The 576,716-nt window shown below is 40.3% G+C and overlaps 5 protein-coding genes, 2 long non-coding RNA genes, 1 other non-coding gene and 1 pseudogene across 11 annotated transcripts; 4 read left to right on the top strand and 5 right to left on the bottom strand.

Moving 5' to 3' along the window:
- Positions 1-54,090: 54,090 nt before the first annotated feature.
- On the bottom strand, positions 54,091-96,785 carry CD38 (CD38 molecule). The gene is made up of 8 exons (XM_012737552.3): positions 96,284-96,785; positions 68,982-69,111; positions 66,866-67,001; positions 61,870-61,955; positions 59,611-59,684; positions 58,003-58,095; positions 57,570-57,655; positions 54,091-54,404 (listed from the first exon to the last, which is right to left on the bottom strand). The coding sequence occupies exons 1-8, from the start codon at positions 96,493-96,495 to the stop codon at positions 54,379-54,381; spliced, it is 843 nt and encodes a 280-aa protein (XP_012593006.2). The 5' UTR covers positions 96,496-96,785; the 3' UTR covers positions 54,091-54,378.
- Positions 96,786-111,559: 14,774 nt separating this feature from the next.
- LOC109730615 (geranylgeranyl transferase type-2 subunit beta-like) lies at positions 111,560-112,716 on the top strand (annotated as a pseudogene).
- A 20,840-nt stretch (positions 112,717-133,556) lies between these two features.
- On the bottom strand, positions 133,557-163,054 carry BST1 (bone marrow stromal cell antigen 1). The gene is made up of 9 exons (XM_012737555.3): positions 162,813-163,054; positions 160,747-160,873; positions 158,768-158,903; positions 153,950-154,032; positions 150,747-150,823; positions 150,313-150,405; positions 144,496-144,582; positions 140,712-140,771; positions 133,557-134,196 (listed from the first exon to the last, which is right to left on the bottom strand). The coding sequence occupies exons 1-9, from the start codon at positions 163,004-163,006 to the stop codon at positions 134,085-134,087; spliced, it is 969 nt and encodes a 322-aa protein (XP_012593009.1). The 5' UTR covers positions 163,007-163,054; the 3' UTR covers positions 133,557-134,084.
- Positions 163,055-174,890: 11,836 nt separating this feature from the next.
- LOC105856081 (uncharacterized) lies at positions 174,891-183,160 on the bottom strand. Its single transcript, XR_012918636.1, has 2 exons — positions 182,906-183,160; positions 174,891-177,777 (listed from the first exon to the last, which is right to left on the bottom strand). It is a non-coding gene; the product is annotated as an uncharacterized LOC105856081 (transcript).
- A 32-nt stretch (positions 183,161-183,192) lies between these two features.
- On the top strand, positions 183,193-199,366 carry LOC142870080 (uncharacterized). The gene is made up of 3 exons (XR_012918637.1): positions 183,193-183,456; positions 190,336-190,432; positions 197,774-199,366. It is a non-coding gene; the product is annotated as an uncharacterized LOC142870080 (long non-coding RNA).
- A 14,190-nt stretch (positions 199,367-213,556) lies between these two features.
- FBXL5 (F-box and leucine rich repeat protein 5) lies at positions 213,557-267,137 on the top strand. Its single transcript, XM_012737560.2, has 11 exons — positions 213,557-213,734; positions 224,813-225,028; positions 229,339-229,434; positions 230,679-230,865; positions 233,618-233,800; positions 235,926-236,051; positions 239,412-239,560; positions 240,152-240,234; positions 241,470-242,195; positions 258,602-258,750; positions 266,336-267,137. The coding sequence occupies exons 1-11, from the start codon at positions 213,651-213,653 to the stop codon at positions 266,410-266,412; spliced, it is 2,076 nt and encodes a 691-aa protein (XP_012593014.1). The 5' UTR covers positions 213,557-213,650; the 3' UTR covers positions 266,413-267,137.
- Positions 267,138-273,607: 6,470 nt separating this feature from the next.
- Positions 273,608-384,073, bottom strand: CC2D2A (coiled-coil and C2 domain containing 2A). Of its 3 annotated transcripts, XM_012737565.3 has the most exons (37): positions 383,879-384,073; positions 377,880-377,940; positions 375,339-375,422; positions 373,322-373,445; positions 362,378-362,466; positions 361,949-362,050; positions 354,531-354,632; positions 353,390-353,557; positions 349,935-350,097; positions 349,515-349,651; positions 348,561-348,692; positions 340,673-340,882; positions 339,598-339,704; positions 335,559-335,699; positions 330,604-330,760; positions 329,625-329,863; positions 327,167-327,344; positions 317,683-317,839; positions 313,673-313,820; positions 312,352-312,490; positions 310,153-310,356; positions 307,850-307,942; positions 306,806-306,897; positions 303,611-303,778; positions 301,011-301,116; positions 300,699-300,808; positions 299,314-299,410; positions 297,305-297,403; positions 293,502-293,678; positions 288,025-288,228; positions 283,410-283,499; positions 282,061-282,174; positions 280,035-280,169; positions 278,408-278,530; positions 277,124-277,182; positions 275,353-275,530; positions 273,608-273,938 (listed from the first exon to the last, which is right to left on the bottom strand). In XM_012737565.3, the coding sequence occupies exons 2-37, from the start codon at positions 377,916-377,918 to the stop codon at positions 273,750-273,752; spliced, it is 4,854 nt and encodes a 1,617-aa protein (XP_012593019.2). In that variant the 5' UTR covers positions 377,919-377,940; positions 383,879-384,073; the 3' UTR covers positions 273,608-273,749. The 3 variants fall into 3 exon arrangements, with proteins under 3 accessions (XP_012593019.2, XP_075857217.1, XP_075857216.1); XM_076001102.1 differs by lacking the exon at positions 383,879-384,073 and having other exon boundaries at positions 375,339-375,456; XM_076001101.1 differs by lacking the exons at positions 375,339-375,422; positions 377,880-377,940; positions 383,879-384,073 and adding an exon at positions 374,865-375,133.
- Positions 384,074-384,121: 48 nt separating this feature from the next.
- On the top strand, positions 384,122-394,461 carry LOC142870079 (uncharacterized). Its single transcript, XR_012918635.1, has 3 exons — positions 384,122-384,144; positions 384,246-384,436; positions 394,129-394,461. It is a non-coding gene; the product is annotated as an uncharacterized LOC142870079 (long non-coding RNA).
- Positions 394,462-413,668: 19,207 nt separating this feature from the next.
- On the bottom strand, positions 413,669-526,148 carry C1QTNF7 (C1q and TNF related 7). Of its 2 annotated transcripts, none has more exons than XM_012737569.3 (3): positions 525,640-526,148; positions 420,399-420,644; positions 413,669-414,656 (listed from the first exon to the last, which is right to left on the bottom strand). In XM_012737569.3, the coding sequence occupies exons 1-3, from the start codon at positions 525,650-525,652 to the stop codon at positions 414,025-414,027; spliced, it is 891 nt and encodes a 296-aa protein (XP_012593023.1). In that variant the 5' UTR covers positions 525,653-526,148; the 3' UTR covers positions 413,669-414,024. The 2 variants fall into 2 exon arrangements, with proteins under 2 accessions (XP_012593023.1, XP_012593024.1); XM_012737570.3 differs by lacking the exon at positions 525,640-526,148 and adding an exon at positions 425,632-425,735.
- Positions 526,149-576,716: the final 50,568 nt, after the last annotated feature.

The raw sequence follows: 576,716 nt of genomic DNA, 5'->3' as shown, positions 1-576,716 counted from the left end.
AAAGAGGTAAAGAGAAACTCAATGTTGTTTTCATTCAATCCATCACCTCTAACACTTAGAAAATTGTGTGCAGACCCATGGTGGCTGGTGGCCAGTGGGAGTTTGTAGTACAAGCATCTTCACTGATGACCAGAGGTCCTTAGGAACTAGAGCTCAGACCGAGCAAGTCCTTCCTTGGGGGAGGTTGAGTGATCTGTCCCCTGGAACCTGCTCTTCTGCCACTGTCCTTGGCTTGTGGGGGCCTCTTCTCCCTGGGTCCTCACATGGCCTTGCCACTGGTGTATCTGCGTCCCAATCTCCTCTTCTTAGAAGGTCATCGGTCACACTGGATCAGGGTCCACCCTAATGCCATCATTTTAATTATTTACCTCTTCAAAGGCCCTATTACTAAATACAATCACCTCCTTAGGACTTCAACATAGGAAACTTTGGGGAACACAATTTAGCCTGTAACACACAGTTAGACAATTCCAGCAGACCAAAACATATAAAATAAAAATGGAAAGCATTTTTTTGTCTTTCCCCTAGCCTTCCACACAAGGAACCACTATCAATAGTTTCCTGGGATTCTTCCCTCCACCCACTTAATTTATATGCATAGACCAGCATATCCACCCCCTCCCACATTAAAATCACTTAGAGAAATGGGATTATAACATTTACAGAGTTCTGCATCTGGCTTTGGGCACTTAATAACATATCTTGGTTATCTTTTCAGAGCAACATATGAATCTGCCTCACTCTTCACAGGCTCCAGAGCATTCCAGCACAGAGAGGTACCTACTTTATTTAATTTAGTTTCTGGGGATGAATAGTTGGGTCATTTCCCGTATTTTTACTATCATACAGAAGGCAGCAGTGAACATGATTCTATGTTTATCTCAGCAAATTTTTGCAAGTAAATCCATAGATAAATTTCTCTCCAGTGGAATGCAGGGTCAAGGGATACCTGCAGCCTTTATTTTGGTGGTTGTGTCAAATCTCCACCTTTGAAAACGGTCCCAGGTTACGCTTCCGCCAGGAGTGGATGAGAGAGCCCTCCCTTCCCTAGACCAACCTCAACATGGTGTATAATGAACTTTACCCCAATTTGATGGGTGTTAATTCATCTTAAACACATAATTTCAAACTCTTTGTGGTACCTCTGCTGACTCCTGACTCCTCCTGGTGGATTGGACAGTTCCTCCTTTCTGGGTCCCCTGACGGGTCTTCTGTCTCTGTGGTGGTTGCCATGACAATTCCCTGAATGCACTGATTTAGCTATGAGGTCCTTAAGGGCAGAGCAATGTCTGCTTTACCTCCATATGCCCAATGCCTGGATCATAGCAGGTGCTCTGTAAAGTTTATTGAAGTCAGTCTTCTTAAAATCCAGTGAATCTATAATGGAGATCGTGTTTTATTCACCTGTGTCTCCCTAGGACTGAACACGACACCTGGCACAGATAGGGTATTTGGAAAGGTTCTGAATGGAGCGTGCTCCCAGAGGAAGAACTGACTCCACCTGTTTTTGTAGCTGTCCCCTCTGATGAGAGGGAGAGAGAGAGAGAGAGAGAGAGAGAGAGAGAGAGAGAGAGAGAGAGCGAGAGAGCGAGAGCATTCTAGTACGGCAGAGAAGGCAGGTGAGGCACTATGGTCCAATGGCAGAGGGACTTCCTGTTCTGGGGAAGCTGCTCAGCCAAGTGCCAGGGCATCTTGGCAGAGGTCTGAGCCTGCCAGTCAGAGGGTGGTGATGAAATATATGAGGTTCACTGTGACAGGGTGGTATCCTTGTCTGGGACCTCAGATGGGGAGATGGTACCTCTCTGATGTCTCACCATCCACCAAAAGTAGAGATGGCTCCCCTCACTTGGCAAGCCAGGACTTTGATTTTTTTTTTATTATAAAAATTAAAAACTTCAGGATACCAGTGCAGGTACCTACTGTGCCTTTCTTTCCCATCAAATCCATTGCCAGGTAACATTCAGCTCTTACCTGTGCTGCTTCCAGCCTTGCACTGAAAGTGATGTTCTTGGAAATTTGGAGAAGTCCTGGGCTCTGAGCTATCAGGAAGTCATATTTTGCTATGGCTCCTGGCCAAGCTCTGTGGGATAAAATAAGTGACTGTTCTATAGGGTGATGGTCAGGAAGAAAGTGGATTTCCTGTTGTTACTTTCCTTAAGCAGAAAATGCCTGTCTGTAGTGCAATACAATAATGATTCTCTTACTTTATTCAAGGAGAAATTTTTGTTAAATCCTCTACTAAAACCCTGTAAGAAAACAAGCCAGTGTTCTCTAAACAGGTTTTGAGCAAGTGCTGATGGGATGTCAATGTGCATTTTCCTCCCCCCTAGGTATAGAGTAAGAGGTATCTTCTGGGGACACCTGGACCTTGGTGTAAATTTGTTTAAGGACAACAGACCATGGTCTCAAGTCATCAGTTAGTAAGGCTGTACAGGGTCTGTCTGGAAAGTATCCAGCCATTGTTAATACAAGGAGAACTGTTTGCCCAACATCAATGTAACCTGGCAGTCAGGGAGAGTGGACTGGGATTCACATATGTGAACAATGATGACTTCACTGTTCTAGTCAGTAGGGTGCTAAATGCCATTGAGTGAACATGTGTACTGTGCGGCTGTTGCATTCAAAATGCAAACCCTTGGCTGTGGCCCCTTCCCCTGTCTTCAAAGCCAGCATCACTGCCTTTCTCTGACCATTCCTCCATAGTCATATTACCCTCTGACCCCAGCCGGGAAGGGTCCCCTTCTGACTAGCTCAGCCCTGTCTGGATAATCCAGGATACTCTCCCCATTTCAATACTCCTAACCTAATCTCATCTGCAAATTCCCTTTTCTGTGCAAAGTAACATATTCACAGGTTCCAGAAATTAGGATGTGGACATCTTGAAATTAGGGGCATTAGTCTGCCTACCACAGGCAGGGACCCCTCTTGTCCCAGTATATGGTCAGTTTTATACATGCACAGATGGCAACAATGATTGTGTTTGGGCATATAATATTATGGGCATGCACAATTTTCTGATTTTATGTGTAGTTGGGAAGATACTCAATTGGAATAAGAAAAAAATTTTTTCAATGCCCTCATTTTGTTTGGGTTATAGAGCTATCCATTTTATTGCTTGACATCTAAAACACTTGCAATCTTTATCTAGAACAATCAGCACAAAGCAGAAATGGTTGGTGGAAAATGAATTTAAAATGGAAAGCAAACAAGACAAGACAAAGCAGAGCAAGGCCAGAAATTCCAAAACCAGCCAGCTGTTTTTACTGTATTCTAGGGACTTCTGGGAAGTCCCTGAGGACTTTCAGGGGCTCCCGAAGTCATAACTATTGTCCTAATATATTAAAATGTTATTTGCCTCTTTCATTCTCTCTCCCTCAGGAGTGAACAGTGGAGTTTTCCAGAAGCTACAGAGGTATCATGACAGATTGAATGCAGAATCCTTGGGAGAAACAAATGGCTTCCAGAAAGCTCAATACTAAAGAGATTTGCAAAATGTAAAAAACATCACTCTTCTAATTATGTTTGGTTTTGGAAAATATAGTTATTTTTCATAAAATTGTATCCGTGACTATGTCGTGGATTTATTATTGTTTTAAAATAATGGTTTTCAATTTTCTGTTTTAATTTCTAATACAGTAAATATGAGTAGCCATAACTCACAGCAAGAAAAGCTTTTGGGGGTTCTCACTCATTTTTAAGACTGTAAAAGGTCTTGGGGGCTAAATGTTTGAGACCACTGAGCCAGGCAGTCAAGAGGCAGGGTCACATCTCACTGCCAGGGGGCTGGAGAGGACTGGACCAGCCTGGCTTGGTCAGAGCTGCAGGTGGCCAAGAGCCCACTCCTTCTGTGCTGCCTGGAGAGGCCTGAAGAGGGTGGGCAGGGAGGTCTCCCTCCTAAATTTCTGACTTGGGGATTCAGTGACATTAGAAATTCAAGACCAGCAGGTTTGGAAGGTGAGCAGGAAATATGGTTTTCAGGCAGGTGGAGGTTGATGACTGCGTGAACTCCTTGCCACCACTTACAATGCAGAAAATTGCTTTAAAGTCCCCAAGCAAATCTGGGATAAATAAGAAGATGCTTATTCATGGCAATGTATAGTCCTTAAAAGAAAAAAAAAAAAAACAGTAGAGGATAGCAGTGGTTCGGTCCCTTGCAAGGCAAAGGTCTGTGGATGGGAAGACTGGCTTTGCCATTTACTGACTGTGGAGGGTGGACAGGTCCTAACCTCTCCGAGCCTCCCTTCCCTTTTCTATAAAGCAAGAATTAAAACGGCCCTTACTCCTCAGGGTCGTGGTGAGAACGCAGCGAGCCAGAGCGTGGAAAGTACCCACGCAGGGCCTGGTACTTGGCAGGCAGCTCCTAAATCGCCCTTTCCTTTCCACGCTCCCTTCCAAGGTGCCAATCTCTGGGTCGGGATGCCTTTATCATTCTTCAAATTCACTTTCTCCCTCACTCTTCCACTCCACCCCCCAGGGCAGACTTAGTCACCCACTTGGCAGCGGCCGGGGCTTGGTTACTCATGAACACTTGCCTAATCACACCTGGGGAAGGAAAGGAACTAGGGCAAGGCAGGACGCACCCAGCGTAGCTCTGGCGCCCGAGGCCAGAGGCCCCCCTCCCGCCCCTCCCGCCGCCTGCGCTCCGCCCCACCGCCCGATGTCGCCCCATGCGCGCGGGGCCAATCAGCGGGGCCGCCGCCCTCGGCAGGTAAGAGCTGGCACCGGTGCCGGAGCGGGCGGGCGGGTCCCGGAGCGCGCGCCTCCGCCTCGGGCGCCACCTGCGCTGCCAGCCCCGGCACACAGAGCAAGCCTGTCCCAGCCTTGTCACCATCCCGCCCTTCCCGTTCCTCCTGAGGGCCCCCTCCCCTTAAAAGTAGGGTACCTTACTTCCTAAGGATGGATGGGGGAGGGAGTGGAAGGCATTTTTATAAAAAAAAAGGTTCGCCCTGAACCACTTTATTTTTTTTTTCCCAAGACTCAAACTGGCTTTTTCCGCTTCGCTGGCAAAGGTTGTCACAGGGAGGCAACTACACAGAATAGGAAAGGGAAGGGGGTGTCCTGGCCAAGGTCCCAAAGAGGTGACCGCCAGACCACCCCCACGCACTTACGCCATGAGTTTCCTTAGAGCAGGACCTTCAACTGACTCGAGTCCCCCCTTCTAAGATGCACATCCCAGGGGAAGATGTGATGCCTCTGCTAAATCACGTTAATAATTAGCTGAGACCTATATTAAGTACTTATAAAATGGCAGGCACAGTGCTAAAATGCTTTACATTGATATCTTATTCAGTATCCTCAGGGAGGTTGGCATCATTGCCCCCCATTTGCAGATGAAGAAATTGAGGTCCAGAAAGGGTGGTTTACACTGGCGAGAGACAACTAAGGAAGCCAAGCCCTAGGTACAACCACCCTGCATTTCTGTCTCTCTTAATCCTTAATGGATAAGCTCATTTCAACTGAGAGTCAGAATAGGACACGCCAGTTTCCTAGGAAGAGGGCATGAAAACAGGATGAGGGAAAATACCCACTTGACGGTGACATCCAGACTACTTTGCCTCCTCCATGTCCCCTTTTCAGAAAATCCCATGATTTGTTTACTCATTCATTCAACAAACAGGTGTTGAGGCAGGCAGTGTTCTCAGGCAATGCAACGATCAGACTAAAAGCCCTTCTTTCATGGAGCTGATGTAATGGAAGGAGGAAGAGTGGCAGTGAACAATAAATGAAAGAAAATCATTTAATTATGTAGTAAAATAAGAGCTATGAGAAAAAGCAGAGCATAAGCAGGGGGACTGAGAGTATAGGGGAGGTGGGAGCAGGTTGTGGTTTTAAATGGGGGTTTTCAGGGTCTGATTCATTGACAGCCAAGGCATGAACTGACTGATGTCTTGGGAAAGAGTTTTTCAGGAAGAGGGAATGGCCAGTGCAATGATTCTGAGGCTGGAGTGTGCCTGGAGGCTAGTTGAGCTAGAGGGAAGGGAGAGGGGGTGAAGGGGAAAGAATGATAGGAGATGAGGCTGGGAGAGAGTGGAGGGCAGGTCGTGACCTCTAGCATCTTGTAGGTCATCACAAAGACTGACTTTCACTCTGGATGCCCAGGGATGCCATTGGAAGAGAGGCATTATTGGACTTTCATTTCAATAGGATCACTTTATTGCTATGCTGAGGATAGGATGCAGGGCATTATGGGTGGAACAGAAGAACAGGTAAGAGGCATTCTCAGCAATCCAGCTGAGAGATGATGGTGGCAGGGACCAAGGCGGGAGGAGTGAAGGTGGAGAGAGGACTTCAATTTGAGATCCATCCTGAAGCTGGAGTTAATCAGATTTGGTTCAGATTTGAACTGGCAAGGGTTAGGAACAAGAGCGAGCAAAGGAGGTTGGAAGGTTTTATCAAACTGAGAGAATGCAGTTGACATCACCTGAGACAGGAAATAATGTGGAAGGAGTTGGTGATGGGGATTAGGAGTTCATTGCTGTTTCCCAGCAATTATGCAAGCAACTGATAAGGCACTGCCACATTTGGTGTGGGAGCTTTGCCCACACTCCAGCACCCTGTTCCACCATGTTAATCGGACTTTCACACCTGCGTTGTACCCTGACTTCTGTGGGCCAGTATGCCCCCAGCTTCCTTTCTACTATCACTGCCAGGTCAATTTCTACTTATCTTTAAAATCTTAGGCCAATGGCATCCTTCTATGAATCCTCCAATGACATTCAGGGTCTAGTGTCAGGCCTTGCTCTCACGAACAATATCGGTCCCTCTAGTCTACATCACCCAACATGGCATTTAATTATATGCAATCATTTGTGGTTCGCTCATTCTGTGGGGTTTGCTAGCTATCTTTCTTGAAAGGTAGATGATTACACTTTATCACTGGCATAGCTTGGCTCATAATAAGACTTACTGATTGAACTGATTTTATACCTTTGGTGATTGGCCATTGCCACTTCTGATGGGAGTCACAGATCTGGAATCATGAAGACAGCATTTCTCTACTTCAAAAGACTTTTCGTCAGATGAGAAACTTGAGTTCCAGAGAGGGAAATAACTTGTCCAAGGTCTTTTAGGGAATCAGAGAGCCAGAACTAGGAGATAGAACCAGATTTTTAGACTGGTGCTCTTTTCCCTACACTCAAAAAGCTTGAGGCTGGGTGTGGTGGCTCATGCCTTTAATCCTAGCACTCTAGGAGGCCTAGGCTGGAGGATTATTTGAGCTCAGGAGTTCGAGACCAGCCTGAGCAAGAGCGAGAACTCATCTCTACTAAAACAACAACAACAACAACAAAAAAAAAACATAGTAAGAAATTAGCTGGACAACTAAAAATACATAAAAAATTAGCTAGGCATGGTGGTGCATGCCTGTAGTCCCAGCAACTCAGGAGGCTGAGGCAGAAGGATTGCTTGAGCCCAGGAGTTTGAGGTTGCTGTGAGCTAGGCTGACGCCACGGCACTCTAGCCTAGGCAACAGAGTGAGACTCTGTCTCAAAAAAAAAAAAAAAAAAGCTTGAGCCCTGGGCAAGTGGCACTTCCAGAAACAGACTCTGATTTGAGACTCTAATTGCTTAAGAGTGGGTACAAAAGAGGGTGTTTTGAAACAGGCACTGTCATATTCTGTTGGTAGTAGTATAATTGCCACAACCTCTTCAGAAAGCAATTTGGCAAGATCTAATCAAACTTTTAAATGAGGAAACCGTCTAACTCAGCAAATCCATTTCTAGATATTTGCCTTAAAATAAACTCAGACATGTGGGAAATGACATCTATGCAAGATTAGTTCTTACAGCAGTGGTTTGTAATAGCAAAATCTGGAAACAACCTAAAAGAACATTAGGAGGGAAGTGCAAAGATAAATCATCGTCTTGCATCTCAGGTTTGCAATCATGAAAAGGAAGGCAGATTTTATGTGCTGATATGAAATCAGATCCCAAAGGAAAAGGCAAAAATACAGAACAGTGTGTGTTGAAGATGATCTCATTTGTATAAGAAAAATATGGATATGTCTATATAAATATGTTTGCGTATACATATATATTTCTGCAAGGATACACAAGAATTGATAAGAGTAACTATTTTGAAGAGAACTGGCGAGGAAGGTTTATCTTTTTACTTCATACACATTTGTATTTTATTCAATGTTTTTCATGTTCGCGCATTACCTTTTTAATTAAAAATTAGTTAACAAAATGCATTCATGTAAATTAAATACTAAATGTTGTAAAAAAAAAAAAAAAGTGGCAAATAGGTCTCGATGTCCCTTTTCTTTGCATTTGAGCAGGGTGAGTAAATCTATCATCCCTGAGGAAGGAAATCTGTCAGTAACCACTTCCCTGAGGAAGTTCTCCCATTTGAGTATCACCTGCATGTTCGCTCCTGCTGGTGATTTTTGATAAATTGGGAAATGACTCTACTTGGTAGGTGTCTGTAAAAGGCCAAACTTCAGAAGGAGATCAAAAACAGAAGCCTCTACCTGTTATCTCTGACCCAGTTCCTTCAGGGCCAGGCCCCAGGCTTTTGCACATGTGAATCACCCACTTCTGAACGTGGGATACAGTAGCCGGGCCTGATGGAATGAATCAGAATGTCTGGGGTGAGGCTCTGGCAGCTACAACTTTTATCCCCTCCCTGCTGCATCGCTACAGTGTGGTAGTTCAGGCCACAGCTCTGCTAACTGCTCCCCTCTCGAGTTTGCATTTATACTCCCTGAAACTTAGCATCACTAAAAGCTGACAGCTTCTTCTCGGACTTCTTGACATGACAACTCACAATGTATCGCTTATGAAGTTGTGGGAGGCAGAATAGTAACCCTGCTCCCCACAAATGGCCATGTTCTAATTCCTGGAACCTGTGGATATGTCATCTTCTATGGCAAAAGGATCCCAGGCTAAGGTGAGAAACTTGAGATGGACTTCCTGAATACCTAGGTGGGCCCAATCCAATCACAGGAACCCCTTGCTAACTAAAAGGAAATTAACAAGGTTTATACTTTGGAAAAAGGAGAGTGTTTTTTTCTCGGAAAGGGTAGCAGCCTGTTGGACAGCTATTCCAACGGGCTGGAAAGCAGAGCCCTGGCCAGAAGCCAGGCACACATGCTTCAAAAGACAGAACGAGATGTTTATAGTGAGTAGAGTGGTCAAATATACATATTCAACAAGCTATGGAAGGAATCATGAATATTTATGAAGGGAAATCATGCATTTGTACTTGTGCTTTCTCTCTCCTATCCTGTCCTGGCTGGCATTTCAGTTTTAAGGTGTTCCTGGGGTCCCCTTGGCTGAGAGGCATCCATTCAGTTAGCAGAGAGCTTAGGATTTTATTTTTAGTTCATACCTTAAAAGGGGAGACCCTTTCCCAGCTGTGGTCGGAGGGAAGTGTAACTATGGAATAATGGTCAGAAAGAGGCAGTGATGCCAGCTTTGAGGATAAAGTAAGGGACACAGGCGAGGAGTGTGCGCAGCCTCCAAAAGATGAAAAAGTCAGGAAACAAATTGTCCTCTGGAACTTCCAGAACGGAATGCAGGCCTGCTGATTTTAGCTCAGTGAGACCTGTGTAGGACTTCTAACGTCCAGAACTGTAAGATAATAAATGCCTGTCACTGTAGGCCACTCAATTTGTGATAATGGGTTACAGCGCCAATAGGAAACTAATATGTAAATATTTAGGGAGAAAGTGTTTGATGTGAAACTAGGATTGCAGGGAATATAGGGGCCAAAGAAACAATTTAAATGACACCAAGAGGAAACAACCTGACAAACTAAGAATGTAGCATGTTCTTGAAGACAAGCATGTTAGATTATTCACAAAACAATGTTAAGGATACAAAATCCAAGAGACACTGCTTTGGTTTAAAACAGATAAAGGAGAAATAATCAAAAACAATGTGTGTTATTAATACTTGATTAGATCCTGGGTGGAATAGCCTTAAAAGACTTTTTTTTTGAGATAGATGGAGAGATTCAAATATAGTCCCTGTATTAGATTATGTTATAGCATTACTATTAATATTCTTAGGTATGACAATGTGGTTAGTAGGAGAATATTATTATTCCTGGGAATACTGGCTGGAATATTTACAGATAAAGTATCATAGTGTCTGCAGCTTATGGGAAAAAAAGAAAAAAAAAGAAAGGAAAGAGGAAAAGGGAGGAGTGAAGAGGGAGAAATAGAGAATGAAGAAAAAGAAAGAAATAAAATACATATGGCAACATGTTGACTCCTATTCAATCAGACTAGAGAAGTTTTTGGGAGTTCATTGTATATTCTTTCAATTTTTCGTATATTCAATATGAATTTACTATTCCAGGAAACCTCTGCCCAGGAAGAGAAAAAGACTTTATTGTTCCTTTTTCAGAAACTTCCTGAGAAACTGATTTAAACGAACATGAGACTATTCAGTATTTCAATAGATAAATGACTGTTCATACCCCAGGACTCTTCTAAACCTTCTCCTGGGAACCCTTAACTTGCTGTGAACTCCAACCCTACGCAATTTTATCGTGATCCTTACCCAGTCCTAATCAAGCCTGTGGTTAGAAAGACCCACCTTGAAACAAATGCCCAACTCCCATAAATATCTAAACATGCTAACTGTGTCCTCTCCACCTGGGACTTTGCTGAGACTGTCAGGGTGGCAGTAACTTCAGATTGGCTGACTAACTGGTTGTTTCAGTGGGATTTTTAGGGAATCAGCATTTGATAGTAAAAACAAGTAACTAGCCCTGGCTCTGGGCTCTGGGAGAGTGTGTTTGGGTGTGAACGTGAGTGTCTACGTGCACGTGCATGCCGTCAGGGACTTTCTGAAGAAAGTGACATCAAAGTGGAGTCTGTATTGAGCCAGGTGGATTTAACATCCTTTTTAACCTGCATTTGCCTGACCTGCCCTCCTTGGACTCCGTCTCTTGGGCCATCACTAAAGCTTGATAACTATGACAGTTTCTATAATTGCAAAGGCCACGTGGTATAGTGAGCACACTTGGAACCCCAACTGACTTCTTGCCCTGCCGCTTACTAAATGCAATGGCTTAGGGGATGTCACTTAACATTTGAGCTTCAGCTTTAATATATAGGTAACCTGTGAATTACCTTTCTCAAAACAAACAAACAAACAGAAAACCAGAACCAACAGGATGTGGGGGAGAGAGAGATCTTAAGGAAGTGGCTCACACAATTGCAGAGGCTTTGCAGGTACAAAATTTGGGGAGGGTGAGGTGGCTTAGCAGGCTGGAATTCCAGGGAAGAGTTATAGTTCTAATCCAAAGAAGCCTGCTGGCAGAATTCCCTCTCCCTCAGGGAATATCAGTCTTTTCCTTAAGGCCTTCGACTGATTGGATGAGGCCCAACGCACTGTGGAAGACAATCTACTTTATTCAAACTCTGACTTAAATATTTATCTCATCTAAAAAGCTACCTTTACGGAAACATCTGGAGTAATGTTTTGCCAAATATCTGAGTACCATGGTCTAACCAAATTCACACATAACATTAATCATCACACAACACCAGACTTTGTTTTTATTAATAACAGCAATAACAAGAAATCTAACTTGATCTTATGTAGTTTTTCCCAACCCCAAATATTACCATTTTCTCCTTTTCTAAAATTATCAATTATTAGTTACTATTGCTATTTTTCTTTAAATTGACTCAATTTCGAATTTAAATTTATTTTAAATGGAAGGTTTGTTTCATTTTATTTTTACATTAAAAGCTAGTGTAATTTTATATGTATAGGAAATAATTATAAACATCAGTAATATGGGAAGAAATTTAAGTTACTGCAGTCTAGCTAGAAACTGCTGCCTCATCTAGACCCTGAGCCTAAGTCTTGCTCTCACTTTGGAGAAAGAAAGTAAAGAGGAAGAGAGGAAAGGAAGAAAGTAAAAAGAAGAGAAAGAAAAGAAATGGTGGGCATAGGAAAAAAAAAAGAGACATTATAGCAGCAAACTGAAGTCACTCTCTTTGATATAATCAGAAACATTAAGAAAAGAAATTTAGAGAAAGTTTTTTTAACACAAGATTTGATACTATGCTGTTTCTGAGAATGATCTAAAATTATTAGATGTACCATCAAAAACTATCTCTTATGGATACATATTTTACTTCTTAGCAAATATAGACTCCTGAGGGCCAGGCTCTGTTTTTGAAGAGAGTGATCAGTGTCTAAAGCTACAAAAAAAGAGAGAGAGAGAGAGAGAGAGAGAGACTGAGGAGAGGGGTGCATGCTTGATTGAGTTCTGAGGATGAAATGCTACATGCTCGGCAAAGCAAAACTTTTTTTCTGTTTTCCCGAAAACTCTCTCAGTAAAATCTACTTTGGATGTTATACAAAGTAAAAAAGTGCTGAGTCGTGCTTCAAAGTTGCTACTTGGCAAAAACAAAATCAGTCAGACACCAACATGTGGGTTATAGATGTGACTTTGTTCAACAAGCAGTGATTGACACCTGTTAGGTCCAGGCACTGGGAACGCAGACACGAAGCAGACCCTGTCCCTCCCTCTGTGACGCTCATACTATTGGAAGGCATGTGGTGTGGTACATCGTCTCTCACAGAACAAAAGCATTTTCACAGGGTTACACACAGAATTCCCCCATCCTGTCACATTTTAGAGTAAGCAAAGAATTTAAAAATATGGTTGTATCTTAAAACAATGGTCGTGCATGAGTTTCACTAGCAGGTGAAACTCAACCAATCCGGACTGAAATTGGAGAGATCAAGCTGGCAGCCCCGTCTGGGGGTTACAGATTCAAGGTCTCCTCTTCCTATTAATATTTCAGTCAGCTATCAGAGCAGTGCTTCTTAAGTCTGGCCCACAGAACCTTCTGTCAATGCTTCTGAGTCTAGAGCCAACCAGTGAATTATTGTTTAATAATTCACAGGGCTCTGACATTTAAAGATGAATCAGATGACCCATGGGTGGCCTATTTGTTCTACAGAAGATTTTGGGATCATAAGAGCCTCCCTGGTTGGGAAATCTGGAGGGAAATACCAAGCAATCAGGCTTGTATTGAACGAGTTGGAGCCTGAAGGTAGCTGAAAGGACACCAAATCTCTCTACCTACCAGTCCTTCAGGACAGGGTTCAAACAAAGTCTCATTGAAGCTGGTCGTGAATCATCTGCTTTAATCAGTTTCCTCATGTCCTCCTGAGTAACTGCTATGATTAAAGGAAGTCAGTTTTGCATAAGCTGGGAACATCTGTTAATATCCTTTCAACAATGGAACTGAACAGAGTGAAGAATGCATCAGTATGAGTGAAGAGTGTATCAGTATGCTTTCCAGAACCAACTCTTTGCTTAAGCCAGTTGAGAAAAAAGGAGACATAGAAGAATATTTTATCACAATCATCATCGTTATTAAAAATTCCTCTTGGATAAATCTCAAAGTTTGCTCTCATTTCCAAATATCCCATGCTAATGCATTCATTTGTTCATTAATTTAAAAAATTTTTCTTTGAAACAGGGTCTTACTCTGTTGCCCAGGCTAGAGTACAGTAGCATCATCATGGCTCACAGCAACCTCAAACTCCTGGGCTCAAGTGATCCTTCTGCCTCAGCCTCCCAAGTAGCTGGGACTACAGGCATGCACCACCACACCTGGCTAATTTTTCTATTTATTTATTTATTTATTTTTGTAGAGAGGCTCTCTCACTATGTTGCTCAAGCTGGTTTAGAACTCCTGGCCTTGGCCAAAAGTGCTAAGATTACAGGCATGAGCCACCATGCCCGGCTATTTAGTAATTCGTTCAATATTTACTGTTCATATGTTATGACAATCACATAAATCACCTTTACCCTTGAAGACCTGGTGGATGTTAATGAGCATATTGGCCATTTTGGCACATTATGAGCAGCTAAGTCATGAAGGGAAGGAGAGGCTTCCTGGAAAAGACGATGTTTAGGCTGAGTCCTCGGGGTTGAACATGTGAGTCAGGTAGTGATATCAGGGAACGGGGATCCAACGAGAGAGAACAGCACACAGGAAGAACCAAATCTGGGAAAAGAGCAGAAACAGCACATGCTCAGTATGACTTGAGTGAAGGGACCTAGGGGGTTGGTGGGAGAAAAGTTTATAGAGTTTTAGCCCAATCCAGAAACGGGAGAGTTGATTAAGGAATTTAAATTAACTTGGTTCCTGAAGTACTACAGTAGTAGTAGCAGCAGCATCACTGACAGTAAGAGCCATCTCACACAAATCTAAATAAAAGGAAATCTAAACCCACAGTGGAGCATCTCCTCACGCCCGCCAGACTGTCTGAAATGGAGGTGATGAACAACATCAAGTCTTGGCAAGGATGTGGAGCAACCAGACTCCCATACACTGGGAGAGTGTCTATTGTGACAACCACTTGGGAAAATTTTATTGGTAGTACTTACTAATGCTGAACATATGCATAACCTATGACTCAGCAATCCACTCCATACACATGCATAATAGAAATATGCAATAGGTTTACCAAGAGGCACCTATGAGAAAATAGCAGCATTATTCTCATTAACCCCAAACTGGAAATTATCAAAGATCTGTCAATAGTAGCATAAAGAAATTATGATATACTCACACAATAAAATACTATATGGTTACAAGAACGAGGAAATTATAACACGCAACAACAGGAATGAGTCTTGCAAGCATAATGCTGAAGAAGCCAAACACAAAAGAGTATATACTACATGGTTTCATTTATATAACCTTCAAAAGAAGGAAAAATACTTTGTAGTGTTAGAAGATAGGATGTGGGCTGGGCGTGGTGGCTCACGCCTGTAATCCTAGCACTCTGGGAGGCCAAGGCGGGCGGATTGCTCGAGGTCAGGAGTTTGAAACCAGCCTGAGCAAGAGCGAGACCCCGTCTCTACTATAAATAGAAAGAAATTAATTGGCCAACTAATACATACAGAAAAAATCAGCCGGGCATGGTGGTGCATGTCTGTAGTCCCAGATACTCGGGAGGCTGAGGCAGAAGGATCGCTTGAGCCCAGGAGTTTGAGGTTGCTGTGAGCTAGGCTGACGCCATGGCATTCACTCTAGCCTGGACAACAAAGTGAGACTCTGTCTCAAAAAAAAAAGGGAAGATAGGATGTGGTTACCCTTGGTGGGGGTAATTACTGCAAAAGATATGAGGGAAGTTTTGCAGTGGTGAAAATGTTTCTTGACCGGGGTGCTTGTCGCATGCGTGTGTTTATGTGTGTTCTTTTGTGTACATGGGGAGAGAGACATCAAGCTCTTGGAGATCTCTTTGTATAAGGCCATTAGTCCTTTCAGATCCGGGTCCCACCTTTATGACCTCATTTAACCCTTATTACTTTCTTAGAGACCCCACCTTCAAATACAGTCACACTGGGGGCCAAGCCTTCAACATATGAACATGGGGTGGACACAAACATTCATTCCATAGCAGCAGCTGCAAACACTGTGTCCATTTTTATTTTTACTTTTATTTATTTATTTATTTTGAGACAGAGTCTCACTCTCTTGCCTGGGCTATAGTGCCGTGGTGTCAGCCCAGCTCACAGCAACCTCAAACTCCTGGGCTCAAGCGATCCTCCTGCCTCAGCCTCCCGGGTAGCTGGGACTACAGGCATGCGCCACCATGCCCGGCTAATTTTTTCTATTTTTAGTTGTTTGGCTAATTTATTTCTGTTTTTATAGTAGAGACTGGGTCTCACTCTTGCTCAGGCTGGTCTCGAACTCTTGAACTCAAGCAATCCTCCCGCCTTGGCCTCCCAGAGTGCTAGGATTACAGGCGTGAGCCACCGCCCCGGCCTGTGTCCATTTGTAATTTGCCACACAGAGGATGTTTAGGTTACTCAAGGGCAAGAAATGCAGCAGAGACCAACAGGGAATGGAAGCTGGATGTTGGAAAGCCTTTGAAGCTGAGGCTGCCTCTCCCTCCTTGGTCTCTCTCAGGGTGTGTGTTCCATTCTCTTCTCTCTCAGTTGGATGTCTCTGTCTGTTGTTTGTTGGGGTATTCCTGACCCTAGACCTTGAACTCTTAGTTTCCATGACCATCACCAAATGCCATTATTCTCTGGTCTCCTGGTTCAAATTACAGATGCATAGAGGGAAAATCTGACCGACTCAGCCCAGGGAATGCATCCTTCCCCACCTCAGCCTTCAATCAGGTTGCCGTTAGCTGTTTCAGGAAATGTTTTATGTGATATCTAGGGCTGCCCTTTCCAGAAGCTGAGGAACTAGCAGAACTGTTTCCAGTATGAGTCCTTATAGGTTTAAAACAGGTTATTGTGGAAAAGTTTAAAAATCCAAATCCTTTAGTCTGCACTTTGAGGTTTCCCAAACAGTTCAGTGCCAAGCCCCCCATACCCAAAAAGAATGCCTTCAGCTGCAAGTAACAGAAGAGCCCCAAGTAACAAGAAATGAGAGTCTAAACAAATAAGAGGTTGTTTTTAACACATGGAAAGATGTTTAGAGCTGGATAACTTCTGCCTTTGGTTCAGTGGCTTGATGTGCCAAGTCTCTGATATGTTCTAGACCCTTCTCTCATGCTTGTCACCCATAGTCCCAAGACAGGTGCTGCAACCTCCAGGCATCACATCCACTAGTGTCATATGTCTTCCTTTTCCTAAAAATAAACTTTAATTACAGTTCCCAGCAAACTTTCACAGGAATATCATTGGCTAGAATTATGTCATATGACTACCCCAAGCTTCAGAAGAATCTGGGAAAGATATGTCTATTTAAATTTTTCTGGACTTTGAAATAAAAGGCAGCAAAGGTGACTAAAAAGCAGGAAATGTACAACTGTATTAACTCCTTCAAGAAGAGAAGAAAAAAAAAAGTAAAAAAATAATAAAGAAAAGGAAATTAATTTAATTAAAAAAATTATTTTAAGTAAAAAATTATAAAAAAAAAAATAAAGCGGGAAATGGCCATAGGTGTAGCGAAACAGAAATGTGCACTGCATATTTTCGAACAGTTTATTTCAGGACCTGAATTAATTCAGAATTCTTGTCTCTATGGGCTCAAGTGACATTTATTAATTACACACAAAAAATAAAATGTCAGGAAACAAAGAAACAGACACATGAAAAAATAATGGTCCTTTTATTCCCCGCCAAACGCAGCACCAAGTGCTATCTGTGTATTGCCTGCACTGCTCCATCCTCTGCCTGATGGGCTGTGGAAGGATCCAGAAGCCCAGAACTGGCTCCTCCACTGTGTGAGGGAAGGGAGCACCCACATCCTGTCACAGTGTCTCTGCCAGCATGACTGGGTGACTGTCCCAAAGAACACAAAGTGTGGAGCCGGGGTGACCTACCTCTTACCTTGTGTGGGAAATGCTCAGCTGAGCCATCCAAATACATTTTTCTTACATCCTTGGAAAATCTGAAGGGCAAAGTCTTTTTCCTCTTGTTGAATACAAACAGTTAAAAACAAGAAAGCATAATTTTTATACAAAGAAGCACTTCGGAGGGCGAGTGTGCACACTTTACATGTTTTCTTCCTCTTTTTGTCTTCTAGAAAGGGATCTTTGCAGTAATGTGCTTGGGAACAATAGCCAATAATCGCACTTTGATATTTCCATTTGTTCCCTCGGAAAGGAAAATTCATCATAAAATGATGCCACAGGGTCTCTGGGGGACCCAAGGGATTTTCCAAAGAGGGCCCTAGGATGCTTCAGTTCAGCCGGATTGGCCTTCTTGTTAGCCACACTTTGCTTGTTTGTGCTGCTAAACACTTGCCTGGACCCTTCCCTCGCCTAGAATACCCTCCCCCCCCCACCTATCGAAGTCATCTCCTTCCGTAAAAACTATAGCGGTTAGGATTGTCTCTCACTGCGTGAAAACAGTAGTTTGCACAGGTAAACAGGTTTCTGCTCCTTATGTAACAAGGATCCTAGAAGCAGAGAGTCCAGGGCTGGATCAGCAGCTCCTCAATGCTATCAAGGACCCAGACTCCATCTATCTTTCTGCCCAGACATCCTCAGTGCTATGGTTTGAATGTTATTGTCCCCTCCAAATTCATGTGTTGGAAGCTTAAGCCCCAGTGCAACAGTGTTGCTCAAAAGGGCTTTGTGGGAGTGGGTTTGCTCTCTCCTGCTCTTCTGCCATGTGAGGAATAGCGTTCCTCCCCTCCGGAGGATGCAGCGTTCAAGGCACCATCTTGGAAGAGGAGACTGAGCCCTTAGAAGACACCAAACCTGCCAGCGCCTTGTTCTTGGACTTCCCAGCCTCCAGAACTGTGAGAAAATAAATTTCTGTTCTTTATAAATTACCCATTCTCAGGAGTTTTGTTACAGCAGCACAGCATGGACAGAGATACTTAACTGACAGCGTTCATCCTCATGCCTGTTGTTTTGCGATTGCCAGTTGGCTATTCCACTTCCAGCATCTTATTTACCTTGCATATGGCAAGGAAGGGAGGGATAAAGGACCAAATGAGAGCTTGGGCCAGCTCATCTAGCCCTTGTCAAGAGCTTTCCTGGAAGATTCCCATGGAGAATTGTGTTTATGCATCACTCCTAGACTTACAGTGAGTCTGAGATGGGGTATACAATTTTTCTGTGTGTTTGTCAGTTTTTGTGTATGTAGATGATAATCTTGTAGCCCTAAACAAAAGTCAAGGTTATACTGAAAGGAAAAAGAGGACATAGATTTTAGTGGGTAACCAGCAGTGTCTGCCACAAGGACCCATCTCAATTTCTGTCTCCTTAGTGAAGGTTTAGCCAATTTCCCAGCAACAGAGGCCCCTGTCCTCAGAGCTCCTCCATGGCACTCAGGTCTGTATTGTGTGTTCCTAGCAATCTTTTCATGCGTGTCCACCTAATATGTTCTTTGAGAACAGAGTTCATCACTTGTACATCTTTTGTATATTCAGATAATCCAGTACATTTCTTTGAACACTGCAGATAATTAGTGACTGAATACTTTAAAGGATAATAAATATACAAGTTCTCATAACTTTTGTGTAGACAACAAAACCAGTCTTTTTTGTCTGTTTGTTTTTTACTTAAAAGTTTTTAATTTAAATTTCTATGCATTTTATAGAGACAAGTTCAAAACATACCTAAGATGCCTAGTATAGTGCCTGCTAAAATGTAATGCCTACACAATAAGCATATTCAATAAACAATAGTGATTTAAATAGTAAACTATGTTATCTGCAAGCACCATAATCTTTATGAGTTAGGAAAAATTCCTAAAGTATCTTTTAAAGTGGATATTTATTTGCTTAGTATGATTTCATGTTCTGATCTGACAAAACTTTTGCAAGTAGACTTGCCTGCAAGCAGAATATATTCCTGAGTCTTAAAACTTTCATTCCACTTAACATGTTTGAATTCTTTAAAAAAATCTAATTATGTTAATATAATTTAAAAATTAATTATTGATATAATTCATTTATACCCATGTGTTGGCCAGACTTCATCAACTCCTTTCAGCTTCCAATTGCAGTACTAAAGATCTGAGTTTTCAAAGCCCTTTAGGCACTACTTGTGGAGCTGGAATGAGGATGACACTTCTCATTTTTACAATATAGTCTGGATGATATGAAATTTTGTGTGAGAAATTTTTCACTTACTATTTCTTGGTCTTTCTCATGGGACCCTCAAGGACTCTTTAGAATAAAAATAAATCCTGGAATAAAAGTAAACCCTGGTTTGGGGATGAGAGTTTGATGAAGAAATGACACTTGGCAAAAAGCTGCTCTTCAAAGTAGTGACCCCAGTGGATTGACTGTTAGCAATTTTATTTTGAAAATACTGTTTTTCCTAACTCCTAAAGATTATGGTACTTGCAGATGATATAGTTTACTGTTTAGATTGCTATTGTTTATTGAATATGTTTATTGTGTATGCATTACATTTTAACAGACACCATACTAGGCATCTTATGTATGTTATCTCATTCAATCTATGCAGCAACTATGTGAGGCCAAAATTTTTATTCTAATTTTTCAGATGGGAAAATAAACTCAGGGTGGCTAAACATGCCCAATGTTACATAACTAGGGAACAGAGGAGGCAGGACTTAAAACTGGGGATGTCACCTGCAGAGTCTACCCTCTAAACCACATGCTGCCCTATTCCATCCTAAGGCCATGGTTTCATGGTCCCTTACAAAGGAAGAAGGCAGTAATGGATAGCAATAATGGATACTTTTGTATGGACTCCTGGTACCCTGATGTTTAAACTATAGAGGACAAAACCAGGATTGAGGGACCCAAAAGTCTCATTATGGATGCCGATCAAATCAACAAACAGAACACAAATCAATTTCACACGTAACCCACCCCAAATGATGTGAGTTAAAGTAAGAATGGGCATTTGCTCCTCATACCTGGAACTATATTATAGATTATTTTCCTGCATTAAAAAAAATCTATAGGCCGGGCGCTGTGGCTCACGCCTGTAATCCTAGCTCTTGGGAGGCCGAGGCGGGCGGATTGCTCAAGGTCAGGAGTTCAAAACCAGCCTGAGCAAGAGCGAGACCCCGTCTCTACTATAAATAGAAAGAAATTAATTGGCCAACTGATATATACATAAAAAATTAGCCGGGCATGGTGGCGCATGCCTGTAGTCCCAGCTACTCGGGAGGCTGAGGCAGAAGGATCACTCAAGCCCAGGAGTTTGAGGTTGCTGTGAGCTAGGCTGACGCCATGGCACTCACTCTAGCCTGGGCAACAAAGTGAGACTCTGTCTCAAAAAAAAAAAAAAAAAAAAATCTATATCCTAGAAAAAGAAAGTATAATTTTTTAAATAATAGAAATGTTATTTCTAATAAATGGATAGTATGGTAGTTTATATCACATTATAAGAGTCTGACATATAATGCATTGTGACTATGAGGACATGATTTAAAGTCACAAGAAAAATTTAAATACTAGTTCTCCTACTTATTAGCTGTGGGATACTGGGCAATCCTGTGACTTCCTTGAACCTTAGTTGGCTCATCTGTAAAACGGAGATTTATGACCCCTATTTTACACACTCCACCAGATCATAGTGATTCAGAGGACAGTGTGTGTTCAAATTTCCTCTACTGTTTACTATTCCTAAGGCCAGGAGCAAGTTATTTAATTCCATGATGCCTTCAGTTTTCTCAACTAAGTGAGACATAATAACCGTATCTTCCTCATAGAATCACTTTGAGGATTAAGTGGATTTAAAGAAATAAAACTCTTAAATCAGTGCTTGGCACAAGGTATGCCCTGGAGGAGCATTTGCTGTTATTACCAGTGGTGGCATGTGTCTGTGTCGGGTGGAAGCTGCATGGTTGCTGTTATGAATAAGAGGTAGCCCATTAGAGAGGGACTTTTCATCTGCATACAGTGATGTCACTGGTGTCAGTGGGACAGGTCACCTGGCAGACACAGTCCAGGGCAGTGCCAGTCTGAGGAATGAGATCCAACACAAACAAATATTTTGAGAACTAAGAGATTAGTCTAGAAGAATCCAAACCTCAGTGTAGGTGAGCAATCCACATTCGACTATCAGTTAATTAGCCATATAAAAACAAATAACCAATTATACTAGATGAGTTATTCATGTTACATCATGAATAACTGATCTCTTAATGGGTTGTTGTCTACAGCTAATTTTTTCTCATCAACTGCATGACCTCCTTACAAACAAAATCCTTCCTTGACTGTACTTTAAAATGCTTTCTAAAGTGATTTACCTTTTTTCTTTTCTTTTTTAGCCTTAAAGAAATTTATTTAAAGAGAAATGCTCTCCCATCCATTACTGGGAAGAATGCAAAAGGATGCCATCTGTGTAGAGGGGGATTTCATGGTATCTGCCAAGGTTACAGATGCATTTTCCCTTTGATCCAACAGTTGTCCTCCTAAGACTTTATCCTACAGCAGGCTTATAAGAAATGTAATGCATGCAAGGCAATTCACTGCGGATGTGTCTGAAAACCCAAGAATGGAAACAACCCTAATGTCTAGCAATAGGGGACTGGTTGAATAAGCTGTGGAACAGATACACAATGAAATATTATACAGCCATTAAAAATAACAAGGATTATCTGTATTGATATGAAGAAGTCTCCGAAATGAATACATTGTTCAATGAAAAAAGCAAAATGTTTAACTGTATATAGTATGTTATCTTTTCCATAAGAAAGAAAGAAATCACTATACACACACATATTACATACATACATGTATAAAGGGGTGTGGGTGTTCATATATAGAAATAAATAAACCAGAGAGTAATAAAAATGCTTTACCTGTAGGGGACAGGAGGGAAGAAGAGGGAGGGAACAGAGCAGAAACAAGGCTCTCCTGTGTGTAGCTTTCTAAATAGTTTTGACTTTTGGATCATGTAACAGTCTTGCCTATTCCAAGGGGGAAAAAGTTCATCACTCAACAACAAAATAAATTTTACAAAAAATTAAAAAGAAGTCCTATATTATTATCATAAATGAATATATCACTTGTTATAAATAGATGACAGCCATAACAAATAAGTAAGCACTAAAATCTCTCTCTCACTCACACATTTGTATACACACCTCTCTGTGTACCCCCTTTGGAAAACATTCCTTTAAACACTGGCTTAGTTCTCTTTTTGCGCTCTTCCTTTTGCTGTCCCGTTGCTGTGACAGTGGACGGTGGGTGCAGTCATCATCTGTGGCGTATGTAAACCTATATCTTGCTCTTGCTCATAATCCTATCTTTCTCTCCTTGGTAAACCTCATTTTCCTGCTTGCCTAACTTTGGCGTATCTGGTCATTCTTCAGCCATGAGCGCACCAAGAACTGACATTTCAGACTAAAACCTGACAGGAACACTAGCACGAGATCAGAATAACAGAGGACAGAAAGTTGGAGTTTTTTATTTATCTGACTCCCTTTCTGTGGGTTGATTCTGGCTAATTCATCAAAGGAGACCTTTCCTTCAAATTCCAGTAATGACTCTTTCCTCTCTCCTTCATGCCTGGGGGTAGTGACCACTCTATTGCCAGTAGGCCTGGGGTATTGCTGATTTGCATTCTGGGATCTACCAACATTTTGTCTTTGTCATCATTTGTGGGGAGAGGGTCCTAGAATACTAAGAGCAAAGATTTGTGAGTCACACTGCCTGAGTACAAATCATAGTTTGGTCACTTACTAGCTATGTGCTTTGAGCAACTTCTGAACTTTTCTACTGTGCCTCAGTTTCCTCATGTAGAATATTAATGTCTACTTCATAGGGTTACTTTTAGGATCAAGCGAGATAGTACATAGAAAGCACTTCTGATACTCCCTGGACCTCAGCAAGTCAACCTCTGGGTGCTAAAGGGAAAAGTACAGGTACATTGGCGATGAGTAGACTAGGATTCAAATCTGGACTCCAATACTTACTTCCTCCTGGGAGTACATCTCACACCATGAGCTGTTGGCTTCACTGATCCACTCACCCAAGGATTACAAAGCACTTACTTCATGTTCTGTCCTGCTCTGGAAGTCGGGGTACATTAGTGAAATAAACAAGAGACCACTGCCTTTGAAGAGCTTATATTCCAGTGGGGGGAAGGGGCTAACAAAAAAAATAGTCATAAATAATAAGACAATTATATTATCCTAACAAATATATTTAAAAAAATAAAGCACTGAGCAGGGTAAAGGAGTTGAGGACTTGAGCGGTAATTTGAAATAGAGATTTCAGGGCAGGCCTCACTGGGAGGGGAACATTTGAGAAAAGACATGAATGAAGGAAAGGGAGGGACTTTACTGGGGAAGGAAATTTCAGGCAGAGAGAAGAGCGGTGCCAAAGTGCTCAAAAAAGTGGCCCGGTGTGTTCAAGGAATAGTAAGGAGCTCAGGGAGGCTAGAGAAGGGAGCAGGGTGGAGGGAAAGTAGGAGATGGGGTCCTAGACATTGTTAGGGGCTTGAGACACATGATAAGGATTTCAGCTTTTACTTGAGAGTGATGGGGGACCACTGGAGAGTTTTGAGTAGAGGCGTGTTCTACTCCAATTCATGTTTTAAGAGAACAACTATAGCTGCTTTGTGGAGAATGCATGACAAGGTGCAAGTACAGAAACAGAGACCAGGAAGGAGACAGTTGTCATACTCCAGACAGGAAGCAGCTTGGATCATGGGACAACAGAAGTGCCGATACATGTGCAAATGATTGTAAAGTGCAACTGATGGGACTCCCTGATGTGGAGTGTGATATATAAAAGAAAACAAGAGTTTTGACCTCACCAACTAGAAAGATGAAATTGTCAACAACTGAGATATGTAAAACTTGAGAACTAAGGAGGATTTGGGGTGGAGCGGAAAGGGGTGGGTGGGGTTTAGTCCATTTAGGACATGTTAAATTTGAAATAGCTCTTAAATAGCTAAGTGGAGATATCAAGAAATAGTTGAATATTTGAGTCTAGAGTTCAGGAGAGAGGTTTAGAAAGGAGATATAATTTGGAAAGGCATCAGTATATGGATGGTACATAAAGCAATGAGATTAGAGGCAAGGAAGGGAAGAGTGTAGATCAAGTCCAGGGACTGAGACCTGGGTCTCCAGCACAAAGAGAGCTAGGGGAAAAATAGAAAGTAGCAAAATGGAGACAAAGGAACAGGCAATAATATAGGATATAAACCAAGAGAGTATGGCACCCTGGAAGGCCAGTGAAGAACTGGTAGGGGTGCAATGACCAACTGTGTCAAATACCAAAGTGAACACTGATAAAGGACCCATGGAGTTAGCAACATGGATGTCTTTATGACTTTGGCAAGAGCTCTCTTAGTAGAGTGGTGAGACGAAAGGCAGAGGGAATGAGTTGAAGAATGGATGGGAAGAGAAGAATAGGAGTCAACCAGCTCTTCCATGGAATTTTTTTTTTTTTTTTTTTTTTTGAGACAGAGTCTCGCTTTGTTGCCCAGGCTAGAGTGAGTGCCGTGGCGTCAGCCTGGCTCACAGCAACCTCAAACTCCTGGGCTCGAGTGATCCTTCTGCCTCAGCCTCCCGGGTAGCTGGGACTACAGGCATGCGCCACCATGCCCGGCTAATTTTTTCTATATATATCAGTTGGCCAATTAATTTCTTTCTATTTGTAATAGAGACGGGGTCTCGCTCTTGCTCAGGCTGGTTTTGAACTCCTGACCTTGAGCAATCCGCCCGCCTCGGCCTCCCAAGAGCTAGGATTACAGGCGTGAGCCACAGCGCCCGGCCTCTTCCATGGAATTTTGCTGTGAAAGGGAGCTAAGAAATGAGACCACAAATGCTATAGTCCAGAAATAAGTGCTTTTCTGTTTGTATGTCTGTGTTCTCTTTGTTGTTAAATAGGAGAATTAACTGAATGTTTGCATGCTGATGAGAATAACCTAGCGAAAAGTAATAATAATAATAATAATAATAATGATATAGAGAACCAAGGGGACTTTCTGGAAAATGTTCTTACAAAAGTAACAGGAGTAAAAATTAGTCTACAAGCGATTGGCTTTACATATCACCTACAGTGGTAACTGAGAAGGAACTGCATGAGTATAGATACTGGTGGATGGAAAACCTTCTGGGTCTCAATTTTCTTATCTGTAACTGAGGCTTATAGTGCCCATCTCACATAGATCTTGTGGACACTAAGATATAGGAGAATGTCTGGTTCCAAGAAGTACTCAAACAATGCAACCCCTGACTTGTCAAATTGTCCCTAAATCACAATTTCTATATCTGGAAACCTCTCATGGAGAGGTTGTGTGTCTATTAGAGAAATTGTAGAAGCTAGCGAGATTGAGTTTCTCCATAAATAACTCGCCAGATTTTTAAAACATTTCACTTTTAATAAAATGCCTCAAGACACTACATAAAATGCCTCTTGTTAAAATATTAAATCAGAGGCAATAACAAAATTTGACAGAGTATCATATTTCATATCTTTAGTATCCTGTCTGCATAGGCGAGTTCCAAACTTAAGATTTATTTAAATGTTCCATAGCTTTCAAGACAAAATTGAGGTACAATATCTGCTTCTGGCTGTGGGTAAAAATCTGTGAGAAGCCCCCTCCTACTATACTTGCTTTCCTAGAATGGATCAACCAGATGGCTGAGCCACGAGTTAGAAGTCAGCCAAGTTGCATTGATTAACTCTGCTGGAATTGAGGTGAAGGAGAATTGCCCAGGACTCAGGAACTCGGAGCTCTAGCCTTGAGGTTAAATTGTCCTATCCACCATTGGAAAGACCTTTAACTTTCTGGGTCTCTGTTTTTTTTTTTAATCTATGAAACAAAAGGCTTGAACCTGATAACAACACTCCAGCTTTCAGGGTCTGTCTTGAGAGTTTAAGATTCACTCATGGTCTGTGGGCAGTAGGAGACTGATTAGAGGCCACCACTATCCTTCTATGGAATTTGGGCAGATTATCCAAGTTTTTCGAATCTCAATTTCTTACTCTTTCATCTGTATTGTTAAAGCCAAATATAATCCTATGAGAAAACCCCTTCATTAAGAGAACCCTGCCATTCCAGGTTGGGGGCTAAAGCGGCTGCAGGCAACCAGGAGAGGCCAGCATGCATCAGAATCAACCTGTGGGCAGATTCAAAGCACATGTGTCTCCCCCAACCCCTCATAAGCTGAGCCGGGAGGTAAATAGGTTTCTTCTCATTTGCAAACTATCGGATCGGTAATGGTTGCCTAGATTTTTGTGTTGAGAAGCATGCTAAGAACATAAATGGACTGCATTAGGGAGTTTTGCAGTTGATTAATGCTGTCTCCCATGGATACAGGATTAGGGAGACGTAGCTGAGGCTGCACGTTTGCAATCCTGGGTTTAAAAGCGTACACGTCTGTCAGAATTATTTTTTCAGTTCCATTCCATTCCTTTTTCTTTCATTATCCCTTTTCTCTCCCTTCAAGACCCCAACAGTTCCCTAGATAAGCCTTGAGTGCTCTTGAATTTTTAACTTCTGCAAACACTGAGAGAAAACAAATCGGTAGGAGAGTGCCACAGCGATGACCTTGATGGCCTTCTTCGTTGGATTCTGTGGAAGATGGTCTGCAAAGATGGCCGCCGCGCTCCTCTTCCCATCTGGAGCTGGCGTCTGTCTCCCCGACCCTCCAGTCGGGCTGGGCTTGTGACCTGGGCTTGTGAACAATAAAATGCGACTGACGTGATGTTCTGGAACTTCTGGGCTTGGACCCTAAAGAAGCCATGTATGTTGTGCCTTCACTCAGAAGGGATCCAGCCGACCACGGAGAGAGGCTACACGGAGGAGAATGTAGGTTCCAGACTTAGGGGTGAGTCCAGCCAACACCGCAAGCAGCGAGGCCTGGCCGCCCCAGCCAGTCCCCAGCTGTTCAAGCCTCTTCAGGTAAGGGACAAGCCTTGTAAGGGAGACCATCCGGAATCCTCCAGTCCCAGGTGAGCCACTCCAGCTGAGACCACCAGGGGGCAGAGAAGATCTGTCCCCGTGGGACCCTGCTCAGACTCCAGCCCATGGAACATGCACAATGAAAAGGTTGTTCTAAGCCACCAAACTGTGGGGTCATTTGTCACGTGGCAACAGACAGTTGAAACAGTTTGCAGCAGGGTTTTATTAGTTTATTGGAGCACAGAGGTTTGTGAGTAAAGAATATTTGAATGTTAGAGCTATCAGGGTCTTATAAATCATGTCACCCAAACAGCCGTGAGAAAACCAAGGATCAGATGAGTTCATTGCTTGACCCAAAGACACAAAAAGAGTGAACGGCAGAGCTGAGATTAGGACACAGGTCTCCTGGTCTCCCAGGTTGATGATGGAGTCTTGTTCTTCCTTCTCACACTCCATTCTAGTTGCATGAAGAACTTGAATTTTAAGAGTTTAATTATAGACCATAAAGCTTCAAAGGGCGCACAAGTTTGGTTGGCACCACACAATCCAGCTCTCAATGCTATGCTGACTTGCTCTGCTCTCTAATTACTCTTGATCAGGAATATTTCAAGTTGTAAATTAAAATTTCTCAAAAAAATTGGCAAAAGGGAATGTGCTTCATGATGGTATTTTGAGGTATATTCATTAGATTTGTTATATATAGATAGGCCTTGCTTTTCACAACAGAACCAGTCTATTAAAAGTTTTATGTAAACAAAACCTGCATAAATCAAATCCAATTTTAATGAAACAGAAATTTCCATTTAAAGAAAATCAGTGGTGAACTTTTTGTAGAGCTTGAATCATTTTTAAAATGATGAATCATTACAGGGTCACATTCTGTCCTGGAAGCTGAGATTTCTGTGCTAGATTTTCTTAAATTGGGGTATAATTTTTTTTAAATTGGGGTATAGTTTTAAAAGATGAGATATACACAGTGCATAGAATAGTCCATGACTCAAAGTGAGGGCTAGGGGGAAAACAGGCAACTGTTATATGCATATCATAGGTTGAATTATGTCCCCCAAAAGATATATTGAAATCCTAACCCCCCGTATCTGTGAATCTGACCTTATTTTGAAATAGGGGCTTTGCAGATATAGTTAAGATGAGATCATTAAGCCCAAATTTAATATGACTGGTGGCCTTATAAGGAAAGAAAAACACCATGTAATGACAGAGGCAGAGATCCGGGAACTGCAGCTGCAAGCCGAGGGTCAGCAGCCACCATTGGCAGCTGGGAGGAGGCAGGGGACAATTCTACCCAGAGTCGGGGGGAGGGGGGGTTGGCCCTGCCGCACCTTGATCGTGAACTTGTAGCCTCCAGAACGGTTAGGGAATCAATTTCTGTTGCTTTATTACACCTAGTTTGTGGTCATTTGTTAAGTGGCCCTAAGAAGCTAACACCACCCACAACATTGTTTTCTTTTATTTAGAAGGAAAAATTGGAGGAAGATAAATTAAGAAATAGCAGAGAACAATATTTTTTTGGCCAAATCCATGGACATTCCCAATTCCTTTTTCCTATGCCACTGTTACTCTAAAAGCTAGGAAAAAAAATTAAATATTTTACATGTGTGGGGCACGTGGGAGTGCTTTTTACATGCGTAGACTGTGTAATGATGAAGTCAGGGTAATTGGGATAGCCATCACATTGAGTATTTATCATTTCTACATGTTGGTAACATTTCAAGTCCTTTATTTCTAGCTATTTTAGAATATATAATATATCGTTGCTACCTACAGTCACCTCAGTCAGAGTTTATTTCTTCTATCTAAACTGCTAGGCTCCAAAAGCATGATGCCCAGTTATGACAGTGCCCGTCATCCAAGTGAGGCTGACCCCACACCTGTTACCTCTTCTTCGCACTCTTTCACCTCAGTGGAGTTAGAGATGGCAGCAGTGGGCAGGGAGAAGTGAGTGAGGAATAGAGAGGAAGCAACTGCCCACACCACTCCCTGCAGGCAGTAGCCTTGGCTGGGGAGGTGGGCAAACCAACTTTGGAGTCAAGACTCTGGGTTTGGATTTTCTAAAGTTGGAATGGTTCTTGTGTTTCACAACTTAAAGTGACAGTGACCAGGGGCAGTCATTTTCCAAGAGTGGCCAAAAAAATCATGGGCCCTGCCTGAATTTTCATCTAGGAAAAAAAAAAAGAGCTGCCTCGTGTGCACGTTTGAAGGAGCAGTGAGAAACCAACATCAAGTTGCTTTGCAACCACTTCCTACAAGCCATGATTGTTTGAAAAAGCTGCGACAGCTACGAATGTTTCAAGGGTTAATTTACAAAACTAAATAACATAATCAAATTCCTTCCCCAGGTGGGGAGCCAGTGGCTCACGTCTGTAATCCTAGCACTCTGGGAGGCTGAGGCAGGCGGATCTCTCAAGGTCAGGAGTTTGAGACCAGCCTGAGCAAGAGTGAGACCCTGGCTCTACTAAAAAATAGAAAGAAATTAGAAGAACAACTAAAAATATATTTTAAAAAATTAGCCGGGCATGGTGACACATGTCTGTAGTCCCAGCTACTTGGGAGGCTGAGGCAGGAGAATCACTTGAGCCCAGGAGTTGGAGGTTGCTGTGAGCTAGGCTGACACCATGGCACTCTAGGGCAACAGAGTGAGACTCTGTCAAAAAAAAAAATTCCTTCCCCAGATTGGAACAAGAGGTCACAGTGGTTCTCTGCACAGGAGGGATAGTGGCAAGTGTTTAGTCCCAGCAGACAATCCAGAAAGCCAGGGAATGTGATTCTGCAGGAGGGACAATGGCCTACAGGGTGCTATTCTCCAGGGATTGGGAGTTCAGGAGGAGGCTAATGAATTAGCTTTAAAATACACTGAGTTTGGTGAGTTTTCTTTTTGTACTAAGAAACTGCAAGGCCTCTCTGTGGCTCAGTTCCCAAATTCATAAAATGCAATGTTTGAATCAGATGATCTTTAATATTTATTGGTCTAAAAATATCTGAATAGTGTATACCTAACTAGAAAAAGAAAAGCATAAAAGCATCTCTTTAAATTAGAAGATTGTATTAATCCATGTTAATCCACGTTAGCCTGTTTTTTTTTTCCCTACTACAGATGGTTAATATTATATAAAATAAATCACAACTTTAAAAATGTTCTCGGTAGGGCCAGGCATGGTGGCTCACACCTAGAATCCCAGCACTTTGGGAGGCCAAGTGGGAAGATTACCTGAGCCCAGGCATTTAAGACCAGCCTGAGCAATGTAGCAAGACCCTGTGTCTCTATAATTTTTTTTTAAATTAGCCAGGCATGACGGCACATACCTGTAGTACCAGGTAGCCTACCAGGGGAGGCTGAGGCAGGAGGATCAGTGGAGCCCAGAAGCTGAGATTGCAGTGAGCTGTGATGATGCTACTGCACTCTAGTCTGGTGACAGAGTGAGACCCTATTTTAAAAATAAATAAATAAATAAATAAAGATAAAAATAAAAGTGCTTTGGGTAAATTCTATTGCAGGGTAGCTTGGTTTATTGGCATAAGAAGTTCCAAGAACAAAAATAAAACAAAACAAAGCATCAACAAGAAAAAGAGCCCTGGAGATAGGGGAAGAGCCTGTTCTTTTTATTCTGTCAGATATTTAGGTGAAGTGGCTGCCTGGAACTCGGCTTTCTGCAACAACGAACAAAGTGAGACCCATTCTCTCTCAGCTGAAAAAGAGCCCGGATTTGAAGACTGGGTTGTTCCTAAACAAAATAGTGAGGAAGGTCAAGTTTCTCTCCTCCTCCCATTTTATTTTGTTTTTCTCATATTCTGCTTTGCTCTCTTTCTTTCTGAAAATTTATTCCCTTCTAATTCTTGATCTCTTTTATGTAACCTACTTTTTTTTTTGATCATGTTGTTCCCTGAACTCTAAAATTTCACAATGCTGCATCATGGTGAAGGCCTATTTTCATCTCTGTTTTGGATACTTGGTATCCTCTTCCAATTTTGAAATTCAAGTCCTTCCATTCAGGAAATTATTCTGGATATTTTTAGTTCTCATTTTCCTCTTGCACTATTTCTTTTTGTTCCTTATTTCTGGAATTCTTATTAACAGGGTGCTAACTTTTTGTTCTGGTTCTCTCACTTGCTTTTCTTATTTTCAAACCCTTTTTCTTTCTAAGTTTTTGGTAGCTCTCTTCAAAACTATCTTCCAATCCTTCCACTGAAATTTTCATTCCTTCTATAGTATTCTTAATTTCCAAGAGCTACTCCTCCTCTAAATATTCCTTTTTTTCTTTCTAAAAAATAGTATCCTGTTATTTTTTGATTCTCATATCTCTGAATATATTTATGACAGCTCCTGCATAGTCTCTTTTCCTCCAGATTGTTTTCCTGTTTGTCTGAGTATCTAGTTTTCATACTCGAGACTTTCCTCAGATGCCTGGTGATCCTTAGCTGTCTTTTTATCCGTCAGGATAATTTGATCACGCTGCAGTCACAGGCTAGAACTTTCAAGAGCATAAAATAACCATGTTCATTGTCTGCTCATGGCATGTGTCCTTCCTGGATCGGGAAGGGAATGTTCCTCCACATCGTCCCTGAAGGCCTCAGGTTGCAGCAGGTTCCAAGCCATCTCATGTCTGTTCGCTGTAAGAGGCAGGGAAGGAAGAGAGAGCGTGCACCAGCTCTCAAAGCTTCTTCCCTGAAGAGACACACATCACTTCCCTTCACATCTACATCAGCCGGAGCATGTCACAAAGCCATGCCTGAGTGACCCTCGGAGGGTATTATGCTCCTCCCTCAGGAAGGGGCACAGAGTATTTGCGAGCAGTGCCACAGTCTACCACATCTGCTCATATTCCAGAACGAGGCACTGAAACACCGACTGGAAGTTAGCAGGAGGGGCGGGAGTGAGGGTGCTGACTGCAGGTGGGCTTCACTGCGCGTGACCTGACTGGGCAGTTTCATCAAGGAAACCCCTCATGTCTTGTCTTGGGCTGGTCAAATTCACTAGAGAGGACTTTCCAACCCTTTCCCGGAGATTTCAGTATTCTGAAACCCATGCTTCCATATTCTGGAGACTGAGTGAGGAAAGAAGGCGGGGAGCGATTTCTCAGCATCCTGAAAAAGTTTCGTTTTGGTTTTGTCTTGAACGCTGCTCTCTCCCCTACTGCTGCTCCTGTCTACAGACCCTCCCTCTAATATCCTGTCAAGAAAATGAACCACCAATCATCTCTGTGGGGACTTCGGCCAATTCTCAGACAGACCTTGAGCACCCTCTGGTCCCACACGCCACTCTCCTTTCACTTCCAGAAGTGCCATTTCTGTTGACTCTTTTTAAGAGTGTTAGTTCGCTAGAGCTACTATGACAAAGTATCACAGCCTAGGCAGCAAAAACAACAGAAATTTGTTTGCTTATAATTCTGGAGGTTAGAGTCCAAGATCAAGATGTTGGTACAATTGGTTTCTTCCGAGGGCTCTCTCCTTGGCTTGCTTTTTGTGAGTTTTTTTGTTTGTTTGTTTGTTTGTTTTGGTTTTTTTAAGGGCATGATAGTTTATATTTAAAAATTGTACCACACCGATCATGATCACCAACATACACAGGATAATGGCTTTTTCTCTTGGGTGTTAACATTGCAGCATTTGTGTATACTGAAATATTTCAATAGGACCGAGTATGTTAGAGAATAAAGATTTTAGATGAACACCAATAATTCGGTATCCTTCCCTGTAGAATTAATTTAAAGCTGTTATGAATCAGTGGCGTGGTAACGTTATGCAGTTGTGAAGAATGAAAGTTCTGATAGAAGTAGGCAACTTGAACATTGGCTTCGTTGGCACGTTGATGGCTTCTCCCAGTGTCTTCACGTGGTCTTTCCTCTGTGGGAATCTGTGTCTTAATCTCCTCTTCTTGTAAGGATACCAGTCACATTGGATGAAGGCCTACCCTAATGACCTCATTTTAATTAATCTCCTCTTCAAAGGTCCTGTCTCCAAATACAGTCGTGTTCTGAGGTACAGGTTGTGGAGGGGCGTGGGGAGAGGTGTAAATGTATGAGTTTGAGGGGATGCGATTCAGTCCATAGCAAGCAGCATAAAATCAGGTTGTTTTCAGCTCCCTCTGTACTAGTTTAGATTTAGCTTTCTGGATTTACATCCACTCAACCAACTCTTTCTACCTTCCAAAATGTAGCTGCATTAACACTCCGCCTAAAATCTTAATCCTGAGAGTTTTATGCCTTTATTTATATGGTTTGTTTATTCTCGCTCTGGTGTTGTTTTGAAAGTCAACAAAAGTAAGTGCTTTGTTTTATCCACCATTTCTCATCAGATATCTCTAATCTATTTTATATCTCTTAAGGCAAAGAAAGGGAAAGAAAGAATGAATGTGAGAAAGTGAAAGAAAAAAGTAATCTAAGAATTTTCCAAATTATTGGGAACTCTTCCTAAAGCTAATTTTTTTGGCTGTATAACTTAATCTTCTAAGGGTAGAAGAAGCATTTCATGCTCTATTTATCTACTTGACCTATGCTTGTATTTCTAAGTTTTCAATAAAAATAACACTACTGTAAACATCTGAATCAAAAGTACCAACTCTTGAGGACTTTCTTGTTACATACCTCAATTTATAAATCTAAGACATCATCCATTGTAAAACACAGCAAAAGGATTGAGAAGTTTGTTTCTGGAGAGGAGGAAGGTGGGGATTGGAGAGGTAAAGAAACCTTGGTTTTTCCCAAGTTTTTCAAAAGAATTTGATTCTATATGCGTCTATGAAATCTGATAAAAATAAAAACTGAGGGGGTAAACAAATCAAGCCATAAAATTGTGTTTACAATATGATCTTAATTACTTAAAACCAATAAAAATGTTCATAGAAGAAAATGCTAAGGATCAACAGGAATATCTTTACAAGGTGAGTTTTATATTCATTATTATGTACTTCTGGATATTTCAAAATATTTTGTGGTAAGCATCTAGTTTATAAAAAAGAGAAAGGTTTACTTGTTTGTTTTACTTTATTCTAAAAAGAAAAATGATCAGAAGAAAATATACTAAACTATGGTATTTGGGTGATGAAACTATGAATACTATTTCTTCTTCAGGCTTTGACAGAGTTTCCAGATTTCCTTTAATAAACATGTTTTGGGGGTTTTAGAAGACCTAGAAATAGCACCCTGGTTGAGAGAAGTAGACAAAGAAGTAAGGCAGATGGAGAATAAAATATCAGCCTTATAACTGGTAAACACTAGGTTGGAGAGTTTGCTTAAAAATCAAATTTCTTTGCTGGCTAGCTAATTAATCAAATTAACTGGAAACCTACCAAATGTATGTTCTACTTTGTGCTATGAGGACCATCCAAATGTGCACTTGGAATGAGTTACTGAGGTATGACACAGACTTTGGGATCTTTTATTGCCCTAAATATCCAGAGAGTCGCCAAGAAAATGTCAGTTATTTCCATTAGTGTTATCAAAAGGCAGTTATATTTCTGTTGCTAAGTGACAACTCACAATATTTAGCATTGGGACAAACAGGAATGGAAAATGGAAAATCTTGCTAAAGTGACTGATTAGTAAGTTTCATAAATTATTGTTAAAGTGTCAGAGTGAAAATGAAATTAAGAATTTAAAATGTAAATGTGTGCAAAGGAAACCTGGGAAATTTCCGCAGCACACTCTGAGGGGAACTAGAATTTTCTCAAGGCTTCTGGAAATCATGTCTTGCTTGTCATTCCAGGATTATGTAATTGGTGGGTGTGTGAAGATGAGTGCTTTGATTACGAAAAGAAAAAAGGATCCTCTGCTTGCATCAGGGCTAAAGGAGAGGCCTTTCAACCTTCAGCAGGTCTCTGCCTTCGAAATCATTCTCTTCATAGTTATCAAGCCATGAAGACCTCCTCATTAAACTGAGTTTCCTTTAAACTTAATTGTTTTCCCTGAATTGCTCGAGCCCAGGAGTTTGAGGCTGCAGTGAGCCATGATCACACCACTGCACTCTAGCCTGGGTGATACCGTGAGACCTTGTCTCTTAAAAAAAAAAAAAAATGTTTTCCCTTAACATACTTCTATTTAATATTTACCAAGACAAAATCTAAATATAAAGACAATAGTGGAAAAACAAAAGCAAATACTTGGTAACCTTTGGAACCAAGCAGCCTTGGATGGGTGGGACCCAAATAGTGTTCATCTTATCCGAGGTTGGTAAAATGTATGCAGGTTCTCACATTTATCTATTTAAATTATGACTATTCATCGAAAGCAAGTAAAGTGACTATAGGACCCTAGGAACAATGCACACTTGTGTCAAGGATACTTTATAAAACTTAGAAAGATTTTTAGAAGTTCTCTCGTAGAATTTCACTGTGATTCAGATTTTTGCCCATTAGAGCCAGCCATTTATATTCTTTTAGAATCATGCCTCATTTTTCTGTTTGTTTGAGCCTATTGTGATCCCTTTCTTCGTCAGCAAACTGGGAGTGAAACAACTTACAAAACCCAAGTTCACAGAGGATAGTTAAAGAATGAGTCAGTAGCATTTGAACTACAGCCACAAACGGAAGGCAACAAAGCCTACAACTTGAAGGGAAAAAAAGGTACTAACCAATTCACACCCACTTGCTGGCATATATTGACAGAATCCAAAGCGTATTCATGAATAGAGGGTCAGAAGAAATAAAAGCTAAGCTTGACACACAGCAGCGCCTGGCATGTGTGATCCGGCACAGCAGACGCTGCAGAGGGCTGCTCAGATGCCCCTGCAGGCCTGACACATCTGTTTCTCGTTCTCTCAGTAGCAGGGAGTGCTGGCAACTAATGGTTCTCAGCTGAGTCCTCTCCAGAAGTTGCTGTGGGCTGAGGAGATGCACTTCTCTGAAAGTTCTGCTTTCTCCTGGGTCTACATCTAATGACTGGTCAATGTTCCAGCCCTTACTTCTAAGAGACGTCTCAGATGGGCCATCCCAGCTCCCCTTGGGACTAGCTGGGACCTTTGTTGAAAATAAGTAGCTGTCCACTTTCTCCCTTTGCCCAATTCTGATTCTTTTGCCTTCATCCCCAAATTATTGATCCCAAGAGTATCCCAACAAATTTTCTGTTCTCAGAGCTCCTTCTCAGAGTCTGTTTTCCAGAGAACCTAACCTAAAACATACTTTAGGCTGGTTCAAAGGAGATGAACACCATATTGTTTTAAGTTGTGGAAATATTTCCAAAGGCACTGTTTTGAAAGAAAAAACCCATTTTGGCTTGTTATTATGAGGTATATGTTAAAAAGCAGGTTATAAAACAGTTTACATACTATGATTGCAATTTAAAAATATGTATAAATACATAAATGTCATAATAATAAAGACTTGAGAACCTAGTCAATGAACAAATACTTTTTGAGTTCCTACTCTTTGCCAGACTTTAGCATTACACCAGAAATACAAAAATCCTGATTAGCTCTGGGGTGGTGGAGTCAGAAGTGATTTTCATTTCTTCTTTTTGTTTTTAGACTATTTCTCATATTTTGTTTTTTAATTAGATACAAAGTTATAAGAATTTTTTTATAAATCAACCTTGCATAAATGAAGTTTCATGACATCAGGCATATCAATGAACACTTTCTGTAATTTTTATGTCACATGAATCCCCAAAGTCTTCTCTCCACCCTCTGAAAAGCCCAAGATCTACAAAAATAAGACGTGTCATTTCAGCAGAAGAGGAAGAGCAAGTTTTGAATGTTTCAGGATTTGGGATATGCAGAGTTGTCAGTAATTCTTTAGTGCTGAAAGTAAATAGCCTGAGTTTTTTATGAATCATTTGCATTTTGAAGCTGATGAAAGGGGACTCATAGGTACTTCCCACTGACCTCAGATTGCATAAGAGAAGGAACATAAAAGTTTCCCAGCATTGAGTCTTTGACAAGAACACTGCACACATTAAGAAGTGAAAGATTGGACTTGAAAGTTTGTAACCAACCCCACAAACATCCTGACATTTTTTATCAGCCCAATCAAGAATCTGTCACCCAAAGATTATATTCATTTATTCTTCTTTGCCACATGTTTATTTAGAATATATTCTTAACTGACCATTTGGTTTTCAATTCAGAGAGAAAATTTGATATATCACTATTCTAATGCTAAAAGGACAAAATATTTTAGGGTATTATCCCTTCTCCAAAGACATATCTGTTTTGACTTTTTTTTTTTCTGTACGCCCAAATAAATATATTTTATTACATCTCTCTGACAAAAACTTTTGACTGAATTCAAACAAGGTTATCCTGAAGGTTAATTGAAATGTGGACACTTTTATGGAACTACTTCTGGTTGCTAATGAATTTCTGCCAAGCCAAGATAGAGTGGATTCTAAAGATAAATTGATGCCTTCCAAATTCCGAGTTGGGCCCTTATGGTGGTCCCATGCCAAGCACATCCCGGGTGGCACTGTCTGATCTAATTGAACATGGTGTAACTAAGAAGAACAGAAACAGGAACTCAGGAGAGTTGACCCCTTTTGACAGTTTTCCCAACTTTCTCTGGTCTTGGGCCAAGCAAAAGTATAGCAAAGACTCCTGGGAAATAGCAATATTCATTATTTTCAAGGATATCATAGGTATTCATTAGAGAATTGCTTGAGTTAGGCCAACTTTATTAGGGAGGGTGGTTAGCATTGCTGTGAATTGCTAGAAGCTAACAGGGTATCACACAGCATGTGGTGAGAAACGAGGAGGTACTTTGGTCCTTTGATTGTGCACACAAGGAGAAGCCTCCTTCCTTAACTCTAATATGCACCCACCTGGTTCTCTCTTTCCCAGGGCCTGCCAGATCTCACTGTGCCAGGTATTGTCTCTTCCACCTCTTTAGGAGAAGATGTTTGAAGCTTTAGGCATCTTTGCTTGGAGGCAGAGAAGTGGAGATTCCCTTGAGGAAGGCATTGGTTTGTCCCACAAGCTACTGCAAGATTACTCTCTTTAACACCCCATTTCCTTTCTACAGGTATTCACTGATGGACAATTTGTTGATTCTATTTTTGGGGGATCATAAAATTTTAGAACAAAAAGGATCTTAGAAATCATCTTGTCCAGCTTCCTCATTAGATGAGAAAATTGAATCCTGGAGAAATAAAGTGACTTGCCCAGCCAAGGCCACACAGCAAGTTCCTTCCACCTTAAACCAATGCAGAGTCCATTTAATGGCCACTCATTTGAGCTAAGTACTTTACTGCTGCATTTGCTTCATCTTGGCGTTCTTTTTTTTTTTTTGAGACAGAGTCTCGCTTTGTTGCCCAGGCTAGAGTGAGTGCCGTGGCGTCAGCCTAGCTCACAGCAACCTCAAACTCCTGGGCTCAAGCAATCCTTCTGCCTCAGCCTCCCAACTAGCTGGGACTACAGGCATGCGCCACCATGCCCAGCTAATTTTTTCTATATATATATTAGTTGGCCAATTAATTTCTTTCTATTTATGGTAGAGACGGGGTCTTGCTCTTGCTCAGGCTGGTTTTGAACTCCTGACCTTGAGCAATCCGCCCTCCTCGGCCTCCCAGAGTGCTAGGATTACAGGCGTGAGCCACCGCGCCCGGCCTATCTTGGCGTTCTTAACCCTCTGATAGAGGCATGTTAAGCGGAGTATTTGATAGATCAAAAGCCTGACATGCACGGACGGTGTAGCCTGCCCACATCGCACTAGTAAACAGCAGAGTCTCCGGCAGCTGCCTCCTCTTCTCATCTCCTCACCCCTTGGCGCCCACCAGCGCACTTTCCCTGGTTGAGGCTTAGCAAGGACTCACCTTTTCAGTGCATATGTGCCTTGACCTCCTGGCAGATTCTGGTGCTGTGCTCCGCTCTCCCTTTGTAGAAAGAGCTATCTCCACATTTGGTTTCCTCAGCACTGCACTCTCCAGGTCACCTCCTCCGCCCCCACTGTCTCTTTCCTGACCTCTCGGTTGGTTCATTCAAGAATACCTACTGGCCTAGCACTCTGGGAGGCCGAGGCGGGAGGATCGTTTGAGCTCAGGAGTTCGAGACCAGCCTGAGCAAGAGCGAGACCCCGTCTCTACTAAAAATAGAAAGAAATTAGCTGGACAACTAAAAATATATAGAAAAAATTAGCCAGGCATGGTGGTGCATGTCTGTGGCCCCAGCTACTCGGTAGGCTGAGGCAGGAGGATTGCTTGAGCCCAAGAGTTTGAGGTTGCTGTGAGCTAGGCTGACGCCATGGCACTCTAGCCTGGGTGACAGAGCAAGACCCTGTCTCCAAAACAAAACAAGAATACATACTGGGGCCAGCCCTAGGCCAAGTTCTCTTCTGCATCCCCAGGTTTTAGCATCAAACAAGACAGATAGTCTCCCTCATGGACTTTATATGCTATTCATTATATTTATTAATTCATTCAGCAAATGTTTACTGAACCCCTAATACCTGCTAGGGCTTGTCTAGGTACTAGGAATACAGCAAATAATAAAACAGACAAAAGCCCCTGTCCACTGAGAGCTTACATTCTAATGAGGGGACACAGAAAATAAACAAGAACATGCCTAAATAATTGCCATGAGGTCCTAAGTGCCACGGGGGAGCAGAACATGTAGAGTTAGAAGCGGGGAGTTCACAGCTGAGCCCCTGGGTTTGAAGCCAGGCCCTAGTCGACACTAGCTCCGGAACATTGATCAAGATACATAACTGGCTGGGCGCGGTGGCTCAAGCCTGTAATCCTAGCACTCTGGAGGCCAAGGCGGGAGGATCAATCAGGGTCAGGAGTTCAAAACCAGCCTGAGCAAGAGCGAGACCCCGTCTCTACTAAAAATAGAAAGAAATTAATTGGCCAACTAAAAATATATAGAAAAACTTAGCCGGGCATGGTGGTGCATGCCTGTAGTCCCAGCTACTAGGGAAGCTGAGGCAGAAGGATCGCTTAAGCCCAGGAGTTTGAGGTTGCTGTGAGCTAGGCTGATGCCACAGCACTCTAGCCTGGGCAACAGAGTGAGACTCTGTCTTAAAAAAATAGTAATAAAAAAAAGACACATAACTGTCCTGTGCTCTTGTTTACTTGTCTGTAAAATGCAAACAGTAAGGCCCACCTCACGGGGATTTTTGTGAGAATTAAATGAGATATTTGGGAAGTGCTCACAACAGTACCTAGCCCATAGGAAGCACCGTGCATGTTTTAGATTAATAAATATGGAGAAAAACAACACAGAGAAGGGGCAGAGGGCTGTGGAGGGGCTTGATGTACCAGGGCGGTCAGAGAGGACTTCACGGAAAGGGAGACCTTTAAGCCAAGACATTAGGAGGGATGGGAGCCTGCCATGGGGATATCTGGGAAGTGCTCCAGCCGGAGGGAATAGGCTGTGGAAGGGCCAGAGTGCGGAAGGAGGGGGGCTCAAGAGGACAACAGTGTGGCTAGCGTTCTAGATGGGCAAAGGAGAGAGGGGAGGATGAAGGCAGTGGGGTAGGGACCAGGGGAGTGGAGAAGAACCTCACAGGGCTCTGTAATCCGAGATGTTGGCTTTCGCTCTTGGTGCACTGGGAAGCTCTTTCTTAAAGGGCATTGTTCGGGGAGCGCAGGGGCTGCTTTGTGTTCCAAAAGGCCACTCTGGCTGCTCTGGGAAGAAGATACAGCAACGGAGGGTGGAAGCAGGAAACTAGTCAAGGAGGATTTTGCAAGAGTCTGGGGGAGGAAATTAGGAGCTTGACCAAGGTGGTGTGTCATGGTCAGATGTCAGGTATATTTTGAAGGTTGAGCTGATGGGGTCTTCTGTTGGGTTGGGTGTGGGGTTGAGAGAGGGGTCAAGGGGCATAAGAAAGGAGAAGTGCTGAGTGCTCTGAAGTCACAAAGGCCTTGCGGGAGGAGACAGGGGAAGGCAGAAAGTGGGGGAGACCCCCAGTGCAGGAATTAGTAAGGAAGAGCCGCTGAAATGTGCCATCTGGGACGGCCATCGTGAATAAACAGCGTCCCTCAAACCCATGTGTTCCATCCATTGAATTCCAAGAGCACACAGAGCAAGGACCAAAGCCAAGCCCGTGGGTGCTCCGCCGTCTGTAGGCGGTGACTCTGCAAGTCCACGCTGGGTAGGCAGGAAAACGCTCCTCCACCACTGTGATCTCCTGTCTCCCTCTGCTGGGCCTTGCATTCCAGACTGCCCATTGCAGTATTGGCTAAGGATTCTGACATTTTACTTACCTTGAATATTTGCCATAGCTTTCCTTTAGATACTCCGTTTTCATAAGGGCATTTTAAATAGAGTCAGATTTATAAAAATGTGGTTTTGCCCTAAATTCCAAAAAGATAATTGAAGAGTCATAATATCTTCATCATCATCACCACCATCACACCAATAATCCACTTTTGCCCCACATTTTCCCCCACATTTTCTCCTGCACTATTTCCTTGGATCTCATGTCTCTTCTGTGGGAGTAAGTAGGGGACTTATTCCCATTTTTTATAAGAAAAAACTGAGGTTCAGAAAGGGTGGTGCAACTTGTCAGCTCTAGGACTCAGAATGTTTTGCCATAAATACAATCCTCTTGTCACCAGAAAATGTGCCCTATATGATTAGGAACATTTTATAACATGAAAACCAAACTAGAGAGCACCATAACCTTTCTTTAAGTCTTACATAATATTTTCCTAATATCCCTTAATAGTAAAGACTATTTATTGTGTTTCACTCCCACACCGGGCACTGCATTAATTGGCCATTTAATATCCTCCACATCTCTATGAACCAGTGTCATTATTAACTCCATCTTATATGTGAACTCTCTTGAGGTATAGACAGGAAATTACTTGCCCATGTTTCCTGACCTATTAAGAAAATTCCAGAGCCGGGATTTGAAGTGAGGTCCAGAATCCTCAACCCTTTTCTCCCACCACTCTCACCCGTGGCTTTCTCTTCCTGTCTAGACATCGGAGCCCACAACCACCCTGATCTCTAGAGAACATCGCTGGAGGCATTTCCCTCTCAGGAAGGTCTTGCTCCTCCTCCTTCCAAACAGATTTCAACTCTGAGAACTTCAACTGCCAGTTGAACATGATCTTTTGCATTGACTTACTGGGCTTTCTGTTTTTAGTGCCTACCCCGTGGTCTGAGATGACTTGCAGGGCTTTCTGTTTTTAGTGCCTACCCCGTGGTCTGGGATGTATTATATTTGTTAGGTAAGTAAATAGGTAGGTACTGCCCTCAACTTACAGGTGAGGCATCTGAAGCCTGGGTTACTGCTGGCTGGGAAATCTCCCTTCATTAAACATGGGAAGACTCACGTTTAAGATCTAGACTTTGTTTACTTCTGTGTGACCTTAGGCAGGTTGTTCTACATCACTGGGCCTCTGGTTTCTCATCCATAAAATACAAACCCTCATTCTAGTCACATTCTAGTCCCTTTGCTTCTGAGAACCAAAGGGCACCTTGCACATAAAAGCCCCGTTGGTTGTTGGATCTGGGAATGGGTATTTTCTTTAGTTTTGTGAATATTTGAATGTTTTAATAATAAAATGGCTTTTTAAAAAATTTTTTAAAAATTTAAAAAAAATAAAGCCCGTTGTTTGACTACAAAGTGTTACACACACATTCATTGGCTCTTATTTGTCGACTCTTCTGTGATTTAGGATTAGGATGTAGAAACAGACTCTCTGGATTCAAATCCAAGTGCCACCAGTTCACATTCAAGTCCTTGGGCACTTTCTTTAATCTGTCTAAACCTTGTTTCTCCTTCGGTCCATTTAAAAAGGGAATCATAATAGCAGCCACCTCACAGGAGTATGGTGAAGATTAAGGGACATAATTAGTATATCAAAGTGGTCGGCCCAGGACCTGGCACCTGGCTTTTGACAAATACCTGTTCTTGTTGTTGCAATTATTATAATTAATAATACCATTATTTTTTTTATTCTTCAAGGCCCCGAGTTGGACTATATGAAAAGACATATTTCTTGAGAGGTTTCATAACTTTCAGAAGAGAGAGAGAAAAGTGGCTGGATTTGAAAGAGAAGGGAAGGGAGCTAGTGTGTTTTGAGTACACATTCTGTGACATTGCTGTGCCACATGCTTTTAACTCAGAATAACGAAACAGGGAAATCTTACATTAATTGCTAAGTTTTCAAAGTTCACATTTCCATTTGCCATTAAGGAAGTTTCTAAGTCATCCAGGAAAGTCATGTTCGGGAGAAGCAGGTGCTGTGGATAAACATCTTGTTCAGATGTTTATCTGAACATCTTACAGATCTGGGTGAGCCGTCTTTGAGTAGGGGAAGTCAACGCTACAAACAGGTAATGGATTTGACCCATTTCACACATCACCACCCAGGAGACGCAGAAGGACTAAGTGGAAAACGTTCTTGTGATCTGCAAGCCTGGTGCAAGTTCATGGCCCCAACATGGCATCTTTCCTAAAGCTGATTACTATCTGCTATATTATTTTCTTTTACCAAGCTATATAAGTTTTGTTTTTCCTTCACGTGGAGGTGATGGACTTTTAAAACCACTGAGCTTTTTCTTAACTTTCTTAACTTGGATACAAGTGGGAAGCAGTAGGATATCAGAATTTAGAATAACATCTTAGCACTATGGGAGGCCGAGGCAGGAGGATCACTAAAGCTCATGAGTTTGAAACCAGCCTGAGCAAGAGTGAGACCTCGTCTCTACTAAAAATAGAAAGAAATTAATTGGCCAAGTAAAAATATATAGAAAAAATTAGCCAGGCATGGTGGCGCATGCCTGTAGTCTCAGCTACTTAGGAGGCTGAGGCAGAAGGATTGCTCGAGCCCAGGAGTTCGAGGTTGCTGTGAGCTAGGCTGATGCCACAGCACTCTAGCCTGGGCAACAGAGCGAGACTCTGTCTCAAAAAAAAAAAAATTAGAATAACATATTTCTTCTGCTGTAAATGATCATTAACGGTTAGAGGTATGGTCAATAAACAACAGTTTTTTGGAAGAAAAAGAAACACAGAAAATAAACATCATTTGTAAGATACTCCCAATTTTTGAAATGTGATAATATGAAATGAATTCGCTTCCTAGATTTGAAAAAAATAGGGTAAGAGCTTTCCTTTGTTTGACATTCTTAACTTTCCAGGATGTTCTGATATACCCAGCCCCTATCTGCTTGGTTCACCCACTTAGCAACACTTGTTCTCTCATCTTGTGGGTTTTCATCCACTTGCTTTTGCTAAAAAAACCAATCATTAGTCTTCAGCAAAGAAATGAAACGGAAACAGAACACACATACAGAAAAGCTGACCAACTTCCCTTCTACATCAATTCTTGATATTTGGACCAGGTCCAGTAACCAGTTGCTGGGTCACAAGTCTTTAACGCCCGGTGTGCACCCCGGTCAGTGCCTTTCATGACTCAGAAAATGGAAAAGCCCCGATCCCCTTCTCAAGTTGAAACTTGGCCTTCCTTCTCCTGACTTTCTTGAAAATCAGGTGACACCCGTGTTGTAACTCAAAAGCATGGTTTTCTGCAAATGAATTTAAACATCTATCACTTGTCTTACAAATCTCCCTGATATGACACTGAATACTTTAAAGATTCAAAGATATCTGACAGCCTCACGACCAAACGCAGGATACATATGCCAGCATAATCAGATGTCAGGCCTCAGGCTGGGTAACAACAAATTCTTAACCAAGGCTCAGAATTTTCTTTTCTTAAATAGAGGAAAAGAGGGTGACGAGTATCTGAGAGATGGAGGATCCCATCTTGCTGAGTGGCAGAGCATCTCAGTCTCCATGAGTGATTACTGCCCTGACACCAGAAGCCGACGATAAATGTAGGTTTAACCAGGAGTTCCCCTGCTCCTGTCGAGTCCCAGACAAAGTTTTCACGTGGGATCTTCACAGCAGGCCTGGGAGAGATTTCCACTGTTTCTGTTTTATGCACGAGGAAACAAACTCCGAGAAATGAAGTGATGTGCTCGAAGTCTCACAACTAGTTAATGACAAAGTTGGGACTCTGACTCTAAATTCGGATGACCAATCATCCCACTTGCCTGAAACTGAGAGGGTTCCCCAGACGTGGCACTTTCAGTGCAAAAACTGGGACGTTCCTGGGCAAACCGGGACAGGTCAGCCACCCCATGTTCACGGCCAATGCTCCTTCTACCAGACAGCTCTAGTTAAAGGGTTACGTGGGCTGCTGTGAGTTGGTCTGGTCATCCAACCACTGTTTATAGCATGGGAATTTCAAACAGCTGTAACCCACTGGGATTACAGGTTTCCCGTCACTTGAAGGTAAACCTGATCTTGACTATGTCTTACTCAGCCTCACAGCAATGCAACAAAGGAAATCGATGTTATTATCCCCATTTTGCAGATGAGGAAGCTAAAGCACACAAGAGCCTACAGCCAAAGGATGAGAGGGCTGGGATCACAGAGTCTGGTCTAGAGCTGGCGCCCCCTGGAGGCTCCGTGCCGCCCCAGCGCCTTCTGTTCTCTTCCTCTTCCTCTCTCACATTGGGACTACACAAGGCAGAGCAAGCTGTAGGAAATAATAATAATAATAGCAGCCATTTATTGAATCCTTATGGCAAGCTGGGCGCTCACTATTGTTTTCTTTTCTTCATTTCAAAATATTAAGGGAGCACAAATGTTTTTGTTACGTGGATAGTCTTTATAATGCTTAACTTGGAGCTTTAAGTGTGCCCATCGCCCGAATAGTGTTCAAAACTTACCTGATAGGTAAATGTTTACTCCTCGCCCCTCACCTCTTTTTGATTTCCAATGACATTTACATCTATTTGGCACTTATTATTTTATGCTTAAGGAATCTGAGAAGCAGGGACATTAAGGATGTTGGTCAAGGTCACACAACTCATAAAAGGTGCAGCAGAATGCAAGCCCAGTGATCCAGCCCAGAGCCTTTCAAACACCGAATTTTATTGCCAGACAAGAGTGTGCCAGGCAGAAGGCAGCGTGTGCTGAGCGTGGCAGAGGAGTGAGCCTGAGGAATCGAAAGGGCTAGGGCGGAGGCCAGGGGGAGGGTGGCGAGAGAATGGGCTACAAAGACCAGCAGGGCTGCAAGTCTCCCCAGCTCTCACCTCTGATCTTTAGTTACCTTTCTTCTCATTGCTCGAGGATAAAAACGGGGAATTTCTTATTCAAAAATGGCTCCCCGAGTGAAACATGACCTTTCTTCCAGTTCCCTAATCTTCAGTGGGGTCTGTTTGCCCAGCCTGTTCTGGTCACCTGCCCACAGCAGCCCACAGCCACTGCGAGGAATTTGCAACACAAACCTGCCTCTGTTGAGAGGAATCAGCATTGTCATTGATTCTTGCATCTCCCAGGTCTCTGTGTGTAGACTGAGAGCATTCTGAAGTCCTTTAATTCATTAAACCTCCCGTAAATTCCTCAACCACCTCCAACTCCTCCAACTCTTAGAGTATTCCAGAAAGAATGCCATCAACCTCCATGTTGCCAGTTATAAGAGCTTGTTTTCTGCCCAAGGTTGTCTGTATCATTTCTGATATTTCAATCATCTTTGAGCCTTTCCCCTCCTCTTATCTTTCTTAAATGGCTTTCTTCTACCCCACTGGCTGCCCCTCTCCGTTTCTTACTACTCATCTTTCCTTAGATACCCACTACCCCATAGGGTCTTGGCAAGAGCTTCTTGATGGGTTTTCTACATTAGTGAAGCTGCTTTGCCATTTATTTTCCATAGAGTCTCCAAAGTGATGTGTTTTTTGTTTTGTTTTGAGACAGAGTCTCGCTTTGTTGCCTAGGCTAGAGTGAGTGGCTAGCTCATAGCAACCTCAAACTCCTGGGCTCAAGCAATCCTGCCGCCTCAGCCTCCTGAGTAGCTGGGACTACAGGCATGCACCACCATGCCCGGCTATTTTTTTCTATATATATTAGTTGGCCAATTAATTTATTTCTATTTATAGTAGAGACAGGGTCTCACTCTTGCTCAGGCTGGTTTCGAACTCCTGACCTCGAACAATCCACCTGCCTTGGCCTCCCAGAGTGCTAGGATTACAGGCGTGAGCCACTGCACCCAGCCCAGGGTGATGTTCTATAATGCAGATCTCATCCTGTCTCTCCCCTGCACTCCAATGGCATATAAGAGTTTCCTTTTCTCTGCATCCTTGCAGCATCTGTTATTCTTGGTCTTTTTAATAATAGCCATTCTAACTGGGGTCAGATTGTGCTTTCAATTTGCATTTCCCTGAGAGTTAATGACGTTGAGCATATTTTCATATAACCGTTGGTTATTTGTGTGTCTTCTTTTGAGAATTGTCTATTCATGTCCTTTGCCCACTTTTTAATGGCATTTTTTTAAACTGCTGAGCTGTTTGGTTCCTTGTATATTCTGGATATTAGTCCCTTGTCAGATGAATGGTTTCCAAATATTTTCTCCTATTCAACATGTTTTCTCTTCACTCTGTTGATTGTTTCCAGGCCACAGGTGGTTAATCAAACTAGCAGTTGTTGTGCTGTGATCTTTCCCTTCAAAGGAGCAATTATGTGCTGTGAGTTGTCGCTTTTTTTTCTGCTGGACAGTTTATTTTTTTCTGTTAGATAGTTTATTAAAAAGGTCATCCTATCAGAAACATCTATTTTTTCACTTTTATCATGAAAAAATATTTGACATGTGAATGGTCACCAGCAACACTTAAAAATATAGGCTGGGTGAGGAGGCTCATGCCAGTAATCCTAGCACTCTGGGAGGCCAAGGCAGGTGGACTGCTCAAGATCAGGAGTTCAAAACCAACCTGAGCAAGAGCGAGACCCATCTCCACTAAAAACAGAAAGAAATTAATTGGCCAACTAAAAATATATAGAAAAAATCAGCTAGGCATGGTGGCGCATGCCTGTAGTCCCAGCTAGTCGGGAGGCTGAGGCAGGAGGATTGCTTAAGCCCAGGAGTTTGAGGTTGCTGTGAGCCAGGCTGATGCCACGGCACTCACTCTAGCCTGGGCAACAAAGTGAGACTCTGTCTCAAAAAAAAAAAAAAAAAAAAAAGCATATTTTCTAAATAATCCCCTCTGATAGCACAGATTCAATGACTCACTCATGTTCTAACAGCCTGACTGCAGGAGAGACACCTGACAAGCGCCCATGGAGCTTCCTTCCTACCGGGCCAAGAACGTTGTGCTTGGAGAAGCTCGTGACTTCTATGGCCTAGTGCCAAGGTCATAAAATTCTGAACAAGTAAGAAGGATCTGGGACTTAGTAGTTCCCAAAGGGGCTTCTTTCCCTCCAACAGTCAACTTGTAGCTGATTATTCTACCCATTGCAGGAAAATTCCCTGTAAGGCAACTCTGGGAAAACTAAACTGATTGTTACGCATTATTCACAGGGGTAGATTTGTTCTTCTTGTATGGAAGTTCAGGGTTAGCTGCCCCATTTCTTCTTAGCGCTTACCCTTTCCCAGTGTCCTTTCAGTTTGCTGATTTTACACAGGGAGGGCATTTTTACTTCTAGCACCTCTTGTCCTCTGACCTCACTCCACCAAGGCAAGCTGGAGAGCAGGGGCTTGGATTGACAATGCCAAAGTAGGCTATTGTATTCACAGCACCCTTGAAGGATGAAAAGGACAAATGTTAAATTCTTAGACTTGAGAACAGCAGGGCTCTGTTGCTACCTTTTGTCAACATCCAACTTGGGTTGGGAGTCAGCTGTTAGTGAAAGATCTTAGCAGAATACCTGGCCCGTTTCTCCCTCTGGTGGAAAGTTCTAACCTTCTAGGATGATTCAAAGCTTGTGAGACATTGCAGGCAATCCTGTGGGTCGGCACGAGGGCCATTTCCTCCCCTCTTCTCCACTGCCCTCATGGTTCAGGGTCTCAGCTTCTAAACCACGTAGGCTTTTCAGGGAATTTCCTCCAGAATAAAAACAGGCTCCAACGTTTTATTGTAATTTTAACAGCTAACACTGATAAAGTTCTTCATATATGTTAAATACTATTCTAAGAATTTTGCATATATTGTTTTGCTTAATGTTCAAAACAACCTAAAATGTAGACACTATTATCACTCCCATTGTATGGACAGAGAAACTGAGCTCTGTTCTAATCATTTTACCTGTAGCAGATGCTACATGTCAGACAGATCTGTGCAACCATGAACCTGAGGCTGGCAAGCAGGAACCATGCACCACCTGCCATCCACTTTGGTCACTTCTATTCCCAGAAACTGTGTGGCTGTGTCTGGCAGTGACAAAAAGACAGCCAAGTGTCTCCAGGGCAAGCAGCAACCAGTCAGTGGCGTAATTTGGGGTGTTGTTCTGGGCTAGGTGGCTTCCAAAATATTTTCTTGCCCTCCTAGAAAAGCTATAAGCTCTTGGTGTTCTTTAGAAAATTTATTTCAAAGCAGAGTTGTATTCTGCTGTCGCAGCTGAGATCACTGGCTGATATAATATGTGAAGTGCCTGGTACGATAAATGTTAGTCTTCTCTTCTCTGCAGGCCTACATTCTGCATCAGGTCTTTAAGTATTGTTTCACATTTATGCCACTTATTAAGAACCACACATTTTGCTATGCCATTACATTAGATCCTGAGAGATCTCAAGGTGAGTTTTCTTAATAGAGAACAACGATGTGTCATCATGTGATTTTCAAACCTGAGGATCTTACCAGAAAGCAAACAACACTCTTCTTTGTTTGATGTATCAAAGGATTAAGAGGAGTGGGGACTTTCAGGTCTTCACAGACCACAGCATCAGACTCTTCCTGGGATCTATTTCCACCTCCCTTACCCATGAGCCACACCCAGGAAGGAGACCCATCCTCTCTCCAGCTGCCCAACTCACTCAATGTGGGGGGGGGGGTGAGGGCAGGAGGTCCTGTTGCCTTTGGCAATGTATTACTCACTTAATATGTCCCTCAATTCTTCTTCCAAGCCCCGAGACAACTATTTTTAAGAGAATGATTCTGCAAAGTCCTCTATTACAGTTTTATTGTTTGTCGAATTCATTTTGTTTGTTACAAATATGTTGCAAACTAAAGATTCACAGAGTTTAATGCACCTGCCTCTTAATTCCATGGTTTTCACTACCTTGTACTACTTGCATTCTGATCAGAGAATAAGAATGGCAACATGTACCTATGTGAATCAAGTTCAAGGATAAACGCCCTGTCAGGGAGTAGTTCAGTGCTGCTGTGCTTTGTGTGTGTGAGGCCCAGCTAACCACTGCCTGTCATGGCAGCACCTAGCTACTGTGGATTATTTAAAAAATATATATATTACAATGATGACTCTTAGTAGTTAAGGAAATTAATTGCTTCATTATTTTTTTTAATTTGGAGACTGTCTAGGCTAACACTGCATTTGTAAGATGCCTTTTAAAGTTAGCACTGTAGGTGTACTTTAACATTTTACTTTATACAATTTTTATTTCTCATACATAAAAAGTGTGCAGTGCATATAACTACTTGACTTTTAAAAACTCACAAAAACAAAGTTCTTCTGTGCAGTATGGAAGCTTCCTGAGAAACATCAGTTACAGGTTTAGGAATTATTTTAAGGAGAAATGGGACACCAAAAAGTTAGTCCATGCTGCTGCTTCACGTCCTTTGCATCAAGAGTGTGCAGACATGGTCTTAGCTTGTTTGAAACAAGAGCTAAGAAAAGCACAAAAGCTGCCAAGACAAAGCAAAAGAAACAATGTGTTTTGCCAAAATATTTGATGGCATTCTCTGCCAACTATATAATAGAGATGGATACAAAACTAAACAGGTCGACACAAACTGTGACTCAGGGCTAAAGAAGGGCCCACTAAATGCCCTATATGCTGTGGATTGAGAGACACTGTCTTTGGAACAGAAGCGTATATACAGTCATGTGCCACATGAGAGCATTTTGGTCAAGCCGGACCACATATATTACAGTGGTTGTATTATAAGATTATAAGATCGTATTTTTACTGTACCTTTTCTACCTTAAGATATGTTTAGATACACAAATACCATTGTGCTACAGTTGTCTGCAGTATTCAGTACAGTAACATACCATACAGATTGGTAGCCTGGGAGCAATAGGCTACGCCATATATCCTAGGTGTGTAGTAGGCTATACCATCTAGGTTTGTGTAAATACACTCTATGATGTTCACACAATGATGAAATTGCCTAATGATGCATTTCTCAGAATGTATCCCCATCATTAAGTGATGTATGACTATATACATATATCCACACACACACACATGCACTTACTTATGTGTATGTGTGGTGTGTTTTCAGTATTCAACCCAAAATCTCAGTACTTTATTTGAAAGTGTCTTTCAAACCTTACAAGGTGAAGAACCATTACAACCAGGAAAATAGTGAGCCTTAGGAAGTTAGAAAAGGGGCATTAGGGCATAGGTCATTCCCACAGTCTTTGGGTAAGTATGATGGTGGGTGAAAGTTGGGATGGTAAGAAAATGTTGTAGAGCAAACAAGAACAGAGTGGGAAAAGGGGGAGTAGCAGATTTATGAGTAAAACATGAGATTTATGAGTAATCAATAATCCAGACGAGAAGTCACTTAGAAGGAATATGGGGGGTGGGGTTCTATTTATATATGTAGGTCAAAAAGTCCTTAGGGCCAGAAATGGCTGCACAGTCAATGGAAGAGATACCCAAAGTTGGAACTACAGAGAGAAAGGAGGCAGGGATGGGGCATCATGGTAATGAAAACATACAAGGACCCCAGACCCAGACCCTTCTATGGCTCCGGAGGCCACTACAACATGGTGCAAAAACCTTGGGACCAGCCTGCCCTAAGGTCTCCACTGGCTCTGAACTTGAACCCTCAAATGAGTCTTCTTGGGGGAAGTCTCACAAACTGATTTCTAATATATCCATTTCAAGTTTAGAAGGGGACGTGAAGAACACATTTTTCCAGCTCAGGCAGCCACTTCAAGGGGTACCCTGGTGAACAAGGACATTAGTGAATGCAGAAATCAGTGACCAAGCTTAAAAGAATCTTGAGGGGAAAACAACCAGGTCACCCAGTAGGTTTCAGGGACCTGTTTCTGAAGACATTCTGCAGACAGAGCTAACTCGGGCAAGTCTGCATCTCAGTTAGAACTGATCCCAAACACCCATCCTCATGTCCAGCCAAGACTAAAGTCCCACGAAGACATGCCTAAGTGAAGAAGGGGCTAGTGAAGAACCCTGGGACTGACTGCAGTGGTGATGGCTACAGAACTCCTAAAGGAAACCAGATCGTCAACCAGGGAAGGCAGAAAGGAACCAATGTTGGCCGAGTGCTTGCTTATATGCAAAGCTCTGTGCTAGATTCAATTTTTCTTGTCTTCTTCAGTACTCACTACATTTTAATGGTGGCAAATTTATGATCTTTATTTGAATGGAAAGATAGCCGAAGTTCGGAAAGGTTAGGCATTTTGTTCAAGATCACAGAGTGATGCCAAAATATGAATCCAGAAATGCCTGACTCTAACATTTATGCAATTTTCAACAAATTAAGCAAATTCCCTGAATAAGTCTCAAGTTAGTTTATTAATTCTTTATTCAACACATATGTTTTTTAAAAACTAGATAACCTCCGGGTGTTGAAAATGAAGCAACACATTCCAAAATAACAATGAAATTTTAAAGTATTTTAACTGAATGACAATGAAAAGAGACATATCAAAACTTAAGGGCTGCAGCTAAAGCAGGGCTCAGAGGAAAATTTATAGTACTGAAATGTACATATAAAAAAAGAAAACAGCCTAAAAAATCAACAATCTAAACTTTCATCTTGAGAAGTTAAGTAAATATACCCAAAGAAATTAGAAACAATTTCTATAATAATAATAAAGAGAAGAGCAAAAACCAATTAAACAGAAGGAAAAAAATCATCAACACTAAAGATTAGTTCTTCAAAAAAGTAATAAAATTGGCCAGGTGCAGTGGCTCCCGCCTGTAATCCTAGCATTGTGGGAGGACGAGGAGGGAGGATTGGTTGAGGTCAGGAGTTTGAGACCAGCCTGAGCAAGAGTGAGACCCCATCTCTACTGAAAATAGAAAAAATTAGCTGGGTTACTAAAGATAGAAAAAAATTAGCTGGGTGTAGTGGCATGTGCCCGTAGTCCCAGCTACTTGGAAGGCTGAGGCAGGAGGATTGCTCGAGCCCAGAGTTTGAGGTTGCTGTGAACTAGGCTGATGCCACGGCACTCTAGCCCAGGTGACAGCAAGACTCTGTCTCAAAGAAAAAATAAAAAGAAACAAAAAGTAATAAGATTGGTCAATCCCAAGCAGGAGTAATCTAAGGGAAAAAAGGAGAAAACATAAATTATCAATATCAGGAACAAATACATTTTAACTGCTATTACATACATAAGACACTATATAATGAGGAGAAAGAAGAGGAGGAGGAAAAAAACAGTGCATCCGTTTTGAAGCCATCCAAAAAAGTCACATTCCAGGTTACATTGTATTCAAGTTACTCCAACATGGATTTGTTGGTAGAGAACATAAGCTACTGTCAGGTTGGTATTATAGGCCTAAAGAGAGCACATATACTTTGGAGCTGGACAGAGCTCAGTTCAAATCCAGCCTCTACCTTGATACTAAATGTATGACATCTGGGCAAATTATATAACCCCTCTGAGCTTCCATTTTATCATATAAGAAATGGAAGACAATAATACCAACCTCACAGCACTATTGGAAAGGCTAGAGGTACAGCACCAAGTATCCTATGGAATACTTTTCCCCTACATGTCCCATGGCCATGGAGCTTGCAATGAAACTATCTGTATAGGAAGGGTACAAAAATATATCATAAGACTAAGCCATTCATTTGGAAATGTAATGTTTTCTGAAAAGCCTGGGCATTTACGGTTTTTTTTACTTGCCTATTCTAACAGGAGAGGGTTGGTATGGTCATTTTTCAATAGAAAGCATATTACCAGCATAAAAACAACATTAAAAATCACATGAAAATGAAATAATAGGAAATTTTCATTTTAATTTTATACAACAATTTTTTTTTCTTAAATCTTAATAGATCACAATAAAAGCTATGCTGCTAACATAAGTTATTTTAAGGCTTTGGGGGAAAAGGATTCCATCTCTAATGCTGACAGTAAGACAGAGGACCCTCCCAAATCTTCGGCTCCCCACCAGTGAGTCTGCTGAGTCACACGTGTTGATGGATACACAAGGGGTCAAAAGGCTGAAACAACCGTGACAGTTGGCTCAGATCATAGAGCTGCAAGGCGAACGCTCAGGATTTGTCATATCCTTAATGAATGTGGCAGTCCTGTAACAAGACAGAAAAAAAAAAAATACAGAGATGAAAAGGCCACATGATACACTTGTGGTTCAATTCACTAATGAAAGAAATGAAATTATGCACGGGACCACTTAGCATCCGCATAAACACTTCTCCTGTAGGGACGACACTGAGAAAGTTCTAGTCCAGGAGGGAAAGATGTGAAGTATGGCCCACTTTAGTTTCATTTTTCTTGTAAAACTATAGAAATAAATACTGAGAAGGGTTTTTGATGGCAATATGTGGAGATGAGAACCAATGTCTGGCTCTAACATGTCACAGCTATGTGCTATCAGTGTCAGCTGATGGTCACAACACAGCAGAAGCAGCAGCCAAGACCAGGCATCCCCAGAGCGTCTGCAGATAATTTGCTTTTCTCTCTTCAGAAGCTTCCTGAGGGAAGGTTGGACCAAAGGGCCAAAGGCAGCACAGGGGTCACAGACGCTCTGGGAGAAGGCTAGAGGCCTCAGCAAGAGGACCACCCTTCCTTTGCACAGAACAAGCCTTAGATAAGTATCTAACAGGTGGATGACTATTATTTTGATAAAAATGAGATAGCAAAGCAACAGGATCCAATGGAGTGGCTGGCACATGGGGGCGGGTGGCAGGGAGAGTGGTTCATTAAACTGCAGCTAAATCTGATCCTGCTAAATGTGAGTCAAGCAAGAGAGAAATCCTCAGAACCAGCTGCCAGCACCCCTGGGCTCTGAAAGGGAGAGATGTCAGATGACCCTTGTGAGGGGTCATCTCAGGCTGGCTCATCTCTAGCCAACTGTCATGACCAGTGGGTGCAGCAGCTCTAAGTACAGGGTCACGACGTGCTCACCAATATGGTAACCTGGGGACCCCCCATGATTATATATGTTCTAGGGTAAAAAAAGATCCTCTTCTTTAAGGAAATACTGCTATAAAAAAGGGAATCTTTGTAAGACTATTTAAGATTTTTGAAGCTACCATTGTTTTATATTAAATTGAGGAGAATATGAATATGTTTCTTAATGATAATTTCTAATTGGAGATTCAGTTTTGGAAAAGAAATAGCAATTATGCCATCAAGATCATATCTCTCCATATATATGGAAGCATTTGTATCCAATGTTCCAATAAAATGGACACACCTTGCATATGTTGGATAACATTTTGAAGTATAGAGACAAGACAGTATTTTGAAGTAACCGGGAGATTAAAGCACCCTTTAGTGGTTTTTTTTTTTACATGCCAATAGAGGGACTAACCTGCTAAGCATGCAGACCATTTGCTTTTTTTATGGTAATCCAAACAAGTATTGTTACCTTCTGTTCCTTCCACTGATTAAAATATATATTAGGAATTTTATCAGAACATTTTATCAGAACTATGAGTGAGTATATGAAAAAAAAAAAAAAAAGGAAAAGTCTTGAAGGATATACATGTTAATAGAATTTGTCTCTGAGTAGTGGGATTTATTGAGAGGGTAACGCTAGAATCATTAGGAAGCCTAAGCCACATAAATGTAATTACACTTCTGTTTGCTTATTAAATAATCACTCCAAAATAGCCAAACAGGAATTTGCTAAGATCAGAATGTATGTTTGGAATGGAGGGACTTAAACTAGAGTCTGTGTCTATATTCATGACATTCACTTTGGACTCCCCTAGAGAAAAATAGCTGTCCTTCAAAATCATGCAGTTCTTAGATACATCATAGGGCCCTGTGAGTGCAGTGATTCAGAGGGTCATGCTGAATATGGTTGGAGAAGATAAACGGTGATTTCAAATTCGATCCCCCAAGTTTAAGGTCACATGATCTGTTGCTGTGAATGACAAGTGTTGGCTCACAAATGACCTGCTTTTTCCCTGGGCCACTGTCTGTACAAGTCCAGATGGAAGCTACATCTGTATAATCTTTCCGGATGGAGAATGAATGAGCTCACCTGGAGCCTGGAGTAGACACAATTGAGGGTAGTTGATGGGATTGAATATAAACAACTTCTGACTATTAATGAGAAAAAGGTTAGTGTTTAATATGAGGGGAAAGATAAAAGAGTGTTGCAGGGAAGACCGTCTTCATTCCCCAATCTTCTCCGAGGTTTCCAGTAGTCTATTTTCTCCACGCAAAATATCTTTGAATAACTCAGACTGGTCAGATGTCTGCAAGGTTTCTTTCATGGTTGATTCTTCATTCTGTTTTCCCATCTAACTGCTGCAGAATGCTTATGTGATTTTTCTGGCAGTTTCCAGATAACAGCCAGCTGAGTGATAGGGAATTCAGGTCATTTGGGCAAGAAGAGCCATCGGTGAGAGTCCCTTGTATCTATCCTCCTGCCTTTGGTTGGTGGCAGAGAGTGGTGACATGAAGGAGGCAGAAGAAATATTCTAGGCATTTTAGCTTCTGCATTCTTTGAAAAGCTTTTTCTTCCTGCATCAGTCTTGGTCTAAGTTATCACACATGGGAGACTCCCCACAGATGCTTCTAGCAACAAGTCTCTACCTACATCATTGGCCAAAACTACTTAAAAATGAGTAGGGGTTGGCGGTCTCAGTTTTGAAAATATAATTACAGGTGATGTAAAAATATATATATACTGATCTTTAATTTTAAACTTTTCTCCAATAAACATGGATTACTAGTAAATTTTTTTTTAAAGATTTTATATTTTTTTTAATCTAAAAAAGATAAATCTTGATGGACTGCCATATGGCATCGTACCAAGTTCGGCATCTACACCCAGATTTAACGAAGGAAACTTCACATGCAAAACTGTGCCAACTAACAAGGATTGGACAACTGAGAGAAAGGTATTAGCAAAACACAATTCTGCCTCCCTGGAACCTTGCAGTCCCCTAAGCCCTTGGATTCAGCCACTCATACTGGGAAGCAGGAAAAATATATCCTCAAAGTCTGGGTCAGCTTCAGAGACAAGTCCTGCTTGGGGCCAGCAGGGAAGAAACAGGAGGATGGGGGGAAGGTGGCCAAGTGAAAGCCACTGGCCAGGAAAACCCTCTGGGCTAGGCTGGTGAGGAAAGACAGAGATCACCACAGGGCACCATCTGAGATCACCATCAAGGCCCAGCAGAGATTCACTCAGCCGTCCCGGCTCAGAGGAGGCCAAGGAAGAGGGAAATACCTACAAATTGCAAGGCAGCCCTTTTTTCCCCAAGAAAATCAATTACCTGCATTATGCCGGCACCTAAATGCAATTTTCCTTTGGCTTGTAATCGATTTCAGCTTATTTATGGAGGAAGTCATGCATGGGTCACTGAGGAAAAAAGAAGAAAGTATTAAAATTATAAGATCTCACAACATTTCTTGAGTCTCTTAGTTTCTTTTTTGTAGCAAACCCTGTGCAAGGCCCTATCATAAAGAGGGTGAGGCAGATGTCCAACCTCTAAGATGTCCAACCAGGTGAGCAGAGGAGCTGCAGTGGGAAGCAGTTAGACACCCATTATGGAGATAAAATCAAGAGACTATTGGGATGGGCAAAAGGTAGCGGAAGGCTCCATTCATTCCCTGACCCAGTTTGTTCCCAATGCATTCCTGTGATTGTGTCTTCTTTTGTGGATTGATTCATAAAACAACCCTTTCATACAAAGTGGTAAGACTCACCTGGGAACTCCTCCGACATCATGTATCACCCAGGCATGTAGTGCCTGAACCTTTTCTGGACGCAAATTATTGATTTCCACACTTCCAAAAGTGCTAAATTAGAAGAGACAAAGAACATTGTCAACCCCAAACTAAAGCATCCATATCCTCTGTTAAAAACCAGTAGGCAAGACACCACTGGTTAGAACCTACTCTTTGAAACTGACCCATGATTTGCATTAGAAACAGTCACTTTTTCTCATTCGATGTGACCCTCAATTACCAGATTCTCAAAATAAGATTCTTAATTTGTACATTGATATTGATTCATTAAATACTTGCTATTCAAAGAGTAGTCCTTAGACCAACATAATGAGCAACACCTGGGATCTAGTTAGATCTGCAGCGTCTCACCCACCACCACCTGCTGAATTAATCTGCAGTTGAACAATCCCAGGTGATTCTCATGCCCAGTGAAGTTTGAGAAGCACTGTTTTGAAAGACCCTGGTGGCCTGCCCCAATCACATTCCTAAACTCTTCCCTGTCAGTCTCTGACAGCTGTCACTCCTATTGCAAATAGTTAGAGCCCTAATATCAGATAATAAATTTCTGGGATGTTAATGCATTCACCCAAAATGCTGGGATCAGAAGAAGACAAAAGAACAGATGCTTCTCTGTGGAATTAAATATTAAAACACGAGAGAAGAAAAATTAATTTGGGGTAGCTAGTGTTCCCAGGACAAAATAATATATGCTCCCTCCTCGCAGGCAGCCCTGGGCAGAGAAAGACTAAAGAACAAAGGCCAAAAAGGCAATGAATGCGGTGAAAACTGTAAGTCTAGAAGGAAATGAGACAAGGAAGACATGGGCATGGCCAGATTCAGTGGTGAGGATGAAATGAGAGAATAAGAGCTGATACTCATTGAGAACTTTCTCTGTGGTTAGGCACACAGCTCAGCATTTCTCATACATGATCTCAGTTAATCTTCATATCACCGTGACCACTTCAGGGACATATATAGGAGATCACACAGGTTAGATGCCCTGCCTAAGGTCACAGAGGTAATATGTAATGACCTCTGCAAGCCTCGCTTTTAACCACTCCAGTACATTGCTGAAAATGCCTGCGCAGGGTAATAAAGACCAGAGCCCAGTGCAGTTCCTGATGTTCCAACAGTAGTTTTACTGCTGAACTGGGATTCGCATGCTTCACGAAGAAGAGAGGAGTCGGGCCAGATCTTCGTGGATGGTGTGGACTAGGACAGGCAGAAGAGAGCAGGTGAAGCAGGTCACGCGGGGGAACCGTGTGAACAAAGGTGGCGAGTGGGCAGGGCGGAGTGTAATGGGAGAGAACGCTGAGAAAATTACACCAGGCCTGGAAAACTCCAGAGCAGGGGCTGGACGCAGGGCAAGGGCCACCGGGACTGCTAGCGGATTTTAGGCAAAGGAGAAATCAGACAAAAGCATTGACTTAGATGAAGGTCTCCAGAAAATACAAAATGTTTACTTTTCTTAGCTCAAATTTTCAGAACTGACTTGAAACATGATAAGCATATTCTTGCTAGGGGTGAAATATCCAACAGGAGCCTATGATAACCCTTGGAAATAGGATGCAAAGGAATGAGTACCTGTTTTCGTCAAAGGGGTTACTGATGGAGCCATTGAGTATGACATAGACCACACCACAGGCAGCATCTGCAAACTTAAAAAACAAATGGCCACCATTCTTTAGCATGAAAATATAATCCCCATGCCCCAGCAGTTCCATTCAAAACAGGGCTTAGCAATAGTTAGTCAAGGAGGGAATATCCTATATGGTTCTCGGACAGGAATGTCAGATTATATAATTTTCATTCCAAGCCATTGGAGGGATTATGCTTCATGTCACTTTTCTTGAAGCATTTGATCCAATCTGTAAGTGTTCGAACAGCGAAGTTTAGTGTCATTGTTCACAGGGCTACTAAATTCAGTGGTTTAGAAGTCAGAAGTCCCCTTCATTTAATGGGAACAGGGTGGACGATTCAGGGGTAAAGGAAATGGAAACATCACAAACAAGGAAACTGAGGAGAAAAAAAAGGTGAGCTTGAGTCATGGAAAGGTACAAAGAGAAAAGGGAGATTGAAGGAATGAACAAAGAAAGGAGTATGCTTGAGCAAGGAGTTTTATTTCTTCATGCAACAAACTTTCAGCAGGAATCTTTGCTAGCACAGGAGAAAACAAAATGGACAAAATAAAGCAATCTACATGCTCCCTGCAAGCCCTGGGACTAGCTCAGGTCCCCTTCTCCGAACCCGGACAGTATCCCATTCACATTATCAAACTGGATTGCGTTGTAACGATGAGCTGGTTGTCTGTTTAGCCTTCGGCACTAAGAGCTCCGGGAGAGCCGCGAGCCTGGCCTTCCTGGATGCTCGTACTGGTACGTGGCACGGAACAGGTGCCCAGTAAACATCTGTGGAAGGAAAAGGAGAGAGGGAGGAGGGAAAGCGGAAGCAAAGAGTCCAATACTCTGTGGCAGAGATTGGAAAAGCACAGGACAAGTGTCATGGAAGGCACGAAAGCCAAGCCCTAAAGGACGGACAGGATTTCACCAGGTAAAGCTGAGGCAGCTGTGACAGGAAAAGCCTAGGGTGTAAGAGAACAGTGGTGTGCTTGTGCGCAAACTTCAGCGGATGGGGACGTTGGCTAGATAAGGCAGTTCACGGAGGGCTGTGAATCTGGACTGGATTCTGCAGGCGATAGGAACACCACTACAGATTTGGCACTGAATCCAGTGCTGCCTCTGTCTTTCCTCTGAGGGTGGTGAGCAGAGGGGCAGAGCCCAGTTGTTATTATTAATCAGAGTGCTAACTCAAGTCTGCTTCAAGGGTGCCAAGTATGGTCCCAGCGAGATATAATTCTCCAGAGCCTCCACGAAGTAAGTATTGGGTCAGTTTGCCTTAAGGTCACATGAGTTGGAAGCATTGAATGGAGGTGGAGATTCACACCATCAAGAAACACTGCCAGGCTGGGTGTGGTGGCTCATGCCTGTAATCCTAGCACTCTGGGAGGCTGAGGCAGGCGGATTGCTCGAGGTCAGGAGTTTGAAACCAGCCTGAGCAAGAGCAAGACCCCATCTCTACTATAAATAGAAAGAAATTAATTGGCCAACTAATATATATAGAAAAAATTAGCTAGTCCCAGCTACTTGGGAGGCTGAGGCAGAAGGATTGCTTGAGCCCAGGAGATTGAGGTTGCTATGAGGTAGGCTGACACCACAGCACTCACTCTAGCCTGGGCAACAAAGCAAGACTCTGTCTCAAAAAAAAAAAAAAAAAAAGGAACACTGCCTTTATTGTCAGAAAAAGAAAGAGATCGGTCTGACAAAAGAAGGGCATCTGCATACATTGTTGAGTGACTGGCAAACAGAGGCACAGGTAGCTCACAAGGACAGGATACCTTCCATCACCTGTGCCTCCTAGTGTCAAGGGCTGAGTGAGGAACATAAGTAGGTGCTTGATACATACAAAATGTGACTTGGCTTTAAAAGTTTTTAGCAACAGCACTGCCCTAAACATTTCATAGAGTAATGAAATAAATATTAAGACTGTTGCAGGAGTATAAGATCGACCAACACTCGGCCCAGAGGATTAAACCAAAGCCAAAGCATGGGTAAGAGCAGAGATTCTTCATCTGGAGCCCACACACCCATTGTGAACGCTCTAAAATTATATGTGAAAATCTTCTGAAATGTCTTCCCAACCTTTTTTTCAGGAAAGTATCCTATCCTACACTTTCATTCCTAAAAGAGTTTATGATCCAAAAAGTGTTAAAGCCCACCACTGACTGGATGAGTTCTTAGGTTCTTTGGTCTCCAAAGTTCTAGAATTTCACTACTTGCTACTTACCCTCCGGGAAGCCATTTTCCAGAATACCGAAACAGGATTATTAGGGCAGTCTTTCTTCCAGTGTGGACAAGATCGGTAGTTCATTTCTAAAATACATGGTTTATAGAAAATTATTACAGTGGCAAAGAGAGAGCATAAATAACCTCCATTCTTCCCTGGCTGTTCAATCACAGGGGAGCCATTTTCTAGCGGCATCACTGCCAAGATGGAGGGTGGAGAATGGACACATTTAGACCCAATTTAACTAAGTGTCCCCTGAATCCCATCCAAGTCCTTACCTTACCTTCCAAACCCCAGACAGGAACACAGTGACAAGTTTTAAGTCATCATTCTGGGAAGCAGCAGCAAAAGTTCAACCAACAGAGACAAGCCCTCAACATTATCATCAAATCCAGGAAGAATCAGAGGTAAAACCAGGCCCTCAGAGGTCACTCTTGCCGACCACTTCTCTGCTTCCTGACAACTCTCTCTGGTTGAGTGTTTCCTCCCCCCACCTCCGTAAGTCCCCATACTTTTAGGCTCAGACGGGCTCAGAGTCTTCCTACACTCACCGCTATCAAAACAGTCTTGGTCCTCAGTGAAGTACAATAGACATAGAGCATCAATGCACGGTTTCTGTGTCATTTCTCCCAAGGATATCTGCCTTAATTCGTAAATATTTATTAGGTCTTGGGGATAGAGAGATAAATTAGATGAGAGTCCTGTCTTTAGAGATGGAATGCAATCTACCAAAGAAAAAATCAACTTGGATTGGGGGATTGTGCAGCGTCATCAGGGAAAGTTGACGGTGAACTTGGTCTTGAAGGATGAATAGGAATCTTCAGACAAAGGAGACAGAGGAGGGTGCTCCACGCAGAGAGAATATGTGCAAAGGCACAGAGCTGTGGGCCAGCCTAATAGGTTTAGATTAGTACTTCCAGAACTTAAGGGGTGAGGAAGGGAATGATGAAAGATGAGGTATGTGAAAGACAAGAGGCCAGGTCATACCAAGGAATTTAGACTTTACCCTAGCGGTGAAAGAGAGCTACTTAAGTTTTAGGGAGGAGATGAATACAATCATATTTTTGCTTTAGGAAGAACACTGTGATTGCAAGATGACCCAAAGGGGTAAGAAGTGAGCAATAAGAATTCTTCAAAAGTCCCAGCAAGAAAAGAGAGTATGTTACCAAGCTGGACTCAAGCAGTGGTAACAAGATAGAAAGAAATGATGACTTACCAGGCAAATAGATTAGGTTGGCAATTTATTGGCTATAAGGAGGGTAAAAAGAGGGGCGATCACCACAAAAAAATGGTAACTATGTAAAGAGATACGCTAATTAGCTTGACTGTAATAGCCAGTTCACTATGTATATCAAAACATCACACCACACATCTTAAAGACATATGATTTCAATTAAGAAACTTTCAAAAACATGACCCAAGGTTGTGTCTAAGAACTATATGATGTAAAATGAAATAGTTAATAAAGGGTTAGGGGCCCAGTCCCTGCATGAAGGAAAAAAAAGAATGGGGGGTGGGAGGGAGGGAGGAGGCAGAATCTGGAAATATCCTACGTCAACTTTGCGTTATCAAGCAGGTAGAGAAGGTGTATGGAGAGAGGCTCTAGAACCTTCTCTTGTGTCCCAGAAGTCTGAGAGCGTGGCAACTGCCTGTTTCCTCTCTGTGTATGTGTAGAGCTTACCCTAAGAAAACACCACTATTTTACTTCCACCTTCTTATGGGTTCTATCCTCCCAAAAGACGTGTTGCATCCTAATCCCTGGTACCTGTGAATGGGACCTTATTTGGAAAGAGGGTCTTTGTAGATGTAATCAAATTAAGATGCGATCAATAGGGTGGGTCTCCAATATAACTACTGTTCTTACAAGAAGGGGAAATTTGGACACAGAGACAGACATGCACAGAGGTAAGATGACATGAAGACACACAGGGAGAAGATGACCATGTGATAACAGTGGCAAAGGTTGGAGTAATGCATCTACAAGCCCAGGAACACCAGTGATAATTGGCAACAACCCAAAAAGCTGGAAGAGACTAGGAAAGATTTTCCCCTAGAGAGTTCAGAGAAAGCATGGCCCAGCAGACACCATGACTTTGGACTTTTTTTAAGATTTATTGCACCATGTGGTGAATATAGTTAATAATAGTGTGCTATACATTCCAAAATTTCTAAGAGTAAATTTCAAATGTTCTCACTATAAAAAATAAGTATTTGAGGTGATGGATATGTAAATAAGCTTGATTTAATTATCCCACATTATATTTATAAATCATAACATCACTTTGTACCTCATAAATATATACAATTAAAAATTGTCTATTTACAATAAAAAAGATATAAATAAATATAAATCAGACTATAGAGACTATAAAACAGGGAGAAAGGTGAAAATTAACAAAAATTGAGGACAAAGAAGAAGAAAGCAGATAAATAAAATTACATATACAGGATTCAATTTTAAAGAAAGCAAAAATAAAGAACTCTGAAATGTAAATCAATTTTTAAAAATAGATTATTTCATTTTCTCTATCTCCACTTCATTCCAAGAAAAAACTGAAGTGGTGAGTTGAAAAATAAAACCAAAGGAGAAGAGTTTATTGGAAATAAATTTAAAAGCTAAAAATGTTAAATCAATGACCAAGAAAAAAGTTAAATTGCTAAAATGGAAATTTAAAAAGAAAAACAGGGAACATAGCAAAAACTATAAAACTTAACCAAAAAATAAAAATAGCGAGAGAAACATTTATATATCTTATTCTGGGAGGGAAGACTCAGAATACATATAAATTTAAATATTATAAAAGTAAAATTAGTGTATAAAAATATAGACGAATGCTTCCCTAATCTCAAGGTAAGGAAAATCTTTCTAAGCAAAGATACCATACCCAGGAGCCATAGCAAAGGTCTTCTGCATTTCTGTGTGGCAAAACACAGACTATAAACAGTATAAAAAGGAAAGTCCAAACTAAAAAAAAATAGAGGTGCCACCTTCAGCCAGAAAACAGACAGAACAACATAGCAGTTAAGAGCACAGTTTCTCAAGTCAGTCTTTCTGGGTTTGCTCTCAGCTCTGCCACTTACCGAGTGACAAGTTACTTAACTCTGTGCCTCAGACTTCTCATCTGTAAAATGGGACCACCATCAGGCCTCATGGGGCTGTGTAAAATGGCATGAGTGAATACTCATGAAGCATGTAGATCATAGGCACTCTAAATGCCCAATACTATTAATTTATAAAGAACTTCTATTAATAAGAAAATAATAGATAACCCAATAAAGATGGTTAAAATATATGAACTAACAGTTTATAGAAGAAATAGAAATATCTGCCATTAATATATATACATATGCTCAAACTCACCATCAAAGAAATTAAAAATAAATTGAAGTATTTTTTTCTTTATCAAATTGGTCCAAAATTTTTGAAGTATTAATATCTAGTGTTGGTGAAGATCTAGGTAGATAGACAACCACATATATGCTCTTGATGAGGGTACGAAATTGTTACCACCCTTTTTTTGTTGTTGTTGAGACAGAGTCTCACTTTGTTGCCCAGGCTAGAGTGAGTGCCTTGGCGTCAGCCTAGCTCACAGCAACCTCAAACTCCTGGGCTCAAGCAATCCTACTGCCTCAGCCTCCCGAGTAACTGAGACTACAGGCATGTGCCACCATGCCTGGCTAATTTTTTTCTATATATATTGGTTGGCCAATTAATTTCTTTCTATTTATAGTAGAGACGGGGGGTCTCACTCTTGCTCAGGCTGGTTTCGAACTCCTGACCTTGAGCAATCCGCCCGCCTCGGCCTCCCAGAGTGCTAGGATTATAGGCGTGAGCCACCGTACACGGTCTGTTACCACCTTGTAAATGACATTTTCAGTTTACATCACAATTTATCTTTTAACATTGAAATTCCATTTATAGACAATTACCTTTCTGTAATTCTTCAAACATGCAGACGTGTGTGTGTGCGTGCGTGTGTGTATGAAGTGTCTCTTGCAACAGTGGTTATGATAGCAACAAAAACTGAAAACAACCTAAATGTCCATTAATAGCACTGATTAATGATAAATCATTTAAAAAGAATATGAGTATCTTTATACCTATTAACTTTAAGTGAATAAAGCAAGTTGCAGAACTGTATGCATACATTTTTTTAATATAAGCTTATATAGACATAATGAAAAAAGGTCTGGAAGGACATGTCCCAAATTGTTGACAACAGTTACCCTTTGAGAAGTGCTGCAGAGGTTGTGGGTGGAAGAAGGATGCAGGGTCACCTTCACTTTTTACTTTTATGCATTTCTATGATATGCAAGTATTTTTTCAAATAAGCATGCTTCATTTTTGTAACTGAAATAATGCAAACCTGGGATAAAGAAGCTATGATAAGACAAGCTTTTTCAAACAAATAGTCAAAAGCAATAAAAATAAGGATACAACAATATAAAGGAAAAATATCCAGCACATAAATAAAAAGGGAAAGAAAAAAAAAAGAAGTAAAATCTGGCTCAATAGGGTTTTCTGAGTAGAAAACACCTTCCCCCAGTGAGGTGTTCTCAGTCTTTCTGAGCAGGAAGAGGCTACATCTGGAAAAGGATGACAAAGCCCAGCCCAGGCTACTGTGGTGGTTCTGTGGGACAAGACTTTGGCCTAAGTCCTTCTGAGACCTCATCCTGCCCTAGAACTCTCTAGTCCTGAATGATGCCTTTACGGAAATCAAAACACCAAGAATTCAGAAGCAGGCTACAGGAGCACCAAGGACTCGGGGAGCACAGGCAATCCCAAACTCTGAAGTCAATTTTGCAGGAAAACAGGAATCGGCATAGGGAATGCTGTAATCTTTTACATCAGCCTGATTTGTCATGAAGGGTATAGATGACCTCAGGGTGGGTGTCTGTGGCTCCTTCCTCCACACTAGCCTCTCAGAGCCCCTGGCAGTGCCTGCCCGTTCACACTGCACGTCCCTGGGCAAGCCCTGGGGGACCAGGCCCTCACCAGAAGTGCCGGTGTCTCCACACCACGTGAGGCCGTCAGCCAGGTAGCCCAGCAGTGTGTCCTCCAGGGTGAACATCTCCCGGTCCCCCCGCGTGTACTCGTGTGCCGTCTCTTTCGCTTTGCTCCAAAGGACAGTCTGGGGGAAAAATAAACACAACCTATCATTGAGATCAATTTAGTGGGTCAAAAAAAGAAATCCACATTTTTGTAAATGAAAGACACAGAATCGCTCTCTGTGTGTGAGAGAATCCGGGCGGGGGAGAAAGAGATTGAAGAGAAGGGGGAAGGGCAGGGGACAGGAGAGAGAGAGGACAGAGAGAAAGAGAGAGCATGTGTTCTGGGTCACAATGTAAAAGGAATTTATTATTCTGGGTTGCAGTCAGAAAAGGCTGAAAAGCCACTGATCAAAACCTTGTAACTAACACAGGATCTGTCCGCATCCAGAGGACGCATCAGGGAGTTCCAATTTTCCTAAAGTTACCTGCAAAAAATTTCTGTCTATCTCCTATTTTCTGGAAGAAATGCTTTTTGATTCTTAAAGAGCTACATAACCTTTTCCACTTTCCCCAAATCTTCCCTACCTCCACCAAAAAAAAACCCCACATAGATAGTATGTTTTTAGGATCCCTCTTAAAGGTCAGATTTCAGAATAATATTGTTCCATGAATCTATTCATTCTTTTTTTTTTTTTTTTTTTTTTTTTTTGAGACAGAGTCTCGCTTTGTTGCCCAGGCTAGAGTGAGTGCCGTGGCGTCAGCCTAGCTCACAGCAACCTCAAACTCCTGGGCTCGAGCGATCCTTCTGCCTCAGCCTCCCTGGTAGCTGGGACTACAGGCATGTGCCACTATGCCCGGCTAATTTTTTATATATATATCAGTTGGCCAATTGATTTCTTTCTATTTATAGTAGAGACGGGGTCTCGCTCTTGCTCAGGCTGGTTTTGAACTCCTGACCTTGAGCAATCCGCCCGCCTCGGCCTCCCAAGAGCTAGGATTACAGGCGTGAGCCACAGCGCCCGGCCAATGAATCTATTCATTCTTAAAGGGAGACAGTGGCGGGCCGTGGGTCAAAGCAGGGGCCCTGGAGTCTCTCTTCTTACTGGGCCCATCATCACCACTACTAACTGTTTGACCCTCTTGACCTTGGGCAACCAAAGCATCACCAAGCCTCACACGTGTAAAATGGCAATGATAATGAGTATAACAAACTCATGGGATGCTGGGGAGATTAAATAAGACAACACAAGTAAATTTCTTAGCACAGTGTCTGTCGCACAGTCACTTATTCGACAAATGTCAGCCTGGGTTATTATTTGCCAAGCATCTCCTCCACCTAGGGAATAGTCCCTGGTACACCAAAGAGAAGAGGTACCATAACACCAGCTCACTACCAATGGGATGAGAGGCTGTGATTTGTGGGTAGATTTAAGGGCTTCACAAAGACAATGTTGTGGCTTGAAACACTGAATTTTTGCCTTAAACACTGACTTTAGAAAAGATACACTCCATGATAGACCTTTTCCAATATAATCAATATATGAAAACCCAGGCCTCTCTGGCTCCAAGTCTTGCGCCATTCACATTTCAACTGTCACTTTCAACCTGTCAAACTTGGGCAATCACAGGTCACCTAAACTCACCAAGCCTCGGTTATCTCACTGGTAAAACGGGGACACTGGCACCCAACCTGCCCATTCCACAAAATGGCTGTGAAACACTAGGAGGAAAAGGATTAGGAGTCCTTTGTAAGCAGAAAAGCACTATGCACATGTCAATTGACATTACTTACTATTATATTATTATTATTATAATTATTATCAGAGGTCAAGGGAAAGTTTTGGAATTGTATAAGGTTTGGTTATTTTTGTTTGTTTGAGTTGAGTTTGGTGTTAGGTTTCTTTTGCCTGATTTTTGGCCAATTCTCCTTTCCTCTTTCCATGTCCCCATTTCTCTCTTACCTCTCTTCCCCAAATGTCCTAAATCCTGATGATATCATGGTCCCCCCCATGGCCCCACACCAAAGTCTGGATTTTTCCTCTTCTATTCAAATGTGGTCCTGTGAGATCTTCCCTCTAGCTTTTATTCTAGTTTTAAAACTACTAACTTGCCCAAATTACCTTGCCGCAAGGTATAGTCTGAGTTGTCAACTTCACCAGTGGCTGATAGTCTTCTTCTGTAATGTTACAAGGATTCTTTGAAATAGACGAGCTTTTGAATGCTTCCTGTATCTTTTGGCAGTCTACATTTCTGTGAGATGAAACATGAAAAATAAAATAAAACACGAATAATTTGATCTTTAAAATATTTGGGGGACATAAATTTCATTTAGGAAGCATCTACTGAGTGCCAGGTAGTCCATACATATCATCCCATCTAAGCTGGACAACATTTTCATGAGACGGCCACTACCCTCCCTGTTTCACAGATGAAATAGAAGCTTGGTGGGTTTGAAATGACCTTTCCTAGTTCACTCAGATGGCAAAGTAGTAGCTCCAAGATTCAGATCTGTGTCCTTCTGATGCCAGGGCAAAACAGTCTGGTCATTAATGATGACTTGCCTAAGTGTGAAACAAAACTGAGAAGAACATACAAAGGCAACTAGTTTTCTCTATCTTATATTACACACTGTAAAAAAAAAAAAAATTAAGGATTCCAGCTGCCTTCAGAAAGTCCAAATTCCTTATTGGACTCTTCTTGAATTTTCCCACCTCTTAGCAGCCACGGCCCGGGATGCTTTCTTCCCCATGTCTGCCGATTGAAATCTTATCCACACTTTGCATCCACACCCTGGAGCCAGTAGAGCCAGGGGAAGTAAGTCTGCCCTTCCCCGCGATTGGGAGGTCTCCTGACCCAATGTGTGTATGAGCTTCTCCAGCAATGAGTGATAAATGATAGTGAGGCTACCTCACTCTATTAAGAACAGAATCTATTAAGAACAGATTTAGGGCTTCTTAAGTTGTAACCCAACTAAAAAGCTTCCACAGGGAAACCTCTCTTCCTCTAAGGAAGAGCAAATCTGCTCCCTTACATTTGCCCAAATGCATCCTGCCTCAAAGGAAAGTTAGCTGGAAACAGGGCTATTTGCCTAATATGCAGAGCACTGAGGCCAGAAACTGTATCTGGTTCATCCACCCATCCCTCTAATACTAGATTCAAAATAATGTTTATAGACTGAGTGGAAGATTGAAAGTGAGCTATATAAGATTCAAAATGTAAGTATGATTAAAGAAGAAAGATACCACTTCTAGAATAAAGAAGTAAGGAACGCCAAAATTCTGCTTCTCCATAAAAGCAATGGGAACACTGGCAAGAATTATCAATACCAACTTTAGAGAACCCTGGAAATTAACTAAAGCTTAAAACAATCCAAAAAGTGTTATTCCAAAAAAATGGTTAAACCTTGGTTAGAACAGTCACCCTTGTGGCATTTTAACTTGCCTTAATTCCATCTCCCTCTCCCTGCTCTATGGAAGCCTTAAAATCCAACAGCTCCACAATGATGATAGATGTGAAAAACCATCAGCCTTCCAGCCACCAGACAGTGTGGAGTGGGTTTGGATCTTTCCAAATATGCCCCTATCCCCCAGAGAACTGTGTATTTGACTTGTCTGGAAGCTTACTGAAAAGCTCACCGCTCAGGACTTGTCTTTATTTGACATGACTCAGAGTTCACTTTATGTGAACAACCCTACCCACAAAGCATTTGTGAAAACAATCAGTGACAATTATATAACACTGCAGGTGTATGAGGTTGTTTTTCTTTTTTTTAACCTGTTGGAGCTAACAAGGGACAAAAAACTTAAAAAGAAAAACTGGAGAATCAAATATCTATAGAAAATGAAAGGAAAGTACAAGAATGATGTCTTACCAAATAAGAACATCAATTATTAGATAGAAGTTGTTTTTCTAAAAAATTAAAGAGAAATTCTGGAGTTAAGTAAAACAGCTGAAATGAAAATTTCACTGGAGGGGCTCAATAACAAATTTGAACTGCGAAAGAAAGAATTACTGAACTTGGGATCAAGTATACGGACATATGCATAATGGGAGGAGAGGAAAGAGGCAGAAAAAAAATTTTTTAGAGAAATAATGCCCCAAAACTTCTCAAATTTGATGAATATTAACCTACCATTTCAAGAAACTCAACAAACTCCAAGTAGGATAAAATGAAAGACCCACACCTAAATATACTGTAGTCAAATTATTAAAAGACAAACAGAGAATCTTGAAAGCAGCAAAAGAGAAGTGACTCATTAACTGGATGAGAAAAGTCAATAAGGAAAGGGAAGACTTGAACCACACTATAATCCATTTAGACCTAATAGACATTTAGAGCACTTGACCCAGCAACAGCAGAATAACAACACATTGTTCCCAAATGCACATGGAGCATTCCTACAATAGACCATACATAGGCCATAAAAAAAGTCTTAATAAATTCAAAGAGTTTGAAATTTAATAAAAGAAATAAAATAGGCAAATTATTATTCATAATAAAAAAGATTAAAATCATGTGTAGTATCTTTTCTGATCACAATGGAATGAAACTACAAATCAATAACAGAGGGGAAAACTAAAAATTCTCCAGTAATTGAAGATTAACACTGCACTCTTAAATAAACAATGGATTCAAGAAGAAATCACAAGGGAAATTAAAGCAAATACAATCAAACACACATGTATCAAAACTTCTGGGATATAGTAAAAACAGTGCTAAGAGAGAAATTTGTAGATATATTGAAAGAAAAAAATCTCAAGTCAATATCCTAACTCTACACCTTGAGGAATTAGAAAAACAAGAGCAAAGTTAACCCAAGGCAAGCAGAAGAAAGGAAATAATAAAGACTATGGTAGAAATAAATAAAATACAGAATAGAAAAATAATAGAGAAAATCAATACCACCCAAAGTTTGTTCTTTGAAAAGATCAACAAAATCTAAATCTAAAGATTGACACATCTTTAGCTAGACTGACAAGAAGAAAAGAAGACTTAAAGTAATAAAATCAAGAATTAAATAAGGAACATCACTGCTTTCCTTACAGGGAAAAAAATTTCTAGGGGATACTATGAACAATTATACATAAACAGATTCTATAACCTAGATAAAAATGGACAGATTCCTAGAAAGACATAAACTACTAAAACTGATTCAGGACCAAATAGAAAATCTAAATAGACCTATAACAAGAAAAGCAAGTAAAATAATAATTAAAATATTGCCATAAAAGAAAATTCAGGCCTAGCTGGCTTCACTGGTGAATTCTACTAAACATTTAAAGAATCATTAACACCAATCCTTCATAAATTCTTCCAAAATATAGAATAGGAGTGAACGCATTCCAACCCATTCCATGAGTTCAGTGTTACCCTGATACCAAAGCCAGATAAAGACATCATAAGAAAGAAAACTAAAGACCAATATCCCTTATGAATATAGACACAAAAATCCTCATAAAAATACTAGCAAGCAGAATTCAGCAACAAATAATTAGCTTGATTTAATTATTCCACATTGTATTCATAGCATCACTCTGTACCCCATAAATATATACAACTATAATTTGTCAATTTATAATTAACAAATAAAAAAATTTTAAAACATTTAATTACAAATAAAAGCAATTATATACCGTGATCAAGTGAGATTTATTCCAGGAATGCAAGGTTAGTTTAACATATGCTAATCAATCAATGTAATGCACTATATTAATAGAATAAAGGACAAAACAAACCATACAATCATTTCAATAGACACAGAAAAATCATACAACAAAATCCAATATTCTTTCATAATAATAATAATAATAAACACTGAGCAAATTATGAAAAGAAGGGAATTTCCTAAACCTGATAAATGTCATTGATTAAAAACTTGCAGCTAACATCATACTTAATGGTGAATGACTAAGATCAAGTACCATACAAGGATGTCTGCTTTCACCACTTCTTTTTCTTTTTTTTTTGAGACAAAGTCTCACTCTGTTGCCCTGGCTACAGTACCATGGTGTCAGCCTAGCTCACAGCAACCTCAAACTCCTGGGCTCAGGTGATCCTCCTGCCTCAGCCTCCTGAGTAGCTGGGACTACAGGCATGTGCCACCATGCCCGGCTAATTTTTTTTCTATATATTTTTAGTTGTCCAATTAATTTCTTTCTATTTTTAGTAGAGACAAGATCTTGCTCTTGCTCAGGCTAGTTTCAAACTCCTGACCTTGAGCACTCCTCCTGCCTTGGCCTCCCAGAGAGCTAGGATTACAGGTGTGAGCCACCACGCCCAGCCACATCACTTCTATTCTACATTGTACTACAGATCTAGCCAGGGAAATTAGGCAAGAAAGAGAAATAAAAGGCATCCAGATTAGAAAAGAAAAAGCAAACTTGGCCCTTTCACAGATGACATGATAGTATATAGAGAAAATTCTAAGAAATTCACAAAAAGGAAACTATTAGAACTAATAAACATGGTCAGCAAGGTTTCAGGATACAAGATAAACATACAAAAAACAACTGTATTTCTATATATTAGTGATGAAAAATATGAAATTGAAATTTTTTTAAATATCCCTTATAATTGCATCAAAACAATTAGTATACTTGGGAATAAATACAACCAAAGAATTTCAAGGTTAGTCTACTGAAAACTACAAAACATTGTTAAAAATGAAAGAAGATCTGAATAAATGAAAAGCATTCTATATTCATGGGTCAGAAGGCCTAATATTGTTAAGATGTCAGTATTTCCCAAACTGATTTACAGCTTCAATGCAATCTCTACAGAAACCCCAACTCCTTCTTTTGCAGAAATTGACAGTTTATCTTAAAATTACTATGGAAATGCAAAGTGACATAGAAGAGCCAAAAAAAATCTTGAAAAAGAACAAAGTTGAAAGACGTACACTTTCTGATTTCAAAACTTACTACAATGCTACAGTAATTAAGACAATTTGGTACTGGCATAATGATAGAAATATAGACCAATGGAATAGAATTAAGAGTCCAAAAATAAAGTCTTACATTTATCATCTATTGATTTTAGAGAAGAGTGCCAAGACCATTCAATGAATAAAACGTTCGTTGGTCTTTTCAACAAAAGGTGCAAGAAAAGATGGATATCCACATGCAAAAACATGTTTTTGGACCCATCCTTCACACCATGGACAAAAGTCAACTCAAAATGAATAAAAGACTTAAATGTAAGAGGTAAAATTATAAAACTCTTAGGTTCAAACATAAAAGAAAAAAATCATAATAACCTTAGCTTGGACAATGATTTCTTAAATACGACACCAAAAGCACAGCAACAAAAGAAAAATTAGATAAATTATATTTCATCAGAATTTAAAACTCATATGCTTCAAAGGATACCATCAAGAAAGTGAAAGGAAAATTCAGAAAATGGGTTAAAATATTTGCAAGCATTATTTCAGTTTCAGGACTTACATCTGGAATGAGAAAGAGTTCTTAGAACTTAATATTAATAATAAAAAGATTACCCAATTAACAAATGGGCAAGCCTTTAATACAAATTTTGGCATAAAATATATAAAAATGGCCAATACGCACTGTAAAAGTACTTAACATTATTAGTCGCTATGGAAATGGAAATCAAAACCACTACATACCACTTCACACTCACTAGGATGGCGTTATGAGTTGAATTGCATTCCCCTTAAAATTCATATGAAGTCCCATCCCTCAGAACCTTAGAATGTGACCTTATTCAGAAATAGGGCCACTGCAGATGTAATTAGTTAATATAGGGTAGGGCCCAACAATCCATATTCTAAGAATCCCTACAGGCAATTCTGGTGCAAGGTTAGGTTTGAGAATCACTGGATTATGTGTGAAAATGTGAAGAGTTCAACATCAGTTTCTTTCCAATGTCTCTGTAGAACATTTCATCCACACTTGCCTTTGAAAGCTATGCCAGGAAATCATTATTGAACTGGCTTTCTCCATACATTCATTATATATTTAAGGAAAAAAAGTTATTACATTATGTACTTCAATGTCAATCAAGCTTTATGAGGTACCATCATGAGCAGTCTAGAGAAACAGTGTTTGGCAGCTATTTCACTTTAGGAGATTGTTTTAATTCCATTAATTAATGCAGTGGCCGTCTCAGGAACTTCCTGTTCCAGGATCCAACTTCCCCATAAAACCCTTCTACCTCTTTCCTTAGCAGCATCTTCAGGACTTGCGATAGACAAAGATGAAAGAATAAGAGAATTTTCCACTACCAAAGATTTAGCAGAAAAGAGAAATGAACATGCACTGAGCTCCTACGTGTACCAGATGCTTTCATGCGTGTGCTCTTATTTAATCGCCAAAAACTCTATTGAGTCTCATACAGAACTCACAAACCTTCAGAATTATTTTTAAGCTTCTTAGGTACATAGACCCCACTTCAAGAAACCTTACCTTCAGGGTTCAAGAAACACAGGTTAAAAATTTAACAAAGCTCCTTCTTTAGAAGGAGCAGAACCATAGAACATAAAACGTTAGAGTTCAAGCAGACCTAGAACGAATTAGGGCTTCAGTAGACAGAGACGGAAGCAGATATTTCTGACTAAAGAAGCAGCAATGAAGGATTTAAGAACCATTTCTGAAAGTTCAATATTATTTTTCCTTCAAAGATTCTTCTGTCCCAAAATTGGAAGGCTTACTCGTGAGAGCTAAGGGTGCCTGCTGCTTGGGACAAGGAGACATTGCAGTAGCCATTGTCAACCCAGCAGCTGTTTCTACCTGCACCAGACCTGCTGTTGGAAGTCACCTGGTCCAGTGGTTCTCAGCTCTGGCCACCTGGAAAGCTTTGGAGAACAACAGAGGAGTCAGAACGGGGAAAGTGAAAAAGAGAATGGACTTCGGCTCAGAACATGCCCCTGCAGAAGCAGCCTGACCACTTGGCTATGAACTTCGAGGTAGGCCAGGCTCTGAGGAAATGAACAGAATGTGATGCTTTCAAAAAGCAAACAGGCAACCACATGTACTCATCAGCGAATTGGTATTAATGGATCAACACCTAAGTGGACATATAGGAAAAACATTTATTGAGTGTTGGGCAGGTGGGAGGGGGAGGAGGGGATGGGTATATACAAATACAACGAGTGAGATGTCCAACGTTTAGGGGATGGTCACGCTGGAAGGTCTGACTCGAGGGGGGAGGGGGGCATGGGCAATATACGTAACCTTAACAGTTGTACCCCCATAATATGCTGAAATAAAAAAACAAATCAAAAAGGCAGAAAGGAAGGAGCCGATGAAAGAGAGACGACCCTGGAATTTTAAAAAAAGCTCTCCCAGATGATTCTAATAATCAGTTAGGAGCGGGGACAAGTGTTCTAACTAAACTCTTCCATTCTCAAATGAGGACCAGGAAGTTCAGAGAGGGAGAGAGACTAGCCTAAGGTCTGAGCACTTAAACTCAGGCAGAACCAGAACTTGCCAGTGTCTTTTGACTCCCCCCACCCTACTCTTATCACTACCACTTCTTTGATGTATTTTCATTTGCTTACAGCTAGTTAGCCACAAACAATGACTCATCATTATAAGAATTATAACAGCCTTATTGGTTGTGGTTTAAAAAAAAAAAAAGGAATTTGGGCCAGGCGAGGTGGCTTATGCCTATAATCCTAGAACTCTGGGAGGCCAAGGCGGGCGGATTGCTCCAGGTCAGGAGTTCAAAACCAGCCTGAGCGAGACCCCGTCTCTACTAAAAATAGAAAGAAATTAATTGACCAACTAAAAAATATATATACAAAAAATTAGCCAGGCATGGTGGCGCATGCCTGTAGTCCCAGCTACTCCGGAGGCTGAGGCAGTAGGATAGCTTGAGCCCAGGAGTTTGAGGTTGCTGTGAGCTAGGCTGATGCCATGGCACTCACTCTAGCCTGGGCAACAAAGTGAGACTCTGTCTCAAAAAAAAAAAAAGAATTAGAACAACCACAACAATTAACACTAACTGTGGGCTTTTTTCACATAACCATCTTGCTAAGTGTTTTACAGTCATCTCCTTGAATCTTTATTCACACAAACCTATTATATTATTATTATTATTATCTCCATTTTACCCCAAAACTCAGAAGGCCAACTGATTTGCCTAAGACTCCATAACTGGAGTATCCCAGCCAGAATTTGCACCATGTACTGTCCAAGTCCAGACTCCGTGCCCTTAACTGCTTCATCAGATGGCCTCCCGTAAGGCTGTCCCAAACATTGCTTCCAACAACAGAAGTGAGCTCCCCTCTGATATTTTTAGAGGAAAAAAAGGTTTCCTTCAAATAGCTCTTTTTCAGAGCCACCTGACTCAGCCCCCAGAATGGAATTGAACAGTTACCAGGAGTCCCAGGCAGGGGTAAATCAACCAAGCAAACCAATCTGAAGGTAATTCATAATATCGTTTTGAACTGTTCAAGTATAATCCCTCCATTGTAAGATCTTAAAACATGAGCATCCTCAAGAATTTTCTTTCCATAAGAAAAGTTGTTTCCTGCTGGTTTCCCTGATAAGCATGGTCCCCTCACTCTTGTTATGAATAACAGTGCCCCCAGCTGGCTGTGAAAGTGGACTTCCGATCATGGAATGCCTTTAAGAAAACCCGGGCTTTCCTAATGTAAGGTTTCTTGTTCTTAAGTGTTTTTGCGAATGAAGAAGTGAGAACATGGCATCCGTTGTTTCTGTTTTCAAGAGTCTGTAATTTGAAGACATGGAATGAAAACAACACCAGCCTAAGCACAACAGAAAAAAATTTTTTTTATCCCTCCACCTATTATTTCTTACAATTTCAATTGTGGTAAAATACAAATAACAAAATCTACCATCCTTACTAACTGTTCGACACTAAGGTGCTCACATGGTAGTAATATTCACTGGGTGCCAGTCAGTTGTAGGGGAGTAAACTCAAAACTAACGGAGAAGGAGCACACTGTATGGGGGAAGGGAACGCTTCTAGCCCTGGTTTGGGCAAGACAAAGGCATACATGTAACCAAAATATTTGTAGCCTCATAATATTCTGAAATTTTCTAAAAAAAATCTACCATCTTGACCATTTCTAAGTGTACATTTCAGTGGTGTTAAGTACATTTACATTGTCTTGCAAGCAATCTGCAGAACTCTTTTCATCTTATGGTAAATAACTCCCCATCCCTCTGCCTCACAGCCCCTGCCAACCAGCATTCTACTTTCTGTCTCTACGAATTTGACTAAGTACCTCATATAAGTGGAGTCCTACAGTATTTGTCTTTTTGTGACTGGCTTAGTACAATGTCTTCAAGCTTCACCCATGGTATGGCATATGTCAGAATTTCCTTCTTTTTGAAAGCTGAATAATATTGCATTAAAATAAAATACCATATTTTGTTTGTATATTCATCAGCCAATGGATACTTGGGTTGTTCTTTCCACCCATTCTTTCATTCCATAGATACTTACCAAGCCGGGACTGTAAAGATAAACACATGTCATTTCTACCCTCTCCGGTCACTCTATCGCAGTAGAGAGCACAGGAAAAAAACAACTCATTGTAACTAGGGCACTGGTGACTTGCCACAGCACTAAAACTTAAAAACACAATAAATAGTAACTGGACATTTTCTACTACAGAGGCTAGAAACAGGATTTTTAAAAGCTTGATTAAATGTTGATCGCATCCTCATTTTGGAAATGATCTTTCTTTGTTTGCTCCCCAAGTGTATTCCAATACATTGACAACCACTGTGGGGTTTTATTCAGCCATTTTCTGGCTTTGCTTCTTTTGGTGAATTCCAGAGTGGTTAGGGTGCGTAGCCAATGGAAAGGGGTTGGTCTTTTCGGGTACCTCTGCTCAGTGGAGTTTAAAGCAGCAGCCTTTGGACAATGTATTTATACAGACTTTGGAATAGCTTGGGAAATGCTTGTTTTACGTTAAGTTTAAAAAGTAGGCCTAAACTTACAAAAAAATAGAAAAAGGATGTGTCCCCAACTGTTGATTGGGATTGCATTTGGGAAAAGGAATGTCAGGGTTGATTTTTGAGAGATGTTGCCCCAGTTCTTTGTTTCCTGGTTTGAAGGAATTACAAGCCAGGCAGGTGCTAGGGAGAGATGACAGGCACTAGGTTTTCGACACAAGCAGCTTTTATTGCAGGCCTTTCAGCATAGAATAGAAATCGAAAGTGCAGTTCCTAAGGAGAAATGGGTCTATCTCCCGGAAGACCCTGGGGTATTACACACTTCTACTTTTATGTCTACTCCTTATGATAATGCTAAATGGCGAGTAGAATATTCATTACTGTCCAGGGAAAAGGGTGGAGAGTTATTAGAACTCAGGGCACTTCCCAATTTTATCCTTATAGGGTAACTTCCAGGGGTTGCCATGACAATTGTAAACTGTCATGGCGCTGGTAGGTGTGATTTTTACTATGTTAATATATGTTAATAGGGAAAAGGTCACCTTTAGACAAGAGCTCCTAGTTTCTGTGCATGCTCCTGGCGGGGAATGTCCCTAACCACACGTTCCTGCCATTGTGGGTTAGGTTCTAAATGCTCACTGGTCTCTTCCTTTTTGCCCCCCTCCTCTTTTCCTGTGGGTAAAGCTGCTCACCCGCACCTGTCCCTAACAGGAATAAAGAGGAACTTCAGTTTTACTCTGTTTTTCTATATTGTTTGTTTACAGAAAAAAAAAAGGATTCATATTATTCAAGTAATCTAAGAAAGTGGTGCTTAAATTTTTTAAAAATTAAAAATATAATCTGATCACAACCAATTTAAAAAACTAGGGGTAAAAACCCCACACTAATCAAACCATGATTTAAGAATAGTTATTTCTGGGTAGTAGGAGTATAAGGGTTGTTTTTGACCTTCTTTTCTCTTCCTTATATTTTCGATTTTTCTATGATAAGCAAATATTACAATGCAGGACATAGCAAAACTTTTATTTTCTTCTTAAGTTGCCTGAGCAATTAGACCAAATGTGTGAGAATTTTAGGTCTTAGAAAATGACAACATCCCAGATCCAAGCCCACCTGTTATTTTTGTGTCCTCTCCCATGATGCTTGGCTACATGTGTTTTATCTCATCCTTTGTTCCATTAAAGACCACACCATGGGCCGGGCGCGGTGGCTCACGCCTATAATCCTAGCACTCTGGGAGGCCCAGGCGGGCGGATTGCTCAAGGTCAGGAGTTCGAAATCAGCCTGAGCAAAAGCAAGATGCCATCTCTACTGTAAATAGAAAGAAATTAATTGGCCAACTAATATATAGAGAGAAAATTAGCCAGACATGGTGGCGCATGCCTGTAGTCCCAGCTACTTGGGAGGCTGAGGCAGCAGGATTGCTCGAGCCCAGGAGTTTGAGGTTGCTGTGAGCTAGGCTGATGCCACGGCACTCACTCTAGCCTGGGCAACAAAGCAAGACTCTGTCTCAAAAAAAAAAAAAAGGGAAATTATTAAAAAAAAAAAAAAAAGACCACACCATGTACCCAGGTAAGAATTAGTGTCGGTGCCTCAGGCCCACGTCCCGAGGTCTAATGCTGTGAAATATGGGGTGGAAGGCCACGACCTCTTCCAGTGGAGCTTTCTCTCCAAAGACTTCCTTGCATCCTTAAGAAAGATTGGACTTGTCAAGTCACACATGAATGACAGATTGTACCCCAAATCAACCTTGACAAATAGTGACAAGGAGACAGGCAATGGAGAGGCTCAGACAAAGTGAAGAAAGGATGGCACATCCTGCAAACCCTCCTCCCCCAGCCGGGTCCTGCCCTTCCTCCTGCATGGGACACAAGCTTTCTGGCCCGGAATAATGGATACGCTCACTAAATCAGGTTTTGTGGGATTCCTCACGCAGCCAGAAGGATTTAGGTGATCAAGCATCTCCATTTTATTCCACAGGGAGCTCCACAGCTCACATGATTCTCCGGGGAGTCATGCCTCACATATTCTGAACTTATTTTCTAGATATAACCCCTTTAATCAAGGGCATCGTACAGAGGACATTCTAGGAATGCGTCTCTCCCTTCTAGCATATCTTGTCAGTCTAACCAGTGGACTAGGAGATTAGACTAGCTCACCTGCCTTCCTCTCTTTCAACTTGAGTAAAGCGATCACAGGCCAGCTCCTTCCTCCCTGGGACCTCAAGTGCACGGGTTTGTGTGGGTGGTGACGTTGGTAATGAAAAAGAAGCACAGCCGCTGACACTCACCCACAGCTAGGTCTTGGTGTTCTTCAACTGAATTTAAACAGCGCCACAGGACACCAACATCAGACAAAGCCACTTGTCTTATCACCTCGATGTTGTCTTATCACCTCGATAAACCATAATGCGAACGCAGACAAAAACAATGTCCAAATCACAAACAAATGACTAAATATCATTTTATCAGAGCTGATAGGAGTGACTGCTACTTCTTTGCCAGTTACGGCTTCAGCCTTCTCATTCTTCCAGCCTGATAGATAAAATCATATTAAGACATCCTGTCGTAGCCTTCCCCCCATTCCCCCTGCTTCCTGGCAGCATCCAGGCAAAGCCAGCCTCCTGAACCTTCCCCCAGCTCTCCTAAAACAAGCCCAAATCCTCAGGAAGACCTGTCTAACATCCTCAGGTGAAACCTCTCCCCCCTCCCCCCTGTGCACCTGTCCTGACTGTTGTCTCTTTTGCAGAGAGCAGTAACACACCTGGTTCAATTGCAGCATGCTTCCTTGGTCCTGGTTAGGGGCATAGACACTAATGAACAACCTTGAACAGGATATTAAAGAATAGAATGCTTATGACAACCAAGATGCCATGATCAGGTTTATGCTTGGCAGAAGCTCCATGATCAGCTTCTACACAAGACTTTTGACCTGTTAATAATAAATTTTTCACGGAGGGCTGGAGAAGCCTTAGTCAGATAACAGTTTTCTGCTTCCCTTCTGGAGTGGTGACCTGGAGGCTCAGGGCAGTGTAAGGTGGGCACAAAGGTCAGGATTTGAGGTCAACAGCGTGCCCTCCCTCCCCTTTCCTCCCGTTCTGCTCCTGCCAACAGACTCCAGACCCCTCGTTTGCCCCATGAGTCATTTCGCTGGTCACCTCTCCTCCTCTCTCCCTCTGAGCAGGTTGACTCCAGGTGCCCAGAGGCAGGAGGTGAATTAGGGGGAGGAAGGGAAAGCTGTGATCACAACAGAGTGCCCACATGCCAGACACTGCGTGAGTACCTAACTCACATTTTTTAATTTTTGAGACAGAGTCTCACTCTGTTGCCTGGGCTAGAGTGCGGTGGCGTCAGCCTAGCTCACAGCAACCTCAAACTCCTGGGCTCAAGCAATCCTACTGCCTCAGCCTCCCGAGTAGCTGGGACTACAGGCATGCGCCACCATGCCTGGCTAATTTTTTCTATATATTTTTAGTTGGCCAATTAATTTCTTTCTATCTTTAGTAGAGACGGGGTCTCAATCTTGCTCAGACCGATTTTGAACTCCTGACCTTGACCGATCCTCCCACCTCAGTCTCCCAGAGTGCTAGGATTACAGGCGTGAGCCACCTCGCCCAGCCACCCTAACTTACATTTAATCTCACACTGGTCCCTGGGCCTGGTGTTATCTTTATCCCTGTTTTAGAGGTGAAGAGACTGAAGCTCAGAGCAGCTTAGTATCTTGCCTGAGGTCAAATAGCCAGTGGCAGAGCTGCTTTACATGATCAACTTTGTTCTTTTTGCTAAACAATGCTGCCTCCCACAGGAAATTTAAAATCATGCACCTACCTGCAGAACAGAGTTGGTTCTAACAGAAATGAGAGTCTGAGACCCCAAGAGGAGTTTCCCTACATCTCATGAGAGGTTCAACCCAGAACAAAGCTGTTGCCAGATGCTGGGACAAAGTGAGTGGGGTGAGAGGAGATGGGGCAGGAAGAGGAGATGGGCAGGAAGAGGTGAAAAAGCAGATATATTTGGTGGTTAAATCCAGTTTTTCTGTTGTCAGCCCACTTTAGGCGTCATAGCTCTGTGCTGTCACCTCTCTCCAAACCCACAAATTACAACTATATTTCAAAGTCCCTGTCAATTAAGCAGCATGACCTTTATAAATGTGTCACTCCCAAAGGAAAGCTCTCACACCCTAAATCCTCTTCCCTGAAAGCACTTAGATCTTGAGGGGTAATTACACTCATCTTATGAATTTTACAGCTGTCAAGTCCTGCACAGCAGGCTGTCAGGGTTCAAAGAAAACAAGCAGGTTAACCCACCTTTTGATTCTTAACTTGGAGGCTACTGCTGCCCGTATTTAAGGTAAAGGCTGCCATCTTGTGGAAGAAGTGAGTGATTGGCGAGATCTATTGAGGCAATTAGCAATTTCAAAGTAGGGTCTTAAAATCTGAAAACTTTTGAGACTGAAGGAAAGCTTAGAAATCATCAATTCATTAATCCAGCAAATAGTTGTTGAGCATATGGTATGTGCAAAGAATATTTATGAGCACATAGGACCAACCAGTGAACAAAACAAAGGTCCCTAACCTTGTAGGAGTGTACATTCTACCATACCAAGACTGACAATAATGAATATGTAAGTTATAGAGCATGCTAGAAATGTATAAGTTCTACAGAAAAAAAGGGGAAATAGAGTATAATTAGTGTCAGGAGTGATGGAGGAGGAGGTGGACTCAAATAGGGTGGACAGGCTGGGCGTGGTGGCTCACACCTGTAATCCTAGCACTCTGGGAAGCCAAGGCGAGCAGATTGCTCAAGGTCAGGAGTTCGAAACTAGCCTGAGCAGCAAGAGGGAGACTCTGTCTCTACTAAAAAGATAGAAAGAAATTAATTGGCCAACTAAAAATATATACAAAAAATTAACCGGGCATGGTGGCACATGCCTGTAGTCCCAGCTACTGGGACTGAGCTATTGGGAGGCTGAGGCAGAAGGATTGCTTGAGCCCGGGAATTTGAGGTTGCTGTGAGCTAGGCTGATGCCATGGCACTCTAGCCCAGATGACAGAGTGAGACTTTGTCTCAAAAAAACAAAACAAAACAAAACAGGGTGGACAGTAGATGACATTTGAGCAAAGAATTGAAGGAAGTGAGCGACTTGGCCCTACAAAGATCCAAAACACCAGCATTCTGGGCAGAAGGAACAAGCAGCACAAAGGCCCTGATGTCTTATATGTTCAAGAAACAGCAAGGCAGTCAGTGGAGCAGAGGAGCAAGGAGTCAATGGAAATAAGATCAGAAAGGAAAAGGGGTCACACTAAGTAGGTCATAAGCCATTATTATGATTTGGCTTCTATTTGGGGTGACAAGAGGACCTATAGAGGATTTTGAGCACAAGAAGTATATAATATTATTTAAATTTCAAAGGATGTCCCTGGCTGCTTTGTTAAGTATAGTCTGAAAGACGAAAAAGGCACAGGTAGGTAGATCAGTGCATCTGGGCAAGTGCAGACGGTGATTTGGACCAGAAGAAGCAACAGATTCTGAATTCATTGTGAACCTCCTCATGGGTTGGATGTGCGTGTTAGAGAAAATAGAGTCAATGATGATTCCAAAACTTGAGACCCAAGACACTGGAAAGATGGAGTTGTTGCCATCAACCAGCATGGAGAAGGCTTTGGGTGGAGGTGGTATCAATCAGGAGTTCAGATTTGGACACATTGAGCTTAAAATGTCTACTGGACATCCAATATGGAAGAAACAGATGGGTATATAAAGCTGTGGAATAAAAAGGTGGGTATATGTCTCTGAAGTTCGGGAGAAAGCCATGAGACTATATGAGATCAGCATCCAAAACACAGGAAAAGCAGATGATCAAGGATTGAGGCTTCAAATCTGACACTAAGACATTGAGAGAAGAAACTTAGAAAGACTTAGGGATTTAGACAAAAAGCAGAAGACTAGGCTGTGCTGGAAGCCGAATGAAGAAAGTATATTAAGCAGGAAGAAGTGATCAACTGTATTAGATGCTCCTGATTGGTAAAAAAAAAAAAAAAAAGATGAGGACTGAGAATATATCATTTTAATTATTAGTAAGGGCAGGGTGTGGTGGCTCATGCCTGTAATACCTGTGCTTTGAGAGGCTGAAGTAGGAGGATCACTTGAGCCCAGGAGTTCGAGACCAGCCTGGGCAACTCAGAAAGACCCATTTTCTACAAAAACTCAATTACCAGGTGTGGTGGAGCACACCTCTAGTCCTAGCTACTGGGGATGCTGAGGTGGGAGGATCTCTGGAACCCAGGCCTTCAAGGCTGTAGTAAGCTATGATCAAGCTACTGCACTTCAGCCCAGGCAACAGAGCAAGACCCCATCTTTAAAAGTAATAATAACAATAACAATTAATAAGGAAGTCACGTGAAAAGCTGTTTTAACAGCCAAATGCAATGGGGGGGGGGAGGAATGTGCCTGTCTTTTGTTATTGATTCTTAGTTTTCTTCCATTTATTTCAAATAATATGTTTTATAAATTTATTTTGAGGAAGATCTTGGGAAAGACTGCCTGTATTTGAACATATTATAAATTTATCATTCAGAAAGCAATGGCCCTGAATTTATCCCCCACCTTTCATCCCTATTTCAAGACTGAGTATGTCTTCTGCTAGGACATAGGATTAAGCAAGCCAGTTCATTACCAATCATGTATTTAAATGAAAACTTTTCTGAAACTATAAAGCAAAATAAATTCACAAAAGAAATTTTATATTGAGGTTTAAATCATTCTGTGACAGTCATTTGTAATCCCTTACCTCAAATTCTCATACTCATTAAAACCTACCTAGCATTTTTCTCATTATTATAATATTCAAAAGTTATAAATATGAATTTATAAAATACATTTCTATTAATAAAATACAACTTTATCTATTTATATTTTCATTATTTTGTTCAATAAACACAGAGTACTTATTATGTGCCAGGCAAAGTATTAGGTACTCTAAGGATACAAGGTTAACAAGACACACACAACCCTCACCCTCCAAAGTTTTTGTTCCATAAGGAATTACAGATATTGAATAGGAGATTACAATAAAATGAATTGAGTGGTTGCTAAGGGAACGTATCACACTGAGATCTGCTCTAGTGTAAGGTTGGATAATTTTGGAATTATGTGTAGGAAAAACGTGTAAATGTCTGTACCTTGATGACTACATGGTCCCTGGCTGCCTATAGCCTCAAATTATTTTCCTCTGCTCTTCACCTGCTATGTTCCGAAACTGTCATTTCAATGTCTCAAACACATCAAGATTATTTCTGTCTAAAACTTTTAGATCAAGATCAATATTCAAAACTTATAACATTCCTATTCACCAGCAACAAACAAATAGAAAACATGAAGTTATATATATAGTAAGCGAAACCCTACATGTGTATTGTCATATAGATAAATAGATATGTACTAATATATATCCTACTTAGATATGATAGCAATGAAACTATAGGAATACACAAATAGGTGATATTGAGCCATAAATTTAACAAACTATTAATATATGCAAAACCTATACTCTGAAAATAAAACATTGCTAAGAGAAATTTAAAAACACCTAAAGGTACAGAGATGTATACCATTTTCATGGTTTGGAAGGTACAATATTAAGATTATAAATATAACCCCAATGTATCTATAGATTTAACAGATTCCAAATCAAAATTTCAATATGCTCTGTTAAAAGATATTTACAAGCTCATTCTAAAATTTATGTGAAAATACAAATAACCTAGCTAAAGCAATTAAAAGAAAAATAACCTAGAGTACCTACACAACTTATCTTTAATATTTATTAAAGGGCTTCAGTGATCTAGACGATATGTTAGTGATGAAAGAATTGATACAAATCAAGAAAAGAGAATAGAAAGTTTAGAAAGCAAGCCACACTTACATGTGATATTCAACAAAAGTGTCAAAGAAATTCAATGGTGAAAGGAAAGTCTTTTCAATAAATGATACTAGAACAAATAGAATTTTATATGTGACCAAAAAATGAAATCAGGCATAACACTATAAGAATTCTAGAAGAAAATGTTGGAAAAACTCTTACAGACATTGGCCTAGGCAAAGAATTTATGAAGAAGACCCCAAAAGCAATCACAGCAACAACAAAAATAAATAAATGGGACCTGATCAAAGTAAAAAGTTTCTGGGCCGGGCGCTGTGGCTCACGCCTGTAATCCTAGCTCTTGGGAGGCCGAGGCGGGCGGATTGCTCAAGGTCAGGAGTTCAAAACCAGCCTGAGCAAGAGCGAGACCCCGTCTCTAATATAAATAGAAAGAAATTAATTGGCCAACTGATATATATATAAAAAATTAGCCGGGCATGGTGGCGCATGCCTGTAGTCCCAGCTACTCGGGAGGCTGAGGCAGGAGGATCGCTTGAGCCCAGGAGTTTGAGGTTGCTGTGAGCTAGGCTGACGCCATGGCACTCACTCTAGCCTGGACAACAAAGCGAGACTCTGTCTCAAAAAAAAAAAAAAAAAAAAGTTTCTGCACAGCCAAAAAAACTATCGCTAGACCAAATAGAAAACCTAAAGCATGGAAGAAGGTATTTGCATGCCATACATCTGATAAAGGGCTGATAACAAGAATCTATAAATAACTCAAGCAAATGATCAAGAAAAAAATCTAACGACCCCATTAAAAAGTGGGCAAAAGACATAAACAAACACTTTCTAAAAGAAGATAGACTAATGGCCAACAAACATGTAAAAAATGCTCAACGTCTCTAACCATCAGGGAGATGCAAATCAAAACCACAATGAGATATCACTTAACTCCAGTGAGAATGGCTTTTATCAAAAAGTCCAAAACAATAAATGCTGGCATGGATGTGGAGAGATAGGAACACTCATACGCTGTCGGTGGGCCTATGAACTAGTACAACGTCTATGGAAAGGAGTATGTAGATACCTCAAAGAACTAAAAGTAGAACTATCATTTGATCCAGCAATCCCACTACTAGATATTTACCCAAAGGAAAAAAAGACATTTTACAAAAAAGACAACTGCACTCAAATGTTTATAGCAGCACAATTCACTATTGCAAAGATGTGGAAACAACCCACGTGCCCATCAACAACCCACGTTAATCCATGAGTGGATTAACAAATGTGGTATATGTATACCATGGAGTACTACTTAGCTATAAAAAATGGTGAACTAATACTTCTTGTATTGACCTGGATGGAATTAGAGACCATTCTTCTAAGTGAGGTATCACAAGAATGGAAAAACAAACACCACATGTACTCACTATTAAATTGGAACTAATCGACCAACACTTACATGCACATATGGAAATAATATTCAATGGAAATCAAGCAGGACGTAGGGAGAGGAGGGGATAGGTAAATTCTCACCTAACAGGTACAATGCACACTATCTGAGGGATGGGCACCCTTATAACTTTTACTTAAATGATACAAAAGCAATTTATGTAACCGAAACATTTGTACCCTCATAATATTCCGAAATAAAATTGAAAAGCAAATAAAAATTTTTAAAAAATGAAATCTATTTTTAGTTTAAACCATACACAAAAAATTAACTAGAAATGTATAGAGACCTAAAGCACAAGCCAGATAAAAAAAAAAGTAACAAATTGGGCCTCATTAAGATTAAAGTCTCCATTAAAGAAAATAAAGAGGTAAATCACAAAATTAAAGAAAATAGTTTTAGTACACATTTGACAAAATGTGTTTTGTCACATTTTGTGACAAATACATGTTTCTGAATACTTGTTTCTGAATACATAAACCTCCTACAAGTCAATAATAAGAGCAAAGTCTAATTTTTATTAACATTATTTTTAATTACCATATAATAATTATACATATCTATGGGGTAGAAAGTGATATCTTGATACATGTATACAGTGCATAATGATCAAATCAGGGTAATTGATGTATCCATCACCTCAAATGTTTGTCATTTTTTGTGTTGGAAAGACTCAAAATTTTCTCTTCTAGCTCTTTGAAAATATACGATAAATTATTGTTAACTATTGGTTATACCCTATAGTGCCATAGAACACTAAAACTTATTCCTCCTTTCTAGCTGTAATTTTTTATTAATTAGCCACTCTCTTCCTATTTTTCTTAGCCCTTACTCTTCCTAGCTCTAGTAACCACTAATTTACTCTCTACTTTTATGAGATCAACTTTTTTAGTTTCCACATATGAATGAGAACATGAGGTATTTATCTTTCTAAGCCTGGCCTGTTTCACTTAACATAATGACCTCAGTTCCACCCATGGTGCTGCAAATGACAGGATTTTATTCTTTTTCATTGCTGAATAGTATTCCATTGTGTATAGATACCACATTTTCTTTATCCATTCATCTGTTGAGGGACACTTAGGCTGAATCCCTATCTTGGCTATTATAAGTAGTGCAGCAATAAACAGGGGAGTGCAGTTATGTCTCGAGCATACTGATTTCATTTTCTTTGGATATATACCCAGTAGTGACATTGCTAGATTATTACGTGGTACTTCTATTTTAGTTTTTTGAGGAACTTCCATATTGTTTTCCATAATGGTTGTATTAATTTACATTTCCACCAACAGTGTACAACACTTGCTTTTCCATGCATCCTCACTAGCTTTGTTATTTTTTGTCGTTTTCATAATAGCCATTCTAACTGGGGTGAAATGATATCTCACTGTAGTTTTGATTTGCATTTTCCTGATGATTAGTGACGTTGAGCATTTTTCAAATTCTGGTTGGCCTTTTTTATATCTTCTTTTGAGGAATGTATATCCACATCAATTGCCCATTTTTAATCAAATTATTTGTCTCTGTGTTGAGTTCCTTGCATATTCTGAATATTGACCCCTTGTCAATGGAATAGCTTGCAAATATTTTCTCTCATTATGCAGGTTGTCTCTTCACTCTGTTGATTGCTTCTTAGTTTGACATGATCCTATTTGTCTATTTTTGCTTTTGTTGCCTATATTTTTGAGATTTTCATCATAAAATCTTTGCCCAGATCAACGTCCTGAAACATTTCCCCTATGTTTTCTTCTAATGGCTTAGTTTGGGGTCTTATATTTAAGTCTTTAATTCACTTTTAGTTGAGTTTTGTGTGTGGTGAGAGGTGGAGGTCTAGTTTCATTCTTTTGCATAGGAGATCCAGTTTCTCCAGCACCATTTATTGAAGAGATAGCCCTTTCCCCAGTATATGTTCTTAGCATCATTGTCATTTAAGTAGGTATATAGTTTTCTTTTGCAGATCTCTTTAAGTTTTTCTTTTTTAATTGTGGTATTAAAAGTGGTATTCTCCACTATTTAGAATTCTACTTTAGGAGTTAAGTGATTTTATATTGTTCTCTATATTTTTGTATTTTTTCTAAATGTTCTACAATGGGCATGTTTTACTTTTATAATTAGAAAAAAATAAAAGTAATTGAAGGGAAAAAGGATGTTAGTCTCTTGTTTCATTTATTCTCCAAATTTCTGACCTCAGTTTTCACTTTCTTTTTTGTCTTAGAGAACAAGATTCTTATCATGCCCTCCTTCCAGTGTAGATATTTACTGTTAATATTTTGCTGAAAAAGATAATCTCCTACTCCCCATCCAGATCAAGTACAAAAATCTGTGAATATAATCATTCTTCCACTTTTAACTCCTTAGTACTTGAAACACACATACAGGAAACCAATTCTTGGTTTCATTTATAATTCAGTTTCTTGTTTTTTTCTCAGCATCTCACATCCATTTTTTCCACCACCCCTTATTTAAGAAATCTTTGTCTTTGTGGTTTTCTGACCTGGTCTATTTTTAAGGGGTTCCTATGCTGGCAAGAATAATGCCTGGCCAACTCTAAATTCATTTATTGAAAAAAAAAATCTCTTAACTGATCCCTACTTAACTGACTCACTGTGCTAACCAACACTATTCATTCTTTCCATAAAACAAGTTGCCCGCTTTCTATACAGATAATAAGCTATTCTCTGGGACACCCAAGAACTTTTGTTTCTATCCACTTGGTTACTTGTTTACCTATTTATAGACATGTTTATGGTTATTGTTTCTTTTTTAATTATATAATTTAATTGTGCATAAAATTGGATAAGCAGAAAAAGAAGAAAACTTTTTTATACTAAGTTTCATGTTCTAGTAAAAATGATCATAGATGAGGGAGTCACTCTAAAAATGTTACTGAATTTGACATTGGCAGGCTGATTGTAAATGACCATAGGAAACTATAGAAATCTAGAAGTATTCTTCACTTGGATGGTTTTTCAGCCCACTTTAAAGAAGTTGCCTTTCAAACAAGCCCCAATTTCTTCTACCTTGAATACTTCCTTATCCATCCAGCCACTACCCCATTTCTGTTCTCCTGGATAGCAAAACTCCTTGCAAGAATTGTCTACGTGCACAGTCTCTAGTTCCTCTCTCGTTCTGTTTTGTTTTCTTGAACTCATTCCAGATAGGTTTTCATCACTATCACTCCTCCAAAACTGATATTGTCAAGGTCATCAATCCACTGGTCAATTTCTAGTCTTCATCTTACTTGATCAATCAGAATGGCTTGAACAAGCTGACTACACCCCCTCCTCTAAAACATTTTCTTCCCTTGCTGTTGACTTCCGAATTTTTATCTCCAGCCCAGACGTCTCTCCAGTACCCCCAGAATCTATGAACCAACTTAGGGTTTAATATCTCCACTCATACAGTAATCCTCCCTTACCTATATATTCCCATACCCCCAATGGATGCCTGAAACTGTGGATAGTACTATACCCCATATATATGGACTATGTTTTTTCAATCTCATAACTGAGATGGTTACTAACCAACAACAGGTGGGAACATATACAACGTGGATATGCTGGACAAAGGGATGATTCACGTGCTGGGCAGAACAGGGCATGGTGGCATGAGATTTCATCAGCTACTCAGAATGACACAATTTAAAACTTACGAATTGTTTATTTCTGGAATTTTCCATTTGATATTTTCAGACCATGGTTGACTGTGGATAACTGACACTTAGGAAAGTAAAACCATGGATAAACGGGGACTATTGAATGTACAAAACCAAACTACCTACGCCTTTCCTAACTTGCTTCACTGCGACCTTTCTCTTTTTGATAAAATGGCAATTCATTTTTTCTAGTAGGTCAGCCCAAAACTCTTGGAGTCAGTGTTGTTTCTTCTTTTTCTCTCATATCTCATCTATAAGCCCATAATAAATCATATGGAATCTACTTTCAAGATATATCCAGAATCCATCCACTTCTTATCACCGTCCATCAATCGCCATCCAAGCCACAGCCATCTCTCATCTGAATTACTACAATAACCTCCAAATGGCTTCTAGGCCTATTATGCCCTTGTCTTGCTGCCATCCACTCTCAGTGTCTGAATGATCCTTTAATCAAGGTGTCAGACATGGGTACATAGTATACTGACTATACATCACCAGTGGGATGTATTCTGTACCCCAAGAACCAAAAAATAAATAAAGAAAGAAAGAAAGAAAACTTACATCATCCAATAGATATTTTCTTAGTAATAATAATAAATAGAAGGTCCAGGTTGTGGACAGGCCAACATGAGGTCTAGACTCTCTCACCAGTGGGATCCTCCCCAAAGTCTTAACACCTTTAAAGATATTTAGTCAATCAATTGCCTCATTTTCCCTCATAGTAGCATCTTATCTGTCCTTGGGGCTGCTCTCAACAGGGTAGCACACACTGTTCAGAGCACCCCCTTGTTGAAATTCTATCTTAAAAGGAAGACCTCCAATGTTACTTCTTTCATGAAGTCCTTCCTTCCTGCCTCTGCCCCACCAGGGAGGTGATGTCCACGTCTGTATCTCTGTGGCATTGTGCTGGCACTTGGCTCACATATTCAGCAATTCCCATTTTCTTCTTGTTTGATAGGTGCCTGGGTACATCCTACACACCCCTGAAGAATTTAGTGCAAGGCTAGCAGTGCAGTAGCAATGGCTCCCTCCTCAGTGCACCTCATGGCTATGTACAAATATCTCTGTCACTACAGATCACAAGGTCCTGCACTGCTCTCGTCCTCTCCCCCTCTTCCTGCTGCAGGATCTTAGAGCTCAAAACTGTATTTTCTTCCTCTGTGAATCTCCATGATTAGCCCCAGCACCAGACATTTAGTTAAGTCTTTACAAAGTGCTTGTTTAAATTTGCTATTTTGTACAGTTTGTACCAATGACTTTTACTGTGTATGTGTGTGAATATTACTGAAAACATATAAGAACTCCCATAAAAACAAATAAATAAACAACTCAATAGAAATTAGGAAGGATAACTATGATTAGGAAAATCATAGAAAAAATATAAATGGCCAATAAACACATGCAAGATGCTCAGACTCACTGATAATCAAAGAATAATTAGATGCTATTTTTTTATAATTAAAAAAGTTGAAAATATTCAGCAATGAAGAGACTGTGGGAAAGCATGCCCTCTGATAGAGAGATAGTGGGAGAGAAAAATGACACAGCTATAATATTTTGGAGGGAATTTGGAAATACATGGAATTTGGAATAATCAATACTTAAAATATACATAATTCTCCCTTGGACCCAGAAATTCCACCAATGGAAGTCTATCCTACAAAACACTCTCATATGCACACAAAAGTATATGTATGAAGATGGGCATTACATCATGTTTCTCCCAACCAGGATGAAAGCTTTGTGAGAGTGGGAACATTGTCATTCACTCCTGGCTAGATTGCTGCCTGGAACATAGTAGATGTTCCATGCATAATTGTTGAATGAAATGAATGCAATTGAAAAATTGGAAACAAACTCATTTCCTATGAATAGAAAATGGTTACATCTACTCTATGAAATACTGTGAGCTGGTAATAGGGATGAGATAGATCTACATGTACTGATATTTAAAAATCCCCCAGATCAAGTGTTAAGTTAGAAAAAGAATAATAGTAAAAAAATTAGAAACAACATAAATTTTACCACTGAAGGACTGATTTATTGTATTTGGATTTAAATAAATAACACTAGCCATCCATTTTAAATGGTTGTCCTGGATCTATATTTATTATCACGTGAAGGCATCTGTGACGCTGATTTCCAAAAAAAGAAATTCTTACGTGACAAGATTATTCCTCTTAATCCTGGCAATTTCCCTATTTGCGAAGTACTACCTTTAATATTTCCATTTTACAGTTGAGAATACTGTGGCACAGAGAAATTAAGTAACTGGCCCTACTTCACACTGTGACACAGCCAAGACTTAAACCCAACCAGTGTGACTCCAAAGGTCATGCTCCTAAAGCACCCAAGGATATGGTGACCATATTTTCTGGTTTAAGCCTATGACTCAGCACACTTTCAATAGCATTTTCTATTGTCTTTCCTATGTCAAAAGTCCACAGACTCGAGCATTAAATTTTATAGTCATTCTACCTATAGGCATAGAGCACACCTAAGCAGGGTAGTTTGATGGCTAAGACTTCAGTGTCTGGAGCCAAATTTTGGACAATTCACCCTACTCTCTACCTCAGCTTATCTATAAAATGGGGATTCCAATAGTAAATACACCATAGGATTGTTAAAGGACTAAATGATTTGATGTTTGTTCAGTGCCTGGCACATAGTAAGCACCATATTATTACTAATTCATTTATATAAAACATGTCTCCATGTGTGTGTACATGTGTGTATACAGTGTGAGATGTGTAGAAGGATGCTCAAATATTAACAGGCTACATCGTGTTAATTTTTAACTGAATTATGATTTACATAAATATCAATTTTTTACTAATATTTTGTTGAATATGTATGTATACACATATATGTTGAACAAATGTATACATGCATATGTATACCACATGTGTGTTTAATACTGAGCATGCATCCTGACAAACACCAAAGCCACGTAGTTTCTGTGGTGCATCTTCCTTGCTTTATCAATGTGCTAATCTAACCAATAGTGTGAATTTACCAAAGGTGATTGAACAACAACCAAAAAAACTATTTTTAACTGGTTTTTTTTGAGACAGAGTCTCACTCTATTGCCCAGGCTACAGTGCCGTGGCATCAGCCTAGCTCACAGCAACCTCAGACTCCTGGGCTCAAGCGATCCTTCTGCCTCAGCCTCCTCCCAAGTACCTGGGACTACAGGCATGCACCACCATGCCCGGGTAATTTTTTCTATATATTTTTAGTTGGCCAATTAATTTCTTTTTATTTTTAGTAGAGACGGGGTCTGGCTCTTGCTCAGTCTGGTTTCCAACTCCTGACCTTGAGCGATCCTCCCGCCTCTGCCTCAATATTTTTAACTTTTGAATTAAGATGAAAACAAAAATGAGATTTTTTTTATCATTACCATTTCAGATTGAATTTCACTTGATTTAATTGATACTTTAAAGTGCAGCCTCAATTTCTAGTTTTTCTTTCCATTAAGTATTTAATTATCTGTAAACAAAATGCATAGAGTCCCTGGGAACCATTGGACATTAATGATTTGCAAACAGAACCACTGAGCTTGCCTGGGGAGGTGAGGAAGGTCTTTTCACTCACCTGGGATTGGGGGTGTTTGGAATGCAGGATTTTGCAGTCTCAAGCAGAGAACCTAAATTCACAGCTTCCTCCTCCCCACCTCCCACTCCCTCCAATGACTTCCCAGCTTGTTCTGTTTTATGGACAAAAAAATGAATTCTCAGGGTAAAAGCAAGCCGTGGGAATATAATTCAAAAAAGAAGTTCCCCGTGTGGGAGATTAGTAGCTGGGAAGGGGTATAGAAGGGTTGCATAGACTTACGGGGTTGGTGTTTTCTGGCGTCTGTACAGATTCACCTAGCTGAATGCATATTACCGTTTAAATAACACCTCGATTTTAAAAGTTGATATTGTTTTGTTTTGTTAATGATTTCTCTGGTCACATGCATTTCAGGGAACGCAAGAAGAATCGGCGTGCTGATTTCGTTCATTTATCTAAATGATTTCATTCATTTATAGAAATGAATGAAACTAATTTCTGTGGCTTGGCCCTGCTACCCGCTCCTCCCCTGCAGCAGACTTTGCAAGTCACACAACCAGGGACCGAAACTCCTTGCAAAGTTGAAAATGTCAACACCCCAGCCCACCCTGCCCTGCGTCTTTGAGTTATTTTCTGTCCCTGCAGAGGGGCTGTGAGCGCCAAGGCTGGGCCGCGGCCCGGCAAGGGACTGGGCTCCAGGCACCATGCCCAGAAGGCGGGCGTCTCTGCCGAGTGTCTCCCGCTGAGCCGGGAGAGCCAGCGAGCAGCGCGCCCTCCCTTCGCCGGCACGCTCGGGCCACGCCAGCAGCTCCTGCGAGTGGCGCGCGGAGCCGGCACCGTGAGTCCCGTGGGTCCCCGACTCCCTGCTCAGCACTGCCCGGCGGGCTCTCAGCCGATCCGCCATAGAAGATGCTTTGTCTTGGGAAATCCAGACGACTCCCCCGCGCGGTGCCGGGCTGCGCGCCACCGAGCCCTGCCCGTCCAGCCGTGCGCCCCGCGTGCCAACTCACCTCAGCGCGGGCTGCAACATCTGAGTGTAGACGTTGCATCGCTCCAGGACCATGCCAGCAAAGTTGTCTGTGGTCCCTCGCCCGTTCCACTTGGGCCGCTGGAGCCACTTCAGGACTCCGACGACGGCCAACACGGCGACTGCCACCAGGAGCCCGACTGCAAGACAGATCTGGACTTTCTTAGAGATCCGGCAGCAGCGTTCGTCAGCCATAGGGCCCAATGCGGGGTCCACCAGGCGAAGCTGAAGGACAGGTGGTCGGAGGCTAGGCAGGAAGAGAGCGCTCGCCTGCTTCTGAAACTGCACCTCCCCCTTCTCTTTCACTTGCCTTTTCTCTGTTTCCCTTCCCACCCCCAAGTCCCTGCCTCAAAGTGCCCTGGTCGCGGTCAGCTGGACCAATAAGGGCTTAAAGGACTTAAAAAGACGTCAACAATCGCTACAGCCACTCACTTCCAGACTCCTGTAGAGAGGGACCCAGACTCGGCATCTCCCGGGAGAATCAGCCACCTTAACCCTCTGTGGATCTCCAAATGACAGACACTCCTTTTATCAACTGTGCACTTTATCAACCAAATGACAGACACCACTCCCTTTATCCTCAACTGTGCACTTTACACCCCAGCCACACTTGCTTTCTGGAAAGTGCGAAGGCTGATACCCACTTCTATACCCGTGTACACACAATGCCTTCTACCTGGAAAGGAATGCCCTACCTCTACTTCTTAGTTTTAACAAATGCCCACCACCTTTAAGGGCTCAGCTGAAGTCTGACTCCTTCTCTCAAGTGGCGTCCTAAGCTAGTGGCCACCTTTGAGCTGTAGGTTCAAACCCAGCTCTGGCTGTGTGAAACGGGGCAAGTTACTCACCCTCCCTTACATCTGTGCTTCAGATGTATGTCAGGGATAGCAGCAGTACCTACCTCATGGTAGGTTATGAGAAGTGAGTTAATATTGACAACGTGTTTAGCACAATGACAGGCACATGGTAAGCACTCAGTAAATGTAAATTATGGCTACCAGCTCTGTGGGGCTGTTGAGAAGATGCAATTTTATAATTCATGGCATGTATTTGGAACAGTGTCTGAAAGACAGTGATATTGCACTCTAACTGGGATCTCAATAAATAATAAGAGTGGCTTTCCCTGCCCCTCCTTTCTCAAGAGAACATCTGTGCCATTTGAGCAGAGACCTAAATAATATGAAGGATCCAGCCACAGGACTCCCTGGGGCAAATGTTTTCCAGGCAAAGGAAATAGCAAGAGCAAAGGCTTTGGGGCAGAAAAGCTCTTGGCCTGCTGGAAGAACAGCAGGGACGCCATTGCAGCTAGACTAGAAGGATCCCAGGCACCCATGAGGGCATGGGTAGAAGCTCTGCCGCCTCACAGATGAAAGGCAGAAAATACAGCTTTCAGGGTTGGGAGGTTAGTGGTGACAGTGACATACAGACAGTGTCGTCTGATAGCTTCTCAGTGAAATGAGAAGGGTCATCTTCTGAGAGTGGGTGGGGCACTGGTAGACCTCAAAGGAGACCAGACAGCAAATGGACTGGCGAGACGAAGGAGAACTCTCAGCCTGTCATCAAGGGGACAGGAATTTAAAATTAGCAGGTTGTGGTCTTTTGCCCAGACTCTCCCTGCTGCTTAAACAAAAGGGTGAAAGGGTTTGGGGGATGGACATACTTGAAGCTCTTACTCGAGGAGGGAGGGGGGCATGGGCAATATATGTAACACTTGTACCCCCATAATATGCTAAAATTTAAAAAAGGGTGAAAGGATGCACTCCGTCTCAAACTGAACTGTTCATCTTTCTCCTATAAAAGGCTTGGCTCCTTTTTTGATGTTTTGCATTTCAGTAAAAAGAGCCAACATCTCCACCACCCCTGCCAGCCCCTTGTTTCAGTTTCTCAAGCTAGAAACTTCCAAGTTTTCTTTGACTCTTCCCTCTCTCTCATCCCACATAGCTACATGGAACTTGGTTCCTATTGCCTACAAATTATTCATTAAATATCCATTTTCTTCATCTCCACAACCAGCAGCTTAGTCCAAGAGACAGTCCACTACCCTCTTTCCCACCTAGAAAGAGCTTCCCAATCATTCTCCCCAAATGCCCTCTCCCCAACTTCTTCCATCCATTCTCTGCACTACAGCCAGGTGGGTGGGTTTTTTTCAAGGCACTGTTTTTTGTTGTCATTGTGGTCATTTTGTTGTTTGTTTGTTTGTGACATGATCTTGCTCTGTTGCCCTGGGTTGAGTGCAGTGTCATCATCATAGCTCATTGCAACCTCAAATCCCTGGGCTCAAGAGATCCTCCTGTCCAGGCCTCCTGAGTATCTGGGACTACAGGTGCACACCACCACGCCTGGCTAATTTTTTCTAATTTTGTAGAGACAGGGTCTCACTTTTGCTCGGGCTGGTCTCAAACTCTCAACCTCAAACAATCCTCCTCCCTTGGCCTCCCAGAGTGCTAGGGCCCAGCCAAGGCATCATTTTTAAAGTCATAACTCTTAAAACACAACTCTGATACCCTCACCTTGGCCTTGCTCTGGACACAGCCAGCAGCATCTTGGCCCCTGTTGGCTTCTTCAGCCTCCACGGACATCTCTGTCCCCAACCTCATGACGCTCCTGGCCTGCTGGCCTTCTCTCTGTCCCCAAACAGCCCAAGCTCTCTGCTGTCTCTGGGCATGCACAGATGCCATGCTCCCACCCGGCTAACTCCTCAGCTTCAGTGCTAAATTCTCAGGAAGCATTTCCTGACCCCATTTAGCTGCCAAACTGTGTTAGATATCCAAGTCATACACTCTCCTAATTGAACAACCTAGTTGCCAGATCTAGTGGGCAATACAGATCTTAGAGACTCTGGTCTGGACCACCCAGCCCAGGAAGCCACACTCTGAGAATTTCTTCTAGGTGTCCCCTCCTCATAAGACCAGGAGTTTGCTCAGAGCTAAGTTGGCAGCAACTGAAGTTTTGTTCTCTTAGTACCCTAGAACTCAACTTTAGGTCCATAAATACTTGTTGAACCAAACAACCAAGAAACACTAGTTTTGTCTCTGGATACATTTCCATAATTTCCCAACCTCGTTGTGTTCCGGTCTACCCTCATCGGCCCCCTTGTCCTTGGCCTGTCATTTCTTTCATGCTGCTTATATTGCAAGGTTCAAAATCAGTTACTGTGTAACAGGAGTTGTCACTTGTTCCTTATTGAACTGAACCATTGGGTATTATAGTTTTCTGGCTTGTAAAACGAAACATCTAAGACCTGCCACACACACACACACACACACACACACACACACACACACACACACACACACACACACACGCATGCACAAACACTCCTTTTTAAAAGATATTTGTTTTGGGCAATAAATATGAGAAATATACATGGAGTAAAAATCAAATGGTATCACCAAAATGATAGATGTAGAAAATGATTCTCCTTCCTTAAATTCCCCTCTTTCCATATTAATAAGCAAGCAGCATATGTACACATACATATATAGAGGCAGCTCATCGTTGTTTCATAAAAATTATAGCCTAGAGCACATCCTATTGTGCTCCTGGCTTTCTTTGCATAGTTATATATATTGAAGACATTCTATATCAGCATGTATTGCTGTACCTAACTCTTTTAAGTGGCCCCTAGTATTCCATTGTGTGGTGTACCATAGTTTACCTAACTAAACGCAAATTAATAGGCACTTAAGTTTTCTAGTCTTTTGTTACTACATTAAACACTACAATAAATATTACTATGTGGGCATATTTTTTTCCACATCCAAAAGGCAATACACCCTAAAATAGACTTCCTAGATCAAAAGGCACAAGCATTTAAAATTCAGAAAGATATTGCCAACCAAAGAGATCTTACCAATTGGTCCTCACACTCATGGTGCTTGAGAATGGGTTTTTCAACACTTACACGGTTAAAATTTCATATTTGCTATGTCTTCATTTCTGATTATATAAATCAGCAGTGGGGACATGGAGAAACTTCATATTTTAGTTTATCTTTCTGTTAGATGCAATGAACACTTGAGAAAATAAAACGTAAAGGAACCCTGTAATCCTTCTGCTAAGTCACGTGGTTTGTGATCATTCTCATTTTGCAAACATCTTCACATTCTGATATGTTTGGGGGGAGGAAGATTACAATTGCATAAGAAAGAACCCACATCCTCTTACCACACCATATTGGTGTGGTATGATTCGAGGCAAGTTACCTATATTTTTTGAATTTTCATTTTCTCATCTGTAAAATGGATATAGTGCAAGGTCTCCTGATAAGGTTGAAGTGGAGATTAATTGAGATTACAATACACATACAGTTAGAACTGGCTAGACACCCAACATACGGTAATACTGTTATTGTGGACTTATTTGTACATAGTTAACAATGCAATGAGGCTCAAAAAATTGGATTTTCTGGTAATTGTTCATTTCACAAATATTAAGGACCCACTCACTACATGCCAGGAACTATGCTAGGCACTGAGGGCTGAGAAAAAAACTGGCCTTGAGGAATCCCTGTGTAGCACAACAGTTCAGAGCACTTTGTGGTCAGATAGAACTGGGTGGGCTAGCCTACTTGAGCAAATAACAAAACTTCTCTGAAAGGCAAGTTCCTCGTCTGTAGAATGGGCTTAAAAATATCTACGGGCATCATGGAAATCTTTGGAGAATTGAATCACATAATGTATATGGAGAACTTAGCTGAGTATCTGGCCCCTAGCAAGTATTCAATGAATAATTACTAACTACTATTACAGTGGCTATGTGGCAGGCAGGGGTGATCACAATGAGTCAGAGTAGTTTTTAGGAAGGCCAGAGACACTACAGCAGGCTGTTGAAGGGCCATGAAGGTTTGCAAAAAGAGGGGACAGGCATTTAAACAGACCTGTAGGGAGGACAACAATTGATTTGCGGGTATTTGGGAGACTATAGGAGTGACCCTTTCCAGGCCATGCAGCTAGTTAGTGGAAACATTGGTCCTAAAATGAGACTTTCAAGATCTCATCTTTCTTTGGTCAACTTTCTTAGTCATTTAAAAATTATTCAGGTAATATAATCACATTTTAAAAAGCGGAAATATAGAAGAGAAGAAAAATGCCACCCCTTGTTCTAAAACCAACTATCATTAACGTTTTGATATCTTTCCTTCCAGTTTTTTTCCTAATCTTTGATAGCTTTAAAAGTGGTTATGAGATATTATATAATATCATATATGTTTTTTAAATTTTGCTCTTTCCACTTCACTGTGCATACGTGGTCCCTGCCAGGCCACGATCCTCTCTAAATCCCCAGAGCCCTGGCTCAAGTACCAACTCTCCATACCTTGGGAGCTCTCTGAGCTTCAGCATCTTATGCAATCTCATTGTGTCTCAGGCTTGCTACAAGAATATGTGGGTGTAGATATAAAACAAAGAGCAGCCAATTTCCCTGGTAAAACCTCTAGAAATGGGCGTACCTCCTACCTTTAGATCTTCCACTGGAAGGTCAGCTTCATGGCAGCAGGTCCATTGCCTGACCTTGTTCACCAGAAATCCCAAGCTCAGTGCGTCCCTAGCACCAGAACAATGTCCGGTATGTGGTTGGCACTCAAGCAATGCCTGCAGAATAAACAACTTTCTCTCCCACAGTTCAAGCTCACTGGCAACTGTGTGAGCATGTACCAATAGATCCAAGGTCCTCATCAGAGTCACCAGCTAAAATTCTTCTATCAACAAGCATCTGTCGCTCATTTGCTGAGGAATAAAGTGCAGTGTTCAAGGAAGAAGAGGGAGATGCTTCAATTAATCACATTATTCTTCTTTTCCTCCTTCCACAATAATTGCTAACATCTTTGAGTGACAAGTACTTTGTGAACAATACCCTCACAACTCTGCCATCATGCAAACCTTTTATGATTCCCATACTATAGATGAGGAATCGAAGGCTTAGAGTTGACAGACTCAGTCTCTTCTCAGGGAGGATTTATGGTCCCAAGTGAGAACATCTGGAAACATGTTCTTAGGTATAGGCCTGTGACAGCTGTCAGAAACTTTGAGTGTCATCAAGAATTTCAGGGGTGACCTGTTTCCCTTGGGATGTCTTTGTCTCCCCAGCATGTTTTGTGCCTCTCAAATCAGGGTCCCACCACCAGAAGGAGAGCAAACAGATGCTGAATATCAGAAAAAACAGAAAAGCACGCCCATTGGTGTCAAACAGCTCACAGCCTGTGACCTGTTTTATTCTAGCAGATTCATGCATAGGAGAGCTATGCAATTTCTCCTCCCACATCCTAAAACAAAGCAAGGCCAAATATTTTATTTACTATTTTTTTTTCTGTATTGTTGATGGAACATGAATAAATAGGAGTTGTCAGAATGGCTCCAGATACCTTTAATTCACTTGAGCTGCCTGCTGTTCCATGTAGGCTTACTTGTTTAAGCCTTAGTTGTTTAAGGTGAGTTCAAGAGAGGTCAACTTCTCAGCTACTTCCTCAGTTAGGGCTAATCTCAGCTTAACAGATTCAGTAACTTCTCAGCTCTCCCACTGCTCAGTTACATCCTCTTCCTGAACCTTCAGGTGACAGCTTAGATACCCCACCTCTGGGACGTCGTTTACAAGCCTCCACATCTGCGTGACAAGCTTCTAATCATAGGTTCTCATATGCACCCCATACTTCCTGATTGTTTTGGACACTTGCCCCACCCCCACCTCCATCTTGCACTAAGCTGTAGATGGGTACCAAAACAGTCTTTGTCGCAAGTACGTCCCTAGCAAGTCCTGGTACCTACAGCACATTGCACAACTGTTTGCTGATGAACATCACACTTCAGTGCACATCTTTTTACTTTCATTCATTTATTCATCCATTCATACATAAATATTACTGAGCACCTCCTGTGTTCCATGGACTGTTTTAAGTGCTGTGCATATAGCAGTTTAAAAAAAAATTCCATCTTATGAAACTTTTATTCTAACAGGGGGCAGACATATAATAGGCAAGATAAATAAGTAAATCACAGCGCACATGTCAGGAAGTGATGAGAGTTAAGAAACACACTAAGCAGGGGATGGGGTAAGTACTGAGGGGGAGGGTTGCGACTTTGGATAAAAGACCAAGGAAGGTCTCACTCAGAAGGTGGCAATTTAGGTAAAGAAATGAAGAAGGTGAAGTAACCACAAGGCATCTAGGGAAGGAAGAAGGAAGGTAGAAGGAAGAAAAGAGCAAGCGCAAAGACCCTAAGGCAGAAGCAATCCTGGTGTGTTCAAAGAACAGAAAAGGTCACATAATAGGTGCCTGGTGCAGGAAAAGCACGTGCATGAAGGAAAGAAGTAGAGATGAGGATAGAGATGTAATTGCATGTATGCTGGGGGGCGGGGCAATAGGTGGGCACCTGTGCAGAACAGTGACACCCTTATCAGGCCCACTTTGGCTGCTGCTTGCTGAGAATAAATGCAAGTGGGGACAGAAGCAGCAAAACCATGTAGGAAGCTACAGTGCCTTAATCCAGACAGGAGTTGACGGTGGCTTGAGCTCAGTTGGCATCAGCAGATGCAACTGAATTCTGGATGTATTTTAAAGGTAGAACAGATGGGATTTGCAGATAGAGTAAAGAAACAAAGAGAGCGGTCAAAGACAGCTCCAAAGATTTTGGCTAGAGCAACTGGAAAGATGGAGTTGTCATTGACTGAGCTAAGACAGACTGTGAAAGGAGAATTCATGTGGGGCATGTTAAGGGTGAGATTCCCATCACATATCCAAGTGAAAATGTTGAGAAGACAAACACCGCGCCAGCCTTTATACATTAACTCATTCAACCCTCATAGCGACCCCATGAGGTAGGTTGTATTTGTGGTCCCATCTTAGAGGGAGGAGACCGAGGCCCAGAAAGGAAGAGTGACCTGCCCCAGGTCACCTAGCTGGTTAGTGGTGGAATGGGGGAACTGAGGCTCAAATCCAAGCAACTGGCCCCGGAATGCATGCTCTTCTACACTATGCTGCATCTTGGCTGAGCAAAACACACACACACACACACACACACACACATCACCTCATTCCAGTCACTTAAGAAAATCCTTGCCACTAGCTCAGATCGAGTGCATTTTTGCAATTGCTGCAGCCAGAGCCTGGAGTGCCCAGATTAGAGCAGGTCTGAGTCAGGCACTGCAGCCTGATCTTGGGGGTACAGCCCCGCATGGGCTGAGAGTGAAGCAAGGGGAGGTTCCTCCAAGGAAAATTAGGGAATCCTCACCAGAAAAAGGGTGAAGATAGATGCTGAATATCAAAAACAACCAAAAAACGCACTCTGATTTCAAATTTAGCCCCCTCATAGCACATGGACAAAGTTTACATATTAGTCATTCTGCATATGCATTTCAGACCAGCCCAGAACACCAATTTGTGCCAAAAATTTTCTCAACAGATTTTCTTATAAAATGTTTACTTGATTCCCTGGGGCAATTACACTTTCCATTCTTACATTCTAAGACAAAGAGGCTGAAGGTCAAATATCCCAGCTGAGAGGAGGAATACATTCTTGACAATGGAAGAGACAGAACTGTGCCATGCTTTTTTCTCAACCCAGCATTTTCCCAAGCAAGTTAAAAAAAAAAAAACAAAACAAAGAAACAAAAAATTGAAAAGAAAGCTTCAAACAGAACTTATTAGTAAAATTCTGCTTATTTTACTAAATAGTAATCAAAGGAAAGTTCAAATTTATATTTCAGAAAGATATTCCTTCTTGAAAAATAATAAGCACTACAAAATTTTTTTAAGTTGTAATAGTGATTTTGTACTCATATGTAATTTTGAAAAATAAAAGTAAAAAGAAAAAATAAAATTCTTCATAACTTCATCACTCAAAAATAAATAGCATTTACTATTAACATTTTGATGTATTATATTAATATATATTTATGATTTTCCCAGAATTTATATCCTATAATTTTAATATTATGTAATAGACATTTTACCTTGCCTTGAAATATTCTTCCCAAACAGCATTATTAATAATGTATAAGCCCGGGCTCGGTGGCTGACGCCTGTAATCCTAGCACTCTGGGAGGCCAAGGCGGGAGGATTGCTCGAGGTCAGGAGTTCAAAACCAGCCTGAGCAAGAGTGAGACATGTCTGTACTATAAATAGAAAGAAATTAATTGGCCAGCTAAAAATATATATAGAAAAAAATTAGCCAGGGATGGTGGCGCATGCCTGCAGTCCTAGCTACTCGGGAGGCCGAGCAGGAGGATTGCTTGAGCCCAGGAGTTTGAGGTTGCTATGAGCTAGGCTGACGCCACGGCACTCACTCTAGCCTGGATAACAAAGTGAGACTCTGTCTCAAAAAAAGAAAAAAAATGTATAATCCTCCATAGTATTGTCATACTATAGTTTATTTAATCATTATCCCATTTTCATATATTTCCAATATTTTGTTACGCTGTGTTAACATCTTAAAGACACTCCCTGTGAATATTCCTTATGATTTTCTTACAACAAATTTCTGGAATATGAATGAAAATATTACTCTCGATGTTAGAAGAAAAAGGACAAATATCAAAAGAAACTGAGGATGAAAGCATATTCTAAAGTTGTAATCATTAAAACTCAACCAGGAAAAAAAAGTAGCTCAACTCTTTAAGTTACAATAATTATCAAAAACATCATTAAGAATCTTGAAATTTTACACTTTTTTCTTTTTAAAAATTATATATATATATATAGACATATATACATAGCAAAATAATGGGAAGATAACCCCCATGTTCATGGCAGCACCATTCACAATATCCAAGGTATGGAAACAACCTAAGTGTCCATCAATGGATGCATAGATAAAGAAATTGTGGTGCATAAATATAATATAGTATTATTCAGCCATAAAAAGGGAATGAAATCCTGCCATTTGTGACAACATGGATAAACCTGGAGGATGTTATACTAAGTGAAATAAACCAGATCCAAAAAGACAAATACTGTATGATCACACTTATAGGTGGGAGTTAAAAAAATCAAACTCATAGAAGCTGAGAGTAGAATGTTGGCTGACAGGGGGTAGAGGGTGGGGGAAATGGGAAATGTTGGTCAAAAGATACAAATTGTCAGTTGTAAGATGAATAAGTTCTAAGGATCTAAGGTATAGCATAAGTGGCAATAGATGTGTTAATTTGATTGTGGTAGTCACTACACAATGCATGCCTATATCAAGTCATCACCTTATGCACTAAATATATTCAATCTTATTTGTCAATTAAATATTTTAAAATAAAATAAACTTTAAATATAATAAGAAAATATACAAAATTACAAATAAGAGAGTAAAAACCACTCATAATCACAGTACCAAAAAAAAAAAAAAACCAAACATGTTTGTACTTATGCTTTCAATTCTGTGTATATAGTAATATATATTATATTGTCTGTATAGTATACACACACATATAAATGCATGGTTTGGAAGTAAGTTCTTAATACAGTCCACAAAAGAGAAAATAGAAAATAGCATATATGCACCAAAATCATGTCATAAAAGCTCACTCATTTCTTCACTTACATACTCAAAAACTGTGTTGAGCCTCTGCTATGTGTCTGGCTGTAAGTTAAATTCCAAGAATACAAAGACCTTCAAGACAAGGTGTCTTCCTTGTGCATGTCTCTATTCCATTCAAAAGAAGGAATTTGTATTACATAAAGATAATTGATTGCTATGCACACCATTGTACAAGCTCATCCACGGATATGTAGTGACAAGAGTGAGAAAATGGTGAATAAACTAAAATTATAACTTCATCTAGGTCCTCATTCATCCATTATTTTCTCATTTTTTGTGTATAGTCCTAAAACTTTGTTTTTCAGCCACAAAGTTAGCGACAGACTAGAAGATAAGAATAAAGAAACTACATTCCTTTGCTTTAGCACTTTAATGTGTGCCTGTATCATTCTATCCATGTGTTCTCATATAGTTTTACCTCATTTAAACTTTATGCTCAGTTAATTTCTTTTCCTTTTAGAGTGAGAGGGTGGCACACCAGGACACAAAAAGACCTCTTTTTCAATAATTGCACAAGCCAGAGTCGAATTTCAAAATCCAATTTTTTTTTTAATAATACAACACATTTTAACATAAAAACAAATGATCAATTTTAGAGCAAGGGCTTGCTGCGTATTTCCACAACAGTTCAGCATTACAGATTGAAAACAATTGTTCAAAAACAGCTGAACTTCCAGATAAAGTTGACTTCTACTTGATTGCAGAATTCAAGATTTCTCAGATGTTAATACAGAGTCAAAAGCAGTGGCTAGGCTGGGCGCAGTGGCTCACACCTGTAATCCTAGCACTCAGCGAGGCCAAGGCGGGTGGATCGCTCAAGGTCAGGAGTTTGAAACCAGCCTGAGCAAGAGTGAGACCCCGTCTCTACTAAAAATAGAAAGAAATTAATTGGCCAGCTAAAAATATATAGAAAAAATTAGCCGGGCATGGTGGCCACATGCCTGTAGTCCCAGCTACTCGGGAGGCTGAGGCAGGAGTATCACTTGAGCCCAGGAGTTTGAGGTTGCTGTGAGCTAGGCTGACGCCACAGCACTCACTCTAGCCTGGGCAACAAAGCGAGACTCTGTCTCAAAAATAAATAAATAAATAAAAGACATAAAAAAAAAAAAAACTGTATGCCACATGTAATGTTCAAACAAAAATATTTTTATGCATGTTTACATATTTAAGGAAAATATATCTTCAACAGACAACTATTAACTCATTTACTTAATAAATATTTGGCCAAGTGAGATGGCTCACTCCTGTAATCCCAGTATTTTGAAAGGCTGAGGCGGGAGGATGGCTTGAGGCCAGGGGTTCACGACTAGCCTGGGCAACATGGCCAGATCCTGTCTCTACAAAAAAAAAAAAAAGTTTAATTAGCCAGGCAGGGTGGCTCATGCCTGTAGTCCAAGCTATTTCGGAGGCTGAAGCAGGAGGATTGCTTGACCCCAGGAGTTGGAGGTATCTGCACCCCAGCCTGGGCAACAGAGCAAGACTCTTTCTCCAAAAAAGAAAAAAATAATATTTGTAAGTTTCCTGTAAGTCAGCACTGTGTCAGCAGTAAACAAACCAGATGAAAATTCCTGCCTTCAGCAATTTTGGAAAACAGTCTTGCACTTCCTCAAAATGTTACTCAGAGTTAATGTGACCCAGAAATTTCACTCCTAGGTATCTACCCAAGAAATACGGAAATATACGCCCACAAAAAATGTACATGAATGTTCATAGCAGCATTATTGTAATAATCAAAGAGCAGCAACAACCCAAATGTTCATCAATTGATGACTGGATAAACAAGATGTAACATACCCATACAATGAAATATTATTCAGTCAGAAAGAGGAATGAAGTACTAACAAATGCTACAACATGGATGAACCTTGAGAACGTTATGCTAAGTGTAAGAAGCCAGCCACAAAAAATATATTGTATAAATCCATTTACATAAAAAATACAGATTAGGCAGATCTATAGAAACAGAAAGATTAGCAGTTGCCTAGGACTGGAGGGTGGGGGGAATGGGGTGTGTCTGCCAGTAGGTATGGGGTTTCTTTTTAGGTTGATAAAAGTGTTCTAAACTTAGATCGTGTAATAGTTACAAAACTGTGGATGTATTAAAAAACATTGAATCACACATTTTCAGGGTGAATTTTATGTGTGAATTATATCTCAAGAAAGACGTTAAACAAAATTCCTTCCCTCCTGAGGTTTATATTCTCTAGTGCAACTCCCTTCCATTTTTCCTGGATCTGATATGAAAACAGCCCATTTCAGATTTGATGCCACTGGGTAAATACCAGGGGGAGAAAAAAGAAAGGGAGACAGAGGTGTATTTCGCATTTAGTAGTTGATGGTACCATCCAACTAAACAGCAGCTCTTTGGCACCATACCTGGCCCCAGAAACAAGGGAAATTATTTCCATTGGCAGAACTGTTCATATGCTGTCTCTTATCAACTCTTAGGGAAGAAAGACAGAATGAGGAGGAAGAGGAGGACAAGGAAGAAGAAAAAAGAAAGAGAAGTGAAGAAGGGAGAAAAGAAGGAAGAGGAAGGAGAAAGAATAAGAGGAAGAGGAGAAAAAGAAAAAGAAGGAGAAGTGAGTGAAGGTAGAAGAAAATGAAGGAGGAAGAAATGAAGAGGGAACATTAACTGAGCATTTGCTATATGCCAAACAGTATACTGAGCTCTTTATATACAGTGTGTTATTAAATCTTCAAAATAACCCTGTGAGGTAGGTACTATTACTTACTGAGAGGGGGGAAAAATACCAAAACTTTTTAATCTAAGGAATATAAGCCCCTTTAAATTATCAGGCTCAGAGAGGCATTTAAAATATGATTCCCCCCTTGAGCTAAATAATTATCTCTTGAAGCCACTTGCTATGTGCATTCTAGAGTAACTGAGACCAAGCAGTCATAAAATGAGACATGCTGGACACCATAATTCATACCTATAATTCAATGTTGTACAACCAACATCATTTCTGGAAACCAGTGAGAATTCCCGTCAGACAACTTTTTATTAGCCCACTTCTTGCCCCTTTTGCCTTTAAAAACCTGCTTGTAACAAAGGCCAAACAAAGCACTCCCCAAAACAACTTGGAAGCATGTTCTGGGATACATCCTTGACCCAAATAAATTCTCTATATTAATTTTGCCTCAGTTTCTTTCTTTGGGTCAACATTACTATACCTATTTTACAGATATGGAAACTGAGTGTGGCACACACAGCACTCTCAGAGGGAGTACAGGTAGGGGCTCTACCAACGGCATGTCCATGGCATGGGTTTCAGTTCCTTTGCCCAGAAATCTGGGCTATGGGCTCACTGGACCAATGGTAAAATTCAGGTATTATTCCTGGCTCTTTCTTTCTTTCTTTCTTTCTTTCTTTCTTTTTTTTTTTGACAGAGTCTTACTCTGTTGCCTGGGCTAGAGTGCCGTGGCGTCAGCCTAGCTCACAGCAACCTCAAACTCCTGGGCTCAAGCCATCCTTCTGCCTCAGCCTCCCGAGTAGCTGGGACTACAGGCATGCGCCACCATGCCCGGCTAATTTTTTCTGTATATTTTTAGCTGTCCAATGAACTTCTTTCCATTTTTGGTAGAGACGGGGTCTCGCTCTTGCTCAGGCTGGTTTTAAACTCCTAACCTTGAGTGATCCTCCTGCCTCGGCCTCCCAGAGTGGTAGGATTACAGGCGTGAGCCACCACGCCCGGCCTTGGCTCTTTCTTAATTCCTTCATCTCCCAGAGATTCTGGAGCTTCCTAATATCCTGCAATGTGCTCCTGGAAGATGGTTCTGTTGTATGTAACTAAGAATTTTGCCTGTGGCAGAAAGAGGTCAAGTAACTTAACCAAGACACACAGGTAGCATGCGGTAGATATAGGATTTCATCCCTGTCCACCTAACTCCAGGCATCGACGCTGAGCCATGACACCCTGCAAAAGGCATGGAGCTGTGTAGGCCATAGCCCCACGACACCACTGACAGTGAAGAGGGCACCAACCAGCAAGCAAGTTGTGGCTCAGGAGGGAAACATTTTGCTCTGTTTCATTTCGTTGGAATACAGAGACATTGGCACTGAATACTGCACACATATTAAAACTTCACTAATTGATCTCAAATAACACTGCTTATTCTCACTTATATGTGGAATCTAAAACAAACTCACAGAATCAGAGGGTAGAATGGCAGTTATAGAGGCTGGTGGATAGGGGAAATGGGGAGATGATGGTCAAGGGTATAAAATCCGAGAAAGAATATGGGCTTTTTTTCTTTTTTCTTTTTTGAGTTCTATTGCCCAGAATGATGGATATAGTTAATAATAGAGTGTTTGTACATTTCAAAATTGCTAAGAGAATACATTTCAAATTTCTCACCACAAAAAGTGTTAAGTATTTGAGATGATGGTTGTGTTAACTAAATTGATTTAGTTATTCCACATAGTATTAATATTTTATAGCATCACTTTATACCCCATAAATTTATACAATGATAAATTGTCAATTTATAATACAAATATTATTAAGCAAAATACAGATGTTCTAGGTTTTTTAAAAATTGAACATTTAATCTTTACAAAACTCCCTATAAATGAGAGGAGGTTAGGTGGAGGAGGAGTTATTTTCTTTAGCAGGAGGACCACTGTTTACAATAATGCTGGAGGTGTGTGTGTTTGTTCTCTTTTACAGATGGAAGAAGCATCATCATTCTGTGCAGCCAGGGTCACAAGACTAAGACAAGTCCTTTCGTTTGTAGAGATGGGCACACCACAGAAGGATGTTATTATCAAGTCAGATGCACCCGACACCCTATTATTGGAGAAACATGCAGATTATATGGTGTCCATGGCTCAGAGAAAGATGATTATGAATACTGCATGTCTGAGTATTTGAGAATGAGTGGTATCTATTGGGGTCTGACAGTAATGGATCTCATGGGACAACTTCATCGCATGAATAGAGAAGAAATTCTGACATTTATTAAGTCATGCCAACATGAGTGTGGTGGAATACGTGGTAGTATTGGACATGATCCTCATCTTTTATACACTCTTAGCGCTGTCCAGATTCTTACTCTGTATGATAGTATTAATGTTATTGATGTAAACAAAGTTGTGGAATATGCTCGAAGCCTACAGAAAGAAGATGGTTCTTTTGCTGGAGACATTTGGGGTCCCACTAAACAGCTGGTCTAACTGGAGTTAATGGTCTGCTGGAAGTTCCAGCATGCACTGTGGTAGTTATGTCAGCATTCAAGAGCACTGGAACATAGGGGGCCAGATAAGGAGAAATTGATACAAGACTCTCTTTCTGTGCAGTGGCAACTTTGGCTCTATTGGAGAAGCTTGATGCCATTAATGTGGAAAAGGCAATTGAATTTGTTTTATCCTATATGAACTTTGATGGTGGGTTTGGTTGCAGACCAGATTCTGAATCTCATGCTGGGTAGATTTATTGTTGCACAGGATTCCTGGCTATTACCAGTCAGCTGCATCAAGTAAATTCTGATTTACTTGGTTGGTGGCTTTGTGAATGACAGTTACCCTCAGGTGGACTTAATGGAAGGCCAGAGAAGTTACCAGATGTATGTTATTCATGGTGGGTGTTGGCTTCCCTAAAGATAATTGGAAGGCTACATTGGATTGACAGAGAGAAATTGCATAGTTTCATCTTAGCATGTCAAGATGAAACGGAGTTGATTTGCAGACAGGCCAGCAGACATGGTGGGTCTTTTTCATACATTATTTGGAATTACTGAATTGTCACTTTTGGTAGAAGAACAGATTAAACCTGTTAGTCCTGTTTTTTGCATGCCTGAAGAAGTGCTTCTGAGGATGAATGTTCAGCCTGAGCTAGTGAGCTAGATTCATTGAATTTGAGCTAGATTCAAAAGTTGAATAGTGTAGTTTTGCCATCTCAACATTTCTGTTTGAAGTGCTTATCAAACTTAAAAACTGCTATTAATACTTTGTATATTGATTGTGTTAAATTAATTTCAATAAATCATATAATTATATATATTGTAAAATAAAGACCTGTATTTTATTTTCAAAAAAAAAAAAAAAAAAACAAGACTAAGACAGTGGAACTGTGTTTGACCTTGGACCTACAAAGATACAGTGAAGACTGTTCTGGGAAGGAAAAAATAGCTTCCCTCCACTCTCCTAGGTTGTTCGGCTGGGCTATGAATTAAATTGACATAAAACAGATTAGCAAGAGAAAATTCATGTTCAACACATATGCACAGAAGTCCCAGGAAAATTATGGGGCTGAAAAAGTGTCAGATTATCCAAAGCTTATATTGTACCCTGAGCTACAGAAAGGAATAGGGGATTCTGGAGGGTGACAAAGACAAGTTATGGAAGGGTGAGGAAAGGAAACTATGGTGAATAAATGTATGGGGAAATGCATGGTGTATTGTTATGCAGACAATCTTTCAGGCAATAAAAATTGTCTAGGAGCAGACCTCTTCCTGATACAGGTACTTTTACTAATGTGGATTTCCTTTATAGATGCAAACTTCTTTTACAAAAAGGGAGCTCTTCATAGCTACTCCTGTGTCTGCAGCTTCTCAGAATATCCACCTTGAAATATGCCAGGAACCATACATGGTTTCCCACAGTCATATTTTGGGGTGATGGATCCTGAGCCCCAATAAATGAGCCTCACAGAAAGAAACCTGGCTGGCCATGGCACAGCCAGGCAGCACGCAGGAAAACTGAGAGCACCCCAAACCTCACCTCCCAAAGCCACTAGCAGGAAGCACAGCTGTTCACATCCCAACACACTTGTAGGATGTTACAATAACCCAAGTCCATGGTGATGGCCTGATTCATCCAGAGAAGACGCTCGTTCCATTCAAGGTGATATAGAAAAGTGGACCCCAGAACTGGAGTCTGGCTTTAGGCCGAGTGGGTTCTTGGCCTCCCATGAGAAAAATTTCAAGAGCCGGCCAATAGAGTAAAGCAAAAGCAAGTTTTTTGAGATACAAAGAAAAGAAAAGACTATTGGCTGCCCCATAGACAGAGCAGCACATGTGTGCTGCTGGCCGCCTGTTGTTATGGTTATCTCTTGGCTGCCTGTCAAACAAAGACGATTGTCTGTGGGTTTCTTGGGAGAGGCGGGGTCCTCACACTTTTTAAACAGGGGGCCTGTTCACTGTCCCTCAGACCGTTGGAGAATGTGGCACACATTCCACACATGCGCACTGTGGGCCTGGGATGAGTTGGCTGCTAAGCAGGACAGGCAGTGGTGGCAAAAACACTCGGTGGGCCGGATAAATGTCCTCGGGTGTGGCCCTCGGGCCATAGTTTGAGGACTCCTGGACTGTAGACAGTCTTCAGAGCAGGGGTCCCCCTACCATTTAAATCATATAAGGCAATTTCTGGGAATTGCCATGGCATTTGTAAACTGTCAAGGTGCTGGTGGGAGTTTGTTTAAGCACACTGATGCATTACAACTAGGGCACATAGGGCAGTGAGGGTAACCTGAGGTTGTTTTCAGCACTACCTGGGCTCCAACTGATTTGGGCCAGTTTCTCCAACATCTCCTATTTTATCAGAGACCTTGGCTGGGGCCTTAGGACTCTCTATTGAATAAGGCCTGCCGGTTCCCTATCTCAAAGGCACCGTCTTCCCAAGGCTGAGTATATGTAACACATTCTACATCGAAATGTTTCTCAGCCTTTGTTATCCCATCCAATGCATTCTCAGCTCACAGCTTAAGAAAATATATTAGAGTTGAGTGTCACTTCCTGAGTGTGGCTTGTACTGCAAAATACAAACTTAATATGCTTTTTAAAACACATCCCACTCCCAGACCTGCCATTGCAATGCAAATCTTAGCCACAAACCAAATTATTGAAGATGAGAAAGAAAAACTCCCCACTAGCTGGGTGTTTCAGAGGACTAGATCCATTCTCTTATACGGGTCATTGATAGCTCAGTTTCCCTGCACAATCTGTTTTCATGACCTGTTAAAAGGCCAGCTCTTCTAGTGTTTTTCTGTTGTGAGAAGAGCTTACTCAAACCCATTCGGCTGTCCTTTAGCAAAAATACCACTTGTTTTGTTTTGTTGTTGCTGTCAGTGGTGTATTTTGTTTGATTTTGTTTTTATTTTTTTCAATTTTTGTGGTTCTTTTCAAAATAAAGATCTATTTTACCGTATAATTTTGAAAGTCATGGTTATGTTGCAAAGAATGGGAGGATTTTTTAAGATGCTGCTTTGGAACCTTACAGTCTATCAGTTTACATGGTAGTTATCCTGATGGAGGGATTCTGAATTCTCAGATTGCCTTACCTTTGCTACTGAGAATTTTGCACCACTGGAATTATTATTATTACCAAAAGCTCGGTACTTGTCCTCAAGTCTGCATCAGAAAAACAAGAACAAGTGTTTGATAGAAGGACACAGAAATTTATTACTTTGTTGGCAAAGGAGGAAATTCCTGTCCATAAGCATAAATACAGAGCTTTTAAAGGAAGGGCCCTAGTTCCAAGCTATTGTCACTAACAATTCTAATATCTCATCTCTGCCAGAAAACAAAGCCTTTGACCTCCACCTACCCAGGCCCACTTGGAGGTTAGTACCTGGCTGGAATGGCTAAGCTATCTCCTAAAGCACAAAGAACAAAAGACATTCCCTTGCCCGTCCTGACCACCTGCCCCAGACAGGGATGCATGCAGGCCTCAGTTTCCAAAAAGAGTGGGGGAAGTCTTAAAGAGACAGAAAAAAATTTTTTCCATTTTTCCCCTCAGGGCACTCCCTCTGTTACATTATTATAAGCTGGAGTAAGAAACTAGTTTCTTTGGAAGTGGGGTGAGGTGTTTATCTATGATAATAGCCAGGTAGGTAGATTTTTTTTTTCCAGATTGAGTTTTCAGAGTACACATGTGAGGACATACTCACACACACATAAACACTCAGAGACATCACTAGTGGTAATCAGCACTCTACAATGACTGAAGGTTACATCTGGACTCAACATTTATTTTTCTCTTTGGAAATTTTCACCCACAAATAATATGCAGGTATGCAATTCATTGCTAGACTACAAAGATGTAGTAAAGAATCAATACATCAATATTACAAATGCATTTATTCTTTGACTCACTGACCCTATTTCTAGGAATTCACCTTACCAATATCTCTGCTCACAAAAGAAATGATGACTATACAGATTACTCATTGCAGCATTTTTTTTATAAGAGAAACTAATTGCTAACAACCCAAATGATCTTCCTAATGGGGGAGAGGTTAAATAAATTACAGAACATCTCTCCCATGGACTATTCTGCAGCTATAAAAAAGGTAAGGAGTCTCTATATGTATTGATACAGAATAATTTCTAGGATAAATTAATAAGTGAAAATAAACAAGGTACAAAGTATTGGGCAGTGAATGCTTCTTTTTGTGTAAGGAAAGAGACTAATAATATATTAATATACTCATGTGTCCTTGTATTTTCACAAAGAAACCTTAGCTGGATCTACGTGAGTCTTTAAACAAGTGATCATCTGAGTGACAAGTGGGGGACGGAACAGGGGACAGGGGTGGAAATGAGGGATTTTATAGTGTTTTGGTTTTTAATCATGTACATATATCACCTTTTCAGAAATGACATAAAAGTCCCCAAATATAATCTAAAACAAATCTGCGTACTAAAATTATAAAAACGGACCGTGGGAAATAGCTTGTTTTTTCCATCTTATCAGCCTTGTTTATCAAATCATTGACCAATTGAGGAATCAGCAACATAAAGTGTGTGTGCAGCTGTATCAGATGTTGTTTCTTCCTTTCATTCAAAACCGCACAGAGCTGATGACAACATCCTTCCTCTCAGTATTCCTGCTTTTGCTACCACCGAGGTAGCCTGAGGACAGAGCCAATGGCCAGAAGGTATAGAATCTTTGTATACAGCCCGTGGGGACAGTAATAGACACATGCATGCTTCAGAGAGGAACATCTGGAAATTCTGAAATGTTTCTAAACTACAGATGCCCCTGTTTCCCTTGGTCCCTTTAGGCCAGAATTCACAATGGGGTCACACTAACCCCAACAACCTCTATTTTAGTAGCTCTTGAAGCTCCACTTGTTTTGCGGAACATCAGCCCCTTTCAAAGAGCCTCTCCCTTAATATCTCCGGGATTTTTCAAGGGGAGCGTTTTGTCTGTGCTCACAAAGGCTGCCCATTAGGGTTTTCCTTTCCTCCTTCATCCCCACTGGGGACGTATACTGAAGAGGCTATGGCTACACGTCTCCCATTTGGCTCTCAGGACCCTCCAGCCTTCTCCCTTTGGCTCCCTGCCCCAGATCCGGCCCCAGCAGCCTCTCCCAGAGGAAGGAAGGAAGATGAGATCTGGATAGTCATTCTCCCAGCTGCCTTCCTCCCTGCAGGGTTGCCGCAGGCCACTGGGTTCCTTGACAAGGTCACTACTCTTGCCTTTTCCTGGCACTCTCTCCTTCCAGTTCCCCACAATCACTCTGTTCCCTCACCCCTTTAGGACTTGGTGCATCTCTGCACACTGTCAATACTGTTGAAAACAGTTCTTTATTGAACCTTCCCAAGCTCAGCCTGGCAAACAGAGACCTGAGAGACGGAAATCTGAGACTGAGGCTGACAGACCCCATAGTTCCTAAGAGCAAGATGGATGGGAAGTTGATAGGCTATTGCTTGACCTTTACAGTCAAAAGTGACCAAGGGCAAGTGAGCCAAAGGTGGACAATATCAGCTATCATAATGGAAGATCACAACCCATCACCCAGTTCTCAGACTGGCATCTAGAATCTCAGACCAAGATCCAATCATTTAAGGAAGAGGAAGAGCCTTGTAAGCCACAGCAAGCATGCACAATAATGATGCTCCCTCAGCTTCCAGAACTATAGAAGTGGAAAAAAGAAGAAGAATAAGAAGAATATTATATATTTAAAAAGAGAAAAAAAAATAGTGATGCTCCCAACTCTTCCCCACAGGGACCCATGGCCATTTAATGGAGTACCACACACTGGAGGAATGGAAACACGTAGACCTTCTGATAACTTGCTTACAGAATCTGAGCTGTCACTGCTACAATGCTCAAAACACAATCACAGCCCCCTCAGTTACTGTGTTTCCTCAAAATAGGACAGGGTCTTATACTTATTTTTCCTCAAGAAGACTCCCTAGGGCTTATTTTCAGGGGATATGTTATTTTCCCCTCAAAACCTCAGCTTGCAGCACACTTAGGATGGCTGGGACCTGACTAGGGGGAGCCGACCTTGTTGGTGGGGCTGCCCGCACCTTTCCGGTCACCTCTGGGATAGTAGCTGTCATGATGGGGCAGATGACAAGGGCTGCTCGTCTTCTTTACCTCTCCATGAGGAAATGCATGGGTGCAGATATGCTGCGTAGCCACGTCCATCACTAGGTCTTATTTTCAGGGTAGGGCTTATATTGTGCAAATGCTTAGAAATCCTACTAGGGCTTATTTTATGGGTAGGTCTTATTTTCGAGGAAACATGGTAAATAAGGATTTATTGAGGCCAGATGCCAAGTGATCTCCTGGCCTAAGTTTATCTCAGTGGGTCTCAGTTTCCAGGGAACCATCCTGTGGTCACTTCCCTAGCTCCCTCTCAGATTGGTTCCTTGACTTGTGGAGTAAGAGTCATTACGGTGGGAAAGATCAAGTGATTGCCCCTGAAACTGATCTCTTTCCAGAAGCCATACCACATCCCAGGCTGCTATGGTTTTAACGTTCCCTCCAAAACTCATGTTGAGATTTAATTTCCATTGAAACAGTATTAAGAGGTATTCTAAGGCCAGGGTGTGGTGGCTCATGCCTGTAATCCTAGCACTCTGGGAGGCTGAGGCAGGTGGATCACTCAAGGTCAGAAGTTCAAAACCAGCCTGAGCAAGAGCAAGATCCTGTCTCTAAGAAAAATAGAAAGAAATTAGCTGGTCAACTAAAAACATATAGAAAAAATTAGCCAAGCGTGATGGCACATGCCTCTAGTCCCAGCTACTCGGGTGGCTGAGGCAGTAGGATCACTTGAGCCCAAGAGTTTGAAGTTGCTGTGAGCTAGGCTGATGCCACGGCACTCACTCTAGTCCGGGCAACAAAGCAAGACTCTGTGTCAAAAAACAAAAAAAGAGGTATTGCAACAGTATGAAGGGGCTTAAAAAGTGATTAGGTCATAAGGGCTCTGCCCTCATGAAGGGATTAACGCTAGTATTGCAGGAGCTGATTATCTGTAAAAGAATGAGTTTGGCCCATGTTTCTTTCTCTGTGTCATACTGGTGTTTCCTCACCGTGTGATTTCTTCTGCCATGGAAGGACCCTCACCAGGTACCAGTGACACGCCATGCTCTTGAACTTACCAGCCTCCAGAACTATGAGAAATAAGTTTCTTTTCTATATAAATTACCCAGTCTGTGATATTTCATCATAACAACAGGAAACAAACTAAGACACAAGTACAATGCAAGGGCTTAGAACCATCCTTAAGGCCGGGCAGTGGCTCACACCTGTAATCCTAGCACTCTGGGAGGCTGAGATGGGCAGATTGCTTGAGGTCAGGAGTTCAAAACCAGCTCTGAGCAAGAGCAAGACCCTGTCTCTACTATAAATAGAAAGAAATTAATTGGTCAACTATTATATATAGATAAAATTAGCCGGGCATGCCTGTAGTCCCAGCTACTAGGGAGGCTGAGGCAGTAGCCTCAGATTGCTTGAGCCCAGGAGTTTGAGGTTGCTGTGAGCGAGGCTGATGCCAAGGCACTCACTCTAGCCTGGGCAACAAAGTGAGACTCTATTTAAAAAAAAAAAAAAAAAGAACCATCCTTAAAGACAACAAACAAACAAAAACAACAATAAAAAAAGCAGAGTGGTGATTCTATCTATCCTCCTTTAATTCATCAATTTAGTCCTGAAAAAACCAAACACTAAATGGACTACGTCAGATGACAGTAGGCTATTATAAATTGAACCAAGTGGTAGGCTCAATTTGTAGTTGCAGTGCCAAGTGGTGGCATCTTTATGACAGGAAATCATTGTGGCCTTTGGCACTTGCTATGCCACAAATATTTAATCTTATTTTCAATATTTTTTGGGAAGAAAAATCAGAAGCATTTCACATTCACCTGGGCTACACAAGTGCCTCACCATCTTGCCCAAAAGCTATGTTATTTCCACTCTTCTCTGTTCCTGTGTGGTCCAAAAGGACTTTGATGTTTGTCCAAACACTCTGCATAACATCAGTTTGCTCCCTTATATTGATGATATTGTGTTAATTAAAACGAGTATTCATGAAGTGGCAAGTCTTCTAGATGCCCTGGTAAAGTGCATGCAGGCTGGAGGGTGGGAGATAAAGCCCTCAAAGATTCAGGACTGAGGTTATAGTAAGCCAGTGGTCTAGGGGCATGCCAGAACATCCCCTCCGAAATAAAGAACGTGTTATTTCACCTTGCAACGCCTATCACTATGAAAGAAGAACAGCTCTTGGAAAGCTTTTCTGGATTTTAGAGACAACACAGATCATGTTTGGGAATATGATTCTGATCCATTAATCCTGTAACTCAGAAGGACCTTGATTTTGACTGGTTCCAAAAACAAGAGAGGGCTCTGCAGAGAGTCCAGGACCTGGATCTTATTGCCATGTCAGCCATAGCATGTAGAAGAAACCATGGTTCAAAAGACAGGGCCGGCTACATCATTGTGGGAGCCATGCAAAATGAACATGTGGAACACTTTGTTCAAAAAGCAGAAGAAAATGTATAGCTAGACTAAAGATACTAAAACACAATGCACTTTCCTTAAAAAATATTATATTACTTATAAAATATAATTAGGATAGTGTAGAGCCAGATTGCTGAATAGAAACCTCCAGCAATTATCCCTTTGCATGAACACCAAATTCAACAACTACCCACCCAAGCAAACACCTTCAGAAGAACAAAAAATCAGGTGATTAATCATACTAGCTGTTTTTAATGGCATATCAAGGGAAGAAGCACTGAAGAGGGTAAAAAAGACATTCTTACATTGCCATACCTTCCCTCTCCCCCAGTCATGCTGAGCCAAGTGGAGAGAGAATCTGTGTGCCTGGAGGAAGGAAAGTGAAGCGATCTGGGGGCTTCACATTGAGACTCAGGGCTGCCCTGGCACAGGGGAACACAGCACAGGGCAGAATTCTGCCAGTGCCCACAGAGAGAGCATTTTGACCAGCCCCGACAGAGGGAAATCCTCTGTCATAAAACCTGAGTTCTGGCTAGCCCCACCACTGGCTGACAAAAAGCAGCCTGGGGCCTGGACTAAAGTCATAAGGAAGTTAGGGGACATGTGTGTCAGGATGGCCAGGCAGACTAAGGCGCTGTGCTCTGGAAGTTAGGGGACAAAGACTGCAGTCCTTGGGCAATACCTGTGGCTGTGTTGGCTCAGAGCCAGCAGACTTGGTGTGCACATGACTCAGTGGGATGTCAGCGGTAGTGGCAGGCCAATGTTTGTGTCATACCTCCCTCAATTCCAGGCAGCACAGCTCGGGGAGAGAAGCTTGATCCACTTGGGGAAAGGAAGGGGAAGAATTCAGTGGACAATGTTTTGCAACTTGGGTACCAGCTCAGCCACAGTAAAATAAAGTACCAAGCAGACTCCTGATGCCCCTGAGTCCAGGCCTTAGTTCCTGGATGGCATTTCTGGACCCACCAGGGCCAGAAGGAAAGATGCCACCGTGAAGGGAATGATACAGTCCTGGCAGGATTCACCACCTGCTGACCAAAGACCTCTTTGACTTTCAATAAACATTAGAAGTAGCCAGGCAGCAGTCACTGCTGGCTTGGGTGAGACTTGGCTGGCTAAGGTGGGACCTGGCACTGGTAGCCAAGAGGGAGTGCCCATGTCACTTCTCCCCCAACTCCTGCAGCCCAGCCCAGAGAGTGACAGAAGAGAGTAAGAGATTTGCATGGTAATCCGGGGAATTCTCCTGTATCTTACCCAAGTCCACCAAGGTGGTATCACCAGAATTCTGCAAGAGTCACAGTATTACTGGGCTTAGGGCACCCACAGTGCTGTTATGCCTGCAATGACCAAAGACTTAGACCACAACACTCAATTTCCTTTGAATATTTCCAAAGCCTTCTCAAGAAGTGCAGATTAAACCAAGCCCAGACTGTGAAGATTAAAATAACTATCCAACTCTTCTATGGCTAGACATCAGCAAACATCCAAAACCATCAGGAACATCCAGGAAAACATAACCTCACCAAATGAATTAAATAAGATACTAATGACCAATCCTGGAATGATGGAGATAGGGGAACTTTCAGACAAAGAATTCAAAACAGCTGTTCTGAAGAAGCTCAATGAACTTTAAGACAACACAGAGAAGAAATTCAGAAACCTATCAGAGAAATTTAACAAAGATAATGAAATAATAATAATAATAATTTTAAAAAGCTCAACCAGAAATTCTGGAGCTGAAGAATTCAATTGGCAAACTGAGACATGCATTACAGTCTCTCAATAGCAAAATTGACCAAGCAGAAAAAAAGAATTAATGAGCTTGAAGATAGACTATTTGAAAATACACAATCAAAACAGAAAAAAGAAAAAAGAATAAAAAAGAATGAAGGATGCCTGCAAGATCTAGCAAATAGCCTCAAAAGGACAAATCTAGGAGTTATTGGGGCTGGGCACAGTGGCTCATGCCTATAATCTTAGCACTCTGGGAGGCCAAGGAGGGAGGATTGCTTGAGCTCAGGAGTTCAAGGCTAGCCTGAACAAGAGTGAAACCTGATCTGTACAAAAGATAGAAAACTTAGGCAGGTGTGGTGGCACACGCCTATAGTCCCAGCCACTCAGGAGGCTGAGAAAGGAGGATCACTTGAGCCAATCTCAGGTTGCAGTGAGCTGTGATGATGCCACTGCACTGTACCCTGGGTGAGAGAGCAAGACCCTGTCTCAAAAAAAAAATAAGAAAAACAAAGTAAGATTTATTGGCCTTAAAAAGGAGGTGGAGAGAGACTGGGGTAGAAAGTTTATTCAAAGAAATAATAACAGAAAACTTTCCAAACCCACAGAAAGATATTAATATTCAGTTACAAGAAGATCATACATATCACACCAAGCAGATTTAACCAAAACCAGGCTACCTCAAAGCATTTAATGATAAAACTCCCAAAGGTCATGGATAAAGAATTGGTCCCAAGAAAAGCAAGAAAAAAACATAACATATAAGGGAGCTCCAATACTTCTGGCAGCAGACTTCTTGAGAGACTGACATGACATAGTCAAAGTGATGAAGCAAAAAACCTTAAGCCTAGAATATTATATCCTCTAAAAATATACTTCAAATATGAAGGAGAAATAAAGATTTCCCCAGACAAACAAAAGCTGAGGGATTTAATCAATACCAGACCTGTCCTATAAGAAAAGCTAAAAGGAGTCCTTCAATCTGAAAGAAAAGGATGTTAATGAACAACAATAATAAATCATCTGAAGATATACAACTCACTGGTAACAGTAACCACACAAATAGAGAATTCTCTATTGCTCTAATTGCAGTGTATAAACCACTTACACCTTGAGTGGGAAGAGTAAAAGACATGTCCCCTCGTCATGTAACATGAAAAACAAACAAACAAAAAGAATAAAAGACAAACCTATCAAAAATAACAACAAGTTTTTGAAAGATGGATAGTGTAAAAAGATGTGGTTGGACTGGATGAAACTGGAGACCACTCTTCTAAGTGAATTATCACAAGAATTGAAAATTAGACACCATGGGAACTCACAATTAAATTGGAACCAATTGGCCAGGCGAGGTGGCTCACGCCTGTATCCTAGCACTCTGGAAGGCCAAGGCGGGCGGGTTGCTCGAGGCCAGGAGTTCAAAACCAGCCTGAGTAAGAGTGAGACCCCGTTTCTACTATAAATAGAAAGAAATTAATTGGTCAACTAATATATATAGAAAAAATTAGCCAGGCATGGTGGCGCATGCCTGTAGTCCCAGCTACTCGGGAGGCTGAGGCAGCAGGGTTGCTTGAGCCCAGGAGTCTGAGGTTGCTGTGAGCTAGGCTGACACCATGGCACTCACTCTAGCCTGGGGAACAAAGCGAAACTCTGTCTCAAAAATAAATAAATAAATAAATAAATAAATAAATTGGAACCAATTGATCAACACTCATGTGCATAAATGGTAGTAAAACTTAATGGAAATCAAGTAGGTGGTGGGGAGGGGATGGGTAAATTCACACCTAACAGGTACAATGCATGCTATCTGGGTAATGGACACACATATAACTTTGGCTCAAGCTGTACAAAAGCAATTCATGTAAACAAAATGTTTATACCCCTACAGTATTCTGAAATAGAGCCATTGACACATAGTCCCAATAATGCTGTTAATTACAGCTTTCACCCCACACTACATTTGTTGAAGGGTGGGAGATCCCAGCACCTCTCACTGTGATTTTTCATGAAGGGTATGGAGGGTGTGGATAGAATGGTTCAGTACTTCCCCCCATCTATCTGTACCAGGTTTCCTCTCTCCACTCTTCCTTCCCCATTAGGAAGAGCTTGCTCCTAGCAGGATTGCTAAGGGCAAGGAATATTTTGCTCCTGGGCAAAATTATCATTCCACAAGTCTGATGTCCCCCCTGAACTACTCACCCCAGCTATAAGCCTGATGACCCACCTGTTAAATAGCTGATCTCCAGTCTGTGATTTTACTTGTCTACAGCAGCCTTGTTTAGCAACTCCATTGGAGGAGTGAGCAGCAGGGCCAAAATCAAATAGTCTTGTGTCCCTGGATATAATATTACCAAGAACCTGCCACTACTCCTCCCAAGAAAATCAGTAAATATTTGTTGAGTTGAATAAATTTTTTAAATAAATAAATTGCAAACACTTAAACTCGGTAGTTGAGAACATAAACCTTTGTATTAAATATATATTAGTCTCCCTACCTGAAAATACTTCTAACCCACCCTGTTACACCCCCACCTCTCATCTGCCTAAATACTAAACTAGGTTAAGCTCCCCCAATGTGCTATCCCAAAGCACCCTGAGTCATCTTCATCTCACATATAAAAATAGACAGTAATCACTAGTTATCAGACAGTGAGGGCCAGGACAGCAAGACAGTCTCTTTCTCTCTTCCCCCTTATCTCCCCACTCCCAAATTTTATTGATAACAGCAGTGGTAAAGAATAATTTCATTCTGATTATAATTCTGTACAGATCACTGTATCATACCAAATTCAAACACGTTTAGTAAGTTTGTGTTCTTCTGAGAGCTTTCACAAGCACCATCTTAGAGTTATTATGTCATATTTTCTATAGAAAAACCATTCAGGTGCAACTGGTTCAAGCCAAATTAAACCTGGTCTCCTTCTGCATAAGGAAGAAACAAACACACACTTCATTTGGCTTTTCGGCACGCATTTATCTCAAATAAATAAGTCATTTCAGTGAAGAGTTTGGGTAACTTTGACAGCTACCCTTTAATAGCTACATGATAAAAGAACTTCCAGGCCAGGTGCGGTGGCTCACACCTATAATCCTAGCACTCTGGGAGGCCAAGGCGGACGGATTGCTCAAGGTCAGGAATTCGAAACCAGCCTGAGCAAGAGTGAGACCCCCGTCTCTACTATAAATAGAAAGAAATTAATTAGTCAACTAATATACATAGAAAAAATTAGCCAGGCATGGTGGTGCGTTCCTGTAGTCTAGCTACTTGGGAGGCTGAGGCAGCAGGGTTGCTTGAGCCCAGGAGTTTGAGGTTGCTGTGAGCTGGGCTGACGCCATGGCACTCACTCTAGCCTGGGCAACAAAGCTAGACTCTGTCTAAAAAAAAAAAAAAACTTCCAAAGGACCAAATCACACAACAGTGAATAAACATGCTTTAGAGAACCTGCTGCATTCGACATCTTTTGGGGAACAAAAAAAACCCCTATATTCCTAAAATGCTAAGTAAACTGACTTAATATACCCACATTTCTTAATTCTGGGACATCTTTTAAGTAGACTCTACCAAGAAAATACAAATACATAAAGCTTTAAGTAATGAATAATTGTGGTGAAATTAGCATAGTTCAGATTCTACAACCTGCTTCGTTGGTTATTAATGTGGGTATTTGGAATCCTCGACGGGTCTTAAAAAAGCAGCTTCCCAGTCTCAACAATAGTTGTGCCCTGCTTGCCAGCATAGTCTTTCAGTTTGCCCTTTTCTTTGGTGCCAAAAGTCTCCTGAGAAGAGTAAGGCTGAGTTCTGGGTTTCAAAAGCTTGTTACTTAAGTTCCAGCAACTGCAGTCTTTGACGACCATTCATTTCCATGAGTTTCACAGTCCTGCCACAGGAATTTCAGCAAGACTAAATAAATGGGAATAAGCATTAAGAGCTAGTTCGGCTTGCTCTGGGCTGTCCCATGTGGAGTAAGACCATGATTACTTTTCAAAATGACACTCTCGATTCACCCACATCTACTCGCCAGCCTTTGCAAATTTCAATTTTCACAGAAGAAGCAATTAAAAAAGCTAGTGTTCATTTTAGCACACGTCTGTTTCCAGACTTTACTTTGGAAATATTCATTGTTGTATGTGTTTGCTAGGGCTGCCATAACAAAATACAAGTTTGAGGGAACACTCTTCAGTTGGTAACAGCTGTGTTCAAGGTGAACCTCAAAAGGCTAGGTAACCTCTCAGCTGGCCAAGATGCGATCACTCCCACTTCACATTTTTGAAGATCACAGAAGGTCATCATGTTTTTGGTCAAAGTCCTGTGCCTTCCAATATATTTTTTAAATCAACCAGTATTCAGGAATGATTTTAGAATTTTTTTTCTCACTTTTTTTCCTGCTTTATTTACCAACTTTACCAAAGTCCTCGGAATCCAAGTCCTCCCTGTTTAACATCTGTATTCTCCAGTCTTTGTGAGCATCTCTCTACTACCTTAAGATACGCACGAGACAGATCAGAGATCTTATCAAGGAAAGGTTTATAGACGTTGTTATACTTTCTCTCCAGGGTCTGAAATTTCTTTTCAAATTGGGGTCCCATTTTTTTTTAATAGAGTATTTTTAGAGCAGTTTCAGGTTCAGAGAAGAATTGAGCAGAAGGAACAGAGATTTCCCACATACTCCCTATCCCAAGACATGCACGATCTCCCCTATTGTCAACATGCCCCCACCAGAGTGGTGCATTTGTCACAGTTGATGAACCTACATTGACATGTCATTATCACCCAGCGTCCATAGTTTACATGAGGGTTCATTCTTCGCATTGCACATTCTATAGGTCTGGACAAATGTATAATGACTCACATCCACCATTATAGTATCATACCCAGTATTTTCACTGCCCTGAAAATTTGGGCTTCTATTTTATCCTATTGCTGCTGAATCTTCCGGAGGGCATTGATATAAACCAAAGCAGGCTAGGCAGGCTTGCAATTGAGTCAAATTTTGCCAGAGTCCTCGGAGATTTTGGCCTCCTCTCTGCGGGAGTTGAAGGCATTTGCATCTTTGGACTCACTGAACAATGAGTATCTTCACCATCATAGTTGCCATGGTGTTCTCTTCAGGTCCTGAAAATCCCTTGTTAGCAAGTCTGTTGTGCTAGAAGGAAAACGGCCACGTTTATTGTGGCAACCATGGGAACGAGCAAGTTTAAGGTGGCTGCTCAGTGCCTGGAGCAGGAGAGGAAAGACCAGCTCGGTTCTCCCATGAGCCCACACGGTACTTGTGTCTGGGGCCTTCCACGAGCATTTATTTCTCTTTTGGTCAAAAGCTTATCATTTGTTCATTCATTCAGCAGAAAAGTATTAAGTACCCACTGTGTGCCAGGCATGGTGCTGGTGCTGGGACCTGCCTGTTAAAGACATGCAGGACTGGTTTTCTCAGCTGCCCTTGCTACCCAGACCACTGGGGAAGCGCGGCCAAGGCAAGTGACCTTGGCCAAGTCAGGAAAGCGCTTTATGTCTATGTTTTCTCATCTGTAAAACAGGGTAATAATAGAACTGATTGCACAGCGTTGGGTGAGGATTAAAAGGGGGTGTGTATGAAAATATTAATACTTAGCTCCTGACCTGCAGAGAGTGCTGTATTGGCAGAGGGTGTTTAGACAGCTGGCCAACAACTCTAGTAGTGATAACAATAATACTAGCAACCAACACTCACACAGTGCTAATTTACTACATGCCTGGCACCGTTCTGCGTTTTTCATGCACATTAACTCACTGCATCATGAGCAGTTACGACTCCTACATGAACACAAGGTGATGCAACCCAGACAAGGTAAGTGGCTTGCCCAGGGCCACACAGCCAGCAAGTGCAAAAGGCAAGACTCAGGCCAGCCTGTGGCCCCAGAATCCATGCTCTTGGCCACAGGTTTGGGCTGGCCCCATTGCCCTTGCTTATTTCCCCAAAGCTGAGGATCTTGTTCAATTTGATCAGATGCTCAATGGGTCATGGCTGGTCAGAGTACAGCCCTGTGACAGGCACAAAGACAAATGGATAAAGTCACTGTGCTCGAGAGAGACATAACAACAAATGTATCTGAAACTGGAACAAAGCAAGGCCTCAAGAAGACGTGAGCGAAGGTACAGGATCCAAAAGCTTTGTTGAGAATGGGGAAATGAGAGAAGGTGCGTGGAGAGGGTGAAGGGGTCCCTTGGGACATAGGACTGGTCAGGTAGTTTGGGGCAAAAGTTAAAAATTGTGACTCGTAGATTGAAAAAACATGGATTTTATGTTGCCAGTGGTAGGAAGCCATTGACGGTTTTGAGTGAGAAGGCGAGGCTCTCAGGATGGCTTAGGATGATTGCTTGGGCAGCAGTGCAGAATTTAGGCTGGAGGTGGAAACAGCAGAAGCAGCAAGTCCAGTTAGGAGGCAATGTTATGTTTAAAACCAGCAACTGAGGCCAGGCACGGTGGCTCACACCTGTAATCTTAGCACTCTGGGAGGCCGAGGCAGGTGGATTGCTCAAGGTCAGGAGTTTGAAACCAGCCTGAGCAAGAGTGAGACCCCGTCTCTACTAAAAATACAAAGAAATTAATTGGCCAACTAAAATATATAGAAAAAATTAGCTGGGCATGGTGGCACATGCCTGTAATCCCAGCTACTCTGGAGGCTGAGGCAGGAGGATTGCTTGAGCCCAGGAGTTTGAGGTTGGTGTGAGCTAGGCTGATGCCATGGCACTCACTCTAGCCCGGGCAACAGAGTGAGACTCTGTCTCAAAAACAAAACAAAACAAAAAAAAAACCAGCAACTGAAATTATAAACAGGCTAGAAACTGTGGTTAAGTAGTTCTGCTCTGAGTTGCAGTCCTGAAGTCACACATAGCCCTAATGTGTTTAAAAATACCAACATGTACATAAATATGCCTAGAAAAAAGTCTGATTTTCTGCATGTAGTGTGACAGATGATATTTATTGCTTTCTTAATTTTTTTGCCTTGTGTAAATTTTGTTTCAAGGAAGCAGGTATTATTACTTTTATATTCAGAAAAAAAAGTAGAGTTATTTTTATTTTTAAAAAATAAAGCCTCTTCTTTTCCACAGAACTCAAGATGGCATCACCGAATTGAGTCACAGGTCCCTGTGCTGCAAGTGGTTGCATGAGTCTCCTCGTAACCCAGGCAACCCAAAGGCAGTGGACACCGTGTTCTCCAAGCCTGACCCGAGAGCCGGATGGCCCCGAGACAAAATGCCAATTGGAAGCTGGTTGAATCCTTTTCCTTTCCTGGCACCCCAAAGTCTTATACCACTTTCATCTTCCTTCTCTTCTCCCCTCGCACACACTAGTAATATTACACAGTGCAAGTGTTCTATGGAAGTATAATATAAATACAGAAAAGTATGGCACACGATTCTTCTGATCTTCTCTTGAACCCTTCTTGACCTCGTCTAACAAAAGACAATTAAAGACTCAACCCGCCCTGTATTTTCTTCTCTGAAACTGAGTTCATTCCCATATGGAATGTCCATTCTACCCAGGCAGGGCTGGGCCAGGGCTACAAAGATGGGTACATCTTCAGAGAAGCTGAAGTTCCAGAATAAAGTCAGGGAGGGACTCAAACAATGATGAGACTGTGGCGATGGACTGTGTCAGGGGAATTCCTTGCTTCTTTGCTGGGGAAGGGCAACAGAAGGATCCAGTGAGGAGGTTATGCTGAAAGTTAGTCTTAGAGTCTGCCAAGAGGATGGCAGAGCAGGAAGGGAAACACGGCAGAGAGGCCATCATCTTCAAAGACCCTGAGGAGGGAGAAAGTAGGGCACAGCTGGGTTATCGCAAGCAACTGAGTTTGATGGTGCCCGGCTAGGTATAGCTTCTCTAGGAAGCTGATACCACTTTCACTTTCACGATACAGCACAGTGACCACACCAAAGGAACATTCTACCACATGCCAGGTCTTCATGGATTTCATTCCTCTGCAGTCTCATTTCCTATAGTCTTGTTTTCTTAACCGTTGTGACCCTGACCTGGTTCCCAACCCCTGCTCCACCCCTGTGCAGGCAGTTGTCCTATCACTCCCATCCCAGGGCATCTTGTTTGGAGGGAGGAATCCACTGTTCTGCCAGGTGCCTAGGCTTGTGCTGGGGAAGGAAACCAGAAGGCGTGACAACTATAACTCAATAGGCCGGGTGCCATGGCTTACGCCTGTAATCCTAGCACTCTGGGAGGCCGAGGAGGGCGGATTGCTCTAGGTCAGGAGTTCGAAACCAGCCTGAGCAAGAGCGAGACCCCTGTCTCTACTATAAATACAAAGAAATTAATTGGCCAACTAATATATATATAGAAAAAATTAGCCGGGCATGGTGGTGCATGCCTGTAGTCCCAGCTACTCGGGAGGCTGAGGCAGTAGGATTGCTTGAGCCCAGGAGTTTGAGGTTGCTGTGAGCTAGGCTGACGCCACGGCATTCACTCTAGCCTGGGCAACAAAGTGAGACTCTGTCTCAAAAAAAAAAACTCAATAAATTCTGGCCATGGCCATGGTAGTAGTGATGATGATGAAGGTGATCAATCGCGATGGTTAAGTAGCCTCTCCTGCCAGCGCCGAGACAATCCCTGGGCTGAGCACCATGGGCTAGGCAGACCCCGTGTGTAGACACCACCGGAAGGACTTATAGTGGGAGATGAGGAGGAACCGGAATAGATAAAAACAGAAGGCAGAGGGAACTCGTTAGGAAGTGGCTGTATCATTTCCAATGAGAGAGACCAAGGCCTGCCCGGGGCAGTGTCTGAGATGACCTCTAGATATTCACAAAGTTGAGTTGCAAATATATACAATGAAAGCTGCACAGTTTCGCAATTTTACAGTAAACATTCGATCAAATGTCCACAAGAATCTGAGTAGTTGCGCTGGGAAGAGGGCCTCACCAGAGATAGGGATCGTCTGGTACAGAAGAGCTCCGGCCGGGCACAGTGGCCTGCACCTGTAGTCCCAGAAACTCAGCAGGCTGACGGAGGATCGCTTGAGCCCAGCATTCAAGACTAGCCTGGGCAACATAGTGAGACTCCATCTCAAGAAGATAAATAGAAAGAGCTCCTCTCTCAGAACCGCAGGTGTGAGTAGCACTGCCTCAGGCTGCCTGGGCCATTCTCTTTTCCTCTACAGAGATTATAGGGACCCACAGGAAGGTAAAGCACTCCCACTGCCACTTGCTAGCCCTGGGGCATCAAAAGCAGTGGGCTGTCCTGCCTGACAACCCACACTTGCTTTAGGATACACAAGAAATAAATTCTCACCAAGATTTATTGTTAAAAAAAAAAAAAAAAAAAAAACAAGAAATAAAGAGACCAGTCTGTGTCAAGCTTTTGGTGTTGTTTTTCTCTTCTGGAAATGTTTTGTGTTGGGCCAAGTTGCTACACATATATGGTGTATAATTTTCTGATTATAGAAGTAGTGCATGCTCATTGGAGGGAAAATTTGGAAAATGCAAAAAAGTCAAAATTCACAAATAGGATCATTGGCTGGAAGTGGTGGCTCACACCTGTACTCCTAGCTCTCTGGGAGGCTGAGGCAAGAGGATCACTCAAGGTCAGGAGTTCGAAACCAGCCTGAGCAAGAGCAAGGCTCCATCTCTACTAAAAATAGAAAGAAATTACTTGGCCAACTAAAAATATATAGAAAAAATTAGCCAGGCATGGTGGCGCATGTTTGTAGTCCCAGCTACTTGGGAGGCTGAGGCAGGAGGATTGCTTGAGCCCAGGAGTTTGAGGTTGCTGTGAGCTAGGCTGACACCACGGCACTCACTCTAGCCTGGGCAACAAAGCGAGACTCTGTCTCAAAAAAAATAGGATCATTGATAAGACCACTATCTAGAGATACTTGCTCTGCCTTTTGATTTATTTCCTTTCCTTTCATTCATTTACAATATATGTATAACATACAAACACACATTCATAATATAATTTCTTATATTTGTATTTTATTTTAGAAATTTGGATCATACGATAAACAGTTTTATATCTTATCTATTACATGTATCATTGACATTTTCCTATGTATAAATGTTTTTTGAAAACATATCTTTTTAATTTACATACAATGAGATTTACTCTTTTTGATGTACAGGCTCACAAGTGTTGACAAACACATAGATTCAGGTAACCACCACCACAATCAAGATGCAGAACAGTTTCCTCACTCCCCAAAATTCCCTCTCACTGCCCTCTGTAGTTAGCCCTGCCCCTAGTCCTAACAGTCCCCCAACCACTGATCTGTTCTCCATTCTTACAATGTTGCCTTTTCCAGAAGGTCATCTAAATAGAATCACATGGTATGCTGCCTTTTGGACTGGCTTCTCTTACTTGGCATAATGCATTTGAGTTTCATCCATGTTGTTGCCTTTATCAATGATAGTTACTTTTTATTGCTCAGTAGTATTCCATGGTATAGATTTACTACAGTTAGTTTATCCTTTCACTAGTTGAAGGACACTTGAGTTGGCAAACATGATTTTTACTTCTTGAATGATATTCCATGCTACAAACATACTAAGCCTTACATTAACAGTTCCAAACAGTTTCAGTAAATATGTAAATATTATTGGACATTTTGAGTTTTCCCTCAATAACCATTAAATGAAGATCTTTATACATAAATCTTTGCATATCAAATATATATGTGTACATTTATATAATGTTCCAAATATCTTAACCTGTCAAGAAGCATGGAGCGTGCCCTCCTGGGAAATAGGAAAATCTAGACGATATATAGTTCTATTAGAATTTTCTAAAAATGTTTGTTTATATAACAAGCAGTCTGGATTTCAATGATTTGCGCCAGTATAAAAATAAAAAAATAATTAACTTCTTTAATTCTTTTTTTTTTTTTCAGACAAGGTCTTGCTCTGTTGCCCAGGCTAGAGTGCAGTGACAACCTTCAACTCCTGGGCTCAAGTGATCCTTCTGCCTTAGTCTCTCAAGTAGCTGGGACTACACACAGGTGCATGCCTCCATGCCCAGCTAATCTTTTCTTTCTTTCCTTTCTTTCCTCCCTCCCTCCCTCCCTCCCTCCCTCCCTCCCTCCCTCCCTCCCTCCCTCCCTCCCTCCCTCCCTCCTTTCTTTCTTTCTTTCTTTCTTTCTTTCTTTCTTTCTTTCTTTCTTTCTTTCTTTCTTTCTTTCTTTCTCTTTTTTTGTAGAGACAGGTTCTCACTCTTGCTCAGGCTAGTCTTCACCTCCTGGGCTTAAGCAATCCTCCTGCCTCAGCCTCCCAAACTGCTAGGCTTACAGGCGTAAGCCACCATGCTCAGCCAACTTCTTTAATTCTAATGCAGAAGTGTTTTTGTTGTTGTTTTCCTGAGACAGAGTCTCGCTTTGTTGCCCAGGCTAGAGTGAGTGCCATGGCATCCCTAGCTCATAGCAACCTCAAACTCCTGGGCTCAGGCGATCCTCCTGCCTCAGCCTCCCAAGTAGCTGGGACTACAGGCATGCGTCACCATGCCCGGCTAACTTTTTCTATATATATTAGTTGGCCAATTAATTTCTTTCTACTTATAGTAGAGACGGGGTCTCACTCTTGCTCAGGCTGTTTCGAACTCCTGACCTCAAGCAATCCTCCCGCCTCAGCCTCCCAGAGTGCTAGGATTACAGGCTTGAGCCACCGCGCCTGGCCTAATGCAGAAGTTTTAACCTGCTAAATAGGAATAGATTAATTTCGTGTTTCTGAAATACCATGTCAGGACACTGTTTTCACAGAAATAAAGCTTTTTGGGCAACGGGATTACTTGGTATATACAGAACAGAAATGACAACTGGGCAAAGGCAGTTTGCGGGGCAGGAGGCTAGTTAGATCAACACAGCTGAGTTCATAGTTTCATTTGCGTTCCTGAAGCTAGAGCCAGTAAGAGGGGAATGATATGGCTCACACTTTGTTTTGCATAATAAGATGGAGCTTCTCTGTGAGTAGACACCGCTGCCCTGTAAATTAAAAAGGAAATAGAGAAAATGTCAGTATTGGTGAATGGCACCTACATTCAAGAAAATATACATGCACACTGGAGAGATCTACATACTAAAGAAAGTTGGAAAGAGGAAAGTCTTTTAGTCTCCCCATTCACACTTTCCTTAGGGAATCATCTTCGGTGGTTTGAATTGGCCTTCCAGGAATGTGATACACACATGCACATACCCTTTTATCTAAGCACAAGTGGAACCTGCAGCTTGCTGTTTTCACCTAACACCATCTCTCGGACATACTTCCATATTACTACACATGAAGGTAATTCATTCTTCCTCATGGATGAATTCTTATTGTGTGGGTGTACCGCAGCGTTAGCCAAGTTCTCTATTGATGTATATTACATCACCAGAGTTTAACTGGTGAAGAAAATCTGTCCTGACATAAAGACAATGAGAGAGGGCCTGGCCAAATTATGGACCCGGTTCATAGCAAATAGTGTCTGACCCCTGGATTTTTAAAACAGAAATTACTGAATTCTTTTAAATTAACCAAAAGATGAATTTTTAAAATTATGAAACCATCTAATATTGGCTTGGAAATATACTCCAGGGCTCTGGACTAGTGGTGGGGTCCTTAAAAGTTCCTGGCTCTATTGGAAGGCTGGTCACCCTTTCTTTTTTGCTTCAGGATCTCATCCACAAGCTTGTGTTTGGGCTCCTCCTGCTGGACATTTTCTATAATTGCACTTCTTTTTCTTTTTTTTTTTTTTAGACAGTCTCGCTCTGTTTCCAGGGCTAGAGTGCCATGGTGCCAGCCTAGCTCACAGCAACCTCAAACTCCTGGGCTCAAGCAATGCTCCTGCCTCAGCCTGCCGAGTAGCTGGGACTACAGGCACGCGCCACCATGCCCGGCTAACTTTTTCTATATATTTTTAGTTGTCTGATTAATTTCTTTCTATTTTTGGTAGAGATGGGGCCTCGCTCTCACTCAGGCTGGTCTAGAACTCCTGAGCTCAAACGATCCTCCCGCCTTGGCCTCCCAGAGTGCTAGGATTACAGGCGTGAGCCACAATGCCCAGCCTACAACTGAACTTCTGATGTAGTTAATGTCTCAGACTTGATTCATTCAAAATTAAAAATTATCTTTGCTTTTAAATAATTACCTAATTAATATAAAGATACATTTATTTTTATTTTTAAGAAAATAAAATAACACAGAACTACATACAAAGTCTCCCTTTATCTTTTTCCAGTTCCTACTCTCTTTCCTAGAAGAAACCACAGTTAACAGTTTGGAGTTTATCTTCTCAGACCTATTTCTATCATTTTCATCCATTATCATGCACAAATAGAAACATGCTGTTTTGTTTTCCTTTGCTTAATAATTCTGGGTTCATCTTCTCTGTATTGGTTTGCCACATTTTAGCTTAACAAGCTTTTCTTGTCAATGCGAGGCTGTATGTGAGGGCAATTTTTATGTACTACTTGCAGTTACTTTGGTTTTAATAAAAAAAAAAAAACCCTAATTTTCCTATATACTCCTCTACTTAATTTATGAATCATATTGTTCTATTTAAAACTTTAGTGCCTAGCACTCTGGGAGGCCGAGGAGGGAGGATTGCTCGAGGTCAGGAGTTCGAAACCAGCCTGAGCAAGAGTGAGACCCCGTCTCTACTAAAAATAGAATGAAATTAATTGACCAACTAAAAAGATATAGAAAAAATTAGCCGGGCATGGTGGCACGTGCCTGTAGTCCCAGCTACTCGGGAAGCTGAGGCAGAGGAATCACTTGAGCCCAGGAGTTGGAGGTTGCTGTGAGCTAGGCTGATGCCACGGCACTCTAGCCCGGGCAATAGAGTGAGAATCTGTCTCAAAAAAAAAAAAAAAAAAAAAAAAAAGAACTACAAACCCCTTACTTGCTGCTATGATGTGGACCCCAGCAACATTTTGAGGCCATGTGACATGGAAAGGAAGAACGGGACTCTACACACAGACAAACCTGGCGTTATTTCTGGCTCTAACCACTCCTAAGTGACTTTGAGTGATTGTTTAATCTCTCTGCACCTCAGCATCAATGAGGAGGATCAACCTGCCCACCTTCTGGGCATGTGGTTGGAATGACTCCAGAGTGCTGGCTGGAAGTCTGAGAATAGGTGAGGTGAGCCACCCTCATTCACTTTACTCTTTCTCCAGCAGGGGCACTAAACTGAGGTGCTGGTGCCAGGGTGACACCATTTGCCTATTTGGGGAATGGTGGTGTAGGGTGCAATGAGGTTTACAAAAAGGAATTTTATATGATCTGTGCCTGTATACGTGTACAGTTTAGTTAATGAGACAAGGAGTCAAACCTTACAGACCTAAGTAACACTGTGACACCACAGATGTTTCCCTATCCCGGCCTTATGAAAGTCCAGGCTCATTAGAAAGTCTATCTCATTAAATCCTCTTAACATCCTTATTCCCCTTTTTCACACCTATAAGTGAGCCACAGTTGGTTTACTTCTCTTGCAATCAAAATCTGGAACTTATGCATATGCTTCCACTGTGCACTTCTCTGAGGTTCTTGTAGGACAGCTGTCATTCCTTCTAGCTGCCCAGCACCTTTGAAAATGATTCATCTTAAATCTATGCCTCCCAGGGTAGAAGCGAGTCATTTGTTCCTTCATTTATCCATTCCTAAGTGTCTACCAGGTTTCAAGCTTCACTCTAGGTTTTCAGAATGCATCTATCAGTGGACAAAACAAGTCAAAGGCCCTGCCCTCCTGGAGCTCATGTTCTAACAGATGGGAGACAGGCAATTAAGAATTAACTTCATAAGTCAGTCCAAAGATGATAAACACCATAAAAGAGAAAAACAGAGCATCATGAGGGGTTTTTGGAGAGCCAGAGTTGTACAATGGAGGCAGTCATTTTAAATATTGAGGTCAAGGTAGCCTCATGAAAGCTCTGTAGATAAGAAAACTGCCAATTTCAGGTCATATGACCTCAACTGCAGAGCTCTTGCCCTTGAAAAAAGGTGAATGTCCACAAGCTTATGGGCAGAAAAGCATACAACATCTTTAGGGAAGGAGATCAAAACTGGCCTGAAATGAACGTTCCCAGTGAGAAGCAGCGGGTGATGTGTTTGGAAAGAGTAAGAAGAACATGGAAGGCCAGGCCAGAAGTCTGAACTTGTTGGTAGGGAAACTTGAAGGTTTTTGAGCAGCAGGGATGTAAAGGTGGACTTCATTTTCAGGTGAGGAAAGGAAATATCCACACCTATATTCTTTATCTTCTGTCAGAGGACTCATAAAAATGCATGCCAAATTCACAGGGAATGAATGGCAGAGTGTGGAAAGAGGACTTAAATCCAACACTGAACCCTGGGGTGCTGGCTCCTAGTACACATGCTAGAGATAATGGGGTCTGTTGTCTCGATTTCCAGCAAAAAGAGCATAACACCTGCTGAAGTGAATTCTGATAACCTCACAAGCTCCTTAAGGTTCTGGTTCTGCCTACACTACCTAGATGGTCTTGGTTGAGTCCTTGATTAATTTCTCTGAGCCAGAGTTTCTTTGCCACTGAAAGGAAGATAATAGAATCTACTCACACTAGTTCAGAGACAGGTTTGGCTCCTGTCAAAATGTCCCCAAACCATAGTGGCTTAGAAAAGATAGATATTTATTTCTCTCTCTGTAACTGTCCAAGGCTTACAGAATGACTCCTTGGTATGGAGAACCCGACCTCCTTCTATTGTGTTGCTCTGCTATGCCCAGTTGGAGATGGCTCACCTCCATGTCTTCTGGGTAGGAAAGGGGGAGGGGATGCATCTCTCTTCCTTTCAAGTGATTAGGCCAGAAGTTGCACGTATCACTTGGCCACAGCGGGAAGGGAGGCCAGACAGTGCATTCACTATTGTTGGTGGCCATGAACTTGGCTAAAATTCAAGTGTTCTATTACTAAATGGAGAAGGGAAGTAGAGCTATCTGGGGAAGAGGAGCCAACAAGCCAGCACACGTTATTTCTCTCTCCTCTCTCTCTCAAATGGACTAGTTAAAAGGATGAACAAAATATTCTGTGTAGTGCCAACAGCATAATGCCTGGCATACAGTTGATGTCCTGCATTTATGGAGCACCTACTGTGTGCATCTGTTATGAGAGATACTAAGAGAAATATAAAGAGGAAGTTGATGCAATCTCCAGATTGAGCGAGGCAGACAGATGCTGCAGAATGAGCTATAACATGGCTAGGAAGAGGAAAGCGCTGTAATCAAATTGTGTACAAAGTCCTTGGAAGAAAAGAGAAGGGAGTTCCTCAAGCCACCTGAAGAAATGTGAAAGCCTTACAGAGGAAGGCACATCTGGCATTGGGTCCTCAAGGATAAGTATGATTTCAGCAAATAGGAAAGGAAAGAGAAGTCATTTCAGGTGATAGGATCAGAAATCTTACAACACAAATCAAAACAACAATAAAGCATCATGCTTTACTGATAAGACTAGCTAAAATTACAGATATAGGGACAGGTACAGATACAGATATGAATATAAACGATACTTAGTGTTGGTGAAGGACTGGAGAAAGGGGCACCCCACCATATACCGTTGGTGGAAGTGTGCACTGGTGCAGCCTCTTCAAAACATATCAAAATTTAAAATACACACATTCTATGACCTAGCAACTCCATTTCTGGTAACTTATCTTACATAAATACTTGCACAAGAGTTCAAGGTAGGCCTGACACGGTGGCTCATGCCTGTAATCCTAGCACTTTGGGAGCCGAGGCAGGAGGATTGCTCGAGGTCAGGAATTCAAAACCAGCCTGGGCAAGAGCGAGATCCTGTCTCTACTATAAATAGAAAGAAATTAATTGGCCAACTAATATATATAGAAAAAATTAGCCGGGCATGCCTACTGCATGCCTGTAGTCCCAGCTACTCGGGAGGCTGAGGCAGTAGGATCACCTGAGCACAGGAGTTTGAGGTTGCTGTGAGCTAGGCTGACGTCAAGGCACTCACTGTAGCCTGGGCAACAAAAGCAAGACTCTGTCTCAAAAAAAAAAAAAAAAAAAAAAGTTCAAGGTATATAATCAAGGATTGTATTTCAGCATTATTTATAATAACAAAACAAATACCACAGTAGCCTACAACTAAGCCAGCCTCTGAGTGGGAAAGGATTACATAAACCGTGCTGTGGCCATCCTGCAGAATGCTCTGCAGCCACTCACACACTGGGACAGAAGGAATGAACAGACTTAGGAGAGTGGCACTGTTACACTGTTAAGTGAAGGAAACCCACAACTCGACACTATGTGTAGCACGATTGCTTTTTGTGCAAAGCCAAAGACAAACATAAGTGAAAATTAGGCCAAGCCAAAAACAAATGAACACACAGCTGTGTCTGGTAACGTGTGTATATCTTCATGCACTGAAAGCTTCTGGGAGGAGATGGACCAAAATGTCAAAAGAAATTACGTGGAGGAAATGGGAGTTGAGAGAAAAGAAATCCTCTTGGTCATTGTTGCTACAGTTAAATATTGGAAACAATCTAAACGTCCACCTGTGGGCAATGGGGTTAAACAAATCATGATACTTGCACAAAGTAGATTACATTAGAGCTGTTAAAAAGAATGAGGTGGCCAAGCGCAGTGGCTCACGCCTGTAATCCTAGCACTCAGAAAGAAAAAAATTAATTGGCCAACTGAAAATATATAGAAAAAATTAGCCGGGCATGGTGGTACGTGCCTGTAGTCCCAGTTCTCCGGAGGCTGAGGCAGAAGGATTGCTTGAGCCCAGGAGTTTGAGGTTGCTGTAAGCAAGGCTGACACCAAGGCACTCTAACCCCAGTGACAGACACTCTGTCTCAAAAAAGAAGAAAGAAAGAAAGAAGAAAGAAAGAAAGAAAGAAAGAAAGAAAGAAAGAAAGAAAGAAAGAAAGAAAGAAAGAAAGAAAGAAAAAAGGAGGCAGCTTTATCTACAAACATGGAAACAGCTCCCAGACATATTGTTAAGTGAAAAAAGCAAGGTCCAGAATCCCATGTATCTCATCACTTATATGAATAGGATGACAGAAATATGCCTCTGTGTGTGTGTGTGTGTGTGTGTGTGTGTGTGTGTTGTTACAGGCACACAGTACTCTAGAAGGATCATAAGAAACTGGAAAGAGTGGTCACCTCTGGGTAGGGGCATTGACTTAGGAATAGAGTAAGAAAGAGTCACTTTCTCTACCATTATAATTTTGAATGCTGTCCCATGCATATGTATATTCTTTTTAAACATTTTAATAAAAATTTAAGTTAAGATTAAGAAATAAATGTTATAAAGGTCTTCCTCTGCCCCACTCCTCCATGGCACACAGTGAGAATTTGACTCATCCCAGCAGGTGCCTGCCAAATCTGCACCAGCATAGTAACCAGCAGTGCAGAAATATAAACCCTACCCTGAAGTGGGGCCTTTGAGGGGATGCATGTCAAATCATATTGCAATTCATTAGTGTACTATAATACCATGGACTGTCTTGGGAAAGAAAGGAGATTTGGATTAAGACTTTTACTTACGAATTTAAGGCACAATCAGGATGAGTGCTGTGGTCCACACACTGTAACAGCTTCACTGGTCTATAGAAAGAAAGTAACATTTAAGGGAGGGATTATTTAAATAACTTTCATTCATCAAACATTTGTGATGTGCCTGCAAAATCCTGGAGATACAAAGTCTCTGATCTTGAAGAACACACACACTATTGCTTTTAAAAATATTAGCCAGCATATTTTTGTATCGAGCACTGTGTCCCAAGACATTTGATCATACATTTTATATAGACCACGTCATTTAATCCTCACAACAACCAAATGGAACAGGTACTTTTATCATCTCAAATTTATAGTTGAGAAAGCTGACCAGAGTAAGTTGCCCAAGTTCTCATAGCAGCAAGTTGAAGAGCTGAACTTGAACCCTGCAGGCTGACCCCAGAGCCCAAGCTTGTAATCACTTCTGTATGCATGCACAACTTTGGAAAAAACTCTTGATAAGTACTTTGGGCAGAAGGTTGGACTTGAAGCACATGGGTAATGGCCAGTGCTCAGGCTTCAGGGAAGAAGCTAAATTGCTCTGCACAGCAGAGGGAGGAGATGTGACATTCCAGGGCTGAGGGGAGGGAAGGAAGCAATGAAGACAGGAGCCAGATAACAGTGGCACACAAGGTAGTAGGTACAAGGCAGGCCAAGATGGGATCTCTATGCCAGGATGATTGGAGGGGACTTCAGAAAAACAGAATTGTTCGCTCTATAGCATGCTATGGGATCTCTCCTTGGACTCACCTACTGAAAAGTAAAGTCTACTCAATGCATTCACATTTTATGAGAGTTTGCTGTTGTTGTTTTATATCCCAAAAAGGCATTGAGTTTTACTGAATTTGATTCAACATGGTCTAACAGAAACCAACCAGGAGGTAAGGGAGGCTATGAAAAGATAAGACACCCCCCCAAAATGGGCAAGAATATCAGCAAGAACTTCCAACTGACATGGTGACAGCAGACAATGTCACCTGAACTGTGAAGGGCAGGAGGCTCTCTCTTACATCTGGGTTGGAGTTGGATTTGTCAGCCTTTGTCACTTTCCCATGTTATACCTTTCCTTATACCTTCTCTGTTCCCCAGAAGCAATACCAAAACCCCACCTTAACACAGAAAGAGCCTGTGGGTAGTAAAGAAATGGGTGTGCCTACACTTCTTTACTGAGTCAAACTTGGGAGAGAAGAGCTCTGAGGCCAGCTGAACTGGGGACACTGCTGGAAAGGAGGGAAGCATCCTGAGACCAGGATGCTGTGAGGGGAGAGGAGACCTAGGGCTCTGGCCTGGCTACCACAACTGAGCCTTGTGACTTCAAAGCAAACTGCCTTCTCAGACAGTCCCTGTACCAAAGCAACGTGGTTGTGAATGTGGAGTGTTTAGCTACAATTTTCTCCATCATTGAGCTGTTGATTTTGTTTTGTGTGTGGTTTATTTTTTTTAAGTTGAGATCTCGCTGTGTTGCCCAGACTGGAGTGCAGTGGCTATTCACTGGTGCGATCATGGCTCACTGCAGCCTCAAATTCCTGGGCTCGAGTGATTCTCCTGCCTCAGCCTCCCAAGTAGCTGGGACTACAGGTGAGGACCACCACACCTGGCTAATGAGTTGTTTGAAAGTAAGAATTGTCTTTTATAAATTTACTAAAATCTGGTGCTTTGAGTAAGGAAGGAGGAGCATGGCAGTAGGAGAAAGAGCATGCTTGAAGGCCATACAAAGGTGGTTGAAAACTCAGCTCCATATCTGCTTAGCTCTCACCTGAAAAAAAAGAAAAAAAAGAAAACTCAGCTCCGTCCCTGAGTGTTGACTTTGGGCAATTTATTTAATCTCTCTGATTCATCTATAAAAAGGGAATTTATTCATTTATAAAGAGAGAATATTTATAAAAAGCTTAAAGACAGACAATTCATCAGTGACATTATAAATCTGGAAAGTTACTATGGGGATGGAGGGTGGTGACCAAAAGGGAGGCCAAGGGCAGACTGTGGTGCTGGTTATGTCCTCTTTTATTATTATTTATTTTATATTATTTATTTATTTATTTGAGACAGAGTGTCACTCTGTTGCCTGTGCTAGAGTGCCGTGGTGTCAGCCTAGCTCACAGCAACCTTAAAGTACTGGGCTCAAGTGATCCTCCTGCCTCAGCCTCCCAAGTAGCTGGGACTACAGGCACGCGCCACCATGCCTGGCTAATTTTATATATATATTTTAGTTGTCCAGATAATTTCTTTCTATTTGTAGTAGAGACGGAGTCCCCACTCTTGCTCAGGCTGTTCCCAAACTCCTGATCTTGAGCGATCCTCCAGCCTCGGCCTCCTAGAGTGCTAGGATTACAGGCATGAGCCACCACGACCAGCCGTCTCCTGTCTCTTGATCTCAGTGCTGGCTGCATGTACACCTTGAACTTGTGAACATTCATCCAACTGTATACTCATGGTTTGCACATCCTTCTGTAGATAGGCTATGGGCTTTGGTTTGTCTTTAAAAGGGGGAGATAGGCCAGGCACGGTGGCTCATGCCTGTAATATTAGCACTCTGGGAGCCCGAGGCGGGTGGATTGCTCGAGGTCAGGAGTTCGAAACCAGCCTGAGCAAGAGCGAGACCCCATTTCTATAAATAGAAAGAAATTAATTGGCTAACTAATATACATAGAAAAAATTAGGCGGGCATGGTGGCGCATGCCTGTAGTCCCAGCCACTCGGGAGGCTGAGGCAGGAGGATTGCTTGAGCCCAGGAGTTTGAGGTTGCTGTAAGCTAGGCTGACGCCATGGCACTCACTCTAGCCTGGGCAACAAAGCGAGACTGTGTCTCAAAAAAAAGGGTGGGGGGAGATAAACAACACCCAACTTTTGAGTTTCCTGAGAGCATTAGCAGTAATATATGAGAAAAATGGTAAAGATAACGGAGCAGCTTTGAGATGATCTCTCTCTTGAGGCATGAAATGAATGGGAGAGAGTGGTTCACACCTCTAGTGGGCTTTGCTCATCCAGCCTGCAAAGCTTTTGGAAAGGCAGAGGGTACTAGAGCAGTAGGATGAACGTGGGTGTCAGACAGGGCGACCACTAATCTAAATTCCACCCTGCCACATGCAGAAATGTTCAAGAAAGTCACTAAATTTTTGCAATTTGGACTCTGGCCCCCTGTAGAACCAGGAGGCCCACACACTTGGGCTGAGGCAGAGAGAGGCCAGAGACAGGAATTCTGAGTAAAGAGGGGGCTTACTTACAACTGCCTGAGGATTTGAGCCAAGTTTCTTACATTTCCAAGCAGGAAGACCCTCAAATAATATCTGATTATAAGCATATAAAGTGTCTGGCCCATAATACACTGAACAAATGGTAGCTATTATATTTTCCTATTGGTCTACAGTCAAAATGTAAGTGTCTGTAAACATCTCAAACTAACTCCCACCATGGCACCTATCATGGACAAGGATCCCACAGGGTCCTCAGCCGTAGGAGCCACAATCCCTGTTCTCTGGCTACTCACCACACCGTAAGCAAAGTGAGAGGAAAACTGGACATGGGCAAATGAGAAAGCGCTCCTCCGTACGTCCTTTAACTGCCATTAAGATGGACTCTGGACAGAAGCGGGTGGGACCCAGGCAGAACCCAGGCCAGAAGGTGCTCCCAGCCACCACGTGCAAAGGCAACCCAGAAGACACCACCCCGTGGCCTTCGGAGCTGACTCCCAGCAAAGCTCTTTCCGAAGCCCACCCCACCCAAAACCACCCTCCGCCTCTGAGCATGCGCACTGACCACGCAGTCCGCCTACCGGTAATCATCAACACAGCTGTACTGGAACCCCATTTCCTTCAGCCTCGCTTCCAGGATTTTCACGCTGCCTTCTCCACAGGATTCCCTAAAATGTATAAAAAAACATGTATTTAAGAACTAAAACGAGAAGAAGATGAGGAAGAGGAGGAAGCTGCTGTTTCTGGGTTAACTAAACTTTCTTTTGACCACGTGCTCCCCGCTGCTTCCCGCAATGCATGAGGACCCGGATGCTGAGGACCAAGGCCGGGTGGCCACGCCCATGGGCGGGGCCAGAGCTGGCGCATGCGAGTGGCATCTGCACCACCTGCGCCTCCCCCCCCATTCCTGAACCCACACAGTAACATGAGTCTGCCACGTGCCCTAGGGGCCTGGCACAATACTCATTAACAACTGTTCAACCTACAGTGCATTTACTAAAGTTGAAGTAACCACGAAAACATACTGACTTAAAAATGTCAGAAAATGCAAATAAAAGAAAAAAATTACCCCAAATCTCACATCCCTAGATACAGATACTACTAACATTTTGGTATATAGTGGTGATTTATTCCCACAGGTCTTTGTATTTATTGTTTATTTATTTATTTATTTTTTGAGACATAGTCTCGCTTTGTTGCCCAGGCTAAAGGGAGTGCCGTGGCGTCAGCCTAGCTTACAGCAACCTCAAACTCCTGGACTGAAGCAATCCTCCTGCCTCAGCCTCCAGAGTAGCTGGGACTACAGGCATGTGCCACTGTGCCCGGCTAATTTTTTCCATATATATTAGTTGGCCAATTAATTTATTTCTATTTATAGTAGAAACGGGTCTCGCTGTACCTCAGGCTAGTTTCAAACTCCTGACCTCGAGCAATCCACCCGCCTCGACCTCCCAGAGTGCTAGGCTACAGGTCTTTTTAAATATAGCAATGGGACTCTGCTATCCAGTGTGGTTTGTATTCTGCTTTAGCCTATGTGTGTGTGTGTGTGTGTGTGTGTGTGTGTGTGTGTGTATGTATACTTTTCTACCATTATTTTTAATTCCTGCATGGTCTCCCTTAGGTAAACAGACCATAACATATAGAACCAGTCCTCTCTTGTTGAAGGCCTAGGTTGATTCCTATATTTCAATGCCATTTATACTACAACAAACCTTGTTAAAATTTCATTTCCATACACATTCTTGGTTTTTTTTGTTTTTTGTTTTTTTTGAGACAGAGTCTCACTCTGTTGCCCAGGCTAGAGTGCTGTGGCATCAGCCTATCTCACAGCATCCTGGGCTCAAGCAATCCTTCTGCCTCAGCCTCCTGAGTAGCTGGGACTACAGGCATGCGCCACCATGCCCGGCTGATTTTTTCTATATGTTTTTAGTTGGCCAATTAATTTCTATTTTTAGTAGAGATGGAGTCTCGCTCTTGCTCAGGCTGGTTTCAAACTCCTGACCTTGAGTGATCCACCCACTTCGACCTCTAGGATTACAGGCGTGAGCCACCTCACCTGGCCCTGGCCGCCATTCTTAATTATTTGTTTTCCTTAGCATAAATTCCTGAAAGTAGGTTTCATGGCACCAAAGTTTTGAATCAATTTTAAGGCTCTTCATATGCACTGCCAAAGTACACCTTGGTCCATTTCTCATACTCTCACCAACAGTGATTCTTCCCTACTTAACTGATGGTCACAATTGAGCAGGGAGAATTTATATAGTCAAACAGAGGTAGATAGAACACTGCCAACTATGGTTAGAAGGCCATGGTGTTCTTATGGCGGGCAGGACCCTGCCTGAGTTTATGTGGAATGGGAAGGTAGACAGCCTCCCTAGAGAGGGATTGTACAGGAAAGAAATGAGCGATGGAAGGTGGAAGGAAATTTTCACAGAAGTGGAATTCCAGGCATTACAGGAATGAAGAGGGCGAAGTGTTGAGTGACATCATTTCTTAGAACCTTGCCAAAATATGGGACAGTGCCCTTCTCTGGGTCAGGCTCACTACTTAGAACTTTTTTAGTAAGCAATGACATTTAGGCTCCAGGACACTTGGACACAGAGGCAAGTCAATGGGTTGTTTTACTGTTGCTTTGAATAAAGACAGCCAAAGCCATGCTAAACACAATTAGGCATTAGCCACATTGTGTTTAGCTCTCTGCTTATGAGTTTTGTTTCACTTTTTTCTATTAAGCTTTATTGTGTATGTTTGAGGTTTACAACATGTCATTGGATACATATGGATAGTAAAAAGGTTACTATAGAGAAAGCAGATTAACATATCTATCATCTCTCATACTTACTTTTTTGTGACAAGAGCAGCTAAAATCTACTTATTTAACAATAATCCCTAACACAATAAAATTTTATTAACTATCGTCCTCAGGTGTTTTCTCTAAAATCTGAGCCAAGGTCCCCATTTCCCTAGCCAACAACTCACAACTCTACCCTGCGGCTCAAACAACCAAGTGTACTGAGTACAACCAGGTGTTCTAGCCCCTTTTGTAATTTCTCCTGCAGCAAAAATGATGGGTTATGACAACAATGAATGGTCTTTCCTTATCTCGTTACGGTAGCTTCAAAGGACAAACCTTCTCTGATAGAGACATTAAACCAATAAGCAAACATAGTTCTAGACAAAGAGCAACTTCTCACAAAAATAAGAAAAACAATACACGTTCTTCATGCAATAATAAGTATAAAGCAAACATAGTTCTAGACAAAGAGCAACTTCTCACAAAAATAAGAAAAACAATACACTTTTTCATGCAATAATAAGTATAATTCATCTTCTGGGAAGGGAAATGCATATCTTGGTATAACTTATGTAATTAAGTAGTTTGTAAATTTATTGCAATCTACTGCCCAGTGAATAGGAAAAAATATCACCCATTATATGGTGAGTCTTACAGGGTCCTAAGGGCCAGAAACAGGGGATTTGCTGAGGTTTTCCTAGAACACACTTTTAATGGCAAATCACTCCTTGGGACTGGCAATACATTCCTCCATGTAGCATCTGAAGAACAAGGCCCCAGCTTGCCTCTGAAGCAGGCGTCCTCAAACTATGGCCCGCGGGCAACATGCGGGTGTTTTTGCCCATTTGTTTTTTTACTTCAAAATAAGATATGTGCAGTGTGCATTGGAATTTGTTCATAGTGGTTTTTTTTAAACTATAGTCCGGCCCTCCAACGGTCTGAGGGACGGTGATGAAGTAGATAGACTAAAGATGGCTCCTGTAGATCTAAAATGGAGTCAGTCTTGCTCTAACTATTAGTAAAAGGTCTTGACCGTCTAAGAAAGTTCCCAAAGGAAGTTCCCAGAGGAGGGAGAAGGGAATTGAGGAGGCCTGTTCTCAAAAAGAATAGAGAGGTCCTGTTCCAGAAAAGTCCCTTGTCCCTTAGCGTACCTTTCCATTGTTCACTTAACTAAGGGCTAATTGCAAAGTTCTGCTTCTGTGATTTTCTGTGATTCCTTGCTTGCATAGCTGCCAGCCCCCAGGGTATAAAAAAAAAACGCAAAGGCCTTTTTCAGGGCTGCTTCTCCCTCCTTGCATGGAGTGGTGACAGCCCCTGTGCAAATAAAAATAACTAATTTGGCTGATTGGATTCTGTTGTCCAAGTCCCCTTGATCTGCTGGTTTACAACAGTGAACTGGTCCCCTGTTTAAAAAGTTTGAGGACCCCTGCTCTGAAGATCCATGATGGCTGCCCAGCTTTAATTAGGCTGTGGCTTTGCTGGCTTGTGTCTGAACCAAATGGGTTTTACTTTTTTTTTTTTTTTTGAGACAGAGTCTCGCTTTGTTGCACAGGCTAGAGTGAGTGCCGTGGCGTCAGCCTAGCTCACAGCAACCTCAAATTCCTGGGCTCAAGCAATCCTTCTGCCTCAGCCTCCCGAGTAGCTGGGACTACAGGCATGTGCCACCACGCCCGGCTAATTTTATATATATATATTAGTTCGCCAATTAATTTCTTTCTATTTATAGTAGAGACGGGGTCTTGCTCTTGCTCAGGCTGGTTTCGAACTCCTGACCTTGAGCAATCCGCCCGCCTCGGCCTCCCAGAGTGCTAGGATTACAAGCTTGAGCCACCGCGCCCGGCTGGTTTTACTTTTTTATCTGGAATTTGTGCCAGCAGTGCCCTTCATTGCTGAAGAGGATGAGTTCAGTTTGCATGTATATAAACTCAAGTGGTTGTCCAGAAAATATGGACCATAAAAGTTTCCTTGATTAGTAAATAAGACCTGTTGAGGGTCAGGGTTGAGACATGAGAACCCCAGGAGTAGGACGGGACTTTGCCAAAGAGCAACCTGTGGACATGTCCGTTCACTGAGCAAAAGCTGCTCGACCTTGAGGGGGACATTCCACCAATCTGCAAACAGACCCCACCTTGAAGCCTGAGAGCTACAGCCTGGATGTCTGAAAACAGACCCAGGCTTGTAATCGAAGGTAGAGAGAATGATGAAAGGATGTCAGCCCAGGCCGGGTGTGGTAGCTCACGCCGGTAACCCTAGCACTCTGGGAGGCCAAGGCAGATGGATCACTCAAGGTCAGGAGTTCGAAACCAGACTGAGCAAGAGTGAGACCCTGTCTCTACTAAAAATAGATAGAAAGAAATTAATTGGCCAACTAAAAATAAATAGAAAAAATTAGCCGGGCATGGTGGTGCATGCCTGTAGTCCCAGCTACTCGGAAGGCTGAGGCAGGAGGATCACTTAAACCCATGAGTTTGAGGTTGCTGTGAGCTAGGCTGATGCCACGGCACTCCTATCTCTCTCCTGAGTTCATGTCTCAGTATAATGAGGAACTAGATAAAGTAGAAAGAAGTACGTGGTCTCTTTTGTTCCCTTTTAGGTTATATGCTTTATTGATAACCCACCAGCTTTTCACATGAAATCTTTGTACTCTATAATGTGAAAAAGAGAATAAAAAACGGGTGCTAGACTTCAGTCAGTACCACCTGGCTCACCGGAATGCTGGTGGTCCCCTGACCTCCCCACAAGTTTTCACCTTACTTTTTGTGTCTGTATTTTTGTCTCTCACATCTCTTGTAATGCACAATGTCCAGGGACCAGTTATATTGGGGCTGTCGGGAACCCCTGATAAAGACCCAGTTGTAGGCTAGGCACGGTGGCCTGTAATCCTAGCACTCTGGGAGGCCGAGGTGGGAGGATTGCTTGAGCTCAGGAGTTCAAGACCAGCCTGAGCAAGAGCGAGACCCCGTCTCTATTATAAATAGAAAGAAATTAGCCAAACAACTAAAAATAGAAAAAAATTAGCCGGGCACAGTGGCACATGCCTGTAGTCCCAGCTACCCTAGAGGCTGAGGCAGGAGGATCGCTTGAGCCCAGGAGTTTGAGTGCTGTGAGCTAGGCTGATGCCACTTCTAGCCTGGGCAACAGAGTGAGACTCTGTCTCAAAAAAAAAAAAAAAAGACCCAGTTGTAAAGTAAAGCTGGCTGTTCTCTGAGAATAATATCTTCATTACAGAGTCCCACATTCTGAGAACCCTTGGTAATGACTGTTGGGCTTCAAATGACCAAAAAGAGAAACTGGCTCTGACCCTCACAAATACATAAGGAACTCACCTATTCAAAGTTGCTCAAGCCACTCAGAAAGGAACACCATTTTCTCTGGCTAAGAGAAGTATCCTGGATAAAGAAGGTTTTCTCTCCCAGAAATAGCTAGTGGTATACCCAGAGAGTCAAGCCTTTGTCCTTTTTTACCAACCACATTATAAACGAAGAAGACTGTCATTTCTCCAGAACTGAAAATATAAAATCAAGTCATATAAAATATGGCTTGACCATATCATATTCAAGAAAAGCAAATTTGCACAATGACCACCATCAATATGGTAACTTACACATTGGGTCTCCCGATGTCATGCATAACCCAGATCTCAATTCGTGTGATTTTATCCTTCTGAAAGTATGGAACTTCATAATCTGCAAAAAAGCTGAGAAACAAGCAGAACATTTCTGAAAGTTCTAAAGCAATATGATACTTTTTCCATTTTAGTCGTTAGTTGATGCACACGTTATTTTTTAAAGTTTTTTAGGGGATTTTAGGTTTTATTTTTAGGTTACTTATTTTATTCATGTATTTATCAGCTATTAATGGTTTAACTCTACAGATGTGGTTCTGGTCACCAAATCATTCTACTGTTTTGCTTTACCTGGATTTATAAAAGCAAACATTACATTGGGGATTAGGGCAATTCTCCTTATCCTCCATTCAAAACAACTACATAAACATTTTGTTATTCTCTGCTGTGATTGTTGGTGCTAGTGTTCTTACCCATTGATGGGATAGGCTCCTTCGGGCTCTGAACCATTCAGCATGACATAGATCACCCCAGAACTATCTGTTGAATACTGTGAGAAGAACCAAGAATTTTTAGCAAATGAAGGCATCATTATTCTACAATGAAATAAGCATTTTAAAAAATTGACAGTTCTCAATATTGGCAAGGATGTGATAAATTTGGTATTTCATATAGCTGGTAGGAATACAAGCTGGCTTATTTTGGAAAGAAAATTGCCTTAAAATGTTGAAAACGCACAGATTCAGTAATTCCATGTCTGGAAATCCACTCTAAGAAAATGATATGAAATACACAGTACCCTATCAGCTGGAATAAACTAGGCTATGCTGCCATAACAAACAGCCTCAAAATTGCAGTGGTTTAAACAACAAAGATTTATTTAGCTTTCATGCTACATGTTTATCACAAGCCTATTGTGGTTTTGTTCCACATACTCTTACTGTGGGACACATCTGCGAAGTTGCTGATTGTCAGAGAAGCAAAACAAGGAAAAGTGACAAATCACAAAGCAGTTCCACCCAGAAGTCACACATGTCACTAACACATCTCATTGGCCAGTGTAAGCCACATGTAAATAACTTCAAGAAGGAAGAAAGTGCAAACTGTGAGCTCAGAAGACAAGCCAGAAATATTTGGCAAACAGCATTAAGAACTACTACCAGCACTGTGCACAAAGGTGGGCAGTGAGCATTCCTTGTAATATAGAAATATTTTAACCAATATAAAATAAACAGCAAGGAAATGGTAATTAATCCATGGTACTTATATGTCTGAAATATTAACCAGTCATTTGTAAAAGTCTACAAAGCATTTGCAGTAGCAAAAGAAGTGTTTATATTCAAAGCAAAATGTGAGATTAGGTGAGCAGAGCATGAGCTCTACTATGTTAAAACTAAATGGGCAGGCCAGGTACGGTGGCTCAAGCCTGTTATCCCACACTCTGGGAGGCCAAGATGGACGGATTGCTCAAGGTTAGGAGTTCGAAACCAGCCTGAGCAAGAGCGAGACCCTGTCTCTAAGAAAAATAGAATGAAATTAATTGGCCAACTAAAAATGTATAGAAAAAATTAGCCGGGCATAGTGGTGCATGTCTGTAGTCCCAGCTACTCAGGAGGCTGAGGCAGTAGGATTGCTTAAGCCCAGGAGTTTGAGGTTGCTGTGAGCTAGGCTGAAGCCATGGCACTCTAGCAGAGCAACAGAGTGAGACTCTGACTCAAAAAAAAAAAGAAAAAAAAAAAACAACTAAATGGGCAGAGGTCTAAGAATTCCCATGGGAGAGATATATCCAGAGCCATTCCCAAATTTCCAGCTCAGAATACCACTGGATCATATCGTTTCACTCATAAAGTATTTACACTAGAATGAAGACGGGGTAGAGGTGAATCATGTGGCACTGAGATGTACACAGCTGGGTTTGCTCTCTAGCAAAGTAACACCCAATATCGTCTGCACCAAAACAACAACACTCTATACCATCCTTGCCTCAGATTGCTTCCAAATAGTGTCAACAGTCATATTAAATCCTTAAATGCCAAGGCCTGATGATCATTATGCTAAAGGGATTGCCCTTAGGTGGTAGGAATAAGGATGATTAATTTTCTCATTTGCATTTTCTGTAATCATTCTTGAGCAGCTATCAGTCATGAGCAGCTATTACATTGACAATAAGAAAAAATTAATTTAAAAAATGCATGCAGATACAATGAGGCTGTATAATGAAGTGGCTGAGAGTTTGGGCTCTGGAGCCAGGCTGCCTGTCTCGGAATTGTGGCTCCACACTTATTAAGTCCATAACCCTAGTAGAGTTTCATGACCTTACTGTACCTCACTTTACCCATCTGTAAAATAAGGGTATTCAGAGAGTCTACCTCATAGGATTGTTATAAAGATTAAAACATTTAAAAAATGATGACCATTAAGATTTCTCAAATACTTACCTGCTAAGGTTCAAACTCTCTCTACAGCACTATACTATACCACATCTCCTCATGCTTTGACTACTCAGTATATTCTAAGGGCTCAAAAGGTGTGGACACTATTATAATAGACATTCCCATTATAGAATTGAGGAATTATAAGGTGGTGGTGGTTTGGAGCACATGCTTAAAATCTGGCAGATCCACTGGGTAGAATATATGGTTTCCATCACATGTAATGTTGACATCTCCCCTGAGTTACTGTTTCAATCCCCCACCTGTGTCAGGTGATGTCACATCCGTAGCCTCCCAATTCTCAGTGAGAGGTGCTGGCAGCCACTGCCAACTGACTGGAGCCTGCACTCAAGATGAAACCTAGGGACAGTGAGAGCAAATGGTGCTGCCACTGCAGGTGGCAGAAGAGCACAGTAATAAGCTGGATGTCTTTTGCTCCAAACTGCAGCCATGGTGGAGGGTTTGGCCAAAGTCCCTCTCACCCTAACAATGGACACCTGGGGATCCAGAGTAGATGATGCAACCGAAAGAGACATGGATAGCCCATGGTTGGCAGTGGTGAGGAAGTGCCCCGACATCTGCCTAGTCAATACAGCTAACATTCAATAGTCGACAGCACTTTGCCAGGCACTGAGCGCTAAGAACCTAACACTTTTATTTCTAATTTTTATTCTAAGCCTGGTGACAGAAAACATAAGCAGTAGTCACTGGCATTTTGTAGCTACTGATAGCCATCATCAATCTGGTGACAATATACTGTAAGAACAGACCTACCTTAAGGAGATATTTCTGTGTCTCCCACTTATCCTCAGTCTCCTATCATCTATCTGTTCTCCCATTAATATCAGTCTGTGAACATTTCTTGCTCCCACAGATAGATCTCAGGGGTTCCAGGGTCTTCCATAAAGCATGAATTACCCCATTGTATTATATATATCAATCAAAATTACATTGATTTGAAATACTAATAACAACCATGACATAATAGAAATAATAATGACTACTTAATATCCTCATCTGCAGCTAACATTTATAGAATGTTTTCTCTGTGCCAGGCATTGCATTGAATATTTTATCTCCTTAAATCCTTACAACTTTATGGAGCAGAGAGCATGAATCCGGATGTTACAAAAGTGGAAAGTGTGGGTAAGTAATGACCCAGGGTCCTAGTCTCTAACCTCCTCCCTTCCATGTTCAAGGGCCCTACACATGTTCAGAGACTCAGTCACCCATCTCCAGATCACCTGCATGGATGCCCTTTTCCAAAAGGAGTCCACAGGGTTGTTTTCACAATCTTCTGATGTAGGGCAAGATTGGTAATCGAGTCCTAAGGAGAAAGCAGACAAACACATTTCCTTTCAAAGATTTTATCAGGAAAGGATTAATTCAGAATATTTGCCGGCTCCACAAAATATACTTAGCCTGCATTCTGTACAATGTGTACAAGTTTAACATTCATAGTCTGCCCAATCAATCCACAAGGAGCCTGGTGAGTGACCACTTAGGCCACGATACAAAGATATTTGTCACTTTGCTTGGCATGAATGTAGGAAGGGGGAGAACTAAGCAGTTGGCTAATGAGTCCACCTAGCTGACCACTGAGCTCTAGAGCAGTGATGTAAAAACAAACAGGAAACAAAAAAAAACTTTGCTTTATTGAGAGAAGTGCCTCCTCCAAAAATTCAGTTATTAGCCCTTCTCTTAGAGGTACATACAAGAAAAAAGATCAAGGATGTGATAATCCTTAGCCAGAAAATAGAAATTTTATAACATTTTGAAATTCATAAAATGCTAAAATATATTACATTTTAAAAATGTTGGGCCAGGCACAGTGAGTGGCTCACACCTGTAATCCTAGCACTCTGGGAGGCTGAGACAGGAGGATCGCTTGAGGTCAGAAGTTCAACACCAGCCTAAGCAAGAGTGAGACCCTGTCTCTACCAAAATATACAAAAACTAACTGCCTTGGCAGTGTGCGCCCGTAGTCCCAGCTATTCAGGAGGCTGAGACAGGAGGATCGCTTGAGTCCAGGAGTTTGAGGTTACCGTGAGATATGATGACGCCACTGCATTCTAGCTCCGGTGACAGAGCAAGACCCTGTCTCAAAAAAAATTCTTTTCTAAGGATATAAGTCAGCAGATCTATGGAACGTGGGATGTGCTTGCCATTTATAAAGAAAGGAGAAATTCCTAACTGATAAGTGTTTCAGGGAGTATCCCAAACAGGGCAAAATGTGTACTGCCTGCAGGGATATGCTGTGTTACAGGGTCAGTGCAAATTTGATGGTTTATGATGTTTTCAAGGAGTAGTCCTCTGAGGCCAAGTTTATTTAAAAAGAGAAGACCATTACTTAATCATTGCTTAATAGAGTGGTAGTGACTTCCTTGAATTATACACTTGAGGTTGGAAAATATTTCAAGCTATCTATTATCTCTGCAGGCCAATGTCCCAAATTTTCAGAGATCTTTGAGGCTCCATGAGAGGTTCCATGGCTGGTCTGTGATACAGAGGACTGGAATTTAAGTTTCCAGTTTCCCAGTGTTTCTTCCACCATTTCCAACAGCCAGGGCTTAAGGTGGTATTTGTCCAAACAGTAATTTCTGTATTTGCCTATTTTATACTTTCTTGGTTTTAGACTGTGAACAACTGGTGAGTATGATTATCATTTACTTACTTGAAATATTCTTTTCTTTAAAAATATTTTATTCTCATAAATAATATATCTAAATTACAAAAAAATAGTAAATATGAGATATGAAAAAATTATGACATCATATTTGCAGCAAAAACTGCTATTAATGGCACTATTCATAATAGCCAAGATATGGAATCAAGCTGTGTCCATCATCTGATGAACAGATAAAAGAAAATGTGGTATACATACACAATGGAATACTATTCAGCCATAAAAAAGGATGAAATTCTGTCATTTGTGACAACATGGATGAACCTAGAGGACATTATGTCAAGTGAAATAAACCAGGCATAGAAAGACAAATATTACATGATTTCACCCATATGTAGAATCTAAAAAAGCCAATCTCATAAAAGTTGAGAGTAGGCCGGGCGTGGTGGCTCATGCCTGTAATCCTAGCACTCTGGGAGGCCGAGGCGGGTGGATCCCTCAAGGTCAGGAGTTCAAAATGAGCGTGAGCAAGAGGGAGACCCCGTCTCTACGATAAATAGAAAAAAATTAATTGGCCAACTAATATATATATATAGAGAGAGAAAAAATTAGCCGGGCATGGTGGTGCATGCCTGTAGTCCCAGCTACACGAGAGGCTGAGGCAGAAGGATCGCTTGAGCCCAGGAGTTTGAGGTTGCTGTGAGCTAGGCTGATGCCACTTCTAGCCTGGGCAACTGAGTGAGACTCTGTCTCAAAAAAAAAAAAAAAAGTTGAGAGTAGAATAGAATTTATCAGAGGCTGGGGATGGGGGATGGGCAATGGGGAAAGGTTGGTCAACAGGTACAATGGTATAGTTAGACAGGTGTTCTAATGCACAGTAGGGTGACTATAGTCAACCATAATGCATTGTGTAATTTAAACTAGCTAGGAGAGGATTTTGAATTACTTACTACAAAGAAATGATAAACGTTTAAGGTGATGGATGTGTTAATTACCTTGATTTAATCATTACACAATGTATACATGTATCAAAACATCACAATGTACCCCATAAATATGTATAATTATTATATGTCAATCAAAAGTAAAATAAAAGTTAAAATTTTTTTAAAAAGAACTACTGTTAACAGTTTGGGTTTGCCATCTTCTTGACTTTTTTCTATGTGTATATTTTCACTGAGGTATAATTTTTTTAATTTAAATAGCATCCTACCAATCACAGTATTATATAACCTGATTTCTCACTTAAAAATATGACCTAAACATATGACCTAAAAATATGACCTAAACATCTTTTTAGGTCAATAAATACAAACTTCCATTATCATTGCTGGTGGCCCCACAGGATTCCATGATATAAACATACCATTACTTAGCTGACCCAAACCGACGGACTTCACTTCCTCCTTTAACAAAGCCTTTATAGGAGGGCATAGATAGAAATGGGATAGAAATGGGGGGAAAGAGGCAATGTGGTTTTCTGGAAAACTCTCCCTTTCTTTATACTTTTTCCATCACCCCATCCCCATTCTTCCTACCCTCTGCAGGAGAACCACACTAAAGCTTCCTGGTCATTCTCGAACTCCTGACCTTGGCGATCCTCCCACCTCGGCCTCCCAGAGTGCTAGGATTATAGGCGTGAGCCACCTCGCCCGGCCTGGTCACTCTCCATTGGAAGAATGGTCATGCCCCTTTGACCTGTGCCCTGCAATGCATCTCATCTCACAGTGAAAGCCAGAGCCCTCACAGTGTCCTCTGCCATCTGGTCCCCTTTTATCCCTCTTGCCTCATAGCCCACCACTTTCCTCTTCACTCCCTGCCCTCCTTGCTAACCCTTACATATGCCAAATAGGACCTTTGCACTTGCTGTTCTCCCTGCCAGAAAATGCTCTTTCTCATCTCCTTCGGGTCTTTGCTCAAATATCAGCTACGCAGTGAGGTTTTCCCTGGGCATCTGTGTAAAACTGCAACACTTTCCTCTCCCTCCTTCCCCTAGCCTTTTCTATCCTCTTTCCCTGTTTTGTTTTTCTGTGTAGCCCTGATAACCTTAGGGCAGACTATATATTTTACTTGCCTGTTTATTGTCTTATCTCCCCCATCAATAATCTAAGGACAGGGTTATTTTTTATTTTTTTTATTTTCCTGTTTTGTTCTCTGCTGTTCCTAGTGCCTAGAAGAGAAAGGCCTGGCACATAACAGGCATTCCATGAATTTTAGTTGGATGGACAAATGAATGGGGGAGAACTAAGCAGAACTGACATTAGGTTAACTCTTAAAGTGACTCTGATAGCCAGGGAGGGAGAATTTCCAGTCCTGGCGATGGGAACACCCCACCACCCCGCCCGACCTCCTCTCCTGCTAGCTTCCCTCCTCAAGCTTCCTTGATGCCCTGGCCGAGGGTAGTGTCTCCCTCTGCCACTCCTTAGCTCATAGTCCTTCCTGCATCAGAGTACACTCCAGCAAATGCCCCCCACGAGGCTATATGCTCCCTGAAGGCAGGGGCTGCTGTATCTCTAGCTCCCACCGGCCGTAGTTGGAGGAATGAAGAGACTTTTCAGTACCATCAGGCCAGCTCTTGTGACTCTAACTTTCCTTGTGATTTTAATGTCAAAATATCTGCTGGCTTCAGAATCTGTCAAAACAGGGGTTGAGTCCCAGCCTTACCACTTCTAGTCATTTAACCTCCCAAAGCCTCCATTTCCCTTTCTGAAAAATAAGGATGGTAGGCCGGGTGCGGTGGCTCACACCTGTAATCTTAGCATTCTGGGAGGCCAAGACAGGTAGATCGCTCAAGGTCAGGAGTTCGAAACCAGCCTGAGCGAGACCCCGCCTCTACTAAAAATAGAAAGAAACTAATTGACCAACTAAATATATATATACAAAAAATTAGCCAGGCATGGTGGTGCATGCCTGTAGTCCCAGCTGCTCCGGAGGCTGAGGCAGTAAGATTGCTTAAGCCCAGGAGTCTGAGGTTGCTGTGAGCTAGGCTGATGCCACGTCACTCACTCTAGCCTGAGCAACAAAGTGAGACTCTGTCTCAAAAAAAAAAAAAAAAAAGAAAGAAAACAAGGATGGTAAAGCAGAGTTGTGCACAGTTGGGAGTACGGGCTCTGGAGTCATGGTCTGACTCTGCTGCTTACTAGCTATGCACCCCTGAGCAAGTTTCTTAAACTTGCTGTGCCTCAGTTTCCTCATTTCTCAAAATAGGAATGATGATAAGATTCCATGGACCTACTGTGGGGATTAAATGAATTAATACATGTAAAGTGCTAGACCAGTACCTAGCAAAAGATAAGTACTCTCTATTATTGCTATCATTAATTATTATTGAGAAGGATAGAATGAGATAAATGCATATGAAAGCATTTGGCCCAAATGGCAAATGTATAGTAACCAGGAGCTCTTACACATCTTGTGATTTGTGCAGGAGTCTTACCGGAGGCATTTTTCTGTCGACACCAGCTCAAGAAATCTCCAACCCTGCCATACAGAACATCGCACACGGGCATAAAGCGACGGGTGTTCTCCGCATAGCTAGTAACAAGGAGGTGGTTATTTTCCCAGAACAGGGACTAAGGAAAAACAAACAAAAAATTAAAATACAAAACAGATTATTTCTGGCACCATATCATCAAAACAAATCAGGCAACCCATTTTCCATTTAACTCTGACTTGCTTCATAACAACTGAACTTTGTTTTTCTTTGTCTTTATTTACCTGTTCAAAGAGTGCTACCAGTTATCCTTCCTTTATTCCAAAGGGATCATGTAAATGATAAAGAAATATTTTCCCAGTAATACAAAATACATACACATGTGGTAAGATCCCTGCATTAAAAATGACCAAGGGACATAGGTTTGAATCCTGATTCTGTCATATGCTAAATGTGTAATCTTGACCAAGACATGTAATCTCCCAGTGCCTCGGTTTCTACATCTGGAAAATGTGAAGCACGAGCCCTTCCTCTGCTTCTACATCTGTGGTTAGGATAGCATGCAATCACAAAAAGCACTTCTTAAAGTGTAAAATGCCTCAAAAACACATTACCTTTACATTATACTTTATAGTTTCCACTATAAATAGTGTTTTCATATGGCAATAATACAAATCTCCCACTCTTTGTGTATCTAATCCTCAGCAGTCCAATCAGACTATATCTAGACTGAAAGGTCCCCAAGGATGAGGGCTGTTTTTCACTGTTGCATGCTGAATCCTTAGCACAATTCCTGGCACACAGAAGTATTTACTGAATTGATCAACTAGCACCAAATCTATGAGAGAGGAGAGCAAAAACTGTGATTCTCCTCTTTGCTGACATGCAGGCAGCAAGGTTCAAAATACAACATATGCTTAAAAATCATATTTTTAGTCTATTATATCTCTGAACCTCATAGTTCCATTAACTTGCCTTTACAAATAACACTAATGGAAAAATGAGGTTAACAATGATTATGTCAGGCTGGGCGCGGTGGCTCACACCTGTAATCCTAGCACTCTGGGAGGCCGAGGCGGGAGGATTGCTCAAGGTCAGGAGTTCAAAACCAGCCTGAGCAAGAGTGAGACCCTGTCTCTATTAGAAATAGAAAGAAATTAATTGGCTAACTAACATATACAGAAAAAATTAGCCAGGCATGGTGGCACATGCCTGTAGTCTCAGCTACTTGGGAGGCTGAGACAGAAGGATTGCTTGAGCCCAGGAGTTTGAGGTTGCTGAGAGCTAGGCTGACGCCACGGCAACACTCACTCTAGCCTGGACAACAAAGCGAGAGACACTGACTCAAAAAAAAAAAAAAAAAAAAAAAAAAGGAATGATTATGTCAGAGAAATAAAAATGATGTCTAACTGTCTTTAAACTTGAGGTATTGTTCTAAGCAAACATTTTAGGTAGATTTTCTCATTTATTTTCATTTTATTAGACCTCAGAGTTCAGACAGAATATATTAATAAACATGTGGTTTTCTTAAAGAAACTGGTACTGAATAAAAATAATCTTAAGACTCATTAAAAGAAAAGATTAGTCTTCTGAGATGATACTAAAATTGGGGGTTTTCTGAATTACCCAAGGTTCAGGCCATTGGGCCAGTTAGGATGGAGGTTATCCAGAACTGGCCAGATGTAGAGGCCCAGTGTGAAAGGTATGGCCATGTCCTGATGTCCTTGTGGTGATTTCTGCACTGACTTGCTGACATGGGAGATTTTCTTCTGCCCACAACCAGGCAGGAGACCTAGAGTCACTGCTGGAGACAAAGCTGCCTTCTCACCGGAGAGCTCAGCATGTGCATTGTGAGTTTGCTGCTTGATGTCTCAGTGATGGTACAGGATGCTGGGGACAGCTAACTTTACACCTGGCCCATGCACCATCTATCTTTAGAGAGACAGAAAGTGCTGCTTTACCCAAGTCCCTTGTAGAGTTACCTTGTCTCTGGGAATAGAATGCCTGGAGAGGTTAATAAAAAGGTCATAGTCCGAGGGCAGCACAGAACAGGGATCTTTGTCCAGCACCACTTTAAAGGCTTCCCAGATGGCTGTGCAGTTCTTGTCCCTGTGCAAAAGTACAAGTTGGAAATAAACACACACACACATCCATAATGTGAAGTATTAATATCAATATTTCCAGTTCCCTAAGGGCTTTACAAGCTTCTTTTTCATATATTGACTCTGCATAACTAGGCATACAAAAAAGACAACAAATTGTCATGGCTCAGGTGATGGATTTAGAAATCTGACATTGTAAGTGTCTCTCAGAAAGTGCTGCACAGATTTCTCAGAGCTAAGGAATATTGCCTTGCCCCAGGCTCACAGAGACAAGCAGAAAAGATGCCAAGCTAGAAGGTGACAATTCCAATAAACCATGCAGCCTCCCGGTTTCAGGTGCCCCCTCATTTAGACATGAGAGTGGGGTCAGTCTCATCATGCAGACCCATCATGAGGCTCAGGAAACAGGTGAGGCCAGGCTGACTTGCAGGACTTATGAAATCAAAGATTGCAAAGGGCTTCCACCTCCTGGTATGGCAGAAAACATGCCATTTAGTGCTAGCCTCACTTTTTTTGTTTTTTTTTTTTTTTTGAGACAGAGTCTCACTCTGTTGCCTGGGCTAGAGTACTGTGGCATCAGCCTAGCTCACAGCGACCTCAAACTCCTGGGCTCAAGCAATCCTTCTGCCTCAGCCTCCCAAGTAGCTGGGACTACAGGCATGTGCCACCATGCCCGGCTAATTTTTTCTATATATTTTTAGTCGTCCAGCTAATTTATTTATATTTTTAGTAGAGACAGGGTCTCACTCTTGTTCAGGCTGGTTTTGAACTCCTAACCTTGAGCAATCCTCCCGACTAGGGCTCCCAGAGTGGTAGGATTACAGGTGTGAGTGAGCCACCACGCCCAGCCTTAGCCTCACTCTTGAGTTCCATGCTAGCTTTCAAAAAATATTGCCATCAGCTCTAAGAAACAATGGTGATATAGCACATCTTATATTTTCCTGGTTAGAGCTGGAACCCATACTACTAAGTGAAGTATCCCAAGAATTGAAAAACTAGCACCACATATACTCACCAGCAAACTGGCATTAACTGAGCAGCACCTAAGTGGACACATAGGTACTATAGTAATAGGGTATTGGGCAGGTGGGAGGGGGTAGGGGGGCAGGTATATAAATACATAATGAGTGAGATGTGCACCATCTGGGGGATGGTCATGCTGGAAACTCAGACTTGTGGGAGGAGGGGGGAAAGGGCATTTATTGAAACCTTAAAATTTGTACCCCCATAATATGCCAAAATAAATTAAAAAAAAACATTGCCAGTGCATTTATAACTTTTCATATCTCATGCTGGATGGTGAGTAAATAGGTGTTCCTTGCATGGATTCTCTACTCTTTATTAGTTGTCTGAAACATGTCCCAATAAAACCAACTGGCAGAAGAGAAAGGCGTTATGAACACAGAAAAAAACTCTGGTCCAAAGAAGGAGCAAAAATCAGTAAACAGCCCAGTGCTGACAACAAAGACCTAATACTCAAAAAGTCCTCTAGATTAGAGGATCTGAAATTTAAATTTCAGAAGGACCTGGACTTAAGGAATTCCAGTTGGAGGCCACATTCCAAGGATTCCAGATAAACACAGGGAGACTGACAACTGCCAGCGTCCTAACTCACCTCTACCTCTACCTAACCTTTACTTCTAGACCGACGTGCTCCCCCGACGTGGCACACACACACACACACACACCACGCGCGCACACCCCTCCCTCACCTCTAGACCCGCCACAGTACACCCCTCACATGCAGACTTCCTCCCCTCTCACTGCCCCCACACCTCTAGGTCCCCCACCCTCCACACATGTCCCCCCACTACCCCAGTCCCCGCCCTTTAGAGCCCTTGCCCTCTCCACACACCTCCCTTCCGTCGAGAGCCCTCTAATCCCCCCTACCCCTACCTTGAGGCTCCGAGTCCCCCTGCCCACAGCCCCTTCCCCTTGGCGCTCACCGCAGCTCGGGTCTCAGCAGCGCGCTGTACTCGGCGCAGCGGCCCAGGAAGATGCTCTGCAAGTGCGGGCTGGTGCCCTCCCCGCTCCACCGCGCGCCCCCCGCGCGCCCCACGCCCGCCGCCAGCGGCAGCAGGAGCAGCAGGAGCCGCCGGGGCAGCTGCCGCCGCGATGGCACGCGCTCGGGGACCGCCATCCAGAGACTTCAGTTCCTCCAGCTTCTTGCCTCCTCAACTCACTTACTCTCCTCCCACTAAGGCGGCTCCCAAACTACGCTGGGCACGCCTCTCGCCCTAACACTTCCCCTTCTGTTCCCCCGTTTTCTTCAGTTACAGGACTGCTCCTGGAACCTCACCCGGGACAGGCCTGCTGCGGCCTACCGGCCGTGCTAGGCTGGAGTCCTGGGGGAGGGATGTCCAAAGAAGCGAGGTTGGAGAAAAGGTGAGGAGAGTTCAGTTATCAGAAGAAAGACTTTTGTGGCTCCAAACTCTGACAACTTTGGCAGATGCCCTCCTTCTCACTGGACAGTGAAAAAGGGTTTTTGTTTGCTTTAAGAAAATAACCACAGGCTGGGCACAGTAGCTCACGCCTATAATCCTAACACTCTGGGAGGCCGAGGCGATCACTCAAAGTCAGGAGTTCAAAACCAGCCTGAGCAAGATCGAGACCTCGTCTCTACTAAAAAAAAAAAAAAAAAAAAGAAGAAGAAATTAGCTGGACAACTAAAAAATATATATATATATAAATTAACCGGGCATGGTAGCACATGTCTGTAGCCCCAGCTACTCTGGAGGCTGAGGCAGGAGGATCGCTTGAGCCCAGGAGTTGGAGGTTGCTTGAGCTAGGCTGATGCCAGGGCACTCTACCCTGGACAACAGAGTGAGACTTTGTCTCAAAAAGAAAGAAAGAAAGAAAATAACCACAAAAACTAATCTTTACTGAGTTGTTACTATGTGCCAAGCACTCTGCAACCATAATGTTCATTTACTTTTGACAATATCCCTCCTAGCTAGGTTTATAATTATCCCCATTTTACAAATGAGTAAACCCGGGGAAGTTAAGTATAGTTGGCCCTCTGAATTTGTGGGTTCCATATCTATGAATTCAACCAACCACAGCTGGAAAATATTCAGGGAGAAAAAATGGATAGTTATGTCTGTATTGAACAAGTGCCGACTTTTCTCTTGTTATCATTTGTGAACTAAAATAAAATTTTAAGGCTCACCCCCAACCGTCTGACTAGATGGACCCCCTCATGGCCAAAGGAATATCCTAAAACTAAATTGTCTGCCAGGAGGAGAAGACATACCTCACCATGCCCCCCTCCCTTCTTGGAGAAGTACTTTGTGACCCATCTACAGGCCTAAGCGTATGCCAGACACATCTGCAGGTCCTCAATTTACACAACAAATGTATGTCCCTTGGCTTATGTCTGATAAGGACTCCTTATGTTGAAACATTTCAAGCCTTCAGACAAAGCTTCACGTCTTTAACCAATCACAGGCCAAAGAATCTTTAAACCCACCTATAACCTGTAAGCTCCAGCTTCAAGATGTCCCACCTTTATGGGCCAAGCCAATGTATGCCTCCCATGTATTGATTTATGACTTTACCCATAACCCCTGTCTCCCCGAAATGTATAAAATCAAACTATAACCCAGCCACAGCGAGTCCACTTGCTCAATGTTATAGTCTGAAAGTATAAGAAAAGACCACCTTAGAAACAAAATTGGGCCAAATTGTGAGTCCTTATTTACTGGCCAGGACTACTCCTGTCCTGCAGAGAGGCAGGCACAGAAAAGTAGTGATGAGAACGGAAAAATGGCCCTTTTAAAGGCAAAAAAAAACACACTCTAAAAATCTAATTAACAGGCACTTTTACAGAAGTGAGAGAAAGCATTAGTCTTACATTTCTATCTTGTTTTAGCACAATGGGGGTGGGGGGTTGGAGCCTTAAGATACATTTTGTAGGAGTCACTGGCTGCAGCTAAGATTCAGCTGAGAGGAAGCCTCTGAAGTATCCTAATTATGGACAACATTAATCTTAGTTGAAATACATCCTGCATCCTGTGATCTAAGCCTGAGCACATTTCACTAGGTACATAAAGCATGTCAGGAGCCTCAGGGGTCCGGGGCATTTCGAACCTGGACTAGCGGCTTTATCTTGTGGGCAGTTGTGCCATGCACCACCGCCCTTCTCCTTAGTTTCTAAACGTAATTACCCTAGCAGAGGCGAGATGGCAGGTGCGGAGTCAGATAAGGGTCAACTGAAAATTTCCCACTCTCCTAAAAGCAAGCAAGCAAGCATAATACAGAAGCTAATGGCTGGTTATTGGCTACCTATGGGCCCTAAGCCCTACCACTCAAGGCTTCTTGGGAGTGGCTCTGGGCCATGGTCCTCAAATTTGGCTCAGAATAAACTTCTTTCAAATATTTCAGAGTTTGGATTTTTCTGTCCACATATTCTTTAAACAATACTAGATATTAGATATTACAAGGGACCTAGAGATGATTTAAAGTATACAGGAGGGGCCCTGCGTGGTGGCTCATGCCTATAATCCTAGCACTCTGGGAGGCCAAGGCAGGCGGATCACTCAAGGTCAGGAGTTCAAAACCAGCCTGAGCAAGAGCGAGACCCTGTCTCTACTAAAAAATAGAAATAAATTAATTGGCCAACTAAAAATATGTAGAAAACTATTACAGAACACGTTCTTACAAAAATAAAAAAAAAAAATATGTAGAAAACATTCCTGGTATGGTGGCACATGCCTGTAGTTCCAACTACTCGGGAGGCTGAGGCAGAAGGATTGCTTGAGCCCAGGAGTTTGAGGTTGCTGTGAGCTAGGCCACCATGGCACTCTAGCCCAGGCAACAGAGTGAGACTCTGTCTCAAAAAAAAAAAAAAAAAAAATACAGTACTACACCATTTTATATAAGTGACTTGAGCATCTATGGATTTTGATATCCATGGAAATCCTGGAACCAATTCCCCTTGGGGCCAACTGTAACCTGTCAGAGGTCACTAGCTCCCTTCCTGATAGATGCAAAATCCTAGAGACAATCAGCTTAAGAGAGCCAGGATTAATAGAATTCCATGTGGAGGGCCAAGTCCGCAACAATTACAGTAATGATAGCTATGAACTCTGGGTGCCTGGCAAGCATTTCATAAACATGTTGGGGGGGAGGGGGAGTGTTGTATAACATTTTGTTTTAATCTCTTTTTTCTATAACCAAATCCACATCCTTCTTTCTAGTCCCTCCTTAAGTCAAGTCCACTTTCCAAAGATAAACATTTCCAATTTTTTCAACAGTTTTGTTTCTGGTATTTATTTACACATTTCTAAATAACATGCCTATATGCTGTTTCTTTTTTATTTTTTTAAATTTAATAATTTTTTGTTCTTTTTCTTTTCACTCATTACTATAGGGCAGGAATATATGCTGTTTCTTGATATTTCCATTTTGGATATTATTCTTTGATTTCCTAGTATAGAAAAGGAAATTTTAGCTTTAACCCCACCCCATTCCCAATATGCATCCTTCTACACCTTTCATTCTCACAATACGGTTATATCACAACTTTAAATAAATCCTCGGCATTTACATTACGATGATCTTGTATTATTTTGAGCTTATAGCATTCTATGATTACATTTCCTTTGTTGTAAACCTCTTGTTTATCCTCGAGGTATGAGGATAAACAATTGTCTCCCCCCACCCCGGGTTGTTTGTTTGTTTGCTTGGTATTCTATGTACACTTATGATTATGTTCAAATTTTCTACAAGATGTGTAAATCTCCCAATGCATTCAAAAGCACCAGTCAGTATGTCAGAGCATGTGTATAATTTCTTTCATTATCCTTTTGTTTGGGTGGGGGGAGGGAGTGGGTGGGCAGTTCTTGGAAACATCCTTCCTAGAACTGCCCAGTTTTCTATCCCAGTCTGAGCTCCTTTGTCTCTCTACTTACTGCACAGTTGTCACCCTGGTACCTCCCTTCCATCTCCTCTGTGTTGAATGCCCTGTTTCCTAGATCTCACGCATTCTTTCTTGTTTTATGGAGTGCATCTTTCAATGGTTTCTTAAGAAGATACAGAGGAACAAAACTTTTTGAGACTTTTGCATAATAATTCAAAATGTCATTATTCTACCCTCACAGTTGATTGAGAATTTGGTTGGGTAGAATTTTAAGTTGAAAATCATTTCCCTTCTAAATTTTGAAGACAGTGCTCCATTGTTTTCTGAGTAGTCGTTGATGAATCTAAAGCCATTTTCCTAATCCTTTTTTTCCTTTTTGGGAGTTTTTAAGCTTTTTATCCTCAGGAGTATGGAATTTCAGAGATGAAGTTGGGGAGGGGTAGTTTTTATTCTTTGTGCTGCATGATCATTGGGCCCTTTTTAAAATTTTTTTTTCTTTTTTGTTTTGTTTCTTATTCTTTTTTTAAATTATTTTATTTTATTTTATTTTGGGGGGGCCCTTTTAATCTGAAAACTCCTCATCTTTAAATCCTGAGACATTTTCTCATTTTTTGGGACAATTTCATCTCTTCCAATTTCTCTCTTTCCTGAATTACTATTATTCATATAATAGTGACTTCCTAGTCTCTAAGTTTTTTGTTTTTGTGTTTTTTTTTTTTTTTGAGACAGAGTCTCACTCTGTTGCCCGGGCTAGAGTGCCATGGCATCAGCCTAGTTCACACCAATCTCAAACTCCTGAGCTCAAGCGATCCTCCTGCCTCAGCGTCCCAAGTAGGTGGGACTACAGGCATGTGCTACCATGCCTGGCTAATTTTTTTTATATGTATTTTTAGTTGTCCAGCTAATTTATTTCTATTTTTTTTTTTAGTAGAGACAGGGTCTCACTCTTGCTCAGGCTGGGCTCAAACTCCTTAGCTCAAGGATCCTCCTGCCTTGGCCTCCCAGAGTGCTAGGATTACAGGCATGAGCCACCACGCCCGGCCCTAGTCTCTAATTTTTAAAATATTTTTCTCTCTCATTATTATACTTTTCTGAGCATAAATTTATCATTATCTTCCAACTTCTCTACTGAATTTTTCACTTATACTATCTTTTAAGTTTTTAGATATTTTTTTTTTTTAAATAATCATCTCTTGCTGTTTTGTGGATATTTCTGACACTATTATTATAGATGTAGGTTTTTGGTCCTTTTAAATTTTCTTCTGCCAATGTCTGTTTCCTTTGAGTACCTTTCTGTCCATTTCCATTCTGGTCACTAGCTTTTTTTTTTTTTTTTTTTTTTGAGACAGAGTCTCACTTTGTTGCCCAGGCTAGAGTGAGTGCCATGGCATCAGCCTAGCTAACAGCAACCTCAAACTCCTGGGCTCAAGCAATCCTGCTGCCTCAACCTCCCAAGTAGCTGGGACTACAGGCATGCGCCACCATGCCTGGCTAATTTTTTCTATATAATTTTAGTTGGCCAATTAATTTCTTTCTATTTCTAGTAGAGACGGGGTCTCACTCTTGTTCAGGCTGGTATTGAGCGATCGATCTGCCTGCCTCGGCCTCCCAGAGTGCTAGGATTACAGGCGTGACCCATCGCACCCAGCCTAAAATTCTTTCTACTACATATGTTTGAAATTTTCCCTAATAGAAAGTTTTTTAGCTTTTTAGGTAGGTATTTCATATCCTTTACTTCAACCATTATATTAAAATAAAACATACATATAGAAAAGTGCACAAATCTTAAATATGTAGCTCAGTGAATTTTTATAAAATGAATAACCAGCACCTAGCTCAAGAATGATGTTTAAGGCCGGGCATGGTGGCTCATGCCTGTAATCCTAGCACTCTGGGAGGCCGAGGCTGGCGGATTGCTCGAGGTCAGGAGTTCAAAACCAGCCTGAGCAAGAGTGAGACCACGTCTCTACTATAAATAGAAAGAAATTAATTGGCCAACTAATATATATAGAAAAAATTAGCCAGGCATGGTGGCACATGCCTGTTGTCCCAGCTACTTGGGAGGCTGAGGCAGCAGGATCGCTTAAGCCCAGGAGTTTGAGGTTGCTGTGAGCTAGGCTGACGCCACGGCACTCACTCTAGCCTGGACAACAGAGCGAGAAATAATAAAAAAATAAAAAATAAAAAAGAATGATGTTCATGACATGGACACTGTAAACTACAAAACATTGCTGAGAGAATTTAGAGAAGACCTAACTACTTGGAGAGATATATTACTTTCATTGATTGGAAGATTCAATATAGTCACAATGTCAATTTTCCTGAAATTTGCCTTTAGGTTCAGTGCAATGCCAGTCAAAATACCAAAAGTTTTTATTCAGGTAGAAATTGAAAAGCACATTTTAAACTTTAAATGGCAATGTAAAATATCTAGTATAGCCAAAACAATTTTAAGAAATAAGAACAAAGTTGGAGTTGCTATCTGATTTAAAGACTTTCTATAAAACTACAAAAATAAAGACAGCATGGTATTGGTGTAAGGATAGATGTGTAGATAAATGCAGCAAAAGAATTTACAAATAGGCCAGGCTGGGTGGCTCATGTCTATAATCCTAGCACTCTGGGAGGCCTAGGCAGGAGGATCACCTGAGCTCAGAAGTTTGAGACCAGCCTGAACAAGAGTGAGACTCTGTCTCTACTAAAAATAGTAAAAATTAGCTGTGTGTGGTGGGTGTGGTGGTGTGCACCTGTAGCCACAGCTACTCAGGAGGCTGAGAGGCAAGAGGATTGCAGGGCCCAGGTGTTTGAGGTTGCTGCACTCTAGCCCAGGTGACAGAGTGTGACTCTGTCTCAAAAAAAAAAAGAACCTACAAGTATACCCACACAAATATGGTCAATTGATTTTCAATAAAGACATCAAGGTAATTCAATGGGGATAAAGGAGTCTTTTTTAAATAAATGGTACCGAACATTTGTATATAAAAAAAAATAAACCACACACCATACATAAAAATTAACCAAACATACATTGTAGAACTAACATAAAATCTAAAAGTATAACAACTTTTGTAGGCAAAGCTTTTAGTTATAACACCAAAAGCCAATTCCATAAAAGGACAAATTGACATATTGGATGTCATCAAAATTAAGAAATTCTGCTTTTCCAAAGGCACTACCAAGAAAACAAGCAATCCACAAACTGAGATGTATTTGCAATACATGTATCTAACGAAGGCATGTATCTAAAACATTGTAAGAGAAAAAACTCTTACAACTCAATAGTAAGAAAAACAACATTTTAATATGGGCAAAATAGTTGAACAGATACCTCATTAAAGAAGATACTCCACTCATAAGTATTTACCAAAAAAGGTGAAGATATAGTCTAACCAAAGATTTGCACATTAAATGTTTGTAGAAGCTTAATTAATAACTCAAAACTGTAAATCATGTAAATATTACCAGCAAGAGAATAGATTAACAAATCGTGATATAGTTACACAATGGAATACTACTTAGTAATACCAAGAAATAAATACACTAGAAAATATGCTGAAAGAAGCTAGATGTAAAGGAATACAGACTTTATTATTACATATATATCTTATTATTATATATATAGACTTTATATAAAGTACTAGAAGAAGAAATAGGATGCTAATATGTAGTGTTGGGGGAAAAGAGATTTCAGACGGAACTAATTGTCTGAGCAAAAGCAAAATAAGGAGAAACCATGGGACTTCTCCTAAAAAACTTTGAAAGTTTGATTTGACTGATAAATGGGGAAGATGGAGACTGAAAATTAGGGTCATAACTTAATACTGTTGGACACAAAAATACTTAGGCATCTGGACTTTGTCCTCTTACACACAAATAGATATTAGTAATTCCTGTACCTTCTTATTGAAAACTTTGTTTTTCTTGGCCAGAATTCTCTGTTGCTACAGGATGAAGTAAGAGAGATCACGTATTTTAGGGTCTTCGTGTGTTTCATAGTGTGCTCTCAATGAATGTTTTTAACACTTACCATCATCTCGTATTTGTTTATTGTCTGTTGTGGGAGGCTGAATGATGGCCCCACAAATATGTCCGTGTCTTAGTCTCCAGAACCTATGAAGATATTGCCTTAAATAGTAAAAGGGCCTTTGCAGATATTAAATTAAACAACTTGAGGTGGGGAGAGATTATACTGGATTATTTAGATGGGGCCAATATAATCATAAGGGTCCTTGTAAGAGGGAGGTAGGTGGGTCAGAGACACAGAGAAGGTGATGCAATGGAAAAGGAGAGAGATATTTGAAGGTACTATGCTGCTGGCTTTGAAGATGCAAGAAGAGGCATGAGACAGAAGATGCAGGCTGACTTTAGAAGCATGAAAAGGGAAGGAAACATTTTTCCCTGAAGCCTCCAGATGGAACCAACTCTGCTGACACCTTGATCTCAGCCCAGTAAGACTAACATGGACTTCTAACCTCCAAAAGACAATAAAGTTATGTTGTTTTAAGCCACTAAATTTGTGGCAATTTGTTATAGAAATAGAAAACTAATACATATTTTACATGTATATTACATATTTTACATATGTAAAATACATACTAATAGTATTTACATACTAATACATATTTTACATACAGCAGCAATAGAAAACTAATACATATTTTGCTACCTGGAACTATCCCTCTTTCTGTCTCCCTTTTCCTTCAGTTCTACGGCTGAGCTTGAGACATCACCAAGAACAGGACTATTATCCTTGTCTCATCTTGACTAGAGTCTATGAAAAAGTTACCCCGAAGAAGAAGCAAGATTGAAGAAAAGATGAATTCAGTTATCAGAAGATTTTTCTGGCCCCAAACTATGAAACAACTCTGCTGTAACAAATACTATAATCATGGAAGTAATTTGGATTTGGGTGATGGGTAGAGGCTGGAAGAACTCTCAGGAACATGATAGAAAAAGTCTAAATTGTCTAAATAGTTTGTTAGTAGAAATATGGGTGTCATGAGGGCTCAGAAGAAAGTGAAGAGCATGGCAGGGAAAACCTGGATCATCTTAGAGAATACCTAAATCATCATAAACCATTTGTAGAAATGGATATTAAAGGCACTGCTGGTGAGAGCTCAAAAGGAAATGAGGAACATGTTTTTAGAAACTGGAGGAAAGGATCTTGTGACATAGTGGTAGAAAGCTTAAATGATTTGTGTACTACAGACATAAGAAAACAGAGCTCATAAGCAATGAACTTGCATATTTAGTTGAGATTTTCAAGCAAAGTGATGAAGGTATGACCTGGTTTTTTCTTGTTGCTTTTAGTAAGATGTGAGTGAAAAGTGATAAACTGAAAGAACAAAATGGAACCAGGACTTGATGATTTGGGAAATTCTCAGCCTATTCAGATTGCAAAAGATGCTAAAAGTGAAGAGTTCCACCACGAGGAAAGCATGCTCTGGTCAGAAAGTCAACAATGTGGCTGGACATACTTCTTTAAAAAAATTTAAATTGTGGTAAAATATATATAACATAAAATTTATCATCTTAACCATTTTTAAGTGTCAAAAGTCTGCTGCTACTGCTTGGGAACTACAAAAGGTTACAGCATTCAATCACTTCAAATGATTGGGATTATTTAGGAAAGATCTGTGTAAAAATGTCTCTTTTAGTTGAGTGAATCCCTGTGACCCACAAAGTTTTTGAAAACGCTATGCTAACAGAAACACCATCGAGTTAGACTAACTGGGACAGAGAGCTTGAAATGAAAGACAGATGAGCTCCTAAAATTCTACAGGCAGGAAACAGGCTAATAAAATTAGTCCATGGTAGACATGCTACTCTTCATCAAAAAGGATGGCTTTGGGGGTGGAGCCACAGAAGCAGGGCAGATGCTGTAAGCCACCCAAGTTATTTCAAGTATTTGAAACCTAATGGAGTTTGCTAAATTGGACTTTGGAAGTGATTGGTGGGTGACTCCTTTTTGCATTTCATTTTCTCCCTTTTTGAATGGGAGTACCTATGACTGTTACCCGCATCTGACCCACCACTATCTTTGGAGCCTAAAAGTTGCATTCTAATTTCATAGATCCACAGATAAGAGACTTTTGCTCCAGAATAAATTATAATCCAGAGCTGTACCCATATCTAATTTAGATATGAGATTTGGGACTTTTGAGCTGGTGAGACTTAGAGCTGAGATTTTGGACTTGAGCTGATGTTGTAACGGGTTGAGACTTTGGGGGACTGTGGGATGGATGAGAGTCTCTGGGGGCCAGAGGGTGGACTGTGGTAGGCTGATATCTATATCTTACTACCTGAAACCTGTGAATATGTTACCTTACATGATAAAAGAGATTTTGCAGAAAAGACATGTACTCACTGAAAGACACGAAACCTCTGGATCAGAGACACAGTGTGTTATTCATAGCAAAACTAGCAGCCAGAGCAGCACTGTATGTCAGTTCTCCATGCTTGTTCCCACAGTGTGATACGATAAGGGCCAGGTGTTACCTTTGCATGCAGTGGGTTGCACCACAGAAGGGGAACCCCAAATTTGAATAGACTCTAGGCTTTTATGGGGCTGCTGGCATGTCTGCCTACCTTCCCCTACAAAAAGAGATTACTCATTACTCCTGGCATAAAGGCAAATGTCTCTGGGGAGGGAAAACAAAAGGCTTTATCTTTACTTTCCTGGAATATCTCTGTTGGAGAAGATATCTCCAGCTTACTATCCTGGAATGTGTTCTTTATACCTTCTTGGATGCACATAGCTTCCCTCAGAGGATGTATACAGACATGCGAGCTATTCACAGAGAATTATTTTACAACATTTTATTCCAAGCATTAAAAAGCGGGGGCAGGGAATCTGTTATCTTCCATAGAATAGAAAGTCTGAAAAATAAAATTTGACAATAATGCTAGGTATGGTAGCAGATGGAAAGGAATTGCTACCCTCTATGATTTTAAAGAGAAAGGCCATGACAAAAGGACATCGCCTAGTGGGGTCAGAGAGTACACAGAGAGGCAGAAGTTGAAATTAGCTTGAAGAAGACATACTATGCAATATGTATTGCCTAATCATCAGCAACAATGTGAGGAAGCAATATCAATCAATGCCATTTTTGAATGCTTAAAGAAGTTATCTGACAAGGCCAGGCATGGTGGCTCATGTCTGTAATCCTAGCACTCTGGTAGGCCAAGGCGGGTGGATCGCTCAAGGTCAGGAGTTTGAAACCAGCCTGAGCAAGAGCAAGGCCCTGTCTCTACTAAAAATAGGAAAAAACTAATTGGCCAAATAGGTAGAAAAAATTAGCCGGGCATGGTGGTGCATGCCTGTAGTCCCAGCTACTCAGGAGGCTGAGGCAGGATTGCTTGAGCCCAGAAGTTTGAGATTGCTGTGAGCTAGGCTGACGCCATGGCACTCTAGCCCGGGCAACAAAGTGAGACTCTGTCTCAAAAAAACAAACCAACAAACAAACCAAAAAACCCCAAGAAGCTATCTGACAAAATCAGATTTTAAAAAGTAAAAAGACATTTGCCACACATTTAATTATTTCTGGGAATATGATTGCAAATTAAAGATGTTATTAGATATCATTGATTTATTTGTCAAATGTATAATGAATACCCACTTATTATGTATCACACAAATGGGCATTATCTTTGTTCCTACAGAGCATTCATCCCAGGGTGGCAGAATAACATTTAGTAATCAAATTATTTAAAACTACATATTACAAAGAAAATGAAGACATAAAAGGAAGAATATTGGAGGACTTACCCTAAGGTGGTTACTTTTGGAAAGTAACATTTAATTCGGTCTTACCTATTTTTTTAAAAATAGCAGCCAAAGTGAAATCTTTTAAAATCTAATTGAGATCATGTTTCTTCCCTGTTTAAACTCTTCAATTATTCTCTATTTTACCAACAAAAAGCCAGAGGCCCAATGGTGGCCTACAGAGTCCTTCATGATTTGGGACGCCAGTACTTCCCTGATCTCCCTTCTGCTACTCTTTCCATAGCACTTATTTTTAAATATTATAAAACCTGTTTAATGTCAATCTCTCCTTGCCAGGATGTAAGCTCCACTAGGGAATGACTTTTGTTTTGTTCCTTTTGTGTCTCTGTGTCTCTGGTATATTTCCTGGCCTCTAGTTCATTAAAATTTTATTCAATGAACATATATCACAATTTTATTATTTAAATATAACAAAAATTAAAACGTAACAAAGGCATCACATACACTGTTATATTAACATTTAAATATAACATAGAAAAATACTACAAAATAAAAAATACAAAAACGAAAACTAGGTAAAATTTTATTTAATATGATGGGTGTGCTTGCCTGTTTATAAGTTCATTCCAGTCGGGAACACAGGAGGATAATGCTACCCGCATATCTGCTGCACCATTCAGCTCATTTCTTTCCTTTGTGTTTAACTGGGTTAAGATAGAAAATCCTAGTTCGCACAAACTAGTTGTTGTGAAGGGTAGCAAGAGCAGGACACTCTTTCTACTTAGCAAAGGAAATTCTTCCTTTAACTTAATCCAAAATGCTGATAAACTTAAGGTCTCATAATCATTCTTCAATGTGTATGAAGAACTGAGCTGCAATAATTCATTCTCTTCTTCAGGCACCAAGTTTAGCTCAATTATTGACTCAGGGTTTCGAAAAGCAAATGGATCTTTTACCCAACTGTTTTCCCTTAATGTTTCAAATTTCTCTTCTGGAAAGAAATGGTTAAAAGTTTGAGATAGAGAAGTGAGATGCAACAATATCTCTAATTTTATTTCTTTCAAAATATTTTCATTAATAATATTCTCTTCAATATGTTGCAAAAATTTTGGAAACATATAGTAGCTAGGACGATTACTTTTAAGCCTTGCTTGCCATAACAATAATGTCTTTCGGAATCCTTGGATACGTTCAATGTGTTGGAATATATCACTGTTTTTCCCCTGTAGTTTTAAACTCAGTTCATTAAGAATGCCAAAAATATCAGTTAAATATGCCAATTTTGTGACCCAAATATCATCTTCAAAAATATTTGCCAAATGAGACTTCTTTTCGATTAGAAAAATGTGAATCTCGTTCCGGAGTTCATAAACTCGGCTTAGTATTTTCCCTTGAGACAACCAACGAACTTTGGTATGATATAGTAAGTGGATATGATTAGTTCCTATCTCTGAACAAAATGTTTCAAGAAGTCGGCTATTCAGTGAGCTTCCTTTAATAAAATTAACAACTTTCACTGCATTTTTTAATACTTCCATGAGATTCTGTGGCATTTCTCTGGATGCTAACCCTTCACGATGTATAAAACAATGATTCCACACAGCACCATTATTAGTAACTTCTAGCAGTTTTTTAATTACTCTGCTATGCTTTCCAGTTATGCTTGCTGTTCCATCACTTGTAATTCCTTTACAGTTTTTCCAGTTTAACTTATATTGGCCAACAATGCACTTTTCTAATTCGGTAAAAATATCTAATCCACTTAGGTGTGAGGTTAAATTTAAAAAACACAAAAAATCCTCCATAAAATCATCTTGCCACACGTATCTGACATAAACTAAAAGTGTTGCACAGCTTCCAGTATCAGTGCTTTCATCAAGCTGGATTGCAAAATCTATACCAGACTGTAACCGAGTAATTAGCATTGTTTCTAAATGTTCGGCAATAGTACAAATTCGAAGAGATATTATGTTATCGCTAGGTATAGTTTTTAATTTATCAGCTGATTTATCATCAAAAATTGTACGCACCATATCCAAACATGCTGGAAGAATAATTTTTTCAGCAGCAGTATGAGCCATTTTCTCTTTTGCCACACGATATGCAACTAAATATGATGATAATAAGGCTTTCTCACTTACAGTTGTAGAACAACTAAGAAATTGTGTTAACTTTATGTCTTTTTTCTTTCTTTGAAAATATTCAAGAGGCTTATCAATAAGTTCAGCATGCTGAGTTTCTAAGTGCCTTTTTAATTTTGAAGGCTTTAAGCTTTCATTTGCAAGAATATTATTACAAATAACACACTGAGGTCTGTCATTTTCAAAGGGTTTTTCACATTTGATAAAACCATATTTTAAGTAGTCTTCATTATAACGTCTTGCACTTGTTTTTTTCTTTTTGAAATGTGGCTCGAATGAAGTAGAAGTTTGCAGATTAAAGTCAATATTTTTCTCAATGTTGTCACTATTCACACTTCCAGATCCCACAGTTGAACTTGAACATCTTTCCGCATATTTCACCTCATTATTCCTCTTTCTTTTAATAAAGAAATGATCCATTTTAAGAGTAATATATTTCAGTTTGATTAAAATGTTATAATTGCCACTAACTCAAAAAATAAAAAAGCTAATATATATAAATATGACCTATATAATATTGTTTCAAAAAATGCAAAGTTTACAACTGAATGTGTATGAAGTTGAGTATCTCAGACTTCACATTTAGCTGTAAGTCATGGTAATATAAAACTAGACTGTAGAATATTAACCTTGCTATTATGAAAACCAAACAAGACACCTATGAGCAAATGATTAAAAACCATTTCTTTGCCAATACACATTCTATTCATAATATTCCCTCCATCAAATGCCTTTCTTACATATTGAAATTGACCTCAGTATTCCTCGCAATGTGCGTAATTCAGGCAAAGAAGTCTGATATTTTATATTTTATTTTGTTGTTTTTTTTAAATGGTCACTGTGACTCACAGAATTTATTTCATGATCCACTAATGGGTCACACACAGAGTGTAAAAAATATTGATACAGAGACATTTTGTGCCCTCTGCTGTGTTCATGACTTGAGTATGTCTGCTTGATGATGAAAGAAACTAGCTGATCCGCTAGACTTATACAGGAACTTCTTGAGGTGATAGGAATATATCTTAGATTTTCATTCCTGATACTTTTTGATGCGAAGAACTTTTAAGAGTGCCAGTTATGGTCTGATCTACTGAGGATCCAATGAGGTTTCCATGGCTAGGTCAACTATCAGGTTGTAGCTGACGTATTTTTATGGAACTTTCTTGGAATGCATCCTTGACCTGGGAAGAAGACCAGAGACATGACATTAAAGGATCACAATACAGAGTAATATTACTGCCAGCTATTGGGACCTGTATGATGTCTATGATCACAGGTGGTGAAGCAAAAAGCCTATATAGCTCTTCTCATCACTGCCTTATATGGGCTTAGGCATATTTCTGCAAGGCAAACCACCTAACTAAAATTGGTAAGTAGAAAAATGTCATTAAAACCTGGAAGTCATTATCAGGAGTTGCAAAATACATTAACTAAGCTGAATACAGCAAACCATGGAGGAGTACAGCCTATTTGCCACAGACACTTCCTTTCAGCTTGGTCATGCCTATCTGGGAAGTACATATTGCATTGCTCTCTTTGATCTTAGCATATGTGAGTCTTATGACCATAACGCAGCACTTTCAAGCCTTCCTTACCCACCTTTCCATCAAGTTATTTCACTTTTTGGGGGGCTGGGGGGACAAAGTCTTATATTTACTATAGTTTTATTTATTAAGAATTCAATATGTCTTAATTGTGGGAATACTATACTTTTATTAAGACTATTAACTATATTTTATTATTTTCTATATTCTTGATGTTCTGGCATCTGAGTGGGGCCCCAATGACTGGGGAGGTACTATTTCTCTAAGAATTAACTAATTCTTATGCAAAATAACCCATCCAGAACCCCCCACCCCCACCCTTTGGGCTTTTACACTCCTGGCCAATATTTCCATGCTCTAATCATCCCAGGGACAGTTATCAGGCTATTAAGGATAGCTCCTATGGCCCAGAGCCACAGAAATTATTTAAACCAGCCAATCTTAAAGCTGTTTAAACCTGGTTACCGTGCTTTGCCCATTCCTTCCCAAGAAAAACAAACAAAGGCTTTCCTGCAAGTCCTGCTGAACTTCCTCTGCCTACTGACCCTGTTGCTTCCTAGTGTGGCACCCCTACATGGTGTAGGGTGCTGTGCCCCCTGTTTCTAGGGATTGTGAGTATAAAAATTTCTTCAAAACATTGTTATTTTATATTATTGCTCTGGTTAAAGTTGTATAATTTGGCCCTAACACTCTTTTCCCCATAAGGTTTATAGTACAAATTTTGCAGACCATAAATTCTTCTAGGAAGTCAAAGTATCAAATGCTTTAACTATGGTTAAATAGCTAGAGATCTACTATAGATGGTACCTGGTTGTACTTTAAAAGATGTGCATCTGGGAGAGAATTCAGGACTGGGTAGATGCCAGTGACTTAATCTTAGTTAGATGTTTCCTTGAACAATGACATATTCCAAATACTTAACCTTGGTCTGAAAGAGGCAAAGCTTTTCTTTGGAAGTTTTATGTCCTCTGTCTGCCAAGGACATTAGCAGGACTAAAGAATTTACAGAAGATGCCTCTTGGATGCCAGAGCGTGGTGTGTATCATTAATATATTAGACCAGAATTATACTGCTGGAGACAACTACATCTAGATCTTTTTTTAAAGAATAGGAAAAGTTGGAGGGCAATTCACAATAGCCTCGAGTCAGTCTGAATCAGATATACAGCCAACCTTAATTGATGAAAGAGAACAATATTGACTCTCTTCCTTCCATAGTTAAAAGTTTGAATGTGGATGCTAACCTGTTTTTAATGCTCCTCCCCAGCCCCTGCCACTATAATTTTGTCCTTCTGCTATGTATCCCCAGATATTTTATAGATATTTATCTTATATAGCTAAAATCAAATGGTGCTAAACAAAACATGTCACAAATTCTTCTGTTGGCCCTTTCCTTTATTTATGTCTTTACTTTATCTTTTTTTTTTTTTTTTTTTTTTGAGACAGAGTCTCGCTTTGTTGCCCAGGCTAGAGTGAGTGCCGTGGCATCAGCCTAGCTCACAGCAACATCAACTCCTTGGCTCAAGCAATGATGCTGCCTCAGCCTCCTGAGTAGCTGGGACTACAGGCATGCGCCACCATGCCTGGCTAAATTTTTCTATATATATTTGTTGGCCAATTAATTTCTTTCTATTTCTAGTAGAGACGGGGTCTCGCTCTTGCTCAGGCTAGTTTTGAACTCCTGGCCTCGAGCAATCCACCCACCTCGGCCTCCCAGAGTGCTAGGATTACAGGAGTGAGCCACCGTGCCCGGCCTCTTTACTTATATTTCTTAAAGAAGACTTAATCAGGAGCCAGGGGAGTTTTGGGGGATAGGTTTTAACCTAAGGTTCTGGCCTAACCATAAGTTCTGGAACTTGAATTTAAAGAGACATGCTCAATTAGGATTCAACGTAAATCAGAACATATACATACCAAAACATGGTCAAGCACACCAGGGTGATTCCATAACCCAGACAGGCCCTTTCTGGCCAAAGCTTCAAAGACCTATACATATGTACACTGATGCTTAAGAAGTGTGTACTGAGATTGGCTGTTGTGGACATATGACCACACTTCAGAGTAATAATGCTCTGTATTCCTTTATTCAGGAGAGAATTCCAATTAAGGTAACCAAATACTTGTAGTTCAAAGTTTCTCATATACCAAGATGCATTAACATGGTCAAGTGATATGGTTTGAGACAGTGATTTTTTTACTAAATGTCTTTTCCTCTACATGTTCCTAGAATAGTGCTTGTTGTATGGTAGGTACTACATGAATTTGAAAGAATGAGAAAATTAATGACACCTGTAGTAAACTGTACAACATATATTCTAGTTTATCATAGTAAATGGAAATAAGTTACCAAAATACATCTGGACAATTTGGTAATATGTGAGATAAAGGCTAATATGACATATTCCTTAAAATAGGATCATCAAAGATTCTATTTCAAAATAAACTGCTTATAATGTTAAGAAATATTAGAAACAATGATCCAATAAAAACATATATGTAAGCTACATTTAGATTTTGCTTATAAAGCTTAACACCTAAGTATACCCCAAAATAAGAAACTTACATAAAAAAACCAATATCTTATTTATATTACAGTATGTATGGATCAATATTCTTTTAGACAGAAGCAATTGTTTTTTAACTATTCTGTTTTTTCATATTTTTCCTCTTGACATGTCAACCCAATCCCCTCTTTGGAGTTTAGTGGTTTATGCTTCAGTTACTTTTTTTTTTGAGACAGACTCTCACTTTGTTGCCCAGGCTAGAGTGAGTGCCATGGCGTACTAGCTCACAGCAACCTCAATTTCCTGGGCTCAAGCAATCCTACTGCCTCAGCCTCCCCAGTAGCTGGGACTACAGGCATGTGCCACCATGCCCGGCTAATTTTTTGTATATATATTTTTAGTTGGTCAATTAATTTCTTTCTATTTTTAGTAGAGACGGGGTCTCGCTCTTGCTCAGGCTGGTTTTGAACTCCTGCCCTGAGGGATCCACCCATCTCGGCCTCCCAGAATGCTAGGATTACATTCAGTTACTGTTGTATTAAAAAAGTATTCTTAATGGGCTTAATCACCCTCTTAAATCAGACAACTCACTTATTATAGTAAGAACAGTGGCAGTGCATTCAGGTACAGACCTGGTAGATGTGCTAATAAAAGGGAAATCCTTTTTTAACTGAAATAGGATGCAAGGTATCAGCTAAGTGTGAGGCAGAAGTAGAAAACGTTGCAAGCTTGACAGGATAAAGTATGAAATAATAGTCTAGGAATGTAGTAATATGAGTGGTAGTAATATGAATATGCAGTAATATGAAAATGTCTTAGGATTTTATATGAGTCTCCATGGTTGTCTTATTTGCCTAATGCAATGATCATTATTTTTATAATGCTTGATAGTCTGTAATTGCCTGTCATTAATATTTTACATCTTAAGATATGTCTCCAGAGTGCTGTGAATATCATCTCCTAAAAACACAGCTCTGACTAGTTTTCTACTAAATGAAAAGCATCTAATGGCTCTGAGCTTGTGTAAACTCATCAGGATAATATCCTTTTAAGTCTAAACCTCATCGTATCTTTCTAGGTTTGCCCTTTATCACATTATCACCATACATATTACATTTTGAGCTCTAAAATTATGGAAGTTCTTAAAATATTTCATGCACTTTCATGTCTCTGTTTTCATTCTAATATTCCCTTTGCCTGGAATATCCTTCTTGCCTTCTTAATCCTTTGAAATCCTATTCATTCTTTATGATTTAGCTCAAATGCTATAACATTCATCCATTCAACTAACATTTAAGTGGCTAAAGTGTGTAAGGCACAGGGAATACAAAACATGAAAATGGATAGTGATATACTAATATGACAGAATACCTGTTCAGCTGCTCCGAGGAATGAACTAGAGTTACATTAACATTCGCAAATCTTAAAAACAACGTTAAGTAAACAAGCTAGGTGCAAAAGGTTACATACATTATTGATTGTTAAAAATTATATAAAATAGCACTGTATATGCAATTAAAATTAAAACATAAAGGTGCTTGAGAGAATGGCTATTTTGGGCAAGACGGAACAAACTGGGATGGGGTATAACTGACAAAGGGCTTCAATTACTTGCTTATAAAACCCTTTATTCCTCCAATTTAGTGGTGAGTACACATGTATTATAATTTTGTTCCTATCTTTTGTCTAAAATAGTCGATTTTTCTTTTTCTTTTTAATTTTTTATTTTTAAAGCCTGTCAAATTTATCAGTGTGGGGGGGGCTGAATACCAACTTTAGTGACATTAATGTTAGTAAGTCCTGATAACCCACTACCATCGGACCAGCTAAAATAGTCGATTTTTAAAAAGGATGTATAAGGTTTGATGCAAATCTGTCATACAACCACTAACTTGAAATTGCCTTGCATCTCTTGCACTTCCCTTTGTTTCCCGGACTGACATTAAGGACAGCAGGCCTTAAGAGTAAGAACTGCCAGGTACTAGGTTTAGATAGATTAGAATGCACCCTCTTCCCTGGAGATTTCTGACTGGTTCTCTCCTATCTTCCAGGGATCCAACTAAGACTGCAAAGAACTCCGGCCTGACCCCCTCAGCCGACCGGAGAACATCTCCCTTTTCAGATCCCGACTGCTGCCCTCATCCACTCTCAATCCATACTCTAAGTAGACTAGAATGTGTCTCCCGGTAACGAACCCTGTAATGTCTCGCTTAGCGTACTCTGGTCCACCCCCCATCACAGGTTTCCTTTCTTTCCCCTCACCTGCAGCCCAGCCTCATACGACCCAGCCAGGACCAGCCACCATAAGCCTCACGTCTCACCGGTGGAAAGACAGCCCAGCTCGTCCCCAGTTCTCTCCACAACACCACTTCCGGCCTAACCTCAGAAACCCGCATCCCAGCCGGAAAAAGGCTGGATCGACCCTCTGCGCATGTGAGAAGCCGGGTTTTGAGGGGGCCGGGGGTGGGGGGTGGGAACCGTGCGGATTCCACGTTTTTCGCCTTCCGACACGCTCGCGACAGTCTCGCGGTAGTTCCTCCTCCCGCGGGAGTTATTTGAAGGCTCCGGCGGCAACTGCGCCCCGGGCGCTCCGAGTCCGTCTCCCGGGAGTCTGAGGTGGCTTGTGTGGTGAGCTCCGCCTCAAGGTCGTGCCAGCTGCAGCGGAGCGCGGGCAGGGCTTGTCCCAGCGGAGTCTCGGCGCCATGGGAGCGGAAAAGAGGCTACTGTCGATTAAGGAGGCCTTTCGGCTGGCGCAGCAGCCGCACCAGAACCAGGCGAAGCTGGTGGTGGCGCTGAGCCGCACCTACGGCACGGTAAGCGCGGCCGGCCCCGCCGCCGCCGCCGCCCCTCGCCCTCCCCGGCCCGTCTAGGACACCAGCTAGGACACTCTAAAGTAATTTTGACAGTTTTTGTACAAGAATTATAGAGAATTTTGAACTTTGGTGTCATTTTATCTGTTTACCTATTTAGAGAACCGTATTATATTTAATAATCATAGTAGTACTGTGTGTCTCTTTGGGTTAGCAGTTCATTGATTTTCAACATAGGTCTGCATTTCATTAGACTTATAAAACATGTATATTAAATGTTTATGTTTCTGCCACTTTAATGGTTGTAACAAAACACATTTCTTGACCATTAACAAAATAAGTCAGTGCGAATAGGTGGATCTTTGTTACAAACCAAATACTTTTCTAGTGAAATATATTGTCTTTTATTATAACTTAATTAAAGAAATAGAAAAAAATGTTAGGTACAGAAGCTTGAATTTCAACTCTGAAACTTCATGCGACTTTGAGAGCAGTTCTTTTCTTCAGATTACTAATTTCTTTACTTGTAGAAATACACAGATTTTTAAAAAAATTTTACCTCTCCCACTGGATTTTTAAAGCCATTTTTCAGTTAGCAAATATTTATTTTACGTGGTTCACACTAGGTAAAAAGAAATGCACTGAGAAAGTTCACCTCCTCCCTAGTTAGTCCCCATCCATTAATGCTGTTTCTGCTGGTCTTCTGTGGGTAACCATTTCTAATAGTTTCTTGTTCATCTTTCCAGTCTTCATGTGTAGAGGCATAAAGGCTTGGGTAAAGGGACGGTGAGAAAGGTGGAAATCTGGCAGTCCTGTAAACAGGACTTGGGATATGAATGTTTATCAGCCAGCTGCAAACAGAAGGCTTTGGAATGCATGGGAGTGTGACTATTGTTGGGTCCCTGCCATTTTCTTTATAGCCTTAAAGAGTCACAAGGAAATACCAAAATAAATAATGGATATATTAAATATCACTAACTAGATTTCTTTAGAATAATGTGTTTACTGGCAACAGAGATTTAATCATATGTTCTTTCCAAACATTCTATCTGTATGTTCTTTGCTTTGACCTTGCATGCCTCTCTCTGCAATAAATACAGAGGTTTGGAGAGTACAGAAGGTCTTTGAAACGAAGAGTCTGTCCTCCTTCAGCCTGAGATTGTGATCTGGAGCATTCTTCCTTGCACCATAACCCCGGTAGTGAGGCTGGTTGCTCTCTACATCATGGAGATACAAACAAATGAGAATACACGTTCTTATTCGACTCCATCCTTCAATATTTTCTGCGTTGTTCAGCACATTTTTTTTCACTTAACAGTATATTTGAGATATTCCTGCTTATCAGTATTGAATAAAACTTACTCATTTTTTCCTGTCACACATCGTAGATATACTCTAGTTTATACAGTCTCTTATAGGTGGACACTTGCATTGTTTCTGATCTTTGGATATTAAAACAATTCTTCAGTGAATACATGACATTTCCTACATTTGCAGGAGCAACTGTCAGATTCTCAAAAGAGAATTACTGGGTCAAAGAGGAAGTGTATTTGTAAATGTGATAAATATCGACAATCACTCTTCGTAGAGTGGTCCATTCTATACTCCCATCAGCAGAAAATGAAAGGAATTGCTTTTTTATTTTGAGGGGGATTGGAAAGAACAGGAATATAATTCGGATGTTTTTAATAGATTAGAAAATTCAGGCCATGTGCAGTGGCTCACGTATGTAATCCTAGCACTCTGGAAGGCCAAGGTGGGAGGATCGCTTGAGGTCAGGAGTTTAAGACCAGCCTGAGCAAGAGCAAGACCCTGTCTACTAAAAACAGAAAAAAAAAAAAAAATTAGCCAGTCAACTAAAAATAAAAACAAAAAATTAGCTGGGTGTGGTGGCACATGCCTATATTTCTGGCTGCTTGGGAGGCTAAGGCAAGAGGATCGCTTGAGCCCAGGAGTTTGAGGTTGCTGTGAAGCCAGGGCACTGACCCTAATCTGGGTAACAAAGCGAGACTCTGTCTCAAAGAGAAAGAAAATTCATAAATAAAATCCTGAAAAGTTTGGGAATATGGGTTAAAATGATAAAGTGTATATCAAAAAGAAATTGCTGTGTGCTAGGAAGGCTTAATTTTAAAAGGCAGTGTTGAATTGGGGCCAATGGTTTTTTTTGTTTTGTTTTAATTGTACCTTTGGTATATTTCTGCAAGTAGATTCAAGGATATTTAGAAAAGTCAGAAGAATTTTTTGTAATCAAAATCTATGCTGTTTTACTCCAATGACAGAAGTAATTCAAAAACAGGAGAGACCTAGATAAATATTACTCAGGTTTATTTTCCTCAGTTTTTTCTACTGGATGAGTAATAAAGAATTATTAAAGACGAGACTCTGACTCAAAAAAAGTAAAACAGTTTTTCAAGAGGCATTTATTTGTTCAGTATCTCAAATAAGCTATGATGGTTTGTAAATATGAACCAGCAGTAGAGTGATGAACAGAATTTGCAGTTATATTACTTCCTTTCACCAAACAAAAGGAAGATAGTGAGAAAGGTGAAGGCAGTGGCATTTCAAGTAATTCTAATTATTTTTCTTCTTGTAGATATTCTGGAAATTTTGTCAATTTTTATTAGCATTTACAGTGGATGTGTATATCATTCAAAAATTTTCTGGATTGAAAACCTTAAGAGCATGTATAACTTAGAGAAAAACTGCTAGGGTTTTAAAATATATATTAAATATTTATGTCAGCTGGGCACAGTGGCTCACACCTGTAATCCTAGCACTCTGGGAGGCCAAGGTGGGAGGATCGTTTGAGCTCAGGAGTTCAAGACCAGCCTGAGCAAGAGTGAGACCCCATCTCTACTAAAAATAGAAAGAAATTAGCCAAACAACTAAAACTATATAGAAAAAATTAGCCGGGCATGGTGGTGCATGCCTGTGGTCCCAGGTACTTGGGAGACTGAGGCAGAAGGATGGCTGGGGGCAGGAGTTTGAGGTTGCTGTGAGCTAGGTTGACTCCACAGCACTGTAGCCTGGACAACAGAGTGAGACTCTGTCTCAAAAAAAAAAATTATGTCATATTAAAATGACCTTATAATTATTTTTCTGTGGGCTAAAATAATAAGGTTATAATTAGAAGTTGACTTATTAGGTAATGCTAGCTTAAACTTAAAATTATAAGAAACCAGTTTTAGGTAAATATATTTAAATGAGTGTTCTACTTAGGAAAGGAGGCCGAAAGCCATTTTTTGGGTCCAAATATTGCATTCTTATTTGGCAAATATTTTAGACAGGGATTATTTTGAGACTTTATATAAAATGTATATTTAATATACCTATGTGTGAAACTAGCATTATAGTTTTTCTTTTTTTTTTGCATGAATTGTAGCCTCCTCATGAGTTATTAAAGTCTTGAATTCTGAAGTTAGGAAAAATCAAATGGTTGTTATTATAATGCCACCTGGGAATAAGTTTTGATTTGTGTTTGTTTTAGAACTGAGGTAAATGGCAATGAAGTTCAATTTTTGGTATGCTAGATTTTAAATAAGTTCTTGGAAATATGTCAGAAAATGTCCAGATTGATGATGTTTTCTGTATAGAAGTAATGAAGCCATTTTTATTAGATTGAAAGATAAAATTGCAAATGTGAGAATCCATGCAGTCTTGGCTCTTTAGAGACTTGGACTTAACCTTTTGCACTCCGATGTCAAGTGTGGATAATGTCGAGTGGATAATGAGAAAAAAGCAAGCAAGTGCAAAGGGTAAAAACTTCTGGAAAATGATTTGCTGCATAGTTAAAGGTATGTGCAACGTCATAATTTTTATTTGACTTTAAATTCTCAGTAGTTGAATTTGTTAAATATATAATGAGAGAAGAGATCATATATAAAACACATACACACACACCATTTAAAGGTACGTTAGTTCCAACAGCAATTCTCAGACACCAGCTGGATGTCCTACAATTCAGTTTTGGCACTAACTACCTGAAGTTAGCATAGGCCCCACAGGTTAAAGGCCCAGTCCCAGTAGAGTGCCCCCATTTCAGATGCCAGCTGTAAATCTCTGGTACTCCAAGATACTTGTGCTTCTACCTGGCTGTCTCCACGTTGGGGGTTCCCACAACCCCTACCCCTCACTTTTGATATTAATAATTTGCTAGAATGACTCACAGAACTCAGGAAAGTGCTACACTTACTGTTACAGTTTTAGGGTAAAGGATACAACTTGGGAACAGCCAAATGGAAAAGATACATAGGTCAAAGTATCCAGACGGCATATAAGCGTTCATGCCCTCTCTGTGTGTGCCGCCCTCCCAACACATTGATGTATTCACCAACCTTGAAGTTCCTTGAGCCTGTTTCAACATTTTCATATGGAGTTTCACTGAGTAGATATGATTGATTAATCATTGACCACTTGTTTGAGTTCAGTCCCTTTGTCCTTCTCAGAGATGGTGGGATGGGCTAAAAGTTCCAACCCTAGTTTTTCTGGTGACCAGCTTCTATTCTGAAGCTACCTAGAGCCCTTCTCCATCCACAACCTCTATGAGCCACTTCATTAGCATAGACTCTGGTATAATTGAAAGGGATACATTATGAATTACAAAAGACACTCCTGTAACTCTGTAAATTCTAAGGGTTTTAGGAGCTGTATTCCAGGAACCAAAGAACAAATATATTTTTTATTATACCATAAAGGAGTAATAATTTGAACACATATACCCAACATCTAAATGTTAAGGTACGTTTTTAGGCCACCTGCATTACTTGCTGAATATATTGCCCCTCCTTTCTAAAGGAAACCACTATCCTGAATTTTGTGTTATCCATTATCTTGCTTTTCTTTAGAGTTTACTTTATTACAGTTTTAAGACTATCTACATGTATCCCCCAATTAAGCCTTTTAAAACATTTCCTAAAAATTTATTTTAGAGACAGGATCTCGCTATATTGCCCAGGCTGGTCTGCAACTCCTGGGCTTAACCACTTCAGTAAGAGCGTTGACTATAGTCGATAGCCACAGATGAACACGTACAGCAACTTTAGCCGACAGCTGTGATATGACTTTTCTGATTTTTCATTTATCAAAATAAAATTGTGAACATTTAAAAATAATGTAATAAAAATATTTATGTATATGTTACCTATTGTGATTTACATTACAAGTAAAGCTGCTTGTAAACTAAAACAAGCTTTCAGTGCTTTAAAGCTTTCCTCATCACACAAGAGCAAAACAGATTCATCATCAATGCACAGCACAAACTATCTTGTGGACTATGAGTGCCGGCTGTGGGCAAGGTTTCGTGGAGGTGAGCACCTTACTGAAGTGGTTAAGCAGTCCTTTCGCCTCAGTCTCCTGAGTAGCTGGGATTTCAGGTGTGCACCACTGCACCCTGCCTAAAATAAGCCTCTTTTTGACCTTAATGTAAGTGGAGTTATATTATTGCTGTTTGCTTTTGTAACTAGTTTCCCATTTAACACTGTTTCTAAGAATCACATTTATGTATGTAGCTATAGTTTTTTGTCACTGCTGTATAGTATTTTGTTTTAGAAATAACAGCACACTTGAATTATCCATTATATTATGTATCATTATGAACTAAACTGCTATCAGCATTCTAAAACATGTGCAAACGTTTTTCTAGCTAATATGCCTGCAGGTAGTGTAATGGCTTGAATTATGTTCTCCTCAAATTTGTATATTGAAGCCTTAACCTCCAGTACCTGAGAATATGATTGTATTTGGAGATAAGGCCTTTAAGAAATGATCAATTAAAATGAGTTTTGGGGGTAGAAGGATGCTAATTGATTTAAAAAAAATTTTTTTTGAGACCAAGTTTCGCTCTGTTGCCCAGGTTAGAGTGCTGTGGTGTCAGCCTAGCTCACAGCAACCTCAAACTCTGGGCTCAAGCAATCCTTTTGCCTCAGTGTCCTGAGTAACTGGGACTACAGGCATGTGCTACCATGTCCAGGTAATTTTTTTCTATATATTTTTAGTTGTCTAGCTAATTTCTTTCTATTTTAGTAGAGACAGGGTCTCCCTCTTGCTCAGGCTGGTCTTGAACTCTTGACCTCAAGCGATCCTCCCTCCTCAGCCTCCCAGAGTGCTAGGATTACAGGCCTGAGCCACCACTCCCGCCAAGGGATGCTAATTCAATGTGACTGGTGTTATAAGAAGAGATTAGGACATATCAGACATTACAAATGCACAGAGGAAAGGCCTTGTGAGAACAATGCAAGTAGGCAGCCATCTGCAAGCACAGGAAAGAGGACTCAGAAGAAACCAAAACTGCTGTCACCTTAATCTTAGACTTCTAACCTCTAAAATTATGAGAAAATAAATTTCTGTTGTTTAAGCCATGCAGTCTATGGTACAGGCAAGCTGTTCCTGGGTTACTGATGAGATGCATTTCTGAGAACATCTTTAGGTCGGATTTGTATGTAACTCAAATCCCTGGTGAACAGTGCACATATGGTAATAATAATAATATATTGGCTCATATGTGATAATAATGTAGTGTAATACTGTAATAGTAATAATACCCTTGTACTATAATAATAAGTTACAAAAACTATCGTGCTTTCTTTTAATTCCTACACTAATAGCAATATTACACTTATTTTGGTCTTTTAACCAAATCGAAAATAGCCTTTCCATTTTAATAATTAATCCACTACACTTCTTCATAGTAATTGATTGATGCTTTCATTGGAGCACTGTCTTTCACATATTCCATTATTCTCACTTTATCCTTTAAGATTATTCCTATATTTGAGCAACTGAAGCTTAATGCTTTCCCAATGAATGATGGTGTCTGGCCTTTCTCTGAATGCATAAGTATTTGTATTTTAGTTTCCATTGTAATCACTTGTCTCTTTACTATAGGCTCACCTGGACTTGCTGTGGACTTTCACTTTGGAGGCATGGTCATAAAACACAGACTCACAAAATCAAAAAAGTTAAGACAAAAGTGATGCTGGTTGTAAGTAACTGTATAAACAATGAGACTAGCTGCTAGCTTAAAGATGCTGTGCCAACAAAACACTTATGCCATGTGGGTTTGTTTACATGTGCAAAAGAAATAGTTCCAGAATTATTCATTTTTTAGTTATAAATTATCCTTATGGGGAGCCTTGGGAGCCTGTTTATAAGTATAGAACACCATTAAGTTTGGTCGTCTGTAACCCAGAGACTGCCTGTATTTTGTCAGGGCAACCCTAGCAAATTAATACAATTGGAATTGCTAGATGGAAGGATTATGTACATGTTCAGCTTCTTTAAGTAATGCTGGTATTTTTCTAAAGCAGTTGGACCATTGTACAGTCTTACTAACAGTACACGAGAATTCTTGTTCTGCATCCTTGCCAAAACTTGGTATTACCAGCCAGTCTGGTGGGAAACAAGTAGAATCTTATTGTCATTTTAATTGAATTTTTCCAGTAACTAAGATTTGAATATCTTTATATGTTTCTTGTTTCTATATCAATAAAATACTTCATATCTTTTAACTATTTCTCTGTTGTACTTTTTTTTTTAACTGATGAAGTTAATTTTAGTGAAAGTAAGATTTATTTGTCCTTTCCTTTAATGATCTGTCATCCTTTTTGTCATAAGAAATTATTTCAAACCTCCAGAGTGGAAAACTATTCTCTTATATTTCTTTCTGAATGTTTTACTTTTTACACTTAAATCCTTAATCTACCTGGAATTGATATTTTTAAATATTTTGTTTGAGATAGGTATATAGTTTCATTTTTTCCCATATTAATAACCAGGTGTCCCAGCACTCTTAATTGAATACTCTTTTTTTTCCCTCAGCCAATGTGCAGTTCCTGCTCTATTATACCTCAAGTCTGCATACAATGTGATTTGCTTTCTGGTCTCTATTATTTTGTTTACTTCTATTGTCTTAATTTCTATGGTTTATAATAAATCTTGATATCTTATAGTAATTGAAAAGTTTTTGTTTTAAATGATACATGGTGTATAATTACCTAACAATCAATATATAATTCATCATAAACCTATTACATGAGGAATAGAACTAAGTGTATTTAAGGAAATGTTTTTTCCTCAAGACTAAAACAAAAGTCTTTTCAAGGTGACACATTAAAAATCAAACCAGTGGACCTTTTATTATAAAAAGCCATTTTTGTCTAATATGGAACTAGCTCTCTGGGTTTCCTTGGTGGAGGTTGTAGGTGGAAAAGGTTGGGCTGTGAGTTGATAATTGTTGAAGCTGGCTGAGTATTAATTTTATTGGTTCCATTGGTAAAAAATATTTTCTTAACAGATATAACACTTGTTAGGTAAAATTATATGGGGCCCTTAGTGACTACTTTTTTTGTGCTTTTTTTCTTTTTTTTTTTTTTTTTTTTGAGACAGAGTCTCACTCTCTTACCTGGTCTAGAGTGCCATGGCATCAGCCTAGCCCACAACAACCTCAAACTCCTGGGCTCAAGTGATCCTTCTGCCTCAGCCTCCCGAGTAGCTGGGGCTATAGCATGCGACACTGCGCCCAGCTAATTTTTTCGATTGTTAGTTGTTTGGCTAATTTCTTTCTATTTATAGTAGAGACAGGGTCTCGTTTTTGCTTAGGCTGGTCCCTCTGTAGTCTTATCTCCTCTAACCTCCCTGTTTTTACAGATAGGAACTATTTGCCAAAGGTCAAACAGCTAATTTAATAGTAGAAGTAGGGTCTTTTTCACCTCTTACCCCTTTTAAAATTTTGTCTCAGATGTATATACCTAAGATATCTTTGCATTTATTTGAGGTGGTCAGATTGGCATTTCTGCTTATTCAACTAGAACAGGAATTTTGTGACTGAGAAGTTAAGACAGTAAAGGTTCAACTTTAGGTTTGAAAGCAATAGTTAGAGAGGGGGCTTAGATCGGTCCTAAGCCTGAAGCCTGGTAAATTAGGATAGGAAGAATGCAAAAAAATATTTGTAGGCTACAATAGTAATTGGTCATTTTAGTCCTAAATAAGTTTTATTTGTGGTACTTAATCCCCTCATTTCTTTTTAGACTACTGTGTTTTTCTTTCTATTTTAGTTTCTATTTATAAATATTAACTGTAAGTTAATTTGAAGAAAGTGAATTATGGAACAAAATATAGGAAGTGAAAACTAGAAGGAGGTTGAGTTCTACAGCTTATGTGACTGAACAGATGAAATCAGTCATGTGGAAAACGTGCAAGCATGGTTACACTTTACTGAAATATCTTATAGTTGCTTCATCTGTTTGTGTAAAGTCTGTAGTGGTAGGCTCACTGCTTTCTTTTTTAGTGACTCCTACTAAACTGATAGGAATTTGCAAAAACAACGATTATAGGTATGTGACAAATTAATCTATCATTAAAAGCCATTACCTTGGTCATTTTCTAATATGACAGAAATGAGTTGGTTGAGAAGAAAGGGAGCATTATGACTGAAATAAAAGTTTCATGAACAATACCTTTATTTTGTAGGAAAAAAAGTTATGATCACATATAATTTCACTAATATTTAAATGTTACATAGAGCAATAATCACAAACAATACAAATAAAAATTGGGGAACATTTTATTTAATGTGATGAGTATGCTGTCTGTTCATAAGTTCATTCCAGTCTGGGATCACAAGTGTAATTCTCACATGTCTGGTACACTGTTAACCTTTTGCATTTGGATGTCGAGTGTGGATAATGTTGAGTGGATAATGAGAAAAAAACAAGCGAGTGCAAAGGGCTAACCCAGTTTCTTTGTTTTTAATTGGGTTAAATATTAAAAGTACTAATAGGCCAGATGCGGTGGCTCACACCTGTAATCCTAGCACTCTGGGAGGTTGAGGCGGCAGGACTGCTCAAGGTCAGGAGTTTGAAACCAGCCTGAGGGAGACCCTGTCTCTACTAAAAATAGAAACAAATTAATTAGCCAACTAAAAACATTAGCTGGGCATGGTGGCGCATGCCTGTAGTCCCAGCTATTCCGGAGGCTGAGGCAGGAGTATCACTTGAGCCTAGGAGTTTGAGGTAGCTGTGAGCTAGGCTGATGCCACGGCACTCTAGCCCAGGCAACTCTGTCTCAAAATAAATAAATAAATAAATGAAAGTACTAATAACAGTAAGACAGTCATTCTGTTTAGCAATGGATAGTCTTATGTCATCCAAAAGAAGGGTACATTTAATGTTTCATAATCCATTAATGTTTATGAGGAAGTAAGCTGTAACATTTCATATTCTTCAGGCACCAAGTGTAACTTAGGATTTTTCGTTGTGTGGTTTTTTTTTTTTTGAGCAACCTGAAATGCTCCAAAAATAATAACTCAGCTTTTGATTCAGAATTTTGAAAAGCAATTTAATTTATCCAGATTTTTTCTTTAATGCATCATTTTTTTTTTCTGAGATGTAATGGTTAAAAGTTTGAGACCTGCCAGAAACAAGAATGGACAAAATATATGAAGCAATGTGTTTCAAGATAATGGACATTACGCAGTGAAGGACAGTGAACTCTGATCAACAGGAAATAAGATGAGTTCTGTAATTGCCCAGTTTATTGCCCTAAGAGAATTTCTAGGCCATAGTGCAGGGGGTGGGGAACATATACAACCTGGTGGAATCCCTGAGTTGATAGAGCTGAGATCATGGTGAAATCAAGGCAGGCAGAGTTTGCAGTACAGAGTACTGGACAAGAGAGAGCTGCTCAGAATGAGAATTTTAGAGATCTGGAACAAATCTCCCCTTAGTTTTCAGGTACATGATCATTACATGCATGGGAGGAAATGACCTGAGGCCAAGGAAAGGAAGCATCCAAAAATTATAGGTATAGTCATGGGTTGCCTAACAACTTTTCAGTCAATGATGGACTGCGTATATGACAATGATACCCTAAGATTATAATGGAGCTGAAAAATTCCAAATTCCTCTCACCTAGTGACGTCATGGTTATCATAACTTAATATTGCAACACATTACTCACATGTTTGTGGTGATGCTGATGTAAACAAACCTATGCTGTCAGCACTATACTACTTATTTTAATGTATACATTTTCTACTTATATAGTTTATATAGTTTAAAACAACCTCAGGGGCTGGGCGAGGTGGCTCATACCTGTAATCCTATTGCTCTTGGAAGCCAAGGCAGGCAGATCCTTTGAGCTCAGGAGTTCAAGACCAGCCTGAGTAAGAGTGAGACCCTGTGTCTACTAAAAAAATAAACAGAAATTAGCTGGACAACTAAAAAAAAAATAACTATATATATATATCAATCACATTGATTGGGCCTGTAGTCCTAGCCTGTAGTCCTAGCTACTCGGGAGGCTGAGGCAGTAGGATTGCTTGAGCCCAGGAGTTTGAGGTTGCTGAGAGCTAGGCTGACACCATGGCACTCTAGCCTGGGCAACAGAGTGAGACTCTGTCTAAATGGAAGGAAGGAAGGGAGGGATGGAGGAGGGGTCCAAATAGTTTAAAAGGATGGAAAAGATATGATGTTAACATCAATCAAAAGTAAGCTAGAGTGTCTATATTATTAGATAAAGAATATTGCCAGGGGTAGAGAATGTAAAGTAGAGCAACCACTTTGGAAAATGTTTTGGCAATTTCTTATAAAGTTAAACATGCATCTGCCATATATATGATCTAGTCATTCTAGGTATTTACTGAAGAGAAAAATATTTGTCCATGTAAAGACTTGTATACTAATGTTCACAATAGCTCTATTTGTAATATCCTACAATTAGAAGCAACCAAAGTCTATCAAGTGAATAAAGTGGAATACAGTGGAACACATGCAGGAATACTAAGCAAAAAGAAGGAAGAAACTATTAATACATATGTGCAATTCATTGTAAGTTACATCTCCATAAAGCTTTTTATAAGCTTGAGTCAGAAAAGCGAGATGTTAATAATATAGTATCTCTAATTTTACTTCTTTCAAAATTTCTGTAATATTGTTCTCTTCTATATATTGCAAAAAATGTGAGGAGCATATAGTAGCTAGGGTGATTACTGCTATAACAATAATGTCTTTTGGAATCCTTGGATAAGTTTGTTGAAATCCTTGTAATTATAAATGCTGAAGATAATCAGTTAAATATGTGATGTTTTTACCTCCATAGTGTCTTTGGAAATGTTTGCCAAATAGTAATTGCTTTTCAACTAGGAAAAAATAGTTGACCAGGTAGTATTGAATATTTAATAAAAATAACTTTTCAGAGAATAAAATCAGCATAATGTCTTTGGATGCCAGAGTCTTCTTATATTCTGTGTTAGTTGATACTTGTTGAAGCCAAGTATTTGTACAAGAGGGACATTCATTATCATTCTGTCTACCTTTCTATTTGGAATTAGAATTTTTTATCATAAAATATATTTTTAAAAATTTTTTGTAGAGACAGGGTCTCACTGAGTTGCTCAGGCTTATCTAAAACTCCTGGCCTCAGGCGATCCTCCTGTCTCAGCCTCTCAAAGTCCTAGGATTACAGACCTGAACCACCCCATCTGTCCTTTTTTTTTTTTTTTTTTTTTAAAGAATTAGTAAATCTTTATTTTTTTATTTTAATTTTTTTAAGAGTCTCACTCTGTTACCCAGAGTGGAATGTAGTAGCATGATCATAGCTCAGGGCAGCCTTGAACTTCTGGGCTCAAGCTATCCTCCCACCTCAGCCTTCTAAGAAGCTGGGACTATAGGCACAAACTACTGTGCTCAGCCAGTAATTTTTAAAAAAAATTTATATTACGTACCAATATATTTTCTACTGTAAATGCAGGCAGGCCCACATAAGCAGTCAGTGATGGACCACATACACAGTGGTGGTCCTATGAGGTTATAATACTGTATTTTTTTTCTTTCTTTTTCTTTTTTTGAGATAAGTCTTTTTAAAATCTCCATTTTACATATGGGAAAATTGAGACACTACTTGATCTGTCCAGTGGCACACAACTGTTCCACTGGGATTCATACAGACACAACTTTCTGCAGAGCTCTTAATACATACAGCATAAAGATTAATAGTCCTCTTAGCTCTATCCATGAGAAACATCCATTGATAACAGTTTATGTTTTAATTTTACATCTAGGTATGGAGTACAAATACACAGATAATGACATTCTTGGGGAAGGCATAGCCATAACTAAAAGCAAACATTAACCCATTATCTGGTTGGCAGGAAAGCTCTAAGCAATCTCAGTGTGACCCAGCTTACTCTCTGGAATTGGACAGGGACAGGGTAGGGATGGCTCACTTAGTTGTGGGCAGATGACAGTTGAGCTCCATAGCAGGGGCCACCTGAACAGGAGGGGAACCAAGAGTAGGAATAGGAGGACCAAGTGGGTCAGACTGTTACCCAAAGCTGAGTGCTTGTCCCCAAGGCCACATTAGAAGAATGACAACAAGAGGTTTGAGAAGGAAAGAGAAGTAGTTTGAGGAGAAGGAAAGAGAAGTTTACTGTAATACTTTGCTGGCAAAGGGGGAGGATGGAGACTCATGTCTAAAAAATGCCATTGTCCTCCTAATACTGTATTTTTTACTGTACCTTTTGTATGTTTACATTATGTTTAGATACACAAACACTTACCATTGTGTTACAGTAGCCTACAGTACAGTAACATGCTGTACAGTATTATAGCCTAGAAGCTATAGGCTAGGCTATATCATATAGTCTAGGAGAATAGTAAGCTATATCTAGGTTTGTGTAAGTATACTCTGTGATGTTTGCACAATGACAAGATTGCATAATGACACATTTCTCAGAATGTATCCCTGTCCTTAAGTAACACAGGACTGTATATCTTTTGTTTCAGGTTATATTTAAACAACATGGCATCCTGTACTAACTGATCTTGCTACATATATCTAACAAACCAAAAGTGTTATGCAGCATGTTCTCAACAAGTTAGATTATAAAATCTGTACAAACTTGTAAAAGTATTGCTTCTAAATGTTCTGCATTGGTAAAAAGGAAATGAACTACTGTGTTATCACTCTGTACAGTTTTTAATTAATTACCTGAGATGTAGAGTTGTACATACCATATCAAAACATGTTAGAAGAATATATGTGAGTTGTTTTCTGTCTCACAATATGCTTTAATAATGAGAAAAAGGCTTTACCACTAACTACAGGGGAATAGCTAAGAAGTTAGGCTGTGAATGTATTTTGAAAGTATTTGAATGTATTTTTTGTCCATTTTTATCAGTAAGTTCAGCAGGTTGCTTCCAAATAGCTTTTTAATTTTGAAGATTTTAAGCTTTTATTTTAAGAATATATTATTGATATATTTGACAAACCCACCTATTAAATTATCTTCATTATAATCTTTTGTACTTTCTTTTTTTCTATTTAGAATGTGGTTTGAATGAAGTCAAAATTTGCTGTGTAGGGATGGGTGAAATCATACCTAAACAGGTACAGTGTACACTATCTGGATGATGGACACACTTATAACTTTGTCTCAAGCAGTATAAAAGCCATCCATGTAACAAAAACCTTTGTACCCCTGTAATGTACTGAAATAATAAAAAAAAAATTGCTATTTGAACTCAACAGTTTTGTCTGTATTGTCATTTGTTTTACATTCCAGATCCAGTAGTTGAACTTGAGCACTATTTTCACTTCATCATTATCATTTTTATTTTTTTAAATATGATTTAAGTATAATGTGTATTAGTTTGATTACAAGGCTACAAGTTATAAATTCAAACATAACATTAGATAATATGTTTTGACAAATGAACTGTACATATTTAATTGATACCTTTTTATCTTGATAATTCTGTCAGTAGCAGATGAAATTCCTTCAGACATTAAAGCATAACTAACTAATTGAATTATATTAACGAAAAATGTAATTGTACAATCATTGGCTTTTCTACTAAGGTGATAGTTAAATTGACCATCTTATATCAGGAAATCAACTGAAAAGACAGCAAGCAAAATATCTTAGCCAGTTCAAGTTTTGTGTCTCACATCCTCTCCATTAATTGTTTCTTATCAATGGCCACAGTTGGTCATGGTATTTGTGGCAGCAGGCACAGCCTTTGCTCAGACTTTGATTAAATTACTCTGGCATTTTTTTTTTTTTTTCTATTAAAAAGATTTCCTGGTTCCAATCCACAATTAGTTTGTGACCTGCGGTTTTAAAAAAAGCATTATACTATGCTATTTGATTCAGTGTTAATAGGCAATATGGGTCTTTGCTTAGTCTCATTTGGATAAAATGAATCTTTCCAGATCTACAGGTCAAATAGGAGGGTACTGCAACTTAGTATGTAACTCATAAAGTATATGAGTTGTTTAATGTGAGTTAAAACTTCCATTCTAACAAATATTGAATGCCTATATCATGTGCCAAGCATTGCACCAGACACTTTTACATGTTTTCTTGTGGATTGCCATAAAGGTTAAAGAGCTTGCTCATGATCATGTGGTTGTTTAGTGAAAGAGCAAAGAATGGAACTGAAGTACTTTGACATGTATTCAAGTGCCCTTTGCACTATCACATGATTCAAATCATTAACAGTGAGATCAGCTGGACATGGTGGTATGCACCTGTAGTTCTAGCTACTTGGGGGGCTGAGATTGGAGGATCACTTCAGCCCAGGAGTTCAAGACCAGCCTGGCAACATACAGTGAGACGCCGTCTCTAAAAAAAACAAAGAAGGATGAGATTTTCATTATTTAATAGTTGCAACTTGTAATAGTACTAATATGGCTTATACTATTCACATTAAAGTAGAAAGTATTTGACAATTTAGTAATTTATTAATAATTTTGACAGTTCATAATTGCATACGTTTATGAGGTCTAATATGTTTTGTTATGTATCTACAATATGGGATGAATAAATCAAACTAATTAACATATCCATCACCTGGCTATCATGTTTTATGGTGAGACATTTTAAATTTAGTTATTTTGAAATACACATTTTTGTTAATTATAGTCACCCTGTTGTACAACAGATTTCAAAACCTACTCTTTTCTATCTGAAACCTTGTACCTTTTGATCAACAACTTTCATTCCCTTCCCCCCCACCTTGAGAGCCTCTGGTAATCATTCTACTCTACTTCTATGAGTTCAATCTTTTTGGATTCCACATATAAGTAAGATCATGCAGTGTTTGTCTTTAAGTGCCTGGCTTATTAGTGATTTCTATTTATTTATTTAGAGACAGAGTCTCACTCTGTTGCCCTGGCTAGAGTGCCATGGTGTCAGCCTAGCTCACAGCAACCTCAAACTCCTGGGCTCAAGCAATCCTTCTGCCTCAGCCTCCCAAGTAGCTGGGACTACAGGCATGTACCACTATGCCTGGCTAATTTTTTCTATATATTTTTAGTTGGCCAATTAGTTTATTTCTATTTTTAGTAGAGACGGGATCTTGCTCTTGCTCAGGCTGGTTTCAAACTCCTGGTTTCAAACTCCACCTCGGCCTCCCAGAGTGCTAGGATTACAGGCGTGAGCCACCGTGCCCAGCCGTGGTTTCTTTTTAAATGAAACATTTAATACCAGTGAATGAAAACACTACCAATGTTTTTAAAACCCTAATCTAGTAAGCAATTGTATGAATTTTATCCATTCCCTAACAGGCTACAGTTTCATAAAAAAACAGCAAAAAACAACAACAAAAACACACACTTTTAAACTCTGAAAAGTCAAATCAACCTAAAAGATTTGCATTACATGGATCAGATGAGGAAATGGTTTGGTTTTGTTTCTTAAAGTATCAATAGGAAATTGAGGCAATTCTGTATGCATTTGGCCACAAGAAAAGTGAGTCAATTTCCTCTTGCTTCAGCCCAAGAGTGTGTGGCATCTGGTCTTGGACAGTTCACTTAATGGTGACCCAGATTCCTTTGGAGGGTGCCAGAACACAGGTGCAGGTAGCAACAGCCAAATCCATGTCAGTTGAGAGCCATGTACTTTGTTGGTTTTTTTCCTCCTTAAATTTTCCTTAAATTTCAGAATTTTTATGTAGTTTTAGACTGGAGGCCAGGTAGCCTCATCCTAAGTTTGGGTTCCTTTTCTCACATAAACTTGAGCTCTGTCAAGTGGCATAGAATTTTATTTTTTATTACATTTTTAAAACATTTATTTAGGCTTTAGTATTCATTAAGTTCTAGAGTAGACAGCGGAGTTAGGGGAGAAGTAAGACAAAACTTGGAGTATATATTTTGAACATTAGCTGTGATTCAAATAATTTTAGATATATCTGGAAAACATGGAAGGTGGCTCCATAAAAAATTCTACCAGAGTGTCTGAGGTAATTCCTGTAAGGTAGATCATCCTAAGGGAAGAAGAAATGTGCTGGTAGCAGGGCATGGTGTGCACACCTGTAGTCCCAGTTACTTGGGAGACTGAGGCAGGAGGATCCCTTGAGCACAGGAGTTTGAGGCTGCAGTAGCTGATTGTGCCACTGCACTGCAACCTGGGTGACAGAGCAAGACTCTGTCTCTAAAAAATTAATGAGCTGGACCAGTAATGAAGCCATTGTTGAAGTAAGGGAAGGATTCTGATTATGGTGGTATGGGTGTACCTCAAATTTGCCCTGCCTCAGACCCCTGACTGCCTATCTGATCTCTAGAGAGCTAGAGGGTTCTAAATAAATACAGTTGAAAGCTACTTCACTAACCATATGGGCTAAAACAACCCTTGATTAGAACTCCTTTACAGTATGTCACAAAGCCATTCCTTACTACCTTGACACCTAAGCTCATTATGGCCACTTGACAATATAGGGCCCAGGAGAAGAATAGGAGAGGCAACAGTGGCTCACTTTTCATCTGGGGTAGCAGTGTTGCTATAGTGGGAGTGAATTTAGGACTGAGCCTGTGAAAAACCATTCCTGAGGACTCAGAAACCCTTTGTAGTAAGGGGGGGGGGGTATGTTGTTGAAGCTAAAGGGTCTAAACTTGAAGGTGGTACAACGAATCATTAACATTCAGATATTAATGATATTGTGACCTCATTTGTACCTGTGGGCTGTTAGGGCCTGGGGAAACAAGGGTTATATAAATATAAGCAAAACAGTGTCCCTATCTTCTTCAAAAAGGGCCCAATTTATAGCGAAAAAGATGTGTTCATATTAATAAAAATATGCAATATATTCAACTTTATAAGTGAGATACTGCACTTGGTGTCACATTGAATGACATATAAGAGTATCTGGGTCCCATTTGGTAGGAATTGAGATGCCACTAAATGTTTTTAGGTTGGGTGTGGTGGTTCACGCCTGTAATCCTAGCACTCTGGGAGGCTGAGGCAGAAGGATCGCTCAAGGTCAAGAGTTCAAAACCAACCTGAGCAAGAGGGAGACCCCATCTCTACTAAAACTAGAAAGAAATTAATTGGCCAACTAAAAATATATAGAAAACATTAGCCTGGCATGGTGGCACATGCCTGTAGTCCCAGCTACTCGGGAGGCTGAGGCAGAAGGATTGCTTGAGCCCAGGAATTTGAGGTTGCTGTGAGCTAGGCTGATGCCATGGCACTCTAGCCCAGGCAACAGAGTAAGACTCTGTCTCAAAAAGAAAAAAAAAAAAAAAAGTTTTTAACTTAAGGAGAGTCATTTATCAAATTTTTTGCTTTAGAAACATTTCTGACTATTGGTTTGACAGAAGGATTGCAATGAGAAGCTAAAAGCAAGGGGAGACCAGTAGTTCAAGCAGAGGTAAGTAGGGCCTAAACAAGGTATATATTATTGTGAGTAGAGAAAGGGGATGAATTAGAGATGTTTAAGAGGACTATGTATTTGATTAGATATTGAAGTGACAGAAAGTGAAAGCTTTTAAGATAACTCCAAAATCTCTAGAAACAGTATCATGTTTTACCATAAAAGATATAAGTAACTTCTGAGGCTAGACTGCCTAGGTGTGAATCATGGCTATGCTGCTTATTAATATTAATGGGATAACCTTGGGCACATTATAAACCCTCTTCATTTCAGTTTTTTCATCTGTAAAATCTTGATGATAATAGTGCCTATGCTTCATATAGTTATTTTGTGACTAGAAATAATTTAATACAAAAAAGTCTTTAGAATAGTGCCTTGAACACAAGTTTGTTTGCTGTCATTATTCTAGCTAGGGTAATGAGATGAACAGTGATAAAAGTCAGCAACATGAGAATATAGAAAGCTTAGCAACTACGGAGGACAAAGAAAATAGTGAGTTCCCTTTTGGATATACTGAATCTGTAGTTTCTCACACACAGTAGTCACATAGTGTTGCTGAATAATAACAGAAATAAGAGGTTTTTCATTTTTTAAAAAATAAAAAAAATCATGTGCTAGGTACTGTTGTAAACTCCTTAACTATATAATCTCATTTAATCCTCTCCAGAACCCTATGAGATAGACTGTATTATTTCCACATAACAGCTGATTTAATAGAGTGGTGAACAGGTTTGTGGCTTAACTTTATTAGCAGGCTGGGTGTGGTGGCTCATGCCCATAATCCTAGTACTCTGGGAGGCTGAGGCAGGAGGCAGGAGGATCGCTCAAGGTCAGGAGTTCGAAACCAGCCTGAGCAAGAGTGAGACTCCGTCTCTACTAAAAAAAAAAAAGAAAATAGAAATTAATTGGCCAACTAAAGACACATAGAAAAAATTAGCCAGGCATGGTGGCGCATACCTGTAGTTCCAGCTGCTCAGGAAGCTGAGGCAGAAGGATTGTTTGAGCCCAGGAGTTTGAGGTTGCTTTGAGCGAGGCTGACACCACAGCACTCTAGCCGGGGCAACAGAAATGAGACTCTGTCTAAAAAAGAAAAAAAAAAAAACCCAATATTAGCAAAAGCCTCATTCTCAGAAGCCAAAAGAGGTTCTGGTTTACTTTGCTGGAAGTGAGAAAGTGGACCAGCTGAGATTTGAACCCAGACAGTCTGATTCCAGCTCCACTGTGCTACACCACTACAATGGTTCAAATCATTTTGAAACCTCTGGCCACTAATATCTCAATGGAGATACCGAGACTGGAGTCTATTAAGATACGCATCCTATTTCACACAGTGTTAGATGTTTAATAATAAAGATACTTTTTATTGAATGGCAGTTTTCACAATAGCCCATTGAGGTATTATAATTAATATTTTACTGAAGTGGAAACTAAGGCCCAGAGATGTTCAGAAACATGGCCATAGTTGCATAACTACTAAGCAAAAGAGGAGATTCGAGCTCAGAGTTATTTGCTCTCAAAGTTTATACTATTTCTATACTTACCTTCTAAATTTAGCTATATTATATTTAGCATTAATATATCATTGTGTTTTGCAAATGATACTATAACTTCAGTGGACTCTGTAACACCTTATCAAGTTTGAAAAACAGATTTTACTGTGGAAGCACAGTAACTGGAATACTATTTCTCAAACTTTAGTTGCATAAGAATCATAGATAGAGTTCTAGACCTTGCCCCAAATGTGCTGAATTAAATTTCTAAGGATGGGTCTTAGATATCACATCTTTAAAATCACCTCATGTGATTCTGGTGCAGGTTCTCCCAGGACCATATTTTGAGGAACACTGTAAGGGATGGGGTTAGTTCAGGTACCCTTGGCATGAGCTCTCTGGTTGAAGTCTTATTGCACTTGCATTGTAAGTACCATATAGTTTATTACCTCTTAATTATTGTTTCATATCTGCTGGTATTAATTTAACTGAGAACACGAATGCAGCTGAGGGCCTGGAAGCAGTGAATCCTCTGCCTCCTGTTCTGCTGTCCATTATTTCCCACTGTCTGCACCCCTTTTTACTGATGAAGCACCCAGAAATGCTACGTGGTCAGACTTGTTTTTAACAGAATGTAAAGGTGTAATAGTTGTATAAGGAGGGAGTACTATAAGGAGGGAGTACTGGCTTCAAATCCTACTTCTGCCTCTCTGAATTGCATTTCCTTCATCTGTAAAACTGTGTTGACAGAATCTACTTCACAATGTTGTGAGATAATGTGTTGCCTTGTATATTGTTAGTCTTTCAATCATCAGTGCATAATACATCAATGCATAATACACCCTTACCTTTGGAGAGGAAGATCATAGAAGTATTATGCTGTATGTACAGGAAGGGATATTATTTCTCACAAACGTTCAGTAAGAGACTGGCAAGATTCAAGACAAGATTAAATTTATAATTCTTCATGAATAATATCATTCGTTTTATTTTGACCCATCCTAAAGCTGATCTAAATCAGACAGTTATTTTTGGTAAATATTTCACAACCATCTCTTATTTACTTATTGCTCACTCTGCAGACCAGATCAATATGACCTACTGTTTTCTTTTATGGGTTAATTATTCAGCTATGGAAACATTAATTTGACAAAGATCTCGTAGTAACAAATGTGCACAATTAAACTTTTTTTTTTTGAGACAGAGTCTCGCTTTGTTGCCCAGGCTAGAGTGAGTGCCGTGGCGTCAGCCTAGCTCACAGCAACCTCGAACTCCTGGGCTCAAGCAATTCTACTGCCTCAGCCTCCCTACTAGCTGGGACTATAGGCATGTGCCACCATGCCTGGCTAATTTTTTCTGTATATATTAGTTGGCCAATTAATTTCTTTCTATTTATAGTAGAAACAGGGTCTCACTCTTGCTCAGACTGGTTTTGAACTCCTGACCTCGAGCAATCCTCCCGCCTTGGCCTCCCAGAGTGCTAGGATTACAGGTGTGAGCCACCGCGCCTGGCCCACAATTAAACTTTTAAAGCCATAAACTTATTCACTATTCTGCTGTTCCTTGTCAGCAAGTACACCTTTTGCAAAGAAAAAAAATTATAACTTAACTACAATATCAACTACCTAGGAATATTTAAATAACATAAAGATAATTGATTGATACAATTTTAACTCCCTACAGAATGCTATTCAGGAATGAAAAGAGGCTCACTTGAATTGTCCACATTGAACTTTTTTATCAATGATTTCTAAGCCTGACTTTTTCAAAGGAACAAGGGATCTCTGTTGATCTCTTGGAATATTCTTATTATTTTAATGTATTATATATAATAATATTAAAAGATAGTATTGAATAGTAGTATGATCTCTTGGAATATTCTTATTATTTTAATGTATTATATATAATAATATTAAAAGATAGTATTGAATAGTAGTGTGCCAGGCACCGTGAAAGCCTGTTACACTTATTAATTGAGTAAGTCTCTTTACAACAGCACTCTCAGGTATGTATTACTCATTCTCAAGTTTATTGAGTTAGGACCCAGAAACAAAGAGAGAATAAGGTAATTTGCGCAGAAGGATGGAGCTGGGATACTATTTGATCCTGAGCTCAGACTTCCAGACACTTTTCTATTCTTCCCCCAAGCCCTCAAAAGAATGGATTATTTATTTTTCAGAATAAATATATGCCAACTTTACTACAACCTCATGAGAGAACCTGAACTGGAACCACCTAGCTAAGCTACTCCAGAATTCCTGATCCTCAGAAACTGAAATAACAAACGTTGCTATCATAAGTCACTAAATTTTGGGATAATTTGTTATGCTGTTGCATATTAGATAACTAATACATGGGAAAAAGAAAAAAAGATCCCTATCTTGTTTAAGATAGGGACTGTCATTTTATATTTTCTGTCACTTGCAACCAAGTCTAAGTCATTTTTCCAGTTAAATTAATTTGTAGAATTAACCTAACGAAACAGCTTTGAGGTGCTATTCCTAGGGTTCCTGGAAACTGAGAACTGGCAGAGACCAAAGAGAACATCTTGTCCAATCTCCTCATCTTACAGGTAAAAGTAATAGCTAACATTTAGTGTTTCCTATGCCAAGCTCTCTGCTAAATTCCATTCATTCTCAGGATACCCTGTGAGGTGGAAACTCGCTATCCATTTACAGATGAAGAAACTGGATCCACACTCCTACCCATTTTGCTTTATTCTTTCACTACTGTTAAAGAACAGTTAAATTACAAGCATATGACAAACTTTTGTTACAATATTGCACACAGGGGAAAAGACCTATAGTAGTCCAAAGGATCACTTTGGTAAAGACAAGTGAATAGAACTAATCACAGTTAAAATGGTTATACAAAGAAAATGATGATTGATTTAAGGTCATCGTTTGACTTAGCTGGGAGATTAGTGACTGATTACCCACTAGAAGTAAGCCTGGAAGAGTCCATTTTACATGTGTTGTAGATTAATTAATATGTATTACTTATTTAGCACTCCTGATCACTCAGAAGTCTCCGAGTCTACACAAATGAGGAAACTGAAGACCAGAAAGGGCAAGTGATTTGCCCTGGGTCCCATGGATAGGTAGTTAGTGGCAGAGGTGGGATCAGAATTCAGATCAATGTTTGATTTATTAGCCAGGCTGTTCCAAAAGAACAGTTATTAGCTAGTGAATAGGAATCAGACATATATGTGACATCTCTGTTTCTTTCTGCCTACATAGCTCTCAGCATTTAAAATTCTTCTTGGAGGTGCCTTATGTAACTGATGATAATTATGTACCCTGTTTTTAGTTTTGTTTTTTTTTTTAAATGTCAGGGATAGGGAGGATGGAAAGAGAATCGATACTTTCCGAAATACTTTTTTTCCCTCTCTGTAGACTGGGATTAAGCAATCACTTGCCAGATTTCATCATTACAATGAATGCAAACCTGACACTTTATAGGAAGCTTATCATCCTTTCCATTCCAGAAACTTGTGATATCTTCCCTCATAACATGGTGCAAACAACTAAGTCAAGTTGTCCACGACACTAGCCACCTTTCCCTCAGGCCATACACGATGCACCATTCTTGTTCCCAGCAACTCAACACATAATAGAGCCTTTGACTGGAAGTCAAGTTGTTGGTGTTGACTTGGCAGTATATATTAAGAACAAGATACGTGACCCAGAGGTATGTTTAGGAAATGGAAGGCTCTTGTCTGCTGGGAATTTTTGTAAAGAAACAGGGACTACTATATACATTGTATCTTCTTATTTGTAATGAAACAAACTATGGCTTCACTGTTATTTAAACTTATCTTCAAAAGGTGATCTGAGGAATGGGACTACATATTTGGACACTTACGTAGTTTGTGGTATAGCTCACATTCTTCTGGTAGAAGGAATTAGAAATCTGGGCAAAGAGGTGCCCAAGTCACAAACACAGTACCCAGTTTAGGAATGAATTCCTGCTTAAGGGGTCAAAATGAGAACCCTTTACAGGGAGGAACAATTGTTGAAAGAAAAACTTTAAATATAATTTGTTTGGATTACTTTTTCTTAAAAAATATTTATGTATGGCTCACGCCTGTAATCCTAGCTCTCTGGGAGGCCGAGGCGGGCGGATCATTTGAGCTCAGGAGTTCGAAACCAACCTGAGCAAGAGCGAGACCCCGTCTCTACTATAAATAGAAAGAATTAATAGGCCAACTAAAAATATATAGAAAAAATTAGCAGGGCATGGTGGCGCATGCCTGTAGTCCCAGCTACTCGGGAGGCTGAGGCAGCAGGATTGCTTGAACACAGGAGTTTGAGGTTGCTGTGAGCCAGGCTGACGCCACAGCACTCACTCTAGCCTGGGCAACAAAGTGAGACTCTGTCTCAAAAAAAAAAAATTATGTATATTACTGAATAACGGGAATTTTCGTTTATAAAGGCCTTTCAAATTCTCATTTATGCAGCAAGAAATATTTGATGCATACTGTTTGCTTACTGCTTGTTCTGGTAACATAACAAAGGCAGATAAGCATATTACAATGTAATGTCAGGTATTTTAAATTGTTAAGAAATAAGATAAATTACTTTATTGGGTACTCTCATTTATGTCATTCTTCTGATTTTTTGTTGCTGTTAAAAATATTCAGTAAAGCCGGGCGCGGTGGCTCACGCCTGTAATCCTAGCACTCTGGGAGGCCGAGGCGGGCGGATTGCTCAAGGTCGGGAGTTCGAAACCAGCCTGAGCGAGACCCCGTCTCTACTAAAAATAGAAAGAAATTAATTGGCCAACTGATATGTATATAAAAAAATTAGCCGGGCATGGTGGCGCATGCCTGTAGTCCCAGCTACTCGGGAGGCTGAGGCAGCAGGATTGCTTGAGCCCAGGGGTTTGAGGTTGCTGTGAGCTAGGCTGCCCCCACGGCACTCACTCTAGCCTGGGCAACAAAGCGAGACTCTGTCTCAAAAAAAAAAAAAAAAAAAATATTCAGTAAAGCTGTAGTCATCCACTGGTGGGACTGGAATTAACAAAGAAGAAACATTGACTAATTCAGGATGGGTTGGGTAATGCAAAACTTTCTTTTTTTTTTTTTTTTTACAGCCATCATTATACTGAAAAAACTTTCAATCTCCTTGAAAGCTATGAGAAGTTTAGGAACAGTACTATGGATTTATTCAGCTTTATGTCCTGAATTCCTGCTGCATAGTAGGTATCTAATTATGCTGACTAAGTGAAAATAAAGTCCCTGGAGCTCCAGATGGATAATTCTTTTAATCTTTAACGCTGAGCTTAAGGGCTACTACTTCTACCAGAAAGTCCTCTCTGGCTATCTAGAAAGTAGATTAAGACAACACCGTGGGCCGGTTGTGGTGGCTCACGCCTGTAATCCTAGCACTCTGGGAGGCCAAGGCGGGCAGATTGCTTGAAGTCAGGAGTTTGAAACCAGCCTGAGCAAGAGCGAGACCCCGTCTCTACTATAAATAGAAAGAAATTAATTGGTCAACTAATATATATAGAAAAAATTAGCCGGGCATGGTGGCACATGCCTGTAGTCCCAGCTAGTAGGGAGGCTGAGGCAGAAGGATTGCTTGAGCCCAGGAGTTTGAGGTTGCTGTGAGCTAGGCTGATGCCATGGCACTCACTCTAGCCTGGGCAACAAAGCGAGAGTCTGTCTCAAAAAAAAAAAAAAAAAAAAGACAACACCCTGTATGTGTCAGTCTTAGCCCATTTTCTGTTTCTTGTTAACAGAATACCTGAAATCGGGTAATTTATAAAGAAAAGGACTTTAGTTCTTACAGTTATGGAGGCTGAGAAATACAAGGTTCAGGGGTGACATCTGGTGAGGGCCTTTTTGCTGGCAGAGACTCTGCAGAGTCCTGAGACGGCACAGGGCACCACGTGGCAAGGGGACTGAGCATGCTAGCTCAGGTCTGTCTTCCTCTTCTTATAAAGCTACCAGTCCCAATCTCATGATAACCCATTAATTTATGAATGGATTAATCTATTTATGAGGGGCGAGCCCTCATGACACATCACCTCTTAAAGGTCCCAATTCTTAATACTGCCCCATTGGGGATTAGGTTTCACCATTAGTTTTGGAGGGGACAAACATTCAAATCATAGCAACCACTAAATCATCTTAGCCTGCTGCAGCAATTGTTTATTTGGCTATATTGACTGACAATGAGTATCAAGTCTGGTATTGTTTAGGACTAGGATTCCAATTGTCTTGTGATTGAAACATTCTTTCATTGCTTGTTTTTCAAGACTAAGCTCCTGCTGGGGAAAGTGCTGTGTCTCATATTCAAATAAATAGAGTACAATGCCTTAAAAGTGACCTTCCCTGACCAGAAACCCTTTCCAGGGTCTTCAAAACTAGGGTTGAAAAATACTATAGAATAGGACCTAGTGTCATTGTATTTTTAGATTTGCCAAAGAATGATTTGATTTTTTTTTTCCCTCGTAGGACCAAGTTTTTCAGAGAGAATGTGAGTGGGAAAGAGAAAACACCCCCCCTACTAGGCACCATATGATGTGGATTTTCACTCTTCTGTTCACGTGCCTTATCCAGTCTCCTTTTGGTGGCCAATGGCTACATCTGTTAGAATTGTCTGCTGTCATTTACCACCTCACTGAGGAAGTCATATTGTGAAGTGATTAAAACGACAACCTTGGCTTTAATAACATTTCCTATGTGCTGTAGTTGCAGTAACCTACGGTAATGATACTACACTGATCAATGACCTCTCTCTAGAGCTAAAGTTCAATATAAATCAATCATTTATTCTGGATATATCAGGTGATTAATTGCTACATTACTCAGCATATGAAGCTAATATTAACAGCTTCTTTTGAAGGGAAAAATGACCCACAGGGCTTATTATTATTATTTTTTTTATCACTTTATTTCTTTCATTTTATCATCTTACACAAATTCCTAGAGATGGCTAGGGTCCAAAATACCTGTTAATATTCTTCAACTGACTACACAGCTTCAAAACTGGGTTACAGTGAAACTGTGTGTGTGGATGGACTCTTTTATTGCTAAACACCTTTTGTTTTTTTAGACAGGGTCTCGCTTTGTTGCCCAGGCTAGAGTTAGTGCCATGGTGTCAGCCTAGCTCACAGCAACCTCAAACTTCTGGGCTCAAGTGATCTTCCTGCCTCAGCCTCCCGAGTAGCTGGGACTACAGGCATGCACCACCTGCCTGGCTAATTTTTTCTATATATATTAGTTGGCCAATTAATTTCTTTGTATTTTTAGTAGAGATGGGGTCTTGCTCTTGCTCAGGCTAGTTTCGAACTCCTGACCTCGAGCAATCCTCCAGCCTTGGCCTCCCAGAGTACTAGGATTACAGGTGTGAGACATGGCACCCAGCCTAAACACCTTTTTAATGTACCTGGTTCTAGGGATATGCTAGTAAACAGTACAGCCAGAAACAGGTGAATGAGAAAAGCAACATGTTGTATTAATAGTTAAAATGAGGAAATTACAGAATGCCATGAACTTTCCTCATTTCTTCTTTTTCTTTTTTTTTTTTTTTGAGACAGAGTCTCACTTTGTTGCCCAGGCTAGAGTGCTGTGGCATCAGCCTAGCTCACAGCAACCTCAAACTCCTGGGCTCAAGCAACCCTTCTACCTCAGTCTCCCGAGTAGCTGGGACTATAGGCACATGCCACTATGCCCGGCTAATTTTTTCTATAATTTTAGTTGTCTGGCTAATTTCTTTTTTAGTAGAGACAGGGTCTTGCTCTTGCTCAGGCTGGTTTCCAACTCCTGACCTTGAGTGATCCTCCTGCCTCGGCCTCCCAGAGTGCTAGGATTACAGGTGTGAGCCACCGTGCCTGGCCATCTCCTGTCTCTTATCTCATTTCTTCTTTATTCAACAAATATTTGTTTAGTACTAACTGTATGATGGACACTCTTCTAAGTGCTGAGGATAAAACAAAGTGCTTATTCTCATGGAGTTCATTTCTTCATATAACTGGTTCATCTGTGGTCTGATTCTGCATTCCAAGATAGCTGGAGTGAAAGATCAGAATAAAGAAACAGAGGGTAAATAAGAAAATGTCTTCCGGGGGGGTTATTAAAAAATATGGAGGCAAAGCCCTAAGGAAAGAGCAGAGGAAAAAAAAGGGAGAGATAGGATAAGATGGGGGGAGGAAGAGAGAGATTGCTCTACCAAGGACTTTACTATTCTATTCGTAAGCATTTTTCCCACTTCTTTAGGACAGACTGCTTATAAGCCATCTCTGCATCCCAACTAATCCAGCTCTTGGGAGGGTACTGTCAGACCTAGATTTATATGGCCATATTATTTATTTACTAATTTGTGGGACCCTAAGTCATAACCCAAATTTCCTATAGCACTACTTCATAGAGTTGTTTTATTTTGCATTAACAGCTTAAAGACAGTACTTATTATTCTGTAAATACTTGTGCCAATACTAGTATAAGCACTTCAAATATATTAACTTGCTTAATCCTCATAAAAATCCTGTGAGGTAGGTATTATTACCCCCATGTTATTTATTTTGGAAAATAGTTAATCCTAGCACCCTCTTTTTATATAAGAGGAAACAGAGGCACTAAGAAATCATGTAGCCAGCTCATGGCTGTACAGCTAGTATCTGGCAAAATCTAACTTCATCTCCAGAGTCTGGATTTAACCATTGCTTTACATTGCCTGTCAATAAATAGCACATAGTAAGAACTATGGCACATAGTAAGAACTAAACAGAAAGCATTCCACTGCAGAGTTCCTTCTCACCATGTCCTATTCCATTATTTGTTCAATATTTATTGAACCCCCACGTTGTCATGGAAATGTGAGAGATAACAGAGATACAAGAGTGAACTCAGCTTATCTGGTTCTTGCTCTCCTGGAGTTTATGGCCATTAAGCAAATAACATATCCTCCCCAGGTTCTTAGCCTTCCCGCTTTTCTCCCATTTCTCTATCTGTTCATCAGTCCTCCAGCCAATTGGGGCAGAATTGATCAGGGCGAGAGAACAGGGTCTCCTGAAGGCCTGGGGCGCAGGTCAGGTGACAGACAGGTAAGAGACAGATTGACCTTTTACCGGGTAGTGGTGTTAAGTCCTCTTGTTTCTCTCTGAGCCTCGCCTTAAAATGGAGGGATTTGCACCAAGATTCTTTCCCGCACTAACCTTCCTAGGTTACTCACCCTTTCCCCGCCCCCCAAGGCCCATCTGGCCTCTCCGAGACCTGGCGTTCCAGCGTCCGAGGTGCATTTCCGCTCTTGAATTCCCAGATACTGTTTTTCCCTCTGCTGAGTCTCCCGCATTCCACGAGGCCTTTTCCCCGCCATCTCTGTCCGGCCCCTCACACCCAGGCTCTGCGCATGCCGGGCCGCCGCCTGGGGCCCCCACTATGCGCTCCCGCCACGCGCCATCGTTTTCCGTTTGGGTTTCAAATTCTTGGAGCTCCCCAGCCCCGGTTCACCCAACCGCGAGGGCGGGGGTCAAGCCCGGGCCTTTGACCAGCCGGTGGGGTGGTCTGAGCTCGCCCGGCGGTCGAAAGACGGGCACCCGCGAACCATAGGGAGGCAGAGGGCGGCGCAGGCACCCCAGTCAACAGGGCGCCATGGCCTGGGCGCCCAGGCAGAGCTCACGGCCTTCACCGCGGCCATTGTGCTTGGTCACCTCGGCATCAAGGCCTGGTGGGCACAGCAGCAACGGGGAGAAGCGCTTAAAGCGTCACTAAAACGACATCTTCTCCCTTCACGTACTGTGTTTCTGTGTGGCAAGACAAACAGGGAAAAGGTTTGGTTTCTTTTTGCAGGACAAGAACAGGACAAGGAATGAAAAGAGTGGAGGCGGGAGGCAGAAGTCGCGCGCCTCCGCGCGCGACCGGTCACGTGCGCCGCGGGGAACCGCATGGCGGCGGCTTGCGCGCACCCACGTCTCGGCCGCCCAAGCTACCCGGGCGCGCGCGCCGACGGGGCGGGCGCATGCGCGTGGGGGCGCGCCGCCTCTGCCCCGCGGCGAGGGTGTCTATGGAGAGGCGGCGGCCGCGGCTGCTGAGGCGGAGGCTGAGGCAGTCGCGATGGCGCCTTTCCCTGAAGAAGTGGACGTCTTCACCGCCCCACACTGGCGGATGAAGCAGTTGGTGGGGCTCTACTGCGACAAGGTAACGGAGCGCAGGGCCTGCTGCTCTGGGCGGCGCAGGCGGCGAGGAGGAGCCGGCCGGGTCCCTGGGGCGGCCTGGCCCGTGCGGCGCCCGCAGCCCCCGGGGCCGCCGCCGCGCGAGGAGCCGCCTGCGCAGCTGTCAGCGCCGCGCCGCTTCCCCGCACCTCCCGCCCGCTGCGGGCCCCTAGGGGAGCCCGCATCTCCGCCCGGACGCGCCCTCGGGGCGGGCGGCGCAGCCTCTTCCCGGCGGCGTCCTCCTGCCCCAGGGCCTGGCGGGCTGAGGAGGGGCGCTGCGCTAGCCACCGGCCGCCCTCGGGGCCAGCCCCCGCTGCGGCGCCCGCCTCCCGCTGCCTCCCCGTGGGCGAGGGGCCCCCTCCGTCCCCTCGGAGCTTGGGGACCTTGGGTCGGCCACCTGCCGTGGGCTTCCCATCCGCAGAGAGTAGGCCGTTTCTGCAGTCGTCCTCGCCCCTCGTCACTCCTTCCCCAGGGCTGTTTTTGGGCTCTCTGGGTGCTAACACCCATCCATCCTTCCTCTGAACCTCTAGCTCGCTTCCTGGCCGAAAGAGCAGCTTCTCCTAACTACCCCTTGCTCATTTTACCCCAGGCTTTTCACCGGCTTGATTTGGGAGGAAAAACCAGGCTTAGGAATTAAAGAACCTTCACTCTTCGTTTGTGGTTATCTTTTTCTTTGGAACTTTTATTTCCGCGAGTATTTACTGGATGTAGATATTTTTGTAAGACGGCTTATTCTCTGTTGGAATTCTTTACATGGGCGTGAATGAAAGGGCCTCGGGAAAAGTTGGTTTAACTGTGAGAACCATTTTGGACTCTTAATTAGCGCAGCAGAAGCTGAAAAAACACGTTCGAGGTTATAGTTCAGGGCCTTTTGCTAATGACTTTAAAACAATATTAAAATTCCACATATTTGCCAGTTTATGTTGGGGAAAGTCATGTGGATATGCTGCAAAATGAAGGCAGGCCTGTTTCTTGTAGAAATGAATCAAGTAAAAAGCATTTACGTGGCTGTTGTTTAAGCATAGAAATCCACTTTTATGAATTTGCAGAAATTACATGGCATTAAGCAGAACCATTATGGACAGAAAAGAGGGATTGGCTTATAGCCCAGCCAGGTGGGTGGAGGATGCTAAGGATGTTCACTGCTAGGCCACACTCAAGACCAGCAATTTAAAGCAGTGAGGTTAAGTTTCAGATCTTAGCATCCCTGCCCCACAACCATCTTCTCCCTCCATTTTGAAAATGTAAAAATACCCAATTTAGATACAGCTTGAAAGGGACTGTCTAGGACAGTGATTTGAAACGTTGGTTGCTTATTAGAATTAACCCCCAAACTGTTACAAACCTGATGCCCAAGTCACTACAATTAGGATCTTTGAAAGTGGAACCCAGACATCAAGCATAAGTTAAAGGTCTCCAGGTGAGTGCAGTGTATAGCCAAGGGTGAGAACCATCTATCTAGGAGAAGCTTAAGGAATGGTTAAAGGCTTAAGCCATTAAGCAGAAATATATATCCCTGAATTTTCCAGTTAACTCTATTGTAGTGTTTTTACCCCTCTGGCTTTTGTATTTAGCTCATTCTGACAGTATCTTTTAGTTGCAGAAAAGAAAAAATGGGGGAGGAGGGTGCAAATGGAAGGTACTGGGGACTAATGGAATCCAAGGTTTTCTCTTCAACTTTGTGAAGAGGTAGTCCAGAGATCACCTGAAATTATGTTGGAAAATTTTGAATGTATTTTCTTAGGCGGTTTATAGCCTTCATCAAATTTCCAAATGATTTTGACTTCCCACAATAATCAGAATTTTATTTATTTGTGTAATAGGCTAAATAGCCTTATTTTAAAATTTTCAAGAAGTCAGTCACTATTTTTGTGCTGCTTTTCCTGGTGATTGAGAATGTTTGAACAAGTTCAGAAAATATAGTTGCTTTTTAGAAAACAACTGAGTCAAATAAAATTCTTTACAGTAGTCAAATGTGCTCTGTTACATAACTAGTTTAATAAAGCATTTTCAATTTAACATAGTAAGTCAGAAATTATCACTAATTCTGAATTAATTAGATATAGTTAATGAGATTGTATGTATTCATCAAGAAGATTAAAAGTCCAATTTTCTGGCCAGACTTGGTGGCTCACCCCTGTAATCCTAGCACTCTGGGAGGCCGAGGTGGGCGGATTGCTCGAGGTCAGGAGTTCGAAACCAGCCTGAGCAAGAGTGAGACCCCCGTCTCTATTAAAAATAGAAACAAATTAATTGGTCAACTAAAAACATTAGCCAGGCATGGAAGCTGAGGCAGCAGGATCGCTTGAGCCTAGGAGTTTGATGTTGCTGTGATCCAGGCTTACTCCATGGCACTCTAGCCAGAGCAACAGAGCAAGACTCTGTCTCCAAAAAAAAAAAAAAAAAAGTCCAATTTTCTGATCTGTGACCATGATGATTAAAAAAAAAAAAAAACTGCATAGGAATTTTACATCCAAATTTCTTCTTGATACTAATAACCAATGGAAATGTCTGGTAGGATGCCCTTTGGAACGAGAGTGGAAAAATAAGTATTTTGTAATGGCTGAATAGTCTTAGAGGAATTAAAGGAAGTGTGCCTTGTTTGTTTTTGTCACCTCAAGTTTTGCAATCACTATCCTTTGGTTGTATAGGCCGAGGATATCCAACCCAACTATTTCACTGTAGTGTATTCCAAATTTTGGCTCTGAATGCTCAGTTACTATAAAGAAGTCAGTTTTTTTCCAGTATTTGACTTTTCAAGTGCAGTATATTTTAGGAGCATTTGTTTACTTACTAACATCAAATCAATCATTTATATGCTTAAATCATTTTACTTAGAATAATTTATTTTCTTAGGCTATTTAAAAGACTTTTTAGGTATAAAAGTGAATTTTAGCGTGAGAAAAGAGCACAATGAATTTTCAAAAGCTGACAAATATTGTATGTCTTAGGTTGTTTTAAATACTGTTGTATAATACCTAATTTAATACTTTGCTCATGGATTTCCTCTTATATTCGTGAAAGGTTTTATGGAAAGGTTTTTTTCACCGTTGTTATCTAAACAGTCCTTTGAAGTAGGTAAATGCAGGGGGATTTCTGCTTTATAGCTGGGAATTTGTAGGCCTAGATTAGCTAGGCCAAGGTTATTTAAGCAGTTGATGATAGATCCAGATGGAAACCCAAGTCAGTATTAGGACTCCTAGTTTTAAATTTTTTTTGTATAAATCCATAGTAGTTTCTGATTTTTAGGTAATAATCTGCTAAGGAACCTTTTTTGCTAATTCATTAGCCTTCCAAACTAGGATGATTTAAGTGAAAATTTGCATTGAATGACATTCCTTTTCTATTTCACTTCAATTTCTCAGTCTTTCCTCCAGTCCTCAAAGCTATGCTCCATTAATTCTGTCAGCATGGAGTTTCTACTGTCTGCCCTGTAGTACGTTGTGTTTGCAGTGTGAGTTCTGGTACCTGTTCTTAAGGAGTTTACAATCTAATGTGTAATAACATCTGTGCTAGGATGGAACTCTAAATAGGAAATAGAGCAAAGGAAGTTATATCTGGTCATCTCTACATTAAAGTGTCGGGAATGGTCTCTTTGAATTGATTTCTGAGAACAAAGTAGGTGGTAGCTATAAAGACAAAGTATAGAGATTCCCAGGCTTATATATAAACCAGTTATAAAACATTCAAGTGGTGGAGCCTTAAGGAGTGCCCAAGTTTTTCAGTTAAATGTCCTAAAAGTGCATCTACTTTATCACTTTATAAAGAAAGGATATTTTATGATAAAAACCCTTAAATGGAAAGAAGCTCAGAATAGCTTTGAATAGATTATTTTTTAAAGCTTTATGATAAGTTTTCTTTGTTTTTCTCATTTCTGTGCATACCTATAAAAATTTACTAACTGGCATTTGGGAAGATTGACTTGGTGGAGAAAGATTATTGAATTGAGCGCTGGGAGAGGAAGGAAAAGGGAATTTAATGAGTTCTTACTACATGAGTACATGATTTCATTTAATCCTTGCAAGAGCCATATAAGACAAGTATTATCCTTCACTTAAGTTGAGGAAACAGGCCAGGCATGGTGGCTCACACCTGTAATCCTAGCACTTTAGGAGGCCAAGGCGGTAAGATTGCTTGAGGTCAGGAGTTCGAGACCAGCCTGAGCAAGAGGGAGGCCTATAAAAAACAGAAAGATTAGCCAGTCATGGTGGCCCACACCTGTAGTCCCAGCTACTAGGGAGGCTGAGGCAAGAGGATCTCTTGAGCCCAGGAGTTTGAGGTTGCAGTGAGCTATGATGATGCCACTACACTCTTTTGGGGGCTACAGAATGAGACCCTGTCTCAAAAAAATCAAAATAAAGTTAAACAGTCTTAGTGGTTAAATAACTACTGTACTTAATCAACTAGTAATTAGTAAAGCCTGAATTTTACTCTGAAGCCCATGGTTTTTGCATTACCTTACCAGTTCTGCTACTTATTGCTAGCTTTATGGTTTTATGCAAAACAGTTCACCTGTGGGCCGTCATTTTTTCCATTTGTAAAGTGAATTAGATGGGATAGTTACTAAGGTTTCTTCACTACATATAAATCTTCTTTGATTAAATAACAGTATTGTCTAGCTAGTAGAAAGTAAAAACATATCTGGAGTCATGGTATTTGGGCTTGTTTTTGTTATGCTGTATTTTTTTATTTTTTAAAATTTAATATTTTATTTTTTAAAAAATATTTAATTTTAATTTTTTTTCTTTTTTTGAGCAATGATTTTGCTAAATGTATTCATTTATTTTTGAGACAGAGTCTTACTCTGTTGCCCGGGCTAGAGTGCCATGGCATCAGCCTAGCCCACAGCAACCTCAAACTCCTGGGCTCAACCGATCTTACTGCCTCAGCCTCCTGAGTAGCTGGGACTACAGGCACGCGCCACCATGCCCAGCTGATTTTTTCTATATATTTTTAGTTGGCCAATTAGTTTCTTTCTATTTTTAGTAGAGATTGGGTCTCGCTCTTGCTCAGGCTGGTTTCGAACTCCTGACCTTGAGTGATCCTCCCGCCTCGGCCTCCCCGAGTGCTAGGATTACAGGCTTGAGCCACCACACCCGGCCTGTTATGCTGTATTTTATATCTGCGTTAGAACTATTTAAGTGACACATTACTTTTGAGAATCAGTTTGAAGCCAGGCTCTATTATTTTAGGTTGTAGAGTGTCTGAGACAGAAAGCCTATTATGAATCCTTTTCAACTATGAAGATACCATGTTACTGTTTGTTACTATTTGTTGATTATGTGTAGCCAGTTCTGTATGGGTACCTGGTTGAATTTGTGAGGCACCAGAGTATACAACTTTAAAGGTCACTGGGAACATTTATATTCTACTATAGACCAGTGTTTTCAAAATGTTTTCTATGACCTGTTTGTAGGTCATAAATCATTTTTGTGGGTCAGAAACAACATTAAAAAATTAAATGGAAAAGCAAATGTTAAGAATGTATCATAGCTTACAGAGGGAAATATTGTTTCCTGAAATTTGTTTGAAGTGTTTATGATGTATATGAACCTGGATTGCACTGTATTGCATAGTGAAGGTCATGGTTAACAATGTTTGAAAAACTCTTCTCCAGAACAACATTTCTCAACTGAAGCACTATTGACATCTTGGGTCAGATGATTGATTTTTGTTGTGGGGATCGTCCTGTGCATTGTAGGATGTTTAGCCACATCTCTGGCTTTTACCTTCTAGTCCTCGGTAGTGGTAATAACCCAAACTATCTCCAGGCCTTGCCCTTTATCTCTTAGGGGACAAAATTGACCCCCTGGTGAGAACTGTTGCTTTAGAGCAAGTGTTCTTTTTGACAAGTTTTTACTTTCTTGGATCTGAAAAGTTAGCTTCATGAATGGTACTAACATTGTATCTGTGGAAAGAGCATAGATATTAGAGTCATGGAGGCTTGGTCTCTGTTTTATTGTCTGCTAGGTATATGATTTGGGGTAAGTTATTTTTCTGAGCCTCAGTGTTTTAAATCTGTAAAATGGGGATTATTATTTACCTGCTTCCTAGATTGTCTTAAGAATTAAAAACATCTGAAAACACCCAGTGTAGTACGTAGCACATCATAGGCCTCAGTGTGTTGCAGAAATTATTGGTGTCCAGGCTTGTTTCTCAAACAAGCCTATATATTTGTATGACTTTATGGAGGCAAACACAATTTTTAAAAACACATATAAATAGATTTTTTAAAAAGTTAAATTGTATGTTTCTGGTTATTCTTTTAACTACTAAATCTACTAACCTTAGGTACCAAGTTAAAAACATTTGCATTTTTCATTTTTTTCCAGCTTTATTGAGGTATCATTAACAAAAAGGTATATATTCAATGTGTTTGACATGATGGTTTGATAGACATGTACATTGTGTAATGATTACCAAAATCAAATTAATCAAAACATCCATTGCCACAGGTAGTTATCCTTTGTGTAGGGGCGTGTGTGTGGGGGGTGGGGTAAAGACACTGAAGATCTATTCTCTCAGCAAATTTCAAGTAAACAGTACAGTGTTATTAATTATATAGTCACTATACTGTACATTAGATCCTCAGAACTCATTTTATAACTGAAAGTTAGTGTTCTTTGATCAACAGCTCATTTCCTCTAACCCTTAGCCCCTGGCAACTACTTTTCTACTCTCTGCTTCTGTGAGTTCTACATCTTCAGATTCCATGTATAAGTGAGATCGTACATTATTTGTCTTTGTGTCCGGCTTCTTTCACTTAGTATAATGTCCTCCAGGTTCATCTGTGTTGTAGAAAATGTCAGGGTTTTCTTTTTTATGGCTGAATAATATTCCATAGTGTGTGTGTGTGTGTGTGTGTATCACATTTTGTTTATCCATTTGTTAATAGGTTTGTTCCATATTTTGGCTATTGTGAATAATACTGGAGTGTACATGAGAGTGCAGATATCTCTTTGAGATACTGATTTCATTTCCTTTGGACATAAACCCAGAAGTAGGATTGCTGTATCATATGGTAGTTCTATTTTTAATTTTTTGAGGAACCTCCATACTGATTTCTGTAATGGCTGTACCAATTTCTTTTAGGAATTCTTATGATATTTTATTAATATTTTGGGCTGAATACAGAAATAACAGAAAAGCCTTAGTAAGGCTTACAGATGTCTTGGTAGGGTTTATATTCTGTGTTCTTGAAATATGTTAACTTATTAAATCATCACAACAACCCTATAGGGTAGTTAATATCATTAGCCTTATTTTACAGTTGAAGAAACTGAGGTACAGAGAAATGTCGTGACCTGCTGGTAGACTAGAGTCACATTTAGGTAGTTTGGCTTCAGAGTTAGTGCTTTTTAGCCACTATGGTGGATTTACTCTATAATGTAGAATCTCTTTTTGTAGCTAATTTGATTCTCATTTTGTAGCATAAAACTAGGCTTAGGCTGTTGTTAAATCTTAAAAGACTTTCTAATAGTCTTATGAGAATATATACAAAATTTCCTACATGTCTTATAAGATATTAATATTTTCCTTAACTCAGGGCATTACAGTCCTCCCTGACTATCCATGGGGGATTGGTTCCAGGACCCCCCATGAATACCAAAATCAACAGTTGCCCAAGTCCCTTGTATAAAATAGTATTTGCATATAACCTATGTACATCCTCCCATATACATTAAATCATTACTAAATTACCTATAATATCTAGTACAATGAAAATGCTTTGTAAATAGTTGTTATTCTTATTGTTTATTATTTTATATTGTTTTTAATTATTTTTAAAACTATTTTTAAGCTGCCATTGGTTAAATCTGGGGATGCAGAACCCACGGAAAGGGTTGACTGTATTTACCTTTTTGCCATTAAAGAAAATTATAGCCATTATTAATGCTTTCTTTTGATTTGTGTCATATTTCTACTAAGATTATTTTTAAGAGTTTTTTCCCCCAATAAAATGACAAATGATAGATTACAGAGCATCAAAACAGAAACTAGGCTGAGGATGGAGGGAGGATCACTTGAACTCAGCAGTTTGAAGCTGCAGTGAGCTGTGATTGATTGCACTACTGCACTCCAGCCTGGGTGACAAAGCGAGATCCTGTCTCTAAAGAAAAAAAATAGTTGCTACAGACCATATGCTCTGCAAAAGTTAAAATATTTAGTATCTGGCCCTTTACATAAAAAATTGCCAACCCCTATTCTAGATGATTTACTTATACATTGTGGTTAACTTTTCTTTCTTTTTATTTATTTATTTTTAATTTTTTTGAGACAGAGTCTTGCTTTGTTGCCCAGGCTAGAGTGAGTGCCATGGAGTCAGCCTAGCTCACAGCAACCTCAAACTCCTGGGCTCAAGTGATACTTCTGCCTCAGCGTCCTGAGTAGCTGGGACTATAGGCATGAGCCACCATGCCCAGCTAATTTTTTCTACATATTTTTAGTTGGCCAATTAATTTCTTTCTGTTTATAGTACAGACGGGGTCTCACTCTTGCTTGCTCAGCCTGGTTTCGAACTCCTGACCTCGAGCAAGCCGCCTGCTTCGGCCTCCCAGAGTGCTAGGATTACAGGCATGAGCCACTGTGCCTGGCCTGTGGTTAACTTTTCATTGTCTTATTTCCTTTGACTAGAATCTAAACTATATAAAGGCAGAGATCTTTGTTCTCTTCACTGATACATGTATCCCAAGTACCAAGAACAGTGCTTGGCTCAATAATAGCTGTTCAGTAGATATTCAAATAGAGTAAAAAAGGTGTGATTTTATAAAAATGAATGTTTAAGTTTCAAAATGTGTTAGTTAACATTAAGTACCAAGCAACCATGTGAAGTACAGGTGTTTGTTATTCCTGTTTAACCCCAAGAAGAGACTAAGACATTGAGAGTGAAAACTAACTTGCCCAGGGTTATACAGTTAAATCACTGGTAGAACTGGGATCTGATCCTAGTGAAGCCAACTCTGTAACTGGTTCTCTATAAATGACTCTTTTTTTTTTTTTTGAGACGGAGTTTCACTTTGTTGCCCAGGCTAGAGTGAGTGGCATGGCGTCAGCCTAGCTCACAGCAACCTCAAACTCCTGGGCTCAGGCGATACTACTGCCTCAGCCTCCAGAGTGGCTGGGACTAGAGGCATGCACCACCATGCCCGGCTAATTTATTCTATATATTAGTTGGCCAATTAATTTCTTTCTATATTTAGTAGAGAAGGGCTCTCGCCCTTGCTCAGGCTGGTTTCGAACTCTTGACCTTGAGTGATCCGCCCGCCGCCTGGGCCTCCCAGAGTGCTAGGATTACAGGCGAGCCACCGCACGTAGCCTATAAATGACTCTTAATGCCTAATCTACATTGCCTTTTATAGACGATACTTAGTTAACTCTATTATGTATAGTGGAATAGTTTTGCTTTAAGAATTTGTAATCTGTTTTGATGCTCTGTCATCTGACTGCACTTCTTGCTGAGAACATGCAATAAGACATTTTAGACTGTGCTCCATTTTAGGAATACTAGATCATACTTTAGAAGGCAAGTCTAGGAAATATGATGTTAGTACTTTTCTCCTTTCATTTACCTATTTGTTATATTTAGTTGAATCAGGTTTCCCTCTTTAAAATGAATTTTGAAATTGGAATTGATATAATAGAAGGTAAATTTAATATAGTGGGTAACGGAGGGCTTGAATCTTACTTTGAATTTTAACTTGAAGCAAGTTTCTTGATAACATGTACATTTTAAACATTAGAATTCAATTTTTCAGTAAGTGTAAAAAATTAAAGTTACACTGGTGTGGTGAGGGCGGATTGTTCCAGGTCAGGGGTTCGAAACCAGCCCGAGTAAGAGTGAGACCCCGTCTCTACTATAAGTAGAAAGAAATTAATTGGCCAACTAAAAATATATAGAAAAAAATTAGCTGGGCATGGTGGTGCGTTCCTGTAGTCCCAGCTACCTGATAGGCTGAGGCAGCAGGATCGCTTGAGCCCAGGAGTTTGAGCTTGCTGTGAGCTAGGTTGATGCCACGGCACTCTAGCGTGGGCAACAGAGTGAGAGACTGATTAAAAAAAAAAACAAAACAAAAAAAAGTAAAGTTATATCAGAATAGTAGTTTTATCTTATTGAATACTAAAAGAAGATACAGTGTACGTTTCTTTATATATTTTTTTGTGTGTTTTCAAGTGCATTTACTTTCTCAGGTTCTGCTGTACTAAATTTCCACATTGCACTATTATGGGTGCTTCCAGGAAAGAAAAGTAGATGATTTCTTATATAAGCTGCTAAGTTTATCTCAGTTTTCTTTAAAAGAGAATAGCTCCCCTAGAGTTATCTAATAATATTCTATAATTATTTCCTAAACAGATTATTGTAATCTTGGTAGTAAAGGAGAGGGTACCTGCTTTAATCCTTTTTATTTAAAGAAACTATGTGATCTGTGTATGCATCATTTTTCTTTTTCTTTTCTTTTCTTTTTTTTTTTTGTGAGACAGAATCTCACTTTTGTTGTCCAGGCTAGAGTGCCGTGGCGTCAGCTTAGCTCACAGTGACCTCAAACTCCTGGGCTCAAGTGATACTCCTGCCTCAGCCTCCCGAGTAGCTGGGACTACAGGCATGCACCACCATGCCCGGCTAATTTTATTTATATATATATATATATATATATATATATATATATATATATTTAGTTGGCCAATTAATTTCTTTCTATTTATAGTAGAGACATGGTCTCGCTCTTGCTGAGGCTGGTTTTGAACTCTTGACCTTGAGCAATCCGCCCGCCTCGGCCTCCCAGAGTGCTAGGATTACAGGCTTGAGCCACTGCGCCCGGCCTGCATCATTTTTTCATATCACCAGACCCTTCATATTGCAAACCAGCATCTTCCTGGCCTTAGCGTACTTTTTAATGATAATATTATAACTTGTTAATTTATGAATTACCTTTATTTCTACTTTAACCAAGTTTTAGGGAAATATCTTGCTATGTGCAAAAAGTAAATAGGGATGCATTTGAATATTTCTTATTGGTGCATATTTGCATGTATTGATTATACCTTTCTTTTTAAATTTTTATTCAGCTGTCTAAAACCAATTTTTCCAACAACAACGATTTCCGTGCTCTTCTACAGTCTTTGTATGCTACTTTCAAGGAGTTCAAAATGCATGAGCAGATTGAAAACGAATACATTATTGGTTTGCTTCAGCAACGCAGCCAGACCATTTATAACGTACATTCTGACAATAAACTCTCTGAAATGCTTAGCCTCTTTGAAAAGGGACTGAAGAATGTTAAGGTGAGTTGCAAACTTGGATTATTTAAACTATCACAATTTGCGCCATCTTCTTGTATGTCATTGGTAAAACATGTTAGCATTCTATAGTAAATGACTATATGTTAAAGAAAAAAATGTTTATGTTAAAGAAGAAAATTATTTTGTCACTAAAGACAGCAAGGAAGACTTTATTCAAGAGGGAAGCATGCAGTGGGGCTTACAGTAGGGGAGAGATATTGGATTTGACTCTGAATACAAGAAGGACAAGTAGAATTCTCATATTCAGAGCCTCAGGCAGTTGCTTTTGAGGGTCTCTAAGTCTCTTGTGAGCCCTAATGGTGGGGGTATGGGGGTGCAAAGTTCAAGTGACTGTAGGGCATTTAGGGCCTTTAGCAGACTGAGAAAAGTCTGTGGGGGTAGACAGAGGGATGGAAGAGCTAGAGGTTTAAAAGGGAACATATTAAAGGATTCAAGGGAGCTGAAGGGAAGTTTGCAGGTGGAAAAAAGGAGGAAGGAAGAGCAGAAGCAACGGGAAGGGAGAAGTCTTAGTTTTCCAAATAAGCCAGTGAAGTTCCAAGTTATCCTTAGTAAAGTCATGCAACATGAAAGGAAGTAGAGTTAGCTCCATAGCGGTGAAGTATATTGTCGCAGGGATTCAAGAAAGGGATTTGAGTTTATTGAGAAGCTCCCATGGGAGAAGCAGGAGCAGATAGAGTAGAGAGGCCTTACAAAAAGATGGGAAAAAATTTCCAGGCCAGGAGTGAGCCCTCACTTGAAACAGAGAGCTAGGAAAAAAGAATCTTTCTAGACCAGGACCAGGTCTTAGAGTCTGGGAGTAAACCCTTACTCTAAAGAGTCAAGGAGAAAGACTACCAGCCCAGTAGCTACCTTTCAAACAAGCCTGGACATCTAAGTCAGCTTCAGAGAGTAGACTTAGAACTTTAAGTGTCAGTATCTGTCCTTAATGTGCTTCAGTTAACTGTCAGCTGGAGCACTAGAGCCCCAGTTAGTCAGCCAGGAATGAAGACAAAGGCTTTTAAAGGTATATGCTTGGAATACTTTCTGAGAGGTCTGTGATCCCATGATAAATCTGATCCTATTTGAGTCACAGACACTATAATGTAAAAAAATTATTCATGACACTTGTTAAATATATGGTAAGGAAGACTATATTCAAGAGAGACTGCAGCAATGGGGATTTTGCAGTAGGGGAAAGAGATTGGGCTCAACACTGAATACAGTAAGGACAAGTAGGGGTTTTATAGCCATACAGCAGGTTGGGAGTCAATAGGTGGAAAATTACTGAGAGGAAACATCAAGGCCAGGGGGATTCCTGACAGACTGACTCTACAAAATTTCTTGCTGAAAGTAAGTCAGGTGATAAGATATTGAGGATAGGGGATAAGGAATTGGATCAGATATTGAGGTTGGTCAGATGCCAAGGGTGGGGAATTTTTGCTAAACTCACTCAGTAGGATTCTTGCTAAAACTGGACTTAGTGGGCCTAGGACAGAGTCTAAGGTTAGACCTAGTTGAGAAGAGGACTCGAGAAGCCTGACTCGGGTTTGTAGTTTGTAGTTTACCATTTAATAAAATTTTATAATGAAAGGTTTTCACCAAAGCTTAAAGTTGTTTTTGTAAATTGAAATTTTAATTACTGTTAAGTTAACATTTGCTGAACTCTTAAGGGAAGACTATCAGTGTAGTTTATAGTAACCAAAGGTAAAATTATTACTTTGAATGAATTAACTCTTTAATTTTATAAATTTTATTTATTTTAAAATTGAATGTCAGCCATAATGTTTACTACATTTTGTTTTTCCTTATTGTAGGGGGCCAGAAGTAGCTAATCAGGATAATTTTTAGTTATATAATATAAAATTAAAGATTTTTTTTAGTGTAGTTTAGGATAATGTACAGAGAGATTTTCTTCCTAATTACATTTATGTATTATAGGATATTTGAAATTTGATCTTAGTTTATTCCCCTTAGTTTATTCACCCTGGCTGGGTGAAGCACAGGCTTAAGTTATAGCTCTTTCAAACCATGTGCACTTAGAGATTCATTTTCTAGAAAGGCTGTTCTGCAGCAGGGAGGAGGATGGAGTGAAGGGGAGAAAAAGACTCAAGGAGGAAGATCATAATAAAATTATTCTAGTAATCTCTGGACCAATACTCAGCAGCTACTTGGTGGGGAGGTGGGAGGTTTGGTAGGGGTAGGGTACTGGTGAATAATGGAAGGGAGATTTACTTTTTTATTGAATACTCCTTTGTATTCTTTGAATTTTATATCATATATTATCCACGAGTACCTCTTCAGTAAGATCTGAACTAAAGTTGTGACTAGTGGAAATAGAGAGGAGGGTCAGACTTGAGAATTATTTAGGAAATAAAATTGATAGAATGTAGTGATTGTATATAAAGGGAGGGGGAAAGAAGAAAGAAAAGAAATAAGAATGAAAATTGAGCCTGGCTTTCGAAGGTAAATAGAAGAGAGTTGAGACATAAAAAAGATCCATTCTGGAAAGGTTAGGTTTGAATTGCTGTGTAATCCAGGTGGGCATTTATTAATAAGGAGGAGGCAGAGGGATTTTAAGTTCAGATAAACCATCTGGTATGGAAAAGCAAATTTGATAATTAGTGTGGAAGTGGAAGCTGTCTGGATATGCTCAGGGAAAATGTGTAAAGTCTTAAGAGAATGGGACTTTGGATTGAATATTGGGAAGCAGTTGAATAAATTAGTTCAAGAAAAAGAGGGGACTTGAGAGGACTCAATAGGGATGAAATATTATCATATTTTTAAAGTTTTCATTATTTTGTAACTTTTCCACATGTTTTAACTTGAGAGAGCTGATATAGAAGTGATGGATAAGTTACAGGGAGATGTGATCTTAGTTCATATGAGGAAGAACTTTTTAGTTCTTTAGAGTTGTCCAGAATTTGAATGATTTACTTCAAGATGTACTGAGCTCCTTCCCTTTAGAAGTGTTGACACTAATGTGTATGACTTTCTGTCAGGATACTGTTAGCAGAAGGTATAGTTGACCACGGACAACACAGGGGTTAGGGTGCCAATATCTGACCCAGCTGAAAATCCATGTATAACTTCTAATTTTCGACTACCCCCAAACTTAACTACGTAATAGGCTACTGCTGTTAATCAGAAGCCTTACTGATAATGTAAACAGTCAACACATACTTATTATATGTATTATGTACTGTATTCTTACAATAAAGCAAACTAGAAAAAAGAAAATGTTACCAAGGAAATCATAAGGAAGAAAAGATATAGTTACTATTTATTTAGTGGGAATAGATCATCATAAAGGTCTTCATACTTGTTATCACATTGAGTAGGCTGAGGAGAAGAATGAAGAGGGGTTGGAAAATCCACGTCTATGTGGACCTTCAAAGTTCAAACCTATGTTGTTTAAGGGTCAATTAAATTCTGAATTTAATTGAAGGATGCACTAGATAACCTTAAAGGAATTCTGTAATGAATATAGTATAATAGGCTTGGAGATATATTAAGAGAATAAACATATAGAAATTATATAAATAAGCAAAATCGATAGAAGTTTTATGCAGATACTTGCTATTTTTAGACTGTTTATGACAGTTTTAAAAAGAAAGAGATCACATTACTAATGAAATTCAAAGCTGCTTGTTTTATGGACATCTTCGTGCTAAAAAAAGTACAGAGAACACTTTAATATTTGTCAATCTCTTTTCCCCTGAGGTTTTATGTTGCATTTTATTTTATTTTATTTATTTTTTATTTTATTTTATTTTTTTTGAGACAGAGTCTCGCTTTGTTGCCCAGGCTAGAGTGAGTGCCGTGGTGGCAGCCTAGCTCACAGCAGCCTCAAACTCCTGGGCTCAAGCAATCCTCCTGCCTCAGCCTCCCGAGTAGCTGGGACTACAGGCATGTGCCACCATGCCCGGCCATTTTTTTCTATATATATTAGTTGGCCAATTAATTTCTTTCTATTTATGGTAGAGATGGGGTCTCCTCTTGCTCAGGCTGATTTCGAACTCCTGACCTTGAGCAATCCGCCTGCCTCGGCCTCCCAGAGTGCTAGGATTACAGGCATGAACCACCGCACCCGGCCTGCATTTTTATTTTAGAGATGGGGTCTGGCTATATCGCCCAGGCTGTTCTCAAACTCATGGCCTCAAGCAATCCTCAGCCTCCCAAGTAGGTAGGACTATAGGTGCAAGCCACCCCACACCTGGCTTATGTTGCATTTTAAACTGACTTCCTGGGATCAGGCACACAATATAAATAATGAAGCAAAACTTTTATAAAAATGTAATTTTTTTTGTTTGTAGAATGAATATGAGCAGTTAAATTATGCAAAACAACTGAAAGAGAGATTGGAGGCTTTTACAAGAGATTTTCTTCCTCACATGAAAGAAGAAGAAGAGGTAAGCATAATTTTTCTCCCCTGTGATTTAGAGTAATAAAACTCTAAAATACTATTTTGCCTTAGAGGCTTTTCAAAACAATGTGTAGGAAGACATGTCTGGTTGATGGAGAGAATCCTCCGTTTCTTTTGGAAACTGAAGAAAAACTAAAGGAAAAACATTAGTTTTATTCCTTCAGAAAGGTTGTTGCGTTTCATTGAATGAATGAATGATTTGATTCATTTATTCAAGAAATATTTATTTTCTTATTTATAAATGGCACTGTGTTAAATGTTAATAACTTTTTATGTTGCCCTAATGTCTTTTCAGAATCTTTAGAGGATTCGTTATACTTTTAAATATTTTTTTTATTTTCATGATAAATTTAAAGAATTTTTAGTGTTTTTCAGTCATAAACTTTAGTAATTAAATGGTGTTTTTAAATTTATTGGTCTCATGCCTAATATATGTATATTGGGATATCATTGAATGGATGGACAAAACATTTTCCCTTTCTCTTCTTTTTCTAACATGAGATGAAGTACAGGGTAAGAAATAGAGAAATTATTTTATGAGAAAATGAATACCTGTTCAGCAGTAAATCACTGAGTTACTAGGACAGTGTTCTTAATCTGTGATGCCCACCAGAAATATTTGTGGAACCATAAAAAGCCTGGGTTCTACTTTTAAAGATTCTAATTGTATAAACCAGAGGTTGGAACATAAGCATCAGTTTCACAGAAGAAATCTCCATAGATAATTCTCATAGTACCACTGTACTAAAATAATGATTTGAAGAAACATTTTCAAAATCCAGAAACAATAGTGAATAGTTCAGGGTCCCAGTAGAGCTCTGCCTTTCATATTCCAGCATATTGGGTACCAGTCTCATTTGAGGTAGAGGCCTGGTTTGGGTAGAGTTCAGTTGCGGTAGTACCAGAAGGCAGTTAACTGACCTAAATGTCTAACAGTAAGAGAATGATTAGGAGTGTTTGACAAGCTCTGCGAGGGAAAAACCTTCTGGTCCTGATGCTTTAAAATTGTTTAGGGATTAACTTATTAGCTGGAGAAACCTTAGCAAGAAAGATCTTTTAGTGATATTCTTCTTTGAAATTTTTAGATAAATTAACCCAGTGATAACAACTAAAATTTCTATCTGAGATATATGGTCATAATACTACACTTGAGCCATAATAATTTAAAAAGTGTAGAGTCAAACTAAACTAATTAAGCATCTTTCCTTATGAATATTTTGTTTAATTTAGGTTTTTCAGCCCATGTTAATGGAATATTTTACCTATGAAGAACTTAAGGACATTAAAAAGAAAGTGATTGCACAACACTGCTCTCAGAAGGATACTGCAGAACTCCTTAGAGGTCTTAGCCTATGGAATCAAGCTGAAGAGCGACAGAAGTTTTTTAAATATTCTGTAGATGAAAAGTCAGATAAAGGTGAGATTCATACATATAGATAGAGAACAGTTTATTAGTTCTAAGGTCATTGACATCTGGTTGATAGGAACTGTAGATTTTGATAGGTCAATCTTTACTGTCAGTTAAAGGCATTTATTTTCCCGTATAAATTTAATTGAAGGCAATAGTTTCTATTTTAGAATATAGTGTTGTCTATGATAAATATCTCACATACCTGAGACATACCCAAGATACTGTTTCTTAATGAATTTATTTATGCACATTCAAAATTATTGAAAGCTACCATTATACAGAACATTTTTGAAGTATCGTGGCTGCTTTTATCTTGTGTTTTTCATTGGTTTTCAAAATCAGTTATGTTTATAGTTTATTTTCCATCCTTTTCTATGTGTCATTCTTTCAGCTTATATCCAATAATATTCAGAAAAATGACTATGAGAGGCAGAGTTTTTTTTGCATGCAATTACTTTGAGAGTACAAATTAGAAATGCAAATAAAACATGCCTTTTTCTTAATAGACTATTTCCTCATGTTTTATTCTTTTATTCTTATCTTCAACAGCTTTGCCTTTTTAAACACCCTTAAAGAAACAATTGGGGGCCAGGCAGCACATAGTGGCTCATGCCTGTAATCCTAGCACTCTGGCAGGCCAAGGTGAGAGGATTGCTTGAGCTCAAGACCATCCTGAGCAAGAGCAAGAGCAAGACCTCGTCTCTACCAAAAATAGAAAAATTAGCCAGGTGTCTACTTGGGAGGCTGAGGCAGAAAGGCTCCCTTGAGCCCAGGAGTGTTAGGTTACAATGAGCTATGATGACACCACTGCACTCTATCCAGGGTGATAGCCTGAGACTGTCTCAAAAAAAAAAAAAAAGCGAAGCAATGGGCATCCTTAGGCTAATAAAAGTTCCTTTGCTTCAAGATTGGTGACAGTAATGGTGTTCTTGTTAAAATAGTTTATAATATTTTGAACTTGGTCCTTTTTTTCTTTTTCTTTTCTTTTTCTTTTTCTTTTTTTTGAGACAGAGTCTCTCTCTGTTGCCCAGGCTAGAGTACCGTGGTGTCAGCCTAGTTCACAGCAACCTCAACCTACTGAGCTCAAGCGATCCAATCTTCCTGCCTCAGCCTCCCGAGTAGCTGGGACTATAGGCATGTGCCACCATGCCTGGCTAATTTGTTTCTATGTATTTTTAGTTGGCCAATTAATTTCTTCCATTTTTAGTAGAGACGGGGTCTCACTTTTGCTCAGGTGGTTTTGAACTCCTGATCTTGAGCAATCCACTCGCTTCGGCCTCTCAGAGTGCTAGGATTACAGGCATGAGTACCTGGCCTCTTATATTTATTTAACAAAGTAGGTGAGATGCATGTTGAAACAAAAATGATTTTATAAGTTAAGCTATAATTAAATCCATAAAGCTTGTGTGCTTTACTTTGAAAGGTAGCTTGTACCTTAAAGACCAAGCTAAGACCAGTTGTGTCTGGTTTAATTGTAATTATAAAGTGAGATTTAAAAGCATCACACTTACTGCATTTAATTTTCCTACTCCTTCAAAGCAAATTATGGCTGTCTTATGTTTAAAATATTTGGTATTTTAAAAGTGTTAGTTTAAAGAATGTGATCGTAGCATTTCTATATTTAAGTTGCTTCATGAAGACAAATCAGATATACAAGGTACTCAAATTCTTTGTAGTATTCTAATGATGAGTATTTTGTATTTTATATTTATTCTAACATCTTATTTTCATTTTTATTTTGGAAAATTATTACTGAAATAATACATTATTGAATATCCAATGACTATTTTCTGTAGTAATTGCTGATAAAAGATTCTTTTTTTGTTTTTTTGAGACAGAGTCTCACTCTGTTGCTCGGACTAGAGTGCTGTGGCGTCAGCCTAGCTCACAGCAACCTCAAACTCCTGGGCTCAAGCGATCCTACTATCTCAGCCTCTCAAGTAGCTGGGATTACAGGCATGTGCCACCATGCCCGGCTCATTTTCCTTTATTTTTAGTTGTCTGGCTAATTTCTTTCTATTTTTTAGTAGAGACGAGGTCTAGCTCTTGCTTAGGCTGGTCTCAAACTCCTGTCCTCAAGCGATCCTCCTGTCTCGGCCTCCCAGAGAGCTAGGATTACAGGCGTGAGCCACCACGCTTGGCCAAAAGATTCTTTATCAATGTGTAACAGCATCAAAAATATTTACATTTTGTTGTCTCAGCTGGAACATAAATAATATAAGTAGGTTAAAGCACCTATAGGTTAAGGAAGTCGGATTTCACAGATCTTTTGTATGAAATACGAAAAAGAGGGAACACAAAGGAAGTACTGACAGGAGTCATAATGGATGAATGGAAAACGTTGTAAGATTTGTGTGTGTCATTAAAAATGCCTTGAAGATCTCATAATCTGACTCTATACTTTTGATTTAAAGCTGTATAACCTGTTTTGTTCCTTTTTCAAATGATGCTACTTAGGCTACAAAGTGAGTATTGTTTTTCCTGTGACGCCTTCATAAGAGGAAGTTAATTCTGTGTTCACTGTTGTAGTTTCCACTGATGAAATATGATTTGGGCCATGATAGTTTAACTCTACTGGTTCTTAATAAGTTTAACATCCCCATGTTACCTCTAATACATGTCACTTCCTTTTCACATCTTGCAAGCAGGAAGAAATTGACTTCAGGCACTGGATTTTATTTATAGAAATGTGATTGTAATTTCTTATTGCATTTGCTCTTCTAGCCTTTACTGCTAAAGTTTTTCTTTTTTATTTCAGAAGCAGAAGTGTCAGAACATTCAACAGGTATAACCCATCTTCCTCCTGAGGTAATGCTGTCAATTTTCAGTTATCTTAATCCTCAAGAATTATGTCGTTGCAGTCAAGTAAGCACTAAATGGTCTCAGCTGGCAAAAACTGGATCGCTTTGGAAACATCTTTATCCTGTTCATTGGGCCAGAGGTAGGTAGATGAGACTTTTAGTTTGTTTTAACAATATTTGCATCTATTTTTCTAGATGAATACTCATAGACATTAATAAGCAAGGCCAGGAAGGAGATCTCTGAGAGGTTGACCAAAAAGTAGATTTTATAGTTAGATGATGTGCTCTTGGTTGACATGTTTCAAAAGCTAACAATGCTGAAGCATTCATCAGTAAATTATGTGATGTCTGACATTTCTTTTAAAATAATTAGGAAAAAATAGTCTGGGGAAGAAATACAAAAAGATAGGCAAAATGTTGATTATTGAAGATAGGTGATGGGTACATGGGGATTCATTATGCTAGCTCTTTCTACCCTGGACTATGGAATTTTCTGGTGCTGGCTCAAATTAACTGTGAATCTATCTTTAACATCTTTTTTTTGTGATTGGTAATGCCTCATTTTCTAAATAACAATTTCATATTAATTACATTGTGGTAAGTTACTTTCACATGTGAACAGTTAAAATTTTCCTTTCATAAACATATAATGCAGTAATGGGATACATGCAACTAATATGGCATATATTTTCTGTCACTGAATCATAAAACAATTTCTTCTAGGTGAGTATTAGCCTCAAAATTACACATTAATTTTTTTTGTAGATTTCTACTTGTGACTTTATACCTGATTTAAATTATGAGTGTTATTTAAAAGCAGTTTTATTTGTCACAATAAAATATAGCACTTTTAAGATAAGCAATTAGATATTTAATGTTTTTTGAGTGAAGCTATTTGTAGTACTAGGTAGATTTATATGATCTAAATGATTAGAATTGTTATTTTTTATGTGGAATAATTTTTTCTGTTAATTTTAAAATAATGAAATATTGAGTGAAAAGTCAAATAAGGCAAACATGGATGTATCAAATACTTTTTGTCCAGCTATTTTTAATTTTTAAGAATTAGTTAAGAATTAATTAGATACGATTTGATATGAGTGTCAAATGTGATAATGCTATGCTAATAACTTCCATGAAGTCACTCTAATCTTAAAATACTTTTTCTGTTTTTAATATGTTTAAACAAAAATTCCAATAAAAGGGTTTTTATTTATTTATTGTATTTGTTTTGAGTGGTTTTCAATCAGAATTAATTTTTACCCCCCTCCAGGGGACATTTGAAATGTCTGGAGACATTTATATTTGTCCCATATTTGGGTATTATATTTGGGTATTATACTGATATCTAGTAGGTGGAGACCAAGGTTGCTACTAAGCACCCTACAGTCTATAGGACAGCCCCCCTCCCCCAACAAATAATTGCCTGGCACAAAGTGTCAGTAGTGTCAAGGTTGAGAAATTCTAGTTTAGATGTAATGTTAAGAGTTCAGAGTTCAGTAAATTCTACATTATCTCTCACTTTGCTATCATATAATTAATTGTAACACATTCTCCTGGAACTGTGAATTTATGGTTTATCTTTATCTTTCCCTTTGACTTCTGTTCCCACCTATTTCTGAATTGCTGACTGATTCACTACAGAGTAGAAAGTTCTGCCTCCTTTTGTTTGTTAGATTAACTGTCATAACCTTTTATCATAACAAACCTTTTGTTTGTTAGATTAACTATCAAATTAACTATCATGATGTTGCAGGAGCTAGTATGAAGCCACAGTAGGGGAAAATGTTATGTTGTTTTTCAGTGATTTCTAAAATTGTATGCAAGATTATTGATAATTACTTATAGACATGATTATAACCGTTAAGTTTATAACAGTAAAAGACAATTGAAAAACTTCTTGTATAGAGAATAGCTACAAAGCAAGTACATAGCAGAGTATGTAAATTTTTGTAGTTATTGTTCTATTTCCATAGTTTCAGAAAGGTTTTACTTTGAGAAAGTAGGAACTATTGGTTAATTATTATTGTTAATCAAACCCACATAGTCATAGTTCTTTTCAGTATGTCCGAAATTGAATCCAATGCTTATTTAGTTTTTTTTTTTTCACTATCATTAAATATTTCTAAAAATACCTGGCCCATTGCCTAGGGCTCAGATATTTTCTGTGTGTAGAGAGTTTTTATTGTAAATAAGTTAGTTTTTTTATAAAAACAGGCAGTCTAATTTTATTTTGTTGTTCTTATTTGTTTATTAATTGAGTAGGTGACTGGTATAGTGGCCCTGCAAATGAGCTTGATACTGAACCTGATGAGGAATGGGTGAAAAATAGGAAAGATGAAAGTCGTGCTTTTCATGAATGGGATGAAGATGCTGACATAGATGAATCTGGTAAGCATGTTTAGAATTAAAATTATGACGTGGTGTTTTAATGATGTTATGTTAAGTACTTCTAATCACTAGGTGTTAAGATTTATATGTTTTGTGTTTTCTAAAGAAACTGGTATTTCTAAGCCTACTACTTCTTACAATTAGAAGGAATAATAAGAAAATTTAAAATTTTTAAAATTCTAAGATTTTAAAAAATCTTTATAGGGTTGTTTCCCATTTGTTTTTATATTAAAATAAAAAACTAGAAATTGATGCCTTTTTTCCTTATGGAAGTAATGTACATTCATTATAGTACCTTATAGTTTACAGTATGTCTTTTAGGGCTATTTTAAATGATCAGTTGAACAGTATTTATTGATTGGGTCATCTGTGGCCCAAAGGAAGGAAGATGAAGCTGTTGAGTCTACTTACTGATTCATGAACAGTCATAACACTTGCCTCATAAGGTTGTTGTAGAATGAAGAAGTAAGATAGATAGATAGATAGATAGATAGATAGATAGATAGATAGATATGTAGAGTGTTTATAGGGAATTATAACTAGTGCAGCTGTTCACTGAGCATTGAGAGTTTAGGGTGCATAAGACTTTATTCCTACCCTTAAGGAACTCAGAAATGGGGGTGAATTTAGAAAATATAATTTTTAAGGTACATAATGAAAAGTGCTATGTAATAGAGGTGCAGAGAGAAGCTTTTTGGGAGTAAGACAGAGGAAGACAAATTCTGTCTTGGATACTATTCTAGATAATAATTACTAAAAGATGATGAAATAGTAAAAAATTAACAGATGAGATATTTTTCTACTTGGTAAAACTGAAACGGTAGGAAGTTTTATTTATAAAACTGCCCACTTAAGAAAGGTAATCTGGCCGGGTGCGTGGTTCATGCCTGTAATCCTAGCTCTCTGGGAGGCTGAGGCAGGAGGATCGCTGAAGGTCAGGAGTTCGAAACCAGCCTGAGCAAGAGCAAGACCCCGTCTCTAGTAAAAATAGAAAGAAATTAATTGGCCAACTAAAAATACATAGAAAAAATTAGCTGGGCATGGTGGTGAATGCCTGTGGTCCCAGCTACTCAGGAGACTGAGGCAGAAGGATCGCTTGAGCCCAGGAGTTGGAGGTTGCTGTGAGCTAGGCTGACGCCACGGCACTCTAGCCTGGGCAACAGAGCGAGACTGTCTCAAAAAAAAAAAAAAGAAAGGTAATCTGGTCTGGTGAAAGAACTAAACATATGAAAAGTAAGAACTATAGGTAGAAAGATTATTATTTCAGCAAGAAAAGTGGTTCATTTTTATGAAACGAAGATGCCACATTTTGGTATAAATAAAAGTTCGTGAGGTACTATATAAGGAAGAATTCTATTCCAATTAGATTTGGTGATGTGCTATGGCAGGCATTGTTTTAGGTATGAAAGAAATGGAAAAATAAAAAAACCTGGCCTTGTTCAGCTTAAAATTTGTAGTAGGGAGGCAGACAGTAAAAAAAGGTAAAATATATGCTGTGTTAGATGATGATAAATGGTGTGGAGAAAAAGAAGGGAAAGCATACTAGCAAGTAGGGAAAGAAACTACAGATGTATGTATGTATGTATGATGTATGTATGTATGTATGTATGTATGTATGTATGTATGTATGTATGTAGTCTCGCTTTGTTCCGCAGGCTAGAGTGAGTGCCATGGTGTCAGCCTAGCTCACAACAACCTCAAACTCCTGGGCTCAAGCAATCCTGCTGTCTCCGGCTAATTTTTTCTATATATATTAGTTGGCCAAATAATTTCTATTTATAGTAGAGACAGGGTCTCACTCTTGCTAACGCTGGTTTTGAACACCAGACCTCGAACAATCCGCCCACCTTGGCCTCCCAGAGTGCTAGGATTACAGGCATGAGCCACTGTGCCCAGCCCAGAAGTTACAGTTTTAAATAGAGTGATTAGTTAAGGTCCCCTGAAAAATTTGAACAAAGACCTGAAGAAGGTGAGGTCTTTGCTCAGACGTCAACTTAAGGAAGACTCCACTTATTCTAGAAAATATATAATATCCATAAGAATTTTAAAGCCTTTACCAAACTCAGTGTATATGTCTCAACACTTGAAGATAGCCAAAGTGAAAACTATTGTTTGCCTTCAATATTGAAAAAGAAAGGTTTATACTATAAAAATTGAGCCTTTTAAAGATAATAAATCTGTTCTGTTGATTAGTGCATTTAAGACTAAACTTTGGATCTGCCATCTACTTCAGAGCTTTTCCTGCTTTTCCAGTAAAGACTAGCTGTCTTTACTAGTCTTGCAGAGAAGTTATTTTTCATAGAATGTATAATTTTCTTTTAAAGATTTCACAGTCCAAATTACCCTGATTTGCTTATTACACATTATATACAGGCATCAAAATAGCACATGTACCCCCAAAATATGTACAACTATTATATACTGAAAAAAATAAATTAACAGATTTCACAGTAAGTAGTACACATATTTAGATAGTAAAGGCTACAGAAACAAAAGAATGGCTTGGTAATAGAATAGAATAAATAGAGTTCATTAAAGTAATTTTTAACTCTTTATATATTATATATATATATCTTGGTAAAAGAGGAATTTAGGATAATATCTATAAATGAACCATTTAGTAGCAAATTCATTTTTTTTAAAATTTCAGAATATTATGGGGGTAGCAAATTGAGTAATTATTCTTTCTACTTACATTCTTTTTGTCAGCTGTACTCAGTTTTGTTTTAAATGAGACTTCCTGAACTTACTCTGTTAAAACTCTTTTATGTTTAGAGACATTCATGTTAGGTCTTTAGGTAAGCATAATATTATTAGGGTACCGAAAAAGGCAATAAAATTATTAGTTTGTTCTTTTTAGTATAGTGTGTTTTTGTTATATCAAATTGGAGTTTGTAGTTTTTTCATTGTGGTTGTTGTTACACATCCTGTGCATCCTGTTATAAACATCCAAGCTTTACAGAAACTAAAAACGCAAACTCATTTTCAACTTCTTAAAAATTCTGAAGTATCTTTCTTGACTCATACTTGCTTGACTCATTATGATCAGGCTAATTTAGTTGAGTTGCAAATCTCTTCTAGCTCTGTGTCCTTTTTATTTAGGTAGAATAACTGATGGTGCTTTTACTGTGGATCATTTTTCTTTTGATATATATTCTGTTCTCTTGGAGAACTTTTACCATTCTTTCAGTATTTACAGTTTTTTTCCAAAACTTTTTTCATTACCTAAAAATGAAATTATTTACATAAGGGAGTATAAGGATAGCAAAGTATTTCATATTTAATGATTTGGTATATCCTTGAATAGCCTGATTATAATTAGTGTATCAAGTTCTTAGACTTTTAAATTTATTTTTACAGAAGAGTCTGCAGAGGAATCAATTGCTATCAGCATTGCACAAATGGAAAAACGTTTACTCCATGGCTTAATTCATAATGTTCTGCCATATGTTGGTACTTCTGTAAAAACTTTAGTATTAGCATACAGCTCTGCAGTTTCCAGCAAAATGGTATGTATAAATTAGCACTAGTGGGGGTATTAAGAAAAATAGCAATGATATAACTTTGATTTGCTTATTCCTGAGTTTAATTAAGGGAAAAAAACCCCAATTATTGAGTGCCTTCCCTTGAGTAGGCATACACTGCTAGCTTTCATGTTATTTCATTTCAGTTCTCACAATCTTTGTAGCATAGATACTGCCTATATGTTACAGATGCGGAAACTGAGACTAGGAGAGGTTAAACATTTAGTTTCAAGTGATGAAACCTAGTTTTATATGATTGTTTATAATATGTAAGGCATGGTAATATGGGCAAGTGAGAGGAAATCACTGTTTTATAAAAGTGTATAATGTGACTTCCTACATCAGAATCTCCTTGGGTATTCCTTAAAAATGTAAATTTCTTGGGTTTATTCTCATAACTACTAAAAGAGATTCTCAGGGATTTGAGCCTAGAATATTTTTAGTGCACTGTTCAATTGATTTTTTGTTACACAGACATTTGAGAACCATTGGATTGTATATACTAACAGTTATTTGTTATCTAATTAAAAGTCTATAGATCTTCATATTGACAATGTCCACCCCCATCCTCCATAGGTTAGGCAGATTTTAGAGCTTTGTCCTAACCTGGAGCATCTGGATCTTACCCAAACTGACATTTCAGATTCTGCGTTTGACAGGTTAGTTGTGTTTAAATATTTAAATATAGCAAAATTATCATTTATATAATTACAGTTTAATCATACTATTATTTTTTACTATCAAATCTCAGTCATGTATGGTTGTAACTGGATAGCAGCTTCCAGTTCTTTGACTCTTCCTCACAAGTCCCAGCTCATCCAAAACTCCTATTTGGATTATCTTTAACTCTCTACAATCCTATATTGTGTCTAGGTCTTTGAGCCTTGCTGTGCAACTATGTAGGTTGATATTATGCTTTTAAGAAGTTTTAGTTTCAGTTGGGCTCTAAGGGCCATTTGGCAGAGCTCCTTCTTACATTCTTCACAGTTACTCTGAAATAGTGTCACTTTGTTAAAGCTATACTTTTCAAAGAGTGTATTTCCTTTGATACTACCAATTTCTCCTGTATTCTAGCTCACTTCCTCTTTCCCACCCTAGCATTTATATCAGCACCTTTTTTCCTCTTTCAGTGGGATGAGTATACTCTACTCTGGCTAATAAGGCTCTGTCAATTCCTAGAGCTTGTTACTTGTGGATTTTGCTCTGCTAATCATTAGTTATTCTCTTTATTTCATGTACAGACAACCTCTCTTTTACTGGTTACTTTTATTTTTTATTTATTTATTTTGAGAAAGAGTCTCACTCTGTTGGCCGGGCTAGAGTACTATGGCGTCAGCCTACCTCACAGCAACTTCAAACTTCTTTGCTCAAGCAGTCCAATCCTTCTGCCTCAGCCTCCCAAGTAGCTGGGACTACAGCCTTGCGCCATCATGCTCAGCTAATTTTTTCTATATATGTTTAGTTGGCCAATTAATTTCTTTCTATTGTTAATAGAGACGGGGTCTCGCTTTTGCTCAGGCTGGTCTCAAACTCTTGACCTTGAGCAATCCTCCCACCTAGGCCTCCCAGAGTGCTGGGATTACAGGTGTGAGCTACCACACCCGGCGGCCTACTGGTTACTTTTAGAATGATAAACTTAAGTCTCTACCATCCTTATCCTTCTCCCATCCTATCCTGTTAGGTTAGCAATACTCCTAGTTACTAATTACTCTCATTGTATTTTTGTGTTCCTGGCATCAAAAATAGTGCTTGACAATAGATAGTCAGTAAATGTTTGAGTGATTATATTAGATATAAAAATCTTTCTTCTAGTTTTCATCTACATACGTATAGTTGAATGCTTTTGAAGAATTTAACAATATCCATTAATATTCTTTTTACCTCTTAATTTTAGTTGGTCTTGGCTTGGTTGCTGCCAGAGACTTCGGCATCTGGATCTGTCTGGTTGTGAGAAAATCACAGATACAGCCCTAGAGAAGATTTCCAGAGCTCTTGGAACTCTGACATCTCATCAGAGTGGCTTTTTGAAAACTTCTACAAGCAAAATCACTTCATCTATGTGGAAAAATAAAGACACTACCATGCAGTCCACCAAACAGTTTGCCTGTTTGCACGATTTAACTAACAAGGGCATTGGAGAAGAAATAGACAATGAACACCCCTGGACTAAGCCTGTTTCTGCTGAAAATTTCACTTCTCCTTATGTGTGGATGTTAGATGCTGATGATTTGGCTGATATTGAAGATGCTGTAGAATGGAGACACAGAAATGTCGAAAGTCTTTGTGTAATGGAAACAGCATCCAATTTTAGTTGTTCCACCTCTTGTTGTTACAGTAAGGATATTGTTGGACTAAGGACTAGTGTCTGTTGGCAACAGCATTGTGCTTCTCCAGCCTTTGCATATTGTGGTCATTCATTTTGTTGTACAGGAACAGCTTTAAGAACTATGTCAGCACTCCCAGAGTCTTCTGCAATGTGTGGAAAAGTGTCAAGGACTAGACTGCCTAGGGGAAAAGACTTAATTTACTTTGGGAGTGAAAAATCTGATCAAGAGACTGGACGTGTACTTCTGTTTCTCAGTCTGTCTGGATGTTACCAGATCACAGACCATGGTCTCAGGTGAGTAATCTGTTCCAGAGTATTAGGAAATGTACATGTTCTATTTTCAAATGGAATATAAAAATTTTTAAGTCATTCCTTTTAGTTGCTTTACTTAAACAAAAGGATTAATCAAAATCTGCCCTAATTCAGAGTGTTGGAACAGTATAACTTCTTTTTTCTTTTTTCTTTTTTTTTTTTTTTTGAGACGGAGTCTCACTCCGTTGCCTGGGCTAGAGTGCTGTGGCATCTCCCTAGCTCACGGGTAACCTCAAACTCCTGGGCTTAGGTGATCCTTCTGCCTCAGCCTCACAAGTAGCTGGGACTATAGGCATGCGCCACCATGCACAGCTAATTTTTTTTTCCTATATATTTTTAGTTGTCCAATTAATTTCTTTCTGTTTTTAGTAGAGACGGGGTCTCACTCTTGCTCAGGCTGGTTTCGAACTCCTGACCTTGAGTGATCTTCCCACCTGGGCCTCCCAGAGTGCTAGGATTACACGTATGAGCCACCGTGCCTGGCCAGAACAGTGTAACTTCTGATATCAACATGAAGTTTCATTTTAGTCAGTTCAAATCCATTGAGATATATGGAAGAGCATAAATTTTAAGGATTAAATAAATACTTATTAAATGGCTGTATCACATTTTTAAGGTACTTTAGTGGATGAATAAGATATAATTTTTTACCCTTAAGGACATATAACAGAAGAAAATATGTATACCATTTTGTGTTGCTATTATTTTATATTGAGGATTTTGAGAAATATAGAATGTCCATAGAGGTAATTTAGTGCCATTATGCAGCCTTTAGTGTTTACAAAAACCAAAGCACAGCAGAGCTAGAGTTTAGAATTTTGGGTCCTTGATCATAATCTACTTACTTTCTATTGCTTTCTTAAGTCATAAAGAAACATAGAAGAAGTTATACATTTTCTCTTGTTTTTGTAAGCACAATGTTTAGTAGATTAAATTAAACTTCTTTGTTTCCCTAGAGGAAAGTACAGGTGGAGGGAGAGGAAACATTCATCAACCCAGAGAGGTAGCTGTTCTTAAAAGCCATGGTATACTTTATGTTTTATAGGACCCACTTGAAACTGTGTTAGATTATGAGTACTGTTAGGCACAATGTTGGAGAAAATACCATGGTTCACTGACTTTGGGGCCAGGTTGATGCTGATTTTTTTCTGTATAATTGGCTTTGTGCAAAATACTTAATGTTATTGTGAGGCTTATGAATATGTATAAAGCATCTAACAATGATACACAGTAGGTTTTCAACAAGCTGCATCTGCTGTGCAATAATTGATTATCTTTGATATGAGCCTTTGGAAATTGATTGCATGTTTCTCTTTAATAGTGAGGTGTCAGTCAGATATTTTATAACAAAAAATTCTTCCAGCACAAAATCTAATACGCTCTACCATTGTAAAAGATATTTAATATGAAATTATTGTAAAAACCTTTTATAAGTCTTTTACAATAACCAACAGTGTTTTCCCCTGAGGTAACTACCATTACTGTGGTTTGGCTGCTTTGCATCATTCCATTAATTTTCTATTTGTTCAAACCCAAGTGTATAAAAGTTAAAAAAATAAAAAGCAAAGGTAACCTTTTTCTGAGTTTTATTCTTTTTAAAAATTTTATTATGTCTATATTCCTAACTGCAATAATTTTATTGTTTTTGAATGCAACTTGGTCCAATTTAAAACCTAAAAATTCATTTTTCATTGCCATTATCTTTTTTGATTACCATCATACCTTATTAAAATTTATTTGAGGCTTTGTTCAGTTGCATTTTCAACATGACCAGTTTTAGTGTTTGTTCAGAGAAGTAATATGTACAATCTTTGTAATATTAGCTGAGATGATTTCTGACCCTGTGGCAGTTTTCCTATGTTTTCTTAGTATTTTAGGTGGTTTTCACAATAACCCAAGACTTATTAAAATTTTAGTTAAAAATTGATTTCAAAGACAGAATTTTGATGAATCTAATTAAGAGATTTTTTTTTTTTTTTGCTTTCAGTGAGAAAAGATTTAGAAACTGTTCTGGTGTAAGATTCTGAAAACACTAGAAGGGGGGATACTTCATCTAAAAGGAGAATTGTAAGATTTTACTTGAATACCAAAGTGTTTTCCTCCTCACTTCCTGATAAGGGAGAGTATTAATTTCCTAAGTGAAACTTGAAGAAAAAAGAAAATGGTTTTTAGGTGTTGTTTCATGGTATGATTTTTGGCACTGATTATTAACAAGTTCTCATACTCTTAACCTTAGAAAGAAATAAATGGATAATTTACTGTGTTGGGATTGGAAATGAGTTGCATTTCCTCCTTTGGGTTTTCATGAGTAGTGGAGAGGAGTTTGCATATGAAGTATTCTTGAATAAAACAGTTTGAATGCATTTGAAATAAAGTAAGAATTCATTTGGGGAACAGAGGAATACACAGGATCTGTCTTATCTGTGGCTAATTGAAAAAGTCTTCAGTCTGAGTACAGATTGTCTCATTTTTAAAAAAAGTTTGGATTTAATAAAAAAAATTGTCTCATTTTAATTAAACTTTATCATGAAGGACTCCTTCTAAATCATTTATTTATTTATTTATTCAGAGACAGAGTCTCACTCTTTCCCCGGGGTAGAGTGCCATTGTGTCAGCCTAGCTCACAGCAACCTCAAACTCCTGGGCTCAAGCAATCCTTCTGCCTCAGTCTCCCAAGCAGCTGGGACTACAGGCATGCGCCAACATACCCGGCTAATTTTTTCTATATATTTTTAGTTGGCCAATTAATGTCTCTCTATTTATAGTAGAGACGGGATCTGGCTATTGCTCAGGCTGGTCTTGAACTCTTGACCTTGAGCGATCCTCCCACCTCAGCCTCCCAGAGTGCTAGGATTACAGGCGTGAGCCACCGTGCTCGGCTATAAGACTTTGTATGCATTTCCTCAGAAGCTGGCTAAGGAAATAGAAAATATAAATGTAATTTTTAGGAGCAATTCTTTTTTGCATTAATTGTATCAGTTTAAAAAGTGGTTTAGTCAGTTACAGTAATAAGTACAACTTGTGTGTCCGTAGGTTTGAGAACAAATACAACTAATATAAACATATAACTTATGGGACCACATATGTTCAGGTATGCTAGTTGGGAGCATTCAGTATATCCTTCTGCATTAGTCATTTGTGTTTTATTCTGGATGGGTAGCACGAGTTTTGGTAAATTGGTAATATGGGGCTTATTAAAAGAGGATTAAGGCCGGGCTCGGTGGCTCATGCCTGTAATCCTAGCACTCTGGGAGGCTGGGAGGCCGAGGTGGGCGGATTGCTTGAGGTCAGAAGTTTGAAACCACCAGCTTGAGCAAGAGTGAGACCCCATCTCTGCTATAAACAGAAAGAAATTAATTGGCCAGCTAATATATATATAGAAAAAAAAATTAGCCGGGCATGGTGGCGCATGCCTGTACTCTCAGCTATTCGGGAGGCTGAGGCAGGAGGATTGCTTGAGCCCAGGAGTTTGAGGTTGCTGTGACCTAGGCTGATGCCATCGCACTCACTCTAGCCTGGGCAATAAAGCAACAAAGCGAGACTCTGTCTCAAAAAAAAAAAAAAGGATTGACTGTAAAAATGTAGGTTACTCAAGGTTGTAAACTAGATTGAAGCCATAGGGAACAGATAGGATTGTGTAATTTTAATACAATGTTTTATGGCTTTTTAAGAAATGAAATAAAATAAATCTTGTCAGTTAATTTAAAAACAGCCTCTTATCTAAATGCTTAACTTTCTTAGTGCCCATCATAAAATACATGTTCTTTTCTGGCTTATTTCGCTTAGCATGTTTTCAAGGTTTATTAATGTTGTAGCATGTATTAGGACTTCATTTCTTTTTATAGTAGAATTTTATAGCTGTATTTATATACCACATTTTGTTTATCAGTTTGTTGCCTATTGTGAATAATGCTTCTGTGAACCTTGACATGCAAGTATTTGTTTCAATCTTTGTTTTCATTCTTCTTTAATTTCTTTCAGCAATCTTTTGTAGTTTTCAATGTACAAGTTTTGGGTTGAATTTTTTCTTTTCTTTCCTCTCCTCCTTCCCTGTTCCTCCTTCTCTTTCCTTTTTTTTTTTTTTTTTTTTTTGTTTGAGACAAGGTCTCTGTTGCCCAGGCTGGTGTGCAGTGGCACAAACATAGCTTGCTGCAACTTCCAACTCCCCAGCTTAAGTGATCCTCTTGGCTCAGCCTCCTGAGTAGCTAGGATTACAGGTGTGCACCACCACACCCAACTAATTTTTAAATTTTTTGTAGAGATGGGGATCTCACTATGTTGCCTAGGCTTATCTGAAACTCCTGGCCTCAAGCTACCCTCCCACCTCAGCATCCCACAAGTGCCGGGATTACAGGCATGAGCCACCGTGCACAAATCTGTTCTTCAGTATTTATACTTTTAGATGCTACTGTAAATGAAATTATTTTCTTAATTTGTTTTTTGAATTAATTGTTGGTGTATAGAAATGTAACTGAGTTTTGTGTGTTGATTTTTGTATCCTGCTACTTTACCGAGTTTGTTAGTTCTAACAGGATTTTTGGGCAGTCTTGTAGGGTTTTCTCAGTATAAGATTGTATCATGTAAACAGAGAAAATTTTACTTCTTTTTAATTTCGATGTCTTTTATTTCTTTTTCTTGTCTAATTACTCTGGCTAGAAATTCTAGTACTGTGTTAAATAGAAGTGGCAATAATGGGCATCCTTACCTTGTTTCTAAATTTAGGTAAAATCTTCAGTCTTTCACCATTATTGAGTATGATGTGAGCTATAAGTTTTTCATATATGGCCTTTACCATGTTGAAGCAATGCCCTTTTATTTTTAGTTTGCTGAGTGTTGAGTTTTGTTACATGCTTTTTCTGAATCAGTTGAGATGATTATATTTTTTCCCTTATTCTATTAATGTAATGTATTATGTTGATTGATTTTCATATGTTAAAAGTTGATAAAATTTTATTTTTAAAATGTTTAATAGAATTCACCAGCGAAGCTATCTGCTTTTAGCCTCTTTGTTGGGAGATTTTTGATTACTGATTCAATCTTCTTGTTATAGGTCAATTCAGATTTTCTGTTTCTTCTTGAGTCAGTTTTGGTACTTTTTGTGTTTCTGGGAATTTGTACATTTCATTTAGGTCATCCAATTTGTTGTCAGACAGTTGTCCCATAGTATTATATCATACACACACATGCACATATACACAATTTTTTAAAGAGATGATCATGAAATTATAAAAATACTGTTGTAAAATTAGTTTTGTTATGTTACCCAGGCTGGCCTCTAACTCCTGGGCTCAAGCAATCCCCCCACTTTAGCCTCCCAAGTAGCTGGGACTACAGGTATGCACCACCACACCCAGCTTTTTATAATCCTTTTTATTTTTGTAAAATCAGCAGTAATGTCCCTAACTTTCATTTCTGACTTTGGTAATTTGTGCCTTTTCACCTATTTTTTTTTTTTTTTTTTAGTTACTCTAGCTAAAGGTTTGCCAATTTTGTTAATATTTTCAGAGAACCAACTTTTGTTGAATTTTTTCATTTTTATATTCATTGTTTTATTTATCTTTGTTCTAGTCTTTGTTATTTCTTCTTTTGGCTTTTGGTTTCTTTTTCTAATTTCTTGAGGTGTATAGTTAGGTTATTTATTAGATTGCTTGCTTGCTTTTTTTTCTTTAATGTTTACATTTACAGCTATACATTTCTCTCTTCACCCTGCATCCCAGAAGTTTTGGTATGTTGCTTTTTGTTTTAATTCATCTCATTTTCCTTTGTAATTTCTTTTTTGATCAGAAAAACACTGTATGTGATGTTAATCTTTTTACATTTAAGACTTGTTTTGGGGCCAGGCATGGTGGCTAATGTCTGTAATCAATTCTAGCACTCTGGGAGTCTGAGGTGGGGGGATTGTTTGAGGTCAGGAGTTTGAGACTATCCTGACCATGACCAAGACCAAGACCCTGTGTCTACAAAAAATAGAAAAATTAGCTGGATATAGTGGCATGTGACTGTAGTCTCAGCTACTCGGAGGCTGAGGCAGGAGAATCACTTGAGCCTGGGAGTTTGAGGTTGTGAAGAGCTGCAGTGATGCCACTGCACTCTGACAGAGTGAAGTGGGACTCTCAAAAAAGAAAAAAAGACTTGTTTTTGGCCAAACATATGATCCATGCTTAAGATATTGTTTGTGCACTTGAATAGAGTATGTATTCTGCTGTTGTTGGGTGGTGTAGTGCTCTGTATGTCTGTTAGCTGTAATTGGTTTGTAGTGTTGTTCAAGTTCTCTGTTTCCTTACTGAGCTTCTATTTGTTCCATCTGTCATGGAAAATGAAGTATTGAAGTCTCCAAATATTGTAGAACTGTGTATTTTTCCTTTCAGTTCTTTCGATTTTTGTTTTATATATTTGGGGGCTCTGTTAGGTCCATATGTGTTTATAATTGTTTTATTGGTGGATTCAACCTTTTATTAATATATAATCTTTGTCTCTTGTAAACTTTTTTTTTTTTTTTTTTTTGAGGCAGAGTCTCACTCTGTTGCCCGGGCTAGAGTGCTGTGGCATCAGACTACCTCACAGGAACCTCAAACTGCTGGGCTTGAGCGATCCTGCTGCCTCAGCCTCCTGAGTAGCTGGGACCACAGGCATGCACCGCCATGCCCGGCTATTTTTTTCCATATATATTAGTTGGCTAGTTAATTTATTTCTATGTATAGTAGAGACGGAGTCTTACTCTTGCTCAGGCTGGTTTCGAACTCCTGACCTTGAGTGATCTTCCCACCTCTGCCTCCCAGAGTGCTAGGATTACAGGTGTGAACCACCAGGCCCTTGGTTACTTTTTGTTTGGAATGTCTTTTTCCATTCTTTTACTTTGTGTCAACCTCTTTGTGTCTTTGTATGTAAATTGAGTTTCATGTATGCAGTATATAGATAGATCATGTTTTCTTTATCCAATCTGACATTCTCTTACCTTTTAGTAAGAGGATTTGATTGTAGTTACATTTAAAGCAATTATTTGGTAAGAAAGGATTTACTTGTGTCCTGTTAACTATTTTTTCCCCTTATCATTATATATATTTTTTCTTGTGTCCTCTATTACTCATTTTCTATTTAGCTGATTTTTTATAGTGTACTCATTTAATTTCTCTTTATTGTTTTCTTTTAAAATTTTTTTTTTTATTAATATTTTCTTAGTCATTACCTTGAGAATACAATTGAAGCTTGAACTTAAAGCAGCCTAGCTTGATAACCAACTTAGTGCCTAAGTATATGAAACTGCTCTGGTAACATCTTTCTTTCACCCCCTTTATATTGTTGTCTCAGATTACATCTTTATACATGTGCACCCTTTAAGATTTATAATTACTGTTTTATCATTTGTGTATGCATCTTCAATTTATCTCTTTCTATCCTAAAATAATACTATACCACTTAATATATACAGTAAAAATCCTAAAACAGCAAGTGCCTGTTCCCCTCCTATTTGTGCTATTTTTGCTAAAAATATTACTTCTACATAATCCATTGCTGTTTTTTTAAACAATTGTATTTTAGAAAATTTAACAAATATGGGTAAAAAATCTTCTGTATTTACCCACATACTATCCACGTTTTCTGGCATTCTTTATTCTTTTGTATAGATCCATGTTTCTATTTAATATTTGCTGTCATTTTTCTTCTGCCTGCAGAAGTTGCCATAACATTTTTTGCAGTTTAAGTCTTTTGGCAATGAATTCTCTCAGCTCTTTTTTTTTTTTATTATTATTTCGGCATATTATGGGGGTACATATTTTAAGGTTTCAATAAATGCCCTTTCCCCCCTCCCCCCACAAATCTGAGTTTCCAGCATGACCATCCCCCAGATGGTACACATCTCACTCATTATGTATGTATATACCCGCTCCCCTCCCCACTCCCACCTACCCAATACCCTATTACTGTAGTACCTATGTGTCCACTTAGGTGCTGCTCAGTTAATGCCAGTTTGTTGGTGAGTATATGTGGTGCTTGTTTTTCCATTCTTGGGATACTTCACTTAGTAGTATGGGTTCCAGCTCTAACCAGGAAAATATAAGATGTGCTATATCCCCATTGTTTCTTAGAGCTGAATAGTACTCCATGGTATACATATACCACATTTTATTAATCCATTCTTGGATTGATGGGCACTTGGGCTGTTTCCACAGCCTTGCAATTATGAATTGTGCTGCTATAAACATTTGAGTGCAGGTGTCTTTTTTGTAGAGTGTCATTGGATCATTTGGGTAGATGCCCAGCAATGGGATTGCTGGATCAAATGGTAGATCCACTTGTATCGCTTTAAGGTATCTCCATATTGCTTTCCATAGAGGTTGAACTAGTTTGCAGTCCCACCAGCAGTGTAGGAGTGTTCCTCTCTCTCCGCAACCACGCCAGCATTTATTGTTTGGAGATTTATTGATAAAGGCCATTCTCACTGGGGTTAAGTGATATCTCATTGTGGTTTTGATTTGCATTTCCCTGATGATTAGAGATGTTGAGCATTTCTTCATATGTTTGTTGGCCATTCTTCTGTCTTCTTTAGAAAAATTTCTGTTCAAGTCCTTTGCCCACTTTTTAATGGGGTTATTTGATTTTTTCTTCCTGATTTTCGTGAGTTCTAAGTATATTCTAGTTATCAGTCCCTTATCGGATGCATAGGATGCAAAAATTTTCTCCCATTCAGTAGGTTGTCTGTTTACTTTCATGACTATTTCTTTGGCTGTGCAGAAGCTTTGTAGTTTGATCATGTCCCATTTATTTATTTTTGTTGCTGCTGTGATTGCCTTTGGGGACTTCTTCATAAACTCTTTGCCCAGGCCGATGTCTAGGAGAGTGTTTCCAACTTTTTCCTCTAGAGTTCTAATAGTTTCATACCTTAGGTTTAAGTCTGTTATCCAGCGTGAGTTGGTTTTTGTGAGAGGTGAAAGGTGTGGGTCCTGTTTTAGTCTTCTACAGGTGGCTATCCAGTTTTCCCAGCACCATTTATTGAAGAGGGATTCTTTTCCCCAGCGTATGTTTTTGTCTGCTTTGTCAAAGATTAGATGGCTATATGAGGATGGTTTTATATCAGGATTCTCACATCTGTTCCACTGGTCAATATTCCTATTTTTGTGCCAATACCATATTGTTTTAATTACTACAGCTTTGTAGTATAGTTTGATATCTGGCATATTAATGCCTCCCATTTTGTTTTTGTTGCCTAGAATTGCTCTTGATATTCGGGGTCTTCTTTGGTTCCATACAAAGCGTAAAATTATTTTTTCTGTATCTGTGAAGAATGCTGATGGGATTTTAATAGATATTGCATTGAATCTGTAGATCAGTTTGGGTAGTATAGACATTTTGATGATATTGAGTCTGCCGATCCACGAGCATGGTATGGATTTCCATTTGTTTACATCCTCTGCTATTTCCTTCATCAGTGTTTCATAGTTCTCCCTGTAGAGGTCTTTTACGTCCTTGGTTAAGTATATTCCTAGGTACTTTAATTTCTTTGTTGCTATTGTGAAGGGAATTGAGTCTTTGATTTGGTTCTCAATTAGATTGTTGTTGGCGTATATGAATGCCTCTGATTTCTGTGTATTGATTTTGTATCCTGAGACTTTACTAAATTCATTGATCAGTTCCAGGAGTTTCTTGGTTGAATCCTTGGGGTTTTCTAGATACAATATCATATCATCAGCAAACAGTGAAAGTTTGATCTCTTCTGCCCCTATTTGGATACCTTTGATTCCATTTTCCTGTCTGATTGCTGTAGCCAAGACTTCTAGTACTATGTTGAACAGAAGTGGAGATAGTGGGCAGCCTTGTCTGGTTCCAGTTCTAAGTGGGAATGATTTCAATTTTTCCCCATTCAGTATGATGTTGGCTATGGGTCTGTCATATATGGCTTGTATCATTTTTAGGTATGTCCCTTCTATGCCTATTTTCTTAAGTGTTCGTATCATGAAAGGGTGTTGAATTTTGTCAAAAGCTTTTTCTGCATCTATTGAAAGAATCATGTGGTCTTTGTTTTTGCTTCTGTTTATGTGGTGAATTGCATTTATAGATTTACGTATGTTGAACCATCCCTGCATCCCTGGGATGAAGCCCACTTGGTCGTGGTGGATTATTTTTTTGATAAATGTCTGGATTCGGTTAGCTAAGATTTTATTGAAAATTTTTGCATCTATATTCATTAGGGATATTGGTCTGTAGTTTTCTTTTTTTGTTGCATCCTTTCCTGGTTTTGGTATCAGAGTAATATTCGCTTCATAAAAGGTGTCGGGGAGGTTTCCGTTCTTCTCGATGTTGTGGAATAGTTTCTGCAAGATAGGTACTAGTTCTTCTTTGTAAGTATGGTAAAATTCAGGTGTGAAGCCATCTGGACCGGGACTTTTTTTTTTTAGGGAGATTTTTAATTGCTGTTTCTATTTCAGCTGTTGAGATTGGTCTGTTCAGGGAATCTATTTCTTCCTGGTTGAGCCTAGGGAGGCTGTGTGTTTCTAGAAATTTGTCCATTTCCTCCACATTTTCCAGTTTGTGTGCATAAAGATTTTTGTAGTATTCATAAATTGTATCTTATATCTCTTTGGGATCAGTTGTGATATCTCCTTTTTTATTCCTGATGGAGCTTATTAGAGATTTCTCTTTTCTGCTTTTCGTTAGCTTAGCCAATGGTGTGTCAATTTTGTTTATTTTTTCAAAGAACCAACTTTTTGTTTTATTAATCCCCTGAATAGCCTCCCTGTTTTCAATTTCGTTTATTTATGATTTGATCTTGTTGATTTCACTTCTTCTGCTGGGTTTGGGGTTGGTCTGTTCTTCTTTTTCCAGCTCTTTGAGTCGTTTCATTAGATTGTCTATTTGTGATCTTCTTGTCTTTTGGTTATAGGCATTTATGGAGATAAACTTTCCTCTCAGAACTGCTTTAGCTGTGTCCCAGAGGAGTTGATAACTTGTCTCTCCAATGTCGTTTTCTTCATAGAACTTTTTTATTTCCGTCTTGATTTTTTCATTTACGAAGTAATTATTTAGTAGGAGGTTGTTTAATTTCCACGTTTTTGTGTAGAAATGTGCGTTTCTGTTAGGGTTGATTTCTACTTTTATTCCACTGTGATCTGAGAAGGTACATGGTATGATTTCTATTTTTTTAAATTTCTTGAGATTTTCTTTGTGTCCTAGGATATGGTCAATCTTAGAGAATGTCCCGTGAGCTGATGAGAAGAACGTATATTCAGTGGATTTTGGGTAGAATGTTCTGTAGATGTCTGTCAGACCCAATTGTTCTTGAGTTTTGTTTAAGTCCATTATTTCTTTATTAATTTTCTGTTTGGAGGATCTGTCTCGTGCCGTCAGTGGGATGTTGAAATCTCCAGCGATTAGGGAGTTGCTATTAATCCATTTGATTTTTTTTCTTGCTGATTTTCGTGAGTTCTAAATATATTCTAATTATCAGCCCCTTATCAGATGTGTAGGATGCAAAAATTTTCTCCCATTCTGTAGGTTGTCTGTTTACTTTCATGACTGTTTCTTTGGCTGTGCAGAAGCTTTGTAGTTTGATCATGTCCCATTTATTTATTTTTGTTGCTGCTGTGATTGCCTTTGGGGACTTCTTCATAAACTCTTTGCCTAGGCCGATTTCTAAAGTGTTTCCAACATTTTCCTCTAGAATTCTAATAGTTTCATACCTTAGGTTTAAGTCTGTTATCTAGCATGAGTTGATTTTTGTGAGAGGTGAAAGGTGTGGGTCCTGCTTTAGCCTTCTACAAGTAGCTATCCAGTTTCTCTCTCAGCTCTTATCTGAAAAACAATCTTTATTTCACCTTCAGTTTAGAAATATTTTACGGTGTATAGAATTCTAGGTTGACTTATTTATTTCAGTACTTTCAAGATATTCCATTATCTTTCAGCTTGCATAATTTCTCAGATATCTATTTACTTTTTTGTCTTTGTTCTTAATATGTAATGTATGTTGTTTCTGCAGCTGTACTGGAGAAACATAACTATACCACTTAATATATACAGTAAAAATCCTAAAACAGCAAGTGCCTGTTCCCCTCCTATTTGTGCTAAAAATATTACTTCTACATAATCCATTGCTGTTTTTTTAAACAATTGTATTTTAGAAAATTTAACAAATATGGGTAATAAATCTTCTGTATTTACCCACATACTATCCACGTTTTCTGGCATTCTTTATTCTTTTGTAAAGATCCATGTTTCTTTTGTATAGATCTTTCTTTTGTGCAGATCTTTGTTCTTAATATGTAATGTGTGTTGTTTCTCTAGCTGTACTGGAGAAACATATTATACCACTTAATATATACAGTAAAAATCCTAAAACAGCAAGTGCCTGTTCCCCTCCTATTTGTGCTATTTTTGCTAAAAATATTACTTCTACATAATCCATTGCTGTTTTTTTAAACAATTGCAATTTTTTTAAACAATTTAAAATTCTTCTTTATTGTTGCTTTTCATATGGCATGTGTTAATGTGGTTTGCTTCATAGTTATCTTGCATAGGATTTGTTGAGTTTCTTAGATCTGTGGTTTTGTAGCTTCCATAAAATTGGGGGAAAAATTCAACCAATATGTCTTCAAGTATCTTTTCTCTTTTTCCTACTTCTTTTCCCTTGTTTCCTGCTGGGAATTTGTGTATGTTAGACTTCCTGACATCATCCCACTGATCACTAAGTGTATTATATAATATATGTAAATGTAAAAAATATAGAAAATAATATGAAATATATAAATATACATTTTTCTGTTTTTCCCATTATGTTGATATTTTCTTTTAAATCATTGAGTATACTAAAAATATTTATAAAAATTCTTTTTAAATCAGCCTATTAATTCTATCATGTTTATCATTTATTGGTCTGTTTCTATTGAAATTTTTTTCTGATTCTTTGAATCAGTCTAGTAGTTTTTGATAGGATACCAGATAATATGAATTATAAATTGTTGAATTCTGGATTTTGTTTCATTCCTTTTAAGATTGCTACTTTTGAGTCATTCCCTGGTTTGCATTATTTCTATAACTAGTATACATGTCTATAACTTTTTAAAGTAGCATACATTATTAGTATTTTGTTTAAATGTTTCTTTACTTGGTTGAGGGGAGAACCTGTACATTATTCATTTTGCATTTTTTTTTTTTTTTTTTTTTTTTGAGACAGGGTCTCACTCTGTTGCCCAGGCTAGAGTGAGTGCCGTGGCATCAACCTAGCTCACAGCAACCTGAAACTCCTGGGCTCAAGCGATCCTCTTGCCTCAGCCTCCCGAGTAGCTGGGACTACAGGCATGCACTACCATGCCCGGCTAATTTTTTGTATATATTTTTAGTTGGCCAATTAATTTCTATTTATAGTAGAGACGGGGTCTTGCTCTTGCTCAGGCTGGTTTCGAACTCCTGAACTCGAGCAATCCACCTGCCTCAGCCTCCCAGAGAGCTAGGGCTACAGGCGTGAGCCACCGCGCCGACCTCATTTTGCATTTTACTCTTTAGGCTTATGCCTATCTACTGGACATTGGTAATAAGACATAGACTAGAGTGATCTTTCTAAAATGCATTTCTTATTACTCCGATATCTGAACCTTTCAGTGACTCCTGCTACCATTTTGATAAAGCCCAAATTCTTGCCCTTAATTTACTTCTGAAAATTTTCTTGTTACCTTCCTTAAATCTCTTGCTGTTTACTTCTTCCGATTCTCAATCTTGCCAAAAAAAAGACAATGTATAGATAAACGTGACATGTACATACACACATATTCAGCTGTTTTCTCATAGTTTAAGGTTACTATGTTTTTCTTGCCTTTGGTTATTGTAACATACCTTTATTGGTTAATTTCTGTTTGTCATTTCTATCACAGTTTAGATGTCACATATGAGAAACCTTTTCTGACCTCCCAAGGCCCTTCTACATACTCCCAGGAGAGCATTCATCATATAGTATTATAATTGCTTCTTTACTTTTGGACTTGTTTGATTTTTCACTAAGCTCAGTAAGGCCAGTAAGAACACAAATGGTTTGCTCAAGTGTACTTGTGATATGAAGTTTTGTATTCCATGCAGTTAGTCTTTATTTGCTGAAAATTTTAAGTTTTAGGACACGAAAGTGGTCTCTGCATTGAGATACACCCAAGATCTTTTATTTTTATTTATTTATTTATTTTTGAGACAGAGTCTCACTCTATTCCCCTGGCTAGAGTGCCGTGGCGTAAGCTTGGCTCATACCAACCTCAAACTCCTGGGCTCAAGTGATCCTCCTGCCTCAGTCTCCTGAGTAGCTGGGACTACAGGCATATGCCACCATGCCTGGCTAATTTTTTCTATATATTTTTAGTTGGCTAATTAATTTCTTTCTATTTTTAGTAGAGATGAAGTCTCGCTCTTGCTCAGGCTGGTCTCGAACTCCTGACCTCAAGCGATCCTCCTGCCTTGGCCTTCCAGAGTGCTAGGATTACGGGCATGAGCCACCATGCCCAGCTTCTAATCTTTTTTAATGGCTTACATACTTTTTACTTAACATTACTTCCTAATTTCCATGTACCTGCATAATCAAATTAATTTTTTTAGTAAATTTATTCTTTTTTGACATCCCTTTTCTGTTTCCAGTTTCCCCAGTTTTTGCTGTTATAATATTGTTATAATCATCATTGTACAGAAAATTGATGTTGTCAATTTTTTGTTCTTGATACTTTTTAGCTTTACCATTGTTATTTTAGCTGCCTTTTATCCCGTTTATGTAAATGTTTTTATTCTTCTAGGGTGTGCCATTAGGTTTTTTTTTTTTATTGAAGTGTAATCCATATAACACAAAATTTACCCCTTTTTAAGTATACAGTTAATTCAGTGATTTTTAGTGTATTTACAAAGTTGTTCAACCATCACCACTATCTAATTCAGAAATAGTTTCATCATCTCCAAAAGAAAACTTATTAGCAGTCACTTTTATTCTGCCCTCCACCCAACCACCACCGCCTCTGGCAACCACTAATCTACTTTTTGTCTCTGTGGATTTACCTATTCTGGAATAATAGTATTAATGGAATCACACAGTATGTGGACTTTGAGTCAATCTTTTTTGATTTGGTATAATGTTTGTAAACTTCATGCATATTGTATTAATAGTATGTGTCAGTACTTTGTGGCTATACTCTTTAATTGCATGGATATACCACATTTTATTCATCAATTAATGTACATTTGGGTTATTTCTACTTTCTGGCTTTTATGAATAATGCTACTATGAACATTCATGTACAAGTTTTTGCACAAATACATGTTTTTCTGGGGGGAGGGACAGGGTCTTATTCTATTGCCCTGACTGGAATACAGTGATGGGATATGATAGCTCATTGCATCCTCAAACTCCTGGGCTCTAGTGATCCTCTGCCTTAGTCTCCCGAGTAACTGGTACTAAAGGCACACACCACCATGCCTGGCTAATTTTTTAAATTTTTGGTAGAGAATGGGGTCTTGCTGTGCTACCTAGACTGGTCTCAAACTCTTGGCCTCCTTGGTACTCCTCCCACCTTGGCCTCCCAAGGTGCTGGGATTACAGAAGTGAGCCACTGCACATATTATTTTGTGTGTGTGTGTGTGTGGAGACAGAGTCTCACTCTTGTTGCCCCAGCTAGAGTGCCGTGGCATCAGCCTAGCTAGCTCACAGCAACCTCAAACTCCTGGGCCCAAGCTATCCTCCTACCTCAGCCTCCCAAGTAACTGGGACTACAGGCATGTGCCACCATGCCCGGCTAATTTTTTTTTCTATGTATTTTTAGTTGACCAATTAATTTCTTTCTATTTTTAGTAGAGGCAGGGTCTTGCTCTTGCTCTTGCTCAGGCTGGTCTTGAACTCCTGAGCTCAAAAGATCCACCTGCCTTTGCCTCCCAGAGTGGTAGGATTACAGGCTTGAGCCACCTCGCCCAGCCATATATGTTTTTAATTCTCTTGGGGATATACCCAGGACGGGAATTTCTGGGTCTTATGCTGGCTGTATAATTTTTTGTGGAACTGCCAAACTGGTCATTAGGTTGAAAACTTCAATAATTTTCTTGATAATTTTTACTTACTTAGACAATCTGGTAGGAGAATGAACATTACAACTCCGGAGTTCAGTACTTCTTCTACAACTTGAGTTACTGTAATGTTTTTATTAAGAAAAATTTCATAGACATTCTTTATTGAATGTCTTTAGGAAAAATGTAGAAAGTTTTTCTGAGTTAAATGTATTCCTGCCTAAGGATGACATTAGTTATAAATGCTTTACAGAAATACTGAAATTTTCTCATTAGCAAATTGAAAGGTGTTTTAAAACAGCGCTTCAGTGGACCATAGGAATACATGTGTTTTCATAGATTAATATATTCTAATTGTCAAATTATTTTTCTTACAGGGTTTTGACTCTGGGAGGAGGGCTGCCTTATTTGGAGCACCTTAATCTCTCTGGTTGTCTTACTGTAACTGGTGCAGGCCTGCAGGATTTGGTTTCAGCGTGTCCTTCTCTAAATGATGAATACTTTTACTACTGTGACAACATTAACGGTAATGCCTTTTAACAATGAGATATTTTGAAGGAATTAATGTAAAAATTTTAGCAGTTCTAATAATTTTTATGGTTTCTCTTTAGTTTTCTAGATTTCTAATTACCAAACTCTCTTACTTTCAGATTTAGTTCTTTAAATTTACTAAAATTTAAAAAAATTATGTTTTCATTAATTAGCTTCTTGAAAGGTAAGTTTTTCTTGTAGGTAGATATTTCAGATATCCTGCCATATTTTCAAGGCCCATAATAATTTAATTAAAAATGGTAAGTTGTTAATAGAAATACCAAAATTCTTATAAAAAGCTTTGGGAATTCCTCTAGAGTGTTACAGCACTCATTAACAATTTAGAGGTGTTGATGTCCTAGATACACTGATTTCTTAGGGATGATACACTCATTTTCCTTGTAAGACAACTTTATCAAATGCAGTAGAAAAATGAGGACCTTGGTAACGTGGACGTTTCAGAGGGTCTGCATTTGATGTCCGATAAATGTCACTGAAGATTGAGGAGCAGATAGTATATGGCATTGAGAAGAGGCTGAAATGATTTAGAATGACTAAAATTTCTATAGTATTTTGGAAATTGATTCCTAAACCTACTTTAAAAAATAAGGTAAATATTTCTTGATTTGTTTTGTTTTTTAAGCCTATTCTACCCTATAGTGGATTGAATATGTGTTTTCAAAGTACATTCAATGTCCTTTTGGGTATTTGATAGTCACTCATAGAGACTGAATTTCCCAGAAGCATAAAAAACTGCTCCTCAGTTATTAGTAAGCAAATCAACTTCCTGAATTTATAACTGGGAAAAAATTTAGATGGCTCAGATTCTACTATGCACCTGTCTTTTTATACCATATACTGTTGTCTTTGAGTGCCCAATTCATCTTAAGATGACATGAAAATCAGCTTAATTTTTCTCAGACAGAACAATTGATAGGAGCCAGAAAAACGAGAGGGAGTAATGGCATACCAGGCAGTAGAGAAGTTAGCAAATCTGCTGTTTCTTAGAGATCAGATTTTCTTTAAAATATATATGAGGAAACAGGAGATCACAGCTCTCTTATTTTTGGAATCACATTGTTATCCAAGAGATGACTTCGTGTGTTCTCGATATATTAGCATTAAGTTGGAGGATTTCTTTGTTCTCTGTTGGCCTTCAGTGTATAGTGAAGGAATGGTGAAAATGAATGTCATTTTAGCTGCAACTTGCTAAGCCTATAAAAAGAAAGTATGATTGATGCAATGAAGCAGTTACTTTTGTGAGTTTAGTGGGTTTGAGAAGGGAGCTTTATGTTTTTAACATACAGTTATGTCATGTTCAGCGGTGAACTTCCTAAGGCTTATGGGACATATTATCAAAAGTAATGAATAAGCAATTATTAATAAAATTTTATTTGTAGATGGCTCTTGAATTTTCCATACTGATTTAAGCATAGAAATGCTTAGGAATAACAACTTAATTTGTTATATTTATTTTTGGGTATATAGAAGTCAGTGGGGGGATGGGAGGATTGGGTCAGTTCATTTTTATGCCTACTTATTTTGTGTTTATGCATTTTTATACTTTTTGAAATAATTTAAATAGGATAAAGTTGAATACTTAAACTATTTTGCACTTTGTCAATATTCTTTTCGTCTTAATTGGTTTTGGATATATAAATGTTAAAGTGTTTCTTTTGTTGAATGTAAGTTTTGGATAAATGATTAGTAATTTTCAATAAATGAATTTTAATGATGATACCTGACTTTGAACGATTTGAAAGGAAATTTCAGTGCTTGTATAATCCAATATTAAGTCTCCTTTTTTATAGCTCATTAAAGCATGATTTGGGGGAAATGGAAATCCTTTAAAGTTTACAGGGTGACTCGTCATATAATTTGTGTTCTAGAGTTCCAAATAGTTGTTCCTAAAGCGATGCTCTGTTATAATCTTTTCCTTAAAAGGACATATGGACAACCTAGAAAGTGTTAGAATGAAGTTGTATTGTATCCAGTTTTGCAAAATGACACTATTGAGCAAGTATCTTTCAAAACAACTCAGCTTGTATAGTATTAGTGAATGTTTAGGAGCCTCCCTTTTAAAAATTACTTTTATTATTTCTGAAAGTACTCAATATGTTTTAATACATGGTATTAGAGCAAGGAGGAAACATATTTAGGTGACAAATAATATTTTAAATATTTGAAAGTAATGTTTAATTAAAAATGTATTTTGTTAAAAGAAAGTCTACATAACTACCAAGTTACTAACTAAAAGAAGTATTGATAAACATTACTCATTAAGTAAATAAGTTGTAGGTGAAGCAGAATGATCTATTTCTTAAGCACTAGCAGAGATTTTGGAGAAGATAAATTAGTAATCATATATTCAAACGATAACTCCCTTGAGCAAGACATTGTACTAAGCACTGATATAAAATGCAAATTTGGATTCTTCTGAATGATTTTTCATGACTGATAAAGATTTGAATATAAAAGAAGGCTTCTTAGCCACAACATTTAAAAAATTATCATTTAAGAAGTGTTAAATGGAATGGCATAGTTGTAGAGCTATGAAGAGCATTTGAACAATGATAGAAAATAAAATTTTTTGTACCAAATTACATTTCAATGCATGTATATTTTATAAATTAGCATAGATTAGCTCATAGTTTTGGAGGTGACACAGTCTCAGATGATTTGCTCTCTTATGTTTCTAATTTAAGTTAAAGAGGAATCAAAGGTAAGTAAAGGTAAGTGCAGATATATGGCATAAGTAATAAAACCAAGGAAAACAAGTCATTAATAAAAATTTGGAGAAATAACAGCTAACTTTATAGTTCTTTTCATCTAATATTTAAAAATGCTTTGTTACAAAATTTATTCTTATGCATTAAAATATTTTATTTAATGGTTATGTAATTTTATTTTCCTGTTTTCTTTATCCTTTAATGTAATTTAGTCCTCATATATTGTAACTGTTTGGGGTTCTCTACCCTACATCAAGATAGAAGTTTGCTGGTGATAAGTGAAATATTTAAAGGGAACTACCTTTTGAATTGTTGGTATCTATTGAAGCACAGCTGTCTACTTGAGATACTAGGCAACCCAACATATCTTAGTCATATTTCTTTCTAATGATCCCTCACCTTTTCTGTTGTCCATTTATTCTGTTGTCTATTTATTCTCTTTTCTGAACAATCCCTTCTGTGATACTGAAGGGTCTTACTGTTAATGTTGCTTACAATTTCCATGCTTTGGAAAGTGCTGTTCTCCCTTGTTTTTGCATTGTGATACTGAATTTAAAACAGTGGTTGTCTTCATTTTATTTTTTATTTTTTTATTTTTTATTTTTTTTTTTTTGAGACAGAGTCTCGCTTTGTTGCCCAGGCTAGAGTGAGTGCCATGGCGTCAGCCTAGCTCATAGCAACCTCAAACTCCTGGCTCAAGCAATCCTCCTGCCTCAGCCTCCCGAGTAGCTGGGACTACAGGCATTCGCCACCATGCCCGGCTAATTTTTTGTATATATATTAGTTGGTCAATTAATTTCTTTCTATTTTATAGTAGAGATGGGGTCTCACTCTTGCTCAGGCTGGTTTTGAACTCCTGACCTCGAGCAATCCGCCCGCCTCGGCCTCCCAGAGAGCTAGGATTACAGGCGTGAGCCACCGCGCCCGGCCTTATTTTTTTTTTTTATTTTTTATTTTTTATTAAATTTGCTTAGCTAGTGTGAAGACCTGTAAGTTGTCTTCATTTTAATTTTGCCCTGGGCCTTCAGCAACATACAGTTTTTTAATGGATGCTATCATTTCCATGATTATTAGGATCAGACACCAATAACTGCTCTGTTTTTGACCTTATGATGGGATTGTAGTTTTGAGTAATTTAAGATTACAAGTATTAAGTACCATAGGCTTCTTTAAACAGATCCTTTCAAATTTAAAAAACACCAATATATTAATTCTCTCTCTTTATACACTTTAGAATCTCACTGAAATTCAGATATTCTAGAACATATTTGAATGAAGGGGCACGTTTTATATCAGTATGAGCAAGAACTTTGTTTTGTGATGAATAAGGAGATGTGATAGCATGTTTATGTTAGCTTTCTACTTAATATAGGGTACAGGCTTTTATTCCTATGTTTTTCTCCCCCTGTTATCTCTACCACCATCCCTTAGGGTTTGAGAGCAGTGACCCAGATGGCCAAGGTGGAGCCTGAGGATGTTAGACCTCTAAGTCTTTTGGGGAGAGTGCTGAAAAGTTCTGTGGTGTGTGGTTACTTCTGAATCTCTAGGAGAGTAGCTTTCTTGATCTAGTCATTCGTTTGAAGGCTCCCCTTTACATTTTTCTCTCAAAAACCAGTTGCATACTTCACTTCCATTGCTTCCAGCCATCACATATGATTTTTCCTAGGCCACTGTTAAATGCATTATAACATTCTTCCTTACCTGTCTGTCCTCTTTATAAATATTAATAGGAATACAGTAAGTTCTCAATATCATCGATAGGTTCTTAGAAACAAAATGATGTACAGCAGGTACTCAAATAGCATTGTTTTGTTCAACATCATTTCATTATAACAATGAGAACAAAAGCAGTTGTTTTTGTTATATGTCATTTTGCTTAAAGTCACATTTTCTAAGAACCTATCAACAATGTTAAGTGAGGACTTACTGTATAGACATTTTCGGGAGATTTACTTTGGAAAATTATATGAAAGTCTCCAGGTCTCTTTCCTCCAGGTTTCTTTCTTTTAGAAAATTTAGAATAGAATTACAGAGGTTTTTTTTTTTTTTTTTTTTTTTTTTTTTTGAGACAAAAATCTCACTTTGTTGCCCAGGCTAGAGTGAGTGCTGTGGCGTCAGCCTAGCTCACAGCAACCTCAAACTCCTGGGCTCAGGCAATCCTACTGCCTCAGCCTCCCGAGTAGCTGGGAATACAGGCATGCGCCACCATGCCTGGCTAATTTTTTCTCTATATATTAGTTGGCCAATTAATTTCTTTCTATTTTTAGTAGAGACAGGGTCTCGCTCTTGCTCAGACTGGTTTTGAACTCCTGACATCGAGCAATCTGCCCGCCTCAGCCTCCCAGAGAGCTAGGATTACAGGCATGAGCCACCTTGCCCAGCCTAGAATTACATTTTTTTTCTTTTTTCTTTTTTTTTTTTTTTTTTGAGACAGAGTCTCGCTTTGTTGCCCAGGCTAGAGTGAGTGCCATGGCGTCAGCCTAGCTCACAGCAACCTCAAACTCCTGGGCTCGAGTGATCCTTCTGCCTCAGCCTCCCGGGTAGCTGGGACTACAGGCATGCGCCACCATGCCCGGCTAATTTTTTATATATATATCAGTTGGCCAATTAATTTCTTTCTATTTATAGTAGAGACGGGGTCTCGCTCTTGCTCAGGCTGGTTTCGAACTCCTGACCTTGAGCAATCCGCCCGCCTCGGCCTCCCAAGAGCTAGGATTACAGGCGTGAGCCACAGCGCCCGGCCTAGAATTACATTTTGATAACATGATAATTAGGTATATTTTGGCAAACCTCAGCAATTCAGGCATTTCATCACGGACAGGAAGTCAGGGCAGGAAGATCGTAGTGAGTCAGGGCTTGAATGTTGGGGAGAGGCACTAGATGATTGGTAGGCCGAACAGTATTGTAAGCAGTGTGAGGGATTAGGAAAGACAAGCTCAGAGGGGAAAGGCGAGAAGATTGAGTAGTGCACAGTAGGTAAAGCTGGAAATAGTCAAAGGGAAAGCTTGGTCAAAGGTTGATAGTGGGAGAAGAATTTCAAACCATAGGAGTCCTTATTAGAACATTTCTAATAATAATATATGCAAAAATGCTTATCTTGACTTTGTGGTTAAGATGACTAACATTGTATCTTATTTTAAGGGAATACCATCTTAACAAAAATGTTGCTTTGTGAATTTTAAGTATTTAACACATTTAACTTTCATTTAAAAATGGGTAGATTTTTATTTGGATTAAATGAAAATGGGCTTGTAATTCAATTTTATATTTAAAATTTTAAACTTTCTATTATGGAAAATTTTAAACATATAAACAGAATAATATGATGTAATGAGTTCTCATGTACCATCAGTTTCAGCATTTATAAATCTGTGGCCAGTCTTTTTTCATCTATACCATTGCCCATTCCCTTATCTGCTCCCCCTTAACTTAAAGCTAATGACAGGCATCATATCAATTTAAAAATTAAATATAACTATTTGAAAAAAATGAAATAAACTTTTGCAGTTTCACATATATGTAAAGTACATAGTTTCTTTTCTTAAAGATATGTCGTCATTTCCATAGTGAAATATATGAACATTACAATTTAATGACTCTATATCCTAAGAAATTTACCCTTTCTATTTTGTATGTGCTGTCTTGGAAATACAAGGAACTGTTAAATTTCTAGAAGTAAATGTGTTCAGTTGCAAGTAATTATTTTCTTGTGGTGGTATTAGCATAGTTGCCTTCTTTTGCAATGGAGTGCTACTTCAGAAAACAAAGTAAATTTAAAATATGTTTCAGAGTTAAACTAGATATCACCTAAGAGTATTATGATTTTTCAGTTACAATTCATTTGATATATTCTGCAGTAAAATTGTATTTCATGTACTTTATTTTGTATTGTCCTTTATATCACAATTGCAAGTATTTTGATTATTCTATTTGATATGTAAAAAACTAATTAACTGTTCTTTATTTGTTCATGGTATGGACATATTGAAAGACTTCAATAGAGTCGAAACAGTCTTCTACATTTGCCTGTCTTTATGAAAACTTTCATTCAAAGTACTTAGCATTTGAATAGGTGCCATGAAATTTTTTTTTTTTTTTGGTATTTTCCAATTCTCAGCCATTTTCCCTACTGGTTCTTTTATCTAGTGTTTGGGTGGCATAGTGTGGGATAAAATTATTCCTTCAGTTATTCCACAAATGTTTTGCTACTCTTCTTTGTAAGTGAATGACAGTTTTTATTACATCTCAAAGTTTAATCACTCATATACTTAGTAATTTTGGAAAATTATTTCATCTATCCCTATCATATGATTTTTTTGCTGCAAATGTTAAAAATATTGTCAGCATATTAAGTCTATATCAATATAGTTTATTTTGCTGTAAATTTTGAATGTAATATTTACTGCAATTGCTCAGTACTGGATTTTTTAGCTGATGTATTACAGATTCTTTAGCTGATCTATTACAGATAGAGCTGTGTTTTCCTTAATATTTCTAGGAAGGATGTTCATGTTATAAGAATTTGTTGTTAAGTTAGCTTGGAGGTCTAGCTTCTGTGGATTGTCTTTTTCCTTTTCGGGTTTCTATATTGTAAAATTGTTGCCAAAAAATTGTTTTTTTCCTTCTTTCATTTACCTTTTAGACCATGAAGAATATATTAGTTAAATTCAAGGTGCTATTGGTGATTTTTGTGTCTGAATATTTTTTATACATTCATAGTGAAATTTTACTTCTATGATATAAATGTACTTCCAGTGAAACAGATACATTTTTTAGCTTCTTCATAAGCAAAATTATTTTTATGTGATCTCTAAGAAATTCCTCCTTTCACATGTTTCTGTTTTTATACAGGTCCTCATGCTGATACCGCCAGTGGATGCCAGAATTTGCAGTGTGGTTTTCGAGCCTGCTGCCGCTCTGGCGAATGATCCTTGACTTCTGACCTTTGTCTACTTCATTTAGCTGAGCAGGCTTCCTTTCATGCACTTTACTTATAGCACATTTCTTGTGTTAACAATCCCTTTTTGAGTGTGACTTGTTTTGGCCCCATTTCTTACAACCTCAGAAATCTTAATTTACCAGTGAATTGTACAGTGTTGTTTCTCTTGCAAATTATATTTTTGTTTTAGAAAGGGATTAGGTCTTTTCATAAGGGTGAGAACAGTCTTATCAGATTTCTTTTAAATGAAATGCTTTGAAAAGAATGTTGCTAATGCCATATCATTTAAAGTATTTTATAGATTATTTTGAGTTTTAAAGTCATTGGGGGTTATTGGTTCTCTTTATATATAAACACTGTATTAAGCTTTGCAGTTCTTTTCAGACATATAATTCTGAAGATTTATTTTCAGAGACTGTGCATTTTGGAAACTAATCTCTTTTCCATAATGTTTCTTTTATTTGAACCATTCTCAGAAGGCCAATTCAAACTTACCCACATATGAGATTCTTTAAGATTATAGAGTAAATTGGCTTATTGGTGTTAGGTCAATGAGCTAGCAAAGCACCAATCTATTTGTATTTGCATTCTTCAAAGACCCCTTGTTCTCACCACTGTCCCTAAATTGTCAAATTTCGGAGGGATTTTTAAAAATTCCACAATTATTTGAAGAAATGTATAAATAAAATCTACTTTGAGGACTTTACCAAGTAATATCTGTTGTGTTGTGATTTTATTATAAATCTCAATCCAGGTTTACTTTAGTGTAAAATAGAATTAAATATTTTTTCTTTTGAGCACCCATGAAATCATGACCCATGAATCATGAGCTTAATTTTCTTTTTGAAATTAGTTGTTTGGTAGTAAAAATTTCAATTTTTAAGTTTATCTTTATTGCTTTGTAAAAAGATCATGCAAGTGGAGACTTGCCATTCAGAAAGGCACATACTGGATTAATTTTTTGTCATGCTATGTGTGATTTTATGTTATGAAGAAGAAAATGGCGATGTGCTATGTATTTTTATAAAATACAGGCATATCTTGTTTTATTGTACTTCACTTTCACTTCGCAAAAACTACATTTTTTACAAATTGAAGGTTTGTGGCAACCCTGTATTGAGCAAGTCTGTTGGCACCACCTTTCCAGTAGCATGTGCTCACTTTGTGTCTGTCCCATTTTGGTAATTCTCACAGTATTTCATACTTTTCCATTATTACATCTTTTATGGTGATCAGTGATCTTTGATGTTACTATTGTAATTGTTTAGGATGCCATGAACCGCACCCAAATGAGATAGAGAACCTTATTGATAAGTGTTCTGTGTGTTCTAACTGCTCCACAGGCCAGCCGTTCCCCTGTCTTCCTCTCCTTGGACCTCTTTATTTCTTGAGACATATAATATTGATATTAGGCCAATTAATAATTCTACAATGGCTTGTGTTTAAGTGAAAGGAAGACTCACCTGTCTCTTTAAATCAAAAGCTAGAAATGATTAAGCTTAATGAGCAAGGCATGTTGAAAGCTGAGAGAGGCCTGAAGCTACACCTCTTGTGCCAAACAATCAAGTTGTAAATGCAAAGGAAGAGTTCTTGAAGGAAATTAAAAGTATTACTCCAGTGAATACACGAATGGTAAGAAAGTGGAATAGCTTTATTATTGACATGGAGAAGGTTTTAGTGGTCTTGATAGAGAAAACCAGCCACAACATTCCCTTAAGACAAAGTATTATCCAGAGTACAACCCTACCTCTCTTTAATTCTGTGAAGGCTGAAGGAGGTAAGGAAGCTACAAAGAAAAATTTGAAGCTAGTAAAGGTTGGTTCATGAGATTTAAAGAAAGAAGCCTTCTCTGTAACACAAAAATGCAAGGTGAAGCAGCAAGTGCTGATGGACAAGCTGCAGCATGTTATTCAGGTGATCTAGCTAAGTTCATTGAGGAAGGTGGCTATACTAAATGATAGATTTTTTAGTATAGATCAAACATCCTTCTGTTGGAAGAAGAGGCCATCTAGGACTTTCATGGCTAGAGAGAAGTCAATGTCTGGCTTCAAAAGACAGGCTCTTGTTAGGGGTCGATGCAGCTGGTGACTTTAACTTGAAGGCAGGGCTCATTTCCTATTTGGAAAAACCTAGGGTGCTTAATAATTTTGCTAAATCTACTCTATGCTTTATAAAAGACCAACAAAGCCTGATGACAGCACATCTGTTTACAGCATGATTTGCTGGATCCTTTAGGCCAACTCTTGAGATCTGCTGCTCAGAAAAAAGATTCGGTTCAAAATATTACTGTTTATTAACAATGCACCTAGTCACCCAAGAGCTCTGATGAAGATATATAAGGAGATTTTCATGCCCACTAACACAGTATCAATTCTGCAGCCCAATAGATCAAGGAGTAATATCAACTTTCAAGTCTTATTATTTAAGCAATACGTTTTGTAAGGTCATAGAGAATGATTCCTCTGATGGATCTATGCAAAGTAAATTGAAAACCTACAAAGGATTTATCTAGAAATATCATTCTAGATGCCATTAAGAACATTCATGATTCATGGGAGGATGTCAAAAAATATTAACAGGAGTTTGAAAAGTTGATTCCAACCCTCATGGATGACTTTGAGGGGTTCAAGACTTCAATGGAGGAAGTAAGTACAGCAAGACAACTAGAATTATGGGTAGGAATGAAGCCTGAAGATGTGACTGAATTGCTCCAATCCCATGATAAAACTTGAATGGATGAAGAGTTTCTTTTTGTGAATGAGCAAATAAAGTAGTTTGTTGGAATCTACTGCTGGTAAAGATGATGTGAACATTGTTGAAATGATAACAAAACATTTAGAATATTAATATTACATAAACTTAGGTGATAAAGCAGTGGCAGAGTTTGAGTTGATTGATTCTAACTTTTTTTTTTTTTTTTGAGACAAGGTCTCATTCTGTTGCCTGAGCTAGAGTACAGTGCAGTGGTGTCATCATAGGTCACTGCCACCTCAAACTTCCAGGCTCAAGCAATCTTCCTGCCTCAGCCTCCCAAGTAGCTAGGACTACAGACGTGTGCCAGGCAAGGTCTCACTATGTTGCTCAAGCTGGTCTTGAACTCCTGGTCTCAGGAGATCCTACTGCCTTGACCTCTTAAAATGCTGGGATTACAGGTGTGAGCCACTGTGCCTGGCCTGATTGTAATTTTGAAGTAAGTTCTGTGAGTAAGATGCTGTCAAACAGCATTTCATGCTATAGAGAAATCTTTCATGAAAGGAAGTCAACCAAAGCTACAAACTTGTCTTATTTTAAGAAATTGCCACAGTCACCCCAACCTTCAGCAGCCACCACCCTGATCAGTTAGCAGCCATCAACGGTGAGGCAAGACCCTCTACCAGCAAAAAGATTATCACTTTCTGAAGGCTCAAAAGATTGTTAGCTTTTTTAGCAATATTTTAAAATTAAGGATACACTTTTTTTTTTAGACATAATGCTATTGCATACTTAGACTACAATGTGGTATAAACATAACTTTTATATGTACTAGAAAACCAAAATATTTGTGTGACTTGCTTTGTTGCAGTATTCACTTTATTGCGATGGTCTGGAACCAAGTGCACAATATCTGTGAGGTATGCCTGTACATGCAAAGCTGTGGAAGAGGAAGTAAAATTGCAGTTTGATTCTTTGTGGCCCCAGCTGTATTTTTGTTTGTTTTATTTGGAGAGGAGGAGGAGGAGGGAGAAAAACGACAAGTAGACATGTTTTAAACAGGCTTAAAAAAAACAACTATTTTCAACACTGTTGTCTAAAGATGAAGGAAGAATCACTCGATGGAATATACATAAGGAGAACTCAATACTTTTTATTTCAACTAACATTTGAATTAAACATTTGAATTAATTCCCCCACTGCAAGGGAAGATGAATGTTCTGTTTGAAGTTTTACCTTGCTCTAGGGTTTCTTTCACTTTGATTCCATTGCTGTTAACGTTTACAAAATAAAGATGGACCTCTACAAGTTTCTTTCATGTATGGTAGGACAGACCATCTTACCTTTTGAGTTTGTTCTCTTAAACTAAAGTAGTCATGTCTTTTGTGGCACCATTACACCTAGTTTCCTTTTATTATATAAGTCTGATCTAAGCACAAAGGAACAAACAATTTCTTGATTCCCCTAGAGAACTTGAAATCTGAGCTTGGTCAGCAGTTGCAGGGTGAGAAGTTTTATTTTATAAGGTCTACTGTGCTGTATTTTTATTTCCCTAAGTGTTTAAAAAGCTTATTTGAAAAGTTGACATCAAGGACTATTTAGAGAAAGCTATTTACAGTAAGTTTTCTGGAGTGAGTCCCACCCTATATCATACTTCATTTATCTGTATTTACATGAACTGTATAGTAAAATTCCTCCTCCTCAATGAAGGCTCTGAATCATCAACCAAGGATTAAAGTTTATCCCACATTTAACAGAAAACAAGGTAATATTTTGGGGAAATTTTTAAAGTAATCCTTATGGAAAAAATCATGATTAAATGATGTTTTAGGACTTGGCTTAAAATCTTATTCTCTTTATAAATTAATTTTAAGCAGCTGATTTCTTCAGAGGCTCCAGGTAATTAGGGTGCCTCTTTTGTACTTTGTCTTATGCTTCTTTATGTTAGCAAACCATTAAATAGGACTTCCAATCCTGAAACAAATTGACTTCAATATGTCAACACATTGTCATGTCAAAACTCACTGTTTTTCTACTCTCTCCCAGTCCCCATTCACATGGGGGCATGACAGCATAATCTGTGTTTAATTTTTATGTGTTAATCGTTGTTTTTCCATTATTAAGGGAATCGTTTGTGGTTTCTGGGTTTTTTTTTTTTTTGGTTTTTTTTTTTTTTTTTTTTTTTTTTGAGACAGAGTCTTGCTCTGTTGCCCGGGCTAGAGTGCTTTGGTGTCAGGCTAGCTCATAGCAACCTCAAATTCCTGGGCTCCAATGATCATCCTCCCTCAGCCTCCTGAGTAGCTGGGACTACAGGCATGCACCACCATGCCCGGCTACTATTTTCTATTTTTAGTTGTCTAGCTAATTTCTTTCTATTTCTAGTAAAGATGGGGTCTAGCTGTTCTTGAGGCTGGTTTCGAACTCTCGACCTCGAGCAAACCTCCTGCCTTGGTCTCCCAGAGTGCTAAGATTACAGGTGTGAGTCACCACACCTGGCCAGCATAGTTCATTTAATGAACGCTACTTGATTTAAATTTATTTTGGATTTTGTGATTGATTTCCTTCTGAGAATAAAATGCCACAGTTATGTAAACTACCTTGTGTCTGACAAACATTAGGTGCTCAGTACTGGGCAGTGTTCTAAGTGCTTTACATCTACTAACCTGTTTTGTCTTTACAACAATGTGACGAAGTAGGTAATGTGATCATCCTGATCTTATACATGGGGAAAGTAAGTAACAGAGGTTAAGTAACTTGCTCATGGATTACCCAGCTGAGTAACAAACTAGCATTTCTCCAGAATCCATGTTCTTATCCGGTGTGCTGTCCTTTCTCTGTATTGCTATATTAGTAGCTGCTATGGGTCACAGGACCCTCCTTTGAAGAATTCATAGTAGAAGTATCAGAAGCATGTAAACACATAATTGCAATATAATTTGATGAATTGCGTAAGAAAGGAATGCATAAGAAAGCAAATGTGAAAGTTGTTCCTTAACTCAGTCCCTGTATTTTTATAATTTTTTCTTCAAGTGAGAGTCACTTCCTAGATGGAGGCCATGTGTCTCGTAGAGGACATTAAGCAGTGTAAGGAGACGTTTTTGATAGTCACAACTTGGCAAAGGGAGGGATGCAACTGTCATCTAGTGAGTGGAAGCCAGGGATGCTGCTAAACATCCTACAATGCACAGAACTACCCTCTACAACAAATAATTACTTGGCCCAAAATGTCAATAGTGCTACTGTTGAGACATCTTGTCTTACATATTTCTATTTTGTGTACATCTTTCCAGTTCAGCATATACAATTATTTTTAATGGTTTAGTATAATATTAAATGAATGTGTTTGTCTTAGTTTGGGCTGCTAATAACAGAATACCATAGACTGAGTGGTTTAAACAACGACATTTATTTCTCACAGTTATGGAGTCTGGGAAGTCAAGATCAAGTCCAATATCTGCTGGAAGCCAGCAGATCCAGTGTCAGGTAAGGGCCGTCTTTCTGGCTTGCAGAGGCTGTCTTGTATTTTCATGCGGCAGGGGGGCAGTCGGTGGTGAAAGAGGAGGGAGAGCAAGCTGTCTCCCATTTTATGAAGACTCTATCCTCTTGACCTAATTGCTTCCCAAAGGCCCCATCTCCAAATAACTATCACATTGGGGGTGAGGGGTTAACCTATGAATTTGGGTGGTGGGGGCACAAACATTCAGTCTATAGCAGTGTCTTAGGGCTTTTTGGGGGAGGAGTCACTACTTCCCTTTTGATGACTATTCAAGCATACTCCTTTCTCCCCCAAAATACTGTATTGCTTTGGTGGGATATGTAGGTGCACATGTGTGTACATGGGTGCTTGCTTAGTATTTCTGTAGGATAATGCCTTGTGAGGTATTCAATGTTAAAAATAAGAATTTGTTATAGGCCGGGCGTGGTGGCTCATGCCTGTAATCCTAGCACTCTGGGAGGCTGAGGCGGGCGGATTGCTCGAGGTTAGGAGTTCAAAGTCAGCCTGAGCAAGAGCGAGACCCCGTCTCTACTATAAAAATAGAAAGAAATTAATTGGCCAACTAAGATATATATAGAAAAAATTAGCTGGGCATGGTGACGCATGCCTATAGTCCCAGCCACTTGGGAGGCTGAGGCAGGAGGATTGCTTGAGCCCAGGAGTTTGAGGTTGCTGTGAGCTAGGCTGACGCCACTGCACTCACTCTAGCCTGGGCAACAAAGCGAAACTCTGTCTCAAAAAAAAAAAAAAAGAATTTGTTATTGCAAAGTTGTAGCTCTTCCCCTAGAAAAGTTGTGAAGTATTTTATTGGGTCCTAAAAGTATGATTATATTCTGCTAGACAGGCAAAGGAGAAGGACATCCCAAGTAGAATGTAAATAAGTACAAAGGTATAGAGGCATGAAGCTAATAGTGTACCCTACTGTAGGTAGTCTCAGTTGAATTTAGAGTCAAAGTGGCAGAGATAGGGCTGACTGCTTAATAAAACACTTATTTTACACAGTTTAAAAATATATATTGATAATTTTATTTCATTATTTGCGAATAATACATTCTTCCGGTGTGATCAGTATAATTTTTTAAATTCTCACATCCTAAGTGTAGTTTTTACATGATATAAAAAAGATACAATGAAAAAAATTACCTGTTGCGTATGAGGGAGGCAACATAGATCCAAACAGACAAAACATTTTTGGGATATGGGTGTATGTATACAGCTAAAGCAAATTCAACATTAGGAACATCAATATTATGTACTCCAGTGCTATACACAGCGTCAATTAAAGGCTTCACCTCAGAATAAGGCATGTGAAGGGGAAATCCAGAGAACTGAAAGGGGAGAAAACATTTGTAGACATTAGTAAAGTTTGAAGATTTCAATATTTTTTTTTTTCTTAATATAGTAAGTCTTCTGGATCTTGAGTTAAGTTGTTTTCTATTCAGCTATATAGTAGCAATACAGAAAATGAAGAGGGACCTAATACCTTTTCTGTTTTCATTGCTAGCATATTGGTATATAAGATACACATTAGTCATTCCATCAACTTCCACCGTTCCTTCTCTCCTCCTGATAGTCCTAATATGCTTAGTAACCCATGTAATTCCAGAGACATAGATTGAGCTCATCAGTTCATTCCATCCCCTTGACCACAATGATTGACCCATAGGTATGGGCATGTGATTGAAGGGAGTCTCAAAGTGAATCTCAGGAAACTTGGTAGGAACAATGGCACATGGATACTATGTCCTGCTTTGGGCAGTATGTGTGCAGATGGGAGTCCTGGAAGTGTTCCAGCATTTGTTACCACGAGAAAAGCTAGCCTGAGGATGCTACTGTCACATGGAGGAGGAGGAGGAGGGCAAGGTGGAAAGACTTGCAGAAAAGTGGGACAACCCTGGTAGCTACTCACCTCTAAGTTTTACTTAACCACTTAGGTATGAGCATTGACTATAGTCAATAGCCACAGATGAACGCGCACAGTGACTTTAGCTGACAGCCGTGATAGGACTTTTCTAATTTTTCATTTATCAAAATAAAATTGTGAACATTTAAAAATAACATAATGAAGACATATATGTATATGTCACCTATTCTGATTTACATTACAAGTAAAGCTGCCTGTAAAGTAAACTAAGCTTTCAGTGCTTTAAAGCTTTCCTCATCACACAAGAGCAAAACAGATTTGTCATCAATGCACAGCACAAACTATCGAGCGGACTATTAGTGCCGGCTATGGGCAAGGTTTCGCAGATGGTGAGCGCCGTACCGAAGTGGTTAAGTAATCCAATAAATTTTCTATTGCTCAAGCCTGTTTAAGCTAAGTTTTTATTACTTGAACTGAAACATCCTGGCTGAGAACCTGGCCTTATATAAAGGATAAGTTTTACTCAGTGAATAATCCAATTTGACCATTACACTGTTTAGCCAACAAGGTTTTACTGTCTTAGTTATGAGACTGATTTCTAGCTTTTATTATCCAGCTGTAGAATGTGAACATATAGCACTAACCACAGGCGGTAGAGGGGATATATTGTTTGTTAATGAGAATTTTTCCTAGCAGTGAAATGCAATCAGTATAAAACCATATCCTGATGTAGAGTGTTTGTTTTCATCTTTGTGTACAATTGTGTCTAATGTGATTTAGTCAAATGTTTCAATTTATTTAATACTTCAATGATTTAATAAAGTATTTTTCATGGGATCTTTTTACACAAAAGGATTTTAAGAGCCATTTGTACTTACCCTGTAGTCTCCCAGCTGTTTCAGCAGTTCTGCTCTGTGGTCATCTTCTATATCTTCTCCTTGACTACTTTCTAACAGAGGCAAGAAATGACGCAGAGTGGAGGTACAGTACCTATTCCACCGGGTCAGATGGCGTGGCCTCCAGTCCATGATTTTTTCTTTTAGTATCTTTTCAATCCTGCTTATAAAAAATAAACTCCATTTTTTTTTTGGTGACTTTTTCCTTTGTAAAAAAAATACAGTTTTTATGCAGCAGGGATTTTTAGGTAATCATGTAATTATGTATTTGTTGGTGGAATTAGTACCATATATTTATGGGCTAATCCTTGAGGATTCAAAAATTAACACAAGTGGTCCTGTCCTTAAGGATTGCGTATGAGTTGGGATGGGAAATAGACCTATAAATAGAAAGTATGTGATATCTTAAGGTCCATAACAGATGCTTGAAATGTAACAAAAGAGGAGTACTGAATGACTGGGGGGAATGGGGGTAGCTAAATTTAACATATGTAGCAAAAGTTTTTTTATTATGAAATGTTTTATAACATTATTCATTGGTATTCATTGGTAACCTATCTATAGACAGATAAATTAGACCCAGGCATAAAGGATGGGGCTTATATTAAAAGCCTTAAATATTTGTGGGGTTATTAATGTCTTCCATTCATTTTTTTCACCAATGAGTGCTTCTATTCATGACAATAGAATTTTTTCTAAATTGCCTTAAAATTGCCTTTAAAACACCAAGTATCATTGCAACTTAATTTTTGATAGGTTATAGGTATTAGGTTCATAGGTTGTGAAGCTTAAACATAGAATGAAGGAAAATAGCCACCATTTATTGAGCCATTATTTACCAGATATTGTGCTAAATGCAATACATTTTTATTTAATTTCAATAATAACCCTATAAGGTAGGGGATATTTCCCTGTTTTTACAGATGGGGAGACAGTTTGTGGTAGGATAAGTGACTTGACAGAGCCAAGTATTTTAATATTGGAGAAATAAATTACTTGAGTTTAATCAATAGTACACTGAAGCTATTGGAAGAAACAAAAAGGTTGTTTGGAGATCAGTTGTTTTAAGTGGGAATCCCAAATAAGGCTTTATGGAGAAATTGTGAGTAAATTGGTGTTTTCTACTAATAATGTCTTAAAAGGAATCATATTTAGTCTGTTGTAATTTGACGTGCTGTTCTTCACACAGCTTGATACAGTACAAATAGAACATAGGCCTTAAAATTAGAAAGATCAGGCTGGGCTCAGAGAAGCCCCCTTTAACAGTAAACAAGTATGTGGACTTTCTGAGCCTCTGTTTCCGCTTTTGTGAAACCAAGAGAATAAATTCAATTTTATAGGATTATTAGAATTATAGGGACTCAGGCTCTTACTGGCCTCTATGTGTTAGGTTCATAAACTATTATAGCTGTGGTTCTACTAGCCACTAATTGGACTAAAGAAGCATATTTAAGCTGAGGATTATGTGTCTCAACAAGACTCATAATGACTTATTAAACTCTTATCTGAGGTAAGGTCTTTGGAGAACTAGATATTATTGGTGTTCACTGTCTGTTTGTCCCACAGGGTGTTGATGCTAAAGGCTCCTTTTGCACTACGGGATTCAGATTTCATTTGTACTTGGAATCTATAAACATGAATTAAAGTTTAATTGCACAAATTAGTTCACATTGATCTAGAACAAGAGTCATTTAGAGTTTGGCGTTACACTCCTAGTGAAAGATTACTTGTGGATTTATGGATATGATGTTACCTGTCTTGTAGCTCAGCTGCAGCTGCTTTGTCTGTGTTCTGGTAAATTAGCTCTTCAGGCTACGGAAGAGAAAATAGTTCAGAAATTCTAGAAACCACCTACATTAATTTGAATAGCTGTATACCCTTTTTAAAATCTTGTTTTAAAAAATAATGACATTTAATAAGGTAGAGAATAATATAATGGATGTCAGTGTACCCATGACCCTCATTATAAAAACATTACAAATAAATGACAGCACATGTAGTTCTCTCTTGCTTTCATTTCCCTTCTCTCACCACAGAAATAACCATGACCTGAATTTGGTTTTTAGCACTGTGTTCAACAAATAATTGAGTACCTACTGTGTGCCAGGCACTTTCACAGGTGAGGAGGGTAGGGGATTTGGCCATGAATAAAAATTCCTGTCTTCATGGTGCTTACATTATAATAAGTGAAGATAGACAAATTACTACAATGTGTTTATGATTTTACTACAGATATATGTGCCCCAAATAATGTATTGTATTGCATGTCTTCTAAACTTTATAGTTTTATTTTATGAACATGTAACTGGCACTTTCTTTCAACATATTTAGTGATAACAGCAAACAGTTTAGTTTTAGAGTGCTAAGATTAATTAATGTTCATTTAACTATTATAAAACATTCTGTTAGGTACCATAATTTATCTCTTATGTCATTTCAATTCTTATGCTATTTAAAACAACATTCCTATGAAAAATTTTATATATGTAACCTTGTGCGTATATAGGAGAATTCCTCTAAGGCAGTGTTCAAAGCTTTTTCTAAAAGGTTTGATTCAGAATGTAACATGCATTTTATATTACAAACCCAGTACACACATACACATTTATCAAATGAAACAAAAGCTTTAGTAAACAATATTCATGCTTATTACCTACAATCTACTAATGGTAAGGGCCCTCTAAGTTAATTTTATCAGCCCCTAATGGATCACACCTTGCAATTTTATTTCATGTTTCATTAGCAGTCATGAAATCAATTTAGTGAATTGAGATCAGTTGTTAAAAAAATTAAATATAATGTATTTCGTACTTTTTGTGTCATGGGACTTCTTATATCAAAACTTTTTCTTTCACATGTACATAAACACATGTGTTTCTTATTGTTGGTTGAGCTCAAATATGTTTGAAAAACAAACACTGTTCTAAATACCTAGGATTAGAATTAAGAGCCAAAACAATGTCTGACTATCCTACATAATGATTTTATATCCCTCACATTCTTTGTCTACATTTACTTTTTAATAAAAGAATCATACCTGAACACTGGAAAGGCCAGGATATGGAAGACTTCTTGAAAAGAAAGATTTCCACAGCTTGGGCTTGGTAACATCAAAATTTATCCTTAGTGGAGAATCATATTGTTGAATATTAAACCAAATCTAAAAAAGACAAGACTATATTAGCATATATGTTGGGAGAAGCACATGTTAGAATCGCTGGACTCCTGAGCACATCAATAGGTAGAGAAGGAGAGAGGAAAAAAACAAATGAGTAGAGTGTGGAATGGGAATGGAAACACAAACACAGGTAGAAAGGGAAGAGACTGATTTCTTGGAAAAGGGGTGGAGGAGGAGAAAGACTGACATCCAAAGAGGTTGTGTGGTGGGATCTAGAACCATTGAGGTTTCAGGTGCCAGGCCAACAAAGCCAGGGTGAGGCCCTCTACTGAGTGGACAGGGCTCAGGGCAGGTTTAGAGCAGCTGCCACGGGGGCTGCACAGCATCACCGGGTACCACCACCCCTCTCACAGGAGAGAAAAGGAGGTTCTTATGTCCTCACAAAACTCCCATATAGTAATTGTTTTGAGAGCTGGTGATAATTTTGACAGATAATGGAGTTCTTTGATATTTCTTTTTTGGTGCCTATTGACCCTGCTTGATTACTAAAATTGCTACTTTAAATGATTCTCTAAATGTAGATGGAGCTTAGCAGATTACTTATGATTATGATAATGACCTTAATTAAAAATAATTATTAACGTGAGAACAGTGTTTCACCATGCTCTTTTTACATTTTTAATTAATAGTGCTATATAGTTGCCATTTGTGGAACACTTATGAAAGACAAGTACTTTGTCAGTATGTATATTATATGTAATTTTAGCAGTAACCCCAAAACATAGACCAGTGGGCTTCAGGGAGGTATGCACACCCTAGGAATATCAGAAGAAAATAATAGAATTTATAACTATTTTTAAAGTGTTTTTTGTATAATATATTGATGCACAAATATATTTATACATTTATTTAAATATATTTCTATATATAATACACAAAAATAAATATATTGGGGATGCTGTGCAACAACTAGTAAATGATGAAGTTGGAGTTTAAACTGGGGCAATCTGTTTTGAACCACTGCTTTATACAGTACCCTTCACAATTAAATCAAACCCCCAAAACTCGGTGCAACCAGAATTACCTGGGGATATTGATACTGCAGGTCAGGTGGTACCTGGGAATCTCCCTTTAAAAAAAGGGAGAGAAAGAGAGGAACAAACCCAATGTTCTCAGGTGGTAAATTTGCTTCATTTACTTCTCAAAACACATGAGTTTAGGCATTTTGGATGAGAAAACTGAGGACAAAGCCAGAACACAAATACAGGTTCTCTGAATCTAAATCCCATATTCTTTCTTGAATTTCATTCTGCTGCTTGGCAGGTCAGGTGACTAATTTGGCCAAAAGTTTTATTGTGAACACAGTTCTGCTACTGTGCTTGACATTACATTTCTTTAATTGGTATATGTGTCAGTGTATAAGTGTGTATATATTCATTTACTTAAATAAATTTTTTTGATAAAGTATTTAAATCAATAGATCAATTTTCAAAAAAAGAAAACAATAGTCAACTAACCATAATTAAGAAGAAATGGTAATACTTACATTATCAGGACCTATTAAACAGCCTACATTTTTCAAGGGACAGAATGTATCAAATTGTCCATAAAAATTTCCACTGCAGGGATTCCATATTAAATAGTGACTTTTCTCCCAAGTTAGTACATAGGCAGTTGGACCCTGGAAGAAAACAGCCATTAAAAACAGTTTCCAACTAATTATGCAATTAAGGTCATTAGTAGTTTGCAGAGATAATTCATTAGTTGGGCCCCTAATTTCTAAGTTCCCATGGTTAATGGTGAAAATAAGTTTAAAGTTCTAGGTTGTGCTGGATTTAAAATATAAAATCAAATGTTTATTTTTGCAAAATTTTTATATCTGGGCCAGTCGCGATGGCTCACCCCTGTAATCCTAGCTCTCTGGGAGGCCAAGGTGGGTGGATCGTTTGAGTTCAGGAGTTCAAAACCAACCTGAGCAAGAGCGAGACCCCGTCTCTACTATAAAATAGAAAGAAATTAATTGGCCAACTAATATATATACAAAAAATTAGCCGGGCATGGTGGCGCATGCATGTAGTCCCAGCTACTTGGGAGGCTGAGGCAGAAGGATCACTTGAGCCCAGGAGATTGAGGTTGCTGTGAGCTAGGCTGACACCACGGCACTCACTCTAGCCTGGGCAATAAAGTGAGACTCTGGTCTCAGAAAAAAAAAAAAGAAAGTTCTTACATCTGATACTAGTGCAGTGACCAAAATATGGATAGTAATCACCTTACCCAACCAATATATCATAAGATTGGCTGAAGAACTATTATTAATGTCACTGACATTTCTTTTTAGGATCAATAAGATTGCCATTTAAGTGTGTAGAAGGCCAAGTATGCCTGAATAGAAATATTTCAGTTTGTAATATAGTAACTTATATTTGATATATGTTTCTAACTGTGAATGCATAGAAGATTTGAAAGGATATATACCAAACTGTTAAGAATGACTATACCTGGGAAGAGGAGTGGGTTATGAGTTGGAGCCCGAAGAGGGACTTTTACTTTTTACTCAGAATGCTTATATATTGTTAGATATTTTTTTTTCACAATGGGAATTTATTCATTTATTATCCTTGTATGATTTCTCTTGATGCACACAGTGGAGAGGCAGGGCAGAAATTATTATCCCAGTTTCCTTATGAAGCTCAGAGTTGTGAAGTGACTTGCTTAGCATCATACAGCTAATGAGGAGTGGGTACAGAACCTTGAACCCACGCCTTGTGCTTTCCTAGCCTAGTGTTCTCCTTGTACCAGGCTATCTGGGAGATGAGGGTGGAGAATGAATCCTTATATGAATATGATACTACCTTATTACCTGCTTCACAGCAGCTCATGCTGTCTAATTCCCAAGGATTCCTAGAGCTTTATGGCCTCTTTTTGAAACCCTCTTTAAGTTTTTTCAATCCATGTGAATTTTCAAATCTTGCACCCAAAATTACCCATTGTGCCCCAAATTTAGGGTATTTGCAGTGGACTAGGGAAAATATTCCAGTAGTCATTAAGTCTCCAATTTGATAAAAATAACGATGATAACATCAAAATATAGCTGCTAACATTTTTTTTTTCCTCTTGTGGTTATCTTGCTTATTCCCTGTTGCCTGTCAGGTTAGCAGCAGATGATTATATAAGCAGTAGGCATGAAAGGAAAGGTCTCTAACCTTACCACCTTCTTGGGATCTGCTTCACTCCTAAGCATGAAGAACATTAGCTCCCTAGGGGAATCGGAATTCTTAGGAACGTAGATAGGAAGTTCATATTAAAAGGACAGAGCTAGGTGGGAGCTTTGAGTGGTAAAGGATTTAGTTTCGCCAAAAAACCCACCTGAAGCATTATGCAGGGCCCTGAGTACCAGTGTAAATTGTTTCATGTCTTATTGCTGATAATTCTCTCCGCCTATATGGCGACTCTAGGCCACTTTCCTAGCAATTCAAAGCATCATTATGAAAATAAGTCCTTTCCATGATCTATAACATACAAGTAATGAGACAACTACACTCCTCTGTTAAAACCAGCCTACGTGGCCTTACCTCAGGAATAGCATTGCCCATCACCAGCCAGGCCTTCTTACCCAGGAACAGAAAATAATTGCATAGTAATACTGCATGTTCCTCTTCATCTCCTGCCAGGAGATCAAGAAATTGCTGACAAAAAGAAAAAAAAAAACATGTATTTACTGCCTGCTTTATTTTGGGTTGGCTGTGCAGGAATTTGATATGTCACAGTTAAAATTAGGGCCTTAAAGTATATTTTTTCCAAAGCTTTCCCCAAATTTCGATACTATGCTGATAATTCATTTAAAGAAAACACTTTTTGTGGACATGGTATTTTCTCTGATATTGATGATGTGGATTTTTTAAAATATTCACTATGATTGGGGTAGGAGAGAAAAATTTCAAAGTTTTACTTTCAATTTGAATGTATATATGATAATTCACTGTGCACTAAATAATCTTTAAGGCACATTGCATTCATTGACCCATTTAACATAGAACAACCCTTTGAGGGAGGTGCTTTATTTTCCTACCTTGTAGTTGAGGAAGTGGAGGCACAGATCAATAAGGTAACACCTAGGAAGTGGTAAAGCCAGTTTGGCTCTAGAGCACATAAACTATTCTATTTGTATGTTTTCTTATAGATGTCTTAAGGTTGTAGAAATTTTATCTCTAAAATTGTCAATGTTTATGTTGCCGAATATATTGGGGAATAAAAAATGTAAAGCGCATGTAAATTTATTTGATGTAGGGCTATCCTTCAAAGGAAGTTGTATAATAACAGTTCAGTTTTGTGCCAAAACAAGGACTACATGAGATTCAGAAGCAAAATTAATACCTGTGATATATATATATTTTTTATTACTATCCAAGAATCATTTGAAAGTTTATGTAGCATACACAGATTATAAATTCCATGAGGCATAGGCTATGTTTGCTTCACTTATAGCCAGACCTTAGTACAGTGTCTGGTACATGGTAGGTGACCAAGAAATACATATTGAATAAATAATGATATGACATGCCTTACGAAGCCCATAAATTAAGCAATATATAATTTCCAGTTATAGAATACAATCTTGATATTTTTAATGAACAAAACTGGGATATGGCTACGGTAATACTGGGAGGGTAAAGCAGCATTAAAACATCTGAAGTGTTACTTTTTTTATTCTTTCTGTAATTTTAAAAAAAATTCTGGACTTTGGAATAATTAAACCAGGAAGAAAAATTACTTCAGAATTTAGCTCATCTCACTAAACAGATGGCCAATTAGATTTTTATTGTGACTAATGAATATTGCAATTTAAAATTATGCAAGCTATTTAGCTAACATTCAATTAAGTTGGCTCAAGTCAGTAAATCTCTAAGGAAGAACTACTCACATCAGATGTGCTCCACAGGTCACAGAGACCAGCAAATGAAACAGTGTCAGGCAAGAAAGGAATCAAGGACACATATCGAGCCACCAGTTCCTGTATAATCAAAATTAGCTTTTAAAAAATAAGTTCTAATAAAACAGTTCCATCTTCTACCTCATTTCTTAAAATAAATTTCACATATCACAAACATTTATATGTACATAGTGTAGCTAATGCTCATTAGATACTTACTAAATGTTGTATTAATATTATCTCAATCCTCACCAAACATCCTATGCAGAAGGCTATAGTTACCCATCTTTTACAGAGGAAGAAACTGGCTCCTGTGTCCCTTTGAAATGTCCTTGTCATTCTTTTTGCACTTATTTACTTTCTGGTACAATAAGACTTTCCAGAATCATCTTGAACTTTCACTTAGCCCAGTCCTGAAAGCGGCCATTTCTCCAAGGAGCCCTCGTTCCTTTTAGAGGAAAATAATACTTAGGAATCAAGATCTGGGCATCAGTCTGGCTATAACTCATATTTCTGTAATTTCTAAGGAAGTTTATTTTAAAAAGTTTTTTATAATTGACACATAATTGTACATAGTTATGGGATACAGTGTGATGTTTCAGTGCATGTATACATTGTGCAACGATCAAATCGGGGTAAATACCTCATCTGTCACTGTAAACGTTTATCATTTCTTTGTGGTGATAACATTCAAAATTCTTCTAGGCATCTTGAAATATGTAACATGTTATTAGCTATAGTCACATGGGGTGAGTCTAGAAGCTCCATCCACAGGCACTGGCCTTTAGAATCAGAGGCCATGGGGTTCTGCCTGGTGCTGTGATTTACTGTGGTGGAACCAATCTGGATTCCAGGCAAAGACCCATGCACAGTTACATCTCCATCCCCCAAGCAGGTGGAGTTTGTGTCCATGCTGTGCTGCCTTGCATGGGGGAAATGTGGTATGGGCAATGCAAGACTGTCCTTCCTACCCTCTCTTCAATGTGTTCTTATTATGCTGAAACCAGGTACCAGGATCTCTCACTGGTTTCCTTAACTCTTAGGAAGGTATTTTCTTTGTGGACAGTTGTTCAAATTGATGTTCCTGTTGTGGCACCATTGCTGGAGGATTCTATTCCACCCTCTTGCTTAACCTCCTATTCCATTTGAGGTTAATCTTTTCATGTTTATTGGTGTTTCATGTTTCTACTTCTATGAGTTTCTATATGTATTTTTCACATTTCCTTATTGACTTGTAAGTTTTAATTAAAAATATATCCTCTATTCCTTTATGAATTATATATGCTGTCAATATCCTTTTCTAATTTGTGCCTTGTTTTTTCATTTTCTTTATGGTGTCTTTAGGTAAACTCAAGTTCTCAATTTTAATGTGGTCAAATTTTTTGTTATTTTTTTATAGTTTGTGCTCTCTTCTGTCTCTTTTAAGAAATCCTTCCTATCTCGGGTCATAAAGATAAAAACGTCTTTCACATTCAAGTCCTCAATCTTTCTGCAACTGAGTATTGTGAAGTAGGAATCTATTTTCATTCTTTTCCAAATGAAAAATCAATGATCCCAGTATAATTTATATAATGAAACATCTTTTCCTTATTAATCTTCAGTCTTGTCATATATTAGGTTTCCTCTTCCATCTTTTTCTTTGTTATCTCTGTCGAATACCATTTTGCCTTAAATTACTATGGTCTCACAAGTAGTCTGGATATGATATAACAAGTTTTTCCCCTGGGTTCTTATTCTTTAGAATTGTTTTGGTTACTTTTTGCCCTTTGCAATTCTGTATAAGTATTAGAATCAGCTTGTCAAGTTCCACTAAAAGCTGTTTTAAAAGTCTAGTTTACAATCTTTGTTTTTAACTGGAAAGCTTAGTCCCTTTCTTTTGATTGTGATTATTGGTAAGTATTTAGATTATTTCTACCCTGTTATTCTGTACTTTTTACTTGTCATACTTTTTCTGTTTCTTTTTTCCCCTCCCCATTCTTTTCACCCCAATTCATTTTTTCTTCTGCTAGTTTAGAAGTTATGCTCACTATATACACACTTTTAAGTAGTTTTTCTAGAAATTTCAGTGTGCATGTTAAATTTTCAAGTTAATATCTTTGCCCTCATCTTGGAAGATATAAGAGCATTAAAATACTGTCATCAATCTCTATCCTGACATACATGCATTTTTTGCAGGACTTTTGCTCTATCCTGATTTTTCACCCACATCACTGTTGTTATTGCTATTAATATAAGACTTGTTTAGATTTACTCACAAGTTTCCCATTTTCTTTATCTAGCATTACACGTTGCATTTAGGACATTTCTCCAAGAGTCTTCCTTCTTTAGGAAATATATTTTTCAGAAATTTCTTTAGTGAGAATCTTTTGGTTGTGAATTCTCCCAATATTTGCTTAAAATATTTCACTGGATTTAAACTACTTGTTTGACAGTTATTTTCTTTCAGCCTTTTGAAAATATTCCTTTTCTGGCTTTCATTTGGGCAGCTGAAAAGTTTGTTGGTCTAATCATTCTGCCTTTGTAGATAATCTGTTTTTTCCAGCTGCTTTTAAGATTGTCTTTGTAGTTCCATATGATATACTAGATTTTGATTGTTTTAAAAAAAAATTAACTTGCTTATGATTCATTGGGCTTCCTGAATCAGAGGATTGTTATCTTTCATCCATTCCTTGGAAATTCTTAGCTCAGCCCCTTTGGATATTGCCTTTCCCCATTTATACATAGTTTGAACCTTCTCCCTGCATTCTCTGTGCCTCTTAGTCATTCCTTTATACCTTCCCTTTTTTGTTTTAATCTCTGTGTTATGTTCCAAGTAATTTCTTTGCATGTGTATTCTAGATCACTAATTCTCTTATGTTTAACTATATGTAATTTAATTCTGTATTTAATTGCATTTAATGTTTTGTTTAACTTGTTTAATTTCTAATTTTAACGATTATATCTTTTATTGCTACAAGTTCTATTTGGTAATTTTAAAAAATCTCCTGTCAATTCCAATAGTCTATCATTGTTTAGTTACACTTTCAATTCTCTAGATTTCTTAAACTTATTACACATATCTATTTTATATTTTTTGCCTGATAATTCTACTATCTGCAGTTTTGTGGTCTGATTTTGCAGTTTGTTGTTTCTGCTAACTTTTATCTTCTGCATAGTGACTTATTTCTTCACTGATGATCTTTTATTGTATGTTCATGTTGCTTGGAATTTTACTGTGGAATTTGTTTGAGGCTGGGTTTAAAGGGCTTGCTTATAGAAATATTTGTGTTTGCTTTTGACAGAGATCTAGGGGCAATACCAACAGGAAATACTTTCAACTTAATTTTCAGTTGAAATATATTTGGATCATGTAGGTAATGTAAATTCCAGTCCTAAAATGTGAGTAAATTTAGAATAGTGATTAGAAATTCTCAGGAGAGACTTTCTTTTTTTCTCTTGCATCCAAGTCAAGACAGGCAGGATTCCTTCTGAAGGCAGGGGATTTCCTAGTTTGCTCATTGATGACATTACTCCTGACAAATCTCTGTGCTGAGTCAGTAATTCACCCTTCCAGCCTGCTGCAGCTCCATGCATAATCTCCTGTCTCCCACAGCCCTGTGGCTCATTGAAATCCAGCCCTGGTCATCAAGAATTACAGACAACCTGAGATCAAACACTATTTCAAGCCCTCAGCCTTGTGGAATCTTGCTTTCTTGTTATTTCTTATCTCTTCCCCCCACTCCCATTTCTATTCAGCTATGATTTTGAAAATATTTTAAATGTTTTATTCATCACTCTTAAGTGTTCTCTTCTGGGAGAAATTTTCTGCACATATACTATGCTAGGTAGATAGAAGTCCCTATTATGGTTTTCTATAAAAATTGATCAATTAAAAAAAATGTAGGATACAAGGTGTTTTTTGGTACATCTATGTCTTCAAATAGATATACTATTATTACCTTGTTTCTAAATTCCTATGTTACTATTAGCAGCAATTACTCTCTATACTATTCACTCTTCAAGGACAGTTATAGGTTGCAGTATTTGCTTATAACTAGCCTGGTTACATATGGCTTTTGTTTCACGTATGGTGCTTTGAAGCCAGAGAATGGTACATATATATTTTATGGCCCAGTATAGATGTACTTTGGCATGATGACCTAAATACTGAAAACACTTAAATTTTTGAAATAATTTTTGCTTATTTTGAATTCGGTAATGCTTATAGCATCAGGCATAATACCGAATACAGCTATCTTATATATTAGAAAGTACATGAGTTCCAAAGTTACAGGCATCAGTTCAAATCCTAACAAAATTATTGTGAATACATAATAAAAACATATAAGACATTTTGAAAGTTTAGAGTATCTTCTAACACGTCATATAGTACCACTTAATAATTGTTGAAACAACAAACTAAGGATTATTATCATTCTTAGTACCATTAGACTTTTCTAAAGAAAGCAAGCCTCATGTTAATAAGCTTTTAATCATTACTTTTATCCCCAGTGATTTTAATATAGTTAATATCTTAAGTACTATGAAATGTAGTAATTAAAATGGCAATATATTGAAATTTGAAAACATTTTTAGCAACAATACTGACTGGCTATGAAATACTTACTGCAGTTGCTTGTGGATTATTGGGGTAGATATTAAGGAGCTCCTGGGGAGGGTTTAAAGGTTTGAGATAGCGTGTAATAAAAACAGTCTTGCCACTTATGTCAATTACTGTTGCAAGGCACTGACGTTTTGGAAACTTTAAGGCACATTCAGCTTGAAACTTCTCTGTTGCTTGAAGCAATTTCTCATCTTCCTGAGAATCAAACTTCAAAAAGAAAGACTCCGTGAAGTTTATATATGATTATAAGAGAGAAAGTAGAACATGTTCAGATTCCGTAGTCAATGTGAACCAAGTGAATGGCTTGGGAGGTATGATTAAGTGACTCCTTCTAAAATCATCATGTCCTGGTGTCCCTGCAGTTTTATTGAAATTATATTTATAGTTTAAAAATCAGACTGATTCATTACATACTTAAAATTTATTCAACAGGATTGAAAGAAAGTAGTTAACGGACAAGTAGCCATATGGAAACTACTAGATTAATAAAATAATCTCCCATCCAAGTACTAACCAGGCCTGACCCTGCTTAGCTTCCGAGATGAGGCGCGTTCAGGGTGGTATGGCTAAAGACAAACAATCTATAAAAATTAAAGTGTGATGTACTGATTCCGATTTATGAGATGAAGCAATAGAGTTTTACGTGTATTTTGATGTTGGTTTTAAATGGGGGGGGGTTGCTCAGAAAATCTAATGTCTCAAATGCAGAGCTTAATGCAACTCATATTAAGTGGACTGCAAATTTATAGAGATATATGGATACGTTAAAAAGTTTCAAGTCCGTAAGTACTGTAATAAATAATAGTAATGGATTTCAAAGAAAAAAGAGCAGAACCAGAAACATCAAATACTATTATTTTAAGTGGTTCTCTGATCCAAGATGAGCAACCAATTCCCAGATTTTGTTTTGTCTTTGTTTTTTAGACATATGATCTCACTCTCTCCCCAAGGTTGGGGTGCAGTGGCTTGATCACAGCTCACTATAGCCTACAACTCCTCCTGCTTCAGCCTCCTGAGTAGCTGGGACTACAAGTGTGTGCCGCCACACCCAGATAATTTTTTTAAAAAAATTTTTTTTTAGAGATATGGGGTCTTACTGTATTGCCTAGGCTGGTCTCAAACTCCTGTCCTCAAGCACCCCTCCCAAACTGCTGGGTTTATAGATGTGAGTCACTGAACCTCACCAGACTTTTTAAAAGTAACTCAAAGCACATGAAATGGAACACATTTAAATTACCTTTAGAACATATATTGTCATTTTTTTCCCCACTCGAGCCATTGTTAATAAAAACAGCACGAAAAAGGGCAGATATTTAAAAGTTTTTACAAGATTCTTATTGTTTGGTATGAAAGTATATGCCTGGTTGCTTACATTTCAAAGGATTTCAAGACAACTAAAAATATTGATTTTTTATTTATTTAGAAAGCCAAGGACAACTAAAAATATTAAAAATTAATTTTAAGTAGAATTTAGAGGAAGTGCTTGAATTTTTTTTTTCTTTTTGAGAAGGGACCCATCTATCCCCCTTTACTCTGCTTCATTTATTTTTTTATTTAGTTCAACTTGTCACTGACTTGATATTTTTCTTTTTAACAATTATAGCCACTGACACATATGTTTGTTTACTCTGTCTCCCCCATAGTATAAGACTCCTGAAGTCAGGGATTTTATTTCAATCTCATTTTTTTTCACTTCTAGTACCAAGAATACTACCTAGCACATAATAAGTGTTAAACAAACACTGTTGAGTGAATGTAAAACATTTTATTACATTTTTTGTGACCTCAGATAGAATCTAGATTATTCCAGTTGTTCTTGACTTCCTCTTATATTGGGGCTGGACTGTGGCTTTCATTTCTAATTTGATCATGGTACCCCAAGAAGTTGCAGTAGTGGTTGTGGGGGTTATTTTGGATGGAGACATCTCCAGGAGCCTTCTATATTTTCTCACGGGACATCCCCGACATCTGAATCTTAACATAATCGTTTTAGCTGCCTACCATTCAGCATAGTGCCAAGACACAGTAGCTACCCAAGAGGGACTAAGATAAAGAAATAATTAAATTAAAAATGTGAGCTCATAAGGCTTTGATGTGGGTGTGCCATGAATTCCTAGGATGGAACTGTCAAACCAGAAATAATTGTAATTATAGAAATATGAAGAATTATAAGAATGATGTGAAAAAAAACCACGCAGTTGAATTCATCCCTGTTCTTTTAAACTCTTCCATTTACCCATTCATCCAATTATGTGAAAAATGTTTAATGGGCGACTAAAAAGTTCCAGGCACTCTGGATAAATGGGTATGAAACAATCCCCTTAAGGAACTTCTAGTCTACAGGAGAACATTAATAAGCAATCAGATATTTAAAATACTTGACCAAAGATCCTATGAGGATATACATAGGGTGCTATGGGACAATTTTAAGAGAGACATCTATAGGCACTGTCCAAAAAGAGCCAAAAAACTTAAATCAGTATTGATTATTGGCCTTCCAAGTTGAAAAAACTATGTCTAAAGATTTTTCAACCACTTGGACTTGAGTGCTCTGCTGTGTACTTTGACTCTATAACTACTGCTGTGTGAGGGCAGGGCCTGTGTTTGAATAAGTGTGTGTTCTTTCCTGCACCTAGCATGCACATGGTGAGCATTTAATGCCTATCTGTTAAGACTCATTATACTTGTTTAGGCCTCCAGTATGCCATTTCCTGGAGTAAAACAGGAATTGAAGGAGTACTATGCTATATTGGTAATCTAAGAAGTGCCAAGGAAAAGCAAAATACTAAAAGAACTTGAGTTATTTATTATGAAACAAATTAAGGTGGAACTGACAAATTCAACACAAAATTTAAAAGGTTCTTAACTGGCTCAATTTTTTGACCTCTAGGTTAATGTAAACATTTACAGAAAAGCAAGTGAGTTTATCCTGCCTTTAAATAGTTACACTGTGACAGCCTCAAGCCACCGGAAATAATTGTCAGAGATGCACTCTCTGTAAGAAGCGGCTCTTGGATTTTATGGATTTGGAAACAGTGGAGTGATTTCTTAGATTCAAAGCTAGTATAACTAAGAATCTTTCTGAAAAAATGAAATGGGCCGAAAAACAAAGCTGGACATTCTTCATGGAACTGCAGACGTCTATAATTCCTTGCCCAGGGATCACACATATATAGGACCTCGTACCTGTCCCCAGAGGGCAGTGGACAAAAGCAGCTAATTAAAGCCTAATAACTATTGACTGATGAATTGTAAAACAAAATACGTGGTACCTTTTTAAGCATGTCATTCATCTATCAGAGGCAAGAAAGAAAGAAAGAAAAAGAAATGAGAGGAAGGCTTTATTAACAGAAATAATCTATTTTTAACAACTTGTTCTTAACCAAGACAAGGTAGATGATATTAAAATAAGAGTTTCAGGAGTTGCTACTGATTTATAAACATTTTCCCATGGTAAATACCTTTAAAACATCCTACAGAATGGCTATGTATCGGATGGTGGTAGAGGGGAGACTCTAATCTGCTAACCCTGGAAATTGCTATAAGCGGAAAAATAATTCCCGGTTGTGGTCTCTATTATTTTAGGATAAGAGCTTCTCTTTCCTGAATGGTCTTCCGGTGGATGACTAAGTGGTGTTTTCTGCCAGGGCTGTTTAGACATTAGGGTCCTGTCAATCAGCATTCCTTTCTTCTCAAACAGCCCCAAAGAATCTGCCTTCCATAGGAAGTTTTTAAGCCCTTGTTTTAGAGGTCTAAGAGAAATGCTTAATACAGCCACAACTGGGCAGTGACATGCCACCAAATATAGTGGCTGACTGCTAGTCAACAGCTTGAGAGAGGATGGCTGCAGGACCTGAGGACTGTATGTTTCGGAGCCCTGGAGGCCTCTTCAAAGTCCTCCAACAGAAGTTTGGGGACCTGTGAGGAATGCTTAGTGTAGAAGAGTCCCAGGTTTTCATCGTTTCTGCCAGCCACAGGCTGCTTCCATGTGTTTTCAAAGCTCACTTCCAGATGGGGTGCTAGCTGACTATTTTTTCTTTGGTTAAGTGTACACAGAAATAACAAAATCATCTATCGTCTGGGAGCATTTCTCTGTGTAAACATGTTTGTTGGCTTTCTCTTAAATTTACACGTGAATACAAACATTCGGAAAATATATTTTCTTTTCTAAAAATATATTGAAATGTGTATATTCTAATGTCTTTTAGAGAACCACAGCTTTAGTGATAAAGCCTAGCAAGTAAGATTAATTTGAATTTCAGTACATTTTTCTAATAATTTTTCGTGTCTTTTTGTAAATGACTTGCAAATGGGAGGTAGCGATATTATTTTTCCTCTGTGAACAAAATTGTAATACCGTAAAAAGAAACAGGAATGTGCTCATTTTCCTTCATCTCCATCTGAGTCTTAATCACAATGGATAAAGAGTCAGCATGATAATCTGTGCAGTATGGTTGGTAGTTAACAACTTGCAGTAACAAGTGAATATAAGCTTAGCACAATTTTAATTTTTCTCTAGGATACTGCACCCCACTGCCTAAAACATGCCTGTCACGCGGAAGATGTACAGCAAATATGTGTTGAATATATACAATTTAAAGTCAGACAGACATTTAAGTGTTATGCCTTAACATGTGTGCTTGTGTGACCCTGGATAAATTGAGCCTTATTTTCCTCATCTGTAAGTTGGAGACCCATTATCCATGACATCTGTAAATATTAAAGGACAGAACATGTATCCAAGGTCTAACATAGTACAGAGGACAGAGTAAGGACTCAATAGAACTTGGTGGTGGCGGTGATTGTTAATACTGTATTCGTTTACATACGAATAAGTGGTCACAACATTTTCTCCCACATCCAATGAGGGCAGTATGCATAAATGCTGCACAAGTATGTTACATTAAGCAAGTTATTTCTCAATGATGAAGGTTGGTGAACAGTTGCTAACAAATGAAAGTTCTAGAAAATATTTTTTCTAGAGCTGTTTAAAAGAGTACTTGTATATATATTTGTTTCATAAAATGAATTGAGATGACCCAGGAAGGTCATTTACTCTTATGATCCTATTAATTGATTCAATGCATAGCACAGCCAAGGATGTGAAGTCAGACATGGAAATGTATTTCAGCATGCTTGCCAATAAATGTCAAACAAAAGAGCAATCTGATTTTCTCATTTGTTATATTTTGTTTTCTTCACGTTGAGAAAATTATTCTAAAAGCAGAGCGTGTTTATATTTGTCTTGCTTTGCCTAAAAGTGTAAGTTGCTGATTGACCTAATTATGGGCTCAATGAAAGTACAGACCCACACATCTGTTCTCTCACCATAATTCTGTCCAAACCGAAGGAATTATAAGTGAACATGGAAGTAAGTAAAACCTGTTTGTATAGTGCAAAGTTTATAAAAGCATAACCTAGCGAGCATTTCTCATGTTTTATCAACATCAGACATGGTTTTCCAAACTGTGAACAGTTACCTTTTCTCGAACTGACTCTCCGGGAACCAACTGTGGCTCAATGGTAATAAACAGGGTGATGTAGGACCCTTCACTTAAGCTTCGGACAGAATCAAAGTCCCGCTCAATAATCATGTTTTGCTCCTTACTGTAGCCCAGAAGAACTGGGGGAATATCTATTTTGAATGTTCCATCGATCTGTGAAGAAAATATGACTTGGTAAACATCCTGGCAATTTTTCCAACAGAAATTCAAAGACAAGTATCAACTCCTCACTGTCTAATGAATTAAATACAAACTGCTCAGACTGGCATTAAAAGCTCACCCCATCATTCCGACCTTGTCTCCCTAATCTCTCGCCAGAAAGGGCTGTATATTTCCCTGCCTCCTTTTCTTTGTTTAGTGGAGGGTTATGCAAGTTGCTTGGGTTCAAATCCTGGTTTAAACTCCAAGTGTCTCAGCTTCCTCATTTTTAAAAAGAGATGATAATAATACCTACTTTGTAGGGTTGCTATGAGTACTAAATGAATTAATAGATGTCAAACACTAAGAAAAATGTGTGGTGTATAGTAAGCACTCAACAAATACTGGCTAGCAGCTATTCCCCATTTCTGGAATGCCCAGCTTCCCATCTCCTCCACCTTTCAGAATTTTAATCATTTTTCAAGGCTTAGGTCATATGTTGTCTCACTACCCTCACAGATAGTTTGTTTCATTCATTTCTTACATTCTGTCTGACTTTATAATTGTGTGCATATTTGTCATAGTCTTCTAGATAATTGCTCTCTGTGAACAGAATCTATATTTTACACTCTTTTGTATCATCCTTCTCTGACATACAGCAGTGTTTTGTATACATAGTAGATGCCCAATAAATGTGGGCTGAATGATGACAAGCCACTTCCATAAAAAGGACTAAGTTATACAGAGGTTCAAAGAGGCAGAACATTTTTACTCTTATGAAGCCAAAGCAACAATAAATTTATGAAAGACTGTCTAGTACCACAAAACTATTCAGGGCTGGAATTTGAAATTCACAATTTGCAGAGGATTCATTTTTTTATTTCAGTCATCAGTGGCATTCATATCTCAGGAGAAATAGAAAAAGAACTCAAACTTTCAGTGAATATGCCCTTCTAGGGATGAATTACGTAAATTATTATCTATTTTCCTCCTTATATCGACAGAATTCACCAAAGCCTGTACCCAATCAGATGACAGGGTATAGGGAAAACAACAGTATGAAAACAATGACAAAAAATACAGCTGAAATAACTGAGCACATTTATTCTATAAAACAGATGACACAGGAAGAAACATACTATTTTTAAAGATGTGGAGTATAAGGATTTAAGACAAGGTTTCTCAACGTGGGCCCTGTTGATATTTGGGGCCAAATCATAATTTGTTATAGAGGGCCGCCCTGTGCATTGCAGAGTGTTTGGCAGCGTCCCTAGCCTCTGCACACTAGATGCCATGGCATCCCTTCCTAGTTGTGACAACCCAAAATGTCTTCGGACATTGCCAGATGTTCCCTGTAGGTACATGTAAAAGCATGAACTTCGAAGTCAGATAAAGCTTTTTAGATGAAAAATGTAATAAAATCATTAACCAAGGATATATTAAAATGTAAACCAAAAAATTGAATAGTTTTCTCTCCTTTTACCAATCTCATTTCCCAGGCATGAGCAACATCAGCATGTTGAAATGAAAGTTGGTAAAAGTTGAATGCCAACTCTGTTGTGAGCTTTCTTTTTTTTTTTTATTAATTTTTAAAATTTATTTCATTGTATTATGGAGGTACAAATATTGTTAGGGTTACAAATATTGCCCCTGCCCCCCCTCCCTCCCCCCGATGTGTCCAATCCCCCGGTGGTGTGCATCACATACGTTGTGGAAGCATACACCCCTTTCCTCCTCCCTCCTACCACCTGCCCACCACCTGATAAAATGTTTTGTTTTCATTTTCTTTTTTGACATTTTGGTTACATTGTATATCTTCGCCTCCCCCTAAGAAGGGTTAGAGTTATGCCCTTCCCCTCCAAAATACTCGCCACCTCCCTAAGATTGGGTTGTTCCTCCCCCCAAATCCCTGGTGAGCATTGCCACCATTTGAAAACCATAGTTTTAATCAGTTAGTACCAATTTGATGGCGAGTACATGCCCATTTTCCATGTCTTGTGTCACCTCACTTTGGATAATGGGCTTAAGCTTAATCCAGGATAGCATAAATGGTGCTAGCTCACCGTCATTTCTTAGGATTGAGTAATATTCCATTGTGAGGATATACCACATTTTAATTATCCACTCATGAATTGATGGGCTCTTGGGTTGTTTCCATGATCGTGCAATAGTGAATTGTGCTGCTATAAACATTCGGGTGCAGATGTCTTTATAATAGAATGTCTTATGCTCTTTTGGGTAGATGCCCAACGATGCTATTGCGGGGTCGAATGGTATTTCTGTTTCTAGTGTTGTGAGCTTTCTGATTTGAGTAAGTTGCTTCACCTCTCTGCACTTCTGTTTCTTCATCTATAGAGTGGGGATGATGATGCCAATTGTGCTGTGAGGTTTAATAGAGTGACATATAAACTACTTAGCAATAGTATATAATATGTGCCCAATAAATATACTTATTAGTATTATCATTACTGAATCAGGATTCTACTTGTTATATGTAGCTCAAGAGAACTGAACCAGGACCTAAAAATGGGAATAACAGGGAAGTACATAGATTATGGCACAGTCCAAGAAAGAGTTTAATGACAAAACTATTGGAAAGAGATCAAGAGAAAGAGAATACTACCTTGCCTGACAAGGTAGTGAGTTTCCTGCAAGTGAATTCTTGAGGCACTCAAAGGAGAGCATGGACATTCCTGGGATATAGTAAAGAAGATTCACTTATCAAGGAGTCTAGGGTAATTACTTCTGAGTACTCTTCCAAATGTGAAATCCAGCAAGGCCAAATATCATAGGCTGTTTGACTTGAGAATGATGTGCTCTTTAAGTTTTTTCCCCCCATTTAAAATCTCTTTGGACAGAGAAATGTAAACTCTTTTGGCAAGCACATCACTGCATAACCTGTAGACTGTCCCTTTTGCCTAGGGCGGATTGCAATTTTAATTGATCCTTTAGATTCGAACCAATCTAAGCCTTTTAGCCTTGAGTTTGGTCTTGGTCTTGCCGGAGACTCTGTGGTCCAGGCAGCACTTGCTCTGTGTGGTTGTCACAGTGATTCAAAGCCTCCTGTTGCCGTAGACTTAATACTGGAATGTTAAAGCAATTTTAAAATCTTTAACTGTCCCAGATTATAGCTACTAAGTCATTCAAGAGTTGACAACCTGATGGATCCCCTTAAGCAAAACCATTAACCCTGGAGAAGGGTGTCTTTGTTAAGCATATTTCTGCTAACCATTTTTCATGTTTTAAATAGTGAAGACTAGAAATATTAATAAAATGCACTTGATTGAATGGGCCATCAACTGCCCTGTTTTCTTCAAGTTAAATTCAGGCATCTATCCATTCTACTTTTGTCATTTTGACAAGTTTCTACTTTGTCCCACCCTCTTCACTTGTATTTAATGTTTAAAAAATTCTCAGATTTGAACAGTCATACATTAACTACTAATTCTAAGGAGCATAGATAATAAATCATGCAAATATGATGGAAGATCAATGGCATTATATAGTGTTTTATTAAATCTTTTTAAGGGCTTTGCACATATATTTTCTCAGTGTTGAGGGGATATCCTCCCAAAGTTTTATTAGGAAAAATGGATACAGCAGTTCCCTATTTTCATAGAATTCTGACCTTAGATGCTTACCCTTGCTTGAAAATATATTGTGCTAAATGGAATTTTCACACATCCCAACCAGTGTCTCTCGATGCGGGTATGGATTCCATTTCCTCTTTCCCGGTCATCCTAAAGGAAGAGTGGGAAGTAATAATTGTTTAAGGACTCCAGACACTCATTTAATTAACTGTGTAGCAGGAAAACAGCAAGGTTTTAGCTAAAAGCATGTGAACTTAGATTAGATAGACCTAATCAAATTCTAACATTTAATGGCTTTGTGACCCTAGGAAAGTCATTTGACCTCTCAGTTTTCTCATCAATACACTAGAGATTTAGCAACCTTTAGAACTATTTAGAATTAAATAAGACAGTGTATGTAAAACACCTAGTACAACTCCTGGAATAGAACACTAGACTGCAAATTAAAAAGCTAGCTCTCGGCCGGCGTGGTGGCTCACGCCTGTAATCCTAGCACTCTGGGAGGCCAAGGTGGGTGGATTGCTCAAGGTCAGGAGTTCGAAACCAGCTTGAGCAAGAGCAAGACCCCGTCTCTGCTATAAATAGAAACAAATTAATTGGACAACTAATATATGTAGAAAAAATTAGCCGGGCATGGTGGCGCATGCCTGTAGTCCCAGCTACTAGGGAGGCTGAGGCAGAAGGATTGCTTGAGCCCAGGAGTTTGAGGTTGCTGTGAGCTAGGCTGCCACCACGGCACTCACTCTAGCCTGGGCAACAAAGCAAGACTCTATCTCAAAAAAAAAAAAAAAAAAAAAGCTAGCTCTCTTTCTCCTCCCCCTTCCCCATTTATACATCTCTTTTCAAATGTTTCAAACATAAGAAAGGACCTGCATATTCCTACAATTTCTCAGAGTCCTGTGGACAATGACTGGGGAGATAAACCATGCAGCAGACAGATGGCTAGAGCACTCAATTTTGATCTTAATTCGTCTTTAGTTTCTTTCACTTCCTGATAGGTTAATATCTTGTTTTGCAGAATTCGTTAACAACTCCAAATAACTCTTTGGGTAAAGAAGAGGAGCTGTGCTTCACTATGGACATCGATGATACTTAGTTGTGCATCCTTTAATTAGCAAAGAGCTGGTAAACTGACTTCCTTGTTTGGACAGAGATCGTTTGGATCTTTTGCACATGACTGGAAAAATTGGGGTCATACTTGATGCCTTTTTTAAAACTGCCCTTTGAATAGAAAAGCCTGTTCTAATATTAAAGACTTTTGATTCCTATGGAATCGGTTACAAATTCAAATTTTCATGTCACCCCATGAGAGGTGACAGATTACTCAGCCTTATGCCTCCAATTAATTCCAGAAGGAGCTGAATGTTGGCAGCTATGTTGAGAAAATATGGTCAATGCTTGTGAAGTCAAAACTAGTCGATTTTGGTTTTTTCCCCATTCACAAGTATACCTGATTTTGCAAGTAATTAAATAACCAGTATAAAATGTGCAGAAACAAGCTATTTTAGATGTCACTCAAGAGGGATGTGTTGGTTTTTTTTTTTTTTTTTTTGAGACAGAATCTCACTCTGTTGCCCAGGCTAGAGTGCCATGGCATCAGCCTAGCTCACAGCAACCTCACAGTCCTGGGCTCGAGCAATCCTTCTGCCTCAGCCTCCCAAGTGGCTGAGACTACAGGCATGTGCCACCATGCCCGGCTAATTTTTTCTATATATTTTTAGTTGGCCAATTAATTTGTTTCTATTTATAGTAGAGATGGGGTCTTGCTCTTGCTCAGGCTGATTTTGAACTCCTGTCCTTGAGCGATCCTCCCGCCTCGGCCTCCCAGAGTGCTAGGACTACAGGTATGAGCCACGCACCTGGCCAATGTGTTGGTTTTGATTTTTGTTTAATGTAATTATTTGTAATTTGCCTAAAAACCTGTCTAAAGTATTTTAAACTAATGTTTATATGAATTAAAAAAAAAACATAAGAGAGGTAGAAAGTGTGTTTAGAACTTATATAGTGGGTAGAGAATATGAATATGAGTACAAATGTCTTCCTCAAAACTGATAACTTACCTCTAAGACATCATATAGTACTTCATCGAAAATATTAATGAACACAACATCTTTTACTGACTGCAGACTGGCTGTGCTATAATCCCCGTTAGGAGCCCTGTAAAATAACACATGACCAGGGACTGTGAAAAACAGGCAAAATACAAATGATGAACACTGTTCAAATGTCAACATCTGAAAAATACCCAAATATGAGCATAGATGTAAGGATAAAAAGCAGTGCTTTTATTTCCAGGGTTTATCTTGTGCAGGGATTCTGTAATGTGATATCTACATTCAAATGGAAAGAACATTAGACTGGAGGCTCCATGCAGAGAGAAACCCTCTGCTGGCTTGTCTCGATGGGTCTCACCGTCACCCTTCACCCCAGAACCCGGAGTAAGCTTTGCAGGGAGCCAGCTTGCCAGAACTCAGCGGGGTCAGAGGACAGGCTGCCCGGCCTCTAGCTGACACTGGAGGAGCTAGTATGTGGACTTCCTAAGCAACTGGGCTCCAGAAGGTGCTTCTCCAGCAAGGCCATTCCCTAGTGATAAACCTACTGTTCTATGGCTGGTTGAGTGGTCCCTGCCTCCCACTCACTTTCCCCGTAAATAAGTAAAGCCAATTCAAGGGTGAGTTTTGTTTCCTGTGATGTAACCTACCCTGGGTCCAGCCAAGGCCAGCCTAAGCATGCCTCTCCTTGGCACAGCTGGAGACTGGGGTACTGTGTGCATTTTGTTGAGCATTTGCCCTTAAGTTATTTTGTTCTTTTTGCTTGCTCCATGTATGATAGTGGGATCTATCCCCCTCTTCTGACTTCACCAACTCTAATGCTTACTCTGTCTCTAATTTGCTGTGTGACTTTAATTAAGCCACCTTTCCCTCTTTGTGTTTTAGTTTCTTCTCCATACAAGTAGAACTTGGGCCAGATAATCTCTAAAGTCACTTCAAGTACTGAAATAATAAGAGCATTTTAAGTATATAAGTCCTTTGAACAAGGTTCTGAAATGCCTATGTATTTCTGGTGAGGGAGAAAGTGTAATTTATAGGAAATAAGCAGTTTCAGATTTACTTGAGGAGATGTGAGGAAGCAAGGAAAAAGTAGAGTAGGGCAGTAGGCTCAAAGGAGTGAAAAACTTTGGGCTATAAGAATCCAGAGCCTGGAGAGGAGTAGAGTATCTTAACAAAGGACTTGAGTTTCACAAGTTGGACACTTTCCCATTTTTATTTTTGAATGAGGTCAGCTCTAGTACAAGAGGGAAAACACTTGGTATCAGGACACCTGGTTCTTGTTCCAGCTTGCCGGCTACAAAACCTTTCACCTTAGCCATTTCTCACTGAACCCCTGTTTCCTTCATGTTTCTTCAAAATATCCTATCGTTCTCTAAAGAGGAAAATATGCTTACCTAAATGGAAGTTCAAGTTCTTCATTCCAACTGGGGTTTGGTCCTTCAGCTGTGGTTGTGTGGCAAATCGTTCGTTGAAAAGAGACTTCTACAAAAGGACGTACTAAAACCTGAAAATCAAGAGCAAATCCTAAGAATCCGTAATGACTAGTTGAATTGTTTTATTATTAGCAAAAGTAGAATATGTTTGCTGAATAGTGTGTTTTCAAAGAAAATGAAGCAGAAAGCAGAGCATTCATGAAGCGTATAGGTGATTCTTAAAAACCTAAGGGGCAGGATTCCAAGCTGAAATCCTGCACCTGGGTCTCTCACCTGGCCGAGGGGGTAGTCAGCACTGTGGGTGGGGCTTCGTGTGTCTGGGGAAGCAGCATGCTTTTCCCTGAATGTCCTTGAAGACCTGGATGGCTGCTGGAATTTGCTAGGAGAGAAAAATGTATGAAAGAAATAAATGACAGGGACAGTCTAATTATACACGGCCCCGGTGGCTATGGTAACAGACATTCTTAAGCTTGTTGACATTTTAGAAGGCTTTCAGTATGCTTGAGTCCCCCTCAGTCACTTAGTGATTACTAGAGCTTTCCCCAACTTCCATTCCTAGGCCTGTGTGTTTGGCTGAGAAGAGAGGAAAATGTTTCCTTCTGTCTTCTCCTCCCCTCCAGGGAATGACTGAGTGGGGACCTGTCTCCCTCCATAAATGAGAGCCTCAATCCCTCTCAGGCAGGAGGTCCCGACCTTCCTGACCAGCCTGCCCTGCCCCCGCCCAGTCCAGGTTCTTTTCCACTGTGTTTTCTTTGAACCTGCACTCTTTAGTGACTCCAAGCTACATATCCCACGTGAGGATCTTTCTCTGGGCCTGCAGAGCCTCTCTGGGAAAGGGAGGTGCAGGGACTCCTAGCTTGAGTTAGGATCAGCGAGCAGGTCTTACCCTCTTCTCCGTTCTCAGCTGCCATTCTTAAAAAAACAAATGAAGGTCATCTCCAGAGAGCCTCTTCCAAATACTTTCCACCTTCCTGCTAACAACCCACTTGCATATTTATACTAAACTTTATGGTTTGCCAAGTATTTCACATTCATTACTGGGCAGAGTACAAATGGTCTCTTTTTTTTTTTTTTTTTTTTGGGGGGGAGAACTTGAAGTAGAACAAATGGTCTCTTTCTTACCCATCTGCTACCTTTTCATAGCTAAGTGTACAGACAAACTATGAGACAATATAGGCAGAACATTTAACACAACAGCTACTAGAGAAAACCCCCTTTTTTTGGGGAAAACCATCAGTTACATTATTAAACAAACATTTGTTTAGTACCTGCTATATTTTAGGAGCTGTGTTAGACTCTGGGATTCAAGATGAATAGGATAACACTTCAGCTCAGACTACACTGGAAGGAAGACATGTAAACAATCTCAATAAAGTGAGATACACGTTGACTAGAGGGATAGGTGTAGGCTGTAGGAGCACAGTGAGGGAGGAGAAAAGTCCTTTTTGGTTGGATGCACGGGTAGAGGGTGAAGATTTGGGCAGGCTTAATGGAAAGTTTATACCTGAGCTGTCTTAATGCATCACCATTGACTTGTGTAGCATGTAGGATCAATTCTCCTTCCTTGAATTATTTGAATGAAATGATTTAACATAAAAATATTGTATAGAGACAAAAAATAAAAGAAACACCTACAGGCTCTTTTTAAAAAGCAGCCTTTCACACCACAGTTGAGCTTCGAGGCAAACAGGGAAAAGGATAGGTAGGCCATGGACTCAAGAAAGCAATGCCACAGTAGAGATTCAAGGGCTTACATGACATTTACAAGTAGCAAAGCAATAGGAATAGCTAGTGATGGTAAGATGTTCTGAATAGGTCAAAGAATTAGTAAAGAAAAGTAGGGCGAAATAATGGGGTAAGAGGAAGAAGCGAGGGAGAAATAACTTAAAGGGAAAGAGCTTAGGAAGGAAAGAAGATAGCAATGGCCAGAACAGTACACTTCTATGGAATCAGTGTTGAATGATCTTGGCCAAGCCACTTGCATTCTCTTTGCTTCCATTTTCCATTTTACAAAATGGATACAGTAATAGTAGTAAGAGTTAAATGAATTAATGTTTGTTAATGTGTCTAGTATGGTGCTTAGAGCATGGTGAATGCACGATAAATGCTACTTTCTTTCATTACACTGGTAAGGGACTTGCAAAAAGAAGTTTTGATTCTTGGTCCCCCCTTCTCTGTTCTCTAAGGGCATACAACTCATCTTCCCTATGGTTGAAGGCTCCTTGTGGCCCCCAGGGTAGTGAGCCATGGTGGTTGTAACTCATTTTTCTGAACAGATAAAAGGAAGTGACATTTTTAAGCTCATAGCATGTGTGTTTCAGAACCTTGGACAGATGCCTTTTTCTGTATCTGCCCAGCTCATACCTACTTCTCTGAGAACTGTCCCTACCTTTCAGGGCTGGTGCTTCTGACTCTGTCTCTCTGGCTGTAGGCAATTAGACCATTGATCGACACCTGACCAAGTTAGCACTCCCAGACTCCCTTCTAAGAAGATGATGCTTAGTTGGTGGTACCCTGGCTGCATGGACCACTTCCATGACATAAAGAAAAATGAAGCAAACTCGGAGAGAAACAAGTGGGAGAGACAATGGGACCTCAGGAGAACCATCTTACTCCCTGCAGTCTACCATGTAGTTCAGCTGTGCCTCTTGTCCTTGAGTTCTATGAGATGTCCCATTAAATCCCACCTGTAGCCTGGATTGACTGAATGGGCTCTACTGCTTGCAAACAATAGGGTCTTGGCTTCAGCAAGAACCCCTAGACCCCTGCTGAATAATAACTATGTTAAGAATGAGTGATCAACTATAAAGAAGTGGATTGACTTGGCTGGGATCCTGCACTTTCCATTCCAGGGCTGTTTGGGGGGTTCTCACCTTGCTGTTGGCTTCCTCACTGGAAGGTCATAAGCCCGGATTATATTCACCAGCAGCTTTATGTCTCCATCAGACAGGTTTTGGGCTGTCACCTTCTTCCGACCTTTTCTCCTTGGCCTCAGTGGTCGCTTTTGTTCGGCCAGCTTGAAAAGGTTTAGGCCCAAAATGCTAACGATTACAGAACATGATTAGGATTCTAAGGAAAAGAAAGGTCCGGAAAATTGTGAGATGATTTCCCAAGCTCTGCCCCAAGGTCTCTCACAGGCCCCTGAAAACTCTTTGTCCATTTAAGGAGGGTGGAAACAGTGTAGAAATCCTCCCAAATGAGGGAGAACCTACTGCATGGATTATTAAAATTTATTCTAGGTGCTACTTATCAGAGGAAGAAAAGCCACATTCTGGCCCCTACATCTCTTTACTTGCCCACCAGTCCCTCAAACTCCCTGGTGCCCTCTGACCCTTCACCTTGGCTCATGCCAGTCCCTGCATGAGGAATGCTTCCCTCCGTCTTCCACACCTGCCAGTTGATTACGGTTCTACCCGTCCCTCAGGGCCGGTGCCTCCCTTTCCCCTAGAGACCCAGCCCATCTGTTGGAAGCCTCAAGCTCCCTTCACATGACTGCCACTGTGTACAGCTGCTTGGGCAGTTCCCAGAGTAGGTTGCTCTCTGGAGTTAGACAGAACTGGGTGTTAATCCTGGCTCTACTCTTTGCCCTTGGGCAAATTATTTCACCTCTTTAAGCCTCTGTTTCATCATCTGTAAAAGGGATAATATTATAATACCTGTAGGGCTTTTGGGGTTGTTGAGAGGATTAAATGAGGAGGTGTGTGTAAAGCACCGTGGCCCTGGTCTAGCACTTAGTAGATATCCTAAAATGGCAACTAATGGGGTCATGACAATGATTATGATGGCGGTGTTATGGTGAAGGAAGAGGCAGAGGTGGGGCAGGATGAAGGGGGTGGGAGGAGCAGAAGGGTACTTCTTGTATCTCTCTCTACCTTGCACTGAGGTGACGTGCAATAAACACTTCCTGGAGGTTGAAAGCAATAGAGTCAGTGAATCATGGGAGAGAGGTCCACAGAGCAAATAAAGTCTGGCTCAGAGACTAAGCAGAAACACAGATGTGACTTTGTGTCTGTATCTGGAAACTGACATTAATGATTATGCCAAATGGCCACTGAACAAAGCCAGCTTGTAGAGCCGGCCACAGGCCACAGTGCTCGTGGCTCTGCGCTTACCTGCCTCCCTGTTGAGTGTGAGAGCTGGCTAAGCAGTCTCTTGACTGGAGCATCTCTTTGCAAGAGGCACATACCAGGTAAGGATGAGGGCTCCGCAGCTCTGTCTAGGCACCATAAGGAATCCCAAGGAGTTTCCAGGAGCTACTGTTACAGTTTCTTCTCCAGAATTATTCACAGAATAGCTACCATTTATAAGCACCTTCCATGTATCAAGAAGAGAACTAGGCAGGTCCCTTATATATAGTATTTCTAATCCTTGCAAGTATAATATTTACCCCATTTCTCAGATGAAGAAACTGGAGGCGCAGAGAGGTGTTATGGTTTGCTGAAAACTCCTTAGTCGTAGGAAGGGAACACAGGTTCAAACTCAGGTCACTCTGACAAGATAGCCCGTGTTCTTTTTTTTTGAGACAGAGTCTCACTCTGTTGCTCAGGTTAGAGTGAGTGCCGTGGCATCAGCCTAGCTCACAGCAACCTCAAACTCCTGGGCTCGAGTGATCCTTCTGCCTTAGCCTCCCAAGTAGCTGGGACTACAGGCCATGTGCCACCATGCCCAGCTAATTTTTTCTATATATTATTAGTTGGCCAATTAATTTCTTTCTATTTTTAGTAGAGAGGGGATCTCGCTCTTGCTCAGGCTGGTTTCGAACTCCTGACCTTGAGCAGTCCTCCCGCCTCGGCCTCACAGAGTGCTGGGATTAGAGGCGTGAGCCAGCGCGCCTGGCCTAGCCCGTGTTCTTAATCACTCTGCCAGGGCACCCACCTAACACAAACTTGGGGGCCTCAGAGACACAACTTTGCCAGGGGTCCTAACATGACAAAGGTCTTTCTTTATCAATACTTCATCCCTCCCCTGGAGGCAACTCCTCCCGTGAGACTCCAATGCCTCCACAGCAGCCAGCATAGGAGCACCATGTTGGCTGGAAGCATTAAATACAGAAACATCTTAGTTTAAAGCCAAGAACAAACTGAAATTAAAAGAAGAAAGAACATACCCTGAGCCTTCAGAACTTAATGCAGAAAGTAATGCAGAAAAAAAAAAAAAGAAGGAAAAGAAAAGAAAAAACAGCATGAAAAATCATCATCTAGTCTAGGTGTAATTTTCATGGCTGTGAAAATATTCAGTGACTGGACTTGGGCCTGGAATGGAGAGAGGTCCTGCATGAATTTACGTGAGTGTAGCCTCCCTTCTACATGTGGATGGAGGTAAAGCCAAAGAAAGGGGCTGCCATGGATAGCACAATTTTTTGTCTCCTTTTCAAATTGATGGGGATAGAAAGTAAATACATAGAAAAAACCTTTTTAGGAGACTTAATCACAGTAAAAAGATTGTGAAGTTAGTGGACCACATAAAACCAATATAGGAAGTTGTGTTTCACTTTTTATGTATCCAACCTAGTTGAAGCCAGTGAGGATTACTCGAAATAATAGGGTCAATCAAGGAAATACAGTCAATTCCCAACTTCCATGTAAATATCCTTTTTTCTCTGCTGCCCTTTACCCTCATCAAACACATGCACCAGCTCTCTGCCTCCCCAGCGGCAGTGCTGGAACCAGGCCTCCCCAACCTACCCCAGAACCTCAGTGGACGGGTCTCAGCCACCTCCACTGCTATGTGATGGGAGGCTAAGGGAAAGTCTGGCCCTGGGAGATCAGGGAAGCAGGAGGAGTACATGCAGGAGGGAAATGCGTCCAGCTTTAGTTCAGCTGGAATGCGAAGATGGCCGAGGCTGCTGAAGTTGATTGGCAAGTAGTGGGAGGTGGGATGGTCTCTACTGGAATGTGATAGGAGAGGCTCCCGGGTGACTTGTCTTAATAGAGATCCCTTAACTAATGTCATTAGGCATTAATCAGGTTTAGCAGGTTTCCAGCATTATTCTGGGCCCAAATGCATACAAGAACAAATAATATTTTTTATAAGAAATGATAATAATGGCTTTGTTTTATTATCTTTACCTGATATTGGGAACTTCTTCTTCTACTACCAAATCAGCAAGAAGAAAATGTTGTTTTGCAATTAAGAAACGATTTATCACTGATTCTCTAACCTGGGGAAAGAAATTAGCTTTATTTAAAATGTTCTTGTTGTTTAAACTTCATAGGTCACTCCCTACACTCTGAGTCTTTGCCTTAATGTCACCCAGCTATTAATTTTTTTCTGAAGCTCTGGCCTCCTTTTGCTGTAAATCCTCTAGCTTTCTGAACTAGACTAAAAGCTCCATAAAGGCACGGGTTGTTATGTTTTGTTCACTGCTATATTCGGACCTGGATAAGATCTTGATATAAAGAATAGTAAAGTTTTGCTGAATCAATGAATTAGCAATTACAAACAACAAGACCAATTTCAAAATACACACAATTGAGAACTTTATCTTTACTTATTCCCTTATTCACAATGATTTACATCCTAATTTAAATAAAGGATGACCTCTTAAATGTCATAATCATATTTTTTATATATGAGCCATAAGATAGATAAACTGTATGGAAAAAATGCATTGTACTGATTGTAGCATTTCTTAAAAGATTAAGTTTATTAAAATAAGCAAGGAGGGAAAGAAAATAAAGAAGGAAAAAAAAGGAAAAAGGACAGACTGATATTTCAACTTTAATTTTTAGTATTCTAGTGTATAAGGGCAGTTAGTATGTGGTTTAAAAACTTTTGTTTTTTCCTGATTATAAAGGTAAACATTGTAATGTAACATTCAAATGCAAACATTCAAATATTAGAAAAAAATTCATGACTTAGAAATGGAGTTCTTTATATTATACCTCATTTAGGATAACCACTGATAATAAACAGGTTTATATCCTAGTGGTTTCATATATTCGAAAGGTGAAGAAAGTTGTCAATTACGTGTTTGTATTTATGAGAAAGTAAGTCTAGAGAGCTTAAGTGGCTTGCCTAAAATCACATACTTACAAGACAAAGAACTTCCCATCTTAGGATGTTTGCTCTTTTTCTTGTATGAAGATACAGTTTTAAATGATTTTTCTTACCTGCTGGAGGTACTTGGCTACCACGGCCCTATGGGTGTCTATGTGGTCCTTGGTTTCAATTACATTTCTGTCTCGTAACCGTTTCTCATAGTCCTAAAATTAAAAGGGGGTAATAATTTTATGATTTTAAAATGCTCTCCAATGCTCTTCTTAAGATTAGGGAATTATCACATGTGGTTTAAGTTTTAAAGTATGGTTCTAAACATTTCTTCCACCTTCTTCCTAACTTTGACGCAGTAATTAGGATTATGAGTCAGTTTACTGAACTGTTTTAATAATAGAGGAGAATTCTGTACAGTAGTTACAAGTTAAAATGTTCATGGAGGAAGAAATAGAGGCCACAGAAGACAACAGCACATTGTTGCAATTCAAGAAGCTAAACTCATCCAAACAACTTAGCCAACCCCCTTGCTTAAGTTTTGCCTTTTCTATTTTAAGTAAAGCAATTACAAAAATCGTGAGAAGCTCTAATTAAAACATTACCATTATCACATAACATCTGGCTGCAGCTGACTTAGGCCATCTATTTGGAGGAAGGTGACGGATACTTTTGGCTTTGTTTGCTCAGGCCTTTCCCTTTTTCTGTCAGTAAAATTATGTGTGCCCCAGGGAACTGCTATGTTCTCCTTTAAGCCAACTCTGGTTGCAGTTGAATACCCAGCAGTGGCATCTAACCCAGGCGTGGTGACATGAGCTTCTTCCTAAGATTTTTGAGTTTGAGGCAAGAGGACACACCTCTCTCTCTCTGCTGGCTGAGGCCACTCGATGTAAACTTGGATGATGTTGGTAACCATGTGGCCAAGTTGAAAAATCCCGGCTGCAGAGGAAGAGAATGAAGCCAACACACCAAAGAGGCCCCGACAGGACGGGAGGGGTCCTGGCAGCATGCAGGCCCTGGATCCAGGGGTACTTGAGGCACAGAGACACTCCTGCGATTCACAAGTTTTTAGGTATTTAACCTTATTTTGGGGATTTCATCATCCAGTTAACTCCCCTTGGTGCCTAAGGTAGTTCAAAGTTGGATTTTTATCTCTTACGATCACAAGTCCAAACTAACATAAAGAACTAAATAACCAAAAGTATTCTCCAAGAATAGTTTCTGCTTGAAAACAATCTTAATATTAATTTAATAAACTTTTATTTTATTAGTTTAATAAATTATTAATTTGATAAAAATATTAGTATTAATTTCTGAGGGCTCTCCATTTGCCTCATCGAATACAAGCCCACGTGTCTGGCTCTCACTGGCCTGCCCCATCGACATAAGCCTGTTACCTATAATTCCTTAAAGGCTCCTTCTCCCCACACCTGCCTGCTTCTCTCTGCCCTTCTCTGAGTCTTTGCCCCTTCTGTCGCCCTGGACAAGGATGGATGCCAGCCCTGTTCCTTCCTCCCTACCCACTCCAAGGCTGTTCGACTCCTATCCATCCAGTTTTCCCTGAGCACTTTACCACCAGGTACATGGTGCCTAGTAAATACTTACTGCATGAAAATGAAATTGAATTCCTGACGAAGGTAGTAATAATTAGCCATATTAACCCTTTAAGATATGTTCAATCCTATAATTCTGTGGGCAGTTTAACCAATTAACTTGGAATCCTGGTTACTGGTTGTTTTACATGTCATTATACTGAGGCAAAGAGATTATTTAAATGTTGAATTCAAGAAAAATAATGATGGCGGGGCGCGGTGGCTCACGCCTGTAATCCTAGCCCTCCGAGAGGCCGAGGCAGGTGGATCGCTCAAAGTCAGGAGTTCGAAACCAGCCTGAGCAACAGGGAGACTCTGTTTCTTCTAAAAAATAGAAAGAAATTAATTTGCCAACTAAAAATATATAGAAAAAATTAGCAGGGCATGGTGGTGCATGCCTGTAGTCCCAGCTACTCGGGAGGCTGAGATAGAAGGATTGCTTAAGCCCAGGAGTTTGAGGCTGCTGTGAGCTAGGCTGATGCCACAGCATTCTAGCCTGGGCAACACAGTGAGACTGTCTCCAAAAAAAAAAAAAAAAAGAAAAAAAGAAAAATAATGGAAAGGTTATATATAAAGGTCCTAGTTGGATGTAGTGGTACTTGTCTGTAATGTCAGCTATCCAGGAGGCTGAGGTGGGAGGATCACTTGATCCCAGGAATTTGAGACCAGCCTGGGCAATGCAGCAAGACCTCATCTCACATACACACTCAAAAGTGCTATAAAGGAGAAACCAATATTACTACTGAGAACATAACAACAATTAAATACACATATAATAGTATAACTAAGGACATTTACTTAACCTCTCTAGGAAATTCCAGGCAATTTCTTACCTGGAATACCTTTTCCATAATTTCTCGGTCATATACGGGAATTTGCTTATAATTTCGGAATTCTGGCACCTGTTGGCTTCTAAGATGAAGAAGCCTGAATCGTTTGGATCTATTCAATTCTTCATCTGAAACAAAATTAAATTCCTGTTGCAGCTGTTCCAGTCGAAAGAAATCAGGGACATAGGATTCACCACTGGTTGCAACCTATAAAAAAAATAGAAAATGCAAACCTCCAGATAATGGGCAAATTTCATCCAAAGAAACCTGGCTCTGAGCTTCTGGGAAGATTTAACAATTTCAGATTAAAAGACTTGGAAGACAAAATACATTAAAAAATAATAGTAGCTAGGCAGATGCTATTATGTTTATTTAATAGCTATAAAAGGTACCACAAATCATTTTTCCAAAAAATAAAAATTATTGTTTTACTTTTTTGGTGTACATGCTTCCCCAAAAATGCTATTATGCAAATATCCAGACTGAAAAAGGAGAGATATCAGACCCCAGTGTATCACTAGAAATAAAGTTACTCATATATACACAGTATATATAAAATCTAATATATATCTGACTTTTTAATTTATTTAGGCACATATGTAGATAAAGTCCCCAGAGGCAGCTGGTCAGCTTCATTGGCTCCATGGCCATGCTTTCCTTTCTCTGAATAGCACCTCACAGCCTTGGTCACTGAGAAAAGTGAGCCAGAGATGATCCAGGCAAGCTGACCTCCAGGGCTCTGTACGTTGTCACAGGAGGGACAGCTTCGGGACACCACTGCACAGCTGAGCAGGTGTGGGCTGCCTTTACCCAGGTGCTGCCTGACTCTCTGCTTGGTGCTTTGCCAGTTGTGACCTCCTTCTGGTCTCGAACTCCTGGGCTCATGTGATCCTCTCACCTTGGCTTCCCAAAGTGCTGGGATTATAGGCATGAGCCACCACACCTGGTTTATGACCTCCTCCCGGGGACAGGGAAGGCCAGTGCACAGAGAGATGCTGGAGCCTTGCTTGGGAAAGGTGGCCCTGCTGTGACAATCCTGGTCCATAACAAGAGACGCCTCAAGAAGGCATCCCTGTGTTTTTTTCTTACATAGAAAAGCACATGATTAAAAAGGAAATGATGAATGTGATATGTGTACTATATTACCACTAATTGAAAGATAATGAAAATGTGATTTGAAAACTTTACATGGACTAGACTACACGTTAGGCGATATGGCCTATTTTTTCTAATATTTCTATTATCCACATTAAGAAGCATCGTGGTGGAAGGAGAGTTTATAAAGATAAAAGTCAGAATAAACCAAACCTTGTTTTGGAACTTAGAAAGACTAGAAGCAAAATGAAAAGTTTCATACTGGTTATAATTAGCCTATTGATGAACTCATACTGATAACCACGATCATAAGAATGTGTTGCTGTGGCCAAACCCTGGATCATCTACTTGTTTATTATGTTTTCATGTGAATTATGAAGTTGCCAATAAAACCAATTCCATTTTATACCAAGAAAAATAATTTGCTAACTAATGTTCCATTTTATTTACAAATTCACTGAAGAAAAATTTTGAATATCATGGTAGATACAAGCAATTTATCTGGTAAATACTTAAGTGAAATCTAAATGATAACCTAATTAATCATCAACAAGAACAGAAACAAAACAAAGATTTCTTAAAATGCCCCGTCAGTACTAGAGGGGAGTACTGTGCTCTGAAAGGAGCAAGTGCTCTGAATTTAGATTGATGACTTAGTTGTGTGACCTCAAGCAAGTAACTGAGTCCTTTGAACTCAGCTTCCCTTTTATAGAACAGGGAAAATAAAATCTTTCTATGAGGGTTTTACAGAGGTTAGCAGTAAGAATAACAACGACAACAATAGCTAATGTTTACTGCACGTGTATTGTGCCTGGCTAAGTGTTTATCTGCAGCACCTCATTTCCTCAGCACCAGCCTATGAGGAAGGCACTGGCTTAGAAGCATTGGGAGTTTACCTTGGTCCCATAGCCAGGTAAGCAGCAGAGCTGGAATTTAAACTTGTCATTTTACCCCGCATTCATGTTCTTAAACAGGAAAACATAGTGTAAAAGAAAATGTGTATTAAGGAGAACATAGCGTGAAAGAAAACGTGTATAAAAGACCAAGCTGTTTCTATCATTATCAGGCCAAATGGAGCAACATTGTGTTTGCCTCTTCCCATATTACCGAGATTAGCTGCATCAAAGGGGCATTGTTGGGGTCATTTGGGTCCAGCTTGGACTCTGCTGCCCACTTGGCCAACTTTTTCATGTCTGTCACTCCTGATGTGCCAATAGATGAGATGGCATCTGCTCTCTTCAAAGCACTGGAAAAACAAAAACAAAAACAAAACACAGTTGATTCCATGAGGCTGACTTTACCACAGAGCAGTCTGCATGCACCAGCACCACAAAATCCCAGGGACAGCATCGCTTAAGGAAGTTATTGTCTTCCCCGAGAGACAATGTTATCTTAGGAGGACTTTTGCCATTTTTCTTTGTTTGACAATTGCTATCAGGAAATACCAATGGAAGGAGTGCAAATATGATGCATTCCTAAAACTCTGCCCAGTGCACAAAAGCCTCCCCCGACCAGATGCCAGCCCGCCCATCCCTGGATCCCAGCCAGTGAGGAGGAGCCTCTGCATCTGGTGCAGGAAGCCCCAGAAGCTTCATATCCTGGGCCACTGGGGTGCACTGTAGCTGAAGACAAACTAAAAGAAAAAACAACCCTGAAACAATGAACTTATGCACTGACATTGGACACAGGGAATCCGAGGGAAGCCAAAGTGGGCAGCACGGTTGACCTGGGGCGTTATTAACAGTCCTGTATATCTTGTTACTAACTTAGGTTGGATTTTACCTCCTCTCCTGAGGAGTTTGGCAGCTTAAATCCCCAGGAGATTTCTCTAGCACCAAACACAAGTGAAATAAATGCAAAGTTCTTATGCTCAAAGGCAGAGCCCTGCCTCCACTGGGAGAGTCTTCTGCCTTAGAAAGTGCAGAGCAGCGTCTCCTTGTCATTTTTTGTCCCATGGATGGAGACGGCATCAAGGAAACAAGGCAAGCCTTGTCTGTGTTTCCATGTGTGGAAAAACGACACTTTCCAAGTCACGGACTGTGCCCGTGTCCTCTTGGTGATCAGAATAAATCTTTTTATTTTAGAGACGAGGCAACAGAGGCCTGCGGTGGTGAAATGATGGACTCCAGAAGCATCTACCGGGGAATGACAGAGGGAGGCTCTGACAGGGGAAGACCCAGGCCAGGAAGAGATTCATTGTGAAGGCTAAGTTCTTTTCACTGTCTCTGGCACTGAAAAGCACTCAATATTTGTTAGGCTATTAATATTTTAATTTTTACTTTAAGAACAATAAAAAAAAAAAGACCCTTGAAAATACTGGCACCTGACAATAAAAGGAGAGAATATGATATTCCAGGCTTTCTATCCCGTGGATATTTTTAATGCCAACATTGACATTGGTCATCAATTTATTTTAACCACATATTACCTCCGAAATCCAATGTTCTGCTGTGACAATGGAGGAATTAAAGGTATCCCATTTTCTCCAATGGCCCAGGCCACACTGTGGGACACTTTCCCTGAGGTCATCAAAATCAGTTGATTACTGCCATCAGCTTCAAATGAGAAGGGCACTCCTAGGAAAATGCCAGATTAAACAGGATGGTGTTTAGACAGAAGGACTGAGCCCAGCCCTGGCAAGAAGGCAGACAGTAGACAAATGAGACTGGGAGTGGCTAGGAGTGGGAGGGATGGAACTAACAATTCAAGCCAATGTTACTGAATTTCTTCAGGTGATGATGCTGAGAGTCAGCTGCTTGGCTCCATCTCTGACAGCAAAGTGTATGTCACCATGATGCACTCCCGAGTGAGTCCGCCTGTATGCACATAGTGGCTCTGCCACTTTGCAGCTATGTGACCTTGGAGAAGTTACTTAACTTCTCTGAGCCTTAGTTTTTTGTTTGTTTTTTTTTTAATGTATAAATTAAGGATAGTAATAGCACTTCCTTCAAAGAATTATTTTGAAGACATTTATTTATTGATTCATTCAAGATACTTATCTGAGCTTCTACTTCATGCCAAGCACTATTGCAGGCACTGAAGACAGCAGTAAAGAAACAAAACTGTTCAGAATCCCTGTTCTTAAAAAAGAAAGAATCCCTGTTCTCATGGTTCTCATATAGTTTATATGTGAGTAGGGGAGATAAACAATAGTAAAATAAATAAGAGAAATGCTTTGTGACAAAATGAGGAGGCATATAGAAAATTGTGCTCTGTGGGGTGGGGAGAGAATGAACTTTCAGACATGGTGTCCAGGGAAGCCCCAGTGAAGTGACTTCTGAATAAATGGCTGAAGAAAGTGAGGAAGTGACACATGTAGGTACTTTGAGAAAGAGCATTCCTGGCAGAAAGATCAAGTATTAATACAAGCACCCTAACGTGGGAGTGAGGAACCCCAGTTAAATGAGTTAGTACTAGCAGAGCAATTAATGCCTGGAAAATAGTGATCACACAACAAATATAAGTTATTACTAAGCTACTGTGGCTACACTAAAACCTCACTGATTTAGCCTCTACCAATTAGAAATTAATGGTAAAATCTCTCTGGGCAGAAGGTTTAATCAACTAAAGGAAAAGATTTTCAAGCACTAAATCCAGTAACTTCACAGTCTATATTTCTAGTTGGTAATTATTAGCACAAAATAATATTGTTATTACACTGTAATAGCTTCCTTGTGTTTTTCAAATATCTTCCCTTCAAATTGAACATCCTGTATTGATCTTCAAAATAACACTATAAGATACTAAACGGGATATCATTAGGTCCGTTTTATGAATAAGGAAGATGATATTCAAAGAGGTTAGATGACTACTAGAGTCACACAGTTTGTCAGTATCAGAGCTGGAACTAAAGCTTAGGTCTGCAGAGTTTTACTGGAGTGCTTGGATTTGGGCCTCAAAGAAATACTGCAGATAAAGTTCTAGATATAAGCTCACAATAGAAAATCACCAGACACATGAGGACACAAGCCACTGTGAACAAGAGGCAACAGAATCAGAACAATAAGCAGATAGGTATTGGAACAATCAGATGCAGAATAGTAAAAAACATCTTGAATGTGTTTAAATAAAATGAATGAATGAATGCATGAATCAAATAAATGACTTAGAGTCTGAGGAAAGGACAAAAAAGCTATCGGAACTGACCAAGCTGATTGGAAAAGAACTAAATAGAATTTCTAAGTTTGAAAAATATAGTAATTGAAAGGAAAACCACAATGACATGTTCTAATGATTTGACTTGTAAGACAAATTTAAAGAAATTACATAGAATGTAGTGGTGAAAGAAAAGATATCAAATATATTAAATAAAGGCTAAGAAACAGAGAGGAAGGCCGGGCACGGTGGCTCACGCCTGTAATCCTAGCTCTCTGGGAGGCCGAGGCGGGTGGATCCTTTGAGCTCAGGAGTTCGAAACCAACCTGAGCAAGAGCGAGACCCCGTCTCTATTATAAATAGAAAGAAATTAATTGGCCAACTAATATATATATATATAAAAAAATTAGCCGGGCATGGTGGTGCATGCCTGTAGTCCCAGCTACTCAGGAGGCTGAGGCAGGAGGATCGCTTGAGCCCAGGAGATTGAGGTTGCTGTGAGCTAGGCTGACGCCACGGCACTCACTCTGGCCTGGGCAACAAAGTGAGACTCTGTCTCAAAAAAAAAAAAAAAAAAAGAAACAGAGAGGAAGATTAAGAAGACTACAGCAGTTGGCGAGCCTGCCACTCTCAAGGCAAGGATCGCAGTTTGCAGGCAGATGCCTACCCACAGATAGCTCTTCTCAGAAGGAACATTGTGAAACATAACTGAAGGAATCATTCAACAAGATTGAAGAAATCTGTGGGGAGGCGTCTATACAGAGGAAAAATTAGGAGGATACAGCATGGGGACTGTCACTAATCACAGTGGAAATGCAAATTAAATTTGCAATGAGATACCACCTCACCCCTGTCAGAATATCTCTTTTTAAAAAAGTCCCCAAACGATTGATGCTGGCATGGATGCAGAGAGAAAGGAATGCTTGTACACTGTTGGTGGGACTGCAAATTAGCACACCTCTGTGGAAAACAGGATGGAGATTTCTCAAAGAACTAAGAGTAGAACTACCATTTGATCCAGCAATACTACTACTGAGTATCTACCCAATGGCAAAGCAGTCATTTCATCAAAAAGACACCTGCACTCACCATGGGGTACTACTCAGCCATAAAAAAGAATGAATTAATGCCTTTTGCAGCAATTTGGATGGAACTAGAGACCATTATCCTAAGTAAACTTTTCAGCACTGGAAAAACAAACACTATATGTCTTCTCTAATAATTTGGAACTAATTGATGGGCACACATGGGCACAAAAAGAACTAAAAATCATTGGAAATCATGAAGGAGGGCAACGGGAAGAGGGGAGGATACAGTGAACAATATTCAGGTGATGGTACACTTATAGCCCTGACTAAAGCATTATAAAGCTATCCATGCAACAAAAACATTTGTATCACCTTAATATTTAATATAAAAACAATATAAATATTTATGTTAATATTTATAATTAATAAATATTAAGTTTTAAACAATTTAAACTTAATAATATTTAATATAAAAACTTAATATAAAAACTAAAAAAAAAGAAAAACATGGAGAACAGAGTGAGAAAGCCCATTATGTATCTCATCAGAATTGTAGATGAGAGAATATTAGTGAAAAATCTCCCTATTATAATTATTTAAACTTTTCAGACTTATAAATAACGTTGTAATATACATTTTTTTATGCACAAAGCTTTGTCCCCATTTCAAATTATTTTCCTAGGAAAAGTTTCTAGACGTAGAATGAAGGCACCAAAGGGCATTTTTTTTTTTTTTTTGAGACAGAGTCTCGCTTTGTTGCCCAGGCTAGAGTGAGTGCCGTGGCGTCAGCCTAGCTCACAGCAACCTCAAACTCCTGGGCTCGAGTGATCCTTCTGCCTCAGCCTCCCGGGTAGCTGGGACTACAGGCATGCGCCACCATGCCCGGCTAATTGTTTTTATATATATCAGTTGGCCAATTAATTTCTTTCTATTTATAGTAGAGACGGGGTCTCGCTCTTGCTCAGGCTGGTTTCGAACTCCTGACCTTGAGCAATCCGCCCGCCTCGGCCTCCCAAGAGCTAGGATTACAGGCGTGAGCCACAGCGCCCGGCCCAAAGGGCATTTTAAAGGCCTCTAATTCATGTCAAACTATGTACTTTATAGTTGCATAGTTATAAGCATTACTTCACCACCAAGTATACATAAAAAAAATGACTTAGCAAAAAATTGTGTATCATAAGTGTTTTAACTTGAATTCCTGATAACAATGTGGTAATTATCTGGTTATCTGAGAAGTGAAAGAAAAAGATATATAAGATATATTCAAGTCTGACAGTAAAACTGTAAGCCACTGCAGATAATCAGCTTTCCATACCACTTCCAACTCCCTCGTGGTCCAGTGTCACATGCTGATTACTGCTAAACTCCACTTCTTCAATCGGAGCCCTTCCAGTAACAATGGTGGTCTCAGGAATAGGCAGAAATACTTCTGCTAGCAAGGTGGGGCTACTGTGTCCAACAGTTTCATAGACCTGAAAACCGGAGAAGAGAAACAGCCATAAAAACACCAGTTGAATATGCTCATTCTCAGATAATCAGTCCACATTGTTAGTGTTTGTGCTGGTCACTGTTACAGCCCAGAGGGCCCATGTCAGAGTGGAAAGTTGTGTGTTACTACGGTCCTCATGGAGACCGGTCTACACCCTGTGTGCAGCCTTGTTGTTGACACCATTTTCTTGCTCAGCCTAATCTCCTGGGGTGGGGAGGTTAATCAACGTAGTAGGCAAAGATAGTTGTTCGTATTTGAAATTAACACACAGGTTACTCAGAGGATGGGCTTCCTCTTTTCCCTGGCTCAGGTTGCTTTCAGGGAGCAGTACCATCAGGTGGAAAGTGTGAGACTATAAGGACATGCCATAGATGGTTTAATATCTGCACCAACCTTCAAGCCAGTAGGAGAAGCTCAGCATCCCAGAACCATTCCAGAGTGCTATGTTTAAATCCACTAGTTGGAAAATGTCTCAAATTTCTTCCCCTCCAGAACTCATTTTATTTGTTATCTGCTGAAACCCCAGCCATCTTTTTCTCAGACCTTTTCCCAGACTGAGCCAACCGGCAGCTCTGATACCGATTGCTGTGGTGTGTCTCATTGCAATGCCATCACCACGAGGTGGAGGACCTTTGCCAAAGGAACGCAGATTAAGAACGTACAATCCATCCTTAGTTGGACCCTCTGCTCTATTTGATCTCCTGTATTCTTGACTCACCTTGCTTTTGCAGTAAGATAACAAAATATTCCCCAGTTCTGCCGGCTTCTTTCCTGTGATTTATTCTTTTCCCCCATGAGGTCTCTCTGGTTCATGTTTCTTTAAAACTGCTGATTCTATACTATTATTTCTACTAATTAATCTTCATATTTTTCTTCTTAGGCCAAAGAGTCCCCCTGTCATCACTATTTTCCACTCACCACTTGAATGCACAGAGATGACACTCTGGATCGACTCTGCCCACCCACCCTCAGAGAGCACACGAACTGAGTCCTTTTCCAAGCATGAGGATGAATTTGTGCCTGGCTACCATCCCGGCCTCACCACCCTCGTATCCACAGCTCGATCCGCAAGATGCCTGGCTGAGCTTGGAGGGACCAATGGGGCAAAGACAAAGAGGGAAACTGCTTAGGAACGGAACTCGGGACCCCAGGCGGTACCCACCAAGAGACCCACCAAGAGACTATTCAGGGTTCTCCTGTGATGGGGTGGCCCAGTCTGCCTGGTCCAGGAGCTCAGGAGGAAGCTGAACCACACTCTCCAAAGTCATCGTTACCAGTAAAAACAGGTGATATTCTGATCCATACTAAAAAATCTTTTAGGGAAAATTTCAAACATATACTACACAAGAATGGTAATATACACTGACCCATCAGCCAACTTCAACTATCACTAACTTAAGACGAATCTTATTTCATCTATACTCTCACCATTCCCCTCCCCTCCAATATCCTGAACTTAGACATCATCGCACCTGCAAATATTTCAATATATATCTCTAAAAGATAAGAATATTTTAAAAAGCATAATTATAAGACTATTAATATAATTGTAGTATCGCAGTAATTCTTTAATAGCATCAACTATTGGTAAGTTTCAAATTCCTTGTGAGCCTCAAAAAATTCTGCAATATTTTGTTTGAATCAGGATCAAAATGTATTCTACATATTACAGTTGATTGATATCTTCCCCAAGCATCTATTAATTTATAAGTGACCCCTCCTCTTTTTACACTTTTCCTTTATGCTGTTATTGCTTCAGAACTCTGATGGGAAAAGGACTGCCATTTGTTGCTTGTCCCAATACTCTTAAGGGCTGATAGTTCTATAATCTATACAACTTAAAGAATACCTAGTAGGTTTGTGTTTATTGCACAGGAGGCTTTGGTTTGACCTGTTAAATTATGGACTCATTGGCATAAAGTTTCAGCCTGAGAAAATGGTGTATTTTCTTTCATTAAAAAATTTTTAACGTTTTTTGCCAAAATTTTAACTCATTGAGCCATCCTTTTGTATGAAGCCCACTAGATACTTTAGGTATGTTATCTTGTTTAATCTTCACCACAATCCTATGAAAGATAGTTTTTACTCCTGATGAGTATGCCCTGCACTGGTCACCATGTTGAGTGAGGACCAATAAACACAGTGATCACATCGTGGGCATTTTTGGTGGGCATCAGTGGAAGGGTTCTTGTTTCCAGACTCTATAGCACATTCTTATCTGGTGTTCAGAGAAAAACTGAATGGGGACTCTTGCTCCCAAGTCAATGGGACAGAAGCAAAGACAGACTCTAGGGGACTAATGGGTTTGCTAATTGGGACTACTGTCCCAATAGAGTCAACTTTTTTATTTAAAAAATGGATGCCATCTGACAAAGCCATAAAACAGCTAAAATTTCCCCAAACCTTTTACCTTACTGTTTTAAGATAGCAGCAGTTCTATTTTATGCTAGGTAGGATAAAATGTTACTTTTAAAAATTGGGAAATGGGTGCTTTGGGGTTTAAATCGGTGTTTATAAATGGCTTTCTGTATAATTAAGTTTAATTTTTGTTTTTCTCTTTAAGCCAGGGGTTTTCAGGCTCAGCACTGTTGACAGTCTGGGCTGGATAATCCTTTGTTGTGGTGAGCTGCACATCATAGGATGCTTAGCAGCACCCCTACCTCTACCCACTAGAGATGCCAGTAGCTTCCCACCAGCTATGATAATGAAAAATGTCTGCAGACATTATCAAACGTGCCTGGGGTGGGGGGAGGGCAAAATTTGAAAGCACTGCTCTGAGCAAAATGAGCATGTGTGCGCATGTGTGTTTGAACATGGAATGTTAATGAAGAAAGAAGACTACAAATGGAATTTGATTTACACTCAGCTGTTTAGAAATTCCTCTGTTGTGTAAGGCAAAGCAGCAGTGAATTCAGAATGGCAATAAAATCAACTGCTGCAAAATTAGGGCCATTTATGAAATTATTATTACTTTCCCTGCATTTTGAATATTGTTTGTTTTAACTCAAGACTCTGGTACAAATTTACCTGCCAACAGTATTTAGAATCATATAGATAAGATGAACTTAGATGTTTAGGGAAGTTAAAGTAGGATAGATAAAAAATATATTCCATCCTGAAGTAAAGTGTATACTGCATGGTGTTAAGTCATGTTTCTCTGATTTAAAGAAATCACAGTTTCATCTCTCGCCCTTGGGAGCTTTGGATCCTGTACAAGTGGCTGCTCTTTAATCTCAGCTGCCTGGGGAGCTATTCACCAGTCCTGGCTGATGGCCCCACTGCTGCTCAATGTTGACGCAAACCTTTCCTACTCTCATGTCCACAGACCCCCCTCCTTTACTGGAAAGGTTGAGGGCATCTGACGTGAGCACCTTTCACAGCCTTGCCCTCTACCCAGCTCTCCTAGGTCAGCACTCCTTCCTCAAGGGACCTTCCTAAGACCAGTCCCTCCAACATGTCCTGATCCCTCCCTCCCAGCATCCTGTGGGATCCGATCTCTCCCCTCTCCAGCCCCCCAATTTCCCTTATTTCCAAAGTCATCAATCTTTTCTCGCAGCTGACAAACATGCTTGATTCCACCACACCCTACAGTAAATCATGATCCCTTCAAATCCCTGTTCCATTTCTCTCCTTCCCTTTTCTGCCAAGGCTCTGGGATGGGAGCCTCTTCTTGGTATCTTCATTTTCTCTCCTCCCATTCCATTGGACCTCAGTCACCAGGTCCTCGTGTCACTTCCCCACTGCAGCCTAATTGTCACGTCAGGGACCACACCCAGTTCACCTTCCTGTTTCCATTGGTGCCTCACCCAAGACACATACTCGATAAACACTTGTTGGATGGAATGTACAGACCATAGGTGGCTGTAGCACAGGGAGTTGGTTAAGAGAACAGGTCTGTCCCTGAGCTTTGTCCCTTATGTCTGTGTGACCTCAAGATGGTTACTTTACTTCTCCACATGTTTCTCCCACTGTATGACAGGGATGATAATACAGCTGCCACAGGTGAAGACTGAATGAGTTTATACATGAAAAAGGTTTAAAATTATAGCTGGCATATTGTAATTGTTCAGTAACTGTTATCTTATACTAGATATTATTAAATATTTACACGATATTTTCCTCATGCCAGAAATATAAGAGCTCAATAGGGCTGATTCATAAGGAAAAATAATAAGGCTAAAAAATGTAAAAGCCCTCCAGCAGCATTACCGTTGTTAGTTTTTTTTGGAGTCGGAAAGACGATTGTAGGGTAAAGTTACAGATTGGAGTAACAAACAAATGAAGGTAAAGCTTTTCAGATTTCTAAGTCAAGTTTCTTGAAAGGCCAAGCATTTATTTTGGAAGGACCTCAGAAGCCAAGATTTTCAAGATCTTTCTGGAAGGACTCTGGTCTGGCTCCAACTGCCCTGTCCAGTGACATCTAATTTCACCCTTCTCTTGGGGCCAGCTTTGATTCTACTCCTCTTTACTCCCTCAAGTCAAACTGTCATCAAGCTCTGTGGATGTCACTGATTGACAATGATTGATTTGCAATGTTGCCTTAATCTCTCCTTCTCTTTTCTACCACCAGTCTCCGATCCCATCCCCTTACTCCTGTGCCAGCCTTTGGACTCATCTTCTGCTGGTAGGACTGCCTTGGCATTCTTATCTCAAGCCTGGCTAGGATGCTCAGAACCTTATGGTTAAACACATGCAAGAAATCAAACATCATCGTCCACACCGTTCCCCTCAGTGGTCCTTCACATATAAATTCACCAACGAGCACTGTTTCTTTGGAGCCCTCTCTCTTCTTCCAGCTGGACTGAATTCCCTGAGGCAGGGCCCTGTGTGCTCCTTCATGTATGAGGCTTCCAATTCCCCACCACACGCCTGGCCTAGTGTTCGATCCTCAGTTGGCTCTTAACAATTGAGCGGCAACATTATGACTTGGTTGTTTAGTCATCAATTGATACATTATTGTTTTGAGACTCTCAGAACTTTCCCTGAACTATATTAAACTCTAAAAGTAAGAATGTGCTAGCATTAGCATAAACAGATGCACTTAAGGTGATTTTTTTTATTACCCTTCTAAAGTTACCAGTAATTCTTAAACTTTCCCTAATTTAAAACTAGCAATTCGGTGGAAAATTTCCAAACAGCATTAGCACTATTCCTAGAGACTTGAAGTACAATATTCCCTACTTTAATTTCATCCGTGGCTACTACATAATCATAAAAAGTTACGCCGTTGTGATATGTGATTTGATCAATTATCAAATCCCTTTAGATAGCATAAGAACTTATCCAACACTCCCTTAATTGGTAATTTTTTTTTTTTTAAATGCTTACATGATTCAGTTGTTAGGGCCAAACTAATTGCCTATAAGTATATTCTTGGAAGTAAAGGAGAATACTTTGTTTTTTTGCTTAAAGAATTTATTTCTTAGTATTTCAGAGAATTACTCTTGTTATATTGCTTTAAAAAAAATTATTCTGTCATGAATATCCCTTCTGTGCAAAAAATAAAAAATAAAAAAAAATTATTCTGACTATAATATCCACAGCAAGCTAATATTCAAGATAGTAAACAAGAGATACTGTTAGAGGCTTTGCTTGTAGTTTAGAATATATGTGAAATAAAATAGTAGTGTGCTGTGGAAGGTAGAAGATAGTCTTTCCTTCTGGAGTAATTCAGAGAATTTGGAGCTGCCTACAGCGGGAGGGAGCGGCTTTCACAGACTCCCACCAATCAGGGGAGGCGGGGTGGGTGCCTGCAGAGGGGAGGCCCTCGGGCCCTCTCTCTGTCTTTCTGACTCTCTTTCAGTGGGTCTCCTTGCTGAGGCTCCCTGGCCCTCCTACCTGCCATGGTACCATCTGCTGCTCTCCCTTCTAGCTCTGTATCTGGTCTCATGTCTTCCTCACATCAGCTTTTCCCCTGCAGGGGAGGAACAGGGAGGATGCATTAACTGTGAGTATCAAACTAGGAGGCAGAACTCTGAATACTGAGATCTCTGCTCTTCTGTGAATGCAGATAGCGGGAGGGGGGCATGCTATGTGGGCCCCCAGCAACTCTTCCTGTATTCAGAGCAGGTGACAGAAAAGCAACAGGTGGGCTTCCGGAGTTTGTGTTTATTTACTTTCTGGGTGAAGTTTTATTCTTAATTTAGACAATGTTTTGTGTGCGGTAAGTCTGGCTTTACACTTTAGCTTAAGCAAATGTGTTCAGGGGCAGTGCAGGCAGGTTAATGTGGGGAACCAGCGAAGGTGTGGGGCTTCAGAACCAGCAGAATGGAACTCTCTCACAAAGGCATTCAATATTGGTTTCTTTTTGTTTTGTTTTGTTTTTGAGACAGAGTCTTGCTCTGTTGCCCGGGCTAGAGTGCCATGGCATCAGCCTAGCTCACAGCAACCTCAAACTCCTGGGCTCAAGCAATCCTTCTGCCTCAGCCTCTCGAGTAGCTGGGACTACAGGCATGTGCTACCATGCCCGGCTAATTTTTTCTATATATATTAGTTGGCCAATTAATTTCTTTCTATTTATAGTAGAGATGGGGTCTCGCTCTTGCTCAGGCTGGTCTCGAACTCCTGACCTCAAGCAATCTTCTTGCCTCAGCCTCCCAGAGTGCTAGGATTATAGGCGTGAGCCACTGCGCCCGGGATTCAGATTTTAAATGTTCCCAAACCCTGATGTCCAAACAGACCACGCTGCCCCCTAGGCCCCTGTAGGGAATTCCTGGCCAAGAAAGGCTGCTGTTAATCTGGTATTAGTGGTACCAAAAATACTAGATTTTATCACTTTAACGTATTTGAAATTGAATTGAGCAGGGGCCACCAAGTCTCCTTTCCAGCATAATAGAGCTGGGAGCTCTCTACTCTCACATTCAAACAAAATCATCCTATTTCCCCCTCTCAATCTATTCAGAGTTATAAATCAAGAGGGAAAAGAAGTAGAAATTTGTGGAAAGATTATTTTCCCAGGGATGATATTCAGAAAGGGAATTTCCAGGCTTAAGGAAATCTTAGCTTTTCACCAAACTTCCAAATTCAATCCCTTTTCTAAAACTATTCTTTACTTGCTCAACTCTCCTTTTACACCTATTAAGTGTAAAACAGGGATGAGAGCAGGAGTGACTCCATGACAGGCTGCACTTCCTGGAGTAGGCCTAAGTTTCGGTTTCCCCGAAATTTCACTGACTACACCCTTGCCCACTACACCCTTCCCCAAAGTGACACCAACAACACCCTTCCCCAAAATGACCCGCTTTTGAAGGAGCCAATCAGGAGCCTACACGATCAGCCACTTTTAAAGGAACCAATGGACTAAGGGGGAAGGGGGGTAGGTGTACCCAGCGTGTATAACTTGCAGAAAAGTATAAAAGCTTGACTTATGCCCCAGGGCGGGGTCCTGGTTCCTAGGGAGGCCACTGCATTGGTGCCCTGGAACCTGGACCCTAGCTCGAAATAAACTCCTTTGTGCTTTGCAGCCTCAGCGATTCTGCCTCTCAGTTCCTGGGGCTGAAGAAAAACGGCTCTAACATTACGTTTGCAGCAAAAACCAAAAAGTTCTATTTTTTTCAAGTTCCAGAATATATAGCCATTTTTAAAAATGTAGATGGCATTTTAAAGAATTATGGGTGTGACTGGATTAAGCCAAATTTTAAAATTTCTGGGAAAATGTTTTCAGTTGTGTAGATATCAATGCTGCTAGCAACACAACAAAGGAATTTGACTTGAGGCTTGATGCTAAGTGCTTTGTAAATGAGGACCACCCTCTGCCCTCACATAGAAATTAAAAGGTGTGGACAAAAAAATGTTGAACAACACACAGGGCCAGGCGCTAACCACTCAGAAGAGCTGTCAGGCACAGCTTGGGAACAGAGTCCTGCAGGCACCACCAGCCTTGCTCAGCCACCCACTTTAACCAGTCAACTGTGTGAAAATCGAGGGGATCTTGGAAGTGAGGTCTATATGGCTAGGGTGGTATTTGGGGGACTCAGGGCAGCGTCTAGTTACCATTCAGTACAGCAGTATGTAAATATTTTATTAATAATTATACAGATGTAATAGTACCCACAGACTTAATGTCAATTATAATCGATAGATAGTGACTCCTTAGACTACTGTGTTGAAAAGGATTCTGAAGTTAAATCCAGGCTCAGTGGGGGGAAAAAGTCATAGTCCATTATTCTTTTCTGGCAGGGGTGATGGGTGGGAGTGAGAAATTCCTGTGTAAGTGGTGGATGAGGATCAGAGATTTCGGCCTTGGCAGTGGATGGGAAGCAAGGGCATGTTTTGCCATATACTTACAACCTTAGTTAACAAGCCAATTAGCATCACAAGAGAGAAATCTGTTAGCATCAGAAGCAAGGATTCACCAAAATAACAAATAAGCCATAAGACACTGTAGTAGGTTGAAGAGCCTCCTCCAAAAATTGATGTCTACCCAGAACCTCAGAATGTGATCTAATTTGGAAATGGGGTCTGTGCAGATGTAATCAGTTAAAGATCAGGATGAGAGCCTGCTGTGTTAAGGTGGGGTATAAATCCAATGAGAGTGTCCTTTTAAGAGACAAAAGGATACATGGAGTCACAGAGAAGGCCAGGTGAAGATGGAGGCAGGGACTAGAGTTTTGCTGCTACAAACCAAGGAATTCCAAGAGCCAGGAGAAGCTGAAAGAGGCAAAGAAGGATTCCCCTCTAGAGCTTTTAGAGGAAGTATGGCCCTACAAATACCTTGATTTAAGACTTCGGGCCTCCAGACCTGAGAATGAATACATTTCTGTTGTTTTTAAACCACTAAGTTTGTGGTGTTAGTTATGGTAGCCCTGGGAAACTGAAACAGACAGACACAAGTAAATATATTGCTAATGGTGGGATTTAGGCTAGGGGTAAGATTTATTAATGTAGGGGGATCCTAGCACTTATATCTCTCCCCGCCCCCCATCATAACCGCCTTGATTATGGCAGAATTGATTTCTTTGTTATATTTTGCTAGGTTCCTGGTAGAGGGTGATACTGAAATATTTCTTCAATGAATGAGCTGGATATCCCCCATCCCCCACCCGCATTCAACCCCTACCCCATCTCAAGCTACACACTTGAGCACTGTGGCCAGTCCCAGCGTTATTCTGCCAGCTTTTTCAGGAGGCAAGTGGGGTAGCAGATCTCTTTCTGCCAAGACCTTAGGAACAGATGTGCCAAGGAAGAGGCTGACCTCTTCCCCTTGAGAACCTATCAAGACACCTGCATAGCCAGTGGAGGACTTAAAACCAACTGACACTTGCAAGGAACAAAAAATTCATAGGACAGCGACTATAATTAAAATGTGTACCTGAAGTGTTAAACTCTCCGGCCAGTTGAATATTTGCAGATTGAAAATCTGACCAAAGTGAACTCGGAAGTCTGTCCCTAGTTGCCGACTGACCGTCCTGGACACCTCCTTGTTGTTGAAGAGCACCTTTAAGTACACTGAGCGCCTCTTTACATCTTCCCTTCGCCAGACCTCTGCCCTGCAAAAAGAAACCATTTGCAGGTGGGAATAGCATTAATGTACTAAGGATTGCTGGAGTATTTGATAAATGGACACTAAACAGAACAAGGTACACTGGAGGCAACTCTGTCAGCCCCCTTTTAACCAAAATAGCATGGGTCTTACAGAGCTTACTGTAATAAAATATTGCAATGTGGAACTTACAGAGAAGCCAACTAAATAAACATATTCCTTGTTAAGTGGAGTGAATTTAAACCATAAGGGATAGTAATGATTTATATTTGGACAAGAAGTTTTATCCTAAAAATATAGTAGCATAGTATAGCAGTTAGATTAAGTCTATTTCTCCAGAATCCAAGCTTTTTCTCAACATTTTCAGATAATAAGTAACTACACAATAGATACAGGCAGGATATCAAGTAATGTTCCTTATTTTTAAAGATAATTTGAATCATAGTCAAAGGTATGCTGGTACCTTGGAAAAGCTGGAGCATATCATTCTTATAGCCAGAAAGTTAAAAATAAATCAAAACCTCCAAAAGTAGTCTTTAATTTTATGGTATATGTTTGCAGAGATGCCCACCCCAAAATGCCTATTATTGGTTAAGTCAATAGCAATTCAACTTGTTGAGGAAAGGAAAAGATTGGGGCATCAAAATCTAAAGCTCAGGTTTTGTGGGTGGTAGTTTATTTAAAAAAATTTTTTTATTGTAGTAGTAAAACATATACGACATAATATTTATCATTTTAACTATTTTTAAGTTTACACTTGAGTGGCATAAAGTGCATTCACAATGCTGTGCAACCATCATCACGATCCATCTCCAGAACTTTTTCATCATCCCAAACATAAATTTTCTAGCCATTAAATTGAGTGGTAGTTTTAACTTTTTATATCTTTACAATTTAGACCTATCTCGTACAGGAAATTGCTCAAATCACTTCAGCATTTTTTCTATAAAGGACACTTAACACCAAATTGCAAAAAGTATCTAAGACACCCACAGACTTGGATACCACTCATAAAAGATTACCAAATCAAGACCAGATTTTAAAAACCATGCTCTGTCATCACATATTTTGATTGTTTATGACAAAATTATGTGGCATGGTATCTGTGGCTTGGAAATAGCTAATTTAGTGCTAAAGAATAACTTATGTATAGCATCTAAATATGTGAAGTTGAGAGAACACATGAAAATGCACAAGAAGCTACAATTTAAAAATAAATCAACCATTAATACCTTAACAGAAGTTTGAAACCAAGAAGGTTGTAGTTAGTCTTATAATGACATCTTTTTTTTTTTTTTTATTATAATGACATCTTAATGAATCCCCACATACTAATGAACTTAGAGGCTGACTGCTTTGATTTGAATTCTCACTTTTTATGTTGGGATATTGGAGATTCCAGTCTATGATATTCGTGATAGCTCTTCTATTTACTGGAGAATGAAGCCTGGGATCTGGTGGTATCAATGATTTTAACAGATTCCCTTTAATCCATTCTGATATCCTATAACATGCATCAGAATCACATGGTGACCTTGTGAAAACACAGTTTTTGGGCCCCATCCCAGAGTTTCAGACTAAGTCTCAGGTAAAACCTGAGAGTTTGTATTTCTAACAGGTTCTTAAATGAGGCTGATGCTGCTGACTCTAGGGCTAGCCCTTGAGAACCATGACTACAAGGTATGGGGAATAAATAAGTAGGCACCAAATAAGAATGTCTATAAATATATTTTTTGTGAAATCTGGAGGGTATGCTACAGGGGGCCTTAGATACAAGCTATAGGGCTCACCTACAGTTCCCTGTGGAAGGTTCTACAAGGCCTTCAAAGAAAGCAGCTGGCTCCAGGAGCAGCTGAAATCAGGGTCAAGGCGAAGCCTCAGTGCCCATGCCAGGGAGGAGGGACATGCTACCAGTGGAGAGAAAAGACACATTGAGGTTACCGATAAGGGACCCAAACCAAAAGCCACACAGACAGGCACTGTGAAGAGTAGGCATAGATTTGTGACTTGGATTTTCTCCTACAGGCAGCTTTACCTAGTGTGCTCCTGAGCAGGTAGCAGGAATAGGTAAGTGAGCCATATGAAATCTCCTAACATGGGCAAATGTCAGCAATTTCACGAAGTTCGACCTAATATGTATTTACAGAGAGTGACTGATTCTCCTGATCGTGCTGTTGCAGGTCAATAGATGCACACTCCACGTAGCGTGCACAAGTGGGCGTGCATGTACATACGCGTGCCAGTGTGTCAGATGTCAGCCTCGCTCATGGCCAGAGTGTCCACTCACCTGGGGCACTGGTCGTTGGGCGTCACACTCCCCGCCAGGCTCAGCTCTGGGAGCAGCGTGGGCTCCCCAGGCCTCTTCCTGGTCTGGGCCGCTCTCTCCCTCACCTGCTGCTCCACCGCTGCCCGATCAGTGGGCTCCGGAGGGCTGGGCTTCACAGGGTCCTCCTCAGGGTACGGCTCCTCAGTCTCCTCCTCGGGATGTTCTTCTGTCGCTTGTTTCTTTTTCTTCTTCTTGGCCCTCTATTGGGTAAGAGGCAACATGATGTCAGACAGGAATTTTGGAATCTCATTTAAGAGCACAGTTGTCAGAGCCACATGGACCTGGATGTAAACTCCAGCCCCACCTTGACCAGCCGTGTGCACTCAGGCAGGTTACTAAGCCACCTGACCTCTCTGTGCCTCAGTCTTCTCACCTACAAAATGGGGACAAGCATAAGAAACTCCTCCCAGGGCTGTTGAAATTAGGATAAGGCACTTATGATAGTGCCTGGTCCCCAGAAAGCTTAAAAAACTGTTAGCTATTCATGTAATCATTGACACTGGGTCTCAAGGCCAACGACACATCTTGAAATTAAAATAAGGCTTGTGAACACTATGAGCATTGCAAGCCACCGTGCTCTATTAATTGTGCTTGGATTTGATTTTGCAGGGTCATGTGCACAGAGTTATAGAACTTTCTGAGGGAAACTCAGAAGCATCCACACCCTACATTCCATGGGATAATGCATGCAAAATACTTAGCACAGTGCTTGACACATGCCTGAGCAATTACTGTGTTATTTACTTGTTTTTTCACCCAGATAGTCACAGAGGGCTACCACAGCCCTATCTATGGACAATGCTGGCTCTGGTATCAGCTACATGGGTGGCTTTTTAAACAATGCATTTTAAACAGACGCATTAAGCAGTCACTTCACTAATCCCTTTGTCTCTTAGCCTGCCCTCCCTGACCCTGCCTGGTCAGGCCTGTGTTTACAAACTTGGGCTTTCTTCCAGGCTTTCCACTGCTGGTACGATGTTCTGTACTCTTCCATCTTCTGTTCATATTCCTCCGTGTGCTCTTCCAACAATTCACTTATTTCAGCTTGAATTTCTGCTTCATATGCTTCTTCATCTGTTTTCTGGTCAACTTTTTCCCTTTAAAATAATTTACAGTACCTTGGTTATTTCTTGAAATTAAGAGAGCAATAACAACAGCAAATACTTATATTGGGCTTGCTATGTGCCCATTCCTCTTCTAAAAGTATTGCATGTGTTAACACAACCTCATGAGGGAGAGTCTATTATTATCTGTATTTTATGCATGTGGTGACTGCAGCACAGAGAAGTTAAGTAATTTGCTCAAGAAGGCACAGTTGGTGAGTGGAGGAGCTGGAATATGAGCCCAGCCTATTGAACACTAAGCAATAAATGCCACTCTGAGTTAAATGACCCATAGAGTGTCCTCACATGGTGTCTGTAAGTTCTCAGCTGATGGTGATGGACATTTCAATAGATATTTCATTAATTCTGCAAGTCTCTGAGGAATCACTTCATTTTGGTGGTACCATCAAACCACTTTTTTGACTTGGGATTGACGATTTTAGTTTTTCTTTGATGGTTTTGAAGACACTCCTTCAGGAGACCAGCCCCAACCTAAACCAGTGTTTCCCACAGTGTGTTCTGTAGAACTTTCGTTCTGTGCTGTGTCCTACCAAAAAAGATGCTGTAGCCATATTGACACTAGATTTTTTTTTTTTTTTTTTTTTTGCGACAGAGTCTCGCTTTGTTGCCCAGGTTAGAGTGAGTGCCGTGGCGTCAGCCTAGCTCACAGCAACCTCAAACTCCTGGGCTCAAGTAATCCTGCTGCCTCAGCCTCCCGAGTAGCTGGGACTACAGGCATGCACCACCATGCCTGGCTAATTTTTTCTATATATATGTTAGTTGGCCAATTAATTTCTTTCTATTTATAGCAGAGAGAGGGTCTCGCTCTTGCTCAGGCTGGTTTTGAACTCCTGACCTCGAGCAATCCACCCGCCTCGGCCTCCCAGAGTGCTAGGATTACAGGCATGAGCCACCGCACCCGGCCTTGACACTAGATTAAATAAATGTGAAAATGTCCTCGCTGGTCATCTTTGTATGTTAATGGATAGTGTGAATGTGGAGGTGGGGGTGGCAAACATGCAGCACCCCCAACCCACCCAGGACTTTGGAGGTGGTGCAACTTGGTGACTGCACTGTTGCTCCTAACACATCTGCCTTCCAAGTGCTACTCTCCTGAAGTCCCTCCCTCTGTTTTAGATAAACGTAGTCAGGTGCCTAGAGCTGACAAAGGTTTGCTTATGTCCATGTGTGGCCTGGTGGTTTAGCAATGAACAGTCCCCCAAGGCATAAGCTCTTGCTGATCTCTAGGATAACTACCAAAGAAATCACTTTGGACACATGGTGTACCTGAAATTGATAAACATTGCGGAAATTTGGCCCCCAAATTATGCTCCATCTCTGATTCTACAGAGAACCATTCACTTTTCTCATTGCTATCCAGAAACATGAATAAACTATGAGAAACTTGAATAATTTTTATAGGAAAAAATTATGCTTTATCATAAGGTGGCTAGAGGAATCAAGAATGTGAAAAAAAAGGACACTCCAGAAGAATTTTGGAGACAGCTACTTATTGGAGGAAGGGGTATTATGACCTTATGGGTAAATTGCTTATAAATTTAGTTTATCCTATAAACTTAAGAAGGAAGGAAGGAAGAGAGGGAGGGACAGAAGGAGAGAGGGAGGGGCAGAAGGAGGGAGAAAATAATCTAGCGAAGACTTATATACTGCTTCTGTGGGAGGGGTAGCTTGGGAGATGGAATTTGGAAGCAGAAACACTGGAATTTCTGTGAGACATCATGGTTTTTCTAGGATAGAATATTTGATTTTTTTTTTTTGTTAAACAATATTAACTAAGTCACAGGTGCTCTGTTGGGGACCAGATATAAAATAACAACAAGGTCCTTGCTCTCAAAGAGCACACAATCATATGTTTGTCCTGCAAAGTGTAAATTTTTTTTTAGTTTTATGACTACAGCCCAAGAAAATCACAGTTGCAGCCATCTTTGGTTAAAATATGACTGTTTTCAAAGCAATGTGTCAGACGTATGCCTGAATTTGTTCTTTTTTGTGTAGACAAAAGGACACAATACTTATTCAGAAGAAACAAACAGGAAGGGACCAAGACCTACAGCAGAGATACTTTTGCATTAATACATAGAACATTGTTTTGTTGTGATGAACTGTACTCTTAGGCATATATAAAATTTTAGTGAATTAGGTAGCATAAATGTTATCAAAGCTTACTTTCTCCAAACCACAAACAAAGATCAATTCCAAATGGATTAAGGATGCAATGTGAAAGATCAAACTATAGAGGTTATAGGAGATGATATCATGGAATGTCTACATGACTCAGGGGAAGGGTTTCTTTTTTTTTTTTTTTAATTTTTTTTTTTTTTTTTTTTTTTTTTTTGAGACAGAGTCTCACTTTGTTGCCCAGGCTAGAGTGAGTGCCGTGGCGTCAGCCTAGCTCACAGCAACCTCAAACTCCTGGGCTCGAGTGATCCTTCTGCCTCAGCCTCCCGGGTAGCTGGGACTACAGGCATGCGCCACCATGCCCGGCTAATTTTTTTATATATATATCAGTTGGCCAATTAATTTCTTTCTATTTGTAGTAGAGACGGGGTCTCGCTCTTGCTCAGGCTGGTTTTGAACTCCTGACCTTGAGCAATCCACCCGCCTCGGCCTCCCAAGAGCTAGGATTACAGGCGTGAGCCACAGCGCCCGGCCAGGGAAAGGGTTTCTTAAGCAATATATAAAAAGCACCACTCATAGAGGAAAAGACTAATATATCTTTTTAAAGTTAAGAATTTCTATTCACCAAAAAACACCAAAAAGAGAGTAAAAAGGCAACGGCGGAGTAGGAGAAGATATCTGCAACACACACCACTGATAAGTTCTTATGTCTAGGATACATGCAGAACTCTTGCAAATTACCAAAAAAAAAAAGACAAACAATCGAGTTCAAAAACTGACAAAAAGCCTTGAGCAGACACCTCACAAAAGAGGAAATCCAAATAATCACGTGTGAAAAATGCTTACCCTCATGAATAGTCAGGGAAATATAAATTATAACATGCCAGCAGATTAGCAGCATGTTAATGTTTGACCCCACCAGGTGACATGCATGATATGGACCTATGAGAACCTGGTGAAAGTATAAACCAGCATAATCACTCTGGAAAATGTTTGGAATCAGCACATAAAGTTGGAGAAATACATCCCTTAGGACTCAAGAGTTCCACTTCCAGGTATATTTCTGGAAAACTTGGGCACATATATCCTAGAAGTCGAGTACAGAAGTGTCTATAGAAGTGGCATTTATAAAAGTTAAAAAATGGAATCAACTCAAATGCCCATCAACAGTAAAATGGACAAATTTTGCTATATTCATATAATGAAGTGTTATAACGAAAAGAAACTATGTGCTGTCAAGTAGCTGAATCTCTCGAACATAGTATTGAAGAAAAGAAACAAGTGTATATTCACTAATGAATGCACCCAGTACACTTACATAAAAGTCAAATACAGACAATATTAATCCACGTATTCTTAGGGAGTACACATAGATAGCAAAACTATAAAAGCAAGGAAACAATGACCTCAGAAGTCTAGATAGTTGTGACATCTGGGATGGAGGGGTGGTGTCAGGAAAGGAACAGGCTGGCTTGTTCATTGCTCAGGTACAGCAGTGTTCTATTTCTTTTTTTTTAATTTTTTTTAAATATATATATATTTTAAATATTTTTTTTCCTTTACTCTCAAACTAGTTCCTGAACCTTGCAACACAAAAGTGATCATGCATCAATTCATTAAACACTTAATGGATGCCAATAAATAATGTAAATTTCACATGTAATAATATCAAATATACTAACATTATAGCCCAGATCTTAATCCCCTTCCCCAACATGACTTTCCTTTTTATAAAAACTCCCCTCTCACTATATAAATTCCGAATTTATAGATCCACATACAATAAATTATATATAAAATTTTCTTGGCATATATAATTTAAAAAGTCGAACTGTGGTGTATCTACCTGATTCAGAGATTAAAAAAAAATCGATCAAGGTTCTTATGTGATGATATTCCATTAGGAAATGATAGGGTATGTTTCCTAACTTAAAGCGCACCTTCCATTTTGAAAGAGATCCTCTGTCAACTCCTCAAAACCAACTCAGTGACAGGCAGGGCTACAAACCCCCTTTTACAGGTGGAGGTGCTGAGGCTCGCATTGATTAAAACAACTTGCCCTATATCAAAGGTTCTGATATGGAACTGAAAGCCCAGATACTCTAATTCAAAAGTTCCACATTATTTTTCACTGCCCTACATTTTACCGTTCTCAGCACAAAGCAATAAACATGTGCTTGAGGACACAGGGACAACAATAAGGGGAAGCAGAGAATAACAGCCCATAAACCTGAGGGTCTAGAGAGTGAGAGTAAGGGAGAAGGATGCCAGTTCCGGCCCTCTGGCACCCGCTGGTCACTCACAGGCCCGGGAGTCCTGCCTGCGGCCTTCCAACAGCCAAGAGCGGAGAAACAGCTTTCAGCTTTCAGCCTACCCCTGGGACCTAAGAGGGTCCTGACCTGGGTCGACAGGTCCCCCGCCCGAATGAGCCCAAGAGTTCTCAGATGGCGCGAGTTTACCAGCAAGCGAGGTTGGAGACTCGGCTAGAGGTACCCACCTTTTACCAGGGAAAACTGGTGTTCTATTTCTTAACCTGGGAGTAGTTACATGGTTATTCATTTGTAATTATTTTTTTAAACTGTAACCATGTTTTCTAGATTTTTCTCAACATATGATATAGTCCAATAAAACAATTTTTGAAAGAAAAGCTTACTTTCTCAAAACAAGTTTCAAGGGTGTATTTGTGAACCTCTGGAACTCTCGAAGGGATTTCATCTCCTTCCAAACTTTAATGATGGTCTTAAGTAACGTTCGGTCTCTTTCTTGTTCAGCATCCCGCAGTTTTCTTGTTTGCCTACAAGATACAATAATATACAAGTGTATGTTAAAAAGTTATATAGATGTGGCCGGGCACGGTGGCTCACGCCTGTAATCCTAGCACTCTGGGAGGCTGAGGTGGGCAGATTGCTCGAGGTCAGGAGTTTGAAACCAGCCTGAGCGAGACCCTGTCTCTACTAAAAATAGAAAGAAATTAATTCACCAACTAAAATATATATATACAAAAAATTAGCTGGGCATGGTAGTGCATGCCTGTAGTCCCAGCTACTCGGGAGGCTGAGGCAGGAGGATTGCTTGAGCTCAGGAGTTTGAGGTTGCTGTGAGCTAGGCTGATGCCACAGCACTCACTCTAGCCTGAGCAACAAAGCCAGACTCTGTCTCAAAAAAAAAAAATAAATAAAGTGTTTTAGGAATTATTTAATGCCTTTTTGTAAGCCTTCTTTATGAATGATAGCCAAATCCAGACCTTGAATGCATTCTATCATGCTATTAATTAATTATGAGACAATCATTTAATTTTTGAAGAAGTACTAATATGCCATTCCAGGAGATTCAGAAGTGTCTAGGAGATAGGAGGTGTCTCTGTCCTTAGGGAGTCATCCTTTAGCTTAGAGGACAGACACGTACATAAATGTTATAACACAGTGTGAGATTTGTCTAAGAGAGGATCACAAGAATCCAAGGAGGCAACATTTTACAAATTAGCCCCTCATGACCTTCAGAAGGAAGGGCTGAGTCTGGAGGCTGTACTTATGATGACTTAGACCAGGCATCCTCAAACTACAGCCTGTGGGCCACATGTGGGCCGCCTAGAACATTTATCCAGCCCTCCAGATGTTTTTGCAGCTGCTGCCTGTCCTGCTTAGCAGCCGACTCGTCCCGGGCCCACAGTGCGCACTCTCCAACGGTTTGAAGGACAGTGAACTGGTCCTCTGTTTAAAAAGCTTGAGGACCCCTGACTTAGACTGTAGAGATGGTACAGAGAAGCAAGGAGGTCTAGGTTTCTAATCCATCAACTGGTGGCTGTGGAAAAGCAAGATGGCAAAAGATGACACAGCTAGGTAGAGGTTGGGCAGCCAAAGTCCAGGACTCTCTGAAGTCCTTATTTTTTAAATTTACTTTTATTTTTTATTTTTTTTCCAAAAAATTTTCCAGAGAATCTCTGAAGTCCTTAGAAGAGCAAGTGACAAACTAAAATAAGAAACATTCTCCTTGAGGGGCAGTCAAGCACCGTGGTGAAGGGCGCAGTTGTTGGAGCCAGACTACCCAAATTTGAAGCCTAGTTCTATCCTTTTCTAGTTGGACTTGTGCAAGATGCTTCCCCTTGGCTGCTTCTGTATAGTAAGGATGCTGGAGAGCCGACCTCACTGGGTTGCTGGGAGAAGTAAATGAAATAATCCACATAAAGTGCTTAGAACCTTGTCCGATACCTGGTAAGTGGCCTACAAATGCTACCTGTCATTACTAGGTGGTCTCTTCTTCTCTTACACCTTCAGCTGCTAGATCCCCTGCCTCAGTTTTAAAAATTGCAACATAAAATTATTTTACTGAGTAACACAACACCTTCAAGCTTTCTGATATATTTGTTACTTCCCTTTTAATATCTAACAAAATAGTTTCCCGGAAATGCTAGAAAGAGGTCTTAGAAAGAAAAATTCGACATATAAGCTAAAGAAGCAGGGAATCACAAAAAATATTTGATTTACAATTGTGACCAGAGCTGCAGGGGAAGGGGGGAAGCCAATTTTGATTAGGGAGTGGGGAACAGTTATCTGAAGCCCAGTGTGGATGGCGTCTGGGGTACAGAGGGGACATTCAGCTCAGAGATGAAACTGACAGCTACTGGCATCTAGATAATACTTAAAACTCCAGAAGCGCATTCATCAAAAAGGTTAGGGAAAGAACAACATCTGAGGAATTCCGAACATTTATAAGCTGGGCAGAGGAGGAAGGTTAAGCAAAGGATGATGAGGACAGGCAGCTGGTGAGGGACGAGGACATCCAGGAGAGGGTGGTGTATGGAGAAGAAGGAATGACAACGTCTCGACAGTCAACATGTGGGGATGGCGCCAGCGTCCAGAGCTCAGAGGAGTCAGAGCTTCTATTCCACTTAGTTATGTGGAGGTTCCAGGGGCTGGGGTGAGATCTGCTTCAGAGGAAAGGTGAGCATAGAAGTGAGATAGGGTGGATTGGAGATAGGAGGGAGTGGAGACAGTCTGAATAGCAAATGTTCCCAGAGGTTTGGCTGTGAAAGGAAATATAAAGTGATAGTTGGATGGGCATTCTGGGGTCATAGAATTTTTATTTGCTCAAGATCGAGCACATCTGAGGATAAAGACCCCAAGAGAGGGTTGGGTAAAGACTCCAAGAGAGGGTTAAAGTGTTTCCCTATATTTCATGACTATCCATGTTTCTCTACTTATATATCCTGGTTCCAGTTCAGAAGACAAGCAGTGTGGCCAGGACGCTGTTATGGAAGAGAAAATAGGAAGTGCTTAAAGCGGTGCTGGCCCAGGTTAACTGCACCAGCCGAGGGCTCGGCAGATAATCAGGGTGGGAGTTCTCCAGGGCATCGGATCAGATCCCAGGGGGTTTGAGGAAGTGGGTCTGTATGGTGAGACATACAGGAACAGATCATCTGCCTAGAAACTGTTTTCACACATAGTGAAAAGTCAGTAAAGAACTGAAATCTCCTCTTTTACTAGCTCATAAATGACGAATCTCAGAGGTGTGTCTCTAGGAGCAGCAGAATTATTGTAATGAGTCTGTCATTCGTGAGTCCACTGGGCTTGTCTATAGGCCTCACATTTAATTCTGCTGTTTTTCAAATACTGATTAATAAATACAATTTCACATCGAACTATAATTGCTTTCAGAACAGCTTTTTGTCACCTTTTTCTTACCCAATGCATGCTCAAATAAAAATTATTCCCACAACAAGGCTACAATGTTTTCCTTTTAACATAAAAAATTTTGTCATTTTTAAACACAGTCTTCATACTTTTGCAATTATAGTATGCAAACTTCACTAATGTCCACTTTGCTGAAACAATTTCCAACTCATGGCTAGAATTGTAAGAAGAAAAATATGTTGATACTAATTGATTTATTATTTCCTATTCTAAGAATTTATTCTGTGGAAATACTCAAATTACAGGCACACAAATATATATATATATACACACATACACACACATATATATACGTACATATACACACATACATATTTAGAGAATTTTAATTACAGTGTGATTTAAATAATAAAAAATCAGAATAACACAAATGTCTATCAATTGGGGATTGTATAAACTAATGAGTTTAAATAATGCCTGCCTTTAAACAATGGTAGAGAACTAGATGTACTAAAATAGGAAGAGGTCTAAGATGCATTGCATATAAAAAAGCAAGCTGCAGAATGGTATATGCAATATGATCCCTCTAAGAAAATAAAATATAAATACATGAGCACATCTATGTGTGTAAATGTGTGTGTATGCATGTATGCAAGCTACTGGTGTCTTACTTTTGTGGGTATTGCTGTTCTCATTCTTGCACACATCACCATGTGCACAGGCAGATGGAGCTCCTTAGAGTACACACATATGAAGAAGAATTGCAGGGTCCAAGCTGATAGGCATTTTCAATACTTTACTAGTCCATGGCCAAGCTGTTCTCTAAAGTGGTGGTTGTAGCAATTTTTGTTTACGCCTGTAGAGTATGAGACTGACCGTTTCCCCACATCCTCATTCATGTTATCGGATTTCAAATTTTAAATTAATATGATGGATGCATCTCATTATTTTATTTGGCATAATTTTATATGTATTGAGTGAATTTAGAAAAGCTATAAACTCTAAACAAGTGCATATCTAAGGGGGAAAAAATAGTAGTTACCAATTATAAACTTTACTTACCGAATTTCAGATTTATACTCATTGATGGTTTTTTGGATTGTATCAAGAGACTGATGAGGTTTTTCTGGATTAAGGCCAGTCTGAACAGCATTTCTTAGAGCTTGAAGCTTAAAAAAATATGGATATAAGTTTTGAGTTAGAAACTCTATTGCCTACTGCAAGCAAGGTAAGTAGACCTACCCCCTTCTGGGCACAGTGGTGCCAGCAATCTGTGAACAGATATTCAAGCATCCAGCTGTCTCCAGCTTTCATCAAAATGAACTGTGACAAAGAATGTTTTATCTGCTTTTAAAAAAACTGGAATAATAAAGAATAGTGTATGTCTATCGTTGTTCCGTGGCCCTGATAATCAAGCCACTCATGACAAATATTACTTTCACGTGTGTGTCTTAGAAATAAGTTTTCTTGTAAAGCTAACAGTGGGTCTCTCTGGGTCCTATACATACAATGCTATTCCTGTGATATGAAGAAATCATAAAATTGTAGACTCACAAAAAGAGATATTGTGAAGTTATCTCTTATTTGTGCAGTGAAGTTCTAAAGTTGGGACGTGAGACCAAAATTGCCCATAGTCAAAATGATCCATGAAAATGCCATGAGATAATGTCATGTTGGAAATAAATGCAAACTGGATAGCCATTTCTTTGAGCATTAATTGAAGCAAGTGACTTGTGTTTAGGTGCCACACTGTGGGAAAATACATATGAAAATGAAAATGCCTCCAAGGCCAGAGGGATTCTCAAGCCACCAGCGGTCTCAGGACCTAGGTCACATAAGCAAGTAATAGCCACGTATCTTCCATCGAACACCTATTTCTGGTAGGTGTGCTCACTCATGCTGTTTGCCTAAATTTTTCTCTTTAAGGCAAGCGTGTGGTAGTGAATTTGCATGTTTTAAATGTACACCATGTCTATCCTCCTTTTTGCCTCTAGGTAGGACAATGTATCACACATCCTAGATAGAGGGAACACACAGATGAGGGGCATGAACATTTTGCTGCTAGAAAGTATTTTCATTGTTTGGTCTCATTGAAAGAACCGACCCCACCAATAAGCATGGAAGAGCTCATGTATACCTTATCAGTAAGAAACTTTGCCTTGTTTCTCTGGTGTCTTGCAAGGTACTGATCATATAACTGGGCCAGCTTGGCTGCCAAGACATGCTCTCGGCTAAAACAGGGATGATGAGTGAAGATTAACCCTGAAATATCAATGTCCAGTTGGAAATTTCCAGCAGGGTCTCCAGATCCAATCATATGCTGGCTACGGTGGACATATTTCACTGCCTGCCAAAGAGAGCAGAGTACGGATGGAATATAGTTAAAGCACTTACTAGATAATGACGCTCTAATCCACAATGGGAAAATGGTCAGGTGCAAAATACCTCATATCCTGGTCAAGTCAGGTGGAAGATGCTTGATTACCTGTTTGCAGGTTTTTGGGGCCTGCTCTTTTTTGAATACTTGAAAAGAAAAATGAAAGACCAGGAGTGAGAAGAGAAACCACCTCCATCTCGCTTTTCTACATCTTTTTGATTTCATTATTCTTCTAAGTCATAGTTCTAATGATTTTTGTGTAGATGATCCTGTTTCTTGAAATCTTGGGTTTTATAGCTTGTGACCTTGAATTCTTTTGATGAGACAAGCATAGATTCTAGTTCAAACTGATCATTATTTGGATCATAGATATACTCCTGTGTAATGAAAATTTTAAAACATGGAAAAATCTTTATTTTGTAGACAGCAGCAAGAGACTAGCTTTGACTTAACCAAGCTCCATGTTGCCACCCATTTTACCTGGAGGAAGGAAGGTGGAATGCGAGATGACAGAGGAAGAGGGTGTGTACCTGAGTGTGTGGAAAACAGAAAGGGAAATTTCCAGTGGGGATTCTGGGATTGCTTGGTGTATAGTGTATCAGATAGATTTCTCTGTTTTTCTTTTTCTTTTTTTTTTATTTTTTTATTTTATTTTTTTCTTTTTTTCTGGAAAGAAAGGTGATGCTGAATTTCTCTGTTTTTCTTTCACAAAATCTTCAAGATAATCTGCCTTGATCACTACTGCTATTGTGGTTGGAAAGTTCAAAGGTAGAGAGGAGATATCTCTGATTTTGGGTCTTTATTTTCTCTCCTCATTATAAAGACTGACTATAGTCAGGATGTGGTGGTTGAGACAGGTTATTCGATCCTTTCCTTTTACAGAGATGAGCTTTGGAAGCTATTTATTTTATCTAGAAAATGATAACATAAAATCATGTGGCACAAATGTATTATTAACAAATTATGGGGTTAAATGGAAGTTGTAAAAACTCTAATCAGAATTAAAGGTTTCATTCATCTTAAATTGTGGGTAACATCTTCAGTAATCTCTTCATTTAATTCTTTTGCATGGTAAAGATGCTGGATTTAGGCCAGAAGCCTTGGATTCTAGCCCTGGCTCTTCCTAGTACTTGCTCTGAAATCTTTGGCAAGTCACTATACTTCTCTGGGCCTCTATTTTTTCATCTGTACAAATGATCGGCTGAGGAAAAAGATTCAATTAACATTTTGTAGATCACCAGGCATGATATCAAGCATTTCACATATGTCATCCCATTTATTCAACAAAGATTAATGGATATCTACAATGTAGTAGGGCCTGTCTTCAAGCAGCGATGAATTTAGAGGGAAAGACAGTCTTAGCATCTAGAAATGTTAAGCCTGGAACGTGCCAAGAGTGGTACAGAAATCCAGAAGAGGGGACTGTAGCTAACATTATTCCCTATCAGACTAAGAACTGAGAAGAGGGGGTATACATTGTGAATGTCTGTGTGTGTGTATACATGTATGTACACATAGAAATGTATTCCCATTTGTTTTATACTGTGAGCTGATTTTCGGTTACCATTAGTCATCAGAATAGTGACCAATATTTGCATTTACAGTAGAGCACATACATATGCATCTTCATTTACCAGTTAATTTGTCATTGTGTTGTGTTGTTGCCTACTTTGTACTAGTTTTCATAGGTAAGAATATATGAGTTTATTTCATTTTAGCCATTCAATTTTATATCTTTTCCCCCCTGGATTAGTGGACTGTTAATATATATTTAGGACTTTTGGTTTTCTGTAGGCCTATGATGTAGTGTATCCTACATTTATAATAATAAAATATCAATTTTATCTTACAAATAACATTCAGCCTATCTTTGATGAGAAGATCTAAAGATTTTTTTATTTAAAAAAATGTCCCTATAAAACTGGGATATGTTTACAAATATTTTAGGCTTGAATAGGAATAGATTAACTATATCTCAGTACTTTCCGAAATATGCTTAATTTCCTGAATCTGCTTCTCAAATCTACATTAGCCCCTGTTTCAATAACTGCTGGCAGTCTCTGTCTTAAACTCAGCTCAAGCAAGTATAAAAAGTTTCCGAGATTCCTAGTAGTCATTAGGCTAGACTACTCAAAGGACTCCAACTCCTTTTTTTAGTAGGGAAAAAGACTCCTAGTTCCTTGTCTTTCTTTTTGTTTTCCTTTCTTATATATTTAGAATTATCATGAAAACAGTAGCAACAATTTCTCCCAAGAATCTTCACTTGAATTTATAGGAGAAAAGACCCCTCTACATGGATCACTTTACTCTGATCTTTTGTATCTTATTAAAGCCTTGTGCCCTCTGTGGTCTATCAGAGATCAGTTCTGATCATTAATATTCTTATAATTCAGACCGCAACAATGGAGGGCCATTTCTTTTCTCTGTCATTTAAGTGAAAATATTCAATTATAAACTACATTAGTGTTAGAAGCATTTAATCTGCATGTGGCCATTGTGTATCTTATGACAACTTATATTACCTGGATTAATTAAAAATTTCCACCTCACAAAGACATGTACAACTAAACATCAATCCAGAGACAATGGAACATTCCTCTTTAATTGCTTTGCATCTGCTAGTTCTTGCCTTTCCTCTTGCCAAATGGTTCCAGAGTTATGAGATCACTCAGGATGTGGCTCTCAGGTTCTATCTTGTACATGAGTAAGTAACGTTGGTAGAATGCTTCTATTTATTTGTAATGTTATTTAGGTCACAGGTACTTTGCACCTCCTTCCCCAAATCTGCATTAGCCCATGTTCCAACAATTGCTGGTGATCTCTACCTTAAGCTCAGCTCAACCAAGTACAAAAGTCTTCCAGGATACTTGGTAGTCACTGGGCTAAACAGATCAAAAGACACAGCTGTCTTCTGATGAAAGACTCCTAGTTCCTTGTCTTTTTCTTTTCGTCGTGTCTGTTTTAACTTCTTATATGTTGAGAACTATCATTAAAATAGTATCAATAGTTTCTCTCCAAGGAGAGAGAATTTTCGTAGAACATATTTTAATTTTGAAATTGATTTGATTCTTGTCTTTAATTGAAACTGAAAACCAAAAAACTATAAGAGGTGATGAGTATAGATTATTGATGTTCTCAGCACGTGCAGAGATACATACCAAGGGAGAAAAAAAAATTTAAATGTTATACAGAAAAATAATAATCACTGGTGAGATTAAAATACAAGTTTCTACATTTGCCCTGGAAAAACAATAGCAACAAAGCTCGAGTCTAGCCCAGAACCCAAGGCAGATTCTATAGCCTTTATTCTTGTCTTCCCTGAGAAGCTTTCTTATTTCCTTTCTTCTGAGAACATGCCATGTCTCCGGGCCATGAGGGAGTGGGCACATTATCTTCTTAACAACTGAATAGCCTTCATTTTTGGTACTGACAATGTAAAATAGGCAGGAAAATATGATCCCTTCCCTCTGGAGTTGTTAGGCATAGGCTATCAGGGGTCATGTCCTCTAATATGTGGACAATTCTCACCTGCCTGCAACAGGAGAGAGTGAGGCCCATTAACATTCAAGGAGGACTAGAGAAAAGAGGTGGAGAGAGAGCCTGCTGGCATCGAATCCCTGATCCCAGCCTCTGAGGCCCTGTTTCCGGAAGCCCCTCCGTCAATTTTGTGATTCATTCCCAGATCCTTTCCAGTTTTGTGAGCCACCAAGTTTCCCCTTGCTTAAGCTAGTTTGCATTGGCTTTCTGTCATTTGCAGCAGAAAGAGTCCTGGGCAGTGCAGTGCTTAGAACACAGTGGGTGAACGATGCTTCTATGAAAAACTGGTGAGAACAGTGGAAGGGAAAAGTGATAATTTTATCTAGGGCACTACCAAGGAGGTTGGAATCATGATCATGGTACTTTCCTCCAATGGGTATGCGGTTCTGACAAGGGGGCTTTAACAGGGGGCTTTAACACCCAATTCCAATTGTCCATTCCCACTAGGGCACAAAGTCTCTCTAAGGCCAAGTTCGAATGCTGCTACCTTTGTCTTCCCAGAGTTCGGCACAACTAAGAATACAGTAGACTTTCGTAAAAATAGAAAGAATAAAAAAGAAAGAAATGAAAAAGGAAACAGGGTTGGGGGAAGAATTTCATTTTATATTGTTTATATTTTACCTGCAAATGTCCCATTTGGCATTTTTATTTTTTAGTTTTGAATTCCTTCCTTCTTAAAATATATTAAATTGCATTCTTTCTCATTTGAAGTTTAACTTTTTTCTTTGCATAATATCTAATCTCTTTTTACCTTTCTTTTTCTTTAATGGTCTCTTCTCAATGTAGGAACAGCAAAATATTTCACTTTTAAAAAATACCTTTGTTTGTAGTATAGTTCAAAGTCTGGTAATGTAGAAGAAAAAAATAGAAAAATTAAATAAAATATAAATTAAAAAATTTAATAAAAAATACCTTTTTCTCTCTATAATTAAGAAAAGTATTCAAAAAGCAGGGCTGAATACCAACTCCCTTCTAAATAAAACTCTTAAATTATCCAATGGGAGGGCACAGAATCCCTCATTTGAGTTGAGTCTAGTATTTTTAACCAAAGAAGAATTGGACTTGATTCTAATGGGGAATTGGCTTAGGTTAATCCTACTGGGTTGAGTTAGCATCAGGCCTGAGAACTCAGAGACATAAATCCATCAAGCCTTTGTTAAGGGCCCAAGGAATTGCCAACTCCCGATTTGGCACTCTGACTTGGTTTCCTATCATTTGGATACCAGGATTAAGCCAGGCTCTAAAGAAAGCTACTCTTTTGCAGGAGAGACAGCTGAGTCAAAGAGAGTAGTAGAAATTTCTTCTAAATACACTCAGCAAAATCATTTTAATGATATTCAGTTTGCACTTTTATTAAGGTATTTCTACATGCCAGGCACCTAGCTAAGTGCTAGAGTTGAGAAGAGGCATATAATTCAGTCCTGGCCCCTAAGTCACTCTTAGCATAGCCTGGGAGGGAAAAAGAAAATCGATTAACCATCCATGAACAAAACAATCTCTGCACGTGGATCTATTTCTCTGCTCCACCGTCATGTCAAAAACTTCTGTATGGAAGGTCTGTTTGGACATAAGACTGAAAATATAGCTTGTATGCACTTAAAACTTTTTGTTAAAGGCAAGCCTATTGCATGGAACAGTAGAAAAACACAGTTTTTAGCATCAGACCTGAATAAATGTAGGAAAATGTTAAAATAAATAAATAAAATTGTAAAAATATTAATTCTGAAGGAAAAGCATTGTGTTTTGAATCACTGGAAGGTTGTATAATCACATTAAAAAACTGAGGTATACAAATCAACAATAAACATAGTAGGTAACCTGTTATAGAAAAACAAAGAATTAGGTATAATATCTTCTCTGTCAGTAATTTAAACCCTTTTGCTTCTTCCTTATGCAGTCTAATTCATTCTTCATAGTTTACTATGTTGAATGCCCAGCCCTCTAAGAAACATCGTTGGATAACTACAGCCCCTTTGGACTTCTTTCTTCTCTGACTTCTCTTGCCCTGTGATACTTTATGACAAGCCCCTTTCAGTAGAACTATTCTTTCTTAACTTCCCTATTTCTGCCCATAAGGTAGGAAGATCTCCCTTCTCAAAAGAATTGCAAAGAAACCCTCTGTCCTGTTCTAGCCACTCTCTCATTCCCACTGGCTGTTTCCCAAGGGAGAAGGAAAAGTATTCTCGCTGGAGGGTCTGCGGGAGCCCAAGATCCTTAGTCCAGGTTGTCTACCAGGCAATATTGAGCGGTGGCCTCTGGCTGTCCTGTCTTGGCTGTCCCCAAGGAGAGCTTGCTCACCAGCCCTTGTGGTCTCCTTGGCACTCACCAGACTGGTGCAGCTGCTCAGGTTGTTTGCAGATGGGGAATATCATTCACGGGAGATAAAACAGGAAGCCCATCTGCTTTTAGGACCAAGAGGCATTCTGCCCTCCTGTTTTACCCTTATGCAAGGGGTATCTGCAGACCTCTCTGACTCCAGTGTATTTCCAAGTTAGTTTAGAACTTTATAGAAGACAGAGCAGATTAATTGGCTCCCTCTTATCCTACAATCCATACTAATTACTCTTCTGTTTTCTATTTTTAACCAACCATTTAGTGCTTCATTATATCAGTGTTTTATGCTGAAATGGATAGATGGATGAAGATATAGACTGATGGGTTGTTTGATATATGAACAAGTTGATACTATCTTGATCACTAATTATATCATGTGTCTTTGTCATGTAACCAAGTAGATAATAAATCCTGCAGGGGCTGGGGCTTATGTTTATGCTTGTTTTATAAATCTACTCCCAGGATCACATTTCTGTACAAAGTAGCCAGTCATTAATACTTGTCTACAATAACTTTATAGAAATCTATAATTTTTAAAAACAGCATACTCAGATCTATCATCTCAATACTCACAATGACCCTCTGAAGTAGAAAAGATTAGTATTATTATTTCTATTTTTCAATTAAGGAAACAGGTCCAGAGAGGAAAAGGGACCTGTCCAAACCCACGAACTAATTAGTGAGTAGGGCAGAATGACTCCACTGAGCCTCTGCCTCTAGCCTGTGTCTTCTCTGCTCATCTCCCTGCTTTGCCCCATCATTCTGTTTTACTTTATCAGTATTGAAATGTTACAAAGTTAAAATAACATGGGTTTCTGAAGGAGCTGGTCCCAGGAAAGCAAGGGTAACATAAATACGAGGCCAGGCAACTGTGTCTATGTAATGACAGCCAGCGGTTATGCATTATCGCATTTGATCTACACAGCCATCCTAGGTCAACACTGTTATCAAGAAGAAACTGAGGCTGGGCGCGGTGGCTCACCCCTATAATCCTAGCACTCTGGGAGGCTGAGGTGGGTGGATCGCTCGAGCTCAGGAGTTCAAAACCAGCCTGAGCAAGAGGGAGACCCTGTCTCTACTAAAAATAAGAAAGAAATTAATTGACCAACTAAAAATATATATACAAAAAGTTAGCTGGGCATGGTAGTGGCACATGCCTGTAGTCCCAGCTACTTGGGAGGCTGAGGCAGTAGGATCGCTTAAGCCCAGGAGTTAGAGGTTGCTGTGAGCTAGGCTGACGCCACGGCACTCTAGTCCGGGTAACAGAATGAGACTCTGACTCAAAAAAAGAAGAAACTAGGGCACAGAGAGGTTGAAAGCCAAGTTCACCCAATGAGTGGTAAAGAACTCAAATCAGGCAGATAGGTCCCAGAGCTTGGGAAAATACAGTAAAAAGGATTTGCAAGCATAGCAAATCTTCAGTTATATAATAAAGAGACGGCAAGTGGGAAATAGTCCTGCAGCAAATGTGAGATGACAGAAGAGAAAAGAGAGGGTAAAAGAAGAAAAATAAGAACAGCTAACCTGGATGTGCAAAGGAAGATGCTGACTCAGGCATTCCTGGCTGGTGAACTTAAGCTGGTTTAAGAAGGGATTAAGTGAGCAAAGTCAGACTCGCTCTTACACAACATGCCTGCTGTTTGTTCTTTTTGTGTAAGATAGTGAATTATTAAAAAATAAATAAAGTAGAATGTTATAAATCATCAGCCCAAGCTATTCAAAAAGCAAAGAACTTTCAACTTCATATATTAGAAATGGAAAGGGTTAGAGTGTCTACCTTTTTATACAATGTTTCCAGTTCTGCCTTGATGCTTTGCTCCTGCATGAACACTGGGGGCCTTGAAGGAAACGGCTTGATGGGGTTTGGCAGGGCTAGGATCCGGCCATCGTCTCCAAACCACCTTCGCCCCTGTGGATCGAGGAGAGGGAAGGACATTTTCTTCTAATTAGACGGAAAGTGGTTTACATAACAAACAACATTCGTAGGAAAATTCTCAGTCAACATATACATTTCATGTTCTTCCCCCACCCCAGTTGAACTTTAAAACCCTCTATTTCCATCAGAAATCAAGTTTTCTTTGTCTGAAGACTTATCCTTTGCTGTTAAAAAAAAAAAAGGAAATAAAATGTATGTAAATAAAATAATATGTAAATGTAATAACATGTAAATATGTAAATGTAATAAAATGTAAATAATATGTAAATGTATGTAAAATAAAATAATATATAAAAGAAATTTAAGATTAAAAGAAAAGAAGAAATCAAGTTTTCACTAACACCTCCCCCCCTCAATTAATTTAAGAGATAGTCCGTGGCCCCCAAAAAAGTTTAAGAAAAAGCTTAAGTGAATCCTTAAGAAAAAATATCTTTTCCATTCATTAAATATTTAAGGAAAAAAAAAAGACAGGACAAAATCTTGAAATCGAGAACATTCTATATATAAGCAATTTAAAAATTCTGTGAGTTGGGAAAAGTTGCCAGCATCCAATTTAGCAGGAGAAGCCCAGATCCAGCTAGCAGAAGATGGGTTTTGAGCAGTTGAGAGGTTATGTCATTTGAGGATCACTAAATATACTGAGAGATAAAGTTAAAAAGCAAAAATGAACCACTTTCTGTAGACTTAAGATCTAGAGGAAATGAGTACAGTGGATGCAATGACTGCCCCATCAGGAAGAAAACTTGTGTGTCGAGGGTGCCCGGGCTGCGCTTGGGAGCAGAGATGAATACTCACAGACTCCTGCGTCAGCAGTCTGTTCTCCATGATGTTCTGATTGGTGTGTGCCACCTCCGGCCTTTCCCCAATGTAAAGGCCTTCGTCTTCCAGGAATCTGGGCTGTACATTTTCAGGAAGCTTTTTATAGGTAGGCACTAGATGGTTCATAAACAACACAAACATTATTGCCAACCTACTGCATTTTGGTGAATTAACTACCAGAGATTTCGTTTATGTTCTTAGAAACTGCGTGTGTATTGAAGGAATGTTTTTTCCATGTTCTGTATTTTTTGTCTGAAGATATTGCTCGATTATTAAGTCACATTAGAAACTGGAATCAGTTGTGGAAAGGAGGCATCCTTATACAGCAGCCCTATCTCATTAGAAGGAAAATGACAGTGTCTTACGTTGGGCAAGAGAATAAAAAAGAGCAAGTACCTGTCAGCCTGCTGGGTATGAAGAGCATTTCCTTTTCCCTCTGCAGCCGCACATGGACGCTTTCATAATGTGCAGGTCTGACTGCCAGAAACTCATCAGCCGTGTGATCTAAGCCCAGTAGGAAGTCCTCGGCATCTTTACCGTGAAGCAGCTCTTCCTCATCCTGCATAACGTTAGAAAATAACAAGGAAAAATCATGCTAAGATTCTTAGTTTACTTAGGAAAATAATCAATGATACTAAACTCATCGAAAAACATATTCTATATATTTTTCTTTCTTTTAATGAAAGCATAAATCTATATGACCTTTCATATTTAGTAAGTGGGTTTTCATGGATTGTTTTTCACTGTGCTATGCACTGGGAAGATGTCGAAATCAGAGAGACTGGATCAGAAGAAAAGTGGTAAGTAAAGCAGTTGAATTCCCAACAAATCTGGCCTCCTTTGAAGGTGCTTATTTTTTTGACATTTATTTAAGGAACTTGGGCTCATAAATTATGTAGCAGTTTAACCTTCCTGCTGGCACCAACCCAACAGAAAAGGCTCCAAGTAGGAACAGAGTCCACAGACTCTGCTCAGACTGCCTGGGTTTGAATCCCGGCTTCAACTCATACTGCTTAGGGGGCTTGAGGGAACTTATTTAACCTACTATTCCTCAGTTTCCTCAATTGTAGGATGGATATTTTAATAGAGCTTACCTCTTAGCACTTTGTGAGGATAAAATTAAATGATGCATGTAAAAATCCTAACCATAGGGGTTAAATCACAAATGTTAGCTTAAGTATATTAATTTTATTTCAATATTTTTCAAACTTTTCCCCTTCTCTTTCTTTTTTTTCCTTCTCTTTCTCTTTCTCCTTCTTCCTCTTCTTCTTTTTCTCTTACCTCTTCTTTTGAATAATTAAACCTGGTATCCACTTATGAGCAACATCTTTTAAAATCCTGTGCAGACTTCCAGGTAGCTGAAGACGATGGTGGTAGCCTGGCTACCTGCCTCCTAATAATTTCTCCCCTAGTGCCCAAAACAATGAGGGAAAAGTAAATCTACCTGGAAACCGTGCTTTCAACATAACCTGAAGACAGAGAAATGCCAAAACATCAAAAAAAAGTAAAAAGAGAAAATCAGCAAATAGCAGTATGCAATCTTCCTTGCTCCTAGCTTCTCAACTCTGCTTTGTGGAGAGCAAAGTCAGATTGAGAAAAATCTCAATTGAGATTGAGATCTCAAATCTCAATTGAGAAAAAGTGCAGAGAAGACAGAAAAGCGAAGCTAGTGGAGGGGACTATGGATGATCTAAAACTTTATTCAGAAAGACTACATCTACCTTGAGTATGAAAATACTGAAAAAGTATCTGGGCAGGCAAGAACATGCATGGACTACAGGGAAGGGCTTCAAAGTATGTGTGATTTAAAGGGCAGTTTTAGAAACAGCTTCTGGAAAGTAAAAAGGCAAAAGGCAAGTGAGAAGTGGCCTTGGAGAAAAGTGTCATGATTTCAGAAGATGCCTACAGATTGAGACTTCTACTTTCAAAAGGTGGAGCCTAATTCTCTTCCCTTTGAGAGAGCACACTACTTCATGACTTGCTTCTAACGAGAGGAATATGGCAGAAGTGATGGTAGGTGACTTTTGAGACTAGGTCCTAATAGGCACTGTGGCCTCTCCCTTGGGTTCTCTCCCAGATCACTTGCTTTGGTGGAAGCCAGCTGTCATGGTAGGAGGACACTCAAGCAACATCATGAGGAGGTCCACACGGCAAGGGTCAATGAGCCACCTTGGTAGCCAACCCTCTACTCTCAGCCTGCAGGTGAGTGCAGTGTTGGCCATTCTGTCTGTACCCTCATGAGAAATCCTTATGAGAGAGCCAGAGCAAGCTGAACACTGATTTATATAATAATTGTTATGAAATAAGCTGAAATATTCCCAAGCTTCTGTAGACCTAGGTAAGAAGATACATTTCTGGGAAGCATCTTTCAAGGGAGGAAATTATAAGTTAAGCACAGAAATATGTCAACTATGTAAATTCTGGAATGTTCTCATATGTTTTCCTTTTTTTTTTTTTAAATGTGGTAAAATACACATGACTTAAATTTAACCATTTTAACCATTTTTAGGTGTATAGTTCAGGGGCATTAGATATATTCATGTTGTCGTGCAACCATGGTCACCATCCATCTCCAAAACATCTTATCTTCCCAAAATGAAATTCTGTACCCATTAAACAATAACTCTCCATCCCCTAGTTCCCCCAGTCCCTGGCAACACTGTTCTACTTTCTGTCTCTATGATTTTGACTACTCTAGGTACTTCATATAAGTCAAATCACATAATATTAGTTCTTTTGTGACTGGCTTACTTTGCTTTTCATAATGTCTTCAAAGTTTATCAGTGTTACAGCATGTATCAGAATCTCCTTCCTTTTTAATGTTGAATAATATTTGGTTATATATATAAGGCATTTTGAATTTTGTTTATCCATTTATCTGTTGATGAACACTTGGGTTGCTTCTACTTTTTAAAAATTTTTTTAAAAATTTTCATAAATTAATATATTTTCTTCATTTTTCTGGGAAAGCAGAATATTCTTGTGGTCTCAAGCTTCTACCTTTTGACTCTTGGGAATAATGCTGCTATGAACATTAGTGCACAAATATAATGTTCAAGTCCTTGTTTACAATGTTTTTGGGTATATATTGTAATTCTGTGTTTAAATTTTGAAGAACCACCATACTGTTTTTCACAGCAGCTGTACCATTTTACATGCTCACCAGCAGTGCACAAAAGTTCAATTTCTCCACATCCTCTACAACGTTTATTTTCTGTTTTTTGTTTTTGGCTAATAGCCATTCTAATGGGTGCAAAGTGGTATTTCATTGTGGGTTTGATTTGCATTTCCCTAATGATTAGTGATGTTAAGCATCTTTTCATGTGCTTATCGACCATCTGCATATCTTCTTTGGGGAAATGTCTATTCAATACCTTTGACCATTTTTTAATGGTGTGTTTTCCTTTTATCTCACGCATACCACCCATAATTATAAAATCTGAATTGCAGCCTGGGCATGGTATTGGGCACACAAAGCTGCTCACTTGTAAGACTGTGGGAAGAGAGAGACCGAGGTTTCGTTTGCCTTGGAGAGGCACACATTTTGCATGTTAAATGAATACTAATCACCGTGTGGAGTCCAGAAAGAAAAATCCACAAGCCACATTATTCCAATATTTTTTTTCCACAAAAGAAAGATAGACAGATTTAATCAAAGTCCTTACTACCCAAATTGTGGGGTATATTCAAGAGCTACAGAAAACCACGTGAATCTGGTAGATGGGTTGGTCTGCGTGGTGGTGGTGGTGGCGGGTTTCTCCCCAGCCACTTTCTTCCTTGGGGGATAGCGCCATCATCATTTTTCCTTGAAGTGCTCCTCCCCTCCCTGTTACCATCACGGTATGAAATACCATTCTGTTGGCTCCTTCTTCTGTAGGTGGCTCTTCCTCCCCTTCCTCCTCCTCTTGGTGAGTTCCATCTCCATGTTTTGGCTTTTCCTCTGCTTCCTCTGGTTCAGGATCAAAGGTGAAAGTAAAGAAATTATAGGCCTCTTCTGCAGAAGGGAAACCTGGTGGAACCTAAGGAGAAGCAAGGAGCAATAGCAATTTCTGATTTTTTTTTAATTTTTTTTTTATTTTGGCATATTATGGGGGTACAGATTTTAAGGTTTCAATAAATGCCCATTTGCAATTTCTGATTTTTAAAGTGAAATGAAATTTGCGCAGTTAACTGACGGCTGGCTTGATGCTAACGACATCAGGCTCATTCTAGGCCTCCTAAGCGTCTTATCTTTGTTAAAGGCTTGAGATTACTGGAAATGAACTGTAACAGGTACAAGAGGTGGTTGGAAGCCTCCTTTAATAGTAACTCTAATTAGTTACTTTTTAAAAAACCAGCAAGTATTTACAGTCCAATAAGCACATAAATATATTATTTACAGAAGTCAATGCTTCAGAATAGATTATTAAAAGCCAAAAAGTGGACTCATTGTTTTAAATGCCAATGCTGAGATAGTTTTAATTATGAGAAATACAGGATGTGATAACATTTTCTTTAAAAAAAAAAAAGACTTTAAAAAAAATTCTTCTTGAGTTAATAGTCTTCTTTTATTTCCATGATAAAAGCTGGTGCAATTTTGGAGCTGAGCAAATTGTCCTATCACTGACATTTCCTATTTTTTCCTTGTACCCCTACCTCTTTTCCTCAAATCAGGCAGTATCTATAATTTCTCTAGCTAGATTTTATAATATCTCTAGCTAGTAGGCAGTATAGATACTGCCTACTTTGAAAATCAGATACTGCCTGATACTCAAATCAGGCAGTATCTATAATTTCTCTAGCTAGATTTTAGGATTTTCAAAGTAGGAATTATTTCTCACACTTTTTTATTACATACTCCATGGAAATAGGAGTCAGGTTATGTATGTAGTCATTTCTTCTTCTTCTTTTTTTTTTTACAGACACACATCTGCTTTATGTAGTCATTTCTTATTGGATATTTTTGAAAAACACAAACAGACAAACATGATTTAAAAAGATGGGATTTCTTACCTGGGGTTTAGACTTGATTTTTCGTGCAGAAACATGGAACTTCACTCTTGCATAACTTTGGGTGTCATCTTCTTGTTGAGTGCTTCCTACCTCTTTACCTGACTATATGAGTGGAAAAAAATGGATAGATCAACCATTTAAATCAAGAAACTTAGTATGTTCTAAAATGAGGGTTAACCCTCCAAAGGCTTATTATCTTCTGGACTGTTAATTCATTTCATTATTACTAAGGAATGAAATGCTTACAAATTTCCAATACAGTTGGGTACTGTACTACATAATGATAGACCACATTTATGATGGTGACCCTGTAAGATTATAATAGTGTGTTTTTAGTGTACCATTTCTATATTTAGATATACAAACACTGTTGTGTTACAATTGCCTACAGTATTCAGTATGCTAACATGCTGCTGTGCAAATTTGTACCCAGGAGCAATAGTCTACAGCTAGGTATGCAGTAGGCTATAGCATCCAGTAGGCTATAGCATCCGGGTTTGTGCAAGTACACTCTGATGTTTGAACAATGACAAAACTGCCTAACACATTGCTCAGAACGTATCCCTATTGTTAAGCGATGCATGACTGTATCTTTGAAGGTTAAGCTTGCTGAATATTTTCTTACTCAACTCTTGTCTCTCTCAAGACTAAACAAATACAAAATTTTATATTTAGTAAACCCTAAAATGAAAAGCATTGGCCAGGTGTGGTGGCTCATGCCTGTAATCTTAGCACTCTGGGAGGCTGAGGTAGGTGGATCGTTTGAGCTCAGGAGTTCGAGACCAGCCTGAGCAAGAGTGAGACCTTGTCTCTACTAAAAAAATAGAAAAAAAATTAGCTGGGCATGGTGGTGCATGCCTGTAGTCCCAGCTCCTCGGGAGGCTGAGGCAGAAGGATCGCTTGAGCCCAGGAGTTTGAGGTTGCTGTGAGCTAGGCTGATGCCACGGCACTCATTCTAGCCTTGGCAACAAAGTGAGACTCTGTCTCAAAAAAAAAAAAAAATGAAAAGAAAAAGAAAAGAAAAGCGTTATTTTACCCTATAGATTAATAGATTATTCAATTCACAGAAGATCATTTTTAAACAGTCTGTAAAGAAAAGCATCACTAATGTAAATAAATCCAACATACGCCCCTCTAGGGCACAAGGACTGTCCTTCTCACGGAGCCTGCAGATCTATCCACACAGGTGAGCTGAGCCTTCTGCCTCTACCTGCCTGATGTAATAATTATCTTATGGGTGTTTTCTTTCTCCTCTGAGAGCCAATCCACAAGGAGCTATTTCCACCTTCTAATCCATCTCTCCTTCTAATCTACCCCTTCTAGAACCTAGCGGCTCCTCTTTTTCACCTTGCATAACCCAAATGCCAAGCCTTCCTTTTGGGCAATTCTAAGCCCTCAGTAGTATATCTAGATATTCATATTAAGAAGGACAAACTTATTCTACCTATGGGAGAAACTTGATCATTAGTATCTGCACTGAGGCTTATCTTACACCATGGAATAATTTTCACCTAACAACAGCAATGTAATATATCTTCACTGGGGACCTTCAACATGTCGTTCCCAAGTCCTACCTGTTCTTCAAGACCATGCAAAGCTGCTTCCTTTCTCAGACTACTCCACCCTAAGATGAACTCTCTTTTTTTCCCAGAATCTTATTGTCTGATTTATATCAGGCACTGTTCTACAGAGCTTGGTAATTGAAACCATCATCTCTGACGTCTGACTATTTGGCTTTGAATTCCAACTCGAACACAACTTAGAGCACTTGGTTTGAGCATCAGATAAAGCAATGTACATGAAATAGAACCAGTTAGGCTCATTAATGGTGTTGTTGTTATCACATCATTAGTTTTCTTCTTATATGTCTTTCTATTGCCTCCTAGTTTGTATCATATAATGTGACTATAAAATGTTTTCTTTTAGCCTGCCAGAAACCAGAGTTTGAGGTAAAGGTTTTTGTTTGTTTTTTGTGTCTGTGGCTGATTTTGAGGAGCCATACCAAAGAACAGGAGTTGGGGACTAGGAAGAATTAAACAGGATGGAAAGTCAATTCAAGAGAACTTTATTGAGTGGGCTGTGGGCAACAGAGTTTCATCCCACTGGGGATGTTCTAAGACACATGTAGAATGCTGCCCAGACTTGTATGCCTAGGACATGGAAGAAGGGGATATTTGTCTAAATATCTGTCCACCCAAGTGGTTGATAGGGCTCAGAAACTGATATCCCGAAATACGGCACTTCAACATGCTGAACTGAACAAGAGGCCTCAACATCTCTCTGACTGTTCCCTCTCCTGTCTGTCAATTCTCTGTCTTTCCCAAAGTACAGGACAAAGTTGTTCTCTGAAGTTCCCTTATCTGCCTGAAGTCTGGTCCCTCAAAGAAGAAAAAATGACCTCTGGTTCCTTCCCTGAGTTTTCATTAGCTGAACTCTCATCTCAGAAAGAAAGACTGAAGTCTGTCAACACACCTGGACAGACTTTTGTCACAAACCATTGTCTTCTCTGCAGGCACAACAGACTTTGTGTGTTCTTCGAACCAGGTGAGTTCCCCTGACAATCATTTACTATCCCCTTAAAATCATCCACACTATCCCATCTCCCTTTTTCCCTAGGAAGAAGGGTATTTAACCATCTGTACCCCATTGCATGGTGGGGTAATTTGTCTGTGATTTTCCCCTCGTGCCCATTCACAAATTTGTATATCTTTTCTCCGATTAATCTGCCTTTTGTCAGTTGATTTTCAATGGACCTTCACAGGTAAAGGAGGACTTTTCCCTTGGCCACTACATGGTTGAGGATTGCCCCAGAGGGTAAGCCCCTGGAGTTTCCCAGTTTTGCATATGTATCAGAATAACTGAGTGGGCTTTCACAGGCCTCCTGTAGAGGCAGGATGCCCCTGGGATTGAAAGCTAGAGGTACCTGGTATAGCTAAGTCAAGGTGCTGTAAAATGTCATCTATGTGGAGCTCAATGTTCAGCAATGACCAGAATAAAAATGAAGTTGTCAGTTGGGTTTAATCTATCATAAAATCAAGAGAATATATACAGTCCCCATGTATGTAAAATTTATATACTTTTCCTCTGTTTTCCCATTTTGCAGTGTTAAGGGTAAATAGTTATCTACCAACACAGTTGTACACAAGTTGAAGCTGTGCTGATGAATGCATTCCATAATGCAATGCAAAATAAAGGAGTTATTATTTGTCTTGGTAAATTCCGAAAGTTCAAATGTGTTTTTGAGGATGAGGAAGGAAGCAGATGACTATTACATAGTGTAAGGATAAGCAATCCAAAAAACAAAGTAGAATAAAGCTCAGAGATGCCCGTGTTTGGTCAGGAAGGCTTTCTTAAATTCTGCCAGATCCAGTCACCTCATAAAATTGGGCTAAGACTTCTCACACATTGCTGATGAGGCCATTCTATTCTTGTCTGCCTCAGAATCCCCCATCTCCTATAGCCTGAGAGAGAGAAGATGTCTTCGAAAACACACAAAACAAAAATAGAGGCCAACCTGTGAGAAAGAAGAGAAACTTGATTCTGTATAGGCAAGCCTTGGGTTTTAGAGATCTGTGAAGATGATAATAAAACACAAGACCAGGCAGAAATCCTAACACTAGTAGTTTAGAAAATAAGTGGGTTAAATTCCATGTGGCAACATATGGATATGGAAATTAATATTTTATTCTTTTTTTGTTTCTTCCTACTTGGTTCATATAGATGATAAGTTTAGATAATATCATTTCGTTGACTTATTGGTTTATTGCAGTATTGGTTTTATTACAATATTTATAAACTGGATAAAAAAGTATATAATTCAAAATTTTTATCAAAATCTAAAAAAAATTAAAAGTAAATTGTATCAGTACATTAAAGGCCATTAAATATATTAATACTTAAAACAATTGAATATACTGAATTAAATTTTAGAGAACTATTATCTATAATACCTTTGTATGATCATAAAGTAATAATTATATTCAATTTCAGTCCAGCAATCAAGTATTGAGTGCCTGTCTTCATATGTGCATGCAACCAGCTAAGAATTCCTTTTCACCCTTAAATTTGTTGAATCTTCCAAGAAGGTTATATATATTATAAGGCCCTCTTCTAACTCAAGCTAGACCATCTCAAGTCTAGTTACATTTACTACAGCATAATAACAAAGTACGGGCTGGGCGCAGTGGCTCACGCCTGTAATCCTAGCATGCTGGGAGGCTGAGGCGGGAGGATCACTCAAGATCAGGAGTTAGAGACCAGCCTGAGCAAGAGCGAGACCCCGTCTCTACTAAAAATAGAAAGAAATTAATTGGCCAACTAAAAATATATAGAAAAAATTAGTCAGGCATGGTGGTGCATGTCTGTAGTCCCAGCTACTTAGGAGGCTAAAGCAGCAGGATCGCCTGAGCCCAGGAGTTTGAGGTTACTGTGAGCTAGGCTGACGCCACGGCACTCTAGCCTGGGCAACAGAGTGAGACTCTGTCTCAAAAGAAAAAAAAAAAAAAAGTACGTTGGTTCCAGCCCAGGTCTCTCTTCTAAGCTATAATCAATACTTTCATTTCCCTAAAAGATACCCAAACATGGTTGTCTTGTAGACCCCTCAAATTTTTATATTTTCTTAATACTAGTCCTGATGCTGATCAAGATATACAATTTGCAAATAAATTACTTCATTCTCTGTGTTATCTTTTTACATTCTTGATGGTTTCCTTTGAATCACAAGTTTTTAATTTTGATGAAGTCCAATGTACCTATTTATCCTTTTATTGCTTGTGTTCTCGGTGTCATATTTTTAAAAAATTGCCCAATCCAAGATACTTCAAATTTTATATAACCTGACTGTAAGGCTGAGGTTAGATGCCATTTTGGTGGGCTCCTAATGACACCCACCACAGAACCACACCACCCTGTACCTCTACTGAGTATGAATGTGTCTGTCACCCCCACTGAACTCCTCAAGGACAGGCTGTTACTGTGACTGCTGTGTGTTTACAGCCCACTAGATACCTGGCAGGAGCCCATAGATGCTGGCTGGGTGACAGTTAGAGTGTGTTAAAAGACTACATCTTAGGTACCATGGGACAGTGAACCAGGGCCACACGTAGAGAGACTTTGGTCATATCTAGTAGAGGGTAAGTTTTCAAGTGTTCTGTGTTACTTCTTCTTTGATATTTATGTGTTCTTATAGATTTGCATTTGTTCTCTTATTACAAGTCTGCTGAATATAAAGTGAGAAGAAATGCAAAAGAGATTAAGCAGTGGTTTGTGTTGGTAAATTTGGATCACTGACCAGAGTATTCTCAACTGGTCTCTGCTTTTGTCTCTGACTGTACAGGTTCCAATGGTACCTAATACTTAAACAGATAGGGCTTATCATGTGCCAGGTCCTGTTGCAAAACACTGCAACATGTATTAATTTATTTAATCCTCAAACAATACCTAGAGTTAGTTAGGTTCTGGTATTATCCCTGTTTTACAGAGGTGGAAAGTGGGTTCCAGAGAGTAGCTAAGCGACACATGAAAGGCCACACCACGAATGAGCGAGGTTTTCCGCATTTAGCCCTGGGCAGCTGAGCTCTAGTGTCTGGCCTCTGCATGTGCTATACTCTTTGACCAGCAGGATATAAATGGACCATTTTTAGGATATTCCTTCTGGGTTTAGGCGTATACATGAAGAACTGTGCTTGCAACTCATTCTATTATAAATATGAGATCAGGTCTAAAGACAAGCAGTTGATGTTTGCCTCAAAGCCATGAGAATGGCTCTTAGGAGATATGGAACAGAATGGCATATACACCAAGGCCTTGATCACAAGGAGAAATGGACACATAAATACCCTATTAGCCAATAGGGTATTTGGGATGGATGCTTTTACTTCTAGAACTTCCCACTTTATTTGAGATATCACTATCCATGGCCCATGAACAGTGAGAGCTACATGAATCATAATATCTAATTTTTGGAATGATTTTGTGAAGTGATTACCAATCAGAAAGTGTAGAAAAATCCAGATATAATAAGGGCACGAACCCTCTCTTGCCTACCCAACTTGACCAGATGCTGAGCATCTCATACCTACTAAAATAACCAAAGTATTTGTGTCAAGCTGATGGGATTTCAGATATTTCTTCTCTATTTTCCAATCTTTTAAAACAAACGTTGGCTTTTATAATAAAGAAACTAAGTTGGAATTAAAGGAAAATAAATGTCTTCTCAGTAGAATGAATCCTGAAGGCATATAGCAAATTATAGTAAAGCCATTTCACTGGACTGACTGGTGTTCCTAACTAAAGACCACAAAACATAAGCAAGCCTATAACTTTCCTTGCAGTCATGCAATCTGTGGTCTGTTTAGAATGAATATAAGAAACATTTTATAACATCTCATCATAGAAAAAGCAAAGGCATCATTTAAGAAATCAGGGGTTGTGCTACAGAAATATTCCTAAAGCCTGTGCTGTCTGGTCTTAATGGTTAAAAACAACTCAAACCAAGAAAAACAATAACAATAACAACAAAAGAATTGGGTTGGACTTGCAAACACTTCATGAGCCATGTGCTCTGTTTTTCTTTCCATTCCTTCTTCTGCGCTCTGAGTGCTTGTCCTTTACTTACATTTCTGACAGTCTTTCTTTTTCCTGGCTTCCTCTGCTCCTCAAGGGTCTAAACTGTAAGGTTTTCTCCAAGCATCAAGACCCTCCTTGTTTGGTCTTTTTTCCCTCAGGTAACAAAGGAATTTCCAAAACCTCAAAACTCACCACGGTAGGAATACTTTCTAAATCTGTTTCTCCAGGTCTGGTCCCTTCCTTTATACATGTCTCTGGAGGAACCCACATTGAGATTCTGCACCAGCACCTCTCATTGAACAAAAATCACCCCAGGGCTTCCACCTCCCCAGCCTGTTGTCGATAGCTTTCCATGGCTTATAGAAAACCACTGAGACTCTTCAGTGTGACACTCAAGGCCCCATGCCATCTGACCCTACTGTACTTTTACTGTCTCTCTGCTTCCCAGCAAGATCCATGGATCCGGCTTCCCAGCAAGATCCATGGATCCATCAACACCGAGTCAATGAGACACACCGGGAATGAGACAGAGCTGCGATCAAATCCCGATTCTTCCACATGCATGCTCTGAGGCATGGGGCGGCTTCACAGCCACTCTGAACCTCAGTTTCCTCCTCTGTCAAACGTGAGTAAAAATAATAGTACATATCTAGTGTTGGGATAACGTAGTGCGAAAACACGGGACTGGGCAAAATGCCTGACAGAGTAGTACCCTATCAGTAGTAGCTACTGTCATCATTAGTAAGCATTTAACACGTTCTCTGTGCACGGCTCTTTCCAGAAACTTTTGCTGGAGACTGCGTTCTGCTTTACTGCCATTGATCACAAAGTCGAGATCATTCCTTTCTTACCTCCGTGCCGAATTCAGTCTCCAATTCTTTCACAGTGGGACTCCGTAAGCGCTGAGGTCGAGGGGTGGGAATTTCCTGTAGCAATGCACTTTCTGCTTTGGACTAGAAAGCCGAACAGAAAATTACTGCTACATAATGTCAAGAACGCTGTAAAAACCTCAGCTGCCATCTCAGTAGAGAATAATCAGTACAAAACACGCTGTATCTCGTTAAGGGGTAAGAGCAAGGAAAATGGGTTCGAAAATGACATTAAATTCTTAAGCATCATTTTCATCTGTGCCTATGCAAAAAACAACATTAACATTTAAAACTTGAGGGATAAACTGCATGATATTCAAATCCATGCAGTTTGAAGTGCACAAAGCAAGCTAGACAAGCCCGGAAAACTGCAATCAGCACTAAACAGAATATTCATGTGGTTTCTCTCACCCTCGCTGCTTGTAATTTCTCTCTCATGCGTTCCCTCATGGAAAATTCTGCAAAGCCTGTTCTGGAAGCTGAAGGAATTGGAGGTAAGCCTAAAAAATTAAAAAAAAAATTACTTTAAAATATATATTTTTTCGGCCGGGCGCTGTGGCTCACGCCTGTAATCCTAGCTCTTGGGAGGCCGAGGCGGGCGGATTGCTCAAGGTCAGGAGTTCAAAACCAGCCTGAGCAAGAGCGAGACCCCGTCTCTACTATAAATAGAAAGAAATTAATTGGCCAACTGATATATATATAAAAAAAAAAAATTAGCCGGGCATGGTGGCGCATGCCTGTAGTCCCAGCTACTCGGGAGGCTGAGGCAGAAGGATCACTCAAGCCCAGGAGTTTGAGGTTGCTGTGAGCTAGGCTGACGCCACGGCACTCACTCTAGCCTGGACAACAAAGTGAGACTCTGTCTCAAAAAAAAAAAAAAAAAAAAAAAAAAATATATATATATATATATATTTTTTTTCCAAAGGGAAGATTAAATTTTAGAAAATAATGAGAGAATATTATTTTATTTTGCAAATTTGAAACTTCACATAGGCAAACATGAGATAATGCTGACAATCATCCTTTTGATGTAGTAAGTACATGTCTTGGCTTCTCTGAGACTGAGAGTGAAGACCTCAGTCCTGCCAGGGACTGTCACCTTGACTCACATAAGAATAACATGAATGACCCTTGACTGTTCAAGGCACACAAACACCAATTCGATTTCCATTGGGAAAAGGCTCTTGAGTTTGCCGATTTGAGAAATAGCCTTGTCGGGTAAGTGGATGGCTAATGAGGGTTTAACTTTCAACAGGGCTGATAACTTCAATCAGAGAAACCTTTTCTAGAGGCCCAGGCCTAGCCCAGGACTGTATCATGGAGATCACATACATTGTGTACATACTATTGAATTGTTATGTAAACATCCTGAACTGTCAGGCAGCTGCAGTGCATCAGGCATGGCGATGCCCGTGTTGAATACATTTTCTCATAAATCTTCACGCTTTCCCCCCAGGAAGGCCCAGGTACTATCATTGCCAGTTGTCATGAAGATAAAAGGCCCTGAGGCCCTGCGTGATAAATGACTGCCTCTACCGTCACACACTTAGGATGTGGAATGCTTGAGACTTGTTTCCACCTCTGTATTCCCCAATTCTCTAGACCATTATGAAAGAAGTAGAAATAAGAGTCTTTGGGAAAACAGAATGTTAACATGGGTGGAATAGAGTGTCTCTACTGGGATGAAGGAAGACATAAGATTGCAGAAGGACTTTGGGGTCAAGTTATGAGAAATCTCTGCTGTCACATTAGGGAGTCTTAACTATATTCTCCGAGCAGTGCAGATGTCTTGAAGAAAGTGGAGAGAGGAAGAAGTGAATGCACGCAGCATTTTCAGAAGCTGCACCTGTGATTGCAGGTACAGGATGGTTGGGGTAGAGTGTGGGAGGCACCAGGTCCTTGTGTGAGATAATAAGGAAAGGGGGTACGTGGAAATCAGTGAGAGAGGCCACGAAAAGGAGAACACAACAATAGGACTCAGTGGCCATCGGCAGGTATGAAGCAACGGTCCTCACAACCAGCAACAGCAACTTCTGGGAAGTTGTTAGACACACAAATTCTCAGGCCATGCCCTGGACCTGCTGAATCAGAATGTGGGGGCACAGCCCGGCAATCTCGGGAGGTTAAACGCACATTCAAGTTGGAGGATCCTGGTATAGAGAAAGAAGGAGAAAGTTAAGGTACTTGAGGCTTTGGCTGAAGTAGGTGGTTGCATATTTAGCGTGGAAGAGGTCCAAGGTGGAGATACAATTTTGGGACTGGCCAATGTATAGACAGAATTTAAAGCCTTGAGATGACAACAAGAACGAGTGTTGATACAGACAAGAGGGCCCAGAGCTGAGGCTGGGGTGTTCCGACGGTGCATGGTCTGGATGTGGTGAGAACCAGCAGGAGACAGAGAGGTTTGGCCACTGAGGCAGAAGGAAAACTGGACGAGTGGGGTCTGGGAAGCAAAGTTCCAAAGCAGGAGGGAGGGGTGAGCTACATCAAATGCTGCTGACAGTCAAGTAGGATAAAGACTAAGAACTGACTATTGAATTTACAAATGTCTTGCCAAAGACATTTTCTATAAATGGGTGGAAGTTTGAATTGGAATGGGTTCAAGAGAGGATTGGAGACAAAAATGGGAAAAGATGAGTCTGGAGGAATTTTGCTATAAATCAGGTTTTTTTTTTTTTTTCTTCTCTGAAAGGAGGACAGGGAATTGGGGCTGTGAATGGGGAGGAATGTGGGGTCATGCCTTTCCTTGTACCTAACAATAACAGGCAGCATTTATTTATGTGTGTCTTAGTACTTTAATGGGGTCATCCCAGTGCTGTGTGAGGTAGTGAGCTGCAGGTTGGTGAACTTCCTGTTTCCTGGACACCCTGTCGTGCAGTCTCTGATGGGAACATTGATCCCGTTCTCCAGCGCTGGGCTCTGAGGTTATACCCCCAAGGCCCAGTTCTTTCGGGCAGTTCTCCTCTGTCCCCTTGTGATTTACTAACATTTGTTTCCTGAAGTAGTCTCTCCAGGTCTTGATGACTTTAAAAAACTATGCCCAAAGTAAATTATCTATTTCCTTTCATTTACATCACATTGCACTCGATTCTTAACTTTCTTTTCAACCAAGGCTGAGAAATTGGATCCGAAATGACACTTTAATCAGAGAAACAAACATGAATGAATGGAAAACAGATGTTAGTGATGGAGAAATTTATGTTCATAAGAAACTACTTAACATTTGATAGTAACTCCCTTAAGAGAGGGTGCACGATGGAATCCATGGGGGGAAGTGTGTTCTCTTAAACTAGATGTTTATTTGATTTGGGACTAGTCCCTGTTCAGTGAAATACTTTATTTGGAATGTTATGACTATATATAAATATGTTTGAGCAGGAAATTAGAAGTCAGAGCTTTCACCGTGTGGCTTTGTGCTGCTGCTCATCAGGGAGGTGGCACTTCTGGGATGTGACTGGAGCAGTGGGGGAGGCCGTATGGTCTGGGGTGCTGGGCTCTGCGTCTCTGAATGCAGTGTGGCCTCGACAACACTTGGAGCCTTGTAGGAAGGCTATAGTGTGGCAGAGGGTCACAGGTTCAAGGAGAGGAGGTGGGCTGGTAGCACTGACCCTAGAAAGGTTGGGGGAGTAAAAGGTCAGGGGAGGAGTCAGACACCTGGGTTCAGGTGAGCAGACCTGGTTAGATGGTCTGGGCGTGGTGGTCGGGCAGTAAGCAGGCGTCCCTAAGCCAGAACAAGGCCTGGAGGAAAAGAAGCAGAGAGGCTACCTTGAGATGCTGTTCGCTCAGCCAACATTAGCAAGTGCCCCTGCATATGAGCGCTGTGCTAAGCAGAGTGGGAAGTCATTCTCTGCCCTCAAGGACTTCTGGTCTGGTGGAGGAGGGGAGGCTGTGTGACAATGAAAAGATGCCTCTGGACACTCACACAGGTACAAGGGTCACGGGAGCACAGAGTAGGTCTGCTCAGCCCACGCTGGGGCACAGGGGATGCTTTGCAAAGGGGTTATCCTTTCCAAAGGTATATACTGATTTTTGAAAGATGAGCAGCTAGGATAAGACAATGAAATAAACAAAAACTCCAAATAGGGAATGGGTAATCTCCCTGAGTGCCATTCATTTTAGAAATAAATGAGGCACAGTGAGATGGACAACCTTGTAAAGACTCAAGATTCTTCTTGAGGATCTTGATGGCTTTCTGCTCCATATTAAAGGTCTTTGGTGGGTCCCTGGAGCCCCTGTTGACCCTGCTGGCTGGGTTGTAGCATTGCCTTCATATATTCCATGGGCAACTGAATCGTTAGCTCCAAAGATCAAACAGGGTTAAGTTTGTGGGTGTACAATGACACTATAGTGCAACAGTTAAGAACATGGGTCCTGGAGGTCAATAGTCTGGAGTTTGAATTTTGGTCCTACCACTTCTGGCTGTTAGTTTTCACTGAGCCTTAGTCTCCTAACCTATAAAACAATGCCTGATAATAGGACTGTTTTGAAAATTAAATAATATAATACATGTAAAGGCCTTAGCATGGTGCCTGCTAGCTTGCTGCCTAGCTCAGAACATGGTCTTAAGTTCTCAGAGGTCACAGTTGTCACATTTATCATCTGTCTGTTTGTCTCCTCTCTTTCTCTCTCTGGAGGGTAAAAGCCTCAGGTCAACCAATAAGTGCCTGGAGAAGAAAAATAAAATGGAATATGATCTTATATCTTCTTGGCATTGATCTGTGAGCATAAACCTTCTTGTTAGGGATGAGGAGACCACTGAATCCACAGTTTTGCCCTGGAAGATGTACGTGAGCAGTGTTTATGAGTTGGCCATGAGGGAGAGCCTCAGGACCCATTTACACAAAGTATTAGCTCCAGCCCAGGGTAACAGGCCTGTCCTGGCAGGCTCTGTTGTAAACATGCAAGTCTTCCCTTAACATTTAAAAAGGGTTGTGGGTAGGGGGTACAAGCGTGGTTCAGCATGTGAAGATTGATCAATATAATACACCACATTAAAAGAATGAAGGACAAAACCCACATGAGCTTCCCAATTGATGCAGAAAAAGCGTTTGACAGAATTCAACACCCTTTCATGATAAAAAACACTCAATAAACTGGGAATAGAAGGAAACTGCCTGCACACAATAAAGGCAGTATGAAAAGCCCATAAAAGCTAACATCATACTCAATGGTGAAAACTGAAAGCTTTTTCTCTAAGATTAGGAATAAGGCAAAAGGATGCCTATTTTTGCCACTTCTATTTAACAGAGTATTGAAGCCTGGGCAACAGTGAATCCTTGTCTCTACAAAAAATAAAAAAAATAAAAAAAATTAGCTGGGCATGGTGGCACATGCCTATAGTCCCAGCTACTCAGGAGGCTGAAGCAGGAGATAGCTTGAGCCCAGGAGTTTAAGGTTGCAGTGAGCTATGATGACACCACTGCACTCTAGCCTGGGCAACAGAGTAAAGCCCTGTCTCAAAGAAATCTAAAACCCCCAACAAGTCCCTAACCCCCCAAAAAACAGAATATTAAAAGTCTTAGAGCAATTAAGACCAAAAAAAAAATTACATCGATTGGGAAGATCACGTGGTTTTTGTCTTTCTTTCTTTTAATGTGGTGATCTACATTGATAAATCTTCATATGTTGAACCACCCTTACATCCCACCCCTTTTTAAATGTTAAGGGAGGACTTGCATGTTTACAACTAAGCCTGCCAAGAGAGGCCATTCGAATTGAAAAGGAAGAAGAAAAATTGTCTTTGTTCACAGCTGACATGCTCTTATATATATAAAAAACCATAAAGATTCCACAAAACACTGTTTGAATAAAGAATTCAGTAAAGTTATAGGATACAAAATCAACACACAGAAATCAGTTGCATTTGTATACACTAACAATGAACAATACAAAAATGAAATCAAGAAAACAATTCCATCATAAAGAATAAAATGCTTAGGAAAAAACTTAACCAAGGGGGCAAAAGACTTGTACACCAAAAGCTATAAAAAATTGCTAAAAGAAATTTTAGCCAATAAATTGCCACACAAATAAATGGAAAGATATTGTGTGTTTATAGATAAGAAGACTTTATTGTTCAAATGTCAATACTACCCTAAATAATCTATAGATTCATTGGAATCTGTATCAAAATCCTTATGACATTTTTTTTGGCAGAAATAGAAAAATGCATCCTAAAATTCTGAAGGAATATTAAGGAACCCTAAACAAATTTTGAAAAAGAAGATAGTTGGTGGTTTCACGTTTTTTTATTTCAAAACATATTATAAAGCCACAGTAATCAAAACAGTATGGTACTAGCATAAAGACAGACATAGAGGCCAATGAAATAAAATAGAGAGCCCAGAAATAAACCCTTGGTTATATGATCAAATGATCTTCAACAAGAGTACAAAGCTCACTCAATGGGAAAAGGACAGTCTTCAACAAATAGTCTTGGGAAAACTGAATATCCACATGCAAAAGAATGAAGTTGGGCCCTTACCTTACACCATATACAAAAAAAATTATCTCAAAATGGCTTAGAGATCTAAACATGAGACCTAAAACTATAAAATTCTTAGAAGAAAACTTAGAGAAAAGCTTTCTGACATTAAATTTTGCCATGATTTCTTGGAAATGACACCAAAAGCACAGGCAACAGAAACAAAAATAGACAAACGGGGCTACATCAAACTGAAAAGGTTCTGTATGACCATCCTTCCTACAGAGACAACAAGTTGAACTATTCACACAAGAAAACACCTTTATAATCAACCAAAAAATCAGGTGAGTGATCATAGTACCTAGTTTTAACATAATAACAAGGAAAGAGGCATTGAAGAGGGTAGAAAGAACAGTCCTACACTGCCTACATCACCCCTCTCGACCCCCAGGCACCCGGCATGGGAGGGAGAATCTGTGTGCTTGGAAGAGGGAGAATAAAGCAAGTGAGGAAGTTTGCACAGGAACTCAGTGGTGCCTGTCACAGCAGAACACAACACTGGGCAGAATTCTGCTGGTGCTCATGGAGGGAGGATTTATATGAACCCTGGGCCATTGGGAATTGTGTCCCCTGCAGGGAGGAACTGAGTCCTGGCTGGCTTCACCACCAGCTGACTAAAGTGGCCTGGAGCACAGAATAAATTTCAGTGGCAGTGAGGCCACAGTTCTGCAGTCCTTGGGCAATCCCTGATGCTGTGTTGCTCTCAGAGCCAGTGGGCTTATGGTGTGACCAAGTGTGACACCAGCTGCAGTGGCCATGGGAGGCATGCTTACAAGATCTAGAATATAGCCTCAAAAGGGAAAATATAAGAGTTATTGGCTTTAAAGAGTGTGTTGAGAAAGAGATCAGGGTAGAAAGTTTATTAGAAGAAATAATAACAGAAAACTTTCCAAACCTAGAGAAAGATATAGATATTCAGATACAAGACGGTCAAAGGACACCACACAGATTCAACCCAAACAAGACTACCTCAAGGGATGTAATAATCAAATTCTTAAAGGTCAAAGACAGAAGAAAGATTCTAGCAGAAAGAGAGAAAAAAGTGAATAACATGAAATAGCTCCAATATATCTTGCAGCAGACTTTTCAGTGGAAAACTTACAGGCCAGGAGGGAATGGCATGACATATTCAAAGTGCTAAAAGAAAAAAAACTTTCAACCCAGAATATTATATCCAGCAAAATTATCTTTCAACTCTAAAGGAAAAAGACTTTCCCAAACAAACAAAACCTGAGGGATTTCATCAACACCAGGCTTGACTTACAAGGTTTGTTAATGGGAATTCTTCAATCTGAAAGAATAGATGCTAATGAGCAAAAAGAAATTATTTGAAAGTATAAAACTCACTGTTTTTTTTTGTTTTGTTTTTTTTTTTTTTTTGAGACAGAGTCTCACTCTGTTGCCAGGGCTAGAGTGCCATGGCATCAGCCTAGCTCACAGCAACCTTAAACTCCTGGGCTCAAGTGATCCTCCTGCCTCAGCCTTCCGAGTAGCTGGGACTACGGGCATGCACCAACATGCCAGGCTAATTTTTTCTATATATTTTTAGTTGGCCAATTAATTTCTTTCTATTTTTAGTAGAGACGGGGTCTCGCTCTTGCTCAGGCTGGTTTTGAACTCTTGACCTGGAGTGATCCACCTGCCTCGGCCTCCCAGAGTGGTAGGATTACAGATGTGAGCCACTACATCTGGCCAAAACTCACTGTTAAAAGTGCACAGACAAATACTCTAACATTGTAATTATAGTGTGTAAACCACTCACATCTTGAGTATGAAGACTAAACAACAAACCTATAACTACAATATTTGTAAAGAAATACACAATATAAAAAATACAAGTAAAAGTATAGAGTTTTAAAATTTTCTTTTTGCTTTTTTTTTCTTTTTATTGTAACCAGAGTTAAGTTGTCATCAGCTTAAAATAATTGGTTATGTTATTTGCAAGCCTCATGGAGGCTCAGGACCAGATGTCTTCACTACTGAATTCTACTAAGCACTCAAAGAAAAACTAATACCAATCTTGCTTAAACTATTCCAAAAAATCTAGGAGGAGGCAATACTCCCAAACTCATTCTACAAGGCCTGTATCACTCTAATACCAAAACCAGACAAAGACACAACAGAAAAAGAAAACTATAGGCCAGGATCTCTGAAGAACATAGACGCAAATATCCTCAACAAAATACTAGCAAACTGAATTCAACAACACATTAAAAAGGATATTTATTACGATCAAGTGGGACTTATTCCAGGGATGCAAGTATGGTTCAACAGACACAAATCAACAAACGTGATACATCACATCAACAGAATGAAGGACAAAAACCATATGATCGTTTCAATAGATGCCAAAAAGCATTAGAAATTCAACATCCCTTCATGATAAAAATTCTCAACAAACTTGATATAGAAGGAACATATCTCCAATATGATAAAGGCCATATACAACAAACACACAGCTAGTATCATACTGAACAGGGGAAAACTGAAATCCTTTCCTCTAAGAACTGGGACAAGATAAGGATGCCCTCTTTCACCACGTTTATTCAGTATAGTGTGGGAAGTCCTAGCCAGAGCAATTAGACAAGAGAAAGAAATAAAGGGCATCCAAATTGGGAAGGAAGAAGTCAAATTATCCTTGTTTGTAGATAATATAATCTTATATTTAGAAAAATCTAAAGACTCTACCAAAAATCTATTAGAACTGATAAATGAATTCAGTAAAGTTGCAGGATACAAAATTAACATAAAAAGTCATTAACATTTCTATATTTCAAACAGCAAACAACCTGAAAGAGAAACCAAAAAAAGTAATCCCATTTACAATAGTTGCAAATGAAATAAAATACCCACAAATAAACTTAACCGAAGAAGTAAAAGATGTCTACGATGAAAGCAATGCTTATGGATTATAAAAATCAATATTGTTAAAATGCCTATACTACCCAAAGCAATCTACAGATTCAATGCAATACCCATCAAAATACCAAAGACATTCTTCACATAAATAAAAAAATATCCTAAAATGTATGCGGAACCATGAAAGACTAATAGTCAAAGCAATCCTGTGAAAAAAGAATTAAGTCAGAGGCATCACATTACCTGACTTCGAATTATACTACAAAGCTATAATCACCAAAATAGCATTATAATGCATAAAAATAAACACAGTGTAGCAAACTTGAGAACCTAGAAATAAATCCACACATTTACAGTCAACTAACTTTTGCCAAAGGTGCTAAGAACATACACTGAACATAGTCTCTCCAATATGTGGTGTTGGGACAACTTTATATACATATGCAGAAGAATGAAACTAGACCATTATCTCTTGCCATATAAAAAAATCAAATCAAAATGGATCAAAAACTTAAATGTAAGACCTGAAACTGTGAAACTATGAATCTAAGAAAACATTGGGAAACACCCCAGGACAGTGGTCTGGGCAAAGATTTCTTGAGTAGACCTCAAAAGCACAGGCGACCAAGGCAAAAACGGACCAGACTTCCAGCCTCCTAGACTATAAGAAAAATAAATACATTGTTGTTTAAGCCACCCAGCCTGTGCTATCTTGTTATGGCAGCCCAAGATGACACGTTGTAATCTTAAACAATAAATAATTCTGAGCATTTAGAAAAAGAAACAGACATATGAGATAAATTTTGGTTCTGTTCTTACTAATTCGTAACAGCTCTCATTATATCATCGCTCTTAGATTGGAACCACATTTTTCCAACCTAAGAATCAGCAGGCTTCCAAAGTCCTCTAATGTCGAATAGTTACTTTATTTCCCAGCTCTGCCACAGGGCAATGGTGTAACAACAGTGTAACACTTATGTAACAGTTGAAAAGTGTAACACTTCTCCTCCTGTCTAATCTACTTTTTATGAAAAACAAGTCAGTGGGCCTTATTTCTCCACACTGAGCAGATAATTAATGATGTTCACCAGATGGATTAATGATGTTCGTGAACCCAGGAAGAGGAAACGCTGTAATATATAGACCAAGGGTCTCGGTAGAGGGAAGGGAGTGTGTGTGTGGGAGAAGTGTAGGTGTTCTCAAGGGCAAGGTCACTGAAAGCCTCAGTCAGGAACCTCCCTCTTTTCTGCCAAACATGTGATTCCAGCCCCACTTGGTTGACATATGTCTTCCCTAACTGGGCCAGCCTTCTTTGAATTTCCACTTATTTAATTTCTATGCCAATGAATAAGTTTCCTAACCTACCTGGTTATGGAAACATATCTCGAAGCTATGTGTCCTGTGTCCCAGGCAGACACTAACCTAGAATAGCACCAGAGGAGTCAGGGCAAAGTACGGTGAAGCAGCCATGGCCAGGCATGGCAAATACCCATAGAAACCCCTCATATTGCTCAGAGCTGATCTCACAGTAGGCAGTTAATACCGTGTTTCCCTGAAAATAAGACAGGGTCTTATATTTATTTTTTCTCAAGAAGACACCCTAGGGCTTATTTTCAGGGGATGTGTTATTTTTTTTTAGTACGGTACAACAATCTACATTTATTCAAATATAATTAAGTTGTCTTCTTCTGGAACATCATCATAACTCTTCAAACCCCGAATTCCATCCTGAATTTCTTGCAACTCCATTTCCTTTAGAACCATTGGCCCCAATCTCTCATGTGGAGCAATAGAGCTCTCATGGGGCAGATGAGAAGGGCTGCACGTCTTTACCTGTCCGGGACGAAATGCATGGGTTGTGCAGATACACTGCATAGCCACGCCCATCACTAGGTCTTATTTTCAGGGTAGGGCTTATATGCTTAGATATCCTGCTAGGGCTTATTTTATGGGTAGGTCTTATTTTCGGGGAAACACGGTAAGTACCAGCTGAATCAAAAAGTGACACTTACTGCGTGGGCCCCGCCGGGCTGTCACACTCAGGAGGCGAGTCTGAGGCTCATCCTGCACTAGCTCCTGCTGGTTGCCAAGGTGGGATTCTTCCAACATCATTTTGTCAGGGCCAGTGGTTGGCGGCTGTGGGCAGAAGGTCAGAGGTTCAGAGACGCACAGGGCTTTAGTGGACTCAGTTCCTTTTTTGGGATGGTGGTTCACCAAGGAGGGGACGGTCCGAGTACTACCCAGATCTGTAGTCCCTGTCACCCAAGTCACCGTGGGCACCCCCCAGAGATGTGGTGCCAACCCCAAGTTTCTCCAGGAAGTTTCTTGTGAAACTACCAAAGCATTCCAAAAGAACATGATGATTTTCAGTTTTTGTAGGTAAAATGTATAGAGCTCTACAGAAATTAGGAGGAAAGGGAAAGAGGAAAATCATAGTCAAACAATCTGTTCCCAACTCCAAGTACTTTGGAGACAGCAGTGAAAGTGTCACTGGAGGATACAGGACAAATATTGAGTCCACCCTCTGAGTGCCCTCGAGAATGGCCTGTGGTTCCTTCCCCAAACTCTCAGGAGAGAAAACATGTTAAGTTAACCAAGTTGGCGGTGATGCCTTTGGGGCTAGACAGACTAAGGCTTGCCTGCAAACTCAGACTGACTGTGGGACTCTGTGCAAGTTATTTAACTTCCTTGCACACTGCTTTCTCACCCATCAGAAAAGGAAAATAAAAAGAGCTGGTTCACCGAGATGCTTGTATAGACAAGGCATTGTGCAAAGCACAGGAGTCTGGCTTAAATAGCTGGCCTCGGGTGTGCCTTATTAAAGGCATCTTTAAGTATTCCCTAGGTGATTCTGAATTGCAGCAGGGGTTAAAAAAGGCTGAACTAGATTTCTTGCCATGCCCCAATAGGGATGATGCCTGTAAAGTTCCAAGCCTGGCCCCTAAGTGCTCAGCAACGGAGAGCTATTCTACTCCCTTCTCCCCTTTCTGCCTGTTCAGTCTAAGCCCAGGTCACTTGCTGCTCCCTGTGCCTGTGACTCTACAGCTCAGGGCTTGACCCTTTTCATCTGCTGCCTCAGTGGTCCCTTGCCCTGGGTTGCAGAGCCACATACTGACCCTGCAGGAAGGGGTTAAAGCTGCAGCATGAGTCTGGCTGTGGGACTCTCCCAGTCTCCAAGAGTGGCAGGAGAGCCTGGCCCACGTGGCCGGGCAGTGACTCTCCACCCCCTGGGCGGCTCCATCCCAGACTGCAGGAAAGGCTGAAGGCCACTCCTCTCCCCGGCTCACGCCAACGGGAGTGTGCTGGGCAAAGGGGCAGCTGGGAGGGAGGTTTCCCCACATTGGACTCTCCCTCCCAGCACCCTCCCCTCTTCCTCTGGCCACCCCTCTCTGCAGGCAGCCCCTACACGTGACTGCTGGCTCAAAATGGCGCTTCCCACCCTCCTCTTTCCTGCTGGCATCTTGAGTGTTCCAAGCAAATTGCCAGTCCACAAGAGCTGCTTCCCTGCCTCCCTGCTCAGAGGATAACGTCTCCTCACAAAGGGAATTGGCTTACCTCAAAAAGGTTCCCCTTTCCCCACGTGAGATGCTCCCAACCTAGAGGGGAACTCCTGCCGAGAGGCGGGGGAGGAGCTGGCCTCTGGCTTTAGACTAAGACGGAATTCAGGCTTGGAGTTGGAAAGGGAGGGAGTTCTCCAAGATTTGTAATCCTGTACTGCCATCTACTGCCTATTGTAGTTCATGGCCTTCAATGAGAACTCTCTTGGGGAAACAGGAGGAAACTTAGAGGAAAAATGCTCCAAGCAGGGACCCCAGCTTCTTCCTGTGAGGAGAATCTATGAGCCCCCACACCAGAGTCCTACACTCTGGACCACCCATCTGCCCCCCCTGCCTCACAGTCCTCCAGAGCAGGCCAGACTGGTACCCGCAGGAGTGACCTTCCCTTGGTGGATTCTGTGTGGCCACCCGGGGTGCAGGCAGTTGTTGATCAATGACACAATACACAGACACAGTTCTTGTCCCTTCCTACCTGTTTCTTTCTTGGCTGTCTTTGCACCTTTGAATTCTTCTTCCGCTTTCCCACATTTGCATCCTCATCATTTTCAATGAACTCCTTTGTTAAAAGGCAAATGGAAGAGGGAGAGAATCTTAAGAGAGGAAGAGGGTATGACTTTTAGGTATCAGATTAAAATCACCATCTTGCCCCTGGGCCTCCATCTGCTAACAGAGCTCGAGTGAAGGACCATGGACGCAATCTAAGCAGCCATCACCACCCATTCTTCTCAAAATAGACATGTTCTTGAAAAGCTGTGTCCAAACTGAAACAACATAAATGAGATGATGTTGGAGCTGCCTTTTTTTTTAGGTCCTGGTTCATGCAAACCACATTTATTGAGCACTTACTGTGTTCCAGGCCCTAGGGACGCAGAGATGAATACATCATGCTGCACTGCTCTCAAAAGTCACATTCTAAGAAAAAATGACTAACAAGTGATTCTGCCAGGACAGATGGAGGACCATAACCTGGGACAGTCACCGGAATCATCGTTGGGATTTCACAAGGGTTTTCTGCTTCATAGCCTTACCAGCAAGTAAGGCACAATGATGATACTTGTCAAATCACCACGAAAGCTTCAATTTAGAGGAAATGCTGGCAGATATTTTTGGAAAGGAAATAATCCTTTAACAGTGCACACTTCATTTTTTTTTCCACATTGCACTTTCTAATGTTTTAGTCATAAGATGTTAGAGCTGAAAGCTCTAAAGTCTTCAAGCTCTAAAATTTTCTAGCCCTAGAATTTTATAACTGGGGTGCAAGTGTTTCAGGGTGAATAAGAAGTTGCAAAATATACACAGAAGCTCTCCCTGGCACAGCAAATTTATTAGACTGGTTTTTCCCCCCTAAAATTAGAAATGTTTTGTTTTTATGCTGAAACAAAATTGGAACATAAAGCATGGATTTTAAAGATACATAAAGCATGGATTTTAAAGCTTTCAAAGAAATGTCATGCAGGTTGCTGGACCAGACTGTAGCTACTCCTTACTCCCCTTGGCCATTGGGGTTAGGGAAGATGGGGAGTTCAATTACAGAGCAGGGAGCTGAGGTCCCAACCAGAGTGTGGGCTTGGTTTGGGCTTTTCCTTGGTGCATGTGGCCCGACCTCTCAGCTCATCCTCTGAGTAGAAGCACCATCCTCATTCTGGCCTTCTTCAGGGTCTACCAGATTGTGAGCGTTCTTAGCTCAGGGATTCACCAATCTAGGCTACAAGATAATAAAAATATTGAGGTGTGCAAGTATGTGTATGTATGGCTCTTAATTCGATTCTAAGTTTTCATGGGCTTAGAATGGACTTATGAGAAATCTAGGTCATCTTTTGCTTTCCAGTAATGTTTTTCCCCTTGAGCAATAGGAAACCTCTCCCATAGGACTTCCAATGAGATAGCATGTAAATTCCATGAGGGCACAGGGTTTTGTTCAGGGACTGGAAGCACCAAACATATCTGCTGCATGAATGAATAAGCAAATAAAGATTTATGTAGTTTGCCAGTACTTGATATCTTGCTTAAAGCTAGTCTGCATGGTTTATAACGAGTTCCCTCAGGCTTTTTGAAGCACTACATTGGAAACAGCATATCATCTCTATTTCTGCCTCCGTGGTCTCAAGCTGGTGAACCCTGTAGCCTAGGGAGAAGTCTCTCTTCTATTCAGTGTCTTCAGTCTCCAAATTGTAGACAGCCTCTCTCCTCTGGTTTGGGCATTGCTTTTATGAGTTTTTGTACACAGTGAGTTAGAAATAGCAGGACTCCACGGACAGAGGATTGTATTAGCAGTTATGATCTACAATGGTTATCTTCATTCTGAATTGCTTTAGAAATCCGTGTGCTTCAGGCAGAGCTGGGACTAGTTATAGGCGGTAACTTAGAGCTACCATGTGTTGGAATTCATGAAATGGTGACAGAACGGCTTCAGAGCATTCAGGTAGAGGTAAGATCTTGGAGTGCCTGAAAGGTTGCCCCTCACCATACACCCCCCATACCTCCCCACATGCCTGACATAGCACCGTCCATGTGCATTTCATAGGTATGTGTACAATTAAACTAAACTTGACCTGAGGATGCGGCTATACTTTGAGTCCTTACACAACAAACTGCAACCTAACTTAGGAGAGTAACTGAAAGCCTAACTTAGGAGTATACTTTTGTAGCACATAGCTGAGTCTCAGCTTATCACAGCAGCTGAGCTGTCAGTCACAGGTAGTCGAGTCATCAGATCGTGTTCAAATACGGCAACACTGACTCTAACAATCAAGCTGTTCTTGAATCTCACTTCCATTCTCCACCTGTAGGCACTGCAGAGCAGAGCTCTCTGAACCTCCTCCGGTTCTGAGGGCTGTCCGATTCACAAATCGTTCTTTGCCCAATGAAACTTTGTTGAATTTAGTTTGTCTAAAGTTTTTCCTCTTCATATGTGCAATAAATGCTGGTTGCTGGCCCACCTGGTTCCCAAACATGTGTTACATGAGCATGCATGCACAAACACTTCCCCAGGAGCAGCTAAGCTGCCACTTACCTCTGTAATTATTTTTACTTTCTCTTCCTTGGGATTCATCTTGGCTATGATGGATCCCTGACTGAAAAAAGAATAATGAAGAAGTCAGGGATTTTGAAATCAACGAAAGGTCGTTCTTCTCACTGAGTACTGTGTTTCCCCGAAAATAAGACAGGGTCTTATATTTGTTGTTCCTCAAGAAGACACCCTAGGGCTTACTTTCAGGGGATGTGTTATTTTTTTTTAAGTATGGTACAACAATCTACATTAATTCAAATATAGCTAAATTGTCTTCTTCTGGAACATCATCATAACTCTCCAACCCCCAAATTCCATCCTGAATTTCTTGCGACTCTATTTCCTTTAGAACCATTGGCCCCAATCTCTCATGTCGAGCAATAGAGCTCTCCTGGGGCAGATGAGAAGGGCTGCTCGTCTTCTTTACCGCTCTGTGACAAAATGCATGGCTTGTGTAGACATGCTGCGTAGCCACACCCATCACTAAGTCTCATTTTCAGGGTAGGACTTATACTGCACAAATGCTAGAAATGTTGCTAGGGCTTATTTTATGGGTAGGTCTTATTTTCGTGGAAACACGGTATATATATGAAGCTGGCCTTGATGTAAGGGAAGGGTTGGCACTGAGCAGACTTTCTGTGCCCCAGCAATGCCTGCAGACCCAGGACTGGTGGAAAGCTAAGCACCAGCGGAAAAAGGAAGGATGCCAGACCACTCTGTCTGCAGAACCCTGGCTTCACTGTGTCCTTGGAGAAGGGTGACCCTCGTTGGAAGGACTCTTTCACAGCTTCTCCTCTCCCCTCCTGCCCCTCCTCACTCTCTGCCCTTGACCTTGGCTCTCATTTCACTGAATAAAGAGAAGAGAACAGAGAGGGCTTCCAGGTGCCCCTCTGCCCTACCTCACTGAGTCATGTCACCCCCTCGGCTTCCACCTACCACTGCAAATCACCCCGTCCCATTCCCCCTGCTGATGTGCACTGGGCCCATCACTGTCCTCTCCTCTAGGACTTTGACCCCAACAATCCCCACCCGCTTTTGCCTGGATAATCATGTCTTCCCGCTCTGTTGGCTCATTTCTGAGTGTAAAAATGCTGCAATTTGTTCCTTCCTTTAAAAAAGCCCTCTCTTGACTTCTCTTTCTAGCTGTTGCTCAATTTTTCAACCTTTACAGGGAAACCTCTCATAAACATTCCTTCTCTTTCCAATCTTGTTTTGGGGTGGGGGCAGGGGGGTCCAGCATGACCTGAAACTGCTCTTGCCAGTGTCTCCAGTACCCTGCATGCCACATCCAGTGATCGCTTCTCAATCCTCATCTTTCTTGACCCTGTCAGGGGCATGTAGTGATGAAAGAGACCTGTCACTTTCTTTTGAGATACTTTCTTCACTTGGCTTCTGGGATAAGTTCTTTCCTCGTTTTCCTCCTATCCACCGACTGTTCCTTATCAAACCCCTCTGCTGGTTTCTCCTCTTTGCCCAGAGCATGAAATATTGGAGTGCTCCAGGGCTCAGCTCTGCCTGTACTCACTCCTCTGGCCATCTCCTCATGTCTCTTGGCTTTAAAAACTATCTGTATCCTGAGACTTGCCATATTTACCTCCTGGGTTCAGACATCTCCCCAGAACTCCAGACTCAAATATGTAACTTGCTGCCCCAAATGAAGCTCCTTGCGTCTACCCCTCAGCCTGCTTGTGCTGCGATTTCCCTGTTGCAATAGACAGAAATCCAGTCTGCTCAGGCCTGAAACCTTGCAGTAATTCTTAACTCCTCTCTCACTCTCACCTGTTACACCACACCCAGTCCCTCAGAAGTCCTGCCAGCTTTGGCTTCAAATTTTATCAGGATTCAATCACTTCTAAGCCCCTCCACTAGTACCACCCCAGTCAAACCTCATCTTCTCTCATGAAGACTACTGCAAGAGCCTCTTAATGTCTCAGATTCCCACATTGCTCACTTACTGTATTGAAGTCAGAGTGGATTGTTAAACATTTGAGTGACATCCTGACATTCTTCCCCTCAGAATCCTCCAATGACTTCCTTTTGTCAACATAGTAAAATCCAAAATCCTTTCAAAGGCATACAAGGCCCTGCATGATTTGCACTTGAATCCTCTTGCCTCAGGGCCTTTGCACTTGCTGTTCCTTCTGCCTAGAACTCTTTTCCTCAAGATAGCAGCAGCATGGCTCTCTCCTTTTCACTTCCTTCATGTCTGTCCTGAAATTTCATTTTATCAGAGAGCTCTTCCCTGACCATTCACAATGCAGGGACAGCCTCCTCCCAGCACACATCTGGAACTCCCTAACTAGCTTACAATGATTTATTTTTTTCACAGTACTTATCACCACTCAACATATATACTTACCTGTTAATGTGCCCATCTTCATCTGAATATAGCTATAAAAGGGCAGGAACATTATTTTGTTTATTATTTACCCCCAGAGCCTAGGACTATGGTATACAATTCACACTCAGTATATATTTGTCAAACGAATGACTAAGCCACTGCTTTTATTGGTTGTATCTCCATGGCCACATTCTAGGGCTCTTTACAGCCCCATTGTCTTTTTCAGGCTTCTGTGAAGATTACATGGAGAACATGTGGAGAAACAGCAGGCACCAGACTGACAAATCATAAGCCCTTCCTAATATCCATGGAATCCAAATCTTAACTGGGACTTGGTCAGGTCATGTAAGCAGCTCATCTGAGTACTCAAGGTTTGGCTGACACTACTGGGGAATTAGCAGGTTAAGGAGAAACAAAGCGTCTGAAATTCTGTTGTCTCCCAGACACACCTCCTCCCTGGGTACAAAAAATAAAGGAAGGGAAGCCATGAAAGCAGCTAAGAAAATAGATGAGAAGGTAACCTAGAGCAAATGAGGAGGTAGGTCATAAAAAATAAAATGCAAAAGGCCACAAAAGCTGTCTAATAAGCAACTCTGGTCATTATGAATTGGAAAAGAAAGAACTGTGAAATATTTTAGTAACTAAAACTATAATAGGTTCTCTATAAATTAAAAAATACTGTATATAAGAGAAAAAAGTAGAAATAGGAAATGAAAACTGTAACAGGGTTATTTTCTTTGCTCTTCATTCTTTTCTGATCATTACCTTTAAATGAGTTTCTAAGGAAATCAAATGATACTGAACTTTTTTGTTCTATGAACAATGTTGCTAAGAAAAGATAAATGAATCCGGCCAACTTTAATATGAGGCTTGTCATCATCATACTCACTGAGCACCTGTTAATATATTCCTATTGGTAACATCAAAAGAGCCATGGTTTAATGCACACTTAGGTTGTGCTATCTCTTTCTATATGTCTTCTTTCGTCCTCACAATAACACTTCTGGCTTAGTAGTACCTGCTTCAATTTGCACACAAGGAAACCGAGGCTCTGACAGGTCACATGATTTGTCCAAGGTTATAGCTATTGTTAAATGTCACTTTCAGAACATGACCCCAAGACTTTGTAATTCTAGAGTCTGCCCTGACTCCTTTCTGCCCCTTTGTCTCAACATTTACTCTTGCTTTTGCAATGACATCAGTAACTATTCTATGTCAGACCACTATTCTGGAAATATTTGCAACTGAAAGCTGCAAAGCATTGCATCACTGAGAAAGGGCTTAGGCTATGTTAAGTCAAGATTTATTTAACTCAGTGTAGAAAACTAAACACATTTTTCAAGGAAAGTACTGACACCTTCATCTGAACAAATGGACTATTCCTAAGGGTCATCAGCAAATCAGAGCCATATCTAGAGGATCCTGTGATGAATCCTCCAGAGTGTAGTGAAAAAGGAATGAAGGTACAGGAACGAAGCTGCATTGTATACAATACACTTCCACTTTGGCTACTTAAAAAAATATTAATAATATGATATCCACTTCTTACTTTAGAACAATGAAAACATGAGTTTAAAGAAAGAGTGAAGGCCAGGAGTGGTGGCTCACGCCTGTAATCCTAGCACTCTGGGAGGCCGAGGTGGGCGGATCACTCAAGGTCATGAGTTTGAAACCAGCCTGAGAGAGACCCCGTCTATACTAAAAAAATAGAAATGAATTAGCCAACTAAAAATATTTAGAAAACATTATCCGGGCACGGTGGCACATGCCTGTAGTCCCAACTACTTGGGAGGCTGATGCAGTAGGATCGCTTGAGCCCAGGAGTATGAGGTTGCTATGAGCTAGGCTGACACCACGGCATTCTAGCCCAGGCAACACAGTGAGACTCTGTTTCATAAAAAAAAAAAAAAAAAAAAAAAAAAAGGAAAGAAAGAAAGAGTGAGGACTTTGCCAAAAATTACATGGAACTGGGTTCAATTCCAGCTCCAGTTATTAGCTGTGTGATACAGGATCCATGCCTTCCCCTCTCTGAGACACATTTGTGTAAAATGGCAATCAGACTTCCTGCCTTAAAGGGTGATTATTTATAAGGGATAAGTGATAGATGGGTATAGTGAAATGTATAGCATGGACCATGCTCTTCATATGGGTAGGTGTTATTGTTAAGAAAAGGTGAAAGCAGAGAGGGAGAGTGGAAGAAAGGGCTGAGGAGAAAAAAGAGCTGGCAGGAAAGAAGAGGAATAATGAGAAAGAACTTAGGTGATGTTCAACCCTGTCCCCTCAGTTCTAGGCTGCAACCTCTGGTGGTGATAACTGTTGTGTCCTCTCCCCTCCTTCTAGCCAGGCCTGGGACAGTGGCCTTGCTGCTTCCATTTATAGTGCTTCTGAACCCTCCTGCCCTCGCACCCATGAGTATTTGCTCCCTGGCACCCCACGAACATTTACTGCCCCATCCTGGACCTTGGAGATCTGGGGAGGTGCCATATACATCCTTTTGAATTCATTATCTTACTCCACAAGTTATTCCAGCTGCAGCTTTCCTTAGCATAAGGTTAGTGACAAATAGCTTTATTGAATCATTTAGTCAGCTTGATATATATCGCCCTCCAAGAGTACGTGTGAAAACCATATTTGAGCTGTGCTATGTGATATATGGCCAATGTATTTACATGATGTAGTAAGTGCTGGAAGCCCTTCCCTGGAAGTAGTCCTGCTGTGCTCTAAGTGGGGTTTTTTTTTTTTTTTTAAATAAATTTCTTATGATACTAAGCTCATTGTACTGTTATCATCTGTTTATAGGTCTGTCTCTCCAGTAAACTCTGAGCTTCTGACCTGGTCTAATTCAATATTGAGGACTCTAAACTTAAATACATTGCCTGTACATTGTTGAGGCTCGATAAATGTTTGAATGAATGACTCTATAAATGAACTCTAGGATGCACACACAGACACACACATATACACATAGACAGAGACAGAGAGGGAGAGAGAGAGAGAGAGAGAGAGAGAGAGAGAGAGAGAGAGAGAGAGAGAGAGAGAGAGAGATTTCATGCTGGCACTGAATTTATTTGCAAAAATGGCTATATGAAAATGCAATAGCAGGCATATATTTCCTATTACACTTTATTAGCTTTTCCTATTACACTTTATTAGTGATTGTTTCCTTTCACCTCTGCAGTGAAAGGAAACAATCAGTTTAAGTTGCAGCCAGTTGGATTTGCTTAAAGTTTTTTGGAAAGCAAAGCAAGTCTCAGACCTGTGGTTAATCTCTCTTTCTCTGTCTAATGCCAAGAAAAGTGAAGCTTGCAGTAACTAGTACTTCTCTCCTGAACCAGTTTGAATTAAAAAGCCCAGAAACGCAACATGGAACAAATGTCTCACACACTGTTGGTCAGAGAGGATTTCCACTCAGGGCTTGTGATGTACCGGACTTAACATTTCCTGGAAACCAGACACCAGACAGCAGCTCAAATCAAAGCCATCAAAGTAACGGTCTACGTTCCCATTCCAGAAAGTAAAAATGTAAATAATGATGAGAATCTCCAACCCCCACATTTACAATTCATGAAATTCAGTCTCATGGAGAGGCTGAACTCCCAGCCGGGCAACTGAAAACAGGAAACCACTGCTGCAGCCCCGGTCCCGTTAAGGACTGATTTACCTTCAGAAACTTTACAAAAGGCACTTTGCAGATTCTGCTCTCCGGGATGGAAGTGGAAAAGGCTGGTCGTGCTGCTGAATCTTCTCCAAGGGTCCGAAGGGAAATGCTGAACGTTGGGGACGCCCCTGGGCTCCTCCCCGGGAAGCTGCAGCCATGTCTCAGAGCAAAAACACCAGCTTAGCAACCCGTTCCTAGGGAAGGTCACTCAGTGGCTTTTTTTTTCTTTTAAAGTGGCAGGTTACTTCTAGCAGCCAGAAGCACCCAGGGTAAGCAGAGGTGCACACCCTATGGAACAACAAAGAGAAATCAACTTGGAGGAAGCTGGATAGAAATCAGGTCAAACTTTAAGAGCTGTACCCTCCCTTAGGTCATCGGGTTGTCATCCATTTCTGGTGTCGCTCAGATGTGGGGCAATTTTTGGAGTCATTAAAGTTCTTCACTGCATGGTGAAGTTGTCTCGATTGGCAGCAGATAAGGGTTTGTGGCGGTGCTTCAGGGCACCAGCAAATGTTGTACTAGAGTGTTTTCCAGTGAAATTCGGAAGACTGAATGTACAAGGTTAGTCTCTGCTTTTTCTCTGAATCCCACTACAATTACTAAAAGGGAATATGAATGTTATGGCTCAAAAAAGCAAAGAAAATGAGAGAAGAGGTAAAGCAGATGAAAGAGTAATAAAATGAGTGGACCAAAGGAAGCCACACTCTATGTATACTAGTGAGTGTGTGTGTATGTGTGTGTGTGGGCACTGGCTATATTTTCCTATTTTCTGTATTCTTTTTTATTGTAAAATATTAAGGAGGTACAAATGTTTTTGTTACATGGATAGCTTTTGTAATGCTTAAGTCAGTGCTATAAGTATGTCTATCACCTGAATAGTGTTCATTGTACCTGCTAGGTTTTTACCCTCCCCTTGGGTCCCCTCCCCACTTCTTGATTTCCAATGACCTTTATTTCTCTCTGTGCCCATGTGTGCCAATTGATTAGTTCCAAATTATTAGAGAGTACATGTGGTGTTTGTTTTTCCATGCCTGAGATACTTCACTTAGGATAACGGTCTCTGGTTCCCTGAATTCAAGTTGCTGAAAAAGACATTATTTCATTCCTTTTTATGGCTGAAAAAGTACTCCATGGTGTGTGTGTGTGTGTGTATATATATATATATACATATATATATATCATATTTTGTTAATTGACTCATGAATTGATGGGCACTTAAGATGATTTCACATCTTTGTGATTATGAATAGTGCTGCAATAAACATTCAAGTGCAGGTGTCTTTTTGATAAAATGATTCCTTTTCTTTGAGTAGATACCCACTAGTGGGATTGCTGCATCCAATGGTAAGTCTATATTTATATTTTTGAAGAATTTCTGTACTGTTTTCCATAGAGGTTGTACTAATTTGCAGCCCCACCAACAGTGTATAAGTGTTTCTTTCTCTCTGCATCCACGCCAGCATCTATTGTTTTTTAACTTTTAATAATGGCCATTCTTATAGGGGTAAGGTGAAATCTCATTGTGGTTTCAATTTGCATTTCCCTGATGGTTACTGACATGGGGAATTTTTTCATATATTTGTTGGCCATTTATCTATCTTCTTTGAAAAACTTCTGTTCATGTCGTTTGCCCACTTTTTAATGGGGTTATTTGTTTTATTATTGCTAATTTGTTCGAGTTCTTTTTTTTTTTTAAATTAAGACAGAGTCTTACTCTGTCTACCCCGCTAGAGTGTAGTGGCATCATAACAGCTCACTGCAACCTCAAACTCCTAGGCTCAAGTGGTCCTCCCAACTCAGCCTCCCAAGTAGCTGGAACTATAGGTGGGTACCACGATACCTGGCTAATTTTTTCTATTTTGAGTAGAGACAGAGTCTTGCTCTTGCTCAGGCTGGTCTCGAACTCTGACCTCAAGTGATTCTCCTGGCTTGCCCAGAGTGTCCAGAGTGCTGGGCATGAGCCACCTTACAAGCACAAGCCACCACACTTGGCCCTGTTTGAGTTCTTTGTAGATTCCGGATACTAGCCCTTTATCTGATATATAGTTTGTGAATATTTTCTCCCATTCTGTAGGTTGTCTATTTATTCTGTTGATTATTTTCATTGCTGTGCAGAAGCTTTTGAATTTAATCAAGTCCCATTTATTTATTTTTGTTTTTGCTGTAATTGCTTTTGGCATCTTAAATTCTTTGCCTAGGCTGATGTCTAGAAGAATTTTTACTACATTTTCTTCTAGCATTTTTGTGGTTTCTTGCTTTACATTTAAGTCTTTTATCCATCTTGAATTAATTTTTGTATATGGTGAGAGATAGGAGTCCTGTTTCATTCTGTGGCTATCCAGTTTTTCATTCTGTGGCTATCCAGTTTTCCCAGCAACATTTATTAAATAGGGCTTCCCTTCCCCAGTGTATGTTGTCTGCTTTTTTGAATATCAGTTGGTTGGAGGTAGATGGTTTTAATCTGGGTTTTCTCTTCTGTTCCATTGGTCTATGTCTATACTTTTATACCAGTAACATGTTGTTCTGGTTACTATAGCCTTGTAGTATAATTTGTAGTATAACCTTCTGCTGTACTTTGAAATTCTCTAAATGACTTTTCCATGTCTTTCAGTTCTATTATACCCTTTCTTATGCTGTCTAGGTCTTTAGTGACTTTTTCATTTTTTTCATTGACTTCGTAATATATTTTTTCCTTCTTTTTGTTGGTTTTCAACTTTCTCTTCAATTCCATTATTTTATTTGCCATTCATATTATGAATTCCATCTCCATCATTTTGGCAATTTCCTTGTGATGGGAGTTCATTACTGCAGATCCATTGTGATCCCTCAGGTGTGTTGAACTGTTTTGTTTTATTCATGTTTCCAGAGTTCTTTTGCTGGTTTCTTCTCATCAGAATCCTCTTCTCTCAGTTCAGGGGTGATAGGTTTGCAGGGTACCTTTTCTTCTTTTCTGGAAATTCTCCTACTTAGTGAAAAGATGGGAAGGTCCCTAGATAGTGCTTCTGTGTCCTACTCTGCCTACCTGGTAGGTGAGAGGCAGGTATACTGAGAACCTTTAATGCAACTATTCTGTTTTGTCCCATTCCTCTGTGATTGTCACAGTTCAAGCCAGTGCTGGATGATCTTTGTGTGGTGGTGTGGGTTGTTCTTCAGGTCTTTGTTGGAAGCTTGAGGTGGTGGTTCTCATGAGATATTCTCCATGAAGTCTGGTGTTGTGGGGGATTGCTTTGCCCGGGGTCTCCCTGCAGAGGTGACAGTGACAGCTGGGTGAGTCTATCTAGGCAGTGATCATGGGTGTCTGGATTGTGAGTGTTTGCTTGAACCAGGTCCAAGTGTAAGGGTGCCTTGAGGCTGGAGTGTCCCTGGTGGAGAGTTGGACCTTAGGGTGATTCCACCAGCCCAGCAGCAATGGTGAAGACTTGGGTTCCAGGTGCAGTGCTGGAACCTCTGGGCTGGAATTGCAGGCTTGGAGCCATGGACCAGAGTCTGGTAGGAGCCTCAGAGTTGTAGCTGTGGCCTGGAGGCAGGGCAGGAGCTGCATAAGTGGGGCCACAGGGTCAGACTGCAGTTCCATAACCAGAGATGGAGCCAGGTGGCAAAGAGCAGATCAGGTGGCATGAAGACCATAGATGCAGAGCCATGCAGGTTGGGGCTGGCTCCAGTGGCACAGAAATAAAAAGTGCAGAGCCACATGGGGTGAGTGGTGGCATGAAGGTCATAGGGTGTGGGGCTGCAGGCAAGGGCTGCTGGGCAGCTGGGGTTCTCCCCTTACCCAGGTCATGCTGGGATAGTCACTGCAAGACTTCTTAGGTGGTGTCTGTGGTGCCTGAGGTACCCCCTCTGCTCAGATCTCACATTGAGGGGGGACACTCAGCTCACAGTCATAGGGCCTGGCACAGGGGAACATCCACTCTGCCTTCTTCCTCTGCAGCTGGAAGGGGGGTGATGCAAAGAAGGCTGTTGCAAAGCTGAGCCCCATGCAGACCTGGTGCCCTGTACCTGAGAGCTCAGAATGGTGTCAGCTGTGGTTACCTGGGATTAGCAGCCACCATATCCCTGCTGCACCTGCTCAGCTGTACAATGCCTTTGCACAGACTCCAAGCAGCAACCCGATCAGTCCAGAGGTCTGCGATGGTGGTGGAAGCCCCCTCATAGCTCAGGATGCAGTGCCTGTGGACAGAGTGTGGAGCCTCAGGGCTTTCTCTTCCTCATATTCCCCATGTGTGGATGCCTTCCCAAGGTTCCCTTTGATCTTGCCAAATGAATCACCCTGTCACCTTCTCCTTCACTCTGAATGTCCCTTGTTACTTCTTTGGAGTTTTAAATGGTCTTTCTGAGAAGAGCCATCATAGGTAGGCCTCCACCTGCAATTTTCCATCGTCTTATTGAAAGCAGCATGCAAGCAGGCTGCCATCCTGCCTATTTTCTGTATTCTTGATGCTCTGGCAATTGAGGCCTTGATCCTGGAGAAACTGATTGTACCAGATTAGCTAATTCCTAGAGACAGAAAATGTTTCTCCTGAAATATACAAACTTTCCATTGACATACAAACCAACCAATCCAGAGCCATATAGCCAACCATCTCCTTTATCAAACTCTCACACACCAAGTCAATATTTCCCCTGTCCTAAATGATCCCAGGGCCAGATGCCTGTATGTTCCAGATCCCACTGAAATTATTCAAACTATCGAATCCTAAACTTATTCTGCATTCTCTCCTGCTTCACCCATTCCTTCCTGGGAAAACCCTAATAAAGCATTGGGCCATACTCTGCTCTCTGCTCCTTCTGCCTTTTTTTTTTTTTTTTTTTTTTTTGAGACAGAGTCTCGCTTTGTTGCTCAGGCTAGAGTGAATGTCGTGGCATCAGCCTAGCTCACAGCAACCTCAAACTCCTGGGCTCAAGCAATCCTGCCTCAGCCTCCTGAGTAGCTGGGACTACAGGCATGCACCACCATGCCCGGCTAATTTTTTCTATATATATTAGTTGGCCAATTAATTTCTTTCTGTTTTTATAGTAAAGACGGGGTCTCACTCTTGCTCAGGCTGGTTTTGAACTCCTGACCTCGAGCAATCTGCCCGCCTTGGCCTCCCAGAATGCTAGGATTATAGGCGTGAGCCACCGCGCCTGGTCCTCCTTCTGCCTTCTAATCATCACTGTCCCTTCCCTATGTGGCCCTGTCTGGCAGGCCATATGCTATGGTTTGAATGTGTCTCCCTCCAAAACATGTATTAATAACTTAAGAACTTAATCTCTAATGCAACAGTGTTGGGAGGTGGGGCCTAATGGCAGGTGATCAGGCTGTGAGGGCTCAGCTCTCATGAATGGATTAATGCCATTATCATGGTAGTGGATTCCTTATAAAAGAATGAGTTTGAACAACAACAACTTCTTCTTCTTCTTCTTCTTCTTCTTCTTCTTCTTCTTCTTCTTCTTCTTCTTCTTCTTCTTCTTCTTCTTCTCTCTCTCTCTCTCTCTCTCTCTCTCTCTCTCTCTCTCTCTCTCTCTCTCTCTCTTTCTCTCTTACTCTTTCTCTCTTTGTCTCATCTTCCACCATGTGATGACGCAGCAAGAATGTCCTTGCAAGATGCCAGCCCCTTGATCTTGGACATCCTAGCCACTAGAACTGTCATAAATAAATTTCTGTTCATTATAAATTACATAGTCTGTGGTATTTTGTTATAGCAACACAAAACAGACTAAGATACCATGCCTTCTGTTTCTAGGGATGTGTGAGATGCCATGATTCCTTCATGGAAATCATTTTCATGTCTGTGTGTCTTACCATACCTGATTGATAAATACAGAGTACCTTTTTAACACCATATATGTATATGTATCAATGTGTTTGTGCAGTATGTGTGTGTATTTGTATGTGCGGTATGTGTGTGTATCTGTATGTGTTTCTGTACGTGTATGTGTGTATACATCTGCGTGTGTGTGACTGGGCATGCAGAAAGGCATGAGAATGAGGACATGAGCTGATCCACTCTGCAAAACTTCAGAGGCTCAGGATTTGGAGGAGTAGTGTTATGGGCTGAATTATGTCCACTCATCCACAACTCCCAAAGATATGTTGAAGTTGTAAAAGATTGAGATCTTATTTGGAGATAAGGTATTTACAGAGGTAATCAAGTTAAAAGATGTCATTAGGATGAGATCTAATCCAAGATGACTGTGTCCTTATGAAAAGGGGAAGTTTGGACACAGAGACAGACGTACATAAAAGAAGGAAGACAATGAGAAGACAGACGGAGAATATCATCTACAAGCCAAGGAACACCTGAGGCCACCAGAACTAGGAGAGAAGCCTGGAACAGATTCTCTCTCAAAGCCCTCAGGCAGAAGCAACCCTGCCAATACTGAAGAGTCTGCAGACAAATTGGAGGACACTATTAGATACACAAGAATTTCTGAAAATACAACAATCAGATGGAGAATGGTAAAAAAGGACCAAATATTTAAGAAGATAAAAGGAGGATTTGAAAAGATGAAAAAGGAGTGAGATCTATTAAAAAGATCAAATTCAAAATAGAACCAGCTAGACCTGTTAAAAATAAATAATAAAGTCATAAATTAAAAACAAAAAAGCAAAGAATGGGCAAAACTGCAGACGAAAGCTGAGAATAGAATTGATGTAAAAGGTAAGTTTAAAAAATTAAAATGTGTTCAAGCATGTCCATCCCCCCCCAAAAAAAATAAATACACGCTTGAGTCTCTGACTTGAGGGTGGAGGGGGGACATGAGCAATATATGTAACCTTAACACTTGTACCCCTATAATATGCTAAAGAAAAAAAATGAAAAAATAAAAAAAAATTAAAATGTGGCACAGAGAGATGGAAAACAAGAAAGAGCAAATATTTAAAAGACATGAGGAAATATTGAGGAGGTCCACCATGTCCCATAGAGTTCCAGAAGGAGAGAAAAGAGAAGGAAGTTGAATTCTGGATTTTATAGTCATGGTATCTTGGTCAACTTCCTTAATCTCTGTAGGTTTCAGTTTTCTTATCTGTAAAATGAGATTAATAACAGTAACTATTCCAGAGGATTGTTAGAAGATTTATTAGGATTTGTAAAGTGCTTAGGATAGTCCTGGCACATAGAAAATGCTGTAAGTTTTCTTAAATAAAAGAAAATGTGAATGTTTATTGTAAGAGATATTTTACTTTAAGTGGTCAACCATCATAAGAGGATTTTGTTCACCACTTTGGTGCTAATTAAACTTCTGAATATGATCTTCCTGATCTTTTAATATTTAACTAAACTAAACCAGTTCATAAAAATTATATATCATCTTATGTTCTGAAAATGTTAAAAAGCATTATTCCAAAACACTCTTTCTTGCAAAAAGTTCTTATGTAAGCAAAATAAATGCATCTAGCAGGTTTGTTTTAAATCAGTTTGCAAAAATCTCATTCTTTTATTTTAAGTGTTTCTATCTGGCCAAAGAGTTTTTAATCAAGAACAAGTGTTGAATCATATATCACAAGCTTTTTTTTCTTACATCTTTTAAGATAATCAAATATTATTTTTCTTCTTTCATCTGTTAATGTGTTGATTGAATTGCCCTAACAGTCTTTTTAATGCCAACTGTTCTTGCATTCCTGGGATACATTCAACTGGGTCAAGATATTTTAAAAATTAATTATTTGATTTAGTCACTATTATTTGGAATTTTTTTTTCATTTTTGTTTTAAACTGAGATTAGCCTATTGTTTCTTTTCTTGCATGTTTTTGTCTTATTTTAGGATAAAGGATTTACTAACCTCATAAAAAAAAAGATTAAAATATCTCTGTCTCTCATCTCTGTAGCAGTTCAAGTAAAATTAAACATTATCTCTTCCGTGAACTTGTCTATAAAACCATCTGGGTCTGGTGAGGTTTTTTTTTATTGTGGCAAAAAATATATAATAGAAAATTTTCCATTTAACTCATTTTATAGTGTATAATTTCAGGAAGTTTAGCTCATTTGCAATGTTGTGCAACCATCACCACCATGTTTCCAAAACTTTTCATCACCCCAAACAGAAACTCTGCATTTGTTAAACATCAACTCTCCACACTCACTCCTCACATTACTCCCTGGTAAACTTTTTTTTTTTTCTCTCTCTTTTTTTTTAATTTCGGCATATTATGGGGGTACAGATTTTAAGGTTTCAATAAATGCCCTTTCCCCCCTCCCCCCACAAGTCTGAGTTTCCAGCATGACCATCCCCCAGATGGTGCACATCTCACTCATTATGTATGTATATACCCGCCCCCTCCCCCCTCCCCCCTGCCCAATACCCTATTACTGTAGTACCTATGTGTCCACTTAGGTGCTACTCAGTTAATATACTCCCTGGTAAGCTTTAATCTACTTTCTGTCTTTATAAATTTGTCTATTGTAGATATTTCATATAAGTGGATTCGCACAATATTTGTCATTTTGTGTCTGGTTTAATTCACTTAGAATACCATTTTCAAAGTTTATCCATGTTGTAACATGTATCAATACATCATTCCTTTTTAAGATTGAATACCATTCCATATTTTGTTTATCTGTTCATCCCTTAATGGACACTTGCGTTGTTTCTACCTTTCAGCCATTGTGAATAATACTGCAATGAACATTTGCATACAATTATTTGTTTGAGTCCCTGTTTCCAATTCTTTTGCATATGTATCTAGAAGTGGAATTGCTGGATCATATGGTAATTCTATATTTAGTGTTTTGACTAACTGTTAAAATGTTTTCCACAGTGGCTGAACCATTTTATATTCCCAATAGCCATGTACAAGGGTTCCAATTTCTGCACAGCCTTGCTAACATTGTTACTTTTTGTTTTTTGTTTTTTTTAAGTTATAGCCACCCAGAAGGTATGAAGTGGTATCTCACTGTAGTTTTGGTTTGCATTTCCCTAATGAGTAGTGACATAGAGCATCATGCTTCATTGTATTAATACATATTGGCCATTGATATATCTTTTTTTTGAGAATTGGTGCCTGTGTGTGGGAGGTCAGTCAGTGGTAACTAGATTTCTAATCACTGATTAAATTTCTTTAGTGCTTATAAGCCTTCTTTAGGTTTTGCATTTCTTTTTATTTCAGTTTTAGTATAGATTGTTAAGAATTATCCCTTTTTGTTTTTAAATTGATTGGTATAAGATTTTTCAAAATATTCCTTATTATTTTAAAACTGATAGCTTTGCAGTCATATTCTTTTTTGTTTATTCCTAATAATAAACATCCTGTGCTCTTTTGTGGTATACTTCTATGGTGGCTTTAAAAATAAAACCCCCAGGCCGGGAGCGGTGACTCACGCCTGTAATCCTAGCACTCTGGGAGGCCGAGGAGGGAGGATTGCTTGAGCTCAGGAGTACGAGACTAGCCTGAGCAAGATCAAGACTCTGTCTCTACTATAAATAAAAAGAAATTAGCCAAACAACTAAAAAAATAGAAAAAAAAATTATCTGGGCATGGTGGCACATGCCTGTAGTCCCAGCTACTCGGGAAGCTGAGGCAGGAGGATCGCTTGAGTCCAGGAGTTTGACGTTGCTGTGAGTTAGGCTGATGCCACGGCACTCTAGCCTGGGCAACACAGTGAGACTCTGTCTCAAAAAAAAAAAAAAAAATAAAGCCCCCAAATTCTTGATAGCCCCCCCCCCCATCAAGGATTGAAGTCTATCTTCCCTCTTCTTGTGTCTGAGTGGACTTGTAACCAGTAACGTATGGCAGGAGTGATGCTGGCTCTTGGCTGAATTCTGAGGCTCAGCCATGAAAGACGATGAAGTTTCTATCATATCTGCTAAAACTTTTGTACCTACAGCCCTGAGCCACCATGTCAGAAGTTTGGCTCATCTGAGGCCACCATGCAGTGAGGCAGACAAGCCACATGGGCAGGCTATGTATGCATGCTCTGATGGCAGCCCTAGCCTCAGTCATCCTGGCCAAGGCTCTGGGCATGTGAGTGAACAGGCATTTGACCAATTTCAGCTTCCAGGCATTTAGTCACCTCCTAGGATTCAAATTCTCTCAGCTAAGGCCCCAGACATTGTGGAGCAGAGATTAGTCAACAGCTGTGCTCTATTCAAGTTCCTGACTCACAGTATCAATGTGCATTCTAAAATGATTGCTGTGAGCCACGATATTCCAGGGTCATTTGTTATGTAACACTAATAATGATAGGAGTTACACCTTTAAATAAACGAATAGATGAATGAATGCATGAAATACAGTCATGATTTTTTTTTTTTTTTTTTTTTTACATAGGACTCTGAGGAATAGGCCTTTTTGCATGTTGCCATGGTTTGACTGTCACCTTCAAAACTCATGTTGAACTTGAACTGCCATTGTAACAGAATTGAGAGATGGGACCTTTAAGAGGTGATCAGGTCATGAATGGATTAATGCCATTATCTCAGGAGCAAGTAAATTATTGTGAGAGCGATTTCCTGATAAAAACGATGAGTTTGTCCCCCATCCTCTCTGTCTCACCCACTTGCTTGCTATGTGATGATTTCTACCATGTTCTGATGCCACAAGAAGGCCTTCACCACATGCAGCTCCTCTCTCTTGGACTTTCCACCTTCCAGAACCATAATTCAAATAAATCTCTTTTTTAATTAAATTACCCAGTCTGTAGTATTCTCTATAGCAGCATAAAATGGACTAAGACAAGTTGTCTTAGATAGCTTGGGCTACCATAACTATCATAGACTGCATGGCTTAAAAAAACAGAAATTTGTTTTTCATAGTCCTGGAGGCTGGGAGTTTGAGATCAGGGTGGCAGCATGGCCAGATTCTGGTGAGACCTCCCTTCTTGGCTTGCAGCTGGCCACCTTCTATCTGTGTCCTCACATACTGGAGGGCTAGCGAGCTTTTCCTCTTCTTAGAAGGACACTAATCCCATTATGGGAGCCTCACCCTCATGACCTCATCTATACCTAATCACCTTCCAAAGGTCCCACATCCAAATGCCATCATATTGGGAGGTAGGGCTCCAACATATGATTTTTGGGGGACACAAACATTCACTCCATGACACATGTCTACCCTCCCAAATAGGCAAATGCATTTAATGTCTTTAAGGGCAAAGCCACTAAAGCATGATACATTGGAAACTTCTTTGGGAAATTGGACACTGGAATAAACTTTAAAAAGTTGTAGAGCCTGAGATGAAACTGCCATGCTATATTCTCTTTGGGGGAAAGATGCAATGTTGCATTATTTAGATCAATACGTGGCTAAAATATACTTTTCACACCTGTGCATGTGAAAAACAATTCCAGTTTCAGATGAAGGTGTCATTCTTACTGGTTCTTTGAATTTTATAATACTTCTGATTGTAGCTGATTCATTCTCTGCGAAGGAAAAATGTATCCCCAGGGAAAACATATCACTAAAATAAGGCTGAGGTTGGAAGCTGAAGAATCACCTTCGAATCATACATTTTATACGACCATGCTCTTCAACTTTGGATTTATATTTTCCAACTTACTGAATTATGTACATCTCTCCCTGAAACATAACTTGAACCTCAGCAAACTGGAACCTCTTATTTCTATAGTAAATGGAGAGAAACAGTTATTGACTCAGATATATTTGGTGTACAGCCTATTTTTATTTTATAGATATTAAAGCATTTAATTTTCTTCCTCCGGTGTATGAATTTCAACCTGTTTTGAATTACAACACTTTCTTCTCATTTGCTGCATTTCACAACATTCTCACTTCCTAAGAGAGCTGTTGGAGTTATCGAGAATAAAATGCTGTAAGACTCATTTTATTTAGAGACTCATGTCATAATTTGAAATAACTGGAGACACTCTTACATACCAGAGAAAACTGCGGCTCTAGTACAAGTAGTGAATTTTCATATTTTCATGTTGAAAAGGATTTTTTTTTCTACACTTTTTACATTCTCTTCTCTCCAGCTACTTCCCTTGAGCACATCTCACTGACAGGACCTGCTTCACCAGCTTAGTGTATAAATATCATCAGAACTCTTTTGTTTTCTAATTACTTGCTTGAAAACGTGCTTGGCATTTTTAGTAGGATATCCAGCATCTCCTTCTTGAAGCTTCATTGCCATCTAGAGTTGTTCATAAATCTTGAGGGGCTTCCCTGATCCAAAGGGTAACCATTTGTGCAAATGCCAATGGCAAAAGCACAGAAGCATCTATCCACTTATTGCTGGAAATGGTTCCCTTGACATGTGAGCATTTTTGCCCCCAGCTACGTCAATGTGCCTGGTATCCTGATACTCATACCAGACGCTGCACATTGAAGATCCTGCACTTATATTCCTTTAGTTCATAGTAGTGTTCTTAACCAGTGTGATCTCCGACCCTCCCAGATCCTGGTACTTTTGGCAAAGTTTGGGGATATTTTTGGATGTCATACTGGCTGGGGTGAGGGTGGGGGTAGTGCCACTGACCTAGTGGGTAGAAGCCAGGGATGCTTCTAAAAATTCTACAGTGTATGGAACAGCCTCTTCACCACTGCCTAATGCCAAAAAATTATCTGGCCCCGAATGTCAATAGTGCTGCAATTGAGAGACCCTGTTTCCTACAATAAGGTTTATGCCAATATGACCTGGCCCTGCTTCTAGCATCTGGAGGATTTTAGACCTCAATTCCAGGCTATACCTAGACCAGCACTGCACCTCCAGCCCCCCATATCCTCTGAGTTCTGGTCTGAGCTGTGGTCATGATGCCCTCCACGAGTGCCAGGTGTCTTGTATTCCCTCCACAGTACCAGGCATCCTCTTTGGCTGATCAATCTCAGTTTGGACCATCTATATTTATCACTTAGGTTTTAATGATATTGAAATTCAGCAGGAAAGAAACCAGTACCTAAATCCCTTTTCCCCGAGGAGGTTCCTTGCCCCCCTTTGCAAATTTATTCAATGCATATTGAGAAGCACAAGGGGCATTTGGAAATGTGGAGAGGATGAGTCATGTCATGGAAAATTCTGTTATATACCCATTTCCTAGGGCAGTGGCTGTCCACTCATCTTGTATTCACATAATCAAGATGAATTGCTCAAAGGACCCTTCACTGAAACAAGATCTTATCCAAGTAGACTTTCTGGGCTCACTAAAGAGAGGAGAAGCTGAAAATACTGTTGATTAAAAAATAAATTCTGCTTCCCTGGTTCATCTTTAATTTTCTCATGCCTTGTGATGCTACAAAATGTTACTGTATTTCCTTCCAATGCACCAAATGCTAAAGATACTTGGAAAACAGGCAGTTTGCTAGATTCAGTTTAGGAATGACCACTTCACTGATTCCAGGTGAAGGATTTTCATGTCTTTGCTGTTTGCAGCCACAGATCCCTGTGTAGGCAACTTTGCTTTGTCCCCTGATGCAGAGTTCTCCAGGACATGTTAGGGTTTGGGTCCTTAAATGGGTACGGAGGATATATTGTCACAGAGAGTGCCTAGGAGCATCTATACTCACTTCCTGATTTTTGTTAAATTGGGAAGCTATGTTTCTAATGTCCTTAGATGGATTATGGTACAAATGGAATTTTCATGGACTTGCCTCTGCTTTCAATCACTGTTGATGTTTTTGGAAGTGCATGGCAGATTGCAAAGAACTGGCTAGCAAACAGATTTCTGGGGCGAAAGGCATCTGTAAATTGGTAGATGCCTGTGTTCTCACTATTTGAGAGATGGAGTTTGGAGCAGAGGGCACAGGGTTGCCTGCTACTGTGGACCATTCTGCTCTCTGGGGCTTGGAATATGAGGGGCTTTGCCATCTTGGAGGGGTTTCCTGGGGTAGTAGGGAGAGACGAACACTGCTGGATGCTGTTCAACCAGGGCTACACAGGCAAGCAGGCCCACAGGGACCCCAGCAGCCTCATGAGAGTGGACCACATCTTGTGAATTTCAAGTGCCATCATATCTATTAATGGTTGCCAGCTTTTTCATTTCTTAGAGAGAGGGTCTTGCTCAGGCTGGTGTGTAGTGACAGTAATGGCATCATAGCTCACTGCAATTTGAACTCCTGGGCTTAAGCGATCCTCCCAACCAGCCTCCCCAGTAGCTTGCCTAGCTACATTTTTTTATTTTTGTAGAGATGGGATCTCACTATGTTGCTCAGGCTGGTCTCAAACTCCTGGGCTCCAGCAATTTCTCCCCCCTCAGCCTTCCAAAGTGCTGCAATCACAGTCTAGTTGTCAGCTTTCAATAACTCTGTTATAATTCTTTTCTCTTATCTCTGAGACTTCAGTACAATCTCATAATTGTTCCACTGTCAACTCATCTGTGCTGTGGGGGAATTACGTAAAGAATTTACATCCACACTTCAGATGGAAAGGTAAAGAAGAGAAGAACAATTTCAGGGTCCAGAATGATGGATATTGCTAAATTCCTCCAAAGGCAAGTGAATTATAGGAACAATTGTTGGGGGTTAGTGTTGGGCATAGATTGCCTTTCCCATATGGAGACGGTCTCTCTTTGCTGCTAACCTGGGCTATTTTTACCGAGGGATCCTGAGGTTCACTCATACTCTCTCCACGAGACTGACATATATGCTTGAGAGCTGCAGGGCTCTCGCCGAATTCAAGACTCCACTGACACTGGGGAAGGCTCTGTCATCATTAGCAAGCCTTCCTTCTCTCTTTATTCTTCCAGTGCTTTCCACTAGCACAGTGCTGACAAGCCATTTTGTCTTTTCCACTGGGTTCTCATTACTCAGAGAAGTGCCTGGCACGTAGCAGACACTCAACAAATATGTTGGATGATTGAAGGAACAAACCAACACATGAAGCAAGGCCTTCATCGGGTCCTTGTTTGAGGTCAACAGTGTATAAGTGAGAGTCTGAAAAACACAACCTACTCTTGAATCAGCTGTGTTAATTCAGAGCCAGAATTGCTGCATCTGTTAAATTTAGGAAGGTGCTCACTAATGGGGAAGGGGGTGCCCAGGGCAAGCGTGGGGGTTCCTTAGGAGCTGTAGCATTTAGAGTAAGACCGAACTGCTGGCCTCAAATCTTAGATCTGCCATTTGCCAATTGGATAAAAAGGCAAGTAGCTTTTGGTTTTAGTTGATGTCTAATTTCAAACTAAAATGTATGTATTCATCAACCTATTCATCCATCTGACATTTCTTTAGTACTGTCCATGTGGCAGGTAGGGTGCAAAGCCCTAGAGATTCAGAGATGACTAAGAGAAAATCCTCACCCCGCTGTTTACCATCCTGTGGGGGTTGAAGCCTCCATCCACACTTATCCAATCAGGCCTTGCAGAAAATCACAGAGGGCTCATCTGAAACTCAAATGTCATTTTTTTCTCTAATTGTTTATCACTTGCGGCATAGATGGAAAAGCAGCTTTTAAATGTGTACTAGACAATGGGAAGGGATGAACCAAATAAAGACAGAATAAAGACCTTGGCTCTGATCCCATCTTAGAGACCACTGACAAGTTCCTCACCGTTCGCACTGATTCCTCTTCTCTAACGTGAAGTGGGCAGAGAAAGATGGTCTGTGAAGTTTCTTCTAGCCCACACTGGGATTTGAGAAAAATCTCGGAGAACTCGTTCCCTCTAGAGTAGTTCTTGCCGCTGACCACTAGAGGTCAGTACCTTAAAAAGTAAACTGGCCACATTCCCTTCTCTTGCCCTCAAAGTAGGCCTTGAAGCAAAAGCAAAATTACTGTTTTCTTATCTTGTTTTGGTTAGGAAGAAACATTCCCAAAGAAACACTTTTCTCTTTGATGTATTAGAGCCTCTGACATGACATTCCTAAACTCCTTTGGCTGCGCACCCGCTGCAGGGTTTGCTAGCAATCTTGGCGATGGCCGAGCAGAAGGCACAGCCCTGGGTGCGGAAGGATGATGCGTGGTTCCTGTGCAGACCCAAGTGCGTTTACAGCTGTGGGACAGGAGGAAGGAGGGACTGCAATCGGCTCCTCTGTAGAGCAAGCCCCTCAGCGTAGCCGATGGCACACTTGCTCCTGTCCAGTCACTGAATATTAAAGGGCAAATGCTTTCAGACTAGCTCTTTTCTCACAGATGTGGTGGGGAAGGCATCATTTTTTGCTTTTCCCTGAATTCCTGCCACTGTGAAAAATAGGAACTTTCACTCTCTCTCTCTCTCTCTCTCTTTTTTGTGTTGTATGCTGGGCTTTTTAAAATTTATTTTTATTTCAGCATATTATAGGGGTACAAATGTTAAGGTTACATATATATCACTCTCTTGTAAGTATTGGCTTGAAATGGCCGTTGACTTACCTCTCAATGGCCCCTTCTGCTGGAGAGAGGAGGAGTTTCTCTGGTTGCTGAGAGCACAGGCGTCTAGCTCCACCTGGCTTTGTATCACTGCTGGGATGGGCTGTGTGAACAGGCTCACTTGCAGGTGTGTGTGGCCTCTCTTGGGTTCTATGAGCTTGACTTGGGGTGAGGCAGACCCCTGTCCTCTCTGAGACTGAAGGGAGACGTTTCTGTCCTGTGGGGCAGACCAGGTCTAGACCCAGAGGCGACCCCTGGGAAGCTTGTTTCAGCCTCATATCCACGTTGCATTCCCTGATTTGGTGCCACCACTGGGAAGACTGCTACTTTGGTCCACAACGTGGCTCCTGTGTATATTTCTCAATGGGATGAGCACTCTCAGGGGAGAAAACTGGATTAAATGGAAGCGCTTCCCAAACCCTATCAGTAGAGGTGGGTTAATGTTGTCCCCTCACGACACTAATTACTACAGTCTGTGATGTGATTGGGCTAGGGTTAAGCAAGAGTAGTGCATGGGGTTGCCCTTGGGGACAACCCCACGCACTGTAGGACCTGTAAAGAAGAGAAAAATAGCATTCCTCCATGTATCATCATTCTATGCAGCTGTAATCAAACTAAAATGAATATGTAGGACAAAGAGTAGAAAAGAAACCATTAAAATACAACTTGGGTATGTAGGACAGAGATATTTCTTCTGTTTTGCTTAAGTCACAGTGGTGGTGCAAAAAGAGTTGGCCTTAACACCCAGGCCTTTTCTGGTATGAGCTGGTCCTTGTCCCCACTAATTGCTTCCTTTTACACTCCTCTGTCATGTTAGCTCTTCATTCACATAAGGAGAAAAAAAATATGAAGGATCCCCAATCACTCGCCCCAGCAATAATTACATTCATTTACATAGATCTTTCTATCACTCATTCATTCATTTATCCTACAAATATTTATTAAGCATCAATTATGTGCCAGGTACTGTTTTGGGTGCTGGGAAGAAAACAGACAGGACACCTCTTCCCTCACGGAGTTGACATTTATTTGAGAGTTGACCAAGTGCTGTGGCAGGTGATGTCGTTGCTTCTTCCACATCCCTTGGACCTTAACCAACTCAGAGAGCTTTGGTAGATTTCCAACTGTCGTATCACCATCTCTGGGCCTGAAGGTTTTTTGGGAACTCCACCAGGACACCAGTGGAATATCTAAAGTGCTGGAAAAATAACATCCGTGGAGCAGTCTGTAAGTGCTCTTGGGGGAAACCAGCTAAGATAGTCACTTTTCATATACACGCTCACATTTGGTCCTTGAAAGGACCCTGTGAAGTTATGAATGGAACATCATGATGTTTGCCTGATGATATTCTTTTGGAAAAAAGAAAAGAAAAGAAAAAAAAGCCTGCCAACATCTCCTCTGATGGGCTTTGAACAGGTGACCATGTCCTATACCAGGTATTTGCAGGCCCAGCTGACTAGAAGGAGCCCTGCCTTAGCCAGCAGCCAGGCCCCAAGCTGACCCCTCAGCAAATATGGCCGCTAAGCCATGAGATGCATGCTCTGGGCAATTTGAACTGAGAAATGAAGAAAGAATCAAGCAGGGATTGAACAATTGGTGCTGAACCAAAAATAAGTCATGAGCTGCACAGCTGGGCCACGAGAGGCCAGAAAAAGTTGAAATGATGAGAAAAGAGAATCCATGAGGTAGAAAAGACAGACAGAGGATAAGGAAGCCCGTAGGTAGTATGAGATAGATGCCCCTGGATGCAGAAAGAAGCAGAAACATGGAGCAGAGTAGAATGCAGTGTGCCCTGCTGGCCAGGATCTGCCCCGGCCTCTCTGAGGTCCTTGAGGGCTGTTGGAGCCACCCAGCTTCTACAAGGCCTGGTCAAAGCAATACTCCAGTGCTCATTACTTCTGCTTGGGTTCTGTAAAAAGTCGATTTCAGAAGGCAGTTGCTAAGTTTTGCTTTTAATCAAAGATGTGAAACTAGGCTGTGACCTTACCTATTGAATTACAATGCAAAGGATTCCCGACTTTCATTAGAGCTAGAAGGGAAACCTAGACCCTTGCTGATGGGCGGTGGCCACATGGAGACTTTGCTGAGCATTCTGAGGCTGCCCCTGGGCACAGCAGGAAGGAACACTGTGATTGATTAGCAATGTCTGCCATGAGTTTGGAGAAAGAAAGACAGCAACTACCGGCCATCCAATGTGGAAACAGGCTTATGGAATTTAGGGGACTTTTTAGGTGACTTGTCCAAAGTCACCTAAGGTTGGACATATTTAGGTGACTTGTCCAAAGTTGATTACTGGAATTTGTGGGATTAGATCTTAGGTCTTCTAGCTTTCCACCCTAAAGGTTCTCTTATGTCTTTCTGATTCAGCTGACTTTGTTTTTTTTTTTTTTTTTTTTTGAGATAGGGTCTCACTCTGTTGCCCAAGCTAGAGTGCCGTGGTGTCATCATAGCTCACTGCAACTTCACACTCCTGGGCTCAAGAGATCCTCCTGCCTTAGCCTCCCAAGTAGCTGGGACTAAAGGCACGTGCCACTGTGCCTGGCTAATTTTTCTACTTTTTATAGAGACAAGGTCTTGCTCTTGCTAAGGCTGGTCTCGAACTCCTGACGTTGAGCCATCCACCTGCCTAGACCTCCCAGAGTGCTGGGATTACAGGCATGAGCCACTGCACCTAGCCAGTCTTTTAAAACTGGTCTTTTAAAACTGTTTTGAGAAGCTAAGAATCTTTTCTCATCATAAAAGCTACTCTTATTATATGGGAAATTATATGCAAAGTCTTTCTGAATGTTACTTGGATTCATGTTATGTCTTCGTAGGTGAGTTCTAGGAGAGTTGCTGGGTTTAGCAAATAACACAGGACACCCAGTTAAATATTTGAGACAGATTTGTACTAAATTATTATCTGAACTTCAAATTTGAATTTCCTGAATTTTATTTGACAACCTACAAAGGAGTTAAGTTATATCAATGCGTATGCCTCCTGGGTCCTCACCATCACACATACCAACCATTTAATTATTATTTGCCAATAGCCTGACCAACTGGAACATCTCAGACGGCTGTGTTTTAACTTTCATTTTGCATATAGTAAGATCTCAGTGTTTTCTTAAAAAATCCTTGCAACTCCCTGGGTTTTGAGTAATCCCTGTAACAACCGAGATGCAACACAGTGCCAAATTTGTTTCTTGGAGTTCTGGCTAGATTGCACAAATCTTTACTTCAATAAATTCTACCATCTCTATGATGGCACTGGAGTGAAGCCAGGAATTCCGTCTTCTTCATATAGCTGCTTATAAACGCCCGTGCCATCTGACAAATGTATTAGTTTTGAATGACTTCATGCTGTAGCTAACCCATTGGGTTTATAGTTCCGGACTAATAAAAACTCAATAAAATGATGTCAATTCAAGGCTCATTTCCTTTCCTATTCAAGTTAGGATGGGATACTTTAAAAACATATAAACGAGGATTATTTTGTTGTATTCTTGCTTTAGATAACACTCTGGGATAGACGTCCAGGTATGCCACCAGAAAACTTTAAGGCTGATGTTATTTTACATTTCAACCTACAGTTTTAGGGGTTTTATTTCTCTCTCTCTTTCCTTAGACCTTTTTCTCTGCAATTTTTGGGAAACAAAATAATGTTCAACTAGTCTAAGAGATTAATTGAAAAGGTTTTATGTATAATGAGTAAAATATATTTCTTATAAGAATTAAAAATTACAGGGTAGAAATTTAAAGTATCCTATTAATAACTTATTTTTATCTAGACTTTTTCTATACACATGTACAAACACAATTTAAAAATGGGACAATTACTGAAAATATTATTTAGTTATCTACTTTGTTCAGTTAATATTTCATGAATATCTTATGGTTGCAATGCATTTTCATCCTCATCATATTTTTTTTTTTTTTTTTAAGACAGAGTCTTGCTTTGTTGCCTAGGCTAGAGTGAGTGCCGTGGCGTCATCCTAGCTCACAGCAACCTCAAACACCTGGGCTCAAGCAATCCTCCTGCCTCAGCCTCCCAAGTAGCTGGGACTACAGGCATGTGCCACCATGCCTGGCTAATTTTTTCTATATATATTAGTTGGCCAATTAGTTTCTTTCTATTTATAGTGGAGATGGGGTCTCACTCTTGCTCAGGCTGGTTTCGAACTCCTGACCTAGAGCAATCCGCCCGCCTCGGCCTCCCAGAGAGCTAGGATTACAGGCGTGAGCCACCGCGCCCGGCCCCCTCATCATATTTTAAAGATGGTGTTTCTCTATGTTTTTCCAGGCTGGTCTCAAACTTCTGGGCTCAAGCAATCCTCCCACCTCAGCCTCTGAGACGCTGGCACTGCAAGCCTGTGTCACCATGCCTGGATGTGCGTCCTCATCATTTTTATGATGACATTCCATGCATGGGGTGAGTGTGCCATAGCACATTTAACCCACATTCCATTATCAGACACTTAGGCTATTTCCCAATTTTCCATATTACAAGCTTTGTTGCAAGATGCTTTCTGTAATTAAACCTTTGCACACATTATTATTTAATAATCATTTTCTTGGGGTCAATTCTTAGAAATTAGAGACTTTGTAATTTTTGTATCTTAGACAAAATATGAAAGAAATATCTTGGCTATGGTAAAAGAGAATGGGGATGAGGGCATAGTTTCATTTCGTTTCTTTTCTTTTCATTTCTTTCTTTTCTTCTTTTCTTTTTTCTTCTTTTCTTTTCTTTTTCTTGAGACAGAATCTCACATTGTTACCTGGGCTAGAGTGCCGTGGCGTCAGCCTAGCTCACAGCAACCTCAAACTCCTGGGCTCAAGAGAGCCTTCTGCCTCAGCCTCCCAAGTAGTTGGGATTACAGGCATGCGCCACCATGCCTGGCTGATTTTTTCTATATATTTTTAGTTGGCCAATTAATTTATTTCTATTTTTAGTAGAGACGGGGTCTCACTCTTGCTCAGGCTGGTTTTGAACTCCTGACCTTGAGCAATCCTCCTGCCTCGGCCTCCCAGAGTGCCAGGATTACGGTATGAGCCACTGCACCCAGGCAAGGGCATAGTTTCTTACTGCTTCCTGTACTGTGCACCTTTCAGGATGGGGTGATCTTTAACTTGGGGCTCTCACAAGGAAACGAATATCTTACCTGGAATGATAACTTGCCATGTGGTTATTTCTGTAAAAATAAGGTCAGTTGGAAAATGCTTGTTGACAAACAGGTGGGTTGAGGGGACTGAGTAGATTCTGTCACTCTGACAAGACTGTACAGAAGTGGTTCTCAACTGGGGATGATTTTGTCTCCTAGGAGATATTTGGCAATGTTGGGAGATGCTGTTGATTGTCTTGACTGGCAGGGAGGTGCTGCTGGCGTCCAATGGGTAGGGGCCGGGGCGCCGCTAAATGTCCCGTGATGCACAGGACAGCCCCTGCAACAGAGAAGGCCCTGGCTGGAATGTCAGTGTTACTGAGTTTGAGAAACCCTGACGTAGAGCAGAAAAAACAGGAAGTATCAATGTGTCTTTTGAAAACCATGGGTACAAGATTGAAAATATTGTAAGTTTAAAAAAAATATTTCTTGGCCGGGCGCTGTGGCTCACGCCTGTAATCCTAGCTCTTGGGAGGCCGAGGCGGGCGGATTGCTCAAGGTCAGGAGTTCAAAACCGCCTGAGCAAGAGCGAGACCCCGTCTCTACTATAAATAGAAAGAAATTAATTGGCCAACTGATATATATATAAAAAATTAGCCGGGCATGGTGGTGCATGCCTGTAGTCCCAGCTACTCGGGAGGCTGAGGCAGAAGGATCACTCAAGCCCAGGAGTTTGAGGTTGCTGTGAGCTAGACGCCACGGCACTCACTCTAGCCTGGACAACAAAGCGAGACTCTGTCTCAAAAAAAAAAAAAAAAAAAAATATTTCTTTTCCAAGAGACTCTTCCATTACCCAACATATTTGGCATGTGTTGGACTGATCTATATACCACACCTGGGGTGCACAAGACCTGTGGAAAGTGTGGTCCTGCTTAATCCTGGCTTCTGTTAGGATTGATCTTGACAAGGGTGTGTGTGTGTGTGTGTGTGTGTGTGTGTGTGTGTACACTGTCTTATGAGAGAAACCGAGAGGAATTCAGACTGCCTGGATTTTTCTAAGCATAACGGTATAATGATGATGTTACAGGATTGCCTGGGTTCTCCTGGGCGGCACTAAACCTGACCCATATGATTGGCACCGATCCCTTGGGGCCAGTCTTTGTTTTTATTGGAGCAAGGGAGGTTGGTACATTTTTAGCTCCTCTGAGTTTGCAGAGCTGCATGGTCTGGCCATACTGACAATTTTGATCATGCATAGGCCAGTACTGACTATGACGGGCTTAGTTCCCAGCTGAGGTAGCATCAAAATAACGTTTCCTAGGATCAAAGTAAGAGAATTGAGGATGGAGTATTTCCTCATACCACAATGATCTGGTTGTGAAACCGTGTCCTAAAGAAGAAGCCTTGAGAGGCAGGGGAATGCAGGGGTGCGTGCTCATGGTGGGCAATGGGCTTTGCAGGCAGATGAACAGGACTTAGAACCCCACATTCATTACGGCTTGATGCTGAGCAAATCCTTCCACTGCTCTGAGCCCCGGTATTCTCATCTCTAAAAATGTAAGAGAAACACTTAACTCACGATGAGCTGGAAAGCATGAATCCCTGAATGCTTCACCAACTGCTTATTGCTGTTGCAAGTTTAGGAGAGGGACTTGCTTACACAGGGGACATTCTGGCAAAAACCCCTATTCATCACAGCATAGCCTTGACCCCAAATTCCCATGCACTTTTCTTATAAGTGAAGCTGGACCTCTTCTGACACTGGAAGCTCCTTATGCCTAAATTGCACATGGCTCTGGAAAATGTCCCTTCTGCTGTACTCAAGACAGGGAACCAGTTTCATTGTATGAGCTGTATTGATTTTTAGGGAGATTCTGGAGAGGGAAGGGCTCTAAAAAGGGAGTGTGGCGATGGTTGATTCCATTGCTCCAACCCCCTCTCCTGGCTCCCACTCACTTTCTGTCCTTGATTCTTCTGCTCTTTGCTTGAGAAGCCATCTATGGGCACTGCATCACCCAGACTTTCTTGTCATGGCTTTGACCCATGCAAACAGGAGACTGGAAGGTAGAAAGAGGGGGTGGTTCGTTGGGGAACTCATGGCTCTGGCTTCCTCCCCGCTTCTGCGTAGCGCCGGCAGTTCTGGTGTAGCTCCTGTAGGATGGTCCCTCTCCCAAGTCTCCAGCTCTCCGCCACTCTCAGCAACCACCACTGCCTTCCCTCGCTCCAGGCTTTGAAGCAGTAATGGATTCCTGCTCTTGCTAGTCCCTGGATCCCTCAATATCCCCACTTGGTTCTTTTAACCCCACCTGCACCTCTAAATACAGTTCTTTCATTCGCCCTTCCATGGGGAAATCCTTTTGAATGTGCCCTGCTCCTTCCTGCCTGGACTCAGGATGGCGCATTCTCAAGAGAGAAGAGGCCACCGAGACTTTGGTATGTGGCCTCAAGAGACTTTGACCTCCTCCACTCTCATGCTTAAGCAGCATCCCATCACTGCAGTCCCCTGGCCCCCAGTGTCTGCACAAGGGCTCCCCTTTTAGCGGGGAAGGAGATGGGAGTGGCACTGAATTCTCTCTAGAAGGTTAGATTACTAGGATCAGACACCAATAACTGCTCTGGTTTTGACCTTACGATGGGATTGTAGTTTAGAATGTGCTGCTAACACAGGCTTCTTCTGAGGATGAGGTAGGGCCCGTGTTAAGATGATACAGCATGGTGCTATTGATTGAGGACACATAGGAAATGTTAGGCACCGATTGTTGATCTCGCAAGGAAACAAGAAGGAAAACACGAGGACAGCAATGTAGTCAATGACCAAGGATGGCTTTGCAAGCTCCTCTTTCAGGGCCATCACTGTGTTGGCCATGGAAAGAATTAGATTTACTGGTCCTTTTCGATTCCATAAAGAAACTAATCTCCAAGGATGCTCTCCCACTTCTTTTTATAATTAGCAAAGATAATGGCATATATTATTGCATATTTTAGGGCATTCGCTTCAAAAATCAGAGGGTTTGAGTGGAAAAAGAAGTACTTTGGTTGAGAATAATTTATTCTTTCATTAAAAGTGTCGGTTGGAGACCGGCATTATGAGAGCCTGTAGGATGAGATCATCACAGATGCCAGGCTCTTATAGAATGAAATAGTCGATTCTGACCAAATAGCATAAAAAATTAGATTATCTCAGAGAAAAATCATTCTAACAACACATTTATTTTGCATCATGTAGACAAAATAAATGTGGTTTTGATTTTATATGGAAACAGCCTAGAGATGTCACTTGTTTTTGACTGCCAATTAACTAATCCCTCATTTTCCTGACCTGGCACCTTTATTTTCCTTTGGGAAATGATCTCTTCCCCATCCTCCATCCACGTGACACAGAAGGAATTGATTCTACGTCTGGCCAATCAGACTCTCAAAAGGCTGTCAGCCCCGGGTCTTTTGTGGAATTATTATTATTATATATTTTTTTGAGACAGAGTCTCACTCTGTTGCCCAGGCTAGAGTGCCGTGGCATCAGCTTAGCTCAGAGCAACCGCAAACTCCTGGGCTTAAGCGATCCTTGTGCCTCAGTCTCCTGAGTAGCTGGGACTACAGGCATGCACCACCATGCCCAGCTAATTTTTTTATATATATTTATTTTTACTTGTTCTCAAACTCTTGACCTCAAGCAATCCTCCCACCTTGGCCTCCCAGAGTGCTAGGATTACAGGCATGAGCCACCGCTCCCGGCCTTTTGCTGGAATTATTGAGAAAGAAATTTTTTTTCCAGCCAGGACTGCAAAATGCAAACCTGGAACTGCCAGTGACCATCTTTACAACAAAGGGAAGAACCTGTTTGAAAGTAAGGCCAGTACTGAGAGGAGCTATTCTGTAAAATGGGGAGAGAAAAAACCCTGGTGACAATGATTGAGTGCCCAGATCTGGCCCAGGAATTTTTGTTATTTCAGTGAGTCCCTCTTTCTAGAACCAGGCTGAGTGTGATTTTGACAGTTGTAGTCTAAAGAATCTTGATTAAGGTATAAGATAATTACAGGGCTTTTCTACTGTGCACCCCATCCACATGTGTAGTTTGTGATTAAAAAGAACCTGTCACTGATTACTTCATCACATTTTTATTTTGCATATACTATGGCAGTCATGGTGTAGGGTGCTTGGGTATAAAAATGAATAGGACAAACTTTGCATCAAATAGGCACATGTAAAACATGTGAGCAATGCCCCAACATGGTGGTGAAGAGCACGGATTCTGGAGCTTGCCTGCTAGGGCTATGGTACCACTGCTGTTTACTTCACATACTTCTCAACCTCTTTCCCTCAGTTTTCCCATCTATAAAATGGGCAGAATAATTGTTGTGAGGACCGTCTTAGTCTATTTGGGTTGATATAAGAAAATATCAAGAACTGGATAGATTATGAACACCCATTTATTTCCTACAGTCCTGGATACTGGGAAGTCCAAGATCAAGGTGGCAGCAGATTTGGTGTTGGAGGGGACATGTCTTCTGGTTCATCAATGGCCATCTTCTTACTGTGTCCCCACATGGCAGAGGGAGCTCTCTGGGGCCTTTATTATTATTATTTTTTTAAATAAGGGTATCAGTCCCATTTTTGAGGACAGAGCCTTCATTACTCAATTACCTCCCAAAGGCCCCACCTCATAATATCATCACATTGCTGATTAGGTTTCAACATATGAATATTGAGGATATATGTAAACCATGCAGACCCTAGCAAGGACCAAGTGTGCTGCTACATGCAAGCCACTTAATAAGTGCTCAGTAAGTGTTTGCTATTGCTACCGTGACTATGCACTAGCTCCCAGACAGTAAGGAAAACACATGAAGTCATCTGTGATTCCCTTTGGGCACAGGGGAAGGGGAAGATTAGAGGAAAGAAGGCCACTTTCGAGCTGAGTCTTGAGAGGTGAGTTAGCCAGGCAGACGAGGACAACGACGGCATTCTGAGCAAATGAAACACCAGGTTCTGAGGCATGCAACAGAAGGCATCCTAGAACTGCAGTGATCTGCACTTTCTTGGATTGCAGGTTGCATGTAGTGACTTTTAGAGATGTGACTGTGCAAGAAAGCAGGTTAGGTAGGATAACATCTTTTGCAAGTGACCGAAATACTCAAAGAGCTTATGTAAAAGTGGCATTAATGGTTGCCGTACCTGAAAAGACCAAGGGAAGAGCTGGCTAGAGGCATGTCCAGACCAGGGTTGAAACAATGACTCCAAGACCCATTTTTCTCTCTTTACCTCTGTTTTGCTGCTTCATCTGTGGATGTATCCATTCTTGAGTGGTATTGTTTGCGATGGTAAGATGGCTGGTAGAGGCTCACAAGCTCAAGGCTGATGGCAAAGAATAAGACACCTTTTGTGTTGTAGGGATTGAGAGAGCCATTGCCAGTTTTAAGGCTGGGAAATGCATGATCATTTGCATTTTAGAAGGTCATATGCAGCCTAGGATATGGAGGATGGATTGGAAGGTTGGGGTTAGAGGCAAAGGTTCAGTTATAAAGTTTTGTACTGATCCAGGGAAGTGATAGTGAATATATGAATGAAACTGTGGCATTGGGAAAGGAAAGGTGCAATGAATCAGAGATGTGCATTTTGTGGCTAGAAACATAAGAATTTTATGCTGGGCAAAATTCAGTGGGGAAGGGAAGGAAGATGTCTAAAATGCAGCTTAGATTTTTGGCTTTGGTGCAGGGTGAGTAGTGATGCTCTTTATTGAAAGTAGAGCTACAGGAGGAAAGGGTGAGAGGAAGGTAGGGATGAAACAAAAGATACCCAATATTTAAAATTTATTTATGTTCATGATATTTTACATGGAGTGGTAGAGAAAAGTATATTCAGAGTTTATGGAATCTATTTCTTTTTTTACCATAAGCAACATTATTCACAATGATAAGTGACCTGGAAATGCCCTTGTGCACACACAAGCACAAGGAAACACCTGTCTTGTAAATGTGTAGCACAGGCAGATGCTCATTCATGTACACACAGCTTTGTGTCAGCCTCACTCTATCCTTTTTTTTGTTTGTCTTGCCCTTTTCTTCTCATCTGCTTTTTACTGTTGTTTTCTTTTCGTATTTTATCTGTCTTTGTAAGTGGCTTTAAATCCTTCTGGAACAAGATGGTATATAGTCAATAAATTTTGCTTAATACATATTCATTACAAGTCAGCCCTTACAAAGAATGGTTGGAATGCGACTTGGAATTTTTTAAACCAAAATTGCTCTTCTTCTTTCTTTATACAAATAAACATAAATGTACATAAATCGTATCTGCTATTTTTGTAGGAATAAAAGACACCTGCAGTTGCTTAAGATTTTATCCTTTTAATACCAAAACAGCTCTCCCTTTCCCACATCAGCTCTCCTGTCTCCAGCACCACCCCGCCAGATATCTCAAAATAAAATTCATCTCTGGGCCTAGAACCAATTAAAGGAACTTCAGTTTTAAAAGCGACTCAAAATAGGCTTTGTAATAAAAGAAACATTTAAAAGATAAGTAAACAGTGTCCAAAAAATGAATGCATTTGTGGATTACGATCAGAAGAAAATTTTAATCATAGTAATCTCTGGTTTATGACTGTCTATAATAACTTTTCCAGTTCTCATTTCTCCAGCAAATCCTCTGGTCTTCAAAGGGCCCGTATTTTCATTTTTCCTAGATTAGCTACTTCTGTTGGTTGCTTTTTATACTTTATAGCCTGGAATTCTAGCCTCGGCTGTTCTCTGTAGGCAGGTGGCTATCTCAAACCACCTTTGCTCTCTCATCTTGGTCCAGTGCTGATTGTTCTTGGTCACTTGGATCTGTGTCCTGACTCAGAAGGAGAGCAACAAGTAGACAAAGTAGGGAGGCGGAAGAAGACAATTGAAGCAAGACAGGGCTGAAAGACAGGAGAAGCAAGCATTGCCCCCTACCACCCCCCCCAACTGCTTTTTCGTTGCAGATTTCACCTCTGATAATGGTGGCACCCAGTTCTGAAACATACGGGGACTTCACATTTTCTCAAGAGGAAAGTTCCCTATCCTTGGTCTGGCTTTTGAGGCTCTTACAAATATGGCTCATTGATTCTGCTTCTGAGTGCCTGTTCTCACTCTCATGCTTTGTCACCATAATTAGCTCTGTCTTAAGTGCCCGTTGCCCCACTTAGGCCACTCAAAGTCCTACCCATCACATGAGATCCAGTTCCTCCTCTCTCACACCCCAATTTGGAAGTAAACATTTCCTCTTCTTTCACAGCATTTTGCTTGTATCTCAAGTGTAACACATCATATTTTAGCATGCTCTTTTCCAGAATATTAATAGGTATTTTTGTGTGTGTGCATGTCATTTCCTTTCTTGCATAGAAAGGAAATTAGAATTCGTGTTCCTCTGTCTTCATATAATCCAGCATGGGGATTCAAACATAAGAGGCATTAAAAAGATTTATTAACAGAATGAGCCAATAGAGGGACACATAGAAGGAAAATTAGAAGATGTCGAAGGGAGGGACTAACGGAATACTATCACTACAAGCCAAGCGGTAGATGAGACAGAATTGTGGATGAGATTACATGAGGAATTACAGTTTAGTGAGGCACAAGGTGCTGACACTGATGAGAAAATGGGACTAAGGGAAGTGTGTGACTTGGAAGGGACGTCTATTTACTCAGACATTTAGTCTCTCTCCTCCACTTCCTCCTGTTCAGCCCCCCTTATCAGCTCACTCATCAGTCAGTGGACACATGCTTTGCTTTATTTGTTAATTCAAGACTTAGGAAATCTAAGAGAAACAATGTCTTACCACAATGTAAAGTAGTGCTCATGTTTATGAGAATGCTATTAGGACAAATGTTCATCCTGGAAAACCATCATGCTACAGGATTTGGGAGGATGACTTACTGCTGTTTCTCTTCATTTCAGTCTTCATTTCCATAACTCCCCCAGGTCTCCTCTGTCTCTAGGTTTTTTACCCCTTCCCAGGTGAAAATACCAATGAGGCGTTGAGCGTGGAAAAGGGAGAAGACAGATGCTGAATTTCTTGCTCCCTTTGCATTCATCACACCCACTTAAACACACATACCTGGGCATGACTTGTGTTTTTCCATGTGTAAAATCTTGTCTGGGCTCCAGCCCCAGGAATAGCAGGTCCTGTGTGCTTGCAGCGTCAAATCAATCTGTTTGCCATGGTGCTCATCGCACTGAATTGTGATAGCATGCTCACCACACACTAACCTGTCTGAAGGGAGAGATTTTGGCTTAACTCATTACTAAATCTGACCCAGCAACACAATGTCTGGTCCGTACAGGCTCATTAAAGAGGTGTTGAGTGGATATATACAAGCATGAAGGAATGAATGATAAAAGAAGTTTATCACTTCACTTTAGCTTGCTTGAAAATACTTAGCATTTCTTACCTTTTGTTTTTGACTTACTATAGCCTTTTGAGAATTGTCAAGGACTATAGGATGTTATTATTCTCTTAAATAACAGACAGAAATGAAATTTTTTGAAGATTTAATGAGGCAATATCATTGCCAGCTGGTTTTATCACGCAGGGCATTTAATATAAAATTTGTTAACATTGTCTTTCATTTGTTTAAATATTTATAAACATTGCTTTCAAGAGAATTCATATCTGGGGATATTGTTTTAATAATTCATTTTGGTGTGGTTTCAACTGTTTGGTGGTTCATCTTGTTTGGATAGATTTTGTTGGAACTGTCTGCAAATGTTCCGGAATCTGAGTGAGAATCCCTTTGGATCCCATTCCTTCCTGTTCCACCTTCTAGAACCCCAGATTAGATCCAATTGCCTGCCACGGGCATCTCAGAACCTTCAGATCAGCAGTCCTGATCACAGTTCGTCGTCTTCTGATATGGAATCTAGGTAGTCCGTGTCAACGTATAGGAGAAATCCAGAGAATAAGCTGTCTGCCCAACCTGGGTCTGAGAAGAGGCCATTCTGGTCAGTGAAGAAGATCTCCAGCCAGACTTCATCTTCTGGCTGCAGATAGATGACCGTGGACCCTGAAGCCACATCATGGTTCCCCGTGTTGGCGTCGAAGGTCTTTATCCGGTACTGCCCATTGTGTACCAGCCCAATTGCCAGATGCTTATTAGCCAATGTGATGTCGTAAGAAAAGTAATAGATCCCTGGGAAAGCACAGATGAACTTCCCTGTTGCAGGGTTGTAGTGCTCTCCCTCATTGAAGAGGACCTTGTTAAATATGATAGGTAGTCTTTCTTGTGGGTAGCTGGTTGTGATGCCAACAGAAAAGGCGGATTTGAGCACGATGCTTCCACATCTGCAAACTCCAGGCAGCCCTGGGTCCCCTTGCTTTCCTCTGTCTCCCTTTGGTCCAGGAGGCCCAACTGGACCCACTTCTCCTTTTTCTCCATCTGGTCCTATAGGTCCTTTCTTCCCAGTCTCTCCTTGGTCCCCTTTCTCGCCAGCAAGACCCACTGGTCCAGTCTTACCTCTCAAACCTTCAAAAAGAGTGTATAGTTAATTAGTACTCCCTCTAAATACACAGTCACAAAGAGCATACCTACACAGTCCCAGCACACCCTGACTTTGTCTTTTAAGTCAACCTTCAACAATGTAACAGTTCATGTCTAAATGATAAACCTTAAAAAATATCACTGATGCACTAAACATGAAAAGAAAAAAAATGTCACCAGAATTTAAGCCAATTTTTTTGGCTATGTGAGAAATAATTTAAACCCTGACTAATTTAAAATAATGAACAATCATTTTGATGACGGATCACCTGCCACTCAATTATTCACATATAGACACTAGTCACTCTAGTAAGAATTTAATGAGTATGATGCTATTATGTTATTCCCCAGAGTGGTCTCATGAAAGCAGACAGACCAGACAAATCCTTATGGGCCATCTCATGCCCATTCTATTTCTATTAGTATTAATATAAAAGAATTAATTAGATTTGCTTATGTTTATCAAGCATTTACTATGTACTAGGGACATCTTTTCATATATGTGCTATATTTGCATGCATTATCTTACTTAAGCTTCACAGTGACTTTATGAACTAGGAATTATTGTTACTTCCATTGCAGATGAGGAAACTGAGCCGTTAAGAAATTATTTTGTTAGGAGAACAGAACTAGTGAGTGATGGAGCTGCAATCTGCACTCATGCCTGCCTGATGCTGGAGCCTGAACATCCCCCGTGGGGGCAGTGGCTAGAGTGAAACTGTCAAGAGCACTTGGCACACATAGCAAGGGCTCAATATGCTACAACAAACAAAAAACAATGACTGCCACCAACACGTGGTAGTCCTTTTTGGCAGAGAATACTGAGTCCCAGAAAGATAAGGAAACTTGCTTTTGTGGCAAGACTGGGATTAGAATCTAAACTTTCATAGCCTTAATGATGCTTCCCTTTCATCAAAATTCCTCTTGCTTTTGGGGCTAGAGTCAAAAATCCTAAATTCTCTTTGGCTCTGCCACTAAATTGTTGTATCATTTTAGGCAAGTCTGTTAATTTTTCTGGGTCTCCTTATATACAGAAAAGACATAACAGTTGTGAAAGGATTTCAACAAATTCAAAAGCACCATATAGGAATATTTTCTGTATGTATAAATCTTTATATTTGTAAATCTACTGTAGGCTAAATGCAGAGAAATAATGATCCTGGTTGCAAGTAATAAGCAAAATGTATTTAATTTTAAAATCTCATATATATGTGTATATATATATATATATACACACACACACACACACACACACACATATATATATATATATATAAAAGCAATGACTTTATACCATAGAAAGATGTCATTCAATTTTATGGCCAAATCCATTCCATAAATAGTGCTTGTATAATGATATTTTCTCAAAAAGTATCCAAATTATTGGTAACCTATAATGTACTTTTGTAGTTGGAGAAAATATATTGTTGAAATATTGCATAATTTCACTTTTAACTATGTTTTCATTCTCAAGAACTTTTATTAATCTGAGTCTTTTTACCTTGATAGTGCTTTGAGATCATTTATTTGAATATTACACATACATCAAAATATGAGTTTGGTAATTTGATCATTTCTCAGTTATTTGGCCAAGTTAACAATGAAGTGTTCTGGGAATTGTCAATTTGAAGAGAATTAAAGCTTTTTCCTTAAAAGGTCAAGTATTTTGTTTTAATAATTCTGGAAAGTTGCTGTTCAACAATTTATGATGCATAGAAGATGATAACAATGAATGTGACCCTCTCTTACAGAGTCAGGATCAGCATTATTATGGATCACAGTTCTGTCTGCCCGCTGCAGATTGCACATGGCTTTTCTTGTTAGGTTGAAACTACTGGTGTCAGCCAGAACACACTCTGATATTTATTTATTTCTTGAGATAAGGTCATAATAGTCTGATCAATTAATATTTACTTTTTTGGTAGAAATGGAATACGAATATTATTTTGCTATTACATTCGCTTTGGAATCAAAGACTACAACTTTTAAATTATGATTTTTATCTTCAGTAGGAGCTTTTCTCTTAGTGTCTTCATCATTGACCTTGGATGCATTAATAAAAACCATTTTGATCTCAGTAACAATTTTCACCATAAAATGTCATTATGTACTTGAATCTTCCTGTCTTTTGGGGCCAGTCACTTCTTTTCTAGGGTTTAAATGCCCTGTCTATGTAATAGGAGAAATTGGATCTAAGTCCACTCCAAACTTAGTGGACAAAGCAGTAAACAGTGGCTCAGCAGAGCTGGGGTAACACCCCAGTTCAGCCATGGATAGTTAGGTGAATTTGAAGAAGGGGCTTGATCTTTCTTGCTTTAGTTTCCCAGTCCTTGAAATGAAGGTGTTGGACTAGATTGTCTGAGGTTTCACTCTTTTAAAAATTCTTTGACACCAAATCATACATATTGGGTGCAATTTTACAATGCTATCCACAAAAAGGCCTTCACAACCTCAACATTTGGATTTTCTATAGGAATACTTATTTAAGATACAAACTGCTGGGAGATAGGCAATCATGAACTAGCTGTGATAATTTATATTAATAGTAATTATTCCTGTTTGCATGAAGCATTTGTCTATGCGCTGAGGTTTTACACAATAAGAGTGGAAAGAAGGAATGAATCCTTCGTTCTCTCCCTTTTCAGTCAGACATATGTTTAGGTAGAGCAGAGAATTATGGAGTAAGGGTGAGTCTATACTTAGGTACTGAAGCTAGGCCAGAAAGGATTTCTTCTTAGTTCTCTGTGACATGCATCTACCTAGATTTCTTCTTCAGTGCCATTTCTTCCTTCCTGTCATCCATCCATCCATGAATCTATGCATACATGCTTGCATTCATCTAAACCACCTACTATTGATCAACTATTCACTACGTACTCAGTCACTGGGCTAGAACATGAATGACACCTGCCCCACTCTCAAGTCAGCTGTTACGGCATATTATCTTGTGACCTGCAAATATGAACCATAGCTAAGCTCATGAATACCTAAATTCGTATGATAAACTGGAATGAGCAATCTGGTGCATGTGGTAGTTCTAAGGTTATTTGAAGACATTTATATGGCTATGCATTCAGATTAAATTAAATGTTAATAATATGCCACAATAATAATGGCAACAGACCAGTGAGGGAGACAAATATTTTTACAGAAAATTTATTATTCAATATAATAAGCTCTGTATTTCTAATTTAGGGTAGGGAAGTTGGACAAAAAAAATACCCTGGATTCTGCCTGGACTTGGTTGGGGTAGATGTATTGGGGGGTGTTCACCAAGAGTACACAAATGAGAAGACACTTGTGGTATTGTTAAAGGGGAAACAGGGAGCAGAAGCTCCCAGCCACACTGTGCCCAGTTACAGCCACATTAAAAACATATCCCCAAAGCTCCAGGGCTCGGTTCTCGCAGTTGCCAAGTGAGTGTTCTCTCTTCATTGATCATACAGTCATTCTCACCGGTCCTTTCTGAGCTGTTCTATGTCCTTAGGGGTGTATACTGGATTTCAATAATCTCGGGTTGGGAAAGTCATTTTGTTTTTGACCTCAATTTGTTGATTTGTGACATCATTATTATCGCTGATTATAATTATTGCTGATAGGGTTTTGGTGAACATTGGATACTAAATGTAAAGTTCCTGATAAATAGTAAGTTCTTAATAAATGGTTGTTATCATAACATGTTGTAATTATGTTTTTACATGTTGGTCTCCCCACAGGAATGTCTGCTTATCAAGGCAAGGACAATGTCTTACTCATGTTCTTGTTTCCAGTGTAGAATGATGTCCTCAGCTAGGTACAATTTTGCGCTATTTGCCTCCCTACCCAAGGGGCATTTGGTAATATCCGAAGAAATTTTTGGTTGTCACAGTTTGGGGGAAGGTGACACTGACATCTAGCGAGACACTGTTAAACATCCTGCAATGCACAGGATAACCACCTCACGGTAAATAATTCTGTCCAAAATTTTATTAGTGTGGAGGTTGAGAAACACGGATCTATAATAATACTAGATAGTAATAGGTGCACAAAAAATATTGTTGGATGAATAATGCATGGATGCACGGATGAAGAAATAGATGAATGAATATGGCTGGCCTCACATATGTTTAAAATTGTAGCACTTCTGAACATTTAATTCAATCTGAATGCATAGACACATATATATCTTTAAATAACACTACAACTACCTCACGAAACAAATTACTCATTTTTAGTTTATGATATGGTTTTGGATAGTCACAAATTTAGCTGTGATCCATATTTGCAGATCAAAGTGTAGTAAGTAATACCAGCTAACATTTACTGAGTACTTACCACATGACAGTTTTTCTGTGGGGCATCTTGCATGTACTATTGCCCTTAAACTTTGCAATCACCTTTACTACCACCAATTTACAAAGAGGAAACTGAAGTTTGAAGAGGATAGTGGCCCAAATATACTAGATTATTAATTTAGGGAGCCAGGATTTGAGCCAATGTCTTTCTTAATCCAGTGCTTGTTTGCGTAGCCACTAGATTATTGCTTCCATATACCATGTATGGATAGTACATGAATATACACCAGATATAACTATAATCTGGTGTTATTATAGGATTTATAGGACATTCACAATCATGACTCTATGGTAACTTGTCATGGGTGTTACCCTATAGATGCCTTTGAAAACTTACATGTAAGCTCCACATTAAAGGTTCTTTAATATTCACGATGTTCATGGATTTGGTAGCTATTGATTTGCCAATATGAATTAATATCCAGCAAATTCAGATATGAATTAATATCCAATAATTTAAATATATATTATGATTTTGTTTCACAGAAAACCAGTAAATCTGGTACAATGTTTAGAGCCATATTCTTAGATCTATTGATTTTTTCCCCTTCCTATCTTTGTCTCAACTTTTACACTCAGAAACTCGTTTTCAAAGATTGATTGCACATCCTTTCCCCTTTTAGAGTTAACACAGCTTCTCTAGAATTTCAATTCAGTTTACTCTGAAGAACTGCAGAATCTGGCAAGCTTCCCAGGCCAACTTATCTTTTGGGGGAAAAAAAGTGAAAATTACTGAAGGACTAAGGGACAATTGTGTTGCTGTAAAGAGCTGTAGAAATCTACTTTTTAGTTGCTACAGGACAGGTGGGAAAGCGACGAGGTAGGAAAGGAAGGCTATATAGTGCTATTGTAATTTCATCTGTGAAAAATAAAATCTCGACGCCCTTTATGTATTTTCATTCAGGACACTAGTTCTGGGCAGGATGGCACCTGTGCATCTGGCTCCTAATTTCTGCCTCTATGCAGTCTGTCCATCTCCCCTCCCAGCCGTCTCTCTGTCCATGCACTCGCACATCTAGCCACTGCCTGCTTGCTGCAATAGCCCGGGGACCCTGGGCATTAGCTGTTCGAGTCCAGCTCTGGCAGTCACTGGCAGTGCACATCCATCCATATCTGTTCTCAGCAATTCATTTAATCATGCTGTGGCTCAACGTTCTCACCTATAAAATGTGATAATGTCCACCTGAAAGAGTTGTCGTTATAATAAAATAAAGATGCAGGTGAAGAGTTTAGAGCAACATCTGAAGCCTAGTAAGAGCTTAATACATTGTTATGACTAAGGCAGGCAAAGTAGAGCAGGGATCGAAGGAGCAATCCCCATGAGGACAAACGACAAAACACGGGAGCAGTTTTAAAGTGGGGTAGAAGGAGGGGTGACTTCATCATTCATTACCTGCAGCTCCCTTTTCACCTTTCTCTCCTTTCCTGCCGTCTCTACCATCTCTTCCCGGAAGGCCGATGCGACCGTGGGGCCCAGGGGAACCATTTGCCCCGGGGGGGCCTGGGGGTCCAGGTAAGCCAGGAATGCTACAGATATACCTTGGGGAGTAGTTCTCTCCTTTCAACTGATTACCCCGCGGCTGTCCACTTGCACAAATGGCAAAACTTGTAACATACAGCAAGACAAACATCTTTGGCTCTGGAAGAGAAACACGGGGACATAAATTAACCCTTTCTTTGGAGGGCGCAGAGTTTGGCATAATAGAACATGAGAACTGAACATGTTCTCAGTTTGAACCTGAGAATGGGCATTTGCAACAGTTCACTCCAGTGTTCACCTTTTCACACATGTAAAGCTCTGTTTGTCCTCGTAAGTCCATTGAAAACTATGAACACATTATTAACACAGCATTCCCAGAGCTCTTAGACAAGAGTTGATACAGACGGGAATTGATAAAAAACATTTTCCAAATAAATCACTATGTTGCATTTATTCTTCAGGAATCAATGATAGACTTTGAAAAGTGATATTTTCTTTTTGCAAAAGCAATGCATTTTTTAAAATAGAAAGTTAGAGATGCAAATGAATAAGATAGACATGAATGTTATTTTCATCACCCAGAGCTTTACATTTTAATGTATATAGCCCTCCAGGCTTTTTTTGCCTCAGCTATGGAAAAAAGTGACATTATGCCATTCCTACAAATCTTTACCTTTTTTTCACTTAACAGTGTATCATGAACATTTTCTCATGTTGAATTTATTCATAACACTAAAAAATTATTGCTTTTGTCTCTACTATCTTTTATGCAAATTACACCCCTCTTATAGACATTTAGGCTGTTTCTGGTTTGTTCCCAATACAAACACCATGCTAGCCATCATTCCAACTAATCTTTGCAGGCACCCATGATCATTTTCTTAGAATTTATGGGCTTTTTAAAGCAGGAGAAAGGAAAAGGCATTTTCAGGAAAACTATGTTTTTCACTTGATAACCATGTGTAATGCCAATTAGTGTTAATTGGAGTACTGTGAATGTCCTGAGGGGGGGGGTCTCAAACTTTAATTTAAAATCTGCAGGATAGAATGCCATGGTGTCCCATTAAGCCCTTAGCACTTGTGCTCAATTAAAGAGCTGTATGAAATTAACCCATGCATGGCACCATGTGCTTTGAGTGACACAGACAGCAGCTCTGATCTAATAGGACTTGGGTTTTCACCCTACAAAGCCTGGCAGCTGAGAATGATGGATCATTTATTAGCATGACATCCTGGCATAAAAGCTGGGGGGTGGGGGTGAGGTGGGGAGCGATGTATTAACGGGGGATACCTAATTTTCTAGGCTTTATAGTCCTGGGAATTAGCAGTTTCTTGAATGGAAGAAAATATATAGGTGGTTCTTGGGTCATGTAAGAGAGTGGTTTTGGGATAGTTAGACGTGTGCTTTAAAAAGAAATCTATATAGTACCTGAGCTGGCATATACTTCCCTGAAGGAAAGAATTATAAAATGCAGGAAAAGCAATCAGTGGGAGTTTCTTTTGTCTTTTGACAGCCACATCAGAAAATTAACCAGGCTCACGGTACCACTTTTGCAGTACCCTTGGGGATTGCAACATCCTGGAACTAGACCCAGAAATTTGCCAGAACATAGGAATGACAAACTGAGACAAACACAGTATGCACATGTGGTTTTGAAATAAGCCTGATTCTTAGAAATCTTATTAGTGAAAACCCAAGACAACTTATCCAAATTTAGGCTTTGTATCCTTGAACAATTCTCAGTGTTACCATCAAAAAAAAAAAAAAATCCAGGAGAGCCATTTTTGCTATGCTCTGTTTGCTAGACTTGACGTACAGCACAAACCCCAAATTATTGACTCTATTGCTCAGCTGGGATTAATGCACTTTTTGACAAGCCCAATGGCTCTGATGAAAAAAAAAAGCCCAAAGGAGCCTCAGATGAAAAAAAAAAAAAAAAAAAAAGAAAGGAAAGAACATTCATCCACATCCCTTGCCACAGCTAAAACAAAATGCATTGATTAAATTAGAAGTTTCTCCCTCTTGTAAAAGGCTGGTTAGAGGAGGCTTTAGAAGGGACATGAAAGTAGAGACCATGCTCACAGAAGATACTCCTTAGGTGGCTTTTCACCAGACATGGATGCAAGGCTGTAGGCTGAGGCCAGGGTTGGTTCCAAGAGGGACTTGAAATGATGTGGAGAGAACATGTTTGGGCAGTGGCATCTCAGACACTGTGATGGAGGTGTGGAAATAACAACTATGCCAACAGTCAAGGGGACAATCTGTGAAGAAGAGTATGGTAAGGGTCTAGTCGGTGGTTGATGAAGGAAGCAGAAATGCTAAAGATTACTTGAAAGAAAGGCTATTCGATTTTGATGATAGCCAGGCAAAAAAGCACTCAAAGAAGGAATAAATTAAAACAAATGGAACAGATTTATTCAGTCCAAATGGGTAGCTTTTCATTGACAAATGCACTAGAATATTGTCTGAACAGGAGTCTAAATGCTGCAACTTTTAAAAAAGGCACTCAACATGCTTATTCCTTAACAACGCTCATCAGAATTGAGGAGCAATGTGTTGTGGTACCTGATGTATAAGGGCGGCAGAGAGGGGAGTGGTCAGCCAAGTACTGGGGCTCAGTTCATGCAGGGTGTAGATTATAGTGAAAAACTGGACTTCTGTTTCCAAAATGGTGGCATAGATGCCAGCAGGAAACCAAAAACAGACACACAGCACTGAGATCTCACCAGCAGTGTCCCACAACATAACTGTGAGGACGAGTCAGTTCTGGGGCCACAGAGAAGTAAAAGAAAACCTCAAACAGACAGTAATAGAATCAGATTTTCATATATGCAACACCCGCCCCCACAATCTACCCTGCACCAAGCTTGCGGAAATTTTCCCGACTCATGGTTTCCACACTGGAAAAAGTGAGATCGAGATGGACCACCATCTTGGGTTCTTTGGCAGGAGACCTGTCCGTCCATGCCTTTACCCATGGGAAGCACTGGAAGCACCTGAAGGGAGACATATCCCTGAGGATAGCAAGAGACACGTGGGGGAGGTGGGGCCCAGGAAACTGCTCTGTAACTGAGCCAAAGATGTGAAGAAGGAGGTGAGAAAGCGAGACATGTGGACACCTTGGCGAAGATGGTTTTTGACAGACATAAGAGGCATGTGAAGGCTTTAAGGCAGAACATAGCAAGTGTCTTTGAGGAGGACCAAGGAACTCTTTGTTCTTGTTAAACTAGCCACGGAAAACACTTGGAGAAATGCTGATTAAATCAGTGCAAAGATTGAACTCCTGGAAAATATGTTCATAGATTGAGATCCCTGTGTAAGTAGTGTATTTTTCTTTCTTAAAAAAAAAAAAAAAGATGTTTGTGGGAATGTAAAATGGTGCAGCCTCTGCAGAAAACATTATAGGGATTCCTCAAAAAAAAAAAAAAAAAAATTAAACAGAATTGCCATGTGCTCTGGCAATTCCACTTTTGAGTATATATCCAAAAGAAGTAAAAGCAGGGACTAAAACAGATATTTACACATTCATAGTCACATCAGCATTATTCACAATGGTCAAAAAATAGAAGCAAACCAGTGTCCACTGACAGATGAGTGGATAAACAAAGCATGGTCTACACATACAATGGAATATTAATTAGCCTTAAAAAGAAAGAAAATTCTGACACCTGATACAACGTGGATGAACCTTGAGGACATTGTGTAATGTGAAATAAGCCAGTCACAAAAGGACAAATACTGTGATTCCTCCTATATGAAGCTCCTAGAGTAGTCGCATTCATAGAGACAGAAAGTAGAATAATGGTTGTTGGGAGAAGCGGGGAAGGAGGAATGGGAAGTTATTGCTTAATGAGTGCAGAGTTTCAGTTTGGGAAGATGAAGAATTTCCAGAAAGATGATGATGATGTTTGCATAACAACATGAATGTACTTAATGTCGCCGAACTGTACACATAACAAATGGTCAAAGTGGTAAATTTCATGTTATGCATATTTTACCACAATAAAAAATACTAAATGAAAAAAGAGATGAATTGGGATGCGGGGGGAAAAAACCAGTATTCTTATTTCTGTGCCAGGTGTTGTAAGGACATCCTTTACTTAATCCTCACACCACTGTGTAGGGAGTAGGTGCTATTATCTTCCCTTTACAAATGAGAAAGTGGAGACTCGGTGGGCTCACGTCCACACAGGCATGAAATGGCACAGTCAGGATTTGAACTGAGTTCTTTTCTTTCCAAACACTTGAGTTTTCCCCTACATCATGTGAGGGAAACTCTTAACATATTACTTCATGACAAAGGGCTGGACTTGATTATTAATTCAAGTTGAAAATGTGCTTTGCCTGGAAATCATTAGAATGAGGATAGGTAATCATGCAAAGCCAAAACTGGACATTTCCTTGGCCCCCAGAGGTAGAGATTTCACAACAGCAGGCCCTGTCGTGGGAGTGGCGGTGTGCTAGGGGCAGGATGGGGACCCGAGCTGTCCACGCCCCAGTTCCTTCTGTGTTGTGGTGCCTCAGCTACTTGCCTTTGGGGCTCCCATCGTCCTCCGCAGAACTGACTTTCCTGTTAGCCAGGAATTCCCTTCCTTCTCCTGGCACTCCTCGAGTCCCTGCAAGGTCCCACAATCACCTTGTGTTGTGGCCATCTCCTGACCTGCTTGTTTCCCCACCAAAACGTGAACTCTGTATCGCTGTCATCTATGACAGAGACTAGTCAGCAGTAGAGGCTCGACAGATGTTGAATAAAGAAAAATATGTATTCACCAATATTTATTTTTGTCAGCCATTCACAATTTATAAAGTTTTGGCTGATTTATGTAAAGTGCTCTGATGGCCTAACACTAGAAAAAAAAACTGACATTTGCAAGAAATTTTATCCTGTAGAGAGCAATACTAAGTCCATATCCACCTCCCAAAGACCCTTTTGTGGTAGGGTAGACAGAAAACCAAGGTCCAGAGAAGTCCTGTAACTTGCCTATGGTCACAAAGCTCCAGGCCAGAGACTGGAACCCAAGTCTTCAGTTTCATGGATTCTTCCTACAGAACCATCTGTTTAACAAACTAAAAAGCTACCAGAATGAAAACAAGCCATTGCATCTACATCTGCCAACGTTCTAGAAAAAAGCGTAAATACCGTACCTTGCTCTTGGGTGGCGGGTTGCTGCAGGATTCTAAATCCACAAGAGACTGGGGATCTTTCATGAGCGCTCAGTGAAAACCTTGCTTTGGTACCAGACAGAATAACAGATCCAAGTTCTCAAAGATTTCCAAATAGTTGTGCTAAAAATAATTTTCTCGTTTAGTCCCAAAGAGCCAGAGGCCCTGGAAGTCATTCATCCAAGGGAGGCTCAACTCAGGGACCAGTTAAAATGACGGTTTTGTTTGGGATGAACTTTAATTGCCTGCGATCCTTGACTGGTAAGTTTTAGAGGGTTCTCCTTCTCTGTGTGTTGTGGCCTCATTTTTAGATTTGTTTACTTAATTTTTTCCCTTTTCATTTGTGTTCCACTGAGTGGATGTTTCAGGAAAAAAAAAATTACTCACTGACTGGAAATTAGTTGCTAACTTAGAGAAAAGAGCCATTTCGTATTTGAGAAGTTTTTGAGATAGAATATTCGGATTCTGGACATAGTATGGTGTCTCGTGGGATAACAAGGAACACTGTCCCCACTCTTGGTAAATATGGCAGGAAAATGACCCTCATTCTATGTACTGTGAAAAGAAAGAGAGCTATGAATACTGTTCTGATGCTTTCTTTGTTCTTTGCTGAATAGAAAAATGATCGAGTTTTTTGTTTTTAGAAAACTAACATGTCTTTGTGCTTTAAAGAACTGATCATAACAACTTAAAAGGCAGAATGATTCTCCATAGCCTGTGACTAGTCATCTTTGGAGCAATCAATTTCTTTGTTTCCTTCTGCTATGTATTTCTTATATCTCCTTGGCAACAGCAATATATAATTTATGATGTCATTTATGGAAATTAAATGACTGAAAAAAAATCTTGTTTTTATCTTGCTTTTCACCTCATTTTTTCTCAAGCAATGAGAACTCTAATGGAAGGAAATATTCCTGGAGTTAGAGAAGGGAACGCTGACCACAAATCTGACCAAGAAGACTGGTGAGCTCCCATTTGGATGGGCTCTATTTGGTTTAGGTATCCATCCTTCGATCTGGAGGAAATGGTCTTTTGAATTTGTTGGCTGTCCAAAATCTGAATGCCATCATGGTGTGGTCAAAACAGTATCTTGAGCATAGAAGCTAGTCATAATTTTTGCTAAATTAGAGTAGAATCTTAATCAGGCAGAGTCCCTGGGTTTGTTTTCTCATCCTCAAAATAAAATGGTTGTCTGTGATCATTTGTAAGTTCCTCACAGTTCTTACTATTCTCTAACAAAACGTTGGTGCCTGTGTTGCCCATTGAACAAACTTAATTTGAGATGTTGCCTCCTTTTAATATGTTCATTTATTTGTTTATAAGTGATGACTTCTTAAAAGAGAGACACTCACTCTTCTTTAGAATAGCACAGTCTCTTCCAGGCAGCTTAGAAGCAAATGAATTTGTTGACCAATAAAAGAATAGATATGTTCTTATTTTTCTGCCTTAACTTGGCCAAGTGTTGATACAGTTTGTGGATGTTCATATTTGCTTTTTGTATCATTCACGACTTCTCTAATTTCCCATAAATGCTGTTTACCACACTTTTGAAGATAAGGTTTTTTGTATCATGAAAATATCACAGTCCTTTTTCTGTTTTCTAATACAGATTTGATTTTTTTAAAAATTATTTTCATTTCAGATAATTTATTATAATCTGTATTTTTCTAGACTTATTCTTCTTCACAGAGAGAATGAGCTTTTAAAATTGTTTCCTAGAGCAGTGGTCCCCAACCTTTTTGGCACCAGGGACTGGCTTCATGGAAAACAATGTTTCCACGGACTGGAGTAGGAGATGGTTTGGGGATGATTCAAGTGCCTTACATTTATTGTGCAATCAGACCACTCTGCTAATGATAATCTATATTTGTGGCTGCTCCCCAGCGCTAGCATCACCCCCTCAGATCGTCAGGCATTAGATTCTCACAAGGAGCATGCAGACTAGATCCCTCGCAGGTGCAGTTTGCAGTAGGGTTTGAGTTCCTATGGGAATCTAATGCCACCGCTGATCTGACAAGAGGCGGGGCTTATGTGAGTGATGGGGAGCAGCTGTAAATACAGATGAAGCTTGATTTGCTCACCCTCTGCTCACCTTCTGCCATATGGCCTTGTTCCTAACAGTCCACCGACCAGTACCTGTCCTCAGCCTGGGCTTGGGGCTTGCAGTCCTAGAGCATTCAGGCCTCAGATGTATATAAAGCTTGGCAGTGTCTATTTCACTAAGTTATTTTCATACTTATTTTGGAAGCAGTGATGAAAAGTGATGGGCTGAAAAATATGTTAAAGGGAGTATTGGCTCAGAGTAAAAATTCAGATTCCATTTTTACCTGCCAGTCATTCCGAGGCCAGGGACTTACTCTGTCTCTGCTAGGCAGACAATTTTTATTATACCTCTCAGCCTGTGCTCTTTTCACCCCCTGGAAAGTTTGCTTTTCAACTGATTTCAGTTCAATCCATTCTAATCCAGTCGATGTTTCCAGAACATCTAACAGTATGCTGGTACACCAACTCTCAAAAAAAAAAAAAGAGTAGCTTTTGTCAATTTTCTTGGTGTAAATACTATCATGGTCAGTTTCAAACTACCACCTGGTCTTCATTGAATACAAAGTGGGGAAGGTATGTGCAGAATTGGCCCTTGCTGGCTGGTCTGAGCTGGCTCAGCACACCTCTCATATTTCTTTCTCTCTCTCTCTCTCTCTCTCACACACACACACACACAAACTTTTTGCTAGGTGCTGTAATTATTTAAAAAAGGAAGGTTCTAGCTGGTGTATAATGAGCATGTACAATGTGCCAATGCATTTACAAGCATCACCTCCTTTGGTTCTTGCTATAATCTCTTGAGGTGAATAAACTTATTATCCTCCTTTTATAGATGAGTAATTTAGACAGTCTGATCCATAATTGACCCACCAACCACATTTCCTCCCTAGGGTGTTGCTAACATTACAAGATCAGGTTTCTGCATCCAAACAACTTGAAATGAGGTGAACCGCACCTGTCTCCTCCTCTTCCTCCCCACAGATGCACTGGGCCCTGTTAGGAGTCAAATCTTCTCTTTCTAGCCTCAGTGCCTTGCATATATTAATGTCATCTCCTGCAGCAGCAAGTCCCTACTGAGCATGTCCTCTCCATGCCCCTTTATCCTGTTCACATTTATCTTCCTTATGCATCACTTTCTCCAGAAAGTCTACCCAATACTCTCAGGCAGGTGCAACCCTGAACCCTCCCAGTCCATTATTTGGATCTGTCTTTTGCAATTTGGCTCACATGCAATTTAGCTCACTGGTTCTTAACTAGATCTACTGATTCAGCATACCAATGGATTAAGTGCAGGCATTTATATTCCAAAATCTCTATGAGTGATTCTGATGGGCAGACAGGCTCTGGGAACCTTTGCTTTATCTACTCTTGCTCGAACGATGCTCCATCTCTTAGTCCTTCCAAACCTGGGAGTTTGGGTGATACAAATATGGTTTTCTTTGTCTCTCATCCTGCTCTTTTATTCATTACTTCATCACATATTTATTTAGCTGCTACTATATGCCAGGTGCTGAATGCTTGATCTTGGTGTTCAGTGGAGAGCAAATGTAGAGCCCTTGTAGAGACAAAATCTAATGGGAAAGACGGACATTCATCAAATAATCACAACTAAGTTTAACGGGATGTTAATTGGGTGTTAATTCCCATCCACTTGGAATTTCAGTTGAGGACACAAAACAGAGAACAATGGGCAATCAATGCTCACACATCCGCTTAGATCTTGTTAAAGGCCAGCTGGTTCTGACACTGACCATCATCTATTTTCAATCCACATAGGAGAATACTAGGAATTCAGAAAGTGTTAGTGATTGAAGAGAGCTGCCAAGGCAGAGAGTTGTTAGCTGGTAAGGGAGTGCTGAAGTGTTTCCCTCCTTCCTTCCCATGGGGAGGGAATGGAAGGGTTCCCTACCTCTAGCCGAGTGACAAGGACCCCAAGGGAATCACTGAAAATATTGGGGTGCCTGCAAGAAGCGAACTATTTATCTTGCTCTCCAGTTGGACATCAGCTGAGCTGCGAGATACAGAGCCTTACAGTCCTCATGGGAGCAGAGAAATGTGATCTGGAAGTTGTGTGAGGGCCTGACCCACCCGTGGGGTTGGAGGTCTTATGTGACCATAGAAACTGGACAGCTCTTGAGCAGAAGGCGTCTGGGGAAGAGAGAGAAGTGCAGGCATCACTGTTGATGAGGAAAGAAGACACGAGTTTCCCAAGCAGCTGATGGTCCTGAGGAAGGCAGCTGGGACTGGGCCATCCACATGGGACCTCCTGAGACTAGAAGGAGTCCTCCTGGGGTGGGGAAGCCACTCAGATGCCATTGAGTGCATCACTGAGTACAGGAGCTGAGGCTGGCGTCTGAGCAATGCAAGCTGTCAAGCAGGCAGGGTATTACCGGTGTCAGGGCCCTGCACGGCATGGAGGTCCCACAGGGAGCCACTGGTGACCCTGTGACTATGTTCACCCTCAGAGAGCCAGCACTGGGATATCCTGGGCACAGAGCAGACACTGGCAGCCAGGAGAGAACCATGCAAACAGCACTTATTAAGTAAAAATAATTTGGTTACTTTTTTTCTAATTCTTCTGCCTTCTGACCTGACTCTAGAGATGCTAAAAGTGGAATGGGGGTGGCAGGAGAGGGGTGAAGAGTGAAAGAGCATAGTGTATCCTGAGCTGAAGCCATGGAGAAGGGACAAACTTTGCTTTGGACGTGAAATAAAAGTTTTGATTTAGATATGTCTTTTTAATTTCTAAAAATGAGTCACAATTGACTAATGAAATTGTTATGTAACTGAAAGTTACCAGAAAGCCAAGAAATTTGCCTGAAATGTCCCGAAAGGGTAGAGAAGAAGGATCCAACAGAATTTGGCTAGGACAAATGGTGGGAGAACAATGAAGTTGTTTCTTGTTTATATCATATCGAGGATGGATAAGATCATTTGATAAATTCAATAAACTTTGGAGAAGGCTCTGAAGGAAAAGTAAAGGGGTGTCACGGAGTGTTTAGCAGGGCAACATAGTAGAGTCTATGGGTTGGAGAGGGCTTACCTAAAGAAATGACATCTGCCCTATAATATGAAATAAAAGTAGGCATGAACCAGGGTAGGAGTGAGAAAACACTTCTAGGCAGAGAAGACGCCATGTGCAAAGGCCCTGAGGTGCTGCGTGGAGGCCATTGGAAGGAGCAAAGAGGAGCACGAGCCTGGAGGGAGGATGAGCCTGCACCAAGCAGGGCTCTGCAGACCACGGAAGGTTCTGTTCTTTGTCCTCAGGGCAGTGAGAGCCCTGGACAGTCTGTGAGCAGGATTTCATGGACCAGACTGCTGACTCTTCCTCAAGCCTGACTACCATAATGAGGGTGATGTAGGTAGAGGTGGGGTCTGCTGCCACTTTCCTGGCTTTTGGAGCTGACTTCAACGAGCTGAAAAGACCCAGTTTGGTTTCTAAACAGAACCTCTTTCATTGTAGGGGAAGAGGTAGGTCCTTATGAGAAAAGGATTTTAAAAAAGGCAATTCGCCCATTTATTGAATGAACAAATGTTATTGATCCTTATGTGTGCCAGGCACCGCCCCAGGCACTGGACATAGAGCTTTGAAAGAGGAAGACGGGATGCCCATGCACAGAGCTCACATGCCAGTGGGAGTTTCATGGCCTTAGAGAAGAAAGCGGCTTCAGATGACATCTGCCTGATTTTCTCATTTTGTAGACAAAAACCCAGATTTGGTGACAATCACTTGCCCAAAGATTTATACACTAAGCCAGAACTAGAACTCAGGTCCCTGCATGATGCCCCCAATTCTCTCCTTTACATAGCACAGCCTCTCACCAAGACTTGAATCTTAACTTCACATGCAGAGAACAACACTTCGGTATGTTTTAGATACTTAAATATCCATTACTGTGGATAATTGTGAATGAACAAGATAGCATTATCCCGTATCATAATACTTACTTGATTGTCGACCAAAATATCACTTCTTATATTTTAAAACATAAGAAACTTTTACAAACTACAGAAAACTTTAAACATATACACAAGTAGACATTAATAAATGAGTCCCCATATGCCCATTGTGCTATTCAGAAGTTCAGCATCAAATGGACAGGGAATAATATTAAGGAAGAATGCATTTTCCCTGATCCTTTGGTCTTCAGAAGGAGGAATTATTCTAAATACTCTCTTGTCCTCCCCTACTCCTTTACTGATTTTACCCCAGGGAAGGTGGGATGAATTACGTGATACGCAAATTTGCAAAGAACAACTTGGCATGTTCAGATCAATTGACTGAAGATGAAAATCTGTCCAATTCCAGAAAATGTGAATTAGAAAGCCTCTTTGCCTTCACTTCTGAGCAACAACCTTTTTTAAAAAGTAGGTTTATCGTACAATTTTAAAAATACAAAATTCTCCCTTTCGGTGTGGACAGTTCCATGAGTTTTGGACAGCAGACAGAGTTGTGTAACCACCACCACAAGAGAGATACAGAGCATTTCCATCCCCTCCAAAATGTTCTCTCACACCCCTTTGCAGTTCATCTCCTTTTCCACCCCAGCTGCCTGCAACCACTGATCTTATTTCTGTCCCTATAATTTTGCCTTTTCCAGAATGTCATGTAAATGGAATTGTACAATATGTGGGCTTTTTTTTTTTTTTTTTTTTTTTTTTTTTGAGACAGGGTCTCTCTCTGTCACCAGGGCTAGAGTGCAGTGGTGTGATCATAGCTCACTGAAACCTCAAACTCCCAGACTCAAGCAATTCTCCTGCCTCAGCCTCCCAAGTAGCTGGGACTATAGGCATGGGCACCATGCCTGATTAATTTTTTTCTATTTTTTAGTAGAGATGGGGTCTTGCTCTTGCTCAGGCTGCTCTTGAACTCTTGACCTCAAGTGATCCTCCCACCTCAGCTTCCCAGAGTGCTAAGATTACAGGCATGAGCCACCTTGCCTGCCTTTTGAGGCTTTCTTCTTTTATTTAACAGAATGCTTTTGAGAGCCATTCATGTTGCATGTTTCTTTCATCACTGAGTAGTGTTCGTTGTACCACAATTTGTTTATCCAACTACCAGCTGATGGACATTAGGTTTGTTTCCAGTTTTTGGTTATCCTGAATGAAATCTACAATAAGCATTCATGTATAGGTCTTTGTGTGGTTGTATGTTTCCATTTCTCTTGGGTAAATACCCAGGAGTGGGATTTGTGGATAATATGTTCAACAGACATTTAACATTAGAGAAAAGTGCCAAACTGTTTCTAAAGAGTCATTTTGCATTTATGCCATTTTGCATTTTCAGCAGAAATGTATGAAAATTCATTGCTCTGTGTCCTTCCCAGCACTTGGTATTTATTAGTTTTGCTTTCAAATTTTAACTATTGCATTATGATTTTAATCTGTATTTCCCTAATGGTGTTGAGGATGTCTTTACATGCTTATTTGCCCTCCATATGTCTTCTTCGGTGAAATAGCAAATCTTGTGCTTATTTTGGGTTATTTGTTTATCATAAGAATTCTTTATCTATTCTAGATACATATCGGAATATATGCTTTGCAAATGTTTTCCCCAGTCTATGACTTGACTTTTTATTTATTTAACAGTATCTTTTGAAGAGTTTAATTTGGTTAAACACAATTTATCAACTTTTTTCATTTATATTAGCCTTTTTGTGTCCTATCTAAAAATTTTTTTTTCAATCCAAATGTTTTCACCTAGAAATTTTTAGTTTTAGGCTCTGCATTGAGGTCTATAGTCTATTTTATTTTATTTTTTTTTTTGAGACAGAGTCTCACTTTGTTGCCCAGGCTAGAGTGAGTGCCGTGGCGTCAGCCTAGCTCACAGCAACCTCAAACTCCTGGGCTCGAGTGATCCTTCTGCCTCAGCCTCCCGGGTAGCTGGGACTACAGGCATGCGCCACCATGCCCGGCTAATTTTATATATATATATCAGTTGGCCAATTAATTTCTTTCTATTTATAGTAGAGACGGGGTCTCGCTCTTGCTCAGGCTGGTTTTGAACTCCTGACCTTGAGCAATCCGCCCGCCTCGGCCTCCCAAGAGCTAGGATTACAGGCGTGAGCCACAGCGCCCGGCCTATAGTCTATTTTAAATCAATTTTATATATGGGGGTGAGGTAAGTGTCAAGTTTTTTTTTCCATGTTAAGTGATTGAATATACAAACAATGGCCAGATATACAAAAATAGAACTCTACCCCATAACTTGCAGCAACCTTTCCAGGAAACCAACACTTTATCTACAATAAGTAGTTCCGGAAGCCAGACTACCATTAATATGAGTCATACTTTTAGACTGTCAGGCCACCATCTGTAATAACAATCTAGAAAGCTAAACAATAACTTCTGTAACAACAAGCTCCTAACAGCCAATTAATAATTATTTGTTATTAATAATTAATTGTTGATTAATAATTGACAGCTTCCCTAATTTTTGTCCCCACTTCCAACTTAAGTCCAATCAGAGAAAGCCAAATATGTGCCCCTAACCAATCACATAGGATACCTCACTTCTAGTTAGCTGCTCTGAGCTCCCCAGGCCAGCAGCCCCTGGTCATAGCACACCTGAGGCCTCCCATTTTTCCACGATAAAGCTTTCCCACTGCTTGTCTTTGGGTCTCTTCCAAAATGCCAATGACAATGCTAATTCCCTTGCCATACAAGCTCTGAATAAATAGCCTTTGCTCGTTCTCATTTGGTTGTTCTTTATTTCCACACTATGGAAGTGAGCACATCCTTTAATTTCTCAACCTGTATACGTCTCTGGAGGAAGGATAGATACTGTTTATTGGGGCCTCCAATGAACGTGAGAAAGCCAACTCCTACTTTTAAGGGGCTTCCAGTCCGGTGGAGGAAGCCACACTTCCACATTATCGAGTTATACTTGACACAGATCCAGGGACAAGAATGTGCACCTTACAACGAGCACCTTAGGGCAATAACTTTAGTCATCTTTACGTCATCTGTTTGTAGCCAAGGTCTGGAATCCAGATGTGCTTGGTATATGTTGGTTGATTTAATGATTGATTCTAAAGCAGGAAAAGTAGTCTCTAATGCTGATTGGGTTCTGGAGGCAATGTTACGTATCAACAGCCAAGTAAATTACTCTCCTACTTTGCTACAGCAACTACCTGAGTTCAGGTCATGTCTCTCACCTGACATCTTGCAGCAGCCTCTTAACTGTTCTCTCCGCCCTTGCAGTTTTTTGCCTTCAAGTTCACCTCTAGTCTGCTGCTAAAGTGCATCCAAATAGCGGGTATTTGATAAATGAATATTTGCTAAATGAATGAGTAATATCACTCCACCATTTAAAACCATTCCCATAATTAAATACACTCTGTTTTTATCTGACCCAAAGAGAAAATAAATCTATGACAACAAAGAATACACAGTGAAAAAACATGTGTTGAGAATCTATTATTTGCCAGGCACCTGACACATTTTAAAAACGTGTAAATTCAATAAATATATTGAATTAAGACCTCAATCTTAGGTAGTTCCCATATTGAAGTATTGATTGACGCTAGATGCTTGATTTGAAAACAGACTGTTTGAATTTTGAACTGGATTATAAAAGAATAAAAACATTCACAACAACTATGATAATTATAACAGCGTTGAGAATAAAGATGATAGCTAACTCGCATTTAATACTTACTACATTCCATGCACTGTACTAGCACCTAACATTTATTTTATTTTCCTAGTGGTTGCATGAGGTAGGTATGCCTCACCTTAAGCTCCATGAAGAAAAAGAACAAGAACTCATTCATTATTAGAAACATGGATCATAGCACACTTTTCACAAATAAATATTAAGTGAGTATTATTATTCTCATTGCACATCTACATAAACTACAGCTACAGGAGGCAAAGAACTTGTCCCAAGGCACGCAGTTGGTAATTTTTGGAACAAAGATGTGAAGTGTTTAGTTTCAAGCAGAACGTTCTAAGGTCCCAAGTTTCCACAATAAAAATTATTTCTCCCAAAGTGTCCAGCTGTGGGTAGGGCATGACCAGCCAAGAAATCCTGCTGGGATTTTTACTCTGGCTATAGCCAAGAGGGCTGATTTGAGGTGGGGCAGAAAGGAAGGAGGGGAGCCCCTGAGGCCAGCAGGGCATGTTTGGGTAATGACCCCTAAGGAAGGAAAAGAGAAAGCTAAAAGGGAAGCAGGACCTGAGAGTTATCTCCTTGCTGGGAGAGGAAGTAAGCAGCCAGCTAGCAATAACCTTCAGCTTGTTAAGAGTAATAAGGAATTGGCTCAAGGGCATCCCATTACATAGACCTTGGCAAGGGGGAAAATAAGAGAAATTCACAGAAGGTGCAAATGGAAAGAGCAGTTATTTGCCAGTACATGGGGTGGCATTAGTTGGAGTCGTGAGACCAACTTTACTCTCAGATTCCCAGAGCACCATGGCAGTCAAAATCCTGCTTTCACTTCCAGCTGGCTGTGAGCTGCTCCTTCTCTGTTGAACAGCCACGGTCACTGTGATGCCCATGTCTGGCCTCCAAGGACATTCTCCAGTGGGCCCAAACAAGGGGTCAATCTGAAGAGTTGCCGCTGGCAGACTGGAAGAAATCTTCAGGAGGCTAATAGTTAATACCATTTATTGGGACTCCTAATTTGAAAGCAGTATATAATACCACTCACTTATTTAGCACCTACTATATTCTAGCTACAGTGAATCCTGACCACTTAGTGGAGTAGGTATTATTATCTTCTTATTACAGATGTGGAAACTGAAGCTTTCAAATGAGAGACTGTGCAAGGTCATGAACCTACTGAGTGATAGATTTGACATTCATTCAAACCAGGATTTTTCTGACCATCAAACTAAATCCTTAGTTTAATATGACAGTGACAGTGCTTAACTCCTTGGATTGCTGTAAAGGTTAATTGAACTACTGCATAGAAAATGATTCTCATATTGCCTAGCACATCATGGGTGCTCCATAATGATAAGGTAGATGAATAATGCTAACATCATTGCCACTGCTCTTATCACTTCATCTTTGGCTGCTGTTCTTTTGATAAGTGCCATTGTCTGGCCTGTATCCTTTGTACTCCTCTTGTTTGCATCTGAAAACCACTCAGAGGTCCATCTTTGGTTGCAGGGAAGCCAGAGGTCTAGAGGCAGCATGCCTGTTGAATGATGAAAGCCTCTATCTCCTGAGAATTTTAACTGTCTTTGTGACATTATATAGGCATAAAAATAGTAGTGATTGGAGGTAGGGGAAAGAAAGTAGACTAGAGGCAGCCTATGCATGCTGCTCTCAGGGAGAGGATCAAAAGTTGAAGGTGGATGCCCACCTAGAGATGGGCCTTCTCGGAAAGAGCATTGTGCATCATCAGAGAAGTGACAGGGGACAATCAGAGCGAAGGAGAGGGTGATGGGGAGATCCACTCGGCAAGATCAGAAGGTACCTGTGGGAGGCGTCCACACATGGGGAAGGACAGGAGGAGAGAAGCCCAGGACTCCATGCTCACCCCATGGACCCTGTGGCCTGAGCTGTGAGGGGGCCTCCACCACCACTGCAGACCTCAGGACTGATAAGGGAGCTGCATGGAGTCTGTGCAGTGACATTGCACTGGAGAGTGGGCACAGCAGGGACATGGGGGCTTCAATTTCTGGGTTGCTGCAACTGACACCCTTCTCAGCTCTTAGGCCCAGAGTACCTGGTCTACACAGAGCCTGGCTTTGCTGCAGCTGCCTTCACATTGTGCCAGGCAGGCCAGGGAGGGAGCAGGGAGAGCATATGCTCTCGTGCACCCCATGACTGGAAGCTGAGCACCCCATTATACCATGGGGGATTTGAGCAGAACAGTTGCCTCAGATGTCACCTGAGAAGCCCTGCAGTGAATGCCTCCATGAGACCTGGGCAAGTGGAGATCCCTGGTCACCTGGAAGACCAGCCCTGTGGTCCTATACCCATGACCCTCATGCTGCCACCTGGCCCCATGGCGCTGCATCCACAATTCCCATGCTGCCACCCAGCCCTGCAGCTCTGTCTCCAAGGCTCCAATACTGTCACTGGGCCCCTGCTTTCCAATGCTTTGTCAGACACCTGCCAGTTTTGAGCTGTCATTGCACATGGATCCAGCTGGAGCAAACACCTACAGCCCTGACACCCACAACCACTGCCTAGATAGCTTCACATAGTTGCCATTGTCACCACCATTGAGAAACCCAGGCAGAGCAGTTTCCCTCAACACCAGCCTCCATGGAGAAGCTCTTACAAAGACCACCACCTGAGGCTTCCAATGAAGACCTGAAGAACAACCCATGACACCACACAAAGATCATCCAGCACTGACTTGAACTATGACAGTCACAGGGGAATGGAACAAAACAGAATAGTTGCATTAAAGGCTTTCAGTGTACTCACCTATCACCTGCTGGGTCAATATTCTAGAGTAGGACACCAAAGTACCATCTAGGGACCTTCCCATCTTTTCACTAAGTAGGAGAGTTCCCAGCAAAGAAGAACAGGTGCACTGCAAACATATCTGCAGTGAGCTGAGAGAAGAGGTTTCAGATAAGAAGAAACCAGCAAAAGAACTCTGGCAACATGAGAAAACAAGCTAATTATACCCCCCCAACAGATAACAATAGATCTACAGCATTAGACCCCAACAAAAAGGAAGTCACTGAAATGTCAGAAATGGAATTCAGAATATGGATGGCAATTAAGATGAATAGGATTGAAGAGAAAGTTGAAAACCAAAACAAAGAAGCCAAAACAAATATTTAAGAACATTAATGAACAAAATGAAAAAGTTGCAAAAGAGCTAGACAACATAAGAAAGGATATAATTAAACTTAAAAAAATGAAAGAGTCATTTAGGGAATTTGAAATTACAGCAGAAAGCTTTAAAAACATACTAGACCAAGCAGAAGAAAGAATCTCAAAGCTTGAAGATAAGGGTCTTGAACTAACACTGTCAGTTGAAGATGCAGAGAAAAGAGTTAAGAAGAATGAAGAATGATTCAGAGAAATATGGGACTGTGTGAAGCAAATCAATGTATGAATTATAAATATCCCTGAGGGAGAAGAAGCAGCAGCAAAAATACCTGGAAAATCTATCTGAGGGAATTATTGAGGAAAACTTCCCTGGTATCATCAGAGATTCAGATATCCTGATATAAGATGATCGTTGAACACTGGGAAGACTGATAGAAAATAAGAAATCTCCAAGACACATAGTCATTAGTTTGGCCAAAGTCAAAACAAAGAAGAAAATTCTGTAAGCTGGAAGATGAAAGCAACAACTCACCTATAAAAGAAAACCCATCAGGCTAATGGTAGGCTTCTCAGTGGAGCCATTACAAGTCACAAAAGACTGGGGCCCCATTTTTAGTGTTCTTAAGCAAAACAAATGCCAGATAAGAATCTTGAATCCTGCAAAACTAAGCTTTATAAAAGATGGAGAAATAAAGATTTTTCCAGATAAGCAAACACTAAGGGAATTTGTCACTTCTAGATCTGTCATACAGGAAATGCTCATAACAGAAAAATACATACCCACCAGTGTAAAAACACCCAAAAGTTAAAGTTCAAAGATCTTATAAAACAGTAGCAAAAGAGGGAAAACAAAACAACAAAGTATTATCCAACATGATGAATAGAACACATATCCAGACTAACATTGAACATGAATGGTCTAAATGCTCCATTTAAAAGACATAGACTGGTTGAATGGATGACAAAACACAGCCAAGTATATGCTATCTCCAAGAAACATATCTAACTTGCAAGGACTCACAGAGACTAAAGGTGAAGGGATGGAAAAAGATATTCCATGTAAATGGAAACCAAAAGTGAGCAGGTATAGCCACTCCCATGTCAGATAGACTTTAAATGAATAATCATAAAGAAAGGCAAAGAAGGTCATTATATAATGGTAAAGGGTAAAATTTAACAAGAAGACATAACAATCCTAATTATATATGCACTTAACACAGGAACTCCCAGATTCATAAAGCAAATCCTACTAGACCTGGAAAATGGTAGCCTTGTAATTTCTGGTGACTTTAACACCCTACTGACAGAGCTGGGCACATCATCAAAGCAGAAAATCAATAAATCACTGGATTTAAGCAGGATTCTAGAACAAATGTACCTAATAGACTTTTACAGAACATTCTACCCCAAAACTACTGAATATACATTCTTCTCATCAGCACATAGGACACTCTCCAAGATTGATCATATCTTAGGCCATAGAACAAGTCTCAGAAAAATTAAAAATATCCAAATCATATCATGTGTCTTCTCAGAGCACCATGGAATAAAGCTAGAAATCAGTTCTAAGGGAAACACTCAAATCTACACAAAGTCATACAAATTAAACAACATGGTGCTGAACGATCCTTGGGTCAATGATGACATTGAGATAGAAATAAAAAGATTCCTTGAACTCAATGACAAAGAGGACATAAGCTTCTGAAATCATGGGATACAGAAAAAGCAGCCATAAGGGGAAAATCTGTATCCTTAAATGCTTATATCACAACGACAGAAGATCACAAGTTAACAACTTAATGTCACATCTCAAGGAACTAGGGAAAAGAAGAGCAAACTAAACCCAAAACCAGCAGAAGGAAAGACATAACAAAGCTCAGAGCATAACTAAACTAAATGGAAACAAACTGACAAACAAACCCAAACAAACAAAAAAACAAAAAGCAAAGGATCAATGAAACAAAAGTTGGTTCTTTGAACATATAAACAAAATGTATAGACCGTTAGCCAGATTAACCAGAAATAGAAAAGAAAAGATTTAAATAAGCTCAATCAGAAATCAAAAAGTAGATATTAAAACTGATACCACATATATACAAAATTTCATCTGCGAATACTATAAAAACCTCTACACACATAAACTGAAAAATGTAGAGGAAATGAATAAATTCCTGAAAACACACAATCTCCCAAGCCTGAATTAGGAAGAAATAGAAATCCTGAAGAGACCAATAAGGAGTAATGAGATTGAAGTAGTATTAAAAAAAAATCTCCAAAAAAAAGTCCTGGACCAGATGGATTCACAGCCAAATTCTATCATACCTACAAATAAGAACTGATACCTATCCTACAGAAATTATTCCATGACACTGAGAAGTAGGGAATCCTCCTTAACTCATTCTACAAAGCCAGTATCACCTTAATACTAAAGCCAGGAAAGGACACAATAAAAATGGAATTGATAAATGAATTCAGTAAAGTCTCAGGTTACAAAATAAATGTACACAAATCAGTAGCATTTCTATATACTAATAACAGTCAAACTGAGAGTCAAATCAAGGACTCAAAACCATTTCCAATAGGTACCAAGAAAATATTAATATAATACCTAAGAATATACTTAACCAAAGAGATGAAAGATCTCTACAAGGAAAACTATAAAACACTGATGAAAGAAATCATAGATGACACAAAAAAATGGGAAAACATCTTGTGCTCATGGATTGGTAGAGTCAATATTGCTAAATAAAATGTCTATGCTGTCCAAAGCAATTTAGAGATTGAATACAATCCCTATCAAAATACCAATGTCATATTTCACAGAACAAGAAAAAATAATTATACATTGCATTTGGAAGCAAAGAAGAGCCTGAATAGCCAAAGCAATCTTAGCAAAAAGAACAAATCTGGAGACATCACATTTCCTAACTTGAAATTATTCTACAAGACTATAGTAACCAAAACAGTATGAAACTGGTATAAGAGAAGAGATATAGACCCATGGAACAGAACAGGCAACCCAGATATAAAACCATATAGCTACAACCAACTGATCTTTGACAAAGCGGACAACAAAATACACTGGGGAAAGGAAGTCCTATTCATTACATGGTGCTAGGAAAACTGAATAGCCACATGCAGAAGAATGAAACAGAACCCCTGTCTCTCCCTATACACAACAATTAATTCAACATGGATAAAAGATTTAAATGTAAGACATGAAACCATAAAAATTCTAGAAGAAACATAGGAAAAGCTCTTTTAGTCATAGGCAAAGAATTTATGAAGAAGATCCCAATGGCAATCAGAGCAACAACAAACATAAATAAATGGGACTTAATTAAATTAAAAAGCCTTTTCACAGCAAAGGAAATAATCTACAGAGTAAATAGATAACCTACAGAATGGGAGAAAATATTCACAAACTATAAATCCAATGGCTAATATCTGGAATCTACAAATAATTCAAAAAATGAACAACCCCATTAAAAAGTGGGCAAAAGACATGAACAGAAGTTTTTCTAAAGAAGATAGTTAAATGACCAACAAACATATAAGAAAATTCTCAACATTACTAATCATTGGGGAGATACAAATTAAAACCACAATAAGATACCACCTTACCCTTGTAAGAATGGCAATTATTAAAAAGTCAAGAAACAGTTGATGCTGGTGTGGATGCATAGAAAAAGGAACTCTTTTGATGGGACTGCAAATTAGTACAGCCTCAATGGAAAACAGTATGAAGATTCCTTCAAGAAATAAATGGAGACTTAACCATTTGATCTAGCAATCCCACTACCGGTTATCTACCAAAAGGAAAAGAAGTTCATTTTATCAAAAAGACTCCTGTACTTGAATGTTTATTGTACCACAATTCACAATTGCAAAGATGTGGAATCAACCTAAGTGCCCATGCATTCATGAGTTTATAAGGAAAAGAAAATATGGTATATGTATACCATGGAGTACTACTCAACCATAAAAAGGAGTGAAATAATGTCTTTTGCAGTGAATTGAATGGAACTGGAGACTATTATGCTAAGTGAATCTTCTAAAGAATGGGAAAACAAATACCACATGTACTCTCTAATAATTGGGAGCTAAATGATGGGCACACATGGTCACGAAGAGAGGTAAAGGTAACTGGAAACGAGGAAAGGGAAAGACTGGTAGGGGATGGGGGCTAAAACCTTGCCTGTTGGGTACAATGAATAATATTCTGGTGAAGGGCATGCTAAAAGCAGCCATTTAAGCATTGCACGAATATCCATGTAACAAAAACATTTGTATCTTGTTAATATTTTGAAATAAAAACAGTCGTGATCATAATAATGCTGCATTAATAGCTTACATTATTATTTAGTAGGAAAACACCCTAAACTCACTTATTTTCAGGCATCTCAGTCTACTTCAACGTTTTGGAGTTTCCAAATGTTTACCCAGATAGCGGGGGACCCATGTTCTCTGCTTTGCCTACTGCTAAAGACATGCGAGGCATTCTGGGGAGGGGCCTGTGGACATGAGCCACATTCAGGGTCAAGAGCTACAATAGACCCAACAAAGGCAAAGACTTGGCGGCAGGTGGTACCTTTTGTACACACATCCCCATCCAGCCAAAACAATGTCCTCAGCAGACTCTGTCACAGTGGAGAGAGAGCTGGGAAATCCAACAATGACTCATAGTGTGCTGGGGAAGAAAGCTGAGCATTGTGGTTTGGCCAAAAAAAGAAAGAAAGAAAGAAAAAAAAAAGACAAAAGCAATGGAATGTTACCCTAGAGTTTAAATTAGGAGGACTCTTCACATCTTCTCCCTTCCCACTGACATCTCTTTGTGACAGCTATTGGAGTAAGACCACTGGCTTGGAAGGCCAAAGTCATCATTGTCCAGCCATGTGACCTTGGGCAAATTGCCTTGGGCAAATAACTGTAGGAATTACCCCTCTGGAACCTTAGTGTGCTCTTGCATAAATTGAAATTTTTAAAATGCCCAAACCGAGTCAGATTGTTGCAACGTTTGATGAAGTGATGCATCTCATTGACTGATATATTTGTGTTACTGAAGAAAGGTTGATTTCTCTTGGTGAGAGGAGGAACAGCTTTAAGTCAGAGGCATTTCTTTTCTTACAATAGTGCTTGGAATTTACGTTCTTTTTCACTGGGTCTAGGAAATGCATGTCTTTGGAGGTTGCTCTAGAATTGTTTTCAGGGTAATCTCATCTACATGATCAGAAACACTCTTCCCAAGGATACAATGTGTAAGCGATTTCTTGAGGCCTGAAGGAGCACTGCAAGTTGTCTAGGAAAATAGATGCCAGTGTAGGACAGAGGAGGCTTTCTAGACAGAGCCAATGGCTTGAGGAAAAGCCTGGTATTGAGAGAGAACAAGGCACCTTGGAGAGAGTGAGAGGAGGCAGGGTAAGAGAAGGGAGTAGTGTTTCAAAGGGAGGCTGGCTATGCAAGGGTTGGACTCGTGGGAGGTCTTGGGCTTTATCTTCCTGGCATTAAGAGGGCAGTAAAGAGTATGTTTAGGAGTGATGTGGCCATCTATGCATTCTTGAAAGGTCTCTTGGGCTGCGACCCAGAGAAGGGATTGTAGGAAGCAAGAATGAGGGGCTATGGTAGATAGCATTCTTGGGCAGAGACAGGAAAAGAAAACCAGCCCACCACTGGCAGTGATCCTAAAATAACAGTGTTCTAATCAATCAGTCTCAGGTTCAGTTGGTTTGTTTTCTGCTTGGATGTGTGTCTGTGTGATTTTCTCCTCAAATTTTTTTCCTATTCACGGTTTACAACTATTTTGTTCAAAATACATATGCTGGTTTTTTTTTTTTTTTTTTACCTCAACCCTTGTTTTCTACGCTCTACATGCCCAGTATAATTGTGATATGGAGTTATTTGCACTTTGTTTTAAATACAGGCTCATTAAAGAAAATTCATAAAGAGGAAAAGGCAGAATAATAAGAGTAAAAATTATGTGTAGTTCAAGCTCTCAGATAACCACTGTTAACCATTTTAGTTTATTTCTTTCTGTTATTTTTATTTGGTGTGTGTGTGTGCAGAGAGAGATCTTTTATTCAAAGATTTATGCTATTACCTACATGCTGTTGCTGCTTGCTTTTTTAAAAAGCTAATATATCTTCAGTATTTCCCCCCTGTTATTCTTTGGAGTCATTAGTGGCCAAAAATTATCCTTCAAGTAGTTATACTATGATTTATTTAATCTCCTTCCCTCCTATTATGGGACAATTAAGCTGTTTCCATTTTTTCCCATTATACATGAGATGACATTGGGAGTTTTTGTGCTTAAGCCATTATCCCTACTTAGGATTATTTCCTTAGGTTAGATTCCCAGAAATGGAATTATTGGATCAGAAGGTTTGTATGTGTATATCTCTTTTGGTATGTGCTGCCAAACGGCTGTGTGGATTTACGCTGCACCATCCATGTATAAAAACAAAATCCAGGGGAATGTAAGTTCCACAACAGCCAGGCACCCTTTGTCCTTGGAACACAGACAGAGCTGCACCAGAGGCCCTCAGACCCCAGGGCTCCTCTTATATGGGTTTTTTTGAAGTGCGAGCCAATCTGAAAAAGCTTCCAGGGGCCCTTGCTGGGTCAAGGAGTCATGTGATCAGGGAGGAGTCACATGACCAGGGAGGTAGAATCTCCCTTATTTTCCTCACTTGGGGTATCCAGCCATCCTGGCCTCCACCTGTGGCTCTACACTGACCCAGCCCTACCTGTGATCTTTGCCTTGGCCATTTGCTGCCATCTGGCCTTCCCCTGACCCTCAGGCTGTCTAGAACCTACCACTTTTCCAGGCCTATCTGGAAGCTGGCTTTTTTTTTTTTTTTTTTTTTTTTTGAGACAGGGTCTCACTTTGTTGTCCAGGCTAGAGTGAGTGCTGTGGCGTCAGACTAGCTCACAGCAACCTCAAATTCCTGGGCTCAAGCGATCCTCCTGCCTCAGCCTCCCGAGTAGCTAGGACCACAGGCATGCGCCACCATGCCCGGCTAATTTTTTCTATATCTATATTAATTGGCCAATTAATTTCTATTTATAGTAGAGATGGGTCTTGCTCTTGCTCAGGCTGGTTTGGAACTCCTGACCTCGAGCAATCCCCTCTGCCTGAGCAATCCCCTCTGCCTCAGCCTCCCAGAGTGCTAGGATTACAGGCGTGAGCCGGGAAGCTGGCTTTGATAAGTCCAAGCAGTTGATTATTCCACTGAGATTTTTCCAGCATCTCCTGTGTACCTGCTACACGCCATAAGCAGAAGGTAAGAGTTAGACACACCGATTCTAGCCCTTCCACACGCCTCGTTCTCCCAGAGATCTGTGACTTTGCCTCCTTGCTTACTTTTATCTACAAGGTCTTCCTTTCTTTCTCTTCACCTGGTTCATCCTCATGTTCTTTCAGAAAACCTTTATTAATTTCAACTCTGTGTCGAGGCGTTGGTCAGCACTGTCGCGCAGACCCGTGAGCCTCTGCGTCTGTCGCTGTCGGGACGCCGGGCTGCGCGCAGACCTTCCCTGTCTCTGCTTTGGGCAGGCTCTGTGCCGCGTGCTGCACACACAGCACGCAATCTTCCCACGCCGATACAGGGAGTTGCTGTCATTATTATAATATTTTCATTGTTTAGGTAGAAAAACTGAGGCACAAGAGATCAACAATTTGCCTGAGGCCATGTGGTCTCAGGACTCTTACCCGGTGCATTTTATGACCTCTGTTCGGTAAGTAACCACACAAACTAAGGAGAGACAAGCGCTACAGAGGAAAAGAAGAGGGGCTGGTGATAGAGATGAACAAGGTGCCAACTTTAGTTTCAGGGAAGGCCGCTCTAAAGAAGGGACACTTAAGGGACTGCGGGGGGGGGGGGGGATGCCTTAGCCAGGTGAAGACAGGTGAGGAGCCTGCCAGGAACAGCAGGTGAGAGGGCCCTGGGGCAGGAGAGGACCCTGGGAATTCCAGAACTGAAAGGGCAGTGGGGTGGAGCTTATACGACAAAGTAGCCTATAAGAGAAGAGGTCTGAGAAACAGGGGGTGTCAAATTGGTTCAGAGCTTGAAGAGTTTGGCTTTTGTCTTAAGAGCAATGGAGACCCATGATAGGTTTCAAGCAGGAGAGGCTGTGATCTTTTTTTTTTTTTGAGACAGCATCTCGCTTTGTTGCCCAGGCTAGAGTGAGTGCCGTGGCATCAGCCTAGCTCACAGCAACCTCAAACTCCTGGGCTCAAGCGATCCTCCTGCTTCAGCCTCCCGAGCGGCTGGGACTACGGGCATGCGCCACCATGCCCGGCTAATTTTTTCTATATGTATTAGTTGGGCAATTAATTTCATTCTATTTATAGTAGAGACAGGGTCTCGCTCTTGCTCAGGCTGGTTTTGAACTCCTGACCTTGAGCAATCCGCCTGCCTCGGCCTCCCAGAGTGCTAGGATTACCGGCGTGAGCCACCGCGCCCAGCCGAGGCTGTGATCTTCGTCGTGCTTAAAGTGAGGGTCTGGCTGCTCTATGGAGAATGGATTAGAGAGGGCTGGGGAGGCTGATGCAGCGAGCGGGCAAAGGTGATCATCGTTGGTCGCTGTGATGGCATCCGGTAAAGAGAGAAATGGAGAGATTTTAAGCAGATATTTATTTAGGTGCTGATGGGTCAGATGTGGTCTCTTGTAGGAAGCCTCTTGGGAGCTTGTCCTTGCTGCCCAGTCCCGGAGCACCTTCTCTCTGCTCCTGTTGTATCCCACCCCTGTTATCGTGACGAGTTCCACTTTGTTTGACCTGCTTCCTCTCTGGACTGTGAGCTGTCTGTTTTGTTTATTGTTTTGCTTGCTTCTGCACAACTGCTCCTAGAATGGTGGTTGCCGAGCAGCACATGCTTGACAATTGTTTGTAAAATTTGTTCAATTGACCACTTGCTGTGAGCCATACAGTTGCTTTTACGTGTGCTGTCTTGTGCACTATGCTGCAGCCCCACGTGAGGTGGTTACTATTAATATTTCATCCCCATTTTTCAGATGAGGAAATAAAGGCATAACAAGGCCAATCATCTTTTAACACAGTCATGTAACTATGATGTGCTTGAGCCATGGCTCGAATCCAGCTCTTCTGGCGCTGGCAGCCCCGTGTCTGAGCACCCAGCCATGCTACGTGGTGCCTGCACCTTCCTCCAGGCGGGGGCATTAGGGGAGCAGGCTCCTTGCTTGTTTCAGCCCTGAGTTAGAAACCCAGGCCCAATGCAGCAGCCAGCAAGTAGGTGTGCCTGGAACTCAAGTAAACTTAATCAGTATATATGGATGATGAAATATTATTGAGGTGTAAAAAGGAATAGACGACTGATACCTGCTACAGTATGGATGAATCTCAAAAACATGATGCTAAGTGAAATACACAAGAAAATCACATATTGCATGAGTCCTTTTATATGAAATGCCCTAAGAATAGATAAATCCATAGAGACAAAGCAGAGTGATAGTTGCCAAGGGCTCAGAGGAGGGAGGAATGTGGACTGACTGCTTAATAGGTCTGGGGTTTCCTGCTGGGGTGATGAAACTGTTGTGGAACTTGATATAGGTGGTGGCTGCACAACATTATTAACGCACTAAATGCCACTGAATTGTACACTTCAAGATGGTTCATTTTACTTTATGTGAGTTTCACTTCACAAAAAAATTTAAAAAGAATACGTGGAATGAAATGCACTAGCTTCAGTTCCTCAGTGATTAACTGAGAAACAGGAAAAAGACCAAAGATGGAGCTTTAGCTAAACTGGTAATTCTACTTTTTAATAACACAAAAGATCTGAAGCAAACCAAAAACTACCATTTCTTGAGTTATAGCTGAAAATTGTTTTGTGTAGGGAAATGGAGCTAAATCAGCGATAGATGAACACTAGCCTAATTCTCTTTCCACTGAAGCCTCTGGCTTTTAACACTAGAGGAGGGACTTCAAAGTCATGAGGCTCAACTTTGGTGTGTTGCAGCTACTGTACTTATTTTAGAATGAATGCAACGCCAACCTGAGAGCTAACGAACTGCAGGAATTGGCTTCCCGCCATTAGCCTCTCTTTTGTTAGATGGAAAAGGAGTTGTCTGAGACACCAGGGTATGTCAGGGTGGAGGGGTGAGTCCCTGCAGTCAAGGCAGAAGCAAGTGTCATGGGGAGAGCTGGTGCCCCTGGTGGTGCCTGCATTTACGTAGAACTCAGGAACCGATATTTGCTGAGAGACCCCCTGCACCCTGCCTGGGCCTCCAACCTGATCCAGGCACTGTGCATGCGTCAACTTGGTCGACTTTCAGAATCACCTCGTAGGTAGGTTTAGCTTGCCTCTGTTTTATACCTAAGGAAATGGAGGCTTAGGGGAAGAACATGCTCAAGGTTACAGAGGGATGAGACAGAGCTGGGATTCCAACCCAATCCACCTAGTGCCAGCTCCTGTGTTCACCATAGTGCCTGTAACCCTGGAATGGAGGCTAGCATGTAGAAGGTGCTGGATAAATACTTGTTCAGTGAATAATGAATTATAGCAAAATTAAATAATTTTTAATGGCCTATTATTTTGGTAAAGATGCACAGAATTTAAGCTAAGGGGCAGGTAGGTTTACAGTGCAAATATAAAGTGGTATAATCTTGGCTGGGGATGGTGGCTCAGGCCTGTAATCCTAGCACTCTGGAAGGCCGAGGCGGGCGCATTGCTTAAGGTCGGGAGATCGAAACCAACCTGAGCAAGAGCAAGACCCCTGTCTCTAATAAAAATAGAAAGAAATTAATTGGCCAACTAAAACTATATAGAAAAAATTAGCCGGGCATGGTGGCACAAGCCTGTAGTCCCAGCTGCTCAGGAGACTGAGGCAGGATTGCTTGAGCCCAGGAGTTTGAGGTTGCTGTGAGCTAGGCTGGTACCACGGCACTCACTGTAGCCCGGGCAACAGAGTGAGACTCTGATTCAAAAAAAAAAAAAAAAAAAGGTATAATATTTAGGAGTGCAAAATTTATATTGACAAATAAGTATGAAAAGTCTGAAAATTGTGCAAAACTCTTGTCCCAACACTTCCACTATTAGGATTTAATTTGAAGAAAACAATAATGCAGTCAAAGCTGTATGTACAAGGGTGTTGTTGATCACAGTGTAACAGAATGTTTTTGATGTTATAAATGATTTGTTCTACAGTTAGAGATTGGTGAAGTCAATGGCATATCAAGAAAAGGCATGTTTGGAGCCATTGAAATCTATGTTCTGCAAGAATATTTAATGACAAAGGCAAATATTTATAATATATTGCTTAAGAAAAAGTAGGTTACCAAATAGTGTCCCTAGAACATTCATTCTGGTTTAAAAATAATATATGCATCAAATAAAAAGAAGAGAAGGTTCCAAATGAAAATATGAATGTGGCATGAGTTATAGGTGATTTGTGTTTTCTACTTTCATTTCTATTGTATTTTCTAACTTTTTTGCAAGCATCAATAAGCATAGTCTTTGTTGACTTGTTCTTAGAAACAAGTCAAGAAATGATACATAAAAACAAAATAAATTTGCTCTACTCACCCAAATGGACAATATTATATGTGGATGAAAAGAAATATCCTCTTTCTTAAAGAAATAAACAATTGAACAATTGATAATATAAAGACTATTTTTGGATAATTCTCTTAGTGTTTTCTCTTCTTTCTCCTCCTTTTTTTTTTTTTTTTTTTGGTTCTTCTAGCTCCTTCTCTTCCTGGTGCCAGACTTAAACATTTGATTAAAGTCTTGAATTCTCTTCTTCTCATGGGCTTTCTCATTGAGGAATTTGAAAGCAGAGAGTCTTCGATTTTAGACATCTGGGAATGGCCAAGATTTTGGACTTGTTTTGTGAAAAGATGTATTTGTTCAGTTGAGCAAGTGTGAAGCAAATGCTTTCAGCATGTCTATTAATCTTAGCGGCCTGAGTGATGTAAGGGTATGCTCACTCATGTTTTATGATGTTTGGTTTCATAAAAATATGTTTGGTTTCAAGGCATTGGCCCCTATTCTGTGTTGACTAGGAACGCATTTGGAGTATGGAAGGCATCTTGAATTTTATCCCAAACCTGGTTTGTTTTTTAATCATCAACTGGAACTCTATGATGGTTATGACTAACACATTTTGTGAGTTCATGAAAACATTTACTTTAATAGAAAAAAATAGAACAACACTAAAATCAGAGTGATTGACACCATGTTTTGCCAAAAGACTCTTGGTGGAGGGTTCTGTTGATAGAAGGCTGTTACTGCTTATCATACCAAGGAGAAATGAGAGATTCTAAATTTAGGTCACAGATTCTAAATTATAAAAGAGGCAAAACAAAGGGATCTTCTAGTCAAGTTGGGGGACTGAAGCCTGATTTACAACGGCTGGGACACAGGCAGAATTCTCTTTTGATCACACCAGAGCTGAAGTTTATAATGCACTCAATGGCAGAAAATGTGTTTGTATCCCCAAAAGCCACATTTACTTAGAACATTCTTTAGCTGTAATCAAGCTTCAGAACTACAAGATGTCATGGGGGCAATGCTTAGGTTATTATGTTTAGTGCAAGAGTCCTGTGTATGGTTTTGTAAGGAGAAAAATAAAGTGAAAGAAAAACACACTATCACTAAAAACAAAAAACAAAAAAAGAAAAGAAAAAGAGAAAGAAAAGAAAAAGAAAAAAAGACCGGAGTAAAATATAATGAAATGTTACTTGTTTTTTTGTTATGAGCATGGAACTATATTTGCTGGTCTCTCCTTTTCTCTGCTTTTTGAAATTATTAATGATCATCCATTATTTTTATAATAAACACTTTACTCATTCATCCAACACACAGGTGCCAATCACTAGGTTTAGGGACTCAAAGGTGATTATACCACTTATCTGTTCTGAAGGAAGAGACAGCACTCTAGGAGAGAGACCAATACACAAGAAGTGATTATCTACCAGAAGAGGGGTAAAAGACAATGGCCATTATACTTGTGTGCAGAGAGCCAAAATGTAAAGACAATTGAATGCACATTAACTATGACAATGTCCCATACACGTGAAAGAAAGGATATCATCTCTTCCATTCCAGGTCATTCTCTCTAGTGACATGTGTGTTTGAGAGGATGAGACCTAAAAACTGAGATGACCCATTTCATAGTGGCTGAGTAAGGAACACACAGTATTACAGTTGTGGCTTTGCAACTTGTCAGTTTGAGAAATGTAGTGAATCAGTCTCCCTGAATCCTTGTCTCCATCTACAGAGGCTGTAACTGTACTGATGCATTTCTTACATTTTATTGTATTGATGTGCAGTTACCTTGCTCTCTTGGCTCCTGTGTTTTAGGTAGATAATCTTCCTTTTTAATTTTAACTATAACTGAAGCATATCCCTTTTAGCATGAAGTATGGCAGTAAAGAGCTCAACAACCGGTTCTGAAATCAGTTTTTAAAAAAGAGAACACAGGCTCTGAGTCAGGTCTCAAAGGGTTTTCCAAAGAGATCATGCATTAACTTGGACTCACTGCTGTTTATTTTGGCTGTTGAGAAATCTTTCTGGAGTGCTTGCTAATTTTTAGCATCCCATCCATGTTGCAAACGGGTCTGCTCACATCGTTTATCTCTGGGTCAAAGGAAATGATATTTATTTGTTACACAAACATTTATTTAGTGCCTACTATGTGCCTGACCTGTACGCAGAGCCAGTGCAACAGCAGTCAGCAACAGACAAGATCCTTATCTTTGTGGAGAGATGATAATAAACACATAGACAGAGAAGTCAATTTGGAAATAGGTGACAGAAGCTCACACTATGAACACAGAGGATGGTGATGGAGGTTGTGTGCAGAGGGCTGCCTTCTGTTACTGTAGCTCCCCATTGCTTGATGTCTTGAAAAGGTGCTGTTCATTTTGATCAAATTTGGTGTCAATTGTCTTGCCAGGATGGACAACATGTGGGCTTCAGAGTCAGAGCCACTTGGGTGGCCAATCACAGGCGTGGTGTGATCTCATTAGAGTTCCACAACTGATCTGAGCATTGTGACAATGAAATGACCTCAGGTAAATGAAGTTCGTGGAATATATTAGGGGCTCAAGAACTGAGAGGGTTTGATACATGTTCTTTTAAAGCTATCTCTGTTTCCTATTGTGGGCTCAGTTGGGACTGCTAGACTTCTAAATCTAATAGTTCTTCCTTCCAGCAAAACATTGGTGTATTTTCAAGTTGTCTTTTAGATTTAGTTGCTTCCCAGGTGTGGTAGACTGAAGAGTGGCCTCCCAAAGGCATCCACGTCCTAACTCCCAGCACCTGTGAATATGTTACTTTATGTGGCAAAAGGGGCTTTGCAGATGTGACTAAGTTAAGGATCTCGAGATGGGCAGGTTATGCTGGATTATCTAAGTGGTTCCAGTGATGTAACCACAGGGGTCCTTTCAAGAGAGAGGCAGAGGGTCAGAGTTATAGACAGAAGGTGACGTGAGGATGGAAGCAGAGGGGATTGATGAAGGAAGGTGCTACGCTGATGGCTTTGAAGACTGAAGAAGAGGCCCTGAGCCAAAAAATGTGGGCAGACCAGCTTCAAGAAGATAGAAAAGGCAAGGAAGGAAACAGCTTCTCCTCCAGAGCCACCAAAGAGGAACGTGGCCCTGGGAACCCGTCTGAGACTTCTGACCTCCAGAATGGTAAGACAATAACTGTGTTGCTTGAAGCCACTAAATTTGTGGTAATTTATCACAGAAGCTCTAGAAAATTAATATACCAGGTGAAACCAGAAGACCCTGCCTGAGATGTAGGCAACAAAAAGAGTAGGGGTCCTTAGGGCTGGTTAAGATAACAATTTCTGAATCCAGCATATGTAGGTTTGAAGCCCAGCTCCACCACCTATATCTACATGATCTTTAGAAAAAAATGACATTTTCTCTGTGCCTTCTATAAAATCAGATGAAAGGATACATTTAGGATATATAAGAACATTGGCACATTGTAAGCGCTCAATAAATATAAATGGGTTTTAACATAATTTAAATGAGTTTACTGTCCACCTGGAATAATGGAAGATGAATGAACTGTTGTTGTCGGACACTGGGAGAAACTCACTGGATAACCGTTAAATGGTATCAAAGGATTGTTTTTGTTCATATACATGTTCATTTCCACAGTGAGAGTTTTTCTCAGAGGGGACTAATGGCAGTTTCTTTTCCTTCTTGCTCACATGTGGAACAAGAGATGCAACTTGGATGACAGGCATTGCTGCTTTTCAAAACTCTGTTTTGTTTCTGGGTTGTAATTCAAAATTGCTGTTGAAGCTGTAGCAGCCAAAAAAAGTGGCTCCTTTTGACCTTTTATCAATTCTGTTTGTCTCTGGTAGATCACAGGCTGCCTTGTTGCTGCTTTGCAAAAAGTTATTCCCCTGACAGCCCTGAAAACCAGGGAGGAAGCATATTCACATGAGATCTTTATGATTTTTCTAAGTTTACCTAGTTAGGGTAATACTGTTCTCTAATGTAATTTTTTATTTCTAAAACAGAAGACTTGCCACTTGCATGAATATAGCCTAAGGAAATATAATAATTCTTAATTCAATAAAAATATCTACATACAAAGATGTTTACTGCAGCATTATTAAAAAAAGAAAAAAATTGGAATAAACCAAAATGTTAGAGAATACTGGAATTGCTAAATATATTGTGGTACAGTCACTCAGTGGAATATTATGCACTTAATTGAAAGTGTGGTTATAATGACTTTGCTGATAAAACAAAAATACTTGCAATATACTGTTAAAAGAAAAATTGGGAGACAAAATTGTGTTCAGTATGATTATAATGCTTATAATAATTATAGCTCACACATTAACAACCTAGTAGAAAATATACAGAAATACTGACACCCACTTTGTTAAGGTGGCAGAATTATGAATTGTTTTTCATTCTATTTCCCAGATATTTAGTAATATAGTTATTTACATCTCTAAGGAAGAAAAATAAATGAAAATATAAAGTAATAAGCCAAAAGCTTCAAAACAGCGTGGAAGATGTCCAAGAAAATTATGAATGCACACATTTATAACTCTAAATTAAAACGCCTACAGATCTCTAATTTCCTACATCAGTGCTGATGGCAGGAAAGCCAGGGTGAGAAATTCTGGCCATTAGCACTTACCAGGGTGTGTGGAAACTGTTTTAGCACATACGCTTTCTGGCTTTAAGTCAACTGATTTGGTTTTATGAGACAAAGGAGAGTTTTGCTTCCCAAAATAATTCAGTTACGATTTTTTCAATAACTTCTATTCCAGTGCAGGGGCTATGGATTAAAAAAAAAAAAAGAATGATCATATCTGTGATTTACTGAGGGCTCACTGCGTGCCATGCTCTGTGTGGAATTCTTTACTTATAGCACCTTAATTCAGCCCCACAACTCTGTTAGGTAGGTCCTCTCTATTATACAGATTTTATAGACATGCTGCTCACAAAAGTGGACAAAACAAGCACAGGATCTCACACTGGGTGTGCAGAAGCAGGTTGAGACCCTGGGCTGTTGAACTCCACAGCTCACTGTCTCCTCTCCCCTGGGAAGGTCAGCTGACCCAGCTGCCTGAAGTCCCCCAGGTGATTCTGTACAACGCTCTATTTTTGGGAGATCCAACAGTTACTCACTAGATTCAAGGTTTGCTACTATGACTATGCACGTGTACGATGGTTTTTGGAAATTTCATACAATAAAAAGTGTATATAGTGAAAACAAGTCTTCCTTCTACATATATCCACATCTTCAGTTTGTCTTTCCTGAGAAAATCACTGTAAATGGGGAGCAATAAATAAATACAGATAGGTGCAGGGAACTGTTCCCAAGCTGCAATCATGTGGAATCTCTCAGGCCTGTCTGGGAACCTGGATCTTTAAACCAGCTTACCAGATGACTTTGATGCAGGGCCTGGGGCTGAGGATCATTGCTCCAGCAATGCTCAGTTGAGTGAAAAAACATAGCAAATTCATCCTCTGTATGTCAACAGTATTTCGGTTGCCTGCAGCCTTTTAGGAATATAGACGTTTGATAGTATGAGTTAAACTTCTATCAGTTTTGCAAAATCTAACAATTCTAGAGAGTGATATATTTTGGTTGGAGATGTTTCTGAGCAGAAGTGGAATTGAAAATTAATTTGGAAATTTTATCTGTCCTGGGGCCCCAGCTGGTGTACAGGCAGGAGCACTGGCCTTGAGGGGACTGGGCGTCTCAGTGTTCATGGGCAAGTTACTCCCCTTTTCAGATTATGAAGTAAACTGATTGGACCAACTCAGGGGTATCCAAAGTGCTCCCCACGGGAGCCTAGCTCCCTCTTTGGGGCTGGGATGGAGCTTGGTGTCAGCGACCGAACAGATAGGTTTCTAGCTCAGTAGCCCAGCCCTCTTCCTGTCCTCATGATTCCACAAAAGCAGTTCCTTCTTATCTGTGTATGTGTGTGCACATATATATATTTTCATATAATATTAGTTAAACTCCGGACTGTTCAGATTTCACCAGTTTTTCTGCTAATGCTCTGACTTTACTGGGATCTAATGCAGGATGTTACATTGCACTTGGTATCTTATTTGATTTTGCCTCTTATTAAAATTTTAGTCAAACCGATGATTCCAGAATGTGGCTGGGTGTCTTCCACTTGTACAGGCTCGAGGCTAGCATTACAGAAGAAGATGAACCAAGTGGGGTCTTTGGAGTTAGGCAGAGCTGGTCTAATTTTCACTCTCTGGAAGATACTGGACAATTCCCTGAGGCCTCCCTGAATTTCAGGATTCTCATCTCTAAAGTGGGAGAATAATAACCAATTTGGAAGTTCTGTGGATAAAGTGAGTTGGGCACAGGGCGTGACTCCAAGTGGCATTTCAGCCACAGTGGCCTTTCCCCAGATCCATTTGGTGCCATTGTCCCCCAAGTTAGGGGCTGCCTGGGCCTCCTGGTGGCTGTACCATTGGTGCTACCCTCCTGGGACATTTGTCCCATCTCCATCTGAGCCTCTTCAACATTTTCATGTGCCTGGAATAATAGTTAATAGCAGCCTGGCCTCCTGCTCCAAGGAAAGACCCTCTGATATCCAGTGTTTTGATCATACTGTTGAGACGGGATTTAAAACATGCACCCTAATGCAGTTGTTCCAAGCCGGAAAAGATTACATAATTAATACGTGTTAATCATAGAAAAACTAGAGTGTATGGGTAAACAAAAGGAAGACATCAGCTGTAATCAGACCACCCAGCAATAACCCTGTTATCATTTTGGGATTTACATTCTGGAAAGATACATTTTCTCACTCTCTCTTTCTCTTTTTAAAAAATTACCCTATTCTGTGCATCACTTTTTGTGTATCCTATTCTCCCTTACCATATATGATCAATTTTTACATAGTAAAATATAATTTTGCTAAGTAGTTTTTAAATTATATGGATTTATTGAAATTGTCTTCACAAATTCCTTATCGTTGGATGGTATGATTGTTTTTAATTTTCGTTTTTGCCAGTAACATTACAATAGGCATCTCTCTAGTGAAATTTTTGTGCATCATTTTCCAATTAGGCAATTTGATGCTGGCAGCATATCTGACCTCCACCCTCTTGTCCCCCTTCTCCCCTTTACAGAATCCCTTGTGTGATTTGCGTGCGAGTCTTCCTGGGTGGATCATCTGCTCCTCTGAGGGCAGCGAGCACACGTAGCTCAACTCTGTTTTCTCCTCTCTAAAACAGCACTGTGGCATGTCCTCAGCGTGTTTCTACCCTCAGCCAATGGCCTGAACTTGCATCCCCATTGCTGGTTCTGCTTGGATATTTGACGTCTGGTTTCTTGGCTCTGTATATATCCTCGCCCATTCAACCAACAGCTATTGAACACCTATGATGTGCAAAAGCATGGGGAGACGGCAGCAAATAAGACAGAAGAAAGTTCTGCCTTCAGGGAGTGGCATTGTAGAGTGGCAGGTAGACACCAAGCCAGCCAGCAAATGTAGTGGCCACTTCAAAGAGCATAAGGGCTGCAAAGACCAAAGCAGTTGAGAAGATGGTGAATCTTAGGGAGGGAATGGCAGCTAGTTTAGGAGGGTGTCAGAGGAGGTTTCTTTGAGGAGGCAACTTTTGAATAGAGGTCTAGGTGACATGGTCCCTGCAGAAGCTGACAATGAGGGGCACCACAGCAGGAAGGAGAGTGAGACAGCAGAAGGGGAGCAAGGTGAGGGCACCAGACAGGCTGGATGGAGGCCAAGTCATGCAGGGTCTTCAAGGCCCTGGGGAGGGATTTAAACTTTACCTGAAGGTCAACAGAAGGGTCTTGACCAGGAGGGATCTGGTTCTCTTTTCTAAGAGATCACCCTGCTCAGATTTTGTCTTCAACCAAATTGCCTAGATGACAAATACTCAGATTTTGTCTTCAACCAAATTGCCTAGATGACAAATACTCAGATTTTGTCTTCAACCAAATTGCCTAGATGACAAATACTCAGATTTTGTCTTCAACCAAATTGCCTAGATGATAAATGCTCACTAGGGAGAATAACTCTTCGACAGACATTGGCCAGGAATAAGCAACAGGGTTTTCTGAATTTGAGTTTTCTGAGCCTTCTAGGTTTCTTTCTGTGGCAGATGCTGTTATTAAATCCATATCCATTCCCCCCTCAACCTCTGCTACTTGATTCTGTTGGGTGGCAAGGTATGCCCACTTACATATCCTTACTTTCCAGCCCCTTTTGGGAGGCATCGGACAATGAATCTTGCTAATAAGGTAAGAGGAGGCATCTCATGGAGAATTCCGGGAAGACTTTTGCTTTCTTGATGAAAGGACACAGACCCAGTTGGCATATCACTGTCTCCTCTGGTGCCTGTCTCTAACACAGATGTGATGGCTGAAGTGGAGAGCCCTCTTGCTGTCATTTGATGACAAGCATGAGGATCAAAGACAGCATGTTCAGGAATGAAATAGTGGGAAGAGAGAACCGGCCTTGGTCTTCGATGGCTTTAATGAGCAGTTGAACCAATGCTGGTGATCTCTTGACTTCTTGTTATGGGAAGAAATAAAAATCCCTGCTGGTTTAAGCCATGGTTACTCAGATATTCTGTTGCTTGCAGCCAAAGCATTCCTAACTAATAATATACGTATCATTGAGGAAAAGTGGGAAGTGACTCCACTAGTAATTCCATGGAAGATTATGCAAAATCAATGAAGTTCTGAATGACTCAATGTGTGTTAAAATTCTGACAATTACTGAACCCTATTTTGGAAGCCCGTGTGTTATGGAATTAGAGCTCATGATCACAGATGCTATGGGGAGATGCTCTTAAATTGCCACATAAGAATGATTTCCACAGTGGCGTGCAGGCATCCTTTACCTGAGAGGGGACTGGGCTTGCTTTCTCTCTCTAACTGCTAGGTTCCCATGAAGAATGAAACGACACCCTTATCCCAGTCTGCCTGCTCCGTGTGCTGCTTTAAAGTCCCAAGTGTACACCCAAAATCAGAGAACATACCATTTAAGTGATCCTGGTCACTGACTTGGAAATACCTTTTGGTTTGACATTTTCCTTCTTCCATGGTGAAATTACTGAGGTGAATCTCCCTGGCATAATCTCTCTGAAGTATAATTTGTAAAACTAGTGTGATAAACACTTACTACATTCTAGACACTTTTGGAAATATTTTGGAATAATTATCTCTAATCCTCATTTAACCTTGACCATGATTTACAGACTATGGATTATTTTCCTGGTGAAAATCAAGACTCAGAAAAGTTAAATGATTTTCACAAAGTTGTATACAGCTAAGGAAGAAGAGCTGGTATTCAGATAAACCTGGTCCTAAATGACTTGCGTTCTTTAGGGATACTTGGGCATCAAGGATGATGTGAGAAATTCTCATCTAGTGGGTTGCTCACTGCTTCCATGAGTTACATAGAAGGAGAGCTCATGGTTTTGGTCTGTTTAAAAAATATATCTCTATGTCTATATGGATATTTATTGTAGCCACCTTGTGATTTAGCAAAAAATCAAAAACAATTTAAATGCCAAGTTAAAGAACTACTCAAACAAACTAGGGGGGATTCATTTGATGAAATGCCCAGAATATATACATTGTGAAGATTTGCAAAACAATATTTATGTTATTAGTACATAATTGTAAATAAATGGTATGTTTGTATATGCATAGAAAAGTATTCTAGGAGGATATTGAAACAATATATTGATAGTAGTATTTTTGTGAATGTTAGAAATAATAGGCCATTTTCATTTTTTAAATTTATGTATTTTATATTAATGAATTACAAATTTTTGTAATATGGAAAAAGCCAACTCTTTGAGAATACAACTATTTTATTGGAGTTGGGCAACTCTGAGAGCATAGCTATATTGCAAATGGTTTTGGATGTTACACCGTTTAGGAAGCATTTGTAGTGGGTTGAATGGTAGTCCTCACAAAGACACGTCCACCCAGAACCTGCGGGTATGACCTTATTTGGAAATAGGGCTTATGAAGCTGTAATTGAGGATATAGGTGAGATGAGATCTTCCTGGATTAGGATGTACTCTCAATCGAATGTGTCTTTAGGAGAGAAGGGGAAGAGATACAGAAAAGAAGGCCATGTGACGACAGAGGCAGAGATTGGAGTGACGTGTCTACAATCCAAGGGACCCCCTGGGCTTGCCGACAGCCACCAGAAGTCAGGGAGAGGCAGAGAATGCATTCTCCCACACAGCCTCCAGAAGGAACCAACCATGTTCAAACCTTGATTGTGGAATTCTGGCCTTCAGAACTGTGAGAGAATAAATTTCTGCTGTAAACCACTCGGTTCGTGGTAATTTGTGATGGCAGCCCTAGGAGATGAATATAATAGTACTAGCATAAGAGGATGAGAGCAACACTCTGTGTTTGAAATGAGAAACACAGAGCCACGTTTATTGCTTATTGCTTACCGCAGGCAGGCAGAGCTGTGCTGGCCGGCACGCTCTCCCGGAGCAGGGCAGAGGGAAAGTGGGTGTGGCGGTGTTTGAAAGGCAGGAAGTTTAGGGACAGGCAGATTTTCAGAGACCTAAGCAGCTGATACTACCCCTACAGGAGTGATTACTTACGTGAGACAGACTGTGGTAATCTTGTGGAAATGTAGCTGCTTGTTATAAAAATTCTGAAGAATTTTAGGAAAAAAAAAACAAAGAAAAAAGCAAGACAAAACAAATTTCCACCTCTCAGAAACTGCTTTGCAAACGTTTGATGAACATAATTCCAGATTCTCTCTAGCGTTATAGTTAGCCAGAAGCCTTGGTGGACATAATCTTAGAAAAATAGGTTTATGCTATGCATGCTACTTTAATGAAAACTATTAAACATAAGTCTACTTGAATTTACCAGAATGAAAACAAGCTAGAATCAAACCGAAGGAACTGCTGAACTCCAGATATTTCTAAAGTTGAAAGACAATTATGAAAAAACATTTGACTTTAGCATCATTTTGCTGTTTAAAAACCTTGTATGTTTCAACTTTATATAATACTTATTTACTTTCTGCCATGAAAGAGGAGGATGTCATATATTTCATTTTTCCTTCCACCCCTAGCATTCCAGTTTTTGTGAGTTACATTATTATTTTTGGATTGCCTGGAATTATGACATTTATATTCTGTTTTGTCAACTAATTCCCACTGTTGTTTAGTCTTGACGCTATGTTTAAAAGGATCCAACACTTACTGCTGTCCTTTTATGGTGGCTTCTCCATTGTTGTGTGTTTAGTTTTGATTCATGTCTTATTACTATGCTAGATTTCATCATCAAATATTTTTTCAGGAAGCTCTTTGTTTATATAGTCCTTGGATTCTTGCATGTTTAAGAATGCTTGCCTGTTTCTTTTATAGTTATCGAACAACATGGCTGAGTAAAAAACTCTTGGGTCATCTTTTCCCATTAGAACTTGGTAAATGCTGCTCTGGTGTTTTATAACGGAGATGGAGGGAAGCTGCCGGGCTGCCCTTGGCATCTGTGCTCTGTAAGCAATGAGCACAGGACATTTTCCCCTGAATATCAGTATCTTCATGGTACGTATCTTGATGCCACTAGTTTTGTTTATTTTTCCTGGGACATGGTGTATCTTTTTTTTTTTTTTGAGACAGAGTCTCACTCTGTTGTCCAGGCTAGAGTGCCATGGCATCAGCCTAGCTCGCAGCAACCTCAAACTCCTGGGCTCAAGCGATCCTCCTGCCTCAGTAGCTGGGACTACAGGGATGTGCCACCATGCCTGGCTAATGTTTTCTATCTATTTTTAGTTGGCAAATTAATTTCTTTCTATTTATAGTAGAGATGGGGTCTCGCTCTTGCTCAGGCTGGTTTTGAACTCCTGACCTTGAGCGATCCTCCCGCCTCAGCCTCCCGGAGTGCTAGGATTACAGGCATGAGCCACCGCGCCCAGTCCTGGTGTGTCTTTTAAATTTACAGATATCTAGCCTTTTTTTTTTTTTTTTTTTTACCTCAAGAAACTTGAATTGACTTGAAGTGTTTTTCTGTCCCCTTTTCTCTGTTCAGAATACCAATTTGAATATGTCAGTCTCCCTTCATCTCCAGCTTGTGTCGCCTTTTCTGTAATCATTTTTATCTTTGTTCCTTTCTTTTTCATTTCATGTGATGTCTGAAGCTTGTCCTGTGCTTTCAATAGTATTTATCTATTTTCTGTTGCCTCTAAGTGACTTTCATGTCTATAATTATTTTATTTTTATCTTCCATTGATTTCCTGAGCCCTGCCACTTTTCAGCTGGTCCTCATCTTATTTCTTTTCTGAGCACTTCTATTTCTTCTTTGAACTTTCTTTTCTGAGAAACTATGATGTCAATTCATTTAAGACCGATGAGAGCTAATTTCTGTGTTCTCTGGGGGTAGATCATTTATGATGTATATAATTTTTTTTTTACCTGCCTTCTCTGTTTGCTTTTTCTTGCTGTCTCCTCCCTGGTGCTGTATCTGTGCTGGGGGCTACACCTGGGCTCCATCTTGGTGTTCCTCACCTGTGAACAGGTGCCTGCAGCTGTTTGACCAGCGGTGGTACAGAGGGAGCCAGAAAAGCACAGCCAGCCGGGCTCCAGATGAGGTTTGAGGTCTCTGCCCCTCCTGCTCAACCTGCCTCAGTGAAATGTCTCCTTCAGGTTTTGGTGTCCAGGAAGCCAGCATGGGTCCAAAGGAGGCACTTAACGATGCAGATTGTGTTGTAACTCCAGGATTGCTCTTCCTCTCCCCCTTCATCCCTTTCTACCCCAAGACGTGCTCTCCCAACCAGAGGCTATCCCCAAACAATGAAAATATTATGTGTTCCTGGTTCCTCCTCATTACTTGCCACTCCCTTGCCCCTGGCTCATCTGTCATGGGGACACAGACCTCCACAGGACTGCTCTGGCTTCTCCTACGTGTGGCATGCAGCACAGGGACATGCATGCTAGTGCTTCTGCATCTCTGTGGTCTTTTTGAGACATTCGGCAGGACCACTGTTCCTCACTCCTCAAAGTCAGGCCTGGCCGGGTGAACTGTGTGGGCAGCTAAATGTGAATGGAATTAACATGAATCACCTATGTGCTCCTTCCCCATCCACAGTGGACATTAAATTTGGTGCACAGAAAGCTATATTTGCATGAAAGGAAGTGGAAAGAAACAGAAAAGGATCCGATTCCATTGTTTTCTTTTCTCAGGAACACAAGAAATGTGAAACCTTCTGCAATAAGAAACACTAACTTTGGAGATTCTACATTTCTGCTCCAACATTCAAGGAAACCATTGAAGCTGGTCACAGTGAGCAGGCAGCACAATTATTATGTGACCTTTGCTGTTTGAAGCCACTGAGATTTGGGTTTTGTTGGTTAGTGCTGCACCATCTAGCCTCTTTGACCAATACAGGGCAAGAAAAGCCAGTAATTTCTGTAGCAAACATCAGGAAGCCTGAGCATTGAGGAGGTCATCAGGGAAGGTGTGGAACACAGTAGACCATTGTGGCCCTTTCAGGACATTGACCAGCTTCAATGGTTTCCTTGAATGTTGGAGCAGAAATGTTGTAGAATGTCCAAAGTTAGTGTTTCTTATTGCAGAAGATTTCACATTTCTTGTATTCTTGAGAAAGGAAAACAATGGAACCTGATCCTTTTCTGTTTCTCTCCACTTCCTTTTATGCAAATTTAGCTTTCTGTGCACCAAATTTAATGCTGTTGACAGCATTACTTACTACCTCTGAACACACTTGGCAGATTTACGATAGATTACACTGATCATCTATATTCCTCAAAGAGCCACGGGAGTTGCTGCCTTCAGATCTTGTTACAATTTAGTCTGTAAATGTTATCTTTTTTTCTTTTCTCTCAGTCAAGTTATTTCTTCTCTCTACAATTAAAAAAATGTGTGATTAATCCAAGACATTTTTGAAGAATAAAACCTTGCATTTCTGAACTCTGTTGCGCCTAGCGATAATGGAAGGTGTCTTAGTTCCAATATCATTTCCCTAAAATCCAGCCTGCATACTAGAACCACAGTGACTTCTCTTCCCTGGAACCAGAGAAGCCAGGCTTAAATCTGTGCCCTGCCATTCACTAATGGCATGGCCTCCGAAAAACCACATAAACTTTCTGAGCTTATTTGCTGACCCATAAAGATGTGATAATAGCAGTAGACTTTTTAATCCCACAGGAATGTTGAGAAAAACAAAACGCACTTATGGGAAAGGCCCTGGAGCAGTGCCTGGTCTCAAGCGGGCACTCAGTAAATACCACTGGAAGGCACTTTGCAAATTTTGCAAGCAGCATGTCAGTTCATTCAGTCATGTACTTAAAACCTATACACCACGCACTCTGTGTGATACTTGGATTTATAGTTATGCAAAACATAGGTAAGAAGGTGATAGTGAAGCAATGCTAACAATTAAAATGAAGCATTATACATATTTTGAGATGACAATAGCTAACATTGGAAGGCTTACTATGTTCTCAAGCACTGTACTGTCTTTACATGGGTCATCTCGTTTATTCCATACAACTCTACACACATTGCTATTATTATCCCCATTAGAATGGGGAGGAAACCAAGGCTCTGGGACATGAAGGAACTGGCCCTGTTCACAGAGCAGCAGAGTTGGAGCAGATACTGCAGGCAGTATGACTCTGAGTTCATTTGCTTAACTACTGTCTGTGGAGCCTCCAGAGATGTTCACAGCAGGATGCCTGGGATCAGCTTTGACATTGGAGTAGGGGGTGCCCCCTCAGGCAGAAGAGTCCTGTGCCCAGGCGCAGGTGGATGCAGAGTGGGTAGGTGACTGGAAATAGTTCACTGTGGAAGAACAGATTCTTCAAGGGGTCTCAGTGGATCAGAAACTATTGTCGCCCTGTTATGTGCCCCTTGACCCACCTCCAAGCCACTTGAAGCTACAGTGGGAAGTTCCCATCCACACTGACAGCTGCCCCCTGAGTTTCCCATGTCCTTTTGCTTTCCTGCTTGGGAGATTTCTCTGGAAAGACAGGAATCTGTTCATCCAGAGTGTGGGCTGCCAGGAAATGCAGGTGAAAGCCTCCCATCCGACCCCCCCCCACGGGACAACGCTGAGATGTGCTGTGTCCCCAGAGGGACTGAGCCTCAGTGGCCCACAGTGCTAATTCTTCAATAACATTACTCTTTTTTGGCGTATTATCTTGTTTCTGTCTCTTTCTCTACTCCCTGCTTTATGCATATAAATAACATGCCTCATAAGTCTTTGTTTTAGGGTTTGGTTTTGGGAAAACTAAAACATGATACTCTGGTTGATGCTTAGTAAATACTAGCTGAATATATGAGATCTGCTCAGCTCCCCCCAGATCATGATTAACACTGGAAGCTCCAAGCAAAGGTAGTACACAAGTGCACTACCTGACTTGACCTCCAGATGGGGCTCTCCTGCCCTGCTAGTTGCTCTGCTCCCATCCACAGCCACACCCTCTCCATCTCAATCTTAATCTCCACCCTGATGCTGATGGAGACTGGCTCAGGCCAACCATGGTGGGGGATCTGGACCAGTGGGGCCCAGAATGGAGCACAAGTGGCTGAGTAGTCACATCTGGGTGCCCTTAGGCTGTAGCCCTCATCTATCCCTGCTGCCTTGGCCAACTTGGAACCACATCTACCCTGAGATCCTTGTGAATGTCTTGGCAACAATAAATTACTTGCTTGGTGGCTGTACTTGGAATTGTTATGCATTTATGCTTTGACCAGGAACTGCCACCACTTAGAGCCCTCTTCATTGCCCCTTGCTTACCAAAACCAATTTCCTTAGAGATTAGCATCTACACTGTACACTGTACCCATTAAGTCATTTCTCATGATCCACTTCCCTCTTGCCCCCATTCTGAGTTTCCAGTGTCTATTATTCCATACTTCAGGTCCATGTGTACACATTATTTAGCTCCCTCTTATATGTGAGAATATGAGGTATTTGACTTTCTGTTTCTGAGTTGTTTCACTTAAGATAATGACCTCCAGCTCCATCCATGTTGCTGCAAAAGATATTATTTTATTTCTTTCATGGCTGAATAGTATTCCTCTGCGTATATGTACCACATTTTCTTTATCCATTCATCCATTGATGGACACTTAGGTTGATTCCACATCTTTGCTATTGTGCATAGTGCTGTGATAAACATATGAGTGTGGGTATCTTTTAGAGCCAATGTTTTCTTCCCCTTTGGGTAGATATCCAGTAGTGGGATTGCTGGATCAAATGGTAATTCTATTTTTAGTTCTTTGAGAAATATTCATAATGTTTTCCATAAAAGTTGTACTAATTTACATTCCCACCCACAGTGTATGAGTTCTCTTTACTTTGCATCCTCACCAATATCTGTTATTTTTTCTTTTTAATAATAGTTATTCTGACTAGTATAAGATGATATCTCTGATTAAGAATGTTCAGAACTTATTCATATACTTCTTGGCCCTTTTAAAAAATGTCTGGTCATGTCCTTTTCCCATTTTCATTTTTTAATAGGATTATTTATTTATTGTTTGTTTGTTTGTTGAGTTGTTTGAGTCCCTTGCAAATCTGGATATTAGTCCCTTTTTGACTAGATACTTTGCAAATGTTTTCTCCCATTCTGCAGGTTGTCTGTCCACACTCTTGATTATTTCTTTGCAGTGTGGAAGCTTTTTAGTTTAATTATGTCCCATTTGTCTACTTTTGTTTTTGTTGCTTGTGTTTTTGAGATCTTAGTAATGAATTCTTTCCCTAGACCAATGTCCAGAAGTTCCCCCTAGATTTTCTTGTAGTATTTTATAGTTTCAAAGTTTACATTGAAGTATTTATTCCATTTTGAGTTGATTTTTGTATATGGTGGGAGATAGGGGTCCAATTTCATTCTTCTGCATACGGCAATCTGATTTTCCTAGCACCATTTATAGAAAAGGGTGTCTTTTTCCTAGCGTATGTTCTTGTTGACTTTATCAATGATCAGTTGGTTGTAGATATGTGGCTTTATTTCTGTGTTCTCTATTTGGTTCCATTGATCTACATGTCTGTTTTTATGCCAATATCATGCTGTTTTGGTTATTATTGCTTCATAATATACTTTGAATTCATCAGGTAATGTGATGCCTCTAGCTTTGTTCTTTTTGCTTAGGATTGCTTTGACTATTCACTCTCTTTTTTGGTTCCATATGAATTTTAGTTACATATGAAAAGAAATTTATAATATTTTTGTAATTCTATGAAAAATGTCATTGGTATTTTGAAAGGGATGCATTGAATCTGTACATTGCTTTGGGCAGTGTGGCCATTTTAACAATATTAATTCTTTCCATCTATGAGTGTAGAATGTTTTCCCATTTCTTTGTATCATCTACAACTTCTTTCATCAGTGTTTTGTAGTTTTCCTTAGAGATCTTTCACCTCCCTGGTTAAATATATTGCTAGACATTTTATTATTGTTTTTATAGCTATGATAAATGGGATTACCTTCTTGATTTTGTTCTCAACTTGGTCATTATCGGTATATAGAAATGCTAATGATTTTTGTATATTGGTTTTGTAGTTTTGTATCATTAAATTTTACTAAATTCATTTATCAAATCTAAGGATTTTTAGTGGAGTCTTTAGGGTTTCTAGATATAAGATCATATCATCAGCAAACGGGGATGATTTGACCTACTTTTTTCCAATTTGGGTGCCTTTTATTTCTTTTTCTTTTCTGATTGCTCTGGCTAGGACTTCCAGTATTATGTTGAATAGGAGTGGTGAACATAGGCATCCTTGTCTTATTCCAGTTCTTAGAGGGAATGCTTTCAACTTTTTCCTGTCAGGTCCAAATTCTGAGAAATCATATCTTAAAGTAAAAGCAGTATATTCGGAGTCCAGTGGTCTGAGGTTTAAATCCCACTTTCACCATTTACTGGCTGGATGACCTTAGGCAAGATATTTATCCCCCCCAAGCCTAATTTTTGTCATCTGTAAAATGATGATAGTAATACATGTTTCAAAGGATTTTATTATTAGAGATAATATATTTAGGGTACCCTGTATTTGCTCAGCACATAGTAAGTCTTATAATTATCTGCTGCTTCTTTCAGCATAATTTGGACAATTGGCCCTACCTCCCTCTATTTTCTCACCCTCTCAACCCCTAGTCCATCACATCTTCTGGCAGAGAATGTCTTAGTTATGATGCGGGATCCTCTTTTAATTGGGTTGTTGCTGTAATTGTGTTTTCTTAGACTCTATATTTGTCTATTTGGCATTCATTCATCACTGGGCCAATTGCATTAATTATATTTTCTTTATTCTTGATGCTCTGGCATCTGACTGGGGAGCAGACTGCCCCTCCCAGATTTAGTCAATTCTTAGAGAAAGAAAAGGGCTTTCCCAAGAGGACTTTTTTTTTTCTTTTTGTAATGTAAACTCACCAATTCAGAGCCTACTCTCCTTTGTTGAACTCTCACATACCAAGACAATATTTCCTCTGCCCTAAACCACCCATGGCCAGGTACCAGACAACTAGGGATAGTCTCTATGCCTCAAAGCTGTCATAATTATTCTAACTAGCAAATCTTAAACTGCTTATCCTGTCCTGTCTTGCTTTTCCCATGGAAAACATGATAAAGTCTCTGGCTCAGGCTCTCCCCTCTCCCTCTTCTGCCCTGTAACAAAACCAGGTGCTTTCCCACGTGGCCTTTTGTGGCATGGCATTCTTCTTTTCTCAGGAAATATGTTATAAAAATTTCCTTTCAATGGCATAGGTCCATTTGTGTTGCTATGTAGTTATCTCCATAAATTAAAACCCCACAGTACATTTTGAGACAGTCCTACTAAAATCCTTTTGGGAAATAGATGAGGTGTTCAAATTGTTGTTGATAATTAGAATCCCTGTGGGTACAGATTTCTTTGGTAAGAAGGTGCCAGAGCCAGGCCTTATGGTTCAAGACCCTTTGAAAGTCACCACCATCTGTCCTGTGATCCTCAAAATGTGAAGAGGACAGAGTTCAACCTACATCCAACACATATTTGTATTTTTTTTTTTTGTAAATTATAGAATAAATATTTTTTGTCATAAAAATTGTGTAGAAGCATATAAAGTAAATATGAGAGTCCCTGTGCACAGATCTCTTCCTTTGAACCCAATTTCTCACACTTTCACACTGTTCCGTTTTATGTATACATTCGTCCACAGAGTTTTTACTCTGAACAAATATGTATTCATAGTAAGATAACTTTTTAAACAGAATCCAAACATATCAGTATGTTGCAACATACTTATTTTACTCAGTGATATATGATGAATGTCTTTCTCTGCCCAGAGTTCTGTAGTGTGAATGGACTACAACTTATTTAAGCATTTTCCTACTGAGGCATATCTGGGGTTGTCGATGAGTCAGTTACCATTTCTTGAGATCCCACTTTACAGGTACATGGCTTCAAGGCCCTACACGATCTGCTGTGGGGTTTCTCCCTGACCTCAGCCCCTGTTAGTATCCCTTGAATCATTCTGCCCCAGCCACATTATCTTACTTACTTTCTTCAAATGTTCCAAACACACTCCCATCCCAGGACCTTTCCACAGGACATTCCCTCTCCCTGGAATGCTTCTACCAGGGGTGGGAAACCTGCAGCCTTAAGGCCACATGTGGCCTTCTAGGCCCTTAAGTGCAGCCTTTTGCCTAAATCCAAATTTTACAGAAGAAATCCTTTTATTTTTATTAATACATTTTGTTCATCTTTTATATTTTTATTTATTTTATAAATGAATGTATTTAAAGTACCAAAGAATAAACTATGTCTCAACAAAATAATCTTCCCAGATTGACCGGTGCAATTAGAACATTGGTAAACCATAAGGGCTAAATCGACAGCTGCTACACTCATGATTCAGTTCTAACATCCCCACCTGACTGGAGCCACTACTGCACGTGGTTGGTTGGTGAGAGTTTATGGGGGTCGAGTATGCCAGTCTGTTGTCAGCTTTTGGCAATGGGACACTGTTTCCGTTTGAAGTGGAATTTCTGAATAGATGCACAGCTTGACAGCATTTTTAAATTCTGTCTGCTTAACAGCCCATCATGTCAAATATGACCAAAGAGAATGCCGAAGGAAAAAAAGCAGATTTCTTAATGAGGATTGGGAATTGTGATATTATCTTGTTTCTGCTACAGATAAGATGATTTGCTTGCTTTGTGATACTGCAATATCAACATTAAGGAAATTCAATGCTCATCAGCATTATAACACTCATAAGGACAATGAATGTTTTCAACTAGAAGGAGAGGTGCAAAAGGTTGTATTATAGAAATTAAAAGATGAAAAGCAAAAGCAAAGACAATTCTTTCAAGCAGAAATAAGGCCTGGAAATAATGCCCACTGAAAGTGACTTATAAAGAAGCTTATATACTTGGGAAAAAAGGGAAGACATTCAGTGATGTAGAAATTGTGAAAGAATGCATTGTCAAAATTGTAGGATGCTTAGACCCTGATAACTTTTCAAAGTATGAACAACTGCCTCTTTTCTTTCAAGGAGAACCATAACTCATTCGCAGCATGAATTAGCCTTCAACTTAACAGAACAACTTCATGCAATACTTCAGAAGGAAAATATATATTATTAAATTTATATGTTATTCAATCACTTTGGCTAAATCAACTAATACTACTGACTTGGCACAGGTTTTATATTTCATTAGGGTCATGACAAGATTTTCTTCACTACGAAGAATTACTTGCTTGGGGCACTTTTGTGACCAGAACATGGGGAATAGATATCTTCAACAACTTTCAAGATAATTGCTGTGAAGTTGGACTGAATTTCTAAATTTAGTAAGTGTGTGTGCAGATAGTGCACCTTCCATGATAGGAAAACATAAAGGGTTTATTGCACAGATAAAAAAAAGTTATTAACAGATCCAGATGCTCTTATTTCTTTTCACTGTATCTTGCATCAGCATCTCTGTGCTGAAGCTACGATTTTAAGTGACACTTTGCCACGAATTATAAATATTATTAACTATATCTGTGCAAATGCAACATGGCATTGTCAGTTTCATAACAGGTGAAGTTGAACAGGTGAGATATTCAGTGTGGATTTGCTGTATTATTCTAAAGTTGGCTATGGCAGGGACAGGTGTTGGCCACAATTTTATCTCTCTGAGAACAGATAGTTAAATTTTATAAAGAGCAGAATCAGCAATGTGAATTACTGAAAGAAGATTTCTCTAGGAATGCAGCATTTCTGTGTGATATCATGCCAAATCAAAATGATGTGAATATTTCTTTGTAAGGTAAAACTAAATCTATATGCAACATGTGGCAAAAAATCCAAGCATTTCAGAAAAGGCTATCTTTTTATAAAACACTTCTTCTTCAAAAGGAAATTTTGGATAAACATTTTTCCCAGTTAGCAAAGGTCATTGCTGAGCATGATGATATATGCGAATCATTTGAAGAATATGCAGCTGTTATAGACCTATTAATTGGAGAATACAATGACTTTGAGAATCATGACATCACACTCAAATTAGCATTTCAGCCTCACCTAGTTGATATCACCACAGCTCCTAAAAAACCACAGATAGAATTGATTGAGCTCTCAATAGATGACATTTTAAAGCCATTCTTTGATGCTAAGAAAGATCCAATTAAAATATGGAAAAATGCAGTAGAATACCCATGTCTTCAGCAACACACCCCCAAAATGCTTTCTTGCTTTTCAGCCACATATTGCTGAAATATTACGTTTTCCTAGTAAGCCAAATCAAGATGCCCTTAAGGTCACAAATGGCTCATGCCCATTAGAAGATCAACTGAAACTGAGGACTTCCACGCTGCAACCAAATATTCAAATGCTTTCCAACAAAAAGCAGACACATCAAAACCACAACGAGATATCACTTAACCCCAGTGAGAATGGCCTTTATCAAAAAATCTCCAAACAATAAATGCTGGCGTGGTTGCGGAGAGAGAGGAACACTCCTACACTGCTGGTGGGACTGCAAACTAGTTCAACCTCTGTGGAAAGCAATATGGAGATACCTTAAATCGACAGAAGTGAATCTACCATTTGATCCAGCAATCCCATTGCTGGGCATCTACCCAAATGATCCAATGACACTCTACAAAAAAGACACCTGCACTCGAATGTTTATAGCAGCACAATTCATAATTGCAAGGCTGTGGAAACAGCCCAAGTGCCCATCCATCCAAGAATGGATTAATAAAATGTGGTATATGTATACCATGGAGTACTATTCAGCTCTAAGAAACAATGGTGATATAGCACATCTTATATTTTCCTGGTTAGAGCTGGAACCCATACTACTAAGTGAAGTATCCCAAGAATGGAAAAACAAGCACCAGATATATTCTCCAGCAAACTGGTATTAACTGAGTAGCACCTAAGTGGACACATAGGTGCTACAGTAATAGGGTATTGGGGAGGTGGGAGGGGAGAGGGGGGCGGGTATATACATACACAATGAGTGAGATGTGCACCATCTAGGGGATGGTCATGATGGAGACTCAGACTTTTGGGGGGAGGGGGGGAAATGGGCATTTATTGAAACCTTAAAATCTGTACCCCCATAATATGCCAAAATAAAAAAAAAAAAAGCAGACACAGCAAAGTCATTATAAGCTTAGTTAACTTTGAAACGAACAGTTTTCATTTGCTGAAATTATTAAGTACATAGTAGTTAGATGTTTACAAAATAATGTGCATTTTTAAATACATGTAATTGAAGTTTCTTGAATGAGGTCTTATTTGATTATAGTAAATTAATGTGGCTTTCCAACATGAAAAGTTTCCCTACCCCTGGCTTATACCTTCACGGGCTCACATGCTCACTTATCTCCTCCAGGGCCTGCTCAAAGGGCACTTATCTGTGAGCCCTTCCTTTCCGTTCTATATGAAATAGAGCTGTCCCACTTTGGCCATGCCCAGCCCCTCACCCCTTACTTTTTCCCTTAGTGCAGTCACTCTCCGATGTGGGCAATGGTTACTGGTTTATGCTCTGTCTTCCCTCATTAGAAGGGAAGGTCCTTATGGGCACAGAGTTTCTGTCTGGCTCTCTACTATGTCCTAGGTGCCCAGAGAGTGCCCAGCACACAGTAGGCCATCAACAAACGGGTGTGAATGACTGAATAGCCCTGTCTTGGCACTAGTGCTCCCACATCATCTGCTTGTCACAACCACCCTGTGGAGGAGGTCGGTTTACTTCACTTTCAAGTCAAGGAAACAGGCTCAGAGCGGTGAACTCCCTTGCTGCAGGCCACACAGCAAGGAGGTTAACTGGAGTGGTGGTTCTCAGGCTGGTCTGATCCTCAGAATTTTCAGGGGGGCCTGTTAGAGCCAAAGACACCCAGGCCTCACCTGACATATGCAGAATCAAGATCTTGCGTATGGGGCCTGAGAATGTGCATTTTAGCACACACCAGGTGATTCTTAGAAAGGCCCGGGTTGGGACCCCCTAGAAGGTGAGTTTACTTTCCTGGAGGGTCTTTTTGCTCTCTCTCTCTAAGCTTCAGCAGCCCAGGGCCTGTGGGGCCTGGCCATGATGGGAAACTCCTGCAGAATGGCTTCTAGTAGGAGACTGTGGGATTCACACTGTGTCCAGTTAGAGCAATTGTGTCTCCAAGACCAGCTCGGGGTCTCTGTTTCTTGCAGTTGTTAAGGTTAGTTCCTTTTTGGAGGATAGCAAACTCCCAGGCTTTGGCAGTCACCTGTTTTCCTGGTTATTCCTACCTCTACCTTTTCATTTTGCTCAAATTCCTCTTGAAAATCTGTCGCTTCTTTTTATATCATAATTACTGGTGCTTATTGCCAGGAGAGGGAGAAAGCAAATAGGCCCACAGAGAGGCAGAGCAGATTGAAAAGGAATTCCTGGCCTAAATGTGGCCCCGTCACACCCTCTGTGTTCCCTGCCGGTGCGGCAGGGCCTCTTGGCATCACTCCACGCTCGCTGGGTGAGGCTCCCTGGAGAGGCTGAGCCGGGGACCAGAATGTCCCTCAGGGCTTTATGGAATGTGGAGGGCAGGGTGGGGCTGCTGTCCCCCACAGGTGCCTGTGATGGGCTGAAGGGGCACGGGGCTGGGGCGAGAGGTTTGTCACACACTGGCGGTTCACGCTCCATTTATGTCCACACTGTGGGGCTGAGAGGACAGCCATAGCCACTCCCAGCTGTGGTGTGGGGATAATGAGGTGATGTGACTAAGTGCCTTCTGGATGTGCACAGGTATGGACCATGGATCTGATGAATGTGGGGTCTCAATCTCCTGGCAAGAAATAGAGTCTTTTTTCTCAGTGTCTGAAGGAGTGGAGGGTTTAAGGATTCAGACAGGAAAGCATTTAAATTCAGCTTGGTGTCTATGGCACTTTCCTAAAATTTTTAGTTCTTTTTTGTCCTGGCTAAAAATATTCTCTAATAAATCTTTCAAATTACTGTCACTCAATCTATGGCCGAAGGAATGTTCTAGAACACCTGGTTAGTGCCTGCTGGAAGCAAATCCAGGTGAAGGATCTGGATACTCATGAACGCTTTCACCTTCTCTTCCTTCCTGTCTCTCCCTGCCTGCCAGCCTGCACTCATGAGGCCCAGGTTGCAATGGCAATGAAAAGAACACGGGTTTTGGACCTGGGTTCACATTTTACCTTGCCTACTTAATTCTTTTATGCATCAATTTTTTAATCCAGAGAATGAGAATAAGAATACTTACTACTCCAGATGGTTTTGAGAACCAATAACCATAGTTCATATTTATAGAATGCTTAGTACGTATCCAGTGCTTTTCCTGTATAGGTTGAGTATCCCTCTTATACAAAATGCTTGCGACCAGATGTGTTTTGGATTTTTCTGGATTGTGTAATATTTGCATATACATAATGAGATATTTTGAGGATGATACCCAAAATACAAAACTTATTTATGTTTTATATATACTTTATACACATAGCTTGAAGGTAATTTTATGAAATATTTTCAATAATTTTGTGCATGAAACAAAATTTTGACTGTGTGACCCATCACATGAGATCAGGTGTGATATTTTCCACTTGTGGCGTCATGTCAGTACTCAAAAAGTTTGGGATTTTGTACCATTTTGGATTTTTAGATTAGGGATGTTCAATCTGTATTAACACATTTAATCTTCATAATAGTCCCATGAGACAGGTATGATTATTATCTCACTTTACAGATGAGAAAACTGAGACAACCAGAGATTAAATAAATAACAGACGAAGTAACCTGCTAATCTATACCACCTCCCTCATTTCTTAGAGATTCCAGCTGCTGGCACCCTGTTACTGTCTCTAACACAACTGTCATAATTCCCAGTAATTTCAGTCACACAGTCTTGCTGGTAGAAACAAGTCTATAATTTTCACTACTGTTCTTTTAATTCATTAATGAAGACAGAAACTCTCATTACAAAGGCTCACCCACAACGGCTGCATTAACAAACAGAACAAATCCCTCTGCTGTTCACTGCCCAGGTAGTGGTGGTGTTTCCTGCTTGTTCTGTTTTTTCCTGTTTCCCTCTTTCTGCACAAACTGAAGTCCCACCTCATCAATGAAGCTTTCATTATACCTTATTTGTATATAATTTTCATTACTTATAAGACATACTTGTTATCTCATTTGATTTTTAAATAATACATGTTGTAGCTAATAGACACAACTGCACAGTAATAACAAGTGTCGTTATTACTCCCCCTTAAGAGATGAGGAAACTGGGTCCCACAGTTAGGGCAGGACACTCGATGGAATCTCAGCTTTATTCTGATTTGCACTGGTCTTTGGGACTTGAGCTATGACGTCCCAGAAGAGGGAGCTGACTGTTTTGTTTACCCAGCACCCTGTTCTCTCTTTGGGAATGATCTTTTGATTTTCCTTTTTGGGACCTTTCCGTCTCCCTACCCACCCTCCAGCATCTCTAGGGTATTCCACTGCTCTGGGCACAATGATTAATCCATGGGAGAGGCAAGTGACTTAAATGAGACCATGAGACTGGACCCTGGGAATCTACTCAACCCTGGGAGTCCAGGAGTCCTTTCTACTTGTATTGTTGAGCTAGAAGGATGTAGACCTCGAGATGCTGGCAACACTGTCTCTCATTACAAGAAGAGACCCGACTCACAGTGAGGCCAACTCGCAGACAAGCAGAACTAAGAGATGTGGAGAGATGGAGTTTAGGACATATGCTATTTATAGCAACTGGATTCAACAGAGCTCGAAGTGAGAAGAGCTACCTTAGACTTTAGTAATATGCATTAAGAAGCACCTTTCCACACTTTCTTGCTTTGAGTCATTTGCATTGGATGTTCTGTCACTTTCGATTGAAAGAGTGCTGATGGAGTCCCCAAATAGACTGTCTCTTAGGGGAGGTGGTAGGACCTGTGGCTAATTATTTTTTTTCCTATTTTCATGAGAGTGCTGGGCACTGATTAGGTGCTCATAAACGGTTGTCAATTCATTAATCATGAATTCAATGGAAGATTGGATAGTTATTGGGAATTTTGATCTGTTACGTAAAAATCCTTGTACATGGACAAAGAATTCCTTTCTTGAGTGTTCAGGGAAGTTTGCAATAACTTTTCTTTGGGGTTCTTCCCAACTTGCTTTATTTCCCACTGAGACCAACTGTAATTCACATGGATTTGCCCTGGAGAAAGTCATATTTTATTTTTAGTACTGTTTGTTCAAATTCTTTACTAAGAATCCTTACCACTTAATCATGAAGATGTGATCTTTCTGAAATACAAATTCGACCATCTCACTTGTGTCCCTATAATGCTTCCTGGGCTCCTCCCTGCTCACAAAAAGAGCCTGCAGCCATGGATCTATCGATTTTAGGAAGTATGCTGATGTCATGGTCAGTTTTTTACATTCACTTGGCTAGCCTCAGTCCCTAGTTATTCATCAAACACTCATCTAGGTTTTGCTGTCATGGTATTTTACAGTTGTGACTAAATTCCATAATCCGTTGACTTTAAGTAATGTTTTCCTAGATAATCTGGTTGGTTCAATTCAATCAGCTGTAAGGACTTGAGAGCAGAGCTGTGGCTTTCCCGTGGACTGCAACGTGGGCTCCTGCCTGACAGCGTTCCAGCCTGCCCAGAAAGGAGGCCTCCCCTGAACATTTCAGACTTCTAACCAGCCCCCGCACTTGCGTAACCCAAATCCTTGCAATATATCTCTTAATATATACCCCCTCCTGGTATTGTTCCTCTGGATGAACAGTGTTGTATACAGCTGATAGATCTCTAGCCTCCCTGAAATCATAGGCAGAATGGAGGTGTAGGGTTATGTGAGAGTGGAAGAGAGAGTCCACATTCTTTATAGTTCCAGAGGCCCTCTGCCATGTCACAAAGACTAATGACTCTAGTGTGTGAGATTAAGGAAGAAGTCTTTAACAGGACACACAGTTCTCCATATCCCACCCCTACTGACCTCTTCAGCCTCATTTCCTGCCTCCCCAACCTTCTTGCATTTTGTAATCCAACGTTACCAATGCACCTGTGCCTCTCAAGGTGGCAAGGAAAGCACCCCAGAGATTTCTGGGTGCTCCAGATAAAACTCTTCATTTCCTCACCTCCCATCCTCCGTGGACAGGAGTGAAGAGAAGCCGTGGACCTGTCATGGTTCTTGTGGCCCCCACTCACTCCTCCCTACCACCTCGAGTCTCACCAGCACACCCTGCCTTGAGACCATTGGGTTGGGGCCTCATCACACTCTTGGTAACGTCCTTCAAGACTCTTAGGTCATTGTACATCCTGTGCACTCTCATCTCCTATGGCCACTTTTCTGGCCCCTTTTCCACCCATTCTGCAGTCTGGCAGCCTCTCCTTGGCTTCCCTTAAAACTCAAGGCCCCTCATCAGCAAAGTCCTCTGCCTCTTCGCCCTTCCTCTGAGTGACCTTTGCCTTCTTGTTTTTCCCGAAGCCTGGGTCTCCCTTGAGTTTACCTCCTCCCCTGCAGCCCACCCCGGTGGTGGGTGTTTTCTACCCCTCACTCCTCTTTCTGATAAGCCTGGAGGGGACCTCCTTGCCTCCTCTTTGCTGTTTTCAGACCATTCATCCTCTAATGTTGAATCTCATGTCATCTGTCCATACCACCCACCAGTCCTGGACAAAGTCATCTGCTAACCTATACCACCTCCCTCATTTCTTAGAGATTCCAGCTCCTGGCCCCCTGTCACTGTCTCCAACATAACTGTCACAATTCTCAGTAATTTCATTACCTGCTTAGAAGACTTGTCAAACATGAACATATCGACCGTTTCATCACCGATAGCTACAGTGTCTTCATAAACTCAAGTTCAAACTTCCCACTGTCCTGCCACCACTTCCTGTCTTTCCTGTTCCCTCACTCCATCCAGAACCTCAAATCAAACAGCTCTTTGATGTCACTTAGACACTGCACCTTTAACCTGTACTTATTCATCTTCACCTCCTTCCTTACCCTGCTTTGAGTCCATGCTGGTTACTCTCTGGAACACATCGTCCACTCCTAGGCCCCTCTTCCTCTTCATTGTACCTTTTCTTAGCTAATCAACCACTTTGGCTAAATGCACTGGAAGAGAACACACAGCCAAGCTGACTACTCACCATCTCAGCAAATGACCATTCACCTCAAAAGGGTCCTTAAATAATGCTGCCCATCAATGTATTATATTTTCATATTTTATCAGAATCCACTTCTCTTTATAAGTTTCATACTCCTTCTCTATCTTTAAACCTCTGACACCTCTTCTCCCATGGTTATTCTCAATGAGTGATGCTATTTCCCATTTTATTGAGAAAAGAGAAGCAATCAGAAGACATACAAGCTTCCACCCCCACATAGGTAGCCATTTTTATATCACATCATGCTGGAGCACTCTGCCGTTCCTCTTTACTGTGGGTGAATGGTCAGTGCCCTGCCTCACCCCTGCCCGAGGTCAGCCTTCCCCTCCACAGTGGCACTCTCTTCTCTCTCTTGCTTATGCAATGGCATCACTCCAGCAGTTTTCCTCTTTGTCCTTTGTGTGTTTCCTTCTCTCTAAAGGATTATACATATAGATATAATATATACGTGTAAATTTATATATGTATACATGTGTACATGTATGTGTATGTGCATCTATGTATATACATACATGTATGTAGATGTATATATGCAATATCTACATGTATATATGAAATATATACACATATAGTAATGTAGTAATACATAATTAGATATATAAAGTAAGCTATATATGTATTAATAATAATACATATACATATATAGTAATATATAAATAATACGTATGCAGCGATATATATTGCTATATATGCCATACATGTTACTATTACTAATGTACGTTCCCACTTTTCTTTTCAGACACTGCCTTGTTCCACTGCTCTCTTTCGTATCAAAACCCCTTGAATAAATACTCTGTCCTCTCTATGATCTCAGTCCTCCCATTCTCTCTGAAACCCACCCCACAGGCTCTGCCTACTACTCACCAGCCTCACCCTTGCTGCTCTGTCTTTCTGTTCCTGTCCCGGGAAAACCACTGTCTCTTATTTTCCTCTGGCCCCTTAGTTTCTTCATTGCCCAGTCCCTGGATCCTCTTTCTCTTCCTAATCTGGTAAATGTTGGAGGCCCAGACTCCATCTTTGGCTGCTTTCACTTCTCTATCTGCATTCTCCCTTGGTGATGTCATCCAGTCCCATGGCTGGGCACGTCTATTTCTAGCCAGACCTCCATCCTGAATGCCACATGCGTCTTCACTTGCCCACAAGACATCTCCGTGCGCATGCCAAGCAGGCACCATGAATATAACATGCCCAATATGAAGCTCCTGAAGTCTCCCAACATGTGGTCCCACACACACTTGCTCATCCCAATAATCAATAATGAGTCTTTCAGGTGCTCAGGCCAAAGATCTTGGCATCCCTCTTGATTTTCCTCTTTCCTAGAATCCCACATGAACAAATCCTTTCACTCCTTCTTAAACATCATCTACAGCATCCCACCATTTCTCACCATCTCTATTGCTGCCATCTCTGTCCTTTCCAGCAATATGTCCTGCCTGCATTGCTGCAGAAGTTCCCATCTGGTCTGCCTGCTCCTGCCCTTGGAGAAGCCACCCAGCAGACAGAGCTACCTGTTAGGACCCTCCAATGGCTTCCCTTCTTACTCCAAGTAAAAGCTACAGGCTTAGAATTAGCCCAGAGGCCTCTATGGCTGGCCATCCCTATCAGCTATCTCATATTCTACTTCTCTCTCTTTTGCTCATTTGGCTCTGACCACACTGTCTCTGTGCTGCTACTTGGCATGCCGGGCATGTCCCTGCCACAGGACATTGGCACACACTGTTCTTCCTGCCTAGAGAGCTTCTCCCTCAGATGTGTGTGTGCATCTCTGTCTATATCTACACCTACCTATATCATCATCCTGCCCTACCACCTCTTTCAGGTTTATACTCAATTTTTACCTTCCTACAAAAGCCTCATCTGATCAGTCTTCTTAAAATTGAAAACCTGACCATTCCATCCTTCCTTTCTTTATTTTCTCCATTTCACCTATCATCATCTAAGACACCATCTATTTTACTTATTTCTTTTTATATCGTCTGTCTTCCCTATATAATGTAAGCTCCACAAGGGCAGGTATTTTTGTCTGAGCTTTCTGTTGCTGAGTCCCGAGCATCTAGAACAGTGCCTGATGTGTATTAGGGATGTACATTTGTTAAATGAAATAAATAAACACTACAAAGGTTGATAAACAGTATTTGATTCGGACCCAGGACTTCTCACATCTAAGTCTTAGATACCCGATTTCTGTATCAGCCCCACTCCACACTGCTCCTCCCCCCCCAAAGCCCCCTGCACGACAGACGAGACCAGGCAAAGGAGCATCCTGTGCCATCTGGAGCTTTGGCCACAAACCCCTTAGTCGGAAGGACACGGACCTCCCTGCTCCCCGGGGGTTAGCCCCGATTGCCAAGACAGCAGGTCCAGGGAAAAGGAAGGCAAACAGACAGCTTTTTCTTTTGGCTTCCAGGTCTGGTTTGGAACATAACAGTCTGGTATTTGAGCTTTTCTGGCCGATGAAATAAAATGCTACAAATAGAACTGTCGTTAGTCAAATTAATTTCATTTTATTACTGTGCTATGATGTGATTTATCTGTCCTGAAAATGAGCAATCTTAACACATGTAACACATAAGCCATAAGGAAGGTGGTTGTCAAACTTTTTATGGGTGTCCACTTTATTTTGGCCTGTGAATTAATTCTTCAAGGGAACCTGCTATTGTCGCTGAGCTCGCCTGGCCAGCTCCCTGAGAACTGGAGCAGGGATGGCCGTCCACCCCGCCTTGCCTTCCGACAGTCTAAGCTCCAAATGGCAGATGGAGTGGACTTTTGGAATTCAAGTCAGACCTGTCAGTCACTCTCCTGCTTAAAATCCTGAAATAACTTCCCTCCTCCCTCAGGAGAGAGCTCACGGTCCTTGCAGGACCTTACACGATCTCTCTCCATTCCAGCCACCCTGGTATCCTGGCTGTGCCTGCAACAATCCACCCTGCCTTCTCTCCTGCTTGGGACACACCTCTGACAAAACTCTCTGCCCTTAGAGGCTGGCCCGGCGCATTCCTCTGCCAAAATGTTGGCTTTTCGTGGCTCCGGGTCTTCTCGGACCCACCCGTCTAAAGCAGCACGCCTGGCCTTTTCTGTCCCTTATGGCACTTCCTTCTTGGTGGTCCTCCTGACATGTATGTGTTTGTGTTTTCTTTGTCTATCCACCCTTCAAATGGACTCTAAAGGCCTGGAGGGAGGGAGATTGTCTGTTTCGATCATAGCTCTGTTCCAGGTGCCCACAATAGTGCCAGGGACTTTGTAAGTACTTAGTCCTGGCCTCTGTTATTATGGTGGTCCTGTGGGTGACTAGAATTCCTAAAGGACAAGCCACAGAGACCAGTACTTACTTCCAAGAGAATTGGAAGGCGGGAGGTGGGGGGGAGAGAGAGAGAGAGAGAGAGAGAGAGAGAGAGAGAGAGAAAGAGAAACATCAGTATTCAAGAAATCCCAGTTCTTGTTCCCACAAGAAAATTCTCGTCCTGCAGTCCCTGGAACACTGACTGGCTGAATCCGGGCCCATCCCTCTGCTGCAATCTTGCTCCTCCCCACTGTCCCATGGTGGTGGCCGGGGAGGGGGTAGGGCAAGGTGAAAGAGGATCCTGAACCTCCCACTCCTCGAAGGCCACTACCCACTACCTGCTGTGGTCTGTGTGCCAGCTGTCCTCAACCCTGAGCACGAAACCTTCCCAAACCAACCCTTACTATTTCCAATAATCAAGGGAAGACAGTCAAAACCTGAAACATTTGGAAGCCAAAAACCTGATCTGGCCCAGGAAAGTTCATGCTTACGAACAGTTTCAAACAGCAAACATAAAAATGGTCTATGTTTTAGATTATCTCCCTCTGATTTGTCACGTCTGGAACCATTTTTATAACACTGAACACAAAAGCTCGGGAATTCAGTCTTCTTCCTGCACGCACCTCTTTGCTGGCAAAGTTTCAGAACATTCCCCAGGCTCGGGGGTCACAAAAAAAGAGTATGTGTGGTCAGAAGGCTTCTTGAATATTGTGCACTTGGGCCAAGTTATTTTCAAAACAGATGAGTTTAGAAAGGTCATTATAGTTTAGGGTTTAAAATAAAAGTTTCAAGAAGGCTCATGTGTTTCACTTAAAAGGCAAAATATATGGGTGGTGTCATGGGCTATTTTTATATGAGGTCCTTTGTAAATAAACATTTGCTGTAAATTTCAATCCGTCAAGGGAGATAGAAGTGAAGATGATTTTTTTCCTAGTGTTTACACTATGGCAGGCACTGGCTGGCTGCTCCCAGCACACATTTTTTTATTTATTTGCACATACTTTATAGATTTATTCCCAAGTATTTCATTTCTTTAAAAAATTATTTTTAATTATTATGGGTACTTAGTTGTATATCTTTATAGGGTGCATGTGATGTTTTGATACAGGCATATGATGTGAATCAATCAAATCACGGTAATTGGGGGATCCATCACGTCAGGGATATAACATTTCTTTGTGTTAGGAACATTCCAATTCCACACTTTTGGTTATTTAACGTATACCCTAACTTATTGTTGATTATAGGCACTTTGTTGTGCTATAAAATACTGTTCATTCTATCTAATCTGTACACATTTAATGAGCTCACTGTCCTTGTGATCCTAGTTCCAACCTCCTAGAGTAAAACAGAAAGCATCATCCTGGCCCCCTCAATTTCCCTACTGTTCCTAATTTATTCACATTCCTGTCCATCTGCACTGGCTTCTCTTTTGTCTCAGAGGACACAGCCCAGAGTGAGGATCCACGTTTGTTCAAACCCTCCACCTTGGTGGTTGTTTGATATTCCGCTTGCCTCTCCAAGATTACCTGGCCCAACTACCTTCTTTCATGCTCTGAGACCCTCAACTTTTATTGCTGGCTGGTTGCTCTGAGCTGATATAGATGTTCAAGTCTCTTCCATCCTGAAATAACCTTGACTGGGCTCCAGTACCCTCCTCTAACCACTGTGTATCTCTGTCCTTCCATGGGAAGTGGACAGGCAGGTTAAAGGCATTCTGCAGGACGAGTAAGGGGGAGAAGAGAGCAAATCAGCTCTTTCCAAGGACACTCCAGAGGTTTCTGGTATTCTCTTTTATAATTGAGAGTGGCTTGTAATGGCCATTTCCAGATGACGTCAATCCGAAAGCACAAATCTTTGCATAGATTTCCCAGATTTCACTGGCTTCTAGAGTGTTCTAGCTAAGGCCAACTGTAATTTGGAGATCGAGCACTAAGAATGAGAGGCGTGGGGTCTGAGTACGCACAAAGCCCTGCGTGGGGAGAGGATACACGTGGACAACAGAGGATACCCATTGTCTCTGTTCTGGTTTTGCACTTTACAGAGAGGGCTGTCAACATCAGGTGCTGAAAGGAATGTGTTCAGGAAAACTTTTCTGGAGGACATTTCCAGTAAAGGTTTGAGTCTCTGGATACAAGCACAACTACTTTGGGGGCCAGGTGACTCAACATGGAGAGGTGGCTTTCTCTCCACGTCTGCTCAGAACTGAGAACACTCGGCTGCATGAAGATTACCATTTGGGGGCATTTGAGGAAGATGAAAGATTGATCCTTCACATAAGTGTCATCATTGTCAAGATGGACACCATTTGGGTCCATGAGTTGCACAGTGGGCCTATGATTGGGACAATAATTTGCATAAAGACTGTCATCTTAGAGTTCATGAGCACATGTGCGCACAGCACAGAGACACCAAGAAACACTTGAGGGAGGTTGCTGAGTGATAGGAGAGAGCATGACATTGGATTGCTGACATTTGGGTGTATTTATTATTACTGTCATGCCCAGGCTTGTGAGGCCAGAGAAATAAAAATGTTTTCTCCAAGACGGCAGGGATGTCTACCTGTTTTGATCACCCCTCATCTGGTAAGCATTCATAAGTATTTGTTCAATGACCATGTGATGGATTTGGCTGCATTAGGCCCACAAAAGGGTGGTTAGCCTGCAGAGAGCTGGATATTTAGTCTGAACAGGTGGAATAAAGTAGAACCCAGGAAGAATCAGCTAAAGCCAGACTAAGGATGTGGAAGAGAGACAGTGAAGCAAGAGCAATGGTCTCTTGCAAAAAAGTATGGCTGCAAAAGTAAGGAGGCAGATCAGATGGGAGTTTGAGAGGGGGGTATGGGATTCATTATATGTGACAGTCAATGTGATACAAAATAGATGGGAAATATCAAAATAGGCTTGAGTATATCATGCACTGTTTTGAATAGGGCTTCTAGCACATTATCTCAATGATCTTCATATCAGCCAGGTGAGATGGGTAGGAGAGGTATGTTCACTCCCTTTTCTAGGTAAGAAAAGAGAGAATAGGTTAAATGGTAGCTTGCTAAAGGCCACAGAATTCACATGTGAGCAAGAACCCATGGCTTTAATTGTGTTCTAGAATTTTTTTTTTCGCCTTACTGCATTAGAAATGAGATTTTGGCTAACGGATAGATTTTGATTATGCAAATCAGTGGGCTCTATTTTGTTTGTTTGTTTTTCTTCCTTTTAATTTTGCAGTGGTGACTATGATGTGATAAGTTTTAAACATCCGTCTTCACTGGAAAGGTTGCAGTGACACGGGGAGATAATTAAAATGGAAAGAAACCCAATTTGAAACCTGGCTTCACGGGTTAAGATGAGGATAATATATTGAAACAGCTGAGATCCTCTGTGAAAGCTTTATTTCACATCCCAGCAACACAGAACAAATTGCACAAATTCTAGGAATTATATTCCTTGGTAACAAACATTGAAGTCACTTTTTAAAATGTCACCAAATGGCTCTGTTGACTGTTTTGTAACAAGTTACAAACAGATGGCACTTTGAAGCATACCATGCAGCCTGGAAAACAAAATCACTTAGACATTTTTGTCTGGTTTGCTAAGATAATGTGACGAAGCCCCAAATGAAAGGATCTTGGCATGCACTGATAGGGAAAGTCTACACACCATTCAGTAGATTTGTTCTAATTTCTTGCAGTCAAAGAGTTGATTCTTAAACTGTCAACTCTGACTGAGTTGGTTTTCACGAAGGTTTATGCACTTGCTGAATATAAGGTATGAAGTAAGGGAGAAGAGAAATCCATTTCCTGAACGTTCAGTACATACTAGACTCTTTTTATGGTATATATAAAAATTTGCATATTTTGTTGAATTATAAAGAAATTCTATGAGTAGTTTGGTAGAAAAATATTATTGAGGAATTAATGAGATGTGGTTCGTAAGACCATTATATTTATTGTATAACCCAATATTACTATGTTAAAGACAGAAACAGGAGTTTGCAGGGTTTTGCCCTAAAGAAATGTGTGGACTCAATGGTTCACTTATTAGAGGCTGCCATCATGAGAGAGCTCTCAAATCTCCAGTGGGGATGTTTTCTAGGAAGGCTTCCCAGTATCTCAAAATTTGTGAGCTTCCCTGTGTCTTGAAAGACAAGACAAGGCAAACAAGGCCCACAGGATGGGAACCCGAGACAATGAGTGCACTTTGTCCAGAGAAGTGCCCCAGTGGTTATAAACAACCTGTTTTATTAGAGATGGGCTTCTTGCTGTCTCCTGTCTGTCTACCTTTAAGTTCACCATAACTAATCAAAGATATATTGAGTCACTATGCCTCTTTTGTTTTACCTTTGTTAATTGACAACTACTTCTTAGCACTTAAAAACTAGCCCCTAAAAGACTTTGCACCTGTTTGTTCACCTAGATAGATTAGAAACCCCTTGAGAGGACTTTTGACATTATCCCCTAGCAACTGTATTCCCTGATATGCAAATATGTTACCCTGACAACTTGTAATTGATGTCTGTGATTATAAAAACATGTGTAAATCTAACTATTTTTGCTGGCAGTTGTGGGGATCTGCCAGTCCCCTAGGAACCTCCTGCTGTGTTTTATCTGATCTATCTATCTCTATATATAAAACTACTATACCTTAGTCTCTTTGTATTCTTTTTTTTTTGAGACAGAGTCTCGCTTTGTTGCCCAGGCTAGAGTGAGTGCCGTGGCATCAGCCTAGCTCACAGCAACCTCAAACTCCTGGGCTCAAGCGATCCTCCTGCCTCAGCCTCCCAAGTAGCTGGGACTACAGGCATGCACCACCATGCCTGGCTAATTTTTTCCATATATATTAGTTGGCCAATTAATATATTTCTATTTATAGTAGAGACGGGGTCTCGCTCTTGCTCAGGCTGGTTTTGAACTCCTGACCTCGAGTGATCCGCCCGCCTCGGCCTCCCAGAGTGCTAGGATTACAGGCGTGAGCCACCGCGCTCGGCCTCTTTGTATTCTTTTATTTCTCTCTGTTGCCTATCAATTTCCTTATCCTCTGTGGCAACCCCTATCTCAGGGACCTGGCTCCGTGGGGAGAAGTAGCTAATTTCCTGGCAGTAGTTATTATTGCCCTTGTCTTAAATATAAAGAAATTGAGGTCTAGAGATTACCTATACCTAATTAGGTATACATCTGGCATTCAGACCTTGATCTGATACCCAAATCCATGTCCTTCCTATTCCATCTACTTCAGGTGGAATCCCTCCCTTCTTGCCCCTTATCGCCTTTCAAGAAAATATTTTCATGTTTGCAATAATTGTCAAATATTAGAATGGATGCAGGTAGCAAATATTTATGTAATATAGTCCTATTTATGTATCAAATTCCAAATTTATTGTTTGCAGAAATAGGGATTTCTGGCATATTTTGACAAGTATTGTTAGTTGACTCACTCAAAGCCCATCCCAATCCACTTCTCCCTTGCCTTTTTCTGTATTAAAGACCGGAAAGCAGAACAAAAAGTCTTCCAGATTCACTTGCAGGCAGAGGTAGCCATAGTACAAACACAGTTTGGCCAATAAGATGCACATGGAGAGTCCTGGGAGAGGGCTTCCATTCTGAAATAAAAAGGCCAGGTTTAACAAGGAAAAAAAGGCTTGGCTTTCCTGTGTGGAATATGAACTAAACCCCAGGAGATGCAGCCACTACAAAAACGAAAGCCACGTGCTAACATTAGTGGAGCAGGAATACAGAAGGACACTGATTTCCTGATGACATCCTTGGATAGCTACACCATCCCTAAGTCACTTACCTCTAGGCTTTTTGTTATGTGGAAAAAATAAACACCTTGCATGCTAAAGGAACTGGGTTTTCTGATACTCACAGACACATGGGTTCCTAACTGATACACATAATAGAATTTTAAAAGACATTCCTATTTTCTAACACGGTTCTATTTTCATGTTAGTTTTTGTCCTGATTTGTAATCCCCAAACATTGAATGTACAACCATCAAATCAGACAGTACATTCATTGGAATGGTGTTCAGTTTGTTAGGAACAAACTGGAACAGAGTTGGGTCCCCTCCCTGGTTGTAAAGTGACCGTGGCCCTTCCAGACAATCTGGACGTCACTTCAGCCAAAGCGATTGGCTTGGGGTAGGGGGATGAAAATGGGACAGCTGAACTCAACATGTCCCCACCATTTTGCCTTGCATGGATGCAGACTTGGCTTTTGATTGAAAAGTCTAGAGAGGAACTAGAGGAATCACTTTGTCTGTCTTTTCACCTTGGGGTAGGACCACACCAAAGTCATAACAGACATATATGATAACCGATCTGGTTTTAATAGACCTCCAAAGAAGACAATTTCTCAGCCTCTTCCCCAAGGATGCCATTTCAACATTTAAAAACTCGCAGTAAAGTTTTCTTTTTCTTAAATAGAATGTGAATTTGATGTGTGTTGGGGGGAAATCCCTTTATTTTATTAAGGCGGAATGGTAGAGTGGAAAATTAGTGGGTTGTGGAGTTGGCAGTCCTGGGTTAGTTGTAGTTCTGCCACTTGTGAGTTGGTGACCATCCTTGCCTCTTAACTTCAGATCCTCAGTTCTGTTGTAAGACAAGCCGAAAAATAGCTACACTACCCTCCCTACGGTTGTGGTGAGGAGCTGATGTATGTAAAATGCTGGGGATATTATTTGCCATAAAAGTAAGAGCTCAAAAGCACTACCCTCTCCCCATTCTCTTCCCACTGGACAAGCAGCTCACCACCTTTCTCTAGCTGAAATCGTGTTAGAGCTCTAAGGAGCTCTAAGGAGTGTCGCGGATTGCTCCATAACTTTCTCTACTGTAGGATAATTAACCCCAATTTCCTTATCTCATCCTCTTTGCTCTTACTTTTCGGTCCTTGAATCTTGACTTGGGAACTTGTTTTCAAAACAATTTTTAAAAATGTGTTTTGCAATTTGGGGAGATTGAATTTTATAAAGTAAGCAAAAAATGTCAGTACTTGAAAATGGGAAGCATCGACCTGTACATTTCATGATGCCATACACACAAAGTTCTTATTTTAGATTGTGGATCCATAATGGAGGTTTACACTATGGCGACAAAGGCAAACTGGAATAATGAGAAAATCATCTGGATCATGACAGCCAAGGATTTGGCTGCAATTATTTGGTTAACTGAAAGACAAAGACTTCTTTGGTGCGAATTCCCTGCATTGCAAACTTCACTGTGGGTAGAACACTGTCTTAGACCCAAGTGAGGTCTGCTGCACCATTTTAAGAAAGGAAACATTTCAGACCATAGATTGTTTTTAAAAGCATGACTCTTTTTTAAAAACACGACTCTTGGCTAATAGAGTGTTGGATCGACTGCCTTCTGGCAGCTTTTCATGTTGGCTCTGCTAACATATGTACAATTTCAGACTTGAAGCCACACATGAAGTAATTATGAAGCCACACATTTCATCCCTAAAAATCTGCCATGTGGTGGTTCTTGTCTTCTCCAGCAATGTAAGTAATCCTTAGGAATTGTGATGATTTGAGCTTTTAAAAAAAAATCATTAATTTTCATTCACTTAAGACCTACTAATTTATCTTCGATGAGGAAGAACATTTTGAAAAAGCCCCCAAAATGCAATGGAATAATGAAATGACTACTGTAGTATAGTTTGGTTTGGAGGTTTTTCTTTAGTTTCTTCTTTCCGTACAATTACTTATGGCAGATGATACCAAGAAGGAGAAAGAAAATTCCAGAACAGAGGTTTAGACTGGGAGAAGTCCCATAGATTTACCCCAGCTGTGCAGTTTATAGGTGATGAAACAGGCCTCAGAGGAGCTTCAGTTTCTTGTCCAGGTCTCATGGTTGGTTAGTGGCTTAACCGCGGCTTTGTGTCATTGCGTTTTTCTTATGACTCGAATTTGTGCTAAATGCCACTTCCTCAATGAGGTGGTCCCTGACTGGCTTAGCTAAAGAAGTAGCCCTTTCCTGTTACCTGCTAGTCACTCTGTCTCATTATCCCATTTTATCTTCTTCATAGCACTTCTCAGTTTCTAAAGTTACATTCTGGCTTATGATTCTGTTGTTTGCTCTAAAGTGCAAGTTCCATGAAGCTTATGGTCTTTGCTCTTGCTCACTGTTATATCTTAAATTATGCTCGGCACATAGTAGGTCCACAGTATGTATTTGTGGATTGAATGGACCAGAATTAAACAAGAAAGGAACTCCTTTTCCTATTACTCTAGGTGCTGTGCTAAGTCGTTCATGTCTATTACACAAACTGAAGAGGTAAGTGATGTTCTTGGAGTCTTGCAGTTAGAAAGTGGTAAAGCCAGACCTGAAAGCTAAGCATACTTTACTTCGAATCCTGACATTTGCCACTGCAGGAAATGGTTTCCAGTGTTCAACGGCTCCTGGCCTGCCATGCCCTCCATGAGCTCTTTCCCAGGCAGCTAAAGTTCCCAGTACCCCAAGTATGAGTTTGGCACCCCCCGTTGGCTTATATCTACCTGGGCCACAGTAGTCGTCAGGGAAATCAACCTGAGTATATTATATTCAGCACAGTAAATGCTCTTTGTTGCTGGCTTCTCTGCATAGAGTTTATTGAGTAAATTTCTCCCATTATTGTTATTAGAGATTACTATATTCTAATTGGTTGATGAATTCCATTAACTTGCACACATTTGCAATGAAAAGCCTATAAGAAGAAGAAATCTACCCATCTGCTGATCACTGAAGCCTGATGCAATCAAAGTGATTGATGACAAAAAATTCGGATGGTTACAGGGCTTAGAAGGTGGCAGGGACCAAAAGGTGAAGAGAGCACCAGGCTATCAATAAGCCAGTAAGTAGCCCTGAACTAGTACTGATTGTGATCACAGGGTAATCTACAAATTTGAGTAGAGGAAAATGCCAAATCTCTTGCTCTTAATAGAGCTTTTCACCTTCTTTGGGTGAAGGTAATATTGGATACAACAAGCTTCATTTTTTTTCTCCCAGATTATAGAACTGGCTGAGGGAGTAGTGACTGTCAAACTTGGTGCATACCAGAATTGTCTGGAGAATTTATTAACACTTAAAGGGGTGCAGGTACCTGCTTTTATTAGTGAGGTGCTGTGCCAGGCTCAGAGTTAGGGCCCAGCTGATGGTGATCACTGTCATTCTTAGCTATCATATTTCACGCTCCATTAAGGGCGGGTATGGGCCCAACCCACTCACAGATTGGCAAGAGAAGGAAAAAACATGGGATTGTGAAAAGAGCACAAGACTTGGAATTTCAAAGACTGCCTTCAGACCCCAGCCCTGTTAATTTCCAGGTCTGTGACTTTGGACAAGTTACTTCATGTCTTTGAGCTTCAGTTTCCTTGTCTGAAATCATCATGATCAATATTGTTTATCTAGAGGGTCACGGTGAGAGCTGGATAAAGAAATGCACGGGAAAGAATCCAACAACAAAAAGGAATGGTTTAAAATGTGGACTTTCTTCATTATGATAAAAACAGATCATTTACTTCCAAAGCTCATCATCATTACCTGTGTGGCCGGGGGGCAAGTTGACCTCACCAGCTTTGATTTTTTTTTCACATAGGAAAGAGACAAAACAATACCTTATCTACATTAACTCTCAATCTTTCCACGAGCCCTGCTTTTATGAGCTCTATCTTATTATAAGGGAACAGAGGCACAGAGGAGTTAAGTAACCAGCCCAGGATCACACAGCAGCCAAGCTGGTTTGTGTCCCCAGGTGTCCTGGATTCAGAGCCTTTCCTCCTCACCAATGAGCCTCCTGCTCTCAGGAGCACGTGAGACATGGTTAGGGCCCAGCCCGTGGCAAATGCTCAGTAACTATTTCCCGCTATTTGAATAATTCCCTTTCACATTCCACACCCGTCTATTCCATGAAGCAGTGCACTACATATCTCAAACCGACAGCGCCCAGCCTTATTTAGCTATTGCCTGTGAAAATGAGAGCACGCTTGGGCTTCATAAAAGCTACAACCATGTTTAGCTCCCCAACTAGAAGGGGAGCATTATGTCATATTTGGTCTTTATTGCTTTCAGCACATTAGGCATATAATATCTATTTATTAGGAAGAGGTGAAAGGTTAGAGGTCACCTCAGACTAAAAGTACAGATGGGATGCTTGATGAAGAGCTACAGAGGCAATGTACATAAATTCCCAATAACTGAAATCCCTGTGCACTGAGAGCCTTTTGGCTCTCGGAAGTGCCTTAAGCATGTGCTGAAACTGACTAGCGCATTAGGAACAAAACCGGTCTTCACATCACAGGATGTCGAAGTGTGAGTCGCAATTACCCAAAGAGAAGAAAGCAAGTCAGATGTTAGCTAGAGTGAAGGGCAATTATTGTTGTTATTTTGGGGAGCTTTCCAGGGAGTTGTGGGAACACAACCCAGGCAGAGCGTGCAGGGCTTTATTATTCAAATCACGAATCAGCACACAATGGGCGATCCGTAGTTCTGATGTTGGGACAGTATGAGAAAGTGGGGCACATATTCCCTGCAGACATAGAGCTCATGATAAGAGATCCTGAAAAAGGACATTCGAGTTCCTGGGGGAGCTGCAGGGTCTCATGGAACAAAGTCTGATCGAAACAAAACTATTCCCTTTAAGTTTGTTATATTTCCTTTATTACTTCCCAAGTAATAATTTGATTTATAATACTTGTACAAGAAAGAATAGAATAATGCATCATTTATGAAATTAGGCAATCCATTTACATAATCACTATTAATGAAAACCCATAGTTCTACCAACACAGTTTACATAGTTATGTTTCGATATTGCAACGATTGCATTATCCCCCCACGGCCAACTGGAGTGGGGAGCACATTTGTTTCCTAATAAAACAGACAATAAATAAATCAGCACCCTTAACCAAAACTAAATTGAGCGCAGGATGTGTACCACTACCATGAACTCTCCACAGAACAATATCAGCTTTAATGTTTCCTTTTTCCTCCGCTAAAACCCCACAGTATATCAGAATGAAGGAAACTCCTTAAACTTGAGTTACGTAGGAGCGGACTCGATGACAAATTTGTTTTCCAGGGTGAGGCTACAGAGCCACTCCTGTTTGCTCCCGCAAGCGTCTGTGTTGGCACCGTGTGCCTCTCGGACACGGGTCTATAGCTATGAAGGAGCATAGATGGCAAGTAAGGGCTTTCCAGAGCTAATCCTTCCCAAGCAAGGGCGATTCTGACGACTTTCACTTTCCCTCTTCTGTGCAGCAGAAGCATCCCCCAGAGGAAAATTGCTATTGACTAAGCCCCGGCCAGTAAACACCCCCACACATCACAGAAGAACAGAGGGAGACAGTAACACTACCATGAGCCAAAAGACTCCTTTCTAGGAGGAAAAATAAAAGCCCGAAGACGTTTGCTTCCATTGAGAGAGAGGGCTGTTTACTTACATTGCTCGAAAGACCTTGCAACAGCTGGAGTCTTTGAACTCTAGTGTGCGCAGATGTGGAGCTTTTGCTCGAAATCCCCTTTCCTCTGGCAGCAAAGAGCACTCATAACTGTTTGGGGCTTCAGATTGATAAGCAATTTCCTGATTCACTTTCAAAGGCGTTCTCCCAGGCTCGAAGCAAGGGTAGAGAGAACCGGCAAGGTCCCCGGCGGGCAGTGGCGCTGTGGCCTACTCAGACCTCCTGATTATTCGATTGAGCCCCCAGACAAAGACTTGTCGACTTCACAAACAAAAATAAACATCTTCCTTTATCTGTTGGCTGGCTCCCCAAATCATATTTGGGAAACAGCGCAGTGAGTCTGCACGATATTTGTCCTAAAAGTGTAATATTCAAGCTGAACGCCTTCTCATCTTTCATGCTGGGAGAAGCCAGGGCACCTCTGATTGGTCTTCAAAGACCAGCGGTTGTGATTGCTTTCTTACCGGACGCTTTAGAGGGTGTTCTCAGAGACCGTGCAGTCCAGCCCTTTCAGTTGAGGGTCAAAGGGAATGAAGCCCTGAAGATTCAACCAACTCAGAAGATTCAACCAGGATCGCACAGCTGGTTAGTGGGAGGACAGGCACCAAAGAGCCTGCTGACCATCAAGCCAGGGCTCTGTCCACTCAGGGAGCTGGAGGCAGGCACAAGGGCTTGAGATCTGGCTCTTGACCCTTAAGACACATGTCACTGGACAAGGCCCTTCATGTTTCTGAGTCTCAGTTCTCACAGCTGCAAAATGGGAATCATGATGGTGACCCTTGCTTGGCCATCCATACGGTGACTGCTGTGAAAAAGCTTCACTAAGGATAAAAGCAGTTGTGCCACAGGATGGAATTTTGTCGATATGGCCCCACGTACATGCTTCTCTTCCCCTTTCCATTCTCACATTCCATTCAATGTTAGTTTCTGTACTGGAAGAAACCATTGAGTGATTTGTGGATGGAGAAGGAGGACGCTCGTCAGGAAATGAAATAGGACATGGAGAAAAAATTTTGACCTTGGAAATTCAGGTCAAGGTCAGATGAAAGGGTAAATAACATGTCTTGACATTTGCTGTGGAAAGAACCCTGGGTTTGGACACAGAAAATCAAAGCTTGGCCACAGCCTTGAACACTTATCTGCTGAGGGAGCCCTGTGGAGTCATTTAAACATTCCAAAACACAGTTTCCTCACTAGGTACGTGACACCTGTCCCACTTTGCTTACCTCCTTTTGTTGTGGTGAGGATCAAATGAGGTCTTCATCAAGGTAGTGCTTTGCAACATTGCAGGCTTTGAAATTGTAAAGCAGTTGCTATGGCTTGAATGTATGTCTCCCCCACATTCGTATGTTGGAACCCAAGATCCAATGGGATAGTAGTAAGAGGTTAGGCCTTTAGAAGGTCATTAGGTCATGAGGTACAGCCCTCATGAATGGGATTAGCAACCTTGTAAAAGGGCTGGAGGGAGCCAGCAAGGCTATTTCTAACCACCTGCCACGTGAGGACACAGTATTTGTCTCCTCTAGAAGATGCGGCAACATGGTGCTGTCTTGGAAGCAGAGATGGGCCCGTCACCAGGCACTGAACCTGTTTTCAACTTGATCTTGGACTTTCAAGCCTCCAGAACTGTGAGAAATAAATTTCTGTTGTTTATAAATTACCTAGTCTGTGGTGTTTTGTTACAGCAGCACTAATGGACTGGGACTGATGGACTGAGAATTTTCTAACATCCAGCACTGCATCTCACACAGAAAACATTGTTGATAGGACGCCACACACTGCCCATTGCATCCATGGCATTGGCCCACACCACTTGGTGCCAAGGCTCCTGGGTTCCACCTTGCTTGGCCTTTTTTATCTTCTCCTTTTAAGGAGCATATTTCATCTTTTTTCCCCTGTCACCCTCCTCTTGGTACTTGTCTCCCTATGCTTGCCACTATTGTTTTCCTTTCTTAGAATTCAAATTGCCCTTCCATTTCTCATGTAGCAGTAAAAATGAAAATCACAGAGAAAACCTTGTGTTCAACGAACTAGAAAAGCACCCGTAGAGTCTTGACACAGATGAGACTGTCTTTGTCTTTGGAGTAGTCATGAACAAACACCAAATGAACCAAGATCAGTACCAGGCCCCACCTTTGAAAATGTTCATGCCCCAAGTCCAACTCATATTTAATGATTCCATTCATTTCCTTTGCCCTTTCACACATTTATTTTTTAAATGTCATTTGAGTTAAGAGTTGCACTCTACCACCTGTAAGAGAAAATTTCTAATGGAATCTTGTATTAGTCAGCTTGGGTGGCCATAACATAATACCATCAAATGGATGGCAGAAAAAATCAGAAATTTATTTTCTCACAGTTCTGGAGTCTGGAAGGCTGAGATCAAGGTGCCAGCACAGTTGGGTTCTGGTGAGGGCTCTCTCCCTGACTTGCAGACGGCTGCCTCTTTGCTATATCCTCGTATGGTGGAGAAAAAGAAAAATCGTTCTGTTCTTCTCCTTAAAAGACCACAGTTCTGTTGGACTACGGACCCACCCTTATGATTTCATTTAACCTTGATTAATTTTGAAAGACTCTCCAGATAAAGTCACATTGGGGGTTAGAGCTACAACACATGAGTTTTGGGGGATAGAATTCAGTTCATAGCAAGCCTGGAGAAAGTGAGAAAAGAGAACAAACATTTATTGAGCCTTCTTGGTTTTCTTTTTTCCTCATTGAATCCTCATAACAACTTTGAGAGGTTGGTAGTAACTTTTTCAGGTCACAAAGCTTAGTTAGTGGCAGTGCACAAATTAAATTATGATGACCAGAACCCTGCTCTTTGCATGACACATTCTCCCTCCACCTCTTCTTTCCTCCTAGGTTCCAAGCCACGCCCCTCTGTTTTTCCTTCCTGGTCGTTCCCAATTCAGTTGCCTTGAGGCAGGATATTGTTACCTGGAGCACTGTGAGAAGGAAAAGGGAGTAGAGGGAAGCCCCATGGACTCCCAAAAGGTCCCCCCTGAGTTTAGACTGACACCTGTAGAGAGTTTGCCCAGAATGTTCTCTCCCTGCTTCCTTCTTTATGTGAATAAACCCTACCAATCCGTTCAAACTCAACTCATGTGTTTTATGTGTTCTTTCTCAAGAATGCTTTCTTTGATCTGCCTCTTACCCACCCTTGCTTTTTCTTGCTATATTCTTTTACACCATCCTCTACTTCATAATTTTTTCCCCTTTCATAAACTTCATACATGTTGCTTTGTCATTGTAGTAGTTATAACAGTATTTATACATTTCTCCCTCACTGGTCTGTAAGCTTCCTGAAGGCAGGGGTGTTTTGCTCACTAGGGTATATCCAGCCATTAGCACAAGAACATGGGAACCTACAGGGAAGGGAGGGAGGAGTAAGTAAGGGTCAACCAGGGAAAATAAATAGTAGTGGAAAGGCCCTACACAGTTCACCTGCGGCAGCGTGGCTAGCAAACATATGCCTGAGAGCGCAGTCTAAAGGGGACACTTTATTAAGTCCTCTGTGTACCACCAAATGCATTCTTATCCTTTCTGTTTTGAATGGGGTGGTACTAGGTTTGGATGATCAAGAGGTTCTTGGAGCAAAAACAGGCAACTGAGGAACAGATCTTGGGTTATGTCTGGGGTGGTACTGTCAGGCTCTTTGAATGACGGGGTTGCCTGTTCATATCTTATCAGCCTCAGTCTCTTTCTAGAAAGAGATGAAGCAGGACCATGATGGAACAGGTTGTGAAGAGGTATAGGAGCCTTACAGGGGGAATTCCTACCAGGGAAAGTGATTTTCAGTCCAGGGAACCACATGTGCAAAGACACGGAACGTCAGCATGTTGCGTTTTGAGAACTACAAGGAACATAGTTTTGTTGGTGAGTTGCAAGGAAATGTGATAATAGAAATGAAAGTGCCAGATGAGTATTAAGTGTTTTCATTATTATCTATTTCTTAACATTATTTGGAGGTCCAGTGAGAAAGTGCATGTGGAATCGCTTTATAACCTGGAAAAATTCCTATGAAAACATTTTTATTACAAATTCTTTTGGATGAAGATAACTAGAATATTAAACTAGGAAACCATGCTGGGAAATTGAATTATTTATAAATTTCTTTTATTTATAAGCTGAAAAATTTGATTAATTTCCCTCTTCTAATCTCCTCTGAAAGACTAGATTGTAAGTTTACAGTATGTGTTAAATATGAGTGAGCTGGGATATATGTTTCCAACTCAGCACCACCACTGGCCCTTCCTGCTCTCTTTCTGATAGAATGGGGACTGGAAGCCTGGAACTACATTTCCTAGAATCCCTTGCAGGCAGAGTACCTGCTTAGAGTCAGTCAGTGAGGGCTGGCACGAGGATGTGAAAGACAGAAAAGAATCAGAGGACTTTATTCTTTGGTGGTAGTGAAAAACAGAGTGAGGACAGTCAACTGATGTGAGGTCTGCAGGAGCTCCCAGGTGAGATCCTGGAATCTCACACTTGAGTGTGGCTTCCCAGGTATCTTGTACTTCTGGGTTTCCTGCAAAACAGCTGGTTTTTCTCCGATTGTTGGTTTCATGACCCTCTTTTTAAAATTTTTTAAATTCAGAAGTAATTGTAGACTCATAGGAAGTTGCAAAGAAAAAAACCCTAGCTTTCTTTAATGGTGACATCTTCTGTCTCTGTGATATGACATAAAAATCAGAAATTGATGTCAGTACAGTAGTATTAACTGGACTACAGACTTCATTCAGGTTTCACATAGGTTCATTTCTGTGTTGCATAGTTCAGTATGGTTCATTACAATTTGATTCCGTGGATAGATTCTCTACAGTTCTCTCAATGGTTCTTTAAGGCTCTGATTCTTTGCCTTAAATCCCTACCTACTGTGATGCTTATTTTCCTAACTCAATGCTGACTGATATGATTAATAATTTCCTGGTGTTATCTCACATTTGAAGCCTTGCAGTCAAATTTTGTTGCTCGCATTCCATTATGTTCATTCATTTATTCTAAACTATCACTCTTTGATATTTCTTCACATCTTTTTTTTCCCATTGTCACTGTTACAGGATGGCAAAGGAGTCACCAGGGCACCACCATAGTATATATAAATCACCATAAAAGATTTTCACCTATTTTTTTGGCTTTTAACTGCTCCATTCTCAAAGTCATCCTTACCCTACTAGATTAAAAAATGCAATACTATTTTAATTATTCCTAAATAGTGGTAAAACAATTTATGATAAGGCAGGAAACATAAAATCACGGGGATAGCTACTAGATAAGAGAAGACAAAGTTATCACTATTGACAGATAATAAAATCGTACACCTAAACAATTCAAGCAAATTTTAAAAGGGCCATTTGAAATACTATACATGTAATAGAGTTGACAAACACAAAAGTAAATATATAAAATGGCTTTCCTATATACTGAAAGATTAGAGAACAGAATGTTTAAAAATCCCCCCAAATCTAAAATGATGCTGAGTTCTTTGCAGAGGAAGGAGAGACTGGCCTCTCTCTAACCCTGGGCTGTTTTCTCACTTAAGCCTTTAATCAGTCCACCTTGTGTGCAGAGATTCTTAAAATCTTGGTATAAGAGATTTTTTCCCCCCTTCTCATTCTTACCTCTGACTCACTAACCACAAGTGATCAAAATCTGGCCTGGAGAAGCCAAGGGAAATGAACACGATTACATGTCTTTTGTCTCTTCCCAATGAAGACACATTTCCTCTCAAAACAGTCTAGTCTGCAGGGATGCCCCCTGGCTCTAACTTAATTTTTTTTTTTTTGGCTTTATTTCCCCTAAGGCAATGTAACAACTTGAAATCACATATTTCAGAAGAAAATCTTTGCTTTACGTTCACCATTTAGTTGGCTTTCCCGGAATAAATGAACCATCTGCCCTAAAGAATTATGCAATCTTCTCTCTTGCAACCAATGGCACTAAGAATAGAAACATGACTAAGATTTGTTAGGTGCTAGCATAGTTCGTTGATTCTTCTGAGTATTATCTTCAATAATCCTCAATACTACTTATATTTATTTGGTTAGAAAATGTAAGTCATTTATACAAAATGTCAAGGCTACCAAAAGGTGGAACCAAGATAAGAAGCAGGTGGTGAGGCTCCAAGCCCTTTCTCAATACCACCCCAGAAAACTGCTTTTATTGTGGGTGACAGTATTTTTATTTCCAAGGAGGTCTCAAATACATTAGGATCTGAGAATCAGCCTGCGCCCTCTAGACTCTGATATGCATTAGCCCCAATGAGCTGCATGGGCTGCATCATCGCAGTCTGTCTAGTTAAAAAGTCAATTTGTAGAAAAGTACCAGGTAAACAAATGGCTGTAGTAGTACTATTTAATGACAAAAATTGTGAAAGAGATATGGAAATGCTGATATTTGGAAAACCCAAATGTAGTGGAAGTCTCAAGCATATGACCCTGACTTATAGGCAGAAACCTTGTCATTAGGGAGCATTTAGATTTGCATCCAAAGTGGAGTTAATTCTTTATAACTAGCACTTTCATAAAGGCAACAAAATTTACATCATTCACAAAGGTACAATTTAGAAGACTCTGTCTTCCCCAACTGAAGACTTCCAAGACTGAAAATTGCCTCTTTCTAGCTTTAAGATTTTGATTGAAAACATTCAAATGCAGGCCTAGCTTCAAAGCATAGTTTGTAACCAAGAAGCATTTCCTGGTTTACATCACTTAATTAATGATAATATTTATTCAGAAGAAGAAAGAAATCCCAAATCTTTGCAATTTCTGTTATTAATAGATGCATCCCCATGTAAACAGTTAAACCAAAATAGCCCTCAAAATAATCCAGTCTCAAGCCCTTTGAATTTCTCATCTCCTCATTTCACAATCCTTACCATCTTTTTTTGTTTTTTCTACTCCCAAGTTTTCCATTCCTCATGTTCAGCATCACAACCATGCTGTCTCAGTGAACCACCGGTGATTGTACATGCACTTTTTGTCTTAATCAACAACGAAGCTTCCACTTAGCTGGTAGATTATTCAGGATAAGTGTATTTACTAAGACCAGCTTGTTGTAGTCAAACAGCACATAGCATCTTCTTTGGATATTGCAAACAAATCTAAGTCATGTATTATTTGGTAGGTAAATATGTAGCTATAAAAGAAAATTAAAAAGAGAGAAGAAAACAAGAGAGAGAAAGAAGGAAGATGGGAAGGAGAGGAAGGAAAAAAGGGAAGAAAAAGTAAAAGAGAGAAAGACACAATGAAAGAAAAAGAAAAAGAAAAAGAAAAAAAAAAACAGAAGGGGAAGGCAAAGCAAAGGGACAGATCCTACAACTGTCCAAAAAAGACATGGGCTCTGCATTTTTTCCATGGGACCATCTATAGTTTTGGATGTACCATGCCAGGCCATTCTCCCACGATACAGCAACTAATAAACTGAATTAATAAGGCCTCAACAGTAGCTAGGTGTCATTGTAAGTGCCAGTTTTTGAGTAGAGCAAAGTGCCATTTTTTGTCTGGTTCCAAGAGGGGATCCCAAGATACAGCACTTTTAGTTTTAAAACAGGGAAAGCTCAGTAACTGAAGAGTAACTGAATAAAAGAGTAAAAGAGTAACTCTTCAGTGACTGAAGAGTTTTCCATGGCATGGGACTTTCAGTGCTAAAACCAGGTAAGTCCTGAGCAAATCAGGGAAAGTTGGTCACCTTATCTTTGGTTGAAACAATAAATTGTGTCTCTTATGTCCTTTGGGCATTACGCAGGAAACTCTCCAGTGAATGTTAGCTCATCTTTCATGTGCCAGGATCTGTGTTGTGTGGTGCACACTGCAGTGGACGTCTTGTCTCTTTTTGTGAATAACTTTTTCTTTGGGTGACTCCTTTGCTATCTTTTGTGGTTCAAGTAGGGCTATCATGTATAGTGCCCTTCCCTCCTGCTGCCCCCCCGAGGTGAGCATGTGGACCAGGCTGGGTAAGCATGGCCAGCCACCTGACATGCCTGGCAACCTCGATTAGCCAAGGGGTGAGTGTGGAATCCAAGAAAGACAGCCTTTGGGACAGAGAAATCCCTGTTGCTTCTAGTGAAGACTATCATCCATCTTTTTATCCACCATGTATGACAAAGCCAACAGACACAGAAGGAAGTGGGTCAGAAGAGAGAAAGAGAGACAGAGAGAAAGAGAGAGTCCCTGGATCCTACAGAACATGAAGCTGACACCATTCCTAGATTGCACAATTACATGAGCTAATGCATTCCCTCTTTTCTTAAGCTTGTTTGAGTTGGGTGCCTGTCACGTGCAACCAAAAGAGTTGTGACTATCAGGCATATATGAGCTCTTTAATTCTGGACGCGGTCCTGAGAGACAGGTTTAGATTGAACTCTATGAAATCCCCAATATTCAACTTCTTTTGACTGCAAATATGGAAATTTCACTTGGTTCAATATAAAGATTACTTCCATTTCAAAAATGAGGAAAAATCTAAGTGGTGATAAGTAACATGCCTAAGCTTGCACATTCATCAGATGGCAGATCTGGGAATCAAATCCAGTTTTGTTTGATTCTAAGGTACACAAGTATATTTTCAGTTGTTCATGTTGCCTGAACAAGGAAATCTCTTAAGAGCGATCCTTTGCCATTTGACCAAGACCTTGAAAAGACACCAGGTTTTGATTCATACCTTATGCATGAACTTGCATATAGTACCAAACACCTGCTTGTTTGCTTCCAAAATCTCTGTTTCACTAGATGTTTCGTGATGAGAAGTCAGGTACACGAGTGTCAAAAGCAGGATGGAAAACCGTATTCTGCTCTGGTGTGTAATTACATTTTGGTGGGAGGGAAGCTCCAGGTGATGATATGTCAGATTTCCAAATTCACTCCAGCTTTGGTTTCCACTGGCAATCAAGAGATGCTATTTTTGCCACACAAAGGAGAGATTCTTTGCCCCTTCTACTCTCTGTACAGAGAGGCCATTTAACCATTTCCCATACCTCAAACCCAACCTATTTCTAATGTCATAAATATGTGTCAGTGAGAGAAGCATTCTTGGTATTTTATTTTATCAGCATCCTCCTATATGCTGGTTCACTGATGCAACAGAGTATTTTTCCATGGTGGTGTTCTATGTGTGCTCTAAAAAGTCTCAGGGTATGATTCTGTAAAGCTTAGATGTCATTTCTTTAGTATTCATTACACATGAGGTTATTACAATGCAGGATTGTCTGTTAATTTTGACTAATGCTAGAGAAACAATGTGTCCTGTTACAGCATACTATGATATTCTGTAGTAACTGTGACATTATGTGCTGAACATGTCTTTTCCATAAATTTCCTTTCCCCTTCTACATAGTGGCAGGCTCCAGCCATCAGCTACTGCCGCTATTAATGCTGCCACATGATAAACAATTCCTAAATCTCAGTGGCTTATAACAATAAACATTTGCTTTTTTTCTCATTCATTAAAAGCATGAAACTTGCCCAAGATCACACAGCTGGTAAATGATGAAGCTGAAATTCATTCATTCAACAGATATCATTGAGCTCCTCCTGAGTGCCAAGCACAATGAAGAGGCTAATAAGCCACAAAACCAGACTATTTATGTCTTAGCTGATGACGTTAAAGTGAAAACAATATCATTACAGCTCTGGAGAGTCAACCCAAAAGAGAGAATTTGTGACCCAGGAGAGATTTGATAAGATCTGATAAGTCAGGGCTGCAATGTTTGCCAGGGGTTAGAGGTTATGGATGATACTGGCCAGCATGACAGCAGAGTGGGACCATGACAAGATTAATTAGACAATGCAAACGTGAAGATGTTCCAAGTGGAGGTAGGTATTTAATCTCCAATTTCATTTGAGAGAGAGAGAGGAAAAAGAGAAGCAAATATCTGAAACCATTTTTTTGAATGTCTACTCTGAATCAGGCATTATCATATGAGAAAAACCCATATAGCAATCTTCTGAGGAAAGTGCATCTTCTTTCGTATTTTACATTTATCTGGATATCACTTTCTATGTGTCTAATGCAAAGTTAGTGTTATTTCTTTCTCAGTATTGTCTTAGTTTGTGCCTAACACATTGCGGGCCCTTCATGAATGCTATTAATTTTCTTAGAAGAGTCTATTAGTTACTTCCCAATGTCCATTTTGCCATTTTCGCTTACAAACAGAGGGTTCGTTGGCCCGGGTAAATACCCACCTTCCCGACTCCTTTGTGGCCAGCGAAGGCCATGTGACCCACCCAGTTGGGACAATGATAAGTAAGCAGAAGTTGATGGGAGAGGTTGCTGGGAAAGCTTCCTAATGGAGGATGACTCAGCTCACGTTACCTGTTGAGATTTTGTTCTTTGTAGGTTGCCACTGACCCAGAATGCAGTCACGACATTAAGGTAGAGTGGACGTCTTGTGAGCATGACAGAGGGTGCTGCATACCGAGATGGTAGAACAGAAAGGTAGAAGGAACCTGGGTCTCTGATGACTGTGTGAAGCAGCTGTGGACTGAAGATTGTGTCTCCCTCCCAAACTCATATCTTAAAATCCTAATCCCCAATGTGATGGTATTAAGAGATGGGGGTCTATGGAAGGTCATGGAGGTAGAGCCGCCATGATGGGATTAGTGCCCTTGTAAGAAGAAACATGAAAGAGTTTGCTTCCTTTTTCTCTGCTCGTGGTCACGTGAAAATAGGAGAAGACTGCCATCTGCAAACCAGGAAGAGGACCTCACCAGATGCCACATCTGCTGGCACCTTGATCTTGGACTTCCCAGACTGTGAAGCTTTTGATTATAGACTGCCCCGACTTTCAAGAACAGTGAGAAATACATATTTGTTGTTTAAATCATCCAGTCTATGGTATCTTGTTACAGTAGTCTGAACTGATTAAGGCAGAAGTCATCTCATCAGCCCTTGCCTGCCTACCTCCAAACTAATTTCTTTTTGGGTGAGAAAGATAAACTGCTTTTTGGCTATCCCACTCAAGATGGATTTCTGTTGCGCACAGTCGAACACATTCCCTAAATGACACAGCTCTTCCTCGCATTTCCATCCTAGTCTCAATATGGAATACTTTCAGATTTGTGTATAATACTTCATTGTTATGAAAGATTTGGCTTCCTTTTTGAACACGTTTTCTGGTATAGTTCATTTTTCTTTTTAGATGAGGCATCATTTGGCTACAGTATAAAAAAATTCTGCTTGAACAAAAATAGCAATTAAGTGTGTCTATTTTTTTAAGCCAACCATCCAACACATGATCATTATAACCCACAGAAACAGTTCCACCTGGCTGAATGACTGAGCTGGGCTTGATCTTGCCAACCATGGTAGCGCCAGACAAAGCAGAAACATCAGAGCTTAACAACAGAAAAGAAACATCAAAGTTAGAGATGCAACCAAAAAATTAATGAGGCATCTTTTAATATCTGCATTCTTTTTTTTTTTTTAATATTTGCATTCTTTAATCCTATAACTTTAGCAGTGAAATTTGGTAAGAAAAAAAAAAAAGCACAAAATTTCAAGGCAGGGATTCCCACGAATCTTTTATCAGCTGAGAGATTTGGGGCAAGTCTTCATCTTTCCAGGTTTTAGTTTTCCACACTGCAAAATCAGGATGATGATGCAATGATACCTACTTACAGAGTTGATGTGAAGAATGGGCAAGGGGATACATGTGAAAGTGCTTTGTAAACAATAAAATATTGTGCAAGCTTTTCTTACTATTGATAAGTGAAAAGATAAGTCAGGTGTGAAATAGCACCAAGCTTGTCCATTTGCCATCTGGCACTGGTGCATGGTCTAGAGGTCTGAAGCTGAGCTGCTGAAGGATATACGGGCTGTAAATGCTGTGTTGAAGGTTGGCAATGAAGATCTTTCATGGTGATAACTATTTCTTGCAAACAGATGTGCCAATCGTTAATTAAGGTAGGGGGAAGAAGGAAGAAAATCATCATTTTTTTGGATGATTTATTATGAGCACTTTGGTATTTTACCTAGATGATCTTCTTTAATTAATTGGAGATGTGAAGCTATATTCACAAATCCTCTGAGGTTCGAACTTTTTATTTTTTGTGAATGGGGTTACACTGCGGGCCAGGTTGGTGGGATTGCACAGCTTTGGCACAAGGAATGCTGACTCGGGTAGGAGAGGCAGGGGTCAGTCCAGGCTTAAGAGAGCAGTCTGTGATCTGAACTTAGCTGATTAGACTAACAAGATGAGAGACTTTCATATCGAAAGTTAAAGACCCTGTTTATCTAGACAGAAAGAAGGGAAGGGAATTTCCCCAGCCACGGAGAACCTCATGTGTCAGTTCCTTATACACATGCCTCTTAGGAAATAGTGAGAGTAAACATTTTGTTGTGTGGCTGACACTGTGCTAAGCACTTTAAATTATTTACTCATTAATTTTCACAACAACCCTTCGGGGTGTGGGTGCTTGTTTACTCCCATTTTACAGGTGAGAAAACTGAGGAATAGAGGGGTTAATTGACTTGCACAAGGTCATCCAGTTGTATTGGAACCCAGGCACCTTGGCTTCTGTGCCCTGCACTTCCCCATGATGCTATTTTGTCCCTTGAGGAGAGGAATAAAGCAGAACATATGTCAGACAGCTGGGACGTGCATCTTGAGACCTCAGCTTCTTAAGAAACTCAAAAGAGTTATTGTGATTTCTTGGTAAAAGAAGAGGCTGAAGAACCTCCCAAAGATCCTTTTGGCTTTTCAGTGAATTAAATGTAACCATCTATTCATATATAACAATATGTTTCCTTAGTCTAATGTGAGATTTAAGGATTTGGAAAGACATCTGGAATTGATTTATACCATTTGGGTTTTGAAATTCAATATTAAATTTTTAGAATGAAAGAGACAGAGAACTCAGAGTAAGCCATATTAGCAAAATCTGACCACATGGGGCATATGTTTGCAAACTGGCTTTTAATGTCTGGCTAAAATATTGCTCTGAATGCCCTGGATCATTCCCTTCAAAAGGGAAAAACACATTTCTGGAATCATTTTGACCGTCTGTGTATATGGCAATGGGAGGAACTATATTTCAGGGTTTTTCTTCTTTCAGATAATGCTATAAAGAATGTAAGTGATTAAGTTGCCTGTGCTGAGATTATGACACAAAGATAATTGAGAAATATCACCCTGACGGTTCCATTTTTTAATGCTGATCCTAGGGAGATAACATGGGCTTCAGAGACAATACAACCTTGGACTGGATTTTATCATTTTTTTAGTTGCATAATTTTGGATAACCTCTCCAAGCCAGTTTCTTAATCTATAGGATGTTTCAAGCAAAGGTATAGGTGGATAACAGGGGCATACATTTGGGGAATTTTAGGTGGTTCATGATGGCCAAAGTGGAAAGTGCTTGTAAAGCCTATTAGGAAATGAAATCTAAAAGGTAAGTTCATGGCAAGTCTTGCGTCTCAAGCCAGGGTGTTTGGACTCTATCATGAAAGCAACAAGGCACTACCAAAAAGTTTTAATTTTTAAACACCAAACAGAATTGCTTTTCATTATTATAAATGTAGTAGCATATCATGAAAAACAGTGGATAAAGAAGAGAAACACTTTAAATGGAATTAGCCTTCAAGAGCTACTGTTAATCTCCTGGGAATATTTTTCTCTCTATATTATAGGTAGATGTTTTAATAAAAATGCAATCATTATACCCATTCTTTTATAAACTTTTCTATTGTGATTACATAAATATCTATGCAAGTCAATGTAGGTTTGTTTACATTGTCATTTTAATGGCTACATAGTATTTAATGTCTATATGGATGTGTCATAATTTCTTTAATGATGTTTTATTCTGGGATGTTTAATTTATTTCTACATGTTGGAGTATTAAAGTTTCTTTGTAACAAAATTTTAGCACATGCCCATGATTTATTTCCTTAGGATCAATTATAAGACATAGAGGGATATGGCTAAAGAATTTCCTATATGTATTGCCAGCCAACTTCCCAGAAAAGTTACATGAATTTATCCTACCAGCAGAGTTTGAGGCTACTCACTTTATTCTATGCAGGAGATGGCAGTCAATATCTGACAGATTAAAGCATGTCCCAGCAAAGTGGCAATGATGGTGAAATTGGGGAAATTATGAGGAACAATCAGAGGAAGGGGATGCTGAGCATGAGAAGTTGCCGTTTTGGAAGAAGGAACTGGTAGTGTCTTCAACTATTTGTGAGACTGCCATGTGGGAAGAGGGTGTCCATGTTCTGTGCAATTCCCAAGGACAGAACTAGGCTCAATTAGCATAAGTTCTTGAAAGAGACCGCCTTCATAGGAAGATTTTCACAGTTTAATGCTAACATGTACAAGTGGCTTATGTAGCATCTTGGAAAGATGTCTCAGGAACAATCCCATTTGGGGTCTATGTCCTTTCAAGAAAAAAAACAAAACAAAACAAAACACCTCAACTTTACAATAGAATGTTTTATTTTCTTTTGACACCACCGTGTCCTCCAGGCTAGTTAATACTTGTAGGTCTTAGATATAAACTTGCCTGATTTGACTTGACTGGATCCCTGCTCGGCTGAGTTGAATCCAAACATTATGCCTGACAGGTAAGTGTATTAGTGACTTTTAGAGATAGTCAGTCCTCATTATTCACAGATTCTTTAGTAACTGAAAATTCATCTACTTGCTAAAATTTATTTGTAATCCCCAAATCAATTATCTTTGTGGATGGAAATGAACCACTGAGATGAACGAAGGCAAAATTGTGCCTTCACCTTTTAGTTCTCATATTGTAAACAAGTGCTCTTTTTTCGCAGTACACGTAGTGCCATGTTTCTTGCATTTTGAGCTTATAGTTGGCGATTTTGCTGTTTAAAGCGGCCCTTAAGCATAGAAACTAAAGTGCAAGAAGGCTGTGATGTGCTGTGTGGAGAAAATGTGTTTGTTAGATAAGCTTCCTTCAGACATGAGTTATAGTGCCATTGGCCATGAGTTCAATGTTAGTGCATCAACAATATATATAAAATAAGATGTTCTTAAACATAACCATATGTAAAACAAGATTATGTAATGATGGATTGCTGAAAATGTTGTGATCTGTGGCTCTGAGGCCCCTGACTCTGTACTTCGAGGACCAATGGTTCAATATTTGCTAAGTTGGCATTCACGATGACTTTACAGAACATAACTATTGTGAATTGTCAAAATCGATTGTATGTGCTTTTAAAAGACTGATGGGTTACTTCTGCCCATAGAACTCAACGCTCAAACACCTGGTTCCCCCAACCCAATCCCAAAGCCCTGGCCACTCAGAGGACAGCTACTGTCCAGGAGGCAGCCTTTGAAGGCCTTTTCTATGGACAGACCATTGCTGTTACACCTGCCAGACTCTTGATTGACAAGGCTGCATCTGAGCACATCCTGGGCTGTGAACTTCGGGGATGATGCCACCACCCATGTCCAACCCTGCCCAGACCGGTGAGGGGCTGTAACCTTGCCCCTCCTCTCTGTCTGGAGGGTCTCCCCCTTTTCCCCCACTGTGTGTTGGGGAGGCTGGGAATAAATACTAGTGCTTGCTGGTGTTTACCATGCACTGTGAAGATGTGTCTCTGCAGAAGAGAAAGGAATCTGCTCTAGCTGTGCCCCTGGAACTGGAAATCAGACTCTGTTCTGACAAGGCTGGGGTGGATCACCAGGAGTTTTTGAGGAGGTGGTGTGCATCCTGTGAGGGGTTTCAGGGGGTTTGAACAACAGGCTCTAAAGTCCCTTATATGATCCCACGGTTTTATTTCTTACACTAAAACTTCCTTTGACCTCCCTGGTTTTTCTCCCCCTCCATGAACTTTAGTGCACTTGTGGAGGTATGGTATCACAGTCCCTTGGAGGTATTTGAGATCGACACCTTTAGTTGGGAGGAAAGGGGGACGGGATGCCAAGTGTCCCTCAATGCGCAGACAGTTCTACATAAGGTAGAATCTTGTCACCCCAAACGCCAGCAGCATAAATCAATAGCTCTTCCGCCTCACCTGTCACATTGCCAGAGATTCTTCCCACGTGCAGTCTCACTCCCAGGGCCAGCGATACAATTTATGGACCCAGCACAAAATGGGAATGTGCATCTCCTTGTTAAAAAGCCAAAGAAAAGCCTTTCCATTTCTTCGGTGGTCTCTCTTTCGACTTGCCATGGTGTTTTCTACTTGCTGTTTGACGCAGCTCCCTCGCACAGGGATATGGCTGATGAGGGCAGACGCTAATAGGCCCCTGGGATGCTAATAGGTCCCATGATGTGGCCTGTGGCGTGTGAGCACCTGGCCTTCCCGTGCCTGTGCCCAGGCCCTCGCTGGGAAGGGAGGGAGGCGCGTTTGCGGCACAGGAATAAGGAAGCTGATGGCTGAAAACCTGTCAGGAGGAGACCAGGCAGTCCAAGCCCCCGGTGCATGCTCCATTGTCCCCTCATGCTTTACTTGCAAAACAGAAATAGAAAATAAAACTATTGGGAATTTCAAGACAGTGACCGCAGAGCATCAAGCCTGAGGCCACTTGTGAGTGGGGTTCGACTGCACTGGCTGGGCACCCATGAAGCCCGCCTGTCTGCTCCCAGCTCTGGCATTTGGCCTGGACTAAATCCTGTGGCTTGCACGGTGCTCCTTCTCCTCTGCACCACTTGGCCCTGCTTGTCTCCTCTGCACCTCTTAGGAGACACTTGCACTTGGCCTTGTCCTGTGATGATTCGCTTAATTGTTGTATATCCTCTATTAGGCAGGGCCTGGCTCCTTCTCATATTTTAACCTTGCAACGCAGGACACAGTTTCAGGTGCCATAAAAATCATTCTGGATGCTGAGGAGCAGGCACAAAGGTGAGCCTTAAAAATAGGTTTGGCTATTTATTGAGAATTACAGAGGGCTGGGAACTAGGGGAAGGGCTCTGGTAAAAGTTATTGCTTCAATTTTCCACCCACAACTCCAACCCACCAGACCTCCCCAAATACCAGCAACCAAGGGGTTAATGCCTGGCGTGGCAGGGAGTGTCTGTCACCTGCTCCAGCCTCCTGCAGATGGCTGGGCCCCTGTGAACTTGACCTCAGCTAACTCTCACCTCTCCACTGTAGGATGTTTTTATGACCCACATTTCTTTGATGAGAAAAGCAAGCTTTTCAAACAACTGGCAAGTGGCAGAATGGGGGTTTGAGCGGATTCTCTAGCAGCTTCACTTTTCACGATCTCAACCCCTATCACAACTTGGAAACTGCCTTCCTGGTTTGCAAACCTGTAGGCAAATTTGGTCCTGCTGCTTAGTTTGAGGGTTCACAAATGATCTAGATTAGTTGCTATTATTTAAAACTTGGGATATTTTACATAATGATGTCTTTTTCTGACATCTCTTGTGGCAGCAGATGGGGAGGGTGAGGAGCTGGTGCCTTCTTTGGGTGAGCTGTGTGAGCTCTGGTTTCTCAGATTTTTACCCAGCCCACTGCATACATTTGCCTCTCCGGCCTGGCTCTGTAGGCATTGAGCTATGACCCTGCTAACTGCCGTCTCAGCTCCTTACATTGAGTAAGATGCTGTCCTATGTATAATTTTCTTAGATCCTTAAATTTCAATTACTACTCTGCACTGAGTGTGCTCGCCCAAGATCACATGGCTCACAAGTGGGCTCAGGTTCAATCCTAGTTCCCCGACACAGCCTTCTGGAATTTTTACGACATGCGAACAGCATGGACCCACTACCTCCCCCAAAGCGATCCCTGGCTAGGATATTCCCAACGCATTGATCTCTGCAGGTTGCTCTGATAAAAGCAGGAATCTTGCGGCGCAGCACACGCACACACGAGCGGGAACGGGGCGAGGCAACATGCCTACAGAAAATCATTCTTTAAGTATTAGCAAAGTTCAAGGGAGCCCTTCACATTCTGTCATTTCTGCATTTGGGCTCATAATTTAAACCGAAATGTCTTACAGCCTTGGGGGAAAAAAGTGTCAGTATTATTTCCCCCCACTGTGGTTTTCCCCTCCCCACTGTCTTTCTGCTTTCTGAGGTCAACATGTGTGTAGTGTGAGGCCTCTTTTATCGTGTGTTCTGCCCTGGACAATTTCCTGGAATTCACTCAACGTCCTGACGACATTTCCACATCAAAGGCTACAGGGATATAGATGTTCAACGTGCACCGCATTAGGCAGATCCCAGGCAGCCTAAAGATGCTGCTGCTTCACCTAACAGCTTTCCGGCACCCGGGACCGAGCCCAGCAGAAATCACATGGCATGGGGAGCCGCAGAGCAGCCGTGACCTCCCGTGTGCGTGGAAGTCTGAGGAGAGGCCCCCACCCGGCCTCCCCCCTCCAGCCCCTCCCCCACACCACAGCCAGCTTTTTCTTCCTACAACTGCTTCCCACATGTCTCTCCCTCACTCAGAAACCTGTCGTGGCTTCTTCCCATTTCCTTCAGCATAAAGTCAAAATTACCTCTCCTATATTCACAGTTCTTCACAGTTTGAGCTATCCAACACTTATCTAAATATTTTCCTTCCAGAACATTCCTTTCTGGCCAATCAGGGCTGCCTGGCCTTCACCAAGGACTCTGTGTGCAAGTTTTTCCTTCCCAGCTCTTGACTGTATATGCTGTTCCTCTCATTCCTTAAGACCCCGTCCCTCCTTTTCGCCCATAGGTGGGAGATCTCTGAGCCTCACGTTCCTCAGTTGGAAAGTGGGTTTGGATGAGGATTAAGTGCACACCACCAGCCGTCCACACAAGCAGCCATGCAGGAGGAGGTGGTGCCTCTTCACCGAGATCCACAAACACTACAACGTGCCTTGATAGAAGCTTTACAGTTCCACAAAACATCCGCTTCCAATTTTCAAAGGTTAGGACGGATCAGGGCCTTCAAATGCATTGTGCAATGCATTTCTTTTTTTCTTAGCTTCTAAGATTCATTCCTTCATTGGTTCAGACACATTTGGGACGAATAAGAGTTTTAGTCCGTTTTCCACCTCGTATCTTGCCCCACACACCTGCCTCGCTGTCCAGCTGGTTCATCTTCCTCTGCTTTTTTGTTTTCTTTTTTGGTAAAACTGGAATAATATCAACCTTGGGGGGTAACTGAGAAGACTAAATGAGAGGGTTTGTCCAGCACCTCGTTAGGAACTAGGGCACAAGTGGACACTCGGCAAATGTTCCTTTTTCCTTTTTTTCTGAAGACTTTTGTAATAAATTAGGGACATCAGAGATAGCAATCTTGTCCAAGCTTCCTGGACTGATCTGGTCTGAGACACAGACTCTATTAGAGATGTTTGTATTTTATGGGTGTGTCACACGGCTCCTTTCAAATTTTTGTTAGACTAACTTTTGAAGAAAATCTGAAAATAGGAACTGAAAGAAACATGCTCGGCAAATCCTCCCATTTACGGGCATTTTGGCAATTTGTCTGTCCAAACTAAACAGTCTCTGTTGTGGTCTTACCCAACTTTATGCTCAAAGAATCTAAAACTTGTCCTGGAATGAACTTTCAGGCCAGTTTCTTTTAAAATATGATATTAAAATAGTTTGTAAAAAGGCAGCATGAAATGTTGCTGACTCTTTCAAGTGGGTGTTGCATCAGATATTTCCAATTTCCAGGATTTGGGGCCTTCTCGTTGGAAGGGAAAATAATATTTTGCTCAGTTCCCTGTCTTGGTGCAAAGGATAACTAATTCCAATATCTTCAGTCTGCAGACCAAATGGAAATCATCTCACTGACACAGATTAAGCAGCTATTTGGAGCTACTATGGTATTTTTTTATTCGATTTCATTCTCCTCTAAGCTAATATTCTAGAAATCAAAGCAGCACTCTGGATCACACATACCTGGATATATTAGGAGGAAAATATTGCTTGCAAATGGACACTAATGAGTTGTCAGGAGTAATCAAGGATGTGGATATTTGATTTCAGCAAGAGAAGATGGCCAAATGAGCTGGCGTGTGTGGAATGATTTGGCAGGCAAGAGTCAGCAAGGACTACGTGTCCAGGGAAGGAAGAAGGAGAAGGCAGATGGTGGAGAGGAAAAGCACTGTTCAACCCCCAACTGCCTGTAGCTCAAAACGCTGTGTTTTCTGATTAGTGTCATTTATGGTCAATCCCCATTCTGGCTGTTCTTCCCCTATCTTCCTGGGCATCTGTGTCAACAATGACGAACACCTCCTGTACACTCACCCATTCACCCTTCTCTGAATTGCTCTGTACCTTGCTCAAGCCCTTCTGCAACGCGATGTTGTAGCTGCAGCCTCTGATATGTTTTCACTTTTCATTCATTTCATTCAGAAGCCATGATGGTGGGACATTACCTTTCAGGGCATAGTTTTTGTTATTTTACAGGTGCTGAAGGAAGCGTGCAGTTCTCCGAGGGATGAATTTGTGCTTTTCACAGTGGCAGAGTGAAAAGACTGCGGGCTTTAGGGACATGTAGTTCCAGGCTTGAATCCTGGTCTTGCCACTTAATGACTTTTGGCAAGCTACCGAACCTCTCTAAATCTCATTTCCTCATCTGAAAAATTTTCTTGTTGTGAAATGGAATTTATATTTACACTTTATAGGATTTTTGTGGACATCAAAAGAGGTAATCAAGTGGCACATTTGATATGCAGTGGGAAACGTAACAAATGACAGTTAAAATGAAACGAGTAGTAGGGTGTAAAGCAGAGGGCATATTTGGTAAAGATCCTCTGAGGAATCTGAATTCATCAAGATGAAATCTACCGGATAGATGCAAAATTTTCTCACCATTCTCCAAACTTTAAATGGCAAACATACAAGATATGGTAGACTCACCTTTTGCTCAAATATGCTTAGGTCTCCCATCTTCTAACAACAATTATACTGTCTTTGCTAACTCCTCAAACTATCTCCCTCACTCTTCCTTTCCAGATCCTACCATGTCTGTTGAAGGATTGAGTGATAATTGTGTAGACTCTCCCTAGCCACTCATGCTTTCTTTTCATAGCCCAACTTTTCTATTTCTTCAACTCTCCTGAAAGAGCTCTATGGAGCCTGCAAAGTTATTAAGGTCCTCACACTGCATACGGCATATAGCCACATTACCTCTGCATACTTCCACACTATTGGCCACTACTTCCCCCAAAACCGTGATTCTCAACCTTGGTTGCCCATTACAATCCCCTAGGGAGATTTAAAGAATTATTTATGCCTGAGACCCACCCCTAGAGATTCTGATGTCACGGTCTTGGGTGCATCCTGGGCTTTGGGACATTTCCCTTGTTGACCATCAACATGCGGCCATGATTGAGAACCACAGCTAAAACTCCCACTCTCCTTTATTGATATGTGATAGCCCAGCACCCTGTTTCTACCACTTGCTGAACACTTCTTCTGAATCTCTTTCAGAATCTCACTGTTTAGAATGTTATTGTGAGTAGTAAAAGATGCAAATCTTATAATTAAGGCCATTTATAGTTGCAGTTGTCATTATGGTATTGTTAAAGGAAATTTATAATTTTTGTTTAATTAGGAAGCTTACCAAATGCATGTTCACTTCACACTGGATGGCTATGGGGAGGAGGGAAAGATGAAGGGAAAGGAAGAGAAAAGACAATCTTATGTTTTATAATTCAAACAAACAATACCCTGCAGAGCTAATGCTTTCTCTTCTGTTCCATTCCCATAGAAGAAACAGGAATTTTAATATTAGCTATGATTTACAGAGTACCACATTATGTCATTGAGTCCTCACAGGAATTCTAATGAGATGGATACAATTATGCTCATTTTTTAAAGAGAAGAAATGGAGATGAGGAGAAGTTGCCCAAGGCACTAGCTGGGAAAATGACAGAGCTGGGATTTTAAGCCAGGCCAGTTCTGACTTCAGAGTCAGCCTACACTTCGTTGCCTCTTTGAATTAGCATCCTAAGTAATTGATACCAGGTCTTGGGAAATTACTCCAGAAGTCTTACTTACAGGAGATATTAATACCTGAATTCAGTCTCCTATATCCCTTTGGTTTTTCTTTCTCCGGGACAGCTACCCTGAGGGCCTGTACCTGTTCTGCGTGTGCATAGTTTCAATAGCTTTAACATCTTCTCGGTCACCCCAGCTGTCTCTGATTCAGCTTGACAATGGCCCCATCACTGACGAGTAGCGTCCAGAGTGTGATAGCAATGGCAGTCTTAATCCCTAAACAATGATCACTTGTGTTCTGGAAGAATGGCTGGGTCAAAACAAAATAGAAAATTGGTGGAGATGGCTAAATTTCTATGTTTCAGGAGAAAGTTTTGGAAATAAAGGACTAGATGTCCACTTAGATTAAGTGGCCAGAGATGGAGACATGGATTCATTTGTAGGCCTCAGAGGGAAGATAACGGTGACAGGAGAGAGCACAGGGTAAGGAAAATGAGTATTTTTAAAGAAAAGTGGAAAAAGATTCAGAAGAAACTTTCATTTCCTCCTTCCCTCCCTCCCTCCCTCCCTCCCTCCCTCCCTCCCTCCCTCCCTCCCTCCCTCCCTCCCTCCCTTCCTTCCTTCCTTCCTTCCTTCCTTCCTTCCTTCCTTCCTTCCTTCCTTCCTTCCTTCCTTCCTTCCTTCCTTCCTTCTTCCTCCACTCTTTCACCCTTCCTTCCTTCTTTCCTCCCTTCCTTTATCTGACACTTTCTGCCTATAAACCACCCAGCTGTAGCTTGATTCTGTCTGTATTCAGTGAGCTTCCTGATTAACCAAGAGTTACAGATTTCCTTTAGCAACACCTTAGCAACAGCTTCAGCTATAAATTGCCTTCATTATAAGACTGGTATTCTTCGCTACACAAAACAACGTTCTAAATAGGATTTCAGTGAAGTTGTAACACAATGCTGCAGTGGATTTTGTTCAATGGGAGATTAATGGATTTCTGAAAATAAAACTGAGATGTGGAGAAAAGCAGTTGTTCCAAGGCGGGACTCAGGGCAGGGCAAAAGACAAGGAATTCATTTCCCCTCCCTTGGTCCTTCAGCCTCAGCACAGCAGAGAACAGAGGGGTCACTTTAAGTCCGCAAAGGCTCTGGGTTTGGCTGCCAGGAAGTGAAATTTCACACTCAATCATAATAACCAGATTGGTCCTTGTGGTTTACATTATTTTGCTCCTCCTCCTCCTCCTGTCACAGCTTTGATTTTCTGTTTCCATATAAACTGCTTGATTTTTACGTATTTCTTTCATTTTGCCTCAAATCATGTGTAGAAGGAACCAACAGAGATTTATGGAATTTCTACTATGTCCCAGACACTGTGCTGGGCACTTCTGTTATCCGGGGACATATATACTTCGGGAAATAAAGTGTAAATGCAAACAAACAAAGAGGGAATTTAGGCTTGAGAGGGAAGTGAGGCAACGAACACAATGAAGAGAGAGGAAAGGACTTCAGATTCCCCATCAAAGGGGCAAAGTGGGGGTGAATATTTAAAGTTGTCAAGAGGGGCCAGAAAAATCATCATTCACTCCAGCTTGCCAACTCTGGAGGAGTGGGCAGTAACTTCCATTTTACATTTCCTCCTCCAGTCCTGCACGGCACGAGACATAAAGACATTAGCCCTATAGGCAAAGAGATTATATGTTCTTTTATGAATGTGTCACTTCTAATTGATGATGAGGCTTTGGGTCTCATTTGTAAAATAGGGATAGAGCAGCACCAACCTTAGAAGGGTACTGGGAGGATAGAATGAGGGTTTACCTACGACTATACATTCCTCGTAGTGAGTGTGTTCTGCTATTCAGTGTTTGTAGGGCAACATGTATGCCCATGTGTGCTTATTCAGGACATAGTTGTTGAATGTCAAGTATTTTTAAAATAGAAATATTCACATAAAAATCCATATATATGGGTCTTCTTGAAAAATCTGTAGATGTGGTGCCATGGGCCATATTGCCCCATGGACACTGTCCACTGGAGTGGGTGGTGACTGCCCATCTCAAGTGGAGTATGCAGCCCTAAACCTCTGGGGTCTCTGCCATACTTATTCACTTATGTGCATTTCCTGCTTGGTCTACAAGATTTAGGGCTGTAGCCCCTGGTTTAGCATATTGCCTAGAGCTACACTAATGTTTTGCTGATAATGTATCCCTGGGAAATGTTAGCAAAGGCATTAAGGCAGCAATGTAGGACTGTGTGAGCAAATGGCATGTACAAATCATTCCCACACAAACATCCCTGGCCTTGAATAAGCAAAGCAAGCCACGGAGAGCCAGTCTGGGGTTTGCTTGTCACTCTGCTTTGATAGCATAGAGGAAATACTTTAACCTCGGCTGAAATTCTCTCCCTTGACATGTTTACACCCACAAAAAAAGTCTGTTCCCTAAGTACCTAGTATGTTTTCATTCCTTTTGCTTATACTTTTGTTTTTAATTCCCCACGAAGTGTCAATTTGCCCAGAGAGAAGAAATCCCCCGTAATACAGAGGCCAAGGGGAGGGTTAGTTGGCCAGCCAAAAATATCAGGCTCCTAAAATAACTAGCATTTGTATTCTGCCTTCTAGCACGCATACATAATATCTCATTTAGTACTTCCAACGAGTCCTGTGGAGCAGATATATGATATTCCCATTTTCAATGATGATACTCAGAGAGTTCAAATAATTCACCTACAATCACACAGCCAGGAAGGGTTAGGGCTGAAAGTAGCACACAAAGGGATCCATAGTCCAGATTTTTCATTCTTTTTAGTTAATTATGAAGAAAAGCAGCACCACTTCATGGGTGAAAACAGGTTTTGCTGCAACTATGTTTAAGAAATAATCTGAATGTTTTAGTTGATCTTTTATGAGATGGGCTTAACTAGCAATGCTGATACAAATTGAGCATCCAGGGAAATAGAGTATTTAAATCTGAAATGATAATAGTTCCCCTGTACTCTGGGGTGTCAGATGATATTCAGAGTAGTAGTAATTAGAGTAGCCCTGGCAAATATCTGATTCTCACTTACACATCATTAATTGCACTCAGTATACCTTCTGGCTAACTCCAGATTGGGTTCAAAATCTTTCTCAGTACAGGGTTTCAGATAGCCACAATCCTTCCCAGAATGCTGATATGGAGTTGGCACGAGTCATAAAAGGCATCTGGAATCTGGTGGTCAAGTTTCTCTGCTTCAAGAGGAGCATATATATATCCTGGGTGAACCTCAGGGTGTCTGGGGAAAGTTCTCCCTGTAAACTCAGGCTGGAAGACCCCAAGGATGGGGAAGGTAGATGATGACAGCCGTCAAGTATTTAAAATGCCAGAAGAGAGTCAACTTCTCCTTGCTACTTCTAAAATCAGAACAAGGACCAACTGAGAGTTGTTAAAAAGGACGATATTCTAGCATAATAAAGAAGAATTTCTGGGGAGCAGTGGTGTTCTTAATATAATGGGAGGGGTGGCCTTATTAAGTATGAGTTTTTGCTACTTCTTGAAGCTGAAGGTGAGACCTGTAGCTTGGACAAATTTTGAAAGTCTGTTTGGATGCTATCCCATCTCAGCCTCAGGAATGAACAGGATGGCAATCAACACATTTTTGTTATATTAATGTTTAAGAGCCTGGGATGTAAATTGTCTTCAAGTAATGAGAGCCTTTCTTTCCCTCCCCAGATTATATTGGGGTCATATAGAATTGCCATTTTTTGGTAAATAATAAAATGATTGAAGGTCATCAATTTTATATGATTCAACACAATTTGTACAAAGTCAAGGGAACGGACTCAGATTCTTTAGACCCACGTCCCACGTAGAAGACGGATGCCTGAGAAACAGTGGTGACGCATTCGCTGTGCGTGGGTATTGGGTGTATGGAAGAGTGTGGTAGGGACCAAGATAAGACAAGGAAGACAGTCAAGAGGAATATTCTACAAAGGGCCCTGGGACCATGTCAAGGAATATAGTCTTTATTGTAAGGAAAGGAGGAAATGCTAATGACGTGGGAAATTGATAGATGAGACACCTGTGATTAAAGGGGCTGGTAATTCTGATACATTCAAAGAATCCCTTAACTAAGATTCCATTCATGTCAAATTAGATTTTTAGAGTGAAATGGGACAAAAATTACTTCCTAAAAAGCCTCTTCCAAATAAATTAATGGTTCAAGAAAAAAACTGAAAAAAATCACTTACCAATTTAAGAGAGCAAGCTGTTTGGGGGGTGTTAGCTCCTGGCAAGGCCACCAATTAATGTTTTAATGACAGCTCTCAAATATTGTTAGAGTACATCTGGTCTGGTAAGATGTGCCTTATAACAACCACATTAGCTATGGGGCCTTATATTATTGGTAGCATACGAAGGCCCTAAAACTGCCAATATTTAATACTATGGTATAATTAGCCTTTCATTAATTAGAACCAGCTTCCTCCTTTTGACTTGGGGGCAGAAGATAGTAAACATGCATGGAAGTTTAAGGTATCTTCTAACCTTGTGGCCTTGGCCAGAGTGCTTAACCTCTCAAATAGGATTGAATCTCCCACCCTGCCACCTTGCAGATGACTGATGCAATGGGGTAATAAACCATTCTTTGGGTGTATTACTGTATCAGGCAGAGTCATACTATGTTTATGGTAAAAAAAACCCACAAAACTCCATTTAAAAAAATTTTTAATCAGGAATGGTGACTGAAGGATTAGTCAAGGGAAGAGCTCCAGAATGCTAAATAAAAATTAAGGAATCCTTTCTGAGAGGCCCTGTAGCCATGGGGAAAGGGTGTAATGTAGGTTTTGGAGACAGGCACAACATGTGTTTAAACACCTACCTGCCCCATCTCTTAGTAATTGCAAGTAAGCTATATGTCTCTCCTCATTTAGAAAACAGGGACAAAGAGACAATATATATAAAGCTCTGGCAGACAGTAGGCACTTAATAAAATGACACTATTAATCTGATCTTAATAAATAGTTCCTCTGGTGGTAAAATGAGTAACTTGGAAGAAGCCACTTTACCATCTATTGGGCACCTATTTTATTGACAATTATTGAATATCTATTGGGTGGGTGACAGAATAACTTACTGAAATATTAAGTTGTGTGCTGTTCTTCACTTCCAACTTATCATTTCAAAAGTGTTGCCCAGCCTTTTGTACTTCCCTGCTTCAAGGGAAGTACAAAGAAGTTTCTTGAAAACACTTCTTTTCAGGAAGTCCAAGCCCAAGCGTGTATGCTGGGGAGAGGGGAATGAGGGACTTTGGGTGGGAGGTTTTCTGAGGCCTGGGGAAGACCGGGGGCTGGTGTATCCGGGAGAGGTGGAAATGCTCACTGCGCATGCCACATTTCTCAGGGGAAGGCTGCCTGGTACTGCTTAGACACCAGGTGCCCCGAACAGGGTTTGAAAGCAGAATCCATGGACATCAGAAGGACAGGAAATTTATAGGCGTGGGCGTAATTGATGGAAGACCTCCCAGGATTTTTGCCTGACCCTGGTGTTAGAGGTGGTGGGGGTAGAAGCCTCAATAATTTCAGAAACTAAAGCTCCTGCTGGCATGGACTCCTGGAATGAGATTTAAGTTAAATTCAAGAAAATAAAGAAAAATGACATTTCTTGTAGACTTGCATTTGTGAATTAAGATTCAGACCTGCTATAGTTATAAGGCATTGGAGAATTTAAAGGTGAATGAATCTCTGCTCTTGCCACCTGTCTGGGAGCTGCAGAGGGTCATACATATTCACCTACGTGAATAAGTATCATTCAAAGCACCACCAGATCCTGACATGGCACAAACTGCAGTCAGTCTTCTCAGTCACAAGAAGTAGACAGTTGGATTTTGAAAAAGGCAGCCAGCCAGGAGGATGGACAAAAGTTTCTCCTGGAGGGCTATAATAAAATGCACCCTCCCCTAATCACTGCGTGCCAATAACATTACTATGTAATTGCTATAGCCGCAAACCATAAAATTTTGTAGACCCTAATGTTCTTTTGGAACTATGCCTGCTTGATATGAAGGAGAGGTTTGGAGCCTGGTGATCGAATTGGGAACCGTATAGTTAATTATTTCCATAAAAGTACTTAGCATGTTATCTTCATGGAGTTTGAGGACTGAGGGGGCCTTCAGAGGACAACAAGTCCCTCCTACCCCTCCTGTTCTCCACCTCCCCCCGTTTTACAGGGTTTAGAATGAGGCCCACATAGAATCTGGATTTAGTGAGGTCTCAGGGCTGTTACTGTGAAAGACCATTGAGACAGTCTTGGAGTACACTGAGATCTTGGAGTAGACTGAGCCCAACGTGCACCTCCATTCCTTAACTGTTGCATGAGCAGCTGCTGCTGCTATCTCTTGCCTGAACAAATCTATTTCCTAACTGGAAACTAAATCTCTGCCTTTGCTGAGCTCTGATTAATCATCCTAAGTCACTGTTTTCATCATGTTACTTTTTTTGTTTACAAACCTTAAATAATTCCTCCATTAAAAAAAAAAAAATCCAAACGTTGTGGTTTGGCATTCAAGGCTCTCTACAATCTGATTCCAAACAAGTCTTCCAAGCTCATGTCCTTCTGCTGTCTATGTATGCACTTAGTCTGTGAGGGCAGCTTTCCTGCGACTGCCCATGCTGTTCTGTCCTGTGCATTTGAGAACATTCTATTCTCTGCTTGGAAGGCCCCTCCAACCAACCCTATCCATCCTTCAAGGCCAGATTGCTTATTATCTCCTATGAAGAGTCTCTCCTGGATGAGGGATACAGAACAAGAGATGGACCTGAGTTTGAGATCTTACTCTGCCACTTAAACACTGAAAGACTCCAGGAACGGTACTGAATTTCTCTGGGGCTTAGTTTTCTCATCTGTGAAATGGGTTAGTCCACAACCACCCTGTGGCCTTGTTGTAGGATACATTAATCATATTATAAAGTACTCAGCACAGTTCCTTGTACACAGTAAATGTCCAAGAGCGTGACTGTTTACTCCTATTACTCCAGAGACCTGTGTTCCCCTTTTCTTTGAATTCCTATTCACTTTGAGCCTCTCTTATACTTGGTATTGCAATATCTAATTTTGCATTTTAGATATTGGAATGCATGCTTTATTTTCCCATTTGATAGATAACTTCTTGAAGGTAAGATTATGTTTTCTTCTAGTTTGTCACTATTGCATTTTCCTCTACATAGTAGGTCCTCAACTTAGGAAAGGCTGACTTTTCAAGTGTAGAAGTACTGACAAGAACTTCTTTGCTGCCACTTTTTCTTTTCCTAAAAGTTTGCAATAGTTTTTAAAACAGTCAATTTTCTTAGGCATGAGAATCTCAGTTCTTAGGCTTCTATTTCATAGAAATACAGGAGACAATTTGTGAAGTGGCTGTTGGGAATTGGTAAATTTCAATTACATCTTGGGAAATTTTGTGCATTTGAAGGACATGTGTCCTCAACTCAGCAGGCCAACTCTATCTCACCACTTTCCAGCATGCATTCCATGGTCTGTGTGATACTTCTTGGGAAAAAAATAGTTTCATGGTCAAACGAGTTTGGAAAACATTAGATTCTAATTAATAACCCGCTCATGGCAGTCGGGGGACACAGTAACCAACTAAAATGTGTGAGAAGTCCTTCAGTAAAGAAACAAGCATTTAATAGCTAATAAGAATAGCTAGTATTCATTAAACTCCCATTATATATGAAGCACTTGGATAGTAGGCCTTTGTATGGAGTCTCTACTTTAATCCTAAGAATGCCCCCATAAGATGGATATAAATACTATTCTCATTTGACAGATGAAGAAATTGATGTTTGAATGGATCCAAGTTCACACGACAGTTAAAGGGTAGAGCTGGGATTTGAAGCCAGATGTTTGTGACCCCAAAGCTGAGGTTCTGGTCCACGGGGGTGCACAGCTTTCAACATTTCCAAATTTACCTGACCAGGAAATACTTTGGGTTATTCTCTCATCAATAACCCATGAAACTGGTGTTCCTCGGAGGACACTTTGAGAAACAGAGGCTTGCCACCCCAAGCTACTTGGTTTATGGGCACAGCCATGATCTTTCTCCCTCTGTGCCCCTGCATGCTGGCCTCTGCATGGATACGCGTGTCCCTCTTGGCTCCCTCATGGTATTTTACTCATTCTCCAAGGTCTAGTTCAAATGTAACTCTGTGGGAAGCTTTCTTTGATTCCAGCAAGCCATTTTGCAAAGCACTCCTTTGTGTTCTCACTGTACTTTCTGCACTGTTTGGTCTGTCATTGTCGAACGCCATGTTCAAAGAGCTCTGGTAAAGCATCTGACACAGAGTGGACACTCGGTTAGGGGTTATTGAGCCCCTTAATAACTCCTCAGCCATTGATCCCTGAGCTTGGGGTTTTTCAGATCCAGGTTCATAAGCCTGGGGCCTAAGACTGTACCCCAAACCTGGGCTAAGCCTGCTTCACACCCCAAGCCACTCCCAACAGTTCCTTAGTTAAAACTCTCTTCCTTCATCCTTTGCCTTTCTCTCCCAGCCTCTCTGAGATTGCGAAGCGTGATTAGGTCACTTTGGGGTCTCTCTCTCTGTCATCAGCGCCCTTTTGGGGACAACCCTGACCTGTCCTTTCCAGCGCTCCGTCCAGGTTTCATTACAAAGCCCCCCCAGTGACCGCGCCTCAGATGAGTCAGCTGGCTCCAACCGTGTTTGCAACCCTGATCGACTTTTTGTTTTCGTCCTCTTCAGGGCCTCCTCGAGCCCAGGGGCGGGGGCCTGGTGGGCCCGGTGGGCCTGGCTTCCAGGGATGCCGCCAGCCTCCACCAGGGCCCGCGGCGGGAAGTGCGCGCTCGGCTCCTCACAGTCACGTCATGCCACACTGCGTGTGCATTTCTCGGCCGCACCCGTCCCCAGGGTGCACTCAGGCGCCATGCAACCGCTGGCCATCCCAGCTCTCGGCTGCCTGCGATGAGGTCATGGGTGGGGCCCTGGAGACCCCACTCCGAATAGGGTGGGGGCTTCCCCGACTGGTCTGGGGTGGGCTGAGAGAGGACGGGAGGGAGACGATAGTGCTCGTCTCATTGGTCCACCCCACTGCTCCCTCTCTGAATGTCCAGCGGCCGGTGCAGGCAAGAGTGGAAGGAGAAAGTGAGCACAGAGAAGACACCAGAAAGAGAAGGGCAACGAATTGGCAGTGGCGGGTCCCCGACTCCACTAACAGCTATGGACGGAGAGAGGTGACTAATGGCATCTCTTGACCACCTTGCAATGAGCTGATCCAGCTGCCTCCTCACTTTTCTGTAAAAATGTCCTTCCCCTGACCTTATCCCTTTCCTTTCACTAACACCATACAGCAGAGGAAGCCGCAATAATCTGCCTTATGTAACTAGAATTTGACACAGAGGGGAAAAAAATATTCCAGAAACAGAGCAAGAGCAAGTATGGCAAGAAAGTGGAGTTCTCTCAGCACAAGAGTGGGGTTGCCCCGGCAGCCCTCACAATCTCACCCACGCCTGTTTGCTAATGTTTCCGTCCTGGTGCGTTTTGCAGACTGAAGTCAACCTAGTGGTCCCAAACCACTCAAGCTCACTCAAACACACAGGGACTTTTAAACCTCTGCCTGTGAGCGGGTGTGTACGTGCATGAATGCAGGGCTGTGATAAACTCTTAGCCTGCTGGAAAAATTTGCAGATTTCTGTGAAGATCTAGTTTTTTTTTTTTTTTTTTTTTTTTGCACCTGGAATTCTGCCTCGGAAAGATGGGATCTCCGATAACAGAAACTTTCTCAGGGAAATAGGAAGAACGCATCACATGCTTACGTGTCTCTCTCTCCACCTCAAACCACAAGATATTTCTCATATGACCAATGCATAGATAAACAAGAAAACATCTTAGCTTCTCTGCTCCCTACCTGTTTATGAGGCACAATCGAAAAGGCAAAGTCACCCTGTTTAGTAACAACATTGTCAGCCGACTGTGACATGAATTAACGAAAGTTGCGTTGAACTGTTTTTCCCCCTCAGGATCTATAATATCTGTAACATCCTCCCATGTCGTTACAAAGGAAAAGTCAAGTGATTTATTTACCTTTTAAAAAAATATTCTGCAAAACGAGTTTATAAGAAGTCATAGTAACCACGTTTGAGAGGATTTATGGAATGATATTAAAATCTTCCTTGGGAAAGATTTCTCAGTTAACAGAAGGATCACGGCTCCAGAAGTTGAGTTGCATATAATGGAATAATAAAACATAGATACCCTGACCTTGGCAATCACAGTTAGCCCGTGACCACACTGGCAAATGCTAGACTCCTCAGATTGGAGATTTTGAAGACCCCCTCACATTTTCTAAGAGAAATGACATTTTTCATACAGTGAAAGATAAACAGTATTTCACAGAGGTTCATGCATCAAACAGAATAGAAAGTAGGAGAACTCACTACTGCTGAGGTTTTCTAACCTCTGCTTTATTATTCGTTGACATACTTTCTACAAGTTCCCCCATTTCTTTACAAATAGCTATCTAAGTTTCTCCCAGAAAATATTCCAGTGAAGGCCGAACAGGAGGGAAAAGGAGAAAAACTGCAGTGAAAATGGTAACTTACCTTTTCTAGGCATGGCTGATATCAAACGTTTCCCCAAAACATGAGGCTTTCTTGCTTTGGTTGTCCCATGAATTCGGAAACCATTAAAAAATTTAAAGCAGAACTATGTGTTTATTATTCAAAAATGCTCCAAAACAATGCAAAAAATAACTTGATGAAAAATAAAGTGCTCGTTTGAGCATGAGAATGTGTTTGAAGCTTGGAGCTCATGCTGTTGTACGAAGTTTTGCAACTGTCTTTCTCAGTTTAAACAACCTCCCACTCCTTCTCCCAGGCACTTGCCAACTTCTATAATTTAAAGCAACTGCGATCCTTCCCATAATACTCACATTTCAAAGAGCTTAATATATACACTAGTTAGGAATGAGCAGGAGAGGGTCATGTTCTGCAAACCTCAGGCTGAACTAAATGAAAGCAAGAGTGTCAGGTATCTGAACAGTTCTTTTTCTCTCTTTCACCCATTGCTCTTCTCTCCATGTTATTTCCAGTTGCTTTTGCCTTTTAAAGGGATGCCTAAGGAACAAATGGCATCGTTTCACTGGAAGCAAAAAAAAAAAAAAAAAAAAAGCAAACAAGAAAGTTTAAGCCCTAACTTATGAAACAGCGATACTACTGGAATTATGTTTAACCATCACTTTTGCTAACAGAATTATTTCCATACAATCTGTCCTTAATTTATATGCTTGAAAATTTAAAATTATTGTACCTGTTTTTTTCATGAAAATACCCAAAATAATGTTGTTTGCATTGGTCTTATTTTAAGCTTTGTCCTGTATGTGAACCATAAATCTTAGGAAAGATACTTACTGTGCAGGGTCTGCCTATGTAGTTGAATAAATCTTCTGACATTTGGTCTGTAGCCAGTGTTACAAATTTTCCCATTTCTACTACCTTTCCTATTTGTGAATTCAAATTTTCAAATTACAGCCAACTTAAAGTGTGGTCAACTGAAAATGGTGACTTAAAAAATATATAGTATATCTCAAAACAGGTCTTGCTTAGAACTTGATCAATAATAGGTGCTCAATAAATACTGAATGAAGGAATAAAGCATTGCATATATGTTCAGATCAATCAACAATTTTGGTTTGCATATATGTTCCTATTAGGGATTGTTAGTAGGTCAAAGCTTGTACAGAAGTGAATGTAGATTAAGGTATACATTAATAAATAGTTATGATGTAACAAAATCCACTAAATGAAAAGAAAGCATCCGTTGAATAAATAGATTATCAGTAGAGAACAGAAATATTGACATGGGCACAAACTATTAAGTATGTTCACTGTGCAGAGTTATGCAAACATGTTTCAGGACAAAAACCTCGTTTGTTATTTCAAAAACTATGGATTCTTTTCTGCTATATTTTTGAGCCACCTAAAGTCTCTATTATGCAATGGACAGAGGATAATACTTCTGATTGAAACTGTGTGAAGAGAGAAAAAAATCTAAAACTACAGGGAAATGGTCAGGTTTTAGGTTGTCTCTGCTGTGAATGCACAGAAAAGGAGGAAGTCTGTTTTCTTTCTGGCTTTTGCTTGGGAGAGGTCTGCGGGCGCAAGCACGTGTAAGGTCATAGGTCTGGATTTAGATCCTAGATCTACCACATGCCAGTTATGTGACCTTGGGGGTGTTACTTAATTTCTTTAAATATTAGTTTCCTTAATTGTGAAAGATTAAATAGAAATGAGTCAAAACAACCAATCTGCATATATTGCATACATAAAATATTGCATTTATTCAACAAATTTTGATTAAGCACCTGACTACGTATCAGGTACTTAGTAAGATCTATTTAGGAGTCACTGAGATTTAAGGGTGTTCATCACAGCAGCTACCATTACCTTTCCAGACTAGTACTAAAATTGGTCATGGATTTGGGATGCTGCTCAACAAAAACAGGTCCTTGGTGGCATTGGCCTAATAGGTGGGTGGCAAGGGAACTGACCCCAGAGACTGGAAAGGTGAAGTTCCATGTTTTGAGGTGGCAAAACATTCGGTGAAACTGACACCTATGACAACTTGGAAGGCAGTATGTGCCAAGTAACCTTGTAGCTTTAGGGAAAAAGGATGGAGAAAAACCAAAACACTAGCTGTGTATGTTGGCTACTATTGACTGCATTTGGCAAGGTGGTTCAAGAAAGACATGAGCTCAGGAAAGACATGGCTAAATTATAAACAGAATTAAAAGGGAATGGGGGAGAGAGTACCTATATTTGATGGCTTGCGGGAGCCTAGCAATTCTGGGGGGGGCTTATATTACTAAAAAACCTGATAAGCCTGTACTAAAAATGTCTTTCAGGATTGAAAACAACTTCCTTCAGCAGAAGGAGGCCAACTGTTGGCTTGCAGCTCACCAACACCCACTCCGAGATGTCCGAGGAGAAGAATGGAAAAGGGGGTATTCCCTGTTGGGGCCGTCTCAAGGACCTTCTCCACCCACAAGATGGGGGCGCTGTACTATGTCTGCCTGGCCAGCCTGGGTATTAACGGCTACTGTGTGCTTGTCATTTGTCCCTTTCCCAAATGGGAATTTTTATTGTGGTTATCCTATCACTGTCATGTCATTTGTATTGTGTGTGTGTGAGACAGAGAGAGAGAGAGAGAGAGAGAGAGAGAGAGAGAGAGAGAGAGAGAGAGAAATGACTTGTGTGTTTTGTTCAAATGACTTTCTTTTCAGTTTATAGGTCACTGGATCAAGAGATGGTCATGTTATGTAGAGAATTTCCAGAGTTATGCCCACAACTTCACATCACCCAGAAGTCCTAGCCTTTGAGCTGAATGCAGAGGCCAGGTGGAATTTGATGTTTCCTTTGGGGGAGGGGGAGGCATGCACTGAGTTTGGAAAGAGGAAAGGAAATTGACCCTTGGTAACTAGAGGGCGAACTATGGCAGATACTTTTGGTGTTTACTGACATCTATATATTCCTCTACATTTCCCAGCCTCCCTTGCAGGGCGGTTGACTGTGTAGTTGATTTCTGGTCAATGGGATGTGAGCAGAAGTAATGGTGTGGGGGGCATTCCTGGGCTGACGTAGTCAAGAGCTGGTGCAGCAGCTACTCACTTTCTTTCTTTCTCCCCGCTCCATGTGGCAGGAAGCAAGACTCAGAGGTGGTGGAATCCTGTAACAGAAGGATCCCCAAACCCTTGGCACTGCATCCCTTAGCGGATCGCTGCCCAGGAGGGCTGCTTGACCTGCATCAGACGTTACTGAATAGTATACAAACTTACATTGTGTTCCTCCTCTGAGTTTTGGGACATATTTTTCAGAGTTAGCCAGTGTCGATTGCTTTAAAACAGGTACCTTGAAAGATTCTTGGAAGATTAAATGAAATAATATGTTTAAAGAATGCAGAACAGGGCACAACATAGTAATAAGTGCTCAGTAAATGATACTTATTTTTTAAAAACACCTTATTGAAGTATAACAACATACAATGTGGTGCACATATTTAATGTATACAACTGGATGAATTTGGAGCTAAGTATTCAAGGATGAAACCATAGTCAATGCCACAAACCTTTGCATCTCCTCTAAAAGATTCTTCCCGCCCTCTTTATTTATTATTATTAGTTAGTGTTAAGAACACTCAATATACTATCTACCTTCTTAGGAAATTTCTAAGTGTACAACCCAGTATTGTTACCTATAGGCACTATGTTGTCGGGTAGATCTCTAGGACTTATTCATCTTATATAACTGAAATTTTTACCCTTTGATAGCTATTTTTACATAAATACCTATGTTCTTGTTCTTGCGAAGATAATCCAGCCAAGTGCCAGTTGTGAGTACTTGCACAAATTTAAGGTTTATCAATTGTGTGCTAATGAGCTAAGTAAACTGAAAGCCATGGGAAGATTAGTGAGAGAAATAGATGTTGGAAACAAAATTAACTCTCCATCTTTTAAAAATACATGCATTTATGAAGAAAATCATGCAATGAGTTAAGTGACTGTTAAATTTCACGAGCCACTTTCAAAGCAGAGGATAAAGGAAGTTATAAACTCCAAGTTACAAGCTAAGAATTCTCCTTAGCATTTGACTATTATAAACTCCACTTCCCCAAACATCTGTTTTACTGTGTGTCCTGACATTGACTGCTTCAGGCTGCTTCTCAGTGGAAATAGGGTGAACATCTCCTTGATGCTAACTGGGAGCTACATTTTCTAAAAATTGCCCTTCACTCAGGCCACGCATTTTTCCTACTTGCTTTGAACTGCCTCTGAACAGAGGTACAGAAAATCCTAGTTCGTACATTTTGTTTCTACCTCAGATATGGGGAGTGATTCCGCTAGAAATATGCTTCCTTCATTTTACAAATCCTTTTAAATGGGTCAGCCCCTTTTCTCCTCTGTCATTTTAAAGCAACAATCACAATAATTACAAAAATTCATTGAGCATTAATTATGCACTGGGCACTGTTTTATGTGTGCTATAAATGTATTCGCTCATTTTATTCTCCCAGCAGTCCTGTGAAGTAGATACTAACATTATCCTCATTTTACAGATGAGAAACCTGATGCACAGAGAGGTTAAATGACCAACTTAAGGTCACACAGTCAAATCTGGGATGTGGACCTAAGCTGTCTGGTTCTAGCAATCTGAGCTTTTAAATGCTGGTGGAAACACGTTCTCCATGCCAAATGAAGAAAATATCCTTTAATCATGTGTTTTCCTTAGCATTCATCATTAAGATTGATAGTTGAAGTAAATACAGATAACTTCTGGAAGACGTTCTAAACTGCTAAAGGCAGGATGCACTTCCCTATCTGAATATAATTATAAAGTTTGAACATTTTTCATATATTAAGCTTTGTGCTCTCATAGTTAACTTTATTTCTTTTCCTCCACTTGCATGTAGCAGCCAGGTCACAAGTGATATCCTGAAACCCAGGTAGCTTCATCTGGATTTTATAATAAAGCCTTTGCTGAGTTCTATCAAGCATGTGAGAACATCAAAGGAGAGGCCAAAGGAGAAATGAGCCTTGCTGGGAAACTACATCTTGCTCTTGAAGATGACATTACTGATGTTTGAAGATTGGAGATCAACTGAAATGTTCTTTATTCAGAGTGGTAGGAAATGATCCCATCTCAACTTCAAGGTGAAATCACTCAGGAAGTGCTGACCCTCCTCAAAATTGTCAGATGATGCACAGATGCCTACTGTGTACTTGCCACTGTTGGGTATTGGAGACACAAAAGTGGAAGAAGTAATTTCCTTGAGTTTGCAGCCTCTCATTCACCTTTCATAACTTTTGGTCATGGTGAACAAATCTAAAGGTCCCTTTTTACTTTCTGGGAGATTTACGGTGGTAGATCAGCGTACTGCAGATCATAAAAACTAGCAAAGGAGACTAGAAAAGACATGTTTGTTGACCTTAGGATCATAGATTCAGAAGAAGACTTGAGTGTTCTAATTCACTCTCTCACTCTATTTCTGATCCATCTGTACAGACTTAGCAACCGGCCATGCCATTTCTGCTCAATGCTCTCAGAGAAAGAGCACCACAGCCTCACATGGCATTAGAATAATTCTTTGAGCAATGGTGAATATTCCTGCTCTGTTTTCCACATATAAGAGCCTTTCAAATATCTAAAGGTGGCTCTCAGGCTTCCCCCTTCCCCATTGACTTCATTTTCCTTTATTCAAGTTCAACAAATGTGGCTCTTTTGACTTTCTTCCTGCAATATGATTTCAATTAGGTTACCATCTTGGTTGGCTGCCCTCCAGTGAAGCCAATATCCAATTAATGGCAAAATGACTCATGAGCAGTGTGGTAAAGTGACCAAGAAATCAACAGTCTGAGTTACAGTCTTGACTCTGCTATTGGCCTTGAGAAGTCATTTTCCCACTCTTGGCCTCTGCATATGTGGCACCTACGTCATATGTTCTAAGGTGTATTAATTGTCCCTTGACTCTCATCCCTCTGCAGGGTCTCCTTTCACAAGTCAGGCATTCACCATTTACAATCGATAGAACAATTCAACCTCTTCCCTGGCATTATTCTTGCTTTCCTAATGCCTGCTGGATCTCAATTCCTGGGAATAATGCATCCCCTTCAGGGTTTTAATATTTCTAACTATATCACAACTATTTTCCCTCAAAGCCACTCTTTCTGAGTTGCCTAATCCTGTCATTAATACAGTCTTCTCAAATGCTTTGGATTTTAAACATATGTTATTGGTTTTACTTCCTCTTCTTCCCCCAAGCATTCTGTCATCCTCACTGTCCTTTCTTTATTATAGCTCTAAAATTGGCATCCTGGGTCACTTCTATTAATTTTCTTTTATCGAAGTGTTTCCCTGAACTCTTGTCTGTGAAATCATACTCTGAGATGTTCCATGGAAAGAGGCATATGTGGCACCTACATATGTCCAAAACATATGCCCTACATATATCCAAAATAAGTTTGGATAATACTAGTTATGTATGGGAATCTTCAAGAAGGGTATATCAAGCAACTACTTCTACATAAAAGAACCCCCCAAACTTAGTGACTTAAAGCACTAATCATTTATTATTATTCTTTATAAATTTGTGGGTTGTCTGGGCAGTTCTGTTGATCTTGGCTGTGCTTGGCTGGGCGGTTCTTCTGGCCTTGGCTGAGGCTGATGCTTATGTCTAGTGGTCTGCTGGCTGATCTAGGATGGCCTTGGCTGGGGCAACTGGCACTGCCTCATGTGGCTTGCCCTCCAGCAGGATAGTCTGGACATGTCCTCAGGCAATTGAAAGAGTCCAAGAGAAAAGTTGGAAATATTCAAGAACTTTTTCAAGTTTTCATTTGCATCAAGTTTGTTATTGACCCATTGTCAAAAGCACATTTCATGCTCAAGTCCAAAGTCAGTGTGAAAGAGTCCACCAAAAGACATGGATACAGGAAGCTGTGAAAAATTGGTACCATGTGTGCATTCAATCTTTTACTAAGGGGTAAAATATTCCATGTTTTGCAAAAAGCCACTTGATTCAAAGAATGCTTATTTTGACGAGCATTATGTACCAACATTATGATACAAATGTTATGCAAAACATTCAAATAAAACCTGTTCTATGGTAATGTTACAAGTGAGGAGAGGGAGAATATTCCTATCCATCTGCTCACCTTTCATCTTCAGCCCATAGGACAGAAAGAGATAATATTACTTCTCTTTTCTATAATCTTTTTTTCCTTGTCCAGTTGCCCTCTAACAGAAAAAGGCGTTATAATCTGCTTTGTCCAAGACTGAAATTCACTGGCAAAGGTTCACTATTGGTGGGGACACAACCTTGAAAGTTTAGGACTTCTCTGGTTGCATTCTCTTCCTATTCTGAGATAGACCAGGGAAATATCCATCTTCCCAGGGTGGGCAATCCTCTTGTCTACATGTCCCTTTCTGTTCCCAGGTGAGGTAAATAATTTTTAGTTTCTTTTTTGTGTGTAGTGACAGGCAAGTCATCTCCCCACAAGGTGGCTGTACCATTATTTTATTCTGTTTCAGATTTTTTTAATTGGTTATAAAAACATAATAAAAAGATATTATAAATATCTTTTTATTCTATTTATTATGGTCAATGAAAACAAGTTGCCAGATTCAGAAAAACAAAAAGTAACATCATTAATCCCCCTGTTGCCACATAAAAGTTTTAGTGAGTTCTTTTTGTATATATTTTTGTTCTTTTAAGAAGTTTTGTGCACCAGGCGTGGTGGCTCACACCTGTAATCCTAGCACTCTGGGAGGCCGAGGTGGGCGGATTGCTCAAGGTCAGGAGTTTGAAACCAGCCTGAGCGAGACCCTGTCTCTACTAAATATAGAAAGAAATTAATTGACCAACTAAAAATATATATATAAAAAATTAGCCGGGCATGGTGGCGCATGCCTGTAGTCCCAGCTACTCGGGAGGCTGAGGCAGTAGGATCACTTGAGCCCAGGAGATTGAGGTTGCTGTGAGCTAGGCTGATACCACAGCACTCACTCTAGCCTGGGCAACAAAGCGAGACTTTGTCTCAAAAAAAAAATGTTATTCCTATATGTCCACTTAGGTGTTCATCAGTTTATACCAATTTGCTGGTGAGCACATGTGGTGCTTATTTTTCCATTCTTGGGATACTTCACTCAGTAGAACAGGTTCTATCTCTGTCCAGGAAAATAAAAGATTTTTGATCTACACAGTTGATCAAAAAACTGGGCTTGGCACTGGCTTTGCAGGTTTGGGGGTGGGAGGCTGGGAGTAGCAAACTTCAAAGCATAAGCCTTGTGCTTTAACCCAATTCTCAGAGATCAGCTTTTCTTCTCCCCAACCAGAGGGTGGTATTAATGGGTACTCTGCCAGCTATTAATGAAAACATGACTTTATTTCTCTCTTGGCTACTAATTCCTGCATGCACAATTCTCTTGGCAAAGACCTGCTTACCAGGACACTCAATGCTTTCTAGCTGCAGTTGTTTATCTCGCACACAGGGTACTTACCACTTTCTGCTTTTTGTGATAGTTCTTCATGCATGTGCCTATTTGTGCTTTTTTTTTTTTTCCTGTACTAAAGTCTAAGTTTCTCAAGGACTAGGATCATCTCTTAAACTTGTTTGTAACTTTCTATTATCCATGATGCTTCACATAATATCTTGTATTTACATATATACTAAAAACAACTGTCAAAGGAAGCTATGTAAGAATGATACCGTTTGAAAGGCTATGTTGTGAAAATGTGGTCAGCCTCATGAAGCAAATTTCAGGGATGCGTGCATGCTTTCATCTGTTTTCAAACAGTTGTTAAGTGCTACCAGATACAAATGCTTGGGATTGGACATTCTCATACTGTGCACCCTAATAAGAAAAGAGATTGACTGTGAAATTGAAACGATTACATTCTGATGGTAGTTATTGCCAGAATGAAAGAGGCAATGGGAATGAAATCAAGAAAACATTTTTTCTTGGTTTTGGTTTCAGGGATGGACAGAATCCTTGGCCTAACTTTTATTTTGCTTTCATGGATAAACGTATACCTAATTATGGGACTGTGATTCTTTCAATTCACAAAGGGTCAAAATAAAATGTTATACAAATCTGTGAGAAGACAAATCTTCAAATTTATTTTAGAATTAGCCAAATCTTGAAATATTTTGTCTTGTTGATAATAGTGGTTCTTTATAATTGCATCACACTTTATGCTGTAAGCTTCATTCTTCAAACCAAAATACTAGACTATATTTGGAAGAAAGCTAATAGTTCAATAATATAAAAGACATAGAAGTGTATACTTTTTAATGTTGCCAAAGTTTATAATAATTGTAGAGCAAATGTGATGAAGTCTTGTTGGGTAAGTTCTGCTCTTGCAACCTGATGTATGAGCACAAATCCAACCTCAAATACAACAAAATGTAATCCCAATTTGCCATTATGAGGCTGCTCTAGTCTGAATTGTGTCTTCCCTCAAATGCATGTGTTGAAGCCCTAACACCCAATGTGATGGCATTTGTAGATGCGACCTTTGTGAGGTACTTGGGTTTAGATGAGTTCATGAGGCCCTCATGATGGGATTAGTGCCCTCATAAGAAGAAACAGAAGAGAGTTTACTTCTTCTCTTTTTAATATTGGAGGACACAGGGAGGAGGGAGCTGTCTGCAACCAAGAAGAGAGCCCTCATTGGGCAACTGAATTGGTCAGCACCTTGATCTTAGACTTCCCAGATTCCAGAACTGTGAAAAATAATTTCTTGTTGTGTAAACCACATAGACTATGGTATTTGTTATGGTAGCCTAAGCTGACTAATAAAGAGTAATTAAACCGGGACACCAAGTATTAATCAGAACTGTCCTACACACTAAAATATATGGTAATCCTACCCATTAACCTTTCTCTTTGCTTCTGAGCTCAGGTCTCCTCTACTCCTGCCTTAAAAAGTGTCTTAAGCATTCATGCAGGGGAATGCAGATGAAATGTATAGTGGGGCAACAACACTACACATCTCCCCACCCTGGCTAAAAGGAAAGACTGACAGTGCCAACAGTTGACAAGTGTGGTGCAACTAGAACTCTTGTACAATGCTGATGAGTATATAAAATGGTACAACCACTGTAGAAAACTGATTGGCACTTTTATATAAAGTTAAATATACTCTTATCATGAAACCTGGAAATTCTACTCTTAGGTGATTTGCCAAAGATAAATGAAAGAATATGTCTATAAGAAGTTAATACAAAACTATTCATAAGAACCTTGTTCTTGATAGAAAAATACTGGACATAAAAATATCTACATCTATAAGTGAGCAGATAAACAATTTGTGGTATATCCATATGATAGAACACTACTCAGTAATAAAACTGGAAACAATCCAACTGTGCCTCAATGCATGAATGAATAAGAAAATTGTGCTGAATCAATGGGATAGTACTCATCACACAAAAATAGAAAGAATGGCTGATATCTGAGTTATGTAACTTGGGTGAATATCATAAACACATGATGAACCAAAGTAATCAGATACAAAAGAGCATATACTTTATGATTCCATTATAGGAAATTCTAGAACAGGCAAAACCAGTTAATACTGACAAAGCAGATCAATGGTTGCTTGGGCTGGGCACGGGGTAAGAATAGAAAGCAAAGGGGCTCCAATAAAGCTTTTGGGAGTTATGGGAACTTTCTATATTTTGATTGTGGTGTTGATTACAATGGTTGACAGTGGTCACAACTCATTGAACTGTACATATGAAATAGTTGCATTTTATTATATATGAGTTATGCCTACATAAGATTGATTTAGAAAGAAAAAAATCCTGAAAGTAATTTCTGCAATTATCTTCAGAATTCTGTCTGACTCTCCATTCAGCTTGCATACCCTCAGCAGAAAAGTGAATGCCACTATATTTGGCAAAAGTCTGACTATTTATTGATCTTCAAACATGCCTTGGGTGTCTTCATTTCATCATACCACAGATATATGTCTGATAAATGTTAGATATCTTGAAATGTACTATGATTTGGTACTATGATTTTTAATCATTACCTGTAAGCTGGTCTTATTTTTATATATTTATTTTAATTTACTTACTTATCTAGGCACGAGGTTCTAAAGTCAAAATTCTGAAACTTTTGTTGGCTCTAGCTACCTTATCCTTGGGATAATTTTCCTGGTTCACTTTTAACCCTCTTTTCATTAAGCCACCCATTGTCCTGGATTTACTTATTTATTTTTTTAGTTAAGCACCAACTCAAGTGAGGATTGGTCAATTAAATTATCCCAACTATGAGCCAAGAACACAACTCAAGGGGTGGAGACTGGCATCTGGTGGCCAGCTGCTCAGACTCTTTAAAAATAGACTTCAAAAGCCTTCCAGATGAAACAAAGTATGAAGGTGGCATCATTTAACTTGATGACATGACTCACCAGGCTTAGAAACTGAGTCTCCAATAGTTTTCCTTTGGATAAGATACCAACAGAGAAAATGGCTGGTGGTGGACATTGGACATTGATGGATGAAGCATAGTGGTTTCAGCAGGACTGGAGTCCCATAGCTGGAAGGGATAGATGACATTACTGAACTCAGCTGCCCTCCAGGCATGAGGAGAGGCTGTGCAGAAAGTTGTTAACTGCAGAGTTCTTCCAGGCCACCTCTTCTTGGCCCACTTTGATGCCACCAGCTTTCCTGGCTTTTGCTCAATGATTAGATCCAGCTCAAACCAGCCCTGTGGACTGACAGCAGAGCCTGGGGCCACCAGGGCTGGGAGATGGTTTCTACATATCTGGCTTCCTCTTCCCATGACCTACCCCTTACGCCTCACCGCTGACTCTAGGGCAGCGTCCTTGAACAGGAGGATCATGGAGTTCTTTTACTCCAACTGAAATTTTCCAAAAGCAGAGGTGGCTGCTAATACCAGGTCTAATGTCCACGTTTCCTGCCTCCGAGTCTGCCTCTAATGCCCCCAGGGTGTGGTTTGAGGCATTTCAGAGAAAAGACTTGGATTCAAAAATAACTCCTTAAAAATGTTATTTAAATGTTGTCTCTTTGTATTTACTCCCACAAATTGCAACCCGCTCTGAGAGGGATTCCTGAGCCTCATAGCCTGGATTAGAGCCCTTGGAGTCACCCTGTACCATCCGATCATGGAGTGCCCAGCTATTGTCTAACTGCTGGTGCACCAATCCAGTAAGGATAGGGGTCTTAGTTGGCCTTAGTCACCAATGAATAACTCCGTCATGTAGCAGCAAGTCACTCACTAAATAATTACTGAACTAATTAATGAGTTGCTTCAGTAAAAATGAATTTAATAGCAGAATTGGTTTTTCTAATAATCTACTAAAACTAGCCTTTGCACGTGTATGGGAGTATTATTTGGAGGAAGGAGAGAGTGAGGAAACATGTTAGACTTTTAAGCAGGAGTTTGGTATCACCTACGAGCTATTCTGTGCTCTTGCCATGAAACCCTGGCCAGGAAGCAGAGGCTCATTGAGTCTCAGCTTCTTCATCCTCAAAAGGGAAGTAACTTCCACCATACCTAAGCTGTTTAGAGAATTAAATGAGATAATGTGTGTGCAAGTGCAATCTTAAGTGAGCTATATTTATTAACTGCATTGTGAGAGTCTCTTGTGCCATACATATACATTTTTAGAACTGACAATATGATGAACCCAGCTTTCTAAACAGTGTAAAATAGTGCTTCTCAAGTGCCAACAGTGTAAAATACTGCTTCTCAAGTGCTGATGCTGTACATGGCAATCACCAGTGTGGTAGGAAGAATTCAAAGATGACTTCCTGGCCTCCCAAAAATGTCCCACCCAATTCCCAGGGACAGGTGCATGTGATGAAATGTCACTCCAAGGATGATGTTTTATTAATATTATATGGTACGGTTGACCTTAAGATCTTGGTAGGCCCAATCTGAACACATGAGCCCTTAAAAGCAGAGGGCTTTCTCCAGCTGTTGGCAACACGGGATGCCAGAGGGATTTGAAGCATGAGGAGATTTGAAGCAAACACGTTCAATACGTGTTGCTATTTTGAACACAGAGGGGACCAGGTAAGAAGGAATGCAGGACGCCTCCAGGAGCAGGAGTGACACCAGCTCACAGTTGGTGGGAAAGCGAGGTTCTCAGTCCTATAATTGCAAAAAAAATGAATGCTGCTAAGGACTTTGTGTTAGTCCATTTTGGGTTGCTATAAAGCAGCAGTCCCCAACCTTTTTGGTACCAGGGGCCATTTTCATGGAATATAATTTTTCCATGGACTGGGGAGTAGGGGGATGGTTTCAGGATGATTCAAGTGCATTGCATTTATTGTACACTTTATTTCTATTATTATTACATTGTAATATATAATTATACAACTCACCATAGGTTGGGGACCCCTACTATAAAAGATTACCTGAGGCTGGGTAATTTATAAAGAAAAGAGGTTTATTGGGCTCACGGTTCTGCAGACTGCTCAAGGAGCATGATGGCCACATCTGCTTCTGGGTGAGGGCCTCAGGGAGCTTCCAATTTTGGTGGAAGGTGACGGGAGAGCAGGTGTGTCACATGGTGAGAGAGGGAGCGAGGGAGAGGAGGGGGACCCCATGCTCCTTCCAAACAACGACCACTAACAAAGAGACAACTTACTAGCTACTGTGGAGAGGGCACCAAGCCATTCCTGAGGGACCCGCCCTCATGACCCAAACACCTCTCACCAGACCCTACTCTAGCAAATGTCAACATGAGATTTGGAGGGGCCAAACATCCAAACCGTATCAAACCTCAATGAACTTGAAGCAGATTTCTCCTCAGGGCTTTCAGGTAAGAGCCAGCCCCGCCAACATCCTAATTTCAGGATTGTAAAACCCTGAAAATACAGAATCCAGCCAACCTTTCACCCCACATCACCCCCAACTTCTGACTTCCAGTACTCTGAGCTAGTAAATGGGTGTCATTTTCAGTTACCATTAATACATTTATGGTAATCTGTCACACAGAAATACTAATCTACCTGATTAGTATTTGTACAATAAGCAAATCAGGATAATTAGCATATATCTATCATCTCAAACATTGATTATTTCTTTTTGTTATGAACATTCAAAATCTGTCATTTATATTTGGTGTCATTCTTTAACTACTTATTGTTTGGTGATACTTAAAAACATCTTTTGTGAAATGTCCTCTCTATAGCAATGATTTTGAAAAACCCCAAATACATGCTTGACAGCTTTTTTCCTAGGAACAGTTTTGTGGTTTTCCTATTTTTCCTATTAATTCTGTGGTTGTCTCTCTGGAGCATAATGTGGTGTAGTGAAGAGAGCAAGGACTTTGGTGCCCGCCATCAGAGGTCAGATTCTGTCTCCCCTTGGATAAATTATCGAAAGTCCAGGAGCCTCAGTTCCCCATGTTACTGGGCCTATAAAAGCCTTCCTCACAGGGCATGATGGTGAAGTTTATGTGTCAACTTGGCTAGGTTATGGTGCCCAGTTGTTTGGTCAAACACCAGTCTAGATGTTGCTGGGAAGGCATTTTGTAGATAAGATCAATACCTATAATCAGTTAACTTTAAGTAAAAAGGATTAGCCTTGGTTATGTGGGTGGCCCTCATCCAATCAAGTGAAGGCCTTAAAAGAAAACTAAGATTTCTTTGGAAAGAAGGAATTCTGTCTTAAGACTAACATGGAAAGCCTGCCTGAGTTTCTAGCCTGCTGGCCTGCCCTACAAATTTCAGACTTGCCACCCCCATAATCACATGGGCCCATTCTTTAAAATCTCTCTTTCTGTCTCTCTCAAGCTCATCTCTATCTCTATCTCTATCTCTATCTCTATCTCTCTCTATCTCTGTCTCCATCTCTGGGTACCTTTGGTTCTCTTTCTTTAGAGAACCCTGACAGATACACAGAAATTAAAAGGAATAATGGTACATTGGAGGCATTAATGAATGTTCATTATTGTTTTTAACTATATCCCTCCTGGTCACAATAAAATAGATGAAGGAATCTATTATAGGGAGAGTTCATTGTGGAGTCCAGTAATTCATGCCCCTTATGTGGTCACATCTGTTGGTGATTTGCTTAATTCATTTCCCTATTCAAGGGGTGTGTGATGATGGAGATTCACCAGGTTTCAATAGTTATGGACAATGGAGATGATTATCTTTGACATAGCAGCCAAATTGGGGATTGAGTTATAATCATTCTATGAAGGGAACCTGAAAGTAATTGTTGAGCGAGGATGGGCAGGAAGGAAGTACATCTCCCAAAATAATACCAGGCATCACAGTGGAGCTGATGCTGCTACTTCCCTTCTGAAGTCATTGTTCCTGATTATCCACATCTGCCTTCTAGTGGGCTTGTTGACAGCGTGTGAAACCAAAGAAACCAAGTGTTGGTTGGCAGTTCTGGATATGAACAGAAGGATCCTTTCATATAGGAGGAAACTGGAAGTACACAGATTGAAAAATAGCAGCAATCTATTTTTCAGTGTAAGAAATGATTTCACTCCTATTATCCTACCTAACTTTTACAAGTAGAGCATTGCTATCTCTATTTATACATGAAGGCATGGATGCACCAAGACTTTGGGTTCCTCTGTGCATGCAAGTTTACTCAGCATGCCAAACACAGACTCTAGGTCTGTCTGGTTGTAGGAATAGTCCCTTTTTCCTCTGCAACAATAATTTTGCTATGGTTTCAGCACATGCCAGAATGTTGCCCACATCCCCAACATCCAGGGATAATAGAAACACTTTTTTGATCTTTCCCCCTAGAGTGAATGGAGAAACCTAGTGATTGGGAGAAGCTCTTGGGGAATGGGGCCCTTCGATGATGGAGGAATTATCATGTGACTCAGGGCAGGAAGGAGGGGGTGAGAATTGGCAAGGAGGAAGGGAACTGGCAAATGCATAATAAGGCTAAGGGTATTAGTGCTCAAGAAATACGGCCACTCATGTTGAGAGGAGGATTATGAATTCTTAATGTAGATATACCAGACAAGAATTTTCAGAAAGAAATTAATTCTCTTGGTGGTGAGGTACACTAACATATCCTGGAGAGTCTCAGACTATAATGCTTTGGGGAAGGGGGCAGGAAGGTAAGATAGGTGAGTGAGCTGGCTGTGTAGAGGATGGTGGAGAGTCAAGGCCACTCTGGAGAATTGAGGAGTCTGGCCAAGCAAGACGTCTACAGCCCAAATTCTTGAGGACATTGGTTTCCTATCTCTACCTATAGGACAAATATTTATATCCTCCATAGTCAGAAGGTCAGAGTTCACGTTCTCTCTTCCTGGGGAGGCTGGAGAAGAATAAGCTGGAGCTCAGCTCTCTCCTCTACATGGGAAGGGAAACAAGACTCTATGGCATTGAGTAGATGCCTATGACTGTAGTGGTACCAAAGAGTGCAGTGGCTTAACCAAGCCAACAGCTCAACTCCCAATTCTTTCCCCTCCATTTCCATTCACCACCCCTTGCCCTTGATCTCCAACTTTGTCCAGCTTTGAAATAATTTTCCAAAACCTTTTGGAGTTTAAACCTTTGGACTTAAACCTGTCTTTAAGTGTTGTCTTAGTCAGTGTGAGCTGCTATAACAAAGTACCATACACTGGATGGCTTATAAATATCATAAGTTTATTTTTCACAGTTCTGGAGGCTGGAAGTTGGAGATCAAGGTGCTAGTATGGTTTGGTTCTAGTGAGAGCCTTCTGCATGTTGCAGACTTTTCTGCTCATTGTATCCTCACATGGTATAAAGAGGATACAAAAGTTATCTGGGCTCCCTTTTATAAGGGCTAATCCCGTCCATGAAGGATTCATCCTTCTTCATTGTATGTCAGCCAGAGGTTCTGCTCCACATTGTCAGAAGCTCATTGTTACAATTGCCTGCCTTATTTCTACAGAGTATATTAAGAAAAAACAAACACCTGGATTAGCGCCCAATCTCTAACTATTATCACCCATGTGACTTTGAGGAACACGCTTGGTCTCTCTGAGCACCAGTTTCCTCGTCATGAAAACGGAGATTGTGTTGCAGAATTGAGATGAGGATAAAATGTGTGAGGAAACTGCTTCTTAATGGAGCAGTTAGCATCTGAGCATTGTTGGTACCAGTAGCAGAAAGAAAGAGAGCTCAGGAGGGCCAGGCAACCAACTGCTCAGCTTTGAAGGTACCACACCAGTTTTGGTCTCACCTCATTGGTCAGAACCAGTCACATGACCTTGCCCAACCCCAGCAGTTCAGGAAGTGCCTGGAAGGTGGAGAGCTGGCAATATTTGGTGAGCATAATTGATGGCTAATTCACAGGACTGTTGTGAGGATTAAAGGAGGCAATATCTGTAACACCCTTAACTGTGCCTGACACAGAGTAGTGGCCCAGTAGTCTTTATTAAATAAACTCCTTCCCAGAAGACACCCCTGAGGGACAGAAAATACAGGGGTGTGGCTAAGGCATAGCAAAAGAGTCAACGCCAGCATGACTCCTGCTGGGCCTGTGGTGCTGATAGAGGGCTCTGACGCTAACTCGCTAACTCGTGAGGGACCTGCACATGCTCCTTCCCTCATCTAAGCCTTAAGGTCCTCTCCCAGTGCAACAAGAGAGTTAGGGAGCATGGCATCTGGGGCCCCTGTCAAAAAGGAAGCAGTTCAGGGTCCCAGCAGTGAGGTCTTTAAGTTCCTGGGAGAGAACATGGAATTTTGGAGGATTTGCAAAGGAAGCAGCACAGCAAATCAGAGGTCAGAGCTCCAACAGGGAGGCAGCCCGCATGAATGGCTAGCTGTTCACATTTCTACAGGTTCCCAATGGAGCCCTTGCCCAGAGAAGGCTGAACTCTGAATTCCTGAGCAGATCATGGACCGTAGCATCATAGGGTGGGTACCATGTGTCACCTGACCCGGCTGACTTTCCGAGGGGACTTGCCCTTTGGCCAATTTTTGCCTTCAATGAATAATCTCTTTGATTTCAAAAGTATTATTGACTGGGTTTGCAAGTTCTCAGCTGTGTTTTTTTTTTTCCCCTGAGAATAACTTCTCTCCATTTATCTGAAGTCATGTGGATGTTGAGTAAGGGAGAATGCTGATGTAAATGTATGTAAGTGCTGATGAAGGGAGAGGGTTACTGATCCAAAAAGTGGAAAGGCTCAGTGAAATCCCACTGTCATTAATCGAGAGACTACAATATGCCCTGCACTGTTCTAGAAGCTGGGGATTTGGCTTGTGATCAAAACAGCCCCTTGTGCCTTAGTCTTCCCAATGGTGGTGGACAGAGAGGTTGGGAGACACCAGTCTGTACATTGAAGTCCATGAATGCATGTGGCATCCTATGTACATGCTGGAGAGAACAGTCTGTTAAACTCAAATTTTGCTATAAGTTTGGGAGTCTTTTGTTGGCTCATTCTTACATAACTATGATAAATCAGGGACCCCTTTGGACTTTTAAAGGAGAATGATTAGTCATTTACTTTTCTTGCTGCTATTTGGCAACCAGTTACCAACCACTCAGCTTGTGGCAGACTCTATTCTGGTCATGAGATACAGTGAAGCACAAGATAAACAAGGTTCTGTTTTTCCGGAGCGAATGTTCCAGAGAACAGAAGAAAAGCACAAAGGAGACATGCACAAAGAAGATAATTCCACCAATTCTTAGATGTGCATCTTTAAAAGTTTTAATTTGGAAATAATTTTAAACTTATAGAAGAGTCGCAATAATGATAGAATTGGAAAATGTATGCATAAATACTTACATGTATACATATACATAATGTATCCTGGTATATATGTGTAAGAACCAGAAAAAAAAAAAGGTTTTATTTTGTAGCACTTACTGATTTCCAGCATTTGAACCCAGATGGCTTGACAGGGGATTGGGGGCAGTAATTATCCTCAATCTTTCAATTGGTTCACCACCCTGAAGATGCTGCTTCTTTGTACTGCCCACGAGATAAAGTTTCTATACTGCAATTATAGAGTAATGACAGTAAAATTTAGTAAACTGGGAGGTTATGAGTTTTGTGTATTTATTACCTTCATTTTTTATGTCACGTATTTAATTTTATATTTATATAATTTAATTTTAATAATGGTTGTGTTGAACACTTGGCTCACAAAATGCTGGGAAATTTAAAAATCAGGTCTCATGGGCCAGTATGGCCATTTCTGGCACACTACTGAACATATATTCATATGTATGCAAGTGCACATATACACACGTACACATATATGTGTATACACACACACACGTACACACATATGTGTATACACACATACACATGTACACATATATGTATATACACATGTACACATGTGCACATATATGTGTATACACATATACACACGTACACATTCTAGGAATCACGAGTTTACACTGATTAAAACCTCCAACTCCAACTGAAGCGGTTGTGTCCTGCCTTCCCTGATTCTGTATTTGTTCCTTCTTCCTTAGTGAGAGCAACATCAACACCACCATGCTTATTGGCTCAGTCCTATCATACATCTAAATTGCTTCACCCACAGCACCGGGAAAAACAAACCTACTAAAAGGAATTGAGGTCTCCCCCAGTCTTCAACCTCACTGAAGACTAAGGGTATACAGTTACAAACTGTGCCAGTTACTTGGATTAGTCACCCCTCCATTTGCGGTTTTTGCATTTGTTTTAAATACATTTGGGTTTATTTGTTTTGGTTTTGATTTCCTCCTTCCATTCTTTGTTAATTAAATTTTTTAAAATTATGGTGGATGGCAAACATGCTTCTGCTAGTCAAATGCATATAAAAAGGTGGACTCAGAGAAATGGCACTCACACCTGCATTCCTACCACCCTGTTCTCCTGCCTCAACTGTAGTGCTCTCTGATTTATCCTCCCTGCATTTCTTTTAGTAAAGATACAACTGTATGTTTGTTTTCTTACTTTCTTTTCTTATTTTTACAAAAAAAGCAGTGTACTCTCTAGGCTTTTTTCACTGTGCTTTTATCATTTAATATTATCTTCTGGAAGTCACTGCACATCACTTCAGAGTCCTTCCTCATCCTTTTTCTTTCACCTGCATAGTACTCCATAGGGTGTGTACACTATAATTAACCAATATCCTACATTTGGATATTTAAGTCATTTCTAATATCTTCAGCTATTGATAAAGCAATGAATAACCATGTGCATGTATGTATTTTCATATTGTTGGAAGCATATGTTTGGGGTAAATTTCTAGGTGTGAGATTGCTGGGCTGATGGATAAATGCTTTATGTTGTTTTCTTGCCAAATTTCCCTCTATAGGGAGTGTGTCATTTTGGACCCCACTGGCAATGGCCGAGAGCATGTGCCTCCCTGCAGTCTCATAATGTCAAGCTTTGGAATTCCTGTCAACGTGATGAGTGAGAGAGGGCATCTCAGTGTAGTTTAAATTTGTAATTCTTTTATTACGAGTGAAATTGGACTTATTTTTATACATTTAAGGGCCATTTTTATATCTTTTTGTGTTAGTTTAGATGAAAATTTTTTCACGTTTTTAACATCTCTAAAATGAGATGTTGGTTGATGGTGCCATAATTTAATTGGTAGCCTTTTGTTATTTTATATAATGTAATGATGTATCTTACAAGCCATGGAATCTGAGACTTGGTAAAACATGGCAAATAAATAAGAAAACATGCCAGGTGGTATTAATAATAAGTGCTCCGAGAAACAAACAAAGTGGCACAGTGTGAGGAGGCAGTGCCCAGCTGTGCAGATGTCGTCTTCTTCATTAGGTTGTCTCGATGGTTTAAGAGTCAGAGTGAAATGGGGAATTGAAGCCACTTGCTTGAATGTCTCAGGCACCAAATTACCCAACAATCAAAACATCTTCATTTCTTGACTTGGTTAGCTGCATGGAGCATTTGGGGCAAATACTCTGTGTATGCTAACAGAGAGTCAGTTATTTTCATAATAAAAACAATTCATTGTATTTCAATTGCTTTGACAATTATAAATTTCTCTGCTACATTGTTGTATTTTTAAGTAAAAAAATTTTTTTAAAAAAGGACTGGATTTGAAATCTGGGAGTTTTGGATTTGAGCCAAACCTCTGCTTCCTATCACTTCTTTGAGCTTTGGAGTTTCAGTTTGGGCTGATGAAAAGTTCTGGAGATGGATAGGAGTGATGGTTGCACAACAGTGTGAATATACTTAATGTCACTGAACTGTATACTTAAAAATGGTTCAAATAGTCAATTTTATGTTATGTGTACTTTACCACAATAAAAGAAATCAAAATTCAGTGATGAATTACTTTCCTTCTCTCAGTCTCATTTTTCCCATCAAAATGAGGGAGGAAGGCTATGGCTGGGCTAATAGACCAGCGAGGAACTTGGAATAGAGTGGCCTGATTCTGAGTTGCTCATGGTCTTGCTGAAAATAGGAGCTCCTCCTTTGCACCCGCCTGCACCTGGATCTCTGATTCAGTGGGATTCAAAGGTGGCTGGGAGCCTACAGTTTTAAGAAGCTTCTCCTGTGCATTCCATGAGCAGCAGGAGAGGTTCATTGACCAGAAGAATCTAGACACTTTGACAAGGACTTCAGGAGCTGAAATAATAAATGGATCTCACTAAATTCCTATATTCGCACCAAGCTTCCTCCTTCTGGAAGAAATATCTTTAGATGTTGCAAAAAAAAAAAAAAAGTTCAAAGCCATTGAAATTCAACCGAAATAGAAAGTCAAAGAGCTTAAATAAAATATGTCTAGGCTGATTTCCAGCCCTGGCACAGATTTGATTAATCCATGTTTTCTTCTTTATCTTTCAACTTTCCTCTCATATACTTTGCATGTTTTCCTTCTGAAGTTTCAGGCTTTAACTTTGAACTTAACTTTTTGAGAAACACCGCCACACACAGTATTGATCTTTGTCTTATTTGTCGCTTTTATCAAAGAAGGAATGTAATTTCCAACTGGGTGTTAATCTGTAGATTAAAAAGGATTTCAAATTGTCTTTAGAGGATAGGTCTAGAATATTCATTACTGGAAGAAAGAAAGAACACCAAAATTGCAGACTTTCAAAAGTCACTTTTCACACACAAAAAAATCTCTGCATATGTTTCAGAACTCCAAAGTTGTCTCACTGGTTTGTATTAAAACACTTAATAAAAATCACTACCGTAAGGGCTTCAATGGTCCAAACTGGGTAATCAAAGCAAGCTGCCCATCCTATAAGAGCTTCCTTCCTTGTTTTACATAATGTAACATTTCTGGCCTCCCCCGTCTATAAACAAGGCTAATGAGGTCAGCCTGGGAGTAAAAATTCCAAAGGTACTGCAAATTCTCTCATTCATCACTGCAAAATCAGGAAAACTCATTCACTTAGAGGTTAAATGACTCTTGGAAAGGAAGCCTATGATATAATTGTTTATACTAGTCAGTGTATATAAAATAAATTTTTCTCAAGGGCAGGTGGACAGGGAGCTGGGGAATGTTTGTGGCCAGTACGAGTGTCAATTTTGGACACAGATTTTGTTTAAATTCTGGCTCTGCCTTTACTAAGTGTATGATTTTAATAAAACTACTCAACCTTTTTGTAAAAGATAGATAATAATCCCTACTATCAGCTTTGCAGCTGGTGCCAGAAGTACAAAAGTTAGATAATATTTCCAATAATAATAATAAAAATAATGATAATTAGCATTTTAACAGCAAATCTTTATAGCCTCTACTCTGTGCAAGACACTATTTAAAGTGCTTTATATTTAATAATCAAATTCCCCTTACAGCTCTATGAGGAAAGTTTGGCTCTTATTACTACCTCACAGATGGAGAAAATAAGGCACATTATGATAATTAAGCAGTGTCACTAGAATGGAAGCGCCATCAGAGCAGGGACTTTAGTTCATGTTCTGTTTTCTTCACTGCTGTGAGCCCAGCTCTTAGATAGTGCCTGGTACCTAGTAAAGGCTTAAGAAAGTTCATTGAATAAATGTATGCTTCCATATGTAGTGGAATACCTATGTTAAATTAGGTGTCAAATAATTGGCTGGCCCCATCCACCCCCATATCTGTTATGCTTTGGTTACCTGGTATTCATTGAATGGTTACCACATGCCATTCATTATTAGCACATGCCATTCATTCATTATAATTTAATTCTCACTGTATTCTGTACAAGCATACTATTATTTCTCCCATTTCATAGATGTGGACACTGAGGCCCAGAGAGCTTCTTACTTGCCTATGATCACACTCTTAACAAGAGGCAAGCTAGGACTCAAAATCAAGTCTTTTGTACATCAAAGTTCATGTTCTCCATCACCATACAGTCATGCTATATAAGGTTCTTATGTTTAAGATTTAAAATCAAAACATAACTCAGTAGAGACAAACATAGCTAAGCATTTATGGGAGAGAATACTTAGCTACTTTTCAACTTGATAGTAGCTTGTTCTCTTCCTTTTCTTTTTGCAGCTATTCCTCATTTTGCAGCTCAGCTCTTATTTTAGCACCCGTGAAAGCCCTTCAATGACTACGCATGACCCCTGGTACAATGCCTAAAATCCTTACCATGGTGTTCAAGGCTCTTTACAAAGTATCCACTACTCTACTCACTGGCATGCTGTTTGTGGCCAATAGATATTTGCTGAGTAAATGGATCTATTTTACCAAGTGACCTCTCAGTTTCCCCACCCGCAGCCAATGTGAAGGCATGTTTGCCTTGGAAGTGTTTTATGTATCTTGCATATTCTCGAGCCAGGGGCTTGGGGACAGCAGGCTTTTAATTATCATTTGCTGAAAGAATGACAAGTTGAAAAACTTTCAATATTAAAATGTGTTCTGATAGTAATTGAGTTCATTCACGTATTCGTTTACACAGCATTTATTGAAACACCAAACTTCATATTCTATGCTTCATGGTGGAAATAGAGAGATGAATAAATATTAACCTTGCAATCTACGTAATTTGAACTATTGTGGGAGAATAGTTAACTAAATAGTAAACTTAAGAAAAAAACACTGAAAAATTAAACTTAAAAAAAAAACTTTAAAAAGTCCTAAAAGAGATTTATATATATTGTGATAGATTCTAGCAATTCAGTTATTTCTTCATGAAACTTCCTCTTAACACCGTATTTTAAAAGTATTTTCTAGACAAGAACTCATTAATTTTCTGAATTTTGGATGAAGGCCATCCAGAGAGTACTTCTAGTTTCCACACTCTGCTGATTGCGCTTGCAATTACAGAGGAGGAGAATTGCAAGAAAATTCAATATTTTGAATTTTTGAAAAATCTTCCAGATATTAAGATGTATTCTTTCCTGTCTGAGCATCCAACCCTCCTTTCAAACACCTCTCCATCCATTCACCCATCTGTCCATTTCTCCATCTCTCCACCTATCTGTCCATCTCTCTATTCATCTATTCATTATTTTATAATGCAAGAGACTGAGGATAGGAAAAGTGAAATAAACAGTGCTTTGGATATAGTAAAGATGCAGTAAACATTGACTATTTTTATTATTATTCACTTATTTGATACCTCAGTCTATTTGGGGATGCTATAACAAAATGCCTTAGACTGGGTAATATATAAATAATACAAATTTATTTCTCACTGTTCTGGAGGCTGGGAAGTCCAAGAGCAAGGCATTAGCAGATTCTGTGTCTGGTGGAGTCTCACTCTCTACTTCATAGATGGCATCTCTTGCTGCATTCTCATATGGTGTAAGGGAGGAATGTTGTGTCTTCACATGGTGGAAGAGGCAAACACTCTCTTCAGTCTCCATTATAAGGGCACTAATCTCATTTATGAGGGTGGACTTAATCACTTCCCCAAAAGCCCCACCTCTTAATATTATCACCTTGGGGATTAAGTTTCAACACGTGAATTTTGGGGGGAATACCAACATTCAGATAACAGCACTCAGTCAACATTTATTGAGCACTGATGATTATTGTGCTAAGCCCTGGGGATTCAGAAATTCTCCCAGAGGTGCGGAGGCAGACATACACACCACTGATCGCTAATAGAATGAGGAGTACAACAAAAGAGGCATCTGCTTTTAATGAAGGGACTTCATAAGATCTAAGGCCTTTTACTTCTAGGAGATAGACTTATCTGTTTTGCAATAAGCCTACCAGAGAAGTGAGATTTAATAGAAAGAACTCAGGCTTTGGAAGCAGGAAGGTCTACCTTTACCCTTCATGGCCCATATGACCTTTGGCCTCAGTCTCTTCATCTCATCAGTGGATACTATTATATCATCATAGTAATGAAAATCTTCTGTCATTAGGCTACCGTCAAGATCAAATGAGACAAAGTACACAAGCAAACATATCCTTGGGGATCGCGGCAAACAGTAGTTGCTCAATAAGGACTCCCTTTCTCCTGTCAGTGTACTTATCACAAATCAGTGAGTATGCAGAGACTTTGGTCATATCTGACATTTGAGAAAGTAAAGTGTACGTTCCCTGGCAATCACTCACGAATTCACCAGATTTAGCTGTGCCTGGTTTTCATTACTTCCAAAGATGAAGTAATGAAAAGTCTCAAGCTCTTCTGTCAATGTGCAGACTCCGCAGAAGTGGTGGAACCTTGAGGAAGGTCGCCGCCACAGAAGCATTCTAAGTGGGTTTTGAGGGAGGGTGGGATCATTCTTTAGCGAGGGTCTTCAGCCTCCTGGAGAGACTATTTCGAAAGAGAAAATACTCATGTGGTTGTGCAAAAGCTTGTGTGCTTATTAGCAAATCTATTATGCTAAGGATCTTCTAGGCCTACCTTTGCCAACTTAGTAATTATATCTACGAACCTGGGCATGTTCCTTCTCCTCTCCAAGTCTTAGTTTTCCCACACGTATCAAGAGGGATTTCACTTGAAACCTGTGTTTTTCAAACTGTGTGAAGTAAACCCATTACGGTTTCAAAGAGATACCACAGAGGTAGCTCTTTGAAATACCACCAAGGGAGGGGGAAGGAGGCAGGGAGGTTTCTGGAGACTTACACTGTTCCTCTAATTGAGAAGCTCCACTTCCATCTTTTAAATGTACACTAGGCTTCTGAGAAAATTTTTTTTAAAGTTACGTTCTTCTGGTGAACATGTTTGAAAGGCATCAGATGAGATACTCTTCAAGTTGCTATCTAGCTCTTGGCTTGAGGAATTTTGCTCCTAGAGTAAACAGATGCCGACTGACTGCAGGGAAAACAATCAATCAGTATAACTATTTTTAGTACCATTTTTAAATGTGGAGAGCAGTACATCTCAAACTTTAATGTGCATCTGAATCATCAGCAGATCTTATTAACATGCAGCCTCTAACTCGGCAGGCTTCCCATCATTTCTTATTTCCTAACAAGCTCCTGGATGTTGCAAAGGCTGCTGGTCTGTGGACCATACTGTGCAGCAAGAGGGTAGAGAACACCCAGCTCATGGAGATGGAGGAACAGCTGTTTCAGGAAGATTTCCAGAAAAGATTCCAGCAAAAAGTATTCTCTGGTCAACCTTCAGTCCATCAAACAAGACCCCTCAGTCCCATTTATGGCGTAAGTTCTGTCCATCTCAGCTCCATTTTTAATCTCTGAGAAGACTTATTGCAGGACTGTATTGGTTTTTCACACTGCTGCAACAAATTACCACAAACTTAAACAACATAAATTTGTTATCCTATAGTTCTGTGGTTTAGTGGTTTGACACAGGTTTCACGGGGCTAAAGTCAAAGTGTTGGCAGAGCTGCCTTTCATTCTGAGGCTCTGGGGGGAGGCCATGTCCTTGCCCTTTCTAGCTTCTAGTGGGTGTCTGTCTTTTTTTGGCTCATGGCCCCTTTCTCCATCTTCAAAGCCGGCCGTGACCATTTGAGTTCTTCTCATATTACAGCACTCCCAAGGCCCCAGGTGATTACATTGGGCCAACTCAGACACTCCAGGCTCATCTTCCCATACCAGGGTCCTTAACTTAATCACATCTGCAAATTCTCTTTTACCACGTATGGTTTCATATTCATAAATCTCTGGGATTAGGATGTGGACACCCTTGTGGGGGGTACATCATTCTGCCAAACTCCTGAGGGATGACACATGAAGCATCTATAAGTCATGAGGAGAGATTGAGAGGAAATGGTAAAGACCCAGGTGTGAGAGGAAATGGTGACAGCTGGACTTGCAAGAAGTGGAGGGTTTGGACATTCATGGCCGGAGGGTGATAGAGAGATCCGGATTGGCAGAGCAAAACAAGAGAGCTGTCCAGGGTGGGGTGGGAAAGCCACGAGGAAGGGCAAGGCTTCGGGTCGCCTTGAGATGGGTGGAGGGGAGGACAGAGGGTGCCTGAAGGACAAACAACATCAGAGGGATGAGAAAGTGGTTGCAGGTGTGAGGGGGAGAGAGCATCACCGGAGAGACTTGACTGTGTTTGGCACAACAACTGGGTTTTAATGGACTCTTTCAAGAAAAGAGGCTGCCTTTCCTCTCACCATCAGTGGGGAGGCCCCAACCAGTAATTCATAATAACCAAAGTGCAAAAGGGGAGAGGAGGCCTTGGCAAAGGAGGTCTCTGAAGTCCCTTTAAAATTGAAAACAAATGACAGAAATAGAGATTGGAATTCAAAAGAAGAGTATGCAAAAATAAAATTCATTTTGACGTGAAATTGTAGACGGGAGTCTATCCAAGCACCGATTTCTATGTGGACAGATAGAAGAGGAAGAGCATGTCTAAATCAGGGCTGTGTAGCGTCTCTTTAAGGACCAGCTTTTCCCATTACTAATCCTGTTACTGTCTGGGTGTTGCTTGTGATCAAGTAGCCTGTGCAGCCCAGTGTGGTTGAAAGAGTATGAACTTGAACTTCAGTTTCAGCACTCACCAGAGGTGTGAACTTCTTCAAGGTGTTAAATCTCTCAGAGATTTAGTACTTAACTGAAAAATAGAGGTGATAATTTCTAACTCGCATGGCTATTGTGAGGAATATTGAGGTTAAATGAGAGAGCATATGTGAAGAGCTTATCATGTTATTTGACATACAATCCAGGGCAGTTGACAAACAGAGGCATGAACACTCTTCCTTTCACTGCATGGTCATTCTTCCATTCTTTCTGGAACTTTCCATCTTGTGCTTGTCCTGGTACCAGCGTCGTGGTAACAGGTTTCTTTATCCGTGTGTTATTCCATTTACGCTAGTGCAATTTACAGACCCTCTCCAGCACAGAATAACACAGAATCATCTGGTGAAAAGTCTTTAGAGGCTCCCTGTTGCCTTCGGATTAGAAACCTGAAATTCTCAGCCTGTGATTCAAAGTTCACCATGTTTGACTGTAGCCTCCTTTCCCTACTCACTACTCCCCAAACACCCACTGCTCCCCAGACACCAACCTTTGACTCAAGACCAATGAATAATTCTTGTTGGGGTCACCTCTGGCTGAAACCTCTTTCCTGCCCTTGAGTCAAGTGGTTCTCACCTTCAGTCCCACATTGGCCTGTGCTTGGAATCCTCTTCTCTTCTCTTCTCTTCTCTTCTCTTCTCTTCTCTTCTCTTCTCTTCTCTTCTCTTCTCTTCTCTTCTCTTCTCTTCTCTTCTCTTCTCTTCTCTTCCCTTCCCTTCCCTTCCCTTCCCTCCCCTCCCCTCCCCTCCCCTCCCCTCCCCTCCCCTCCCCTTCCCTTCCCTTCCCTTCCCTTCCCTTCCCTTCCCTTCCCTCCCCTTCCCTCCCCTCCCCTCCCCCTCCCCTCCCTTTCCCCTCCCTTCCCCTCCCCTCCCCTCCCCTCCCCTCCCCTCCCCTCCCCTCCCCTCCCCTCCCCTCCCCTCCTCTCCTCTCCTCTCCTCTCCTCTCCTCTCCTCTCCTCTCCTCTCCTCTCCTCTCCTCTTCTCTTCTCTTCTCTTCCCTTCCCTTCCCTTCCCTTCCCTTCCCTTCCCTTCCCTTCCCTTCCCTTCCCTTCCCTCCCCTTCCCTCCCCTCCCCTCCCCCTCCCCTCCCTTTCCCCTCCCTTCCCCTCCCCTCCCCTCCCCTCCCCTCCCCTCCCCTCCCCTCCCCTCCCCTCCCCTCCTCTCCTCTCCTCTCCTCTCCTCTCCTCTCCTCTCCTCTCCTCTCCTCTCCTCTCCTCTCCTCTCCTCTCCTCTCCTCTCCTCTCCTCTTCTCTTCTCTTCTCTTCTCTTCTCTTCTCTTCTCTGAAATTCGTTCCATTTGTGATATGGGCTGATCTAAGGAGAGTGGAGGAAGGGGAGAGTCAATGATGAAGTTACCAGTGGTGATGGAAACAGCATGTCTATGTGGGGAGGTATGCTTGTGGGGAGATGGGGTAGGGCAGGTGGTGGAGCAGAGAAGAAAGAGGAAGGTCAGGTTCAGGAAGCAGGAGACTGGTATCCTAAAGCCAGCCTGGAAAGCCTTTATGTTGGAAGGTGGTAGAGGTTGACTGGAGATGAGTGAGACATGGGTAACTCCCCATTTCAAGGCTAGGAAGGGGAGGTTGAAAAGGACTTCAGACCATCTAGATTCCATGAGATGGCTGGCAAAGTCTACCATGACAGACACAAGCCTTTGGGGGAATGCTGTACACATCCTAAAGTTTTCTCTACAAATTCACATGGAATAGGGAATGATGGTTTTCATCTGCATAGAGCTATCTCCAAGGGAAGCAGCTGGCATCTTTGGGTTTTTGTGGGTCACCTCAAATGCAGCTGAATTTATCAAGGAACCAGGGAGAAGATATACAGATCAGTGGTCAAACAAACAAACTAAACAAAGTTCTGGTGTGGATGCAAAATGATAGCATCTATTTATGTAAATGGGGGCATCCTTAAAGCTGAACAAAGGGTCAGCAGCAGAACATTCCCTTTGGTCTTTCTTTTCATCTTCTCCATGTTTTCCTGAGTTTGTTCAGCAAGCCTCAAAGACACAGGCTTATAGCACCATTAGCATCTCTGACTACTCTTCCCAAAGCAGGGAGATATAAAATATTTTCAGACACACATGGCTTCTAATATAAAGCTCCGGAGATTAGGAGTCTGGGGTTGACTTTTTTTCCTGGGGTCATTTGTCATGCAAAACTTTTGTTTTCAGTTTTCAAAGGTGTCCTAAGAATTGTTGAGCAACAGACTTTACCCTTGCAGTGGATGTCTGCAAAATATAATTGCTATCAGCACTCCAGTCCATCTTTACAATTCTCCTGGGCTTGGGAAGAGGCTGCCAGAATTTTAAACCCTGTGATTTCTTGGGTGGAGGATGTGCTGACCTTCCTCATGCTGTGTGTCCTAGCTACACTAATTTTCTTCTTCTGAGAAGCAGCACGGAAGGTATGGTCTAGCTCAACTTTGGACCACTCAAGACTAGGTCTGCCAGGATTGGTCTCTATTTCATGTCAAATTTCACATCAAATGCAGGTGGCAAGGAATGATGACACTCCAGGGATGAAACTTCCCTTCTCACCTCTATGTTCCAGTGTCATAAACAAATCTGGGGGATTTGGCTCTGGAGGTAAACTGCTCTCTTGTGGGCAATTAACTCAACATCCAGTTTTTAAACTTCAGGGTTCAATTTCCTCTGACCTGAACTAGACAGGAGAGCTGGTTTATCCAGAGCATACACCTGTGGTGAGAAAACTGCAGAGAACTCCATCTTCACTACATTTTCTGGCTCTCATGTCTTTTTCTACTTAGAATGTTCTCCAGTGCTGTACCTAGTCAGCCCTTGCTTGTTCAGTAATAGTCACTCCAGAGGTTCCCTCCTCCAGAGAGCAACCTTAATGCCCCTTCTCACTGCTGTTGGAGTTGGGTACCCCTCCTGTGCATCTATGGCCCCTTGGGTCTACATTTTCATAACATTTGCTTCACTTGGACATGAGTACTCAGCAGGAAGGAGCTGCCAGTGTGTCAACTTGTGCCGTGTCCTGTGCCAGGACTTCATGCATAATACCTAATGCAAAACTCACAACCCGGTAAGGGTAGTGTCATTGGTCTAAGGTTAGTGCCATTTTCAGAGGAAGAAATGGAAAATTTCAGAGACTAAGTAACTTGCACAAGACCATACAGTTAGCAACTGACACTTTAGATTCAATCAAGGCAGCCTAACTCATGCAGGTCTCCCTGCCTAACTCCCCTGACTCTGTATAGTCAGTCATCCTTGAGCACCCAGCAGAGTGCTTGGCACATGGTAAAAACCCTAGAACTGACCTGCAGACTGATCATGCACTAAAGTGAGCCACACATAGGTCTGTCTCTCTGAGGCTGTGAGTTCTTTGGGAGGAGAGGCTCTAGTTTTTAAAGCTGATGCCTAGTTCACAGAAAAGTCTCTGTTATAGAACAATTAAAAAATAACAAAGGAATAGTGAACACAACAATGAACATGTTTACCATGTGCCAGGTGCTATTGGAAGCACTTTTTATCTATTCAAGTTTTTAATATTTACAACAGTCAAGTTCTCTTATTATGCCTATTTTTCAGACTAGGACACTGAGGCATAGAGAGGTTAGGTAATTTGCTCAAAGTAGCTAGAAAGTTGCAGATCTAGTCTGTGGTCCCAGACAGTCTGTAGGTAGTAGATGCTTGTCATGATTGTCATGGTAAATGAAATAATGGGTGGGTGGCTTTCCGCAATTGGTTAGCTAGCAATATGGCTTCCTCCTTAACCCCTGGTACCTTACGACAAAAGTCTGAAGTGGAAGCTGGAGTCCAGGGCCCCTTTCCCACAGTTTCACCTCGAGTTCCTGCATAGATGTATGATGAAGAGAAGATGCCAGCATGATCCCTTCTTATGTCTTTTAGACAAAAGAGACAGCACTATAGCCACAGGCAGTAGAAAACCACTGCCAATACCTCACATGCAGAGAGGTGAGAATAGAAATGGTAAGGGACTGAAACTGCTGAGGACTGCACCATGGCATATATCCTCTCTGGGAAGAATGAAAACAGGACATTCTACAGAGATCTCAACGATTGCCCAACTCCACCACCTCATTATGGAGAAGGAAAATGAGGCTCAGAGAGTTTTGAGTTGGTTGAGTTGGTTTGAGTTGGCTGACTTGGTTAATATGACGCAGCATGTTGACAAGTGTTCTCAGAAGCACATCTCTCCTCAGACCAGTTGGAGGAAAAAGTATTCCACTGCACAAGGAAGGAAAATGGAAGTAGCTTGTCTTGGGATCTTTATATGTGGCAAGCATTGTATTAGGCTCCATACGTATCTTTTTTCATTTAATCCTCAAGCCTAGAGGATCTGAAAGATGGCATTTCAATGAAGAAATTCAGACTCTGAGATTCATCTGCCCAAGCTCATGCAGTTACTTTTGTATTTGAACCAAGAAATTTTGAAAGTGTCTATAGAGTTTCTTAAATTTCCAAGGTGGGATTGTCAGGTTTTAGTCTGAAATGTTGGTTCTTGACACACTTATGGCTGAAGAATGATCAGACACACCAAAGTAAGGCAAGCATAAAAATGAGGCTTACTGAGAAGAGAAAGAAAGGATTATAGGGAAAGAGCAAGATACAGGTTTACAGAGCATGATACATACATATGCCGCAGATGATGACTAGACCCATTGTCGCAGCAAATGGAGAGCCAAAGGAAAGGAGCCAAAAAAGGGACTTGGTCATGTTCTGCAACTTGTTTTATATTGCCTGGATTGGGACCTACCTAGTGGCTCAGCCATCACCATGGAGCCACTTTGATTGGATAGTTGGGAGTTGCATTACTATGTATGTGGGTTGTTTTAGGTCAATTTCAGAGCTCTACAAACTCTATGGTACCTATGATGGTTGGTCTGTGGGCTAGAGAGCCCTCTGCATTCTCTTGCAGCTGGTGAGCTAAGTTGATTGGCAGATTCATAGGATATTCCCTCCTCCCATAGGGTATGGCAGTTGCTTGGGAGATTAGGGTGGGGCAGGACCAAGGCAAAGCACCCACTTTCATCCCTAGGAGGCCCAGAATCCCTTGCTAACTACCTAACAGAATAACTTTTTAGCATGAGACTAACTGTTCAACCATCACCTTAGTCATAATTTTTAAAAATGCACTCAAAATGCACTGAAGTTAGTGCTGCAACAACAATAAAAAAGATCCCTTTACCACTTGAATCCTTTTTCCTTTTCAAGTATGTTGCTTTCAAGAGCTAAACATGTTGACTGCTTCCATTTGAAGTCAAAGGTTGTCATTCTGTACTTAATCTGGATGTTGAGTCCATCTCAAATACAGATGAGAGGGAGTGACTTGTTTAACATCACACAGCACATGGCCCAGGAAAACTAATTCCATGAAGTAGTGACCAGCCCCTCCCTAGAAGTGTTCTCTCTGTGAATCTAGACATGCCCAGGGTCCTTGGGAAGTTAGCAGCATGCCCGGGGATGATTCCAGCCATGGTGTGAGCTTGGGTCACTTCCTCTCTTGGCCGGACATCATTCGCTCACCTGTAGAAGGCGAGGTTGGACAGGCAGGTGATGATATCATACCTACTGCCATTCTTACTGGTGTCCATGGCTCTTTTTATTGGCTTGTTTCAATTTGTCCTTCTTCTCCAGGTTTTAGTGTGGGAAGAGAAGTTGATATTACTGGGCTGGACTGATAAGCTCTGGCATTTGCCCAGAGAAGCAAGAGTTGACTGAACCAAGAATCCACTGTAAGTTGCTGATTTAGTAGCATCTTTTATTAGGAGGACAACTGTCTGCAAAGAAGGCATGGAGTGGGAGAGGGGATTTAGCTTTATGAGAAAGGAGAAAAGGAACCTATCATGGGCAGCATACCTAATAAATGGGCCAAGCGACAGGTCTGCTCTGAACGCTGTTGAAATGTCAAAGTTCTTATTGGTATTGTTACAACGCAGAATGTCTTTAAGCACCAAGCTGATGGATACAGTGAGAGAATTGGAATACTCTCTGGAGGAGAAGCAGGAAGTTTGAGATATTTTTTTCCTCAACCTCGCCCACGATTTATTGAATGTTATCTTTCCAAATCACTTGACTTCTTCATAGCTCAGATTCCTCAGCTATCAAGAGGAAAGGATTTCATAGGCCTTTTTCAGCACTCCACAGGATGTTGCTAAAGACAAATTAGTTTAAACCTGAAAACATTTTGTGATCTTGGGACACTGTGTGATATAAAACAAAAGAGATCAATACTCCTTCATTTATATAACAAATATTCACCTCCCAGACACAAGACCTTGTTCTAGGCACTGAATCATTACTGTTATGCTATTTTATGTATTTAAATTATCTTGAGATCTTTAAATATGTCTAGCTCAATCTGTTGTTTGGCATTCACTTGCCGAAGGGAATTCAGGGCCCCAAATGACGCCATCTCCGCCTCTCACTTTTATTCAATTACAACGGTAACCTGGATAATACAAAATCCCTTCTAAGCCATAAGTCAGAGCTGACAGCCTGGGCTGGTTTCCTGAGCCCTATTTTTCCATTTCAGTAAAGTCAGGATTATGCCAAAGAGCTTCCAGGGTACACAAACACCACAAGAAAATTGATCTATGACTTGTCATTGATGACAAAACTACCGACGACATGACACACATATACTCCCTTTTCCCGGTCCCAGTGTTTCATTTTGGGGGCCTGATCTCAGGGCTCCATCTGCACGTGCATCCCAGGTATGGGATGTGTGATGCTTCCTATCGGTGTGGGCTTCCTTGATATAACATGCTTGCACGTGTGTGTGTGTGTGTGTGTGTGTGTGTGTGTGCAGGCTCCTGGGTGACGATACTCCAGTGGCTCAGAGGGTGTGGTGCAATCTCCGTTTTCATGCCAGACCCGCTGTACAAAGTTGGGTGCTAACCAAGTTCTCCGGAACACCATTCATCATTGCCATGGATCCATTTTTCCACTAGCATCATAAGCCATTATTTGCCAGGGAAGATCCAGCCACTTGTCCTGTGGCTCTGAGTCACATTGCTTTCCTGATAGGTTACATAACTTCTTGAAAGTTAGTTGTAATATATTTGATAACTCCTCTGTCACCCAGTTACAATTATGCTTTTATTCGGGGTCTGAATAGATTAAAGAGCCTTGCATTTTTTTTTTTTTGTAAAAGTTTACATCAGAGATTGCATTTAAGTCTTCACAATTGATCTAAGCAGACAACATTCTAAGATAGTAGTATTGGTTCCAAGACACTTTTCACACAGAACCTCAAGGATACAGCAGGACTGCAATCACTCATCCACTTAAGCCTGTCAGGAAGGAAATAGCTCATGAGAGGAAGAGAACCTTATGTGAATTTCCATAAGATTGTGGGCCAAGACTATTATATGTCACTGCCTTTCAAATATTGAGAAAAAAAACCCCAACACACTCTATCATTTCTCTGTCTAAATGTAACCCACTCTTCTATGTGTCCAATTCACTGAAAAAATTGTATTCAGCTGCTTAGAAAATTGCAAAACCATCTACCAGCAAATCTTGTATCAGGTATAATGTTTGGTTTGTGAGTATGTCGCTCTTGCTCCATGCATTTTGCTGTAACTCACTCTGCAGATGGAGTTTGAGGTGTCTAGGGAATAAGAAGGGTGGAAATAAACATTCTTAATTAGTGGCTTCATTCACCTCTTCAAGGAAGGGACTGACTGGCATAGAGTGTACCCTGTAGTTTTGTCTGCTGTGCATTCATCCCCTGTCTAAGTTAATAGTGTCCTTTTTTTTTTTTTGAAAATTATTCTTCCCCACTCCATGGTCTGGGTATACTTGCCCTCTGCTCAGAGATGTTAATCTGTTTCATGTTGGCCAATCAGAGTTCCTTATTCCCCTGGCTGCAATGATTGGTTCAGAGATGGACACATGAGCCAAGAAGAGCCAATCAGGGTCTTCACTGGTATTCTTTTCTGTGCATCAGGAAAGAGAGGTCCTCCTTCTACTAGCATTGCTGAGCTGGGACGCTATGAGTTCAAGCCTCTCCATGGCCATTTTATTGACCCTGTGAAGAGTATTTGTCTGGGAATGAAGTCAAGAAGAGGCAAATGGAGCTGAGGGATGGAGAGAAGTCACAGCCATGGCCACCTCCCTTGAGCACTGATTTCATCAGCCAAGCCCGAATTGAAGCCCTCCAGAGAACCCATCCTTGAATTGATATGCTTGATGATGATAGCCAAACGCAACCAACCTGACCTTTTATTAACCCAGTTGGAGTCAGATCCTGTCACTTGCAATTGAAAGGGATCATACTGAAAACCTCTATCATGTGCCAGACAATTGGCCAAACATCTTTTTCTCTGTATCTCTCTGAATCCTCACAGCAGCCAGGAGCATAAGAGAGCATCATTCCCATTTTTCAGCTCTGGATACAGAGGTCTAGAGAGGAGTGAGAACTCACGCATGTTCCTGTGGCTAGTGAGTAGTGAATCTGGCTTCACAACCAGGCTGTCTGAGATCTCTCCACCCCACCAGAGGGGCTCTCTGAGTCATTTATCCTCACTATTTTTCCAACTCAGAAAATCCAACTAAACTGGTGCATGTTGTAAACACAGAGGGCTATAAGGAAACAGAAGTAAGGCTGCCAAAGTGGAAGCGTGCTTTAGAGTCTGTGCCATGCTGAGGAGAAACCAGCTTCATTTCTGGATATTGACAGTGAGTTTCTCCCTGGGACTTTTATCAGAGTGCATTTTACATAAAATTAATCAAAAGTGCAAGATTCTCTTTTTCAATCAGATTGGGGACCCTCACAAAATATGCCCTAAGGAGTTGTTATCAAATGAGAAGGAGTGGAAATCATTTGGTGGTAAAGACCATTCCTAATTTTCTTCCCTAACTGGATTAGGACAGATTAGGATTAGATTAGATTAGGAAAGACAGTTTTCAGGGTTCCCTTCCCAGAAAGAGCATAAATCACTGCTCACTTAAATTTCTTGGAGGGATTATTTGTGGCTTTTTATGCATTCCTAATGCCAATTTTCTAGCATTTGTCCAAGAGATATTAATTTGGAAATGAGAGATGCAAAAATGACTATGTAGACACACAGCATCCAGTCTACTCTCAAGTCTCATGTTCAACAAAGTCCAGAGGAAAAGGACAGCAAAAGCTCCCAGATTCTGAAATTACTCTTTATGTTTCTTTAATATAGAAAGCTACATTGAAACTAGTCTATTTTAGGCACATAGAAATAAGAATAATGATAGTTACTTCAATAAGCATCTATTATGTACTAGGTACTTGACATCCATTTTCCTAAAACCTAAAAGGTAAATATTATTACAACATGAAGGCTCAGAGAGGGTAAATAACTTTCCTGAACTCCCTCAAAGAAGGGAGATAGGGCTCAACCCAAGATCTCTCTGATTCCAATGTCTGATGTCTTTCTGCTTTGTGATGTAACCTCTCTGTCCAAGCTCTGGACCCTACCTCCCCCAAAGCTCACTACTGTAGCTCACTACTGAAAACATGATTGCTATACCCTGTGTATATTCTAACAAAGACATTTATTAATTGTCTTACCAGAGGGGCCTCACTGTGAATTGTATCAGCCCACTGGTTGTCAGGCTGGATCAGCTTGTCCTGGCTGTCTGGTCAAAGCCAAAAATCAAAGCATGGGCTTTGTCGTTAGACCGGTATAGGTCAAAGCCTGGCTCTGCACTAACTAGTTGTTTGACCTTGAGAAGTCTCTGCCCCTCTCTGGGTATCAACTTCCTCAACTGTGAAATAGGTGAGAGACTCCGGTGAGATAACACCTGTTAAGTTGTTAGCACGGGACTCGCCACAGGGCAATAGAGAGTCTGAATCAACTTTCAGTGTTTGACTGCTGACAGCTCTCAAGCTTCATCCTTCCCCTTTTCCCTCTTTCCCCCCAGGTCTGAGCAAGCCAATAAGAAAACCAGGGTGGTCCCTCATTTAGAGCTAGTTGGAGATTCAAACTACATGAGCCCCTGACACCCTTATACGACCCTAACCGCTACCCACAATAAAAACCTCAAGCCAGTCTCCTTTCCTTGTGCTCTCAAACTGTTTTCAAACCAGCTTGAGAGGCTTGCTCTGCTCTCCCCAAAAGCCTCATTATATAAATAATTATAATTTTATACCTTCTTGGTGTGTGTATGGCATCATCCGTCTTGACATCTGAAACAAATTTTGGGTGGATTGGCGGGGGGAGGGCCCTACTGTTTCTGTACAGAGTTCACAACACACAGAATATGTTAGCTGTCACTGTTGTTATTATTATTATTAAAAAGTTGAATTTTGGTTTTCATATTGCATGCAAGAGTCTCAGAACTGATAATATTTGACTTGAACTTACACAAACATTGGATCATATTTACTCTGGAAGGAATGAGTAGTCAAAAGGTTGATGGAGTTTTCAGAGAAACTGGTGGGAAGAGTCATTTACTCCAGCGGAAGGCCTGCTTCCTCCGGTACCACTTTCATAGTGTGTGACTCAAATCAAACTAGAGCTGCGGGGGCAGCAGGGAAACATGCTGAATACAGTGTGGAATCATGGACTCAGCCATTGTAAGGTGTTGGGGACTGACATTATATTTTCCTGGTTTAGGAATTAAATTTAGTGAGTAATGTACGTGCTCTGCCCAGAGCGTTTGAGAGTAATGTGTTCCAAACAGGGTCCTCGTGACAAACAAGGTTGCTGCCTAGAGGCATAACAAAGGACCTAAGTTTCTGCAAGTAAGCAAGAGCTGCCCAGCCCCACAGCAGTAGAGGTCTGGAGGCCATATGATAAACACATTGTTCCTAGGATTGCTGCTTAGCCCAATAAGATGGTTGGTTAGTCAACGATGGGTAAGTTTCCTCAGGGAGGAACAACCTAAGACAGAGACAGCCGCTGGGGGCCAGCCTAGAGGAATTGGGAACAAAAGTGCCCCCCATGGCTGCCTTGCCTAACCTTGCTAATCTCAGCCTGTAATCTATGTCTGGCACCTAGAGCAACCACCTAGAAACCTTGAGTCAGGGGACATCTGTGTCCTTAAGTCTACATATTTCAGAATTTATGGCCATTGCTGTAATGCCTGGGTGGTCACATACAGGGAACTAACTTTAATTTTTCTAGAGTATAAAAATAAACTGACCAGTGCATTGGGCACTTGAGTCTTGTACCGTGTTTGTGTGTGATTGTGTCTTTCTTTTTGTGTCTCTTGTGTTCTGTGTTCATCCTCCATCCTGCAAATGGGCCTCAGCACTAGGGGCTGGAGGCAGAACTTCTTTCCTGCTTTGAACAATGTTGGCACACAGAAGAGGGAGAGGAGGCATATTGTGCCTCTCTGTAAAGTACAGCTCCCTGGTTCAAGAAAACCAATTTCATGATATAATGACTGATCCCTCCCTTGGAGCTGTTCTCCCCATGAATCTGGAGAGGCCCAGGGTCACTGTGGAGCCAGGAGCATACTCAGGGGCTGATTTCAGCCATGATGCAAGGTCACTTTCCTTCCCCTCTTGACAGATTCATTTTACTCATCTGCAGAAGGTGGTGTTGGGCAGGTGGGTTCTGAGATCACACCTATTGCAGATCTTGTTGGAGCCCTGGCTCTTTCCCTTAGGTTGTTTCTATTTGGTGCCATTCTCTGGGGTTTGGAGAACTCCAGATCCATGGTATGGAGGGGAGGTGGGTCAGTGGGCTCTGACATTTTCCCAGAGTGACCAGAAGTTGGTGGAGTAAAGAATTCACTCTAAGCTGCCAATTTAATAGAAAAAATTAAGGTCAGGGCTGAAGAAGAGGTTTCCTGGGTTATATCTGAAGGGATTTGAAAGTCTGAAAATAAGAGAAGAGGTGAGGATAAAGGATCAAGATGAAGAACAGTTCAGGAATCAGGGTGTGAGGCAGTTGAAGGCAGAATGTTCCAGTCATAGGTTCTCATTAAGGTGAGCTGGTGGGTTTCTCTTTAATTGACTTTTTATAGCAAACTGGGCATCTCCTAACTGCATCATACCACATGCTATTAGCCAGTTAAAGCAAAACTAGATGGGTAATCTGCATTGTATTTTCCTCAGGCAATCAATTAAATGACCAGATGTATCTTTTTATATTTCAGCATATTATCGGGGTACAAATTTTAAGGTTGCCTTTAGTGCCCTCTTGACAACTTAGCAAGATCAGTCTCCTGAAGGGAGTATGGCCTTAACACACCAGTTCTTAAAAAGTCATGGAGCAATAGTTCTGACTTATTTTCTCTTTCCCAGAAGTTAAACACTGAAACATAAGATGATTTTTAACTTGCTTCAAATCAGCTACCCAAACAGTGAATACAATCCTGCCCACAGGACAATGTTTTCCTGATTTAAGTGTTATTAAAACAAAAGGAATATAATTTATGAGTTTAGCTAAATCAACAGAGTAATGTGAGGAGAACTTTTTGAACTCTGCATAAAAAAAGATATGATTGGGCTCAGAGTGACAGAGCCAAAAACATAAAATTTGGTTGCTTTATGCTCTTGTTTGTGTGCAAAGACCCATATTTTTTAAATCAATAAAATAAAGGATACAAGTTTTCAAAACCAGGCAAGCACACACAAGCAAGATCTTCCAGAGTGAGTCATCTTTTTACATACACAGATGATGATCTGTTACTCAAAAGGGGTCAGGAAACAAGTGTGCAGGGCAAAGCCTTAGAGAGTAGGAAAATGTCATTACACAAATCAAGCCCTTCAGGACTCTAACGACAGTGTTGTGTCTTAGTAAAAGACATAAATTGCCTTATTCACAGACACCTAGCTACTTTTCAAGCATTGGGCTTTGACACAAAATTCTTTCTTGATGCCATAAGTAAAAATTTTTTTTAACATGCTGGTTCATCCCATACTGATTTTACAAAACTTACTTTATACTGTATGATCATAAAAAAATTAATTTGGGGTATTTTTTTTCCAAAAGATATATGCTTTTTTCTCACTAAGGAGAGAAAACCATAGTGAAAAGACTGCAATTTAGACATTTGGGGTTTTTTTGCAATCAGTTGCCTAGATGTTTCTTTTTGATGTTTGACTATCTAACCTTTTCCTCACCCTCCAGAATAAAGAAATTCATGTACATAGCTCTTATATCTTCCTTCCTTCCTTCCTTCCTTCCTTCCTTCCTTCCTTCCTTCCTTCCTTCCTTCCTTCCTTCCTTCCTTCCTTCCTTCCTTCCTCCCTTCCTTCCTTCCTCCCTTCCTCCCTTTCTTTCTTTTTTCCTTCCATATGTCCTTTAATAAGTAATTATTTATTAAATTATTATTTATTAAATAACTAAATTATCTAGTACATGTCAGACTATGATTTAAACCCGAGGGTTGATTACTCGAAGATGATTATGAACCTAGTTCTACTATTGATTAGCTGGAAGAAGAAAAGACAACCAACACAAAGTAGAATGCCTTCATTGCTTTAATAAGGAGAGGCAAAGTAGAGAAGAGATCAAGATCATGGCCATTGCTATTGGGCATCCCTCCAGCTGCAGCCCTACTGCTGTCTTTCCCTCTCAGACACACGTCTCAGAAAGGTAACCTCTAATCACCATTTCCATTTCCTGATCAGCCCCTTTAACTTGGCCATCATCACCCACCAGGAGTCTTGCTGAAGTTTACCAGTGGTGTCTAAACTGCTAAACTCAAAGGAAATGTCTCAACTATAATCTCACTTGACATCAGAAGAATTCTGTATTCTTGAAACGATCTCTTCCTTTTGTTTTTTAATGATGCAAGACTCACCTTGCTTTTAATTTTCTTTGTGGGCTTATTCTTCTTTTCCTGCTCATGAAAAATTGGAGCTCATTAAACTCCATCATAGATCATTTCCTTGCTCCTCAGTGTCTTCTTAAACAATTGCATTATCCTCATGGCTTCAATTTCATCATCTGTATGTTGATGGCCTACACATTTATATCAGTCAAGGCCTCCCTTCCAATTCCCCACTCACCCTTCTCCACAAGAGTCATTAAAAGGCATCTTACGATCACCACCTCCAAAGCTAAACTCGTGACTTCCCTTCTGCCTCCCAGCCTGTGCCTCTCCCACTGCCTTGCTCTCAATGAATGACAGCAGAGTCCAGCAAGATCAGCCAGAAAGCTGGGTTCATCCCCCACACCTCCCTCTCCCTCAATCCTATATTCACTTACTAGGAAATCCTACGATTTTGCCTCCTAAATGTCTCTTAAAACTATCCACGTCTGTCACCATTACCACCACTCACGATCTTTCCCAGTCAGCCCAAACTCATTGCTCAGATTGCAGCAGAAACAACTCAACCATGGAGCATGAGCCTTCCCTGCCCTCCCAGACTAGGTGAGGTTGAAATATTTTGTACATTTCGTAGTACTGTTCCCTTATTCATTTACCATGGTTTCCAACTGTATAGTGGATTTTGTGATGATCTGTTTAATACTTGTCTCCTCTATGATAACAGAGAGCTGGCCTGGCTTTGCCTTCCTTGTATTCTCAGTATTCTAGAACCGTGCCCAGGAACTAATAATCATTACATATTGTCGTTTCATGTAATGGGTAAAATTCCTAGCCTGCCACCTACTGCATGTGTGGATTTGAGCATGGGTTTTTGTTTGTTTGTTTGTTTGTTTTCCTTAAGCCTCTGTTTCTTTGTTTGTGAAACGAAGATGTAATTTCCACCCTCTCTGGGTTTGAACTGCTATAACAAAATACAGGTGTACTCAGAGATATCATGGGTTAGATTCCAGACCACCACAATAAAGCAAATATTGCAAAAAAGTGTGTCACACAAATTTTTTGGTTTTCCAGTGCATACAAAAGTTATATTTACCCTATACTGTAATATATTAGTTGTGCAATAGCATTATGTATAAAAATCATTGTACATACCTTAAAAATACTTTATTGCTGAAAAATGCTAACAATCATCTGAACCTTCAGGGAGTCATAATCTTTTTGCTGATTGAAGGTCTCACCTCCACATTGGTGGCTGCTGACTGGTCAGGGTGGTGGTTGCTGAAGGTTGAGGTAACTGTGGCCATTTCTGAATATAAGACAATAATAATGTTTACTGTATCAATTGACTCCTTCTTTCATGAAAGATTTCTCTGTAGCATATTATGCTGTTTGATAGTATTTAACCTACCATACAACGTTTTTCAAAGTCAGAGTCAATCTTCTCAAACCCTACCGCTACTTTATCAACTAAGTTTATGTAATATTTTAAATTCTTTGTTGTCATTTGAACAATGTTCACAAGCAATTTCACCAAAAGTAGATTCGCTCTCAAGGAACGAGTTTCTTCACTCATCCATAAAAAGCAACTCCTCATCCATTCAAGTTTTATCATGAGATTGCAGCAACTCAGTCACATCTTCAGGCTACATTTCCAATTCCAGTTCACTGCTATTCTACTACATGTGCAGTTACTTTCTTCACTGAAGTCTTGAACCTCTAAAAGTGATCCATGAGGGTTAGAATCAACTTCTTTCAGAATCTTGTTAATGTTAGTATTTTGGCCTCCTCCCATGAATCACAAATATTTTTAAAATGGTGACTCTTTCCCAGAAGGTTTTCAATTTACTTTGCCAAGATTCATAAGAGGAATCACTATTTATGCTAGCTATAGCCATAAAAATATATTTATTAATATTTATTAAATAATAAGACTTGAAAGTTCAAATTACTCCTTGATCCATGGACTGCAGAATGGATGTTGTGTTACCAGGCATGTAAACAAGATGAATCTTCTTGTACATCTCCATCAGAGCTCTTGGGTGATCAGGTGCATTGTCAATGAGCAGTAATATTTATAAAAGAATCTTTTTTTCCTGAGCAGTAGATCTTAACAGTGAGCTTAAAATATTGAGTATATTATGCTGTAAATAGATATATTTAATCCAGGCTTCGTTGTTCTATTTATAGAGCACAGGCAGAGTAGACTTAGCATAATTCTTAAGGGCACTAGGATTTTTAAAATAGTTAGTGAACATTGGCTTCAATGTCAAGCCACCAGCTGCATTAGCCCCTAATAAGAGAGTCAGCTTGTTCTTTCAAGCTTTGAAGCCAGGCATTGACTTCTCCTCTCTGGCTATGAAAGTCCTAGATGGCATCTTCTTTCAATAGAGGACTGTTTTGTTTACATTGAAAGTTTGTTATTTAGTATAGTGACCTTCATCAATGAGCTCAGCTAGATCTTCTGGATAACTTGCTGTGCTTTCTCCATTAGCACTTGCTGCTTCATCTTGCCTTTTTATGCTATGGAAATTGCTTCTTTCCTTAAATCTCATGAACCAACATCTGCTAGCTCCAAACTCGTCTTCTGCAGCTTATTCACTTCTCTCAGCATTCACAGAATTGAAGAGAGTTGTTAGGGCCTTGCTCTGGATTAGGCTTCAGTTTAAGGGAATATCGTGGCTGATTTGATCTTCTATCCAGACCATCAAAACTTTCTCCAGCAATAATGCTGTTTCACTTTCTTATCATTCCTGTGTTCACTGGAGTAACATTTTTAAATTCCTTCAAGAACTTTTCCTTTGCCTTCACAACTTGGGGTTATCTTTTTTGCACAAGAGGTCTAGCTTTCAGCCTATCTTGGCTTTTGATATGCCTTCTTCACTGAGTGTAATCGTTTCTAGCTTTTGATTTAAAGCGAGAGTGGGACTCTTCCTGTCACTTGAACACTTAGAGGTTATTGTAGGCATGTTAATAGGTCTAATTTCAACATTGTTGTGTCTCAGGGAATAGAGAGGCCCAGGTAGAGTGGGAGGGAAGGGGAATGGCTGGTAGGCGAAGAAGTCAGAACACAACATTTATGGATTAAGTTCACCGTCTTATATGGGATAGGTTTGTGGAGCCCCAAATCAATTATAATGGTAACATCAAAGATCACTGATCACAGATCACCATAAAAAATATAATAGTGAGACAATTTAAAATATTATGAGAATTACCAAAATGTGACATAGAGACATGAAGGGAGCACACACTGCTGCAAAAATGGTGCTGACAGACTTGCTCAATGCAGGGTTGCCACAAATCTTCTATTTGTAAAAAAAACGCAGTATCTACTGAGCACAATAAAGCAAAGTGCAATAAAACAAGGTATGCCTGTACCATTAAGTTGGTGGCTTATAAACAACAGAAATTTATTTCTCATAGTTCTGGGGGCTGGAAGTCTGATACCAGGGTACCAGCATGGTCATGTTCGGGTGAGGGCCCTTTCTGCCAACTTCTGTTTCATCACATGGTAGAAACAACTCTACCATGTGAGATGAAACCACTCTCTGTGGTCTCTCTAATAAGGGCACTCATCCCAATTGTGAGAACTCTGCCCTTATGATCTAGTTACTTCCCCCAAGCTCAATTTCCTAATGCCATCACATTTGAGGGATAGGATTTTAACACATGAATTGGGGGAGAACACAGACATTCAGATCTTCCCATGGAGGGATGAGGGCTGGGATCTCCTCACCCACCGTCTTGCAGATGTGTCTCCCTGGATTATTTATTAGTGAATTAAGCTGTTAAGCACTCAGGCAATGGCTGCTTTCTTCATACAAGAAATATGAAAATGTTAAAAAGCAGAAAGATTTTGGGATGTAGATGAGGGAGAAGGTAGTTTATGATTTGAAGTCTTTGGGAAAAGAAGTTCTGTGGAAGATCAAGTGCATTCAAAGTTATTTTTAAAATATGTTGTTCGGATTTGGATATGGGATCAAGGGCCTCCAAACAAATTCAGAGCAAGTACCAGCCAGATGAAAGAACAATGGAAAGGGATGGCTGAAGAGCAAGATTCAGGCATGCCTGTGTCCTGTTACTGTTCAAATGCCTAAAAACGATCAAGACTTGACTCCTAACTAACCAGTTTTGCAGAAAACATTCATGGATACATTGGAGTTACTTTACACATTTGCATTTCTTAGCAGGTAGGCATATTTCCTGGACTCTAGTAACAGAAAGGCATTAACTCCTGCCCCAACCACCACCCAATGAGTATGGCAGAACCTTGCAACATGTGCAGTACTAGCATCCCAGAAAAGGTTTAGGGGGGCTGAGGATGTCATAAATACAGCTGGGAACATATAGTGCTACATCCTGGTTGAAGGATCTATCCCCATGCAGGAAAGTTCTGATATCTTTTGCCACTAAACAAATCTCTGACTGTTGTGTTGGGTCCTTCTCTTACCATTATGATGTGTTATCCATGTAAGTGGATATTGTTAGAATCCCCTGCATTGCAAGAGTAAACACTCTAGGTAGAAGAGACTGTATATACAAATGCATGAAAGCAGGAAGGAACAGTATTAGAAAGTAATATTTATGAAGGAAATAAAGGAAGATAAATCAGGAAAGAAACTTGGGTGCTAGATCAGGAAGATTCCTAAATCTTTGTCCATGAAGGTTTTATTATTATTATTTTTTCTATAAGCATTACAGAGTCATCAAAGACTTTTAAGCAAATGACTGTCGAAATAGCTTATATTGAATAAGATTGGGGGAGTATAATAGAGTAGTAAATAACTCATTCTTTGGAGTGAGGCATCTGGATTCAAATTCCAGCTCTACTATTTACTTGCTGTAAGACTTTGGACAATGTCCTTATATTTTCTATGCCTCACCTTTTTCCTCTGTACAATGGAAATAACAGTAGTACCTACCCAATATGGTTCTTGTTGGAATCAAATGAAATAGTAGGTGTAAGGTGTTCAGAGTAAGCCTTAAAAATATTAGCTATTGTAAAGAAGAAATTTCATTTACTTGGCAAGAAGTAACAACTCCTTTTTGGCAAGAGAGCTATTTTGTTGAGGAAATTACTATGATATTCTCCCTCATAGCTGAGTATCATGGGGGTCTATGATTGTGGGTACTAAAATTTCCTAGAAAAAAGGAATCTGTACTATAAAATAAAAGGAGAAAAGGCAGGTTTGAGGGAGAAAGTATATGACTTTAGCTTTGGATTTCTTAAGCTTGTGGGGCCTGTATGACGGCTGACTGTGACTGTTTAGTGATCAGACAAGAACAGGCATCTAGCACTCAGAGGTGAGTTTGGGGCCAAAACTACAGATATGTATATACAGTTTCTGCAAAAGAATCATATTTGATGTTTTAGGCATTCTACCTAGTTTGGGTCACTTAATTTATAAAAGCACTCATTGATTGTTTCTTTTGTGCCAGGTATTTTTAGAGTTGCCCATGAACCTTATCTCATTTAGTCCTCAAACCAATTCCTTGAGGTTGCATTTTTTCTTAACAGATGTCAATATTGTGATCTAGGAGATCAGTTTATTTACAACACATCACAAACTACCTTATGGCACTTAAGGCATGGCAGATACCCTTCTAAGCCTTCCACAAACTTGATTTAATCTTCATAAAACCTTTAGGAAGCAGGTACTATTAATTGTCTTTTTGTCATGGAGGAAGAAACTTGTGTCCAGCATCCCATGGTTAGTTAGTAAGTGGCTGAGCTGAAATTTATTACCACACAGACTGAGCTTTGAGTCCATACTCTTAACGTCTTTGTTAGCTGTGTTTCTAAAAAACTTGCCCAAGCCTCTAAACTTTAAGTGGTTGATGCAGGATTCCAGATGGAGTCTGTCTCATTGCAAGTCCATGCTCAACCTATTGCATATACCTGTTATCTCCCAAAAAGTACTTACTATGCTGGCAAAGAGGGCCAGGGCCAACTAAAAAGAATTTCTTATTCAATGATCTGGCATTCTTAGGTTCAGGTCTGGCTCTATCTACTTCTTGTCTGGTCTCATTTTGCTATCTTCTAAATGCTTTCAAAGCAAACCACTAGCTCTTTTTTCTGTTTATGTTCTTGCAGATTTCCTTCATTTTGTCATGTAAATTTGGTTTGTCTTAACATCACATGAGACCATAGGTTTCTTCTCTATGTAGGACTCAGAGAGTCTGTTAACAATGTCCGGGTAATATTCTCCCAGTGTGACCTGGCTTCCCTGACCTCTATTTCATGAGGACAATCCCCCTCCAGGATAATTTAGCCAATCAGGCAGATCTAGGCAGTAGGAGTTGATAAGATCCCTGAGAGAGGATAATGCCATGAAAGTAGAGAATAGGCCAGTGGAAAAACTAGCTTTTACTGACCACTGAATTTGTGTCATGCACTATGCTTTCTTCATCACATATATTCTGCTACATGACTTGATGGCATCCTTATACAGTCAGGATTACTGAGACTCCTGGGGATAACTTCCCAATATCACCACAGTTAGAACTGTGCAGAGTTAAGAGTCAAGCCCAGGTCTGTTCACTTGAAAGCCCATGCTGGCCACTTTACCAAGATGTCTATTGCAAAAGGAATAAGATAAGAGACAGGTCATAGAAACTCGGGGAACACTCAAATGAAGCAAGGAGAACAATTGGAGACACACACACACACAAAAATGACTCACAGTTCTGCATGGTAGTCAAGAGGAGTGTTTCAAGAGGAAGAATGGTCAATGGGACCAAATGCTATGAGTCCATGCAGTTACAGATGGAGAAAAGAGCAGTGATTTGGAGACCATGAAGATAATTGGTTTCAGTGAAGGTTGGAGGCAAAAGCCAGGAGCTGAGGAGTAAAGGATAATGGGAGAGAATGAAGACTACTTTTCAAAAGTGTCTCGTGTCTCAGTAGAGGAAGAAAAGGGAAGACATTTTAAAGGAGAGAATTGAGAGAATTGCAGGTCAGGGAGAAGGAACCAGGAGAGAAGTAAACAGACAAAGCTGGCGTAAAAAGGGAGGGAAGATGGGCACAGGAAAAGTGGGAAAATGTCAAGAGGGGGAAAATGAATTTTTTAAGAAAAGAAGGTGAAAAGGAGAAGAAAAAAGAAAATGATAAGACATTCTGAGGTGGAAGTAGGAAAACTGAAAGATTGCAGATCAGATGATCTTGATCTCAAAAATCTTTGGAAGCATCTGCAGAGAATAGAGTTGAGGGCACATTGAGGTTTTCAGAGTAGAGTACTTTGAAAATTCCCAAAAGGGGATAAGTAAGTGAAGCATCAGCCAGATAGAAGTAAAAACAAGCTGTGGCAGCAGTGATGTTCCAGCCAAATTTGGTTGGGGTAGCATTTTCTATTGAGGTTTCACCTTTAAATATGCCTTGGAGATTGTTGTTATTCCTAAACCCAGGAATCAGGTCACTGTACGCACTAGGGGGTAGAATCAGTGTGCAAGGGACGAGGAGATGTTCTAAGTTCAAAAACTTAAAAAGCAATGAGAGAACCCACCTCTGCTCTGGGAGTTTGGCTTAGAATGGAACATAGACATGTAAATCAACATTACAATGCAGCAAGCTCTATAGGAGAGATATACAGGTAGTCCTCCATATTGTGGATTTCATATTTCTGAATTCATTTACTTTCTAAGATTTATTTCTAACTCCAAAATCCATGCTCATGGCACATTCAAGGCTATTTGTGGATATGCACAGAGCAGTGCAAAATTTAAGTCACTTGTTCCCAGGTGAGTCGAACAAGTCATTGCTCTGCCTTCTTGTTTCAACTCTCATACAAATGTCCTTTTTGAGGTCCTGTTTAGTGCAGTGTGTTTTTTTGGTTTCTTTTTTTCTTTGCATTTTTGTACATTTTGTGGTGATTTCTCAGTTTAGAATGACCCTCAGGCATAGCACTGAAGTGCTATCCAGTGTTCCTAAGCACAAAAAGGCTGTGATGTGTCTTACGGAGAAAATATGTGTGTTATGTAACCTTCATTCAAGCATGAGTCATAGTGCTGTTGGCTGTGAGTTCAGTGTTAACGAATCAACAACATATATTAGATAAGATATTTTAAAACAGAAACACACATAAAACAAGGTTATGTACTGATCAGTTGACAAAGATGTAACCAGAGGCTTGCAGGAACCTAATCATATCTTTCTCCTAAGAGCAGTGGTTTAGGATGTGCTAATTCAGCATTCACAGTAACTCTAGAAAATAACTACTCAAATGAGTGTCAACTCTAAATACAAGAAAACAAGTTACAATGGAAATACAGAGAAGGAGAAAGTGATCAATTCTCTTTGGGAAGGTTAAGTGTCATAACGGAGGTACATTTTCTAAAAGGTATCAAAAGTTTATTAGGAAAACTACATCCAATCTGGCAAAGGCAGTAGAAGGAAGACAAGTGACTAATACCTCAACATTCCAACTTTAAATTTAGCTCTTTGTAACACAAAATTTTCAAATTATAGCACAAGGTTCCATGATATTGGGAACAGGTGTATGAAGAGGGTTAGCATTCGAGAGAGCTGTTGAGAAGCTGTGGGCTTGGAAAGTCTAGTCCTCGCCTGCTGACAGCTCAGTACCCAAGGAAAGATTCAGCACAGCCTCAGGAATCAGCCCCTCCAACACTGCCTGCCTTTAATCCTGTTTGATCTGAAACATTGAGTGCCACAAAGTTTCTCTGAGTCACTAAGATACCATCTCTAAGATGGCATCCCCTGGTAATTTTCACCTAGATTTCATAGGGAGCTATGGTCTTATTAATGATAAAAGAATACTATGTTTGCTAATACTAATTATTGACATTTGTATAGTGCTTTACACTTTCCAAGACAGTTTACGTCATAGCTACTATGAGGATAGTATGACTCCTGGTATTCACTGATGACAACCCAAGGCTCAGAAATGCCTAGCCTAGAGTACACAGCTCATAAATATTGTGACTGAGACTCAACCCCAGGCCTTCTGGCTCCAAAGTTGAAGTTACTCTAATACTCCAGGGATTTTCTAGTTGGGTTTTAGGATGCTCCTGATTTGTGCTGAGACATCTCAAAGTCTGATGAGATGGTGGCTATAGTCCGAAGTATTTGACTGCATGTTCTCAATGCCCACTTTAACCAGATCAGCTCTGCTTTTATTTATTTTTAAATTATTAATCTATAGATTTACAAGTTTATACATTTTTTTATAATGAGGTGTATAAAACTTCATTTTAGGAAACAATTTTATCACTTTCTGGAGTTTAAAACCCTTGGACTCATAGTTTTGAAGATATAGAAGGAGAATTGATGTGAAATAAAGAAAAAAAAATCACAGACTCACAGGACCTTTGATCTGGGAAGAACTTTCTTGATCTTTTGTTCCAAACTCTTAATTTTGCTGGTATGAAAACTGAGGGCAGGAGAGAAAACCCAATTGGGTTGCAAAAAGAAAATTGGTGGTTCAAGTTAACTTATGGATGGAAATTTGCTTTTTGGGGTGGCTGTCTCACATAGAGGGTGGGCCATAGCTTCTGGAGTCAAAGGGTTCTACATTTAATTTCACATTTTTGATTCACTATCCCTATAGCCCCAGGCAAGTTGCTTAACTTCACTGAGCTTCAGATTCTTCATATATTAAAATGGAAATAGAAATACTTGTTGGGGCTTGAG

This window comes from Microcebus murinus, chromosome 3 (genome assembly GCF_040939455.1).
Source record: "Microcebus murinus isolate Inina chromosome 3, M.murinus_Inina_mat1.0, whole genome shotgun sequence".
Lineage (NCBI taxonomy): Eukaryota > Metazoa > Chordata > Mammalia > Primates > Cheirogaleidae > Microcebus > Microcebus murinus.
Note: the sequence above shows the minus strand (reverse complement) of the source record. Positions and strands in the feature narration are given on the sequence as shown.

Bases quoted from the DNA above. Each gene is read 5' to 3' on its own strand.
- C1QTNF7 (XM_012737569.3), bottom strand. The intron at 414,657-420,398 runs GTAATGAATGAT...CTCTTTTTGAAG, and splicing joins AGGTGAAAAGGGAGCTGCAG to GTTTGAGAGGTAAGACTGGA.
- FBXL5 (XM_012737560.2), top strand. From the start codon at position 213,651: ATGGCGCCTTTCCCTGAAGAAGTGGACGTCTTCACCGCCCCACACTGG. The intron at 239,561-240,151 runs GTATGTATAAAT...CATCCTCCATAG, and splicing joins CTGCAGTTTCCAGCAAAATG to GTTAGGCAGATTTTAGAGCT. The intron at 240,235-241,469 runs GTTAGTTGTGTT...TCTTAATTTTAG, and splicing joins TCAGATTCTGCGTTTGACAG to TTGGTCTTGGCTTGGTTGCT.
- CC2D2A (XM_012737565.3), bottom strand. From the start codon at position 377,918: ATGAATCCCAAGGAAGAGAAAGTAAAAATAATTACAGAG. The intron at 349,652-349,934 runs GTACTTGCTCTT...TGAACCATCTAG, and splicing joins CATACCCAGCAGGCTGACAG to TGCCTACCTATAAAAAGCTT. The intron at 310,357-312,351 runs GTAATATGGGAA...TTTTTTTTATAG, and splicing joins CTTTGATGCAGCTAATCTCG to GTTGCAACCAGTGGTGAATC.
- CD38 (XM_012737552.3), bottom strand. From the start codon at position 96,495: ATGGCTGACGAACGCTGCTGCCGGATCTCTAAGAAAGTCCAGATCTGT. The intron at 58,096-59,610 runs GTACTCATTCCT...CTTCTAATTTAG, and splicing joins AACCCCTTTGACGAAAACAG to CACTTTTGGAAGTGTGGAAA. The intron at 57,656-58,002 runs GTGAGTCTTACC...TTTTTTCCTCAG, and splicing joins GATGTCGGAGGAGTTCCCAG to TGACCCATGCATGACTTCCT.
- BST1 (XM_012737555.3), bottom strand. From the start codon at position 163,006: ATGGCGGTCCCCGAGCGCGTGCCATCGCGGCGGCAGCTGCCCCGGCGG. The intron at 150,406-150,746 runs GTAAGAACACTA...CTTGTTTCTCAG, and splicing joins GGAGCCTATCCCATCAATGG to CTTTTTTGCAGATTATGAAG. The intron at 140,772-144,495 runs GTAGGCGGACTG...TTCTTTCTATAG, and splicing joins AGCTGTGTTGATGATTACCG to ACCAGTGAAGCTGTTACAGT.